The sequence below is a fragment of the Lissotriton vulgaris genome, unplaced genomic scaffold, assembly GCF_964263255.1.
Source record: "Lissotriton vulgaris unplaced genomic scaffold, aLisVul1.2 SCAFFOLD_1578, whole genome shotgun sequence".
Classification (NCBI taxonomy): Eukaryota; Metazoa; Chordata; class Amphibia; order Caudata; family Salamandridae; genus Lissotriton; species Lissotriton vulgaris.
In genome coordinates, this window is record NW_028241448.1 from 2,985 (window position 1) to 579,700 (window position 576,716).

General features: G+C 43.8%; 2 protein-coding genes across 2 annotated transcripts; both read left to right on the forward strand.

The window, feature by feature from the left end:
- Positions 1–30,765: 30,765 nt before the first annotated feature.
- On the forward strand, positions 30,766–434,835 carry ABCB11 (ATP binding cassette subfamily B member 11). Its single transcript, XM_086948098.1, has 29 exons — positions 30,766–31,019; positions 132,081–132,183; positions 166,599–166,617; positions 178,171–178,218; positions 178,319–178,373; positions 179,641–179,882; positions 202,473–202,560; positions 205,477–205,610; positions 231,334–231,505; positions 242,860–242,984; positions 247,693–247,867; positions 252,589–252,702; positions 255,732–255,842; positions 260,358–260,483; positions 272,276–272,479; positions 284,036–284,206; positions 287,437–287,638; positions 290,624–290,705; positions 303,272–303,404; positions 309,760–309,918; positions 315,679–315,783; positions 315,872–316,033; positions 320,015–320,218; positions 324,176–324,417; positions 332,783–332,939; positions 347,051–347,248; positions 373,803–374,009; positions 396,092–396,238; positions 433,178–434,835. The coding sequence occupies exons 1-29, from the start codon at positions 30,804–30,806 to the stop codon at positions 433,376–433,378; spliced, it is 4,302 nt and encodes a 1,433-aa protein (XP_086804224.1). The 5' UTR covers positions 30,766–30,803; the 3' UTR covers positions 433,379–434,835.
- Positions 434,836–524,189: 89,354 nt separating this feature from the next.
- On the forward strand, positions 524,190–524,837 carry LOC147671285 (uncharacterized protein F54H12.2-like). Its single transcript, XM_086948099.1, has one exon. The coding sequence runs from the start codon at positions 524,190–524,192 to the stop codon at positions 524,835–524,837; it is 648 nt and encodes a 215-aa protein (XP_086804225.1).
- Positions 524,838–576,716: the final 51,879 nt, after the last annotated feature.

The window sequence follows — 576,716 nt, forward strand, 5'->3', positions numbered from 1 at the left end:
TTTGCAGGTTCAACTGTACATAAAAAAGCACTTTTTATTGTTTGTTCTGCTTTCCATTGTTCACTGAATAAATTTTTCTGCATTTAGGTTACCTAACTACTGTCTTGCATTTTTGCCTTTACTAATTTGGTTCAACGGTTTTTACATTGATGTGTGTCATTGCTCAACTGTATTATGTGTTTGACTACATCTCCCATGATGCATTGCTGGGTGGGCTGTAAAAGGTGGACTAGAGTTGCATTGTTACTTCATAATTGGGGCATTCCTGAGTGTGTAATTAAGTTGGTAATGTGTCAGGGCAGATTTAGCATGCATCTTACCGTGTCTGGTTTTGGACGTGTTGGAGCTATCAATGTCTGCCACCCGTCGATGCTTTCAGGCTGTAGGGTGGACTCCACCAACTCCTCAAGGGGTGTGGATTCTGTCTCTGTGGTTGCACCCCCGCCAGTCTTCTTTTCCTCCGCAAGCCTGGTTGCAACCTTGTCCTTAGACCTGGAGCGCATGTCATACCAGCACTTGCATAGGTCAGCAATGGAGCGCTGGGTTACACCTATGGCATTCACCTTCGCCTGTATGTCCAGCCATATTTTGTGTTTTTGGGATTCAGGGACATGAAGGGATTTTTTGCCAAACAGCAATTCATGGCTATGGGCCATCTCTTGAATGAGTACCTCCTGCTCCTTCTCACTGAAGTTGTGCTTTGTTTTCCTCCCCGCTCCCTCCTTATCCTTATCCTGTGGATCCATTTGGTTTTGGTGCTGTTGCAGTCCACAGTGCTTTGCTTCTCCTCCCAGCCTCTGACACAGCCTCAGGCAATCAGGATCAGTATGGACAGTCACACTTCCTGGGTCTGATGTCATCAAGCTACACACGAATAGCAGATTCGCTAATTTTGTGATTTCTTAATAGCGAATTTGCAAATAAGTAATCGTTCTAATGGAGTTCGCACTAAATTCTGCACATTTTAAAGAATTGCTAAATTATTGTGAATTTTTATTAGCATTTCGTTTTGCAATTCTCAATTAGTGATTCGCTTAAAATCGCTAATTGAGAATCACAATTTTCTTTTTTGATACATATGCCCCATAATATGAGCAGTGGGACAAGTTGAAATACCTAAAAGAAAGGGAAACAATCATTGGTACTAAATTCTAAACATTATTATTGTTGTTACTAATATTGACATGAATATGCTAAATATTTTTGCTTTTTTTACATTTTGTAGACATGAATTTGTAAGTGATCAAACTTAAATTTATTTTGCATTCAAAGAAATATAAGATTTTGAAATTTAAACAATACATTCTACCTAAGATTATGTATTGGATTTAATCACTCTTTTCTAGCATTCCTGGAGTTTTTGGAAATTAGCATCCTAGAAAACAGTTAAAGAAATAAGTCAATAGAGAGTGCATATAAATATAGGTATGAGTGATAGGTGTTAGAGTACATGTTAATCATGTAGGTGAGATGGATATTATATAAATTAGATCTCACATTATAGTTCCTTCATTGCACATGTAGCCAGTGCATACATGGATACATCGGTATGCCTGTAAAAGGAGATATTGACTTTTAGGTAATTTTATCAGGTTTATTCTAAAATAAAGCCAGCATGACACAGTAATAATTAAATGCTAAAACATTGTTATTTGTTTTATAGAAACAAGAAGTTTGAGAGACCATAAAAGCTTTGAAGTGATATTCTGACATGTACCAGTTCATGCCCCCTTGTTCCCCTGGGTCAGGTAGGGTCTGTACTACTAATTAGCTTGAACTATAGGGAAGTTGGGAATTTACAGCGTAACCATTTTACTCCTGCGAATAAAGTCTGGTAAGAGCCTGACAGAAGGTTTTGGCCTGGCAAAAGGTTTATTTTGTTAGGTGGAAACAGCAGTTTAAAACTACATGCACAGGCTCTGCAATGTCAGGACTGAGACATGTTAGCAGTAGTAAAGTGCTCAGAGACCTAAGGCCAACACAACAAAATCAGCAAAAAGTAGAGGGTAAAGGCAAAAGGTCTGGGGGTGATATTGAAAAAAGGGCCATTTCCAACAGTGGACCCTTCAATATCTTACTTGAAGTCTGTAGCTTGTCCAAAAGGTGGCAGCTCATCTCATCTTACATTAGGAAGTAGTTCATACATTGTAGTGTAATTCCTATATTCCCAAAAGGCTCTGCACATTCAAATAATATTTCCTATAGATTTGAAGTACTTGGTCAACTAGGTCTCTATGGAATATACTAGACTTAATTGTGAGTGCCAGCTAGCTCAGAGATCACTAGAAACTTTCTCGAATACACAAGAAGGGATTAGTTTCTGATAACCGCATAAACATGACAACTTTGTTTTCCAAAGAATAAGAAATGTGTCTCTAGAGTCGCGGAAAAAATAGATAGTTATTTCACTCAGTCAATTGTGCATGCTTAGTTTCACCAGAGGTGCAGAGAAAATAGAGAGACGGGCGTTTTTAATAAAAGGGTATTTATTGAACAGTCTTCTTTCTCATGCAGAGGAAATGAACTGCTACAATCGTAATACTGGTAGCAAAGTACAATGCGTACAGTACGAAGAGTATTATAAAATAATACTGTAAAAGCATGATATGGTTTCTAAGCCATAAAATACATAGAATACATAAATTAATACATAAAGACTAAAAGAACTCAACTGGTGCTTCTAAAATACGCCTACCCCGGTGTACCTAACCTAGGTCTAGTACAAGGGAAGACGTAAGTGAGGTGTAGCTTAGTTTCAGCATTATTTGCCAAGAATCTATCCAAGAATTCTCTAAGTGTCTAATCAGCTCCGTACCTTAGTTTAGAATGAAAGAGGTCTGGTATCTCTCTCTCAGGACTCGATTTCCCAACAACCTGCAAGGGTAGCTTGGAAACACTGGAGCTAGATTTCTCGGCAGGAGAAAAGACAGCATCTCTCTCAGTGCGTCTGCTGGAGGGTCGGCTTCCTTCGGCACTTACTTCAGCGAGATGCGTCGGGCAAGTAGATAGTCGACATGCTCCAAACCACTGTGTGTTTGCTTGGGCAAGTGTGGGAATATTTATACCTTGAAGGTGCCTGGTTTGACGTAAGGTTGGACATAATAATGTCATCAAAGGCTTAGTTCTTTGAAAACTCCATGAGTTCTTGGAGAACTCAATATTCAAGCAAGGGGAAGTCCCTGACTGCTGAAGGCGGGTTTTTCCAAGAAATCGTTGTAGATTTTTTTATCTAGTGGAAGTAGCCGTGCCGTATCTGGACTGCAGAGGCTAATTCTAAATATGGTTATGATTTCTATGCCTATATAAGGATAGGGTGATTTATACCTATATATGGGCATGAATCTGGAACATTACACTAGGGTCCTAAATTCATATACAACAACATTATCAGCCCTCCTGCGTTCTCCCCTCCACAGCACTAGATCAGGCAGTGGTTGACAAAATCAAGTGTTGTAGACTGAGTGAGAGGTCTGTGTCCAATGCTAAATTGTGGAATTATCTTCCCCTTCACATTCAGGAAAACCACAACCATTCTCTTTTCAGGAAACATGTAAAACCTGTTTTTCCAACTGCCATAACTCTCTCGATACTTCCAAATCAGTTTATTGGATTGTCCCCTAAATACCTCACAACATACATATGTCTTACAAAGTTGTCTTTTATTTGTGAATTTAGGATTTAACATTTAGATAAATTGCTCAAAACAAGGCAAATAATTTGCCTTATGCTTATTAAAAACTGGGAATAGTTTTTGGCATGACTGCTCGTTACCTTGTTTTTTGACAGCTGATCCTTCAATTTTTTGTGTAAACTTCACATTTATTTAATCATAGTTTACTAACAGAGGAAACAAATTCTCATTTTGCTTTATCAGTTTGACAGTGTATAAAGACCAGGAGTCTGATTTAGGGACAGCAGTTTGTTTGTCGGGCTGGTGAAGGACAATATCCCTGCCACCCAGATGGACTACTGGTATCTAAAGTTGGCATTAGGCCCAGAAGTCATCTCTGTACATGGAAAGGAACCCATGTATTGGCAGTTCCTTTCAATGTACATGAAAGATTGGAGGACAGCCGCCGCAGTTTTGATGGAAATTCACCAACATTTTCCAAGCAGGAATTTGTTGAAAAAAAAAACAATGACACCACCAAACTTTAGAAGTTGTCTCTTAGAGTTTGGGGGTGATTATTGTTTTTTTCCATTACTCACTGATAGATTTTTTCTGGTTGTGATGACCAAAAAAAAGACATTCAACCGCCCACTCTAAATACGGTGGGCAGTGTATTGTCCTTACTCCCATAGCCCCTACTTTGAGGGATAGTCTGAGGAAGCTTTCTGTTGACAAAGCTCCCATTTGCTCTGTCAACACAAAATGTCTCATCCACCTGTAGTTTGCTAGAAAGAGTAATTGATTTACTCATTGGCTGAGCTGGCCCATCCCCATTTTTGCTTTCTATTGAAGGATCTACTCAGTAAGCAAAAAGTCCACTCAATCATATCTCCGATCAACAACTTTTTTTTTACAAATTTCTCTTCATTTATTATGTTTCATTATATTGTTGTTATTTTAGTTAAAGAGCTTGTGTGTATCATTAGTACAGGAAACAATCTAATTTTCTCTATCAAAACAACCATCCTAGATAACGCTTGTTGTGATTTTGTCATTTCAACTAGATTTAGATTTATACATTCAAAGACCTGATTCACAAAGGTAAACTTACACTTTTGTGTGAGTTTACAATTTCATTCATTCAAAATACACTTTATTCGATTTGGTTAAAATCATAAAAGCCAGTAAAAACACAGTAATATTTACAATTTAAAAAGGTACATACAGGTCTTCAGGGTGTGCAACACTTTAGACAGTCATGGGTAACGGAACAGAGATGTCAGCAATCAAGTTACAACGTTACCCTTTTTCAACCTCGACTTGATTCTAAATGCGGCGACTAGAAAACTAGCTACTGAGTATGTAATGAAAATATTACCTAAAGACTGTAAGTACAACATAGCAGGCCTGACTTGTATAAAACCGGCATCCTTTAAAACAGGTACTAAATATTTGTTTCTTGGCTCCCAAAAAAAACTGCAAAACATCATAAAATGCAACGTGTCCTGGGTTGAGAATTCATCACATTTACATGGGGCTCCAGATTCTGGCGTGCTCCAAAGGTGGAAGCAGCCCAACACGTAGGGAATCTGGTTAAATCTTAATTTAATAAGAAGATGTCTATGTAATGGTTTGGTAACAAAGGTAAGATAAGGCTCTATGGATGGGGAGGATAGCAGCATATAATGTGATCTTACTGATTTTTTAGTCAGCTCGTGTTCCTCCCGGGCTAACCTTGCATTCTCGATAAAATATTTTTTAGCCCATTTTATATCTTCAACCCTGATAGAGGATGGCAGGTTAAAAAGGCCTGGGCATCCTAATTTTTCAAACACCAGGCGCACGTATTCTAACCAGGGAATATTCTTCCTTTGATCAAGGGACATGACATCTTTCAAAATAGCGTGATTGAGGGTTCCCAAACTTATTTTCCTAGTAGTATCTTTACGACATAAAAAGATAGGACTGTCGTCTTTTTTGTGTCTAGATTCCGCAGTTCTAAATATACTACTAGGAAAACAGTTGTGTAAATAACAAACAATTTGTAAACTCACACAAAAGTGTAGGTTTATCTTTTTGAATCAGATCCTCAGTGTGCCAGACACATGTGAAAGGGTTTTAATCTCTTAGTGAAATGAGGTTAAGAGAGATAATCTAAAGTGGCAGATGCAAGATATGTGGATAAAAATCATGGAGAGGAGGAGATAAGGAGATAAGGAGAAGAGAGCAGAGCCAGGGTGGGTAAAAAGGTAGGAGGGGTAGGGAGAAGGCAGTTGAACTGCCACATGAATACATGTAGTTGCATGTGAAAGTGAGGAATAACAGATTGAGTTACAGAGGATTCTGGCTTTCATGGATATTTAATAATAACTACCTATGTATGTGCCGGTTTATTTAGGTAGATGCATATTAATACGTATATGTATGGGTATTTAGTCCTAAGTATGTATGGCTATTTCTGATTTGACCATTTTACATATCCATGGTTAGATCAATCATATAATAACTTTTTTGCCACCTTCAAGCTTTCAAATGCACCATACAACCCTACCACCAAGGACTCACTTTCCCCAATTCACTTCAAGCATTTCCAAAATACAGTGTTTAAATAAACCTACAGTACCACCAAAAGCAACAACTCTGTATCATCCTATCAGAAAACACTACTTGACAACCATCCCCTCGATATATCAACCACTGTAGATGATCAACTTGTGGTACAAATGTGAACTTGGTGGTCCAAAATGTGCCAACTGCAACCTCTAGCAGCAAGGGTGAAAGTCAAAGACCAAAGCCAAGAAATGCCATTGCAAAAGGAACAGGGGATGTTACCACAAAGCCAAAACAGACCCAAAATGAGGTGTTGAACAACAGGATTCCATGTATAATCTTGACAAATTGGCTGTAACACAAGTATTGGACATTTTGGAATAAAAAGAAGAAGTTGGAGTAACTGCATGCCTGTGTGATCTGAATCTTATTGGACATTTGCTCAGGAGAAGAACTTTCTTTGTATATGATATTTGGCGCTGTTAGCCTACAAATCGGGGAACGTTGGGTGGCCGCTCCTTCCCTTATCCTTCGAGCATTACAGAGATTGATGATATGTTAGATTATGAATGATTATGTGAAGAGTTGGGTTCTGCCACTCATATTTTGTATAATAGATAATTTTAATAATTCACACGCCCAGCATTCATCAAATATCATCCCTTCTAATGCGTTCTTTTCAATGTATATGAACACACCACACTACAGCTCATTGAACAGTCTCACATGAGGTCATGCTTGGCTATGTGCTCCATTACATAAAAGAGAGCTTCCTGTGTAATACTTGTGCCAACATAGAGATTTTGGTCTTTAGCAACTCTGAGCACAGTTCACTACCATTTATTGGCCCTCTGGAACTCTCAGTCCACTTCGCCAAAAGTAAAGAATGTGAGGATTCTTTCAACATCGATCTTACACTTACTCCAAAGTTGATGCAGTGACAAAGGATGTAAACATGTCTCTCTATTTTGCACCCTCTTCTTGGAAAGTCCTTAAATTTCTTTTCTATCCATACCACAGAGATAAGATAATGTTAGCAACCTGGCATGCCTTGGCAACTGTAATGTCATATATTCTGGACCCAAACGCAAAAACATTACCAGGTTACAAAAGCCATCCAAGAGGTGTCTACACCTCCATAGTTGGGGGCACAAGACATCTTCTTTGGATTGGAAGCATTTTACTAATTCCTGTAGATGCGTCTATCATATTTAAGGTATTTTGACTGTCCATAAAGCATTCTTAGGGAAATGACCGCATTGACTTGTAGAAACGGACTCCTCACTATGGGCCTCATTACGATGTTGGTCATCGCTGTGGGATGTAGTAGGCGGTTCCACCCGCAGTATTATGATACCACCACCGGGTAGGTGGCCGTAAACATGCTGTTTCCTATTGCGGCTTGTGCTGCAGCCTGGGAAAGGGCCACAGCACAAGCTGCAGAAAAGAAAAGCATGTTTGCAAACACCAATGCACCGTGTGCCAGGCACCATTTGGTGCCTGGTGCACGCTGAATGGATGTTTCGGGGGGAAACCACATGTGCCCCTACTGCCCTGTAGGAGTGGTCCACAGGGGATGGGGCCCTGCTCGGGGCCCAAAGTCCCTTTCCTTTCCATGCCGGTGGGACCACCATGAAAAGGCTGCGGGAAATGGACATCGTAATCACTACAGCTGTGCCTTCACCCATCTTATGTATTGGCCTCAGTATGGGCAGGGGGGTCCACCCCTCTCCCAAGCATGTTGCGACAGCTGATTCCCCTGCCTCAAAAATGCCATAAGCTTCAAGATCCTTATCACTTTCCGCGATTGGAACTAAGCAGATATTTTGTGAAGGGGGGATTCTTCCACCAACATTTTCCCATCATTGAACTGCCCTTGCATTGTGCTCTTTACCAGAGACGGTGATTGGGCTCCTGGACTCCGGCGCATCCTTCTCAGAACTTAAGGGACTTGAAAGTGCAGAGCCACATCTTGATTTTATACTTTACTCGGCTCTTGCTGCCGATGGGTGAGCCATCAAAGAATTACCCATTGTTCTTCAAGGCAAAAACAGTATCAACGTTATTAGCTCCATCAACAACATCTTCAGATGTGCTGCTTACCTTACGGGACATACAGGACAGCTTGTCACAGGGGTGTTCCCCAGCAGTCAACCCCCCTCCAAAAAGAGATTAGATCTAAAGCGGAATCTCAGTCATCATCACAGCAACAGCTATATCCGCAGTGGCAGTCAAAGCCACAGGTACAGCCCCAGCTACAGCCTCAGCCATGGATACATATTTTGTCGCTGTCACAGACCCAGCTTCAGCCGGGGTCCGCTACCCCCATCCGACATGAAGGTAGAGAGGCAACTCTACAGGAAACATCAGGCAAACTCCCATCAGAGTTAGCTGAACAGCAACAAGGAGAGGCTACCTCAATGCAACTTGACATAACAACTATGTTAAATCTCATCTTAGATGAGATAGGGGAGCTGAAGGTCATGCAACCTAGCAAGGTAGCATCTCTTCACCATCGGATATCAAAAATTGAAACTGCATTTGGTGCCCTCCTGGTCAGAATGTAAGAGGCAGAGAGTCGAATTTCCCAGTTAGAGGACCAAATGAACTTGATGCATCAGCTAGTGAACTCTGCTAGAAAAGAAAAAGCCACACTCGAGAATAAGCTTGAGGAGCTTGAGAACCAGTCTAGGCGGTCCAATCTACCTATAGTTGATTTTCCGGAGAGATGTGAAGGATCCCAAACAATCCAATTGATTGAGACATTTATAAAAATAAATGTTATTCCAGAATTTGTAGGGGACCTCACTATTACAAGGGGCCTACAGAGTACCATCCCAGCCTTTTACTAACTCCAAATTCCCTCGGACAATCTTGGTGAACTTTGCTGATTATCGTATAATAGATCAGATACTCACTAAAGCCATCCAAGCAAAGAAATTTTTGAGCCAAGAATGACTTAGTTGCCGTATTTCCTCCGAAATGTCCGCAGCAGTGGCGCGTCGGCGAAAAGAGTTTGTGAAACTCCTGTATTTGTTTAAAACTCAGGGCGTACAGCAGTCAAAACTAAGGGGTCCATTAGGATGTCGGGCGGTGGCGGCGGGGTGGAAAAACAGCTTTTTCCACCCGCGAGCAGCGGTACTCTCGTCCGCCACATTAGTATAGCGAAACATAGGTAATTTCCCGTCCGCTGCGGAGCGACGCGCACCGCCATCAAATGGCGCCCGCTCGAGCCAATCGATACCCTCTCCCGTGCCGAATGACGTCTGCCCCGCTCGACAAATTAGGATGGCCCAAACAAGCTGATGCACCGCAGCGGAGACACCGCCCAGCCTGAGTAGGCGGAAAGTCGACAGCGGAGCACGACATACAAGACCCGGTCAAAAACGCCATGGACCCAGCCCTCCATATGCATCCGGTGATGTACCTGCTACAACACTACCGCCAGATGGGCCGCCGCAGACTACGCCGCAGGTACGCAACTACACATATGCAACTCACAACACATATGCCGACACAGGGCCCAAGCACCACACAGACACCCTGCTGGGGGTCACAACACATCCACAAGGGCACCCACACATCACCCACTTGACAACAAGGCACCCCTCTGCATCCGGAACACACATCGTCCGCCAACCAGCAGCAATGTCCCGGTCCCGGTCACGTTACCGCTGCGGTCAACACATGCGCACTATGCAGAAGGCTGGGCCACTCCAAGGCATGGGCAGGGCATAAACACCATAGGAACACACCACCCCAACCACACATCAACACACCCCAACAAGTCACAGGCCAGGTGCCTATCCTGTGCACCACCCAGGCAACCAACAAGCACTGCAACAACAAGCACAATGCACACCCTCTGCACCACACAACACACAACCAGGGACACAGTCACTGCAGGAGTGGCTGACAAGGAACACACAACACCAGTGTCACACACACTGAAGGCTCACAATCCTTTCCAACCCATACACACACAATCAAACACACACCCTGGGTGTAGCCACAAACACAACACACACAGGGATTCCTCAACAAATGCCTGCACAAGAAAAACACACAAACACTACAGGAACACATACTGAACTCCAACAGAAACAGACATACCCAGTCAGCCAAACTGGGGAAAAGCAAAGGGAGCACAGACACAACAGGAGTACACAATAACATCACTCAGGAACAAAATACACACACCATAATACCAATCACACAAGAACTGCATCTGGACAAACACACACTGCCACATCCAACCGACCACAGATGCACATGAAACCCCAATCAACAAACACCACAAGATAGCAGGGGATGCACATCAGGCAATGCCAAGGCCACATACCCACATCACTGCATGCACAACAAGCAGTGTGTGCAGAACAAACACAACAGCCACACACATACATGATCAACACACCCGCATCACACACACCACAAATCAGCACTGCACTAATACAACAGCACACACAGGAACTGAAGCAATACCACAGCCAACATCCCCACATCCAACACAACAACTACACATGGACCATTCTGGGATACAAGAGCCCAGCCACCTCCACCAGAGCACTGGCCAGCACACACAGCTGAAGGGCACATGACCACTACAGAATGACCAATAGCACAAGGACAGCACACATAAACCATTGGGACAATGTCCAGAGTGGAATAACACTCATGGCCCAAGAACTGTACCCAAAGCACAAGCCCACAAATGAAGAGATGTGGAGGCACACACACATGGAAACCAAGTGGACAGCTGACATCAAAGTGAAACAGCCTGCATGTCAGTAGCAGACATGTAAGGGGTGTACCACAACAAATAGAGGGAGGGAACACCCACAATGGCCAGTCACAAGTGGCACACATAGTGGATGGTCCAAAACCACACACACCATGCCATACAGGAGTGGAAAAACCACCATGTGCCTGCAATGCATGACAAACACAATGGCAGTCTGGAGCAGCAGGGCCACACAGTTCACACAAAAACACCCAAAACACATTGAGGATCAACCAAACACAACACTGATGTGCAACTCACACACTTTGCACACCTCATACTTACAAACACAACAAGGAGGAGTCACACACAACATCATGGATACACCAACACACAGCACAGCGCACTACAAACAGCTCACACAAGTGCATACAATCCTCTACACAGGTCAAGACAAAACAAACAACAGGAATGCAACTCCTAGGTGACACATGTGTGACCCCCACAATACAGGAGCACACATACATCCACTACAAACTCACACCCTTCACACTGCACACCTCTGCTACACCCAAGACCACGCATCTCATGTAGGCCATGGTACCAGGACCAAGGGCCAACACAAGATGACCATACACATACAAGGCTGGGCACACAGAAAGGACACCACACACATACTTCATGACATATCCCAGCCAGCTTCTAAACATTTGCGCAGCACCACACCCTGTGCTGGCAGTGTCCCCCAACCAGACAGGTGAACAGTGTAGGCAACAGTAGCAAATCACTAACAAGATGTCTGCATGGCAGGTAAAATAGCCATCACACATGACAACATTTGCAGGCTCAGAACAGCCTGAAGACCCTGTCACCCCTGTCCAAAAATATGAGCCTGCAAAGCGCCTTGCAATGTTGAAGTAATACTTGGAGCATGGTGCACAGGCAATCAAATACGAACAGAAACAGAACTATAATCAGCAAGGACACTGACAAAACACGCAACAGAAGTAACTGTATTTATTCACAGATTGCACAGATGTAGCGGTACAACAATTGTAGAAAACAGCAAGGCTCAAAATTATGTACAAATGCCACATACCATGCACAGCTGAAACACAAACAGGAAGGCCAGTTTCCATAGCACAGGGGAGAGTACAGCACAGCAGAGCAACAGGGCCAGTGTCCATGGCAGGGGAGAGTACAGCACAGCAGAGCAATAGGGCCAGTGTCCATGGCAGGGGAGAGTACAGCACAGCAGAGGAACAGGGCCAGTGTCCATGGCAGGTGAGAGGCCAACACAGCAGAGCAACAGGGTCACTGTCCATGGCAGGTGAGACAGCAAGTAGACGAGAGGCTGCATAGGGGAGAGTACAGCACAGCAGAGAAACAGGGCCACTGTCCATGGCAGGGGAGAGTACAGAACAGCAGAGCAACAGGGCCAGTGCCCATGGTAGGTGAGAGGCCAACACAGCAGAGCAACAGGGCCAGTGTCCATGGCAGGTGAGACAGCAAGTAGACACGAGACTGCACAGGGGAGAGTACAGCACAGCAGAGCAACAGGGCCAGTGTCCATGGCAGGTGAGAGGCCAACACAGCAGAGCAACAGGGCCAGCAACACACCCATATACAAAACAGGACTAGCACACCTGTATGATGCACAGGCGTATGAGGGTGATGTCAACTCACTCCTGGCTGTCATGCGGACTTGTACCTGGCTGTATGTCGGAGACAGCAGGCCCACTTGACTGTGGTGACAGATCCCCAGGTGCTATGGGGCTAACAGTGGCTTGGCAAGCTGGAGGGCTGTGTGGACCACGTGGCATAGTGGCACGTGGAGGTGGAGTCATGCAGACCTCTGACACAGTGTGGGTGGGTGAGGTTGGCGGGGTGCCCTTCCACTTTTTGGGAATATGAAATGGCTTCCCTGTCTTGGGGTTGATGGGAAGTGGTGATGACACAACTGGCACACACCTCAACTGTCCCACATCAGGTGCAGACACTGGCACTACCTCTGGAGATGTGCTGGAACCCGCGGAACGCTTGGTCTGGCTTTGTCCCTGGACCACCTTCCCCTCTTTGCCAGGTGTACCCCCTACCGTGCCCTCCTTTGCCTTCTTGCCAGGAGTGGTCTCTACACTACCCTCCTTTGCCTTCTTGCCAGGTGTACCCCCTACAGTGCCCCTCTGTGCCTTCTTGCCAGGTGTACCCCCTACAGTGCCCTCCTTTGCCTTCTAGCCAGGGGTGGTCTCCACACTGCCCTCCTTTGCCTGCTTGCCAGGGGTGGTCTCTACACTGCCCTCCTCCACCTGCATCAATGGACGTGGAATGGGGGTAGATGTTTTTGGTGGATGAGTCCCTGTGCTCTTCCTAGGTGTACCCCTGATATACAAGACCTCCTCAGTGGCCACAGACACTGCATGGGTAGGTTTGTGTGATGTACTACGGACAGGAGAGTCTATTGTCGGTGATGCCTCTGCAGCATGTGAGGCTGATGTCTGCCTCATTGCTTTTCTGGCCTTGCTCTTCCCTGACTGGCTCTTATCTGTGTATTCTGGGGTGGCCATGCTCTTCAGTGGGGATGGTGTCTGTGGGCGGGAGTGTTTGGGTTGTGTCTGTTGTGTGCTTCTGGTGCTGTACCTTTTCGTTGACGCAGGCGAAGCGTGCACACTGTCATCTGATGTAGCCACTGACTTGGGGGTGGACAAAGGCACCTGAGCTGCAATGGGAGCATGTGCCTGTTGAAGGGCTGACGTGACTGTGGATGACAACACCTGGACTGTATGGTGTAGCCCACCCACGTCTGAGTGTATGCCCTCCATGTATGCAACCACCAGGCCTAATTTCTTGTCATGGTCACTGAAGGCATTGAGCAGGGCGGTCTGGCCCACACAAAGCTGGCGCAGGAGCTCAACATACTCTGCAGTGAGGGCAGCAGGGGGAACAGGTGCAGGGGCAACGGTGCCAGGCGTGAATGTGACTTGTCCCCTCTTAGTGACACGGATACGGGCAGCACCAGAGGAAGTGGATGGGAGGCTGGGCACTGGCCGCTGGGTGGTAGATGATGATGCAGACTCCCCATCCCCTGTGCCTGTCAACATGGATGCATCCCCGCTGGCATCTGATGATGTGGTACTCTGTGTCTCTGGCACAGATTCCTCCTGCATACTTCTGTCCCCCTCAGATGCACTGGTGGGCTCTGTGTCACTGGCCTCCAGTGCAGCTTTAGTGCTGCTCTCGCCACCACTGGTTTCAGGCTCATGCTCCTCCGTGGTCTCTTGTGAATCTGCATGAGAGAGAGATACAGGGTTGTGTAAGTGCCATCATCTGCTCACACGAATTACAAGCAATGCAGTATAGGATATGGCCAAATGTACATGGTAACCGCCACACCCTGCAATCACTGTGCAGCAACACACTACATAGACCACAACAGTGCTGGTAACGCACAAATAATATCATGAATTAGCCATGTTAATGCAACACAGCACTCTCCCTGCCCGTAGATGGAGTGCCACCGCCCCCCACTTGCCCTACCCTAGGGACATGATGTGGATACAACACTTATAACCAATGTCAGACCGTCAGAGAACAGGAGGGGACAACACACCCATCTATTAGGTCATTACAGTCCACAATGCCAAGTAGGCCATAGCAAGCACCATGTGGTAACCTGGGGCACACTGTTGTCTGATGTGTGGGCCTCGACGATCATGGTACATGCAAAGTAGGCATACATGAAGTCACACTCAGAAAGTCGACACTGCAGTTCACCCCATAATGGATTTCCCACACTATTCCAATGAAGAACGACCATGTGGAGCCTAACCCATCTGGCAATGCAAAAGTACAGCAGGGATTATCAGCTCAGTAAGGCCAGGGTGGGCCAATTCCTGATAGAACGACACATCACAGCAGCCACTGACATTACACAGCACATCACAGCACCGCACGCACATCACATGGTTCTCCGGTGCCACAGGCCCTGTGCACAGGCCCTGTACACATGCATCCACTCCCAGCAAATGTCACCCTCCCCAGATACTCACCAGCCCTGCCTTGCTGCTGATGCTCCCTCAGACTTGCATCCAGGTCTGGATGAGTCACTGCCAAGATGCGGCCCATCACTGGAGTCATGCTGCGCCGTGCCAAACGCCCTGTGCGTGGTAGCATTCCCAAGTTCATCTCTGCCACTTGCTTTGCCAGCCGGCTGATGTCCTCCCACCTCTTGTGACAGTGAGTGCGTCGTCTGTTGGAAACCCCCAGGGCTCGCACCTTTTCTGCAATGGCCCTCCACAAGGCCTTATGCTGCTGTACCTTGAGCTGCAGGTATGAGAGAAAAGAAGGGTAAGTGTACAGTTACACAATGTCATATACCAACATCTATCAGAACAGTAGCAAGACACAGACTCATGACTAATTGTAACCTCACTCCCTCCAAAACTGGGGGCCCACTCACAAGGGCACTATGCATGGCCAAGACATTTGTGATTGCATGCACACATTGGGGCGTATATGCTCCATGATATTCCCACAAATGCATGATGCCTCAACACAATATGCATCAACAGAAGTGTGTAGGTCTGCAGTAATCCAAGGCATAGATGGGGCATATCTACTATTCAGTGTGAAGGAACTGTAGTAAGGATCATGTAAGTCTGGTGATGTCCAATCGTTTTGTTGGGCAGGCCCTGAATCTACTCTCTGGGACACACTGACTAAGACTACTAAGACTAAGACTCAAGATAGCTTCAAACCCTCTGACCAGCCACCCCCTCTGCAAGCCGACCAACTTCTTCTCGATTCACTATGCCAAGTAACAGAGGTTAAAGCCGAGATATCTAAATTTACTTATGTTGAGGAGATGGATGTGATGGCCATACTAAAAGCTCTGAAGTCGGGGTCCCCAGCAGATCCATGCCCTGCGAGGGTTCTGAGCGGAATGGCCGAAGTAATTACCCCTATGGTTACTGCTCTGGTCAATGAATCACTAGCTTCAGGAATAGTGCCATCCCAGTGGAAGCAAGCTAAACTCTTCCCTCTGATTAAAAAAACCCACTGCAGATCCACTGATTACATCTAACTACCGGCCCATATCCCTTCTCCCAGCCCTTGCCAAAGTATGCGAGAAGGCCGCATTTTGGCAGCTGGAGAGGTTCGTGGAATCCTCTGGGGCACTTCATCCGGCCCAATCGGGGTTCCGTACCTCCTTTAGTACCGAGTCTGCACTTGCACAGATGGCAGAGGCCATCAGGGAGTGCCTGGACGGAGGCGGCAGAGCGGCTCTAATTTTATTGGACCTCTCTGCCGCGTTCGATACGGTGCCTCACCTCCAGCTTTTGTCTAGGCTGGAGGATATTGGCATCTCGGGCATGGTCCTTGGGTGGATCAGGTCTTTCCTGTCTGACCGGTCTCAACAAATTTGGCTACCTCCCTTTCATTCTTCTAACCGCAGGGTAGAGACTGGAGTACCACAAGGGTCGACTTTGAGTCCCCTTTTATTTAATGTCTATTTAACGCCTTTGATTCTGCTGGCAGAGAACTTGGGTGCGAAGATAATGGCATACGCCGACGACACCCAACTTCTCTTTACCTGGAATAAGGAGAATATCTGCACTTCAGGAGCTCGCCAATGCCTACCCTCTGTATTTGCTTGGCTAGCAAGAGCTTGCCTCAAGTGCAATGAGGACAAATCGGAAATCTTGCTCTACGGCCAATTTCCAACTGACTTTAGGGAGTCCATTTGGCCCAATGGATTAACTTGCCCTAAGGGAGAGGGTGGGATAGCTAAGAACCTGGGAGTCTGGTTTGGTGCCGATCTGTGTTTCCGTGACCAGATTTCTAGACTGGCTGGGACTTGCTTCGGAACTCTGACCACCCTCCGAAGATTCTTTCCACTTCTCCCTCAAGCGGCCAAAGAAATGGTAGCCAGAGCATTGGTGCTCTCCCGCCTGGACTACTCGAATGCCTTTTACATCGGGCATCTGACTTTCTGATTAGAAAGCTACAGGTAGTCCAGAACGCGACGGTGAGACTCCTCTATAACATCCCGAGGAGGCTCAGCGTTCGTAAGCAATTGAGGGAGCTTCACTGGCTTCCAGTGGCCCAAAGAGTGCGTTTTAAGGCTCTAGTACTCGTTTATAAAGCCCTGCATGGACCATGTCCACCCTACCTTGCAAAAAGAATTGCCTTTTACCTACCGACCCGTCAGCTGCGATCTGCCTCCCGAAAGCAGGTGGTCGTCCCCAGCTTTAAGCGAGTTCGCCTGGGGGGGCAATCTCTGACGGTAAGGGTATGTCAGATGTGGAACGCCCTTCCTGATGCTCTAAGACATTCTCCCAATCTGAGCAATTTCAAAAAACTGTTAAAAACCCACCTTTTTATACATCATGAATAGCGGTTTCCCGAACACTCTGATTCAGTTTCCTCTCCGCGCCAGGCCAGTCCTGACTAACAGAGCGCGTTATAAATCAACATATAACATAACATAACATATAACTACAGGTGCACACAGAAATATTCACACATGCAAATACTGTCCTGGCACCTACAACCGTTGGCTCTGTATGTCTGACAACGTAACACACACCACACACACATACATACACGTCCAGGCATATAAAAGAGTGACATTGTGACACACACACTCCCTTGCCCTGGAGACAGCTTGTCTGTCAGTGTTTCACACAACACCACACCACCAGGCATATACTGCAGCTGCGCAACTACACGTCTGACACCCCCTGCCCTCCAACTACCTTCATGGTGACTTACCACTACATTGGGACCCCCAAACAGTCTTGGGAACTGTGCCAGCACCTCGTCCACAAGGACCTCCAGCTCCTCACTTGTGAATGGACTGGCACGGATCTTGGCTGTCCTTGCCATCCCTGCGGACATGTAACACCTGTGGTGGTAGTGAGTGGTGACGGGTCCCAGGCAACAGGCTCTTCAGGCAGCAGCAGGAGAGGGTCCCAGGCAGCAGCAGGAGAGGGTCCCAGGCAGCAGGCTCTCCAGGCAGCAGCAGGAGAGGGTCCCAGGCAGCAGGCTCTTCAGGCAGCAGCAGGAGACGGTCCCAGGCAGCAGGCTCTGTGAGCAGTAGAAATGTGAGGCTCACTCACACAGATTTATAGCCCCCTGGGGTTCGTTTGGAAGCTGCAAAGCAGCAACAATTGGTTGTCCAGGTCTGCCTCTTTCAAAGGTATCCAATGACCGCCTCTGTGCTGGTGGAGCACACCTTCCGCGACTTTCAAATCTGCATCATGCCACCACGATCATCGCTTCAATTGGCTGTAGGCTGTGCTCCATGGCGGTGATGCACTGCGGGTGCCCGGGGTGCGCTACCGCGATGGTGCATCATTCAAAAGTATCCAATGACCGCCTCCGCGCTGGCGGACAGGCCCACCCCCGTTTACACATGTCCATATGCCAATGCCTACCGCACTTGTGAAAGGGCGGTGCTGGCGTCAGACCGCCGGGGACAGGCGGTAGGTACCGCGATGCATGCAGCGGAGCATGCCCACCGTCGTGTACACATGTCCATATGCCAATGCCTACCGAACTTGTGTAGGGGGGGGTGCTGGTGTCACACCGCCGGGTACAGGCGGTAGGTACCGCTATTTTCATAACCATTAATGGCTATGTCAATACTGAACACTGTATCAGTACACAGCAGCAACATGGTGAAGGGCACATTTTTGTACACACAATGCCATACTTCCATGTCATCCACAGGTGGACGTACGTTCAGTGTGACACACTTTGGTCTGTGATCCCTGGCATGTTACTTATGCATTTCATGGCTGATGATGCTTGACACCCTTGAGCTGGTGTTCAGGATGTAGTCCTAATCCATTTGTTGCGGGTCAGTGATGACCTTGACAAGGCTTGTGTCACTGCATTGTATCGTATCAGACTGGTGCATTCACAACAACTCATGCACACAACTGAACGTTTTCCTGATACTGTGATCATTGTGTTGATGGATGTGTTCATACTTTACATGATGCATTGAGGTGTGACAGGTACAGCAGATGGGTATGATACAGACATGGTAATTTCCAAAACATTGGCGGATGTTGCAGCACCTTGACTGCACATGTGAATTGTGTTCTCCAGTATGTGCGCATTCACATTCTCCGATGTGTTTGTGGCACTTGCGTATTGTCAGTGGAGAAGTGTGCCCTCTGTGTGTATCAAAAGGCCAGCCTTGTAACCTGGTGTGCCATGCATCTCTCAGGCAGTCGATGTTTTTCCATGACATCATGGATGGTATGTGCTGTGGCCATCTCATGATGGTTGTCACTGACATTTTCAATCTTACATCTCAACTAGGAGGAGGCCAAATCTCCTATGTCACCTAACAGTGCTGGAGGACATGGAGAATGAGGCAATAATACGGAAATTCCACCTGGATAGACCAAACCTGCAGCCTTGCCGTCACTATCCAACGGCATTCACACCCACATACAAGGTGATGGCAGCACTCTACTTTTTTGCGACAGGTTCCTTCCAGGAGACCGTGGCTAGCGCTGGAGGGATGTCACAGCCCATGTTCAGCATGGTGCTGAGGGATATTCTTGCTGCCATGATGCTGTATCGGAATCGCTATATCCATTTCCCTAGGGGAGGAGAATTGGCTGCCATGAAGGGGGACTTCTATCCCTTTGGGCACATCCCCCATGTTGTTGGTGCAATCGATTGCACCCATGTAGCTCTGGTGGCACCACAGGCGACGGAGCTCATTTATAGGAACTGCAAACATTATCATTCCATCAATGTGCAGGTGGTGTGCCTTGCGGACATGACCATGTCTCATGTATGTGCGAAGTATCCTGGCTCGGCCCATGATTCGTACATCATGAGGAACAGCATGGTGCCACGGATGATGGAGAATCTGAATCCCCAGCGTGCTTGGATTGTGGGTGAGTATGCCTACTGATATGGTGTGCTGTGTGTTACCTGATGCACTCTGGCTGTGCAACATTGCAATGGGTGTTTGTCATTCACAGGTGACTCAGCATATCCCAGTACGCCATGGCTGTTGAGCCACCTCAGGAATCCCAGGACCCCAGCTAACATTCGCTACAATGAGACCCATGAAAGGACCTGACGGGTAATCGAATGGACTTTTGGCCTGCTGAAGTCAAGATTCCGCTGCCTTGACAGGACAGGAGGTGCACTGGCATACTCGCCTGGGAAGGTGTACAAGATCGTTGTGGCATGCTAAATGCTGCACAACCTGGCCATCCACAAGGGGATCCGCCTGCTCCTGGACGATGGCGGGGGACCAGGGCCACCACCTGCTCAAGGACATGAGTCCAGTGATGAGGACAGTGGAGAGGAGGAAGGAGTAGACCTGCGCCAGCAGCTCATCGACCGCTACTTCACTTGAAGGTGGGTGACGAGGTACAACTAGTACATTGTCTGGTGTGGTTGCTGTTGTTGTGAAGGGCAATGCGCAGATGTAACCGACAGGCATACGTTCAGTCACCTGTGTGCGGTAAATGTGACATTGACGTTCCATATGGGGACGTATGCTGGACACACCTGCAGCCCATTGTCTAGTATGTCTGTTGTGTCTTGTGTATGTTTTGTGTAGTGTTCTGCCTGTGATGCCACAATGAGACCAGTTACTGTTGTTCTGTTGTGTCTCCCTAGGTGCTACAGAAGAATACGGCCCTACATACTGTACATCATTTGGACACATCATGGACATTGTCAACACTGTAAATATTGCACTAAAAACGAAAATGCACAAAATCAGGTGCGTCAGGTATTTTATTTTGAAAGTGGACAAGTGAATTGTGCGGGAATATTTACATGAAGGTGGGGAATGAGCAGTGAGTTGACAGTCCTGTTCGATGAGATGCAAGAGTAGACACCACATGGATGTGGTGACCCAGTCCAACAGACAGGTGCCATTGTCAAGGAAATGTGGGGAAAGACAGTCCAAACAGTGAATGCAGTGGGGAAGAGGATTGTCATCACGGCTGGCTCTGTGACTGGCGTGTGGCAGGTGCTTTGCCTACTGAGACTCCCAGGCTCTTTTTCGGATGCCCCCACAGATCTTTTTGGCAGTGGGGGGCCTGCTGAATGGCCAGCGGCATCAGAGGACTCGCCCCTCTCTGTTGGCGCAGGGGAGGATGGTGCACGGTCATCCTGCAGCACAACAGAAGGGGATGGAGGTGGTGGTTGGGACACAGGCCTGTTCCTCTGCAACGCCAATTGCTGGCCCATGAGGTCCACCATCTGTCCAAGGCGGTTGTCGATGGACCTCATCAGCAGGATGAGCTCCCTTAATAGTTCATCCGACCGGCCACTTTGTCCCCGGACCTCTTGTTATGCCTGCACAACTGTGGTGAAGTGGTCCAGGGATGGTGTCCACTACTCCCGAGGTCTAGTGGTGACCCTGGCCCTCCCACCTGCTGTGCTGCCATGGACCTCTTGCCTTGCCACTGTGGGTCCATGCACTCTCTCCCTGCCCTCCAAAGTTGTTTCTGTGAGCTGGTTATCCCCTGGGACAGCGAGGGTGCTGCGGGTGGTACTGGTGGTACTAGTGGTAGCAGCGGTGGCGGTGGTGGTGGCTGCTGTGGAGGCAGAGGCCGTGACAGCATGGGTCTGCTGCACTGTTGTTACAGCAGACGTGGTGGTGGGGAGGATGTGGGCCTGGGACCTCTGGGTCTGTGGCACACCAGATGGGCCGGGCCAGAGCTCATCGTCCAAACTGTCCTGGGAGTCCACATCTGAGAGTGCATGTGCCGGGGTGGAGACTGGCTCTGCTGGTCATTGGGGTAGTCCTCAGCAGTTAGTTCTTCGTCACCTGTGGAGTAGATGGGGAATGGTCAGTGTTGGGCACTGTGCAAGTATTGCATCATCTGCGTATCATCGACTGTCTGTACACTACAAAATTATGAAGTCACCAGTTGTACAATTCTTGGCAACACTGTGTGTAATATCATAGTGCAGAGGAACATAATTTACTCATACATGTTTAATGTCAATGCATTGCATGCAATTGTTGTTGCGTTTAGGGATGCAGGTCTACCACACATACACACATCAGGAAGAGTTGAGATGGTTACCTACCTGTTAGGTGAGGGTGAGGAGTGCAATGGCTGACACTTGCTCCTGGGTGGGGGGGCCGGTATCCTGCTCAGCTGTGGGACAGGAGGCATGGTGGGAGTGGTAGTGCAGGCCTCCCTCCCCCAAACACCCTCCAAGTAAAGATGGCTATGTACCTGTAAGTCTATTTGTTGAACTGTGCAATGGCTGAAACTTGCTCCTGGGTGGGGGAGGCCTCCATGCTGCTGGAGTGTGGGCCAGGAGACATGCTGGGTCTAGTGATAAGGGCCTCCCAAACCCAAACAGTGCTCCAATACAAAATGCCTACCTACCTGTAAGTTTGTTTGTTGAACAGTGCAATGGCTGGCACATGCTTCTGGGTGGGGAGGCCTGTATCCTGCTCAGCTGTGGACCAGGGGGCATGGTGGGAGTGATAGTGCAGGCCTCCCTCCAACAGACATACATCACAAGAAAGATAGCTACCTACCTGTTAGGTGTAGGGAATAGTGCAATGGCTAACACACGCTTCTGGGTGGGGAGGCCTGTATCCTGCTCAGCTGTGAGACAGGAGGCATGATGGGAGTGGTAGTGCAGGCCTCCCTCCCCCAAGCACCCTCCAAGTGAAGCTGGCTACCTACCTGTAAGTCTGTTTGTTGAACTGTGCAATGGCTGACACTTGCTCCTGTGTGGGGGAGGCCTCCATGCTGCTGGAGTGTGGGCCAGGGGACATGCTTGGAGTAGTGATACAGACCTCCCAAACCCAAACAGTGCTCCAATACAAGATGCCTACCTACCTTTAAGTTTGTTTGTTGAACAGTGCAATGGCTGACACATTCTTCTGGGTGGGGAGGCCTGTATCCTGCTCAGCTGTGGGCCAGGGGCATGGTGGGAGTGGTAGTGCAGGCCTCCTTCCAACAGACATCACAAGAAAGATAGCTACCTACCTGTTAGGTGAAGGGAACAGTGCAATGGCTAACATATGCTTCTGGGTGGGGAGCCTGTATCCTGCTCAGCTGTGGGCCAGGGGGCATGGTGGTAGTGGTAGTGCAGGCCTCCCTCCAACAGACCGAAGTCACAAGAAAGATAGCTACCTACCTGTTAGGTGAAGGGAACAGTGCAATGGCTAACACATTCTTCTGGGTGGAGAGGCCTGTATCCTGCTCAGCAGTGGGACAGGGGGCATGGTGGGAGTGGTAGTGCAGCCCTCCCTCCCCCAAACACCCTCCAAGTAAAGATGGCTACCTACCTGTAAGTTTGTTTGTTGAATAGTGCAATGGCTGACACATGCTTCTGGGTGGGGAGGCCGCTATCCTGCTCAGCTGTGGGCAAGGGGCATGGTGGTAGTGGTAGTGCAGGCCTCCCTCCAAAAGGCAGACATCACAAGAAAGATAGCTACCTACCTGTTAGGTGAAAGGAACAGTGCAATGGCTAACACATGCTTCTGGGTGGGGAGGCCTGTATCCTGCTCAGCTGTGGGCCAGGGGGCATGGTGGGAGTGGTAGTGCACGTGTCCTTCCAACAGACAGACATCGCAAGAAAGATAGCAACCTACCTGTTAGGTGAAGGGAACAGTGAAATGGCTAACACATGCTTCTGGGTGGGGAGGCCTCTATCCTGCTCAGCTGTGGGCCAGGTGGCATGGTGGGAGTGGGAGTGCAGGCCTCCCTCCCCCATACAGGCCTCCTAAGCAAGATGGCTAGCTACCTTTTGTGTGAGGGTGGACAGTGTAATGGTGTTTAGGTATTGCAAGGAAGTACTTCTCAGTGTGTTGTTTGGCATTTGTTTGTACTTACCAGCCTCCGCTCCCCCAGCTACTCCTGTGAGACTCTCAGGAAGCAGTATGGCAAGCACCTTCTCCTCCCATGGTGTGAATGTTTTCGGTGGGATGGGAGGGCCACTGCCAGTCACGTTCACCAGCGTCCAGTTCTTACTCCTCCGCTCCTTGACAACCCTCTTGAAATCATGCCACCGCTTCATGATCTCCTTCTTGGATCTTGGGGTAGTCCCTACTGCATTCACCCTTTGGACTATCCTTTCCCACATTTGTGTCCTCGTGGCTAATGGAGTCTGTTGGACCAGGCTACCAAACAGTTGTGGCTCTACTCTGACAATCTCATTGACCATGACTGTCAACTCACTCTTGGTGAATTTTGGCATTTTTTGTGATGTCATGGTGTGTGGTGGTTGAGGTGTTTGTGGGTGCAGGGGTGTGGTGTTGAGGTGTGAGGTGTGTTGTGTGCTGGGGGATTGTTTGTGGTCAGTGAAGGGGGTGGCTTTATACTCAGCTGTGTCGGTGTGTCCAAGTGGAATTTTGGTGTCAGGTGTGTTTTGGCAGTTGTCCTGTGCTATTTTATTTTTATTTGCATTTATTTTGGTTATTTGTATGTGTGTTATGTATTTGGGGGGCATGGCTACTTTTATTTGTGCAATGTTTGACATCACTGCAGTGTTTTGGCATCGTCCGCCATGTTTTTCATGTCCCGTCCGCTGCGGTGGCTATGCCGCAGCTCTTCCGCTATTTATCCCATTCACTCCTGTGTACGTCCGCAGCGGTCGGTAACAGCGGTTCTGACCGCGACACCCTCGGGGATATACTAATTTCCAGTGCGGTGTGTCCGCTGTCCTGGCGGCGGGTTTTTGCTTTTCCACAGCTTTTCCGACTGCCGCGGTCGGTTTTTGGCCATCACCGCCCGCGTCGGACGACTTTGCTTGGCCCACTACCGTCACGGCGGTTGATCCTAATGTGGTCGCCAGCGTCTCCGCGGTGCAGGCGGGCGGTTGGTTTCCACCTCCATGGCGGTCGGGGTGGTTTTCCGCCCACTATCCGAATGACCTCCATGGAGTCCTGGTCAAAGGCAAATTCCACATGTTTGCCAGTGTTGAAGAAGCCCAGCAGCTTTTACAAGAAATATCTACGGTGTCATAGATTAATCTTGGAAAGAGTGGAAAAATCGTTTTTTTGATGTTGGGGGAGAGTCAGATCACCTAGGGTGCAAATTCATGGCACCTAAAAGGGAGTATCACCTGAGTGGTAAGGGAAGGGGTAGGGTGAGCAATTCCCCTTCCCTTCGGGGGTGATTTTGGACAATGGGAGGGCCATAGTGGGGGTTTGGACACTGGGGGAGAGTAGTAGAAAATGAGCAGAGGTACGGAACGCAATATTTTGGAAGGAAATATATTTCTGTCAGTGTTTTTGATTTAAGTAATAGTCGTAGCAATGGAGTATAGAGTTCGCATTATTTCAATTAATATCAATGGCATTTCCAAAAAACAACAGGGTATTAATAAGATGGCTAGCGTCATTTTCACCACAAATTTTGTTTTTATACGAAACTTATGTTAAGACGAATTCACCATAATTGTACATTCCTAAAGTTTTTTCTGGGGCTTATTTCGCATCTGCTCAGGCAGCAATAAGGGGGGTCACCATTTATTTTGCGTGGCATAAACTTGCAAATTATCCAGATCCAGAGAGATCCATTGGTAGATGGATATGGGTTATAGTAAGGGTGAATGGTAATATTTTAAATTTCGTGAATTATTATGCACTGTAGCTCTCAAAAGGATGAATGATTTAGCAAGAGCGGCAGTGGGTCAAATATTTTAGGCGGTGATTTTAATTTTGTCCAAGATTTAGAAATGGATACATCTAATAAAGCTAAGACACATATGAAGCTGAGGACCAAAAAACTGAAAGATATAATGAAACAAGATTACCAACTAGTTGATCCTTGGCGGAAGACTCATAGTGAAGCAATGCAGTATACTTAATTTTCTCGTCAACATCAGTCCGCTTCCCGGATTGATTTTTTCTTAATTTCACGTTCCTAGATATGTTTAAATGCAGAGATATGGGCTAACTCGTTTTCAGACCACTCTCTGGTAAAGGTTGAAATCGATTTAGAGTTAGGAAGAAGAGCAAAATCCAGGTGGCAGATGGATAAACTTCTGTTAACCAACCCACAATGGATTAGTAGTATCCGAGAATGGACAAGGAGTTTTTTCAGGTCAATAAGGGTACTACTAGGCTTTTTCCAATCTGCGGGGATTTTAAGGCCTCAGTACAAGGACAAATGATCGTTTACATGTCAGAGCAAACTAGAGCCCATAAGAGCAGAATAACCGAACTCAGCAGGCTGTCGATGCTGCCTTGTTAAGGAAAAATAGCTTCTCTGGGGGAGGTCATCGAGTGGGGGAGCAACTAACTAAAGCAAAGCAGGAATTGAGGCAGTTTTTTAGTATGGAAGAGATATGTAGTAAGCAATTATACCAGCAGAGGGTTTATGAAGAAAGCCAGATGAGAGGAAAACTGCTGGCATGGCCTACCAGAGTAAAACAAGAAGCAGCGGTAATCGATGAAGTGCTGGTGCCCAGGACACAGATTTTAGCATCGGAAAAAGATGCAATTGCCCAAAAACCTTTAGATCAATCTAAGGAATTGTTTACAACAGATTACCAGATATCAAATCAAGCACTTCAAAATTACTTCCAGGGTTTAACACTCCCTCAGATTTGCAGAGAGCATAAAGAAGCATTAATGACTGATATTTCATCTGTTGAAATTCCTAAAGCCATGGCCACAATGCCAAGAGGTAAGGCTTGTGGAAATGATGGCCTTCCGATTGAATTTTACAAGACAATTTCGGAAGAGCTAATACCATTTCTGCTGGAGCTTTTTAATTATGTTAAGGCCGGAGGCGATGTTCCAGCAGATTTCAAGGAATCTTTGATAGGCAGTTTTGTTAAGAAGGGAAAGAACCCCAGAGATTTTAGCTCATACAGACTATAAGATCCTGATGAAAATTTGGGCTAATCGATTAACTCCAGTAGCCCAGTATGCAAATCATACAGATCAAACTGGATTTATAGCTGGCAGGTCAATGTCGTCTAATACAGGTTATTTAGTCCAAGCGGTCGATTTTTTAAATACGAATCAAACACCCGCCTTGATGATGATGGTCGACGCAGAGAAGGCATTTGACTGGTAAATTGGGGTGCTCTATTTTTTGGTCCCAAAAGGTTTCGTTTTTCTCCCCAGACTATAACTATGCTTCAGAATATTTATCAAGGGGCTCTGGCACTGGTTAGGATAAACTCTAACCTGGTAGGTACAAAAAATATATTGTACATGCCAGGTTTTGTTGACTTTTTTTATTGAACCCTTGGCGGTCAGGATTCGAAAAAATATAGAAATAAAAACTCCAATAGAAAGATTGACAAAACTAAAACTATTTGCAGATGATGTTATACTGTATCTGGAACCAGTAAGGCAAAATATTGAATCAATTTTAAGAGAATTTGCTGAGTTTGAGGCAATCCGAGGTTACAAAATGAATAATAAAAAAACGAAAGTCCTGGCCCTAAATGTCTCTAATAACTTTTTCCCAGATAATTTAAAACAACAAGCTCTTTCTCTCAAGCCAATATGATATCCGGGAATATATGTTTCAAATCAAGTTGCGGATTTATTTTGGTTAAATTACGAAGCCATTTGAGAAAAATTAAAGATTTACTGGATGAATGGACACTCCTTTCCCTTACCTTTATTGGCGTATAGCACTTATAAAGATGCCGATATTACGATTATTAATCTTTTTGTTTTCCAATATTCCAATTAAAATCAATACCGAATATTTTAAAGAATTGGAAAAAATCTTTCGTCAATTTATTTAGAATAGGAAAGCATCAAGGGTTAAACTACCTATACTCCAACTTGATACTAGCTGGGGTGGGCTGGCACTTCCTAATATTTGTACTTACTATGAAGCACCATTTTTGGACATCATTGTTCGATTAATTGATAGTAAGGGATCCTTGGATTGCTTTTTCCTGAATAAGATGGTTCAGGAAGTGGGATCACATCTTCCTGTTTTTATAAAAACATCAAGACTTCCAAAGAAAACAAGATACAAGACGCTCCAGCTGTTTAACAGTAGACTCCAGAAATGTTACTCTTTACAGGCTCACTCCTCAGGAGGTGAACATCTTTGCCTTAAAGAATGTAAAAGTTGAGCCTCCATATTCAAAATAGTAATGTAAAAGGCTTTTAAGGAACTAGGGCACTTCTTAATTGGTGGGAGATGTATTAAGTGGGAAGAAGGTCAAGCAAGATGTGGAAATAAGAGCAGGCTCCTTTTTCTAGTTGCCTACAGATTAGATTATTAGTAAATAAATATCATCTTCCAGCCAGTGCAGATACCCCTTCGGTTTTACCCGCTCTGTTTAAGACCAAATTGTGAGGTATTGGGAATTGGTATTGATTATTCAGAAATCAAGGTGAGCCCCTAATGGTTATCAATGTTCTTGAAAAGATAAATCAAGAAACACTTCTCCAACTTTCAGAGGAGGAGTGGCAAACCATTTCACAACATGGTAGTAAGTCATTGAGAAGGGCAAACTTTAAAAGAATGGCGTTTTTATTGCACTGGATGGCTTATTACACCCCTAAAGCACCCCAGTTAGTGAATAAATGTTTCTGGTGTCAACAGATGGGACAGGGTTCACGGTTACATGTCTGTTTTATATGTCCAAAGCTGACCCAGTTCTGGAAAAACAATTGTGTTGAACTTAGCCATGCTCTTTTGAGTAGGGTAAAACCTGAGCCAGAGTTAGCACTTTTCGGTTTATTAAAATAAAATTATCCACAGTTACTATCTAGAGGAAGGGAAATGTTTTTATCAATTTCCTCCTTGGTGGCAGTGTTCATTGATCTTCAAGAATTGGAGAACAACGAGAGTACCAACCTTTTTAGAATAGTTTAAAAAATGAGTTGAGTGAAAACATTTGAAGAAGCCTATGCAAAAGGGGTGGGAGCGACTAAAAGATTTAATTCAATATGGAACAATTTGGATCAGATGGAAAAGGATCTCCAAGGGTAAACTTATTTAGAGCATTTTTATTTATTTATTTCTTTTCTTTGTTTTTCTTTTCTCTTTTTTTTTGTAATTTATGTAAGCATTTGTACTGTTAAAGTGCGGGATAGATGCAAAGTTAATGTTAAATTTGAATGTACTGGAAAGTATATCTGGATAATATACTGAAGAGGAAGTTTCGAAAAAATCGTCACTTTAGCACCTGCACTTTATTATTTAAGAAACAGCTTTTGACAATGTTACATGTCTGCTGCAAAACATCTCTCTAATGGTTATGATTGTATAAATATCAATTATTTAGTTTTTTTTTAAATACTCCTTTTATGTTTCATGCTTTTTACTCTGCTCAATAAAAAAAATATTAAAAAAAGGTTTCTCCAACCTCTCCTGAAGCACCAAAAATGTACATATTTTGCAACTTAGATAAAACCTTAAAAGGGGCATATTACCAAGCAATAGCGATAATTATCGCTATTGCTTGGTGGTTAGAGACAAAAATTTACCGCTGAGCTGCGGCGATTTTTATCGCAAATAAACCTTGGTATTACCAAGGTTTATCGCAAATGCGATAAAAATCAGCCGTAATGCATGAATATCGCTGAAAAGTCAGCGATATTCATGCATTACCGAACTAATGCTCTCAGCCATGTTATCCACCTCCCATTGGATAACATGGCTAAGAACTGCTCAGGGCAGGTGTTAGCTTTTGGAGATATTCGCGCTTAGCGCGAATATCTCCAAAAGTTGGTAATAGGAGATAGCGATGTTAGCAACTGTTTCCAGTCGCTAACATCTTGGCACGCCCACTTTGCATGTCATTAGTGATAAATATCACTGACATGCAAAGTGGGGCCCAAGATGGTCGCTATCTCCTACTAGCTGTCGCTAACTGTTGTTAGCGACAGCTAGGTAATAGGGAGATAATTTTATCTCCGCTTTCTTGGCTTTTAAAGCCAAAAAAGTGGAGATAAACCCCCTTGATAATATGCCCCTTAGATCTGACGATCTGAAGCCAGAAACATGAGTGTGCAAAGTAATTCTACAGTGCTTAGATATTTTACTTTCTCCAGACCTGCCAGCTATGCTGTGACGCTCTGGCGAACAGTTTCATTCAAATAACATTTTGCGTTGCTGCTTTAGAAACGAGCTTGTCTTCCTGCATTTTCGATAATTTTACAAGCTTTTTTTTATTTTTTATTTCTTTATTTTCCTTATTTACATTTATCATTTGTTTGCTAATGGTAGGAACTAACCCGTTATGTTTTTATGTGAATTGTGTTGTTATTTGTTGAGAATGTTGCATATCACACTTCACTTATTTCCCCTGTGAATTAAGTCAGGTGTTTGCTAACTGAAACAGTTAACTTCTCCTGTGCAAGAGCATTGTAGGAGCTGAGCCACAGCTGACAACCAGACTGACCTCTGTGCTCCAGAACCTGCCAGTAAATGTTCCTTCACATTGGCTTTGGACGTGCTGTGCTGTACAAGGCCACCTCGTACTGAGAAGCCCTGCTGTCCGAACTTTTCTTCTTTCCAAATTGTCTGTCGCCGATTGCTTTTATTGGGTTTGTTTCATGTTGTTCTCTTTTTCATGCCCACTACTGTGAAGCGCTCTGATACCTTCGGGTCTTGTTAGCGCTATAGAAAACTTCTAAATAAATAAAATAAATTATTTACTTCATAATTTATTTCTAGCCTCACTAATATTTTTATTGAATTTACAAATGTTTGAAAGCTAGGTCGCGCACTTTTATCTTATTATTAACATTCTGAACAGGTAGGCAAAGCATGGGGTTCATCTGTGAGATAGTGAGGGCTTTTACTCCGGGCTATCTCATCTCTCTGCTGGAGCAGAGAGAATTATTAGCTGCCATTGAACTGTGGTATTAGGGCCGCGAGGTCATTTACCTGTGTGCAAACAATCAATAGGCTCTTAAGCGCGTGCTGGGGACTGCTCTCTTTCCACACCAGGCAGGGCTAGGAATGGATGTGCAGCCCTGAGACTGCGTCCACTGACTGCACTTTTATTACTGAGCATACCTGTCCCGGACCTTCTCCTACCTCGCCGCTAAGACCTGGAACACCCTCCCTACCCACAAAAGGCAGACCCAAGACCTACCTGCCTTCAGAAGACTCCTCAAGACCTGGCTCTTCGAGCAATAGCAGCACCCCCCCTCCCCTCAGCACCTTGAGACCCTCACGGGTAAGTAGCGCGCTTTACAAGTACTCTGATTGATTTATTGAAGTACAAGTGAGTGTTACTTGTTTGCTATTCTTTATTGTTTAATGTCCACTGATGCACTGATTCAGGAAGCTGATGTGGACCTGTTTTGTACTAATACACTGACATCTGTGCGGGGCAATGATTCAAGCGGGTAGATTGCGGCCATCATTCATAAAAATATTTCAATTCAATGTAAAGCATTTTGCCTCAAATGAGCACTCTCTCAACATTGCGTTTTTAGAATAATATATTCCAGTTTTGTTCAAAACTATTATTCTTCACAGTTTATAAAGTCTGTGTTAATGTATAGAATGACAACATCAATCTCCCAACGAAGCCATTCGACGTTTAGAGCATAATTCTCTTCTTCATAAGCATGTATGTTTGTGCATTTGTCTGGAGATCGTTGATGGACGCATGGTTTGTCAGACTGCAGACTAAATTCAAGCTGCCCCCTCTCGAGAGACTTTTTCAAAGCACTGGGAAAAATGCATACCTCTGTCAGGAGGAATGCATTGTTTATCCAGAATACAAATATTGAACATTGGCATGCTGAAAGTTCCACTGAGGACAATGGAGTGGCTCAACGCCAATATTGGCTGGTATAGATATCCTGTTCCCACGTTCAAAATCCTGTCTTTCTGTTTCTTTTTTCTTTTTCTTTTAGAATATTCTACTCTCGGTAGGTGGAATGATCTAAAAGCATTATTTCCATCCGGTCTATTGTGTTACAAAATTCCTCAGTAACTTAACTATGACACTTGCCATCAGTGTCGGGAGCTTGCAATTGACTCTGTCACTTAAGTGGAATATCCAGTTGATCAGATCTAATTAAATTCTAATATTGAATCGAGTCTTTGGGGTTTTTGGTTATTACATATACAATCTAAAAAATACACACCCGTCTTCACTAACCATGCCCATGTTTAATTAACTGTTATTTTTATCATAGCCCCTCGCTTTTGGTATAGATGCAATGAACAAGCTTTGTTTGGGCAGTAGTAGTATTGCTAGATAGGTGCTCGAAAAATGACATACCAAGCACTAAATATGTGTAGCCTCCTGTATAAATTCTCTCCCAATAGTAGCAAATATGTTAACATGGCGGATGTATCCAGTGCTGCTTTTTGTACAGTGTTATCTTTAATTCAAAAAGGCCGAGAATTTGGCTTGAATTGTGATTCTGTGGGGCCAACTCACTAAGCATTTACGAGCACGTTATGCGGCACTCATATAGGAGTAGGTGATCATAAACTTAAAGCTTTGTGAATTTCTGACAATACAAACATAAGTATAAAAATCGATAAACAATATGCTGCATGATGCTGAACAGTTCAGTGCAAATAGGCACCATCTAGGACTCACGAAGGTGTAGGGACGGTATTCAATGGCACCTCAGACTGAATTGCTTCTAATTGAGTGGTGGCTGAAAGATGGCAGTGTGAGGCGCATTTCTAAATCCTTTCCCAATGCCAACTGTTGCACAACAGAGATTGCACTGAGCAGATCAATTCTAAATCACATTTTCTGGATTACATACCTGTCAGGTGCAACAAATGGAATTTCGCACCTGCTGTTCGTTTCTCAATACCCTTCCAAATGCTGGCGCAGATGTCTTTACTGCATTTCACCAGGGTCAATTCCATCTCTATATTGTTGGTGAAAAATAGCATTTCTGTAATTTACCTAGTCCGTTTCCAGGAGGCTTGCCATAGTATAAAGGTACATCCATCTGCTTCTACACTTTTATTTTAGCTTCTTTCCAATTAAGTATTTGAACCTTAGTTTTAATATTTATTTATTACTTTACTGTAACCAATCTCTCCAATGTGCCTCAAAAAAGTATTCTCCTTGAAGAATCTTTTCATTACATGTAAATCAGCACTCGGTAATTTCCATTTCATTTTTCTTCAATGTATATGTATTTTTCTATGACTGACCCTTTTCTTTTCTCAGTTCATAACCCAGTGCACATAATTTTTTTTAATTCTTTGCTTGTACCTTCATTTATGCATCTCTGTAGCTGTTTCCTCGGAGCATGACATGAAAGGCTTTATACGGTCCTCATTTATGAGGCCTTGCGTCACTTTTACGCCGCTGGTGCGTCACTTTTTGTCACGCACCAGCAGCGTTAAAAATTTGCCCTGTTGCACCATATTTACAAAGTAAAGCCCTGCGCTACATTATACTCATAGGGTCATAGAAGTGACGCAGTGAAATCTATAAGATTTCACTGCGCCACTTCTAGGACACAAATGCATCAATTTCTTACACCTGCCTCACAGCAGGCGTAAGACTGACGCAAGTCCTTTCACATGGGGCTTGCCCCATGTGAAAGGACACATTGCTGGAGTTGCTTCACTTTTGTGACACACTCCAGCAATGCGTCACTTTTGCGCCATACAGATACGTCAGAAATACTGACGTATCTGTAACTCCTTGCGCCATGATGCGTCATACTGTAAATATGACGCATCATTGGTGTCGCAAGGAGGGCGCAGTGAAAAGTGACGCATCGCTGTTTGCACGCAGCGATGCGTCACTTTTCATAAATGAGGCCCTTAACATTGTAATTCTCAATTGCTTGCTTGCTGTCAAACATTTTAAAAACAGTCATTTCATTAATTCTGTTTTGATGTTATGTTCCATAAAAGAGTGTTTTTTCAGGCACTAATTGACAACATCACGTCCAGAATGCCATGCTGCTGCACGCGGTTCACCTCACCTGCTCTGACATGGTGATCTGATATGCAATTCAGAGACCCAGAGATCCACAGCCCAAGAGAAGGGGCATATGAGTTTTATTCATTGGCCATTACAAAGCTCTGGTTTTTTTTCTTTTGAGAAAAAGAATATGTTGAAGTAAAAAATAAGGCGGACACTTTTATACCGAGCCACATTGTGGATAATATGTTCAGCCTCGCCTCCTCCTTTTCCTGTTCCTGAGAACCTTTGGAACATACCGACACATGTCAGTGACCTCTGGTTCAGAGCCACAGTGCTCTGTGCTGCAGTCTCTTGCCTTGTTTTCTTCTCCTGATTATCACTAAAACAGCCAAAAAGAAATGAATCACTTTCAGTTGACCTTGAATTAGATTTAGAAACAAGCATTTAAATCAGCAGTTCTTACAATTTTCACTTCTGTGGGCCCCACTCCATCCCTGTTAGAAGTTAGATACCAGACAAAGAAATTCTATAACGATAACCTCAAAAAATGCACACAAATAGGCAAATAATTTCACATTTGCATTTAAATGAGCATACACTTTTTTAATCTTTAAATAGTACTTAAGAATTGGTGATCTAAAGCGTCATACATGAGAAAGTACTCCTTCTTCAAAAACGATTGAGAATTATTTTTCAATTTTCAAGAAAGATCCATTACACTGTTGTTATTTATCCTCTCTTGAGGAGGATTTTACTATAGGTGAGATTAAAAAACATTAAATCTATTAAATAAGGGGAAATTGCCAGTTTTCTGATGTTTTTTCGTTAGAATTTGATACTCAATTTTCAAACATATTACTGTCTAAGCTCTTTGAGCAATCACTAAGTTTCACTAAGAGGAGATCGTCATCAAATAATGCTAAGGCCTTTTTTGGAATATAGGTCGACAGGTCGTCCAGTTTGCCCTCCCCATTGGCTGCTATTGCACTTGACGCAAAAAAAAAACGTTTGACTGAGTGGGTTGGGAATAACTTCCAGGATCTAAAAATGACATGGTGCTGGTCCAAACTTATTGATGTACATATCACATCTATATTACCTTTTGAAGGCTTTGGTTTTAATTAATGACTTACTTTCTCCATTCTTTATTCTGAGAAGAGGAACAAGACTGGAATGCCCTCTCACTACTTCTAATTATTGCAGCCTTGAAGAACGTTTTATATAAGAATAAACAAAGTAATGATATAACAGGCTTTTTTCATGACAGTAAATTACAGTGAATGAACCGTACTTTGCATATGCTGACCATATCTAATTTTGTGTATTTGAACCATTTAAAAAGTGGGTTCATTTTCCAACGTTTATGGCTAAAAATTAAATGAGGATGAATCAAAAAATATTATTTTGTCTTCGATCCCTTTTCAAACATTATAATTTGATTTCAAATACTCAAAAAGGCAAGTACTTAGTTATTTGGGGCCAAATGTATGAAGCACTAGTTGTAAAATGCAGGCCTCAATTTGCAACCATTATGGTATTTTGCAAACCAACCTATGTACCAATAAGTTTGCAAAATGCTGAATAGTAGTTCTTCGCATTCGGAAGTACCTCATCAATATTAATAAGGTAGGTTGCAAAAAACAACCTACTATTTGCACAGCCACAATATGGATGGTGGCCTGCTGGGTTAAGCACCCCACCATGTTTCTGACTGCTTTTAAATAAAGGAATCATTTCTTTAAATGCAGCCCATTTTCCTTAAAGGAAATGGGATGTGTTTAAAAAAAATGAGAAATCTAAGCATAATTATTCAAGATTACGGGACCACTGTCTACATTGAAAAAATATTTTTCTCAACGTTCACAAAGAATGCAGTGTTTGTGTCGAAATTCCCAAAGAATTTAATGTAAACCTATTTCCGAATGGGAATTGATCCCTTCGGGACCCCTTCACTTTTTATGAATAGGTTAACACTACTATTGTGTAGTCAGTGAAAAATTAATGTTTTGTGATCGCATTTCGGTCACAACATTAATACATCCCATTCTGAACCAGTTTTTGGAAATGTCGCCCTACACTTGCCCTTTTCAAATACTGGTTTCGCATTTAAGGCCTTGGTCGGAAACATTTCTGTCTGACCGATTACAATGCTCACGGTCAGAAGGGGAATCGTTCGGTCATTTCGAATTGGTTTTCAACTAACATTCGGAGAATCTGAGTCAGTCGGAGACGATTCATACAGCTCAATGGACAGCATTTCTAACCGACTGATTACGATGTCTGATTCTGACAGCCTTTCCGACTCAGTCTGTCCGACACGAAAAGGCTGTCAGAAACTGACTTTGAGGGCCCCTAGAAGGGGTACTCCGGTTTGGGGTCGATGGGGTACCCAAGGGACCCCCTGTAAGATCATGCACAGTGTGGCAGGCACTCTGTGGTGCCCACAATAAGGTGTAAGGTTTTCCGTAGACACCCATTTTACGCATAGCAGCCTGTATTGTCGGTCAGAACACAGACTCCCATTGAAGTCAATTGGAGTCCTTCCGAATCGTGCTCAGAAGCATCATAATCGGTCGGAGGAACGGCCGATCGTGAGTTGGTCGGAACTGAATCCGATAAGGAGTTGGGCGGTTTAGTTTCCAACCAACATCGTAATCAGGCCCTTAGTCACAAATCCAAATTGCGATTTGGGGATGTGTTACAGAAATGCAATTTGGGTTTTTTACGCACCAGTCTTTCTGTGGTTACAAACAGCAAGATTTTGTGACTGGACCTTTTGCAAATGCAAAAGGCCTTTGTTCATCTGTCCGTTGGTTCTCTAATTCAACAAAAGATCAATTAACTTTAATCTGGAGTACATTAAATGAGAATTAGTATGCTTGTCATTGAAGTGGTGTACTCTTTGTCTGTTTTGGTGTCTTAATTATGTTTCTAATATGATGATACTCACACCAATTTTGGTTATTTAGAGCACACAACTTGGTTATGCCCACATGAGCTACTGTGGAGAGATATATGTGTTTTCCTTCTCATGTCCCATTAACCCAAATCAGTCTCTACTCTTATCATTAATAACACTTGCAGGTTATTAGCAACAATATTAACATTTAAGTTCACTGAGTAAGAGCAATTGTGTAACTCAACTTTATGGTTTAATAAGAAATTAAAGCATATTCATAGGGTTTTCTACTAGCCTAAGTGGAAGTCAAAGGGATTTAATTGCATTAGTCATTTTTTAGATGATGATTCATTGCACCCCTTTCTTAAGGTAAAGGAGATATATGATCTGCCTGGTTCTTTTTGTAAACAGTATGTTATATGTAAGTTAATAGCAGCTGTGAATAATGTCCCTAGTAACTCCCAACACACAGGGTTATTCACAAATGTAACTTACACTTCTGAGTAATTTACACAAGTAATCAACTCTCACATTTTTGGGTAACTTTACAACTTTTGGCCAGCTGAGTTAAAAGTTATTCAAAATTGTAGACTTGCACATTCAGTAAAAAAATCTAAAAAGAAAATATTAATGATGTAATCATAAAATATTTAAACAACCTTTTAGAATGTATATCTGTGCTCTTTGTTTTTATGCAAACAGACTTCTGTCTCTGGGTTTGTTGGGTACAGTGCCTGCTTCAAATTAGATTTTAGTGTTAGATATGGGAGGACATTGGTGATTCCTAATGTTCTCACACACACACACACACACCCAGCGCCCAGGTTTAGTGTGGCTGAACACTTTTGCCATCTTGAAAATGCCTTGACACATTACATTTTTGGCGTGTTTGCTGTACAACAAACAAGAACTAATGAAAATTTGGGTAGTGTTGGCTCCATGAACTTTTACTTCTTTTGCTAAGGCGTCACACAAACAATACCTGGTGGCAGGCATAAATGTGGCACCTCCAGGCACCCACTTCAGAACACTTTCTGGACCTGCAGAAAATCAGAAGAGACTGAACTTGCTATCTGTGACCTAAGAGAGGCCCTGAATGACTGGCCCTGTTCCCTTTTGATAGATAGTGGACTCCAAGGGGCAGTAGGCTGACATTATGTGTGGCTACAGAGAGACAACAAGCTTCAAGAAGCTTTTTTCTGTATGTACCCAGTTGACCATTGGCAACTGGACCTGGACTAGACCCTGCTGTTTGCTTCTGCCTAAAATCCTGTGAGTCTGTATGTGCCTGCCCTGAAAACTTTTCTTAGAGACCGATGGAATTTAGAAATGTTTTTGAGCTTTTTGATTTACAGACTTTCCCCGGAATCAATCCAGTTGATGTATGCAACCTGGGCTCCATTGGGGTCGACGTGAAATTGCACATTGGTCCTGTTCTACCAAAAGCATTGACTAACTTTGGTGCTTAACATTTTCTTGGTGCTTTTTCAATTTAAAACTTAAAAATGCATATTTCTGTTCCTCTCATTGGAATTTTGCTATTTTGGTGTCAGTTTGTTGTCCAAAATGTTGTCTATTTTCCTAATTTGGATTGGGACTTTTATTGATCTGCATTCTGATTGTATTACTGTGTTTGTACAGTATAAATACTATACACATTGCATTCAGATAAGCCATTCTGCTCTGTGCCATACCTACCAGCGTGTTCATTTTTTTATTTAGGCAATCATCCTGACAAGAGCTGTGTTGGAAATGGCCCTTTATGCAGGGTTATCCCCAAACTTTTTGCTTCTTCCTCCTATTTACTCCTGACTTGTCTGTGTTGGGTTTAGGACTCTAGGAACTTTACCATGGCTAATTAGTGCTAAAGTGCATTTGCTCTCTGTTTAAATTGTTTTTATGGGTTAGTGTTTCCATGATTGGCTGTTTGATTTTCTTGTCAGCCCCTAGTAAAGTGCCCTGAGTGTGTCAGGGCCTGGGAATCAAATGCTACGTGTGGGCCTGCAGCACGGATTGTGCCACCCACATGAGTGGCCCGGAAAGATACCTCGGATCTGTAACTGTCATGTCAACTTGGCACGTTCACACACTGGCCAGTCCCTAACCTTCCCCTTTCTTACATGTCAGGCACTCCTAGTGTAGGCCCAAAGTACCCCTGTGGGCAGAGTGCAGTGTATGTGAAATGTAGGACATGCCCTGGTGTGTGTGGCATGTCCTGACAGTGAATTACAGCCCATTTAGTTTTTCAGTATTGCAAGGCTACCTGTTCCCCATAGGCCAGAATAGCAAGTTTGTTTATAACATCTTATAAACATAACTGGCCCTGGGAACTAGGTGGGAAAATTAAATTTAGTATGACTGCATTCAGAATCTAACGATGCATCTTTTAGTAAAGGTGATTTTTACATTCTGTGTTTGAAAATACAACTTTCATCACAACGTGAGGGCACCGCACACCACACCGCTGCACTTCGCACCGCAGCACCCGATGCCTGCCGACGCCAGCCTGATCCCAACAGAAAGGAGCTCGACCTGCGAGCGACTTCAAGTACCTTGGCGCCCTGCATCTCTAATAGGTACTGTTTGCGGGTCTTACTGACACTGTAGCTGGTCCACGACACCACGACCAAACTGAACTGTTTGGATTTGTTTGCTCACTACGCCGTGATAGCCCTGGATGGAGCTATTGACATCAAGGAACTATTTTTAAAGCACATTTTGATAAGTGAAGATTTTGAAGTACTGAACTGGAATTTTTATTGTTTTTGGTCTTGTCTTAAGTATATAAAAATATTGGATATTTTTCTAAACTGGTGTGGTGTCCTTTTGTAGTCCTTACACTGTATTACTGTTGGTTATGTGCAAATGCTTTACACACTGCCTCTAATATAAGCCTGACTGCTGGTGCAAAACTACTGAGGGTTGAACAGGGGTTATTTTAGGATTGTAACTCCCTTATCCTGAGTAGAGTGGTGATTTCTGCCTGGCTTTGGAACATGCCCTAGCCTGCCAAAATCCAATTTCTAACAAACTTTAATTACTCCTTGATGTGAGCAGTTTCTCACTCCAAATTTTAATCCAATTCTTAACAGACATGCTCTGTATTAAAGTTGATTTGTTACACATGATTTATAAGCCTCCAGACCTTGAACAATGAAAATATGAAAAGTAGTTCCAAAATATTATTTTGGGTAGCTTGTTCTCAGATTGGAAGGTACTTACAATGAAGGTTTGAATGGTAGATTTAATTGCAGCAATTGCTTTGCAATATATCACAGCAAATTGGAAGGAAACTAAAAACACTTCTTATTAAGTTTAATAGAACCGTATATGCTAAAACCATAGAGTCGATTTGGCCAATTTTAATTTCAAATTAGTACATTAAGAGGAGTTTAATATGACAACCTATTACTCCATATTTATTCAGCTTGTAATCAGGATTGATGTGGGCTACAATATCTATTAAGTGGTTCTAAAGTCTCCTTGAAGTATATAATTGTTATTTTCTTTTTTAAACGTTATTTGTCTTGCTGTAAACAACAATGGGTAGCAATACCTGACTGACATTATGTGTTTATCTATGCACATAGTATTGCGATACTCACATACTCCTGAATTGTGTTCATAAATATTTATCAACACCCAGATTTTCCCTACCCTCAACCTTTTTCGGTTCCCTTCTGTTCACTTTTTCTATTCCTTTTTCTATATTTTCTATATAATGCTAAGATTCTATTGATATTATAGGTATCCAAATTATCTACTTTACTATGGGCTTAGTCTAATTGTGAGATATATTAATAGAATGTACTTGTTTACAGTTGTGGCTAGTGGATTTGAAAGTAGTGGTGGTAGCGCAATTACCTAAAGTTAGTACACGAGTGAGTGAAGCGAGTGAGCCTGACGTTTCTGACACAGGGTCGGGGGCTATTGTCCCCACAGAATATTTTTAAAACTTGATATATATTGACACACTTTCAGTACTATTTCTGTGATAAATAGACCAAAAACACATAGGCATTTACAAAGGAAAACTAATAAAATATTTCATTGTATTTTTGGTTTGCCAAGCAAGTCTTGGCAGGCGGAAGTGGCACAAAAGGCCCGGCGGGAGCTTCATTATTATTTGAGATAAGTTACGTGCACCTTTCCATGCCTTTACTCCAGTTTCTATGTGGTAGGTTAATTAGTAAGAATTGGGTGTGATCCTTAGTGGTAGAGGGGCATTTGGTTGTTTCATGCATTGGTTTGAGGTGTTAATAGACAAACTACAGGAGTTTAGATTTTGTTAGGGTGAAGGGTATGACTTTAACGGAGAGGCTGTGATCTTTAAGGTTATGTGTGGGCAATTTGCAGAGATACAAGAATAGGGATTAAGGCAAAAAATGCATGCTACTTGATTAGGCTTTATTCAACAGAAAGAAAAAAGGAGAGCCGGCAATTGGGAATTTTAAGTGAATGTTGGTTTTTCATGGAGGGTTTTCAGGAATATGGTGGAGGCTTTTTGAGATAGCATACAAAAACTGTTGAAGGACACATTATTTGCATGCGTTACAGTTCCACTGTTCACCATGAGAAATACAGCATTCAAACACACACCACCATCACCAACCGGGTAAATACAGTTAAATAAATATGGTTTAAATTTTCCAATAAAACCGATGGAAGGAAACTGCAAAAACTGGAATGTTGTCTTTTAAATATTTTGCTTGAGATGCTATTTTCTTTCTATCAGGTGATAAGAGTGGGATCAACGTTAACAGAGTCTGTTTTAGTGAGCTTTGAGTAAAGTAATGTTTCGCAAGGCAGGTAACACTGGGTATGTCTCCAGTATGGAGCACCCAAAACATAGGCTCAAGCAAGCATGAGATCTCATCTCTGACTGTCATTTTGGTCTATCTGAAGCAGCAATCAAATACGCAGTTTCCTTATCTGAGTAATAGAATCTGTAGGCTCTCCTCCTCACACTTCCCATATCCCAAACCTGGAGTGCTCAGGAAGAACAAAGATCAGCAACCGCTCCCAAACAAGGTCCTCACTCAATATTAAAGGGGAGACCTGACTCCATTTCTTCCCACCCCAGGGTCGAGTAAGCCATGGAAATAGAGGCATACAAAAACCATACAAGGAAATTACATTATGTGGATTTGTTACAATACCACCATTTACACTCAGAGCCTTATTATGAGTTTGGAGGTATTTCTGTCGGCCCGCCACCACCACACTAACAGGAGGACCACTAAGCCAGTTGAGAGTGTGCCCGCCAGATTGCAACTGTAATCCATGACGGGCATGCGGTGCTGAGTTGGTCTCACAGCGGCAGCTGTAAAAGGCTCATAGATGAGCCTTAACTGCAGATGCACTGACAGCACCTGTTGCATGTTCCTACATGGTGTGGCTTGCGTGCCACACTGTCCATGAATTGGAGGGCAATTCCAGGGGAGCACAGCATGTGTCCCCCACATGCACCCCCATGTCATGGAGCATAGGGGGCCATATGCCTCTCCACCACACATTTCATTGGGGCTCCCCGCAGGAAACTGATAATATGCATGGAGGTGCTGCAGCGGCACCACTAGCATAATGCTGCCACTTTCTTCTGCATGACCGGTGCAGGATCCTGGATCCCCGGAGGACGCGGCAATCCTGTGGGAGTCCGACCACCACATTCTGAATACTGAAGGTGGACCCGCAGTGGTGGTGGTGGTCAGCCCGCCATCACGAGTATGACAGTCATGTGTACCGCGGTACTCATGATAAGGTCCAGAGTCTAAAAGGGTGATCCCTTGCAGGACATCTGTCCCCACCATATGCAAAGCTATAAACATACATTATTGTGGTTTTTGGGAAAGTGGTGTAAGGAGAGTTGGTTAAAGCCTATTCAGCTTCTTGGCACCATTGAGAAGAATCTGTATGTAAAGTGCTGTTCTATTCAAACACACTTTAGTGCTGCCAATGAAATGGGCTGTCCATCCTCTCTATGTGAACCAATTAATTTCACAGTTTCTTTCCTCTGAGTCTGGAGAAGAGTGAAACCTACATGCCCTCCTGCACTTCCATTTCTGATGAGAGTGCACAGTCAGCACCTTCTGGGAGCTAGCTGCATGTAAATGTAAATGTAAATGCATTTGTAAAGCGCACAGCTACCTCCAACTGAGGTGTCCCGGCGCTGTCCGTATATCGCTTAGGAACCCTTCCTGGTTTTTCCCTGTGGAATGTCCACTCCTGGGCACCCCCAAGGTGAAGCCAGGCATCCCAGCGCTGTTGGGGCCATTGTGGAGATTAAGCAAGCTATTGCCCAGAGTTGCATAGTGGGACCCATGATTAGAATAGGCACCGAAGCGAGAATGATCAGGTCCGAGGAAATTGAGCCCAAGACCCACCGAGGCGGGTATTGAACACTGGTCCCGGACCAGACCTCTGCATCAGGGTCTGCCGCTCTAACCATTTGAGCCACACTTCTCCACGTGAAATGATAATCTACCCCTACCCTCCCACAGCTTTTGTCCAAACATCACGCAGTCCACTTGAACTCATACCACCGTGGTTCAGCACTCTGCTATCTGCCACAGTCTAGGGGCGCTATATAAAACTAATACCTCAAATAATTTGCCCACCTAACAGTGAATGGGACATACAATATGTAAACTGAAGTATATTTAGTGTGGGTGACCTCTCAGACTTAGTGGTGATAGCTAAAGCAGCACATGACACAATCCGAGTGATAGAAAATGATTTAGGGTTGAAAGGCATAGCTCCATAGTTGAAGCACCCTGCTGCCACGTTTTGTGGGCTGTCCACTCCCTGGGTCCCATCATGCTAAATATTTTTGTATACTAGCTAAAACTCGAGTTTAAGTGATTTTTTAAGGGTCCCTCACCAAATATTGCAGCCTGGGAGTTGGATGGGGTAAGGCGAGAGTGATGCCGATTTGGCATCATTGTAAGTAATTCCTTATCTATTAAATGTGCCCAACAGCCACATATTCTTTCCTGAGAGGCATAGCTGCAAGTTCCTACCCTCACTCCAACATGAATCCTTAGTCCCAGTTCTCCCTGTGTGAGGGGTACTGAGCTAGGGAAATTGCCAAAGGGTCACTATTAGTCGCTAGCACAGTATCAGATGCCTTCTCAATTGGCAGGAAAAAGGCCCCAGTTTTATTATATGCAGATGATGCAGTTTTATTTTCCAGAACTCCCAGCGGTTTTAATATTTTATTTCAATAATTTGTATCTTTTATGAGAACTCCGGGCCTGGTAACCAATGAAGCGAAGACCTTTAATGTGGTATGTAAACCCAGAAACTACAAGATGTGGGGCATCTTTTCGAATGGTCAGTCTGTTGCCCAAACCATGGAGTTCTCGTGATTCGGGGTAGTCATGGATACTAGGAACAACTGGGAACCTTGCATAACCTAGGTGAAGCAGAAGCTTGTAAGTTTGGAGGTCTACATCTTGAATTTGGCCAAACATATTGGGAAAAAAAAAATGTTGCCCCTTTATTAGAAGTTTGCAAGAGGATGTTTCTCCTGATACTTACTTATGATGCAGGTATCTGGGGATATTCCAATACTTGTCCCCTTCAAGTGGAACACAATAAGGCACTCAGGAAATGTTTGGGCATCCCAAGTGCTTGTTCCACTTTTACTTTTCATCAGGGGTTGGGCATGGAGTATGCTAAGGATAAAGGATAATATCAAGATGGCTCCTTCACTATTTTGGTGTTCTATCTAGGCTAACTCGCACACCTCGCAAAAATAGAGGAATTATTAATGACTGTCTTGCATGAGAGGGTTTTGAAAATCCCTTGGTTTGATTATATCACTACCAAATTAATGAAGTTAGGTATGCCGTCCGTCTTCATCACTCCCTCTACCATGCGAAAAAACAGATATATTGTGGGTTAAAAATGCCTTGAAAGCTTGGTTGAGAGCCTTGAGAGAGTCTTCAAATAATTCAATAAACTTCAGAGAGTATGCTGAGATTCAGCTTTCCCTTTCTCTGAAGCCAAACCTAGAGTGGATCTATGGCACCTGGGGTAGGTTATTGCTTACCAGGTTTAGGCTAGGATTTGTGAGGTGGCATCATGGCTTCCCTTTTGGCCAATTTGAGCCTTCTAAAATCGAAATCCTGCTATGTTCATGTGATGAGTCTTCCCCGCAAAGTCTTTTGCATTATATTTTCTTATGTACATTTTTTATAGACCTCACAATACAGTTTTTAATTCTGATTATATGAAAGTAGTGGATAAGAACCTTAAGATTATCCCTTGTGTATCTACACTAATTAGATCCCCCATCTAATTGGGTTAATATTTGGTCATTTTTAAAATGTGTAATGAGCAGAAGCAAATTAATGTTTTAGCTGAACGGCATAATTTGTGGACATAAGCAAAGGCATCTTAATGAATTTACTCTATGAACTTGGCGATTAGGGTTTCCTGTGTGATTGGTTGCTTGGACTTGGGTTGTTAATAGGGCTATGGTTAGGCGTTCTATTAGAAGTAGGGATTACGGTTTCCTCTGTAATTGGTTGCTGGACTACGTGTGGGAATAGGACTAGGGTTAGGCTTTCAATTGGAAGTAGGGATTAGGGTTTCCTGTGTTATTGGTTGCTGGGACTAGGGTTGGGATTATGCCTAGGGTTAAACTTTCTATTGGAAGTACGGATTAGGGTTTCCTGTGGGATTGAGTGCTTAAACTAAGGCTATGATTGGCTGGAAGGTCTTGGTCTCCTATTGGTTCTAGATATTAGGGCTAGTGTTGTGATGGGTTAGGGTTAGGTCTAGGGTTTCCATTGGCTGAAGGAGTCACCTGGTCACTAGGGCTATTTAACCACATGGCTGCTGGGCGTTCCCCCCCCCCCCCTGTGCTGGAAAATGCCATTTTAGTGGCACCATGACAAGCTCAGCTCGTCATCAGCACACAACACCCGTGGGTGATGACGAGCTGAGCTCGTCATCAGCATCGAAAGGGTTAAGGCCAGGGTTTAGGGCGTCCCAGCCCGGGCGTAGAGGCTAAGGGTGGGGAGGACAAGGGTGAGTGCCTGTTTGAGCCTGTTTGAGACTGGTCTGAACAAGGGCCAGAAATGCAAATACACCACCACCTCTTTTCACCACTCCTCAAAAAACAAAACATATCACCCCCACCTGCACAACAAAATCTCTCAAGCACAACACCTCATAATACTTACAGTCATAAAATACAAACATACTCTCACCTTTCAAACTACAAAAAGGAACAAACTCCAATGCCAAGCTTTCTCTCTTCAACCACACTTAACACAAATACAACAATACAGCAACACCCATCCAACCGCCTCTCATCCATTGGACAATTTAGAACCTTACTACATGACCTACATGCTGCACCACCACCAATGACTCATACACCTTCCACCCTAAACACACACAATCAATATAAGCAACATGCCACAACTTCACTCCTCCAGGTCTACTGCACAACAAGGTTACACCACAAAAACAACAAAGTACACCAAAACACACTCTCGAACACTGTTTCCACCACCTCCACACGCAGACCCATCAAAATGCCTTCTCAGCGTGCTGGATGAGGACCCCGTTACAGAACAGCTACACAATTGTTATCCTAATGCAACTAATACCAGCACTAAAAACACACCTGCTACAAACCCATGCAATACTGATCACTCTTTCAACAAACAAAGGCTCACTGTCAACAAAGCACATTCTCTAAACTGTCTACTAATAAATTCTTGATCGCAAAACCAGACATACTATTCATAACTGAATCATGGTTGGGAGATGATATGGCTCCAGTCCTGCATAAAGTTGTTCCTCTAGGTTTTCAAACATTTACCCCAAATCATATTGGCAAAAAAGGAGGTGGCCTAGCTGGTGTGTTCAGGCAAACATTACATATTCTACAGTTGACGACATCTCCATAAAGAATTGTGAGGCTCTTCTCACTGGATGCAATCCTACTGTCTTCCTCCTGTAACTTCTTGATCTTTACAGACCTTCACCTAGCAAGGAGACATTCCCAGACACACTTCTAGGCACGGTTTCAAACCTGAAACCAATACACTACAACCTATGCATGCTGGGTGGCCTCAACATTTGGTTTGACAAACCCAATATGCCCCATCCGAAAACAATAATCACTGGCCCAGATGTACTGAACCTGCATCAGATCGTCCACAAACCCACACACATCGCTGGACACATCCTAGATATAATTTTTGCTAATACCTAACTACTTACCTTTCAAACTATAACTCCAGTTACATAGTCAGAGCACCATTTTCTTGCTTTCCAACATAAAACAGCACTAAGCGACTCATCTAAAACTACCTTACTTGCATTCACCTATCGACCATGGAACAAACTTAATTTGGAATACTTAGAAATACAACTAACATCCAGTACAGATCTGAAAACAATAAATTCTGTTCAAAAACTATATGAGTGGTTACAGGAATCTTTTGATATCCTGATACCACTCAAAACCACACAACGGAACAAAAGAAAACAAGCACCTTGGAGAAATACAGAGATAAAAGACATAAAACATCAAATTAGAAAGCTGCAACATGTGTGGCTCAAAAAAAAATGCCAAACAAGACAAACTTCACCTACAGAAAATTAACAGATTATGCAAGTCAGCTATCAAAAAAGCAAAGTAAAGGTACTATTTAAACAGAATTCAAAATGCTAAATGTGCAAATAAAGAATTAAATAAAATACTCAATACATTTCATAAAGTAAATTGCCTAGAAAGAACTCATTCCGTTACTCAAGATTTCACAGAAACACTGGCAAATCATTACACAAAGCAGACATGTTGGACTCATACTTAGAACAGAGACAAAGCACTAGCACTAACCCTTTTACAAAACAACAATCCAAGAATACTGTAATCCAGCCTCTTCGTTCCTTCCAACACAGTTCACACAATCAATTTAAGGACCTGGTCAAAGCAAGCAGGAATACCGGCAGCCCTTCTGACCAGTATCCATGACAAACTTTCAAGACAATTCTTCTAACAACCTCTGCTGCCACTCAAGTAAGAAGCTCCAAATTAAGTCTGGAGAGCCGGCTGCTCAATCCAGGTGGACGCTAGATCATACAGTTCTCCAAGATGAGGGTATTATTAAAATGGTGAGTAAAGAGACTGAGTAGTTTTTCGAAGACAACTGGGACTCAGCCTCCCCTGGTACAACTTGGTACACTTAGAAAGCTTTTCTAAGAGGGAGACTAGGATCCTTAGGGGCGTAGAAAAGAAGGAAGTATTATGGAGAAGTGCTGGCTTTACACTGGAAAAACAAATAGTTGTTACAGGTATAGAAGAAGAAGTGAGATTAAGGCTACACCTAGAAATAACACAAGTTAACTACAAACTAGCAACTGTTCTTGAAAGCAGGGTGAGGAACAGGTGGGAAGCAACCCGCTTAGCTCACTTTGAGTACAGCGAAGGGTGTACAAAGTTATTGGCCTGGAAGGCAAAGAAAGATCGAGCTAGAAGCCAAATCGATCAAGTGAAATGCGAGTAAACTGGGGCTCTGATTGGTGATACTAAAGGGATACAGCATGCTTTTTATAGCCACTTTAGCAAAGTATACTGCGAGGATTTAAACCCAACAAAGGAAACAATAAAGGATTGGTTGGGACAAGATCTGGTAACTCCTCTCCCTCCAGAAAAAGTAAAGCTCCAGAATAAGAAAATAGAAACAGATGAAACAAGAAAGGTAATCAGGCAGCTAAAGAAGGGGAAAGCCCCAGGTCTCGATGGCCTACCTCAAGAAGTTTATAAGGCCTTAGGAGATACGTTAGTACCTATAATGGCAAGGTTGTTTAATGCTCTTTTTATTGAAAAGTCTTCAATGCCGGTTTCTTGGCATGAAGCTACAATAGCCCTAATCCCGAAACCTAGAGAAAATCCCTAAGAAATGTGATTCCTTTCGGTCGATATCATTATTGAACAGCGACTACAAAATTTACCCTAAAATTCTAGCCGATAGACTGAATGGTTCAATGGCCGTTTTGATGCATGACGACCAGAAGGGGTTTATACGGGGCAGAACTTTAAAAGATCTAACATATACACTGGTGGCCTCTATCGATCTGGCCATAATATGTAAGCTCCCTCTGGCCATAGTGGCCTAGATGCAGCTAAGGTCTTTGACCAAATTAATTGGACATTTCTAAAAAGAGTGTCAAAGTTTGCAAATTTGGGATCGAACTTTTGTAGGGCATTGGCAGATATATATGAATCCCCAGTAGCCAGAATCTTAGTTAATGGTTCTTTAACCGATCCTGTGCATATCTCCAGAGGCACGAGACAAGGTTGCCCACTGTCTCCCCTCCTTTTTAATTTATATATAGAACCACTTGCCAAGAAAATCAGGGAGGATCAGGCTATTACATCTTTCAGATATAAAGATTGGAGTAAAAAACTTGGACTTTAGGCCGATGATATCCTCATTTACACCACAGATTTGGCAGATACCTTGAGGAGGATCATGACTCTGATTACCAATTTTGGGAAGGTCTCCGGATATGAGATCAACCGGGAAAAAACTGAGATTATGTCCTGGAATGTAGAGGTAGATGGTGTGGCCAAAAAAGAAGAAATGAGGTATCTCAGAGTCATGATAACACAAGACATAGACAGGATCACTAAGGTAAATTGTGAGAAGGTTAAAAAGGAGGCTTGCAGCCTTTTAAAGATGGCATCACACCTTCAACTTTCTCTTATAGGACGGGTGAACTTAATCAAGATGATAATTCTCCAAAAATGTACCCTTCTTTTTGACACCATACCTCTCCTTTTTAAGAAAGAATGGTTAAAAAACATTCAAAGCCAAATTAGTTCCTTTATTTGGTCGAATAAGGGTCCCAGAATAGCATGGAAAAAACTAAGAAGGAGGGTGGAGAAAGGAGGACTGGCCTTACCAGACCTGCCCTACTATTCCTGGGCTTTCCTCTTAAAGAATGGAAAAAGTCATTTAGCTACCCAAGTACAACTAGGATGGGAGGAATGTGGGCTGTGATGGCAAACTCAGACCCAGGCTCCAATCAATGTTTTTTATTTAAATATGCGGATCTCAAATATTTTTACAAAGTTAGGTTGAAGACTCTTAAAAGCGTAGCAGAAAATTGGTTTAAGGTTAGGAAAATGGCAAAAATACCTTATCATAGCCTACTGGCACCTATTTGGGACTCCCCGGGTTCTCCGAAATGGACTAATGACGCCCTAGCAAGACCTCTTTTACTAGCAGGATTTGTTCGTTGGGAACATATAATCATCGAGGGGACCTGATTTCTTGGGAACTATGTAATCAGCAAACTGATAACCAACTGTCAAGGTTTAAATATCTACAAATGAGAAGCTGGTACCAAGCTGAGGGGACAAGCGTAGGGAGAAAGTGTGACTTGAAAACCTGTTTGACATCACAAACCGAACTAAAGAAAGAACTTGCGGCAATGTACTGGTCGTTGATTGACACGGAGGAAGGAGCCTTCAAGCTGCCAATAGAACTATGGGGAATATACTTGCCGGAGGCACCTTTAAAACACCTATTGCAAGTATCTATGAGCATGTTATTTAAAATAGTCAAGCCTGCATACAGAAGAAGGAACCATCTTTTTTCCATTCATAGAGCTTACTGGTCCTCCAAGAGACTGTCGAAGTTTGGGAGAGGAGGGGTTGTTGCATGTCCTAAATGTGGCAGCATGAAAGAGGATGATGTCCATATGTTTGTGACGTGCCCAGAACGTCAGGTCTTTTGGAGTAATGTGAGTAAGGCCCTTTCAGAATGTATGAAAATCAACATCGAGGCAAGCGTTATGCTTGTCATTTTTGGGCAATGTGATTTAGGGGTGAGGTTACAAGCAATCAGGCCAAGCTGATCTTTTATAGTTTATTACTGGAACGTAGGGAGATTTGCAAGTTATGGGTTTCTGAAAATACTCCAAGATTTGAAAATTGGGTTCTTTCTGTTAAACATATAGCCGCCCTAGATAAGTTGGGTCATAGTAACTGTGTTTTTGGCTCCCGATATTGGAATGGTGTGAAAGATGAAAATTGGATAAGATAAGGCTGGTAAGGTTAAAGTTGTCCAATGATTAAGCCGGATGCCTTCACAAACTTCCTCTTTTTTCTATGCTCCCCTCTTTTCCGTGGTTGGTGAGAAAGGGTTAAAGGCAGAATGCGATGGAAGGAGACTTGCTTTTTCCAAGGGCGGTACAGTTAGTAATCTCCTCACCCGTCGATGGTGATCTCTAATGCACTAGTAGTTTCTGGTTATTCCCGAGAAATGCAGTGCGTGAGATTGAGAGTGTGGTTTTACTCTCCGATGAGGCAAATTAGGACAAATAAAAATTGAAGAAGAATCATCAACAATTCCTTAACTACTGGAATATTTCCAGAAGCACTCAAAAAGTAATACATATGCCCTTTCCTGGGAAAACTAATAGAAAGAGCAGCGTTCGCCCGGATATCACAATTCATTGAAGAGAATGTCATACTTTCAGATCTTCAAACATTATTCCATCTGGGAAGAGGCACAAAATCTGCCCTTCTTGCCATTTGGGATGACCTGAAGCACAAGGTTAAGTGCAACGGGGTGCTGCGCTACTCCTCTTGGACCTCTTGGGTGCCTTTGACAAGGTTGACCATGACACTCTGCTACAAAGACTTCACAAAGCCGGCATAGAGGGGACTGTTCTGGACTGAATTGTGCCCTGCCTTAGAAACAGAACTAATGTCCTCCATACCCACCTTTCTCGTCCAAACCATACTCCACAAAAGCAGGGGTCCCTGAAAGCTCTATCATCTCACCCATGTTTTTCAACATCTACATGAAGTCATTACTAGTACTGATCAATCAATTTCACCTCACATACTATAACTATGCAGATGGCACACTAATACTCCTTCAATTGGAATGCCACAAAGACATTGGAAGCTTGCCAATTTTCATTTGTCTCAGAGCTGTGGATCAATGGATGACTTGGAGCCATCTCAAATTGAATACTACCCAAACAGAAATACTCATGTGTGGCGATTGGAAACATTATGACCCGCTTGCCGCCTAGCCTGATCAACTGGGATCACCGCCTAAAGTATCGAACGAAGTAAGAAACCTCGGATTAACCATGGACTTCAAGCTATTGATGAATGTCCAAGTGGACAAACTAGCAAGATCAAGCTTTGTTACTATAAAAACTCTGCGATTAATCTTTCCCCAGTTGGGATTTCCACACAAGGTCCAAGCTACCATCTCCCTTGTTCTGTCAAAACTCAATTACACCAATAGCCTCTACCACGGATCACCTTTAACGACCATGAAAAGACTACAACAGATTCAGAACTTGGCTGCCAGACTACACTTGTATATCAAACCATGAGACCACATCTCACCCGCCTTGAAAGCCCTGCATTGGTTACGGTTGCCAGAAATCCATGTTAAAGCTGCTTTGTATCACCCACAAAGCGATACATGGAATGGGACCACTCTTCATCAGGAATAAAATCACCAACCACATTCAAGAAAGGCACCTCTGCTCTAGAGTGGCACCATGCCTCAAAATCCCAAGATACAGGAACAAAAACATGGGTGGCACATCCTTCTCTGTTCAAACAGCCAAACTATGGAACTCTTTACACCCCAACATAAGATCCATGGACAACCACATTATCTTCAGAAAACGACTCAAGAATTTGCTCCTCCCCACATAGGCACCATACGTAAAGAGAAATATACAGCATAGCCCTCTGTATATAAGCATTTATTTGTACTATAGATATGTACCTATATATGTGTATTGCTTTGTATCAACATGTAGAATAGTTATGTTTTTAAGTACAACAACACTTGAAAACCAGAGTTTATCTAATGCATCTTTAATCTACATATACTTACTTCCTTTATGCATCTATATACCTTCCATGTACTTGGATCTATATATTTATTACTTTTCTCCTAAACAAGCATATTCAGTGCACTACCCTATTTCTCATCCTATACCTCTATCAAAATCATTAATTTCCATATACTTACCTCCTTTATGCATCTTTATACTTTCCATGTGTTTATGGATCTATATATTTATTACTTTCTTTTATATCAGCATATTCAATACACTACCCTATTTCTCAACCTATACCTCTCTCAATATATCTTCAACCTCAACTCTCTGACTCATCTCAAACCTCTTTAAACTATTCTTTCCAAAGCACTAGCCTATTTCTCACCCTATTCCTTTATAAATATATTCTCTACATCCCCTCTCTCATTCATCCCAAACCCCATACTACTACTACTATGATCACCAAAATAACCCTTTCTAGACTCTCCCCTACCATACCCCTCCTTGCATCATCTGACACCTCTTTTACTATACAGATCCCCCAAAACAAACCTTTTTAAACCATGCCCTCTGACTCCTCCCCTCCACATCCCTTTCTACTCATCCTAAGCCTCATCCTACTGCTATGACCTTCAAAACAAAAAAAAAACTCAAAACAGTCTGAATCCTTCACTCTTCTATCCCTCCACTATCCTCTTCAATTAAAATAACGGACTAACATGTCCACTTCTCAATTTCATATTTCCCTATATTAATTCACCAGTAATCCTTTATGAGTCCCAGAGGAGCATGCTACTTGTCAAAAAAGCACTTCAACACCTCATCAGGGGTAGCAAGCACTATATATATGCAAACATTTTTCCCTCTTCCATCCCTCCACTACCCTTCTCTATCCAAATAACTGAATAACATATCCACCACTCAAATTACTTTCGTATTTCACTATAATAATTTTCAACACTAATCCTTTATGGGTTCTGGACTAGCGTGCTACTTGCCAAAAAAGCGTTTCAACACCCCAAGGGGGGTAACAAGCGTTATATAAATGCAGACCTTTTCCCTCTTCTATCCCTCCCCTACCCTTCTCAATCCAAATAACTGACTAACATATCCACCACTCAAATTACTTTCATATTTCACTATACTAGTTCCACACTGATCATTCATGGGTTCCAGAGTAGCATACTACTTACCAAAAGAGCGCTTCAACACCCCATCAGGGTTAACAACCAATTTATAAATATAAACCATTTTCCCTCTTCTATCCCTCCGCTATCCTTCTCAATCCAAATAAATGACTAATATCCACTACTCAAATTACTTTCATATTTCAGTATACCGATTCACCACTAATCCTCTGTAGTTTCCAGAGTAGCGTACTTCTCGCCAAAAAAGTGCATCAACACCCCATCAAGGGTAAGACCACTATATAAAGCAAACCTTTTTTCCCTCTTCTATCCTTCCACTATCCTTCTGAATCCAAATAACTGACTAACCTATGCACCACTCAAATAAATTTCATATTTCATTATACTAATTCCACACTAATCCTTTATGGGTTCCGTATTAACGTGCTACTTGCCGAAAAAGTGCTTTGACGCCTCGTCAGGGGTGGTACCCGCTTTATAAATGCAACTACAATACAATGTAAAGTGCTATTCAGCTGTTAGCACACTCTTCAACACCTCACCATGGGCATGAAGCGCTGCTTAAATACACTTAAAATACAATAACAATACCTGCCCCAGCATGAAAGGAACTATTTAGTTTGACAATGCAGAGCTGAAACCTTCTCAGAGGGAAATACATTACTGCTAAATTACCATCTTGGGACCAAACAAATGGAGCTGTAACCCACACTGTCACCTGAGTCTACTGTGTGTTCCTTTGATATAGATTTATTATATTTTTGTCCCAGAGATGCATCAATTTTAAGCGCAGTTCAGGATAATCAAGTCTATCTTTTCTGCCCATTACCAGCTCCCTGAAGAAAGCCGCAGCCATTGGCTGCATGTTGCATTTTAGAGCAGTGCCATATATCTGTGAATATTGAGAAATTAATTTCTTATTTCCTTTTACCCATGGAGGAATCTCCTCATCGCCCAGTGACCTTTTTCCAATATGAACCACCAACAAGAGCCCCAGATCATCTTAATTCATGCAGTCACCCGTTCATTCATAAATTGTAGATGAGGGCGAGCCAATTAATTCAGAGGGAGAGCCGAGCCAAAGGTCTGGGTCGGATCTTAAAGCCTGTGTATCAGCCGAAGCCCATTAAACGTTTGCTTTGTAAATTATAAAACAAACATCACATAAAAAATGATGGAGTCTCATAAAATTCAAATAGGTGTATTTCTTTAACATGTTGAAGTTTTGACATTAATATGTCACATTATAGAACTGCACTGAGAAGATAATTTAAAAACATGAACCTTTAGTGAATTAAGAGGCATGACAATTGTTATGTAAATCCTGTACGTGGCTCAGATTGGTAGAGAGCAACATTACAGGCTATTAAACCAAGCACAATAGGTTTTTGTACAACTGGTATTCTAAACTCACATATTTGAAAGCGCTTTCCTGATAATAAAGAAAAAAAGAGTTTTGGTGAAATAGTATTTTTGCCAAGGATCACGTAATTTAAAGGGAGGAAGTAATGATTTATCCAGGTTTTCTACGTTATACAAATCATCCCAAAAATGGGCATCTGTCTATGACAACTTAGTTTTTGTGCATTTTGTATATACTGCAAACTCGATAGTCAAACGCGATTGGGAAAGGTGTGGCGCAGCTTCCAGGGCGTCTTACTCCGAAGCACAGCGCTCACGGTTTGTTCCCCAGCGGCAGATTAGCTGAGCTCAGCATGTGACACTGGGCAATAGCTCGCTTAATCTCCAGGCGGCCCCAGCACCTTGAAATCGTTAGGGGTGATTAGTTTGCCCTTTACAAATATCAGGCTTATGATAGTCATGAGGATATTAAGTGATTTGCCCAGAATCACAGGGTGTTGAGTTAATGCCACAACTTGAACCTAGTTCCTCAGTTCCAAAGTCGGCAGCTCTGGCTGTGAGGCCACATCCTGGGTAGAGGGAGGGAGTCAGACCGAAGCCAATGAAAGCTCGGCTCAATGAGGCTCCAACCTGACCTCGAGCTAAACCAAATCCAGGCGTCAGGCCAGGCTTGAGCTTTAAGTGACTCGCCCATCTCTAATTACCTGGAGTCCGCATCGGGTGCCTGTCTGCTCTCATGTAAAGAGTACTGTTCACTAGACCATGCACAGTTGCAGGACGGAGCCTCAGGCACAAAAACAAATCCACTCACCAAAGGCTAGCCAGGGAGGGGGACGGGGATCAGTAAATACATGCGTGGGGTTTTAGCCAGCCTCTCTGCTCCAACTTGCTCCACCGCAGCTCTCCTCTGCACCGGGTGCAAGATTGCATGTGAGCCCCGAGTGGAAATCCGGATACCCAGTACTTCAAAAGTATTGTGTGCATCATAGAAGACTAGTTTAAATGCATTTTGTTTTTAGCAAATATACATTTACTGCAGTAATCACAGCACACTCAACTGAATACACTAAGCTGTGTTTTTTGTAGTAACAGTGCCTAAGATGTTAAGAAAATAAATAAAAAGTACACTCTCCTCTTCGTAACTCGTCACACTGTTGGGTGTGGTCAATTATGCTTGCTGACCACACCCCACCCAATGACAATTTGGAAAAGGGCGTGATCATCATAACAGCTTTAGAATTCAATGACAAGCAGCCCCGGTAAGTACAGGGCTGATACTGTACACACTCGGGGCTGCTTCAAAACATGACGCAGGCTCACGTCATGAGTGGGCGGGCCAGAGGAACCCTGTCTGTGTCACCTCCACTACCTTTGCATTACCAAATGAATTTGGCACACGTTTAATAATGCACGTGCCACAAGAAACTTGCCTACCTGACTGACTTGTGTGTGCGAGCATCATCCATCAGGCAGGCAGCAGTTCAAGACACTGGTGTAAGGCAGTAATGCCCGGTTACTCACCGGTAATATTCATTACTTCGAGTCCTGGTCTTCGCCTCCCATTCCTGAGGAAGTTGTGTGACGCACTTCCCCCTGTATGCTCACCTGGTTGGCGGCGCCATATTGGGGGAAGTGCTAAAAAGTTCTGCTAGGTATAGGGTTCTGGGGAGCAGACTAGCTGCTCACTGATAAGGATGGGGCTGGAAGACCAGACGAGGAGGTAATGCTCGGTTTCTCACCGGTAATATTCATTACTTCGAGTCCCGGTCTTCCCGTCCCATTCCTGAGCCCTTCCCTCCCTCCCTGAGGGGTGATTGTCTTTATTTCTGGGTTTCTTTGGTATTCTCAGGAAGTTGTGTGACGCACTTTCCCCTATATGCTCACCTGATTGGTGGCGCCATATTGGGGGAAGTGCTAAAAAACTGATAAGGAATGGGACAGGAAGACTGGACGAGGAGGTAGAATGGACGAGGAGGTAATGTGTCTTTTAGAATGCTAAGTAACTTAGCATTATAAAAGAAATGTGGATGCCAGTAATTGCTATTTGCAATTCCTATCCAGAGGCATGTTAATGGGTGGGCGGAGTCCTAGTGCCCAAGGGAAGAAACCGCCCCTGCAAGTTGTTTTAACTGCATAAATGTGGATATAGTTTTCACATGGGTATTCCCATTACAGGTAACACACCAACTTTGTGTATGTTTTGACAACTTATTATGTTACATACATAACTTAAAATAAAACGTTTTAAATGTAAGAATCACTGATCTAAGTTATAGGGAAAATGAGACCAATCCTCAGCTTTGCGTGCTTTTGCATTAAGCTCACAGAGATAAAAGCATAGTTTGGTTCAAAGGTTATCAATTAGCAAAGAGAACCCTGGGGCTTTGACACATCCTCTGTATTTTAGCTTTCTCCAGTTTATCCCAGCGTGTGGTGCACATCACAGTGTTGGGTGAGTGAGAAGATAAGTAAAGTATAACACCCATTTCAAGTAATGAAATTATACATGCAAGGCAGCATAATATATTATAAGGGAAAGCGCTGTACAAAATCATGGATGTTTGAACCTTTGAAAAGCACCAGAAGTCCCACTCTCCTTATTTAGAATGAATAAGAGACTAAAAGGTCTGGAGAAATATCTGACGCAATTTGGCCGATGTCCCACATCTGCCATGCTCTTAATAATGCCCTTTGCCCACAATTCTTCACTTGAGTCTTTGAACATGACCTTGTTTGTCATTGACTCATATTTTCTGAGGTGCACTGGGCCTAGAGCTGTGCTTCATAGAGGTGCAGGCAGGATACTTTTTTAGTGAATGAGGAATACAATTTCCCTGCCCCAGATTTTGACAGGCTACTTATTCCTACCCTCACACACATGTGTGAGGAGTGCTCAAATATGTAGAAAAATGCCTTAGGAGATAAGTCCTCTACGCTGTTATTGCCAATTGTAGGAGTAATCAATAATCAATAATTGAACCCTACAGTTCCTTGGGTTCACCCAAAATGGGATTCGTTTTTACCCAGTAGTAACTGTACAACTTTCAAGAAAGGAATATAGCACCTACATTTACAATTTTACATTATGGGGCCGATTATGATCGCAAACGGACTTGCGTCCGTCCGCGATCATTGAGGAGGAGGGGACGTCCGCATGGGCTGCGGAGTACCCTCCTGTGCGATTAGGATGTGACCGCCACCCTGGCGGTCACATCCTCTATTTTTAACATTGCGGCGGGTGCAGCTTCAAGCTGCACCCGCAGCAATGTTAAAAATGCACGCATTGCATTTGCATGCAGAAAGAGGCAGGCACCGCGCGGTGCCTGCCGCTTTCTGCATGCAAATGCAGGGGGGTACCATAGGTACCCCCCATGTGCACCCCCCACCCCCCCGTCACCTAGGGGGCCCGCAATGGGCCCCCAGGTGAAGATCCGTATGCTTTTCCACGGCGGAAAACCCGCCGCGGAAAAGCACTTTTGAAAGCCCATCCTGATATGGCTGACGGTGTCTGAGAGACACCGTCACCATATCAGAGCTTTTCCGCTGCGGTTGTAAGCCGACCGCGGCGGAAAAGCTGCGGACGGAAACAAGGACCCACCAGCCATCCTAATGTGGCGGTGGGTCCTTGGTCAGTCCGCTGCGGTTTTTCCGCATCCTCGGGGCCGGCGGTGGCTTCCGCCGGCCCCGAGGATGCGGAAAAACCGCAATCATAATCGGCCCCTTAGTGTCTATGTAATCCATATGATGTACACATCATTTCAAGGACGGCACAGGCGATCCAAAACTTGAATTTGTTTTTTCTTTTTTTCATTTCACAAGGTGTAAAACATATACCAAAAATGATTAGTACAAAACTGTATCTTCGTGGTAAGACAACGGATTACAGCTGACACATGTTTTGGTCTTGTAGGTTATAATATGCCAAATGTGCTTTCTCAGAAACATATAACTCAACGCATCAAGTGCTTGGAAGCTTTGTCTTAATTGTGTGAATCTGTGAACTGAAACTGGGTTGATATTAGGCCACACAGACAGCATAGTGGATCGTAAGCTGTTTTGTACTTTTAGGATTTTCTAGACTTACGGAAGAAGGACAAAACTAAATGTAAATGGTTAAACAAATCTACCAATGGCATCATGATCCTGTAACATTTTAAGCAAGATTATTGACCTCTTCATAGCCTTGCAGAAGTTTTACCATCAGACAATTAGGGCCTCATTTAGGAGGTTTTGCCGCAGGGCAGCGCAGCAGGCCTTCCTGCTGCGCTGTAATTTGTAATTTTGAAACCTTGCAGCACACATAGAAAAAGGAAAAATGAGGAGAAATAAAGATATTTTTCCTCGTTGTGCCTCCCTTACGCCTCCCCTGCGGAGGCATAAGATTTTGGCGCAGCCTCACATTAAAGATTTCTCATAAATCTGTGGCAGTGTCAAAAGGTCATTGATGTTGCTGGGAGCGCCTGCAGGAACACCCATTGCACGCCCCTTCAATGCAGAATACTGCGTTAAAGGGACTGATAATTATCAGGCAGAATTAAGCCAAAACACGTGGCTTAGTGCTGCCCGATAAATATCACACAGGCTTATGCACCACAGAACGTCACAAAAAGTGACGTTCCAAAGGCGCAAGGAGGATCATTAATGAGGCCCTTAGTGTGTTGGATAAAACACATCTTTCAAAAGCCTGAGCGATATTGAGCAACTGGATTACCACTGTTTTAAGACTCAACACTGGTTCACCATATCTTCTCCCTGTTTAAATAAGCTAAACTAGTGGTGGTCTAGCATTAACTAAAGATCTTATTTGCTGAATTTCTAAAGTCAGTGCAGAAAATCATTTTTTCATCAAATTTGAAAATGGAATTGATTATCTTCCTCATGTTTGTTTTTATTTCTTGCACAATTGGCTCATAGAAAGGTCTAGTGATGAATGTAATTGCACATACATGTGTTTAGTCAATATTTCCAGAACCAACAACATGCCACCTTCAGTTGCATTGTTGAAAAATATCCAATTTCCAATTTCCAATTTCCAATTTAAAACATTTATAAAGCGCAACGTTCACCGTACGGTTTCTTGGCGCTAGTGAAGGGTCCGGCAACTGAGGCAAAATAAACCTGTCGTAGGGCAAGAATGGGCCAGTTACACGGAGAAGGCCTGTTTGAAAAGGAACGTTTTTAGGTCTTTGCGGAAAGAAACATAATGAGTGGCAGAACGAAGGTGGTCGGGGAGGGAGTTCCAGAATGTAGGAGCCAAGGTAGAGAAATTGGCTCCACCCCACTTTTTGCGCTTGAAACGTGGGATTTGAAGGAGAGACTTGGAAGAGGAACGAAGCTCTCTGGTGGGGGTGTATTCGTTTATCAGCGAGGAAATGAAGGCGGGGGCAGTGCCTTGGCGGGCCTGGAAAACCATGCAGCCGGTTTTAAAAAGGGAACGTTCCTTAACAGGAAGCCAATGGAGCTCCCTGAGGAGGGGAGTGGAGTGGGGGTAACGTGGGAGACCATAGACCAACCGGGCCGCCTGGTTCTGGACCATCTGGAGCCTCCGCAGGCTGTATGCCGGGATGCCGTTGTATAGGGCATTGGCATAATCCAGCCGCGATATCACCAGTGCGGCCATGATCAACTTGAGTGCCTGGGGGGAAAAGAAGCGGGAGACGGTGCGGATGGTTCGGAGGGTGAGGAAGCAGGAGGAGACCACAGAGCCAATTTGTGAATGGAGGGTGAGTTGGTTGTTCATTTTGACACCCAGTGTTTTGACCGTGGTTGAAGGAGTGGGGGCGGGACCAAGAGAGGAGGGCCAGAAGAGAGAGTTCCAGGGACTGGAAGAACCACCGGTGAGAACCAACTCGGTTTTATCCGGGTTCAACTTGAGATGGTTGTGGTTCATCCAGTCCCTGATGAAGATCATAGTGGACTGGAAGTTAGAGACAGAGAGAGAAGAAGAGGATAGGTCAAAGATGAGCTGGAGGTCATCCGCATAATTGAACACAGTGACCTCCAGCTGCTGAAGTGCGAAAATGAGAGGAAAGATATAAAGGTTGAACAGTAAGGGGGAGAGAGAGGAACCCTGGGGAACACCACAGGTGACGGGGAGTGAGGTGGTCGTGAAGTCTCCTAGCCGAACCACCTGGGTGCGGTCCCTCAGGAAGGAGGAAAGCCAGACCAGGGCTGATCCCTCAATTCCGGCCGCCTTGACACAGGACAGTAAGATGGTGTGGTCCACCGTGTCAAAGGCGGCGGAGAGATCGAGGAGCACCAGCGCCTGGTGTTTGTTGTGATCCATTCCCTTCCTGAGGTTGTCTAGGACCGATACCACAACTGATTCGGTCAAGTGCCTGGGGCGGAAGCCGGCCTGGCGGGAAGCCAGACCCCAGTTTGCCTCTACATGGGCACTGAGTACCGCGGTGACATGGCGCTCCAGCACCTTGCCCAAATAGGGCAGCAGGGAAATGGGGCGGTAGTTGGCTGAGATGGACGGGTCAGCGCCAGGCTTCTTTAAAATGGGCACTATGGTGGCTGATTTGAGCGCAGGGGTCACTAGTCCCTGCGTTAGGGAACTATTGAGGAAAGTAATGGGGGGTTCGGGACAGAAGGAGTAGATTTGTTGCAGGATTCGTGCCGGACAGATATCTGCCGGAGAACCCGATTTTACTTTGGGGAGTATCTCCAGGAATACTTCCTCAGTGAGGGGGGGAATGGAGGTAAGAAGGCATTGAACAGTGGGAGGGGAAGGATCGACAAAGGCAGACGAGGGGAGGGGGATGTTGGCCTTGATGGTTGCGATCTTATCCAAAAAGTAGGTGTTTAGTTGGTCGCACAGAGGCTGGGATGGGGGGATTTGGGGTGAGGCTCTGTCGGAAAAGGCTAGGTCATTCACTATACCGAAGATCTCCCTAGGTTTGTTTTCGGCAGACGTTATTTTAGTTGAAAAATAGGTGGTTTTGGCGGTGAGGATTGCTGTTTTATATTCGGCAAGTGATGTGAGATAAAGGGTTTTTAGTGAGGGGCAATACTAGCATGTTCCTACACATTTTGAGTGGTTGGCATCGATGTTTGAGACTTCCAAGATAGATCTGTCAAGAGCCTGCAGCAGAAAAAGGACAGCATTTTGGGATCTGTTGTTAAATTGGGTTAGGACATCAATATAGGGAGATATATCCCTGTTTTTAGGTCTCGCCTGAGCCAATGCGATTAAAGCAATACATTTCTTCATAATCAGATGAACCTTCTAAATAATCATGATTTGTAAACTTTGCTGACATTTCTAAATCAGACATCATATTATTAATACACTCAAAGTCCCAATCATCAGACAAACTGCTCGGTGAGACAAAGTCACTTAATGAAACCTTGAACTGATGTGGATACTTCAAGAGTTCAACCGGGCCATAGATGTCATAATCATTAGCGTCCCATGCTACACCACCAGGTATAGGAATGTATGTGATGTTTACTGATGACAGGTCTCTTTTTTCAACATGAGATGACTTGTGAGGCTTTAGGACCAAGTTGATGTTCTGACTTGCTGTGTCCATTGTATTGTATTTTCCATCAATCATTCTTCCCAAGCTTAAAACTAAAATGAGCCAAAGCAGGAGGAAAAGTACACCTAACACAATCCACAATTCAATCCATGGTGAAATCAGATATATTTCTCCAAGCTGATGAAAGAGTTCTGTTATTTTTTCTTTGAGTGTCACAAAGTCACAAAGTTGTATTAATTTAGCACAGTTATTTAAAACCATTGCTATACAGAATCTACTTTAGCACAGTTATAAAATTGAGCTTTTAGCACATTTATCATATAAAAACAGGGCTAAAAAACAATTTTCCAGGCTTAGAGACCGGTATGCTTATTGAAAGAACAGTGTTATAGTTGCCTGTGTGAACGTTTTGCTATGCTTGGCCTAATAAAAATAATTTAAGACAAAGGGTACTGGGCCAAAGGACGGAAAACGTCTGTAATGAGTCTTTGAGGGGGAGGGGGTGAAAGCATGGCAGCCAAGGGAGGTAATAGAAGATTGTCCAAAAGTCTCACAAATTTACCAAACCTTGCGAGCACTTGGATGTCAGTAGATGTAAAGCACAAGACCGAGGCCTCCCAGCATGTCCTAGCACCCCATTTTAAAAACAAGGGGTTCAAGAGGGACATTCTGGGGGCTGCTAGTGCCGGACAGCAGCACAGGAGATGCAGCCATGATTCAGAGTGGTATTTGCACAGCCTACAGGCCCCCCCCTCGCTTGTTGGAGCCCATGTGTTGAAGGCCGTCGAGCGCAGGCCTAGAAGTCGCATATACATTATATTCTTCCGAGCCACTGCGCTTAAATTTTCCTGGAAATATGCTTGTGGGATCCCAGGAAGATACGAAGAGTTCAAGGGGAGCAGAATGGTTGATGACTTTACAGCCTGCAGATCCATAGACTGAGAGATAAGTTTGACTTGCTTGTTGATGGCGCTTTTCCAGGCCGAGTATGGAATAGTGACTGAGAGAGAGATGAATTGTCAATCTCTAACACTCTTATGGCCTTTACAATCTGGGTGTTCCAGGGATTGCCAGGACTGGACAGGATTCCTTTTAGCTGGGATTTAAGAATGTTATCACTTGCTTTTAGGGTCCTTATAAAAAATGTCAGGGTGTCGTCCTCGCAGTAAAGAGATTGTCTTTGTAGACCCAGCTCCAATCGTAGTCTTGCCCGCTGAATGAAACTTGGCAGATGGAATTTTTTTTTTGCAGGTGGAGATTTGGGCGAGCTCAAGACTGGGGGAGCATGCGCCAGGAAAGGCCTGATGTCCATAGGTTAACGCAGGAAGTAGAATAGCTTTAGTCACCTTCAGGATGGCTTCTGCAGAAGGGCTGCTCAGGGTTTGGTTCAGCCGGGTCAGGGAGTATGTAATTGTGCCTGCTCTCTTTTGCAAGGCAGCTAGGTGAGCTGTAGGCCTGGACGTCTCATTGAACCATACTCCCAAGTTATTATATTTTAATATTTTGTTAATCCTGGTCGGGCCCGATGGTCCATACCAGCCTTTTCTTATTCTTGCATCTGCCGAATACCAGTACCTTCATCTTTGCCTGGTTGATTTTCAGAGCATTGGCGGTGTTATATATATGGAGTGCCCGTTGGAGACCCGATTTTGCTTGGTCCATTATTACGATGTCGTCTGCGTATTGTAATATGTGAAGAGGCTTTTTGGTGGGTCCTAGTTTTGGCGGGAGAAGATTACTATTATCTAGGAATGTACCGAGATCAGCTGTGTAGAGATTGAAAAACAGCGGGGCAAGAACACAGCTTTGCTTTAGCCCATCTTCGACGGCAATTCTTGAAGAAAGTGTCTTTGGGCCTGTTTTAATTCGCACCCACGTGTTCTTATGCAGGGAAATTAGTGCTCCTAGTAGGTCATGCGGAATCCCCCATTAGTTCAGCTTCCTCCACAAGATGTTCCGAGACACTTTGTCAAAAGCCGCGCTGTAGTCTATGAAGCAGCAATAGAGTGGAAGATGTTTTTTTTGTACTCAGAATGGCTAGAGTAGTAATGTTGTCTATTGTAGAGGCCGATGCCCGGAACCCAGTTTGGTAGTATGGAATTATGTTATTTTCTACGACCCATTTTTCAAGCAACCGAAGAAGACATCCGCATACGCCTTTGCCTCCAGATCTAATAGGGCAATGAGGCAGTAGTTAGCCGGTGACGCAGAGTCTCCTTTCTTGAATATGGGGCATAGAGTCGAACCTAACCAAGAGTCTGGTAGCTGGCCTGTCGCGAACACGTTGTTAAATAGGGGAGTTAAAATGTCCGCCCACTCTTCCGGGCACTTTTGAGTGTCTTGTTTGCTGGCTTTTCTTCATGGTCACTAGGATTTTCAGAAAAGTCATCGAAATTGATGAAATAGCCAGAGGCAGTTCTGTCAATTGTTGGAATCGCATCAGGATTGTTATTAATCTTTGTAGTTGCTTATTCCTTTATCATATTAGTATAGTCAGAGGCTACATCATTGTAGACAGGTGTTTCTTGACAAACTGTTGCAATTTGGGTTTCAAGAGGCACAAGTTCCATGGATTTGTTGCATGGTCCTTTTTTATTCACTGCAGGTTTATCAAATGTGATTAGTCTCTCAGTTTGAACCTCTTGAATAGTAGCAAGGTTTGGTCTTCTGCTACATCTTGGGAGTCCACTGGGCCTACTACTTAATATTGGCCACATGGTTGTGGTTTTACCAGGTCAATTGATACAACTCTGTTCTCCTTTTTACCAGCAAGGGGTGGTAGTACTACTGATCTTGTTCCGTTGATTGCTAAGACAGGTACTGCTTTTCTGTAAGAAGGACAAAATTCCTTCTTCACCGCAATCTTTTCTCTGACCAGATCCCCAATCTTTGGAATCCAGACAGGTCTTGCTGGGACAGGTGGTTTGTCTTCAGTGGCCGTTGGCTTTAGCTTTGTGTTACTCAGACTTCTTCTTGTTTCGTTTAAGTCCTGTAAAACAGCCAAATGAGCTTTGATATCAAGGGTTTTTTGTTCCACCCCTGAAGTTTGACTATCGAGGTCTTCGATTATCATTCTAGTACCAAACAAAAGTTCATACGGAGTGATTCCACCCAGAGAATTTCTTGGCAGATTATTTAGACTACGTTGGACACTTATTAGATGTTTGACCCAACCATCACCCGAACCTAATACCCTCGCTGCTATAGATTGCTTTATGTCACGTTTTTTTCTTTCCACTACCGCATTACCCTCAGGATGGAAGGGACTAGAGTACCGCAATACAACGCTCAAGCTGGCCATGGCCTCCTTGTAAGCCCGAGAGCTAAACGTAGGACCCTGGTCAGAATGTAGAGTGCCGATTGCGTATGTGCCGATAAAGACTCGCAAATCTTTTATAACTGTTCTGGCATCAGCCGAGCGCTGGGGCCACATCCAAATGAATCTTGTGCAGGAATCCACTGCGACCATGATATATTTATAGTTACCGTCCCTTTGTAAGCGACCACAGTGGTCCAGGTAAACACACGCTAAAGGTTTATCTGAGATCAGAAGGGGCGTCTGCGTGTAGACAGTCTAATGCTATCTAACAGAGGTGTCTGGGCTGGGCTGACTGTGCTATTGTCAGTCCCCTGGTCCGGTTCATAACTGCGATCTCTGTTGCAGTTTTGACAATCCATTGCAAAGTTATAAATTTGCACGCTCATTCCCGGCCACCAGTATTTTTGTTGTAATTCTATTAGGGACGTTAAAATCCCTTGTTGCCTCAGACCCACTCCCATGTGTGCTTCTTGAATTAAGAAAACTCTCCGCTTCCTGTTTGGAATTACTCTGTCCCCCACTCCAGGGATTTGAGCAAAAGGAACGGAGTTTGCATCAATTATGTATGTATTTCCGAGTGGATAATTTAAGGTAACGCCGCAAAATTGCCTTCCATTGAGGCTTTTACTGCTAGTAGTGTTTCACCGTCTATTCGGTTTTTGGAACGCTTAATTGTAGCTACGGAAGCTGTGTGGACAGCTGCCTTTTCGGCTTCATCAGCCAATGAATTCCCTGCAACGTGAACGCCATCACGTAGATGACTCAGTGTATGGATCACGTGAGTCTTTTGTAGTTCTTTCTGTAAAAGAACTACTTGTTCCCATAGCTTTTTATGCTTGATTGTGCCACCTTTTGCATCTTTGAACCCGTTTTGAACCCAGTTCTGCAAGTATTCATTGTAAGACTGGATGCAGAAATACGAATCGCACACTATGAGTGTGGGGAATTCGCGATCGGCATTTTCAAGCGCCATCTTTAATGCCTGTAGTTCTGCTCGCTGAGCTGTACAGTTTCTGAGTGATTGAGTTTTAGTGACCATTGGTCTGGATTTACATATGCGCCAGCGACCTTTTACAATCGCGCACGCAGCACTATAGGCTTGTTTACCCCCAATTGCGGGCTCTGCTGATCCGTCTGTATATATTATGCAGCCGTAATGTTCAAAAGGCAGAATTTTGGTCGGCAGAGGACATTCGCACTCGTATTGGAGAAATTCTTGTGTTTTTAAGCTAGGGTCAAAAACGTATCCAACGTCTGTTGCATCAAGAGAATTAACCCATTGTATTCATCGTGGATGTAAAGCTTTAGCATTTGGAATGCTCTCTCTTGTCACTGCCTCTAAGGCAGGTACAGGTGTAACGACCGATATGTGTTTTCCGTGTGCGAGGGCTCTTTCTTTTGCTATTGCAGTTTGAACCGCTGTGAGAATTTTCTCAGTTGAAGTGAATTTTATTTCAGCTTGTGTGTACAAGTGTGATTTATAAGCTATTGGTACCGTTTCACCTTCGTTATAGGTCAGATACGTGAATCTGCATCTTCCTGGGATGACTCGGATTACAAGGTTGCGTTCGTTTACGCTTGTTTGCAGCTTTGTTTTAGCTAACATGTCTGTTTGTATTGAATGTAACATTTCTGTGTGTTTCTGAGTCCAATTAGTTGATTTGAAATCAGGTTTTATTAATTCGTAGAGAGGTTTAACCCTCTCTACGTAAAAAAAAAGCAAAAAAAACTGTTCATTGTATCCTCTATTCAACAAGCGGAACAACCTAGCAAAGACATTTTTAAAATAGTTCAAACCTTCTTTAAACCCAAGGCCATCGAAACAGAAATTACCCCCTCCGCCAAACTTTGTGAAGATATCTCTGATTTCTTCGACAAAAAAATCCTGAAGGTCTATGACTCCTTTACCCCCTCCGAGCCAACAACTATGGCGGACCATGACAATACTGAGCTGCCATCCCTCCCCTAACTCTTTTCCTCCCGATCACCCACGAGGAGGCACTGAAAGAACTACAAAAATGCAAATCAGGTGCTCCTGATGATCCCTGCCCCCCAAATTTTGGAAAATGATGTCAGATGCCACGGTGGGACCACTCCTACACATCTGGAACATGTCCATTGAGACTGGCACGTTCCCTGACTGTTGGAAACATGCCACTCTTCTCCCGTTGAAAAAAAAACCCAATGGTGCCCCCGATGACTTGAGCAATCTCCGCCCCATCTCCCTATTAGCAGCCCCAGGTAAAATGCTCGAAAAACTAATTCAACGCCATCTTAATAGTTTTATCGAAAAAAGAGGCATACTACACGAAACACAGTCTGGCTTCAGGGCTGGCTACAGCACTGAGACTGCCCTCATTGAGGTTGCTGAGTCAATCAGGTGGTCGCTGGATTCAGGAGCATCAGCCATGCTGGTGCTCCTGGATCTATCTGCCGCCTTCGATACTGTGGATCATGGTAGAATGCTGCTCAGATTGAAGGACATAGGCTTGGAGGACAAGGCATTGAGCTGGATGCACTCCTATCTTACGAACCGCTCTCAGAAAGTAGCACTGGGCGCCTTCTCCTCTTAACCAAAACGGCTGTGGTGTGGTGTCCCGCAAGGGTCTGCCCTCAGCCCGCTTGCCCTCCCCTCCGCTGACTACATCCTCCTGGGAGACCTCAACTTCCACCTGGAGAACAACAACGACCACAACACCACCACCCTGCTCGACAACCTCGCCAACCTGGGACTCAAGCAACTGGTGTCCACCCCCACCCACCTTGCCGGACACACACTCGACGCCGTCTTCTCATCCAGCACAGACATCGACTTCAGCCACGCCACAGAGCTTCAATGGACGGACCACAGCTGCGTCCACTTCACCTTCAAGAGAACGACGACCCACCATCACCAGCAACAGGCCGCCCGCAGAGGCTGGAACAAGATCACAGCAGACCAGCTCGCCACCTCCCTGAGCCAGCACCCTCCTGCCAGCTCAGCGAACCCCAGCCAGGCCGCTGACAACCTCACGAAGTGGATCAGCAACTGCGCGGACGAACTCGCCCCACTGAGGACCCCGCCCAGCAGACCCGGCAGCAAGAAGGCCCCATGGTTCAACGACGAACTCAAGAGCTCCAAGAAGAACTGCCGAGCCCTCGAGAAAGTCTGGAAAAGGGAACCGACACCGGACAACAGGACCTCCCTCAAGCTGGCCACCCGGAAGCACCACCAGCTGATCCGCGCCGCCAAGAAAACAGCATTCAAGGACCGGTTGGACAACAACGCACACAACTGCAAGGAACTCTTCAACATCGTGAAAGAGCTGTCCAACCCCAGCGCAGGAAACAACGACATCACCCCATCGCAAGACCTCTGCAACTCCCTCGCCTCATACTTCCACAACAAGATCACAGACATACACAGCAGCTTCGATAACCAACCAACGCACACCATGACCGAACAACCACCCCCCACCACCACCCTCCACGCCTGGACCCCGATCAGCACCGAAGACACCATCCGCACAATGAACTCCATCCACTCCGGATCACCGACCGACCCCTGCCCTCACCACGTCTTCAACAAGGCCGACGCTGTCATCGCACCCCACCTGCGAGACATCATCAACACATCCTTCAACACCGCCACCTTCCGGAAGAGCTGGAAGCACGCCGAACTCAGTGCTCTACTCAAGAAACCAACAGCGGACCCCACCGACCTCAAGAATTACCGCCCCATCTCGCTTCTCCCGTTTCCAGCCAAAGTCATCGAGAAGACCGTCAACAAGCAGATGGCCGCCTTCCTCGAGACGAACGGATCCCTCGACCCCTCACAGTCCGGCTTCCGAGCCAATCACAGCACCGAGACCGCCCTCATCGCCGCCACCGATGACATCCGGGCCCTGATGGACAATGGAGAAACAGCGGCCCTCATCCTCCTAGACCTCTCCGCGGCTTTCGACACGGTCTGCCACCGCACCCTAGTACGGCGCCTCAGCAACGTCGGAATCCAGGACAAGGCGCTGGAATGGATCATCTCCTTCCTCGGCGGAAGAACACAGAGAGTCCGCCTACCACCATACAAGTCAGAGGCCTCCGAAGTCATCTGCGGCGTCCCCCAAGGATCTTCTCTGAGCCCCACCCTCTTCAACGTCTACATGAGCCCCCTCGCGGCCATCGTACGCAAACACAACCTCAGCATAATCTCCTACGCCGACGACACCCAGCTGATCCTCTCCCTGACCAACGACCCCGCCGCCGCCAGAGCCAACCTACACGAAGGGATGAAAGAGGTAGCCGAGTGGATGACGACCAGCCGCCTGAAGCTGAACTCGGACAAGACGGAGGTCCTCATCCTGGGCTCCTCACCCTCCGCCTGGGACGACTCCTGGTGGCCCCCCGCCCTGGGCACCGCACCCAAACCGACAGACCATGCACGCAACCTGGGCTTCATCCTGGACTCCTCCCTCTCCATGACCAGGCAAGTCAATGCCGTCTCCTCGTCGTGCTTCAACATCCTACGCATGCTACGGAAGATCTTCTGGTGGATCCCCACAGAGACCAGGAAGACCGTCACCCAGGCCCTCGTCACCAGCCGACTGGACTACGGCAACGCCCTCTATGCCGGCACCACCGCCAAGCTCCAGAAGAGACTCCAGCGGATCCAAAACGCCTCAGCCAGACTCATCCTCGACATCCCACGAACCAGCCACATCTCCGGACATCTGAGAGACCTCCACTGGCTCCCCGTCAGCAAGAGAGTCACCTTCCGCCTCCTCACCCACGCACACAAAGCCCTACACGACCAAGGCCCGAGCTACCTCAACAGCCGAGTCAACTTCTACGCTCCCAAACGCCACCTCCGATCAGCCAACCACGCCCTCGCCGCCGTCCCCCGCATCCGAAGAGCGACTACAGGAGGAAGGTCCTTCTCCTACCTGGCCGCCAAGACCTGGAACTCCCTCCCGACCGACCTGCGCCTGACCCAAGACCACCTCTCCTTCAGGAAGAAGCTGAAGACCTGGCTGTTCGAGCAGTAGCGGCACCCCCCCCCCCCCCAGCGCCTTGAGACCCTACGGGTATGTAGCGCGCTTTACAAATGTCACTGATTGAGTCAGGCGATTTCGTATGCTGATGATACGCAACTAGTCTTCCCCTACGCTGAGGTGTCAGAAGCAGCGTTTAGCAAAATTAAAGGATGACTTAGAGATGTAGCCAGTTGGATCAACACTAACAAATTAAAATTGAATGCAAGCAAAACTGAGGTACTATTCTTTGGGAAAAGTACTCACCCCTCCCCGGACCTATGGTGGCCTTCCGAAATGGGCCCAGCACCTACCCCTGGCACCAATGCAAAAAATCTGAGTGTAAGGTGGGACGAGACGCTCTCCTTCTCCTCTCACATACAACAAGTCACTTCTGGCTGCCATCAAAAACTCCGTAACCTCCGAAAATTTCTCTCCCTTCTACCAACTGATTGTCGAAAAATGGTGGTCCATGCGACAGTCACATCCAGACTGGATTATTCCAACGGCCTTTATCTTGGCCTCCCGAAATATCTGATAGAACGCCTGCAGTGCGTGCAGAATGCGGCTGCGAGATTGTTAAAACACATTCCTTTTAACATCATATCTCTCCGCATCTGCACGAGCTGCACTGGCTCCCAGTGGCGAGCAGAATAAAATTCAAAGCGCTCACCCTAGCGTTTAGAGCACAAAAAGGGACATGTCCCAATTATCTTAAACTCCGACTTCCCCGCTACCATCAAGAGAGACACCTGCACTCGAACTCTCAGCTCCAACTGGCTGTACCACGAGTTAGAAGGGTGAGACTCGGGGGTAGGTCTTTTTCTGTAGGCAAGGCGAAACTCTGGAACTCCCTCCCGCCTGCCATCCAATCTGCCACGTCAGAAGCCAATTTTATGAAACTCCTAAAGACTTGGCTTTTTGTGCAGAAAGCTTAGTACTTCACCTTGCATTCTTCTCTGCTGCTGCGGTTTCTTTTCAGCGCCGGGACACCTCCTTGTGAGGTAGCTGTTCGCGCTATACAAGAATCTGTATTATTATTATTATTATTATTACGTAATTCAGAACTTAAGTTCTTCCAAAATTCAGGAAACCTAGAATTGATTGTAAGTTTTTCAGCGTTTTTGGTGCTTGGAGCAGCGCACATTTCTCAAAGAAATTGGCTGCTAGGCTTTTCCCTTCACTTGATAACTCATATCCTAGAAATAGGACAGTGAGGTGGGCAATCCGTGATTTTTTAAAGTTGAATTTGTACCCTTCAGATGCAAACCCAAGTATAATGGTGTTCAGTCTTTTCAAGTGCCTGTCCAAATCATCGTCTGTTAGATAGATGTCATCGACTTAAGATAATGCCTCATCATCATTCATTTGTAGTAACTCTGTTACTCTGGCTGAAAATAATCCTGGGCTATTCTTGAATCCCTGGGGGAGACGGCAAAATTGCCTCTGGGCACCCATACTTGAGAAAGCGGTCAAATACCTGCTTTCTGGTGCAATGTTTTGACAGAAGAAACCATTTGAAATATCTAATGTTGTTTTATATTTTTTGCGCACAATGTTATTCATCAGTGCTGCACTGTGTGAATTTTGTACTGCAAATGTTTTGCAACAAGAGTTTAAGTGTCTGTAGTCCAATACTAGACAATATGAATTGTCTGGTTTGGAGACAGGAAACAAAGGATTGTTCATTTGTGAGGTGCATGTTCCGATCACCCCCTGGTACTCAAGTTGATCTAAGATCTCCCTGACTTGTTTTTTAGCTTCTGTCTTAACAGGATACTGCCTTTGTGCAGTAGGTTGATTTTTTAACCGGATTTTATGGTGAGGGGATTCCTCATCCCATCCTACATGATTTTTATATAATGCAGGGGCTTGGGCCACAGCCCATTTTCTTGCATATGTGTATTTTTTATGAATTGGAATATGATTTGAGAAGGCAGGCTTAATTATTTATTCGCCAAGTGGGCACTCCCTAACAAATTCTGGTGGCCAGTCTTTCTCAGCTAGAAGAATATCATAGCCCTTAGGTAGGTCCTGCCAAAAGAGAGTTCTTATTTTCCTAGTTATGTCCCCTTCTATACGCAATGTTATTTCATATAATTTATGGGTTACACTAACTCTGGTGTCTGCAGTTTACACCTGAATGTACTCATTTGTGTCCACTGTCTCCAGAAGATTCAACAGGATCTTGCGAGCTATGGTCACTTCTGCAGCGCTGTCTAGCATTGTTTGGGCCCACTCCCCGTTCTTGAGCTGTGTCCTCAGGATCCTTGGCATGTTTTATCTTTATGCTTGCTACCTTCTTTTTGGGAAATTGAGATTTTTTACTTTGGTGAGCGGGTTCCTTGTCTTTGGACTTGACGCGCTCTTCTTTATGTTCTGACCGTCCTCTTTTTTCCGATTTCTGTGAGGAAGTCTGAAAAGATCGAGAGGGACGTGTATCATTATCTTGATATCTGTCAGATTTTTTCAAATTATCCCTATTTCTGAGGTTATATCTTTTCTCAGAGGGCTCCCGTTGTGGAAACCTACCCCCCGTTCTGGAGATCTATCTCTCCGTTGGGGAGACCTTCCTCTGGACTGAAACTGTTTCTCTTTAGGAAGAGTCTGTCTGGTAGTTTCCCATTTCTTTTTAGGAGTAATTAAATTATTTTTAATGAAAGATTTTTCAGGATTTTCTGTTAGTTGTGGTTTTAGTGGTTTCCCACCCAAACTATCTCTACCTAATTCTTCATAGGATTTTTCAATTATTCTGGCAAGTTCAAAAGTCTGGTCTGCTATTTCCGTTTCTTTTAATTTTTGGCGGATCGCCACAGATGCTGCTTCTCCTTTTATGTTGACTAGTAGTATAGCCTAGACTTGCTTAAAGTCTTTCAGTAATTTCATACCTAGATTTAAAGCAGGCTCTGGACCGTATTCATTTTGAATCTGTCTTAGTACGTCTGGTATAACCGCCATAGACAGAACACCATGTGTTTTTGTGTAGATTAAAGCAAAGACTGCTCCCCAAGTGTCACAGTCCTCCACATGTGGTGTGATCCCCATTGGTAAACAGATTGTCAGAATTCTGTGTTTTTCATGAGGTATACTATCAGGGAATACTGCCTCTATTTGAGTAATCTTTTGATCCAGCCAGAACGGAATTTGTTCCCGTTTTGCGGGTAATTTACCAATGACTGATTGTATAGTCTGTGGTTTAATTTTATTTGTGTTCCCCCCTGGTGAGGGGTGTGCTGTGGAATTTTTATAGCAGGTTGGACTGTTAAAGTCCACATAACATATTGGACCAATTGTCTATGTATTTTAATTCATTGTTTTAATTGAACTAATAATTCTCTGTCTGACATTTCTTCAATGTCAGGATGTGGTGTATAGCTGGCTAGAACCGGCCATGTGGCTCCTGGTTTACCTAGTGGACCGAGCCTGGTAATGTGATTTTGATGTTTTAGGGCGCCATTAAACCAGAGCTGATGCTCCTGGTAAGTTAGTGGAATTTCAACGTCCTCAAAAGGAACGTATTCGGCTGGAGTTTCCCCTGCTTTGTAGTAGTGGTACTCGTGTGTGACAGCATTTGCTGCTGGAAAAGTTATCCATGAATAGAATACCTCTGTCTGCCGATACTCATGTGCCTCTATCACAAATATGACTGTACCACCTCTCGATGATACTCCACTATTTATTAGTTTGTAAGTTACACTCTTTCTTACATTTATCGGGATGATTATTGCATCCAGGTCATTTTCATTATACCCTGTAACATCTAAACCCGGTTGATTCGCATCTACTGCAGCTCCACCGGTTGCGTTGTTGTCGCCGTTAGTTGACATTGTTTAATGAAAGTTTGCAGAGCAAGTTTCAAGGAAACAAAGATAACAAAGATTAGGTGCACACTATTTTGGAACACTGTGTCCTTAAACGTTGAATAAACTAATACATAGGATTCTCGTCCTACTTAGTTCTGGCGGATACTAACCTTTTACCCACTCCAGACGTCTATTGGAGTTTTTACGGAAAAGGGGACTGTGTGAAAAGCACGACTGAGTTACTCTAGTATCTAGCATTAAATTATCGCCATACCAAATGTTGGGCGCCATGTAGTGTAGTTCCTATATTCCCAATAGGCTCTGCGCATTGGAATAACATAAACAATAGTTTAGACGTAGGACTGAAGTCGACTAGGTCTCTATTGAATATATTAGACTTAATTGTGAATGCCAGCTAGCTCAGAGGTCACTAGAAACTTTCTCGAACACACAAGAAGGGATTAGTTTCTGACAACCATATCACATGACAACTTTGTTCCCTAAGAATAAGAAATATATCATCAGAGTTGCGGAAACAATAGATGGCTATTTCACTCAGTCAATCGTGCATGCTTCGTTTCACCAGAAGTGCAGAGAAATAGAGAGATGGGCGTTTTCAATAAAAAGGTTATTTATTGAGCAGTCGTCTTTCTCATGCAAGAGAAGTGAATTGCTACAATCGTAATACTTGCTATGAAGTAAAGTGCGTACAGTAAAAAGAGTATTATGAAATAATACTGTAAAAGCATTTATATGGTTTCTAAGCCATAAGATACATAAAATAGATAAAATACATACAAAGATAAATAATGACTAAAAGTACTCAACTGGTGCATCTAAAATACGCCTACCCCGGTTCCCTAACCTAAGCCTAGTACAAGGGAAGAAGTAAGTGAGGTGTAGCTTGAGCTAAATAGTTTCTGCCGAGAATCTATCCAAGAATTCCCTAAGGGTCTTATCAGCTCCGTACCTTGGTTATAGAATGAAGGAGGTCTTGTATCTCTCTCTCAGGACTCGATCTCCCAGTAACCCGCAAGGGTAGCAGGGAAACACTGGAGCTAGATTTCTCAGCAGGAGAAAAAACAGCGTCTCTCTCAGTGCGTCAGCAGGAGGGTCGGCTTCCTTCGGCACTCGCATATAGCAGGGCGTCGGGCAAGTAGTTAGTCGATCTGCTCCAAAACCACTGTGTGTTTTGCTAGGGCAGATGTGGGCATATGTATACCTGGAAGGTGCCGAGTTTGACATAAGGGTGGACATAATAACGTCAATAAGAACTCGAAGTTCTTTACACACTCCAGGAGTTCTGGGACAAATCAATACTGAAGCAGGGGGAAGTCCCGTACTGCTGAAGGCTGGTTTTCTTCAAGAACTCCTTGTACTCTGGGAGCTTAGTGGAAGTAGCCATGCCGTATTTGGACTGCATTGGCTGTGCCTAAATATGGTTATGATTCTTATGCCTATATAAGGATATGATAAGTTATACCTATATAAGGGCATGAATCAGGAAAATTACACTAGAGCCCTAGATACGTTACAACACCCTGACATTTCCAATGCTGTATTGGGTGTTTGAATTGGCGCTGTGGTTCCTGAGATTACCCACCTCAAAGGTTTGGGTTCTCTGTCTTTATTATATTAGTATAGATATATTGTTGTATGTGTGCTGTATTTAGCTTTGTCTATCACAATAAATATAAATATTTGATGTGAATCCTATGTCTAAAGAAATGATAAGTGTTAAAAAACTTTTTTTAGTTCTAAACCAACTGAACCAATTGTAGCTTTATATATTTATACCCAGGTTCCAAGGGAAACAGGGTGACCCTATTGACTTTAATGGCACTTTCCAAAAATGGCATTTCTAAAATAGTAAGGCTAAATACAACTTCACCAGTATAGAGAATTTATCATCACCATTCCAAATATATCAAACCTGAAAAAGCTACTCCACTCTTATCTGGATTTAAAGCTTAAAAATATATTAAGGAATTCCCAATGTTGGCCTACCAGAGGGGTAGGCCTCAAAGTAGTCAAAAAGAAAATACCAAGACATGCAAACATAAAGGTACATATCCTACCTTTTACTTAATAGCACCCTGCCCTTAGGGTTACTTAGGACCTACCATATGGGTGGCTGATTTATAATAAAGGAAACACAAGGAGATGATGGAAACTTTTCAAACCCTCACCCCAGTCACAGATCTGGATAGAATCCATCATTGTTCTTTAGCTCACTACTCCACCCCAGTTCAGACCCAGCCATATGCAAATACGTCTTGACCTTGTTCTTTTTGGGACCAGTCCAGCCCAAACTGCCATGCCAGGTCTTCCCTAGGCCGTAAACAGGCATTCGGACCAGTATTGGGGTAACATCCCTCATCAGCCAGGCTTGAATCCAGTGGCAATGTGAGCAAGGGGCCCACGTCCAGGCATACCTTGCCAACTTATGGTGAACAAAGCAAACACAATTAGATGATGGAAGGAGCGCTGAAACTTTTCAGACACTCACCTCCAGTCACCATTAGATTTTGATTGAATCCATCATCGTTCTTTAGCTCAATTCGCTACCCCAGTTCGGACCCAGCCATATGCAAATCAGTCTTGACCCTGTTCTTCTTGGGAACATTCCATCCCAAACTGCCAAGTCAGGTCTTCATTGGACCGGAAACAAGCATCTTGGGACTGGTTTCCAGAATGCTTTTTCCGGTCCAGGAAGGACCTTGCCTAGCAGTTCATGCTGGACTCTTACCATGAGGAACAAGATCAAGACTGGTTTGCATATGCCTAACTCCAAACTGGGATGGCATAGTGAGCAAAGGAATGATGGATTAAACCATGATCTGTGATGGGGTGAGTGGTTGAAAAGTTTGAGCACTCCATCCATCATCTCATTGTGTTAGCTATGTTTGTTCTAAGTGGCCAAGGGTGTGCCCAGATGTGGGTCCCTTGTTGCTGGATTCAAGCTATCCTGACTGATGAGGGGTAATACCCTGAAGCCGGTCCCAGTATGCTTATTTCCAGACCATGGAGGACCTGGCCTGGCAGTTCGCGCTGGACTGTTTCCATGAGGAACAGGGTCAAGACTGAATTGCATATGGCTAGGTCCAAACTGGGATGGCACAGTGAGCAAAAGAAAGATTAAACTCAGATCTGTGACTTGGGTGATTGGTTGAAAAGTTTCATTACTCCATCTATAATGTTATTTGGATAGTTCTTGTCCCTACATGTTTGCATAGTTCTTGTCCCTACATGATATGATGAATATAGCTGAATTATACTTGTTCTCTTTACTTCGATGCCCAATGTTGGAACGGGGATATTTGGTTGGCTGAGATATGCACCCAGGCCAGGCAGGGACCACCACTCTAATCAGGGTAAACTACATAAACAATAAGATAACCTTTGCTCACCAACAGGAAGGAACTCACTGAAGTGCACAAGGATCTCTATAAACCCAGTCCTGTCTGCAGGCTAACCCTGGGGGTAAATCAGTGCTTTGTGTTTGGATAGAACACTACCTATGAAATGTAAGTGTCAGTTCCTTCCATACCTCCCAGCCCAGGAAGACCCATCAGAATAAAGATGAACACAGATGAGTGCTCAGAATGCAGATGATCCTCACCTTCATGTGTTTGTGGATGTCAGTAGGAAATGCAGTAAGTGTAGCTGTCAGCCAACGTAGACGTGTATTTTAGACAGGCTGTCGGGCACAAAGAGCACTAATTACAGAGAAATTTCCACTTTTTTTTTAAAGTGCCATTTCTTAAACAGTAAGGTTAAATCCAACTTCATCAATAAAGGAGGATGTATCATTACCATTACAAACACATCAATTATGAAAAAGCTACTCCTCTCTGATGAGGAATTACAGCTTAAAAGTATATTAGGAGTTCCCAATGCTGGCCTATGAGGTCTTTGGTCTCACTGTAGTGAAAAACCAAATAGGTCTTTAGTCACTACCAGGACATGCAAAACATAAAGGTGCATGTCCTACCTTTTACTTCCCTCTCACCCGGCCCTTAGGGTTCCTCAGGGCTAAATTTTAATATTCACAGTGTTTCTTGTTTGTTGATTTAAAATCTGACTGCACCTCACTTCTGGGCTGATTGGACAGCTCGGGGGTCACGCACTTACTCTACTCCCGCCCCGGTCCGCCGCGTCCATTCTGGGCGTTTGATGCAGAGGGGAGGAGGAGCCCAGCACTTCCGGGCTCTGGGCTGCCAGGTCAGCGCTCTAGTTGCGCTGTATGTGTATAGGATATAAGGTGAGGAGAAACGCAGTCACGGGGTGGAGACGAGTCTAGCCGGTGGCAGTGGCTGACTCTATCTGCTTTGCGCGGTATATCACTAAAATCGCACTGTGAGTGCTGAATGCGAGCGTTTTTAACTTTTAGCGATTGTATGCTAAATTTAATATTCACAGTGTTTCTTGTTTGTTGATTTAAAATCTGACTGCACCTCACTTCTGGGCTGATTGGACAGCTCGGGGGTCACGCACTTACTCTACTCCCACCCGGTCCGCCGCGTCCATTCTGGGCGTTTGATGCGGAGGGTGAGGAGGAGCCCAGCACTTCCGGGCTCAGGGCTGCCAGGTCAGCGCTCTAGTTGCGCTGTATGTGTATAGGATATAAGGTGAGGAGAAACGCAGTCGCGGGGTGGAGACAAGTCTAGCCGGTGGCAGTGGCTGACTCTATCTGCTTTGCGCTGTATATCACTAAAATCGCACTGCGAGCGCTGAATGCGAGCGTTTTCAACTTTTAGCGATTATATGCTAAATTTTAATATTCACAGTGTTTCTTGTTTGTTGGTTTAAAATCTGACTGCACCTCACTTCTGGGCTGATTGGACAGCTCGGGGGTCACACACTTACTCTACTCCCGCCCCGGTCCGCCGCGTCCATTCTGGGCGTTTGATGCGGAGGGTGAGGAGGAGCCCAGCACTTCCGGGCTCAGGGCTGCCAGGTCAGCGCTCTAGTTGCCCCTACCTCCCTATAAATGTGTGTAGGTCAGCGACCGTGCAGCGGACGCGTGCAGCGGGCGCGCCGAAAGTCAAGCCCGTCTGCGCCCGTCCGAGGCCGACCGGGGCCATGACCCCTGGCCGTTCCGGGTCCTCCCGCATACAATATGAAAGACAGGTATTGCTAGATCCATGTCCTTCGATTAAGGCACCCTGCTGGCACACTATGGAGGCGACATCTCTCCGTAACTGCTCCATTTGTCCCTTTAAAAACTCTAGCGAACCTACCAGTGACTCGCACAAAGGGAGGGTACAAGGAGGACTGCTAAATTGTAGATCCCTTAGCAAGCATAGCAATCAGATCCGGGACCTCCTTGAAGATGAAGAACTGGATGTACTCTTCTTAACAGAGACCTGGCTAGGGGAACACTCCGACCCTGACATTATAGAAGCCATGCCACCAGGCTATTCACTCTCCAGATTAGACAGGATGGAGGGGAGGGGCGGAGGGATTGCAATCGCTATCAAAGCTCCGCTGGAATGCTCTCTATCACCCCTGCTGATTGACAACTGCGAGGAGGGTATATTTACAATCAAGCTTGGACCTCAACACTCTATATCTGGTATTCTTGTCTATAGACCCCCAGGCAGGCTTTATGACTTTACCACTAGCCTAGTGGAAGCGGCTGCTCACTTAGCTATAAGGAAGAGCAGAATTCTGATATTAGGAGACATGAATGTCCAGCTCGAAGACCCTCTAGCCAAAGAGGCAAATGACATCAGGCAAGAGCTACAGTCCCTACAATTGGACCTAAAATATAGTTCCCCCACCCATAAACATGGCCACCTTTTGGACCCTGTCTTTGGAAACTGGAACGGAGTGCGAGTACAGGCGCCCTCACCGGTACCTTGGTCAGACCACTTCTTAATTCCTTTTCACATTCGTATACCAGAGCCTGAGACTAACAAGGATAATAATAACTGCTACCCGTGTAGAAAAATGAAAAACTTCACACAAGACACCTTTAACAAGCTACTAGAGTTAGGGGGCCAGCCAGGGGGTGCGGACTGCGAAAGCGCTAACAGCAAGTTAGAGGAGCGAATTTAAACGCCTTAGACACTACTGCCCCATTATGCATTGCCAAGAGAGATAACAGTAGAAAGAAAACCGCCTGTGGTTCACACCCGAGGTACAGGCCGCGAAATCTATTTGTAAAAAATTAGAACGGCGTTGGCGCTTGGACTTCTGTCCTCTTATTAAAACTAACTATAAGAAAGCACAAAGGGAATACCATACTAAACTACAAATTACTAAGGCCATGCACTACAAAGCCCGTATTGGGGAAGCAGAAAACTCCTCTAAGGAGCTTTTTAAAATTTTCAAGGAGATCTCAGTGGTAGCTAATGATAACACTTCTCAAAACGACTCAGTTGAATCATGTAATAAAATAGCAAACTACTTCTCTGGAAAGATAAGAGATATTTATGCTACTTTTTCTGGAAACACGATATCTGGACATGATTTTGTAGAAAGAGTAGATGTAAGCTCTGTGGAGGTATGTCTACAGAGTTTCACGGTACCCTCTCCAGAGACTTTATACAGCATATGTAAAAGTATGAAATCAGGTTCCCCTCGGGACCCAGCTCCTCCTAGAGTGCTGGGAGAGAGCCTCATGGTACTGGAGCCGTACTTTAGGCACGTCCTCCAGGTCTCCTTTGCTTCCGCCAAACTCCCGGAGGATTGGAAAAAAGCAATTGTTCTCCCTATCAAAAAGAAACCGAATGTTAGCCACGAAATTCTTGAAAACCTAAGACCAATCTCCCTGTTACCATATTTAGCCAAGGTGGCGGAGAAAGTGGCTAACAGCCAGTTAATGTCTCATCTGGAAAAGAACAACCTCCTTCACGCCTCTCAGTCTGGCTTCCGGCCAGGATACTCTACGGAGACTGCCCTCCTGAAAGAGACTGAGACCCTGCGTCAAGGGGCAGATGCTGGACATACCATGGCTTATGATCATGCTGGACCTCAGCGCTGCGTTTGACACTGTAGCACATTCCATCTTGCTACAGTGTCTAAACAAAGCTGGTGTCACTGAGTCTGCGCTGGGCTGGCTGAAAGCGTTTCTTACAGATCGAAGCTTTCAGGTCCAGCGGGGCTCTTTTTCATCAGACAGGATAGCCTTAGAACAAGCGGTGCCTCAGGGCTCTGCCCTGAGCCACACTTTGTTCAATTTATACATGGCCCCTCTAGCGAATGTGGTGCAATCGTACGGTGTAGAATTAGTCTCATACGCCGACGACACCCAACTGCTGATCTCCCTATCCCAAGCCCCTACCATTGCAGCCGCTAACTTCAAGGCCTGCATGCAGGACCTAGCAGGATGGATGAACCTACACTGCCTGAAGCTGAACGGCTCCAAGACGGAGGTACTGGTAATTGGAGGGAAGGACTCGAGCTGGACGGTGGACTGGTGGCCAACTTGCCTTGGCCCGATGCCCACCCCCTGTAAAGAGGCAAAGAATCTGGGCATCTGGGTCGATCCCAAATTATCCTATGATGGCCATATTCACAGACTAGTGGGAAAATGTTTTGGGGTGCTAAAAACTCTCAACCGCACCCTGGATCTACTTCCCTTGGAGGCTAGACGAACCATGACCCAAGCTTTGGTAACCTCCCGGATAGATTATGGCAATGTGCTACTCCTAAGAACCACCAAAAAAAACTTGAGGCGTATGCAGGTACTCCAAAATACAGCAGCACGCTTGGTCCTAAAACTGCCTAAAAGAGCAGCATCTAAACCCTCCCTGGCTGCTCTACATTGGCTCCCTATTAAGAAAAGGATCCTGTTCAAAGCACTTTTAATGTGCCACAGGATTATATGGCGCAAGGCTCCACAGTATATTCAGGACCTTGTCCATACCTATGAGCCAAACAGAGCACTTCGCTCTAAGGGAACAGGCCTACTCAGAATTCCCTGCATAAAAAAAGCTAAACTGGGAGGCCGCTCATTCAAAGTGCTAGCAGCCAATAAATGGAACCAACTCCCTGCTAGCCTTAGGCTAGTAGATACAGAAGCTAAGTTTAGAAAACTGTTAAAAACTCACCTATGTAATCTATAGATCAGAGCCTACCTGTCACGGATCTTTCTTATCTCCACAGCGCGGGGACACGCCGAGATGGCGTCACCATGCGCTTTATAAACCTACTTTATTATTATTATTACCAATGGAATGACTAATACGTAAAAGAAAGACGAGTTTAAGGCTTGGCAAGCAGTTTTAAATGCTCAGTCTAAATGGCAGTAAACTGTACACATGGGCACTGCTGTGGCAAACCTGATACACGTTTGAAAGGCTACAATCAGTGCTGCAGCCCAGTAGTAACATTTGAAGTATAGGCCCTGGGTATATGGCATACCACTTTACAAGGGACTTACCAGTACAACAAATATGCTAACCTGATATACAGCAATGTCATCATAATTAGGGGAGAAGATAATGCACTTTCTCACTGGTTAGCGGTGGTGAAGTGCTCAGGGTCCTAGGACCAACAAATAGATTCAGAAACAATTAGAGGCAACAGGCAAAAAGTTGAGGGAAAGACCACCCTGAGGATGACAAGTCAACACCCAACATGCACATATTATTTTAGTATCACTATTGTTTGACGCCCATTTTTGTTTTGAAACTGCGGGCAGTTGTCTATCGACCCATTTCCACCATTGACCTCTGGCCCGCATGAAAAGTAAGGTAACTGAATTCTTCGAAGCTGGATTGCTTAACAGAAGCTATCCGTTTAATTATTGACGAAACATTTGCCTTCTACACATGTTCTGTTTGTGACTACACAGTTAAGCACTTTGACCCAACAGTATCTTTTAATCCGTGATTTAAAATTGAGCAGTAATATGAGGAAAATCTTGTTGATAAAAGACTGATCTTCTATTCTAAGAACTACTACGAGCTAGTTTAGATTTCTGCACTTTTACCTCTAGTCTGTACCCATCATTAGTGCAAACGAGGATGCGGCCTTCATGACTTACATGTGCTTTGTCAGTAAGAAATCTTTAGAAAATAAACAATTCACATCCCTGCTATCATCGTAGGTAAACATAGAGTGCTCTTCTGTGATTATTTAGGAAGTGATTCGAATTACAAATCAGAGAATAACACAACATTTCGTATTTATATTTTTAAAAGTAGGATTTTTAGTAAACTTGTGAGCATGCCCAGAATCACGGAAAGAATGTGAACTACTAGTACATACATGGCAATGAGTAGACTGCAACCTTCACTACAATTATCATTTCAAGCGTGGGCAAACCTCAGAAACGGATGCAGATGTTGTGAAGCTCTATCATTTCTTTCTACATTTCCCGCCTGTTTTGAAAGGAGAGCAGTTCTGCTATTTATATGAACTAACGCCCACTTCCTTCCTTTTAAGTAACCTTTCATCTTACCTTTTCCCAGACCTGTATTTGATTCTGCTAGAAAGCCATTCTGGCTACTCTGGCGACAAAGGGATTATTCGATATCACTTATTTCTGTAATGCATACCTTCCTCCAGTTCTTCAAACCAGAAGGAGGAAGGAGGAGAGGAACCTTAAAAACAGGAAATGAATGTGAGACTCTCATGTCAGTTAATTAATGTCATAGTTTAGCTTTGCAACCCAATCAGTCCATTCTCATGCTGCACAGTTTGTAAAGTGGCGTACAATTACACTTTCACCGATGCAACTTTGTGGTCTATATTCTGCTAAATTAGTAAAACTGCCCATTGGATGATGGCAACTGTATTAGTTCAAGGGCCGTCTGCTTTTGTATCACTTCTGCACTTTTTGCGTTTTTCTTTAGTAGTCAACCACTAGTTGGACAACTCTCCACTTTCGATCTGGTCACGAGAAAAAGTTACTCAAGGTGTCCAGGCATACACAATGTTTCCGAGTTACCGAAATAGATAGAGACAGAGATAACAAGCACTGGCATAGCCAATAGGTCTCGCCTTTGGGACATTATAAATGTTTAGCCATGCAACAGTTGATGTTGCACCAAGGATATTGTGCTGCATAATGAAATACTTATAAGGTCACAAAGGCGAGACCTATTAGCTATGCCAATGCTTGTTATGTTTCTGTGAGCAGTCCTGGTCTACTGCTTTAGACTGTATGCTACTGTTTAAGGGAGTATGCTACTGTTTAAGGGAGTAGGCTACTCCTTTAGGTAGTATGCTACTGCTTTTTAGATAGTTAGCTGCCTACTAAGAACAGGCCTTCAAGTGCAAGTGCTTTTTAATGAGCCTGATAAATATCAATACCATAGTGTACGTTATTTATCGGGTGCTATAAATAGCACCTATAAGAGTTATTGGGGCAATAACATGCAGATTTTGGTGTTTTAGCGCACCAAAATCTGCATGGTACGGTAAATACCTTACACAATTACCATATTTCCCCTGTTAAATTCCAGCAGGTTGTCTGGCTGAAATGTAACTAAGCTTGAGGTATTTACCAGATCCAATAATTATCAGATGTGTTAAATACCATGTAACTCTTAATTCCGGCCCGTGCATAAGCTGAGGTTCATGCACGTTTGAATATAACAAGCTACAGGAAACACCATCTCAATAAGGCCTACCTCAAATTTTTCCAGGTAACCGGGGCTCTGAGGAAGGAACATTGTCTCTCTCACACCAAGCCAATAGCACCACGCTGAAACTATATAGCTAGCTGCAAGGCTGTGAGCAGTGCCTTTTATGGGGCTGAGTTGTAGGGTATGGCAAGCGTAAGGGACCTCACAGTCTTGGAGAACAAGTTCCTCAAAAATCAGGCCTCCCTCCTGCAAAGCACTCATCTCTCCCATTAAAGCTTGATATGGACATTAAGCCTATTAGTGACCTAGTGAAGCTTCGCCTCCCGCAATTTTGGCAGTGGATGATCACCACCCTCGAATTGACACCCTATGCTGCAGCTTCTAATGAGGTCTATGTCTTAGACACCACGAACAATATAGGCTGGATTAAATATGTTAAAAGCCTTAAATCCAGCATTGGCCTACCAGGACATAATATCGTTTGTCCACCAACCCATACCAGAAGACAGCTCAAACTACTATACTGGGAATGGGTTGAGCAAAATACATACTTGATTAGCAATCAGGGCATATTATCTGAAGAATTTAAAGACTTCAAAGTCAGTCACTCCTTAGAAAGCTACCTATATAATCAAGGTGCCGGCTGACAGGAAGCTCTACATTTAATTCGGGCATGGCATTCAAGCAATTAATGCATTTACAAACTCTTGGTTGACCAATAAAGCCCAACCAAAGGGTTGCCCCTGCTGCCCCTGCCTGCACGAATCAATAGACGATGTTCTCTTTGCTTGCACAGCATACACAAAGCCTAGGGGCAAATGACTAACCCCAGTTCGCAGACAACTTGGAACCCGAGACACTAGGGTGGCCCTGCGCATACTGAAATCAGATGCAAGGCCCTTATTTGTGTTCGCAACTGTGAAATGTTTGGGCTACTCCTGGGCGATTAGAAAGAGGGCACTGTCAACCCTCTCGACCCACTCCTGAGAGTTATAGACGTGACGACCCACCCTATCAAGATTAACTGTCATAATGGTCACTAATTCCAAAATGTAAATAGTCTTTTTTTATCCTTGAACAATAACAAACCAACATTTTTTTATCTGTTTTTATTGTGAACCCTAACGTTTTTAAATAACTATTTTAATCTTGCTGTGTAATGTCCATGAATGTAATTGTACAGTCTGACAACCGCACACATTTTAATGAATGCATTTGGACTTTAGACAAGGGACGCAGCCATTTTGCCCAGTCATTTTCGATTCGTTGACGGCCTGAAAGCTACAAATTATATGATAATTGTTGTTTTTAGGCATCCTATTGCCCGCTATCATAGCCCCGACACCCAGCGTTACCTTTTCATTGTATCTCTTTTAAACAATTAAGGCTTGTTCGGTTTAAAAATGAATTTATGATGTTTACCCTGAATGTTTGGCTCTTTTATGGGATTTTACCGAAATAAAGAGTTTGACATATGAACATGCTACTCCTAAATCAGACCCATTGCCTACTGTGGATAAATTAGATGTACTTTGCACCACCGCAGACAGTAACACTATGAGAACATTTGGTGTTGTACTTCAGTGCCAGAAGGCACAGAAGCCATCGGGTTTACTTTGCTGTCCTCATGTTAATGCTTTATCAAACTACAGTGCATCATTTTTTCCATACTATAGCCCTGGAAGGACATTTGCTTTTTTTGACTGTCATTCGATTGTGCCCTGCTGTATCTGAGTTCTTAACTCCTTCAGCCTTTTTGGTTTGACGTCCCTACCCGAAGAGAGTCGATGAACCTTCAGAAATTTTGAGCAGTGCATAGTAGTAAAGGCTTTGAGATAACAGCGATAATTAAAAGCCTCGAGTATTGTCCTGTAGACGCTTATGAACTGGAGAAAGGGCCAGACAGAGGTGCAAGTCAAAAGATTGTTTCTAGTCACCATAAACCTTCTACTGCCAATGACTGAAGCACTTAGGTGATTTGGAGAGGAGGTAGAAGACCCACAGTACTAAAGACATGATACTGCTGACGAGTGAAAAGAGGAGTCAACTTGGACGGACAAAGACTGCCTTATTTACTGTTCAAAAGAAAAACTGGATTTCAGACATTACGTTTTTGTGAATAACACAATGTTAGATTGAATATGCGGGATTGACGAGGAGCCCTTTCTGGAAGGATAAAAATCGTATTATGATATCAGTGAATGGCTTCAAGAATGTGGCGGCCTATTGAGGGTCCCTGGTGTCCTTTCCAGGATTATGAGACAGTCTGATGGATAATGTGGTGTAAAACTGTGGAAATCAACATAAAAACACGTGCAACGGTCCCAACTAGTGCTATCCAACTCAGTCTGGGTGAAGGCAATCTAAAGTTTGCTAGAAAGGAACATTAGCATCTGCTACACTAGTTGTGGCAGCCTGCATACAAATGTGCGGGGGCGTGATATATATGAAAGGAATTAGATATGTACGGATCTCCAGTTGTAAGTACGGGGGACGTTGCAGGGTATGATTCATACGGCCAGTTGTACGTACGGGGGACTTTACAGGGTGCGATTTGTACGGGAAAAACGCTCAGAACGGCTATTCGAAGCGGTTTTTCCCGAATCGGAATCTGCCCCTTCATGTTGGAGATGTGATTGAGAGAATACGGGAGCCTGGTTTTGACATGTTTGAGTCTGAGAGAAAGGATGTGTTGGCTCGATGAGGAGGAAACTGACTACATGCACTAGGTAATTAATTTGGAAGTAGGATGTATTGTAGAATACTGGAGGACAGTTAATATTAATATAAGTGAAAAAAATGAAATATGTTTCGAATTGATTTTGTTAAAAGGTTATTCAGAGTGTAAAGATGTTTATGTAGTTGCTAATCAATTGCTTTTTCATTTGAAAGTTTGATTTTTTTCACAAACCGTTAGACGTGCATATTTAAACAGAAACTGAAAGCCGTGTAATATGTTTAGTCGGTTTAAGAAAGGGTTGACATAAAAGCTTGCAGATAGGAAACTCCATGAAAAGGGTAGTTAGAAAGCACATAAAATGAACAAAAGTTCATCACTCCTCCCAAACACCTTCTCTATAGCTCTATGTGTTAATCAAGCATGTGTGAATTGGTTGTCATACAAAAACACAAGGGATTCCATTAGTAGGGTGGGCTATCCTTCATAGACGAAGCACAAGCAGATAACACTGGGAGCATGAAATGAGTGAGAAAAAACAGCAACTCAACCAGAATACAAACCTACAGGACAGCAGGTGTACAATAACATTGGAAGCAAACCATTCAGCGCTTTCCAACAGAGAAAGCAAGCATAGGCGTGTGCTGGAGACAAGTTGCAGTGCTTCTTACTCCGAGGAAGGCGACAGGCTCTAAGTGCCGTGAAGACCCAGGCACATTGCTCTGGGACACCTGTCTTATACGAACATACCGGCAAACGTTTCGCAGAACTTTGACGGATTCCTGACACGTCAAGAGCGCCTGGGTCGGAGCACATGCATACCTCGGGGTGTTCCAGGCAGACGGTCTCGATGTTGAGTGCCTTTAGGGATTCCCTCAAGCTCCGCTCACAGCCCGGTGCTGGACATGGTGCCCTGTGTAGCTGTCAAACAAAAAGGATAAGGAGCTCGCACAGCAGATATAATCCAATTTGAAGGACTGTAATGGGTTGTGGTGTGCTACTCGGGGAAAACACTGTCTGGCCAGACAGTGTGAAGTGAATAACTGGGAAATGGCTCCCCCGCCTAGGGAGAGAACGCCCCTGAGCACAACGTGAAGGGGACCAAATGGTCTGATTCAATGAGCATCAAGTAATCAATAGTTCATACTCCGGTTGGAAATATCCAGCTTTCGGTATTTATTTACACATGTAGAAGATGTATCTCTGTTTACAACATGAAGCAGTGAATGTAATCCACGTAAAGTTCAGTGAATTAGGATATATTCATTCTCACACATCCCAATGCATTTCGGGCGGAGCCCATCGTCAGGGGATTACTCTACAACAAAACAAAAGACCAAGCTGTAATGACTTGAATATACAGTAATACAGCAAACCATAATAATGCGTGTGAAAAATAAATCAGAGTGAAGCAGGAGTTAAAGAGCCAAGGTGAGACCCCGGAGCGGGGGTAACTGAAGGATGCCGCGTGATATTATAGGGATGACCAAGCGAGGTTCCCAGAAAGAAATTCGATGACAGGTAAAAAACGAACCCAGTGGTCAAAAGGAAATTCACTCGTGAACATGCGCTCGGTAAAGGAACAGTGCGCAAATAGCGGTGTGTGCTAAAGTCAGAAACAAGGTGAACATGCGAGTAAAAGCGGTGTTGAGGTCCCGAGTTGGGTACTTACATGTGTGAAAACTACGCAGGGACTCCGCGGAGTTCCGTGAAAAAGATCAACAGCGGGGTGGTGGGGAATCGGAATAAAAAGCGGAAACCAAGTGGTAAACAAAAAAGAGGGACTAAACAGCCATAGAGGACGGTGAAAAAACTCAAAAAGTGTGAGCGCCATATTGGAAAGTGCAAAAGATGAGTCAAAGGCTGCCAGGATACGTGTAAAAGTGATGAAGATAAAGAAACAACATGATAATCAAAAAAACAAGATTATAAGTAACAAAGAAATTCTATACGGTCGTTGAGCCCAAGGGGGACCATCGTGGACAGATAACGGATCCAAAAGTTCTCGCGTTTGAGTAGATAGTTCTTGTTGTTCAAGGTGATCGGGACTTGTTCCAATACCTGGTACTTGAGTTGAGCCACTGTGTGTCTATTTTCCATAAAGTGGGTAGCAACTGTAGACTTTAAGTTCTGAGTGCGGATATTGCTCTTATGTTCTAAGATCCTCACTCGGATCTTTCTTTCGGTGTGGCCGACATAACATTTACTGCATGGGCATTTTAAAACATAAACAACGTTCTTACTGTTGCATGTGGCATTCACTTTAAGTTTTATGGCATTGCCTTTCATGGGGTGGTTGATGGAATTGCCAAGGATACAATTGTTGCAATTACTGCAATTGTGACAGGGTTTAAGACCCGTGTAGGTGACGTTAGTTTTTGGTCCACTAGATTGACTCAGGATTTCCTTGAGGTTCTTGCCCCTGGTAAATGCAAAGATAGGGGGCTGGTTGAACAATCCCTTAAAATCTGATTCCAAAGAAAGGATGGGCCAATGTTTGCGGATGATTTTTTGGAAACGATTGGAAGCTTTAGAGTATTTGGAGACAACCACCAAGCGATCGGAGGGTGTCTTCAATTTAGGTTGCAATAAAGAGGCTCTTGAGCATTTTTCGCTCCTCTGGGCTGCCAAATCTAATATGGGGGTGGGATATCCACGTGTTCGTAGACGTTCCAAAACAGACTTGATTTGTATTTTGCTTTCGTCTTCTTTGGAAACGATTCTTTTTACACGAAGTATCTGAGCGTATGGTAAGTTGTTCTTCAACCCCATGCGATGGAAGCTTTGGTAATGTAAGGTGGAATTCCTATCCGTGGGTTTACGGAAGATGGTGGTGGACCATTCTCCAGGTTCTCTCAGTATTTTCACGTCCAAGTAATGGACGCAATGCTCGCTGTAATCCCAAGTGAATTGTATCCGTTGGGTGATGTTGTTCCAGGTGGTTAGAAAGGTGATGAGTGTTTCAGTGGTGCCTTCCCATAGAAGGAATATGTCGTCTATGTAACGTAGGTATACCGGCCGTGTTCTCGCCAGATGTTTTGACATAAGATGTAGGATTCCTCAAAGATTCTCATATATATATTAGCGTAGCAAGGAGCTGCCGAATTCCCCATGGCCGTGCCGTTGAGTTGTAGGAACCATTTGTCGAAGATAGAAAAATAACTGTGGTATAATGTGAACATGGTAAGTTCGATCAAGAACACTTTAAGGTCATGATCAAGATCGGATTGAGCCAAGACTTGTTCAATAGCTTCGATCCCTCCGTCATGAGGGATCGAGGTGTACAGGGAACAAACATCCACTGTACACATGATCAATTGAGAGTTTTTCAGTTGGTTCATGACCGGTTCCAGTTTGAGTAGGAAATCGGTGGTGTCTTTGACATATGATTCAGTTGTTACAACAAATGGTTGAAGATATTTATCCAAGAATTTTCCCACGTTCTCATGGATACTCCCTCTCGTCGACACGATGGGTCGGAATGGTGGATTGGTCGGATGTTTATGCATCTTGGGTAGCATATACAGTACAGGGGGTCTCGGGTTGCTGGGTGTCAGATATCTCTTGGTTCTATCATTGATAGTGCCGTTTTCAAAGGCCCTGTTGATGATGTGAGTCAAATGATTGGTATACTCCTGGGTAGGATCCCCAAGAAGAACATCAAAAGTGTTGGAATCCCCAACGTGTGCAGTGACCTGTTGTTCATAAAAGGTGGTGTCCATGATCACGAGGGCACCACCTTTGTCAGCATTTTGGCAGATGATGTTCGGATTATCCGCAATTTTTTGTAATGTGTTTCTCTCTTTGCGGGTGAGGTTCCCATGTGTAGCTGGTTGTAAGAAAGGTAGATTCAATATTTCTTGTTTCACCAGGTTCTCAAAGCATGATGTTCTTCCGTGGGATCCTACCCAGGAGTATACCAATCATTTGACTCACATCATCAACAGGGCCTTTGAAAACGGCACTATCAATGATAGAACCAAGAGATATCTGACACCCAGCAACCCGAGACCCCCTGTATTGTATATGCTACCCAAGATGCATAAACATCCGACCAATCCACCATTCCGACCCATCGTGTCGACGAGAGGGAGTATCCATGAGAACGTGGGAAAATTCTTGGATAAATATCTTCAACCATTTGTTGTAACAACTGAATCATATGTCAAAGACACCACCGATTTCCTACTCAAACTGGAACCGGTCATGAACCAACTGAAAAACTCTCAATTGATCATGTGTACAGTGGATGTTTGTTCCCTGTACACCTCGATCCCTCATGACGGAGGGATCGAAGCTATTGAACAAGTCTTGGCTCAATCCGATCTTGATCATGACCTTAAAGTGTTCTTGATGGAACTTACCATGTTCACATTATACCACAGTTATTTTTCTATCTTCGACAAATGGTTCCTACAACTCAACGGCACGGCCATGGGGAATTCGGCAGCTCCTTGCTACGCTAATATATATATGAGAATCTTTGAGGAATCCTACATCTCATGTCAAAACATCTGGCGAGAACACGGCCGGTTATACCTACGTTACATAGACGACATATTCCTTCTATGGGAAGGCACCACTAAAACACTCATCACCTTTCTAACCACCTGGAACAACATCACCCAACGGATACAATTCACTTGGGATTACAGCGAGCATTGCGTCCATTACTTGGACGTGAAAATACTGAGAGAACCTGGAGAATGGTCCACCACCATCTTCCGTAAACCCACGGATAGGAATTCCACCTTACATTACCAAAGCTTCCATCGCATGGGGTTGAAGAACAACTTACCATACGCTCAGATACTTCGTGTTAAAAGAATTGTTTCCAAAGAAGACGAAAGCAAAATACAAATCAAGTCTGTTTTGGAACGTCTACGAACACGTGGATATCCCACCCCCATATTAGATTTGGCAGCCCAGAGGAGCGAAAAATGCTCAAGAGCCTCTTTATTGCCACCTAAATTGAAGACACCCTCCGATCGCTTGGTGGTTGTCTCCAAATACTCTAAAGCTTCCAATCGTTTCCAAAAAATCATCCGCAAACATTGGCCCATCCTTTCTTTGGAACCAGATTTTAAGGGATTGTTCAACCAGCCCCCTATCTTTGCATTTACCAGGGGCAAGAACCTCAAGGAAATCCTGAGTCAATCTAGTGGACCAAAAACTAACGTCACCTACACGGGTCTTAAACCCTGTCACAATTGCAGTAATTGCAACAATTGTATCCTTGGCAATTCCATCAACCACCCCATGAAAGGCGATGCCATAAAACTTAAAGTGAATGCCACATGCAACAGTAAGAACGCTGTTTATGTTTTAAAATGCCCATGCGGTAAATGTTATGTCAGCCACACCGAAAGAAAGATCCGAGGGAGGATCTTAGAACATAAGAGCAATATCCGCACTCAGAACTTAAAGTCTACAGTTGCTACCCACTTTATGGAAAATAGACACACAGTGGCTCAACTCAAGTACCAGGTATTGGAACAAGTCCCGATCACCTTGAACAACAAGAACTATCTACTCAAACGCGAGAACTTTTGGATCCGTTATCTGTCCACGATGATCCCCCTTGGGCTCAACGACCGTATAGAATTTCTTTGTTACTTATAATCTTGTTTTTTTGATTATCATGTTGTTTCTTTATCTTCATCACTTTTACACGTATCCTGGCAGCCTTTGACTCATCTTTTGCACTTTCCAATATGGCGCTCACACTTTTTGAGTTTTTTCACCGTCCTCTATGGCTGTTTAGTCCCTCTTTTTTGTTTACCACTTGGTTTCCGCTTTTTATTCCGATTCCCCACCACCCCGCTGTTGATCTTTTTCACGGAACTCAGCGGAGTCCCTGCGTAGTTTTCACACATGTAAGTACCCAACTCGGGACCTCAACACCGCTTTTACTCGCATGTTCACCTTGTTTCTGACTTTAGCACACACCGCTATTTGCGCACTGTTCCTTTACCGAGCGCATGTTCACAAGTGAATTTCCTTTTGACCACTGGGTTAGTTTTTTACCTGTCATCGAATTTCTTTCTGGGAACCTCGCTTGGTCATCCCTATAATATCACGCGGCATCCTTCAGTTACCCCCGCTCCGGGGTCCCACCATGGCTCTTTAACTCCTGCTTCACTCTGATTTATTTTTCACACGCATTATTATGGTTTGCTGTATTACTGTATATTCAAGTCATTACAGCTTGGTCTTTTGCTTTTGTTGTAGAGTAATCCCCTGACGATGGACTCCGCCCGAAATGCATTGGGATGTGTGAGAATGAATATATCCTAATTCACTGAACTTTACGTGGATTACATTCACTGCTTCATGTTGTAAACAGAGATACATCTTCTACATGTGTAAATAAATACCGAAAGCTGGATATTTCCAACCGGAGTATGAACTATTGATTACTTGACGCTCATTGAATCAGACCATTTGGTCCCCTTCACGTTGTGCTCAGGGGCGTTCTCTCCCTAGGCGGGGGAGCCATTTCCTAGCTGTCAAACAACCCTGCAACAGCAAAGATTTTGGAGCGCCCTCTACGTTATGTACTTCCGCGAGAGGCGTAGTTTGTGTCCAGACTGGGTGTATGATGTCACACCGCCAGACAGGCTCATTTTCCTCTGGCGGGTGATGCCTGCAGCTCCCGGATGAAGGCTCCCACAATTTCCACGATCAAAACGATGAACACAAATACTGAACAAGCATTGGCCGCGCTGCAGTAAAGACGCGCAGCAGTGAAAGTGGCAGCAGGTGAAGGGGCATGGGCGATTCCCGTGCGGGAGCATGCGACCATATGGTGCCAACATAGGGTGCCACGCGCTCCTGCAAGGAAATCTCCAAGATGTGCACACGTTGCATTGCAAGCAATGCAACGCGTGCACGTTTTTGCCCCCAAAGCTGTGGCGATGGCTTCAGGTCTCTATCCTAAGCAGCGCATGCGCGCTGCATAGGCGAGACCTAAAAATGGGGCACACAACCAGCTTCTCAGTTCTCATGATACACATCTGCTACAAAACAAGTCTCATGGAGAAAGAATTGGCATCAGTTAAGCATAAGAAAAATGTGAAACCACACATTCTAATGGTAGCCCAATAATCTGGATCTGCATGACTACGCTTCCATAATAAAAATTTCACTCATACCTAAGTATTGCCACACCTCCCCCTTTACTCATCCAAAACCTCCTCCAACTGCTTTGAGCTCCAAAAACAACAAAACTTTCTAGACCCTTCCCTCTTCTATCCATTCACTATCCTTTTCAATCCAAATAACAAACTAACATGTCCATGGCTCAAATAATTTTCATATTTCACTATACTAATTCCTCACTAATCTGTGTTTGTGTTCTGGAATACCACGCTACCCACCGAAAAGCGATTCAACACCTCATCAGGGTAGCAAGTGCTGTATAAATGCAAACCCTTCCCTCTTCTATCCCTCCACTATGCTTTTTCAATACAAAAAACAGGTTAACACGTCCACCACTCAAACTAATTTGATATTTCCCTATACTAATTCACCACTAATCCTTTTTGGGTTCTGGTGTAAAGTGCTACTCACTGAAAAAGCATGTCAATGCCTCGTCAGGCAATGCAATTGGAATTACAATTACAAATAGTATTCCTGCAAAAAGAATGCTTTGTTCAATTTTTGCTGATTTTCTAATTATGATTTCCTTAGCGAAAATGCCATATGCAATAGCAGTTCCTCTTTGGAGTAGCATGACTTCCTTATTTCCTTGTTCACTGTAACTGGGGCAGAAAAACAGTCCAGGGCATCAACAAAGTGCCCCCATTAGTGAATAGGATAGCTCATGTTTGCAAATTGGGACAGTGTTGACATTGTAAAGACACGCTATATATGTGTTTTGCAAGATATGGAAAACTGTGTAGATCTGAACTTGCTGCAGGCAATTCTTGTTTTAATATCAGGGAAATCAACAGTAAAAACGGCCCAGCAGGCCCTAACGCAGGCCCACAGATAACCCAAAAGATATTTTGCAATGCAATAGGTCTCGCATTTGCAAAAGTTTAAGATATTAGCATTGTAAATGACAATTCCTTTTATTTATCTGTTTTGATAATTGACACATAAATAAAAGGCATTGTCATTTGCAATGCCAATAGCTCAAACTCTTGTGAATGCAAGACCAATTTAAAGAAGCGGCTGCCATTGTACCGGGCACCTCGGAAACTGAAAACATGCATGGCGCGCTGAATGTTGCAGGAAAGCATGTAGTGCCTGCAGTAGAAGAAACTCATTAACCCCTCCCATGCTCGTGACGGAACCGTTCCGTCAGGAGCCTCGGGTGGGCTGTGCTGGTGACGGAACGGTTCCGTCACGGCCCGCTCGCCGCGCCTGCGCGGCACGAATCCGCGCCTACGCTGACGTTCTGAAGCGCGGGCGGGGCCGTGACGGAACCGTTCCGTCACAAGCACAGCTCACCCGTGGGCCGTGACAGAGCGGTTCCGTCACGAGCACAGGACCGCCGCGAGGCCCCACCTCCCCCTTAGCACTGCGGCGAAATAGCCGCCGCAGCGAAGGGGTTAAAGAAAATAGTGCTCACAGACTAAAAAAGACATACCGTGTAACAACCGAAGTAAAAGGGCCAGTCCTCGTGGGAGGTTACAAATGAAGACGAGATGGTACTAAGGAGGAACTAACAACCCTATTAAGGAATACAATGCCAACATTTAGGAAAGACAATGACACAAGCCAATGAAAAATATGGGCGGAGAGTGGGCGGGCCTTCTATTCCATACTCGAATACAGCATGCCACAGAGCAGTGCATGTGCTGCCCGGGCTCGACCTCAAAAGGGCACACACACTGACCTATTAGATCAGCCCATCAGGCACTGCCTGATTGCCCAAGAATTAGCAGTTTACAGAGAAGGCATCAAAGAATCCTAGCCATTGATAGATGTCTAACCTTTCCTTGGCTTAGATTTGTTAAGAAACATAGAACTTGGTCTCCTTTCTTATTGAACTAAGCCACACAAGCTAGTGCAAAGTTCTAAGAACACTTTGAAGCGAATATACTGGGGACATGCCCTAAAGGTACTGCATCAAGACCCTAACCTGGGCAGATTAACAACTCAATTGCCCAGTGTTAAAACTAACCCATGCTTTGAAGAGTTCCTTGATAACATGGAGCCACACCTGGCGGGAATCCTGTACCTGATATTTAAGGTATAACGCTTTCCAGATTAAAATTTATACTGCATGTTGGGAAACCCAGGGATATCTAACCTGCACTTTAGTGCACTTTTGGCCTTACTGAAAACACTGCGCATATCCACTTCTTCTGCCCAGCATACGGCAGGGCAAGGAAGAAATGGATTCGCCCTTTATGCAACAGGCTAGGATTTGGGAAATACCAAGATGCCCTAACAAATAAAATACAGTACCATATGTAATATTTGCTACATCTAAATACCGCTAGCAGTCTATTCACACGAAGCAAGATGGGGCTAAAATTGTGATGCTGTAGCGAATACCATGCACCTCCCCATGAAATTCCGCACCACGAACGATGTTTGTTTTTATTTTAAATACTCCACATTGTTTTTAATATTGCTCCATCTGATTTTTATATACTCGAGGATAATGGGGCTTAAATGGTATCACTGTAGTGAACAGTAAATTCTTCTCTCCATTTTGAATTTTTGCACTAAGAATTATGCTAGTTTTACTGTGAATATTGTTCTGATTGATTTTAGATACTAGTGTATTTTATGTAAATAGAAATGCCATGTATGTTATTGATGTATATCTGGATGTGGAATACTTACAAATGTTTGTTTTATTGTGCAACCTTTTATGGCATATGGCCGAAATAAAAGTATTACCAGATTGCCCTACGTTTCAGTCAGACCCTGTCCTTGTTCTGAATATAAATATCGCCACAATTGTTATGCATTTTATCCCACACTCACAACATTTGAAAGCTGTCTCTTACCTTTGATTACATTTGGAAAATGTTTTCACTTGATTTTCTATAAATTCTTGCAAACTATATAGTTTAGGGGGCTACAAGTGCAATAGTTTGAATACATTTATGCTCTGGGAAGATTTAGATCATTTTCTTACCCAGATTACATCATTTATCCTAAATTTACTCTTCAATAGTCCATCCATACCTTGCTTTTGACAGGTCTTTACTTTAGAGTGAATAGTGTCGGATGGCTGCCCTTGATACACTATGTAAATGGTTAGGGGTACAGATCGGTGCAAAGCCTAAGCTTCCAACCAGGTTGGTCATTGATAGCCATCTGCCACCAATGTCTCTTTAAAGTAACTCTTCTTTGTTTTTTGGTAAGAGATAGACTGCAAAACATACCAACGAAAGTCATTGGGTGTCACTGAAAAGATACATTCTCCTACTATAAATATTAAAGATCTATTGAGGAGGAATTTTTAGCTGGAACGTTTGAAGAAGAGGTGATAGAAGTTCTAATTTGTCTCTCAGAAATGGGTTAAGTGTGTCACTTTTGTGCTTTAAGTAGTTAAAATGTTGGCGTGATTCATCCAACTTTGTCCAACATGGAAGTTTCCTGCCATAGGCACTATTTTGTAGGAGAACCTTTCCATCGAAACCTTTAAGCAGAAAAATATTTGTAAAATTCACAATATTTTGGAGGTTTCAAAAAGAACTTTAGGAAACTGGAGCAGGCAAACTTATAAACTTGAACGATCGCTAATTTTGATGAATAATATGTCAAGTCTTGTTGTTTGTATATTTCTAATATTGTAAAGGAAACTGTCTTTGACTTTGTTGTTTATCTGCCTTTGAATCATTCTTAATGTTCAACCCTCTACTTCCTGTTTTCCCCCTCTCTTAAGAGAGGGGGAACCAATCCGATTCTAGCTATAACAGCCATTCTTTGGGCTGGAACTGGGTTATGCCCTTTCAGATAGTGGATTCTCCTAAGACGTGGAGGAATGTCCTGACAAGGAATCATGAAGTGGCACTCGTATACTTTCTGGGTGCTTTTCCCTTCCAGCATGTTTTTGTCTAGTTGGGCAGTTAGTGGTCAAGCACAGCACATCTGTATGCTTGATGTGGCGGCCAAAATCAACAACCTATCAGGACAAAAATCAGCAGTGAGACAACAAGGTCACGTTACGAGTTGACAAGAGATGGAAAGTGATTTGAAAGTGTGTTGGTTTTTCCAGGGTCAGTATCAATGTAAGATGTACAAGTGAATTATGTTCTGTGAGCATTTCTAGAAAACATGTGTAAGTACACTAATTATAGCCTTATACACAGCACACAACACTAACTCATTGTTTGGCACTTAATAAGTGTTTGTTACTCAGCACGGAACCCATTATATCAATGCAACATCCTATGAGCTTAAAGACAGAATAGAAATAAAAAAAAGAAAAAAAACAGACCACTGCTTTAGTGAAGGCACACTTTGTTTTATACCAGACATTTTTTACTTGCCCAAGGAAGAGATAATTAAGATCTTCAAAGCCACATGCTAGAAGCTCCTTCAATCTGGTTTCTGTGCATTCTGGGACTTGGAGTCCTGTGTTTATAATGGTAAAAAACAAACTACACGTGACAGGGGGCAAATGATAAAATGAGGAGTTCGATCGGCTAGAAAATGAGTTTCTGTAAATTAGATATGTAGATGGTGCAGAGATGGCTAGTGATTACTTACCTGAATTATTTCCATGTCCTATATGCTGATCCAAAATGAAAACATTTAGGGTTCCTTTTTGAGACGTAATGCAGGATTCATATGTGCCATTCTCTATTAAAAAGTGAACGACAGCATAGCAAAATCATTTTGTATTAAGCAATCCCTTTACCACCCCATGCTGTTATGATACCCAGAGAAAGGCTGTTTAAACTGGGCTCTGACTGTTTTGTCTCTTCTGCAGCCATATTTTGAAGCCTACTTTGCTAAATGAATGACAGGGGGCAGTGCAGCAGTGCAGGTTTTAATCAATCAACTTCAAACCATCCCGTGATGGAACATGAGAGGGTTTCTGGGAATGGTATCGTGCATGCCAAATAACAATTGTAGATTGTCATATGAACCTCTCTTCAAAACAGTCATGTGTATTATGCTTATTTAAAAGTGTTGGGTTGACGGAACAGAGACCCTGAAAGACCGAACTATCTCGCAGCATTTTAATTATCTCCTCATTAGGTACTCTAAGCCCCGAAATAATCTTAAAATGCATACCCATACTGGAGGTAAATGCTTGATTTATTCAGCATTTCGTCCATCATTTGTTGCTGCAGCATTTTGTGCACTAAGTGGGATGGGCATTCCCAGATGTGTGTCTCTTGCTTGCTGTGCCACTTTATTCAAGTTGTCCTGCTGATGAGGAGTTATGCCTCAAAAACGGTCCCAGGATGTTTGTTTCTGGTCCATAAAGGACCCGGCTTGGCAGTGCTGGCTGGACCGTTCCCATGAGGAGCAGGGTCAAGACTGATTTGCATATGACTGGGTCCAAACTGGAGCGGCGTAGTGAGCAAAAGAACAATGGATTTAACCTAGATCTCTTGACTGGGAGTAAATATTTGATTTATTCAGCATATGCCTCAAATTTTTCGCCCTAAGTGAGATAGGTATGCCAAGACATAGGTTCCTTACTTACTGTGCCACTGGATTCATGCTAGCCTGGCTGATGTGGGTGTTACCCTGAAACTGGTCCCAGGATTCTTGGTTCCGGTGCAGGTAGGACTCAGATTGACAGTTCAAGCTGATTGTTCCCATGAGGGACAGGGTCAAGACTGATTTGCACATGGCTGGGTCCAATCTAGGTTGGCATTGTGAGCAAAAGAACAATGGAGTTAACCCAGATCTCTTGACGGGGTGAATGTTTGATTCATTCAGAGCCAGTAGATCATTTGTTGCCATAGCACTTTCTAAAAGTAGCATTTTTAAAATAGTAAGGTTTGATCCAACTTTACCACTAAAGAGGATTTAACTTTACTCTTCCAAAGATTTGAAACATGATTTAGCTACTCATTTCTAATTAGGAATTACAGCTTAAAAGTGTTTAAGGAATTTCCAATGCTAGCCTATCAGAGGACTAGGCCTCATAGCGGCTAAAAACGAATGTAGCTGTCATTACCAGGACATGTAAAACTTTAATGAACGTGTCCTGCATTTTAGTTACATAGCACCCTGCCCTTTGGGCTACTCAATACCTATCTGGGGGGTGACCTATGTGTAAGAAAAACAGAGTTTATGGCTTGGAAAGGGGTTGTAAATGCCAAGTCAATGTGGTAGTAAACTGGACACAAAGGCCCTGCAATGGCAGGCCTGACACACGTTTGAAAGGCTACTTCTGTGGATGGCACAATCAGTGCTGCAGGCCAACTAATAGCATTTAGGTTATACTCCCTGGGTATATGGTATACAACTTTACAAGGGAATTATATGTAAACTGTATATGCCAATCAGGTATACAACAATGTCATCATAGTTAGGGGAGAATCACATGCACTTTAGCAGTGGTTACAGGAGTAACATGCTCAGAGTCCTAAGGCCAACAATAAGATACAACAAAAAAAAGTGGAGGTAAGCAGGCAAAATTCTGAGGGAAGACCATCCTAAGGATGACAGGTCTAACACTCACATATACATTTGATTAGTATACTGCATTAATTTTATTACTGTATGTCTATGCAAAACCATGCATTTAAAATAAATGTGTATGGAAGTGTTTTGCTACATTAACGGGAGCAAAGGCCTTAAGCGTTTGAACTCCAATGTTTAACTTTCAATATTAAAGTGGCTCAGTTGCAATGTTTTCTTCTGTGCATGTGCGTTCACATGATCTCTTAACTAGTGAAAGGCTGATTGTGTATGAAAGGTAGTGAGATTCAGAAGGAGAACTTTTGGCAAAGACGAGAGGCACTAATAAAGGGAGGACCCCGATTCATTTTAATGTCAGGAAATGAGAGAAATCCAAGGATGTTTGGATTTCCAAGAGATGGGAGTATCCAAAAAACCCGTCAAGTTTTATGGTGAGAAGGTGGAAAAGAGACACGTGATGTGGGATTTTTTAATGTTTCGTGAACTTTTAATTGGAGGTCACACTTTAGCTTTAGTCAGATTCCCTTGAGACTTAGAGGAGGACAGACCTCTTTGGTACATTTCTATTGTGTGGCTTTATGTTATACAATACTACCGTTTTTGGAGAATGTCTACAGTAGTTTCTGCAGTGCTGACACCTTCATTCTTTACTGCATATAATCAGGTTTGCCCCAATTAGTGCTACTTAGTTCAGGCCTAATTTAGAAAATTTAGCTTTGCTCATCTATAGGCAAGAGGACCAGAAATCATAAACTGATCATCAGATTGTAGTACTTATTTTCTGTATTGCTATTACTAAATTCCTTGTATGCGTATGATTTGATTTGATTTGATTTGTGCATTTGTAAAGCGCGCGATTGCCCATAGGCGTCTTGGCGCTGTGATTTGACTCTGACTCTTGAGGTGTTTAGTTTAGGGATATGCCGAGAACAGCCACGTTTGCTATTGAGGTTAAACTTTGTCAGATGACTTTGTCTACCAGTACTGATTCTTTATTTTTACAATATATTCAAGCGAATTGTATACATCAGTTTGGCTTTGAATTTGTAATAAACCTACTTTTAATCCCATTTATTGACTATCGGGTCCTCACTCTGAGGCCAAATGGGCTACACTGTAAATGTAACCTTTGGCAGTTGTTAACTCGTCTCTCTTTCTCAGACCTCTTCATTAAAAAACAACCTCCTAATTGACTGTCACTCATCTATAATTATACATACTATTAACACACACAACAAGATAATAAAATAAAGGCATTTGACAAAAGTATATATGTATGTTTCCTGGTAATGTGATACAACTAAAATAAGCGAAACTTTTATATGTTTCTTTAACAGTGGTTTCAGGAAACATGCTTCCTCTTAGGGTTATTAATAGGTTCCAAATGTTGGTAGCCTGTTTGAATGACTTCACAGTTGCAGCTTAAATATTATGTACCTTGTCAGTACATCTTAGACATACGTACATAATATTTAAGCTGCAACTGTGAAGTCATTCAGGCAGGCTACTAACATTTGGAACCTAATAATGATCCTAAGAGGAAGCACGTTTCCTGAAACCACCGTTGAAGAAACATATAGAAGTTTCGTGGGGAAGTGAATGAGATGAGCCAACAAGTGTCATTGACATAATATAACATGTGATGTGGCCACTGACAAGGAATGCAGGGCAAAAGCCAAGAGGACACTGATTAGCAGAACTAAGTAACAAGATGGACATGAAATAATAATGTACAATGTATTTCAAGAAGTGAATTCACTGTGATTACTTTTGGTAAATTACCACCTGATTGCAAAATAACCAGAGATAAGAGTAGAATGTATTTTTGTAGTCAATTAATAAATAATAAATCACAGTAAAACATAGCAAAACATACAGAGCATGCAAGAGTTTTTGCCAAGTACACTTCAGGACTGGGATTAGTAGCATGCATTCTTGGTCAAGTGAAGGGGATGTTTTGAACCAGGCTGGTGAGGAACCTTCTGCATGCAATCCCAGAACCGATGTCCACAGACTAGCTGAACTACAATCCATGGAAGAGTAACCTTGAAAGAATCCTTGCCCAGTTTGCAAAATTGCTTTTTTTGTGAATTTCGTTGCCTTTGTCAAACTGAAGATGTTGTTTTTTATGGAAAGTGGATGTCGAAATCCTCTAGAAAGTAGGTTTTGTGGGAGAAAATCTGACAAAACCTACTTTTTGTGGGAAACATATGTCTTGCAAAAAATATTTGTGCAGGCAAATCTGCCCACCTGTGAAGTTGTTTAAATTGCACAAGCTTCACAATTTCATTTCACAAAAGTTGTAAAGCCGTTAGAAGTAGAGTTTAAATTGCGCTTTTTTTACCTCAGTGAATAATTAGTGATGGAGGAGATTGCATTCATTCTCTGCTCAAGCAGCTCTAATCTCTAAAGCAGCTAGTTGCCACAATAGCTTTAGAGGCCAGATGCAGCTGTTGTGAGGCTTGGAAATCCATTGGTCCCCCAATGAAGAGAAGGTCTGCGAAATGCAGGAATCCGAGCCATCTAGTCAGCATCACATGTAGAAATGTGTTTGCCTCTCCAGCGTGTGCTGCTATTCTAGTTTACATACCTTCATCCCCTGTCCTTTTCATATGCTCTACCAGCTCTTTTTCCACTCTTCTGTTGTAGAGAGTTGTGTAATGTCGTGGTCAGGGGTCCAGGGCATGATAATGAGTTTGGCGGTCAAAAGGACGGCCAAACCCACTGTGTTTGTGCAGCAACCACCGCACTGGCGATCTGACCAACATATTATGTTTTGGGCCGTCGGACCGCCATAAGACCGCTACTGACGCCAGGCATCCACGATCCCTGGTGGTCTTGCCGTAGCCTGAGTCCACAATATGCTGGCGTTGCAGCTACTACACACCAAGCATATTATGAGTTTCCTCACTGCCCTCTTTTTTATGGTGGTGAGCCCGCCATGAAAAGGGTGGCGTTGAAGAAACTAAGGGGGCCATACAGGGCTCCTCTGGTGCATCAGTGCATGGAGGTGCATGCTGGGGAGCACATGGTGTGTCCCCCTGTCTTTCTGCACCCCCAGTTGCTGCACAGCATGAACCTTACAGTCCATGCAATGATAGGATGCGCTCTGGCGGCTCCACAGTGCTACCTTTCTATGGCTCTCCTATGAGCCTTTGAAAGGCAGCGCCGTGGGCTAGCCTTCGCGGAACCGGCCACCCGGATTAAAACTTGACATCTGGCATGCGGTCGGCAGTGGAGTTTGGGGGTGTGGCATGCCGCTCCGCTTCCACACTGCCAAACTAATATTCAGGCCCTCAACCTTCCTCCTGCCATTTTTGTATGTTCTACAATTTACACTTCTGTTTGGATAGCATCAACGTCAGAGTATTTATGAATAAGTTTATATTACACACGCATAGGTTTATCTGCTTCCACTTCCCAGAGCTCTAGATTGGTGCCCTCATCGGCCACTCCCTCACACATGCACTCATTTGACTATTTTCTTGGCTTGACCGTTACATTTATTCATACCTATTGATCTATTCTCAAAGTCATTGGCAACTGCAATATACAATCCAGTAGCACCATCATAGTAAGAGATGCAATGTAAGGGATCTGTAAATGTATATATCAGCTTACAAATCAGCTGTGCTTATACTGGAGTCTTTTTGAAATACTGCTGCTGTAGCATGGAGACTAAGGTTACATCATCTTAAGGGCCACAGATTTTTTTGTTTATGTTTTTGTGGTACTTTTCCTTAAAAATGTTTATTTGCAGCACTTGTCACTTAATCCACCATCTGAAGTATAATTTGCAGATTTCAACCCCAAAATGTTATTATAGTCCAAACGGATCATAGTTACTAAAACATAGGGGATTGATTACAATGTTGGTTGGAAAGCCGCCGATCACTGGTCTGAGGCTTTCCGACCATTATGGTAGGTTTAAAGTCCGACCTCCGTATTATGATGGTGGTCGGAGTTTAAACTGGCAGGGAATCCAGTGTTTTTGCAGGTTGGATTATGATGTCGGTTTCCGACAGCCAACCAATGTCGGCCTTTCCAACATAGATTGGCTGTCGGAAACTGACTTTGAGGGCCCCTAGCAGAGACCTCTTCCCCCCTGGTCTGCCACATTTGGGTCTAACATCCCAGCACCATGTGGCAGGCACCATGAGGTGCCTGTCCCAAGGTGAAGGGATGCTTATAAACCTAAATTTTTCAATGGGAGCTTGTGCTGCAGGCGGTTTTGGCCTGCTGCACAAGCTCCCATTGGAAAATAGAAGTTGCGGTTACATCCTAATGGGGTTGTTGGAACCTACTAGACACATTGGGGGTCATTAGGATGACGGGTGGGATGTAAAAATGGACCGCTCGCCATAAGGGTGGGGGTCCCGTAGAGGCCATTATGATGCGCCCGCCACACTGGCGGGCGCATCCCGCAATTTTAACATTGCGGCAGCAGCACCGCCCGCCCCAATGCTAAAAATGCATGTCATGCATTTGAATGCACAACGTGACAGGCACTGCGCGGTGCCTGCCACGTTGTATATTGAAAAGAAGGGGGTACCATAGGTTTCCCCCCCATGTGCACCCCCCAGAATCCCTGGGGGCCCACAATGGGCCGGCAAAAGAGATTGCCACATGCCTTTCCGTGGTGGCAACGGCGCCACGGAAAGGCATGTGTCCGCCCCATCATAATATGGATGGCGGTGTCTAGCAGACATCGCCACCATATTAAACAAGTCGACCGGGTGGAAAGGCGGCGGACGGTCTTTCCGTCCGGCGTGGTCCCCCCACGATAGTAGTATGGTGGGGGGGAAATGGGTGACGGGCGGGGAAGGATGTCGGGCGGATCGCCTCCGCCATGCGGGTGGTGGTGGCGATCCGCCCAACATCCTAATGGGGCCCATAGTGTTACATGTGATGCCATGTCAGACTTTTGCAGAGCATAACAGGCCACATTTTAGCTGTAGATTTTGCATTTGTATGTTAAACTGGTACTAGTGAGTTAAAGCGTTTGCTCAGATTTCCTTAAAGTGTTTTAAAAAGAAAAAGGAGAACATGTGAAATACTACTGCCACAGAATGGGCTGCATTTTGTAGCAAAATGTGTCTGTACCTGCTGCATAATTCAATCCACCATGCTGCGTAATCGGGGCCTCCTCTGCAACATAATTTCAGTGGCCCTGATCATTCTGCACTAACATGCAGCCCCTTTAACCTGAGAGCCTGTTCACGACTAAGCTGCCAGGTAGATTCCCCTCCAAATGTAGCACTTTCTCCAGAAATGGGAGGATTTTGAATTGGCATCAAAGCCTACAGCAGGTCCTTATGAGTATCTAAATCAAATTCATTCATACTTGGCTGCATGGCACTGTGATGTATATTCACAAGCTGCATTTTGTAGAATGTTTAGGTACCTAAATAGGTTAGGGACAGATTTAGCGAACACCAGGCATCCACCCACAACAGAGTAATCTGATTGCTAGTCACAAACTGTGCTTCTAAAGTTACTACAGCCAAAATGAAATTTAAAACAGTAGTAAATTACTCTAGCTCAGAGCTGGAGTAAGTCTAGACCCATGTATGGGCAAACACCGGTACTGCAACACCCTTCCATAGATAATAACCGACCTGGGTATCTACAATAACACTCCCTAGAAAATAATTTTAAATTAATATCAATATTCAAAATAGATACTACTATAAATACATATAATTAAATGTAAAAAATAGCAATAAAATATATTTAATATTACATCTTTTTTTTATAACAACCTTTTGAATTTAATATTCTGATGTAACATTAACTTTAATTAAAATATAATTAAATTACTTTTGATTAATTCTGTACTTCACTTTCAATAATTATTATTATTCCATAATACTTTTTTTTTAACTTTAGGTAGGACTTTATTTTTTATTTAATCTTCAGAAAAAGATTTTCTTTTAATTGAATTATATGTTTAAATTAATATTAAATTACTTCACATTAATGTTTAACATATATATATTTTAACTATTTTTTTAAACATTGTTTCATATTTTCTTTATACTTCACCATAAGGAGACTCCACAGTCAAGATGGAAATCTACCAATTGGAAACTGAAGGAGAAATAACATGTTTATTATTTTTATAATAAATTAGTATACATATCTCTGTTTTAAACATTAAACTAAATTAATTTGTATATTTAGTTTAAATGTGTATTACAATAAAAATGATACCTCACTATTTTATTTAGAATGAAATATTTAATTAATTTAAATATAATAAAAATAAAAACAAATATTTTTCTGAAGTTGAGATTAAAAAATGCATTCCCATCTAAAGTAAATAATATTATGTATTAATGATTAATACAATGTATGCATATATTTAATTTAAAGTAATTTAATTATATTTTAATAAACGTTAATGTTACATTAATGGATACATTCAAAAAAGGTAGCTAATACATTTTTGTGATTAATTTATAAATATATTTTCTTTTTATATCATTTTATATCAATTTATTATATGTTTTCATATTTTTAACTCTTTAAATTATTAAATTTGATTTTAATTATTTCCTCTGCAGCTTTATTTTATCTCCCTGCCAGCATTATTTTGTATTGGATGGTGTTGCACTATCAGTTGTTGGCTATGTGTGGGTTTGACTTAATACTATTTTGTTTTTGGAATTAGTAACTTAGGCTCATACATTTTGCTCCACCCCCTTTTCACTTTTCAGTTACTTTACTGTCGACTTTTGTTAACCCGTTAAGCGCGCCGCAAATTCCACCCCAGTGCGGACGTTCGATTGCGCTAACGGGATTCGGACGTCCAACGGTCGTGCGCAGCACTAGCGAGGTTGTGCACGCGACGACCGTTGGACGTTCGCAGCACTAAAGGGGTTAATAGCCAAAAATTGTTTTAGGCGGGGCAGAAAGAAACAACAAAGAAGAAACGTACATCAATATATAAAAAGGGGAAGTTCAGAACCAACTTCCTCTTTTCCTGATCAATAAAGATTATAGTCCGTGAGAGAACAGAACCAGCAAAAATAGCAACATAAAGCCCAGATACAATCATATAACCATATCTTTTCTTTGATGAGCCTACATAAGGAACATGTCAATCATCCGAAAGGAATACTTACCTTCGAAAAGGGTCTTCTCCGGTGGTCCGGAGGTATCAGATGGTCGCATTGCCAGTTGATACTGGCACTGGGAATAAGTAAAACGCTTTGCTACCAACCATTAAAAAAGTGAGAAGAAAATTATATTCAATATTTGTGCACTGGTTGCATACCACTTCCTAGTTTTAGTGTCGGTATCCATGTATTGTAGCATCCCTGTGACACTGTCCTAATGCTGCTGCCCTTTTGTCAGTGGCTCAGCATTAGTGTTAGTGGACTTCTCAGTGCTATAAGTGTCTCTCTGCCGGTTTTTACCTGTCAATATTCCAGTATAAATCATAGTGGCCTTATTTCCACATCTACCCATGATGTCCCGGATTCATTGCTGGTGTGGGTGTCCAAGTATCAATATTCCCTTTTCAGTTCTTCGGAGTTATTCTCCTTGTGGCAATGCCAACAACTCTTAGGCCAATGCCCTGATGTTACTTTCAGTGGATTTCTGTCACTGTCCCTTTGTCCCTGTGGTAGTGCCTGTATACCTAGACAGTGTTGCTGTAACAGTAAGCCTTGGCAGTGTTGCAGTGCCAAATGTCCATGTCAGAATTCCACTGTCAATGTTAATGACAATTTCCAGGGCCTCTATGCCAGTATGTTTGTACATGCATCCCCTTGTCAGTGACTCCTGTCAGCAACCACAGGTCAGAACCCAAGTGTTATGTCACCCCGGTCAGTGCCTTTGTGTTAGTGTTATTGTGTCCTAATAGTGCCCTGGTATGGTGTCCAAGCAGCAGATTCTAAATGCCAGTATTGCTCTATCTCAGTGTCAATCTTCCATTGGCACTGCCCCATGTCATTGTCTCACCATCCATGTTTGTGGCCCCTGTCAGTGTCCCAGTGTCAATGTACCAAGTGAATATCCCCATGTCAGTGTTTGTACTCCTGCGTCCGCGTCCCATTAAGTGTGTCCCAGTAGCAGTGGCCCAGTGTTTATGCCCTTTCACTGATGATGCTGTGTGATTTCCAGTGCTGCTGTTCCAGTGTACTGATGCCATTGTGGGTGCATGTTAGAAATGGGATCTCTGGTTGGCTAAGTCTTGCACCAAAGCCAGGCAGAGACCACCAATCTAGTCAAGGCAAGGGAGTTACAAACCAAAGATAACTCCTGCTCACCCCCTTGGTAGCTTGGCACGGGCAGTCAGGCTTATCCTCGTGGCCATGTGTAAAGCATATGCGCATGCACACAGCAACACCATCCAAGACACACTACAAAAGGAACTCCACACAAGGTTATATCAAAAATAGCCTTTGTATTCTCATAACACATTAGAATAGTGCTCACCAAATATACATGGTGCCACCAGGCACTAGGTCATATCTACAAGGGATTATATACACCTGACAGGGCTCACTGGACCACTGTCAGAACCATCACGGAGTGAACTTAGTAAAAGCAAAAAGTATCATAAACGTACAACTGGTAACCACTGGTAATCACTGTACTTAGCATCAACCTGTAACATAAACTACATTATGCGCAGTATCACATTAGGCGCGAATTGCATTCTGCGCCAACCTCACCAGCACAAACACATTATGCAATCCTCTCATAAGTCTAAACGCATTCGACCCTAACCTCCTAAGTATAACTCACTTTAGGAAATAATCTCAATGGAACATAATCTCACTAGCATAAACCAAAATATGCAAAACAACCTCATAATCATAAAAGCCACAGTTAAAGGTATCAAAACAGGATGCGTAAATCATACTACATGAATCACATTTCCTAGCAACACATAAATCACATGGCGCCATATTAACAGTCCCCCTGGCCAACTGGCCATCGCAAAAGGGGCTCAACCACCCTATGTCCAAAAGCCAGGACACACTGCCAATGCAGAAGTATCCATGTGTGCACTTTGCGTAGGCCTAAATGTAACAGCGGGCACTAAGTGCTGCGCAGTTGTGAAAGTATGGGGCAAAGGAGTGCATCTCACTCCTGACTCGAAAGGCATGTCCTCAAATAATAAATGGACTAAACATAGCAGCTGCCCACTACTTGCTGGGCAGCTGTGAAGCAATTAGAGGCCTGGGCACCACTGTGCCCATCTATCCCCTTCAGGGACTCTATAAACAAAACTGCACCAAAATGTTGCAGCTGCCCGCGCTGGTGCTGCGCAGCTGTAAATCCATAATGGGCCCTGGCACAACTGTGCCCTATGGGCCTCGCTGGGGCTCTCAAACAACGATGTCCCCATCGTTGCAGCTGCCCTCTGCGAACGGGGCAGCTGGGGTAAATAAACTGAAAGGGCCCTGGCACATCTGTGCCCTCGGGGCCCCACTGGGTGTTTCAATAAAATTGGCCCCCACGTTGGAGCGGCCCGCTGCCAGACGGGGCGGCTCTGACTCTGCTTCTAACAGGCACTACCTAACTAGAGCCACACTCACCGGCTGGGGCGAAGGCAGGACTCTCCTCTCTCCGGCGGCAGCACTTCTCTCTTCGGCACGTGGAGCTGGGGAACTGCACACGGGGTTCTCCTCATCACACTGGAGCCCCACCAATGAGCCTCCGCGTCAGCCTCTCCTCACTTCCCCAAGGTCCCAACATGGGTCCCGGGACATCGCAATGGGAGCCCGCGAGGCTCCCGGACTTCCTCTTCCATCTCGAGGCCCCGCCCCCAGTCAGGTGGCAGAGTGCCTCACTTCTGGGCCGCGGCGGTGATCTCCTTTTGAAGCGGGGTGGGCACCCGCTTAATAATATAAATCAGAAATGTGGCAATACTGCATAGTGGGTTGCTGCTGGAGATAAGACAATAACTCCAATGCAGCCATGACGCGGGGTGGGCAGCCGCTATGAAACCAGCTGAAGTGGGGGAATCCCTACATCGGGATTCTCTCAAACAATGATTGCAGCTCCGCGCTGCACGCTGAAAAGAGAGGCGCTCAGGTGAAATAAGGGAAGTGCCCTGCCATAAAAATAAAGCGCTTCTCAGCAGATTGCAGATATAGCACTTTTAAGAAATAAACAGGAGGCACTCACAAGGATAAAAGTACAGCACTCCCAAAGCACTGTAATCAAAGTCCAGTGAAAAGTAAAGCGCTTCTTTAGAATCTTCTTCAGAATGAAGGCAAAGTTCCAGGTGGCAATGCAGGGCCCAGGAAGGCAGCCCTCATGGCCATTCCTCCTGGGCCCCAGCAGCAGCACAGCCCCAGCAAGGTCAGGAACAACACCAATACAGCACACCAAGACTCTACATTTTCATGGGTTCATGGGGTCACAGCCCCTATATTTATATTACATTTCCCTTTGTGACACAGCACAGGGCTTGGGGATACAAGTCAGAACTGATTTAGTGGGGATTTAGTGCACTTTGTTTTGCCCAGCTCTTCTCCCCTTTGTCAGGTGGGAGCTCAGTGTTCTGACACACCACAGGGGGCAGAACCAGCATTGTGGAAGGAAGGCAGAGCCCTATTCAGGTCCCAGGTGCAACTCCTCCCCCCCATCTGCATGCAGATCGCTCTATTCATCACTGGGCTGACTCACCCTGTATCCTGGAGCCACCCACACCTCTCAGCTCCTGTCAATTAGAAACCAGACATTCAATCCACAACAGGCAGGCAGACACACAGCACACAGAAATGCAAACTTCTAAAAGTGGCATTTCTCCACCAGTCACCATAAATCTGTGCACACCATTACGCAGCATTTATTCTCATGAGTTCATACATACTAAACTCGCCCCTGCACTCCTTTCATACCAGGAATTACCATGGACACACATATCTCACCACACGCACTCAAAGCACGCACTTTACACTGGGCCACAGTGCTAAAGTGACCAGAGGCCTAAAATCACTACCACCATGTCAGAGCTTAAGGCAAAAAGTTCAGGGGTGAACCTGCCAAAAAGGGCCAAGTCCAACAGTGCATCTGTGTCAGTGTCCATTTTTGGGATGTATGGTTGCAGTGCAAGTTATAGATTGCAGTCCTAACCTTAACTGACACATTTCAGTTGTTTCTCAGTTTTAATTCATAACCATAACTGAACCTTTAAAATATTTTATTAAGTGAATTTCTGAGGGGTTTTGTAAACATATGTTAAGGTGGTATCACTAATGTTCACTGTACCTTCACTTTAGTCTTTAGATTTTATAGTTGATACACATGCATGCACGAAAATACACACACATGCACACGCACTTGCACACACATTTATAAAAAACATAATGGGTAACTCCCTGGTATGGTCCAATATTGCCTGCAATGGAGTCTGGTGTCATCATAAAGTGTGAGGCCAGTTGTCAAGTGGTTTGCAAATGTCGCCATAACCCTGAGATGGATATTTAGGACCATATTCCACAGGTTATGGTTATGTGGATTCCCGGCTATGGCCTCTCAGACTCCACACTGGCACGCCTTATCAGTATCCTACATGTCGCAGCATGTCTCATCTGAGGAATGAATTACATCTTATCACCCCATTCCAGGTGGACTTCTGTGAGCCCCCTTGATAGCCAGCACCACCTTCAAAACCAGCTGCATCAATAATGTAGCCATCATGACCAGTGCTCTTGCTTATCTTGCAGCCACGCTCAATATCTCTGAGAGCCTGTCAGTGCAGCACTGAAGAGCTGACAGGAGAGCTTCTAGAGAAGAGTGAGGGGAAGACACAGAGAGTAGGAGGTGGGTGGCAGGAGATAAGGTATTTTTTGTTTTTCATATTTGGGACAGGGAAGAAAGCCATGCCTTGTATTGCTACCCCATTATTTCTCTGACCCTGCGTAACATTTGAAAGAATGGCAGTAATTTTGGGAATCAAACATAACATAAAATCATAGAAGGGTAAACTTTGCATTATGGGATTTCTTTTCACCTTCGAGTTTGTAGTATTTTCCCTTCAGGGCCTACTTTGGTTCTCCCTTGGTTATATGTGTTAGCACTCTTAGGCTGCCTTCGCTTTGTGCAAACACACGCAATTCATTTGTTTCAGGACATGCTATTGTTTTAGCATGTTATGCATATTATTTGCTACTCAGTGACAAATCCTGGAATTTAGTCTGAACATTCCAAGATAATGTACTTTTTTTCTTGTGCCTGCTCAGTAACATACCTTGAGGTTTTCAGTCTTAACAACGGTAGCACAGCTGCAGGTTTCCTAACACAGCAGTCTCTATAATATAAACTGTTCCTCGACCTCTTGGAGGTTGGAGGGGAAAATTCCAAAAGAGGGATCAGTCTTGAAATAGAGGCAGTATGGCGTAAACTGACTTTACACCTACGATGCAGACCACCTACCTAATCACACCAGGTATGGGGTTTGGCGCCAAGTTCAAAGATCACCAATATATCCCTGTGCTCACATAGTGAGGGTAGGCGAAGATAGATATATTCATTGCCATGGTCGGGCTGCTTATAGAATACAGGGGCATATTACCAACAACTAGCGATAGTTATCGCTATGTTGGCTTAGCGGCAATATTTCTATCGCCGAGCTGCAGCAATTTTTATCGCTTAGGAGCCTTGCTATTATCAAGGTTTATCTCCTAAGCGATAAAAATCGGACGAAATGCATGAATATCGCTGAAAAGTCAGCGATATTCATGCATTACAGAGCTAATGCTCTTAGCCATGTTATCCACCTACCATTGGATAACATGGCTAAGAACTGCTCAGGGCAGGTGTTAGCTTTTGGAGATATTCGTGCTTAGCGCGAATATCTCCAAAAGTTGGTAATAGGAGATAGCAATGTTAGCAACTGTTTCCAGTCGCTAACATCTTGGCACGCCCACTTTGCATGTCATTAGTGATAAATTTCACTGACATGCAAAGCGGGGCCCAAGATGGTCGCTATCTCCTACTAGCTGTCGCTAACTGGTGTTAGCGACAGCTAGGTAATAGGGAGATAATTTTATCTCCGCTTTCTTGGCTTTTAAAGCCAAAAAAGCAGAGATAAACCCCCTTAATAATATGCCCCACAGTCTGTTAGTAATGTTAATTACTTTGAATTTTTTTTACTACCTGCAGCAAACCTGCTTCAAACTATACTACGATAGTTTCAATAAATATATTGTAAACTTCCTTCATTTGGTTCTTCTGTTTACTATGGACATGCATGAGTGAGAAGGAAACTTGATGATCTGTTTCCACTGTCCCATCCCCTTGGGGACTCGAGGTTCATGTTCTAGGTTTGCCAAATTCACCTGCTACTCTGGAAGGTTAGGAGTGCGTATGAAGCACTGGGAGCTTGTCGGATTTGGGCCTACAGTTACTGATGTAGTGGTGAGACTCAAGGGTATATTTACAATGGGATAGTGACGCCAGAGCTTCACTTTTAGCGACGTTTTGGTGGCGCTATGTCCTTCTCCATATGTACAAGGTGGCACTAAGCCACTTTCAGTGGCTTTACGCCACCTTCTAAATACGGCCCCTTTACATACATCACTTTGTGTGAAAGGGGCATGCAGTGAGTGTTGCTGAGGGCATTCCACCGCAACATCTATTGCATTTTGCCACTGCCCCAGATTTACAAGGATGGCCCAACCAGGAGAAATACTTTTATTTCTCCGCGTTTTTGCTTTTTCTATGTGTGCTGCATTCTGCAGCACACATAGAAAGAGCAAAATGCTATAACAGTGTTCCTTCCTGCTCATAAAAAATCAATAAATAATGACGATTTGATACTACTGTGTGTGCTGCAGAATGCAGCACACATATAAGTAACAAATCGCCATTATTGATTGTTTATGTGCAAGAAGGGACACCTGACTGCACATAAACAATAATTCCCTGAAACATAGGCATCCTTGTATTATGGTGCAAGGGTGCTTGCGTTGGCACTAGGCAGCTAATTGTAGTTCCAGTGCTAGGGAAAACACAGGGGTATGCCGTATTGGTGAAAATACGCGCATCCCTGCATTTTGGAAATGTCAGAACACGGCATAGCCAAATTTGACGCAGCACCGCCCTCTGACATTTCCTTCTAAATATGCCCCTCACTCCCAACATTGTGGCATACTGTACTTCCAAGGCACAGTTCTGTTTCCAAACAGAATCCATGCAACACGTTCTGAGTAACATCATACACAACTCGAGGTTTGCTCTCATTTGTCTATTTGATGTCACTCAGACCCCTGCAGACTCCTTTGTTGAAAAATTCCTACTAATTCACTATTACTCCTCTATAATAGTACATATTATCAGCAACAGCTCCTTCATTAGGGCGGAGGAGTGATGTCCCACTGCTTTCTCTCAGCACGAGAAGCAGAAAATAAAATGACATTTTAAATGGCAGTTTATTTTTTGCCTATCCCGCTGTGAGAATGCAGTGGTATGCCTGGTTGTGGGCGGGCGGCAGGATATGCCTTGTTGGGGGCGGGTGGGTGGGCGGGTCGGGGAGGAGTGGCTTGCACCACTCTGAGTGCCCTGACTGTTCAGTCGGCCCGGGGGCCGACCAAAGCATTCATGTGCACTCTACATTTTCTCAATGTAGGCATAGAGAAAATTGCCTCCCTGCCCGGTGCTTGGCTTGGCACTGCCCGGGACTCCGCACCAATCACAATGCTGCCATTGCAGCATTGTGATTGGCTAAAAGAAGGAATCGTCTGGACCGGCCCAGGAGCAGAAGCGGCACAGGAACGGGTACGCTTTACTTTTCTTTTTTTTTTTACCCCCCCCCCCTCGCGGTAACACCTGCGCGACCCCGACCCTCCAGCGAATTGCGAGTCGCGACTGAGGGTTTTGCGGGACACCGGCAGAAGAACGGGTCACATTTTTCAATATTTTAAGGCATGTCAACATACCCTGGAGAAATATTTCACCTTGGACTTAATGCAGTGCCTATAAGTAAACTGTCTGCACAGCAGCAATAATTGGCCGCACAGCTATGAACATTTGTGCTAAAGAGATAATACTGTCTTTTTGTCTAATTGTGTCAAAGGAACAAAATTCAGCTGAAAACCGAGGCATTGGGAAATCAGATTTACACCGACCAGGAGGACATCTGCTCCCCCTGCTGTGCAATCCTTTCAAGGGACTATGTTCATGCGCCAGTGCACACCCAACACATGTCCGCCTGCTGCTCTAATGCTTCAGGGTATGGTTCTCTGGAAATACCGACCTGCCTGTGGTACTGCTTTAATGTGACTGTCTATAGGAAGACCCTGTGATACTCAAACAGGCCACTGCTGTGCATTGTGCCTGGGACACCTGCCCGGTTCCAGGGGTGGGCTCAGGTTATCTGTGTTACCTCCATAACACCGATTCCAAAAACACACAGTAAAAAGCTGTTGGTAGCGAGACAGCAGGACCCAAACAGGGTTCAGCCACTTTAATCACGTGGCGGCGACAGCGTTGGTTACTCATTTGCACACACCTGCACAGTGATGCTCATAGAAACATATTTATGTTCCATCATATAGTCTGCAGCATTCAGCTTAGGTCTATGAGCTGCTGCGAAAGGCTAATGCTTCCATGCGAGAACCTGCGGAAGAACGATGGGGACATGCACGCTCCATACTCCTGTCACCTCACTGGCAGTATGAAACTTAGCAGAGGCCGCAGCCTGCTCCGTGAAGCAAACATTAAGGGGCAGATTTACGTTTCCTGGCGCATCCCTGCAAATCAGCAGGGATGTGCCAAGAAAGGTGCGACTCACAATGCCATTGTTGCGCCACCACAGATGCCCCACATTTACAATGCAGCGCGCCATGTCGCAAAGATAGCCAGATGCTATCGCATCTGCAGGCCTAAGGTTAGCACAGTGCTTGAGTTGTGCGGCGCAACTCCAGCACTGGGCCAAACCGGCCTATCTTCCACTTGGTGCGTCACACCTTACGCCTGCTTCAAGCAGGCGTAAGGTTTTGATGCAGCGGGGTCGGAAAAGTGACGAAGGAGAGAGAGCGAGACAGCAATTTACAGAAAAAAGGGGGTAAGAGATCGGGAGAGGGTGCACTGATGAAGGGGTAGAGAGAGGCGGACAGAAAGAGAACACAGGAGCAGTATTAATCTGCAGTATCAGGGCTCTGGTTAATGACCACATGTGCGACACAGAAGACAATTTACAGTTTCTCACACCGTCCCTGCCGCATATGGGTGACTAACCCCCACCTTCGCCAGCCAGGTCCTTACAAGTGTCAGGCAGACAGGAGTCAGTGGCCATGGACGACAAAGGCACCTGGCAGGTAGGTGCCCTGCTACCTATGGGTGGGATGGTAGCTGAAGTTCTCTTTTGTTTCTGTTTAGGACCCGAAACCCAGTTAGTTTAATGTCGTGTTTGAAGTTTGTTACGTTCACTTAACTTGTGCTATGAAAAGTTGCATCTTTTATGCAGGCAACTGAGGCAAGCATTACACATACACTCCAGAGATATAATAGATTTGTATAGCACAGGACGCCGTTTTGTAAACCTTACAAACAAACACCATTTTTGAACATCTGGCTTTCATGCGATGCATTTTGAATTGTACAAAATCTTCATCCCAGTTAAGTGGAAGGCCATTGTAAAAAGTTTTTTTTTTTTAAGTTTGAAGTTTATTAAGGCATAAAGAGGAAAAAACAGGGCATGAAGAGACAATCAGAAGTTATAAAAACAATAAAACTCTCTTACATCAGAATAATATTTGATCCAAAAAAAAGGATGTGAAACAAAAACAATGGAATTTAAAATTGCAGAAATATTGAGGGTTGGGGGAAAAAACATGAGAGGTATACATCATAGAAGTGATAAAAAAGAAAAAGAAATTAGGATGCATTAATAAATTTACATATACTAAGATAAAAACAATTCACGGTGGTTTTTGAACTTCAACAGAACGTGGTGGAGAAAGGGGAGAAGGCCTGGCAATTCTAGATAAATATTCGGTGAGGGGAAGCCATAAAAGGTCGCGTTTAATTGCTAAGGAAATAGGGGAGACAAAATTGGTGTCTAGGCGGTGATTAAAACAAACTGCGTTCCACCATGCAGAGAAAGAAACATCCTTAGCCTGTTTCCAATGTGATGTAATATGATGAAAAGCGATGGCTATCAGGAGATCAAGTAATTTGTGTTTATGGTGGGATCCAGAAAGGTCAGGGGAAAGGGAGCCTAGGAAAACCTGAAGGACAGAATAGGGGATAGTGAGTTGAAAAAGTTTTTGTATTTGAGACCAAACTAGATGCCAGAAATGGAGAATGGGAGGGCATTCAAAGAGCATGTGTTTCAAATCAGCCAGAGGGCAGGGACAGGACCAACAAGTGGGAGAAGTGTCTGGAGAGAAAGAAGACAAAATTACGGGAGTGTATAATGTACGGTTATAGATAAAAAATAAGGTTTGGGTAGTATTGGCAGCTCTAGATGTGCTCTGAATTTTAGACCAAACTTTATCCCAAAGACTAGGGGGCCAATTTTGAGACAAATCATCCTCCCATGCCAACTCAATTTTGGATTTAGTGCGATCAATAGGTGTTTGAAGGGATTTATAAAGAAAAGATGCAGAAGGGGATTGGTCGAGAGCATTTGAGATGGAAAAATGAAGTTTAGGAATAGTGGTGGTGGCAGGGAGAGAGGAAAGATACTGGGTAAGGGAGGGAAGAAGAGATAGGTATTGTTTGCGAGAAGAGGAAGGTAACGAAAATTGGGTTTGGAGTAAGTGGAAGGGGAGAGGGGAGGAGTCAGAGATGAGTTGAGATATCCATTTTAAACCACGGGAGTGCCAAGATTTCCAGTAGATTGAACGATTATGAATTTTAAGAAGTTTATTATGCCAAATAGGTTGGGAAGAAGTAGAAGATGCGGAGGGGTAAGTGGATATCAAATATGGCTGAAGAAGAGAACGGGTATGAGAAATGATGGGAGATCGAAGAGAGGTGACGTCAGAGGAGAAGGAAAGAACTTCATTGAATTCATAAGGGTGAAGGAAAGATGATTCTAATGTCAACCAAAGCGGAGGATAATATGGAAGATCCGAAGAAATCCAACGTAGGGCTTGTTTCAAGGAGAAAGCAGTATGATATGATTTAAAATTGGGGAATTTGACTCCGCCTAAAGATTTGTCTTTCTTTAAAGCAGAGAGGGCTATTCTGGATTTTTTGTCTTTCCATAAAAACTTCAATAAGATAGAATCTATTGATTTGAAATGGTGATTGGGGATGCGAATGGGAATCATAGAAGTAGTGTATAGGACCAAAGGGGCTAGCATCATTTTTATGGAATCCAGGCGACCCCACCAGGAAAGAAAGAGAGGGTTCCAACGATTGATGGAAGAAGTGAGCTTAGTAGAAAGGGATTCGAAGTTAAATTTGAGGGTATCAGAGAGACGAGGGGCGAACCAAACACCTAGGTATTTAATCTTAGAGGGTTGCCAGGAGAACCCAGAGGTATCAAATAGATGTTTTAGACATAAGGGATTCAGGGGTAGTATTTCACATTTGTCCGTGTTAAGCTTATAGCCAGATACATTAGAAAAAGCAGAGACTTGATTCAGTAAGGAAGGTAGGGTTGTTTGAGGGTCTGAGCAGTAAAATAAAATATCGTCAGCGTACACCGATAATTTAACTTGTTGTTGTTGGGGACCATATTGAAAACCGGAAATACTCTCGTCACGTCTAATTTTGGTTAAAAAGGGTTCTAAAGCTAGAATAAACAAAAGAGGAGATAAAAGGCATCCTTGACGAACTCCTCTTCGGAGGGGAAAATAATCAGAAGTGATGCCGTTGGCAAAGATGGAGGCATGGGGACTAGAGTAAAGTAAAGAGATAAGGGAAATGAATTTAGGTGGGAAACCGAACCAACGAAGAGCTTGGAACATAAAATCCCAGTTGATTCTATCAAAAGCCTTCTCGGCATCAAGAGAAATGGCAGCCAATGGGGAAGTAAGAGAAGAGGCTCTACTTAAAATGTTAAAGAAAACACGAGAATTATCTGTTGACAAACGACCTTTAACGAATCCAGATTGTTCCGGACCGATAAGTTCTGGCAATAGAGGATCTAATCTAAGAGCTATAATTTTGGCAAAAATTTTATAATCTGTATTGACCAGGGAGATAGGGCGATAATTTTTACATAGAGTATGATCTTTGTCTGGTTTGGGTATTAAACAGATTAAGGCTTCTTGGAAAGTTTCTCGGGAGGAACCAGAATCAACAAATGACTGAAATAACAGGAAAAGTTCAGGGAGGAGAAGGGAAGAGAAATGATTATAGAATTCAATGGTGAAACCGTCTGGTCCCGGGGCTTTACCTTTACGTAGGATTGAAACGGCATGAGAGATTTCAGAGGGGGAGATGTCTAGATTTAGTGCTTGAAAATCAACATGTGAAGATTGTGGGGAAGGAATATCTCGAAAATAAGCAAGGAGATCATCAGGATCAGGGATAGATTCAGGAGTGTATAGATTTTGGTAGAAGGAGACAAATTGAGCTAATATGTCTTTATCTTTGAAGAAGGAAATACCGGTTGGACCTTGTAATGATTCAATCTTTGTTTTTTCTTTGCGTATTTTAAGGTAATTAGCTAACAGTTTGCCCATTTTGTTTTGTCCTCCGTAATAACGGGAATTACATTTAAGGAGAGAGTTTGATGCCGCATTAGTGGTAAATTTATTGAATTCAATTTTGGCTGAGATAAGTTCGCGAAGTGAGGAGTCAGAGGAAGAGTTATAGTAGGTGTATTCAAGTTTTTTATTTTATCTAAAAGTTGAGTTGATTTGGTGATTGATTGTTTTTTCTTTTGAGAAACAAAATCAATGATAAAACCTCTAGCAGCTGCTTTGAAGGAATCCCACACCGTAACAAAGGAAGACCCAGGGAGATGATTGAGTGTAAAGAATTCAGAGGTAAAAGCTGTAAATTTAGTGGAGAAAATGGGGTCTAGGAGTAAAGAGTTATTAAACCTCCAACGTCCTGAGTGAGGAGAGAAGGGAATAAGGTCAATATCAACAAAAACGGGAGCATGGTCTGAGATTAAAATGGAACCGATGTCCGAATGTGTGGCTAATTGTGCTAGGGGTTTGCTAAGGAAAAGGTAATCAATACGGGATTGGGAGTGATGGGTGGGGGAATAGAACGTGCACTCTTTAAGGTCAGGGTTACATAGTCTCCAAATGTCTACTAAAGCATAATTCTGAATAGAGGCAATAAACTGAGAATGCATCTTAGAGGGAATAAACTTAACCTTGGAATTCCTGTCAAGAAAGGGGTCCAGAACTTGATTGCAATCACCACCAAAAATAACATATTTCTCATTAATTGTAACTAATTTGTCAGAAATAGCAGGCCAAAATAATTTATCAATACCTGTAGGAGCATAAACATTGAAGATAACAATAGGAATTTTATCAATAAGAAGGTTAGTAATAACCCAACGGCCATTGTCATCATTTTCATGGGAGACAACTGAAACATTTAACTTTTTATGACATAAAATAACAGTGCCATTTTTCTTACCCAAAGCAGGAGAATGAAAGACATGTCCTACCCAGCAACGCTTAAGTTTATTAGCCTCCTTGTCAGAAAGGTGAGATTCTTGGAGGAGAGCTACATCAGCTTTGAGGCGTGTCAAGTGGGTTAGGACACGTTGACGTTTAATGGGGTTATTTAACCCCTTAACATTCCAAGTAACTACTCGGAATTTGTAACTTCAGTAGAATGGTGTGAAAGAAGATATATTGAAAAGTGAATAGGAAAAGAAAGATAACAGTAATAGGCATGTAAGAAACAAGAGGTGGAAGAGAAAGAGAGCAAAAGAGAATAAAGAAAGTGGAGTAAAGAGATAGAAGAGAAAGAGTTGAATAAGGGGATAGAGAAAGAGAACAGTAGAGAATAGAGAACAAAGCGTGTAGAAAAAGTAATATCATAACAGATAAAAAGAGATCAAAAAAGGACTGAGGGATGACGACGCCAGAAGAGGACGACATCAACAACGGAGACTCACATCGTCGAACACCTGAGGAACCAGCGAAGGAATGAAATGGAGGGAAGTACGGATACACCGGGATGAAGAAACACGGGAAAAGGATCTGTAAGAAGGTAAAAAAGGAGAAGAAAACATTAAAAATACACATGGTAAAAGTAATAAAAAGTAGCATGAGAATATTTGACAAAGGGGGTAAGATAGACAGGGGTGGAGGGCACTCAGTCAGACATAGGGATCAGAAACAATGAGAAAACATGGCAAAAACAGACAAAACAGATCAAAATGGTCAGACGGGTCTTGCAGTGTCCATGCTTTCGGCTTCATGGCGACGCAGGAACTCTTCAAGGACGAGTGGATCTTCAAATGTAGTTGTTCTTTCTTTGTAGGTGACCTTGAAGAGGCAAGGATGTAGTAGCCCATATCTGGCGCCAAGGGCTCTCAAACGAGGTCTCAAATCCAAGAACTGCTTCCGACGGTCGGCTGTGATCTTAGCAACATCTTGAGAAAGGTATAACCTGCGGCCCTCCCACATAACTTGTTTTTTAGCCTTTACTGCAGAAAGTACTTGGAGGAGATCAGTGTATTGAAGGAACAGCATGATGACACCGCGAGGTTTACCAGAAACTTTCGGGCCAAGTCTGTGCGCACGTTGAATATTTAGAGAGGTGGAAGAAGGAAGGTCTAAGATTTTTGGTAGAAAGGTTTGAAAGAAGGCTGTTGGATTAGACCCCTCTGTAAGTTCCGGAAGATTATAAAGGCGTAGGTTGTTCCTCCGGTTGCGATTTTCCAACTCCTCCGTCTGTCGCTTCAGGAGAGAGACATCTTTTTCCAAGAGCGAGATTTTTGCACATGAGGTATGAAGAGTCTCTGTCGATTGTTCCACCAAAAGAACCCTTGATTCTAACGTAGACCACTTGTCATGGAGAAATTGTAAGGTTTTAGTGGTTTCGGCCATGAAGGGTTTAAGTGCCCGAAGTTCCTCCAGAATAAGATCCATTGAAGCAGATTGTGATGAAGAGCCTGGAGATGGAGGGTCTTTTTTCAAACGCTTCGTTGAACCAGGTTGTAAAAGCTTACTGGTTGAAGTATTTTTAGGAATTGCGCCGTGAGTAGCGTTTGGTTTGAGAGAAGTAGGATCATCCATAGTAGGTGTCGTGGAATCAGAGTCTGAGGAAAGTTGTGGTTTGGTTTTTGATGCTGTGAGCTTGAGGGTACGGAGCTTCCCCATATAAGGCAGGGGAAGTAAGTACAATGTCACCACAAAATTTTGATGAGAAAAATGTTGTAAATAGGAAGCAAAAGGTGCTTTTTATAGTGGAAAGCACCAAAAAGCGTGTATTTGCTGCACGAAAAATGATGAAATGCAAGCAAAATAGTTAATTAGAGTAATCAATTAAACATATAACCTTTCCTCAGGTAGAGCCAAAAGAGTTCCGTGGATATAAACTATCACCTCATGTCAGAGAGTTTGACAAGGAGACGCTGAATGCAACTGGAAATGTTCAATGAGCGTTATGCAAAGCAGCGCGCCGTCAAATTATGTGGAGATAATCATCGTCAGACATGAGGAAACATCGACGAGAAATGGCGAGTGAAAACTGATAGTAATTTTCCAAGAACCAGCAATTGAAGTCACAGACTAAGAATTGAAGCAGGAAAGGGCGTTTTTAAGGCAAGTGGCCGGTGTAGAGAGCAACCTCATTGCACATGCTGAGGTATAGAAGCGGCGCTCGCTGTGAAGGAAGCGCGCGGCAAGTGCAGAAAATGGCGGCCGCCGGGGAGGTGAAGAGCGTCACTTACGGGAGATGCGCATTCCGTCGGAGTAGAGAAGAGCAGCTCAGTTCTTCCTGCTCAGCTCACGTTCCGATGCCCAAAAATAACATTTGCGCTCACTAAGGTCCGGTGAGTGCGGAGAAAGTCGCCGGCTCCGGTGATCGACTTGCGGAGCTCCGGTGCTAAGCCGCCATCTTGTACTGCGTTCAAGCCACGCCCCCTCGCCGGCTCCGGTGATCGACTTGCGGAGCTCCGGTGCTAAGCCGCCATCTTGTGCGGCGTTCAAGCCACGCCCCCCATTGTAAAAAGGTTATATAGCTTCTGCTATGTGTAGGGCCTCAGTGCCCTCGGCTTCCTACCAGGGTGTCTTTTATGAAGGGCTAGGAGCAAGAGGAAACTAGCAGGCAGTACAGGTGGCTTGTGGGTGTATTTTCTACTTGGGGAGAGGAAGGAGAGCAAGCAGCTCTAAAGTAACAGAAGGGAATTTGTTTGTGTGTGTGTAAAGGGCATGGATATGTTACAGTATACATTTTCTTGCCTGGTATGTTGGACAGCAGGGTCCAGGGAACGAGAGACTGAGGGAAAGTGGGGGCTTGGAGGTGGAGGAGAGAAAGGCTGAGGTAGAGCAGAAACTCGGAGGTGGAGAGAGAGGGTGAGGGAGAGCAGAAACTTGAAGATGGAGAAGGCAAGAGAATGAGAGAGAGCAGAGCCTTTGAGTTGGAAAGAGAGACTGAGAGAACGCAGTGCCTCAGAGGTGCAGCCAGAGAGAGAGGCCGAGGGATAGCTGAAACTTGGAGGTGGAGGAGAGAGAGCAGAGGCTTGGAGGTGGAGGAGAGACAGGCTGAGGGATAGCCAAGACTTTAAGGTGGAGGAGAGAAACGCTGAGGTGCTTTATTAACCTTCTTGCTTTCTCAAATTTGCTCAAAAATGCACAATTTCTCAACTATTTTTTCAAAATTGTCATAAGGTGGAACTCCCCCTTATGCCAGTAAGGCTCGCTTGCTACGCTCGCTCGCCACAGGCCACTCATCCCCAACATTTAGGCCGCACCATTTTCAAATGTCACCAGCCGCCACTGCATATTATTAATAAAGCCTATGAACTACAGCGCAGGTAACAAATTAAACACATTTAAAAAAGTACATATTTATTTGTTCTGCTACTTTGGTTAAACTAAAGGAAACACGCTTGGCAAATCTGAGATTAGAGACAATGCACAGAATATTTTAGCTGAAACTGTGAAGTTATTTAAGCAGGCTACCAACATTTGGAACCTCTTACTGATCCTAAGAGGAAGCAAGTTTCTTGAAAGTGCTGCTAAAGAATTATATATAGAAGTGTCATGGGGAAGTGAATGAGATGGGCTAACAAGTGACACAACATAACACGTGAGGTGGCCGCTGACCTGGAAAGTAGGGCAAATGTTAAGAAGACAGTGCTAAGCGCATCAAGTAATGAGATAGGCATGAAATAATAATCTGTAATCAAGTTCAAGTAGTGAATTCACTGTGGTTACCTTTGATAAAATACCACATCATTGCAATGTATACACCAATATGATATCACAATGCCTGTTCCTGGTCAGATGATTCAAAATTAATTACAGTAAAACTTAGAATACAAAGCGCTAAAGAGTTTTTGACAAGCATAATTACTTCAGGACGAGGATTAGCAGCATGAGCTACTAGGGAGGTGAAGTGGATGTTGGCAACCAGGCTGGCGAGGACCCTCTGCATATAGTCTCAGGAAAGAGGCCCATGGACTACTTGCACCACATCCATGAAAAGAGCAGCCTTGGATGAATCTTTGCCCAGTTTGCAGAGTTATTCAAAAAAACATTTGTGAATGTTTCCACCTCTATAAAACTGACATAGCTTTTATTTATGGAAAGTGGGTGTAAAAACCCTGCAGAAAGTAGGGTTTGTGGGACAAAATCTGGAAAAACCTACCTTTCTTGGGAAAAATATGTCCTGCAAGAAAGATGTGTTGCAGGTAATTCTGCACACCTGTGAAGTTTCATTTAACAAAAGGTGTAAAGCTATGAACTTCAGACAGTTTTAGCAGCAGAATTAACTTTGTGTTTAGTTCTACTGCCTCAGTGAATAATTAGTGGTGGAGGAGAATGCATTCATTCTCTACTCAACCATATCTAGTCTCTAAAGCAGCTAGTTGCCACAAAAGCTTTGGAGGCCCGATACTTCTGTAGTGAGACTTGAAAATCCATTGGCCCCCCATGAAGAGATTGTCTGCGAAATACAAGAATCCCAGGCAACTAGTCAGCATCACATGTGGAAACGAGTTTGTCTTTCCAGCTTGTGCCGGTTCACTAGTTTATGTAGGATGTCAAACACTCGGTATATCTCCATCCCTTGTCCTTTTCATATGCTTTACTGGCCTCTTTTCCAACCTTGTTGTGTAATGTCATGGTCTAGAGGACATAGTGTTCTTCTTGCCACAGTTGTATGTTTTCCAGTTTTCTTGTCTGTCTGTCTGGATAGCACTCACATCAGAGTATTTATGAATGAATCTCTATTACACATGGGTAGGTTTGTCTGCTTGCACTTCCCTGGGCTCTAGACTGGTGCCCTCATCTCCTAATCTCTGACCCATGCAGTCATCTGACTATTTAGTAACAGATGTGTGTTTTCTTGGCTTGAACATTACATTTATTGATGGCAAGTGCTGTCTTCCTCAAGTCGTTGCCAGCTGTGATATACAGTACTCTACCAACATCATAGTAGGAGCTGCAATTTAAAGGATCTATAAATGTTTATATAGGTTTTCGCATCAGCTGTGCATATTTTGCAGGCTTTTTTCAACACTGTGCTTTTAGTAGCATAGAGACTAAAGTTACATCATCTTCGGGGCCACTGATATTTTTATATGTTTCTCTGGAATTTTTCCTTTAATGGTTGATTTGCAGCACTTGCCACATAATCCATTATTTGGTGCATAATTTGCAGATGTCAACAAAACAATGTTATTCTAGCTCAACCAGATCAAAGTTACTAACACATAGTGTCACATCTGATGCCACGTCAGACTTTTTCAGAGCATAACAGGCCACATTTTAGTTGCAGATTTTGCATTTGTGTGTTAAAGTGGTACCAGTGAGTTAAAACGTTTGCTCATATGTTATCACTGTGTTAAAAAGAAGAACATTTGAAATGCTACTCCCACAAATGTGCTGTATTGCGTAGCAAAATGTGTTTTTGTACTTGGCACATATTGTAACCAGCCATGCCCCATAATCTGGTATAATCTTTTCTTCCTCTGCAGTGTAATTCCAGTGTCCCTGATCATTCTGCATCAACATGCGGTCCCTTTAACCTGAGAGCCTATTTGTGACTGGACTGCCAGTTCAAAGTGGATGCCGCCCTGCCTTGTTTAGGGCAGCGTGACCCCTACTAATTTTTCTGGCCCGGATTAAGAAAGCATGATATGATGGACGCAGTCAGGGAATACAAACAATGAACCCCACACAGTGGCATAGCTTGGCCTTTTGTGGGGCGGTCCCAGCCTTTGCCATCCCGTGGCAGCTGTAAGAGAGGGGGGGGGAGGGGTGTCGATTTGGCAAATGAATCCTGCGTTTGCTGCAGATGAGAGCGGCCGCCGTCCCCAAAACTCAGGCCTCCTGAGGCAGACCGCCCCACCTTGCTACGCCACTGACCCCACATGATTTCCAGAATATGGTTCAGGCCTTGATATTTAGATGTCGCTCACACTTGACCCTAGGGCACAGGTACTCATAGTACGGCCCACGGGCCGCCAGCGGTCCGGCAAGCCTTCCTTGGCGGCCCCCGGACCTTGCAGACATCGTGCCTGTGTTTTTTTTTTCTAAAGAATGTCAGCAAACACCGCCGGTTGCAGCAGCGCGACCTCAGAGAGACTCTGCTCTATGGGGGCCTGGCGATTCCAGTGATTGTCACAGTGGAGATGCAGGGGTGCTAAGAAGAGGTGAAATACAACAAAGCCTCATTAACAAGTAAATGGTCTTCTAAAGACCTGTGAAGTATTAGGGTGCAGCTGTGTGGTTGCCCGGGAAGCTGTCTCAGCCCAGGCTGCCACACACGCAGGTTGAGGTGACAGCAGATGACAGCGGACAGCAGGGTGTGATAGCCCGGTGAGGTGATGGAGGTGATGGAGGGCAGCATGGAGTGAGAGCCGGGTGAGGTGATGGAGAGCAGCAGGGAGTGAGAGCCGGGTGAGGTGATGAAGGGCAGCAGGGAGTGAGAGCCAGGTGAGGTTATGGAGAGCAGCAGGGAGTGAGAGCTGGGTGAGGTGTGCGTTAAGAGCCTGTGATGTGATGTTTTCCGCCAGCCTGTAGTCAGAGGGTTGAGCCAAGGCCAGGGAGCTCAAGCCTGGTCTCTGCTCTCGCAGCACAGCACACAAATGCTCGCCGCCAGGTTGGCACTATATACAATTGACATGCAAAAAATAACAACCTAGGCAACTACTATTTGCTTGTTTTATATAGTGACAGAGAGGAGAGAGAAAAACTAATAACAATTAAAATTCTGCTTTTTATTAACTCAATCAATATAAAACTACATGTTGCATAAAAAGAGTTTTTTATATCTCAGACTCGAAGAGCCGATCACATCAATAATTAACAAATGACATCATAAATTTATACAAAAACATAATTAGTTAAAAATTAACAGTGGCACAATAATACTATCGACGCGCGTTTCAGCGACCAGCGCCTTCTTCAGGAGTAACCACGTACTACTTAATCACAGATTTATGACAGCGCAAAACACCATGGTATCAGCAAGCAGTGATAAAAGTAGAGTTATCTTTGGTTCCATGTGCTGGCAATTCACAAGAGATGTAATGGCTTAGGAAGGTCTCGCAACGACCGAAAAGTCAAATCACGAATATGAAGAGCTAATGTTTCCTGGCGACTCATGCGGCTTCGTAACGGCAATTGGACTTTAAAACCAGCAAGTCTGCATGGCGTCTAATGCGACTTCATAAGTATGATTAAAAAACATAGCATGAATCTGAGATGTATTGGTATTGATATTCGCCTCCTGGTCTACAAATGAAATAAGAAATGCACTGCCCAGTATGTGCCGGACGAAAAATCCTCCTGATGTGGGGATATTTGTTTATAAAAAATATAACGTGATGCTCTAATGATATACGGCTGGAGCAGACCAGGGGCGAATGGCGACTTGCTTCTTAGTTTGAAAAATGACTAGCTATATACAATTGATGCATGCATACTTACACGGACGGGTGACTGGCGCCAAAGGGGGGCTTTGATCTGACAGCTCGGGGTGAGAGTCAGAATTAAAGCCAAGGATAGATGTGACCCCAGGTCCAATGGTGGGACACAAACCCCGTGAAGCAGCAAATTCAGAGAGAAAATGAGCTGGCTTTTACATTACACTGGGAGAGGGAGAGGGGGGGAGTGGGGAGGTTGTCTCTGGGTTGGTAACGGGAACGTGTAGACACAGTACGTGTGCACTGCCCGTGGCACAGAGACAGAGACAGATAGAGACAGAAACAGGCATATAGAGATAGAGACAGGGACAGACTGACAGACAGAGGCAGAGACAGATATAGGCAAAGACAGATAGAGACACAGAGAGATAGAGGCAGGGGCAGACAGAACTAGATAGAGGCAGAGACAGGGACAGATAGAGACAGAAGCAGACAGATACAGATAGAGATAGAGACAAAGACAGACAGAGACAGAGAAAGGGACAGACTGACAGATAGAGGCAGGACAGATCGAGACATAAAGAGACAGAGCCAGATAGAGGCAGAGACAGATAGAGACAGGGGCAGACAGAGCTAGATAGAGGCAGAGACAGGGACAGACTGACAGAGGCAGAGACAGATAGAGTCAGAGACAGATAGAGGTAGAGACAGTCAGACAGACAGCGATAAAGAGAGAGAGAGAGAGAGAGAGAGAGAGAGAGAGAACCAGAGACAGAGATAGACAGAGACAGGGACAGAGACAGATAGAGGCAGAGACAGCGACAGGGTGAGACAGATAGTGGCAGAGACACACAGAGAGACGGAGAGGGAGACAGAGGGAGGGAGACAGGGACAGACAGAAACAGGGACACACAGGGACAGACAGAGAGGCAGAGGGACAGAGAGATGGAGAGGCAGCATGTTTCTGCACGGTGTGGCATGCACCATGTTGTGCATGCCACACAGTGCATGAACAGGGGTGTAATTCCCCCCTGTGTCCACCCTCCCAGGTGCAGAAGCAGCAGGGGCCCTTGTTAGGGCCTCCATAGTTGCATCTCACACACCCATTTCATGGTGGGCTCATCGCCATGAAATAGGCATTGAAAAGCAACTCGGGATATGCTCGGTGGTGCTGCAGCAGCACCGCCAGCATATTCCTTTCCCTTGGACTGTGCCACCACCATGGGATATTGAATCCTGGCAGTCGCATTGGTCCTGTGGTGGTACGCCACACTCGTAATACTGCAGGCGGACCCACAGTGGTGGCGGTCATTGGACTGCCACTTTGGGTACAGCGGTCCTAGGACTGGCCCTTTGACTCATACATTTTGCTCAACCCTTTTTTCACTTTTGAGTAACAGTACAGTCGAATTTTGTGAATAGCCTGAAGTTGTTCAGTTACCCAAAAGCATTAGAGCAAATTAAAGATGTGATTTACCCACAAGTGTAGGCTACTTTTGTGAATAGCACTATGGGCCTGATTAAAATGTGGGGCGGGTGTGATCGCCACAGTCGGTGGTCCCGACACTGCCATTACAATGCTATAGCACATGGTGTGGTTGCATACTCCCATTTCTATATGGGAGCTTGTGGTGCGGCTGTAAACCGGCTGTAGCACAAGCTCCCGTGGAGAAATTGTAGATTCTATCACTCCCTGCACCGAAGATGCCTGCCACATGGTGCAGGGATTAACCCTCGGCCCCCGACCGGCGGCCATGGTGGAGTGGGGGCCCTGCTGGGGGCACCTAAAGTCGCATTCCGAGAGGCTTTCCATGTCGGTAACCACGATATTGAAAGACTGTCGGAAATCGACATTGTAATCCCGACAGTGGAAACGCCGTCCTCAGGGATTACGTTGGGGCCACCGATGGGCAGATCCAGCCAGAATGACTGACTGGTTTAAATTCCAGCCGCCTGCATTTTTATTAAGCGGCGCAATTGAAACCGGAGAGTTATAAGGCGGGGAATTGAAATCAGAGACAGCGGAATTGAAACTTGATGATGACATGCAGGTAAGCATGGATGAAATGGTGACTATAAGACTGGGGCTTACAGAAGAGAGTCCATCAAATTATGTAATTTTAATCAAGGGATGATATTTGCAATTTTAACTTTATTATGTATGTTTTCTGTAGTCAAAATGTGTATTAAGTGCAGCTGAAATAAGCTACATTTTTGCATTTCCCTACACATTGCTGCTACAAACCATCTTCATAACACATAGCATCTGTACATCTGACCTCAACAAACATATATGTATCAAGTGACAAAGGATAGAGGTGTACTGACCATCTTCTAGAAGACCCTGACTGTCAGGCAGCTGAGGATGCCCAAGAATACACAAGCTAATACTCATTAAACATACCTGTTCCCTTGCCTGCATATCAGGAGACCATCCTCTCTGCCTCTCATGTATGCATTGCGTGCCAAAACAAGCACCAGATCCCCAGCCAACTTTGCCTCCCCCTCTTCCTATGAGACAATTTCTGCATTTTATTAGTACCTTTTCGGCACTAAAAATCATTAAATCCACCAGATTGCCAAAAAATTAAAATCATTTTCCTTGTAAAAGCAGTGAATGTAAATATAAACTGAAATACCCAATCGTTAGAAATAGTTATTGAGCATCAATTATTCTAGATCTCATCCGCATGTAATACAGCATGTAACATGCATGTCATGCATCAATGTCTAATCCACCTATTTGTGTATCTTGTAGAATCCAAGGATGAAGGACAAATACATTTTGACTAATCCAGTTCATCTACGCAGCTTGAAGAAGTTGGGGGAAGACAATCGAGCATTTTACTCAGATGAGTCCGGTAAGAATCTGTCTCTTGCACCTCAGTTCTTAATGTAATCGTGCACATGTGGTTCGAATTAGTGATCACTCGCGACAACATGCTAGGCTTATTTGAGCTAGATGAATTGGCGGGGCACTGACGATGCACCAGGCCGCTTTCTGGGACTCGTCAGTACTGGATTGACTTGCTCTCTTCATCAAACTACTTAAGGCTCTCTGTGAGAATATAGTTAAGCAAAATCAAAATGCCATCCATAGTCAACTTTCGTGATTGTTGAAGAGTTTTTACAACAAATTCAGAGTTTTATCACATATAATAAATACATTGAATTCTTCAGTTATGATTGGACTGACGTGGCAGACGAATTTAATCGATACTCTATCTTTCATGGGCTTGATTAGCATGACACTGCGTGTGCTTAATTTGTAAACCAATGCGTGCCGGTGCACAAAGCTGTGCTCAGAAGTCCACGGCCAGCATTATTAAATGTTAGTGCACGGAATACCAATGATGTGTAATCTTCAAGCAGCATCAGTCCTCTTTAATCCACTACTAGTCTCCCGTTTCCCCTTAATCACAATGTTTGAGGTTCCTCCTTTGTCCTTTGGTAACACCTGATGAGTCTTTCTCCTGCTTCTTCTTTCCCCTTGATCAGGAAAAATAAGTGTCGGTCCCCAAAAATGAGTGTCGGTGGCCACGACCAGCAATCACCTGCTGAAATTAAGCACTAGGCAGAGCTGGGAAAAATCCTAATAGCACAGTGACTTAATAGAATGAATACATGTTTCCTCTTGGCTGCTCAGGAGTACACCTATTAGAAAAGTTCCGGTTTTTAGGTATTCTCATGACTGTCCAATGGTGAAGCTGTCATTGAATCTAAATAACAAATGTGTTTAATGAAGATCCTGAATGTTGACAAGTACCACAATGATTAAAAATGTCTGATTGAAAAATCCAGGGCCTGATTCACAAAGTGAAACTTATACAAAGATGTGTTTACATATTTTTTGTATTAATAAACTATAATGTAATAGTCAGTTTAGGACTGCGGAGACTGTAGGTGTTTCTGTTGTGAAATGTTACTGGCATCAACGCCCATTAGTCTCCCAGTCTTTCCCGGCAACACGCTGCATCTCACACCAGTCATCATGTTTAGGGCTGTGCTTCCGTCCCCCGCAGGGCCAGACTGGGAACCGCAACCTGGCCTGGCAAACTGCTCAGCTGGTCCCTGGGGGCAGCTGTTTACTAGGGACGGTTTTTGCCGATTTTGTCACAGTTTGGCAATGTGCCTGGCCCCCGGTAACAAAAACAGCCCTACATGGGCTCAAAACCGGCCCCACCCTGGCGGCCCACGGGAAAATGCCCTGTGCCCGCTACGGCCAGTCTGGCCCTCCCCAGGGCATCACCACCCTTCTCTTTGCAATGAGCAGCAGCATCGCTGCCAAGCGGCATGATCAGCTGGAAGGTCTTTGACATATCCCAGCAGGACTACGAGCACACAGAGTCTCTATTTTCAAGTCCATGGAGTTGAAGACAGTATTTCAAGATTCAGCAAGTTTAGTGCATCCCCACGAAAGGTGCAGAAGGTCGGACCCCTCGACACCACATCGCCCGCAAGTCTCCTCCTGGGTAAGGCCCATATTTCACAGGTTAGTGCACGTGTGCCAAGTGCTGGCAAAACACTTATATGTATGAGCCTCAGCCCTCAGCCTTTAATTTGCCATCAGCATTCTTGTTTGGGAGCAGTGATACCTCCATGTGATGGAAGAGTCGGAAGACTTTTAAAGATAATTAAGATGAAGTTTATTCAAGAGAGAAACTCCACCCGATCACGGAGCGTCTGACCAGCGGCAAGCCAACGGTGACAATGGCCAACCGCGGATCAGACATCCATGCGCGAGTAACATTACATTTAAATCACAACATGTTTATCCACGAGCAACAGCACGTGTAACAGAATGGTCCTACACTGCGTGGAACATCACGCGGTGTATGACACACAGTATACATTACATTACACCACCTTCCCCCTTACAACAGCGAATAATAAATAACTAAATAAACATTCAGAATCTAATAAATTCATTATATCTCTCTGGTACTCTGATTCGTCTGCCAAATGAAGAAAAAGTTTGATTATCAGCAACATTTCGTGAATTTGCAACATTTCTGACAGAAAGCTGGTTACCAACTTGGCTAGGAGAAATATCAGTGGATTCATTTGAAACATTAGGTACACTCAGCCAAGAACTCAAATCCAAATTATCTGAACTATTTTCTCTAAGTTTACCTTTAATGATCTCAGCTTGTTGATCTGTCAATTTTACTAACTGACGCATATTCCACCAACCCTTTTTACCAAGGAATGCAGCTCCCTTGCTAACTTTCAAAACCTGGACCGGTGCAAAAAACTTCTAACGACCTTTGATTACTCTCCCAAGATTCTTAATCAACACCCAGTCACCAGCCAGTATATCCACAACTTTACCATCCGAACCACCATCAAAATGCAACTTCATTTGATTTTGTTTATCTCGTACAGCCTTCCTAACCAAATCTAAATCAGTTGTTTTCCCAACAGCACTTTGACACAACCACGGAGGAAACAAAATAGAACGATTCTCCCTCCCTCTTAGAAGAGAAAAAGGAGACACTCCCGTAACACAATGAGGGGACGTATTATAGTGCCAGACTTTTTGTTTGACAAACTCCCCTACCTTGTAGCCACATGACACCGCGGTCTGGATACCCTCTTTAATTACCTTGTTCCCCCTCTCAACTAGACCGTTGGAGGCTGGAGAATATAATGCCACCTTCAATTGCTTGATATCCAACTCCTTCAAAAATGTACACATTTTATCTGAAACAAAATGTGTCCCATTGTCCGTGACAATTGACTTAGGGGACCCTTCCAAATCAAAAATCTTTTTGAGAAAAGCTATGGTAGAATCCGAATCTGGAGATTTTACAAAATCAAAATACATCCATTTTGAAAAATAATCGACTAATAAAATTACATACTTATTCTCTTGTTGCAAGATGGAATACGGCCCTGAAAAGTCGATACCAATTTTTTCCCAGGGTGAGTCAGGAAACTCAGTAGGATGCAAAGGTACCTTTAAAGTGCACCAATGTTTGTCAGACAACAAACACTCAGGACAAGAGTCAATCAAATTCCTGACTTGAATATCCATTGAAGGCCACCAATAATGTTGTTTAATACGCATAGCCGTTTTAGTCACCCCTAAATGACCTTGGTGTGCCTTATTGATGATGGGTTCACGAAGTCTGAAAGGAGGAACAAATTTCTCCCCTCTCCGAATTATACCATTCTCCACTGAGAGTTCCTCCGCAACTTGAGTGAATCTACGCAGATCACCGCTCAAACCCCTAGGCTCAGGCCAACAATGGGTAGCAAAGTCCATAACTTTCAACAAAACATTGTCAACTGGGGCAGCCTCCTTCCAATCACTCTCAGAAATAACATCACTCATTTCATTTACAGCGTCCGCTAGAGTAACACACTCTACATCTTCCACCAGAAAGTCTTCTTCATCATCCTTGACCATCGCCATCCTGGATAAACAATCAGCACGAAAATTCTTGCCCCCCAAGATGTGTTTAACCGTAAAATTAAACTCTTGTAACTTCGAAACTAATCTCATAAGTCTTGCTGACATGGAAGCAGAGTTAGACTTATTGAAAATATAAATTAGAGGTTTGTGGTCAGCAACCAACTCGAATTTTCTCCCCCAAATATACATCTTAAATTTGTGGACCGCTCAGGCACAAGCTAGAGCGTCTCTCTTTATTGTACTGTATCTTTGTTCAAATCTTTAAGAGCTCTAGAAGCAAATGCGACAGTCTGCTCCTGACTGTTAACTTTCTGAGTGAGAACCGCACCCAGGCCAGAAATACTTGCATCTACTGTAATAACAGAAACAGCATCCTCCCTAAAATCGTGTATGGCCTTAGCTGAGACAATCATCTTCTTAACTTCACAGAAAATTCAAATTGATCACATAAATCATTCAACATTTTCTTCAATTCTGATCTCACACTTAATGGAACCGCTCTAACCTTATGTGCAACAGGCTGAGCCCCAGGTATCAACCTGATCTTGTGTTCGAATCCTTTCACGCTCCAACCATTTCCTTAAAAACGGGTTTGAATTCAGAAATAATATCTTGAACATTTGTATCAGAACATTCCACAATGGAAACAGGAAAATCACTGGAAACAGGTTTAGGTTTAGGTAATTCCCCCACCTTGATAGGGTTATCATCTCCAGGGACTAGATATATCCCCATCCTAGCAAGATCTTTCCACCCTAGAACGTTCTTACCTTTTTCGGCAACATAAATCTTAGTTACTGTTTGCCTCCCAAGATATTGGACCAACCCTTCAAAATAACCCATCATGTTGATATCCTTCTCACCAAATGCCTTGGGATTTACATCAGATTTGATTAGTTCAACTCTTCTATCCCGTTTTTCATAAAAAGTTGAGTCTCTGGGGATTGTAAATGGCGAGCCCGAATCCGCCATAACCTGTAAAGGAACGTTATCTATGATAGCGGAACATGAAGGACCTTTGATAGAATCCACATCGCCTTTATAATCTAAAGTCACAACAATGTTCTTTAAGGAATTAGAACAAGAATCCACATCAATGAAATTTACATTTGGAGGTTTCTTAGCAAACCTACAAACTCCTTGAAAATGGCCAATTTTCTTGCAAATAGAGCAACGTTTCTTAAGTGCAGGACAGTTTGGAGCATTACCTATGTGGTCTTTTGAACCACATCTATAACAGAAACTAGTCTTTTTCTTTTGGAAAGGTTTATAGTTAAGTTGAGTTCTGCCTTTAGAATTTATTGCACAAACAGCTCCTTCCTGATCCTAATCAGAATAGTCCACTGCATTAATTCCTTGTTCGGCTGGCTCCATAACCACCTTACTAGTCAAAGTAGACTGTTCAATACTTAAAGCAAGGTCAATAACCTCACTTAACGATGGGTTTTTACATCCAAGGATCCTTTGTTTAATTTTCTTAGAAGCGCAATTGAACACAAATTGATCTCTTATAAAATGATCTGGTGAAGGTTCAAAGTTACATGTGATAGCGAGGACTCTAAGAGCAGAAATGTATTCCTCTACTTTCTCTTCCTCTTTTTGTTTCCTGGAATAAAAATTGTGGCACTCGAACATAATATTAGGTTCATCACAGAACTGTTTTTTAAGTCTAGCAATGGCTTCAATATAAATATTCCAAGAGTTATCTCCACTTTGATCTTGAGAAATAGGAGGAGCTATAGGGGTAATACTTTTAAAAATCCGCTGACCAGCTTGACCTAAACATCCAAAAAGAATTGCGAATTTATGTTGAGAGGAATACTCAGAAGCATCAATAGCAATCAAATGATTTTCGAATAAACCAAACCATTCAGTCCATATAATGTCAGGAGCTCCTGGTTCACTCAAAAATGGTGGTGGTTGCGTAATTTGATGCCATTGATTGTTAGACATATTCAAAAATAAAATAAAACAAGAAAATAATAAATAAAGTTTTGGAAATAACACCAGTTGAATAAAAGATCATTAAAATGTGCACACGAACATAATGTTTTTAAATGATACAATAAACATGCATAAACAATGGAATCACTTTCAAAGCAAGCGAGTGTATTGTTATATCGATACTTTAAAATTATTTAAAATATTGTGAATATACTGTGTTCTGAACAATTTTGAATTAAGGAGTCAGGCTGTGTTTTAAACAAGCGTGCGTATCGCTGAAGTAATACGATTTTTAAAATATATTGTTCTGAACCAGCGTGCGTATCGCTGAAGTAATACGTAATTATAATTACACTGTTCTGAACAAGCGTGCGTATCGCTGAAGTAATACGCAATTATAATTACACTGTTCAAGCGTGCGTATCGCTGAGATGATACGCTTTGGTAAATTCTTTAAATAACGCAGTCAGACTGTGTTTTCAACAAACGTGCGCATCGTTGAAGATACGTCTTCCAAATTGCAAACACACTTCAAATTACGATACCCTAATCTTCACTGGCGAAACGTCTATTACATCAAAGTTTTCTCAACCTTCACGCCGAGCATTTCGTTGAAATGCGTGTGGTGAAATAGACAAAACCAATGATATTAAGTGTTTCACTCAGCTGATTGACACCAACCAATTGGCGAGGCTCTTTAACGAAGCATGAAGTAACATCCAATAAACAAGTAGATACGCCTCTAAAATCCCAGATAGCCAATTGAAATTTGTGTCTTACCAAGAGGTCTTGCTTCGTGATAAACGATGTAAGTTCTGGAGAATATCCGTAGTAAGTAGAATTTAAATTCCTGCGTGGGTATGGGGTGGAGTTTTGTTTTCCAATCGTTGCCAAAATGTGATGGAATTGTCGGAAGACTTTTAAAGATAATTAAGAGGAAGTGTATTCAAGAGAGAAACTCCACCCGATCATGGAGCGTCTGACCAGCGGCAAGCTAACGGTGACAAAGGCCAACCGCGGATCAGACATCCATGCGCGAGTAACATTACATTTAAATCACAACATGTTTATCCACGAGCAACAGCACGTGTAACAGAATGGTCCTACACTGCGTGGAACATCACGCGATGTATGACACACAGTATATATTACATTACACTCCATGTTTCATCAGATAGGTCTGCGTCAATGTTTATTTACCATCTCATCAGCGTGCTAGGTGTGATCATTGGTTTCTTGTCCTGCATAGCGGCATAACAAATGAGTTATCATATGTCTAGTAGAGGGATTGCTCAGCAAAACACCCGGGAGCCTGCAAGGGTAAGGGTTTGCGGGGCAATGTTCTGTGTGTGGCTCTGCAGACTCTACGCAGTCTGTGATATAGAAGAATGTCTAAGGAAGTGTAGTGACAAGGGGCTTACATATCATTCAGAGATACATTTGCAGGAAGGGTATAAGTCGCCCAGAGGCTCCAGCCTCAACTAGCACCATCGCCATTTAGCATGGATTCCATTGGGTGACACTGTCAGGTTGTCGGCCAAGGGAAGTCCGGAGGAGTATAGACTGTCCAGTTGGGCTCTGTTGCAGAGGCAGTGCCAAGCCCATACCTTGCAATGCACCGTATCCTCTTCCCCACAAGGGCGTGTCTTCCCCACAAGGGCACGCAGGTGTAGTGCAGATGGCTGAGCACCCGGGGCAGTCGACAGTATTGTCAGCCTCTACTGCAGTATGAGGCAAGAATTGAAATGGCATGCAGCCAGTAGAACGCCTAGTTAGCGTGCGCGCAGCAATAGTAGAGCTCAATGTCTGGGGCACCCAGCTCTTCCTGGTCGAATGGCAAGGTCAGTGTTTGCCACACCAGTCTTCGCTGCCTGCCTGCCCAAGTCAGCTGACTCAGAAGAGACCTGATACGTCTAAAGAATGCTGTAGTTGGTGGGTTCTGGCTGCTCATCAGCAAGTACAGAAGCTTGTGTAAGATAGACATCTTGGTGATGGCATTATCTGGCCACCTATGGGAAAGGCACCAAGTTGAGGAGCAATCCACTGGACAGTGCATCTCCATGGTCAGCATGACCAGAGCATGGTCCAATAGCATGCGGGCCAGTCAATCAACATTCATAATGCTTATGCAAACATATCTCAAAGTGAGTCATTATCAATATGCGACCAGGCGCTCCTGGTCTTATTCACACATGTGCTCTCAGTCACACAGGGATGCTGGGCCAGTCAGATGTCTACCTGGTCATATTCCTCCATAAGGGAGAGTACCTGAGCAGCAGCATGGGGGTGTGGACATCAGCTAGAGGAGGATCGATCAATCTGGTGGTCAAGAACAAAATTAAAGTCTCTATCCCACAGTGCTGTTGAGTGCCAAGGGCCACTATTTTATCCCACATGGCTGCAAAGAAATCAGGTGAGCCGACATTAGGGCCTTATACACAAGCAATCGTGATGCTCTGTCCCAGAAGGTTTCCATGCCCCATGACATATATGCCCTCTACATCCACCAATGGCATCATTTCCCACCACTGGAGGGCCTTGAGAACAATCACAGCCACTCCTTTTGCACATGCAGAGTAGGTGGAGATGTATGCTTCCCTAATCCACCCGGAACGCAACCGCTGTAAGGAGGGTCTCCTCTAACAGATTGATATCCAACATGTGCCACTGAAGGAACGCAATTGTCTGCCTCACTCTTCTTGGATTATTCAGACCTTGAATATTCCATGTCAACAGTGTACCCGTGGTCATGATGTCGAGAGGGTCACCTCAGTTAAACCCGGTGATTGCATGGTAAGAATGTAGTCCCAGTAGTATATCAGAAGACTGGTAACAAGTCATTGAGATCTACATGGTATCATGATAAGGAACAGAATAAGCCCAAACAGGTACAGGATCCACACACTTCAACTTCCCCGACTTGTTGAAGAATAATCCTTTCCCTTGCCAAAAATGATAAAAGCAAAACCCATTTAACAAAAATATTAGGAATCATCCTTCATGTTGTCTTCCCTCTCAGGATTGGGATGGGTGGCCTGGAGAGGACGTATCAGGATCTTCAATAGTAAAGTTCAATAATTGTCAGTCAGGTGGCTTTCTTGGTCACTATTTATCTGTGAACTCATGTCCTGGATCCCCTTGGTCAAGACCATCTTTATGTCAGTGAAGAAATGTGTTTTGTCATTGAGAGTGTTGCGTAAGCTGATTGGGTAGAGGATGGCATAGGGGATTCCCATTTTCATCAGTAGGTGTTTTGCAGGAAGAATCTCCCTGCTGGTGGACTGCACTGCATGGTTGAAATCTTGGTAAATCAATATTCTGTTGCCTTGGTAATCTCAGGATAGTGTCCCAGTTTCTGTAATGAAAATACTGCACAATGATAGGCCTCACCAGGGAACCTGGTGGGGTGCAGTCCTACTGAGCGATTAACGCGCTCCACTGAGAACATGGAGAACAGATGTTCACCGAACAGGCTACAGAGGAGATTTTCCAGTTATTCCTCTACAGTTGTCATGGCAGTGGATTCAGGAAGACTTACTATTCTAATGTTATTGCTTTCTCCGAGAGGGTGCCTCCGAAGCTTTGGCCAAAATCAGGTAGGTTGTAAAGGCAGACTGGCCGTGGCGAGGCACCCATACCAGTCCTGCCACCGGGCTCCAGAAATAAATGTGAGGGGAGGGGGAAAGACCCGCCCCACTTAAAACTCCAGTTGCAAAATCTCCCTGTGACTCTTGGCAGTGGCATAGCAAGGTCAGGCGGTACCCGGTGCGGAAAATTTCTTGTCACCCCCGGCTTGAGAAAATGGCAAAAATATTGTTTTAAAATACATATTTTGCCATTTTGTCACCCCCTCAATGATTTCACCGAGTGCGGCCCGCACCCACCGCACCCCCCTTCCTACGCCACTGGCTCTCAGTGTGGGGGAAGCAAAAGGTAAAGGTCACGTGATAGGAACTACAGTGCCCTCCTCCGCTGCCCTGCCACAGTTGCAGCCATCCCTACCTCTGGGTAGTTTCCCGCAGTGATGACTGGTCAGAAAACCACACCTGACCAGTTTGCCACCCCTGTCGATATGGCAGTGAGTGCATCTCATGATCCAGGTGGGGGATCGACAGACACTTAAAGGCCCCTGCAACACCAGGCTGTACACCAGCCTCCTCATTATATTAATGGAACCAGCCGCATGGATCACAGTGAAATGTAGACCTAGAGGACAGTCATCTGTGTTTCAGCATCTGCTGATGACAGTCTCATTGAGGACTGACGCGGATGGCAGCCAGGTATGCAGGATATTAGACAGGTTTATCTTTGGGCTGGCAGAGCCTCACAATGTGGCAGCCATCTTTCAGCCCTGCTCCGCCCTCAACCACATACCACAATAGTTGACATTGCATATGGCAATAACAGTGATAGCACTGATGAAATCAATGATGTGCTACTTTTTTTTATCAAGGCAACTAATATCAAGCTCTAGACAATTAAATAACCGTGTACGACAAGCTTCAGTAATAGGAGAATTTTAAAGTACAGCGAGGCACAGAAAGTGCAAGAGAGATTTTTTCTTAAACATGACCAGTAATGATTTTTTCCTTTGGGCACTCCCTGTCTTGGAAAGTACTCTCCTGTTAAACATCAACTGACATAGCACACATACAGTTGTAGATACTCCTAGCCAGTTTGTGTTGGACTGGAGATCCCTGATTTTAGTAAAGACAAAGGAGATTAATATTATATAGTCTTTTTTTCCTTTTTCAGTACCGCATTTACTACAATCCTCATCCCCTGAGCAGGAAGAAACAACAAAGAAGAACCGCACCCCACTCTATAAATGGTGACAGTTCATACCCAAATTCCTTTTTTCACATTTAATAATGATTATAGTCCGCAAGAGAACCAAAACAGCAAAAATAGCAACAAAAAGCCCAGAAGCAATCATACGACTGCTACTTTTCTTTGATGAACCTCCATAAGGAGCATGTCATTCATTCAAAAGGAATGCTTCACTCCAAAAGGGTCTTTTCTGGTGGTCCGGAGGTATCAGATGGTCCATTTGCCAGTTGAGATGGGCACTAGGATTAGCCAAAATAATTTGCTATCAACCTTAACAAAGGTGGGAAACAAATTCAAGAGGTGGGATATTATTGTGATATTCAATATGTGTGCCCTTGTTGCATGCTAGTTCCTAATATTAGTGTCAGTATCCCTGTGCCACTGTCCCATTCCTGCTGCCCTAATGACAGTGACTCAGCATTAATGTTTGTGGACTTCTCAGTGTTCCTGAGTCCATGTGCCCCTGCAGGGGCGGCCTTAGGCATGTGCAAGCTGTGCACCTGCACAGTGCCACCAAACCCCAGGGGCCACCACGCCAATATATATCCTTAATATAATAATCCTCTGAGATTGGATACCGACTCTGTTCCACTTCCAAACACCCTGGCCCCCCCTCTTCACTGGCCTCCGCGCTCCGCCCTGCCTGGACCCCCTCTTCCAGGGCTCCCTACCTACGCTCCCTGCCCATGGCCGCCATGAGCCTAGAGCCGCCCCTGGCCCCTGTCAGTGCTTGTGCACATATTTCAGTGTCTCTCTGCATATTCTTTCTTGCCAGTATCCCAGTATGAATGGCAGTGCTCTTAATTTCGCATCTACCCATGTTGTCCCAGTGTCAGTCCTCATCATTGGGTGGTTGCGGTTCGCTGTGGAAGGGGGCGTGCTATCACTTACGAGTTACGTGGCAGCACTTTTTTATGTATTCTATAAAGGTTGAAGAGACAAAATAGAAGTGGGGGTTGTTATACGTGGAAAACTGAAAATACTTGGCTAATGGGAAAACAATTTTATTCGTGCCTCTATCCGGTCTGAGAGAATGTTTTTGAAACTCATGGACTTATGTCCCTTAGTTTCTACGGTCTATATCTTCCAAGCCCTATCTCAAGGATTTTCTTCAGGACCAAGGAATACTCCCTGATACCACTCCTGTCAAAATACTCAAATTTGAGTGTATTCTACTCTGAGAGAAAAAATATAAGAATAAAAGAAATACATATACATACAGTACTGCTTTGGTAATATGCCTGTAAGATATGCTAGAAGCCAAAATGAGGCTTCATTAGCCCAAACGTGGGGTAAGGGATGCTTTAGTCACACTTGCATCAAGACTACTCCCTTGCTTCAGGAAAGTAGCCGACCCATGGCTCCGACCCCCGTAGAAATTCAGAAACATAAATCCATGAGTTTCAAACTTTTTTCCCCTAGTTTTTAATCATACCGGATAGAGGCACAAATAGAATAGTTTTCCCACTAACCAGGTATTTTTATTTTTCCACGTATAACAACACCCCATTCCTATCGGTCTCTTCCTCCTTCATAGAATATATCAAAAAGGGCTCCCATGTAACCCGTAAGTGGTAGCACGCCCGATCCTCAACGGAATGGGAAGAACCCAGTGATGAAGCATACCACTGAGGGGAAACCCTTTGGGGGAGGGCTATTTAAAGAAAACTCTCTGTTTTTTATCTAACACCTGTAGTTGAAAGGTAGTCCTGTAAAACGGATGAGCTCATTTTGGTTTAAAATATAGCAAATAGGAGGCAGAGTCCTCTGTTTCTCTCCTCTACCTCCCCCTTTTTTGGAGTGTCCCGGTGTCTGTTCCAGAGTGGATGTCCAAGTGCCAATTTTCACCTTTCAGTTCTTCTGAGCCATTGTCCATGTGCCAGTGCCAATATCCCAATGCCAATATCGCCATGTTACCTTTAGTGGCTTTGTGCAATTGTCCTTATGTACCAGTGGTAGTGCCTGTATAGCTAGACAGTGTTGTTCTGGCAGTAAACTTTGGCAGTGTTGCAATGTCTAATGTCCATGTCGGAGTCCCTTTGTCAATGCTAATGCCCATGTTCAGGGTATCCATGTCAGTATGCTTGCATCTGCAACCCCTTATCGGTGAGCCCTGCCAGCAACCACAGATCAGAACCCAGCTGTCGTGTCATCCCAGATTGTACCAGTGGTAGTGCCTGTTCCATATAGGTACAGCAATATATGCTCAGGTAGTCACCTAACCTTTCACCTATAGTCTCCCTACCATTACACTCTATAACGGTTATTAGTACTGATCTTTTACCTAGTTACGGTAATGTCCAGAGATGACATGGGGTTTTCTCCGAAAGGCTTAAGCCTCATTCATTATGCATGAGGATTCTTAGAATCACAGCAGGACAGCAGGTCTACCATAACCTGCAAAATAACTTTGTATAAGGGTCATTCCTTCCGTCATCTCGATCCGACATGACGCAGAAAGGTATAACCCCAGGGGGTAGCACTTTGGGTATATATACATCATCTCTTGCTGATATAGTCAGAGGAGAAAAGGACTTCCATGCCGACACACTGATGCAAGACGATGAGGCTCCTGCACGCAGACACTCCAGCTCGCCATGGTCTAACATCCCTTGGGGGGTGACCATCTCGAGACCAAGACGGGGTCTCACAGTCTCTCACTTCAGGTAATGGGGTTGACTTTATCCTAGAGGGATACTTGGCTTCTACGCCTACATACATGCTAGATACACTTAATTACATCTAGTTTTGTCACATCGTGGGAGTACTCATTCTACTGTCATGTATTTTATATACTTGCCTGTATTCATTGTTCTAGCACTCATCCTTTTACTGTGTTAGTGCTTATATTCATGTATACTGTTACTGTCTAATGGTTGTTTCAGCACACCAATTTTACACTAGAATGACGCTGGTTCAAGAAATGCTTATTGAAAAATGTCCCCACTGTATATTCTGTGTATCTCTCTGAAGCAAAGTGAGCACGAGTGACTGAACGAAAAGTAGTACACTGTTTCCATGATCCCTGATGGGACAGGGTTGTCATGTTCGATAGTTGCCAAGAACTATTCTCTCCTAGGTCAGAAAAGTTTCTAGTGGCACTGTGAGCTAGCTGGTACACAGGCTAACACATTCGGTAGGGTTGTCTAGAATCAGTCTGACTCCAATCCTACAGTACGTTGTAAAAACGTGCAGATTCTATATAGGTTTATAGGAACAAAACGAAAACAGGGGGAAGGAATACCTTTAATCACACTTGCATATTGTAAAAGGACAAAGAGACCCAAATCAAAATTGGTCATAGACCTTTGGGTAATTGAACTTTTTTCTAAAGACAGTGGTCCGCAGACTAAAAATAGTTGAAAGATAATAAATATATACCCAATCAGTACTTTATTGTAGAAATCTGTCCAGCCAGACAGATATTTAATGTGCAATCAATTCAATATTTAGAAAGAATAAACAAGAAGCAGTTTTAAATGGGACACAAGCCTGTATCCAAATTTAGCAAGAAAGACGTACAACATAAAGTGAGGGGTTCAGGCAAGGGAAAATGTTTGTTTTCAGCACATTTCTCACAGAACAAACAGAATATACAGTAGAAACCATTACACAAAAACTAGGACATTTTAAATACGGGTATATGGTGTACAAGGTGTCGACGGTGTTTCGATCCCTTAAGAAAATACTGGGACCATCTTCAGGACATTTTAATAAGCATGCCTGTTTATATGATTTAATTGCCTGCGTCAATGGCCAGGCTGCCTTTGGAGGCAAGATAAAGAGTGACCAGCGTGGGACCATTTCAGTAAAGGTCTGGGTGCAGGTACGAGGGGTGACGCACCGGAAGGCTGAGACCTGGTAGCAGGGTTCCAAGGTTACGATAGTTAAAGTTGGAGCAAGCCACTTGTGCAGACTGCGAGTTAAATTCTTGTGCCAGTGCGGTTAGGGAAAAGCCAGAATGTAAATTTAGCAATGTAAACCAAGCCGCGGATGCGGTCTTAAGTAGGTTTCCAGTATCATGTGTCTCCAGTCTTGAGTCTTTCACGACATGAGTGTGGCCGGTCCATCATTTATTTGCTGTAATACTTTTCGTCCTAAGTGGGATGGGTATGCCCAGATGTGGGTCCCTTGCTCACTGTGCACTGGATTCAAGCTACCCTGGCTGAAGAAGGGTTACATACCCCGAATCCGGTCCCAGGATGCTTGTTTCCAGTCAAGGGAGGACCTGGCCTGGCAGTTTGGTCTGGACTGTTCCCATGGGGCACAGGGTCAAGACTGATTTTCATATGGCTGGGTCCAAAGTGGGGTGGCATAGTGGGCAAAAGAATGATGGATTTAACCCAGATCTTTTGACTGGGGAGAATGTTTGCATTGTCAGCATTCCGTCCATCATTTGTTTGCTGTAACACTTTTCACCTTAAATGGGATGGGTATGCCCAGACGTGAGTCCCTTGCTCACTGTGCCACTGGATTCAAGCTAGACTGGCTGAAGAAGAGTGACATACTCTGAAACCGGTTCCAGGATGCCGGTTTCCGGTCCAGGGAGGGCCTGGCCTGGCAGTTCGGTCTGGACTGTTCCCATGGGACACAGGGTCAAGACTGATTTGCATATGGCTGGGTCCAAACTGGGGTGGCGCAGTGGGTAAAAGAATGATGGATTTAACCCAGATCTTTTGACTGGGGGAGAATGTTTACATTGTCAGCATTCCGTCCATCATTTGCTTGCTGTAACACTTTCTGCCCTAAGTGGGATGGGTATGCCCAGACTTGGCTTCCTTGCTCACTGGGCCACTGGATTCAAGCTAGCCTGGCTGCAGAAGGGTGACATACCCTGAAACCGGTCCCAGGATACTTGTTTCCAGTCCAGGGAGGGCCTGGCCTGGCAGTTCGGTCTGGACTGTTCCCGTGGTGCACAGGTTCAAGACTGCTTTGCATATGGTGGGCCCAAACTGGGGTGGCGTAGTGGACAAAAAAAGGATGGATTTAACCCAGATTTTTTGACTAGGGGAGAATGTTTGCATTGTCAGCTTTCCGTCCATCATTTGTTTGCTGTAACACTTTTCGCCCTAAGTGGGATGGGTATGCCCAGACGTGGGTCTCTTGCTCACTGTGCCACTGGGTTCAAGCCAGCCTGGCTGAAGAAGGGTGAAATACCCTGAAACCGGTACCAGGATGCTTGTTTCTGGTCCTTGGAGGACCTGGCCTGGCAGTTTGGTCTGGACTGTTCCCATGGGGCACACGGTCAAGACTGATTTGCATATGGCTGGGTCCAAACTGGGATGGCGTAGTGGGCAAAAGAATGATAGATTTCACCCAGATCTTTTGACTGGGGGAGAATGTTTGCATTGTCAGCATTCCGTCCATCATTTGTTTGCTGTAACACTTTTCGCCCTAAGTGGGATGGGTATGCCCAGACGTGGTTCCCTTGCTCACTGTGCCAATAGATTCAAGCTAGCCTGGCTGAAGAAGGGTAACATACCCTGAAACCTGTCGCAGGAGGCTTGTTTCTGGTCCAGGGAGGACTTGGCCTGACAGTTCGGTCTGGACTGTTTCCATTAGGCACAGGGTCAAGACTGATTTGCATAATGCTGGATCCAAACTGGGGTGGCGTAGTGGGCAAAAGAATGATGGATTTAACCCAGATCTTTTGACTGGGGGAGAATGTCTGCATTGTCAGCATTCTGTCCATCATTTGTTTGCTGTAACACTTTTCGCTCTATGTGGCATGGGTATGCCCAGACGTGGTTCCCTTGCTCACTGTGCCACTGGATTCAAGCTAGCTTGGCTGAAGAAGGGTGACAGACCCTGGAACGGGTCCCAGAATGCTTGTTTCTGGTCCAGGGAGGACCTGTCCTGGCAGTTCGGTCTGTACAGTACCCATGGGGCACAGGGTCAAGACTGAAATGCATAAGGCTGGGTCCAAACTGGGGTGGCGTGGTGGGCACAAGAACGATGGACTTAACCCATATCTTTTGACTGGGGAGAATGTTTGCATTGTCCGCATTACGTCCATCATTCGTTTGCTGTAACTCATTTCTGTGTCCCAGCATTCATTTTTGGGCCCCGTATCAGCATTCCAGTATCACTTGTCCTAGGTCAGTAGCGATGTTTGGGTTTTATTAGCTCCTGTGCCAATGTGCTAGTGCCATTGTTAATATTCCAGTGCCAGTGTCCATTTGCTAGTGCCCCTGTGTGTGCCCCTTTATTAGTGTCCTAATGTCAATTCCCCTTTGCCACTATAGCCACAACAATATCACAATGTCAGTGTTGCTGTTCCTGTGACTTTGCAAAAACAACAGGTGATGGACCGAATGAGGATCAATGTCACACATTCAACCCAGTCAAAAGATCTGGGTCCTAATCCATCGTTTTTTTGCACTCCACACCACCCTGGGTTAGAGAATGGCGATATGCAAATCAGCTCTGACCCTGTGCCCCATGGGAACAGTCCAGTCCGAACTACAAAAGCCATGTCCTTCCCAGAACGGAATCAAGCATCAGAGAACAGAGGTCAGAGCTGATTTGCATAAAGCCATTATCTGATCCAGGGTGGTGTGGAGTGCAAAAAACGATGGATTTAGGCCCAGATCCTTGTACTGGGGTGAATGTAAGACATTGATCTACATTCTGTCCATCAAATTGTTTTTTGTAATTTTCTCCCCGAGCTGTTCCTGTGACAGCATGCCAGTGACAATTGTGGTGCTCCTTTTGAAGGTGCCATTGTCATTGTTGGGGCGTTGGTACCAGTTTCCTAGTGTCAGTGTGGGTCCTCCAGTGAAAGTGTACTAGGCGTACTGTCCAAAATGATGCAATTGTTTGCTTAAGTTCACCTCAAAGAACTAAGTGTGTGGAGGAGCCTTAAAGGCAGATGATACAGATAGATTAGAGTTCCTGTGATTTAAAAAATGGATCAGGCTGATAAGTATTTTAAGAAGCCTAAATTGTATACCGTTGTGAAATAACATTTTCATTGAGTCACCCATTCAAAAAAGGAAGGAGTTGAATTCACAAGTTAAACATGCATTTCACTAATTCAAAATGTGATTACTCATGCAGATTTATGATTATCTAATTTTCAGTCTAATCTTTGTAGATGCCCATTCAGAAGTGGTTTTACTAATCATTTGAAAGCTCAAGAAATGCTTTGAAGTTTGCTTCACAATGCTGTGCAGGTCTTTAACCACATGGCTGCTGCGGGGATTTTTGCCCTGTGCTGCAAATTTGTTATTTTCATTATTCATGACGAGCTCAGCTCGTCATCAGCACACGACACCCGTGGGTGATGACGAGCTGAGCTCGTCATCAGCAGCGAAAGGGTTAATTTAAGCCTCCATAATAAACATATTTATAGGTGTGGAAAGTGTCAACATGAGCTAGGTTTTTCTTTAAAAATCCATTCCTAGCCTGTTGCCAGTTGCATTTAATGGGGCATAGCATTTTGATGATGGTTTATGGGGTTGCCCCGTCTCTGTACCCATGCCTCCACCATTTCATAATCACATACTCATCAACACCCATTCACACACAGCCACCATCAAATGACCACAACTTCATCATCATCAATTAACAAACCCACTATTATACATCAAAACAACCAACATCTCATGAAAACACACTATCATACAGTCACAGGATCACAATCATAATGCACTTTGCATGCAACAACACAGATTGGCACACTCACCTTCAGACCACACACCAATCCTCAGGAGGCCATACACCTACCATCATATGATCGCACAGCCACAATTTTACATACACACCATTATATACCACCACACAACCAATAGCATGGGCCCACAACATCATAGGACCAAAACACCCACAATCAGGCAACCACACATCTATAATTACAGAGAGCTGCATGCGTACCATCAACCACTATCTACACAATCACAAATATACAGAATCACTATGAAAACCTCAACTTCTCAATATCTACTACCGTCACATGCCTATACACTCACCTAATACAGCACCTCGGCTCCCCTGTTACAACCACGGGCCCTCCACACGTGGAGTGACAAACTTCCCACTCCGCTACCCGAGGAACAGTGACTGTACTGTTGTTGACAACTCACTGAACTATCCCCTAATTACAAACTCTGACTAATACACTTTAAGTTCCTACACCGTTTTTATAGTACACTTTACATCGCATGGGGCTGCACGATGATGAAAGTTGCTGGAGGTGTAGTTTCGGCCCAGCAACCTTTCTCCACACGGTTAGGAGTTGTCCACAGCTAGCGGGGTATTGGTCCGCAGTCTTTCACACGATCCATCAGATGATCGGCACCCCTGTAGGTCCCATTCCATTATTAGGCCTGTTAAGCTATGTAAAAGACACGCAAACTGCATGCACTGCTGCTTCTTTACGCCAAACGCCAAATTGCACTCCGCTGGGGGAGGAAGAGGGTGGCTATACTTAAAGACTGGATCAGGAATATCACGTATGGTCACTCCCAATTGACTACTTTTTGGGAACTAATACCTCCCTCCTCCAGACCAAGGGACATCTGGGAAACATTCATCACGTGGGCCAGGGACAGTCAGGGGGCAAACACGAAAGCACTTTTTGACGTGGGTGGAACGAGGCAACTAGGCAGGGTCGGGACTGCTGTGTTCTCTGAGGTACTCCATTCTATTTATGTTGGGTTGTGGGTATCGTCCTGGTTCCCGGAATATACCGTCATAAGTTCTTACAGGGTGGAGTTGACAAAGTAGCATTCTTTTTTCCATCCACTGAGACCAGGGGTGAGGTGGGTACACATGCAACATTTTTTGTACTGTAATTGTGAGATGATCTGGAGTATGATTCTGTAATAACTGTATACTGGCTGGCAGTTTGTTCTTTTTTTAATGCAAATATATAAAAATATATATTTATTATTTAACTTTCTTAGCATTCAAAGACCCACTGAGTAAGACCCAGGGGTCGCCGGACCACAGGTTAAGATCCACTGCCTCAGTAGATTGGTTTTGAGCAGAAACCAGGCTACAGAGGAAAAAGTTGACTGCCAGTGAAAAGATTTGAATAGGGCTTAGAATAAATAGGGTTTGAAAACTTTGGAAACACAATTTATTACTAATAAAGCTACGTTCACCGAAGAAGGTATCTTGGCACTACTGTTAAGGTTGGATATATGGCTGTGAGATAGATATTGTTTAAAATTATATGCTTTCAGAGACTACTTGTCATCCTGTCATCCTTAGGATGGTCTTCCTTCAATTTTCTGCCTTACACGTTGATATTGGATTATACTTGATTGTCATATTTGGTTCACCTATAGAACCTTTGTAAAGTGGTGTGACATATACCCAGTCGACCTGCAGCACTGATTGTGCCAACCACACAAGCATCCTTACAACGCTGTCTCAGACCTGCCATTGCAGGGCCTGTGTGTGCAATTCACTGCCACTTCAACTTGGCATTTTAAACCTTTTGCCGAGTCTTAAGCTCCCCTTTCAGTACACGTCACCCCTAAAGGTAGGCTCTAAGTGACCCTAAGAGCAGAGTGCTGTGTAACTAAAAGACAGGACATGTACTTTTATGTTTTACATGTCCTGACAGTGACAAGTAGCTACATTCGTGTTTCACTGCTGTAAGGCCTACTCCTTCCAGAAGACTGAATTGGAGATTCCTTAAAAAACCTTTAAAGCTGTAATTCCTGATTGGAGAGGAGTAGTGTGGAAATGTAATCTGCAAAGGTTGTTTTGGTGACATATGGAGTTCTATGATGAATGGAATGTTATGGGTGGCAGTTGCTGGAAATGCTGGGGAGAATAAGACATATCTCTCCATGCTGGCGATATTCAATGAAATAAAGATGTTTTAATGAAAACTAAAAAAGAGGTACATTGTGACAAGATCCTGTGCAGGGGACAGGTAAAGGCATCTTCACCTCTGGAAGAAAGGGAACCTTAAGTGTTATCCTCTACACTGTATGCATACTGTTACCAAACTGTAGGGAAATCGGTTGGACTTCTATTCAATACTCAATTGGATTATGTCTTGGGATAAAGTGAGCCTCTGCACAAATACTTTTATATTGGACTCTCTGGCATAGCCATTTCTATTTTTATATTGCATTGTTTAGAACTGCCTTTTCCTTATATTTCATGTCGTTTGAAATATAATGAAAGGCATGATCAAAACTCTGCCTGAGGAAAATGTGGGATATCCTCTTTTCCTGCCTGTTGTTTCCTTACCTGAAAGTACAGCAGGAATGAGTGGACTTTAGCTCTGTTGTGCTTCTGTGCGGTCACACTGTCAGAGGACCTCTCAATTTGCTGAAGGAAGGTTGGGAGAAAGCTCCCAGGAAAGTCCCCCAGGCTGTAGTAAGCTACATGCTGGGCTTTCATAGCCAAATGGCCAAGTTAGAGAAGCAAGCTTATGACAACTTGAAAGCCAGTCAGACTGTAATGAATGAGTTGTATGACCAAAATTGCTCCACCGTGGAATTACAGCCTGGACAGAAAGTGTGGGTCATGGAACCCAGTGACCTTCAGGACCTATGGACTGGGCCTTTTGAGGTAATTGAGAAAAGAGTAATGCACTTACATGGTGGACCATAAGACCCCCAGACAACCCCACAGGGTGCTTCACATCAATCACCTCAAACCACACTTTTAAATGTCTTAGCTCACCATGCTGATGGTGAGAGATGGGGTATATGAAGAGGAGATTGAACCTCTGTCTTACCTATTAGCCTCAGAGAAGAAGGATGGGTCAGTGAAAGGAGTGTTTTGTTCCCCCACTCTGGCTCCTGAGCAAAAGAGATACTGCCACCAATTGTTGGAACAGCACTCCTCTCTGTTGTCTCTTATTCCTGCGATCACCCACCTGTGTACCCATGATGTGGACACTGGGGACAATTTTCCTGTCAAGGATAAATCTTACAGGTTGTCAGATAAGGTGAAGGCCAGCACCAAAAGTAAAGTCTCTAAGAAGCTGGAGTTGGAGTTGATAAAACCATCCAGTTGCCCCTGGTCCAGTTCTGTGGTACTTGTACCAAAAGTTGCAACACCGGGCACCACACCTGAACTGAGGTTCTGCGTGGATTACATATGGTTACATTCTGTAACCAAGAATGATCCTCATCCTATTCTTAGGGCAGATGAGCTCATTGACAGGTTAGCGGCTGCCCAGTACTTAAGTAACTGTGATATTACATCTGGGTACTGGCATATTGTCTTAACAGAGGGAGCCAAGGAGTGGTCAGTCTTTTCCGCATTGGAGGGCCACTACCAGTTTAGGGTGATGCCCCTTGGTTAAATAAACACCCCTGCCACCTTCCAGAGGTTGGTGAACATGGTCCTTGCTGGTTTGGAGCCCTTCTCAGCAGCCTACCTAGATGACATAGCTGTCTTCAGTAGCAGTCGGGAGGACCATCTCTATCACCTCCGTGAAGTGCTTCAGGCCCTGCAACAGACAGGTCGGACTATCAAGGCCAGTATGTGCTAGATAGGAGAGGGGCCTGTGGTGTACTTGAGACACCTGGTGGCCAGGGGGAAGGTGCAACCTCTTCAGGCCAAGATAGAAACCTTAACGGCCAGCCTGACCCCCAAAGCCCAGAGTGAGATCAAAGCTTTATTGGCCCTCACTGTGTATTATAGGAGGTTTGTCAAGGATATGGCACAATTGTTGCCTCCTTGACAGAGCTGACTTTGAAGAAGCAGCTCATTAATGTGATTTGGACAGAGGCATGCAAAAAGCATTTGACTCCCTGAAGCAAGCCATGTGCACAGCTCCTATGCTCAAGGCCCTTGACTTCTCCCAGAAGTGTATCGGGTAGACAGATGCCTCAGAGCACGGTATAGGGGCAGTACTCCCACAGCTCAATGAAGAGGGGCTAGACCAACCTTTAAACTTCATTTCCAGGAGGTTACTTTGCAGGGAACATAGGTGGAGTTCAAAAGAAAGATAAGCATTATTGGGGTCTGGGCACTGAAGAAGTTGAGGCTGTTCCTGTTTCACACTCACTTCCTGATTCTGACAGACCACAGGCCCCTCAGGTGGCTTGTGCAAATGAGGGTGAGAATCCAAAATGTATTAGGTGGTCTATCTCCATACAGAGTATGGACTTCAGGGTAAAACACAGATTAGGGGTAAACCATGCCAATGCTGATGGTCTCTTCAGGTTTTTCCCTTAAGTGATGAGAACTTCTGAGAGTTTGGGTAGCTCTCCCCATTTTCAGCTGGGGAGACATGTATTAGACCTGTCATCCATTGAGTGGTCTTACCCAACTGTTTGTCTCTTGCCTCCCACTTTTTGATCTATCTTTCTGTTGACTTTGATGTATCTTTCTGTTGGCTTTAAGACTTTGAACACTTTACCACTGCTAACCAGTGCTAAAGTGCATATTCTTCTCTCCTAAACATGTTGACATTGGCATATATCTGATTGGCATATTTAGTTTACCTATAAGTCCCTCGTGAATTAGTAGACCATATACACAGGGCCAGTAAAGTAAATGCTACTAGTAAGCTTGCAACACTGATTGTGCCACTCACACAAGCAGCCTTACAAACCTTTCTCTGGCCTGCCATTGTAGGGCCTGTGTGTGCAGTTCACTGCCAAATCAAATTGGCGTCAAAAACCTCTTGCCAAACCTTAAACTCCTCTTTCATCACATATTAGTCACCCCTAAGGTAGGCCTTACTTGACCATAAGGGCAGGATGCCATGTAAGTAAAAGGCAAGACATGTACTTTTACATTTTACATGTCCTGGCAGTTCAAATAGCCTAATGTGTTTTTCACGCTGTAAGGCCTCCTCCTTCCATAGACCTGCATTGGGGACTCCTTAAACCTCTATTAAACTGTAATTCCTGATTGGAAAGGAGTAGCTATTTCTTCTTTAATATCTTTGGAATGGAGGTGATAAATCCTTGTTAATGGTTAAGTTGGATTTAACACTACCATTTTAGAAATGCCACTTAACTCTGCTCTTAACTTTTGCTCTGTGTGCCTTGCAGCCAGTCTCCAATAAATGTCTGGGATGGGTTACAGCTACACTTTGTGCATACTCTCTAGACAGCCACAACAAAGGAAGGGTTGGGTGTGACTGAGTATACATTTGCATTCATCTGCATACTGATAGTCTACCAAGGAGAGGGAGAGGTGGTTCACATACATATGAATAGGTTGTGTTCTGCCCTCACACAAAGGACTGATTTATTTCCTATTGATAGTCTGGAGCCAGGGCTGGGCTAAAAGAGATCCTTGTGCACTTCAGAGAGTTTCTTTGAAGTCTCTCCCTATAGCAAAGGCACTTTTGGGTATAGGCACAAGGGCGCTGACCCTATCAAAGTATTACACTACTAGACAGGAAAGACTCTGCTGGAGTAAAAGTTTCTGTGCTGAAGAATTGCCACTATGCTGGCTGTGTTCTGAGGCACTGCTTCCCTCCTTTGCAGAGCCACCGCCCTGTTACCTGCTGACCTCTGCCCTGTTAAAAGACCAAGGACTATACCCTGAGTGACTCCAAGGGCGTGCCCCCTGTTCTCCCCGAGGTCTCAGGGACATCAAAGACCTTGTTATCGACTTTTTGCCATCACTACTGCAGAAACCTTTTCGCAAAACCAGTGCTCCGCTCTGTGGGAGGTAAGATTGTTGCATAGTGAAATATTGCACGTGGCTCAGTGCGCAGTGTTTAATACAGCCAAGACTCTGCATGGCAGTGTTTCCTACTCGTTATCGCATTACTGCATTTCTCCCCAGCACATGCTGATCGGAGTCACTGCATTTTTGCCTGACGCCCCTGCTGCTCTGAGGAGAAATCCCCCCAACGTAGCTCCTCTACAACGGGAGACAAGACGACCCGCACTTGGAGTTTACGTGCTGAGCAGGGGCAAATCCTTTCTGCTTTTCGAATCACCATTGCATCAAGGGAAATCCCTCAGGGAGGTCCCTCCAGCAACACATTTGCCAGGATGACGCAGGTGGAGCCAGCGCCGATCAACAGCCGCCGGCCAGAAAAGCCCGAGCATGATGCAGACATCTCCCAAGTAAAGCTACTGAGTGTTGTGGTACCACAGTGTGATTGTTACTGGACCGCAATCCCTCTCACACGACCCTACTTGCCAAATCAAATCGGTCAAATTAGAAATATTGCACAAGAGAACTACAATAACTTGTCTCAACTACTGTGAGAGCAATTATAATTTGAAACAACGCTCATAGTGAATTTGCATTCACTACAGTAGCAATGATAACATGAACCAAATCATTAGTGACTTTTAAAGCACTGCTTTCCCATGAATTCATTTAAAATTTGATATCTCATGAACTAATTATTGAATTTTTGTCATTTTGGTCTTATTTTATTCAGATAAATATTTCCTATTTTTCTAAACCTGCGAGGAGTGTTTTGTGGTGTTCTCATTGTGTTAATGGGTGTGTGTGTTGCACAAATAATTTGCAGATTGCCTTTGTTGATATGCTTGCCTGCTCTGTGCCAAGCTACCAGAAGGTGAGCATAGGTTATCTTCAGTGTGTATCTGACTTAACCTGAATAGACTGGTGGGTTTTGCATGGTTTGGGTACATACCTCAGCCAAAAATAAACCCCTTTTTAACACTACCTAAAGAGGGAAAGCAAGGTTGTTTTTCTTTACTGGACCGGTAAAGCATTCCACACTTTGGCTGCCACCACTGACGTTGCTTAGCAAAAATGGATGTCTAACTGTAGTGACTGAATCATACTTTTTCAGATCACAGAGCAGTCAAAAAACATCGTCACATTATGAATCAGTTGCAATCTCATAATCAGTGTTTTAGATGCAGCTATAAAAAACAAATTACTTTAATCAACTATTGATTGAATTTCAGCAAATCTTTCATGGGTATTCTTACCTCTTAAAAAGTGATAAAATGAGTTGAAGCAGTTTAAGATGAAACACACAAGACTTTGTCACATTGTCTGCATGGGTGGTAAGACCCAATTTGGAATCGAGGTAGATTCCTCAATTTCAAACTGAGGAAAAAGGTACAGATGGTTGACACATTGTAGGTGGCCAATTCAAATCTGTCTTTCTGATAGGTCAGTTTTACTAATATTACGTTTTAAATAATTTGAAGACATCCACCATCTATGTGCCTAAAGTCTCATAGTTAAAGAGTTAGACTGATTTACATCTGGGGTAGTCCAATAATCTGATGTGTATTATCCACCTACATAAAAAACGTTATTCCTAGCTGATGCAGTTAAGGGGCCATAGGGGGAAAAACACATTTTAAAAAGCAGCATCAACAGGATTGATTCCTGTGGACGCCACAGTAGACTGTTTTAGGTGAGGATGAAATTGGGGAAAGGAAAACTAAATGTTTTCTGTTATTCAAAAAAGATTTAAACAAAACTCAAACAATTCCTTAAGCACTATGTCATGTAGCCATGCCATGATCTAGTCTATCAATTGAGGTGGAGAGGTCCTGAGCCTCTGTCATCCATCAACCTTGGTAAATCATCAAGAACAGAGATTACAACTCACTCTGGCCTGAGCCCAGCCTGACAAATATTTAAGAGGGTGTTTTGTTCTGCTAATACTCAAATTTATAAGAAAACAAGTTTCTCCAACAACTAGATACATCTGAGAGGATGTCAATTGCCCTTTAAGTACAAGGATCTGTGGGATTTTGAGAGAGATTTTCAATAATGGTTTGCTAAAGGCAGTTTTACAAATCTCTGGTAATACGACATCTTCGAGTGAATTAGAGAAAATGGACCAAATTTCCTAGGCCATTGGGGATTGGTCCTTAATAAATTTTCGGACCTATCTCGCGAGGGGATGCTTTTAAATGGTGCTTATTAGGTGAGATTCTGAAATTGAAGAGCACTTATCAAAAACCACACACAGGCTTTCATGTGGTGACACAGATGGAAGACCGGTATGCCTGACTAATGCAGCCATCTGAATTTCAAATTTAATTTGTTCAGTCTTTATGTTTAAAAAATATGCAAGATGTTTACAAAGCATAATTTCAGGAGAAATATGCGATTGATGCAGTCAGGAGACTGGAGATCTTTCCTCCGTTTGAAGAGTTCTTTAGAGAGGTTAGGAGCATTGCTTAAGCATTGTGAAAAAATAAGTTAATTTAGCAACTTTTACCTTTTTGTGATACCCCTTAGACATATTTATAAACAAAACTTTTAAATCACGGTCATACGCTTTGAGCAACTTAAATTCAATCTGATGCAGCTCTAATTTCATGTGAATTAGAGAGTCAAGGGTTTGTTTTCCTTTTTTACAATAAATATCCAATCAGTACAAATGAAGCTATGCAATTTTAAAGACTTCAAGTAAGTTGTGTACAATTGTTACTGAAGCTCTGCGTTGGTGTTAATTGCGAGCTGTCAATGCTGCAGTGGGACATGCAGATCCTGCACAACCAAATGTCATTAGCTATCGCTGTGGCACGATGAGCCAGGTTTGCTGGAACTTCGCATTGGCAAGCAGCCAGATAATGTGCAAACAGGCATGTTTGCATTCGCGAAGAGTTCAACATTTCAGTATTTCTCTTGTTTTTCTGATACATCAAGGGTCAGGGGTCTAAGGGGCACCTCTTGTGGGTCAGAAAGTAATTCCAACAGAGATCAGCAGGGCTCAGACAGGTTCAGTTGCAGGTCCAGGCAGCAGGTCCACTGGGCAGTGGCAGGGAGGCTGCTGGAGCTTGTCATGTCCCTCTAGCCCAGAGCAGGAGGTCAGTCCATCCAGCTGACCCTTGGAGTCACTGCAACCTGGGATGAAAGGTGCAGGTCCAGTCTTCCATCTCAGCAAGCAGGACAGCAGGCACTAGGGCAGCAGAGTAACAGGACAGGAAGGCAGCAGTCCTTCTGGCAGCAAAACACAAATGCAGTCCTTTGAAGTCCTTGAAGTTTCCTGCCTCCCTGCGCTGCCTCCAAGCTGGCTACATGAATAATAAAGTGGTGACATGTCCTTTGTGTGAAATCATGGCACAACCTATTCAGTTGCAAGTGGGGCTGTGCCCAGCTCTGCCCCCTCATCCTGCCAGTTGATGGCCCATCCAGGCACATGTAATACCTCTATTGTGGGGCAGTGTGGGAGGAATAAACAAAGGCCAACTGCCAACTACACCGAGTCATGAGACTCAGAAACAAGATGCAGACACCCAATGGTTAGGGGAGAAAAATACCAACATTCTAAAAGTGTTGTTTAAATTTTTTTAACTTAAATCTGACTTTACCATTGAAGATGATTTTTAATTACAATTTCTCAGACACCAAGCATAACATTCCAATCTGTTACCAATTGAAAGTTATAATGTATTAAATTTAATAAGCCAATCCAATGTTATCCTATGGGAGAGGTAGGCCTTGCAGTAGTGCAATCTTTTTTTAGAGTTTTCACTACCAGGATATGTAAAAGTTAAAAGTGCATGTCCAACCTTTGATATGTGCTGTGTAGTACCTATCATAGTGGTGAATTTTCAGTATTATGCAGTGTGAGGCCTGAGATGTTTAAAAGGGTTACTTTAGTGGGTGGCACAAAAGGTGCTGCATTCCCACTAACAGTGTTTCATTTACGGACCTTGTGTACATGTAGTACCACTTTACCAGGGACTTACAAGTAACCTAAGGGCCTCATTTACGAGGTCATTGCGCTGCCAGTGCGTCACTTTTTTTGAAGCACCAGCAGCGCAGTGCACCTGCCCATATTTACAAGGCCATGTTTAGTCACTCTGCACAACTTTTCACAGCCTTGTAAATATTAGCCTCTTTTACGCATTACTCTGTATGAAAGGGATGTCCCATTGGTGTTGCTGTTGGTGTTTCCAAGCAACATCCATGGAATCTGATACAAAGTTTTGTAAATCTGGGAATGTGTCAGAATCTTATGCCTTTGCAGGGGAGGCGTAAGAGTGGCACAACGGGGAGAAATAATTTTATTTCGCCTCCTTTCTCTCCTTCTTTCTGTGCATAGAAAGAGGAAAATGCCATCAAATCTTTATGCAATAGTGCTAATCCTCAAGTACAGTCTCCTCACTCTCCAACCACTTGCTGTAAATTCTCCAATCAGATATAACTGCTTATTTGAAAGATAAACACTTGACTCGCCCCGCCCATTTTACAAAAAACTTCTCGTTATCATACTATATGCTCATGAGTATGACTATTGTCTACAGCATCTGTCTGTTAAGGTTTATTTTTCTATGCAAACCTAATTTTAGAGATTGGATCCATATTTATTTTACATTTTGTGACTAAATTAAGTAATACAATTGTATACTTCTACATTTATTTAAATGATATAACCTGCACTCATACATTGATCCCTGCCCTATTTTAGCAAATTAAGCAGTCACATATAACAAAAAACACTAACTCCAAAAGTAAAAATATGATAACATATGCTAGAAATCTCATCCTGCTTTTTAACTAGCCATGCTGTCTACCTGCTCAGCTGTTGGTTTGGAAATCATGTAAGTCAGCATGGAGAGTGACTAGAAGCCCAATTTTGTGTCATTCACTGGCATCTCTATCACTCCCCCCAAAGACAAGTTAACACTGGCACCTCTTTCACAAAGAAACTTGCATTCCAGTAGTCAGATAATAAACAAGGGGCACCCAGCTGCCTTAAGCACCGTAAAAGTCATAACCCACCTTTTGCTAAACTTTAAAGTAAATGATAGTCATCATTGTATGTACGCTAGTTTTGTTGGAACTTGCAGGATTAAATCAAGGCACTGCAATTTAATTATGCATTATCTTATTGCATACAATAGACAATTGTTTTATTTACATGTTTTGTTTCTCAATCAAGACATAAATTTCCTAAACACATGTAAAGCACTGGAATGCGCACAACGGTATACACCCTGCGGCAATCTGCAGTCCATGGGCAGCACCCATGAGCACGCTCTGTCAGTGTGAAATGCATCTATTGTTATTAGCAAATGTGTCATATTAATGCAGCTAAGGGGCAAGTAGGTTCAAAAACCTGAAGTAAGGTTCAAAAGAGAAAAAACACACAATCTGTACGTTCTTCGAGCTAAAACAATGTCCCCTTCTTTCTTTAACTTTATAAATTTTTATACTCGTTGCCGATATATGTTGTGAAAAGAAGGTCACAACTGAGAATCCCAACAAACTGACTCGCCCTTCCATGCTCCCCAAGGTTGTTAAACTGAGTGCCATTAACTTAGGTAACATTAACTGTGTGTAAATTAATGTAAAATTAAAACAGAGAAACCACATTCGAGGAAGTCAAATGATGGAAAACCTCTTTTGAAGATAGACAATATTAAGGAAATATTAGAAAATCGAAAATTAAAGAAAACATTTGAAAGGAAGGACACTTTTAAGAAAAATTCCAGATTACATTCAACTTGGTTGGAGTTTAGGACTGCTGTGGGGTTTTGGGTTAAGGGATGAGTAGTGTTTAGGATCATGAGGAGTTTTAGGGGGCAGGAATAATTGGAGTTCGGGCATAGAAAAGGGTTTTTTGGGTTCAGAAATGGGTGGAGTGTAGGGGTGGTGAGTTTTTTTTAAGGGTTCATGGATGTATGGTTTTTAGTTGTGTGAGGTCTTTATAGGTTTCAGGGATGGGTGGAGTGCAAGGTTGCTGAGGGGTTTTAGGGTTCATGGATGGGAGGAGTTTAGGGCTGGTGAAGTTTTGAAAAGTTCAAATATGGGTAGGGGCTGAGATGGTGAAGAATTTTGAGGGTTCAGAATGGGGTGGAGTTTAGGTTGGTGATGGGTTTTAAGGATTCAGAGATGGGTGAAGTTTACATGTAGAAAGGGGTTTAAGGGTTTAGGGATGGGTATTTTAAGATGATGAGGAGTTCCTAAGGGTCATGGATGGCTGGTGTTTAAGGGAGGTGAGGGTTATTTTAGGGTTCATGAATCAGTAGAGTTTGGGTGTGCTGAGATGCTTTAACAGATATGTGGGGTTGAAGTTGAAGTTGAAGTTAAGGGACTTGTAAAGCGGTCGATCACCGTGGGGTTTCTTGGCGCTGAGGACAGAAGAGCCGCTAAAGCAGAAAGGGTAGGTTGAGCTGGGAAGGCTCGGGTGAACAGAAAAGTTTTGAGGGCTTTGCGGAAGTCAGCGTAAACTGGAATGGACCTTACGGTGATAGGAAGGGCATTCCAGAAGAACGGCGCCAGGAAGGAGAACTTTAGTCCCCGAGTTTTCTTCTTCCTGAAGTGGGGCACGCACAGTGAAGTTTAGGAGGAAGAGCGTAACTCTCTACAGGGGACGTAAGGTTTGATTTTTGCATTGATGAAGGCTGGTGCAGTGCTGGCCAGAGCCTGGAAAGTCAAACAGCCCATCTTGTAGTGAGAGAGTTCAACAATGGGAAGCCAGTGCAGTGCTTTTAGCAGAGGGGTAACATGGTGAGATTTGGGGAGTTTGTAAATTAATCAGGCAGCCTGATTTTGAATAAGCTGAAGGCGCTGAAGATCATAGACAGGGGTGCGCTGAAGATCATAGACAGGGGTGCCTGAATACAGTACATTGCCGTAGTCAAGCCGTGAGGTGACCATGGCCATGAGAATAAGTTTGAGGCCAGTGAAAGAAAAAAAACGTGAAATCTTACGAGTGTCAGGAAGCATGCAGAGACCACAGAACTGATCTGCGAGCGCATTGTAAGCTCAGAGTTGACTTTGATACCCAGGGTTTTTACTGAGGAGGAGGGGGAAGGAAGAGACCAAAGAGAGGGAGGCCAGAAAATAGGGGTCCAGGGCCTGGAGCAGCCACCCGTAAGAACCAGTTCGGTCTTGTCGGGGTTTAACTTGAGGTGGTTGTAGTTCATCCAGTCACTGATAAAAGTCATGACTGTTTGGAAGTTCCGTATTGAGGCAGGCAGTGAGGAAAGGGTGAAGATCAGCTGGAGGTCATCGGCATAGTTAAATACTGAGACCGCCATCTGTTGAAGGGCGGATATAAGGGGGCAAATGTAGAGGTTGAAAAGAAGGGGATAAAGGGAAAACCCTGTGGGACTCCACAGGGAACAATACATATAGGAGCCGAAAACTCTGCAAGCTGAACCGCCTGGGTACGGTTTCCTAGAAAGGAGGTAATCCACGCCAGGGCGAGCCCCCCAATTCCGGCGCCTCTGACACGGTTGAGAAGAATGGAATGGTTGACCGTGTCAAAGGCCGCGGACAAGTCCAGAAGGACCAGCGCTTGGGGGGAGTTGACACCCGCACCTCCTCTGAGCTCATCCAGGACAGAAAGGACGACAGACTCGGTGGAATGAGAGGGGCGGAACCCTGCCTGGTGGGGCGCTAAATAGTGACTTTCCTCAATGAAGTTACTGAGGACTTTGGTGACATGGCATTCTAGGATTTTGCCCAGGAAAGGAAGAAGGGAAATGGGACGGTAATTAGAGGGAGAAGAGGGATAAGCACCTGGTTTCTTAAGGATGGGGATGATTTTAGCTGATTTGTTTACGTCGGGGACAATTCCCTGCATAAGGGAGTTATTCAGAAAGGTTAAAGGAGGCTGTGGGCAAGCGGTAAAGATTTCTTTCAGTATATAGGCCTGGCAGGTGTCCACCGGCGAACCAGATTTGACCTTAGTCAGCAAAATAAGGAAAGCTTCCTTGGAAACCGGAGGAAATTGATCTAGATGAGAGGAGTTAGGCAGGGATTGGGGGCTTTGAAAGGAAAGGAGGGAGGTGGGAAGTTGGCCTTAATGGTGGCGATTTTCTCAATGAAATAGTCGTTGAGGGAGTTACAGAGGGATTGTGAGGGGACCGGTTTAAGAGTGGCTCTGTCAGAGGAGGCTAATTCGTGGACTATATTGAAGATTTCCTTAGGTTTATTCTCGGCCAGAAGGATCATGGAGGAGAAATATTCAGATTTTATGTGAAGAATAGCTTTTTTATATTCCTGAAGTAAGGTGGTATACTGTAATTTTAGTGCAGGGCAGTAGTCGCTCCTCCAAAGCGCCTTAGTGCGAGTTTTTTTTATTTTAACTCCAGATTAAACCATCTGTTGGCCTCATGGGCTCGATGTGTTCTGACGCGTTTGAGAGGTGCGACTTGGTCGCATGCTGCAGAGAGCCAACTATTTATGGTAGTAACCTGGAAGTGAGGGGAGAGGCCATCAAGATCAGGCGGCAGAACTGATAAGGAGGAGCAAAGGGTGGCTAAATCCACCTGGCTCCAGTTGCGAGCCCAGATGTTGCTAGGAAGGGGGGGCTTTGTCGCCAGGCCCTGGTCAAAGGTGAAATAAATAAATGAGTGATCAGACCATGGACAAGGGACAAGGGGAGACTAGAAGGGGGGAGATAAGAGTGTTGGCTGACCAAACTTGATCCAGAATATGGCCAGCGGAGTGTGTAGGGGTATGACAGTGGGAAGTGAAATTCAGGTTGAGAAGCAGCTCTGTGAAGTTCTTGAACATGAGGTTTCCGTGAGGGTCAGTAGGCCAGAAGTTAAAGTCACCTAGGACCAGAACAGTAGAGTTATTGACTATCAGGGTGGACAATAGTTCCTGTACTGCAGGAATGAAGTGAGGCATTGGCTGCGGCGGTCGGTAAAAAAGTGCACAGGTAAGGGGTATTTTGAGAGAGGCGGATCGAACAACCAAGAAGTCCACCGCCTTAATGGGGGGAAATGGCAGTGACTAGAAGTGAAGATTAGAGCGAGCAATCAAGGCAACACCGCCTCCAACTTTCCCCAATGGACGGTCAGAGCGCACAGCATAGTGCGAGCCGGGACGAGCTGCCAAGATATCAGGTAGAGAATCCAATGAGTACCACGTTTCTGTGAGAAACAGAAGATCGGGATTTACTGTTTCAAGGAAAGTAAAGAGCTCGAGGTGGTGTTTAACCACTGACCGAGTGTTAAGGAGGAAAGCGGATAAAGGGGAAACAGCACCAGGAGGCGAGAGGGGCAGAGGAGAGAACACCGGGGAAGTAGGCCTAAGAGAGCTGCCCCAAGGAGCGGCCTTTTGAGGGAAGGAGGTGGTAGGGTAGGGTCGAAGTATACCGAGGTTGCCAATGTGGGTGACAATGGAGGCACTGAGTGACCATGGGCCCTGAAGGGTGCGGAGCTGATCTGGGGTAAAGTTTAGAAAAGAAGCATAGTGGGGTGCCCCTAGCCCCCCATAGTGTGTAGGGTGTAGGGTGTAGTCATAGAAAGGGGTTTTTAGGTTTCAGGAATAGGTGGAGTTAGGGGGTAGTGAGTGATTTCATGCTTGAGGATGGTGGGGTGTTGGGGTAGAAAGGGCTTTAGGCTTCAGGGATGAGTGCCGTTTTGGTATGGCAAGGGATTTTAAGGGCTAAGGATTGATGTTGCTTAGAGGATGTGAGGGGTCAGCGATAGACGGGTTCATGGGTGGTGATGGGTCAGCAAATTGAATGCATTGAAAGTATTTGCATGACAATATAAAATATATAAATATGAAATAATGTCCCCTGAGGAAAAATACTGAAATAAATATCTCCGACAAAACAGTTTCTGAATGTTCTGAAGATTGGCAACCATAGCACTTATACATAAAAATAAGCATTCAAAAGCCAATTTCAACTAAAAAGATATTCTATTAATTGGTTTCTATGAAAAGGTAAATGCCATTCATTCTGAAAACTTACATTAAACAGTTTAGATATAAAGGTTTCTCAGTAAGGGCATACCATAAAATTGCTTTTCTGTGAAATCACATACAACCAATATTAACACTTGGCCTGGGCGGAGTTCACGGAGTTCCATGAGTGCTGAAAAACCTCTGCCACGCTTCGCGGAGTTCGGCAAGCGGCAGAGTGAGGTAAACCGTGCTGCTTGCCTTCTCCAACTTAACGTTGGCGAGCAGCGAGAGAGGAAAAACTCTGCGCTCTACACAGAGAGTGGAGTGGGAAAAACTCTGCAAACTCTGCAAGCAAAGCAGAATTTTATGCCCAGGACTAATTAACACCTGTTATTTCAACGCCTTAGAAATGCCAGGAGAGCAGGTTGAAGCACTATATACAAAAGCAATTGTTATTTTGGATTGTCGTCAAGATTTGCTAGCTGTGAACTATATCAAGATGTGTTGGAGTATCAGCTCCACCCACTATTTAATATGTAACATTTATTTCCATAAATGCTAATGCTAGTTATATTTTCTTTCTTCCAGATAAGTTAAAGGACACAGGGTAAGTTATTATAGTATTAACTTCTAGTAAAATGTTTGATTTTTCTTTCAAAACATTGAAACAAGAAATGCATTTTGGAGAGCAATTTGTCTATTTTGTTTTTAAGCTTTTCAATGAAAGTTATATATGCTTGAGCATTAGGGGTAAAATAAATCATTGGGGACCTAATCACAAAACATTTTTTGCTGAATCTATTACATGTCTTTCATGGTAATTAAGAAAGTATGTGATGCAAACATGTTTTACCACCATAATATGAAATCAGACTTGTTGAGGTGGTAAAGTAGAACACGTATATTTCGAGATGATTGTTGTATTGCAATTTGTTGTGGTGGTGATGTGTTGCTGCATTTCTTTTGCTGCATAATTACATTAGTTTGTTGTGGTTTACTGCAGTTGCTGTGTTGCATTTTCTTTTTCATGTTTATTGCTGTGCTGTGTTATTTTTGTGTTGTTATTGATCGTTGTTATATGTGTTGGACCTCGCCGTTTTTGCAGGTTTATTCCTAAATCTTTTGCCTTCTTCCTTCTATTTTGTCGGACCTGTTCAAATTGGTTTTAGGACTCTGGACACTTTACCACTGCTAACCAGTGCTAAAGTGCTTATGCTCTCTGTCTAAATTGTATTGGTAATTGGTTTATTCACCATTGGCATATTTGATTCACTAGTACAGGGGTCTCCAAACCGGTCCTGGAGGGCCGGATCCAAGCCAGATTTTTGGGATATCCCCCATTGAGATACATGTAGTAATTTTAAAAATCTGCTATGGATCCGGCCCTCCAGGACCGGTTTGGAGACCTCTGCTGACTAGTAAGTCCCTATTAAAGTACATAGGGTAACAGAGGGATAGCCTTTTAAGTGTCATTTCCCATTGAGAGCTGATAGAGATTTGAAGTTTGGGGTCTCTGAACTCACAATTCAAAAGTGCATCTTTTGACGAAGTTGTTTTTTTAATTGTGTGTTTGAAAATGCCACTTTTAGAAATTGGGAATTTGCTTGCTTAACCATTCTGTGCCTCTGCTTGTCTGTAGAATCCACATCTACGTTAGGTTGACAGTAGGGCTCTTGTGCACTCACTCTATACAGTCACGCAAAGGGAGCTGAGGTGTGCCTTGCATATCCTGTTGGGCCATCACCAGGCTGATGGGCCTTCCTGAGCTAGTGTGGTGGGAGGAGTTGTCAATGACACCTGAATAGGGCTAGCCTGTTCTCACATAAAGCTGTCTCAGCGCCCTATAGTTTGTCTAGAGCCAGGTCAGGGAAAGGCAGGGTCTTCTGTGTTACAAAGACTTTCCTTTGAAGTTTGCCTACTTCAAAGGCAGACAGGGGTATAGGTTGCACCTCTGACACTCTCAAATCAAAACACTTCTGGACTAAAGGACATTCTGCCAGGAAAAAGAGCTGAATACTGTAGGAGGGACTGACACTCTGTCTGCTGCCTTGTTGTGTGGGTCTGCTGCTTGCTGCCTCTATCCTAGGAGTGAAAGGACTGGACTTTGCTTTCTACATCCTGCTTCCAAGGTTCTACAAGAGCTTGTGCATGCTTGCCTCTTGTTAAGAAGTCTCAGGGCCATCAAGAACTCCACCTACCGGCGCCTGGGCTCTTCTGCTGAAAGCCCTGACTTGCCAGGTGGTGCCAAATCCAGTTCCTGGGCCCCTGGAATTGCAAACTGGTGAGAAAATCCATGCATCATCTCTCTGCATCCGTAATCTCGAAACAGCCCGCAATGCGGCTAAAAAATCAACACATTGCCGCTGGGTGGCTGAAGAATTGACGCAGTGCCTGCAATGTAGCTGAAAATCACCTCAGCCAGAGTCCCAAACACCGTGTTACCCACTTCTTTGGCACCCACCCTGCAGTCCCTGCTTCGCGGCTATGAATTCGGCTCAGCGCCTGCTTTGCCGACGCCGCATCAACACAACATACCTGGATTTTTATATGCATCATACTTTGACGCTGCCCAGAAGTAAGGAACCAAGGTTCCATGCTTGGAGATCGATGCATCACCTCCCCTTCTAGTAAGAAACAGATTCATCCCCTCCCCTGACATAAGGAACCAACACATCAGCTCCCCTGCGTAGCAGTAAGGCACCACACATCATCTCCCCTGGCCATAAGGAACCAATGCAACTCCTCCCCTGGGAATAAGGCACCAACTCATCACTTTGTTTTTCCGGCGCCTCACATCCCTTGCGCTTGTTTCATGTTTGATTTTAACACATCCCAGGTACTTTGTGCTAAAAATGATGCATCCATAGGTTCCTAAGGTCTACATTTGCTTAACCTTTTAAAAGTGATATTTTTACATGTATATGTTGGATTTATGATGTTTTAGTCTTTTTTTATTCAGATATATATTGGCTATTTTTATAAAGTGGTGTGAACTCCTTTTGCAGTGTTTTCACTGTCCTACTGTGTGTGGGTGCAAATGTTTTACACATTGCCTCTGAAATAAGCCTGACTGCTCATGTCAGGCTACCAAGAGGGTGAGCAGGGGCTAGCGTAGCTGTATGATCTCCTTACCCTGACTAGAGTGACACTCCCTACTTGGACAAGTTACTTACCGATTGCCAAATAGAGACCGCATTTCTAATAGTATGTTATTATTTTGTATTTTATTGTACTCTGTAGCTACTTTAGTGATGTCAACAAATACGTCCACATCATCATCCAAAATCAGTACATTCTTTTAACATTCCAGTGTCGAACAACCTTTTAACATGTAAGGTGATAAAATACCATTGCTCTATCTATTTATTTAAGAAACCATTTATCCAAAAACTTTTATGGAGATTGGTCTTCAATTAGCACCTAAAGAGCTCAGTTAACGTTATATGACCCTAAATGTCTATAGGTGCATCCAACTGACCTTGTTTTCAACATATTAGATTAAATTGACTCTTCTTCAAGTTTGATGTCTTGTAGTGAATTACATAATGGGATGTAACATACTCTATGCTCATGTAACAGTCTCCAAGAAATGTAATGTAGAGCTTGTGAACGTACACTTCTACTAATCAGAAATATATCTCTAAGGTAACAATATTTATGTTTTTAGTTCTCAGTTCTCACTGGTCGGAGCATTTGCTTGTTCATTTATTTCTGAAGTGGAAAGATGAGGCTGGTCACTTCGCTTATGGCAAGTGGATAAGGTAGTGCAATTCTAATGAAATATAGCTTTACAGTCCACTGTTGAGGTCTATAACGGGTGTTAGAGGCACTGGAGAAGACCAATAACAAGGGTATTTAACAACCTGGATAGCCTGAGGCCTCTGAGGGAGGAATATTACGGAATATTGGAGCTGAAGGCTTATACCAGCCCTAAGGACCTTGACCTTCTTCATTGTCTTCACTGACGCCCCCAACAATACAATATTCTAATAAACAATTAAAGTAGTACGGTTCTCAGTTGATAGGGCTGTAAGAAATATATGTTATATCAGCTATCCCAGAGTGAAAGGAGGTGGTAGTTCATTTATAAGTAGGTAATAGGATAGGATAGTTCTTGAGTGAAGGATAAAGTCATTAAATGGCTAAGGCAGTTGAATTTTAAAAGGGTTAAAGAGTAAGGAAATTCAGACCACATGTATGTAGCTTTTTCTCAGTTGCAAATGGTCCAATTTGCAGAATCGGGCCAATTGTGACTGGTTAAAAAGCATTTTTTAATATACCAAACCCTATTTTGCAATTCGGTAACCTATGGGTTAGCGATTTATTATTAGGAAGGAACTTGTTATCGGCGTCCCTTCCTAATAGTAACTTGGGGTGGTATGTATGAATGTTTAGTGACTTAAATACGGTCACCAAACATTTGCTTTTTACTTCCAAATTCAATATGGTGCTAACCCATTCGTAACAGTAATGATGCCCCCAAGGGACCTCTATCCTTTTGGGAACATATGCGAAAACGTTTTTAAGAGCGGCAGTGGTCTTACGGACCACTGCCTCCTCTTAAAAAATTAAAAGATATTTTTTTTTAAAGGCATCCCTTTTTCCTTTCCCGTTACTTTATTTAAAAGCAGACACTCATGGTCGTCTGCTGTTCCAAGCAGGCAACAATCCTGTGTTTTTAGCGATTCCCAATGGGTCGCAAAATGTGACCAACCTCATGAACATTATTGAGGTAGGTTAATTGAGACCCCTTCACAAATCGTTAAATGCATCAAAGACACATTAGTACATATGTGTTTGTGATTTCCTAATAGCGAATCGTGAGCAATTCACTACTAGCAATTCGCAAATGGAAATCTTAGTTCATGTCCCTACATCTCTCAAATCACATGTCGACTGAATCCTTGCCTGTGACCTTGTACAGTGCTCTGCTGCCTTTGGCTAGGTTTTTTCAATTGAAATATCACATACATACTTTTTTTTAGGATTTCTTAGTGTCATTACCATACACATAGAACTGGACCAGGGTTTGATGAAGTAGAATGGCCAGGGGTTGCATGCAGATGTTAAATAGGAACAAAGACTTTATTTATGGCTGATGGGCACCACTGCTGATCATCGCTGCTTTGGAAATGTATGGATGTAGGATTCTGTGACGTAATGATTTCATTAAGCTCAGGCCTGTGCCTGAGAGACTTACCTCTGTGAGCATGTGTAGAAGTATGGAGTGATTGATAGCATCAAATGCCGCAGTTTTATAGAACAATTCCCCAGTACTAACTCAGTCTGCCAAATCTCAGCATATCATCTACCTTAGAGGTAGTAACTAACTCTCAGCTATAATCCTGTCTGAAATGAATCAACAATGCCAGCATTTTCCATACCTTCCTGAAGCTGACCACATTTTCTGAGTTATATCAAAAGGGGAATGGAATTGAAGTTATTAAGGCGTGTTGGTGAAAGAAATTTTTTCAGCAGAGGTTTAATAGTGTCTGATTTCTAAGACATAGGGGCCATCCCACTGCTCTAAGAGCTGTTGACCAAGGCACACAACTGGATCACCAAACGTGGGGTTTATTCATCTGATGAACTGCCAATATTGTTCAGTTCTCATTAGAAAACAGTTATAACAGATTAACCCGCTCTGGGTGAATTATTATGTAAAAGTGTGAGGAATTACCACTCTAGCAGGATAAATAGAGTACATATTTTATGTCTACCAAGTGTTTGAAAGTTTGGGTCAGTTCTCTTTTCCCTTGCTGAATAGGAAAGGCAGTTAAGTTATTTATGGTTAAACAAGTGAGGCAGTTTATTTTGTTTATTTTAAAACAGAAATAGGGTATTAGGACGTGATCAGAAAGCTGTGCTGAAGTCAAGGTTAAATGGGCATCCACTTCTCCCTTAAGCAAGCCTTGGTAAAGCCAATCGATCGATCGAGCCATTTAATAAGCTACATTTCTTCTTCATTGATTGGGCTGCGTATATCTGTGATTGAATAGATGGCCAAATGGGTGGATGTGAGAATGTGCTAACAGTTATGTGGATAAATGAGTGCATGGACGTGTGAATGAAATAGACGAATACTCTCCATCTATTCTTATTCCACAGGATGGCTAGTTGAAGTTAAAGATGCTAAGGCACAGGTCCAGAGGAACATATCTTTAATAAGGTACAGTGCACATGAGACAATCAACATACTCAGCACTGTTAAAAAAGATAGAACACACTGTAGATTAATAAAGTCTCCCAAAGTCACCCCAACTATTTCCCAAAATTACTGGGAAGAGTGGAAATAAAATTATGACATTATGCTAATTATGAATCAGATGATGATGCAGCAAAGAATGTTGAACCAACTCTTTTTCTCTCTTGAGGAACATGCACCTAGTGCTTCCTTGAAGTACAGTTAGTTGAGTACAAAACTTGCCGTATTGAAAGTTGGACCCCATCATTGAAGGGTATTGAGATACCAGACGTCAGAAATTGAAAGCAAACGGACCCCAGTTGACGCGGTAAACAAGGAAACACCCATATACAAAAGGTCATTTTATCTAGATACCTAACAAACTGGTCCGAATCAAAATAATTAAAACAAAGAACAAAAGAGCATTTGGGGTACTCAAATAAACAGTGTTTATGTACCATCAGCTCTGGATGCCATCGAAAGACACGGTGATACTAAACATTGATCAGTAGACATTAAGTGCTAATGAAACTGGCAGAGTTGAAACACCAAACTGCTCACAGAACATCAATAGTGTGCATTTTGCCTACCAATACGGAGCCGTTTCCATTAGTTGAACTCTGAAATTCCTTCAAAAGAGATAACGCAACAGCAAGTATTCACATGGGTATATCTACCTACAGCTGGTCTCGATAACAAAATACTCTTGTTATTTTCATGGTAAAGCTAATCAGCAACTCATTTATTGATGGCTATATAAGATGAAAAATATTATGACTTCTAAGGAACTATTCTCCAAACCTGTGGGATTAGAGGATACATGTCTGATTATCCAGGGAGTACTACATTTTTGGCTATAGCATGATACCTCGACCCCTGAGAAACCTGAATTCAAAAGAAATCTCTAATTGTGGAGAAGCTATCTATTTCTGTTATTGGGTTTATTCTTTTTTTGTATCTTTTTCACTTTGTTAAACAGAATTGTATTCAACCTCTTGCGCTTCAATAAAAAAAGGCACTCTACAGGATTTGCATTTTACATACAATTTAAAGCAACTATCTTGACACTTCACTTTGAGGGGCACGCATGCTATAGCCAATAATATGAGACATGCATGTACAACCTGTATTCAATACAGCCAGATAATTATGTTACAAGAAGGAAAAAAATTAATACCTAAATGCTCTTCTCTACCGAATACAAAATCATAGGTACATAATTGTGTACAGGTTATTCAATAAAGACAAAAATAAGCCTTAGGTAGTCCCTCGGATACAAAAGGATGTCGAGTCCTCACAGCTTGTATGATAACAAAGGTGGAATGGGTGGCCACTTTCGATGCCTAATTCGGGCTGGTGGTTGTATGTGGAGCCCATTGGCACTTATTTTTGGGGACCGGCAATTATGTTTCCTTATAAGACTCACCCAGAGCAAGAGACTAAATAACACCCAAAGGGGAAAGAAGGAGGAAGAGAAAGACGGAAAAACGGGACAAAAAGAGAAAGCAGGAACCTGCAGGAGTGAGATAAAGGACAGAGAGTGTCTGCTGATAAATTAAAGAGGCATGAGGTGGGATTAAGATTATGATGCCTTAGTGTTCGCCACGCCATGCACCTGCAAGTTTCTGAGGGAAAACCTGGTCTCTAGCATTCATTATTTTACAAATGAAGCACTGGCAAGTATTCCCTCCAGCTTGTCCTGCTTACGATTTAAGAAGCAATATACATATATGTATACGTGCAGCCTAAATTTGTATATACCTGCATTCCGTCTCATAAGAAAACATCAAAATAATGCCAATGAATCCAGGCAGAATGCCAGTAGAATGATATCTAAGGCGTGTACGTTCACCTATACTAAAGGAATCACGATCTGTAGGCAGAACATTATGCCATAGACTATCAACAAGAGCCATAATCTTGTGAACCCCGGGAGGCCATGTATGGGTCCGCCCGCTCAATCTGCACATAGAAAATTCAAAATGGCAGCAAATCGTAGGCAGTTGGCCCAGTTCCAGGCCCCAACAAGAACACAAACCAAACTAAGAGAAGGCTCAATGTGACATCTAAAGTTACTTCCAACCACGAGGGGCCCTAAACAAGCAAAACACTTGAAGTAAGAAACACAACTATATGTAGGGTGCACGCCAATTTATGCAAGCTGGTGCTTTGAATTCAAATAGACATCCTGGAGCAACAAAGGAATATGCAGATACTTTGAGGAAAATGTTCCAATTTTCTTTATTTTAATTGTACACATATTTGGAATGAATCCCTATATAAGTCAAACACAGGGCAGTGGATGTGAATATCATTAGCCAGGAGGCGCATTGGGTTTTGTTTCAGGATGCATTCTTTATCCATCAAAAAAAAACCCTTCTTATGCATCTCATTCATTGCAGTGGAAGCAGTTTCTAGGAAGCAGAAGATCTCACTCCATGCCAGGAAAGTGAGCGAGAAAACCTCACCTGAAGTCCCTTGATGTATATTTATCGAGCCAAAGCGCCTGGATAACCTATAGGGTGATTTGCCACGCTTTATAAATCCTGATTGATTGGTTGAATGATAAATGATCCGGCGAACAGTTAAGGACTACTGTCCCCAGATCTACGAATGGATACTGAGTTTGTTCACTTTGCTAATTGTAATTTTCTCTTCTTCCATAATCGTTGGACTGAAAGCGTGCATTGCATGCCCCCCCTCCCCCCTCCCCCTTGCGTTAGTCATGTATACTGCTGTGGCAGGAAGTTGAATAGATAAGAAACGCTACTTGTTTGTGCCTGCAGCAGCTACAGGGTAGACAGGACAACAGCAATCTCCTCTGACTAAGAGGTGACCAAAGTTCACAGATATCAAGGTCAAGGCAAGCAACAGGTTTTCTTGTAAATGGAATAAACGTTTCGTTGCCTCTTATTGTTTTCTTTGGTGGTGTGAATTTACCAATAAAAGGTCTCAGAATGTGCGGGTGCGCACAAAACCTGAGCATTTAGAAACTTAGTGGAGCTGTCATTTGAAAAAAGAAACGTATTACTGTAAAGTGTTTCTAAGCAGCAATTTGTCATTTTCCTAGAAGCCATTTCACCCGATTCATCAAATAGGCGTGAAAGCCTGTCGCAGAAATAATGAGCGCCACAGGGAAGAAATGCACTTTTGGAGTCAACGTTTCCTGATGAAGCCCTATATTTCTTTGACAGTACAACATTTTCGTGGAAAAAACACCGACAAAGAGGAGTTTTTTTCTTAAGTGAAAGTATTTGCTCAATGTACTGCTAATTGTATTTGCACATCGGGATGCTGAATTTAAATAGATTTAGTGATGGATTTATGAATAGATTAGTCTTTAAGCACATTGGGTCAGTAACAATGGTAACTATCAGAAGAAATGCAAAGAGCTACTTACAGGGGTGATTGTGAGAATCTCTGCAAATGGCATTTTCAGTATTTTAGTGGTAAATTGTGCAATATTTTAGCACTCCGGTGTCAAATACTAACACTTCTGTGCATAACGACGAACAGATAAATTGAAAACGTACTTGTTTTTAAAAATGCCCCTGTTTTTAGATTTTTAAATCAGAGATCTGTAAAGTGCAGGGTGGAACAATGGGAGGAGCAAGGTCAAAGCAGACAGATTTGAAAGTGCTTCTCCAGTGAATGGTGAGTTTTTTGTGTGGGTTAACGTGAGAACGAGTCAATGGTTACATGAATGAGCAACTAGATGAGTGCATGGACAATGTATTGTTCAGTGACTGCATGGATTAATGAATTAATGAATTAATGAGCCCGTGGAAGAATAATTGAAAAAGTAAGAGTGTGTTTAAAATGGTGGGTGAGCACAAGAATGGATGTGTGAGTTCAAGGTTTGATGCAGACAGGCTAAATCAGTCTTATAGACTGAGGACTGACTCAGACAGCAGTACTGAGTTCCTTAAAATGCGTACAGTTATGGCAGTGCATTTTCCACATCACCGAGAAATCCTTTGGGAATGATTGAATTTACTCTGTCACTGATTTATTCTGAATGCATGTTTATATTTGCCCCAGTGCTCAGTAATCCTTTGTGCTTGTTTACATTTGCAACATTCCTCAGTAATCCCATTTGAATATTCTGAATGTACTTGTTAGACCTGACATCCTTGGTGTGGTATTAACCCCCGCCCCCCAAGCCTTTTTAACTTCATTCCCCTATTTTTACTGAACTTGTTTTTGTTGACATTAGAACTCATGTGCACGTTAAATCTGCTAATCAGCCATAAAGTGCATGTGCTGCCTCCCCTAAACATGGTAAAGTTGGCCTACATCTGATTGGTACATTTAATGTACGTATAAGTCCCTATTATATGGTGCTGCAGGTACACAGAGCCTGTAAATTAGATGCTACAAGTGGGCTGCAGAATCCATTGTGCCAACCACTAAAGTAGCATTGTAAAGATGTCTCATGCTTGCCACTGCAGCCTGTAGTGCAGGTTCTAGCAGCTGTTTTGACCTGCAAAATATACATTTTGTCAGGCCTAAACCTTCCTGTTTAATACTTAGAAGTCACCCCTATATTAGGCCATAGGGCAGGTTGCATGGTATTTAAAAAGTAGGACCAGTGTACTTAAGTTTTACATGTTGCTGGCTGTGTGAGAACAGCTTTGCTATTTGTTGCGAAGGCTTCCGAAGGAAATAAATACTCATCCTTTGCATTGTTAGAGTGGATAGTATTTCAATAGTTCAAATATGCACTGTTAACATTTTTCCCATATATTGGTGCGTATCTTCTCAGTGTGAATTAGACTTCTGGTGCCCTATCTTGTAAGATGGTGCACAGCCCCAATCTCTGTCCTATCACAAACAGAAATCGACTGTCCCAGTGCATGCACAAACTCGCATTTATTTCAAACACCTGATCTCCCATGAGCTACAGAGGGACCAGATGGATTTGGAAGTGGGGCAGGAATACACCACTTGTGAAAGAGTGTAGTGGCCAACTTCACCTGCCTGCCGAGGATTCTTGGAGGGTCCCCGAGGCCCCTGACTCCCTTCCCAAATGTCTTCCTAGGGAAAAGCCCACTCACTGTGCACAACATCGATTGTGACGTGTGTTCCTAGTGAACACGTGTTTGACTCAGTGACCGGTAATAATAAGGCACAGGCATAGGAGAAAGAGTTCTCTTAGTTACATTGAGCCATGACTCCACGCGACAGGGGGAACAGCCTCTTGGACTCTTGAGGGTGAAAATTTACAAAAGGGACCACACAGCTCCTGCAGCCACTACACATTGGCGGGTGGCATATACCTTACCCACTAACATTACAGATAGATGTGTCAAACAGCTGAATATTTGCAAATAGCGACAGCTAGTAGAGGAAAAGACCCAGTCAAATGCTGAATCTCCAGTACCTACATGGTTGTCTGCAATAAGGTCATCCGACAGCCCCTTGTAGTCAGGTGCTGTTCAAACTCCCATTTGCTAACTTGCCCAGTTATTCGCTGTGATGAGCTTTGTCTACTCAAAGTGTTCTTCTTGGAATTCCACAAAACATGTCCTCATATCTATGTGGTGTATCCAAGGCACTGTCTTTGGTGAATTGTTGCTTCCATCCTCTACATTTATTTATGTATTTATTTATTTATTTATTTATTTATTTATTTATTTATTTATTTATTTATTCATAGTCTTATATAAGTGCAGTCTAGGCCCTAAAGAAAGTGAGAGAACACTCCATGATAGTCAAAGGGCGGCTATCAACTGGAAAATGTTGTATCTGCAGCGAGCTGTTAAAGTGGAAAACGGTTTAAAGATTGATTTTGTTGGCTTGACTATATCTGGGTGCTATGTATTACACCTGATAAATTCCTATCCCTGTGAAGTCTGCGTTTATCTGGTACAATAAATATCCAACCTGGACTTGGAATGAAATAAAACAATAGCAGATTGAAGTAAAAAGCAATTGGAAATAACCAGGCATCATCTGTCTTTTTTCTCTTTAAAGGGGCTCCTATGCCAATGGAGATGCATCTACAAAGAAAAATAAGAAAACGTAAGCCTGTTTCTTCTAAATTAGCAACATTAAATTGCACACAAAGGCTATTGTGCGAGTGATCCATTTGAAAATAATATATTGTTTTGTTTTCTTGAAGGACTGAAGGAGACAGGAAAGAAAACGCTAAAATCCAAGTTGGATTCTTCCAGCTGGTAACGGAACAGTTTGTACAAATACACGTTTACACAATGATTTCACCATTAAATCGGATTTTTTAAATGTAGCTTATCAAACACAGTGCAAGAAGCTTTTAGACTTCCAGTCACTGTTAAGTGCCACTTTCTAAATATATATTGTGTGGCACTTTTATATGTACTGGAAATCCTACCTAGCTGGCTAAGGAGGCATCGTTTAGGGGCAACTTATTCGTATATACAAATACGGTTTCCCAAATAGCAAAGACACTTTCCTTGCCATGTGTGCTTGCAGTTCCTTTAAACTCCAGCAGAGTGGTGCTCCTGGTAGGTGTATATTTTTATAAATACAGACTGGAACTCACATATCACATTTAAGTGCCATTCCCTTGGTTCCCTTTCTCTGTAATCTCCTATGACCTTAACGCTAAGTTAAATAGACCAAGGGGCATATTAGCATGGGCTTTATAACCGCTTTAGCGCCAATTTTTGCCGATAAAGCAGTGATTTTTTTATCGCCCAATTACCAAGCTGTCGCTAACAGCAGTTAGCGACAGCTTCCAGGCGATTGCGACCGGTTTGGGGCCCGCTTTGCATGTCAGTGATATTTATCGCTAATGACATGCAAAGTGGGCGTACCCAAACTGGTAGCGACTGAAAGCAGTCGCTAACACAGCTATGGCCTATTAGCAATACCCGGAAAGCGATAAAAGACGTGCGCTTACTGCGATTAGCGCCAGGATTTTACACCTGGTAAAAACCTGACTTAGCCATAATAGTCAATGGGAGATGGATTCTACGGTTAACTCCCCACCTGCCTATTAGCTAGATTTTCCTTAGCGATAGGATTTTTATCGCTGGAAATTTCACGTTATAGCTGGGATTCGCCGCTATCGCTGGATTTTTTATCGCTGTGGAGATAAACATTGGTAATACTGCATTATCTCCGCGATGAAATCCAGCGATTGGAGGCAATAAAAAAAATCACGCTATGCGTGGTTTGCGATAATTATCGCAAGTTGTTGCTAAAATGTCCCCAAGTCTTTGAAACCTATTTTACCAGCAACCTTATAGGGCCAGACTACACACACATTGACACCGAGTAGCAGTGTCAAGGGGCACATACTCTAATATCAGCCAAAATACAGAGCATAATTCTAAGTTCAGAGCATGTCCTGTCTGATTTAAGCCTATTTTGTGTAATAATTTGGTAAATAATGCGTGTGATATTCACTTTGTAGCAAAATAACTTCACGATTACTAAAGAGATGCATTTTTCTTCCAGTTTCGATTTGCCTCCTGTTATGAGAATTTTCTGATGGTCTTCGGGAGTTTCTGTGCCATACTCCACGGAGCGGCTCAGCCATGCATGCTGCTTGTGTTTGGAATGATGACAGATACCTTCATTCTGTATGACATCGAACTGCAAGAGCTTCAAATCCCAGGAAGAGTTTGCATTAACAACACCATTTTGTGGGCAAATGATTCCCTGAATCAAAATGAAGAAAATGACACAATAAGCTGCGGGTAAGTGACCTTTTGCCCTTGTCAATTAAATCCAGATGATCTGAATGAACATTGTAAATGTATTCCTCTAACTGAGAGGAAAAAAAACAATAATTTCATTTTTATTGAAATTCTCACATTTTTATGTTCAGATTTTCTCAAATCTCAAAGTTGTCATTGCTTTGTACTCAAATCATTTTTCGTGCTTAAGTAAATGTGTTTCACTTAGGGAAATTACTCGTTTAGTGGTAGATAGTCTTGGGACATGTGCCAAAAGTTAGCAGCCATCCCATCCACCCACCTCTCATATTTCCCACCTAATTTAGAGAACGGAGGAAGAAGGCGTACCTGCTACCAACTCAACTGTTTGGAAAACCCTCTTCCTGGATTGAATCATGTCAGAGAGACAGCCTTATTAGGGCAGCATCTCTAACACAATTTATCGAAGCAGCTACAGACAAGAAAACATGCTAAATTCAAAATCCCAGTACATGAGAAACATCTGTTTTCTTCTGGAGGCAGATCCCTGCTTTAAAAGACATGTCATGTCACCCCCCCCTCCCCCTGAAGTGTCTCACCCTTCAGACGGGAGAGACACTTCCATGAAAACAAGCATTGCCGAAGCTAGTAGCTCTTTTGGTGATGCTGTGTAGCATTGGAAAAAATGATTGCTTATTAGCTATGCTATCCAGCATTTTCAAAATAAAGAATGAGCATGAGTATGTGTATACGCATAAATGTGTCATGATGTTATGGAGGTCCATCATGATAGATGCATATGTGTCACCATGCATGTGCACACATACAGCATGACACAGCCACCATTTTGTGTATTATTTTATTTTAAGTTTCAAGACTGCAGACACCACTTGCAGAGGTAAATAAAATACATGAATTTAAACTCATGTAAAAGTACTTCTTTAAATGAAGGCATCCTGCAGCAAAAGCAGCTGCGAGGTCCCCCCAAATTTGTGGGACCTGGCACGGTGGATGGCGTGTGGGGGCAATGGGGGAAGGGCCGGGAACCAATGGAGGAACTTTGGGGGGGAGGAGGAGATACAAAAATAAAAAGCAAAACAAATCATAGTGCGGAATCAAGAGTGTTCTGGTGGTGGGCGGAGAAGAGAGCAATATGGAGCAATATGGAGCAAGCAGGGAGGAGGGTGATTGAGAGGGACGCAGTACACGTGGGAGAGTACAAGAAAACATTTGCTCTCTATAAGAGTGCTGAGAGTAAAAGAAAAATCATGTCCCTGAATGTGAGCAGTGGGAAAAAATGTCATCAATCAAAAAGTTGGAAAGAAGCTTAGCTCCAAGGGAGGGACCAAGACAAGGAAGCAAAGCCATCAAATAGGAAGCAAAAAGAACGGATAATGGACGGAATGCTGAACAATGCAAATATTCACGCCCAGTGCCAAGGGTCTGGGATGAATCCATCGTTCTTTTGCTCACCATCCCCCCCCAGTTTGGACCCACCCATAAACCAATCAGTCTTGTCCTGTTCCTTATAGGAACAGTCCAGCCCGAATTGCAAAGCCTGGCCCTCCCTGGACCGGAAACAAGAAACCTAGTATCGATCTCAGGATATCACCCCTCATCAGCCAGGCTAGCTTGATTACATTGGCGCAGTGAGCACGGGACCCACTTCTGGGCAAACCCATCCCACTTAGGGCAACAAAAGCAAAAAGAACGGATGATGGACCAAATGCTGAACTAGTTTCCGGTTCAGGGAGGACCTGGCTTGGCAGTTTAGGCTGAACTGCTCCCATGAGGAACAGGTTTAAGAGTGATTTGCACATAGCTGGGTTCAAACTGGGGTAGCATGGTGAGCAAAAAAAAGATGGATTAAAACCAGATCTTTGTGGCTGGGGGTGAATATTTGCATTGCTCAGCATTCCGTCCAACAACTGTGCCTTTTGCATTTGTCGCCCTCAGTGGGAAGGGTGTGCCCAGACGTGTGTCCAATACTCACTGAACCACTGGATTTAAGCTAGCCTGGCTGATCAGGGGTGATGCTTTGAAACGGGTCCCTGGATACTTGTTTCCAGTCCAGGTAAGACCTGGCTTGGCAATTCGGGCAGGACTGTTTCCATGAGGAACAGGGTCAAGACTGGCATGGGAAGGGTGTGCCAAGATGTTGGCCAGTGCTCACTGTGCCACTGGATTCAAAATTGCCTGACTAATGAAGGGTGATACCCCATAACAGGTCCTAGGATACTTGTTTCGGGTCCAGGGAGGACCTGGCTTGGCAGTTTGGGTTGAACTGTTCCCATGAGGAACAGGGTAAAGACTGATTTGCATATGGCTGGGTCCAAACTGGGGTGGTGTGGTGAGTAAAAGAACAGTGGATTAAACCCAGATCTTTGTGACTGGGGTGAATGTTTGCATTGTTCAGCATTCCGTCCATCAATTGTTCCTTTTTTTTGTTCACAACATATTTTTATTGATTTTCCATTTTGACATTACAATCTGGATAACGTGGCCCATCAAATCATGCTGTGCAGTAACCACCCATTGCGCATTCCCAGCGACACCATGAAAATTTACATCAACCAATTCCACCACCCCACCCACGATCAACTTGTCGTATATTCCTTCAGTAATGACACCTGTCCAATGCAGAGATCACCACCGTTGTATTGTCACATTTCAGTATCAATGAGAGAATCTACGGTGGTAACTGAGGTCAGAACTATGCCACTATGAGTCACCCACAACTGGCATATTTTTCATGGTTTTGCAGGCAGTCCCTTGCTTGATAGACCGCTATTCCCATACCCATACAGTGAATCATTCCATTCTTCCAGGTACCAACTGTGGATGGCGAAACATCTTTCAACTGCCTTGCAATATCTCATTTTGCCAGGGTTAAGCAGAGGAACAGTAGTGGTTCTCCAAGTATTCTTTGTTTGTGTCCTGAAGGGTCACCCGATAGGATGGGTTCTGGATTAGGCATGGCAACATTCGCCATTGAAATCTGGGACGGTTTGCACCAGTGTGAAGCTTCAGTTACATGGGGGGAGAGGAATGATCTTCAAGCCCCCCGGGTGGATGTGGGGTGATGACACCCTATGTAGATATGTCGCTGGAATGAACAAGTAGTCTAATCTGGAAAAGGACCCATGAACAGACGAATAATATGTATAGCTTGCCTCAGCAGGATGATGGATTCTCCATATATCTGCCCAATCTAAGGTAATCACAAGAATGGAAGCCTGGGATCATGAGTGTTGCACTGCCCACTCCAGGTGGGCCATCTATCCCCTCAGGGTTAAAACATTGTTTCAATCTCCCCACCAGGCAGAGACCACCAAGCAGTTCCCCCCACATACAGATTAAACATTAAATGAAGGTTGCTCCTAAGGGAGGGGGACATAAATGCTTCCTAGAGTGAGCTGCTGCGCATGAATTCCCCCACGGCAACCAGAAGCGACAGTAGGCATCTGACCATACTTTCTGAGGCAGTAAAGAGGGCCTGCGGTGGATCAGGATGCCCGTACCTCGGGATCCCATTGTGAACCCTGAATGGAACATCTGAGTGTAGCCACGAGCAGGGCATGGAGTCTTAGTCCCCAGAAGATGAGTTTCTTGCAGCAAAACAATGTCCTCCCCTTTTAATTTCACCTGGCAAAGGACAGCTCCCCGTTTGATTTTATCAAGGAGCCCCCTGGGATTTCATGTAAGGATCCGGAGAAGGCCTCCCGTGTCCCCAGAGGCGGAGCTAGTCATGAATATTGTGACAAATATGTATCATAGGGAAATGAGCGTCTGATTGAACCTCACCACATGAAAAAACACACTTAATATCAGCCATGCATCCCCCTGCCCCTACCACCATACTTCAATGAACAAGAAGTATCTGTTGTGGTTTGGGTCCCTGCCGAGACCGGTACAGGAGGCACGGGGAAGAACACCACCAATGGATCCCACTATCCCAACACCCAAAAATCATAGTCTCTAGAGGGGGTCCTGGTTATGTCTCTAGAGTGGCATTCATATAAAGGCGCCATAGAACCTACGCCCAGGATATGTTAATGCTATGCTGTATTTAGAACCCGTAAACAAAACCTTATCGACAAAATGTATTTAGTACTTCTGTGGAAAAGTAGTGGTCCAAGACTACAGTGTAAGAATAAAGCACATTGGTAAATAAATGTCGAGGACCAGGCCGTATATTTGTCAGTGACATCTGTCAATGCATAATCAAACACAATTTTCTTCTTAGCCTCCAACATATAAAAGTCTGACCAGGCCCTGGCAGAGTTGAAACTTATAACCTCAAGGTTATAAACAAGTTTTTGCAGCTAGGCCTTAAAATATTGAGCTACCTTTACATGAATGGACATTATGTCCACTCACTTGATGTCCTGTTTCTGACGAGACATGGCTCTCCCCAGGCTCCGATCCTGACGCCGTACAAGCACTCCCTTTGGGATACCTGATTCAGCGCCACAACAGAACCAGTGGTAAAGGCGGGGGGTAGCTATCATCTATAGGAACCACCTCTCCTGCTGCATCCTGGACAGCCCCACCCTAGACTGCGAGAATACCCACTTTGTCATTCAACTCTTCCCATCAAAATCATTCTCTGGCATCCTTATCTATTGCCCCCCGGGGGCATTGGGGCAATTCTGCAACTCCCTATTGGAGACCGTACTCTTCCAGGCCAGTACCTCACCCAACTTTACTGTCCTGGGAGATCTCAATCTACATTTTGACGACCCTTTGGACAAAGTGGCAGGGGAATTAGCACTCGACCTTGCAGCCTACCACCTGTGTCTTAAAAACCTCCAAGCTACACATGTAAAAGGTCACCTTTTAGACCCTATCTTTTCTAATATTTCTGACTTAAAGGTTATGGACCCCTTACCTGTTCCGTGGTCAGACCACTTTCTGATTACATTCAGCTGGTAAATTCTTTATGAAGACCCCCAAGTCCCTGCTCCACCCATTCTAGAACGTCACTGGTCCAAATTAGCCCCTGAGTCCTGGAAGCGCAAACTTGAACTCGCCATCCCCACCCATGACTCTGACCCTGTAATAGCAGATGAGAAGTTCTCATCCTGGATCGAGAATTCCCTAGACTCAGTACTGCCAAGAAAAACTATACTGAAAAAAAGCGGAACCTTCAAATCCCCCTGGTTCACCCCTGAACTTCGTGATATGAGGAAACACTGCAAAAACCTGGAAAGAGTCTGGAGAAAAGACTTTGCCAGCATAAAAAAAAATGAATATAGACTAGCCATTACTTCCTATAAAGCTGCCCTTAAAAAGACTCAGGCGGCCTTCTTTGAAGGAAAAATTCTAACCGCTGCTAACTTCTCCAGAGAAACATTTCGCATTGTCAAGGAACCCTTGAAAACCCCCGACCCACCCCCAGCTCCTGACCCCTCTGGTCACCGATGTAACGAAATGGCAGAATATTTAGCCATTATAATTCAAAATATTCTAAAACACTCCCAAAGCTTGACAATACAGAGCCCTATCCTTCAGAACCCCAGAATAACGCTCTTTGCCTTGCTTCATTTTCCCCCATTACAGTGGAGCTGCTCCTTCCAATTCTAGAGTCAATCAAGAGCGGTTCGCTTCTAGACCTGGCACCTTTCAACATCCTGAAGGCAGTAGCGGCCACCATCAGCCCTCCCATTTCCAACCTAATCAATGCCTCCCTAGAACAGGGCACGGTACCGCCCAACTGGAAAAAAGCAATAGTAAAGGCACTGCTAAAAAAAACACCTCGATCCCACTGAGATGGGCAATTATCGTCCCATCTCTTTACTACCAGGAATCAGTAAGGTGGGGGAAACATTTGTCAATCAACAGCTATCAGCCTTCCTTGAATCCAGTAGACTCCTACAGTGCTCTCAGACAGGCTTTCGCCCTGGCCAGGGCACTGATACCGCACTGATGGCAGTGGTAGAGGAGGAGAGAAAGATCATTGACTCCAGAGGATCTGCTGCAGTGATCCTCATGTGTCTAAGTGCAGCCTTTGATATGGTGAACCACAGTGTCCTGGGTCGACGGCTTAGTAGGATAGGAGTGACAGGGTCAGTTCTATCCCGGCTGAAATCATTCCTTGAAAATAGAACCTTTCAGGTCACTGAAGGCAACATCCGCTCCAGAGCCATTCTTCTCCAATGTGGGGTCCCTCAGGGCTCGTCCCTGAGCCCTACCCTTTTTAATGTATATATGTCCCCACTGGTGGAGAGAGTTGCGCCTTTTGGAATTAAACTGGTCACTTAAGCGGACGACACCCAACTCATCGTCTCACTGAATCAATCAGGCCACTTCCCGGCAAATCTGTCCTCCTGTCTCAAAGAAATCTTTAGCTGGATGACCGGCTCTCAGCTTAAATTGAATGGCGAGAAAACTGAACTCCTGGTGCTGGGTAATCAATCCAATCTCACTCCCAAGCTCATGTGGCCTACCTGTATGGGGCAAGCCCCCCTTCCAAAACAAGGAATAAAAAACATGGGCATCTGGCTTGACCAGGATCTCACCTTTCAAACTCAAGCTAAGAAAACCGTGGGAGTCTGCTTCGGCCTGCTACGAACTATACACAAAAGTCTTCCCTTACTACTTACCCCCTCTAGAAAACTCCTTATTCAGGGTTTTATTCTCTCCAGGCTTGATTATGGGAAAGCCCTCTACCTTGGCGCCCCCAAAAATGTCATTTCCCAACTTCAACTTGTCCAGAACTCAGCAGCCAGACTTCTGACAGGCATAAAAAATTGGTGCTCAGCCAAACCTGCCTTAGACACCCTCCATTGGCTCCCAATTCAGGAAAGAGTTAACTTCAAATCCCTTTGTATCACACACAAAATCCTTCAGGACAAAAGTCCCCCTATCCTTCAAGCGCTGGTTAAAACCTGCAAACCCAACAGAAAGCTCTGTTCCGACTCTCTCCACTTAACCCACACCCGAGAATTGAGAAGACGCGATTGTAGGAATCCAGAGGACGCCTCTTTTCCTACAATGCCCCCAGGCTCTGGAACTCCCTCCCTCTTAACATCCGGAGGGAAACTAACCTATTAAAATTCTGCAAGCTCCTGAAAACCTGGCTCTTCCCTTCATTTTCAGTTGCTCACAGGCTAATTCCGCAGCACTGGGACACCCCCGGGTAGCCACGCGCTCTACAAATCCAATTCCAATTCCAATGTCACCAAATCTTTCAAAAATAATTTCTCTACTCAAATCTGACCGAATTTCTTAGCATTACCACAAATCTCCTTGAAACTCCTTGAAACTGAATCAATCAAACTGAATCAATCAGGCCACTCCCCGGCAAATCTGTCCTCCTGTCTCAAAGAAATCTTTAGCTGGATGACCGGCTCTCAGCTTAAATTGAATGGCGAGAAAACTGAACTCCTGGTGCTGGGTAATCAATCCAATCTCACTCCCAAGCTCATGTGGCCTACCTGTATGGGGCAAGCCCCCCTTCCAAAACAAGGAATAAAAAACATGGGCATCTGGCTTGACCAGGATCTCACCTTTCAAACTCAAGCTAAGAAAACCGTGGGAGTCTGCTTCGGCCTGCTACGAACTATACACAAAAGTCTTCCCTTACTACCTACCCCCTCTAGAAAACTCCTTATTCAGGGTCTTATTCTCTCCAGGCTTGATTATGGGAAAGCCCTCTACCTTGGCGCCCCCAAAAATGTCATTTCCCAACTTCAACTTGTCCAGAACTCAGCAGCCAGACTTCTGACAGGCATAAAAAATTGGTGCTCAGCCAAACCTGCCTTAAACACCCTCCATTGGCTCCCAATTCAGAAAAAGAGTTAACTTCAAATCCCTTTGTATCACACACAAAATCCTTCAGGACAAGGGTCCCCCTATCCTTCAAGCGCTGGTTAAAACCTGCAAACCCAACAGAAAGCTCCGTTCCGACTCTCTCCACTTAACCCACACCCGAGAATTGAGAAGACGCGATTGTAGGAATCCAGAGGACGCCTCTTTTCCTACAATGCCCCCAGGCTCTGGAACTCCCTCCCTCTTAACATCCGGAGGGAAACTAACCTATTAAAATTCTGCAAGCTCCTGAAAACCTGGCTCTTCCCTTCATTTTCAGTTGCTCACAGGCTAATTCCGCAGCACTGGGACACCCCCGGGTAGCCACGCGCTCTACAAATCCAATTCCAATTCCAATGTCACCAAATCTTTCAAAAATAATTTCTCTACTCAAATCTGACCGAATTTCTTAGCATTACCACAAATCTCCTTGAAACTCCTTGAAACTGAATCAATCAAACTGAATCAATCAGGCCACTCCCCGGCAAATCTGTCCTCCTGTCTCAAAGAAATCTTTAGCTGGATGACCGGCTCTCAGCTTAAATTGAATGGCGAGAAAACTGAACTCCTGGTGCTGGGTAATCAATCCAATCTCACTCCCAAGCTCATGTGGCCTACCTGTATGGGGCAAGCCCCCCTTCCAAAACAAGGAATAAAAAACATGGGCATCTGGCTTGACCAGGATCTCACCTTTCAAACTCAAGCTAAGAAAACCGTGGGAGTCTGCTTCGGCCTGCTACGAACTATACACAAAAGTCTTCCCTTACTACCTACCCCCTCTAGAAAACTCCTTATTCAGGGTCTTATTCTCTCCAGGCTTGATTATGGGAAAGCCCTCTACCTTGGCGCCCCCAAAAATGTCATTTCCCAACTTCAACTTGTCCAGAACTCAGCAGCCAGACTTCTGACAGGCATAAAAAATTGGTGCTCAGCCAAACCTGCCTTAAACACCCTCCATTGGCTCCCAATTCAGAAAAAGAGTTAACTTCAAATCCCTTTGTATCACACACAAAATCCTTCAGGACAAGGGTCCCCCTATCCTTCAAGCGCTGGTTAAAACCTGCAAACCCAACAGAAAGCTCCGTTCCGACTCTCTCCACTTAACCCACACCCGAGAATTGAGAAGACGCGATTGTAGGAATCCAGAGGACGCCTCTTTTCCTACAATGCCCCCAGGCTCTGGAACTCCCTCCCTCTTAACATCCGGAGGGAAACTAACCTATTAAAATTCCGCAAGCTCCGTGAAAACCTGGCTCTTCCCTTCATTTTCGGTTGCTCACAGGCTAATTCCGCAGCACTGGGACACCCCCGGGTAGCCACGCGCTCTACAAATCCAATTCCAATGTCACCAAATCTTTCAAAAATAATTTCTCTACTCAAATCTGACCGAATTTCTTAGCATTACCACAAATCTCCTTGAAACTGGCACACATACATTGAGACGGTCCAACTATAGAAAAGATCATTACTTGTTAAGCACACACACTTTCCACATGTAAACAACTTCAGTGAGACCTTTACATTACATTAGTACTCATGCCTAAAAAAAACAAGTATTTGCAATGCCATCGGTCTCGTCTTTGGGACTTTATATGTATTTAGCTGTGTAGCACATTAACCTGGGTGCTGAAATATCTACTGTTCTTTAAAATGGAGGGAAAGTAAGCACCAAACTGCGTGACATGCCAGGTATGGGAACACATGGAGAGAAATATTACCTTTCAGCTGGAAATGGTGTAGTCCAAAGCTCTGTTTCTAACATAAAATCACAGACTTCTGTGTTCATATCACTGAAAATACAAGATTTGAAAAAAATATGTTGGGCCCAACCACCCCTGACAGAAATTTCTGGAATCAACCGCCACGCGCACATTCTGGGCATATCTAACAAATAATGTAGAATACAATAAGAGTGTTTAGTAAACTGCAGGTTTGTGAGTGGGTGTGGTGAAATGACAGAGGCTTATTACACAGCGCAAAACACCACTTTCCAAGATAAAATGTATGCAAATTGTTTTTACTAGGATGCTTTGTTTTACACATGACATGGATGGATAATAACACCACCAACATAAATGTGATAGGTGTGCCTGTTTTTCAGAGACGGTCAATCTGTGGATGGATTTTTGCTACTGCCATCCTCAAGTGTGCTCCACATCCAGTTTTGAACGGTACTTAGGGGCAGATTTACAATAACTGGCGCATCCCTGCTTATCAGCCGGGTTGCGCCAGTTATTGTGCGCCAAGCCTCCGCCACCATTGATGCGCAGGGTTTTGAAGCAGTAAGGGCTCAAAAGTAACTCAGTGAAATCTTGTAGATTTCACTCAGCCACTTTTAGTAGGCGTTCCTGCGCCGGAACGCCCCTTCCTGCGCAGGAACACCTCCTTTTGGTGCAGGGCTTTACAACGTGACGCATATCCCAGATGCGTCACGTTGTAAGTACCCTGTACAATGGCACATCTTTTGCGCCACCGCTGCGCCACAAAAGTGACACAACTGTGGCATAAAAACGGCACAAGAGGCTTGTATATCTGCCCCTTAGTCTTTAATACAGCAAGTGCTGAAAACCCAATCTCACATAAATAGGACAAGCTGAAAGGCAAGAGAGTCTTGATAGCAGTTTCTCCCAAAGCTGAATATTCTGCAGAGACATTTTCAGCCACGACAGGGCTGTAAGGGAGACAGTGTTGTCAGATGTTTTGAGCACTCCCTAGCTCAGAGCTGGTACATGATAAACAAATCTTATCTAGAAATCATTAACAAACGTTTTAGGCAGCATTATAATGGGATAATTGCCCACCAACCAGTTATGAATCTGAAGACAGTTGAAAGCCCACAGAGAAGGTGCTGAACAAACATCTATTTGAGAATTCCTTAGTGGTACGATAAGTTGCTTGCCTGAAGCGGTGGGGGTTTGGAACACGTCAGGCTTATGTTAAAACATTAGAACTAATATTAAATTAATGATGTTGTCCAGTTTACTTCAGAGTAATGTTGTCTGACAGACTTTGTGATGGAAGGGACATGTTAGGGTTTTTGGGTGCCCTGGGCCAAAACTATTTTGGGGGCCCCTGTTGGCACAGCTTTAAGTTTAAATGATTCACTTTCAGCTCTGCCATACCTTCTTTAGCCAGGCTACTAATGGTGCACAGGCACTGTAGTCGAAATTCTAAAAGTGTTTACATCTAATATTCAGAGACAGTGATGTGTTTTCACTGTTGTAACAAAGCAGCAGCCCACTAATTTTGCAGTGAATACTATCTGTGATATCCTCCAATTTCTCATATGTGAGGACCCGCTTGGATCTACATTTATTATGGTTCACTTTTTTATGGTTGTTGCATTCAACAAACACATTTCTCTGCAGATAGTAATAGACTCCCTCACATCAATTACATTGAAAAAAAAATAAACAAAACTGTATTTGCAAGAATCTGTTTAGGAATTATTCCAGTCCATCAGGGCAAAAACAGAACTGTCTCTATGAAGGGGCCCCATGGGAGGCTGGATTGCAGTGCATTTAGATGTCTCTTTTTGTAATTTAGGACAGAAAACCATAATGGGGCACGACATGCCCATACTTGTGTACAGGGATGAGTGAGGTGACCATATGAATTTGGGTGCGCATGTTAGTGCAGAGTGGGACAAATTGATGTATGGTTAGTGGTGGGCTTATTGGAGTGAGATTGCAGATTGAGCAATGAAGGGAACAGGTGAGTGAAGTGTCACATGAGTGCACAGTGAGTAGTGTGCTCGTGTGACTGCAGGGTGAGGTACAGGGTGAACAGCGCAAGTGCATTGTGAGTGCAGGGTGATCACTGTGAGTGGAGGGTAAGTTGGTAAATGGTGTGAGTGCATGGTGGTCAGTGGAATTGCAAGGTGAGCGGGTGAATGGTGTGAGTGCATGGGGATCAGTGTGAGCGCATTGTGATCGCTGTGAGTGCAAAGTGATCACTGTGAGTGGAGGGTAAGGGGGTGAATGGTGTGAGTGCATCGGGATCAGTGTGAGGGTGAAAGTGAAGGCTGAGAATGAGGAGTGAGTGGTCTGAATGCAGGGTGCATTACCAGACACTTCAAGTAACACAGCATGTTATTGACGACAGCGTAGGGTTTCAAATGTGTTAAACTATTGCTATTATGGCAGTAACCAGGCATCAGGGTGAAGGAAATAAATAATCTGCTGATCCCTCAACAAACTTCCAGTCTTAAAACAGTAAGTTACATTACAGAGGAATACATACTTCTTATTTATAACCAAATTTAGCAATTCGCTGGCTGTTTAAACACATGGCTGGCTGGCATTTTGCAAGCCTGCCTGTGTAATTTTAAAGGAAACGTTCAGGGACGTTTTTTGGGATTTTGGGGACCCTGGGCCAAATGCATTTTGGGGGCCCCTGTTCGGACCAGCTTTGATTTTGTGATCCAGTCTCATCTCTTTCATGCCTTCTTTGGTCAAATACTAAATGTGTGTACATCTAATATTCAGGGATAGTGATGTGTGTTTTCAGTATGTAACACAACAGCAGTTCACTAATATTACTGCAAATAATCTCTGTCACACCCTCCCTTTTCTCATATGTAAGGTCCTGTATTGAGCTCAAATAAACTTTTTTAATGGCTGTCGCATGACGCATAAAAAGATTAAGTCTGCAAAATGTCTGTAATAGACTCTTACACATTAAAAATGAATGATAGAAAAACGCTATTTACAACATTGTGTTTAAAAAGGTCATGAGGGCAAGATACTGTAGAACAGAGCTGCTCCCCCCCTCCCACACACACACACACACTCCCACCCCCTTTGAAAGGTTGGGGCCCTGGGCCAGAGCCCACCTTGCCCATGCCTTAAAACTTTTCTGGAAACTTTGTCTCCTTTCTGGGAAGAGCTAACTCTCCCAGGAGGGGGTTAATTCATAGAGCTGAAATGCTTCAGCTGCAGTGGGAGGAAAGGAGTCTCCTCTGCTAAAACCGAAAGCATATCAGTTTGCTTGGTTGCTTTCGCTTTTAGCAGAGGAGACTCCTTGCCTCCCACTGCAGCTGAAGCTTGTCATCTCTATGAATTAACCCCCTCCTGGGAGCGTTAACAACAGAAAAGAACGGGCACCTAGTGCCCCATCGAACTCCCCTCCCTCCCCCTCCAGCCATACCGGAGTCCTCCAAGACGGATGCAGGGAACAAAGGTCAGATTGGAGTGTAGTGCGCACCCACCCTGGGATGGTGTTGCGCCCCTCCAGGGGGGCGTGCCCCATGGATTGAAGAACTTTGACTTAGAGCATGTCCTGGCGGGCGGAGCTCGGCTTATTGATTGATTTGAAGTCCAAACCAGCCTTTAAAAGTGACTCCTTGTAAACAACACTGACTCACAGCATGGCTTGCAGATTACGCTGACTGCTGTAATTGCTTTAATGCAGTTGGGCAGCAGTATTGTCGAGGTCGGACAAGTCTTTGTCCTATAATTTAACTCAGGCGCCGGGCGGCAGCAGCAGTCGCTGGGGCAGGAAATTGAAATTAAAAGTACAGCTCCAAGGATTGCGGTCACTCCAGTGCTTAAGTACTTCCTCCCAGTGCACGGGTGGTCAAGCCACTAAAAATGCGTCATTAATGCATTTTAATGTGGTGATGCGGACCACCACATTAAATTGCGTTAGTCTCATACCTGATACGTGGAACTTGGCAGGGCCGGAGGAAGAACGGAGGGCCCACAGTCGCCAGCAACACCAATGCGTATCTAGTCGGGCAGACCCTAACCTGGTCACTGGCGCAGTGGGCTCAACCGTCGACTGTATCTATATTGGGTACCGTGGCCAATTTCTACAGCGGGCCTGGCCAACTCACTGTGGGCCCCGGACCACAAAACTCTACAAGACTCCAGGGCTCCACCTCTCTGTCACGATGTGCAGCCCCCTCCTTCTGCCGCCAGGGTATGGCCAGGCTGCAGGGCCCTGCCTGGCTCACACGGATCCCTCTCCGGCGTGCGCCGTCCACTCCCGGGGCAACAAGACACCAGCGACCCCACTCACCACAGTTCCAGGTCTGAGGGGAGGAAATGACCTTGAGGTGCTGCGAGCCGGCCAAATAGGGCTGCTCCCACCATGATGGAGCCACACACCAGGTTGGCCCAGGGCACGGAAGCTGGCTGCCCGTCTCTCCTTCTCCCGTCCGGTGCATCACACTGCTGGGACCACCTCCAGCCACTACCATCCAGCCCATTGCATCTGGAAGGGGGATACGTTGTCTTAGTCGGTGTGGCAGGCAGGATGATGGACAGATTACAGGCCAGCTGCCAGGAGCTCCCATAGAGCACGTTTGCTATCTTCAAGCGCCAGGCCACACCCCCATTAATTGCTCCTTTTGATCAAATAAGAAGCAACCAAGTGAGAGTGCCAGAAAAGTCTGTGAATTGGAAACAATGGGATGGCCCAAAGAGCACTAAGTTTTGATTTGGTCAAGAACAGAGCATTTGACATTAGATAGCTCAAAGGTGTCTGTCACCAAGACCTAAAAAGACAGTGAACAAGTCAGTTAATGGCTATATTTAGAGAGTATTGATGGATGATATCTGTCATATATGGGCAGATGTCCCACTCCACCACACAGAAGCCCACTACCCCCCAATGTAGGGGGTGTCACTGTGTTACTGATGGTGGAAATTCAGCTGGTTCTGTCATCAGAAACTCGTAGCCATCCGTCACAGGAATGATGACTTTTCAGCACCGGGGGTCCTAATCTATTTAGGGATGACATTCTGATGCTGATGTTTACTGTCCAGAATATGTCATGAAAAGCATTGTGGTCTCTGAAATGCAGAATGTCCCCAGTGGGCTGGGGGTTTGTTTGTGGGGAAAAAACTGATCAATTTTGAGCAAGTCGCCATGACATTGCAGCTCATTATTGCAGTTTCAGTTTGCAGTTTAGTGCCCGGTTCATCAAAGTTCAAATGAGCCCATAAATACAGATGGATGGCTGCAGCTCGTACTGCATCAGCCTCCTGGCCAGCCTACCGATGGCTAAACGAAGACCTCCATGAAGACCTGGGTCACAACTTCATTGGGGGAAGGATGCAAGAACTCATGCACAACTCTTTTGTGACTGTGCCTTCGGAGGAGCTTATTTACGAGCCCTTTGCGCCGTTGGCGCGTCACTTTTTGTGACGACCCTGCGGCATAACCTGCAGCCCCATATTTACAAGGACAAGTAATCATCCCTGTGACGCAGACACTCTTGCTCCATATTGCAAGGGTGCCTGCGTCTGCACATTGAAGCTAATTGCGCTGGGGAGAGCAAAGGGAACTGTCATATCGTAGTAGATATGACGTATCCCTTTGCTTCAAAATTAACACAGCGAGGTGCAGCCAAATAGCTTGCATTCATTCCTTGTAAATAAGGCACTGAATTTTTTTTAAACATTTTGTGGCCACATTATTCTTTAAATTGTCCCTATGCTTTCAAGTTGATTATGAAAAAAATGCACTTTTGGTTAAACACTGCTTGTTGGTTTTGGTGAGTCTGAAAAAATCTGTTATTTTCTGGAAAGGGGTGAAAATGTGACAGCTTTTCAAAGAATATTCTTTCCATTTGCACTTGCAGAAGATGTGGTGCCAGAAATATGCATAAAAGCAGTGCCTGGTTAGTCAGCTGCAAGTGTTACTGCCACTTCATTTGCCTACATTATGTCATTGCAGCAGCTAATTTGATTAAGCGTGGAATACTTAAATGTTTTCTATTTAGTGAGTTTAAGGAGAGTAGCTTTTTAATTTTCCATGTTAATTACGTGGGAAAATGCACGAAGCAGAAGGATGCCAAATGGTGCTTGCAGAGTGTCTGTTCAGTCTGTCATGTGGGCTATTCAAATGTAGTTCAGGTGCACGGTGTCCCTAGCAGTTGTGAAAAGAGAGGGACTATATTAGCTGAGGTCTGTGTGACTCATCTTGAAAGAACGTGTATGTTTTTCTTTTTTTTTTATTTAAAACTTTTTATTAAAATATAAAAAGAATATACATGTTTTCATTTGTATATACAGTACATAATGTGTTAAGCTTCGCCGTTGTGTAGAGAGAGAGAAGAGGAGAGAGAAGAAAAGAAAAAGAGGGGGGAGGGCTCTTAGTTGCGTGTCCTGGGCTGGGCTTGCGTCAGCTGTGCGTCTAGTAGCTCCCACATCTCTTACTTTGAGTTGTGTTCCTTTGAGAATTTCCCCGTTATGTTGTCTGCTCCTCTGAGAAAGGTGACCCAGTTCATCCATGTTTTAAAGTTAGCTTTGGCCGTGTTTTTCCAGCTCGTCAGGATTATATTTAGGACCGCTGTGAGCAGTAAGTCTAGTAGGGCTCTTTCTTCTTTGCTGTCTAGGTCTGCTGTCATGTTTTCTGTGGCCAGGCTTACAAAGCTGATTGTTAAGTCTTTGTTGAATATATCGTTTAGAAAGTTATTCACCTTCATCCAGAACTTCCTGACTTTGGTGCATTTGAAGATCAGGTGTTCTAGAGTTCCTTCCTCCTTCCTGCAGTTCCAGCAGCTGTCTGAGTCTGTGATGCCAGCTTTGTGGAGTTTTGCCGGTGTCCAGTAGGCTCTGTGCAGGAGCCAGAATTTTTTCTGGGCTAGTTGTGGGGTTATCTTGTTTGTTGATGCTGAGCGCCACAGTTTGCATTGTTCGTTGTCGCTTAGTTGCCTTCCCAGGAGTTGTCCCCATGAGCTTGTTGTTTTCTTGTTCAGTGTCGATGTGGATGGGCTGAGGAGCCTGTAACTGTAGGAGTACAGCGTATTTTCTCCTGCTTGGGATGGTTTGCTTCTGATACCTGACCTGCTTGATTTATATTTCTTCCTTTCGATGAAAACCTGCATTTGCCTGTTTGTTGGGACTTGGGTAGTTTCCGTTCCCGGCAGAGAAATTGGCTTCCTCATCCGTGAAATGCTGGCATGTTGGACCTGCCATTTGAGTCCGTTTGGGGTGTAGTTTTATTTTATTTCAATCAGCTAATGTTTGATGATTAACCTGTTCTTGCCTTTGCTCAGCGCCTTGGTCCTGTCCCCTTAGAGTCCTTTGGGGATCTATATTTTCCTTTAATGGCAAGGAAAAAAAGTCACATGGTTTGACGTTCAGGTGGCGGCCTCTATGGGCCTCTGCAGTAAACTGAAGAATTCATTTTTCATAATTAACTTTATCTTTGCATGGAATGGCAGTTTCCTATGCTGTTCGCTGTCAGATGAATTACTTTGATAGGTCATTCTCTTGATTAGAGCAAATTCGGGAAACTTTTTAAACATTTTTGTTCCTAAGTGTTTCTGGTACATTATATTCAATATCACATTCCTTTCAAGCAGAGTAACATCTTATATTACTCCATCAGAACTCGGGGGCCAATGTTTAGCAATAAAGGAACTGTAGTCACCTCTCCTTTTACTAACGTAGTACTAAAGAGAGACAAATGAGCTGGAAATACTATCGGATTCTTAAAAACTGGACTTCATTTGCAATTAAGAGACTTTGTTCACCTAGGAAAATGCCAAACAACCTCTTAGGAGTAAGACATTGGTTAAACATTCATTTTTGGGCTTCGTTTTGTTTTGAAAATAAAAGAACATCTGTGGGGTTATTTTCAATAAATCCAAATCCCCACAAAAGGCCCAAAAAAGTGCAGAGAAGGCGACTTTGAATCTCTGGATCCAGTAAGTGTGCAAGATAGCTGGTTTCTGAATATCTGCTCTGCAAGGCAGGATCAGACGACTACTAAGTGTGGCAGCAAATCCAGGAACATGCTGTCTGCCCCCCTGAGTACTGAGGGGCTGTGATGGACCTGTACTCACGTTAAAATGGATGGAGGATGATGAAGTTTGGGGGACGGTGGATGAAGGTTAATGAGGTTTGGGAACGGGGTATGTGGAAAGGTCCCATTAAGGAGATCAAGCCAAAAAAAAAACCTTGACCCTCTGAGGGTGCATGCTCCCCAGGCAGAGTCTTGGCTCAGCTCTCCTACATGTATAGAGGAATGGTTCTTGAGCTGACATGCGTTTTTCTGGAGATGATTTCTTGGCACACTGTGAAGGGCCGGCTTTAGGATGGTGTGACTGGTGCAGCTGCACCTGGCACTGATCCCAGAGGTGCTGTGTTCAGAACTGATATATTGGTTTAAAAGCACCTCCTGCGGCATTCCTTGTGCGTCCAGGCAACAATAAAAATGTCAAGATAACTGGTGAGTAATGTTCTTGCTGGAGAGAGATTGGAGGATTATTATGACTGGTGCAAAGAATGTGGACCATGGGGATCACAGAGCTGCATTTTATAAGGTTAGCTCAGTGGGATACTGCTTTTGGCACAGAGATCTTTTTGTTATTTACAGATCACAAGTTACAATCCTAATATAGCACAATCATTTATGAACTTTCAACAAAGAGCTCTATCAGGTCAATCAGTCATTTTTAGAGGACAACAAATCACCCTTGGGGGTCTCGAGTCAATGGATCTGTTTGCTGCTACGTGGAGGTTTGTTCATTCAAACACACAGGTCTTTAGTTCTCTTCTGAATTTCTTGAGCGACGGTGCGGTCCGGAGGTGCAGGGCGGGTGGTGGGGGTTGGGGGGGTGTTGTATTCCAAGCCTTGGCAGTCCAGAGCTGCATGCAAACCTCATAGCATAGGTTAGAACTATGTTTTATTCCCTAGCCTTTTAATATCTATTCCTAATGTCACAAAAAAGGTTTTGTTTGGGTAGAAAGACATTCTTATCAGTAAAGTCAACCCCCAACCACTGTGGTACATTTTAAATCCTGAGTTTTTGCTTCTCCAGAACAAAGACTATAATGTGTGCTTGATGTAAATGGCTCTGACACCCAACACTGGCATAAGTAGCGGTGTAAAATAAATGTAATGCACAAGAGAGTTCCACTATGGAGAGATGATGGGCTTTGTCAGAGTGTGGTAGTGAGGGGATCCATGCAGAAGGAGGTCATGGGGGTGGGCGCCAAAAATAGATTGTCACTCCTGGTGCCATCAGCACTTTAGCAGACCCTGATTCTGGGTATGCATCTCTTGCTTATTAAATTTGCTGATTGGAAAAACCTTTGAGATTATTGTCCGTCAAAAAGGTAAAAACTCAGGGGAGCCTCAACGACAAAGGAATACATGGTGGGGAAGGTACCACTGTCCAGTTAGATGTAGGTGGATGCCACCCACATATATCTTTTCCTTGAAGTTACAAGTTGTGAGTGGCAAGACCAATATCAAAGAGTTTCTGGTACAGTAAGAAGGAACATTTCCTTTGCTTGATTGATACAAAAAATGAAATTCTCTTTCCCAGTAGTGAGCTGACAACACCCCACCCTTCACATGGTCTCATAAGTCAGCTTTACCTCTCTCAGACTAAACAAAGGTGACAGTAGGTTGTCTTGTTTGACTCTAAACTTTTCTTTGCCGTTTAGTTAAATGTGGCAGTGAGGGGGACCTTCCAAATCAACAAGCAACCTTTTCCACTTCAACCACAATGTGGAAATACCTATGAGCCAGCAATGGTATTGGTCCTTTCACAGTGAGGCTACAGTAACAGCCACAATTTGTTCAAATCTAAAAAAAATCAAGTAGGACAAGAAGGGTCGTCTCTTTATGTTCTCTCCTCCACATATTCACAAGCCCCACTGTAGCGTGAAATCTTCCCAACTTTGAATAGTCACTGACAAGTAAAGTTTAATCAGCTCTGTCCACACTAAGTATATCAAGAAATTGAAATCCCCACCAAAATTGAGTATTACTTTTGGCAGTTGTTGTAGGGCCTCTAGAGTTCTCAAAATGCCAGATTGTTGTTGCGAGAGTCAAATATTGAGACCATCCTTTAGTTCCACCACCTCATATTCTAGAGATGGCTGTATAATAGCCTCACTGATCCATATAATGTTTAGCCAACATAAGGTCAACAGTTTTTAAAGCAGTATTGCTACAGACCTGGGCCCACAAGTAAAGTCAGAGTGCACCAGCAGCTGATAATTCCGGCCACATACAGAGTAGCATCAATTTCCAATTAATTGCTTGTGCTGTATCAAGTCTGTGCAGAATCTGGACCATTATGCCTCTTTTAATTTTGTGCCCCAATCCATTCAAATTCCACTCCTAATGTACTCTTGTTTAGTGCCATGCATAAAACAGTATATTTTGCAATCCCACAATAAGAGGCAACTGAATTGAGTGGACCAATGTAGATGCCTCGAGTAATGACATGACTAGAAGAACTAAGGGCCTCATTCTGGGTATGGTGGTCTTGCGGTGGAGTGGCAGACACCACCACACTGGAGTAGCGGAAACCAACGCACTTGCGGTCTGACCTCTGAAATTTGAGAGCAACGGTCCCACCTCCACAAGAATGCCGCAACTGCCAGGGATCATTGATCGCTGGCGGTGGCACGGTGGTCAGAGTCTCCAATATGTTTAGCGGTTCTGCTACAGCACCATCATCACATACGGGACACTGACTGTATGCTGCCGGCTGAATCCAAGCCGAATTGGAGATACCGCTGATCCTGGCAATACTCCTTTTCTTCTTGGCGCAACGATTAATTCATTGGAACGCGCCACCGACGTTGTAGTCCCACTACCGTCTACAGCCTGTTGAGCCCTGGCCCACCCGGAGCTGATCTGGAATCCGTCGATCCTTGCTATACCTACCCCACCTAGGACTTTGTTCTCCTCCGGTACAGGCCATCGAGCCCAGTTTCATCTCACCCTGGAACCCTGCTAACTTTCTGCTTATAGGCAGTGTGGTAAAAACCAGGCAATTCAATTGTTGAGTCCTGATGATGATCCCTATTAATTTATGAGCTTGGGATCGAAACGCCGTCAACATGTTAAATTGTGCCATTTACTGCTATTATGTATGCTCAATATGGTCACTATAATTGGGTAGCTTGATTTATTACATTCCAAGCACAAGCTGCCAATAGCTCGAAAATGTGCCTGTTATTTTCTGTTTATGTTTGTTGAATGTCGTTTTGTTCTTCTGTTTCACAGATTGGGTGCAGGACTGCATCCCACTATATTTGTTCTTCCCTCAAGTATCTAAATATTTTTTGTTCCTATGTACATATTAAACTCGTTGTCCGGCTGGACATCGTAATTGTTATAGTACCCATTGAGGCTTGCATTGTATTTGTTGTTGCTCTATACTTGTCTACTAAGGACCATTGTTCTACAAAATAATTGACACCCGGGGTCCTTGGTTACTTTTCGGGTTCCCTTGTTTGTTTAAAATAGGCTACAGCACCGCCAAGCATATTTTGAGTTTCTTCACCGCTACAGTGTTCATGGCAGTGAGCCCACGATGAAAACTGTGGTGGTAAGAAAACAAAGGGGGCCTTACAGGGCCCCCTGTTGCCTCAGGACCAAGGGGTGCTTGCATGGGGACACATGCTGTGCTCCTTGTGTGCATTCACCCCCTGTTCCAGCACAGCATGGACTTTACTGTCCATGCTGGGCTGGAACAGGCTTTAGCAGTCTATTGCAGTGCCTTTAATATAGGCACCGCTATGGGAATGCCAAAGGACCGCCCGCCACACTACGAGATTACTTGTAATGTGGTGGGCAGGCAGTGGACGAGTTTGGCAGTCCTGGAGCGGGGTGATAGCTTGGCGGCCTGCTGCGGGACCGCCAAACTCATAATCAGGTCCTTAAAACTTTTAGAACTCGTCACACACCTCTACCCTAGATTACCATACAGTGGAGGTACAATTACTGACCCACCCTCCCTTTTGCCCCACCAAAGCACATTGTGCATCTCACCTCAATAGGGCAAGCTCAACTTTGAAACAGCACTAACTGCAGCACAGATAAACAGATAGAAGCAGGCTTCTTCACCCACAACAATTCCCACCATAACTCTATCACACAAAGGTTTGTAAAATACTAAACAAGAAATGAAGAAAATAGGTAACTCTTTGACATTCTTAGGGGTTCCACATCATGTGATTTAGCATCATGAATAACACATACTGCACGGAGTTGTAGCCTCAACGGAGAGTTACCCCAGTCTTTCAGAGAATCGAGAAAATGTCAGTGCTCAGGCTGATTTGGAAGAAGTCAAAAACCCAGACATCTTTTGCTTGTAACCCAGAATGGATTCACCTTTACTGTAGTCTGTCTTTTCTGAGGGTCTCCAAGTGGGACACTATCAATGTCCACCCTTCTATGTTGCACCACCTGTCCAAATAGAGCAGGTATGCTCTCAAATGTAAGTTGTTCATGCTCCCTAGCTGCTTTCAAGATGGTGGCCTATCTCTAAAATAAAGCATGCATGCATTTATTACACTCGGGATACATCTGGCTTAGGGAGGGCTAGTAGTAGTCTCTGTTCTCTGCCAACTGAGAAAAAAGTAGGCAGGTTATTAGGTTGATGCACTTTGAGACCAATTTCTCCACAAACACTTCCATGCTCTGACCCTTAGGCCACTCTGGTACCCTAACTATGTGAGCGATATTACCTCTAGAGTAACTCTCGGTATTTTTTACACGGGACAGCAAATAGATTACACTCTTCATAGCGTCTCGTTTCCTATTTTGACATTTCTGTTTGTGAAGAATTTGAATATTTTTTAATTAGACAAAATCAAGCCTGTGCTATTTGGAAACCACGAGTCAAGTATTTGGAACTAATGGTTGTAACTGAAAAACCGTCAACTTTTCAGCCGTAAGTTGTAATTTTTTCAACCTTCGGTATTTGTTTCAATATATTTTACAATAACTTTCTCTCTGATCTATATGTTGACATCAATTTGTGTGTAGTTAATGTATACATTAAATGCGTTCATCTGTATATGCAACAATATAATATCCTCTCATTTCCTTTCATAGGTTGTTGAATATCGAAGCAGAAATGACCAACTTTGCCATTTATTATGCAGGAATTGGCTGCTCTGTACTTTTTCTGGGATATTTTCAGGTTAGCATTTTATCACCATTCAATACATGCTCAAACTTGTGGTTAATGTCTGTTGCATAGTAGCGAAAAACTAGAAATAGGTGCCCATGACAATTGCACTGGTGTTAGGGAGTGGATATATGGGGGGTGTAGATACCTTTTCAGCCAGTATCTCCACCCCAGTTACTGGCCAATATGCGTTTCTGGGCCTAAAATTGGGGAAAACATCCTGGACATTGATTTAAGATTCCAGACCAATTTTCTTGCACATTTCAAATCTGCATTTAGGAGGAAGCAGAAAGATGGAAGGAGATATGCAGGGAACCTTATTAGGCAGTGGAATAGGATGACGCCCGACTCACAATGCGTCTCCAAGACAATCACATTTTATCAGACCACCCAAAAAAAGTACTAGGGTAGTAGTATGCAACAGCTAGCTAGACCCCAAAGAAGTCTTCTTTGGATCTGAGAAGTTGTAATTGTTGCATGTTTGGGCCATATCATGGGTCTGCAGCCAAAATGAGTACCCATGACTACTCCGAGACCATAGGGGAACACCACTTTATCTTCAAACTCTTCACCTTTCATCCACAGAGCTGCCAAGGAGTGTGGCTCAGCAGCCTTGTGTTGCTGCAGATGCAATATGTAGTAAGTAACAAGCCAGACCCGTCACCTTTATGCACTGGCTGGGTGGTTCCAAACTTGTTCCCTGAAACTATCTTTCCATGCAAGTGGTGTTGGCCCAGAGTGGGCTCAAAAAGAGCAGAGCGAAATGGCAGATTCATAATGAGTATGCACAACACATTGATCATTCTGTGCTCAGAGGGGAGTTTTTGTCCGAGTAAAGGACAGAAAGATTCAGAACCCACACGTTTTATTTTCCATAGAATGGAGTTGGAATCCTCCCATCTTGCAGAGAGATATATTCTAATGCAGATTGCTTTAAATAAGGTTTGCATGGCTAATCTAGGTTGGGTGTAAAAGTTAATTTGTAGTTCAGGAATTCAAGAATGATGGATAATAATGAAAGGTTAGAACATTTAACTCTAAAATAAGCTTCTCAAATAGTTTTTGGTTGTGTGGATATGATGATTACTTTGATTGGACAATCTCAAGTACTATACTGGTGTTTCAGCTCTATAATTTTAGACAACCTCATTCAAGTCTTATTCAGATATGAATAATACAAACTGGCTAATCTTTTAGCTTGCATACATTTGAGAGGTATGGTGGTGGTGAAGTAGAGATGGGATTAGTAAGTGACTCCTCTTTAAACAGATAAGTATATCTGCTCTGTCTTTTTTATATTTATGTGTCTACAGGACGGCTGTGGCACTCACTATCCCCCCACCTGCCAATCTGCCACCATAATCTGATAGTAGTGAGTGTGTCATTTGAACATAAACACAGAAGTATAACTTCCTACTTAGTCTATGTTTCTCTTTAACAAGCCTGCAATCACCATCTTTGGGGTCATAATTATGCATGCCGCTCAAGTCTGCTTGTGCATGCATCTTCTTATGTCTGCATAAGGATATCAGTTCAGAGATGTTTTATGGGTATCAGCAGTGCAGCCATTATTTAGGCAAATAATTGTGCTTTAAGATTAAATATTTTAAGAAATGTGTACATTAGGCATTGTTGATGAGGTTGTACATGCTAATTGAGAGCAGATTATGGAGATATAATCTTAATCAAGGACATAGTGTTTGGAAAGAGGACGTTTTGTTGACATGTTAATTCAATTATGTTCGTGTATACCCAGAGGAGAAGAATACTTGTTTTCAAATATCTTCATTTCATTATCTGTTTTCCTTTTCAGGCCTGTGATTAGCCTGGTATTCAATTATTTTATTTATTCTTACCCAAAAAACTTTACCTGTCATGTAATCAGCTCTATTGGTTATATTATTAAGACAAATTTTAGAGCCTCATTTTGGGTATCTCACTAAGGCTCTCATTACGAGTGGCCTCCTAATTCGGATAGGATCAGTAATGGTAGTTACCGGCCACACTGGGTCTGAGAGAGCCACTTGTATCCCCAGATCTGCCCTTGTTCATAAGGAGATTTGGGCAGTTGAAAACAGCCGACATCGCCATGTCAAAATCTGGGTGAAGATAAGGAATTACCAGGGTCCCGGATGTGGAATCACTCATTCCCTGGTAATACTTTATTTCTAAAGGGACCTACAGGGTACAACCTTTAATGGCTCAGCTTTTCGTCAGCTCTAGAGTTATCAATACCGCAGTACTGGTAGCTCCAAGGGTGGGTATCATAGGACCTCTTTCCAGGCCACTTACAATGAAGGCCTAAGTGTAATATCGGATGTATAACCCTTCAATTCACTGCCTGGCCACAACTCCGCTTCCACAACAACTTGGGGCATTATATCGTCAAACGTAAGCAAAAATAAAAAAGTTATGGGCTATTTAATTAGAAATAGGGTAAGGGTAACCTTCAAAAAATAAATCACAAAAAGAGAGCTAGGGCTTCTCCACCCATACATGACAATGTAATGCCCCACAATGTAGAGGAGTCAATGTGGTGGCCATGTGGTGTAGAGGGGCAAAGTGAAGTAAACTCAGGCACTAAAGATGTTTATGCCAAATGTGGCTTAATTCCAGGTTTTTACTTGCACAATTTCCTCCTGGTCATCTGTAGAAGAAATTGGTTCGGCGAAACAATGTGGTATGGTAAATACTGTGCGGAACAGTTAAAAACATTGTTTTTCCAGGTTATTCCCCATAGTGCAGTGCAAAAGTTGGAGCAGGGCTCAGAAAACGACTCAATAGCGTGTGCAAATGGTATTTTCCCAGGGCGGATCCTAACCCGGTAATCAGGAGCAGATTGTTAGCTCTCAACACGTTAAATTTTTCATGCACAGTACCTGTGTGTTTGCAACCTATCATGACCATGTTTCTGTCCGCTTTGCACAGATCTGCTTCTGGGTAACTGCTGCTGCACGACAAGTCCAGAAGATCCGGAAGGCATACTTTAGGAAGATCATGAGAATGGACGTGGGCTGGTTTGATTGCAATTCTGTGGGTGAACTGAACTCACGAATGTCTGAGTAAGCTACTATATTCAAAATGGACACCCATTATGTATGGCATGTATCCTTGATGCAGGGTCTGAGTACTGGGTCTTGGTGGGTTCTAATGGGAGGAAGCCTTTAAGGGGCAGATTCACAAACCAGAGGGAAGCCTTTTGTCCTTTACGCAGTATATACTGTATGAGCACATTCTTTAAGTACGACTTTTTATTATTTACATCCATTAATATAAGTATTGGCCAGATGTTTCTGTCCATCTAAGTTGTGCATGTATATATAAAATAAGATATGATTCTCAACACATTTCAGTATATGAATGCGCGCATATTACAGTCAATGTGTACATTATGTGTGTATATAGACACGAAATTTCACAAACCCACGTGAGTTGACTATTATTTTATTTTATTTTCTTTTGATATCTTACCTTTACATGTCACATATTTCCATACAAGTTTTGTACTTCTGACCAATCTTTTTGATGTCAATTTATCTGTTAGTTTAATGCTCTGTAGATTGTGGCACGTTCATTAGTAAATGTTCGTGAAATTCTCAAAACGTGAATACTTTTGGGCATTAAACACATATGCATTCTATGGCCTTGGCAACTCTTAGGGTACTTTGGTTATTGAAGGTCATGGCCGTGGTAACTCTCACCTCTTGACACTTACTTGCACGCTTTGATAATGTAAACTATGCTGCTACATTTGCGCATATTACTCCTACTTTTGCCACATATCATCGCTGAACTTTTTTATGTTATATGACAAGGGATTTGTGAATCAGGCAAATTTTAGACATGCTTATTTTTTTTAGCTTTTTTAATGAATAATGTTGTCATCCCATCCAAAAACTTTGTGAATTTAACAATAACAATTCAGAAATTGCGTGAGATGCATGTTTGCACGACGAAAGAAGTAGCCTAGGTTCTCTTTTCCTGCACCCTACCGTCAGACTTGGCCAGACTTGGGAGATACAAGGCCGAGCTGCGTTTTAGGCTTATGGAAGAGGAGGGGCCATGCAATTCAAAAGGCAACCTGGTTTGTTAAAAAATCAGTCTCCAGAAATCAGCTCGTGATGATGCAGTTTTAGCTATTAACCTTAGTACCTGTATCAAATTTGCAATAAGGTTGAACTGGCAATCTCTCGCTGTATTATTAATCTATATAACATATCTTTTTGTTCGGTTTTGTTAATGCTGTACGTAAACCCATTTTTTACAAATGTTTTTAAACAATTGTTATTCCAACTTTCTTTTTAATTGTATGTAAGCCATATTGCAAATGGTTTTAAGTAACTGTGCAATATTAATAAAAAAAACATTCATTCAATCATGCATTTTTGTGGATGCAGACCCGCTGCCATGAAGGTAAGTAGGTTGGAAATGCTGTGTAGGCACCAGTCCTTGTACTGAACCCTCAGTTCAGGGAAATAGGGGAGGAGCCTGTGCCTATGTTGTTGCAGTTTTATGAAGCACACAGTCAGTAATGTGCACTGGAGCACTTTACAGGAGAGCTATTTACCTTGCTCAAGGCCAGTTTTATAGTTTTTTAGATACATGGAGATTAATGGGCCTATTTATGAGCCAGGTTGCATCACGTTTGCACCACACAACCTGGCACATGTGTGACTTAAACCTCAAATGAGATTTATGAAGCTTTGCATGGGACTCTGTTGCTCTATAAATCTGGAGTAAAGCAACACAGCGCAAATCACTGAGTTGCCATACTCTGCCCTGGGAAGGCATTCCATGGGTGTTGCATGGGTGTTTTCAGGCAAGTCCCATGTTTTTTTACGCAGTCTCAGATTTACCAGAGGTGGTGGACCTGGGAATGTACTAAAAATGATCAGGAGACATAACGAGGAGAAATATAGTTATTTCTCCTTGTTACTCTTTTTTGGAGGATGAATGATATACATGGAGTGACGCTGCATCCATAATGTTTGGACATAACACTGTGGTGTTAAATATGTCTTCTTACCCCCTATTGGTGTCAGGCTTCATTATCGTGTCTCATCCTGGTCCTTAAATACCAAGATGGGCTCAACCATGTACCATGGAGCACTTTGGTTAATTCTCCTGCCAGGGGGGTCTTGGACCAAAAATACCTCAAAACACCAAGGTATCCCTTTAATTTGCAGTGTTCCTGGTATGACTAAAATAATGATGGGAGGTGTCTAGGTAGATAAAGGCCCTACACCCTATTTAAAATCGTCTTTCTGTTTCAGCCCTATGTCAAGGTGGCTATCTGGTCCAGGGCTTTCGTCAGGTCTCAGAAACTACGCGGCCCAGAGCTAGGGTAGGATTACAGCTTGTTGCCATCCACCCAGCAGATCAGAGCAACTACGTGCTCTGTATTTCCCCGTCAGGCCGTAGACCACTAGACTGGGGGTCTTCTACTGCCCAGTATTGTGGAGAAGTGTGGCTCGATGGTTAGAGCAGCAGACCCTGATGCAGAGTTCTGGCCAGGGACCAGGGTTTGAGTCCTGCCTCGGCGGGGTCTCGGGCTCAATTTCCGTGGACCTGATAATTCTCGCCTCAGTGCCTATTCTAATCATGGGTCCCACTCTGCAACTCTGGGCAATAGCTTGCTTAATCTCCACAACGGCCCCAACAACGCTAGGATGCCTGGCTTCACCTTGGGGGTGCCCAGGAGTGGGTATCTCAGGCGCTTGTACACATACTGCTGTGGAACCCTTCCTGGCCTCTCCCTGTGAAGTGCCCACTCCTGTGGACCCCCAAGGTGAAGCCAGGCATCCTAGCGCTGTTGGGGCCATTGTGGAGATTAAGCAAGCTGTTGCCCAGAGTTGCAGAGTGGGACCCATGATTAGAATAGGCACCAAGGCGAGAATTATCACTTCCAGGGAAATTGAGCCCAAGACCTGCTGAGGCAGGAATTGAACCCTGGTCCAGGCCTGGCGTCTGCATCAGGGTCTGCTGCTCTAACCATTGAGCCACACTTCTCCACAGTTTACAGTGAGCCCGTCTGGCATTGCAGCGCCGGCCCGATGAGGAGCAAAGCCCAATGATGAAGCGTGACATCCTTCGGGGTGTCTGAGGGCATCGCGAAGAAAGACCTGTCTTTCCCCTGCCCCCTCTAGAGCCTGCATACCCATTGTAGCTCAAAAGGTATGCCCCATATTAAACTATTTATCTGGCAGTCAAACCTAAGTCAGCACAAAAGACAACATGAAACACATATCTGGCATACAAAAAGGACAGTAGTGCCCTTAATTTGGTCAGATTTTCCCCTTGGATTCCTAACAGAGAAAAAAACTATAAAACAACACAAAAATGCGTTCAAGTGTCCGTGGCAACCCAATTCACATGCACTATTTGTGGTGAACGCTTAATGTCTTTCCCTCAAATTGGTGATATCAAATGCATATTTGTGGAAAAGTGTATTGCTCCAAGTGCACATCAATCAAGGCTACACGCAGATTCATATCAAGCCAGAAATACATGTCTGGCCAGATATGCAGCAGAGCATTATTTATTTACCATAAAAAGTATAGAAACGCTTGAACTACTTTAACAATGTATCCAGGCACATTCCTTTTCTTCAGTTTAGCTAGTCAGTGCAGGGACCAATCATTTGTATTAGACATGACATTCGCATTGATACATAAAAGTGTGCTCTTTGTGAAGTGATTTGTCTTTGAGGTGTTCAAACCAAAGGAAAAGAATAGCAGAATGAAAGAAGCCTGGTGCAAAGATTATTGCTAAGCATCATTTTGTTTGAACAGCACAAAGGAGAACTCATTTTACAATAACAAGTCTAAACCTTGAGTCCAAGTAGGCTGGCTGACATATTGAAAAGGCAAACGCTTAGGTTGATCAATATATCTTGTTTGTACTGTCATGTCATTTCATTGACTGTTTCTCTAATTCTATAATTACCTGCTTTGGCCAATCTCATCAGCGAGGGTATTAGGATGATGCTCGGTAATTGTGTGATATGTGCTTGCATGTATTGAGATTATGCCCTTATATGATGAAAGGGAGAGTTAAGGTGTGCTGTTGTGCAGTGTGGTGTGTTATTTTTCAAATCACTGCTTGGTATTTGTTGGATTTTTGCAGGATCACCCCAAACGTTTTGCCTTTTCCCCTCTTGTTTTGCTGACTTCATTTTTTTGCATTAGGACTCTGTGCACTTCACCACTGCTAGCCACTACTAAAATGTCTCTTCTCCCTACTTTAAGCATGGTAAAACTGGCTAAGACCCGATTGGCACATTTAATTTATTTATATGTTCCTAGTCAAGTGCAGTGACAGCTGGTGAGTTTTAAAAGTGGTGGGGTGTAAAATTTGAGGATGAGTTATGTTGCGAGTGAGCAAAGCAAACACGCCCAGCAGAGAAAATGTGGGATGGGAGCAGGTGGATCCCCCCAAGACATTTTTTAGATGAGTGGTAATAGAGAGATGGAAGAGATGGGAGGAGGGCATAGAGTGTGAAGGGGACATTTTGCAGAGAGAAGGTGCGGGCAGAGGGATGTGGAAGCGTTAGAATGAGGGGACTATAAATGGGAGATGAAGATGGGAGAAAACACAACTGTAAGGTGACCACAGGTGAGCAGGAAGGAGGGAGAAGTGTAAAAAGGTTGAAGTATGTATTATAAAGAGATCTGGGAGGTAATTGTAAAAGGGTGAGGAAGGTGGGATGAGGAAGCAAGTGCATTAGATGGATGGAAGATTTGGTGGAGAGAGAGACAGGCGGGTCAAATGACAAGTCAGAGAGAAGAAGGAGAGAGATAGGGAAATGGACAGCTGGGAAGAAGCAGAAAGACGGAGATAAGATAAAGAAAAATGTGACAGGAAGAAGAGGAGTTAGACAAGTGAAGGAGCAGTAGAGAGTGAGTGAAATTTTGGAGAACATGAGTGAGAGGGTGTAGAGACAGACAGTAGGGAAGAGTGTCAGTGCAGACGTGGAAAGAGTGGAGGCAAAGGGTGAAGGGAGCCAGCAGTTCCAGGCACAGCACAATTTAGGTGGTTAGTTAATAAGCGAGAAACAGATGAGCAGAGCCTCTTACTAAACCTCTGTGTATTACTGAATATTAATTGTTGTATTGTCCGCCCTGCCGACTCTGGTACAACATTTTGCACACGATCAGCCTCTGTGCTGCTTTGTGCACATGGTCAACCCTAAAACAGTATAAAACACACTCCAGGATGATTGAAAACACTGGTATAGGGTATATTAGAACAGACGGTCATCTTTGCACATAGTACCTCTGAGTTACTTATTATCTGTACCGAGTTATAAAACTGATAAGCGTCTGTGTGTGAATTCTTGCATGTGCTGAGGTTGAAAAGGGTGCAGCAAAAAGCTGTGTACTTCAATTTGGTGGGGCATAAAGTCTAGATTTGGCATTAAACAAAGGTGATAACCATATATTGCATTTCAGTCGCCAAAACCCCTTTAATTTTAGCACTCTAAGGATTAACCATCAACAAAGTGAATGGCCTTCGGTATGCTACCATATTCCAATTACTATACCCAGTAATTAGGCAGTGGTGTACCTTATGTTACTGGCCCATTTTCATAACCGGACAGTCCACTGCTGGGAAGAGCAGAGAATAACTGATTGGGGGTGGGGGATAAAGAAGGCGCTGTGTGTGAATATATGACCCTAACGTTAGACTCGCAAGCCACAAAGGCTGGGCATGGTCGACAGCAAAGCTTCTAATTACGATCATATGAAGAATCCTTTCTCGCCAGTTTCCATTTGGCAGTCATTTCACCCATGAGTAACTCCCCCCATCAATGTATATTCTGCATCTATATGAAGCTTGTTTTGAAGTTTATTCAGCATAGTTCTTAGGCCGGCTTCTCATTCGTTTTCACATATGGCTTCACCTCTTGTAAGACGCTTCACTGGACTAAAGCAACCACTGTAAGGATTTATGTGAAAACTGAAGACCACAGCTTCACATCTTGCACTGTCCACTAAATTTGTCATCATTCCGAGATGATGCAATGACAACCATTGAGTTAGTGAACAATAATAATACTATTAGTTCCTAAGGATGGAAAACTTGGACGGGGTTCGCCCCAAAACTATCCGACCTGGGTCATATCATGGGTACAAATGTGAAGTGGTCGGTGTAGTGTTCAATTATAAATACAGTTTAGCGGTAGACTATGCACTAATTCCAAAGGAAAGGCGATTCCTTCTATTGTGAATCTGAATTTTAATTCATTCAGTCATCAGTGTCAATACATTCTTTTTTTGCTCAAAATAATTTCAACATTTCTAAGAGTACATGATAGCATTCTATACAATATATTACAGTGCTCATAGGTGCAAGAAAAAGGAGTAGGATGTAGGTGGTTGGGTCAGTGAGGGACAGGGTAAAGGCGTTGTGATAACGACACAATTCATTGATATATGGTAGAACCTTTACAGCCTTCTTTCGGTCAAAAGTCCCCATATTAGTACATTACACATAGGGCAATAATGAATTATTTCACAATCATATAGTGTATGTAGGTATGTAGAAGGTTGTCAACGTGTCGACCCCTGGATACAAAGGGTTAATTGATCCTCATTTTGGGGTCTTCCTCAGGACAGGTTGAGATGTATGAGCACCTGAAAACATAAATGTGAGTCAGTGCCTGGATGGGGGTTACATAATCTACCATTATTAAAGAGGAATTGGTGGGTTACCTACTTATATTTATCGGCTCAGGGTGTCCGATCTTGGTTGATGACCGCAGCGATTGTGCTGTATCTGTGGATGATGATCACCACATTAGTGAACAATAAAAGGGGGGGGGGGTTTGTTGAATGATCCACTATTGTGAGAAATGGATTAAAAACTCACTTGGAAAAACTCGGAATTCTTTCGTATGCAGTCGTCTATTATTCATATTATTAGATGATTTATAAAGCGCCTGAATCGCCCCACATGGGGTATCACTGCGCTGTGGACAGAGAAGCATAAGATCATGGTATTTAAAACAGAAATGTCTTCAATTTCTTCCTAAAACGGAGGTAGTCGTGGGTAAGGCGTAGTGCCTCAGGTAGCTGATTCCACATTTGGGGCTTTCCCTCCCCACTTGGTTTTCTTAAAGCAGGGAATGACCAAAAGGCCTTTGCCTTCCGAGCGGAGCCTGCACGAAGGAATATATGTGGTCAGTTTGTTGGATAAATATGTTGGAGGCCTTTAAAAACTATACAGCAAATTTTAAAATAAATACGTTTATGAATGGGAAGCCAGTGAAGTTTGCGTAGGAGAGGGCGGGAGGGGGTGCGACGAGGGGCGTTAGTAACCTGGCGGGCTGCAGTGTTTTGAACCACCTGGAGGGTCTGAAGGGCAGAATCTTTGGCTGAGATAAGAAGGGTGTTGCTAAAATCCAACCGACTCAGAACTAGAGCGTGTATAAGAGTCTTGCGAGTGGACAGGGGCAGAAAATGGAAAAAGGCTTACGGCATGGAAGCACGATCGTTTGGTGGATGCTATGTGCTCATCCATGTTTAGCCTATTGTCTACTAGTACCCCTAGGTTCTTTACCACCGATTTGGGGGTGGGGGCCGTCCCTAATTTTTCCGGCCACCAACTCGGGGACCAACTTGTAACTGACTCCGTGAATAGCATGATTTCCGTTTTGCTAGTGTTGAGCTGAAGGAAATTCGGACTCATCCAAGCAGTAATTTTGAGCATCCCTTCAGAGAAAATTTCTTGAATATTAGGCGCATCGGTATCGTAGGCCAGGAGCAGCTGTGGGTCGTCTGCGTAGGAGACTGGGATAAACCCAATCTTCCTAAGCAGAGCGGCCAGAGGGGCAATATAAACATTAAAGAGGGCAGGGCTAAGACATGAGCCCTGTGGGACTCCTTTAGTTACAGAGGTTGTCTTAGCTTTGAAGGGGCCGAAATTCACAGTTTGAGTTCGATCCTTAAGGAAATCTGTCAGCCATTCCAAGGCCATGTCCTGTATGCCTATGGTGTGCAATCTATCTAGGAGGATCTGATGGGAAATGGTATCAAAAGCGGCGGATAGGTCGAGCAGTATAAGAATGACTGCTCGACCCCCATCCGCCTGCAATCTGATGTCATCTAGGACATTAACCAGAGCATATTCCGTGCTATAACGGGGCTGGAATCCCGACTGGGTGTAGTCTAGGAAATTGGAGATCTCAACAAAAGATGAGAGGTGTTTATTAATATGTTTCTCCAGCAACTTGCTATATAACGGAAGCAAGGAGATGGGCCGATAGTTTGTAATAACATCCGGTGGAAGTTTGGAATTTTTCCTAATTGGCATGACTTGTGCGTCTTTCCATTCCTTCGGAAATTGCCCTCAATAATCGATCTGTTAAAAACCACCTCTAGGGGTTCTGCCAGTTCCGTTGCAAGTGTTTTTACAATTTTGGCCGAAATTAGGTCTTTGGGGGACCCTGACTTAGCCGATTTAAGAAGGATTTCGGTTTCTCCTGTAGTAAGAAGGGGAAACACACTTAGTGAAGGTTGGGTGTGCTTGTAGGGACTAGTGAGTAGTAAATCTGTGTCTATCTCTCGAGAGCTGGGACAGGAAAATTTGGAGTAGATATCCTCGATCTTCTGAGTCAGATGATTGGCAATATTATCACAAAGTAATTGCGACGGTTCGTTCTCAGGGCTACAGGCTATGGGATTAAACAGTGAATTAAGAATCTGAAAAAGCATTTTGGAGGTATTGTCCGCTTGCTCCAGTTGTAATACTATGTGCTTTTTACGGGTGTTTCTAAGACTCTTATGATATTTCCTCAACAGCTCTTTAAAATTGTCCCTGTCTGATTGTGCTTTGGTGCGGTGCCAGATACGTTCAAGTGCCTTACATCTGCTTTTCTCTGTCTTCAGTTCTTGTGTGTACCAGGGAGCCTGGAGGCGACGTGCTAAGGTGGAAACCGCTTTTATAGGTATGGTAGCATCTAACGTGAGATTAAAAGCGGCGTGAAGGGATTTAAGGTGCTTCTCGACTGTACTGTCGGAAGACTGTGGGAAGGCGTGGAAAGCTTCTGAGAAGGACGCAGGCGAAAGTTTGTGCCATTGCCTAAAACAGCGGGAGCTGGCTTTTTGTTAGGTACGTTTGCCCTGGGTCCCACAAAGTCAAATGTGATCATATGATGATGAGACCAGGTTAGAGGGAGCGTTTGTTTATAGATTAAATCCAGGGAGTTCGAGAGTACTTGGTCTAGAATATGGCCTGCATTATATGAGGATGCATTGTTTTTCTTGATAAGGCCTGGAGGAGATGTTTCACTAAGGAAATGCAGGGTCTCTGGTTCTAGTAAGTTTTCACTGTGGATGTTAAAATCACCCAGAAGGATAAATCTATTAGTGGAGATGACATGAGGCGCAATCATCTCTGAAAGAATTGAGATCGAGTCGGTAATGTAGCCCGGAGGGCGGTAAACAAGTGCGCCTTTCCAACTAAGTTGCAAATGAAGATCTATTCTAAATATAATTACTTCTAGATTGTTGCTCAGGTGTTGATCCAGAATAGTGGCTTTTATGGGGTCTTTATAAATAATAGCAATCCATCCCCCTGCTTTCTTGGGTTTATCTAATTTTAGGATCCTATATCCTTCAGACAAGGCTGTTGCAATGGCTGGGACGGAGGGGGTCTTTAGCCATGTTTCTGTGAGAAACCCAAGATCCGGGTTCGAAGAGGAAAGAAAATCCCAGATGTGAGCGCTTTGAGGGAGTATGTTTAAATTTACGGGGAGGCTATGGAACCTACAATTCCGGCATGAGATAGGACCTTCCAGGCATAAGGGGAACTGATTTTTGCAGTGATAGATCAATGAGTCAGAACAGTCCTGTCTGACAGAATGGTCAGCGAGATTTAATAGCTCCTGTCTGGAAAAGGTGATCTTCCCATTGATCTTTGAGGTGTGAGTCCTACCTTGGGGGAATCTAGCATAATGACTGGCACCTGGCAACGGACTGGCGCGGATGGGCGCAAACGGGCTTGTCTTTGGCGCGCCTTCGGCTTCAGGGCCTTCGTCTACTGGCGAGGGTGTGGACAGATGATCGTTATCAATCCGATCGTAGTTGGGTCCTCTACCGCTAAACAGTCGGTATCAGCGTCTAAAGAAAATAATATTGATACATGAAATGGGGTTCGCACCGGTGGACAGAGGGGTGCATTTACACTACGTGAGATTATTAGTTCCCTGTGTGGGCATGGAGGACCGTTGGGACATATAACATTCTACCGTAAAGGTTCCGTTAAGCAGGAGCGTGAATGTTGTCCCTGGGGCAGACAGAAGCACAGATATCTCCATAGCTTGCCAGTATTACCAAAAGCCATTACTTAAGCATTGCGGTCTGTGTACAGGCGAGATCTGGTCAAGGCGCCAGTTGCCATGTCCTAGTGACATTGCGTGTGACTGCAAAATGACTCGAATATATTTAAAACACTCGTATTTATTTAGGCATGGGTGAATTAAAATAAGTCATCAGGACAAAACACTGTGTGGCGTGATAGTTGCGCTAGGGCTTAAGGGTATTTGATTGTGCATGCCATGTTTACCAATTCGCACACCGATCAGTTAGATCCTTGAAGCGCATTCCGTCAGAGATTCGGTATATCGGGATCAGGCACAAAGTTTAACAAAGAGAGGCGAGAGGGTAGCTAAGGGCACGTCTTACCTGCAAGCGTCAGACGACGGCTCTGCTGTTTCACAGGGTGGATCAGGCCGGATGTGTGAGCTTTTAGGATGCAGGGGGCGTGGTTCGCCTCGCGGTGCTGGTGCTAGATGCTAGCATCACTTCAAATGTACATTGGCCGAGGAACTGGTGTGAGTAACTCGGTCTGACGGTGGAATGGAGCCAAAGTTTGCGTGTGTGGGCCTAGTTTAGTCGGAGAAACACCTACTTAGAGTGAGTGATCGTACAACTATGTCCCGCACATATCATGCATATTTATACAAGTAACATTTAGAAAAGGAGGACATACGTCCATCACGACATGAAAAAAAAAAATATTTTTTATTATATCATTTCCAAACATGGCCTAGCACAAAGGGAAAGATCTTACATATGCCCTATTTCCCACTGTTTTACACATTCAGTGATGGTCAAATACATGCAAATCAAGAGATGGTCATGAGATATCACATATAATTACGGTGTAGTCACATAATGCTTCTGACTTGGATATGGTATTACATGTATAACCGTCTGCATGGTGATGGAGACATATAGTGTGTCATTGAAAACTGCATCATGGCATGTCTCTATGGTTGATTTTATTTATTTATTTATTTGGAATTTTATATAGCGCGTGTTAGAACTGGCTATTTCTGGTAGGCTAAGGCTGACGCCAAAGCCAGGCAGAAACCACCATTCTAGTCAGGGCAAGGAAGTCAGACGCCAAGATAACCTCTGCTCACCCCCTTGGAAGCTTGGCTCAAGCAGTAAGGCTAAACTCGGAGGCAATGTGTAAAGCATTTGCGCCAGCGCACAACAGCAACAACATACTAGGCACACCACAAAAGAGACTCCACACAAGGTTATTATAAAAATAACTTTTGTATTGTAAAAACACATCAGATAAAATCACACATATACATTGTGCCAACTGGCACGGGCAATATTCACAGGGATTATGTACACAAGACAGGGCCACAAGGGCCACTGTCATATTCAGATATAGCACTTCTAGATAAAATGTAGAATATAAAATAATAATCAAAGATAACAACCAGTAACCACTGGTAACAGGAACCAGGACCTTACTAGGACCACCTGTACTAAAAAAAAAGAAGAACCACCTAAGTATCACACAGCATTAGGGGTTTAAGAAAGAATACATTACTCATGATGCAATAACCTACATTCAGAGGAGTAATAATAAAGCACATGATGCAATAAAATACATTCAGGGGTGCAGCGCAAGAAGACACATGATGACTAAACATTCAGAGGTGTTAAGAATAAAGCACACGATGCAATAAAATACATTCAGGGGTGCAGCGCCAGAAGACACATGATGACTAAGCATTCAGAGGTGCAGCGCAAGAAAAGAAAGACACATGATGCAGTAACACATTCAGAGGTGCATAATAAATCAATAGCGCAAAAACTCACAGTAGCAATAACTATAAAAAAGCATAGAAATCACATTGCGCCAACCCTACATAAGCCACTACCTGTGGCAGTCCCTAGGCCAACTGGCCTTGTTCGGGCTAAGAGGCCCTGGGTCCAAATGTCAGGGCGCGCTGCCATGCAGCGCCAGTCACAAGTACAAAAAGCCTAAACGTGGCAGCTGCCCACAAAGTGCTGGGCAACTGGAGAACAAAAAAAGCTGTGGCAGGGCTCTCAGTAGCCCCTAGAACAAATCTGCGCCACCTGAGCCACACAGGCTCTAAAACAAACACTGCACACGTTGGAGCCACACAGGCTCTGGCCAACACTGGCTGTAAAGCAACATGCCCCCTGCGTTAGAGCCCACTGGGCTCTGGAAAGAAGTAGGGGGGGGTACGCTGGAGCCATCTGGCTCAGGAATCCACTGTGCCCCCTAGAGCCCTCGTGGCTCTTAACTAAAATAGGCCCACGAGCCTCCGTGGCTCTGCAACAAAATGTGGGCATCGTGGGAGCCTTCACGGACTCGTGGACAAGGGCGCCGTGAGCCTTGCAAGGCTCTAAGTAAATAAACATGCCCCCTTCGTTGGAGCCTCAAGGCTCTGGCGTAACGTTGGGGCGACCCACTGCCAACCGGGGCCGCCCAAGCACCAACTCTGCCTCACCGGCACACAAAACTCCATCTGCACCCTCACGGAGAAGCAACAGCACTGCCCCCGTCTCACCTGGCTCAGCCCTAACTTACCGGGCCTCGGGCGGGGCTTCTCCACATCGCGGGACTCCTCGGGGGCAGCAGGCGGGGCTCCTCTGGGCGGCGGCCCTCCACTCGCGGTGGGGGCAGGCACCGACAATGTGCTTCGCGCCCCCCTGCTACCGCTCCTCTCGCTGCAGGGCTCCCTCCGCTCACGAGAGCCCTGCAGACCTGCCGCCATCACTCTTCCTCCTCTTCTCCCCGGGCCCGGCGGTGATCATCTCTCAGCACCCGGGCGGGACTTCCGGCCGGCCGCGCTGGGATTGGCCGGCCGGCCAGGTACTTCCGGGTCACCGCGGGCAGCGCGGCGGCCCGTTTTCAGTTAGGCAGGCTGGCAGGCAGTAAAGATATCGGCGTGGGCAGCCGAAAATAAATAATAAAAAAAGTCACAAATAAGCGAGGTGGGCACTCGCCATGTAAATAAAGCGCTCCCAGCGCTAAATGACGACCCACAGCGCTATAATCCAAATAAAGCACTCTACAGCGCTAGAAATCAGGCAGAGCGCTCCCAGACGCTCAGGGGGAAGCACAGCGCTTCCTGCAGGCAAATGCAGCTCCTCCATGCTGCAACACGGTCCCAGAGATTCCAAGGGGGGCAAGCAAAGTCCCCCCCACAGCCCAGCAAGGCAGAGGGGTCCCCCAGGAGTCCAGGAATGTCCATCAGAGGTCCAGGAGCTGGGCAGGGCCCAGGGATTCCCCTGAGCCCCAGCAGCAGCATGCCCCTGGCAGATTCAAGTTGAAAACAAGAACATTTTGGAAGGGGACACAGCCCCTTCTTATACACAGAAAAGCCTTTGAAGTCCTTTGAAGCAGGCAGTGTGAGAACCAGTTAGACTGGTTTAGAGGGAAGTCCCCTTCAGTATCAGGGACAGAGGTGTCAGTCGCCCAGCAGGAGGTGGAGCCAGCTTTGTAGTTAGGCAGGCACAGCCCTTCACTATCAGGTGCCATCTCCTCCCACTTCCCTGGCAGCAGATGCTGCATTTCATCCATGGGCTGACTTAGACAACCATTTGGGCTTTCCATCCCCTGTCATCCTCAAACCAGACAGTCAATCCACAAGCAGGCCCAGGCACTCTGGGCCAGGCTCACCAGCCAATCACACGCTAGCACCAACTTACACAAATATGCCAACTTCCAAAAGTAGTACTTCTAGACTAGACACAGTCATGCCGCATACATCATTTTGCAGCATTCACTCTCACGAGTTCATACATACCAAACTCGCCCCTGCACTCCCCACACATCAGGAACTACCATGGGCATACATATTCCCCATTCATTCTTATGGGAGGGCAGGTCACTCACCACTCATTCACAGAGAGCTCAAGCACTTTACACTGTACCACAGTGAAAAAGTGCGCAGAGGCCTAAAATCACCAACACCAGGTTCCATAAACAGGCTAGTAAAAAGCAAAAAGTCTAGGGGTGAACCTGCCCAACGGGCCGGGTCCAACACAACCCCCTTCCAGCCAAAACGCAGGGTAGACCAATCACTCCACTGATGGGCTTCCTTGCTTTGGGCGACAAAAACACGGACACGGACCCGCACAGCAGGGACACCTTCCGGTTTTACGCCACTCTGAACCCACCTGGTTACCTCCAAACAATAACTCTCTGACACAACTAGGATACCCCACTAGTACTCACTAGTCATCCACAGCCAAGACCAGGCCATAGGCCATCCAAATCACAGGTCCTAACTAATCCACAGAGTGGGGGGTAGTAACCCCTGGCACACAATAGCCATTCTCCACTCTCTCAGTGTAGCTACAACTACCACTGATCCAACAACCTAGGGACCATACCCTCAGGCTGACCAGAGGTCACGGGCAAGAATGCCCCACCCTACCTCTACTTCTGGGTTTCCACATCCTCACAGAAAAGCACTTCACCAGAACACAATTCTCCTACCAGATCAGGACCTCACTCCATCACTGGTCTACCACCTGGAAACTATTCTACTTCTGAGGTACAAAGCACACAGCACAGTCCCTCTTCAAGCAGGTGGGGGGACACAGCACACAGCAAAGCCCCCTTTCCTCTACCTTGGTGGAAACAACAAACTGCAGGTGAGCCCCAGAACACACAGCAAGGGCAGCCCCCTCAGTCTCTTCAGCTGATCCACTTTGGCGGAGATTCCTCTTGACCTAGAAGTTTCCTAATCTCCCAACCTAAGATCTAAACCCTCAGGTTGCACCGGGGTCAGAAGTAAGGACACCGTCCCTCTGCACCCCCTTCCAGTTCCAGTATGTCTCAGGCTAGACAGAGCACATGCAAGCGGCGTATCAGCGACACACACTCCTCCAGTACTCCCTATCACAGGGTGATTCTCAGTATGTCCCAGGCTAGACAGAGCACACGCCAGCGGCGTATCAGCGACACACTTTCCTCCAGTACTCCTCCCAGGTCAGGCCACAACCCCAACCTGGCTTTCCCCCCTCCTCGGGGAACGACCTCCAGAGGCCCCACAAATGGTCAAGCACTCTAGACGGTCAAATGCTCAGCGAGCCAGGACTTCTGCACCCTCCACTTAGGAGCGGTACTGCCCAACACCAGGACCGCCGGAGTTCTGGTTACAGACACCCCCCGTCCTCTAGACACAGGAACATCCTCCTCAAATGACCTATGTACAGCTTAGGCCCCTGACCTGGCGCTCCCTCAGGGAACCCTCCAGGCCCTGAGATAGGGTTTCAGGCCAACGTGGGACACACCGTCCCACACTCACTCCGCCTCCACTGAGACAGGGCGTGAGCCCCTACACCCCTACCATACTACTGGGACCTAGCTGGGTTACACATGAACCTCTTCCCCTTTACAGGATCATCAGATACACAAGCCACTCCTTTTAGAATCACCTCCTAATGCCTCTGCAAGACATCTAGCACACCGCCAGACATCCACCTTCTTGTCCAGTGCCTCTGCAGGACCTCCTGCACACCACCAGAGGTACACCTCATGTGCAAGCTCCTTAAAAAAAACTCACACCAACTCCTCCAGTTCAAGACACCACTCATCCACACACTCCCCCTCCAGACTGGTGAGACAGTTCCTCACTGCCTCTGACTCACAACCTGTACCCCTCTTACTGAGCACCAGGCACCATACTCTGGGAACTGGGAATGGAACTTCACACGCACTGGACACATTTAAGCTGCCACCACTGGATCCTACCACACTGGGGAATCCAGACACACACACTACACTCAGGGAACAACCACCCTCCTGAGCTAGTCATTTCTCCTCACACTCCCTCTCTTCCATCTATCCACACAGGGACAGGATTTGGGATTGGACACTGGACCCAGCAAGGGATTCCTAAGCTATGGGAACCTCCCCCTCTACTGGCGTCCCGCCCTGTCACTTTCTCTCATCTGCCACTAAACATAAAGCACAGGAACACATTTGAAAATGAAACTCGAGGAAAAAAACAAAAATCAAAAACAATAATCCCAAACATGTGACTATCTTAAAAAACAATTGCAGAGTTTTGTAATGTAGCCAGTTGTCGCTATGGCACTGCGCAAACACAAGTCCAAATCCGCACCGCTGACTAACAATGTTAGAACTGGCTATTTCTGGTAGGCTAATGCTGACGCCAAAGGCAGGCAGAAACCACCATTCTAGTCAGGGCAAGGAAGTCACACGCCAAGATAACCTCTGCTCACCCCCTTGGTAGCTTGGCTCAAGCAGTAAGGCTAAACTCGGAGGCAATGTGTAAAGCATTTGCGCCAGCGCACAACAGCAACAACATACTAGGCACACCACAAAAGAGACTCCACACAAGGTTATTATAAAAATAACTGTTGTATTGTAAAAACACATCAGATAAAATCACACATATACATTGTGCCAACTGGCACGGGCAATATTCACAGGGATTATGTACACAAGACAGGGCCACAAGGGCCACTGTCATATTCAGATATAGCACTTCTAGATAAAATGTAGAATATAAAATAATAATCAAAGATAACAACCAGTAACCACTGGTAACAGGAACCAGGACCTTACTAGGACCACCTGTACTAAAAAAAAAAGAAGAACCACCTAAGTATCACACAGCATTAGGGGTCTAAGAAAGAATACATTACTCATGATGCAATAACCTACATTCAGAGGAGTAATAATAAAGCACATGATGCAATAAAATACATTCAGGGGTGCAGCGCAAGAAGACACATGATGACTAAACATTCAGAGGTGTTAAGAATAAAGCACATGATGCAATAAAATACATTCAGGGGTGCAGCGCCAGAAGACACATGATGACTAAGCATTCAGAGGTGCAGCGCAAGAAAAGAAAGACACATGATGCAGTAACACATTCAGAGGTGCATAATAAATCAATAGCGCAAAAACTCACAGTAGCAATAACTATTAAAAAGCATAGAAATCACATTGCGCCAACCCTACATAAGCCACTACCTGTGGCAGTCCCTAGGCCAACTGGCCTTGTTGGGGCTAAGATGCCCTGGGTCCAAATATCAGGGTGCGCTGCCATGCAGCGCCAGTCACAAGTACAAAAAGCCTAAACGTGGCAGCTGCCCACAAAGTGCTGGGCAACTGGAGAACAAAAAAAAGCTGTGGCAGGGCTCTCAGTAGCCCCTAGAACAAATCTGCGCCACCTGAGCCACACAGGCTCTAAAACAAACACTGCTCACGTTGGAGCCACACAGGCTCTGGCCAACACTGGTCAAACGTTGGAGCCACACTGGCTCTAAAGCAACATGCCCCCTGCGTTGGAGCCCACTGGGCTCTGGAAAGAAGTAGGGGGGGGCGCTGGAGCCATCTGGCTCAGAAATCCACTGTGCCCCCTAGAGCCCTCGTGGCTCTTAACTAAAATAGGCCCACGAGCCTCCGTGGCTCTGCAACAAAATGCGGGCATCGTGGGAGTCTTCACGGACTCGTGGACAAGGGCGCCGTGAGCCTTGCAAGGCTCTAAGTAAATAAACATGTCCCCTTTGTTGGAGCCTCAAGGCTCTGGCGTAACGTTGGGGTGACCCACTGCCAACCGGGGCCGCCCAAGCACCAACTCTGCCTCACCGGCACACAAAACTCCATCTGCTCCCTCACGGAGCAGCAACAGCACTGCCCCCGTCCCAGCCCTAACTTACCGGGCCTCGGGCGGGGCTTCTCCACATCGCGGGACTCCTCGGGGGAAGCAGGCGGGGCTCCTCTGGGCGGCGGCTCTCCACTCGCGGTGGGGGCAGGCACCGACAATGTGCCTCGCGCCCCCCCCGCTACCGCTCCTCTCGCTGCAGGGCTCCCTCCGCTCACGGGAGCCCTGCATACCTGCCGCCATCACTCTTCCTCCTCTTCTCCCCAGGCCCGGCGGTGATCATCTCTCGGCACCCGGGCTGCGGGGGCCGGACTTCCGGCCGGCCGCGCTGGGATTGGCTGGCCGGCCAGGTACTTCTGGGTCACCGCGGGCAGCGCGGCGGCCCGTTTTCAGTTAGGCAGGCTGGCAGGCAATAAAGATATCGGCGTGGGCAGCCGAAAATAAATAATAAAAAAAGTCACAAATAAGCGAGGTGGGCACTCGCCATGTAAATAAAGCGCTCCCAGCGCTAAATGACGACCCACAGCGCTATAATCCAAATAAAGCGCTCTACAGCATTAGAAATCAGGCAGAGCGCTCCCAGGCGCTCAGGGGGAAGCACAGCGCTTCCTGCAGGCAAATGCAGCTCCTCCATGCTGCAACACGGTCCCAGAGATTCCAAGAGGGGCAAGCAAAGTCCCCTCCACAGCCCAGTAAGGCAGAGGGGTCCCCCAGGAGTCCAGGAATGTCCATCAGAGGTCCAGGAGCTGGGCAGGGCCCAGGGATTCCCCTGAGCCCCAGCAGCAGCATGCCCCTGGCAGATTCAAGTTGAAAACAAGAACATTTTGGAAGGGGACACAGCCCCTTCTTATGCACAGAAAAGCCTTTGAAGTCCTTTGAAGCAGGCAGTGTGAGAACCAGCTAGACTGGTTTAGAGGGAAGTCCCCTTCACTATCAGGGACAGAGGTGACAGTCGCCCAGCAGGAGGTGGACCCAGCTTTGTAGTTAGGCAGGCACAGCCCTTCACTATCAGGTGCCATCTCCTCCCACTTCCCTGGCAGCAGATGCTGCCTTTCATCCATGGGCTGACTTAGACAACCATTTGGGCTTTCCATCCCCTGTCATCCTCAAACCAGACAGTCAATCCACAAGCAGGCCCAGGCACTCTGGGCCAGGCTCACCAGCCAAACACACGCTAGCACCAACTTACACAAATATGCCAACTTCCAAAAGTAGTGCTTCTAGACTAGACACAGTCATGCCGCACACATCATTTTGCAGCATTCACTCTCATGAGTTCATACATACCAAACTCGCCCCTGCACTCCCCACACATCAGGAACTACCATGGGCATACATATTCCCCATTCATTCTTATGGGAGGGCAGGTCACTCACCACTCATTCACAGAGAGCTCAAGCACTTTTCACTGTACCACAGTGAAAAAGTGCGCAGAGGCCTAAAATCACCAACACCAGGTTCCATAAACAGGCTAGTAAAAAGCAAAAAGTCTAGGGGTGAACCTGCCCAACGGGCCGGGTCCACTAGCGCGTAGTTACCCTCGGGCATCCCAGCACATGTCCAGGCAGCAACAAAAACCACAGAGCCAGATCAATCACATCAGATAGGAAATAGATGAGTCTTCAGAAGCTTCCGAAAACGAAGAGTACAAGTCTCTATTGGGCGGTATGTATTGTGTTGAGGACATACTATATATCATTACTAAAAACTACATCTTAACATGTGATTCCTGGCGAAAGCAAGACGTCCATATCTCATGGTTCTAGGTCCAGGCCTACCATCTGTGCATAGGTGGCATCAAGTTCGTTCAGGCCATTTTCCACTGTGTCCAACTGATGCATCCATTTGCATTCCCTTATATTCATGATGGGGCTCAGATCTCCACCTCTGGGGCCAAGTGTTATTTTTTCAGTACTAGTCATTTCATGGATTCAGGGTGTGAGATTTAGCCTGGAAGTGTTCTACCAGGGGTGCGCCTGCTGTTTGGCATCTGATGCGGCTACAGTGTTGTAAGATACGGTTCTTAACTTTCTGTGTGGTTTGACCTATGTAGGCCAAGTCACACGGGCATATGATGGCATATATAACCTCACTCGTGTTGCAATTGGTGTGTGATTTCAAGTCCATTGTGTTGTCTCTGTAGGTCCATGATTTGGTTTCTAGGGATAATGGGCATGCTTTGCATCGGGTGCATTTGTACTGTTGGAGGCGGTGGTTTCTCTAGGAGTGACCGAACTACATGGTCGCGGATTTTCTTAGCCTTTTTAAACACATGCATTGGCAGTTCTTTGATGTTGATAATGTCTGCAACCAGATCTCAATATTTGTTTACAGACTTTTTAATTTCATTACTCCTTGTGCAGTATGTTGTGATGCATATAATTCTGTCTTGTACTATGGGGCGTTCTTTGGGTGTCAGAAGATCCTCCCTGGTATTGTACCATGCTCTCTTCCTAGCTCGGGTTACCAGCCTCCTGGGATAGCCTCTTTCCAAAAGGCGGGAGATGAGTAGATCCGATTCTTTGTAGAAATCCTCTTTCAAGGCGCAGTTTCTCCAGATCCGGAGAAATTGGCCGAAGGGAAGATTATCGCGAAGGCTTCTGGTGTGGTGGCTCGAATACCTCAATAGCGTATTTCTTTCCGTTTGGTTTGCGGTACAAAGTCGTGTATAGGTGCCCATTGGTGGTTTTTATACTTATGTCTAAGAAATCAATGCTTTCCTTACTCCAACTCATGGTGAACTTAATGTCTGTAGATTGTGCATTGAGTCATGTTAGAAAGAGTGCAAGGTCGCCATCATCCCCCGTCCACAGCATGACCACATCATCTATAAGGCGTCGCCAGTCGCTGATGTTATGTCTATAAGGGTTGGCTGATGACAGAATGCAGTTCTGTTCATAATCATCCATATATAGTATGGCCAGGTCCGGGGCAAAGGTCACCCCCATGGCTACTCCCTTACTTTGTACAAAGAAATAGTTTTGAAAGATAAAGAAATTCTTCGTCATAGCCACTTCCAGCCGTTCTATTATGAAGTCTGTGGGTACCATCTCTGGTTGTGGTCTCCGTTGTAAGGCGTTTCTAATTGATTCAAGGGCAGGGTTCTGTGGGATACTCGTATACAGCGAGATAATGTCCATTGTCACCAATGTTTGTTTTTCTTTATCGAAAGGCATCTGATCCAGAAGGTTAATGATTTGCATTGTTGTGTCTCTCACATATGTTGCAGTTTGTTCTGCCAAAGGTTTCAGGAAAATGTCTATATACTTGCAAATAGGTTCAAGAAGTGAGCCACAGCCCGATATTATGGGGCGTCCCGGTGGTCTCTGCAAGTTCTTATGGACCTTGGTAGGCTGTAAATTGTTGGTACTCTTGGTTGACCCACATTTAAGTATTCGTATTCTTTGGCATCGAGGAAACCTGCCTCCTTACCCCTTCCTGTTATTTCTTGAATGAATATCCTGATTACTTGGTAGGGTCACTATTGATAGCAGTGTAGCTGACTCCATCCCTTAGTTGTGAGTAGATTTCGTTCTTGGAATCTTGCACATCTTCTAGGACAATAGCACCCCCTTTATCCGCTGGTTTGATAAACAACGATTTGTTGTTTTTCAAAGAATTCAGGGCTTCTCTTTCGCCTATTGTGATGTTGTGTTTGACGTAGGGTTTGGTAGTGCAAATTTTCATCACGTCTCTAAGTACCATACTTTCATAGGACAGAATCCTGTAGGGTATTGAATGTGCTGGTAGGGTGAAAGTTGTTGAAGGTCTTAATCCAGTGGCCAAAGTTGAACTTATAGGGAGAGAATGCTTGAAAAAATGTCTCAACCTTATTTTCTGGAAAAATCTGAACAATTCAGTTGTGATGTTAAACTTATTTGCATGTGAGGTGGGAACAAAAGATAAGCCTTTGCTCAGTACACTTGTCTCTTCCGTAGTAAGTTCATGCTTGGATAAGTTGATGATTGGACTTCTTTCATTTACCACCTGTAGGTTTTCCTCCTGGTGCTGATTTCGCTGTGGAATTCTGGTTGGAACCTCACCTGTTTGGACACCTGTTCCTGTTGTCTCTCCCCGTCCCAGTTCTGCTGGTTTTGTCCCCTTCTTGGTCGTCTGTACCATGGGTTGCCTCTGCCTCTGTTCCAAGGGTCCCCTCTCCCTCTGGGCGGTCTCCATGTGCTGCCCTCTAAAAAAAGGCTGTTGGGGTCCCATTTGCCAATTTTGTTGGGGTTGGTACCATTGTTCTTGGTACTGGTTGCAGTTGCTTGGTCCTGGAGTGACGGTGTCACTACCGGAGCTGTATGAGGAATCAGAGAAGTTGGTGTATCTCCTGTTACCGCGATAGCCTCCCCTTCCTCTGTTGAAGAACCGTCCCTGGTTATCCTGTTTGAAATAGTCCTCTTGTAGGTATGGGTATGTTCTCTTCTTATCATAGTATTGTATATCCTTGGCAAGTTTATCTAGCTTCTTCGATTGTGTCTCCACATCGAAGTCATTGAGGGTTTTCTCCAATCTCTCTAGGGTCTCTTTTGCACTTACGAATGCACTATGGCTACTAATTTGTAGCTTAAGTTCCTTGATTTCTTTAGTGAGTTGTTCTACTTGTTCCCCTGCAGTTTCCACTCCTAACACCATCCAATGGCGAGTGCAATTGTTTGCCACAAAACTGAAACCCTCCTTAAATTTGGGATTGTCGACAAAGATAGCAGGCTTGTTGCGTACTTGGAGCCCTGATGGAATAACGTTAGCTTGGAGGTATTTCGTGAGGAAATGTCCATGCAGTCTTGTGCGCACCAGTTTTTTATCCAATCTTTCTAATTTGTCGATTTTCTCATTCAATGAGTAATCTATATTCAGAGTTTTATAAGAGAGAAATGATGTCCCTGTATCTTCCCCTATAAGGTTTTTTATGTACTCTTCCGTGTAGGACAAGGTTTCATGCTCATTCATGATACACCTTCTCAAGTGTCAATATCAAAGTAAAATGTGTTAAAAGGAACCCTCGCAAGACAGCTCTTGCTCTGAGAGTGGTAAGTTTGGACGGGGTTGGCTCCAAAACTATCTGACCTGGGTCATATCATGTATTGGCACTGATGACTGAATGAATTAAAATTCAGATTCACAATAGAAGGAATCGCCCTTTCTTTGGAATTAGTGCATAGTCTACCGCTAAACTGTATCTATAATTGAACACTACACCGACCACTTCACATTTGTACCCATAAGGATGGAACACATCGTGGAATGTGCTATGGGACTGTACTAATTATTCAGCACTCTGATGCCATTGAACGTAGGTTTGAACTTTATTAAATCCCAACTTAAGAAAATAAATAATAGTGTGATAAATCTACCAGTCGAGCCACTTAATGACAATTAGCACAGCATGCCCTGAATTCATTCCAGTGGATTGGCCTTTATCGAAATAGCCTTCAAGCCATTCATTGTGGCCTTTTAAACTGTGGCGGCTCCTACGCTAAGGCAGAGGAGCATCGCACCACTGCTTTGATTTGGTGAAAGAAAGGAAAAATAAAATGATAACTTGATGCTATTATCATTTTATTTTGTCCTGCTGCAGCACCTTGGCAGGTGGGGTGGGACTGCTCTGATCACAGACGCTTTGGCTGGCCCAAGAGGGCTGGCCACACACTTATGTGCACTTAGCATGTTCTCCACCCAGGCTGCAATACAGCCTAGGCCTCCAGTACCCGTCTGAGCGCAGAACTACAGTGCTCAGACCAATCACAAAGTTTTGACTTGCCATTTCGACCCGGCAAAATAAACCTTTTAACACAACAAAATGATGGAACGAGTGCTGAAACATTTCAATCACTCACCCCCAGTCACGGGTCTGGGTTTAATTCATTGTTCTTTTGCTCACCGCAGTTTGGAACGAATCATATGCAAATCAGTCTTGACCCTGATCCTCATGGAAACAGTCCAGCCCGAACTGTCAGGCTAGGTCCTCCCTGGACTGGAAACAAGCATCCTGGGCACAGTTTCAGGGTTTCACCCTTCATCAACTCCACTAGCTTGAGTCCAGTGGCACAGCGAGCAAAGGACCCATGTCTGGGCATACCTTTGGCCACTTTGGGCGAACATAGCAAAAATAACAAGATGATGGGTGGAGTGCTGAAACTTTTCAACCACTCACCCCCAGTCTCGGATCTGGGTTTAATCCATCATTCTTTTGATCACTATCCCACCCCACTTTGGACCTAGCCATATGCAAATCTACCATGAGGAACAGGGTCAAGACAGATTTGCATATGGCTGGGTCCAAACTGGGGTGGCATAATGAGCAAAAGAACAATGGATTTAACCCAGATCTCCTGACTGGGGGCAAGCTGTTGAAAAGTTTTAGCACTCTGTCCATCATCTTGTTGTATTTGCTAAAATAAACCTTTTGCCATGCCAAAAACACAATTTTTAATACATATAAGACACCCTTAAGATAGACCCTAAACAGCCCATAGTGCACAGTGCAGTGTATTTAAAAAGTTTAACACGTACCGTTAAATGTTGCATGTCCTGGTAATGAAAAACATTTAAATTCATTTTACTACTGCAAGGCCTACCTCTCTCATAGGATAACTTTGGGTTACCTTATTACATTTAATAAGTGATATGCTTTGATTGGGGGTAGGTAGGAATGTTGAGGTTGATCTCTAACGATTTGTAATTTAAAACCCTCTTTAATGGTAAAGTCTGATATTAAGCCACAGTTCTGAAAATGTAAATTTTAGAAAGTTGGCATTTTCTTATCCCAACCATTGGTACCTGTAGCCTATATCCTGGGTCACATAACTAGGATTGGGTGTTGGCAGGAAGGGCAATCCTTAGTAGATGGGAGAAGGGGAGCTGTCACCCACCACACTTACACTTCAAAGGCACTGCCCCAGCACACTAACAAAAGGTTCACACTAGTCTATTGTCACCCCAGACTTTTTGGAGTTAGGGCAGAGGAAGGAAGGAAATTCGCAGTGGCGTAGGAGCAGCATATGAAAAAGGTGCACATAGATGAGAAGCTTACGGAAGAGCTATCAAAATGGGCAGAAATATTGATGCAAATAACTGACCCTTTCAATAATAGGCCTCCCTAAAGGGCATACTTAAGCAGAGATGGGGAGATGGGTTTCTCTCTCTTTTTCCAACAATGTGATCAACTAATATGATATGTGATCACAACAATGTATTCAAAAGAAAATCTACATAGAAAATATTATTTTGTAATACTGCTCTCTGCCGGATTGTTGTGATACTGTTTATTTGTGCTGACTTAAAAATCAATACAAAAATTTACGAAGAAAGATTACATTGATACAGTAGTACAGTAGGAATGGGTCCGTCCGCAGGTACTGCTAGGAAAAACCTATACTTTATAATCACATTCTATCTTTTACATGTAAATGGGAGAAATATGTCCTTCACTCCGATGTGGGACAATATTCCCATATCCGTATCTTTTAATGTTGGAAGGGAGCCCTGTACACTCAAAGAAAGTACCTTACCATCGAGACAGTTGTGGCAATGTGTGAATAAAAACACCCATCACTTTAAAAAGAACACCTGTTCAGCAGGCAAAAGCGGTTGAGATCAAAATACCAGATGTTCAAGCCAAATAAAAATAGGAGGGGGAACAGTGCAAAAATATAGATTTAAAAACAAATGGGGTTTCCGTTCTTTTACTGGAATTGCACGCCTGTTTATAAGTATTAATCGAATAAATCTTACTAGTTTAAAAAGTAAAGTGATCTTTGATCAGTGCGATAGAGCGTGTTCATTCCGCTATGCAGGGAATGGAAAATCAATGTGTTAATGCAATTAAAATGTAAACATTCCCATTTCCTTTGCAGTGACATTAACAAAATTAACGATGCAATCGCAGATCAAGTGGGGATCTTTGTCCAGCGCTTCACCACCTTCATTGCTGGCTTCCTCTTGGGCTTTGTCAATGGCTGGAAGCTCACCCTGGTGATCATTGCAGTCAGCCCTCTCATCGGGGTTGGAGCTGCACTTATGGCCCTTGTAAGTATTTGTTTACAATGAGTGTGGCTGATGTGCATCACTTAATGCATAATAGACAGCTCCCCTAGGAAGGGAGTTGTGAGACTGTTGTTTTCTTAAATTCTAGGTTATGACATTACACAAATGTTTGTGCTCAAAATCCTTAACAGTGAAGTGAAAAGGAATGTTTTGACACCAGAGATGTTAGTACTGCAGCATGTTTGAGGCCTATCATTGACGTCGGAGAAATTCTAAAATCTAACTATTTCCCACATGGCCCTTCAAGCAACTGCAACTGTCATGTGATGTTAGGTTATGTTTTATCATGTTATACTATGCTATATTATGTTATGTTATGATATGATGTGATATGCTATGTAATGTTATGTTATGTTGTGCAGATTTGTAGAGCGCACTGTCACCTGGGAAGTAATCCTGGAGCTGAGCAGGTGTGAGTCTACACAAACAAATGTCTAATGAGACTACTAAAAAAGTCAGACCTTCAGTGTCTTGTGGAATTAAAGTAGTCTGGAGGAGGCTCTTACGTGTAGCGCTGGTCGTTCTTTAGGAGCAATGTAGGAGAATGCATGACAATCGGATCTATTTTTCTGTATCTGTGGGATGTGTGCAAATGGGAGTCCAGATGAGCTGAGGTGTCTAGGAGGGTTGTGAAATCAGATGCGATTGTTGAGGTATGGTGGGTCAGAGTTCTGTAGTGCCTTGAAAGTGTGGGTGAGGAGTTTCAATTGTGCTCATTTGTATATGGGGAGCCAGAATATGTCACCACAAGCTGCATTAGAAAATAAACACTTTCCAATCGTCGTGAAGGCGCTCTCATCATAATCATGAGAGCAGGACCGCCGACTCCTTGTTGGGCAGTCCCTTTCCGCTACAGTGTAGTTCGGACACTTGCCCAACCGACATCATAATCAGGCCCATAGTTATTGACTAAAAACACTAAACAACACAAATCACATAATACAGTAATCGAGCCTCACACTTTCAGTATAAAAACCCTACAAAAGTAGAAAGCAGGAAATGGCATACTTGCATTTTTTGTTGATCTGCTGCTTCATAGTCTAATGTACGAGTGGACCGGTGTTTCTGCGCAGTGGTTGCAGTTGCGAGTTGAGTATAATTTATTGCGTCTGAAAATTACTAGGTGCATCACTTAGGATCCCTTTTATTAAAATTGGTCACATACTTTGTATGTAAACAACCAATAAATTAGTTTCAAAAGTATTGTGGAACAGAATATCATCAAAGAAGATCATTATATTGAAATATACGTATACATGGTATTATCTGTAATTTATTTAAAATATTTAATTACAAAATAATGTAAAATAGTTGTAAATATATATGTAAATTAACATACACATATATATATATATTTACACCTTAAAAACATAAAACATATTCCAACAATTTAATAAAATATGACATAAAAAGTGACCAATACATAAAAAATTATAATTAACAAACAAACATACAGCAAAAGAGAAATCAAACTTAAGTAAAACAATACACTTTATACAAAACCAACAAAAATGAAATTCATGTAACAAGTTACTTTTTTCTATAAATAATGTAAAAATTCAATTAAAAAATAAAATATAATTAAAAAATAACAATCTAAAATAGACAACACTAGAAAAACTGATGGGTGTTGAAAGTATCAGCTTCACTTTTTTGACTTAAATGTAGGAAAAATATACTGTTTCCACTCCACATGTAAGCAAAGGCAGGGAAAGTGTTGGACTTTGGGCGGTTACATTTATTATTCTCACTCCAATCTAATCAACAGTAGAAAACGTTTTGGACTTTGGAGGCGTTACATTCACTACTCTAACTCCATTCTAAGCAAAAATAGGGTAAGTGTAGGACTTTGGAGGGGTTAGATTTACTATTCCCATTGCAATCTAATCATCAGTAGGTATTGTTTTTGACTTTGAACGGGTTAGAAAAACAGGGAAAGTGTGTGTCTTTCAAGGGTTGAATTTTACAATTTCCACTGCAGTGTAGTTAAAAGCGGGGAAAGGGTTGGACTTTGAAAGTGTTATAAATACCATTCTCAATCCAATCTAAGCAAAAGTGTTTTGAAAGTGTTAGATATATTTTTCCCTACTCCAATTTGAGCAATGGTAGGTAAAATGCTGGAGTTTGGGAGAAAATGGTGTCAGTTCCACAACTCCTATTTCTAGTGTTAGTGTTCTAGATTTTCATTAGAACCCTTTGGCAAAGCAACAGCAGAGCACAGAGGAATCAACTAAAAGACTGCTGCTGATGTTGGAACTAAATATTTTACACAGCAGATCACAGATTTAACTCTTGTGGATGAGAAAGAGGATTGAGAGTTTATAGAAAATGATCACTCATTTTAGCTTCTGGGGCACGCTCCATAATGTGCTTAAAAAAATCATGAGAATGACGTTTTTTTCTAAAACCATAACATAAAATTCTAGCAGATAATCAGTATTTTTCACAGGCTAAAATTGTATTAGAAATCACCACAATTCCTAAAATGAGTATGATAACACCAACAAATCATCTATGTTGTAGCTAAAATCTTCTGTGACCCTTTTTATATGCTCCTTTCAGTGCCTTCAAATTCAGGCTTTCACTACAATGCATTTCAATGCGACCTACATGGTAACGTTTTATCACCTAAACAAATCCAACAGATGTGCTTTTGTAACCTTCCACTTAGAGGCACGCATCTTCTAAAAAATAATTTTGTGAAGTTCTCAACAAATTTTAAGGGGCTTATGTACGACAGAAATAATATCCAAGTGAAGGGCTCTCCCAGATAATTATTTTTTAGGATGGAGTATCGGCCTTGGCTTCACCTCAGGCACAATTACTCCAACCGGACAATACCTACTTGGGTGTGCCCACCCCTTTGTATTATAATGCTTAACTATAATATATTAGCAGATAACTGTCTTAGTTACTTTATAGACAACATTATCATGTGAACTGGAAAACATCCTGTGCTTCTAACATTTATTCTTTTGGACAGGGTACAGGTATCCAGGTGTCTGTGAGCACTCTAGGGTAACTTCCTTAGTCTGGCATGGGTGTCTGTGTTGGTGTCCCAGTGAACTGTTCCTGGCATTGTGCTTTGGTGGAGCTATTCATGGCAAAAAGATATCACCAATAGCCCTGTGAGTATGGCATGGTTAGCTTGGTCAGTCCTCATTTTGATTCTTTGCATTTTTAGTCCAGTAGATTTTTTTATATTGCAAAGAGTGAAAAAAAATGTTCCAGAAAGCAAATAACCATAAGTCAGGCCCATAATGCCAGTGGAACTGTACGCTTTCTCACCAACATCCATCTATTGTTCATTGGGTGCAAGAGACATAACACTAGACAACTGAGATTAACAGGGCTGTATCCATGCCACAGCACTGCAGGACACTCCATGCTGCCTGAACCAACAACCAAACAAGCTATATCTTAGGATAAGCTACAGACCCCCCACCCCCCAACTCAGTGCCTTGAGACCCTTGTGGGTGAGTAAGCAGGCAATATAAGAACCCTGATATATTGATTGGTAAGCCCCGGTAGGTTGTGATCAGGCGACTCCATTTTCCATTTCAAAGCTAAGGAAAGGATCAGGTGTTTTTGTTACCCAATTTAAGTGTAGTCAGTCTATTTGCCACGAAGGGTAAAAGGCTGAGTAGCCCATGCTGGGATTTGTACTTGTGAGTTGTGAGTCAAAAATGAACTAGACTGGAGAGACAAATGAGACAATGTGTAGAGCAACAGATACCAACAGGGGGATCCTAATCAAACCAGACATCCATTTTAAAAGTGAAGTTGCATCAAGACTGCCACTGTTTCAATGAAACCTTAAAATCACTTGGAAGTGAGATATAGTGGGAATAACTTATTTAGCACCACAGTTTTACTTATTTATTGAAGCATTATAAAGAGCTAGATGCCTCTTTTGGTTACTTCAGAGTGCTTGACAAGCAGTCAAGTGATAACCTTGTCTGATATTCTGCCACTGCTTTCATGTAAGTTCAGCTAAGTCTGCATAGTTTTATTTTCTTAAGGTTTCTGAATAGCAAGCTGTTAGGTTCGGTCCTTCAGCAGTAGGACTCTATATCTAGTGCTAAGGTTCCTGAGGATAGTTATTAATGTATTGACAGACCTCAGTATCTTGACTAGTTTTATATTATACAGTTTTTTGGGGTGACAGGGCCTTGCTCTCCCGTGAGTGGACACTCTCAGATGAAGCTCCTTACTCACTCTAGAATGTTGTTGTTAATCATTGAGCGCGGGAAGAATGAAAGACAACATTATACATCATAACCTAGGGCCATGCATTGGAGTTACCGGGAGAGTTCCTAAGAGGCTCATGAGCGCCATTCAACCTGAATATCAAAGAGTGCATTATGTAGGAGGTGGGGAGGAAGCTGAGAAAGACCAACATAAAACATACATACACCTGTTCTCCAAATGCAATTCTCTGAATGGGCTATTGATGCTATCGATTCCACACTAATAAGCAAAGAGAGGTGACTATAGAAAGTGCTACCCAGGGCAATTAAATTAATTTGCTGTGCCTAGATAATCACTAAACTGCTGCTAGGAGAAAGGGGGTAAACATGTAGTCAGCAATGTAGATGGAGAGCTAGAAGAGTAGTGAAAAAGGATGATCAAAGAGATATAGAGGGCAACTACAGAGATAATCCTGGGCATAACGCTATAGATTGCTGCAGGACAAAGATATGACAAGAACATTATCACATTGCTTGGAATTGAGACATTGATAGACATTTTAGTGTTTTAAATGGGTGAATAACATGTACCTGATATAAGAAATCTTCAACCCCAGGCCTACGTTTTTTTGGCTCCTGATGGACTCCGTAGACCTGTGATGTACGGCTGATTTAGAATGTTGGATTTGCAGTTACACGCAGACAAATAAAGACATGTAATACTAATCTCCATATGTGGCCTAGTCATTGGTATTTACCAAGGCTGGGGAAGATCCTACAACTAGTGACAAGATAGGGTTTAAGTTACCTGAAGATCAACAGTACTCTCCCAGCAAGTTGGCCGTGGTCCAAACAAACTGCTTGTGCTTGCCACATGTGCCATCGTCGAAGTACAGAAGTGCAGAAGTACAGAATCAACACTTAATGCATGTGGAGTTAAAGCACAGCTCCTGCCACTGTGGAGCAGTTGAAAATAACGAAAGCATTGCAGAGAATGTACACCTCATTGACCGCATACTGATAGTCAGGCCATACATAAAGGTACCAAGCCGCCACGCAAGATATACGTTATATGGAGTGTTAACACTGAAGGAGGTGACAATGAGGTTTTCAAAGAGCCATCATTGATAATTGAAAATTACAAAATAATGCTGCAAACAGAAAGTGCAAATTGACTTTTAGAAAAGAAGAAATAATTGACTTCTGAACTCATTAACGAGAGAGTCATCGTATCGATGCACTCGGTGAAGTGGCGGTAGGCGATATGCTCAAGGTTGTGCTTACCGAGCCATCCATACCCAAAGTGGGGCTCAGAACAACTTCACAGGTCTTTGAAGAATACAGAGCCGAGAGCAACTCTCTGAATAGTGAAATTCTTCAGACGGCAGGGAAGAAAGTCACATTTCCAGCGATCAATAAAGAGGATCCAGAGGCCAGCACGTCGCAAGGCCTCACAGATGAGTTGCCTAAAATGAGTCACAGTGATCCATCAGAGGTGCCATTATGCAGCACACTGGTTCTTGAAAACCACCACCGCAGTTCGATACCACCAAAAAGCAATATATTGGTGATAAATGGATTGTTTGGATAGAGATGTTTGAAGATTTCACTGATGCACTTGAAGAGACTGATAAAAAGACTCATTGATGCACTTGAAGAGACTGATTAAAAGATTATCAAATACCTCAAAAACCTTGCTGGTGATGGTGTAAAAAAAGTCATAAAGAAGATACTGCGAGCTGACGAAGAAATAACATACTGTCAGATTAAAGAAACTTTGAATCTCAAGTTTAATCCAATGCCCAATGTGGATTACGGAAGATAGATTTTCAGTCAAAAACTACACAAGTTTAGTAAAACTATCGAAGAATTTGTGGAGAGACTTTACACACTCATCAAGCACTGTAAATTCAATGAATTTAATGTTGAAGCAGCAATACGACTTTGAGCTTTTGATAGCTGCTTGCCAGATTCATTCAGACAACGAATGCGGAGAGACACTCTTAGCCTAGAGCGAGTGTTATGGTTTCCAGAACTGAAGAGTGTGCCAATAGACAAGCTGCTGACATGGAAGCTGGAGGTGCCCAGAATGAATCCGTCATATGTGGGGAAAGTAAGCAAAAGACAGAAGGACACAAGGTGATGTCTACACATAAAAAGAAGTGGTGTTTTAGATGTGGATTTTCATTTCCATACAAAGTGAAATGTCCCGCCATTGGACAGATATATAAAGTCTGTGGGACGGAGAACCATTTTGTGACAGTTTGCAAAGTAAAGGAAAAAGCAAGTGCACCACGTCATGAAGACAAATGGGTGCTGGTTCATTCCAGAAGCAAAGTTAAGTTAAGATAAATCAACACTGAATGAATTCCACTGTCATCTACATCCTCATCAAACAGTTCTTCTATATCAGTATCAAGTGAAAGTGAAGAAGATAGTTGAGCCATGTTGATGTTTACCTCAGAAAAACGTGTGCATGTTGGGCTAGCCGCATGCGACAAAAAGAAAAGTCGAAATGCCAAAGTGCCAAAGTCATTAAAAAATTGCCTGAAGATTACACTGAAAGTAAATGGTTGTTTGATACCTTTCATTATCGACAGTGGCCCTTCGATAAACATTATGCCTGAGGAGAAATATAATGCATTGTCTCCATTACCGCAACTTACGCCATCGAAAACCAAAGTTTATACATGGGCTGCATTGATGCTCTTATAAAGTCAGGTTCATTTTTTGGCAACAATGAAACACAAGAAAATGACGGTGCAAACACCCAATCATGTGCTTCACGGTACAGCATCGAGTGCCTGTCTACTCATTTCATTTCATTTTAAATACTTTATTTTGGTGAAATACCTTAAAAGCAGCAAGAAAACTTTACATCATCCAATTGTCAATAAACAACTTCAATTTTAGAAAACATTTTAAGATCATTTGACCTGATTAAAAAATATAAATATAGGGTTTCATATAAAAGCTTACATAGAATATGATAGGATGATTTTATGAAAAAACATTAAACCATAATAAAATAAATGCGTTCTATTTTGAGTTAAAATTTTGGTATGTACAAAACCTCAGGCATACTTAATACATTTACTCTGAGAGTATCAGTGATAATTCTCACATGGTAATAAAATAATAAAGGTGCAATGTGCTTAAATAGCAAATGCTATTGTACAAGCTAATCATAGTGGCAACACAATCATTGTTTTTAGCCTTAGATCTAATTAGATTTTGGGCTCGGTACAGGTAAGTGTCACTTGATTTATTATATTAATGCAAATAGGCAGAGGGAACTTAAGAAATTTGGCAACAAAAAAAATAATACACGGTTTAGTGTCTGATCTACAGATTCTCAAAGCCAGTTTATACTGTTGGATTTCCAAATATCAACAGTGGGGCACAACCCAGCATTGGCATTGTCTGACATATGCTGGGCAGAAGAACAAGAAATGATTGTTGGTTTATCTGTTTCCCTGCATGTGGGACAGAGAGCGTCACCCGCTAGAGAGCGTCTCCACTTGCAAGTAAAGGCTGCAAATGGTAGTGTTACCAGCCTGAATCTTATGTACAATGATCTGGTAAACGGCGGGTCCATCTCATCAAGGAAAATCAAAAATTTGGGTTACGGCTTTAGATCTAAAAAGTGCTCTTTCACTCTACTGTAGCATGACAAGTAATTTCGACTTTTCGCTACACCCAAAAATGTATTTCACCATTTTAATTGAAAGAAAACTAATAGGCGGGAATGTTGCCAATGATCGGGCAGTCCAACAGTATGGAGAGTCTTCTTGACATACTTCAGCCACGGTAATGTGGTGAAACTGCCGGACATGCTAAGGATATCCTTCAGCCCCAGCCTATAAGGTTTCAGCTCGTCAGTCAACCATAGCCTTAGCCAGTACAAGATTCCACAGACTTTGGAGTTTTTCTGTTATATACATTTGTAGGAAAGTAGGTTTTGCTTCTTATGGTTACCCCCACTTATTGCTTGATGTGACACCGTTTTTGACTAGTTTGTCTAGGATCCTGCTAATCAGGACCCCAGTCTGTCTGATTTTTCCCTAAACAGTTGTGTTCAGTACCTAGGTACATCCCAAATTGGATACTGGGGTACCCATGTCACTACCTATTATATGGTACCCATGTACCCAGGACATAGGTACCCCAGAGGTCCCCCATGGGCTGAAGCATGTATTATGCCACCCATGAGGGACCATTCAAAATGGACCTCCAGGCCTGCCATTGCAGCCTGTGTAAGTTGGTGCTTGCACCACTTACTAAATAGGTTTACTATATCTAAGGGTCACTGCACTTAAAACCAATCAGCCACCCCTATAGCTGTCCTTTACAATCCTGAGGACAGGGTGCATGGTTCTATGTGAGAGGGAGCCCCTGCATGAGCAGGACACCCCTGCAGCCTACGGAGTCCATTCTACCGGGATTACAGTGAAGCAGCCATATACTATATAGAGGGGGCCTGCGTAATTACGTGATGACCATCTCGAAACTGGCTGCAACGAATCCTATCATGTTTGGTATAAAACATGTTGGAATCATACCCCCACACCATAAACAGTGTGGGAGGTATGATCCCAAGCACTGGATGCTTTTTCGCTAACGTATCTTCCAGTAAGTCATCTACTAAATGTTTCTGACCAATGATCTGAGGTAGAGAAGGTTTGCTAAGGAACTTACTGAGAATATCATATGACTCAAGGAGGGGGAAATCACTGGGGATTAATTGAGACATTTCATTTATATTCAGCCATCTATCATTCCTAAGAAAGTCGGAGACTTTCCGAAAACCAGCCTTGGTCCAATTTTGTATAATTAACAATGAATCTCTAATTCCTGCTGACACAATAAGACCAGCTATCGGAGTTGCAAAATGAATTACTGGGATGCAGTACCTTCTAAAAAAGGCCTGACGTTTATGAAAAAACCTGTGTAAACACTTATATCTTACTAAATTAGGAGATCTAATAATTGATAGTGGGCAGTGGATCTGATTTTCTTTAAATATTATAATTATGAAAAAGTTAATAAAAAGATTTGGACGTGGTCCCTGCTTAAATGTAGACATATATTGTGTAGAATATGCAAAATAGTATTCCCTCAAATTGGGGCAGCTAAGCACCATCTTCCAGTTCCTCATATAAGATGCTGAGTGCAATTCGAGAAACCTTCTTGCCCCACAGAAATGATGTAAACATTGACTCTAATTTTGTAAAAGAAGGAGTTAACCAAAACACAGGGAATTGCTTTAATAAATTAAAATAAACAGTGGAAGCACCGACATTTTGATCAAGGCAACCCTGCCGTGAATGGTTAATCTGAGAGAATTCCATCAAGAGAATAAGTCCTGAACTTTTCGTAACAATGGAACAAAATTCAAATCATATAATCCCAAAATAAATGGCGAAAAATAAACACCTAGGTATCTCTTGGGATTCTTATTTAAGCATGGAAGGATATCGGGGTGTAAATCCCTAAATACACAACCACACAAGAATATTTCTGTTTTTCTTTGAATAATTTTGTATCCGCCGAACGACTCATAAAGGTAAAAAATCTGGAAGGGTTTTGCCTGCACTTCCTTTTCTAACTTTATAATAATCATAATGTCATCAGCGTATAATTTAATTTACCCATAGTTGGAAGCGGAGGGCAGATATCCCCATTATTCCTGATGGCTATCGCGAGGGGCTCAATAAAAAAACAAATAACACAGGGGATAACGGACATCCTTGTCTAGTTCCCCTTTTAACTTTTACTTGGCTAACCTCAGTGGCATTAATATTGAGGTTGGCCTTTGCACTCAAATAACAAAGATATTCTTAACAACAACATTACTTACTTAAAAAAAGATATTCTTGGCAACGATATTTCTGTATCATGATATTTTTGTAGAACAATATTCTTCTTCCCATTGTTCTAACTCACAATATTTAAAACTCAATATTTTGTCCAAATACCACTCAAGCTATAACTCCCTGACAAGGCCTAAGTAGCCTGGGATTGATTCTGATGCTATTTAGCGGGGAACCTGACCTCCTATCAGAGCAGAAGCTGATTTGCATATGGTTTATCTCTGGCTGAATTTGGATAATGAGTCAAAAACGAAAGTCTTGAACATGGCCCGAGAAATTTTCAGAGACCTTTCAATGCACTCCTTTGTGCATTCATGTCTCAATAAATGCTAACCATTTTATGATAGATAATTTATATTTCCCAATTATAAGAAACACTCCCCATAACTTAAGATGTCTTCAGAGTGTCCATATAATTTAAGGATAGCTATAGAAAGGGAAAAATGTGGTACACTATTCACTTAACATCTTCGGCTTTAAACTAGCAAGAGAGTCCTTTATGGCATCACTCATAAACTGAAAAAAGGGTGAAAATAGAATCAAATGGGGACTAAAATGGAGGTTAATTTAATAGAAGAATGAAGGTAGTTCTGAGAGAAGTCCCAAACTTCATGGTTGTAACTTATTTTAGTATGCAGCTCTTGATTTTTGGGAATGGGAGCTTTGTATTGGCAGGAGATTGAGGTTAATGTCTGCTGACTCTTCCATGAATTCTAAAATTCTACAACTTCTTTTTTTTAACATATTGAGATTTGAAACTTACCTTTTTTTATATCATATCTGTTTGCCGATTAAGGTTTGATCCGAGTGAAAATCTGGTTAGAACTATATAAAATACCTTTCAGGACATTGAAAATTATTATTTCATGTTTATGCTTCTAACCACCAGAATGTAAATAAAATAAAGACTAAGCCTAGGAAGAACTGTGACAATAAATATGAAATATATACGTTTTAGATCATGGTTATTACAACTGCTTTTTAACCTGCAATGTGTTGAAAAGTGACGAACTGCGAAAAATTTTAACTAAAAAAGTGATACTTAATAAGGATGAAGAGCTTTATTTGAAGGGCTGAAAAGAGTTTTCCTTAACTCCATAATTACTTACTAGATCAATGTCTGTCTAATACATTCATGTTTTGATGATAAAGAGAAATAACGTATTGACTTTATTAGAATTCCATGTGAACCATAATGGCATAAGTGCCAATATAATGCTGACTGAGTGATCAAAATGATAAGTAATTGTTTGGGGATTTTTGTTCTCCTTAGGCTGTAGCAAAGCTCACAGGTAAAGAATTAGAGGCATATGCAAAAGCTGGAGCTGTTGCTGATGAAGTTCTTTCAGCCATCAGAACCGTAGCTGCTTTTGGAGGGGAAAATAAGGAAGTTAAAAGGTATGCAATTGCAAAATAGCTTCTAAATTAATATATGACAAGGGAAAGAGTGTTGCACTTAACACAATAATACAAATAATGAGTCTAGTGATATTAATTGATTAATGTTGATGACAACTTCCACCATTGAGATGATTAGATGGGTTTGTGGGTGTTCGTTTAAATTAGGTTTATTGATTATTTTAGTTTGAGCAGGGATAAGCAACCATTTGCAGAGACAGTCAACAACGGAGATTTTTACCATTTGCTGCATTTTATTGTGGAGATGATGTTGATTTTCATTATGATTTTGGAAATAATCTGTTGAAGAACACCTATAAGATATTAAACTTTGCTGCTTTTGCAGAATCTACAAGAATCTGGTTCAGACTTGGATAAGTTTTCCCTATGGTGGCTTGAAATGAATTGCGTAATCTTTTAAATACATTATTAGTGTTTTCCTTCCCATCTAAGCTACTCTGGCTGACGTTCCACCACGTCATTGACAGTTTGGTGGATGCTTGTTCCCTGACCTAGTGGCTTTGTCTTCATAGGTATCCTCAGAATAATCTAGTAAGGGAGACAGACTTTCTTAAAGCTGATTACAGAAGCAGCATTGTCTCAGTTGTTCTCAGTGATCAAACACTTAGGGGCCCATTATGATGTCGGGCGGATTGCCCCCGCCATATTAGTATGGCGGGGGGGGAACCTCGGCGGACGGAAAGACCGCTGATGCTTTTTCGCCCCAGTCGCCTTGCGGCCGGGGCGGAAAAGGAATAATATGGTGGCGGTGTCTGTCAGACACCGCCAGCCATATTATGATAGGCTTTTTTCCATGCCTTTCCGTGGCGGCAATGCCGCCACGGAAAGGCATGGGGACTTCATTCTGGAAGCCCCCTGTGGGCCCCCAGAGTGAAGGAGAGTAGGGGGGTGCACAGGAGGGGTACCTGTGGTACCCCCCTGTATTTGCATAATCAAAGCGGCAGGCACCGCGTGGTGCCTGATGCTTTGATTATGCAAATGTAAAAGTGTTTTTTAAGCATTGTGGCGGACGTTGCTGAGAGCACCGCCCGCCACAAGGCTTAACATGCAGGATGTGCCCGCCACTGTGGCGGGCACATCCTAATACCACCCCCGGGACCCCCGCCCTTATAGCGGGCGGTCCCAATCCCCACTAGGATGACGGGTGGACAGAGACTGCCCGTCATCCTAATAGGCCCCATAGTATCTGAACTATTTGGAAACACTGCGTAATCCATTTGACTTTGCGATAGTCATATTACTTGTTGATGTTCTTTGTGTTTCTATCAATTATACAGTAGTCTTTCGTTTATTTCACTGAACCCAACCGGTCCTGTATTTATTCGTATTACACCTAACCATTGTTCGATCTATACCAACCATTGTTAAATCTATAAATGAAACATCCTATCTAGCATGCTTTCAGTTATATTGCAGTTAATTTCCTATTTCAGCCTTCAAAAAGATAATCCATTCATTTATTGCACTATTGTAAACTCATCCACTTAATTAATAAATTAACTGATGCACAATGAATGAGTATTTACCAAGGCATAGTCACAACCATATTTCATTTGGGGATACAGAGATCATAATCAGAATTCAGTTGAAAACAGCTGTATTTGCCTTCATTAACTTAACCCCTTAGCAGCTGGTCAAATTCCCATGCTGTGCTGGGGGGCGGGGGGGCGCGCACAGCGCCCCTTTGTTCATGACGAGGTCAACTAGTCATGAGCCACGGTGGTCGCGTGCTCATGACGAGTTGAGCTCGTCATGACCACACCCGTTTCTTTAGAACGTTCACACAGCAGGGGAATTAGCCCAGCGTGCGAGCGTTCTAAAGGTCATGGCGAGCTCAGCTCGTCATGAGCACACGACCACCGTGGCTCATGACGAGATTCGAAGGGGTTAAGCCCTCATTAAAGACTATGAATGAAATCGGTAAATCTTGTTGCAGGGATTCTGCTCATGCACAGAACTATGCACAGGAAACCAGGACCTCAGTAAATTGTGGTGTAACAAAAAACTCACCTCAGTATCCAGAACCCCTATCCGACTAGCATCAGGGTCTCATTAGCTATCCGTACTGCAGCAAAGCTACCAATGATTAGACAACCGTGAACAAGCAACTTAGGGTACTCTCAGGATTGGTAGGAATCAAGAATATTCTTTCATTTTTTTTCTCATTCCAATCCACAACGTGAGTAATCAGAGACACGGAAAATTTTAAAATGTTTATTTTTAACTACTTGCTCTAAGATGCAGTATTTTGACTAACATAAGCAGGCATATGATTAGAAATAAAACAATCAGCATTGTTACAATTCCATAAAACACAAAGGGAGAAATCATGTCACTATGATAGTGGAAACAGGTCGCATAGCACCTTGTGAACCACCCTCCCCTGCTAGGAACTAGGTTTTATAATAATAATAAAAGGTCTCTTAGGCTTAAATGGACAACCCCATCCCTCTAAGATCAGCAGAGGTGAATCACATCACAGGATCAGCAAAGCTCTCTGTCACTGGAAAGTTTTTTTTTCCAAGTGCCCAAATCATGCATGCGGTGCAATGTTAAAGGCACTAGAATTTCAGTTGGTTGCAGCTGTCTGCGTGTTGTGTCTAGGGCGTGGGCATTGTTATTATGACCTTGAAGACTTCTACACACAGTGTACAGACTAAGGTCGCAGTGTAAGTCTAGGGACGTGAAAAACAGACCGTTCTCATGCGAAGAAAAAGCAAGCAATTTAACTTACATCAACAGTTAAATGTAGTGTTGTGTGCAAAAGCTGCAACGTGGCAAATTGGCGTTAAAACTTCTAACACGCTTATGCTAACATAGCAATGTGTGTAAGCAGAACCCTGTCTTCACTACAAACTTTAAGTATTGTTTTAAACTTAATACCTAAATATATTATTTTAAACATGAAGGGTCCCATTCACAAACAGTATTCTGTAGTATTTATAATAGTGCTCGCTTAGTCTTCCTCAAATACTACAAAATGCTATTCACAAACCTACTAATGGATACCTCTGCCTTTACCTCCTTATCTTTTCACTGTGGCAATCTCCATTCTGGTGGCAGAGATTTCCACACACGAGGGTGTATGTATTAGTAGTAAATGTGGAAGTAACAATGGGGACTACCTGGCAAAAGGTGAAAATGTATGACTAATTGGGAGGTGTTTAGGAAACTTTACAGAGGGGTTCAGGGTAGGACATACTAGGACAAACATGCACCCATAAAACAGTAATACAACAGCTATTCCCGAACTACATTTAAAAAGTAACAACAATCCTAAAGGTTCCTAACAGGTGTAAATGTTCACCAGTCTTGGAATGAGCCAAGCACCACACATACCAATTTGCAGGTAGTACAAACACACTCCCCTAGAAAACAACAGAGGTAGGAAATTAAAATGTTCTACATATTAAAGAAAAATAGCTATGTTAGTGTGGAAGAGATTTTAATTATTATTTACTATATTTAAAATAATGAATACACACATTTTTTATGTGTCAATGTGTTACAACTTTTAATGTATTAGTTGTAGTTTAGCAATACATATTTAACATTAGTTAGCATTTATATTTTTTATTAAAAGGTTTTTGATATTTGTTTAAAGAATCATAAACCTTAACAATTTTCCCTATACGCTTCCGCAGCAGAATTTCTGCCACAGTGGGGGGTGGGGGGGCTCTCCACCTATGTGTGCAGAGCTACTAGTAGCATCTTTGTAAAAGTAATCCTGTTCTAGGAGGTTCTACCCCCTGATCTGAGGAGGTGGGGATATGGAAGTCTGCAACAAAGGGTAACGCTACACTTTTTGCTATTCACCATTTTTGAGTGTAGCTCAGAAATGGTGAATAGAAAAGAAGTGTAGAGATACATCTAGGCTTAGTTGAATGTATGTACATGTGGATAAAAATACACATAAATATTTACCTTTCTGAATGAGCTCCAAAATCTTTAAATATGCCTGGAACAGTCTGTTCTCTTAGACTGGAAATCTGACCATGTTTAACTAATTCTCTTTTCCAACAGAACTATAAACACGAACAGGTACAAGATGACTGGATTAAAGATTTGTTATTAATATTCAAACCAGTCAATAGAACCAGTGAAGTATTTTATTAAATGTACCTATCTATTTAACAAAGCCATTTCCTCTTACACATGCATATGGCTTTAGTTATGAGATAAGGAAATACACAAAATGTGAATTTAAATTTGTAAAGCGATTTACCCATGCATAATCACACCCCAGAATGGTGTAATCTAACACATTGGCAAATATTCAACAAAGGGGATGGAATGAGGATTTCAGAGAACTTATACTCTCTAAAGTTTCTCAAGGTTTTGCGGGTATTCATAATATTATGAGTTGACCTATTGCTTTGCTAGCAATGGTAGATAGGTTAGCAAAGGGGTTTAAGTATTGGGTATTAAGAGGAAATGCATGTTCAAAGCATGCAATAATTCTGCATTTGTGTTTTCTAAAGATCATATATTTCTATGCCCCTGTACATAGGTTTTTTTTTATAAATTCGGGTTGTAGTGTCTCTCCTAGCTTAGGTTGGGACAATTTCTATGAAAATGTTGTATGGATGATACTTATTGAATTTAAAACTAGATTGAAGGATTATTTTGTGAAATTGATAAGACATTAAAATAAATGTCATTTATAGTAAATTTGTTGTCTTAATAGGTATGAAAAAAACCTGCTGTTTGCCCAGCGCTGGGGAATTCGAAAAGGAATGATAATGGGCTTCTTCAGTGGATACATGTGGTTTATAATTTTCTTATGTTACGCATTAGCCTTTTGGTATGGCTCAAAACTTGTTCTTGATGACAAAGAATATTCCCCAGGAAATCTTTTACAGGTATGTGTTATCGTATTTACTTGTTTCATTAAAGTGACATTTGCAGATTATTTATTGTTGTTGCCCATACTGGACTACCATCTCATTTTCTGTGTGCCTACAATAGGCAATAATTAGGCTGAAGCAGTTCACTGTAACGCATATACCAATTATAGGGCCCTCATTATGACTGGCCCGCTGTTTGGAGTAGTAATTATCCCAAGGGACAAATAACGATACTGCGGGGATTGTTATCGGTGGCAAAAAATAGCACCCATTTAAAGGCAAAACTTCCACACCGGTCAATGTCTGTGCTTCACAAGTAATTTAACATTACAGATGAGTCCACAAGCACTGTCCTATGAACATGAACGACTTCATTACTGAACAGTATTCTAATTTACTCCAGACCCAAGACTAGCACATCACAGTGCATACCTAAAAAGGTTAGATGTCACCCTGAGGCAAAAAAAACTACTTGTCCCAAAAACTAAATCAATTCTCAGCCTAAAACACTTTTCATCTTTTTGTAAATCCTTCCCATTTGCTTCCAATAAGTAACCCTGAATACTCCACACATCCTGTATATTTTCAAACCATAGAATACATGGGGGATGGCTTGTTGGACTCTGGGAGACCTTGGAATCAAAGCAATGAAGATTCATTTTAAGTAATAGAGCCACTGATGCCTCATCTGCCTTCCTCTTCACAGTTCCTACATTATCAGGATAAACTAAATATTGCAAACACAAGAAGATGATGGACAGAGCACTGACACTTCTCAGACACTCACCTCTAGTCAAAGATCTGGGTTGAATCCATCATCGTTCTTTAGCTCACTTCGCCACCCCAGTTGAGACCCAGCTATGTGCAAATCAGTCTTGACCCTGTGCCTCATGGTAACAGTCCAGCCCGACCTGCAAAGCCAGGTTAACCCGGGACCTGAACAAGCATCCTAGGACCAGTTTTGTAGTAAGACCCCTCATCAGGCAGGCAGAGTACAGTCCAGCAAGTGTCAGTCCTTCAGCAGCACAGCAGTCCTTCTTCGTGGCAGTGTATTCACAAGTCCAGCAGTATACTAAAGTGCTGGTGTCTGATGTACAGTATTTATACCCAGTGGAGTCTTTGAAGTGGGGAAGAAGCTTATAGAGGCATGCCTTTGAAGTGCGCAGATAGCCTGCCTTCCCTCTTCTCACTCCAGGCTAACTCCAGGGGCCATGCAGCCTTTTGTGTAGAGACAGGACAAAGCATAGTCAAGTGTAAGTGAAACTGGGCCCAGCTCCTCCATCCCATACTGCCAATGATGGCCCATCCACTCACACCTAAGCTCCCATTGTGGGTGGCTTTTGTTTAGAAGAAATACACAAAACCTATCTACCAACCACACCCAGTCATATGGCCAGAGAGGCCGCAGGCACCAAATAGATAATGCAGGAAAATGCCTACCTTCTAAGAGTGCCATTTTTAGAATTGTAATTGAAAATCCGACTTCACAATAACTTAGGGTTTTAAATTAGGATTCTAGAGACACCAAACTTGAACTGTTTTCCACTTCTCATTTGGCAATTACACTTATAACATGTAATAAAGCAACTCCAATGTTACCCTATGTGAGAGATAGGCCTTGCAGTACACCACCAAGACATGTAAAACTTGAAAGTACATGTCCAACCTTTCAAATACACTGCACTCTGCCATCTGGTTTGACAGGGCCTACACTTCAGGTGACTTATATGTTCTAAAAAGGAAGGTTTTAGGGCCTAGCAAAGGTCTACAGCATGCACTTTCATGGTTCATTGCATGATTTGGTACTGTGTTTGACACACATCTTTTCTTTAATTATGCTCATGATGTTATTACATATTGCTGATGGATTTCTTTTACGTTGTAGTTACACCTGGGATAAGGGCTGCTTGCCTGAAATGCATACATGTTGTTACTGTTAAGCAGTGTGAAATGTGATTTGAGCCATGCTGTAGAGATGAGCTTGAATAAAACTTTGTTTAGCATGGATGACTTGGCTAAAACTCAACATTTTCTTACAGGCTGTGCAACTCAGGTCTGGTGCGCTCCCCATCCACCAGCTAGTTCATGGAATTTTTACTGTGCTTGGGACAGACCACAAGTTGAGTGCTGTCCACCAAGATCCTGCCTTTGAGCATTCAAAAAGTATAATGCTGAAAATTCTGTGTGCATTCGACCATTTATTTAGTCAAAAGGTTTATTTTGCCAGGTTAAAATGGCAGTTTAAACTGCACACACAGGCTTTGCAATGACAGGCCTGAGACATGTTTAGAGGGCTACTTGAGTGGGTGGCATAATCAGTGTGCTGCAGGCCCACTAGTAGCATTTAATTTACAGGCCCTAGACACATATAGTACCACTTTAATAGGGACTTATAAGTAAATTAAATATGCCATTTGGGTATAAGCCAATATTACAGAGTTTAGAGGAGAGAGCATATGCACTTTAGCACTGGTTAGCAGTGGTAAAGTGCTCAGAGTCCCAAGGCCAGCGAAAATGAGGTCAGACAAAATGGAGGATTAAGACAAAATGTTGGTGGGGAGACCACCCTAAAGTGGATGGACCTAACACCTGTGCTTAAAGGCTTTATGGTTATATAGAAAGTTCCCAATTGGTAATTGACACCTTGTTTTGAGAATTTTGTTGACTTCCCAAAACTCTTGTAATTTTCTGTTCATTTTGGAATTGACATAAAGAAATTAACCAGTGCCTTCTGTTAGTTTGAGTCTAGTAGTTAGCAAACCAATGTTAACTTTTTACTAGTGACCAAAAAGCATTTCCCAATTTTTTTTTATATTTGAATTTGCATTTTAGGTTTATAAAGTGCACTATGCCCATGGGCGTTAATGTACTGCCACTGGAAAAAATGCTGAGAGAAAGCAAAGCACTGCGGTCAAGGATGGGAGAAAAGCCACATTTTGAGTTATTTGCAGAAGGTTATATAGGAGGTTAGACTCGCAATATGGAGGAGCAGAGTGTTCCACAATTTGGCCGTCGTAATAGAAAAGGAATGGCCGCCTCATCTGTTTTTCTGAAGTCTCGGAATGATCACCTTCCTCAGCGAGCTGGATTTAGGCGGTCTCTTAGGGGAGTACCAGTGAAATGCTGTCCTCGTGGTGTTGAAGAACTCATGGTCCCATTGACTATAAGAGGGGATGTTAGCTATAATGAACCCCAGGTTTTTTGCAATCACAACAGGAGTCGGTAATGGCACAAATATCTCTGCCCACCAAGATTCAGACCACAACAAATGGTGTGCCCCAAAGACCAGGATCTCCGCCTTTGCAGCAGTTAGTTTCAGACAGTTCTCCTTCATCCAGATGCTGGTATCTGTCATACAATTTGTGAATTTCTCTGCAGTTGGAACCATGTTGTTGGTAAATAAAACAATATTCTGGGTGTCTTTTGAATAGGACAGTGCCTGAAAGCTGAATGATCTCACTGGTTTTGCCAGGGTTACAACATAAAGATTAACCAGGGTGGGGCTAATGGAGGACCCCTGCGATACCACACAAAGGAGCTAGAAAGGTTCCGCCCTGAAGTCTCCACAGCTGACAGTTTGGGTCCTATTTGTCAAGAAGGAACCCAGGAGATCCAAAGCTGTATCCCTCAACCCCGCTTGACACAGTCTTTGCACCAAACTGGATGGGGATATTGTGTTGAATGTTTCTGAGAGTTCCTACATTACAAGGATGGATGCACCTCCTTGATCCACATGGCATCACATGGTATCTGCTGCTGCAACTAGAACTGATTCTGTGCTATGACCACTCCCAAAACCATTCTGCAATAGGTCCAGAAGGCCTTCGGTGTTAATAAACATTACCATTTCTAGGTTAACATATTTTTCAAAGATTTTGGCCGGTGCAGGCAGGAGTGAGATCGGTTGGAGATTATTAAATACTTCTGAATCTCCATTTGGTTTCTTTTTGAGGGGAATAACTATCACCTCCTTCCATAGTTGGGGTAACACTTATTATCTGATTACAAATCTTTTCCAGGAAGGTTGCAAACTGATCAGGTACAAGCTGTAAGACATTGGGAGGACAAGGATCACTTGGTGAACCTGATGTCCAATGCATGAGAAGATTTTTTACTATCAAGAAGGATATAGGGGGAATAGAGGACATCGTCATGATGGGAGTCCAATCATCAATATCCTCTCTGGCTATAGTAAGAGGAGAACTGTCCTGCTTAACCTTGAAACCAGTGTAGAGCTTCAAGATCCTCTCTCTTAAATACACTGCAGCATTGTTGCAGAAACATTGGGAATTCTCAAAGTGGAATTATTAATGATTTCGTAGTGGTTGCCAAGGTATAACTTAATATATCTTGAAATACTCTGTCACATGAAGTTGAGTTTATTCACACAGATAGACATTAGGAGGATTGTACTACTGTGGAAGAGTGCATGGGCCTCACTGAGCAGGTTGCAGGTTGTGGTAGGTGACTGCCGACAAGGGAAATAGGCCACCTAACACAGAAATATTGCAGGAACATTGAAAGTCCTTGTTTTCTGTGTAAAGCAGCAAAGCCTTCTGTATGACAGGTGTGCAAGTAATGGGTTATACGATTTACCTTAAGATCGATGTAAAATGCAGATGCACAAACCTATAAATATTTGATAATTTATGAAGCAGCATCCATTGCTTGCTATTCTTTGTATGTTGTAGAGAACTACCCTTAAACAGCAAATCATATATTTTCTTCTTTTCTAGGTGTTTTTTGGTGTTTTAGTCGGTGCTCTAAGCCTTGGACAGGCTTCACCTTGCTTGGAGGCTTTTGCTTCTGGCCGTGGAGCAGCAGCAAATATTTTTGAAACAATAGACAGAGTAAGTACAAATTTCCACGTTATAATTTTTGCTCAATTTGTGTTAGAGATAAAATCAAAAATTAACCCTTAAATATTTGTTTAGTTTAAAGATACATTTCAGAGATAGCATTCTATTACTCAAATCCTGTATTAATTTCTCTTAACTTACATCTTACTATAAGTTTTGCCCTCTGAGTCATCATCATTGTTACTCAGTACTTTCAATAACCTCAGCTATACTGAAAAACAGACAATTAAAAAAAGTGATGCAAATCTTTAAATTTTCAAACTTGTGGCATAATTGTTATTAAAGAGAAAACATGATAACTCTAGTACAAGCTTTCATAAGCATTCAGTGAGAAATCTCTTTTATAATATGGATTTCACCACCCCATCAAAGTTTTGTAAATATCTTGGAATTCAGCAATGTCTTTGGACATAGAATCAAGCTTTCCACAGCATATAGTATAGTGGTCAACCTTACAAGAATGGCAGCCATTGCAAACTTCCCTGAAAATTGATTCATCAGCCATGTCAGTTGAAAAATCAGCGCTAGTGAGACTCTGGTATCCTAATCCTAATTCCTTATTTGAACTATTTATCCAAGATAATTTCCGTCAAACAAAATCAAACGAGATCTGACTGGAGAAAGAAGTGGTATTCAATTTCACTTTGCAATGTGCACACAGTGAAGAGATTGATAAGTACCAAATTGAAATTTGAAATCCAAATTCAAACACGCAAACCTGTCATACCACATGTGTGCGGATAACAATCAGCTATACTTAAAAACATCCTACCCGGAGAATATCATCTGACTCAACAAACCTTGAATAAAAGCTGAATCCTGGCTTTCTCAAAACCACCTCAAACTGAACTCCCTGAAAACATAATTCCTACTCATCTCCACATTCCGCAGCAGCCCCTATTGAAGGATGGATCAACCACCTAGACACCCTCAATTGCAAACCTGTCATCATCAAATCCCTCAATTGCAAACCTGTCATCATAAAAATCTCAACATGCAAGCTCACACCATTTCAGCCACACACAGTACGTCTCTCCAACTCAACCTGCCACCACTCAAGGTGACCCTCAGTGCTGCAGCAAGACTGATAACAGGTATGAGATGTTTCAACCATATCACACCCTTTCTAAAGTCTCTCAGGTGCCTCCTACTTGAAGCCAGGATCCATCTGAAGATGGCTCCTGAGGCACAAAGCCCTACACTAAGATAAACATGGGTACCTAGGCACTAAAGATCACATTCTCGGGCAGCTGCTCCCTACGGAGTGCTTGCTCCCTCCTGCTAGAGCTTCCCAAATGCAGAGAAAAGGAGATCTATGCTGACACCTTCTCATGATCAAACCTCAGACTATGGAACTCTATCAAGTTTAGATTCGGTCAAACCTATCAATGTCTGCTTTCAAGACAAAGGTTAAAAGGATTTTACTGAAGCGAATCCTGTCATATCCAGCTGGATGAAATATGACCCAGGGACCGCCTTACACCACGGGTACCCTCTCGCTAAGACACGTATCCCATGAGTGTGGCTGTTGCGCCTCCAGTTGAGCAACCATGGACGACCAACTTAAAGTCCGGTGTTTGCTTTTCTTTTGCTTGCTAAAACAGGTTTATGTAATGGGTTATGACTCTTCCTTTGTACAACACCCTGTTACCCTTGGTCTCCGGTAGAGCGACCATGGATGAAGCTCCTGTCGTTTTGTATTCGGTTTGCTGTTTCTTGGTACCATATGTGATGTAACTGTCTATGGATTTTCCTCTGTACAGTGCTCTGATACTCTTGGGTCATGCTTGTGCTATATAAACCTTTCTAAATAAATAAACAAAATAAAATAAATTCCTTGTGATTACAGTGGTAAGTGATTGCCTTTCCAGTTCTCCATAGCACAGTGAGGGATGTTCAGAAGGGGATTATGACTTGCAATGGTCAAGTGCTGGAATTTATCTTATGGCATCTGCAGTTTCCAACATGAGTGGATATATCCCACTGCTAAATTGCAGGCCTTCAGAAGTCTAATGAGTGATATGATCAAAGGGAGTTATCACATCCAATTTTTACCTCTTAAAGTCACACCAGCTCTAAGTTAAGCCCTAATGGGTCCTCTTCTAGTATTAAAAGATTTTGAAGGTTTTTCAAATTGAAGAAAGTGGCACAGTTTCATAAAAGTATCTCTTTGAAAGATCTACCTGCTAGGCAATCAATACCACTATATGGATGCGCATTACCTGTAGACGACTGGTTGGATTGTCTCAAGAACTTAAAAAATGCTTCCCTGACCCAACAACCTTAGCACCTTTCAGTAATATGAGGTTATCATGCCACTTCCATGAATTCTTAGCACAAAGTACAAAAAGTGTCATTAGACTGGCAGGGGGAAAGTTTAAATTTTCCCACACAGAGAAATTCTGACCTTTCCACTATAGAGAATTTGAGATATTATCTTTGCATCCTGGATACTCACATTCAACTTTTTAAATAATGTCACAATTAAGTGCCAATTGTGATACAGAATTCACAAGATCATAGAAATATTAGCCCTTGCTTAGCAAGACCTCTGACCCAACCATATAAACACGCGCATAGAAACCCAATTTTCTGTGATCTCAGACAAGCGTTCTTGATTTCCAATGTACATTTTATTTAATGGGAAATGGAAAGAATTAGAATGATGCTACAAACAAAGACATTTTTCAATTCCAGTTAAATACCAATATATAACAAAAGCAGAAAGTTAAAGAGAGGTGGTCTCAAATGTGCCTCAGTCAGTAATTCCAAGACCATCCCAAGCATTTGTAGGTGTTCTTTAGTAGTGTGCCTGGATTCCATCATTAAACGTTCTCAGGCTGTTCATAAAATATATTCTATGCTCTGTATAGTGACCAGTCTGAAGACGTCTGACTGTGTCCTTATGTGGTTTTGAAAAAATTCTATTTCAAAAGCTATAAAATGTACTTGGTTCAGCATACATTGTTTAGTAGCCAAACAGCCTATTTAACATTATGGTATTTGTATTTTCCCTTCAGGAGCCTAGCATTGACTGCATGTCTGAAGAAGGATACAAGTTGGATAAGGTCAAAGGGGAGATTGAATTTCATAATGTGACATTTAATTATCCTTCTAGGCCTGAAGTTAAGGTAAATCATGTCCATCAATCAATGAATACATATTTTTAACCTAAACATTGTATGATTTGCACCTTTAAAGTAATTTGACAAATAAGTACGCTATTTTTCATTGCATGTTTATAACAAATAATAGGGGTGACCATTGACGTATTGAAACAAATGCAGGTTAAACAAAAACTAGATTTGAATAGTATAATGCAATGAATCATGCCATATAAATATCAACGAGGAAGGTAGGATTAACTCATCCGTTTTACCTTTATTAAACATCTAGTATCCAATTGAGCAGACCAATGATCATTAAAAATGTCATTTACATAATTGTTTGCTGAAGATATAGGACCTTATTTGGAGTTTAGTAAATGCCTATCAAAAGCCTTCCTCTGCTAGAGAAAGCTAGTGAACAATGTGCGGGAAACCAAGCCATTAAACCCATAGCAGAAAATAGTCCTGCTATAAATCCTGTGATTACGTTTTCATCGATGTCAAAGGGATAGCTTTGATCCCAGTCTATTAGCCCTTCTTGATCTTTCAACAGCTCATTATAGAAATAAAGATGGGGATATGCTATGCATTGTGAAAAAACCTATGGCCCTTTCCACTTAAGGTGATAGAATCCTCTACCCTTTTCCTGACCAACTAAAACCACTGGTGAGGGCTGATGCAGAATTCTTAATCAATCATGTCAATCACGTACGTCAGTGGTGCTAAACTTGTGGTCCTGAGACCCCTGGAGGTCCTAAAGCCTTCTCAGGGGATCTGTGACTGCTTAGAACATTAAATATCATTAACAGATTTATAAAGTGCATAAAAATGAAGAAGCAAGATATAAAATGTAAAAATTTAAAACGTTTTGTGAATGTAATTAATTTTGAATTTGAAGGCTAGAAATTAAGTTAGTATCCTCCGATTGACTGTGGGAGCAGTGCAAATGCATTAAACAGAATATATCATGGATGATAAGTGGCCTCCACTTGAATCTAGAAAAGTTCCAACCCTCCCATTAAAATTGTGATTAAAACAAAAAGGTTTTGTGAATTAAATATAATATTTCATTATTTGTGTATGTGTTTCTCTGTTTATTTCCATATTGTTTTTTAGTTCAAATCTTAGCCAGGGTCCCTGGCTTACAATATTGACTTAGTGTGGGATAGCACGAGAATACCCTTATGGGTGAAGGTGCACTATACAAATACAGATATCATACCACACAGCATAGCATAACATATTTTGCTATGAACCAGAATTGCTTGCAGATGTCATCCAATGTGACTTTCTGAATGGTTGTGCAGCTCAACATGAGGCAGTACATCATGGGCAAGGTTAAACATGTATTTGTTGAAGTTAGGCATTTGTCTGATCGGAAATGTGAATGCCTTTGGCTTACCCTGCATTGGCATGTGTTTTCACATTGTGTATACTGTGTCTTATGAAGTGGTTAAGTTGTGTGGTTCTTTGTATGGGGCTAAATTTGCTTGGAGAAATTGTGGTCGTGGTTTTTAGATTATGTCCAGATGTGGTATCTTTCTGGTGTAATGGGTTATGATTTAGAATAGGCTGTGATCCATGGCCTTTGCAGAAAGAGGTAGAGCTTTGCTTTTTGGATGGTGCTGGCTGGCTGGTTGTGGAAGGTGGCACATTCTCTTAGCATTCTACTTTCACTTGTCAATGGTGCCGGGAAGTCAAGTAGTTCTGTAGGTGTGAAGTTGTTTTTAGGTGTATGGGGCCTCATTTATGAAAAGTGACGCATCGCTGCGTGAAAACAGCGATGCGTCACTTTTCACTGCGCACTCCTTACGACATTCCTGATGCGTCATATTTAATGTATGACGCATCATGTCGCAAGGAGTTACAGATACGTCAGTATTTCTGACGTATCTGTAAGCGCAAAAGTGACGCATTGCTGGAGTGTGTCACAAAAGTGACGCAACTCCAGCAATGCGTCCTTTCACATGGGGAAAGCCCCATGTGAAAGGGCTTGCGTCAGTCTTACGCCTACTGTGAGGGAGGCGCAAGATTTTGACGCAACAGCGTCCCAAAAGTGACGCAGTGAAATCTCATAGATTTCACTGTGTCACTATTACGAGGCTTTTTGCGAGGGAACGCCCCCTCTGCATACATTATACCTGACGCAGGTATAATGTGGCGCAGGGGTTTAAAAAGTGACGCATCTACCTAGATGCGTCACTTTTTAAATATGGCGCAACGAGGCGCATTTTTTACACCGCTGGTGCGTCACAAAAAGTGACGCACCGGCGGCGCAAAACTGACGCAAGGCCTTCATAAATAAGGCCCATGGTCTTTTAGTCAGGTCGCAAAATGTATATATGTTGGTTCCACTTTAGTTCCTTGATTTAGTCCCTAGTATATCGTTGTGATACTTAATGTTGTTTTCTGGGTAAAATATGGTTTGTTGTTATATTGCATGACATTTTTCATACAAAGAAATTCTTTGTGTGAAAATCTCACACTAGAAAATGTCATTAGATATTTTCTGTGTGAACCATCTTTCTGTCGTGAAAATTATGTCAAATCATATCATGCAAATTTTCAGAACATTGCATTAATTTTGCGAATTATACTGGCATAATTAACATTTTGTGTAGGCCTAGTTATTAGACCTGTTATTGTTGAGGAAGGGAGCCATGAAGGCTTGGTGTGCACAGTAACAATGGAAAACTGAGATGCAGCCAGAGTAGTGTCTGAGATTCATTAACCCATTCAATCCATCACTTTTTTGTATACTTCAGTGTGACACCCTAAGTGGAGCAGGTATCACCAGCATTGGGTCCTGTGCACACTGTGCCATTGGAACCAAGGTATACTCAACTGATCAGCTCTAGTTAGAGTAAAACTGGTTGGGTTGCTTGTATTTCAGTTCAGGGAGGACCTGGCCTGGCAGTTCTTGCTTAACTGTTGCTATTGGAGCAGGGATAAGACTGATTTGTCTATGGCTGGGGCCAAACTGAGATGGCATGGTGTGCAAAATAACGATGGACTGAGATGCCACCATGAGTAATTACCAGTAGTTGAGATTCATTTAAGCACTCCTCCCATCCTTTTTCTGTATACTTCAGTGCAACCCCCAAAGAGGGAGGGACACCCCCAGAAGTTGTTCCCTTTCCCACTGTGGCACTGAAACCAAGCTATACTCGACCAGTGATCTCTAATAGTGGCAAAACCAGCTTTGGGTTGCTTGTATTCCTTTTCACAGAGGTCCTGGCTTGGCAGTTCTGTCTGGACTGTTCCTAATGGAGCCGGTTAAGATTAATTTGCGTATGGCTAGGCCCAAACTGAGGTGGCATGATGTATAAAATAACGATGGACATGTGTGTAGCCTGAGTTATCACCAAAGGCTGAGATTAATTGAAGCATTTCATTAATCACTTTTTTGTAAACTGCAGTGCAAAAACCCAAAGAGGAATGGGTATAACCAGATGTGGGTAATGTGCAGATTGTGCCACTGGAACAGAGCTAGCTATGCCCTACTAATGAAGTATAACTATTTCAGCACAGCTGTCTCACACAGGCAGCATTTATAGGATTATGCAGTTAGGGAGTCAGTGGATTACAAATAACACTTTAGGGCTCATTATGATGTTGGGTGGAAAGTCTCTGCCTGAAACCATCTCGGATTCGGGACCGACCGACTTTTGGTCAGTGGTTCTGATGCGACTGAACATTTATTGGCCGGATTCCCAATTGTTTCTTATGGGAACTCGTGTTACGCCCAAGAACCGGCCGTAACACAGGCTCCTATAGGGGAAATGGGGAGGGGGGTGTAAAACCCTGCACCCCATCGCAGGCACCCCATGGTGCCTGCCACACAGTGCAGGGTTTTGCAGGGGAGTGCCTTAGCTACCTCCTAGGTCACCAACCGTAGGCTGCGGAAACTGCCATTGTAATCCCAATGGTGGAAAAGCGTCCATAGGGAGTTACGGTGTGGTTCCAATCGACAGGAATACTCCTCGAGTCGGTCGGAACAGAGTCAGAATGAACAGCCAGTTTACGTTCCGACCACAAACATCGTAATCGGGCGGTCGGACTGTAAACCGGCTGAGTCAGATGGAAGGGCTCCGACGCGGTTGGGAAGATTCTGACAGTTGGGCGGAGGATTTCCGCCCAACATCGTAATGAGCCCCTTTATGTCCAATATTTAGCCAATTGCTTCTACACCAGGAAAATACTCATGTCCATAGCCCTGAACTATCATTAAATTACCATGTTGCCTCAGTCTTTTTGCGAAGTTTTACTTTCCTATGGTTAGCATGCATCCATTGTGATGAAGGCCCAGGTCCTCTGCTACATTGTTTTGAAAAAGTCAGACAGTGGGTGGCCTGATGTACATGATGTTTAAAAATGAAACAGAAAGCTGTTCCAACTTGTGTACTATTGTATACTATTGATGCATCATTATAATTAAAGGTTCTGATGATTCGGAAAATTTGAAATTAAATGTTTTAGCTTTGAACAAAATATCTGGAAGGCATGTTGATAAGGATAATTTTCAACTCTTTTTTTCAGATTTTAGATAATCTTAGCATGTTTGTTAAATCTGGGGAGACAACAGCTTTTGTTGGACCAAGTGGAGCTGGGAAAAGCACTTCTGTGCAACTCATACAGAGATTTTATGATCCAGAAGGAGGCATGGTGAGTCCATATGTCCACACGGCATCCCTAATAAAGTAAAACTGGGGATAATATTTTAACACAGTTCATCGTCAATTTTGTATTCAATAAATAAATAGAAGGACAAAAGCGTTATCTCACGTTTCATTACATATTTTCTTTTAGTCTAACTATAAACTCTGTCACCATGACTGTTCGACTGCACTCTGATTTCTCACAACCTTTGCAAAACAAAAGTTTATTCTCTTTGTTAACATATGGCATGGAGATTTGTGCATTTTATTATGTATTTAATTTTTGTCGCTATTTGCTCATTAGGTACATTGGCAGAACTCAGCACTGACTGCCTGGGTAGTATCTTGGCGCAAGAAAAATTGTCTGACAACAGGGATTACAAAATGGAAGTTACAGTGTGAAAAGTAGGCCATGTGAGGTGTGTAGCTGTCTGGTGCTTTCCAATATACTTAATTGCCTGCGTGAAGAAATGCCAGATCGTCAAGGTGAGGACGCACTTGGCATAACCTCCTATGCTATGTGGACAGTAGACAATAGGACAGTAGCGTAGATATATGTGAAATCTCTCGCTGAAGAGCACATGGGTGTGATTTCTTGATTTTCCAATTAAGGAAAGAGGCACAGGGCCCACTTCATAGAAGAACTTATGACTTGTAAGGTTAGGAGTGCGTCGTCTCTGCAATCGGGGCTGAGTCTCTGCACTCAGGGTGAAATTACCACACAGGGCACTCTCTGCAGTGCGGCATGTGGAGCTTCTGCCCCGAGTGAGGAGATTCTGCCACAAGTGCAGCATTTCCACGCGAATCTAAGACTCCACACTAGTCACTTTGCAAGTCGGAAATCCTTTTGTGATTCGAGCCCACAATGTACAGGGACTTCAGCTAAATCCTCTTGGAAAGATAGGACACTTAAATGGGTGAGGACATCTGGAGGAAGGAGTTGAAGTTTACAGAGTCTCTGTCAGAAGTAGTCTATGGTATTACAGATTGTCTGGAGTCTGTGAATGTGGAACATTATAATATTGAATTAGGGAATGTTACTGTAGATGACTACAGAGGAGGAGAGGGTGCTGTGCCCAATGGTTTAAGTCTGAAAGATCATGTTGGACAACACTTTTTATTGTTTGTACATAGATGAAACAAATATTCATGACCTAGTTGACGTGGTTTAATGAAAAGTTTGGCACTGAGATTCTTGATTTCAGTGGGGAGACTTGGACAGAACTTTGAGGTAAAGAAGGCAAAAGGATGGGTCACATTCACTGGTATGCTTTCTAAGTAACAAGACTGCAGCCTGAGAATGAAGACTGCAGTCTGATCCCCATTCATTATGAGCTCCATGAGTACATCCAGCTTCTATGAAGTGACAAAGGTGTCTTTTGTTCAAAAATAGGTGTACCCAAATAATCTTGTCCATTGAAAGAGCAGGTGCAGCTGTATAAAAACAGATGAAAGACAAAAACGAGCCCTATGTTGTGTTGCACACCAGGGCCCGTGATGTGGATGTGTGAAGGTAAGGAAAACATTGGCAAGTTTTATATGAGAGAGATCAGAAGGTATTTGTTGTCATTGTCTTGGATGTTATTTAACTGCAATTTGGTCTTGAAAAAGCCCCCCAGTTAGTGCTAACTAGGTGTTTATTGAGACTTGCATGGTAGAGCAAATTAAATCGCGGGGGGCAATTCTTGAGATCATTTGGTCTTAGTGAAATTTATTTAAGTATGTAAGTGAGAACCACCTGCTTGCTCAGTTGAAGAGTCTCTCATGAGGGCAGTGAGGGGTTGAGTGGAGGAGTGGCTAAGTGCAAGAGAATATGTTTGACTAGGGAAAGGTGACAGAAGTCAGATTTCTAGATCTTGGAGGTGATGAGAAAATAGTGGACTAGCATGGCTGAGCAAGGTAGGAATGTAGAGAAGAAGCTGCAGTATTGTGTTTTGGTGCGTAGAATTCAAAATGATTGCCTTTTCAGGGGATTAGAACAATGTCTCTGAAGCTGCACTAGATAAAGAAAAACTTAGTGGAGAGCAGGGTATTTCCAAAAAACCTGGATTAGTTTCTTTAAGTTGACAGAATGTTCATTATTAGTAAAAGTGCTTAGTGGAGACCTTATGGAGACATATGTTTCAGTATTTCGTTAGATGAAGGGCATTGATACGGGGCCTTAGACATTAGGTTGTGTGCCAAGTGGAGCCCAAGGGAAAGAATTGGGAACCAAATTAGGCCAAATAAGTGTACAGCATTTAAAAGGCTGGTTGAGGGGAGGACATTGGTGTGGGCTCTAAACACAAGGGCCTAGATCAAGGAATAACCTACTCCCAAACATTAGAGTGTGGGGAGCACATTACATAAGCATGAAGTCTGTTGGTGGAAATGCAGATCTGGACTCTGAGGGGCCTAGTCACAAAAATTAATTTACACATGAGTAAATCTACAAGTGTAAGACCCTGTTGTACATCCAGTACCACACATGGCCAACCACTATAACACCCTCCCTTAGAACATAGTGAAGGCATAGACATGAATTAGAACCGCATAGCAAATAATTTGTAAATAAATTGTGTATTTTAAGTTTTTATACATACATTTATTTAATGTTAAAATAATTATACATAAATAAAAATAAATATTATTTCCTATTTTAATAACTTTTTTTTAAAACAAAGCTAACTTTAATTTTCAAAAAAATATTGAAGTAATGTAAATTCATTGTATACATAACTTTTTGTAGGGTTTAATATGTAATAAGGAAATACAAACACTTTATTTTAGATCGGATTTATTTTTAAATACAACTTTAAAAAATAATTTAATTGCAAATAACTTTATTAAATATGTAATTAAGTCAATATTGTAAAGTACAACATTTCCACATGTAGGCAGAGTTCTTTGCAACTGGGACAGAGCTCTCTTTATGGTCAACTGTAAGATAAATTAAAAAAAAATTATAAACATAGAAATTCATAAGAATATTTTATCCTAAATGTTAATGGAAATTCATTTTATAGTATGCGGAACATAAGATTAAAATGCTAAGGCACTATTAACCTAATTTTTAATGAAATACACAATTGATAAAACAACTAAAATAAAATATTTATATTGCCTTATGATGTAATAAACACAATTACTAAATGTTACCTATAGAATTCATTTACATTAATTACATTTTTTTTAAATTACATATATTGATACATTTAAAAAACTCATGAAAATATTTTCCCATGAAATAGTATTTATATTGATATTGCTAGATAATTTTCTTTTCATTTATATTGAAAAAAAAAAAAATATATATATATATATATATATATTGAAATAAATGAATTCATTTTAATAATACTTCCTATGAAATTCAATTTTAAGTCCCTGACTCTATTATTATTATTATTTTATTATTTTATTTTAAGTATTTGTAGAGCGCAACTGATACCTTGCAGGCTTCCTGGCGCTGGAGAATACTCTGCTGAAGGAAAGACCGGGGTAGTTAGCAGGCGAGCGGAATTTTAGGGGAATAGCCAGGTCTTGATACGTTTCCTGAATGGAAGAAGTTGTGAGATCTGGCGTATGTCAATGGGCAAGCTGTTCCATAATTTGGCCGCTGCGACCCTGAAGGATCTGCCCCCGGTTCTGGTTTGGTTGAATCTGGGCACCTTTACCAGACGGGCTGATGAAGATCGTAGGTCTCTGGTGGGAGTGTACCACAGAAACAAAGCTTGCAGGGGTCTGGGCCCAAGTCCATGCAGAGCCTTAAAGACAATGCAGAGGGACTTGAATGCCACATGCTGCTTTAAGGGAAGCCAATGTAGCTCGGCCAGGGCTGCTGTGGCCGAAGACCTTCTCGTCCAGCCAAGAGCCAGCTTGGCGGCGGCAGATTGAATTCTATGAAGTCGGTCCATCAGCGTGACTGGAGATTCAAGGAGCAGGGCATTACAATAGTCGAGGCGACTGAGTATTGTACACCTGACTATCGACGCCCGGGCTTGTGCCGGGAGGAGTGGCATGATTTTACGCAGGGAGCGTAGCAGGGCTGTGCAGATCCCCACTGCTTTTGCTACCTGGGTTTCCTATTATGTTCTATGGGAGGGTAGTGCTGTGTCAGTGATTGGGTGATTGGTTATATGTCTTGCTGAACTTATACCCAAAATGTTGTGTTGCTCTCTACTGAAGAAGGAAAACTGACCTGAAAAACATGTCTAGAGATACACAGCACTGGCTGCACCAACAAGGGTGAAAAACTAAAGAGTACTGCTGAAGTGTTATGATGTACTGCATTTACCATGATGCATCAGGGCAAACTGAGTGCTGGGATGTAAGGCAATGTGCTCCCATTCTCTTTTTGTTACTAAATTTACTCCAGGTCTGAGATGCAGTATGTCTACTACCGTTTTGGGGGCATATTAGCAACGGCCAAAGATAATTATCGCTGGCCATGCTTAGCGATAATTAGATTATCGCAGGCTATCTCTGCTTTTTATAGCTCTGGTAGCGCGTAATTAACAACGGTTTAATCCAGGGGGATAAAAAATTCAGAGATAGCGAGGTTATCTCCCTTTTGCAGAGAACATCGCTGGTTTTCCAGCGATGTTCCCTGCAAAAGGGCGATAACCTTGCTGATGTAACCCACAGGGTTGTATCAGCACAATCCACCCCCTATGTTAGGGGTGGCTAAATCAAGACTTTAGCAGACGTTAATTTTTGGAGAAAACAGCAGTTTTCTCCAAAAACTAACGTCTACTAAAATGCTAGGGCATCCTTGCTGATAGCGCGCAGCCGCGCTATTGATGCCCTGACATGTAGTGTATGTCAGGAACGCCCACTTTGCATCTCATTAGACATGCAAAGATAGGCGTAGTGCAAAAGGGTGCTAACATACGATTATGCATGTTAGCACCCTCTTGTAAATATGGCGATATTTTTATCTCCGCTTCTTTGGCTTTTTAAGCCAAAAAGGCGTAGATAAAACCCTTGTAAATATGCCCCTCGCTCCTTTTTGGCTGTAGTAATAGTACATTGTCTATATCAATATTCCAGAACGTGGTCCAGAAATCCCCAGGCACTAAGGACTTTGTCACTGTGCCAAACCAGGACAGAAAGGCAGTTGGACTGCAACCACCGTGCAACCCTCTGTCATTAGCTTTTTATAACATATCTGATCATTGATGAATATTTTTGAATACAAAAATTAGTAAAGTAAAAAGTGGCTTGCACCTTTTCACTTACGTACTTTAATAATAATAAAAAACAAGTGAGATTATTAGCTTCCATAAACCCTTCTATATAAATCCAAACCAATAATTAGAACAGAGGACTCCAATTAAAAAAAAAGAATATGAATATATTTAGGCAGCTTTGATTAACATGTTTCAATGAATAGTAACATGAATAAATGTACATTTCATAGTCATCATTCTAGTTTAAACAGCTAATATGTAATTGAAAAAGTGGAAAATATGAAAGAAATCAACATGATGATTAAGACAGTAACTTTAGAAGTGCAAGTTGTGAATAGCAATGAGGTTACTCTTTTGTGAAGGATATCTATCCCACCCAAAAGCCCACTTTAGCCCTCCTTTCCAACTGGCATCTCTGGTTTCAATTCCCACTGCCTAATAACAATGTAGGTGGCCGGTATTGAATCCGGGTGGTCATTCCAGCTGAATTCCGGTCAGTCGGAGGCCCCAAAGTAACCCTGAGGAAGGCGTTTCCGCCATCGGGATTTCATTGTCGGTTTCCAACAGGCTTTCCATGTCGGGCTTTCTGACATGGAAAGCCTGTCGGAAAGCAACTTTGATGGCCCCCTAGACACCCTATCCCTCCACGGCCTCCGGTTCGGTGCCCCCTGTTAATCCCTGCACTGTCTGACAGGCAAATTAAGGTGCAGGGATTAACAGAATCTCCCATTTCTCCATGCGAGCTTGTGTTACGGCTGGGTTATGTAAGGTTGCATTGTAATGGCGGTGCCGGGACCGCCGACCGGAGGTTGGTTGGTACAGAGACTGGGTAAAGGTACATAAACATCCCTACCTTCAGTGTTAGATGAGATGTGTCAATATCTCATCCATCTTGTTAGAGGAATTTAATATTTACTTAAAAAAACAAAGGTTAAAGTAACATGAGAATTAGGTGAATACATAACAGTAACGGTCGGTGGTGGGAGTGCTGCCAGGCGGTGACGTGGGGCGGGGAAGGGGCAGGGTGGTGGGGGGTAGTAAACTACGGAATACGGTCAAATACAGGTAAGTAAACATATAAATAAATAAAACGTATTTCGTTGCACGTACTGCATTGCCAAATTCGATGCAGTGTGTGCAACAGAATTCGTTATATTTATTTATATGTTTACTTACCTGTATTTGGACATATCTTGTAGTTTACTACCCTCCACCCTGCCCCTCCCCTCCCTCACACCACATCACCACCCGGCAGCACTCCCAGCACCGACCGCTACTGATACATAAGTTACAACATTAACTTTTTAAACAAAAACAAAATCACAGAAAATCACCAGTTATAGTTAGCAAAGCTAACTACAACTTTTGCCCTTGCCATGCACTGCTTATGACCTTTGTTTTTTTCAGGGAATTTCATTTTTTTTTAACCAAAACAGTTCTTTTATCACACTCAACTATAACGTTACTTTATCCTTTGTTTTTTTCAGTGTATTTCTTGAGTTTTTTTGTGTAAAGTAATATTTTACTACCATACGTAAAGCCAACCCCAACTGCGTGAGTCCTTTGGCCATGCATGGCTGGGAGATGTGCGCAGGGCCTAGCCGCAGCAAACCCCCTGTAGTGAGGTCCATCAGGGTCCGCTCTGAATCTTCATTTTAGTTTCACGTTTTAGTTTGGCTTTTTTAATGGTGATTTTTTACATACCTTACACTTACACAATAATGTACAAAGAAGCTATAATACATGCAGTTCATTGGTTAGTAAGTATTATTATCATGTTATTTATATACTCTGTCCAAGGCTAGGCACACAGAGCCGATGCCTTTAGATTTACATTATCTGGTTGGAGACAGCGGTGGGCCTCTAGACAAACCATTGCATCAGGTCTGCACCTTTGACACAATGCAATTGGAACAGTGCTTTTATTGTATAAACAGCCTTTGTGCTACATTCGGCAGAGAAGCACTTAAGCTGGGATTGTCCTGGAATGCTGTGCACTGTGACTGAGATGCAACCCTGCTGACACTGACCTCTATCCTGCAAAGGACAGTAGCCTGCTCTACATCAAACGGCTTCCTGGTACATCAAATCCAGGTATGGAGTGTTAGGCTATCCCAAAGGAACTGGAAGAGGCTACATTCACTTTGAGTGTACCACTCCCACTCAATAGTATGGGTAGTATTAGATAGGAGTATGATGGCATAGTTACATTATCATGGTTTAATTGATTGCTTTTTCACAATTCTTGTAATGCTGCTTACAATGCTTTGTTTTATTTGCATAATAATCACAACTCACACTTTTTATACAAGGATACGACTGTTTCAATATATGTTTGAAAATACATTTTTTTGTCTTTCTTGTGTTCATCTAGAGCATGCAAAAGTAAAAATAAAAGGGTAGATCTGTTTCCATGACTTCCTTGGGGAATAAGAGTAGTCATGTTCTAAGTTACTGACACCATCTGGTACCCTTTTAAGGGTTAACGGCTCAGATGGGGCACTGGGAGCTAGCTTTGAATTGGGACAACATTTTCTGACGATATGTGCTAACTGAGTTCCTATATTCTGAAGTTCATGATGTCCAGATACACAGTCCTACTTAATTCATAGGAACCATATAACATTCCCACAGGCAGCCAACCCCACACTGCACACAGCCTTTGGCTGTGCACAGCAGGGAGTTGGCAGAGGGCTTGGCCTGCGCCCAACACAACCAGAGCTACAGTGTGGAACTAAACGGGCAGGGTTTTTAAGTAATTTGACACCTTTATATATTGAGCAGCAATTACATGGGAGAACCATGGGCTCTGCTTTCAGAACAGTAGATGACAAGAAAGGACCCACTTGTCTTGAACAGTCGCTATAGAAGTGAATGTGTCCAATGAATCAACAATGCTATCACCTCCATCAAGGGTTTCCAATCGTTTTTCATGTGCGATGTAAAGAAAGCACACTCTCCATCAGCCTATGCATATTACTAAGGTGGAAGGGGCTGGGCCAATGGGGCAGAGCTCATAGGTAATTTGGCTCCTTTGCATACTCAGCAGCATTTAAAAGGGAGAACCATGGAGATGACGTGAAAGAACTCACTCTTCTTGGACAGTGACTACCGATGAGATTGCACTCCAATAAATCAACAATGCGTTCACGTCCATCAAGGATTTCAGATAGTTTTTCAACATGCAATTGTGAAGAAAACACACTGTCCATAAGCCTGTAAAATGACGGGAACACCAATGCATATTACTAACTTGAAAGGGCGGGGCCAAATGGACGAAGCTTGTAGGTGATTTCCTGCCTCTGCATACTCAGCAACAATTAGAAGGGAGAACTGTGGACTGGACTCTGCTATCAGCCCAGGAGATGACAATAAATAACCCACTTGTCTTGGACAGTCACTACAGAAGAAATTGCACACCAATAAATCAACAAAGCAGTCACCTCCATCAAGGATTTCAGATCAATTTTCAATGTGAAATCGTAAAGAAAACACAGAATGTCCATCAGCCTGTAAAATCGAAGGAACACTGTTGCATACTACTAACATGGTAAAGGTGGGTTCAAATGGGCAGAGCTTGTAGGTGATTTGGTACCTTCTCATATTCAGCAGCAATGAAAAGGGAGAACCGTGGACTTTGGTCTCAGAGCAGAAGACGACAAGTAAGAACCCACTCGTCTTGGACAGTCACTACAGAAGAGATTATGCTCCAATAAATCAACATTGCTTTCACCTCCATCTAGGATTTCAGAATTTTTTTCGACGTGCATTTTAAAGGAAAACACACTGTTCATCAGCCTAGAAAATGGCTGGAACACCAATGCATACTCCTAACTGGAAGGGGGGAAGCCAAATGGACAGAGCTTGTAGGCGATTTGCTGCCTCTGCATACTCAGCAGCCATTAAAAGGGAGAACTGTGGACTCTGCACTCAGACTAGGAGAATGCAAGAAAGAACCCACTTGTCATGGACAGTTAAAACAGAAGAGATTGCACTCCAATAAATCAACAATGCATTCACCTCCACCAAGGATTTCAGATCGTTTTTCAACATGCAATTAAAGAAAACACACAGTGTCCATCAGCTTGTAAAATGAAAGGAACACCATCGCATACTGCTAAATGGAAGTGGCTGGGCCAAACGGGCTGAGCTTGTAGATGGTTTGGAATCTTTGCATACTCAGCAGCAATTAAAAGGGAGACTAGAAGACGACAAGAAAGAACCCAAGTATCTTGGACAGTCCAGAAGAGACTGCGCAACAATTCACTCAGCTCCATTAAGGATAATTTTTTAACATGCAATTGAAAAGGAAACACACTGTCCATCAGCCTGGAAAATGATGGGAACACCAATGCATACTTCTAACTGGAAGGGGCGGTGCAAAATGAGCAATGCTTGTAGGTAATTTGGTGAGTTTGCATACTCAGCAGCAATTGTAAGGGAGAACCGTGGACTGTTTGTTTTATAATGGGGATGGGGCCATGTGGCCCCCTTCTCTGAGCCTATTTTGTACCCAGAGACCCCATCCACTGGGGCCTGAGCATCGGAATATTCCTCACCCACATCATCAACTCCTCCATTGCTTCGCAATCGTCCCAGAGGACTGGAAACATGCTGAAGACTCAGCCCTTCTCCAAAACTCACTGAAAGAGGATCGACCTCTGCCCTATCTCTACTACTGCACCTAGCCAAAGTTATAGAGAAGGCAATCAACCATCAACTCACCAGCCACCTGGGACTTCGCAATCTTCTCAACCATACCCAATCCAGCTTTTGCAGAATCCATAGCACAGAGACAGCACTGATTGCTGCCACATATGAGATGTGCTCTGTTCGACACTGTATCACACTCGAGCCTCATCAAAAGACTTCACACAACAGGCATCCAAGGACCAGTCCGTGAATGGATATGCTCCTTCCTCACAGGAGGAACTCAGAGAGTCAGACTCCCACCCTACACATCAAAGCCCAAGGACGTGATCTATGAAGTCCCTCAAGGATCATCTCTCAGCCCCAATCTGTTCCACATACATGATCCACTCGCTGACATCCTCGGATCTCAGTGCATCTCCATCCTTTTGTACGCCGATGAAAACACCCAGCCCATCCTCTCTATGTCTGACAAGTCCTCCATGACCAGGTCCAACTTCACCAAACGCATGACCTGCATAGCGGAATAGAAGAAAACCAACTGCTTAAAGCCCAACTTTGACAAGACGGAATGCTTGTTTTTAGGAACACAAACTCCCCTGGGACTCAAAATGGTGGGCATCAGAGCTTGGCCCTTCACCTATACCCTCTAACCATGCAAGAAACCTGGAAGTCATCCTAGACAACAAACTCAACATAGTCTTACAACTGAACGCAGTCAGTTCCTCCTGTTTTCACATGGTATACCTCCTCAGGAAAATCTTCAAATGGATCCCCACAAACACTCAAGCCCTAGTCACTAGCAGACTAGAATAGAGCAACACGCTCTATGCCAGAATCTCCAGCCACCTTCTCCAGTGACTTCAGACCATTCAGAACGCCGCAGCTAGACTTGTCCATCTCATGTCGTACACACATCGCACACACCTCAGAGAACTCCACAGGCTGCACATATACAAACACTGTCAATTCCAACTCCTAACGCATGCATACAAGGCACCGCACAACATAGGGCCAGCATACCTTAACTTCTGCCTTCACTGCCTCCAACCTACTACACTCATACGCCTAGCCTCACTCTCCTTCGCACACATTCCTGTATCCGCAAAAGCAGAATGGGCAGCCTAGCCTTCTCTCACATTTCATGGAACAAGCTGCATTCACACATCAGAGCCTCCTCCTCGCTTCTTGTTCCACAAGAGGTTGAACACTTGGCTCTTCAACTAACTCAACTTCTCGAGCAGACGACCTTCGCACCTGCTCCAGCGTTTGGATACTCTTCTGGTGATAAGTAGCGCTACACAAATCTTTATAACATACCAGCATAATATATGTATGACGGGAGCTGCGATTAACATGAATACTTTCACATAGGCATACAATCGGCCCCACAGCTGCACCCTTTTAACAAAAGAAATGCAGCAAGTGCAGGAGGCACTTGCTGCTGAATGTACTTGCCACTCTCTGTGCTTCACACACCACACTGTGCGCTCGAGGTGAGATAGGTGCCTGCGCTCCTTACAGGGAACATTGAATATAGCATAGCATAAGATCACCTCTGCTCTTGGGCATTTGCAGTGGCTCCTCTTAGAACCAAGAATCTCATTCCAATTCCTGAGTGTTACCCACAAAGTCCTTTATAAAACCAGCTCTCAATTTCTTATTAACTCTTTAGGACACTAGCAACCTATTCTTTGGTAGAATCAACAATTACCTTTTTTTTGCAGACAGCAGCTAAACTCTGAAATAAATTACTAAAGATACTATGATGCTCAAACAAGATTTAAGGCTCATCACATAGCTGTTTTTCCTCCATAGTCTTGTATATATGTTAATTCAAGAATATTGTACTTGATAAAGATTGTAATTATTGAATACAATATCTTTGTGTTTATATATGAGCCCAAGACACATCAATAATATTATACATTATTCTTATGGATATAAAAGATTGAAACTGAAAATGTTGTTTCTATAGGTTACGTTGGATGGTCACGACATTCGTACACTTAACATTCAATGGCTGCGCTCCTTGATCGGGATAGTTGAGCAGGAACCGGTACTATTCTCCACCACAATTGCTGAGAACATTCGATTTGGGAAAGAAAACGCAACAATGGAAGACATAGTGAAAGCAGCAAAGGAAGCAAATGCATTCAACTTCATCATGACCTTACCACAGGTAATGTCATAGCTGCCTAATGTAAGTTTGGAGAATGACATGACACATAACAGCACCAACACTATCGAAAGAGACATTGATATATTTAGTACTAAAAACTAAGCACTAAACAAAAACTTTGTATCAATCTGTCTTTCCATTCAGCACCAACATGAAGAGCTCACAGACTGGTTTTCATTTTCATGCTTAGTATCCACATTTTATGAGTAAAATTGTGAATGACTGGACTTTATTGACAATGATTCATTACAGTATGAAGAGTTCCTGGAAATATCTGATATGTATTAACTATGTCTTTATGTGTTTAGTAGACTCCTGAGCATTCAGAGGCTCTTTTGGAGGCCAGGTGGTGGCCCACCAACCCACCAGTTCAGTGACAGGCCTGGCTCCTTTCCTGGTAGAGGACTGTATGCCATTGTTAGAGATGCCCACTTTCCTTTTGTAAATCTCACTGCCTTCAGGGCAACCTCTAGAGAGGCATAGGATTCTCCCAACAAGATCACTGTTTGGCAATTTTTTCTCATTTTCAAAAGCAATCTTCCACAGTGAGGTTTGCTTTTGAAAAACATTTAAAAAAACAGATAGGGGTTTTCTCCACTCAGTTCAGGGTCATTATTTGATCACTGTTTGATTTCTTGCTCAGGACTGCCATGCTCGCCCTAAATAGGATGAGGTGGCGGCCACTATGTCCTGGAGGCAGACAGATCTTTGGGTAAGGGGTTTCAACTTGTGATTGCACTAGTGGAAACCCTGTAGTTCACTGGCTTGTGCTGGGATAGTATCAACTGTACTCGCCTACACATATTGCCTTGAGCAGGTACTTCTGTCTAATATGGTGGAGTAAGTGGCACACTCAATGAAAGCAAGAAACCATCAGGCAGGTTAGCAATGTTTATTAGCAAGCGAGGATTGTTAGCACTTGCACGCGTACGAAGCCTCCGGAATCAGTCCTAACTGTACTATTCCTAAACTGAAAAAACCCTAACGTTAAGACTTTTGGTATTCACAGAAGGCATTTAGAAGTCCTAAAGTTAGGAGTCCTAACTTTACCACTCCTAAACCGAGAAAAATCCTAACTTTAAGACTTTCGGTATTCACAGAAGGCATTTAGGAGTTCTAGTTAGGACTCCTAACTTCTGTGAATACTAAAATGAGTAAGTGCCTTCTGTGAATACCAAAATGGTAGTAAGTTTAGGATTTTGTCCTAAGTTAGTTCTGTGAATTGAGCCCTGTCTGTTCTGTATGTTATTTTTATGTTGCCAAGGGAGAACAGGCTACAAAGCTCGCCCTGAAGAAGACTGTGTTGGTTCCCTGAGATGTATAATATAAGCACAAATCCTCTGTGCTTCCAAGTCTTGTCTCTGTGTCAGCTCAGGATTCACATAAGCAGCACTGTTGTTTTGTTAGTATTTATGGAACATCACAACAACTCCTTCAAGCACTGTTAACTCATTGTTATCTAAACTCGTTGTGTTCTATTGTGGCGTGTTCAGTGAAACTAACAAACCTTAGCCCTAAACTCCCATTAATGCCTACTCCTGGGAGCTATCCCTACTTCTAGACGATATGCTGGCATGCCTACGTTCCTACACTTCTAAATGAGAAGAAGAACCAAGGGTTTGCAGTACAGATGAACCGCCATATTATCGTGGCTCACACTTTCTACCAAACTCTCAATGAGAGAGGAGCAGATGAATTCCTTTTTTCTGTAAATACTGTACTCATCTAGAAGTCGTAACTGTTATTTTAGGATTTCTGATAATTAGACTTTATATTTACAAAATCAGTTCTAAGGTCAAATGAATTTGAAAATATAGGTCTGTGCTTCCTTGCGCCTGCATTTCATGTGCAGAGCACAGTAGTCTGCAATTCACATGGTAAGTTGTGTGGCTTTCCCAGGGCATGTTCAGGTCCAAAATAGGCAAATAAGATGTGTACCAGGCAAATATTTTAGTGCAGTCATCTATGTACGAGTGATAGTTTCGAGTTGGCTCTTCCTACCCCTGATGGCCTGCCCACAAGTACAGTGAAAGCCAAATTATGCACATGGAGTCCATATTTTGTTTACACAAATTATTTTTGTGAGTTAGTGTATGCACAAATTAAATGTTTTTTGTAAACTGTGATAGCAGAGATTGGAAAACTCATATGGTGAAGCCTGCTCTCATTGTCAAGTAAGGTTGAAGTAAGTATACAACATGTGGCAAGAAATGCCCTTATTATAAGGGGGAGAGTTTTCCTCCTGAAAAATAGAAAAGCAGATCACATTTACACATGTGCATAACTGTAGTACTTATTAATGTGCATTGCTACCCTGAAGTCAATCTTCTTAGGTATAACTCTGTTCGAGTATGCATTCAAGTTTATAATTTGCATAAACGTTAGTGAATACTCATGGGAATTTTTGTTAATTCCTTATATTGCAGAAATATGTGTCTCAGCACTCAAGACAAGGGTCAGTTGTTCATCAGGGTTCTGTGAAATCCACATACTTCCTCCCCCTCTCTCCCTTATGCAGAGGTTTTTAGGTTTGAATGAACAGTTTCAAAAGTAGGCACCTCTGCCCAATCTGAGGATGACACATGTTATGTTATGTTGTTTTGCAGAATTGTAGAGCGCACTATTACCTGAGAGGTATCCTGGTGTTGAGCAAGTGTGTGCCTAGCCACAATTAGGGCTTAGTGGAACTACTCCAAAAGCCAGGTCTTTAGTTTCTTGCTGAATTCAAGAAGTGTGGTGACCAGTCCGTTTCATGCTTTAGTAGCAATGTAGGATAAGGCTCGACCATCATATCTGGTATTCCGTATGCATGGGATTTGTGCAAGTAGGAGTCTGGACAAGCGAAGGTGTCTGGAAGGTTTGTGAAAGCAGATGCAATTGGGATATGCAAGCATGAGACAGTGATGGCTTTCACTTAGGCCGTCATGTTGAGTTTGCTGTCAATGATGATCTTGAGATTTTTGGCATGGTTGCTGGAAGTGGGTGTCAAGAAGGGTCCCAGTGGAGCTCAATACATTTTGGTTGAATTTATTTTAGAGCAATGAAATACCAAACAATGTCACTTAATCACAATGAATGAACCATATTTTTTGGTAAATGACAGTGCCCCAGAAAGGAAAGGGGAGTGGGATAGCGTGATGCTGTGAGGGAAGAGGAAAGTGAGGAAATAAAGTTGGTGACAACTTGTGTATTGCGAAATTAATTCAAATTACAATACAGTTTCATGGCTTCAGATCTCTGAGCCGAAAAAAAGGGGGGGATCATAACATATCCCGACAGTTAGGTCAATTTCTGTTGACACAGAAATATTCAAATTAGTGCGGGAGTGCCAACTGAACAAAAGATGGAGGTAGCCGTCGACGTTTCGACCCCACGCCACATGTGTAGGCGTATCTAGTGCCTTACATCGGGGTCTTCATCAGGACAGGGTAACAGGGGAGCACTACAGTATCTAGAAATATAGAAACAAAAATACGGTATAAATTTGGAGGGCTAACAATCAATGTAAAGTTACCGTAGTGAGCGGTAAACACATTACTGCTGGTATTACCATGGTTATGTTGGGACAGACATTGTTTTACAACTTATTCAAATATTACATTATGTACACATTTTGTAAAAAGACGAGATAAATCACAAATTTAATACAATTAGAACATTTCTAATATTCTGTATGACCAATAAATGGTAACTATTCGAAAAAACGTATAGGTAAACATACACAGACACCAGCATCCTGACTGGGCCAGGGGAAACCAATGGTCCAATTGGAGTATTTTATCTGGCTTAACCTGTATAAGATGCGTGGTTTACGATGACATTAGAGCATCTTTTGGATCGGCTAGAATAGCATGCGATGGATAAAACAAATTGAATGAGCTGTAGAAAAAACTAGAGGGCTCAAGTCACTAACAAAAGTGGAATACAGAGAACGTACCTGCTCGAGTCGAGCAAGTCGCATGGCTGTGTTCACATAAGTCTCATTGGTTCCACATGTAATATCTGTTGGTGAGGGGACGAGTATTAATGTACTGACTACGATTACAAAAGGAAATGACCGACATCCTGTGGAGAGTGGGGCTTACCTTAACAGCCCGCGAAGGTAGGAAGTATCCTATGTGGTTAATGGTCATCGGCGGTGCGTCCCGACGGATCGCATCAAATTTGCCGCATCTGTAAGTAAAATAGGTGGGGGACCGGTAGTGAGATAAGGCCTCCTCGATAGTGTGTGGGGGCGTCTAGGCAAAGGGGATGATCTCACCTTCTTTGTAAATTACACGGAGCTCTGCATCGTAGCCTTCCCGCGGTTGCAGACTGCAAGCTAGTGGGCGGGGCCAATTGGATGGATTATGGAGAGAGAGAACGGACGGGAGTCCGGAGCGTTGCTAGGAGCAACCTAATGCTTTAAAGGGCTACTTCGGAATAAGTCGTGGAGACAAAGAAGGGACACCCGGAGCGTTGCTAGTAGCAACCTAAAGCTTCAAGGGTAACAAGGAGTAATTAGCGGCATTGGTTGCAATGTTGGACTGGCGGCCACAATGCTTGAACTGATCACAGTGTAATACGTGAAAAGTCTCGGATACAACGGCTATACATTTGCCCGAGGCCAATTCTAGAGACAGTGTAACATAAATGGAATATCAGAAATGGTCACTGTACGATAAAAATCAGATATCATTAAATTAGTGCAAATTCCGGGTTCCTAAAGGGAAATCACACAAAAAGGCCTGGATGAAGGCTTTCTATAGCAACAAGAATTCACATTTCTGAATCAAAGTCACCCACGGCTAGCAACTATATATACCTTGCCAAAGGTGCACAAAGGCCTCGACAATCCCTATAGTGTCCGGATGCGGATCAATGCTGGAACCACTCAATCAGTATATTGACTTTTTCCTGAAGCCTTTAGCCATTAGAACTAAGACATCCCTCCGGGATACAACCCAGGTTATCAACTTGATTGATCAAAGACCATTCGACCCAGATACTCAATTGCTAGTAACCTGTGACATAGTGTCATTGTACACAAGTATTCCTCAGCTTGATGCCATCGCTGTTATGGAAAAGGCACTCGATGCCAGGACGGCTCCAGTTCCAGTACCCACATATTTCATTATCGAACTCCTGAAAATAGCCATGATGAAAAAAAAATTTATGTTCCAACAAGAGTTCTTTTTACAAACCAAGGGAGTAGCGATGGGGGCTACTTTTGCCCCAAATTTGGCTATACTATATATGGACGACTATGAGAGCCGGGTCATCTTCAGTGACATGAACCCTTTCGGACACCACATGGACATGTGGGTCCGATACATAGATGATGTGCTCTGTCTATGGAATGGCACCAAAGAATATCTTATGTCATTCCATACATGGCTTAATACACAGAGCACAGATATACAATTCACCCTTGAGGCCAATCAGGCGAAGATCGCGTTTCTGGACATAACCATCTTTGTTAATCCTGAGACCAGACTACTTGAAACTACTCTGTTTCGCAAACCCACTGAGCGGAACTCATTACTTGAGTACAACAGCCACCACCCCAGGGGACTACGGGATAATCTCCCTGTGGGACAGTTCCTCAGAATCCGACGAAATTGTTCCTCAAAAGAGAACTATATGGTAGAATCACAAAACCTTACAGATCGATTGACAGCACGGGGTTATCCAACACGTTTAGTAAAACGGGCACGAAAAAGAGCCTGGTATAGCCCCCGGGAGCACCTATTGAATTGCGAAAGCAAGGAAGAGTCAGCCAATGAACGTGTCATCTGTGTTACCACGTTTTCCACCCGCAGCAATGACATTAAGAAAATTATCAATAAACACTGGCGGTTGGTAGCAGATGACATTGGACAACAATCACCACCATTACACTTTTTCAAAAGAGCACGTAATATCAGGGACCAGGTTGTACAATCATTCCTTCCAACACCTCCAAATCCTACAATCCAAACACTATGGCACCTTCCACCGATTGTGGGACACTCCAGGTGTGGATCATGCACGGCGTGCGCAACCACAATCCAAACCAAAGATTTGACGTACAGAGGCAAAACTTACGCATTGAAATCACATACTAACTGTAATTCCTCAAATGTAATCTACTGGATCAAGTGTCCTTGTGATTTAGCATATGTAGGCCAGACCCAGCAAAAGGTCAAAGCCCGTATTTTACAACACGGCAGCAGAATCAGATGTAGAGTACAGGGTGCCCCTCTAGTAGATAATTGCACTCTGAAAGGCCACACTCCAGAGACGTTACAATGGCTGGTATTAGAGAAGATCAACCTGGGCCCCAGGGGAGGGAACATGGCACGAGTTTTGACTTTGAGAGAATCTAAATGGATGACCATTTTGGATACCATCCGAAATGGCCTAAACGAGTCAGAGAGTAGCCATGCCCAGTTAGCTAGTTTTGGTCGCTAACCTTAGATAGAGACTGCCAAATCCCCTAAAGGGTACTTGAGGAGACTGCCGTAATTGATCGCTCTTGACCCTCCTGTGTGAGAGGTCCTGAGCACAATTTCACTAAATGATGTACGTGTTTTAATGTAGTACTTGATACTTCAGAGTGATACATATGTCGACCACCTCTACTGACAAATACATGATAATTGTTAACATCTTATAACTTAGACAATGCATTCCAGTGTCAGTTGTTTAAAAAGAGATCTTCACCCTCATGCTTGAGAGGTGCATCCTTTTATTAACATATCATTTGCACTGAGTCAATTGATATCTGTATGTCTATTTATTATACAGTGATCACTTCTATGAGTTCATACATGTCAATAGAGATCGATTTCACAATCCAGATATTCTCTTACTAGATGCCTTAAACAAAGAGATCTTTACCCTCGTGTCTGTAAGGTGCCTCTCCTTTCCCTTTAGGAACCCGGAATTTGCACCAATTTAATGATATCTGATTTTTATCGTACAGTGACCATTTCTGATATTCCATTTATGTTACACTGTCTCTAGAATTGGCCTCGGGCAAATGTATAGCCGTTGTATCCGAGACTTTTCACGTATTACACTGTGATCAGTTCAAGCATTGTGGCCGCCAGTCCAACATTGCAACCAATGCCGCTAATTACTCCTTGTTACCCTTGAAGCTTTAGGTTGCTACTAGCAACGCTCCGGGTGTCCCTTCTTTGTCTCCACGACTTATTCCGAAGTAGCCCTTTAAAGCATTAGGTTGCTCCTAGCAACGCTCCGGACTCCCGTCCGTTCTCTCTCTCCATAATCCATCCAATTGGCCTCGCCCACTAGCTTGCAGTCTACAACCGCGGGAAGGCTACGATGCAGAGCTCCGTGTAATTTACAAAGAAGGTGAGATCATCCCCTTTGCCTAGACGCCCCCACACACTATCGAGGAGGCCTTATCTCACTACCGGTCCCCCACCTATTTTACTTACAGATGCGGCAAATTTGATGCGATCCGTCGGGACGCACCGCCGATGACCATTAACCACATAGGATACTTCCTACCTTCGCGGGCTGTTAAGGTAAGCCCCACTCTCCACAGGATGTCGGTCATTTCCCTTTGTAATCGTAGTCAGTCCATTAATACTCGTCCCCTCGCCAACAGATATTACATGTGGAACCAATGAGACTTATGTGAACACAGCCATGCGACTTGCTCGACTCGAGCAGGTACGTTCTCTGTATTCCACTTTTGTTAGTGACTTGAGCCCTCTAGTTTTTTCTACAGCTCATTCAATTTGTTTTATCCATCGCATGCTATTCTAGCCGATCCAAAAGATGCTCTAATGTCATCGTAAACCACGCATCTTACACAGGTTAAGCCAGATTAAATACTCCAATTGGACCATTGGTTTCCCCTGGCCCAGTCAGGATGCTGGTGTCTGTGTATGTTTACCTATACGTTTTTTCGAATAGTTACCATTTATTGGTCATACAGAATATTAGAAATGTTCTAATTGTATTAAATTTGTGATTTATCTCGTCTTTTTACAAAATGTGTACATAATGTAATATTTGAATAAGTTGTAAAACAATGTCTGTCCCAACATAACCATGGTAATACCAGTAGTAATGTGTTTACCGCTCACTACGGTAACTTTACATTGATTGTTAGCCCTCCAAATTTATACCGTATTATTGTTTCTATATTTCTAGATACTGTAGTGCTCCCCTGTTACCCTGTCCTGATGAAGACCTCGATGTAAGGCACTAGATACGCCTACACATGTAGCGTGGGGTCGAAACGTCGACGGCTACCTCCATCTTTTATTCAGTTGGCACTCCCGCACTAATTTGAATATTTCTGTGTCAACAGAAATTGACCTAACTGTCGGGATATGTTATGATCCCCCCCTTTTTTTCGGCTCAGAGATCTGAAGCCATGAAACTGTATTGTAATTTGAATTAATTTCGCAATACACAAGTTGTCACCAACTTTATTTCCTCACTTTCCTCTTCCCTCACAGCATCACGCTATCCCACTCCCCTTTCCTTTCTGGGGCACTGTCATTTACCAAAAAATATGGTTCATTCATTGTGATTAAGTGACATTGTTTGGTATTTCATTGCTCTAAAATAAATTCAACCAAAATGTATTGAGCACCACTGGGACCCTTCTTTACTACACCATATAGCACCCAGGTCCCATGCGGATTGATTGGGTACAACGCCCCTTTTAGATAACTAATGGAAGTGGGTGTCAGGCCTAGCTCTGTTTGCCACCAGGTAGAGTTCCACGGTGATGTGCTCTTCCCAAAGATCAAGATCGGTCGTTTCGGTGTTCAGCTTTAGAAAGTTGGTCTTCATCCAGTAGATGATTTCAGTCATGAAGACATTGAACTCGATTCGGGGTACTGGGTGTCTTGTATGTGAGAGAGAGAATAAGTTACACGTTGATGGCGTAAGAGAGGAAGTTGATGTCATAAGAGTGGATGATGCTGGCTAGAAGGATCATGTATGCGTTGAAGACGGTGATGCTCAGGAAGGCCCCTTACAGAGCTCCGCAGATGAGTTTATGGGCGGACGAGGTGTATAGTGCTCGGCTGACTGAATGGAACCATCAGAGTGCATGTCCTTGGATTCCAACGTCACGTAGGCAGTGTCAAATGTTGCAGAGAGGCATATCAGGATGTGGGCAACAATGCCGCCTCTGTCCACAGTCATGTGACTGTCATTCGTGTCAGGGATAAGGGCAATGTCCGTTCTGTGGTTAGTATTGAAGAGTTGGTGGTCGTTGAGGTGTTCAGTGAGGTATCTGTTGATTATTTACTCTAAGACATTGGCCAGGAATGGTAGCGGAGATATTGGTCTATAGTTGGCAAGGTCCTCAAAGGGTTTCTTTGGCAATGGGAGGACAGTTGCGTCTTTACAAGCATCTGCAAAGTTCAGGGAAGAGGTGGATGCATTCAGAAACGGTGCCAGCATGGCATTGATGAGCTGCAAACCTCTGGAGTAAGCATGGTGGGGGCAGGGGTCATAAGGGACCCCTGAGTTCATGAATTTCATGGTGGCTGAAGTTTGGGTTGGGGTGATGATTGACCATGTGGTTACAATTGATTCTTCTGATAAGACCAGGAGCCGTTTGGCAAGGTCTGTTGGGTTAGGTTGCGGGTTGAGGTTGCTGTAAATGGCAATGATTTTGCTGCTGAAGATTTGAGAGAGATTGTTGCAGAGGTCCTGCAATGGGGTGATGTTGCAGGAGGCAGGGTGAAAGCTTGAAGTGTAGAAGAATGTTCAATCGGTGTTGTGTGGTGCAGAGAGGCAGTAGCTTGTGGTGCGACAGCTGAGTTAGAGAGCGCGGAGGGTCTGCAGCATAGTAGCTTCAAGAGGGGGAGGAGCAGAGTTCCTGGCACTGGGCGTGGTCCAGGTGCAGAAGACAGGTGACAACAGGTTTGCCTTTGGTGTATCACAGGGTCAAGGCTGATTTGCATATGGCCATGTCTGACCTGGGGTGGTGTGGTGAGCTAAATAACGATGGATTTAGGCCCAGATCTCTGTACTGGGGTGAATGTATGACATTGTTCTGCATTCTGTCCATCAATTGTTGTTTTTGCATTTGGTGTATCAGCTGCACTGCACTTGTTTACTGTGAGTCCATGCTGTGACATCCATTAAGTAGATCCTGGGAAAAGAGAGAAGTGATGTCACTTCCTATGCAGATGGATGATGGGAAATCCAGTGATGTCCCTTCCTCTGCAGATGGATCATGAACCATCTCTCCACCTCTGTCCCAATCCTCTTGCACAGCATTTTGGAACTTTCTATGATGGCAACTTTCCTTCAAAACGTCCAAAAAGTGCCCCTCAGTGATTGACTCCAAAGAGCTGGAAACAGGTCTTTTTTCTCCTTGGCTGGGTCTTCTGAGGCAAGGTGTGAAAAGATTATCAGCACATGCAGATTCTGTCCTCATACTCACCTTAACCAGGTACAGGCTTCATCACTGGCAAATGTCTCCCCTGCCCATGGAACACTATGATCCCTCAGCTGGCCAGCAGAGTAATTAACGTGTACCAAAAAGGTGATTCAAAGCCAGAATCTAATTTAAGAGCTAGTTCGGAGAGTTATGAAAAGCCTGAAGTGTCAGGAGTGAAGATATGAGAAAAACCAATATATTATATGAACTCAAGGATATGTGTACACCATGCTGGTGTGCCATCCTAGTTTCTAGGCCGAACTATGGCAAGTCTGCTGTTTGGTGCAGCTTTAATTTATAATGTGCATTACAGTGAAGCTCAATACACTTTTCAGTATCCTATGTACCCTATGAATGCCCCCTCACAATATAAGACTTACATAGGTTATCACCAATTCACGCAGAGCCCCTGTGTGACAGGCTATCTGTGTGCTGATACAGAATAAGTAGGACAATAGGCGTATTCACTCAGCCCGCACACGTGTTTACACATGTTCATGGGTATCCAGCCTAGAACCTCCTACTCCTTTTACACAGAAGTGGACTTTGCTTTAAAAGGTGGACAATGGTGGCTAGCACTCACAACTCGTTTTGACAAAGCTTACAGTTTTGAGACTCACACCAGCCATCCAAAAACTGGGTAGTCCAAAAACACCAGAGGGCGGAATGAGTTTGAAGCTATTCCCTTACAGGATAATTGACCAGAGTTTAGAAGTACTTACCCAACTTACTATTTGTCAGATGAGATCCTAAGGAATGGGCCTTTGGGACTTTCCTATTTGTTAGTAGTGGAACAGAGCAGGGGATGGTGGCTAACTCTCAATGTCAAATCCCTATGTAGATATCTCCACCATGGCACTGTATTATCCTATTAATATTTGCGCCTGTATCTTTTTGTTTTTAATTTAGTTATTGTTTAACTTCAAATTAAGTGCTGGAAGTTGTATTATGTAAAGAACAAACAGAAACATGTTGGTTCTATTGCTGGTTTTTAATACAGCACCACAAAACCTGTAAACAAAATCATACCATGCATTTTACTACTTGGAGAAAAACTGAAAATGTGATAATTCCATGAACTGATATTTGACCAAATATACATGAATGTAGCATGTGAACTTTATGGCTCATTGTAAAGGGTTTTATTTCAGAAATTTGACACTCTTGTTGGAGAAGGTGGAGGTCAGATGAGTGGTGGTCAGAAGCAAAGGATTGCGATTGCAAGAGCTCTGGTGCGAAATCCACGGATTCTTCTTTTAGACATGGCCACTTCGGCCCTCGACAATGAGAGTGAAGCAATTGTCCAGGAGGCTCTTGACAAGGTTCGTGACAATATTTTTCTTAAAAATGTGGATATTTTAAAAGTGACTATCTGTCTCATAAAATTGTTCAGTGTTTAGTAGGCAGTATGGGAAGCTAATATGTAGAGGAAACGACTGGACAGTATTTTCTTAGCTTAGAAAAAATATTTAAGTTAAAGATAAGAAAAAAATAAATGAGCCAAACATAGACTACATTATTGCCATTGAAGGGTGAGATTCATGCTCATTTGCAATACCATACAATGCACTGTGACAGAGATGTATTTATTTATGTTCAGTCAGTGCACGTTTGTAATCTTCTAATGTCATTGCACGGTGTAGTTAATGTTGAATGATAGTATCTGACAAAGGTATTAGCACCTGCTCTTATGCTCACAGGTCTCATGTAAATAAATGTTGTTCATACCGTCACTTATGGTATGTAGAGAATCCATAGTTTATTTCACCAAACATTGTGAACTCAAATTAATATCAATGACAGCTTGACAAATAATATTAACATAGATTCTCAGCAGGCTTTAATAGGCACTAGCACTAGACAGGGAATGTTGCTTTTGATCATGCATACCAGAATGCTTAAATAGCTGGCACTAACTACTGCTGTTCACTTGCATTCCAGTTTCAGTGGCAGGCAAATGAAGAAATCTGAGAAAGATTGAGTGTTGTTTGCCTTTCTAGAGTGAAAATTGGGGATTGAGGCTAAATGATCAAGTGCCCACAATCTGTTCGTTTTTTTGCTATTGCCTCCATTATATCTAGGCCTGGAGAAATGTAATTTATGTCAGCATAATTATGCATAATTTTCAGAATTGCGTGTTATGCTTGTTACATGCAATGCCAGAAATTACCCCATTATGATATGGTGCATAATGACATACCTACAGTAGGCAAAAAAAATAAAAATGTGACTGTTGTCTCATCCCATCAGTGAATAGCGATATTTATAATCTGGTATTCATGATAGTGTGTTGGGTAGTGTGGAACGGGATATCCCTGCTTAGAACTGGAGAGCGGGGCTGAACGGCAGTTACTGCATGGCCAGTGCATGGACACATCACAACTGTGAACCTCAAAGGCTTCACCAGCCCTGCTGGATAATGAAACGTGTTCCCCACTAGAAGACAAAGCCTCCCCCTGCCTCAGGCACTGTTTTCCATGGGTAGGTGGGAAAATTAGCCATTTAGGAGGTGTATACCTCCACAAAGCAGACCACACCACTAGGATGTAGCCGCTGAAGTGTACAACTGAGGATGCTTTTGGCCATCTTGAATCTAGGCTAGAAAGCAGATTCATGCTAGCTTTAGTGACATATACCCACCGGATGTAGTCACTACAGGGGTGGATTAGCCACAGGACTAGGTCCTAACACACACTAACACCCCATAAATCCAGGATGTAAGGGTAACCACTGACACCAGAACTTCAGATTCAATGTTATTTCAAGAATAGACCTGTTTCCAAAGCAAGGCAAGACTCCACGAAAAGAGCTCTGCACTTGTGGCAGCTACCATGCACCCGCTGAATTGTGACTCAACCAAGGCAAGATGCTGGTTCCAAAAGGAAGGCGAACCCCTCTGCAAACTCCAGACTTCACAAGAACTCCCTTGGGCTCCTGGAAATAGTCCCCTGCAGTCTGCAGGCACAAACCACTAAATCCACAACCTTTAAGTACTGTCCACAGAGCCATCCAGCATGGCCGCTCAAAGTCACTGGTCAGGTGGCTTCTGGAAACTGTAGTCTCAACCCTCGGCGAGATCAGCTTTCTACAACTAGTTGCCGCAGATCCAATTCAGCACCCAAGTCCACCGAGCTAAGTAGATCGATCTGCCTGGAAACTCATGGTACAAGACCTGTACCATTGCTTACGTTCCAAAGGGTTTTGCTCAACTCACCCCACAAGTACATTTTTGCTGAGGTAACCATTTAAAGACTGCGAGCACCCCACTCCCCCCGAGCCAGGTAAAATTGAGCTTGCTGTTGTGAACTGGCCTAGGGACTCACAAGACCTTAACCCCAAGTTGGTTCAGTTGAACTCACCCTATAAGTAACCAATTGCATAAATGTGTTTTTCCCATTGACCTCAACTGATTTATTTAATGCTTGAAAATGTATAACTCCGGTTATCCTGTATATATCAATGTTGTTTTGATGTCTAAATACATATCAAGTTAGAGCTATTTTTATAAATTGATGTTGGATTTCTCTCTAGTTGTGACAATAACTTATCGTCCATATTGGTGAAATGCTTAACATATGTTCCTCTAAGTAGCCTGTCTGCTCTTTGCCACTCTACAAGGACTGAGAGAAGGTGTATGAGCGAGTACCCAGGCCCCATCTTTGTGTATTGTGCTTGTACTACTTGGTATAGCACCCCTGCCATGCCACATAATGCTTTCACCTTGCAACACATACATAAGATGGAGTCAGAACACGTAGTCAACTTCTTGTTTGAAAAGCTGTGATTGGTAACACCAGTGAATATACTCAGAATGCGGACATTAGTCTTTATTTTTCGGCTGCATTCCATGTTCAGTAACAGTGTGAAGCTGGAACCTGAAGCAAACAGCGACAGTGTTTGTGTTTATCTGCCTGTGTTTGCACAAGAGTAAGGGCACAGGAGATAATAGCATTATTTGGAATAGTCTATCACGCATTAACAGCTATTAATTGCTTGCCTGTAGCACATGTTCATAATTGTGGATATGGCAATTAACTCTTTTCATTGGCTTGCTCTGAGGGTAATGGCGGTTACATAGCCGAAGCAGAATCTTGTCCCAAGTGATCCCACAGAGACGCCGATCAGTGGCGGCTCGCATTGGTCAGGTGCATCTGCCTAAAAGGTGCCACAGGCAGCTGCTGAATGATTTTATGGAAGCGTTATCCTCAATGTATAATCTGAAAGCTGTATGCCTTCTGGTGGCTTTCATAAACCTTACCATGGTATTAGATATGTCATGAAGAATTAATTTGGTAATGTTAGAAGAGATGTCAGCAAAGTTAAAGCAATTTCTGCACCTATGGAGTGAATTAGGGTTGTGTTGCAGCTAAAAAACAGCCAAGTTTTGTGGGAAGAAGAATAAAGAAATTTCACAAATATATCAGAACTTTGAATCGTTGCAGCTGGTGTAAGAATAATATACATTGTTTTCAATGGAGCTTCCAACATTCCAATATTCTAATATACATTTTTATCAGTTAATAATCCTGAAAGCAATGTATGTGCTCTTTAGGTTCAGTGTGGACGCACAACCATCTCGATAGCCCACCGCCTGTCAACAATCAAAAACGCAGACACAATTATTGGTTTTGAGCACGGGCGGGCAGTTGAAAGAGGAACACACGAAGAGCTGCTGGAGAGGAAAGGTGTTTACTTCACGCTGGTGACCCTACAGAGTCAAGGAGATAAAGCGCTGAATGACATGTCAAATAAAGGTAAGTGAGAGCCTAACTCGGGCACCAGCATGAAAGAGAGAGAAAGGAAGTAAGGGAATGTTCAGTGCACCAAAATGCATTTGTTCCCTCCAGGGGATAATTGGTCAACAGGTGTGTATTTATTTAGAAGTGGGACGAGGACAAAATAAAGAAACAGTGGCAGAGGACACAAACCTTGTCAAAAACTGATTCTACTAAAACGCTCGGGTTCTCACAAGCGTGGTTCCCTTTTACCATAAACTGAAGAAATCAGGACAACTGTTTTTTTCTGTTCGTTTAAAGTGTGGGGTCAACTGCAGCCAAGCTGACTGAGGTTTGGAACAATTCTGTCTGCAAGATATTTTTTATTGTTCCCATTCTGTTGCTAATAAATATTTAGGGCATTTTATACCCAAAGAGGATTGTTTTTTACTGTTGCCTTTGGTTTTTGAAACGCATTTGGCTTTTCAGCGCGCACAATGAAATTTGTTTTATTTATTTATTTATTTACATTCCTCCAGTCAGCCGTGAGCTAGAGTTTACTACCCCCACACTGACCTTCCCCCACCCGGCCTCACCCCCCTGCAGCACTCCCTCCACGAGCCACGACTGTCTGTATGGGGTTTTTATATAAATGTGGCACAAGTAAATTATAATAATAAATGCATATCTATATTTCTTATTAAACGTGTTTCAAGTGTAATCATGTCAATTCACCATTTGCTTATTGGATCTATAATAAAAACATTATTTATTATTATTATTTTTCACGAAAATATAAACCCAATAAAATGGTACTACACAGCGTGGTACTTAACGAAAAGTGCTTCAACACCTTGTTAAGGGTTGTAAGTGCTATATAAATACAATTTACAATTACAGTGTGTTAAAAAGATCATAATACATATTTCAGGCAGTAATAAAAACAAAGAACAAGTACAGCAACATCATTAATCAATAAAATATAAAGCATCATTAGGTTTGCACTAAAGATGTTTCCTCTTCCTTGGTCTGTAAGAGGAACAAAAACCAAGGGGAGGGAATGATATTCTTTTTACATTTGGCTACCAAGCACATAGATGGTTAGAAAAAGCACTGGTGTCAAGAGTGTAACATGATGAAAAACCTCACTTGATAGTGGTAGTGCCAAGCTGTTTTAAAAACATCTTTCTGGCCCTCTTTCAAACTGTCCTTGTCGAATCAGAAAAAAATGGTCACATACAATGACGCAATTCTGGCCAGTGCATTATTTCAGATGCCAACTTACCATCCCTACATTTTGGTCCAGATGCTCTTTATTCCTACTCATCAACTTCTAGTTCTATGCCACAATCCATCTTCTCTTCATTACCCTCTGCTATCTAACTAGCCTCTTCTATTATTCTACTCAGCACCCTTCTATCTTCAGCCATCGGTCCTCTATACTCTTAAATATCTGCACCATCTTCAACCCACATCTTCTTATTTTTTGTTTTAGTTCCTCTTCCTCACATTCCTCAGTTTTGTGTCTTTTATGTCCTTCTCGGGCATGGGAACCATCTCCAACATGATATGTAACTGACTGGCCTGCTACTCCTTCCCGAGGAACAATACGTTTTCAGTTATGCACATCTCTCCTATCATAAGATACATATCAATGATGGTTCAGATGCATTCGGGAACTTTTCTGCAGAATGTTGTTTATACCCGGTGCCTATTTCACAGTATCTGATGTGTTCATGTGGATTGCAGAAAAATCAAAATGGCTGCTCATGGAAGTTAAGTCTACCAAAATGTGTTGCTGGAAAAGTGAAAAATTGTATAAAGAAAATGGAAGTCGAACACGACCACCTTGGGTTTTCATGAACTGTGAATTGCAAAATCTACCAGACTTAGGGCCTCATTAGGATGGCGCTCGGACCTGCGTCCGTCTGCCACCACCGAGGAGGAGGAACCGTCCGCAGGGGCAGCCGCTGTACCTCTGTGCGAATTAGGATGTGACTGCCACCCTGGCGGTTACATCCTGGATATTTAACATTGCGGTGGGTGCTGCTTGAAGCAGCACCCGCCACAAGGTTAAATATGCATGCTTACCATGTGCATGCACAAAACGGCAGGCACCGCGCGTTGCCTGCCGCCTTGTACATGCAAATGCTGGGGGGTACCATAGGTACCCCCCATGTGCACCCCCCACCCCCGACACCCTGGGGGCCCGCAAGGGGCCCTCAGCAGCAATTTTCCACATTCTTTTCCACGGCAGTCAATCCGCCGCGGAAAAGCATGTTTCTACACACATTGTAATTTGGCTGGCGGTGTCTTGCAGACACCACCACCAAATTGCGGAAAACACCCCGCGGATCAGTGGCGGATGGACCTGCCATCCGCCGCTGATCCCACCGCCATCCTAATCTGGCGGTGGGTGTTTTGATGGGCCGCAGCGGTGATTCTGCATCCTCCGGGCCGGCGGTGGCTTCCGCCGGCCCGGAGGATGAGGAATCACCACAATCCTAATCGGCCCCTAAGTTAGCAGGGTCCTAGTCAAAAACCTAAGGTCTAGCAATGGCAGTAGAATTCTCTATGTAGTCTATGACTAACCTTCAAAATAGTGGCTGCATTGCAGTAGGCCTCGAACAAAATTACATTATGCCTGTGCCGTTCGTGATATTCCCAAATTGTGCGTCATGTGAAATTCGTAAAATGTGTTGAAATTTAGAATTACCCATTTTTTCATAATTTTCAGCAGCAGGAGACTGGTCCTTCTCACGCCAGTCTCCTGGCGTTATCATGTTTACACATCACGTGGGATAACTAAAGTTTTGCTGAAAATGTTTGCACATTTTGAAAACCCCTCACACTGGGGAATATTTTCAGCTTCACATGGCACTGAAGGTTAAAGTTGGAGGATGTGACAAGACAGTGGCATGGAAGCTCCACACTGAGCTGAGAGCTATCTGCATGTGTACATTTATAATCTGAGTATTTCTGTAATACATTATAAACTAACGGATGTCACTAATTTATTCATAGAGACAGAAGAACAAACGTTTCAGGAGCCCAAACTGGAGAAGGTACAGTCATTTCGAAGAGGAAGTTATCAAGCTAGTTTGCGGTATGTTTGCAGAGACATTGATGTGTCAATGACGAATTCAGAATTTCATATCCTTCTTGAAATCTTCTCACGCACAATTTCATAATTGCCTGTTTCATCCCTTCGATGAAAAATTATTTGAATAAGATTATTTTTACATGCTGCGTAATTGAAGGTCCTTATGTCTATGGATACATGTTATTAAGTCAAGTACAAACTGTGCTTGTATGATTTCAGATCATGTCTGGATCCTAATCTAGTGTTAATACCATTCTAATGAGATAAAATCACTGTTTAAACATTATTAGTAAGTCATTAGTGTAAAATAATGATGTGTCCTTTCTCTTTCTGTTGCCTTACAGTTATAGGAACACAGAGACCTAAGGTTTCTGACTGAACTGAACTGTTCATGTCTCCTATAGTTTCTAACTTTTAGGGAAATTCCAAAATATAACTTTAGTTGAGCATTGGATCAGGCCACTGTGCAAACATCTGGTTCTGTGACCTGAAAGGTTAGCCGTGACATGCAATAGCTAGGTTGAGATGAGGAAGTGACAACGGCTGTGATGAATCGAGCTGGTAAAACTGGGATGTAGCCCTTGCTTTAGACCCAGTCCCAGAGGAGTGGGCTGTGGGAGTGGCAGTCCAACACAAGGTAGTTTATGGCCATTTACAAGCAGCAAAAACATCATATGTGCTGTGTCTTTAATGATTCATCTGCAACCTTGCTTTCTGAGACTAGTTGTTTAACATTATGAAAAACATCAATGCCTTGGGCTACCTGAAGTGCCTGGGAAGAGGTATGAAGTCTGTTGGCATGACTGTTATCGTGCCCATGTAAATAAAAAACAGGGGTACCCCTGACACTCCCATTGTCTCAAAATGGGTCCATAAGCTTCCATCCTACAGTACTTAAGATATGGCATATATTACCAGGGCCCCTAAAAATTATGCGATTCTGTAGCCATGTCATTTTCTGCATTAATTTAGAGTTGCCAGATTTACCACATAATCCATCACCTACTACATCATTTGCATATTTTAGCCAGAAAAAAAGATTTCTTACTCAAATAGATCAAAAAGTGACCAAAATTGAAGCACCAGTTGTTGTGGCAAGGTAGAATGCCTTTGCAAAGGTTGAGAGGCCACCTTTCAGTGTTTTATTTCGGTATTTGGGTGTTAAAATGGTATTTATAAGGTGACACGTTGTCCCAGACAATGTTAGCAATTGAAAAAACTCAAAGTACTTGCCACAATATGCTGCTTAACTTGCCTTTTCGTGCCGCATATTTTAGTGAAACCTGACACATAATTTGTCCCTCTGCTGCTGCGTGATTCCATTTTCCTTGCATATGGCAGAAACAATCCAATAGGAGCTTGGCATTTCAAGAAACGTAATTGAAAATGTACAAAGAATCAATTCATACCTTTGTAGTAGTCTGTTATATTTCTTTCTTTCTTTGACACCATTCCTAATGTGTGGCTCTATATGAAACAAAACTGCCCACTGAAAAGACTTTTGTCAAGTTTCACTAACACGTCACAGATACAGCATGGACATGAGCAGTGCAAACTCCCATTGTGCAACGAACAGACTGATGGGTCTTTTTTTTTAACAAACTTTATTGGTCTTTCACTTTTAGTAGCATACAGACAGCAGTGTTAATACACTCACCAGACGGGTGGGTCTTTTGTGGCAGCTCTGACAACAAGCACTGCCACTGTCCTGCTTACTCCCAATCCCCAGAGGTACTAGATGAGTCTGCTAAAATATTTTGAAAATACTTTAAGGTACAGGCACCACAATATGGGGGCACCAGTGGCCTTTCGGGAATTCTCTCTCAACAGATTCTCTATTTTAAGTCACATGCATAGATAGAATTGGATTATAGTGCGGCTGTAACCTCTCAGATCCTTCCGCTATAAGATAGTATAGTAGGCTAATACAGGGACACAAGCACTTTAAACCTCTTGTATGTTCTGCCATTGATGTAACAGTTCTGAGCTGCTAGGTGTCCCTCATCTGCATAAACAATACACTTTTTTGAGCTTCAAATTATTGTGATGTTATTAGTTGAGATGGGTGAGAGACCTACTCAAATAATAAACCCAGTCCTTGTCAGGGCGAGCCAGAAAAATCACTAAATAAACCTCTGCTTAACTTTATGGTAACTTGTTCACAAGACACTCAGGCTTAACTTAGAAGCAATGTGTTAAGTATTTTTGCAGCACTCAAACAGTAATAACATGAAAATGCAACACAAGAAACATTCCAAACTAATTTAGAAAAATAGTGTACATTTTAATACATAAACTGACACCAAAACTAAAAAAATTCAATAAGTAAAACTGGAGATATGACTTCTTAAAGTTTTAAGTAAAAGTAAGTGGCGTCAAGAAACACAAACATCAATCGCAGTTTATTTGATCAGAGTGGACCAGGTCAAAACTTCAGGTTGCCCATGATGGAGCATGGGTCGAGTACAAGGACAAGGTTTTTCTCAGGTAAAAATTTAGTCCTGTTCCATTCGAGGAGCCTCATTAGGAACTACGCGCTGAGGGTGGACCACAGGCATTTTTTGTTGGTGTGAAGAGCTGATTGCTCGTTGGAGCTTCGTGTTAGTGGAAAATGTGTGGGTGAAGTCTGGAATCTGTGTTGGGAAGGTCGCATTGGTGTCCTACATGAGCCTCTGTGAAGTTTGCTACCATTTTTTAAAAGACCTGAGATTGTTTGTTTCGACATGAAGAGTCCAGTTCTTGCAGGTTTAAGGTTAAAGGAGTACACTCTGACACAGGCCAAGGGTCCAGGATCTGGGGGGCTCCTCTTGGAGGTCAGGACTCATTCCAGAAGAGAGCCAAGGCAGGGCCAGTTGGTGCTTGTCAGCTGGACAGTTGCAGGGAAGGCTTCTGGAAGCTTGCTGTGTCTCTGCTGCTCAAACAGGAGGTCACCAAACTGACCCTTCAAGTGACTTTGGGGACCTGGGGTCAAGGGAAGGAGGTACAGGCTTCGTTCGGGGTGCAGACATCATTGTAGCTCTTATTCTGAGTTTCCATATGTCCAGGAGTTCTCTGATGAGTAGTTCTGAGGGTGCGACGTTTATACCCAGTGCCAACATGTTTGTGAGTGACACTCCCTTTGCCTTACCCTAAACTGGTTCTGATCATTACTTTCCTCTTTCCTTGATTTGGCTCCAATCTATGTAAGAAAGTTAAAGGGCTGACAGGCCCAGGTGTGGGTTGCATTTGCCACTGATAGGACAGGCCTTTTCATAAGTCAAGAAGGGGCCGGGGACAGTCCCCAGGCTATCATTTGAAGCTCAGGAAGGGCTGAGTACAACTCCCCAGGCTATCCTGCCCAGGAAGACAACACACTTCCTCACACCCAAGGTCATTTTGTCCCCAAATGCAAAGAGGCAACACTGGTACAGCAGTCGCACATCCCTCTCTTTAGAGCAGTACAGGATGAGTGAACTAACAACGGTGCTCTAAACACTAGAACACACCCGTTGCTGTGATGTGTTTATCTGGACTAGAGAAACAAGTTACCAGCTCAGGCACGAACACAACAAGGAATAGCGGAGCACTCCAAACATATATGAAATATTAATGGTATGGTGCGAGATCAATTAGGGTAATTATTTATATATTTTAAATACACAAAACATTTTTCATTGAGCAATGTAGCCGAACACTCAAAAGAATCCGTCAAAGCTCCAAATATTAAAGTCAATGGTATTTTCACTTGATCCTGATATCACAAAAATACAAACAATATCATGGCTATAATTACGATTTTCAATGGTAACAACAGATGTGTTGATAGAGATGCTTCAGAAATGGTTTCAGCAGGCACGTGTTTCGTCCCTGCTTAAGACTATTTCAAGGCTGATCAGAGATAAATAGAAAGAAGAGAAAATTGATAAAAACAATTCTTTATTCAAAATAATAAAAAATGGTAAAAACCATTTTGTTGCATTACTTGGTGTATTGTATTCATTGCCATGTGACCTCCATACCACCTAGTGAGCATTAAGTGAAAAGTAAAGAAGAAAAGAAAAAGGCCAAAAGGTAAAAAAAGAACAACGTCAGTCCATGAGTACCAGTAGGAGCCAGTATTCCTTTAGTCCTTTTCTTCCATCAGGGTCTTATTTCTTCAGGTCTAGTCTTCAAAGGTCCAGGAATATTCTAATGAAATGGTGGTGAGGTGAGAGTTTTATCCTGCGTGTTAGCCAGCGATCAAATAACTTTTCACACCCAATCAAGTCTATTTTATCACCCTACTCTTACCTCCTTTTGCAGAACTGTTAGACCCGACATCCTTGGGGTGGGATTCCCCAAAAAGCTTTGCATTCACTTCTCCTGTTTTGCTGAATTCGTTTTTGTTGCCATTGAAGAACTATGTTGTGCACTTTATTACTGCTAACCACTGTTTAAGTGTTTGTGCTCTCTTCTTTAAACATGGTAACATTGGACTACTCACTTGTAAGTTCCTAGTAAATGATACTACCTGTATCCAGGGTCTGTAAATTAAATGTAAGTTCCTAGTAAATGGTACCACTTGTGTCCAGTGTCTGAAAGTTAAATGTTACTAGTGGGAAGCAACCCTTATTGTACCACCCGCTAAAGTAGCCTTTCAAAACATGTCTTAGGTCTGCTGCAGCAACCTGTAGTGAAGTTTTAAACTGCCATTTGGCTGGCAAAACTTTCCTTTTTAATACTTCTAAGTCACCCCTAATGTAGGCGGCAACAGCTCATATGGCAGGGTGCATGATATTAAAAAATTAGGACATGTATACATACCTTTTACATGTCCTTGCAGTGAAATACTCCCCCGGTCTTTAAGTCAATTTTCAATGCAGTATGGCTAGCATAGACTGGGGTACCTTATTACACCTAATAAGTGATAACATCTGTTTGGAGCAGATAGAGAAGTACTTTTTCCACTCATTTGAACTGTAAGGCACAATCCTTTTTAATGGCAAAGTAGGCTTTAAAGTTACTATTCAGAAAATGCTACTTTTAGAAAGTTTGCATTTTTCTGCCTAAACTAAATGTACCTTTCTGTGTCCGTGTCCAGCATCATATGACTGTTAATGACTCTCCTGGTGTGCTGTTTATTCCTTCCAGAAAGAGGCCATAAGGAAAAACCAAGGAATAGCGGAGCACTCCTAACATATAAAAAATGAGTTCTATGGGTCTAGGTCAATTAGTGTAGTTATTTATATATTGCAAATACACCTTACATTTTTCATTGAGTAATGTAATCAGACACTCAAAGGAATTTGTCCAAGCTCCAGATATTAAAGTCAATGGGTGTTGGACCTGGCCCTTTTTGGAGGGTCATCCAAGAACATTTCTCTTTCCTCCTGTATTTTTATTGACCTGTTTTTGTTGGTTTTATGACTCTGGGCACTTTACCACTACTGATCAGTGCTAAAGTGCATGTGCTCTCTCTTGTAAACTTGGTAAGATAGGTCGACTCCTGGTTGGCATATGTAATTTACCTGTAAGCCCCTTGTACAGTGGTATCCCATGTACCCAGGGCTTTTAAATTAAATTCTACTAGTGGGCCTGCAGCACTGCTTGCACCACCCACTGAAGTGGCCTTTCAAACCTGTCTCAGGCCTCTGCCACTGCAGGGCCTGCTGCAGTAACATGTCATCTAAAGTGGTTGCTATGTCTTACACTCCCCTTTTACTACATATAAGTCACCCCTAAGGTAGGCTCTAGCTAGGCCTATGGGCTGGGTGCTGTGTAGGTAAAAGTTAGTGCATGTGCCTTAACTGTTTGGCATGTCCTGATGGTGACAAACAGCCTATTTGGCTTATCATTGCTGTGAGGCTGCCATCACATAGGTTGCGTTGAGAATTTCTTGATGTGTATTTCAGTGGTAATTTCTGATATGAAGGGGGGAGTGTGGCCATGTCTGTTATGTTTGGAATAGTAGTAATACATCCTGCTTATTGGGGAAAGCGGATTCATTATTACTATTTTACAAATGCCAGTTTCTGTGTGCGTATGATTCTTTGTGCCCTGCCTGGTTGTGTATTCACGATCTGGTTTAGACTGACAGGTGAAGGGGATGTGCATTCACTCTAGACAGTCACAAGGGGGGTTGAGGTGTGTCCTGCCTCTCCTGGGTGACTCAGTGCTGGGCTGAATAGACCTTCGCTGCATTGGAGTGGTGGGCAGAGTTTCCCCGGCACCTGAATGGGCTTGGTCTTAATTTAGAGTGGCGGGGGAGTGTCCTTGGCACCTGAATAGGCCTGGTCTGAATTTAGAGTGGTGGGAGGAATTACACCTGCACTTGAATAGGGCATTGCCTGACTTGACTTTGTGGATAAGTGTGGCTCAATGGTTGGAGCGGCAGACCCTGATGCAGAGGTCTGGCCCGGGACCAGGGTTCAATTCCCCGCCTCGGCGAATCTTGGGCTAAAAAAATTCCACGGACCTGATAATTCTCGCCTCGGTGCCTATTCCAATCATGGAGTCCCACTCTGCAACTCTGGGCAATAGCTTGCTTAATCTCCACAACGGCCCCCACAACGCTAAGGATGCCTGGCCTCCAATTGGGGGTGCCCAGGAGTGGACGCCTCACAGGGAAGGCCAGGATGGGTTCCACAGCGGTATTCGTACAAGCGCCTTGAGACCCTTGGGGGTGAGTAGTGCGCTATACAAGTATCAATTTTACTTTCACAATGCTGTCTCCATCCCCCTGTAGTGTATCTAGGGCCAGGGCTTGAGATGTTAATAGGGGTGTTGTGCACTTCTGAAAAGTGTGTGAAGTGCCGCCCGAACAAAGATTTTTACACAATAGTTACAGGGGCTGTGACCCCAAGAGTTTAGACACTGTGTGGACTTGTAACTGGAAGGCAGCTGGACTGCCAAGAGGAACCGCCGTGGGAGTGGATCACTCTATAGTATTGATGTGCTGCCCTGAGATAAGGACTGCCACTCTGCTCTGAGCAACCCTCGTGCTGGCCTGCCTGTATGCACCTTGCTAGTGCGCCCCAGTGCTTTTCAAACTCTAGCGCCTGGTGAGTGCTGGATCCCTTCTGCATACAAATATCGCGTGGTGAACGCTTTTAAATGCTCGTCCCCGAGGCGTGGGCTCACCCATTCCCGCTGGGTTATTTGGCTAACTCTCTGTCAGCATGCACAGATACAAAAATCAGAAAGACTCCTGACTCCAGTAAGGTCCAACTGACTGCTGAGGACTGGACCCTGCAGGCGCTCTGTCTGTAGAGAGACTTACGGCATAGCAACCTGGATGAACTTTCCTGGCTGGTGGAAAAACGGGGCCTGTTTTAAAGTTTGGATGCTGGAGAAGTGTCCATCTGAATGGCAGCGGACATTACAACCCTCATTAAGGGTACTCTGCCCTCAAATTAGAGATAAGAGTCGTCTTGGTGGTTCCTTTTAATGTACAAAAGGGTTGACGTATGGCTGCCATCTGTTTTGACAGCTGTACACCAAACTATTGACATTTTGTTTGTTTAAAAAAACAACTCGCATTGTGGAAGTACGTTTTTAAAAAGCAAAAAACTAATGACCTCCACATCATGGGAGTTATTGCCTTTTTCCTCTCCCTCATCACCAGATTTTTCTTCATAATGACGGACAAGAAAAAGGGTATAACTTCATCCACCATAAATAGGGCGACCAGTGTAATGTTCTTCCTCCGATAGCTCCTACCCCATTGATCTGTTGGAGAAAATATTTCATCAACAGAGCTAGAGGGGCTCACTCAATGGAATACTTAAGGTCTGCCTATATCTAAATGAAGCAGATAGACAAAGGGATTGGTGGGCAGGCTACTTCATCACAACAGAGTACCCTGCATGCCAAACTCTACATCTGGCCCCTACTCATTTATTTCACCTCTGGAGGAGAACCAGAAACTCTTAAGGTTAAACCTATGCCTGGGCGAGGCAGTGAATCCATCCCAATGACAAAGCAACATTAGTGACTATGAAATCTACCTTTGTCTAGCTTGGAGAATTTTCCACCAAACACAGTGGCTTCAGCAGCAGCTCAATGATGACATATGTGTTTTTGAGGGACCCTCTCTGGCTTCAGCCTTCGAACTTGCCCTGCTGGATGATTATGACTTATGGAAAAGAGACTAAGGGCCAGATGTAGGAGACCAAATACCGGTCGGTAACGGCAGATTTCGGCCATTTCCGACCGGTATTTGGGTTTTGTAATGTAGGGGGCCTTTGATTTACAGAATCGGTAAATTTACCGATTCGGTAAATTTACAGAATCGGTAAAAAAAACGAATCTGTAAATTTACCGATTCTGTAAATCAATATGTAGGTGGCACAGTAAACAGTGCCACAGGCCCTTAAGAATTAGTTATTTACCACCCAATACTATTGGGTGGTAAATAATGAATTCCTGTGTACATGCACATCTGTGCATGTACACCTGTGCCATGTGTCACACATACCTGCCCTAAGGGCAGGTATGTGTGTCACATGGCACACTAGCCAGAAACAGGGGTGAAACAGGGTGTCAAAGTGACACCCTGTCCCCCTTGGCAATTCGGTATTTTTACCGAATTGGTAATTACCGAATCGGTATTTGCCATTGATTACATATGGGCTCAATGGAATCAATGGCAAATACCGATTCGGTAATTACCGATTTGGTAAATACCGAATCCTACCGAAACGATATTTGTTACCGAATAATTACCTACATCAGATTTACCGATTCATGAATACCGAATCGGTAAAATTCGGTATTTATGAATCGGTAAATCTGATTTACCTACATCTAGCCTTAGGGGATTGATATACGGTTTGGTGGATAGGCTGCTCCGTTGCACATGCAAGCCCGGAGTAGCGGATCAACAGCTCACTCACCCCTTGTAGAGACAGATGGACAATTAGCTTTCCATTATTGGAGCCCTATTGGCTCATTCAATCGAAAAACTACCTCTGCTGGCCTTACAGAGTATGAGCCATCAGAGTAATGCCATCACAACACCAATCTTATTTAGAGGAGACAGCGTGATACTTTTTTTTCTCTCTGTCACACCTAGTAAAACTTGACAGTAAGGAACACAAATTAGAATAACCCTTCACCCTGCGGGAGATCTCCCAGGGTGTGGAACCCCATTGATAGGGGGATCATTCGTTTTTTTGTTTCTAAAAAACAAACTCCTGCTTTGATAATGGTTTTGAAAAGCAAAAATGTTTTAAAGATTTGGTGGATGGCCATCAAAACTGTTGGCGTCCACCCACCAACCTTTTTGTATCTTAAAGTAACTACTGTGACAGCATGTTCCCATCAGCATGCAAAGATGATCACTGGGCTGGTGGTCATCTGTAAATAGTCCATCTGTGGATGTTAAGCCCTCTGCTACCCTGAGAGATGGTGCTACATCTGCCTGGTATTAAGATTTATATGTTGGTTGAAAGGGTACTCTATTGCACAGGTGATAGAGTACCCTTTCCACCAACATAATGGTCCGCCCTTCCGATTTTAATGCGGGAGGCCCTTTGGTGTAATGACGGCAGATACTGCTCTATCTCTGCCATGGTTATGTCCCTCTGACTGCCCGACGAATTAAGGCCTGCCGAAAGTTGACCGACTACCTAATTTGGATTGGCGGACATACAGGTCAGTTTCTACTGTCTGTTACCACCGTGAAAACCCTGGAAGTAAGGGCAGTGATAACTGCAAAATGTACCAAAAAGTTACAATACATTGGCAGGAATCATTTTGACAGTGGATCTTATCAATGCTTGAAATCTCTGGCGGGCCGACAGACATTTCAAAATGTAGTCATTGGGACCTCTGCCAGGGCAATACAGTAATTTTCTCCGTCACCTTGGCGGAGGAAGACCCATCCACCAAGTTACAAACCAGATCCTGAACCTGACCCTAATTCACAAGGTAAAGCTTTAACAGGGATGGCCTTTCTTGTGTACCCAACTTCTGCTCATCACATTCTGCCTGAAACTGCACATGAGTCCTGGTCAATCGTGAATTGTAACTTTTGCTTCGCTCTTTACTTTTTCTAGAACTTTTTTTTACTTTAAAACTTGTATATACATATTTGCTGTGTCCAATTTAAATCTTTTGATGTCTTTTTACTTTTTAAATTCGTATCCGATTTTCTGAGTCGCTTTGGGAATTTTATTATCATGTTTTCTGGACTTTGGAATTATTGGTACTAATTGTAATTAAAGTACACTTCCCTGGGGTTTGGATACTGTTTATGCCAAGCCCCAAGGGACTAAGCAGAAATTCTTTAGAAAATGAGGGGCATATTATCAAGGGGGTTTATCCCCCCCTTTTTTTGGCTTTAAAAGCCAAGAAAGCGGAGATAAAATTATCTTCCTATTACCTAGCTGTCGCTAACACCAGTTAGAGACAGCTAGTAGGAGATAGCGACCATCTTGGGCCCCACTTTGCATGTCAGTAATATTTATCACTAATGATATGCAAAGTGGGCGTGCCAAGATGTTAGCGACTGAAAACAGTCGCTAACATCGCTATCTCCAAAAACTAACACCTGCCCTGAGCAGTTCTTAGCCATGTTATCCAATGCGAGGTGGATAACATGGCTAAGAGCATTAGCTCGGTAATGCATGAATATCGCGGACTTTTCAGCGATATTCATGCATTGCGGCGATTTTTATCACATTTGCGATAAACCTTGGTAATACCAAGGTTTATTTGCGGTAAAAATCGCCGCAGCGCAGCGGTAAATTTTTGTCTCCAACCAAGCAATAGCGATAATTATCGCTATTGCTTGGTAATATGCCCCCTAATTTTTTTAACAAGATTGTATTTATTCGGTTAGTTGAGGTCACCCTCTCACAAATAATTCAATATCTGACAGTTTGACAATGGGAAATAGACTTTGAGGTAAACTGAAACATCTGAATAATGAGAGAGGAAATTTGAGAGTTATCGGCTGATTGAGCAAACTGGAGGGATCATTGTTGGTGACTCTCCCTGCAGACTAGCAACTAGCAGTTGGTGGCCAGCAAAGGTACATCTCACTTGCTCACAGACTAGTAACATGCACATCCCACCTTCCTATCCGAACTTGTTCACATCTTTGTTTTCATGATGGACAGTACACCCTGACCCTTCTAACTTATTATTAGGCAAGCCCACCTTTCCCAGCCTTAATAAGTATTAGTGGACCCTCAATAGGAACAGTGGTCCATATTATCATATCCTCACTAGTTGCCTTTAGATTTAATACATTGTAGATAGGAATATCAAGAAGTCACAATATCATACCCAAAACATTCGACACCCAAAGTATCATGCACAGAGGGAGGCAAATATTTGCTGTTTTTAATTCCATATCTGTGCACCTTAAATATATATATGTTGTCAAGGTATGTATATACATACATGGAGCTAAGAATAGAATATCTGTAATATCTACCAGTCGATGTTTTCGGTTTTGTTATTCTGGTCATGATATTGTGACCACTCAATATTCAGATTCTATTCTTCTTCAATTTTTATTTACTTCTGATATCTTAAATTTGACTTTTGACTTTTTGTAGCAAGGCTTCATGCCACATTTCACTTGCAGAGAAGATGGAGAACCACATAAGCATGGTATTAATAGATTTAGAGCCAGATGTACAAAAATCTAGAATTACGATTTCCTAATATGATTCTTACCGAATTTTTACTGAATCACATTAGGAAATCGCAATACCTGATGGTAAAAAACAAATCAACTTTAATCATGCATATAATGAGGTAGGTTGCAATATGCAACCCATTAGGAATCGCAGCCATCACACGAAAAGTGACCTGCTAAGGCCAGCAGACTACCATGTCTGTGATTGCTTTTTAATAAAGCAAACTCTTTTTTTAAATACAGCTCGTTTTCCTTAAAAGAAAACTGGATGCTTTTAAAAATAAAAAAAAATAAAACTTTGAAGTTCATATTTTAAGAGTAGGCAGTAGTCCGTGGGACTACTAACTCCTCTTGAAAAATAATATTTTAACATTCTCAAAGGGGAATGGGTTTTCAGCTGGTGGTAAAGTATTGCTGCTTTGCGACCGGAATTTGGATGCAAAACAGTAATACGTACCATATTAATTCGGTATTTGGAACGGGTGCCCTAAACACGCCCCATCCAAATAACAAATCGTTAACACTAATTGTGATTCAGTAACATGTTTCCAAATTGCATTTTGTACATTTGAAACAGCATTTGCGCAGTCACAAATGTCCTGATTCTGCAAATTGGGCCGTTTACAGCTGCAAAAATGCTTTGTACATCTGGCCCTTATTTCCCAGTCATATTTGAAACGCAGCACTCATGCTTATAATTCGTACTCATAATTTCAGTTCATGGTATATTCAGTGAATATCAATAAGCAGTGCTGCAAAATTTCCTTTATCATTTAATATTTACCACAAAACTACGTCTATGATGGATAATACCTTTGGGCATATTTCCCAAAGACAAGTGTTTATACATGTTTTTATTAAAAGCACTAATATTTTTGATTGTCTATAATCAAAATAAATATTTAATTCGTGAGATTCTCTTACTGTTTTACAATTTTCCCTCTTTATTCTCTATATCCAGAGCTTCACTCCGGCAGCGATCCAAATCTCAGTTGTCTGCTCGTGTTCCGGGGCCTCAGTTAGCTGGCGGCCTTGAATATGCTGATGCGGTCCCTCCTACAATAAACTATGGGGAAGATCCAGACAATAAAAAGGTCAGCCACATTCATAATTTATATTTGCTTGTTTGTTGTTGTAGCCAACAACACACACAATATTACAAACATGCCCTGGATGTCTGAATGAATATATTTCTGGAAAGAAGACGTGACCGGAAGTGATGTCACATACTTTGCCCCTGCAGGAAGGTAAAAGGGCTGATGGCTTGATCCAATCTTGGGGAATACTACAGAACTGTTTACTTTCTGTTCCTCTTTATCACAGCGGTATCCAGATGAAGCAGATGAAATGCCAGGGCTACCAAAAAGTGTTAGCTCCTTCATGGGTATACCCCTAAATTAATCCATGTGCTACTACCAAGTATCAGGAATACTCCTTAATATGAGAGAAGGTATTGATATCACATGCAAGCACACTGCCATTATGTGACAGCATACTTCTAACTCATGCCAGGTACTTTACAGAAGTCACTGATAAGGGCGTAGGTGCTTTTTGTAGTTTGGCTCATTTATATATCTGTCTTATAGTAAGTCTGCATTTGCATATTATTTCTGGGGAGACCAAGCAGCACACAACCAATAAAATTCATCACAGCCAGGATTCTCCAGCATGTTGTTCTACTAATAAAGCATTGTGAGGCTCAGGTTCCATGAGAAAAGGCCTTATGCATGCGCAGTCTGCTAAGTCGTACCAATCTAAAAGTGGCTAATATTTTTTGCACAAATCATAGCAACATGGCAGCATTTCTATTTTTCCTTTATCTTGCCCTATGTGGACCCTCACATGTGTGAAAACTATTTGATTGAGATACAAGTGAGAATTAGGATGTTATCACATTTTATGTTAGCTGTAAATTTCTATTTACATTTTCTGTTGATTACCAGGCAGGCGTTCAGACTTGGACGAGTCTTTTAATGAATGCTTTTTTTGTCCCTCCTAGTCTGTTTTATGAGTTTGATCTTTTAGGAGCAGTACAAATAATCTCATATTAGGTGCTCTACATGGCCTATTTTCCCAAAATATATGTTATTATTTGATTTGCCCAAATGTAGGTTTTCCAATGGCCCAAAAACAAATTGGTTATTTGTGACATTTGAGTAAACATTGTGTTCTGAAATCGACACTTTGAGTGAGTGAGTGATCACACTTGGCTAGTGTGGGGAAAACAAACTCTATTCATAGACAGAAAAAATAAGTAAAAAAAGGGCCACTAATGACTTCACAATACTGAAGTACCTCTGCTTAACATGCAGACAATTCATCAGCCAAAGCCAAGAACTATACCAACACCATCAATTACGTTTCCAACAGAAGCTCAGCAATCAAGCAGTGAATCAACGTCCTGCCTGACCTTCATATCCCATACTTCATGAACTAGTGCAATGCTGTCAACCCCTTCTTCAATAAAAAAATACAGACAACCCTACAGCACACTGATAACACCAATCCTGCTTCTCCTCCTGCACTCAGGCTCCATAATGCAGACCACAATGGTCGCTCGCAAAAGAAGAACTAAACTACAATATACATTGATGGTAGATTTGTAGGAGGGTGTAATCGAAGTGAAGTTATAATTATTGGCATCAAATAAAAGCATTAGAATTTGAGATGACATTTACCATTCTCACACTGGAGAAAGGAGGTGCCATAGACGTGTGCATTTATGGAAAGATTAAATAAGGGAAGAACATAATCAGATTAGTACATTCTGTGAACCATTAAATGTACTTCACACAATAGTTACTTTCTTTGAAATAATCGTTAATATATAGATTATTTATTTTCCACAACATGCTTAAGCAAGAAAAGTTGTTCACTCTTTTGAAAAAGAGGTTTAATAACCTGAAAGACATTGGGAATTTTGGGAATTGAAACAAGCATTTGCAACGCAATTGGTCTCGCCTATGAGCTCTTATATTTTTTTAGCCATGCAGCACATTAGCCTGGGTGCTGAAACATCTACTGTTCTTTAACATGGAGGGAAAGTAAGCACCAAACTGTGTGACACGCCTAGTAGGGGGAACAGATGGAGAAAAATATTGCCTTTAAGCAGGAAATGGTATAGTCCAAAGATCTGTTTTTATTATAAAACCAGGGCCTTCGGTGGTCATATCACTGAAAATACAAGATTTGAAAAAAAATGTTTTGTCTATGGGTGCTCGTGGAATACAATTTCTATGGACTGGAATCTAAAGAATGCTAAAGTGATTCTGGTATTTTACTGACCTCTGCTGGTCGTTTTCCATCAAGAAAGTTAAACAGAGGCAGTTGAACCGAAAAAAAGTTCCTAAGCAGAATCAGACAAGTCCTAGGGCTGATCTCCAGAGCCCACAAACTACATACACATATAAGTATATACTAAAGTATATACAAGAGGTCTCGAATGCTTTTCCTAAAAAGGCATCTGTTTCATGAGGAATGAAATCATTTGAATTGAATAATGAAACACTCATTAATACACTTTTAGGAACATATAAGTAGGCTACGATCACTAAAGAGTTCATGATTGGCTAATGTTGGGAATATTGTCTTATGTTGTATTTACCGAAATGAAAGAGGAAGGATTATTAGTAGGGGTGGGTGATAAATGCCACCCAACTGGCACAGTTGGTGGCCTTTTGGCCATTGCATGGTATGCTTATAGTATGGAGTTCTAGACAAAATCAGATAACCACCGCGTGGCCAAGTTTTTTCTTGCACATGGCTCATCAACATTAAGTTGGCAAGTGTGAGCCAGATTTGGTGTCCTCTAGCCTGATTTTCGTCGCTAGGAGGGTACCCAGAAAGATTTCTCCAGCACGGGCTGTCGTGATCATTCGTGGTCAGAAAGCTGCTGCTCGAGTAGAAAATCTACTTGATAGCAGCAAAATCAACTTGAGAAGCAGTGCCCTCTGGCATGCCATATGGTGCAGATTGCATTGATTTTTCAGCACAGAACCAGCTTGCAGCGTTAAGTCACAGCATAAGCAGGGCGGCTTGCTGAATTCCACCCAGTTATAGAACTCTGTGCGATTTTGCTGAGTTTTCATGTAAATCTGCAGAATTCTGCAGACTGAAACTGTAAGTTCGTCCCACCCCTAATTATTACCCTCGCAGGACTCCACCAATAATGGAATTCATGTATCAGAAAAAGATTTAAAAAAATAAATTCACACAATACATATATAAAAAATCCATCTTGTCTCCTGTAATCTTCAACCTTTATGTGGAGTTCATTAGGACACTGCGCATTGACAACAGCATAAATATTTGCTAATATGAAGATGATGTACAACTGTATTTGAAAGTCTCTGCTGTAGCTATCTTATGTCTCTGGCACTGCTTGCATTTCATCCAGACCTAGATGGCAAAACATCTATCTCCTTATCCCCACCAAAACAGAATTCCTGTTATTTGCTAAGACCAACAAGTGATAACTGGTCCAAGCAACTTGAACCTGGAAGGATTCAACCCCCCAGTTTTCACCCAATGCCAAGTCACTTAGAATCCCCCTGGACACCAATGTAGTGTCTAAGGAACACATTGCCTTGTACTATTACATTTGGGTGGTGACAATGCCAAGCTCCATGGGCCTCTTGCACTCTGCTCTTGATTCCCTTAAGGGCAATCCATTTGCCACAGCAGGCCACATGAAGGATCTGAAACAATATGATCACATTATCTCCAATGTTGAAGGAACTCCACTTGCCCTCCTAGCTGTTTTAACTTGTCATTTCATGGTCAGTTGCTGTCGAGGATGATGCTGAGGTTGTGTGTGGGGTTGGTTGGTGTGGGTCCAAGTTATGCAGGCCACCAACTGTGTTTCCATGCAGAGATGTTCTTCCCAAACATCAATATTGTGGTTGGCATGGAATCCTGACTGAGAGGGGTCCAGCAGGTGGTTTTGTTCCTAGAATTCAGTGAGTTGATGTTTGAAGGCTTTCTCTAGAATTTTGGCTAGTTAGGGGAGCGGGGAGATCGAATGGTATTTTTTGAGATCGTTGGGGTCAGCGGAGGCTTTCTTTAGAAGGGGTCTGACATCTGCGTGTTTCCATCTGTCCCGGAAGGTTGCTATGGAGATAGAGGTGTTGAGGATGCTGGTGAGTTGTGTGCTGATTGGGTTCATTGTGAGGTTGTAGAGTTGGTGGGGCAGGTGTCGGTGTGCACTTATTTGTTGATGGAAAGACATGATGAGGTGGTCAGGACGGTGCGCGGTGACCAGGTGGTGATGGTGTGGCTACTGCTAACTGGTTGGTTGAGGTTGTCGGGGTTTAGGTTGGCAGGTTGGAGGTTGAAATTGTTTTTGATGTTGGTAATCTTGCTGTGGAAGTAGTCTAAGAGGGTGTCGCAGAGATCTTGAGAAGGGTGGATGGTGTTCTGGGTGGATGTCGGCTTGGAGAATTCTTTGACTATTTTGAAGAGTTCCTTTGTGTGGTTGGCTGCGGAATCGATGCATGTGGTAATGACTGTTTTCTTGGCTTCTTTGATGTACTGGTGGTAGTTGCTGAGGGCTGATTTGTGAGCTGCTCTGTCGGCGGGGTTCTTGGTGGTGCACCAATGTTTCTCCAGTTGGCAGTTGCGCTTGGTGGTCCTGAGTTCTGGGGTGTACCAGCTGGCATGTTGGAGGATCTTGTTGGATGTTGTAGATTTCAGCGGGGCGACTTTCGGCACTGTCGATGATCCAGGCATTGAAGTTCTGGATGGCCTGGTTTAGGTCTGTTGAGCCCTTGGGTTGAGCGCTGGAGAGGGCCTGTGACCACTGAGTTTCGGTCACCTTGCACCATCTGTGATGGGAGGAGATCTGACGCCTGGTGATGGTGTGTTGGGCATCAGTGATGGTGAAATGTATGATGGTGTGGTCAGTTCAGGAGAGTTCAGTGGTATGGCTGAATTAGATTTTGTCTCTGAAGGTGAAAATGGGGTTTAGTGTGTTTTCAGCTTTGTGCGTGGGTTCGGTGATGAGTTGGGTGAGGTCGATGGAGTTGGCATCCCTGGGGTCACCAATCTGGATGTTGAGGTTGCCAAGTAAGATGTAGTGGTGAGAGTCAATTGCAATGGGGGGCGATGAGGTTGTGGATGGCATCGCAGAATGTAGCTTGAGGTCCCAGGGGTCTGTAGGTGAGGATGGCTCAGATTGTGGTCTTTGCTTTGGTTTGAAATAGGAAATTGAGGTGTTCCATGAGAGATGTGGGCTCGTCGTTGATGATGGTACAGCTGATGGTTTCCTTGAAGATAATAGTGACACCTCCGCCTTGTTTGATGGCACAGTCTCAGTGTATCATCTTGTAGCCTTTGGGAGTGGCGGTGGTGATGTCGGTGTTCTAGGAGGGGTTGAGCCACGTTTCGGTAATGAAGGCAGCATCCATAGAGAGGATGGGGATGGGGTCGTATATTTACGTAGGATGTTTTCAGAGTGAGCGGGCTTTGAACAGGATACAAAGGAGTAGTTGCAGGGAGTTCCTTTTCTTATGGGCAAGAGTGGAGCAAGATATTCTGTAGGTTGTGTTGCAGGAGAAGTGGCAGTGTCAGCGGGTATAGGGTCCTTTGGTGGATCATGGGGAAGAGAAGATGCAGCTGATTCACTGTCTGGGGTCCAGGAAATCTTCGGCAGTGTACCGTCGGGTTGCAGGAGGGTCAGGTATCCAGTTGCTGGGCGTTGTCCAACCGGCGTTGCATTGGCGACATGTCCGCTGCATGGTCATGCGGCAGCCTCCATTAGTGGACCTGGTAGGTGGTTCAAGTGCAGGCAGAGCATGGGCAGAGGGCAGAACAGGGCCAGCAGGCAGCGCAAGGCCAGCATGTAGCACAGGCACAGCAGACATCGCAGGGACAGGGGCAGGGTGCAGCACAGGGGCAGGGTGCAGCAGGCAGCACTGGGACAGGGCCAGCACCTGGGGCAGCAAGCAGCTCAAGGACCGTGCCAGTAGTCAGCACAGGAACATGGCAGCGCAGGGTCAGCAGTCAGTACAGGAACATGGCAGCGCAAGGGCAGCAGGCAGCATAGGGACAGGGGCAGCAGGCTGCACAGGGGCAGCTGGCAGTGCAGGGACAGCAGGTAGCACAGGGGCAAGGGCAGCAGGTAGCGCAAGGGCAGCAGGCAGCACAGGCATTCTCCCCTCCTCAGAAATTTGAGAAAGTTTCCATTTCGGAAAAGGACAAAAGTGCCAATTCTTCCACCTATCCAACTTTTCAGAACTGTCATACTAACAAGTTGTTTTTATGACATAAGCACATATAAGGTTACCTGTCAATTGGTGCAACCTCTAGTGTCAGTCCATCCTCAAAATTGAAAATTACCTGTCAGAGAGGTTTCTGGATCCTTCTCAAAGACCTATTTCATTTCAAGACAACAAAATGTTCCCTACCCATTTTTAATACGCTGTTATGTATGAAATATGTTTCTCTTAATAGGAAACCATCGTGGAAGAGGATGTTGAGCCAGCATCTGTAGCCAGAATCCTCAAGTACAATGCTCCAGAATGGCCTTACATGTTGCTTGGTTCTATTGGTGCAGCAGCTAATGGCGCAGTAACTCCACTGTATGCTCTGCTATTTAGTCAGATTCTTGGGGTAAGTGTTTATGTATTTGTTGATCACAATTATTTACTGGGATGAGACTGGATTTGATTTACACCTTCAAAAATTAAAAATCATCAACCTGAAATCTTTACTTCCTCAATATAAGAGCATCCTACAAGTTACAGGTTTAAATCAAGTATTGCAACTGCATCTTTTATCTGTTTTTAATAAAATAAGTATAATTCAGTTGATTATTATTAAGACTTATTATTTATGAACCACAAGTTGTCAGTAGCAAGAACTATACATATGTATTTGAAAAGAATAAAGCTGTTTCCTACACATAGCTCTTTCGTTGACTACTTTTGGTAACATCAACAACAATGACAAGTCACCATATTGCATGACATTAATACACAACTCACTGTATTTACCTAACTCTACTTTGCAAGGTATGTAGATGATTACTTATCCTAACTTAGCTCTTATATTTACTTCCAAAGGTAAGTACAGGTAGAGTTAGAAATACTAATTGCATACATACCTTGCAATTTAGTGATAGGAAATGTAATGTGTCAGATCTTGTTGTGTGTTGATATTGTCGAACTTGATAATTGTCAAGAACAGACACTACACTCTCTAAGTTCAATCCTTTCAAGAACATAGATTGGGTTCATAGTTTTAGCTCAGGTGGAATGTTTGTTGAACAATTGCATACTTTAACAGTACATGGCAGTATTTTTGCCCAAATTACACATTTTATCTCAGCATACTGTTTCCATTGAGGTCACCAATTGAGGCATTCGAGGCTCTTATGTTAAAAAGTACATTTGTAAAGTCTGCTAATCCCCGTGAGGGTATCTAGGCAGTTTACAGTCTGGTAGGCAGCTGTCCCCTCAGTAGGATTATTTTGGCTTTTGTGTTGTGAATGCGGGGTATGTGTGCTAGTGAGATTGTGGCTGTGGAGAGGTGCCTGGTTTGGGAGTGGAAGTTTACGTGGCTGTTGGAGTAGGCAGGCCCAGTGTTGTGACGTGCCTTGTATGTGAGGAACTTGAACTGGGTGTATTTGTTTATGGGATGTCAGGGAAGTTTTCTGAAGTGTGGGGTGATGTGGGTGGGGTGAGGTATGCTGAGAATGAGCCTTGCCGCAGTGTTTTGGATGCTTTAGATCCTGTTCAGGAGCGTTTTGGTGATTCTTGTGTAGTGTTTTGCAGTAGTCAAGTCTGCTGGTCAACAAAACCTGTGTGACAGTGTTCCTAGTGTTTTTTGGTAGCCATTGGAAGATCTTTTGTAGCATCTTCAGTATGTGTAAGCATGAAGAGGTCACAGCATTTACTTGGGCTGTCATGTTAAGCTTGTCATCCAGGATGATTCCTACATTTCTGGCATGGGTTGGAGGGGGTGGGGCCACGGTCTACTGGTCACCAGGTGGAGAGCCAAGCCGAGGTTTTCCTTCAATAGATCACAACATCGGTTTTGTCGGTGTTGAGTTTCAGGCAGTTGGATTTCATCCAGGAGGATACAGCGATCATGTAGGTGGCGAAGTCGGTTTTGGTTGTAGGGGACTTGTCTGACAGGGAGAGTATTAGTTGAACGTCACCAGCGTAGGAAAGTGGGTTGATGCTTTGTGATCTGATGAGGTCTGTGAGTGGGGCCATGTAGATGTTGAATAAGTTTGAGCTGAGAGAAGAGACTTGGGAGACTCCGCGGATGAGGTTCTTGGCTTGTGACTTTTAAGGTGGCAGGCTGACGTATTGTGTTCTTCCTGTGAGGAAGGAGCAGATCCAAATGAGGCTGGGTCCTTGGATTCCTGTTTCATGTGATATTTTGATCAGGATGGAGTGGGTTGCCACTGAGAGTTCGAGGAGTATCAGGGCTGCTATTTCTCTATGGTTGATTATCAATCTGATATTGTCTGTAGCTGTGATTAGGGCAGTCTCTGTGCTGTGGTGAGGAATTGGTGTGTGTTGAGTTAGCGGCTGAGTTGCTTGTTGATGACTTTCTCCATGACTGTGGCTGGGTACAGTAGAAGGGAGATTGCGCTATAATTTGCTAGTTGAGAAGTGCCTGCTGAGGGTTTCTTTAGCAGTGCATTGGCCATTGCATGTTTCCAGGCTTCCGGGAATGTCACGTGGTGATGGAGGTGTTAAGGATGGGGATGAGGACTTTGCTGATGGAAGAGGTGCCGAGATTGTAGATGTGGGGAGGGTAGATTTCTCTTTGGAATGCCATGTCTTCATGTAGTGTTTACATCTCCAAAATTCTTGGCTGACCTACCGAGTAAAGTGGAGCTATGTTTTCTTTCTCTATCTGATCGGATGGAACCAAGCTTGATATTCTGATGGGAGTTGAAGCAAATACTTCCAAGTGCTAGAAAATTAGAAATTCGAAGTGATGAGTAAGAACCCCAAGGCACAGACATAAGGCTATGAGCATATCATACATGAATGTAGCAGGGCTGCCTTTGTGCTGCTGGAAAGTACTTTTTCAGTGAACTAATACACTTTGTGATCAGTCGTATCCCACACATTCCTCAATTCAACGTTTCTGAGATTAACTCTCATTCTTTCACACTTTCTTTCAGTCATATCACATCCGTTCACCACATGCATGTTCCCCACATTAAGATGTTTAGCCATGCTCTCACTTGCACTACTATCCTCTTTCTCTGTTATTTTTATGATTTCCTGTTTTCTTTTCTTTCCCATCCTCTTCTCTCTTTTCCAGTTCTTTGCTTAGCTCCACATCTATCCTACTTATTATTTCAATTTCTTCCAGTTTCCTCATCACACTCAAATGTATGTCTCTCACCTCTACCGTGTTCCCTAAAAACACCTTCTCGTGATTGGCAGTCTGGCCCTCTCTGTTGGATTTCTGTACACCTCTGCCTCTCATTAGGATAACTTTTCCCAGTTTCCTGCTTAACTTCAGCTTTATTACTCTATCTCTACCCACACTGCACTCACTTCTGTCTCTCCCTCTTTCACTCACACCCACCTCTAATTTTACCTGCTATTCTCCCATTTGCTTTCAACTTGCACACTTCACATTCACTCATTTCTATACCATCTAATCTCCCTTTTGCATCTAATCCTATCTTTCAAAACTAATTAGCTCTTCAGTTCATCTCACACTTCTAGCTTTCAGTGGCATCTGATTAAAAGTACTGAACACAGAGATTGTCAAAAATTGGACTTATAACAACTCAGAATCAGAAAAAGCAGGATAAATGAACTAAACTGGATGTGGAACTTAATATGTGTGGCATGATGGGATCGGACTATTAGTGTGTGGATAAGGTGCTTAGACTGTAGATAATGATGGTGTGGGGCTAGGAAAAGGGATGTATGTGTTAAGGAGGTCACATATTGAAGGCTTAGCTCATGTGCCTCCAACAAAATATTGCCCAATGAGGACTCCTCCATAGAGACATGGTGTTGAGTTTGCAGTGGGCGGGAATGAGTCTTTGAAACTAAGACAATCCACATTATAAATCGAATGGGCAACAAGGCATGTGACATATAGAGTGGAAAAGAAGCACTCATATTGCACAAAACAAGGAGGAGTGCATCCATTGATATTCTGGAGTAAACTAAGACAACAACCATTGAGACAGTTTGTAGTGGCAGGACCTAGCGCTTTTGAGTGACAGAGCTGAAATTCACCTGTAAATTCTTCTATTCTGAGCCATGTTGGAAGATATGTTTTCAATAAATACAGGAATGAAGTAATCATTTGCAACCAGAAACTGTTCAAATGAATCATTCCTAGCTCACCCTGTGCTAATTTATTCTATACCCCCTTTGCTATTAAGTAAATGTAAAAAAATATGGAAGCACGGTGCGAATATGAAGATGGTATGTTTGCTTGTAAGATTGATGTAAAAATATTGCAGTTACAGGTAGCGGGTGAAAAATGTAAGTAGTATCTATACAAGGGTGAAACCTAGCTCCATGCGATTGTTATTGCCTTTGCCTATCACACACAGGAACTAGACCTGATGATCATGAATATCTTTTGGGTCATGGTAGGCTTTGGTGCGAGCACAGTAGATTTAACTGAACATGAAGTAGAATGTATGTACCAAGACTTTAGAAGGGTGGTTGGGTGGCAATTGTAAGGGAAGTTAGTAGAAATGGGTGGTTGGTGCCTCAGTGTTAACTAATTTCTGGACCCTAGTTGGTTTACTAGTTTATCATGAGTACATTTTGTAGACTGTATTATGAGACCTGGTCCTTACTGGTCTCCAATGTGACAATGCTTCTGATGCCATTAATATTTTGTTAGCTTTACAGTGGATTTTAGCCATGTGATGATTGATCTGCACAATGTATCTCGAGTGCACAAATGCACAAATAGTGGTTGAATCTGGATTTAGAAAAAGATACAACACAGGGAAATTACTACGTATTTATCCTGGTGATTACATTAAACAAAATAGTGCACTGGCCAACAAACTCATGAAAGTACTTAAAGCACTTGTTTTATTGTTAAATCATTCTGTTGGGGCTAGTGGAAATTCGGGAAGTCTTCCTGCTAAACCTCAGTAGCACTTTGATGAACCTACACTGTAAAGGAAAATCAAATACAGCCTTTGAGTATCCTTCTCTGACTTAGATAATATGGCCAAAGCTTGAAGAGGGACATCACATCAAACAGAGATAGAGGTAGGGAATACAAAATTTAGGGCCTGATGTACAAAGGTTTTTTTTCGTTTTCAAATGTCACGATTGGTCCTTTTCCAATGTATACAGGCCCAGTTTGCGATTTGGTGATCTATTATCAAATCACAAATCGCAATTCGGTATTAGGAAGGGGCATGTTTAGGCTGTCCCTTGCTAATACCGAATCTCATGGGTATGTGTGAATGTTTTGCAACCAGAATGCAGTCACAAAACATTCTCATTTTACCACCTACTTAAAGTAAGTTGTAACCCATTTGCAAATAGGAAGGGGTTCCCAATGGACCCCTTCCTCTTTGAGAATGTTTATAAAAACCTTCTAAGAGTACGCAGTGATCCCATGGACCACTGCCTACTCTTAAAAATGTAAAGAAAACTTTAGATTTTTCTTTTTGAAATGCATCCCGTTTTCCTTTAAAAAAAAGATTGCTTTATTTAAAAGTAATTACAGACATGGTGGTCTTCTGATCCCAGCAGGCCACCATTCTTGTGATTTTTGGATTCCTAATGGGTTGCAAACCGAGACCTACCTCTTCAATAGTAATGAGGTAAGTCTATTCGTCACCCACTGGAAATCAATTAGGGCCACATGTATCAAAGTATTTGGCATTCACAAATGTGTTGAATCGCTACATTTACCCTTTTGCGAATGCAAAATGGCCTTTTCTGAATGCATGAAAGGCTTTGGTATTCGCAATTTAGGTAATTGCAATTTTTAGCGATTACCTAAATTGCTAATGCAAATAGGGAATCGCAGTTTGCTAATATCTAATGCACATGTAAGAACCCTTTCCTAAATGTGAACTGTGCATTTAGGAAATGCTATTACCATCAACTTCAAGTTGATGGTAACAATGTGCAAACTTTGAAAAATGCACAAAACAGCAGTTTTCAAAGTGCGATGTAGCGCACACACATGCCCCTAGGTCATGTGAGGTCCTTACATGTGCACCTTTTTTTTAAGGGTGCTTCAGGGGGACTTAGGCCCCTGGGCACCCTGACCTTTGCATTACCTAATTTGCGATTACCACAAAGATAGTTTAACTGTATTTCCAATGCAGACAGTTCATACAAAAAGATGCTTACATTGGAAAATAATCTTTTTAACTGTGTCTGCTCTTTTCAATAGACTTTCTCTTTGCCTGATGAAATAGAGCAAAGAAGACAAATTGACGGAATCTGTATGCTCTTCGCTATCATTGGAACCATATCATTCTTCACACAGTTTTTGCAGGTAATGACACTTGCTTTTATCTGAGGTATACTGCAGTTAGTTTTTGTTTTATGTGGCAAAAATGCTTATAATTGCATGTCTTTAACAGGGATTCACATTTGCTAAATCTGGAGAGTTACTAACAAAGCGGCTCCGCAAGATCGGTTTTCAGGCGATGTTGGGGCAGGAAATTGGTTGGTTTGATGACCACAGGAATAGTCCTGGAGCTCTGACCACAAGACTTGCAACTGATGCTTCACAGGTTCAAGGGGTAAGAATCTAGACATTGAGTTATTAACTCAAAGATGCAGTTATTTGGAACTTTTGTCATCTAAAAAAATATTTTATATTTCAATTATTTTATTTTTTTACAACAAAATATACTGTATGTATATATATAGTATATTTTGTACAAATAGTGTGTGTATATATATATATATATATATATATATATATATATATATATATATATATATATATTATTTAGCAATAACATATATTTGCTATGCATCCTATGAAAAATGTTTGAAGTCAAACTTATTCAACATGTGTGCCACTAATTTGAAATAAACATTGACCAGGATTCTATACAGTCCTTATTTCAGTTAGAGCAATATAATGATCCAGGATCACTAAACTTTATCCCCCGAACACACTCTCTTGGATACATCATTTGATTTTAGTCAGTCCATCCTAGAAGCATAGAATGAACACACTTATTTGAGTATGTGACCAGAATGCGTAGTGGTTTTGGGGACTTTTCAAGAGAGCATTGGGGTCTGTATTGGCTGTGGCAATCTTAATTAGTGGCGGGCAGAACTCGCAGACTTTTACTCCGCAGAATTCCATGGAGCTACATAAAAACTCAGAGAGATTCCACAGAGTTCTGAGAGCAGGCAGAATTGGGCACCCAGCAGTGCTGGTACTGATTTTTGCCACCGGGAGCGTCTTCTGTGCTGTGAAATCATTGTAAACGGCACAACGCGGCACACCAGTGGAGCTGCTTCTTTCTGCTGATCAAGTAGATATTCTACTTGAGCAGCAGCTTTATCAACGTGGCTGTTTGCTTCCTGTTGCGACCACCCACATTGACTAAATCTCACCAAGTGGACTTAACATTGGTGAGTTACGCATGAGAAAAAACACTGCCACTCAGCGTTTGGCTGAGTTTTGCCAAATTACAAGCATAACACGGAGTGGGGGAAAACTCAGCAAACTCTTCTGGCAGAGCAGAGTTTATCACCACTATTAGAGTTAATACAATGCCTGAATCAAACTGAATTCTTGAGTTTATCAATTTCACCTCTGGTTGGGGGCTTTATATTTTGGGAGAGGAAGAGCAAATGCTGTGGATCTGGTGAAAATGGTGCTTCAGTGAAGGGAACTTGATTCCCTTTCTCCTCTCCTAAGTATACACCATTACATAATCAAAGTGAGCACTCTTATAGAAGGTAGACTTTCGCTTTTTTCAGATATGCTCGATTTTGTCTTCAGTAGATACTTGAAAGCATGCTTTTTCTAAACACTTTCATCAACTCGCCGTAAAATGGCTGCGGTTGGGGTGAAAGTATACTCCCTTTCGCTGCCAGGCAAGCGGTCCAATCCAACCAACAAATAAACTGACCTTTCCCTGAAATAGCATTTTTTTTGTGGTATTTTTACTAAGTACTAAGCAATTCTGGCCACATAGGGAGTAGAGTGCTTTACAAATAGGAAAGTGCAACAATTACAGTGGTAGGTGCAGCAGCATAAATATAGAGTAGAGATATGAGACGATTAGTCTGGCAGGTGTGTCCTGAAAAAATTAAGACTTTTCCCAAGGTTAATAGATTGGAGTTTTTTTCAATGTGAACTTTTGTCACCTGGGATCAAACTAGAGAAAACAGGGGCAGATTTACAATAACTGGAGTATCCCTGCATATCAGCAGGGATGCGCTAGTGATTTTGCGTGACGTTAGAAAACCCTTGCACCACCATGGATGCGCCACATTTACAATGTGGTGCACCGTGGCGCTAGAAGAGACAGATGCGTGAAGCATCTGTCAGCGTATAGGTGACGCAGTACCGGTTGCATTTCACAAGCGCGACGCAACTCCTGCACTGCTCAGGGGCGGCCTATACTTGCTGTGCTGTGTCACTCCTTACGCCTGCTACAAGCAGGCATAAGGTTTTGACGCATAGGTGGTAAAAGTGACTTCGTGAAATCTTGTAGATTTCACTGCGTCACTTTTACGGGGCTTCCTTGCGACGATTTGCCGACCATGCATACATTATACCCGACACAGGTATAATTTAGCGCAGGGCTTTATAACGTGACGCATCTCACTAGATGCGTTACGTTGTAAATATGTTGCCCCTCAGTTTATAGACTTGCTTCCTTTTTATTATTTTAGGTTTCTATTAGTAAGCACAAGTTTTATCTTCTTATGTTTCTTTTACCTCCTATAGTGTGGAGTTTGTTATTACGGTAAGTCGATAAGCAAAACTGGGGAGCTTATTGTGAAATGCACACTTTTTTTTATTTATTTTGGGCCTCTATGAGTGAAGACCTTTATAAAATAAGGCTTATTTGGAATGCTTTCTTAGCGCCCGTAACCAATTTGGGTGCTATCTTTGGGATCTCTAAAGCCAGATGTATGATGCATTTTACCAGTGGCAAATGGCCCATCGGGTCATTTGCAACCAGTAAAATGCATTGTGGCATGTACAGAAGGCAAAACAAGACTCAGTAACTTGTTACCGAATCACATTTTGCTTTTTGAAAATTGATATTGGGAAGGTGTGTGTTTGGGGAGTCTTTCCCAATGCCGAATAGCACTGTTATGAATGAATGTTTTGTGATAGGGTATGCTGTGCCTTTCGACTCACTTTGTGAATGTGGGCAGCAACATTTTTTAAGAGCATGCAGTGTTCCCACAGATCACTACCTACTCAAAAATTGAAAAGGTAGCTTTTCGTTTTTATTTTTGAAATGCATCCTGGTTTCCTTAAGGAATATTGCCTTATTTAAAAATGGGTCGCAAATTGTGCCCTGCCTCATGAATATTGATGTGGTCGGTCCATTTACAACCCACTGCGAATCACTAACAGTTTCAAACACTCTGTTGTACATCGCAGTTTGTGATTTCCTAATAGCGAGTCACTAACATTCGCTATTAGGAAATCGCTGAGACACAATTTTGTACATCTGGCCCCAAAAGAGGTGCAATTGTGATATTAGGAAAGTCTGCCAAATGTGTCTGTTCCATTGTGGCTTGCAATGGCAGTCCTAAATTCAGAATGTGTGGATAGCAGATTTGAGTACCATCAGCAGATCAGGTTGGAAAGAAACAGACTTTGTAATTTGGATGATGCACTCTGGCATATTGGGATTTTGTTTAAAAAATAAAGCTTGTTGACTGGGTAAAGAAACAAAAAGGGATAGAATCTTGAGATATATTTTAACTGAGTCAAACCACAAAAGGTTTCGCATCTAAAAGTGTGATTCTGCACGTCTGCGTGGTTTGAATCCTGGGCACCGAGTGTGCACCTACCTTGAATTCAATACCGGCTCCTGGAGGGAGTGCTGTGGGGCAGTGGGGCGGGGGAGAGGCAGGGCAGGGGTGGTAAACTCCAGTGTAGGGCCGAACGGAGGTAAGTACATAAATAAATAAAACGAATTACATTGCGGATGCTGCAACGCAATTTGTTTTATTTATTTATTTATGTACTTACCTCCGTTCAGCCGTATGCCAAAGATTACTACCCCCCACCCTGCCCCGCCCCACAGCACTCTTCTAGGAGCCGCTACTGCTTGAATGTTATAAATGGTTGACTCCCTACATACATTATTACAATTCTGAATCGTACCTATAAATCAAAGACGCAAAGACATCAATTTGTGTGTCTCCAAATGCAGACTAGGTCATTTTCCTGGGAGCTTCCAAAAAGTTCTTACCCCATGACGGAGCTGAGGCAGAACCCATCAAACGCCAGGGGCCTTATTTAGTGTTTGGGAGAGTGGGAGCACTGGAGTAAATTAGCATCGCTGGTGCCCCGGCAAACTGTGTTTAAAGTTGGAGGAAGCACCATGTGTACGCCAGGAGACAGTCTGCCGGCTCCGCCAGTGTAAACTTCTGATCTGGGGTTCCCATCCACAAAGGGCTCATCAGGTCAAAGTGAGGATCATCCAATCATATTGCATAATTTAGTTTGACCTTTGTAATACTATTAACACTGAGGTCATCATTGCTTGAATTTTCTTTTTTCAAAGGCTACTGGATCTCAGATTGGAATGATCGTCAACTCCCTCACCAATATAGGGGTTGCAATTGTAATTGCATTCTACTTCAGCTGGAAACTCTGCCTGGTTATACTCTGTTTCCTGCCGTTCTTGGCCTTGTCTGGAGCTCTACAGGCTAAAATGTTAACAGGATTTGCCAACCAAGACAAGCATGCTATGGAGTCTGCTGGAAGGGTAAGTTCTTCAAGCATTGCTGATTTCAAAATAATATTCATAAAGGGGGTGCATAGCAGGCAGCATTGAGAACTTGAATACTCTCTCCCGGGGGAACATCCAGAACAACGCATGCGTTACGTCGCATGGGTTTATGTCGCAAGAGTTACAACGCAAGCATCGTAACGACGCGGACCATTATGCCGCGTACCATTACATCGCATGCGCATTTAAAACGCATACGGTTTTAAATTGCATGTGGTGTAATGGGCGCGAGGCGGGCTGCACGGACGAGCACCGGGAAAGAGGCGAAGGACCATCGGGATGACGCGAGGAGAGAGAGGTAAGGGGGATTGTGCTTAGAGTGTAGTGTTGAGGGCAGTGTCTGGGGATTGTGGTTAGATTGTAGTATTTAGGGTTTAAGGCAGTGTCTGGGGATTGTGCTTAGAGTGTAGTGTTTGGGGTTTAGGGCAGTGTCTGGTGGTCATAGTGTAGGGCAGGGTGTTTGGCTTTGGGGTTTATGCTTTAGGGTTTAGGGTAGTGTCAGCGGGTCTTACTGTAGGGTACTGTATTAGGGTTTAGGGCTTAGGACTTAGGGTTTAGGGAAGTGTAGGGTACTGTTTTAGGGTCGGGGCAGGGGGTCGTAGTGTAAAGTAGTGATTAAGGATTTAGGAGTTAGGGCTTAGGGTTTAGGGAAGTGTATTGTTTTGTACTGTATGATAGTGTTGTGAAGTGTGTATTATATAGGTTAGTGTATTAGTTTAGGGGTTATTTCAGGAAAACAATCTCAATGTTATAGCATGCGGGGTGTTTGTGTGCGTTGTAAATGTATTTTGCAGGCATTTCAATGGGGAAGCGAAGTAATGGTTTGCATTGTGAAAGGTTGCGTTGTGAATGTGCATGCGATGTAAACACGGTGATGTTAAGGTATGCGATGTAAACGTTTGCGATGTGGCATCATACATCCCCTCTCCAGTGTTAAAGGAGTATTGAATCTGGTCTCCTCAAGAAATACCTTTTAGGTGGTAGAAATTGTGCTATTTTCTATAGCTTTACTAGGCATCTTTTCTCAGCCGTTTGCAATATTTCTATTTTCTCCCAACATAAAGAACCATATCAGGGCATATTACCCCCTGGGCTCAATTGTGTTGTAGGAATTAGTGAGGATTATGACAATACACCGAGGAGCCCTTGATAGCCAGTGATATTGATGTAGTCCAAAATATTGTAATGTAATTTTGACTGTCATTATTCGTGTTTGGAGTTTTTAAAAACGGTTGCATTAGCTGGTAATGGGCAGAATCCCTCCAATTCCCACAAACTAAATGTATTTATTTATTTAACAGTGTTATATACAGCTGCACCAAGTGGTATTTGCACGATTTAGCAGAAACACCAAAAAGACTGTGTAACCTCTAGGTATGAAATGTGTTACTTAGATCTGGAGCTGTAGACAGGTATTCATACTTTCTTGCTTAGAGAAGAACATGTCCGCATCCTTGAGGTATGTTATTTCAAGAAAAGCAAGCTGTAGAGGGGAAAGTGTATATGTTGAAAGGATGAACCTTTAAGCACTTTCTCAAGAGTGAGAGGATGAGTTGGGTTTTCAACTGAAGTGGCAGTGCATCCTAAACATTGGTTTTTCCTCTGGTGACAGACTGTTTCATGACTTGTGAAGTGAATGTTGGTGTCTTAAAGTCTTTACTTCTCAATCATGATCAACCACCTGAATTACTAAACAAACAGGTAAGATATGGACGATTGATCAGATAGAGAGTCTTGTAAGCAAGACCGCCAATATTAGACGTCATCCTCCTTCTTAGGGTAGCCTAGAAAGGATATGGGAAATCTGGACATTTTTTTTCTTGTAGTAAATAAGGAGGAGTGGGAGGAATTAGATTTGGAAGACCTTCAGTATCTCTTTCTGCAGTATTATATATTAACAAGTAATACTGAAGGCATAAATGGGAGCCTTACCCTTGGTTGCTCAGTGGTGAAGAAATGTTCTAGGCAGGAGCTGACCTTATGTGTGTTCTGGTGTGTTCGATAACGATTGATCATGATGTTATAAGTCATAAAGGCCCCTAACTTTACCTCCGTATTTTTCTTATGCATTTTTGAAAAGATATTCTCGAAACGATACTGGGTCCTCACCCACCAGTTTGCTGCTTGTTTCAACAAGGGGACCTCACTTTTGGACCTATAATTAAAATTAACCATAATTGGTTCATTATTTCATGCATTTTTCCAACATTCTATCTAAAAGTGGGGTGGACTTTGAAAGTACGTTCTCTAGTTTCGCTTTTGCTACTTTATGAAATTAAACCTGACTTTTAATATTTTTAGATGATCATTGTTGGCACATTTTCATATTTCACAGTTGACGGATTTGTATCTTTAGATCACGTGGTTCAACATGATCTGCAATGATCATGTTTTGCTGGATTACAAATATTTCACCAGAATTCCCTTTCACAAAAGTGTTTCTGAAATGTGTTGTGTAATTACCTAGGATGCTAGGTATAAAAGCTGATGCATGAAGGACAGAGATATACAGGAAAACCAATTGCTTGTAAGGAACAAATGAAACATCAAATGCAGTGACGTAGCTAGAGCTTCTGGCTGGCGCCCGTGGCTACCTCTTAGATTGGCGCCCATGGCAGGTATGGGGAGGGGGGTGCTGGGGAAAATGGACTGCATTTAGCACAGAATGTACCTATTACAAAGAATTAAAGCTAAGGGGTGCATCATGAAGCTCTACTGCCCTACATGTGCAATACAATACAGCTGTGCTGCATGTGCGCTGCACACTAGGTACATTTCTCATATGTGAGCCCCGTGCGCTTTTCAATTCGAGAGATTTCACCGTACATCCTTCATTTCAATTTCTACCGAGTTTTAGCCTAAAAAAGATAAAACCATAATCCAAATGATAAGAAAGCAAAATTTACTCCTTGACAATTCCTCTATTGTCTTTTTTTGGAACATTGATGGTTCTTTCTTACCCTTCACTTTTGTTGGAGGCAATGTTTTTTCTAAAATGTCTTAAGTGTTTTTCTGTTAAAGCCATGAGTGTTGACCTTTAGTTGAGAAGGCAAACCAAAACATCCACTCTCCGTGACTTTGTGGACTCATGCCACGAACGGTACGTGTGCCACTGCAAGGCATGTAATACGTATGGCAGTCTGATTGGCTGGGGCACCTATCAGCCACCTGAGATGATCACCACTTGTGTGTAGGTCATCTAATACCTTGAGATATTGTACAAAGATTTTCTTCAAGTTATGAGGCAAACATGTTTTTTAGTAAGTTTGTTATCATTCCCACTAGTTTTAGAAAAAAGAGCTGTGTATTGGCTGCGTGTTCAAAGTAGCAAAATAATAGCTGCAAGACAGTGTTCAAGTAGTGTTTAGAGGTGGTTGTTAACTGGGAGGTTTGAATTATGGTTCAAGCTGTCTGTTCAGCACTGTTCACACTGAGAGCCTCTTGTGTGGAGGTTTGCCTTTTCTTGTTTACAAATGCACAGATGGAGGAGTGCTTTCCCTCACAGGCCTCTGGTTTGCATTGACAATTCTCAAATTCAATTCTTATCTCATTTACATGAGGGGTAAGGGACCTACCAATTCCACTAAATATCATTTTCGCCCTGTTATAGATTAGTACATACATCTCACTACAAAAACAGCCTCAGGTGAAAGTGAAAATGCTTCACTATAATTGAATCTGTGATGTAGCCAGAAACGGATTCATGTGTCATTGGATGCTAATCCCTTTGCAAACGCACAGTGCGAGTATGTATCTGGATTACATGTGATTAAGATTAAGTTTACACACAGAAATCTCTGGGAAATAAAATTATTCCTAATATAAATGAATCCTGAAAACATTGAAAAGAGGCATATGTGCTAATGAGGGTTAAAAATGCCCATTTTTGTAAGTGGCCAAATGATGTGCTCTTCTTTTGTATTTCCACCCTAGATTTCAAACGAAGCTCTTGGTAACATCAGGACCATTGCCGGAATTGCAAAGGAAAGCAAGTTTGTGGCTATGTACGAAGAGCAGTTGGAGAGCCCCTACAGATCTGCAATCAAAAAAGCAAATGTTTATGGTTTATGCTTTGGGTTTGCCCAGTGCATAGTATTCATAGCGAATTCCGTCTCATACAGATATGGAGGATATTTGGTTGCAGTAGAAGGACTTCATTTCAGTTTTGTTTTCAGGTAAGGACAACCTACCTGCTCGTTATCTGTGGAAATAGTTATATATATTTTCAACGAAGAAGGGTAGCTGTGGATATATATATATATATATATATATATATATATATATATATATATATATATATATATATATATATATATATATATACATACACAAATTCTTGCTTTTGGATGGCAATAGAGATGTTACCACAGACTACACTAACTCCTCAGCAATCACGCTGGTGAAAATGGACTTTATAATTTGCACATTGCAATATTGTGACTGCTGTATGAATGTAGGATTGCGAGGGTCGGATTTGTGGTCATCCCTCTTCATCTATTGGTGTTGTCAAGCGAAGTGCTATTCACATTTTGCTTCTATCCACCAGGGCAATGGGCCAACCCACTGCTGCCATTTGCTCTCTTTACTGTAAGTAACAATATTTTGCACTTGGCCATATAAACATCCACCTAGAAAATAGATTGTGTCAGTTTAAGGGCTAATAGGCCGTTTTTTAATAAATGTTTATGTTAGGTCTTTTTTTTAGCAAATATTTTCACATCACTTTTACTATGGCATTTTTCTTTTAATGTATATTGCTTATGTCTGCAAAAAATGATTACAAATATCTTCAATAAAACTCTTTGAAATGAAAAAATAAAAACATCTTTGCACGCTATCAAGGTCAGCCTTGTAGGCTTTGCCAATGCTTGTTTACATTAGAGTTGCCCCACTCTGGCCTTCTGAGCAACAACAAAGATGCTCAGTGTTACTATCGACTCAGTACATGGCGTGTTTATTACGATCAGGTTCCATTATACGAGAGAATATTAAGCATATCAACTTAAAGGGGGAAGGGAGCAAACTGCCTGGCATACAAGAACACAATTAAACGAGATGCACTGTGGTAAATGAAAATATGCAAACAGCTCTACCAACAAGGGTGAATATTAAAAACTTTCAACTACAGTAATTGTTATCGTGCACAGTTTTCACCACACTTCATCTGGGGAAATTGTGTGCAAGTATGCTCACCAGTGTGCCCCGCCCCCATTTTTCTGATTGGCTCTTTGTTAAGTTGTTGAGTTGACAAGCATTGGGATGCAATTGCACTCCGGTAGTAGTACAGAAACTTGAGAAGACTGTGAGCAGCATTGACAGCAACCCCACATTTAAGTTATTACTCTCTACTGAAGAAGGATAAATATCCTGAAACTCATGTCTAGAGATACACAGCACTGGCCCACCAGCAATAGTGAGTTTTACAATGCACTGCATTTACAACAATGCATCTGGGACAATTGTGCTTTGGTATACCAGGTTGTGTGCTCCCTCCTACATTAATCTTACTTACCTACTTCACATGATTGTTATATTATAACAAACACTTCACTCTGCTACGGTGTATGCACTTTCTGGTACTCTGACACATGATGTTAGCTACCTTACCCGTACCCTAGCAGATGAGAACTTTGCGTGTGCACCTCAGAGGAGCAAAAGTAAGTCTCTCTTTTTCTTCCCTGCTGGCTAGTGAGATAACTCGATTCTAAGTGGCCGAAAAAATGATGATCCTTAAATTTTATTTAATTTAGAGGAAACGTTTCCTGAACATCTAAGAATTTAGAATATAATTGATCAGATTAGGCTCCTACTGACAAATCTTGAGAACAGGGACTCCAAAAGCTTGCTAGGCAAGAAAGAGCACCTCAAGGCCATTGGCATACAGGGGTCTTCCTTGGCTGCCTAACATTTACCACAGAGAAGCGACAGTGACTATCCGCGGAATAATACGATTCAGGAGTTGGATGGAGTAGTAGGCCAGAATGTTGTTATATTGAAACCAGATGTCCTACTCCCTAATATCAAGAAAGATCAGGATGCAATCAGCACAGGACTGAATCAGGGGCATAACACAGGCCCCCGCCGCCCCTATGGGGCGGGGAGGGCCTCAAGCTCCAGGGGGCCCCCTCGGCACTGCACTCTGGCCAGAGAGCTCCTGATTGTGCCCGGAGGGGGCCCCTCTGCATACCGTGCAGGGAGGCCCCCTCAAGTTTCGTTACGCCAGTGGACTGAATGGAGAGGCAGGGGTGGCATTAGCGGCCTCCACAGTGAGGATGTAACGAAAAACTCTTTACATCCATGAGAATTCAGTCTATTATATGGGATCCTAAAAGTTGTAAATTTCTGAGGAAAATAAGGTGTGGGATTCAGTACATGAGAGAGTAACACTACTAAACAACACTAGCATATCTTCGACACCAGTGCACTATGGGAAATGGCAGTAAAGTTATACACAAGCTTAATCTGTCCTTGGCATTTAACCAATTCTTTTGCAGTATCCATAAAATGCTTGGCATCTAATTGGACAACTTTGCTTCTTATCCATCCCCTTAAATCTTTAAAATATCTAGAGTAGTTGGGAATGCATTCAATAGGAATCGTTTAGAAGCTCACACATTGCCTATGCAATCATTGCAAAGATAACGTGCAAAATGTCAGTTTAACTTGAATAATTCCTCCATTCTCTAGCTGGAAAAAGTATTGGATTAGTTAATAGTCATTACACCTTCGACAAATTAATAGACTACTATTTACAAACAATGAGAGTTCACCTTCATGTGAAACCCCCAAATCAACAGGAGTATTTTTTGGTACAATGAACTCTTGAAAAATACTTTACTAGGTTCAGTATCTTTACAAATCAGTCTCACAAACTTTCATCTTCACTTGCCCTATAAATAGTACAAGGAAACATGTAGAAAGGTATGAAAAGATATTACAAAAGGGGGTGGGAGAGCCGCGAACATGTCCTTGCCGGATTACCCCATTGCCTCATGGTCACTGTAGTTCAGTATTCTTCGTTTTCGTTCAAAGTGCTCAAAATGGTTAAAAAGTTTGTGGCCATTGCCCGTAAATTCTCAAATCATATCCCTAGACACGTGTTTCTGGTTAAATACCTTCATCAGTGGTCAAAAAAATTTTCTGAGGTTGCTTGACATGCCACCGTCATCTCCTCAGGACAATTATCACTCCCGGTGTGCACGGGCGTCTCCCAGAGCTCGTCAGCTCATGGCTCACGGGAGCCATTTTATATAATACAAAAGGGGGTGGGGGAGCCACGAACATGTCCTTGCCGGATTACCCCATTGCCTCATGGTCACTGTAGTTCAGTATTCTTCGTTTTCGTTCAAAGTGCTCAAAATGTTTAAAAAGTTTGTGGCCAGTGTCCGTAAATTCTCAAATCATATCCCTAGACACGTGTTTCTGGTTAAATACCTTCATCAGTAGGGAAAAATATTTTCAGAGGTTGCGTGACATGCCACCGTCATCTCCTCAGGACAATTACCACTCCCGGTGTGCACGGGCGTCTCCCAGAGCTCGTCAGCTCATGGCTCACGGGAGCCATTTTATATAATACAAAAGGGGGTGGGAGAGCCGCGAACATGTCCTTGCCGGATTACCCCATTGCCTCATGGTCACTGTAGTTCAGTATTCTTCGTTTTCGTTCAAAGTGCTCAAAATGTTAAGTTCGTGGCCAGTGGCCGTAAATGTTCAAATCATATCCCTAGACACGTGTTTCTGGTTAAATACCTTCATCAGTAGGGAAAAATATTTTCAGAGGTTGCTTGACATGCCACCGTCATATCCTCAGGACAATTACCACTCCGGGTGTGCACGGGCGTCACCCAGAGCTCGTCAGCTCATGGCTCACGGGAGCCATTTTATATAATACAAAAGGGGGTGGGAGAGCCGCGAACATGTCCTTTCCGGATTACCCCATTGCCTCATGGTCACTGTAGTTCAGTATTCTTCGTTTTCGTTCAAAGTGCTCAAAATGTTTAAAAAGTTCATGGCCAGTGCCCATAACTTCTCAAATCATATCCCTAGACACGTGTTTCTGGTTAAATACCTTCATCAGTAGGGAAAAATATTTTCAGAGGTTGCTTGACATGCCACCGTCATCTCCTCAGGACAATTACCATTCCCGGTGTGCATGGGCGTCTCCCAGAGCTCGTCAGCTCATGGCTCACAGGAGCCATTTTACATAATACAAAGGGGGGTGGCACTGGCCACAAACTTTTTAAACATTTTGAGCACTTTGAACGAAAACGAAGAATACTGAACTACAGTGACTATGAGGCGCGGGAGTGCGATATAGTCTGTGTATATATTTAAAGTGTATCTGACGCAAGCGGTAGTTGGGGAAAAGGCGCAAAATCTGAGTGCAGCAGTACAGCCAACAGAAAAGAAATATTAGAAAACAGAGTATGTTATAAAGCTCTACTGAACAAGAAGACTGAATGGAAACCTAAAACAATTAAAGATCTTATGTTGACTGTCAGTAAGAAAGACACAGGCACTTTGTGGCATGTCTTAGCTAATTGCAGTAAAAATTATGCAGCAAAAATAGAGGTGGATATCACTGAAAGCTGCTGGTTTGAGAACTGAAATTTTATCTTTGTAATGTGACCCAGCAGCCCTCCTAGGAAGTGAACCAGATAGCGAGTTTATTAGCTATGTTCCCGCTAATAGAGCCATTTGCAATATAGAGACTCTTGTAAATGTACAGGAATTTATATAGCGCAAATCACCACTGGTTTCTAAGCGCTTGCTTAGGGAACCCATCCTGGTATTCCCCTGTGAGATAACCCAGGCAGGGTATCTGCAAGGTGAAAGCCAGGCATCCTGCCACGAGGGGCTGTTGTGGAGATTAAGCAAGCTATTGCCCAGAGTCACAGAGTGTGATCCCATGAATCGAGTAGGCACCGGAGCGAGAATTGTCGAGTCCATGGACATTTTAGGACTAAAGACCCCGCCGAGCCAGGAATTGAACCCTGGTCCCAGGTTGACCTCTGCTTCCTGGTCTGCCTCCTCTAACCAGTGAGCCACACTTCTCCACTTGTAACAATCAACAAAAAGAAGAGGGGCAAGGCTTTCAGCCCTGATAAAAACAGCTGATTTGCAGACTGAGCCCATTCTTTGGGAGTGCTGTGTAAGATACATGGCTTATGCTATATTGCATGGATATCCAATACCACCTTCCTGGCTTGGGGCAGAAATTATGCCTGTTAGATAATTTGCAAAAAATGTATTGTTCTATTGCTCAATAGTGCTAGCCAGACCTAAATCATGGGTTAAGATCAGCAAAGTCATCATAGAATCAAGCCGGCTTCAGCAAGAAACAGGCTTTCAGGTTTGAACTGATCCTGGAAAAAAATTGGCATGCTAAAGAGAGTATCCTTATAGATGTTTTTTGTGGATCTGCAGTCCGTGTTTGACAACGTTCCCAGACACATAATGTGGACATCTCTGCAGGATAAGTGCAATCCTTTGGCCCCTCTGAACATTCTAATTTTGCTGCATCACAAGAACTCTGGTACTGTGAGAAGGGGCCAGTAGACGAAACAAAAACATTCCTTGTCAATAGACCAACAAGGTTGCTCATTAGATCTCCTTTTGTTCTCTTATATTGACCAAGTTGTCAAGGAGGTTAGCAACTGCATTAATAACACCACTAACATATGTGTCACCAGGACTGCCACGTTACTATTTGCATCAATCCTCTACCAGTTTCCAAGATACTCACCGGCCTTCAGAACCTTTTTGATACCTTCACAGACTTCTGCAGACAAAAGAGTTGAGCAATCAACACAGATAAAACAAAACTAATATTGATCATTAATGCTGCATTAGGGGGTCAAAAACAACTTTGTTCTGGGCAATTCCTCCCTGGAACTGGTTAAAGAATTAACATACTTAGGGATTTGATTCTCTTTAAGTATCAGGTGGAAGCCTCCTATATGTAGAATGAGGAGCCTTCTACTACAGAAGGTAGGTACAGCAGTCTGCTTCACTATTGAAAATGGGGGGTTTGTAGTGTCCCTTGCGCTTGAGGTATATACAAGGCCCAGTTCCAAAACGCGTCATTTTTATAGAGCAGAACTTTGGAGTTATTCAAATATCGTACAACTGTAAATCTGTGAAGGAGGGTACCTCAAAAGACCATTGAGACTTCCCCTCTGACACGCCAACAATTCCTCTGTATTTGGACATGGAGATCGCAAACATTGCCTCCTTCACTAAGTCGAGACCATTATTATATATGCTAGTATATAGTGAAGTACTGTATGGGGCTCTCCATAGCTGAGTCACTTCCCGGAGTCACTTTGTGATAGACTCTGCTGCACCGGCAGTGGATCACTGGACTTTATTAGGAGTATAAGGGAAAGGATGAGGTAAATTGGTCTTTCACACCTCTGGAAGTTCTCCTACTCCCTTTCCCCTGATACAGCAACAGAAGTCAAGTTAGTGTACAGGCTTTTGTCGAAGGAGAAAGAGTTTTCAAAAACGGCATAAGATAGTCCGACCAAAGCATTCTTGACCATTAAGCACAGATGCAACCAGAGTCAAACTGGGGTAGAAAATTGCTCTGGCAACAAAATGAAAAATGCACCCCTTTAGGAAACCAGGGGCCCTAATAGAGATAGGGTGCAGTTTTCCTGTTTGATCCACGGCACACCTTTAAGCAGATGCACTAGGTGCAAATGGAAAAAGTGTGCTCTGTCATGCAAAATGCGTTGCCCTCAGGACATCCACGAACTCACGCTGCCCCCAGGGTAGCACATTCAAGAGAAATACAGAGCAGCTGTTTAAAAGCTGCTCTGTGTTTCTCTGTGCAGGTGGCAACCCGTCTGCTCTTTAAAAGAGATTGGAGATCCCCCTGTAGGTAAGTGCAGGTAGTGACTTCAGCCATCTGCAAATGGATGTCTGGGACGTCCGTAGGACCCCCTTTCTCCCCCTCCAGAGGGCTGCCATCAGGGGGGGCGCTGACAGTGTACCGCCTGACAGCTTCTGTGACTCTGCACCCGCGTCTATAATATGGCATGGATTCAGAGACAAAGGGATTCCCTCATTTGCATGGTGCCATTCCCCCTGGCAAATGATGGAATGCCCTCTTGAGAAAACTCTGGCGCTAGATGTGTGCCAGCCCTTATAGTATTACAGAAGTGGCCGCACAAGTTTCTGCGGCCCTTTCTATAATACCAACCTGCCCAAGGACATGCGAAGCTGGTGAAAACACTTGTTGCGCCCCCGGGGCACATTCTGCTGTACGGCCCCTACAGCTAAAAGTTGTCAAGGTTTGCGAATTGGGGAAATTTTCAACCTGCAAAGACTCACTATATAGGTGTTTTGCATGATATGGGTGGCCACATGCTCTCTGCAGGCAATGTTTGGGGTAATACCAGAGAAAAACTGGCCCATCAGCCCATAAACAGGCCCGAAAACGTCCAGAAAAATGCATCCCATACACTAACCTGTCAGACCAGCAGTGCCTGATTGTCCTATAGGTCAGCCCGACACTGCATGCAAATTTGAGCCATTTTTCTTGTGTTAGCCAACACTTTATATCATCAAGCTTGCGACTTTTGAGGATGGCCCCTTTTTATTGTATGCGTTTTTAAGACTTAGGTGCATATTTACAAGACAGTGACTCAGGGCTGCACCGCAAGCCATTTGGCTGCGCCACGCTGCATCACTTTCACAGCACAGGAATGTGTCATATTTGCAACAATATGCCAAATCCCTGAGCTTTCCCCTGCACTAGCGCACAATTGACTGTCATGTGCCAATGCAAATGCAAAAACCACAGTTGATGGACAGAATGCAGAACAATGTCATACATTGACCACTGTACAGTGATCTGGGTCTAAATCCATCGTTTTTTTGCACTCCACACCACCCCAGTTCAGACATGGCCATATGAAAGTGTTCAGGCCCTTTCTACATCTAAGTATAAACTCCCATTTGCAAACATAATTATAGTCTAAGCTGGGTGGAATCCATCCATGTTCAAATTGTAGATGTTGCAGGTGTACCGTCTAATTGCGTAACCCACTTTATAGCAGGTAAAACTTGGGAGCAACTTTGTTGGCAAACAATGACATAAATTGTGGTTAACACTCGCCCCCAAAACTCGTACCCCCCCCCCCCCCCGCCCCCCCGCCCCCCCCCACACACACACACGACTGTGCTTATACGTTAGAAGGCATCCTCATAGAGGGCATTGTTCAATATGTAAACATGGAGACAGACTCTGCTTTTATATATAATGGTTGAGGATTCAGACCAGTTGGTCTAACCGCTGATATTTCAATATAAATGTAGGGGCACATTTTTTTTCTTCCATGAGTAGTTGTGACTTACGGCATGAAACATAGGAATAAAAGTGAAGTAAGGTAAGAATAAGTCGCACCTCCTCACAAATTCATACGGATTCTGTACTGTTTGCTTGGTGTGACCTATCCCACGTGCATTGTGGCCTGTTTCTTGTACATGACACGCTATTTAATGTAATTTTTTGTTTTGTTTAATTAAATACAGGGTGATTTCATCAGTTGTGACAAGTGGGACGGCTCTTGGAAGAGCCTCCTCATACACACCCGACTACGCAAAAGCCAAAATCTCGGCTGCTCGTTTCTTCAAGCTCGTTGACCGTGTTCCCAAAGTAACTCCGTACAGCGAGGAAGGCGAAAAATGGGTAAGAAAAGCCAATGCGTTTTATCTTCCAGGAAACATTAATGGCAAAACTAACTGAATGCGTCACTTTAATTTCCTTTCATATCAGCTCAATTTAACTGGGAATAAAACATCAAGTGTGTTTTCTAGCAAATAAATCGGATAAGTTTGGATGCGGGCCAGTCTGGGAAAGGGAATTCAGTTTCATATTCCATTATCAGCATGTTCATGTTTGTAAAACCTTATCAGCTTTGCACTAGAAAACAGTTGATGCAGTAATGAGATGTAATGTTAGAAGTGTGCACCATGATTAACAAGCATTGGCAAATGCAATAGGTTTAGCCTATGTGATTATTAAGAACTTTAATTGTTTATAAGTTTTAGCTTGGTGAATAGTTGACCAAATGTGCACTATAAGTGAACGAAACACTGTAAAAGTGTTATGACTTGTTTTCGGCCTCTGCAAAATCTATTCATGTTGTCAATGTTTTTTAGACATGTTAACAGCTGTTGTGCAGCATGTCTTATAGTTAGGAAAAAAGTGCTAACCTATACTGGAAACTTGAGGCTGCAGTACCGTGGTAATAGTAAAGGTGTTTGATAACAGCAACATATAATCCACTTCTAGACTTTCATGTGAAAACCCAATGCATTCTATGTGATAAAGTAATGCTTTGTTCCTATTCATCTAATTAGACTAACACACCTGAAAAGAGTAATTTGCATGTGAAACGTTCACGACTAGAGGCAGTGTGTGTGGTTTCTTGGAGTTAGGTGGTCACCCTAGTGCTGTTGCGACAAACTGCAACTGCCGGCACAAATTAAGCACAGCTCTTAATGGTAGAATTCGTCTCTAGCCTCCAAATGCAATCATAATTAAAATGGTCCTATGCTGCTTTTAAATAAAGTAATAGAAGTTATAGGGCAATCTATGAAAGTATAATCTTCATAAGTGACTTGTTTTTTGTTATTATTTTAATATCCTGTTACTGTGAACATACATATTTTATCGGTAACATTGGTATCAATATAAATTTTAATCAATCAGCATTTGTAGAGAGCAGCACTGTCCGCCCTAAGGGTATCTGGGCGCTGGGGTGCAAGGTCTCTGTCGAAAAGCCAGATCTTGGGGTTCTTTCTGAAATCCATTAGGGAAGGTGTCCTGGGAAGAGGGAGGGGCTCTGGGAGGTGGGAGGAGGGAAACGGCAGGAAGAGGGAAAGAGAGGAGCAGAAAAAAGCAAAACAGAGGGCAGGACATGAACAAAAAAAAGCAAAAAGAGGGCAATAAATTAGCAGAGAAGGCACAAACAAAGGGCAAGAATCGAGCAGAGAAGGCACAAACAGAGGTCAAGACACGAGCAGAAAGGGCACATGGGGTAAAAAACGAGGAGAGAAGGCACAAAGAAGGGTAGCAAGCAACAAAGCAGCAAGAGGGTAGCGGGCTGAGGTCAAGCTAGAGAAAGGAGACAGGTGGAGATGGTACGAGGATCTGCTCAATGGAGTTGCGCTTTGCCTTCACTAAGTAGGTTCTGGGGCTAAGGAGGGGCACTGGGTGTCAGGAGGAGGAACACAGCAGGAATAGGGAAGAAAGGAGCAGAAAAAAGCAAAACAGAGGGCAAAAAAAGAGCAACAATGGCAAGAGGAGCGCAAGAAACGAGCAGAAAAAAGTAAAACAGAGGGCAATAAACAAGCTGAAAAGGCAGAAAAAGGGCAAGGAACTACCAAAATATGCTAAAATGACAATATGGCACTCCATATGATATAGTCTGCCTAGCTGGTTACTGCACCGTGCTATCCATCTGAGATTTTGTGTACAATTGTGGGCAAGAGCTGGCATGGTTGGAGTGAGAGAAAAGTGGAGAAATTTGTTGGGGTGGTCATTTTCAACATCAGCCCATTTTAGAGTCCAAGAGATGCAAAGAAGCTGGCGGACTGGATATGTGAGTGATTCCTAACCTGTGGGCAGTTTACCCCCAGTAGTTCTCAACACATTTTTTTAGGAGATGTGCAGGCTGTAGTATCCAGCCCTATTCTAGCAGTGTGGGAAAACTAGGGCCAAAGGTCAACAGTAATATTAATAATTAAGTTATCCAAGTCTGTGAGAAAGCTCATGTTCACATTTATCATATGTGACTTAATTTGCTTCACTCACAGAATATCCTTTTTTATCAGCACATTGTTTGCCTTCAGTTTCTTTCATACTGTGTATTAATCTTGTGCTGTGGCGTGGTGCTCATAAGTATCTATGAGTTCAGGTTATGAGCTGGTGTTTCCCAACGGGACATAATTGACAGATTTGTAGTTAAAGCAGAAGGCAGTGTATGGTTCTCACGGTGCCTGTTAGTGGGTCACTATAATGTTTAGACTACTTGGTCTCTCTGCAGAGTGCACAGAGCAATTGTACGAATTGGGATTATATATGAAAGTGTGTGATGGAGTTACAAAAATGCTGAAATATTAACAGAACCAAATTGTTTAACAGTTGAGTAGGTATGTTCTGTTATGTGCTAGGGGGTTGGGCTGCTGGTCAGAGACACTAAAGGAGAGGGCCCTAGAGCTGTCCGATTATGAACAGAGTTCCTCTCCATTTAGCCATTAGCTCATAGAAAGAACTGTTCTTTACACTTTCCTCACACAATCAAAACAAAAATACAGCTACATGCCTAACCACTCATTTCTCTAGAATGTATGTTTTAAGTTACACAGTAGTTGAGGTTATTGGGTGTTAAGAGTACTACAGAGCCGAGCCCTGGAAATATTTTTTATGTAAATCATACAACAAACATCATACAAAATATAAAAAAAAGTCTCTTTAGTGAATTGAGAGGCAAGGCAGTTATCATGTATACCATGTATTTTGCCCACATTATTATAGAAGAACATTATAATCTATAAAATTAAACACAATATGTTTTTATACAATGGATATTATGCAATCGTATTTGAAAGTACCTGCATATGTGACAAATAAGTAAGTAGTCTTGGTACCATAAAATATTTGCCTAAGATCACACAATTAAAGCAGATAGCCGCAATTTACCCAGGCATTTTGGTTTCACTTTGTACAAGTGGGTGTCTTTTTGTGCTTTGTTTTACCTCATTGTGCATTTTTTCTAGGTTTGTGTAGCGTGTACTCGCACCAAAGGTATTGAAGCACTTTACTTGAGCACCAGTTTGATTCCCCAAGGTCACATTCATTTTTTTAGGAACACTCTATAATATACTTCTATGTGCTTCTAAGATGGCGCCCCATCCATTTCAGAACCTGGGGTCCATTTTACAAGGGTAAACATTAGACGAAACTTGATGGAACACTCCGGGGAGATAGTAGTGAAGATACTTATAGTATGGTAGGGAGAGAAACCTATTATAAAGGTATTGGATGAATGGTATCTACAGCCATCTAAATCATAATAATATCACTCCCAGACCTCTGACGTCAGTTGGAGGTAATGTGGAGTGCTTGATGACTTCAAACACATTTGATGAGATTGTCCACATATTAAACCCTTCTGGGCCGATATACTAACTACCATGAAAACAATATTTCGAAACCAACTCCTGATGAGGGAAGAATGTGTCTTATGTGGGCTGAGCCACCCCCTGTTGAAACATCAAACTGAGGCCAGCGGAGCACTGATATGGAATTGCCTGGCAGTGGAGTTAAACATTCTGGCAGCTAATTGAAAAAGGAAAACTGCCCTTTGTTGACAAACTGGCACTTGAGACTGTGGAATACTTTAGTAATGGAAGGCTTTTCAAACCCGGTCTGTATTATTGATAAAGACTTTGAATCCATACGTCAATCTTTGTTTTATTCCCTGCCAAGTATTACATAACTACAAAGTAATAAAACCACCTCATTATTCTTGTCTTTTATGCTGTTTCGGGGACATAGGGGTGTATTAGGATATGATGAACTTTAACAGGATGCATTTTGGAACAAGCTGCGTGAACCACTTAGCGTGGTACAAACGTGTCATCAATATAAATGTATGGTTCACTAAACTTGTCGAATTAAAACCAAATAGTTATAAAATCAGAAACTTTAACCAATACGCACTCACTGGAGGAAGTGTACAGACTAGTGCAGAGCGAGGGGTCTGCCGGGTGGTCTGAGGACCACCACATTAACAGCTGCATATCTTTATTCACATAGAGACATGACTACGTCTCACGCTCTCTGTCACCATTCCTTATGCCAGTCACGGACGCAGTAGAAGCGAGAATGCAAATGAAGGACAAAGATAACCCCTGTACGTGTTGTGCCATCCACCCTCCACCCCACCCGCCAACTCGCAAGCATGACACTAGCACAGAGGCACATCAGTTCATGTACCCTTAATTATGGGGTTAGAAACAGGGCTGCTCCAGAGTGATGCATTCTTATGCCATGTGAATCCCTTTACATGAGCACCAGTTTGATTACACAAGGCCACATTAGTTTTCACAGGAACCAGGAAATTAAGTGAATAGCCCAGAATCACGGGAAGGTGAGCTGATGCCAAAGCTCAAGCCCAGTTCCCCAGAAACAGTATTTGGCATGCACTGGCCACCCATAACACCACACCATAGTGGCCTGAGTTTTCAGTTGCGCCTACACCTCACTGGAAGATAAGAGTGGTTCCAAAATACTGGTGAGGTGGCACGGAAAATGGGAACGGCAACAATTCACCCCATGTAAACGCTCCAGATTCTGAGGTAGCTGCCAAGATATCCAAATTTAAAGATTGCACAGATGCCATATAATGCTAGATGGTGACTAGTAAATCAATTCCCAAAGTGCTAACCAAACAAAGCTCTTTATTAAATGAACAATAACTTGAAGGTCCAAATGGAGTGTTCTGGTTTCTTTGACCATGTATATATATGTATACAGAATTCCACGGAGTAGTGTCTTATCCCACTCGGATGCATTGTGGGAGATGGGGTCTGTTGGTCATCTGTGGCATACGAATTTCTACATAATCAGTTGTTATGCATCCTGTCATATACAGGCAATACCCACAGATGCAAGCACAATTGCCCAGCATCTGAGTGGGATTAGACACTACTCTGTGTAATTCTGTAGTTCCCTTTCCATGGCAAGTGGCCACAACCAATGGAAAACAGCTTACCTGTTTAAAAAACATCCATAGAACAGATGGCGCTATCTTTAGAAAGCCGAGGAAGGCATCTTACGCCGAAACACATCCTTGCAAATAAAGGTATCTTCTTGGAGGTTCCCGTGAGTGCAGCGTGTTTCTTGTGCTGAAACCGGAGCGTTTATTTGTATGTGGACCCACTTCCACATTTGCTGCACACGTCTTTTGAAGTGCACACTGCCGAAGTGGACTTTGGAGCAGTATATCTATATATCTATATATCTATGCAAAAGAAAGTTGCCCAAATTCAGAGAAGCCACTCACAGGAAGGTTGAACTGCTTTTAATGGAGCTGGCTGCAGAATGCTGTGCAAAAAGGTTTGACCCCAGAGTTCAAAGCGCCTGACGCGTTTCGTGCGGGGATCGCACTTCATCAGAGGCATCACTCGTTCCCTGCTCGTAACTGTGTCTTTTTTATGTGGCTGTGACCACGTGCACAAAGGGCGTAGGCGCGCCCCGGGCATTATGGTCAAAGTAGTCCTTGTAGTTAAACTTCAGTGAGATTGCTTGCAGCAGGGAAATGGATCCAAATGTAAAAACCACAGTGGGCTGGGGAACACTTCAGGACATAACATCGTGCTCCGTGTTACCTCTCCACCTGCTTTTCCTGTCCCTTGGTGCGCCTCCTCACCAGACGAGGCGCGGGTCCATATCATCATGGCCGGGCTTCTCTCCGACCGAGGCTGGCCGGTGTTACATCCAAAAGAAAGTTGCCCAAATTCAGAGAAGCCACTCACAGGAAGGTTGAACTGCTTTTAATGGAGCAGGCTGCAGAATGCTGTGCAAAAAGGTTTGACCCTAGAGTTCAAAGAGCCTGACGCGTTTTGTGCGGGGATCGCACTTCATCAGAGGCATCACTTGTTCCCTGCTCGTAACGGTGTCTTTTTTATGTGGCTGTGACCACGTGCACAAAGGGCGTAGGCGCGCCCCTGGCATTATGGTCAAAGTAGTCCTTGTAGTTAAACTTCAGTGAGATTGCTTGCAGCAGGGAAATGGATCCAAATGTAAAAACCACAGTGGGCTGGGGAACACTTCAGGACATAACATCGTGCTCCGTGTTACCTCTCCACCTGCTTTTCCTGTCCCTTGGTGCGCCTCCTCCCCAGACGAGGCGCGGGTCCATATCATCATGGTCGGGCTTCTCTCCGACCGAGGCTGGCCGGTGTTACATCCAAAAGAAAGTTGCCCAAATTCAGAGAAGCCACTCACAGGAAGGTTGAACTGCTTTTAATGGAGCAGGCTGCAGAATGCTGTGCAAAAAGGTTTGACCCCAGAGTTCAAAGAGCCTGACACGTTTCGTGCGGGGATCGCACTTCATCAGAGGCATCACTCGTTCCCTGCTCGTAACTGTGTCTTTTTTATGTGGCTGTGACCACGTGCACAAAGGGCGTAGGCGCGCCCCGGGCATTATGGTCAAAGTAGTCCTTGGAGTTAAACTTCAGTGAGATTGCTTGCAGCAGGGAAATGGATCCAAACGTAAAAACCACAGTGGGCTGGGGAACACTTCAGGACATAACATTGTGCTCCGTGTTACCTCTCCACCTGCTTTTCCTGTCCCTTGGTGCGCCTCCTCACCAGACGAGGCGCGGGTCCATATCATCATGGCCGGGCTTCTCTCCGACCGAGGCTGGCCGGCGTTACATCCAAAAGAATGTTGCCCAAATTCAGAGAAGCCACTCACAGGAAGGTTGAACTGCTTTTAATGGAGCAGGCTGCTGAATGCTGTGCAAAAAGGTTTGACCCCAGAGTTCAAAGAGCCTGACGCGTTTCGTGCGGGGATCGCACTTCATCAGAGGCATCACTCGTTCCCTGCTCGTAACTGTGTCTTTTTTATGTGGCTGTGACCACGTGCAAAAAAGGGCGTAGGCGCGCCCCGGGCATTATGGTCAAAGTAGTCCTTGTAGGTAAACTTCAGTGAGATTGCTTGCAGCAGGGAAATGGATCCAAATTTTGGATCTATATATATATATATATATATATATATATATATATATATATATATATATATATATATATATTCACTGAAAAAACCATATGTTTCACACCAGTTATAGTTAGGAATTAGCATTTAAAAAACCTATTAAATTCACTAAAAAAACCATAGGTTTCACATCAGTTATAGTTAGCTGGAAATTTTACTGACATAAAACCAATGAAATTCCACGTTATAGTTAGTTGGACTCACTATAACTTGCGCGCCTGCAATGCACTGCTGATGACGTCACATATTACATCACTCATGACATGGTCAGTGACATCACTCATGACATCACTGATGACACCATCCAGTGAATGTGTGTCTTTATGAAAAATAAATATGTTTTACATATGTATTTGTAAAGGACGATGGAAGAATAAATGGTTAAATAAGTGTGTAAATGGATGTTTTTAAAAAAAAGAATTGATTGGTTAACTGCCTTATTAAGTGTATCTTAATGAATACATATATTAACAAGTAATTTTTAAATATTTAAATATATGTATCAGTGTTTCACTTTGTGTATAAGTGGCTGCATGGGTTGGTGACTGACTCACTGTTTGTATGTGTTTTGAAGACAGCATATGTGCAGGACTGTATGGGTGGATGAGTGTGTATATGTGTGTGTTAGTGAGTGAATGCCTGTCTCACTAGTGTCTTTATGAGTAACTACATATGTTTTATTCTTGTATATATGAGCATTGATGTATATAAGTCAGTATATGTGAGAGTGAGAGATTGAAAGAGTTCCTGTTTAAATAAGTATGTGTTTCTATAAGTGATTGTTTAAGAGAGTAAGTATGTGTAAGTTTCCTTAGAAGTAATGTGCTAATGTATGTATAGCTGTATTTGCAAATAAATGGATGTTCAATAGTTTATTTGCATGTGTGTGAGTAACTTTTGTAAGACTGTCGGTGTGTAACAGGATGTATATGTGTATCACTATATATGATGAGTAGAATATGTATGAGTGACTATATAGAACTGTTGGTGTATGAGTGGATGTGTATATAGATGGTGGAATTACTGAATTGGTTATTGTAACTGGTATGGGTATCTCCATTTTTTTGAAAATGTTAGTTTCTATTGTTTGAATATGTGTTTCAATGGTTACATTACACTGAAAGGAGGTCTATCAGTCTGTCACAAGGATGGTGTCATCAGTGATGTCATGAGTGATGTCACTGACCATGTCATGAGTGATGTAATATGTGACGTCATCAGCAGTGCATTGCAGGCGCGCAAGTTATAGTGAGTCCAACTAACTATAACGTGGAATTTCATTGGTTTTATGTCAGTAAAATTTCCAGCTAACTATAACTGATGTGAAACCTATGGTTTTTTTAGTGAATTTAATAGGTTTTTTAAATGCTAATTCCTAACTATAACTGGTGTGAAACCTATGTTTTTTTCAGTGAATTTCAAACGTTTTTTAAATGCTAATTCCTAACTATAAGTCTCACTTTATAAATAAGACTTTTAGCACTCTAGTTGTTCTTTAGAACACTCTGGTACATTCTGTTATTGGGCTACAGTTGGGCTACATCTAGCTGATATTTGGGCTACATTTGTATTTTTTGGTCTCTGGTGGCCATCTTTGGGCTACATTGGGCTACATTTGGGCTACATTTTGGCTCTAACATATATAAAGCCCAATGTAGCACAATACATATTTTTCAAAAGTAAATTTTTGTAAAAACCACTTCAGAATAGGGCTACCTGTCCCTACAATTATCCCTTTTTTTTTTTTTGCCTTGGAGCGCTCCCGGTGCGCGCCCCGGTGCGCGCCCGGGAAAGCGTTCTTCTATAAAGCGCCCCGGGGCGCGCTCCGGGGAGCGTCCCGTGAGCGTCAATATCGCGAACGAAAACATGATCGTGACGTATCGCGTAGCCGCGTCCGCGTGATACGCACGGCGTAAGCGCACCCGGAAGTACTCGAGCGAATACGATCGCGCAACGTAAACATCCGACGCGCTTACGCTACGCGACCCGGAGCGCGCCCCCGGGCGCGCCCCGGGCGCGTAGCGTGAGCGCGTCGGGTCATGTGACCTGAAAATAACACTTTTCATTGGTTCATAATAGTTTTGGTTTCATAATGATGAAGCCCCTGGTCTTGTGACCTGAAAATAACACTTCTCATTGGTTCAGGACAGTTTTTTTTCCAAATGATGAAAGATCCCACCTTTTTTCCTTATTCTGACTTTGTCCTTTGACTGAGGAAGACCTGTTTGTACATCTCTGTACCTTTTTGATCTTTATAATGGCTTCAGTAGCAGCAGCAGCTGGTGCATCTGCCCCACCACCACCACCACCACCAGCAGGACCAGCTCAAGATTATATTGGTGGTCAAGAAGAGGAGGAGGAGGAAGAGGAAGAGGAGGAGGGGAGGAGAAGATGGCTGCCTGAAGAAAATACCCCATACAAACCCAAGCCACACATTGTATGGGAGTTTTTTTCAATCCCAGAGGGCAAGAAAAAAGTGAATCTGCAATGAAGAACTCTCAAGGGGCAACCCAAACAAAAAATATTCATTTGGTAACTATACCATGATTCGTCATATGACCCGAAAGCACCCAAACAACTATTCTCATGCAGAGCTCAGGGAACTGGCCAGTAACCTCCCCCAGTCTTCAAGGACCACCTCCCAAAGAAACAAACCCACTTCATCGGAACCAGAAACATCAGAGATGATGCCTTGTATTCAGCCAAGATTTGCTGATTTTAAAATCACTTGTTCTGCATGTGGCAAGTTTATCGCCTATGGTGAAAAAAGCGTAAAGCTCATCGTCCTTGCAGGTGATAATCACAAGTGCCCCAAAAAGAAGTAATTTTTTGTTTTTTTTGTTTTTTTGCTCCAGTTGAGCCAGTTTCAATTCCCTTTTTTTGTTTCTCCCCCTAAAAAAATACAAAAAAAATATAAAACTGTTTTGAAAAGCCAAAAAAAGTACAAAATGTTCAAAAAACACAAAAAAAAATAAAACAACAAAAAGAAGAAAAAAAAGTTCTTTTTAGAACTACCTCCAATATCTAAAAAAAGGCTTCATTTTTTAAAAACTCTGTCATCTTTTTTCCTCATAGTACGCTCCCCGGGCCGCTCCCCGGTGTGCGTACCGGGCGCTCCCCCCGCGCAAAACAAAAAAACAAAAAATATTTTAAATGCCCCGCGGGGCCCTTTTATAGCCCCCACATCAAACCTAGGGGATCAAAGGGGGTCTATCCCTGACACCTTATGGTCATTTCCCCCTTTGTGTTAGCCACCTCTTGTGTCTCGATTTGACCGAGACACAAGATGGCGGCCGCTCCGGACTGTTTCGAATGTTTACAGACACCCAAGAGCCAATCAGCTTTCCGTGCGCACCTCGCGTGGCGCGCCCGGAGCGCTCCCCGGGGCACGTACCGGGGCGCTGCTATAGATATATATATTTTTTTGAACCTAAATTTCTCAAAATCCACTGGAGCACAGAACTTGAACAGAAGTTATTGGCACCGTTAACATTGGCAGCAGGTACATTGCACAAGGACACAGTGCCTTCTTTAAACAGCAAGTTTAACGTGCAACACCTGCCCATGCTGAAGTGAGAGAAGAGTAACTTGTCCTCAAAATGCCATAGAGGTGCAAAAAGGGAAACACAAGTACATACATCCTCCCTGTCACTTATTTTTGAGCCAGCTGAGGGGCTGGAGCAGGGATCACTCGAGAAGGACCCCCTAAGGCTAACAGATGCTGTTTACTGGATTTTCCAAGTTGCTTGCAAACCAAAGGAAGCACTAGAGTGGGGCCCTGATTCAGCCACTGGGGTACTTGTGAGTGCTGCTCCATTTGCAAACAAAAGAGAGCACTAGAGTGGTTCTGCTATTCGGTCCCAGGAGACTGGTGAGTGCGCGTTGCGATCAGAGCGTTGGCTTCCCACAAAGTACACAGAACTGTGATCACGAGGTCTCCATTGAGACCAGCACAGCTCGCTGAGCCCATGGCAATCATGCAGCAATGTAGCTTCAAAGAAAGGATGTAGATCTTGTAGTGACGGCAGGGGTTCTGACATGCTTAAAAGAAGTTCCACCAGATCGGATGAAAACAGCCATTGGCAACTGATAAGAGAAACACAGGGGAACAACAGGAAATAGGATGCTACAGCCAAGAGAAATGGAGGAAAAGCACATGAACCAATGAAAAGTAAGGGTTGGCCATAAGCTCCTATTAAGATTTATTATAAAAAGAATACATTTCACAAGCACAACACAAGCGATGTGCGGGAGAAACGTAAAACGGGCAGTGAACCCTGCTTAGCATCCAGGCCCTACTTCCGCTCAATACATTGTGCAGCCACGTGCTATAGTATGAATATATCAACTGCAGGGTACAGTGCTGATGCTGACACTGCACTGGCAGTTGAGCTTGGGCCTAGTCCCTCTGTCCTCTTCCAGCCCTAAGAGATTGAGTCTGTTGAATTATATAGCAGCATTTATATGAGGCTTACAACCCCTAAGTGCAAAAACAACCTCTCCAAATTTAAAGAGGACTTGTTAGCAATTGCTCACTGGATGACAGCAAACTGCTTGCAGCCTAATGCTGCCTAGTTGGAAATTATTGTGCTTGGGAGAGATAGTGATCTTTGGTCAGAACAGTGGTGGCCTGATAAACTCAAACCTGCACCTCTGCCTGAAGAGGCGGTCAAGAATTAAGGTTTTTGGATAGATAGTGATCTTGCTTTTGATACCCAAGCTTTAGCAGGGTCCTGTTTTGGACTCCTAAGGGGGTTGAAACCTCTGCTTGGATATTTTGAACCAAAAATCTGCCAAACCCTCCTTCAAGCTACAATTTTAGCCAAGTTAGATTGTGGCAACTCTCTTTATTTAGGCGCCAATAAATCTTGTATCCTTTGCCTCCAAAGAATTCAGAATGCTGCAGCACTTGCTCTGTCGGCACTTCCCAAGTTGTGTTTGCTGTCTAAGTTTTTGCCTAGGCTTCACTGGCAGCCAGTAGTTAAAAGAATCCAGTTTAAGTCTTTGTGTGTGGCCCACAAAATTTTGACTCAACAAGGCCCTCCGATTTTAGCTGATTTGTTAGTCCAGTATGTTCCGAATCGCCTTCTGCGCTCTGCCAACTCGGGGTTGGTTTGTACCCCTCGATTTCAAAGAGCTAGAGCTGGTAGTCGCTCCTTTAAAGTTCTGGCGGCCCACCTATGGAATTCCCTCCCGACGTCCATTAGAGGGCTTCAGAATCATCTGGCTTTTCGAAAGGCTATAAAGACCTGGCTCTTTCTGGTGTAAGTTCCATTTCTGTTTGAGTGGTCTCTAGGCACTTGTTCTTTGGGTAGCGCTGGGACGCCCCGTCGCTGGGCCAGCTATGCGCTCTTTACATTCTTAAATAAATAAATAAATACATAGATGGGGCTCTGAAGTGCTTGCCTACATGGATAGTATACTATACGGTGCAGGTCATGTGGATGGAAGGGTGTTGTCTTTGGTTTGATGCTATGTGGAAAGTCCTTCCATGTCGTGTGTGATGACCACTGAGGTGCGGTTGTCGTGTTAGGGGATGTAGCAAGTAGCAGTGTGGTGGATGATGAAGTGTAAGAGACAGACACACAGTTTTTATGGTTTTCAGTATGCTGGTAGCTTTCAAAAGCTTTGCAGGTCTCTTTAAGGTATTCTCCATGATAAAGTCTGTTTAGTTGGTTACCGCACTGAGTTGTCAAATCTGACATTTTGTGTATAGTTATGGTCCTGAAATGGTCCTGAAATGGCATGGTTTGAGGGAGAGAGAAGAGATCTATTGGGATGGGCATTTTTATGAGCGTCTTTGTGAGATGTAAAGAAGTGGTCAAATTGTATAAATATTTGGAACCTTGAGTAGTGGATGATATTAAAGTCCTCCAAATTATCCAGTAACGTGTGACAGATCTCTTTAGTTATTCCATGCCTATTTATTTGGTGATGTTTGTTTTTTTAGCTGTACAGTGAAAATAGGCAACTCTCTAAGAAGATATGCCTTATGTGAATTTAAGAGGTATAAGCTAACGTTTCTGATGACACTACATATTATGGTCTTATTATTATCAATCAATCGGGATTTATAGAGTGCAGCTAATCTCTCACAAGGGTATCCAGGCATAATTATTGTAGGCCATAACTATTATATATGCAAATACATAACTATATAATGCCACGGCAAACCATAGGTCGGCCCTCCTTCACTTATCTACATTGACAGCAGTTTGTGGGGTGTTATTTCTAATTTGTGGGTTAGAAGCTGAGGACTGCGCTTGAAGGTGCAATTGTTTTCTGGGCTCTGTTGCCGCAATGTCGGTGATGCAATTATCTATGAAATAGCCATGTTTTCAATTGTCTTTTGAAGTGCATGTGCACCTAAGTGCTTCTAATGTTGGATGGTGGTGAATTCCAGAGCTCTGGGCTTATACCAAGAAAGCAGTGCCTCTTACGGATTTCTTATGGTAAGGTGGGATGATGAGAAGTGGGGCTAGCCTGGAGCGCAGTATTATGTTTGGTTTGTATTGCATGGATTTAACTTGTAGGTATAGTAGTATTTTTTCCTTGAGAGGCTTTGTGAACAATGCAGAGTGCCTTGATAATTGCCCTACTAGCTATGGGTAGCCAATGGAGCTATTGCAGAACTGGGGTCAAAAACCGTCTCTTGGGTAAAGACAGAGAAGAAGCCTTGTGGCAACATTTTGGAGGAATTGTAGATTGCCCCTGGTAACCTTAGCTATGCAGCAAATGTCAATTGTCATAAAATAGAAGATTGGGAGTAATCTGCATTACAGTAACGTTATGGTAGCAATAATTTCTTGTGACTTATGGGGTAGAAAGTAAAGCATTTTGGCACAGAGTATGATCTTGCACACTTTCATGCTTACTTTGTTGGAACATGGTACCAGATCTCAAGATGCCCCTAACTGTCAAAAGCGAAGAACTTGATTTTTAAATGACGATCTATACACTGTGAAAATCATCAGTATGTAAATTGTGCCCTCTGAAATTCTTTTCACAGAGTGATTTCAAAGGAGGGATTGAGTTTGTCGGCTGTAAGTTCACATACCCTTCTCGCCCTGACATCCAAGTGTTGAATGGTCTCTCTGTGTCTGTGAAACCGGGGCAAACATTGGCCTTTGTTGGCAGCAGTGGGTGTGGCAAGAGCACCAGTGTGCAGCTCCTGGAGCGCTTCTACGACCCTGACAATGGCAAAGTAGTAAGTAATATGATGTCCATGTTAGCAATTTCCATTTTGAATGCAAGCTGTAACACTTTACAAATTGTGAGTGTGCACCTCACTGACTTTCATTGAGTTTTTGTGTTGCTGTGTGGTGTTCTCACCTTCTTGTGGCGTTAGAACCAAGGGTGCGGGGATGGCCCCAGCCTCCCTATAAATCTTTAATGGAGTTCAGATGGAGAATTGTCAATGAAGAGGCCTGTGTACAAGTGCAATCTGTCCTGTGACAGGAAAACTGTCTCATGACAGGCAACTCCCTTTTGACAAAGTGTTGCTAATACTTTTAAAACAAGAGCTGTTTTTGGAGTAGAGGTGAGAGGAGAATGCAACATCATTTCAGGAGTTTTCTAACACATACATTACCAAAGACATAGTTGCTCTAAGAAGTAAAGTACATATATCCTAGTATTTATGTATCAGCAGCATGGAAAGAACATCAAAGGCCCTTAAATCAAGTGGTGGTGATGGCTAGCACCCCTACTCAACAAATTGTTCCAGCACCACTCCTCTCCTTTTGTTTTGTTGCTTATGGTTTCTGTGTAGGCAGTGTAGGGAAAAGCTGCATTGCCTTCGTTGTTACAAGTACCTTATCTCCACCTTAGTGTCTGTTGGGCCACTTGTTATCAATTTTGTTTCACTTCGTACAGCACTCTAGATCTCTATTGTCTGTTGTGGAATTGGTTGCTTAGCAGCTGCCTCCCTCAGCTTTTAAAAATATTAACAATTTTCTTCCAAAAATAGCATCCAGCAATGTCCATATCTTGATGAATGCCGATGATGTTGTTATATTAGATCTTACACCAATCGGCCTAAGACGAAATCTAAAGGCATTAACTTGCTACACAGAAGAAAACTTTTTAATGGGAATTATTCTTAAAACAAAAGTTGTATCTTTTAGAGAAAAAAACAATTCTCTCATTTTAATTGGACACTTGGGGGTAAACCAATAGAGGTAGTTAAAGAATATACCTATTTGGGGAGAATCTTTTTGCAAACATTACAAAACTCCTCCCATCTTCAGCATATAGGCCTCAAAGCAGACGCCCATATTGGCAGGCTAAAGCGTATATTCCTCCTCTGGGCATGGACATTTTCATTCTTTATTAGAGGTTCATAGTATGAAAACACCTTCTATCTTATCATAGGCTTTAGAAGACATCCTAATCAATAACTGTCAAGCAGCAAAAATAAGAGAAGGGAATTTGCTTCGTAAATTGATAAAAGTCAATCAAGCAGTTTCAGCCCAAGCATTACGGCTCAAGCTATCTTTAGTCAGCTCTTATGCTAGAGCCATCTCCAAATAATAAGATGGGTTTATAATCTCTTGCATGTCAATCCTGGATCTTTAAGGAGCATATTGAAATTAGAGACCTTTAAAAATGAGTAGTTGCAGTATACTTTCAATAAGAGTCTTAGTATAGCATTAAATCGCTCACACTGCACAATGCACTTTTAAAATTTTGGACCCCCGCACACCTGAGGTTATTATTAAAAAATCTGTTCCAAGAATAAGCTACGATCTTAATGTCAAACACTTTTCTCAACTAAAACAATATGCACAGTACACAGCTACAGTAGAATATAAATCTTAGCAAGCATATTTACGTTTTAGTCAATAGGGTCCAGCGCTGTATTATCTTAATACGACTAAGGATTTGAATAACTGGGACAATACTACAGGTATATGCGATTTGTGTAATGGCGGAGTGCAAGATTTATTACATGTACTGTTTGTATGTCCAAATTTGACTCTGGTAGAGGCCTGATGTCGGTATTTAAAACCCATCTGTTTTAGATATAATATATCCACAGTGCAAGGTCTTATAATGCTCTGTTAATCACCACCTAATAAATATGTCTGTCATAATCTGTTTCTGTTTTTATATTTTTAAAGATTTTCTTGAAAATCTTTGAAAGTAGATATTTTATAACTGGTTTTATAAAGAAAATCAAATTGTACTTTAAATATTTGTTGAGCTCAGTAGAGGTCTAAATAAAATTAAATAAAATTCTTGAATCTTAATAAAATGCAATAATGCAATGGGCCTTTAAGACAAGAATATATCCAAAGCACATTTGTCAAATAATCAAATTAATAATAACACGCCTGAATACAAAAGGACCACGCTGCATCTAGTCCTCTCGAAATAAAACAACAGAATTAACAAATGAGAGTGAGTGAGTTAACTCTTCTCTACAATAAAACACAGCACTTTTAAATAATTTTCAGTGTTGCAATGCATAGTATTTAAAATAAAGTGTATGGAAAAATGTCTAATTGGTACGTAGCATCTCATAAGCAACAGAGAAAAAAAATAGCAGAATGAATAGCTAGTGAAAATGAGTATACATTCTGGACAATGAAAACACAATTTTCCTAACACAACTTTATGTAAGGAGGCAACAGTAAAAAGTCACACGCACAGCACCAATCAAATTATTATTCCATAACACCTTCAGGCACATTATATCCATTGGCTGTTAAATACATGATTAGTTGCACAGAAGAAATCCTACTTTTTTTTTTTCAAATATTTTTTATTAGTTCTCGCTTTGCAAACACAAGAAAACAATCTGGAGCATAAACACGACTCACATCTCAATATTCCGTTCTTAAAATCAGCAGTAAATATTACACAGTCACAAATATACAATATTACTATTTTCATAACGCCGGATACCCAAAATGTGTTTTGCCATCCTGGGGTATCAGTCCCCCTCTGAGTTAGAGTCACTGTCTTCCTGATCTGATGGAGGATCACAAATTTCCTCTCTGTAGGTATTCCATGCACCCCATATTTTTTCCCACTTTTTTGGGCACCCTCTATTACTGTATACTGCCCTCTCAGCTATCATGGTTGCGTCCATATCTTTGTTCCATTTTACTAGGGTAGGCACCTCCACAGCACCCCATTTCTGCGCTATATTTCTTTTTGCCACCATTATGCCCAAGGTAACCCAGCTTTGTCCCGAATGCATGAGGTCATTAGGCTCCCATATGTTTAGGAGGCAGCGCCTGGGCTCAGGTATCACTGATACCTCCTCCACCTGTGAAATTGTTCTCAACACCTGCGTCCAATATTCCACTATCCTGGGAAAATCCCACATAGCATGGTAGAAGGTCCCCTCTTCCCCACAGCCTCTCTGGCAGTAGGAATGTGCATTCTTTCCTATTGCATGTAGGGTGTATCTGGTGTAGTAGGAGCGGTGTAGAATACGTAATTGCACCAGTCAAAGTCGTGAAGGGATACCCATCTCCCTCGGGACGCCAATGCTTCCTGCCACTCTGAGTCGTCGATGTCCGCAAGATCGTGTACCCATTTATCCCTCAGTGGTCCGTCGGGTCAGGGAGGTTATATACAAGCTCACAGTAGGTTAGAGAGGTTGCCTTCTTCGGCATATAGTCTGTCAACAATCTATCTTCCATTGGGGATGCCTCTGGGACCTCTGAGCCGGTCACTAATGCCCGCACCAGAGCGTGTTGTATCTGTGTGTATCTGAACAGTTCCGAAGGGGCCAGTTCATACTGTTGTTGTAAGCTTTCAAAGGAAACACTTCTGCCACATATCAACGAGCGTTGATATCCCAATGTCATCCCAACGGTCAAACCCTTTACTGTGTCTGAGGCTTCCTAACCGCTTCGTGTCCCAGAAATCGTACTTTTTATGAACGCAAAAACCAGTGAAAACAAAGAACTGCTACTGCACGTATATAATGTCAACATGGCAACAAGAACATTTTACTTTGATTAAACAAAGACAGAGACTTATAGTTGAGGAGAATTTGGCTGATTTTCTGAAATGCAATGAGGCACATGCACATGTGCAGCTTGTGCACAACCAATAAACATGCACTTTTAAAAATGTGACCTGGTGCAGCCTGCTCAAACCTATGTTAGGTATTATTATTACTATTTTTCTAATATAAAAATAATTTTCCACACATGCCAAAAGCAAACCCATAAGCAACCACCTGTGCCCATCCACTACCGTTCCACTACTGCAGCCGGCGTTTTAGTTTTTTCTGCTAACTTTCCTACCCTGTGCTAATCCAGGGCCCAGGTGCTAAAGGTGAGACCTGTTGTCACTACTCCTCCTGCTGGCCTCGACTCCTTTTCAGGTGAGATATTGTCTGACAACTGTCATATTGTAGCTTCCTTTCTGATAAAATACGTTTTAGCTACCAATTACACTATGAAACACTAAGATTCTCTACTACGGACAGATAAACAAATATATTATGATATGCCACTTGTTTTTTGTTGGTGTCACATCAGTTTTTGCAAACTATAAATCCCTTTTTTTTTATTATTTATTGTTTCTCCAAATACTTCCTGCTTAATATTAAGGACTTATGGCGTATACCATACAAAAGCTAAAAAACGATGATGGATTCAACCCAGATCTGTGACTGGGGGGTGAGCGCTCCGTCCATCATTTCGGTGTGTTTGCTGTAAACCATATAAAAGCCCTGTGTTTTGTTTCTTTCACATAATTATTTACACCAAAGAACGTGTTTGTATCTATTTTTATATCCAATTATCTTACATATGTAATCATAACAAATGGAAAAAGAGGAGATTCTTCTATCTTAATTGTGAGACGTCATCTTCTATGTGCCTGTTGCTATCTGAAGACAAATCATTTTAATTTTGTTGTTAATTATTTTTTATTGTTTTATGAGTAGAAAACCAGGTTATCTGTACAGTACGTATTTGCCGTTGCTGGATCATTAGTTTGTTTTATGACAAAGTTCCATCACCACATTTATGCCCCTTCTGTTCCCCCATCACGTCCCAAAACAGCAGACGCCATACCCAGCTAGAAATGCAAAAAGAACAATTGATGGACAGAATGCTGAACAATGTCATACATTTACCCCAGTACAGAAATCTGGGCATAAATCCATATTTTTTTTTGCTCCCTGTGCCATTTCAGTTTACACCCAGTCATGTGCAGATCAGTCTTGACCATGTTCCCCAATGTAAGCAGTCCAGTACAAACTGCCCAGAATGATGGATTAAACCCAGATCCTTGTGACAAGGGGTGAATGTTTGCATTGTTCAGCATTTCGTCCATCATTTGTTCCTTCTGCTTTTATCGCCCTAAGTGGAAAGGGTGTGCCCAGGCGTGCGTTCAGTACTCACTGCGTCATTAGATTCAAGCTAGCCTGGCTGATGCGGGAGATGCTACGAAACCGGTCCCAGGATGCTTGTTTCAGGTACAGAGAGGACCTGGCTTGGTAGTTCGGGCTGGACTGTTCCCATGAGGGGCAGGGGCAATACTGATTTGTATATGGCTGGGTCCAAACTGGGATGGAGTGGTGAGTAAAAGTACAATGGATTAAACCCAGATCCTTGTGACTGGGGCTTAATATTTGCATTGTTCGGCATTCCATCCATCATTTGTTCCTTTTTCATACCCAGATAGGCCATCCTTCCCAAGTTCAATCTCAGCCCCTGCCCTCTTTGCAAAGATGCTGGGGGTGACCGGTCCATGAGCCCTATATCTTGTTGTGCTCATGTGGGCATCCGCAGGATTGATAAACTGCCTCTTCTACAACCACGCAGTAGTCCATTTCCCCAAGCTACTCTTGTTTTGGCTGGGGTGCCGCACATCTCCAATACTTGGCTATATCTTTTTTGGCAAGTGATCACCTGATCCCTACTAAGAATTACTGTCCCCGGAGGCCGTCTCACCCCAGAATCATTCCTAATATTCCTATCATGTCCCCCGAAATGGAAAAGATTCTATCCCAGTATTTGAGTATAATCGGGGATTCCCAAATGGTATGTATCCAGTTCACGGTGGGGCCATGCATCTGAAACATTCTGAGGTCTAGGTTCTTCTCATCAGCCAGGTGAGGTGTAAAATAGACCCTGCGGAGAAATTTTAACTGGATTAATAAGCCTCACTCACAGGACATGAAAACCTGGATTGGGGTTTGGTGGTTGGCTGACTTATTGTGAGACATAGAAATATGGCTGCATAAATCTTCCCTCCTGGATTTCATTTGAAATATCCCAAAGTTACTTCGCAATATTTAAAATAAAGTATAACATATTATACTTGGATTGTGCTAACAGATCCAGGGTTACGTTTGCCATTGTTTTCCATCAGCACACCCCAGCACCTATCATAGCTTTGGTTCATCTGGGGAAATTCAAACATTTATCTTCTCCCCCAGCCCCCATGGTCTTACTAAACTCTGATTTTAGCTTTTAATTCACCAAGGGCCAGATGTAGGTAGACATTTACCGACCGGTAACGGCCGATTCGGCCGTTACCGACTGGTAAATGGGTATTCCAGATGTAGGTGGCCTCACTTACCGATTCGGTAAATTTACCGAATCGGTAAAAATACTGAATCGGTAAAATACTGAATCGGTATTTTTACCGATTCGGTAATTTTGAGATGTAGCTGGGACTCTTCAGAGTCCCACAGGCCTTACTGAATCGGTATTTTACCACCCAATCCAATTGGGTGGTAAAATACCGATTCCAGGTGTGCATGCACACCTATGGCATGTGACAGACAGAGATGCCCTTAGGGCAGGTCTGTGTGCCACATGTCACACATGCCTGAATTCGGGGTGCTAGAGGGTGTCAAAGTGACACCCCCTGCACCCTTGCAACATTCGGTATTTAGGAATCAATGGGCATTACCGAATCGGTATTTACAGATTCAGTAAATATCGATTCTTACAGAATCGGTAATTCAATTGCCGATTCTACCTAAATCTCCCCCCTTCTATTTTACAGATTCATAAATACCGAATCAGTAAAATTCGGTATTTATGAATCAGTAAAATATACTTACCTACATCTGGCCCCAAATGCTGTTTCAGCCTGCAATTTACTTATTCTTGGCAACTTCAATGTTTAGCTAGAAAACTCCTCTCTAATTGTTGCCAAACCTCTATTAGAATCTTTTGACTTTATAGGGCTCCACCAACTTGTCACCTTTACTATTCACGAAATTTCAGCCTCATTTTCAGTCGCTCTACCCTAGTCAAACACATCAGCCACGCTTCTATGATCTGGTATAGCATTTTGGTTGTGCCATTTGCCATTACACTTTCATCTTTATAAAATCTGATAGGATTGATAGGACACCTGAACTCAATAGAGAATAAGTAATAATTCCACGAGGGAACATAAATAAAAGAATCATGTTTTTCTCCATTGCCGTTGACTGGATAATCAAATTTACATAGGCTTGCAATCGGATTCAGTTGAAACCATTTCCAATTGCTAAACTCAAATATACAGAAAAACAATGTGAAGAATATTTAGATTTTTAAGACTTGAAAACCAATCAAATAATATGTTAGTCCTCATTCAATTTCTTCAATTTCTTCAAAATATCATATCATATCAAGTCAAGCTATACAGTTAGTCCAGAAAAATATTAAGGTTCCACGACGCCAACTAACTCAGCTGACAGTGAATGTAGCACCTCAGAAGTTAGTACAAGAAGGTAAAGAGATGTGTCGAAGGTCACACAGCATCAACAGAGGTGGTTATATAAGATGCCAGATTTTAAGGTTTCAAACATGATTCCTTAGCCGTGGGGTTTAGATATGAGAAATGCTGAAGATACAACTTCATTAATAATTATTATTGGGATACAAGTGTAACTCGTATATTTGAACAGAACAGTGTTTCCCATGCAGAAAATATTGTAAGAGTGTATCAGCTAGATTCATGAAGCATTTTTGCGGGCACAAACGGTGCAAATCGCAGAATTCGGCCGTTTGCACCCGCAAAAATGGTATTTGAAATTCATCATTGGGTCATGTACTCGCAATTTGAGAAATCGCAAAAAATTGCGATTTCTCAAATTGCGATCGCATTTAAGGAATCTCAATTTGAGATTCCTTAAATGCTATTCATGACCCAATAAAAAATTGCGATTTCGCTATTTATTCCCGCTATTTACCGCAAAGTCAGACTTCGTGGTAAATAGCGAAAACTGAGAAAAATGCACTTTTGTGCATTTTTCTCAGTTGTATGTTACACACACACATGTCCTTGAGACATGTGTGTGCGTAACATGAGTCTAATTTACATTTCAGGGGTGCTACAGGGTGTCCTGTGGACACCCCTAGCACCCTTGAAATCGCATCCTTATTTGCGATTAGCAAATTGCTAATCGCAAATAAGGAATAACTCCCCATTCAATCCTATGGGCCTTAGGGATATAAGATTGAATGGGGAGTTATTCCTTATTTGCGATTAGCAATTTGCTAATTGCAAATAAGGAATGTGTAGGAATCGCGATTCCTACATGAATCCCGTTTTGCGAGTCTGTAATAGCGATTCCTTATTATTCGCTATTACAGACTCGCAAAACATGCCGATGATGAATCGGGCTGTATGTAACTTATCTACTGAAAGCTGTTATTTACAAACCGAGTACAATTTGATTAGAGTAACACTAAGTGTTAGACCTGGCATCCTTGGAGTGGTTTCCTCCTAACATTTTGGCTTCAGACCTCCTGATTTAGCTGACTTTGCTTTTGCTGGTGTTAGGACTCTGCACACTTTACCACTGCTAACCAGTGCTAAAAATGTTTGTGCTCTTTCCCTAAAACATGGAAACATTGTCTTATACTCTATTGGCATATTTAATTTACTTAAAATTCCCCAATAAAGAGCACAACATGTATCCAGGTCCTGTAAGTTACATGCTACTAGTGGGCCTACAGCACTGATTCTGCCACCCACTTAAAGTAGCCCTCAACACATGTCTCAGGCCTGCCATTGCAGAGTCTGTGGGTGCAGTTTAACCTGCCATTTCAAAGTGCCAAATTAAACCTTTTCCTGCCTCTCACCTTCGTTTTTAATAAATATAAGTCACCCCAAGGGTAGGCCCTGGACAGCCCAAAGGGCAGGGGCAACATATTTAAAAGGTTGGGCACGTACTTTTAAGTTTTGCAAGTCCTGGTAGTGAAAAACTCTTACATTTTGTTTTTCACTACTGCCAGGCCTATCTTTCCCTTAGGATAACATTAGAGTTGCCTTTTACAAGTGTAATTTCCAAATAGGAAGAGTGTTAGAAATGGGATTTCTGGCTAGCTGAGACTCGCGCCAAAGCGAGGCAGAAACCACCACTCTAGTCAGGATAAGGGAGTTACACTTCTAAAATAACCCCTGCTCACCCTCTTGGTAGCTTGGCATGAGCAGCCAGGCTTATCTTAGAGGCAGTGTGTAAAGCATTTGCACATAACCAACAGTAAACCAGGGTACACACTACAAAAGGACATCACACTAGTTTAGAAAAATATCCAATTTTTATATACTTAAGACAAGACCAAATACGATAAAACTCCACAATACTATACTTAAAAGTTCACAGTTCTCAAAAAGACGCTGATTGAAAAGAGTTTCTTGTGTAGATAGCTCTGTCCGGGCTATCACGGCGTCGTGAACAACAAATCCAACAGTTCTGGCTGGTCGCGGGGCAGCTATGGTGTCGGGAAAAACTGCAAACAGTACCTGTGAGAAATGCAGGGTGCTGAGACCCTTGAAGTCACTCACGTTGCAGGTCGAGCTCCTCTCTGGTGGAATCAGGAGCACTGGAGCCGGCAGGTGTTGGGTGCTGCTGTGTGAATTGCAGAGGTGTGGTGTGCTGTGCCCCCAGGTCGTAGTGCGAGCAGCAGCTCGGTGGCGGCATCAGATGGCGTCGTCGGTGAGACCAGGGTCACGGTGCGAGATGAAGGCGGTGCTTGCCACGGTGCTAGCAGGCCACAGTGCAAGCAGCGGCATCGTCATTGCTAAAGCGCTGTTGTCGGCTGATGAACTGGAGTCGATGGCGCCAGTGTGGGTAGGTCAAGGCTATGGTGCGTGAAGAAAGCGGTGAGTCGTGCGACTTGCGCCCTTGAACCACGGTGCAAGCAGCGGGGTCGATTTTGGCAGGAAGTGGTAGCGTCAGGCAGGCCAAGGCCTCCTCGTGAAGCAAGGAGGTGCAGAATGCGGTTCCCATAGGTTGCGGTGAGAGCAGCGGCTCGGTGGCGGTGTCAACAGGTGTCGTCAGTGAGACCAGGGTCACGTTGCAGCGTTTCGGCGATGCTCTCTGCGGTGCCAAAGCTTCAGCGTGAAGCGAGGCGATACGGAGTGCGGTGCCAACAGGTCACGGTGCAAGCAGCAACTTGTTGGCAGCGTCAACAGGCATCTTTGGTGAGACCAAGGTTGCAGTGCAGCGTTGTGGTGGTGCTCTCTGCGGTGCCAAAGCTTCGGCTTGAAGCGGTGCAGAGTGCGGTGCCCACAGGTCGCGGTGCAAGCAGTGGCTCGGTGGCGGCGTCAACAGGCGACGTTGGTGAGACCAAGGTTTGTGGTGTGACATTGCGGCGGTGCTCTCTGCAGTGCCCTCTGCGGTGCCTTCAGGACACGGAGTCGGCAGCAGCGTTGTAGATGTCGTCGAGTTGCTTTTCCTCTATTTGCAGCACAAAACACACAGTCCCCAGTGCTGCAGGCAGAGGAGCTTGAAGTCTTTGTTGTTCCTGAGACTTTGTGAACAGGGGGCAAGCTCTACCTCAAGCCCTTGGAGAGACTCACAAATTGGATTGCAGAAAGTCCAGTCACTGCCCAAGATAGAAGCAGCTACTGCAGGTCAGCCCAGCAAAGCAGTCCTTCCTTTTAGCAGCTTCTCTGGCGCCTCTTCAGTGCAGTCTTCTTGATCCTGGTGAGTTCTAAAGTTCAGGGGTCTGGCACCCAGTATTTATGTCTGTGCCCGGTCAGAACTAGTTGGGCCTTCTCTGGTGTGAATTTCTGGCAGGAGGCGGAGACAGCATTTGTCAGAGGCAGACCAGGCCCTCTGAGGTGCAAGGAAATCTTCTCCTACTTCCCCCATTGTAGCCCAGCTCTATTAATCCCTTTTCTGACCTACCTAGTCCATCTGGAGCCCCTCCGGCCCCCCAGGCTTCTGTCATCCAAAACCCAGACAGGCAATCCACATTTCAGCAGAGAGCAAGAAAATACCCACTTTCTAAAAGTGGTATTTTCAAACGCAGAATGTAAAAATACCCTTCCCTAACAGGTGCATCTTTAAATTCTGAGTTCAGGCACACTACATTTTATTTTCTTACCGAAATCCCTGGGCCAGTTATGTTTATAAGATGTTATAAACAAACCTCCCATTTTATCCTATCGGGAACTGGTAGCCTTGCAATAGTGAAAAAACGAAATTGGCTGTAATTCACTATTAGGACATGCCACACACACCAGGGCATGTCCTACCTTCCACATACATTGCATCCTGCCCACAGGGGTGCCTTGGGCCTACCTGAGGGATGTCTGACATGTAAGAAAAGGGAAGGTTAGGGACCGACCAGTGTGTGCACTAGCCTAGTCGACATGGTAGTTACAAACTGCGCACAGACTCTGCAATGGCAGGTCTGAGTTACCATTTTCAGGTCTACTCACAGAGGTGGCACAACCAGTGCTTCAGGCCCCCAGGTAGCATTTGAGTCACCGGTCCTGGCACACGCAGTGCACTTTACTAGGGGCTAACAGGTCAATCAAATATCCAATCATGGAAACACAAATCCATAACACAATTTACACGGGCAGCATATGCACTTTAGCACTGATTCGCAATGGTAAAGTGCCCAGAGTCCTAAAACCAACACAAACAAGTCAGGGAAACATAGGAGGAAAAAGCATAAAGTTTGGTGATAACCCTGCAAAAAGGGCCATTTCCAACAAAGAGATAATCAGTTCATGGCTGGTGTCTCTGGAATCATAATTTAAAAACCTAACTTGTGCTGAAGTCGAATTTTAAACAACAATTCTGAAAATGCCACTTTTAGAAAGTTGGCATTTTCTTGCTTAGCCATTTGTGCCTACAGCCTGCCTCTGGGTCACATGACTGAGTGTGGATGACAGTGGACTTTATGTATACCTCCTAGATAGGCACATGCAATGGGAGCTTAGGTGTGATAGCATAGGTCATCATTGACAGGATGGGAGGAAGGCACTGGGCATAGCCCCATTTACACTTGAGTAGGCTTTGTCCTGGACAAAGGGCTGCATACCTCCTGTAGTTAGTTTGGAACCAGGGCAGGGAAGGCCTCAGGGTATCTGTGCACTTTAAAGGCATGCCTCTAGAAGCTCCTCCCCACTTCATAGGCATAACTGTGTATCAAAGAAGGACCTCAGATACCACCACTTCAGTCCATTTTTGGACCTGTGGATATGCCCTAGAAAGATGGACTGCTGTGCTGCTACAAGTACTGGAACTCAGCTGGACTGCTGCTCTGAAGGAACTGCTGCTCTGTTGTGCTGAAATGCAGCTCTCTTGCCTGGGGAAGAAGAACTGGATCTGCAACTCCATCTTGAACCCAGGACCCTGGAGTGACTCAAACGGCTAGTCAGCTGGCTTCCTGATCAGAACCTCTGAGACATAAAAGGCTCCCCAACAGTCTACACCAACTTCCTGAACCCCAAGTGGTGCTTCTCAGGTCCTAGATCATTGGTGTGGCTCACAGGCTATGTAATTCACATGTTTGGGCTCTTCAGACTGCGAACGGGGCTATTCGCACCAGAACCACTCAACTCGCACTGTAAATCAGCACGAGAAGCCGTTAACCCATCTCTTTGCACAGCAGCATCAACAGCCCATGGGGTACCACCAATGGGTAGCTCTAGCCCGCCCCTATGCGACACCCAACCTGCTCTTCGCACAATGCCGACCACCAGATACCCTCATGTGTGATTAGCCATATTTTACACATTCACATAGCAACCGCTTGTGATGCTCTCCTTGCTCCCATTGACTCTCATCAATGCAAACAGGACTCTCGTCACAAAACTTGAAAAGGTAAAACTGCAGCTGGATAAATCTTGGACTGTATCCGACCCACGCTCATCATGGTCAGCTTGAACTTTTGACTTTCAACCGGTCCAGGATGACCAGATAGCTGCTGTTATATATAACTCTCGTTCTACTCACTGGATTTTTATTGTGTTGGTCATCTTTTATGTATTATCTAACACTCTATTTCACAAACCTGGTGTGGGATCTATTTATGTAATGGTTTCACTGTTTTTCTGTTTGAAGTGTTGCACAAATACTTTACTCATTGCCTCTAAGTTAAGCCTGACTGGTCTTTGCCAAGATACCAGGGGGTTGAGCACAGATTAATTTGGGGTGTGTGTGTGTGTGCCTTCTCCTGACTAGGTTTGTGGTTGCTGCTTGACCATGGCTCCCACCCCAGTCAACCGGTAACCCAATTTCTAACAGTAAGCAGTTTGCTCACCATGGTATAATATATGCAGTCATTTTGGTGGATTGGTCTTTGTGGCTATTCACAATGCAGAACGTGAGTGAGTGTATTTGAACCATTATTTAATAAAAAATAAATGGCATACCTCAGTTTCTTAATAAAATCCTATTTGTCTGTTTAAGCGTCTTCAGTAGCTCACTGTAAATAATTGGCAGGATACAGATCTGGGTGTGGCTAGAATTACTCCATTTTCAATGAAGATGCAGGGAAGTGGTTATGATTATCATGAAGGTAATACTTGAGGATTGATATCCCATACTACTCATTGAAGGATTGTAAACTAAAAATGTCAAGTAGGCCAGCAGGATTGGACTGGCCCACATGATAATTCGGCAGTGCAAATGAGCTGGTTTGCTAGGTCAGTGTGTGGAGCATTTTTTTTACCTGTTTGCAGGTCTGTTTTATGGTCTGCTGGGCTGAATTTTACTTTTGGGATCTTTAATATAAAAAAAAACATTGCCCACAAGTAAGCACAAATCCAGGCACTCTTCCATAACTTGCAAAACAATTATACAGCGTATCTTTTCAAATTTATAACTGCCTCACTTTGCAAACATGGGCCACTTTTTTAGCTATCTAATTCACTAATGGTGCCATCTTTATGTTGATGCCCGGCTTATTTTCAGTCCCAGTCCAACCCTGTAGGCTAACCTCTGTCGAACGCCTTTGTGCATCTGTCCTACTGTATTGCAGAACCTCTGCCCAACAATTACTCTCCCTTAGTCCAGGGATCATGCCTGGCCCAATCCACATCCTCATTAGACTATACTGGGTTAATGGAACAATACAATTTAGTGGTAGATTATGCACTTCTTTAAAGTCATTATTTTATGAAGGTCCGCACACCTCCTTGACAACAGCATGTTGTGCAAGTCTGCACCTCAGCCTGTCTATAGATACTTGTGGAACCCATTGGCTGATTTTTGTTATGTCACATTTGGGGGTTATGTGTGGTGCATGACTCTTCTTTAGGGAAACATTAATTGAAGAACAATATTTATGGGTCTTCCCCTTTATCACAATCAATGACTTCACCAAAATATTTGTTGTGATTTGACACACAGCACTTGGTTTCAAAGACATCCTATCCAAAATACCTTAGTCCATATTATTGAAAAACTGCATACAATTACGGATTGCTCTTGTGTACCCTCATTTGGTGTGACTGGCACTGTTTGAGACCATGCATTACAATACAAACAAAAGAATTCTCAGAAGCAAGTGCAAGCAGAAACTTACGACTTCATTAGGAATAGTGCTGCAGTGGAGGATGAGCCAGGGTTTTAAATTACTAGTCTGTCTTCCAACGCAAGGGGACCAGCAGGAGCTTCAAGAGCGGTCACTGATCCCCCAGCAGGTAGGAGTAATGTGTATTTGCACCCACATGCAAGGAGATGTGTAAGTGGCCCCAAGGATCCCCTTGCTCTCTCCAGAGTGGTGGACTTGGGGGCTACACTGTCTCACGATTCCATTGTGGTGAACAGTTAGTGCACCTTGGGACAGCCTAGTTGCACCTGCCTCTGCGCAGGGGTCAATAGTAAAAAAAAAGTAAGATTTACCTGCAGCTGCAGGTTGCTCTGTACAATCCCTGTGCATGCGAGCTGCGCAGGGATTGGCCTGAGTGGGCTGGTTTAACGCTCACTCAGGCACTCAGGTCTGTACTGTTTCTCCAACCCGGCTGTGCAATACAGTTGGGTTGGAGAAACCTAACTACCCATGTCTGTCTGGCCGGCTTAAGACAGCCAGCCAAACAGACATGCGCACTTAGAAGTGCACAAACCACTCCATTAGTCCTCCCTCCCAAGGCCCAGCCCGCCCCTCCCTAGACACCCTGGCTCAGCCAGCAGCTGAGAAAAAAAAATGAAATATAATTTTATTTTGCAGTTGCTGGCTCTGAGCCAGTGGGGCGATGATCCTCAGCTATTGCGAAAGAGCTGCCACGGGCTGTTTCCAGAGCTTATTGCCTGAGAACTCTGCGGAAGGCTAACTATTCCATTAAACCTAAACCAGCACTCCAGGTCACTTGACATCAACCAGGTGACCTAACTATGCTTCTGTACATCTTGTTCAGAAATTACCCTAGCTGCTGCGCGAAATCAGAACTGGGCAGATTTCTGAAGGATAATGTTCTTAAAAAATTATTTCTTTGAGTTTTAAAGGGATTTCTCGATCTAGGAAGATGCTGGAAACAATCGGAGTAAAATGATTGGTTGTGATGAGGAAGAGCAGGACTCAACTTAATGAAGATTGCCAGAAAGTAATTAAACAATTCTTGTCCATATCACTCCTGCAATTCTTACCTGTGGCTAAGCATGGGCGGAAAATCCGTTCCGCTCGCGGATTTTGCGGATTTTCGGTAAATTCGCAATCCGCGAGATTCGCGAATTTCCCGCAAAATCCGCAAATCCGCGAGCAGCGGATTTTATGGCTTGCTCGCACTGTTCGCGTGAGTTCGCGGCTTCCCAGTTCAACTTCGCGCCCCGCGAATAAGCGCTAAATTGCAGAAATACGATCTTAGCAAAACTGAAACTACTTACCAGGTTCAAAAGTTCAAGCTCATCATTAGTAGCCATTTCCTGTAGTGCTTCCTGAGGGGCCCCTCCAGAGTTCAGTTGCCTACTTGCAACTATTATGTGACCCTGCTCTGACCCTCAGAATAGTTACACATATGCCACAAAGGTCCTGAATTACAGCTAAGGGAGACAAGCAGGAGCCAGGCTGGAAGTTCAAATCCAGTGACACATTAATCAGCCCCTAATTCATTATTGTCAGTTGGGGCAGGGCAGGTGTTGTAACTAATTTTGCAACAATGAAAGCACTTAGCAAGTGCAAAAGATCACTAATCAGGAAGCACTAAGGAAGCAGGTGCCAGCTAAAAAAATATTCTGTGACACATTAATCAGCCCCAAATTAATTCAGGTCACTTGAGGCAGGGAAGGTGTGCTTTGCTTTGCCACAATAATGTACACTGGACAACCAGAGGGTGCTGTGATGAAACAGAGGGTGGCATGGGTGGGCCAGAGGGTGGCATGAGTAGTCAGAGAGTGGCAGTGGTGACAGAGAGTGGCAGTGATGAAGAAGAGTGTCCCAAACAGGCTGGACACGTAGAAACAACAAGTTCGCAAAACTTGCGACCCGACAGGTAAGTTCGCGTTTGCGAAATTGTACAAAACCCTCGCGAACTGGCAGAAACCAGCGCAAACACAAAAAAAAATCTGCAAATTCGCGAGAATTCGCGGATTTTGCGGATTGCGAGTTCGCAAATCCGCAAAATTCGCAAACGCGAGATTCGCAAAATTGGCCCATGCTTACCTGTGGCTTAACTCTCTGTAAGGTGTTACTTATAAACACGCAAGGACCTTCAACTTGCTGCTTTCAGGAGTACTGTGATGGCCGTGCCATGCATTTTCATTAATAATAACAGTATTGGCCTAACTTGATTGTCCACACCCCTGATAGTGCTCTTGCAAGCAACTTTCTAGCAAGAAAGCCAGTGTGCAGGACTTGCCTGCAGGGTCCTACTAGAGCTCTAACAGGCTTGCATCACACAAAAACTTCCTCTCTGGTAGGAATCTCGCTTGTTTGGATTGGTAGATACTGAACAGTGTAATTAACCTACGAATACAATTACTATTAAGTTTATTACAGTTGTCAGCTCCTGACAGTGATGGATGGCGTAAGAACTCATAGTTGTCTGCCTTTTTCACTCTGAGAAGAAGGAAATCTTGTGCTGCTGGGTATTCTGTCGGTATTTTAAGCCCATGGCAGGCAGATGCAAAACCTGTGTAGGTGCCTACTCTGCCCCTGGAACCAAGCTACACCCGACTGAAGAGTCGCCACCAGGGCGAAACCAGTCATGGACTGCTTCTGTTCCAGGTCAAGGAGAAATAACCTGGCCTGGGAGTTCTGTCTGGACTGTTCCTAATGGGGGAGGATTGAGACTGATTTTCATATGGCTGCGTCCAAAGTGAGGTGGCATGGTGTCCAAAATAAAAATGGATTTGGATGCGCCCATAGTAATTACCAATTCTGAGATTAGTTCAAGCATTCCATCCATTAGGTTTTTTGTATACATCATCCATAGCGCTGTCACTCTAGCAAGGCTTCACACCAATTAGAGGGGCTTATTAACAAGCCTCTTGTGCCAAAGGTACGTCGCATTTTGCTGCCCCATATGTACAAGGACACGTAAAGCCACCCTGCATGGATTTTCGCGTCCTTGTAAATATGGCCCATTTTCACACACCACTTAGCGTGAAATGGGCGTTTAATGAGTGTTGCTGATGGTGTTTCCAGGCAATGCCCATGGAATCTGACACATTCACAGATTTACAAGAAATAGTAAACCTGGTAATGCGCCAGAATGCTACCCCTCCCCAAGGGAGGCGCAATGAGGCAAAATGTTTTCATTTCTCCTTGATTTTTTCTCTTTTTCAATGCATGCTGCGTATTGCAGCACACATAGAAAGTGGAAAACACCTCTTGTGATGGTTTTTGTGCAGGAAGGTTTCTCTTCCTGTACAAAAACAATCTCCCCACAATTCATGCACCCCTTTTTTCACTGGTAGCTTCCCTTTCTAGAACTATTCATAATATAACACAATCTCTGAAAGATCGCCGCATTGTTAAAAGTGCATGGTCTGGGGATCATTTTTACGAAAATGGTTTCACATGACGGGAGTTTCTATGGGCAATAAATCATTGAAACGCGGAACAAACCACCCGAGTTGCCCACAAACGCTGCCGTGAGGGAAACGGCTTTTGCTTTTCTTGTGGGAGTGCCGCAGCAGGGGTAACGACGCCGCCGTGAGGGGAACGGCCACCGAAGTCGCAGCCAGCCACTACCGGCGCAGGGACTACAATCCCCAGCTGCCCCGGCGGTTGTGGCGCGACCAACGTGACATCACCGGAGCGCCCCTTAAGAGGGAGGAGCGCCGAGCGAGCGCTGAGAACGCGGAACAAACCACCCGAGTTGCCCACAAACGCTGCCGTGAGGGAAACGGCTTTTGCTTTTCTTGTGGGAGTGCCGCAGCAGGGGTAACGACGCCGCCGTGAGGGGAACGGCCACCGAAGTCGCAGCCAGCCACTACCGCCGCAGGGACTACAATCCCCAGCTGCCCCGGCGGTTGTGGCGCGACCAACGTGACATCACCGGAGCGCCCCTTAAGAGGGAGGAGCGCCGAGCGAGCGCTGAGAACGCGGAACAAACCACCCGAGTTGCCCACAAACGCTGCCGTGAGGGAAACGGCTTTTGCTTTTCTTGTGGGAGTGCCGCAGCAGGGGTAACGACGCCGCCGTGAGGGGAACGGCCACCGAAGTCGCAGCCAGCCACTACCGCCGCAGGGACTACAATCCCCAGCTGCCCCGGCGGTTGTGGCGCGACCAACGTGACATCACCGGAGCGCCCCTTAAGAGGGAGGAGCGCCGAGCGAGCGCTGAGAACGCGGAACAAACCACCCGAGTTGCCCACAAACGCTGCCGTGAGGGAAACGGCTTTTGCTTTTCTTGTGGGAGTGCCGCAGCAGGGGTAACGACGCCGCCGTGAGGGGAACGGCCACCGAAGTCGCAGCCAGCCACTACCGCCGCAGGGACTACAATCCCCAGCTGCCCCGGCGGTTGTGGCGCGACCAACGTGACATCACCGGAGCGCCCCTTAAGAGGGAGGAGTGCCTCTCGCCCCGCGAGTCGCGCGCGGGAGCGCCCGGGCGAAGCCCGGGCAAAGGGCGGGCCCTCTACGGCCCTCATCGGCCAGAGGAGGCTGGGCTGGGCCAGAGACCCTGGTATATGTAAGTACCTACTTTGCTGAGTGTCCACCTTGTGATCATTTCCAACTATTGTATGGCCGCGGCGGCAATAAGCCCTGCACCAGTGGGGCCGGACAAAAATAACATCAGTCGGACATTAGATGACTATTTTCTCAAGCCATCAACCAACGGTAATAAGGAGCTTTCGTTAGCCGAGAGGAGGGCAGACGGCCGACGCTCCATCGAGCGTATAAAAAACAGAACATTCTCTGAACCTATAATGTCTGTTTCCCTACTTGATGATCTAAGTAGCGCCCCAGCGGATAACACCTTACTGACTTGTAGCATTCCTTTGCTCCTACAAGAATGTCTAGCCCCGGCTCTGTCACCCACTCACTTGCAAGAAATTGCCCCTATAGTGGCCACTGATCAGAATAATACTTCCAAGATTCTAATATCCCCCACAATAAGGCCTGGTAAAGTCGTACGAGGTAAAAGTTCAAGGCCAGTGACAGTTAAAATGCATGGGCCACCTCCTCCGAAAAGAAGAAGGAAAACTATAACAGCTAACAAGTCCAAAACAAGTCATACTGACTTCGGCAAAAAGAAGAACATTGCTACCTTACCTTCTATGGGATCATCTGTCACAAGTCAAACTACAACAGTGAGCCCTAACCTACCGCCATCTCTACCTCAAGTAACTACAGACTCTGACTCCACTATTGTCCAGATGGAGGAGGATTTGCAATCCGCCACCCCTAAATCGCTTCTAGACAATATTGAATTGATTATACGTAGTTACATGCTTGCTTTGTCAGACAGATTTAAAGGGATGGAGGCCCGTTTAGGAAAAATTGAGGGGGACCTGTCTGAGTTAGGGAACCTTGTACGCCTGCAAGGCAAATCTAAAGCACAGCACCAACAAGGTATTAAAACAACCCAACCCCCCATAAAAAATACTGCGTGTCCCGCTCTGCCTAAACCTAGCACAAGTATCAGCCAGGCTGTTGCTGTAACTCCAGCCACTCCCAACTCCTTAAACACGGTATCAAAAGTAATTGTTGGCAACACCAGTAAAAACCCTTTAACTACAATTCCCTCTGATGTACAGGGTAAACCAACCATCATATTACCAACTATTCCCGCTAATATTCCACCTAAAGAACCTAGACTCGAAGGAAAGGAGAATAATTGGGGAAGAGGGGGCCCATCTAGAATTCCACCAACAGAACTTCCCCCAGAAGCATTACCTTACGTGGTTATACTTACCGGGGTACCTGAATTGCCCAATGGTAAAAGAGAGGGTTATTCTCAGTTAAAAAATAAAATAACGCATTGGCTCTCTCTATATAGACCCAAACCCATTGCGATTAATGGTGAGATAGTCCACGTTCGGCGTCTGTCCTGGCTGGGGGGCAGAGCAAAGGACATTGGTGGTGATGTTGTGGTAATAAATTTCAGAGATAGGAGAGCCGTACAACATATTCTGAATTGGCCCTATGGAAATGAAAAGAATTGTATAGTACCACGCCCCCTAACATATTTTTATCCCAGAACCACTGTCTTTCCCCCACAATACTACAATGGTAATGCCCTCTCTTTTTCTCAGTTTCCCAACAACGAGTCGGCTTTAAATCCTGCATATATGCACCCTCTGGCACCACCATCAGCCATACCTGGGTGGAATACTATACCCTTTAACCACACAACTGGCTCTAATGGGAACATGTTAAGCCTGCTACCCTTCACGCCGTTAGAGCTTACCAACAGGTTCTCGGTTTTTAATAGCCTAGAGGACTGTGATTGATGGTTAAGGAATGCAGAAGCCATGGGGGGCGGGGTAAGTGCATCATGTAACTCAAGGTCATCTGAGAAATCAGGGGATTGGTGTCACGCTATAAATACAAACACATATACTACCCAAATCATCGCTGATAAAAACAGTAGTCCCCCTATAACACCACTCATAGAGCTAGTAGGGGAAAATGCGGTGCACTCTGCTCCACCCTCAGATACAGAGGTAGCTACTAGTGTTGTATCTGGACCCGGGGAGCCGGATGCAGTGTGTAATGTGGGACCGATGGTGGCAACTGTATCGTCGCCTTCTCTAATAACATCAAAACTAACTACAGAGCTTGTTGTTTGTCCTGCACTGGATGACAGTGTAAAATTAATTTCCTGGAATATTGCCGGTTTGGCAAATAAGTTGCGAGATGCAGCGTGGCTATCGTTTATTAGGAAATTTAGCATTGTGTGCCTCCAAGAGACCTGGTTAGAAGAAAATAATGTCTATATAGAGGGTTTCTTAAGTTTTATCACCCCAGCAGCTGCCTCGATCAGGGGTAGAGCCAAGGGTGGTTTGGCAATTTTTATTAGCCAAGAATTGCAATGCAATGTACGAAATTTCCACAGTGTAAATTTGAACCTGCAGAAGATTGATTTAAAAAATGGGAAGTCTGTGATGACATTGATTAATTTCTATAATGCCAATAGTAATAATGAATTGTGCCATATTGCCTCTATGAATGACATCTTGAGCAACACTGTGTATAATGTATCACGGCATCTGTTGATAGCAGGTGACTTTAATGTGCAACCATGTGGTAACCCAGCTAGTACGCCAATGGGGTCTTTAGGGTGTCACATTGAGGAAGGATTTCATTTTTCTCATAGTAGGGGTGGCAAGCACTTAAATGATTTAATGAACGAGCACAATTTGATTGTAGCTATGTCGCTTGTCCCCGATACAAAAATTTTTGACACCCCAACCTTCAAAGGGCATGGGCAGGGCTCTTATATTGACCACATACTATTATCCCCAGATGCTGCTCAATGGGTTTTGTACTTCTCTATTCTTACAAGTACGTACAGTGATCATAACCCTCTCGTCGTAAACTTGAGTGGCCCACTTTTTGCCAAACGCCAGTCATGCCCCGATCATGGTATGTTAAAGTGTGTAAATGGCAGGCGTCGCATCAAATGGACAATGGTAAACCAAGACACCTTGTATTCTAACATAACCAGCGCATGTGAGGAGGAGCTGTCTGTGTGTTTATCATCTGAGTCAATCCCTGCGACCATTTTGTTCAGGTTCGAGGGGTTGGTTGCCAAAATTGGCTCCATGCTCACAGCGCCATTAAAGGGTCATAGGGAGAATAACTCAAAATGGTTTAACCATAATTGCTCAAAGGCAAGCAGGGACTTGAAATCGGCACTAAAAACTAAACCAAGAGATCACGAACTGATAAAAAATCTTCGTATGGTATACAGGAAAACAATAGCCAATAGAAAGAAGGAAATTAAAGCAAATGTCATCGAATCCCTCTTGGACCCATCTGTGGTGGGGAATAGCAGCAAGTTTTGGCATTTAATTAATAAACCCTTGTTTGAAAATCCAAATGACACAGCTATTGGCACAAACATTCCCGAGGGGGAGTGGGTGTCCCATTTTAGTGCAATATTTAGGAGCAATGAGCAATGGGAAGCTATTGATTTTTTAACTCCAACTGCGTCCCCTTTATGCTTCTCAGTAGAAGAGATTGTTATGGGTATACAGGGCCTTACCTCCAACAAGGCCCCGGGACCGGATGGTTTACCACCGGATCTGTTCAAGTCCAGTATCCCGTTTTGGGCACCAGTTCTTACGGCTGTAATAAATGCAGCGGTGACAACTGGTTGCCCAAGAACTTGGGGTCTCTCGACCATAGTACCCATTTTTAAGAAGGGCGATCGCAGCAGTCCGTTGTGTTACAGGCCAATTTCTTTACTGAACTCAGTAGTTAAAGTGGTGGGGGGAGTAATTCTTAATAGGTTATCTTTTTGGGCCAAGGAAAATAAAATCCTTTCTCCCATACAATATGGGTTTAGACCGGATCACTCAACTATCACGCAGTGTCTGAACCTTTACCTTATTCTGAGCAAGTACACACTGGCAAGACAAGGCACTGTCTACATGGCCTTCATGGACTTGTCGTCCGCGTTCGACTGTGTAGACAGAAGCCTACTATGGGCCACCTTGCTGAGAATGGGTGTAGAAAGGGATCTTGTTAACTTCCTTGCTGATTTACATACAGACACTAGGGCGAATGTCCGCTACTCCCAAGACCTTAAGGTAACGGACGAATTTAAAATTAATCGGGGTGTCCGCCAGGGATGCATTTTGGCCCCATTTTTATTTAACTTATATATTAATGAACTGGAGGAATCACTCTTAGGGGTAGAAGCAGATTACCCCTTAGTTGAGCGCAGAGGGGTACCTGTCCTACTTTACGCCGACGATGCTGTTCTTATTTCGAGAACAGCGAACGGCCTCCAGAAACTTTTAAACTCCTTCCACAAATTCATGGAGTTACGTGGTTTAAGTATTAACAACTCCAAGTCTTTCGTTATGAAAGCAGGTAAGGGCATCCTAAAGCCTGGTCACTTTAGTTTAAATGGGGAAAAAATCCCTTCAACCAACTCCTTCTCTTACCTCGGAGTTCTGATAGATCAAAAGTTATCTTGGGGGCCAGCAGTCTCCAAAAAGAAGGGTGAGACAACCCGGGTCAATGCGGCCATTCTCGGTTTTTCCAAAAAGATTGGCAATTGCCCGCTGGCTGCGCTGCTTAAATTGTATCAGGCAAAAAGCGTTGCTATTGCCTGTTATGGGAGCGAGCTCTGGGGCTACCGCAAGGTTAATGACCTAGAGGTCGCAGAAAACAACTTCCTAAAAAAGATCTTAAGATTGCCCAGGGGTATTGGGAATTTTTCAGTACATGAGGAGCTGGGGGTCCCCTTTCTAGGTGACAGAATAGCAATAAGCCCAGTTTTATGCTGGCTGAATTGTTGGCTAAACAGCGAAATTCCATTAACACATGCCCTACTGAAAGAAATTTTACAGTTAGACGGGAGATTCAAGGTACCGTGGGTAAAGTTTATAAAGGACAGTTTAACGGCTATAGGCCGGTGTGATTTGTTTCATGACCCAATTACAATCAGAAAACAAGATGTGAACCTGGTCAAGAATGCCATAACTCTGTTAAGATGCACTGATAGGGAAGCTGTTGAGACTCAGAAGGTCAGTGTCAGGAAACATCTATTGCTAAAAACATGCTTGCAAATAGAACCTTATCTGACATGGCCTATGTCCAGTTATGAACGGTTCCTTTTAACACGGTTCCGTTTTGACCTTTACCATCTTTTACTGGCATTCCCAAGTGGTGCTCAGCGGGGCGAAGTGTTGCCAGCTTGTGGCTGCGACGGGAAGTCTCCTCAAGACCTGGCACACTTCCTCTTTATCTGCCCATACTACGATACCCCACGGAATCTTTACCTTAAACCATGCCTTAAAAAATTGAGATTCACACAAATCAAACCTGCACTTTATTATTTACAACTACTGAATATTGACTGTACCCTGTTTATTTGTAATTTTTTAAAAAAAGCCATCTGCTTTAGGAAAAGCATGGACGGCTAATCATGATGTGAAAATGCGTGTTGGTTTTTAAACTTACAGTTATTTATATTTTTAACTATATACTTCCCTGCTTCATTGCCTGTCATATTGTACTGTTTATTGTGTCTTTAATTGCCTTTGATAATGAATTGTAATTGTTTTAATTATGTGATTTTAAAAAATGAACTTTTATGATTGTAAAATCTACAATCGAATAAAGATATTGATACTACTACTCATTGAAAGTTAAAAAGCTACATAGAGAATTACGGGCTTATTTACAATCCCATTGCGCCACTGGTGCTTCACTTGTTTTGACGCACCGGTGACGGAATGGGATTGCCCATATTTACAAGGCCACATAAAGTCCCCCATCGTGACTTTTCATGGCCTTGTAAATTTGGGCCCCTTTCACATATTACTCTGTGTGAAAGGGTGGCTCTATGGTTGTTGCTGTGGGTGTTCCCACGCAACATCAATGGAACTTGACGCATTCCTAGAGTACAACGTTTTGTAAAACTGGGAATGCATCAGAATCCTACGCCTCTCTGATGGAGGTGTAGGAATGGTGCAACGAGGAGAAACACTTTAATTTCTCCTTATTTTTTCCTCTTTCTATGCATGCTGCATTCTGCAGCACACATACAAAGAGGAAAATTACCCTCCCTGCACAAAAACAATAATCCCCATAGTGCAGGCACCCTTCCAAAATGACGCAAACGTGTCTGCGCTGGCATAATGGCAGCCAATTGTGCGCCAGCGCTGGAGAAAGCACAGGGATGGGTCGTATTGTTGTTAATAAGATGCATCACTGTGCTTTGCAAATGACACAGCATGGCGCAGCTAAATGGCTTGTTGCTCTGCTGCGTCATTTTCTTGTAAATGAGGCCCAGACTGTTTTTTTCTGAGAGACAAACACACCTGATAATATTTAAAAGCGCACTATCACCACAGGAACATCACTTTTTGTGACATTCCTGTTGTGATAGGGGCTGCGCCTTATTTACAGGCAGCGTTAAACCACTTAACTTGGCGTAACTCCTCTGATTTTGATGCTGCCCCCTATTTACAATGGTGGCATAAATAGGAGGCAGTGCCAAAATTAAGACCAAGGAAAACCTGGTCTTAACATGGTGAAGCAAGGACAAATGCTTTATTTCTCCTCGTTTTTGCTGTTTACATAGAAACAATATAATGAATGAGGAAGGGTACTGCAATCAGGCTCGCAGGCTTTCTTTCATGTGTACGAGACTCTGAAAATACGCAGATAACGCAGTATAAATCAAACTACAGAACGCTGCCAAATAATTAAAACAAGCTAGTAGAGAACCCTATTATTTCCACGCACTTTGGACCCCCAACGAAGGGGCAAAAGCCCCGAAATGCATTGTTTTTTTTCTATTTTTGTGTTTTGGAAATTATATGTTTGATTGTATCTATAATGCTGTAACAATGAAATAAATACTGATTTCACAAGTAAAAATGTATGAAGATAAAATGTAAATGTGATATTCTCATGATGTTGAAATACTGATGAAAATAAATATAACGGTATAAAGGAGAATTATACATTTTTGTAGTGTTTACATAGAAACAGCAAATCACCATAAATGATTGTTCATGAGTAGGAAAGTGTCCCTTCCTATAAACAATCTAAAGAAATGACGATGTGCAACTTCTATGTTTGCTGCACAATACAGCACATAAAGAAAATACATTTCGCTATTCTGGATTGTTATTGTTCAAAAAGGGACATCTTCCTGCACATAAACAATCATTTCCCCCCAATGCAGACACCATTGCACTATGGTCAGTGCTAGGGGAAATGCAGGGGTGCACCGCTATTTTGTGAATACGGCGCATCCCTGCCTTTTCAGAATGGAGAAGCGTGGCGTTTTCAATGTTTGCTTAACGCCACACTTCTCCATTCTGTTGTAAGTATGCCTCACTGTCCCCTTGCCCTAGAAAGTGATTTTAATTTCTGTGAATTTAAAGTCGTCAGGCATCTTTATGGACTTTTTTCAACTTGGTAAAAATGCCGTATTTTTGCTCTTTTTCCCTTGCCAGCTAATCGATGGGCACAACACAAGGAATGTGAACGTCAAGTTTCTTCGATCTAAAATCGGAATTGTGTCCCAGGAGCCGGTGCTGTTCGATTGCAGTATTCTTGACAATATTAAGTATGGGGATAACACCAAGGAGATCTCCATGGAGAAAATAACTGAAGCGGCAAAGAAGGCCCAGCTACACGACTTTGTAATGTCTCTTCCTGAGGTAAGCATGCCTTCTTGTAAGTTGCTGACAAGAGCTGTTGCAAAATGGAAGAGCATATTGGGTTGGGGCCTAACAACCGAAGGGAGCCGAGGCACCGACTATATGAAAAAGACCATGTGGTCTCTAGAGATGAAAGAAAATGGTAAACTAGAACCGGACATAAACAAGTGTTATGAGGACTTTATCTGTTTAATAATCCCAGCCTTTTAAGGTCTTTTCTAGTTTACCTAATCCTTAAAAAACACTTCTAAGTCCCACTAGTAGTTTGCATCTGTTCACATGATGTAAATTACCTTTTCATTTCATTGTTGCCTACTTCTTTTGCTTCTGCTTCTGACGTAAATAATTAATTTACTCTCTTAATTTCTATGCAGGTAAGTACTTTAATCAATAATAACTCAGATCGGATGAAAAAAGACAGAGTCCGTGGTGTTAGAGTTCTAAGGGGTTTTATTCCTTAAAAAGGAATGGTCATGGCCAAGATATCATGTTCTGACCACCACACAGGGTGTCAGAAGGGATAGAGCGCTATATTTTATTAACAGTACATAGCTTATATACTTATTTTACATCATTGGAAACAGTATAGAAGGCGTAACAGCTGAGAGAAGACGAGATAACAGTATTACACGTGGTACATGTGCGTAATCAAGAGGCGTGAACTAGAGGTGTGTTCTGGAAACGTCACTGATAGGTGTCACAAAGGGGTGGCACTAACAGAAAATGTGGCAATGTCAGCAGAAATCGGAAGCTTGGATGCGTGCGCAGCTGAATGACGTGTAACTGGAGGGGTGCAGGGGATTTGACATTTACACTGACGGAAAGAGACAGAAGTCTGGCATGTCAGATCAACTTGTGCTTCTATCATATCTGATATCTGATGTTTAGGAACTAAGCTATCTGGGCAGAAAGGTCTCTAGAGCAGAAGCTATTCTATACTTGTTGTGAGTGCGTGTATAAGCGCCTGAGTGTCTGTATGAGAAGCGTGGGGGCATGGGGCCTTCCATGGAAGCATGGCAACAGAAGCTATGAATTACTTGCATAGAGACGGGTCGGCCCTTTAGCCCTGTAGCTGAGGAAAGATGTTTACTGAAGCTAGCAGGCTGGAATGTATTTTCGGGGAGGGAAACAGATAACTCGAAGGTTATAGTCAATCTTGGCAGGCAGCAGGCTGAGCCGAGCGCGGAGGGCCGCGCTAGAAGTAAGTCAGAGTTCACGGGTACGGGGGCTGCCTGGGCAGAGATTTCACGGAGTCAGAAGCCAGAAAAGAGGCTCGGTGGCAGAGATTCAGGGCCTACTTCAGCCAGGGCTGAAAAACGTAGGAGTATACTACAAAAAGACGTTGGCATAGCATACTTAGGAACGGACCATTCGACCCATTCATGGTGGGTCTGAAAGAGGACATGTTAACGTTGGACGCAAATGTATTTGCGTCTTCATGGCTGACACAGGAGGGAAGTTACATGCACTTTAACTCGTACATGGAGTCGGTGGGGTACTCGCTAGGGAACACAACTTGACCATAAAATTTATATTACCTCATTCCCTCCTTGTTCCCTACGGACCCTTCATGATATATCGATCCTCATAAATCGATCGGTTTGTTCTTGTAACATTATATGTTCATCTTTCTTTCTTTGACTGTTTGAGAGACAACTGGAATGTTCAATGCACGATGTGGCACACAGTCCACAAATCGCTGGCCCACACTGCAGGCACAGGCAGCAGCTGAATACTATAACAAGGCCAATGCCTAGGAATGATAAGATCTTCCATCCCCAAGCGGTTAACGTAGTCCAGAACCAACCGGACCAAGTCCAGGTGCCTGGATTCTGATGTATCAGATTTGTGATTTTATGCAGACGGGTAATAGCTTGATAGACAGATGGTGCGTTTTGTGGGATGAAAACACAGCAACTTGACCCGATGACCTTACAGGCTCCACCTCTATCTGCCAAGATGACGTCAATTACAAGACGATTTTGAAGGACAACAACCCGTATAGCAGATTGCTCCTCTGTTAAGTTACCTAAGGCGGAGGCAGTTTCATGTACTACAGCTTCAAGTGTTCTGGTTAATCTGCGTATTAGTTTACTGTTTTGGACAGGTCCTAGAAAGAAAAAGAATCCTTTATTGAAATCAGTGTACTGTTCCCATGCCGTTTCTGTGTAGTCGACAAGTGGAATATCTCTTTTGGGTCTATTCTGTACTAGATTCGTATTTCTATGATAATCAGGGGGAGCTAGAAAAACAGGTGGCAGAAGGAATGCAATATAACAGGTACCATCCCAATCTGGAGGCAAACGTATGTATGCGGTATGACCACAAACAAAATAGGAGTGACTTATAGCTTTAAAGGACGATTTACCATGATCACTGAATTCGACCACAGTAGTGCATTTACTATGACCTACGTGTACTGAACCTTTCTTGCTAACACATAGTTCACCTGTGACTGGTAATACCAACATATGGGGCAGAACTGGAGCAGCTTCGGATTCAACAGTAAGGATCATAAGGCTAATTGTGTAATTACCTAATCCATATACTTCATTTTCTAGATCATTTCCTATTCGAGTGGGAAGTCCCTCTTTATCAGGGTAACAGACGTTGAGCAGGACTAAGTTCAAGTTTCCCCAAACCCAGCCCCCATCGAAAACAGCAATATCAGGATCTAAGGAATTAATTATTTTAAACCATGCCCCACAGGAGCCATTGTGAGTGAACGGGTACGGAAAGAGGGGCAGAGCTCCCTTGTAATTCTGGTAGGGAGGGAGTCGGCCACATATCCAGCAGTCTGTAGCATTATTTGTCTGATGGGAGTGATGTAACATACTAATGAATGTATTGTTGCGCAGCGCAAGTCTGTAAGAGAGTTCATGTGCAGGAAGTTCACTAAAAGTGTGTTCAGTAGAGACGTTGTAAGCAGATTGTTCACGCCTGAAAATAGGCCAATATATAGGTAGCAGAATGCTGGCAATAATAATTAGAATACTTAGAAAAAACATTATTAACAACGTCACTATACAGTGACTACGCAGTGATTTGCAGTATGTACGTTTCTTTGCTTCTCTCTCTCTCTCTCTATCTCGATCTAGGGGATACATGTCAGAAACTATTTAACCGATTCACCTAGGGGAGGACTTAAACAATTAAACTGTCTGACTTGCTAGATCGGAGCTTCATACGGTACAGTTCTTGGGGAGTCTTTTCTCGTTCGGTAACGGTAAAGTCTTTTTCCTCAACACAGTCTTTGGTGGGGGTGGACGAGTCAGAGTCCTTTTTTAGTCCGTTTTTTAGTTCATTGCAAAGTTTGATGTGACTCGTATGGACCCACCCCTTTCTCCCCTCTATCTTCACGGCGGTCCTGGTTGTAAGGAGGACGGTCTTCGGAGACTTCCAACGGGGCTCCAGCGGACTTTTCCGGTCGAAATTCCGGACGAGTACCAGGTCCCCAGGACGGACCTCATGCGCCTTTACATCGGTGTTGTCAGGGAAGGCTGCGGCAACCTGTGAACGACATGATTGGAGTGCAGACATCAAGGAGGCAAGGTAATCTGTCAACATATTGCAATCAACATCAGTTATTTTCTTCGGAATGGGCGTCCCCCACATATTCGGTGGTCTGCCAAAGACCACTTCGTACGGGGATAGCCCTGATCTTGAGTGGGCGACCATTCTCATGTAGAATAGTGCCACGGGCAGGGCGACTATCCAGTCGACCCCTTTTTCCTGACAGATCTTGGCAAGGCGGATTTTTAGCGTCTGATTATGCCTTTCTACAAGGCCTGCTGCTTCGGGATGTCGGACACAGTGGAACCTCCACTGATATCCTAGCAAAAGGGAAACCTGTTTCATCAACTCGGACGAGAACGGCTGTCCGTTATCTGAATACACGACACGGGGCAAACCGTACCGTGGGAAGAATTCACGAACCAACTGTCTGGCAGTGGTCGGAGCAGTGTAGTCTGGGACTGGGTATGCTTCGGTCCAGCGGGACAGAGCACAAACAATTACAAGGACATATTTAAAACCTCGACAACTGTTCATCTGGATATAATCCATCTGGAGGACTTCAAAAGGGTGATCGGGAGGATGAAATCCTCCTTGCTCTACAGGGACGCTTTTACCTGGATTGAACTGACAACAGATCATGCAAGTACGCACTTTCTGTTTTGCTGCTGCTCGTAAGTGTTTGTTGTACCAGAGATTCTGTAAACTGTCTAACATCGCCTTCTCTCCTAGATGTGCCGGACTATGTGCTGTATTTATCATCACTTGAACCATTGAGTCAGGGAGAAACCATATAAATTTTCCCTTCGTCACCCAACCTTGATCTGTCTGAATTCCTCCTAGTTCAGTCCATTTCTTTATTTCATCTGGAGTAGCATGTGTCTGAATGTCAATTACGTCTAGGGCGGGATCTCTAACTGTCATAGACTTTGTCGGTACTATTGTCTTTGTCACATCAGTAATCTGGATGTGAGTCAGTGCTGTATGTTTTGCTGTCTGGTCTGCCAGGTCGTTACCCTGGGAAACAAAATCTGTAACTTTAGTATGTGCTTTACACTTCATGACTGATATGCCCGAGGGCAAATGTATTGCTTCTAACAGTGCTTGAATGAGGGGACCGTGTTGTATCTTGGCCCCATGAGAGGTCAGGAAACCTCGTTCTTGCCAGAGGACTCCGAAGTCGTGTACCACTCCGAATGCATAACGGGAATCAGTGTATATGTTAACATTTCTGTTCTTGGCTAGTATACAGGCTCGGGTCAGAGCGATGAGCTCTGCTGCTTGAGCAGACAGTGTGTCGATACGATGTGTTTCTTTAACTTCAGTTTCAGTGGTCACGGCATACGCGGCCACTAATTCTCCTGTACTTGTTCTCATGCATGAACCGTCCACATAAAGTGTCAGGTCTGGGTTTGTCAAGGGAACATCTGTTAAATCTCGTCTAGGCTTTGTTACTGCATTAATGATTTCTATACAATCATGTGGGGCTGGATCTGTCATAACTGTTGGTAATAGTGTTGCGGGGTTCAGGATACTGCAGCGTCTGATTTCTATGTGTGGCTGGAATAGTGTTAATTCATAACCTGTCAGTCGTGCTATAGTCAAGTGTTGAGTCTGGGTTCTGTTTAACAAAACCTCTACAGAATGTGGTACTTGAACTGTTAACTGATGACCTAAAACAATTGAATCACTTTGTCTTATTGCTAACGCTGTTGCTGCTACTGACTTTAAGCACGCAGGGAGTGCTTGGGCTACTGAATCCAATGTACTAGAAAAATAAGCACAAGGCTTATGTGAACCTGCTTGATCTTGAGTGAGGACAGATAATGCTGTACCGTCACGTTCTGTAACAAAAAGTGTAAACGGTTTGCTGTAACAGGGTGTCGCTAAAACTGGTGCTTGACATAAGGCTTTCTTTAAGTCTTCAAAAGCTTGTGTGTGTTCCTGAGTCCAAGGGAGGGCAGTCGAAGTCGCTGCCTCCTGTGTCGTTAACTGGATGAGTGGCTTGGCTAGAAATGCATACTGGGGAATCCATTGTCTGCAGTACGAGGTGAGGCCTATGAAGGCCCGCACTTCCTTTTGTGTCTGGGGTTGTGGCATATTTGCAATTAACTGAATGCGATCGGGAGTGAGCTGTCTCCCCACTTTGGACAGCAAGTGACCCAAGTACACAACTTGCTGAACACAGAATTGTAGCTTCGAAGGAGACACCTTGTGTCCCTTGTCGGCCAGAAAGTGTAAAACGGTCAGTGATGCTTTTTCACATTCGGGCTCACTTCGTGCGGTGATCAGCAGATCATCGACGTATTGCAGTAAAGCGGTGTTAACTGGCATTTGAATACAATCTAGTTGTCTTTTCAGTGCTTGACTATAGATGCTGGGGCTTTCTGTGAATCCTTGAGGTGCGCGCGAAAATTTGAAACTGCGTCCATTTAAACTGAATCCGAAGAGATATTGGCTCTCTGGATCAATAGGCACGCTGAAGAAGGCGTTCTTGAGATCAATTACAGTAAAGAACGTTGCTTCTGAATCAATAGCAGTCAATAGAGAGGAGATATCGGGGACCACAGGATACTGTGGAATAATGCATTTATTTAATTCTCGAAGATCAATCACCAGCCGATATAATGGCGGTGCATTGGGATCAGTACGTTTAAGAATCGGAATGATGGGTGAATTACAGATATTGGAGTCGGTCTCGACGACCACTCCTTGGGCAATGAGCTCTTCAATGATTTTCAGTAAAGCCACTACAGCATCGGGTGGTAACTTATATTGTCTGATTCTGGGTAATACAACACCTGCCTTGAGTGTAACGCGGTATGGTGTAATGTGCATACAGCCTACATCTGTTGGGCCTTTTGCCCACAAGTAATCAGGTACATTTTTTAATCTGACATCAAACTCACGCAAAACATAATGACCCTTGAAATCCCGCAGAAAGAGTCTAACTCCCTCCGGGGAACAGCATATTATAGCTCCTAGAGCCTTCAATGTTTTAATTCCTAACAGATTTTCTGGACATGATTTCGTGAGTAACAGGTCTGTAACGCGTGATAATGGACCCACAGCCAGGGGGACTGGTTCGGATACTTCATTTACAATAGGCTGTCCTGAAAAACCCAGGGAAACATTCTGTGAGCCTGAGAGGGGTGCCCCTGGAACTTCATCATGACTTATTGTAGTGCGACTTGCCCCTGTGTCAATTAAAAACTTTCTGTCTTTTCCCAATACTTGACTGTGTACATAAGGACCTTCTTGATCTACAGGAATCTCAATAAGAGGCAAGCCACCTTCCCTCTCTAGGCTGTTTCATGTATATCGGGAATATTCGGGGTAAGCAGACTGAGCATACTGGTACATCTGCTGTGAAACTTGCTGAGTTGCGGCAATGGGCTGTGGCTGTGGTACTGCTACGGTCGGTGCTGGAGTCGAGGAAGCATGCATAGGCTGTGTATTCTGTGTAGACTGATGCTGGTTATGGTCTTGTCTAGGCGGATGCGGTCTTTCTTTAGTTTTACCTGTCGCTATGTTATGTTTCAGAACTGGGCATTCGTGTACGTAGTGACCTGGCTGCTTGCAATAATTGCATGTCCCTTTAACAGGAGCTGCAGTGTGACTTGTCTGGGTCGTACCCTTTCTGTGTCCGTCGGATGGGACCGTCTGAGCTACTAACATTTTCATCTTTGTGTCTTTCATGCGTTTTTGTTCCTGATCTTGTTCTTCTCTAATTCTGTTCTGATGATATTGTAACATTTGTAACATCTGGGATGGAGTATTTGCTTGCCATGTACTCTCAACCTTGTACACCCTATTTTTAACTAACGGTAGGGAATTCTCGACTAACTTTGATACAAAAAGATGTGGGTACGACTCGCTACTTGTCTGGAGGCCACTATTAATAATAAAACATTTCTCGAATCTTGAATAGAAGTCACTAGTATCTTCATCATGTTTCTGTTTACAGGACGAGATTGCATCCCAATCCTCCTTTCTAGTTGTCAATAATCTGGGCAGGACCTGTACTATCAAACCTGGTAATGCTTTAGTTTTGTCCCCAAGGCCTAACCCTGGGACCCGTTTCTTTTCTTCTTCCTCTATTTCTGCCCAGGCAATCTTTGTGTCTCCCACCTCCCATTCCTTTTCCTTTAATTTCTCGAATATACCTGTAGGCAATAATACTTTCAACATTTTCATGATATCATCATATGTGTAGTCCCCCATTAATAACATGTCTTTAAGCTCTCTATGGAAACCTGCAGGGTCTTTATCATGGCATGGTACTAGTTTCTTCATTTCTAACAGTTCTAATTTAGTCAGAGGCGTGTGTACATACACGCGTTTCAAAGTTTTATCCTCACCCATAACAGGGTGCACTTCTCGTAAGGGGTTCTGACTTTCAATACCACCCCCGCATTGCATATGGTACATTTTCCTTTCTGGAGGTGGGGCGGGAACATATTCAGAGCTTACAAAGGTATCATATCTGTGTCGTTGTTCTAGAATTGTTTCAATTAATTTAGTGCTTAGACCTCTCCATCTATCCATCAGTAGTGCTTCTAGTGTCTTGTGTAAGGGACCTGGATCGGAATAATGTTTTCTGTATTTAATGAGAAGGTGCTGAATCATGTATACACCTGCTAATTTCTGTTCGTCGGGGGAGAGGTTCAGAAATGTCTGCGCTACTGTGTCATCATTATATATGTCTGCATTTTCAGCCCATGATACAGCTGATCGGGCGAGTTCTTGTTCATCCATAGAATTGAGTACATGGTACCCAACTCGATCTCGAAGCCTTTTATCAGTTTCCTGGAACTGATGCTCAGCAGAATTCGGATTTGTTAAGGCAGAGAAGAAAACTCTCTTGCTCTCTGGACGGATACCCTTCCTAAGGTAAGTTCCCTTACCTACATATGCTATTGTTCCTATATTTCTTTCGGATTCTTCCTGTACTTCTTCCTCCTCGGAGGAAGCCTTTTCTTTCTCTTTCTGGTGTACTGCTATCACTGCTTTCTTAATCTTCTTGTACATAGAGTCTATGCAATTTTGTCTGTCATGTCTTCCATCAGCTATATTTTGACCCCACTTGTTCAATGCGTCTAATTCACTCTGATCTGTTCCGGGCCTGTCTCGTTCTCTTATTAGACAATTTATGAAAAATCGTAGTATCAGTGCTTGCATGCCAACTTTCTGTTTCTCCATGGCATCCTTAATACTGTCAGAGTCCTTTCCTGTCTGAACGAACTCATATATTCTGTCTAGACGATCCTTCATTCCTGCATAGCATAACAAGCTATCAGTAGCGGATCTTAACCGTAATGATGCCAATATCATTAAATCGTCTTTTCCGGGTACTGGATCATATCTGCAAACTGACATGTTTTCTTTTAATGCGTCAAGGCGGGATGAATTAGAGGAGTGGGGAGACCTGTACGTGAGAGGACTCTGCATATCTCTGAGATTGAATCTGTGAGTTGGTGGCGGGTCTGAGGATCCGCGGTCGCACCTCCTGAAGCGGACGCTTGTACATTACCTCCCTGGGGAGTCTGTATCTGAACTTGAACTTGTCGTTTAGGTGGATCAGGCAAACGTGGTTTCGGTAGGTCAGTTTTGAGTACGGGAAGTGGCGGGGCTGGCGGAACGGGAGAAGTCTGTTGCGGTACCGGCGGAACGTGACCTGGGGGTGGAGTGCCACCCCCGTCCCTGTCATTAGGCAGGGCACGAACAGGCAGATTGGTGTAAGCTGGTGCTACATCGTCTAAGTATGAATTTAGGAATATGTCTTTAGTAGTCTTATGCATTACTTTAGTTGGAACTAATGGTGACGGCAAATTTTTCGGTATTTCTGAAATGGCGTCAGGGGTACCTTCGGCCAAAAGATACATGTTGTTCACTTGGCTATTTCGGATGCGATCTATTTGTTCTGATTTTACTCGAATTCCTTCAATAACTAATTCGTTTTCTTGGGCCTTTTCTGATTCTTTAAGTCTGTCTTCTCTACGGAGTGCTCTTTCAGCACGTTTATGTGATTCCTTACGCCAAAATTCTATGGCGTCTTTCTGAGATTGTCTGGCTTTCTTTTTCCGTAATGCTTCTTCTACCTTTATGATGCACTCGGCATCCCATGTTCCGTTAACTGGCCATCGGTATCTTTCCTCTAGGTGCTTGGTATAATCGGTCCATAACTCTAGATACAATATGGCGTCTATGCCATGTTTGTTATACATGAAATTACCTGGAGTGTCCCTAGGGGGGATTGGAATTTCTTCCTCTAACATCCCTTTCCTAGTTCTTATCTGCTTTAACTTGTTGAAAAACGGCATTGTGCCTACTTGATACTGAAATGCTCGATCCTTGATACTTAATTCTGAATGTAACTATTTATACAAAAAAACACAATAATGCACAAGGAAAACAATCACATTCATACCACGACATTAATCACAAAAACATTTAAAACATAGATGATTACCCCACTATACTAGATGTACTGCTAAACAGTACAGATACACTGTTGTAACAGTGCAAAAATTCAGAAATTCGGAATACTAGATATACTGCTAAACAGTACAGATACACTGCCTAAAAACAGTGCAGACCGGACTTGCGTACCCAAACCCGTCTAGATACGACCCAGCAATGGTACTCACCGGGAAGCACGGAAACAGAAGGCCTCGGAAAAACTTGACTGGACTCGACTCGATACTTCGGAAAACTTCGGAAAACTTCGGGAATTTTCGGAAAACTTCGGAAACCTGGTGGGCCTCTTGACACCTCGGACCTTGCTTCTTTCGACTAGGCTCTGGTCGGGATCCTCCGCACTCCTCACCGCCTCGTCTGGGCACTGATCGCAGTCTTCGTCACCTCCGTGGGTCAGAGGGAGATGCAGGAAATCCTGCCGGTACGCGTATGTTCCTTCTAACTGATGGCAGGGGACAGAGCTTGCAATGCGCCAACCGGCGCGTGAGGTGGGGGAGGGGTCCCTGTTCGGGCGCCAAAATGACGTAAATAATTAATTTACTCTCTTAATTTCTATGCAGGTAAGTACTTTAATCAATAATAACTCAGATCGGATGAAAAAAGACAGAGTCCGTGGTGTTAGAGTTCTAAGGGGTTTTATTCCTTAAAAAGGAATGGTCATGGCCAAGATATCATGTTCTGACCACCACACAGGGTGTCAGAAGGGATAGAGCGCTATATTTTATTAACAGTACATAGCTTATATACTTATTTTACATCATTGGAAACAGTATAGAAGGCGTAACAGCTGAGAGAAGACGAGATAACAGTATTACACGTGGTACATGTGCGTAATCAAGAGGCGTGAACTAGAGGTGTGTTCTGGAAACGTCACTGATAGGTGTCACAAAGGGGTGGCACTAACAGAAAATGTGGCAATGTCAGCAGAAATCGGAAGCTTGGATGCGTGCGCAGCTGAATGACGTGTAACTGGAGGGGTGCAGGGGATTTGACATTTACACTGACGGAAAGAGACAGAAGTCTGGCATGTCAGATCAACTTGTGCTTCTATCATATCTGATATCTGATGTTTAGGAACTAAGCTATCTGGGCAGAAAGGTCTCTAGAGCAGAAGCTATTCTATACTTGTTGTGAGTGCGTGTATAAGCGCCTGAGTGTCTGTATGAGAAGCGTGGGGGCATGGGGCCTTCCATGGAAGCATGGCAACAGAAGCTATGAATTACTTGCATAGAGACGGGTCGGCCCTTTAGCCCTGTAGCTGAGGAAAGATGTTTACTGAAGCTAGCAGGCTGGAATGTATTTTCGGGGAGGGAAACAGATAACTCGAAGGTTATAGTCAATCTTGGCAGGCAGCAGGCTGAGCCGAGCGCGGAGGGCCGCGCTAGAAGTAAGTCAGAGTTCACGGGTACGGGGGCTGCCTGGGCAGAGATTTCACGGAGTCAGAAGCCAGAAAAGAGGCTCGGTGGCAGAGATTCAGGGCCTACTTCAGCCAGGGCTGAAAAACGTAGGAGTATACTACAAAAAGACGTTGGCATAGCATACTTAGGAACGGACCATTCGACCCATTCATGGTGGGTCTGAAAGAGGACATGTTAACGTTGGACGCAAATGTATTTGCGTCTTCATGGCTGACACAGGAGGGAAGTTACATGCACTTTAACTCGTACATGGAGTCGGTGGGGTACTCGCTAGGGAACACAACTTGACCATAAAATTTATATTACCTCACTTCAGTGACAACTTCATTTTGTTATTTGGTGCCATATCACAGTGCCTGACATCACGGTGTGTGACATCATATGTGGCATACAAGGAAGGAACTGGCTTCAGAACCCATGATCTCACATAAAGTGACACCAAAAGAAGTGACATCAGATCTTAAGACCTGACAAATATGTTTAGCAGATCTATCATGAGCACATTTGAGTACATTACAATGTTTAATAAATTAGATTTTGCATCGAGTTTGTGCCAAAAAAGTGGCACAACCCCGATGCAAAGTCTAGGCCTCAATTTATACATTTCTTTTTTAAAACCCTGCTACAAAGGATAACTACAGCAGTAAATATTATCTCCTTAATTGTTGCAGAGCCTTCATTTTAAAATATCTTATGTGGTTAAGGCATAGATCTTTGTGTGCCCAGTAAATTTAAGGGAATAATAATGGTAACATAACTCGGGAGGTTAACTTATTTGCTGGAGAGATCTTTGTTTTGTCTAGGGCCAGTTTTGAATTTAAGTAGCATAGAGAGTTAATATGTCTCGGGCTTCCAAAGGCAAGATGGCGGCGGCACACTAGACCGCTGTGAGACACTCTCCCGTGCCTGAGCTAGCTGAATGGACTAGTGGAGGGGACTAGAACTCGCATTACCCATGAAGACATCAAGATAAGTGTGACAATAGCCGGCACTGCAAGGACGAAGCTTCAACCACGCTCTGGTTTAAAAAGATGAATAATGACCTGCGCCTGCTCTAAAGCATTCGGAGACTTACCTGAGCAGCCACGCTCACGGCTTCAGTACATCGCGTCAGCACTTGGCCTCACGGTGCTAAGGCTCTCTATTCGGATTCACGAACAATCCTGTGCTCCTGGTGTGGACTTTCCCCTTGTGAAGGCACCAATGGCTCCAAAAAATGCTGCTGCGGTGACAGCCGCCTCGAAAACCCGTGCAGCCAAGCAAGCGCTTCGAGACCAAAAGCTTGCTGCTAGGCGCGCAGGGTCGTTAACGGATGAAGCTGCCGGTTCGGATGGGGGGCAAGCCCAGCTCCTGCTGCAACCTTATCTGACCCGCTATTATCGCCATTGCCACCGCAGTGTTCATTGGCAACTGCAGAAGTGCCAGAAGTGCTTGGGGGTCTCACTGAAGTGTCGGCGGCAGCAGCGAATCCTACAATAATTACCGCACAGCCACAACAGCAAACGCCAGAAGAAATATGTGCTATAGCTGAGCCTACAGCATTTACCGTTAATACAGTGGCCTCTACTAATGGCTTAAACGACGCAAGTGGTGCAACAATCATATCCACGGATCCCCAGCCTGAAAGTCACCTGTCCTTGTTAAATCTGGCCAGCGAGGAGGGTAAACTAACATCTCCCTCTATAACGCAAACTTCTGCTCAATCTCAAGGCATCTCTGCACCTATTGGCGTAGGAAATGTTGAAGAGCCAACACTGCTTGGGATAGACTACGCAGGTGGAGCTGGAATCGCGTCTGACACAGACCTGGAACCTCTTGAATTTTACACTATTTCTGAGGGTCGTGAGGACCCAGGCTGGCATCATGATTTAGACTCTGACTTAGATTCCCTTTCCGATTTGCATACTGGCTCTAGCACCAGCACCCAAGACAGTGATGCGGATGAGCTATTAGGTGAAGCCACAGCCGGAAGACACACAGTGATCAAAAAAAAGAGAAGCCATCATAACCCAGCAGGTCCTTATCGGGATGGCATTCCCGCATCAGCTTCCAGCTCTCAAGGACCCCCTTCTTCTTCAAAGGAACAAGACACCACCTTAACCGCGGTAATGGATACGTTGTTGCAGGCAATCGCATCTCACAGAGAACAAACGTCCAAGGATGGTCGGAAAGCCCAACAAGCTCTACAAAAGGTACAAGGGGTGGTACGTAAACTTTCAAAAACAGTGGCAGCATCTAATGCCAGAATGTCGGATATGGAAGATCGAATTGTGGTTATTGAGGCTGAAGCAACTGTGGTGAAAGAGCATGTCGATGCCCACGATGCTGAGATGACTGATGTAAGATGGAAGCTTGAGCAAATGGAAAATCGAATGCGTCGCAATAATCTCCGAGTCCTGGGAATACCCGAAAAAAGTGAAGGGGGTGACATACGTGGCTTTGTGATTCAACTTTTTAAAGATACCTTTCCGGAGTTATCTTCATGGAACTGGGAACTGGAAGTCCAACGTGTTCATAGAACCCCTGCTACACTGCGTTCTGCCAACTCGCAGAGCAAATATCCTAGGGCAATCCTGGTTTATTTTGGTAACTTTTTGCTACGACAAACCATTGCGGAGAAAGCGAGACCTGAGGCCCATCGGATTCATGGTGATATTTCATATTTTGTCAGGCCAGACTTCTGTCATACAACTGTGGAGCGGAGATGGCGTCTTCGGCAATTAATTAAACCATTTTTGGACAAAAAAGCTAAGGTTTATTTGAATAACCCCGCCACACTTAAAGTGCTGTATAATGGTCAGGTAAAATTTTTTTCTTCCGAGATCAAAGCGAAGGCTTTTTTAGATAGCCTGAACTAACTTTTGAGACATTATGTCCTTCTTTAATGAATACTATATGCAACGTTTATTTTTTCTACTGTTTGATTAGCAGCTCAGAAATTATAAGCATAGTTCAACTTTTATTTTTTTTCTTTTCTCTTTCTCTGGATATTTCGCTTTGAATACGACTTGAATATGCTGTATGCTGTATACTGTATAAACTGGTATAATAATCTGGTATTGTTACAATGAATTATAATGAATTCTTTTTCTCCCAGCATTTATGGGCTCTACGTATGAGTCACTTGGTACTATGTAGTTCTAGGGGGTACTGTGTAGTTCTAGGATGATTATTCTTCTATAATTTTGCATATTTCCTTTATTTTCTTTTCACATACCCTTCCATTAGTCTACACACGAGTAATTTGAAGTATTTAGAATTAAAGTTCAGGCACGGTCACAGGGTGTCTCCCCATCACTCTAGACTCTAGTGAGAGTCTACATGCCTCAAAGGGTGGAGTGTGGGGGGAGGGGGGGAAGGCCTTGGGGGAGGCCTTGGGGAGGGGGCTGAGGAGGTGGGGAGGGAAGGGGGGGAACCAAAAAAGAAAAATTGGCAAATTCAGTCATAAACTATGCTGTATAGGGAGCAAAAGCTGCAGAAAAGTTAAAACAAAGCAAAACCGTACTATGCATCTAAAAGAAAATGGCGGCCCTAAGCATATTGGGCTAGCTTTTCAAGCTAACACATGGGGAGAGTAAGCCTATCTACCTGGAATGTGGCAGGCCTCAACCATAAAGATAAAAGGGCTCAACTATTTCAACTAATACAACAAAACCCTGTTGATATTTTATGTCTCCAGGAGACACACATTGCATATTCTGATAGGAACTTACTTAAACTACCTGGGTACAATTTAATGGCAGCTACATCCCAAGCATCTAAAACTAGAGGGGTAGCCATCTTGGCTAAACCTATAATAGGTCCTCCAATTCATAAATTAGTTGATAAACAGGGTAGATGGGTCATCATTCAGCTTCAATTGGGCATTACTATTTGTGTAATCTATGGCTCAAATTTAGACGACCCTGCTATTTTTCACGAGCTCGAAGTTGAATTGGCCTCTTGGACTGGTCCTTTGGTTTTTTGTGGAGACTTCAACATTGATATAGGGCTATCTTCTGGGAACTATTTATCTCAAAATTATAAAGGACGCAAACCAAAGGTATACAGTGCATTGGATCAGATGATGAAAAGCCATAACTTAGTTGACGTCTGGGGTTTACTCCGGGGGCCTAATGTTGATGGTTATACATATTTTTCTTTCCCCCACAACAAATATGTTAGAATTGACTATATTATGTCAAGTATAAATCAGAAGGATATCATTGAAATAATTAAATCCCCGAAAACCTTATCTGACCACAATGCACTGACCTTTACCTTCGATACGGATAATTTAACTAAACCAATTACACAATGGACTTTTGATAGGAGATTATTGGTTAATCCAGAATATATAGCTTATATTAAATCATGGACCCAGTCTTTTTTTGAATGTAACCAGTTTAGTGCACCCCGTATTATAGTATGGGACTGTTTTAAAGCGGCACTGAGAGGAGAAACCATTTCATTTGTTGCTAATAAACGCAAGCTCGAAAAACAATCTAATATGGAAATGACGTTGCAGTTATCCAATCTTGAGGCTCTTCATGCCTCCCAGCTAAATCTATCTCGTAGAGGACAAGTCGATCCTACTTTAGATCCTGGGAAAACCCTAAATAAAATAATGATTTTAAAAAATGAGATTAATTGCACGCTTATTCAAAAAGCTGCGGAAACCTATCAGGCCAATAAGGATAGTCTGTACGAATCAGGGGAAAATGTGGGGAAGCAGTTAGCACTACGTACTCGACAAAAGCAATCACGTAGCAATATTAAAAAGATAGAATTGGATGGAAATGAGTATACTACCCCCAAAGATATTGTTAAAGTATTTCAAAAGTACTATCAAAAACTTTATAGTAGCGATATCTCACACCCTGCTAATGAAATTACATCATTTCTAAATAATTGGCTCCCAGACCACACTTATCATAAAAATATCAACGAAGCTAGTAAGATTTATCTGGATAGAGAGATCACTATCACTGAGGTGGAGATTGCATTAGCCGAGATGACTAATGGTAAGGCGGCCGGACCGGATAAAATTCCATTGGACCTGTATAAAATCCTTGGGAATCAGATAATTCCTTTTCTATTCGATTTGTTTCTTGGAGTTCATTACCACACAATTCCCCCTGAGTCTTGGAAACAAACAAATATAATAATTTTCCATAAGAAGGGTAAACCACCTCACCTGCCTTCTTCATATAGGCCCATATCTTTGATTAATTCTGATTCAAAGTTGTATGCTAAAATTTTTGCAAATCGTCTGAGCGGGGTCGTCGAACGGCTTGTATCCCTGTGGCAACACGGTTTCATACCCGGCAAAGGTACTACAGACCACACCCGTAGAGCTATAACCCTATTTGACATCATGGGTGCCACGGGGGGCGAAATGTCGATGATCTTCCTTGATGCCGAAAAGGCATTCAACCGAGTATCATGGCAGTTTCTCTGGAACATCTTGGAAAGCAAAAACATTGGTAATAATTTTATCAATGCTATTAAAGCCATTTATACTAACCCCACTGCAAAAATTTGTGTAGCAGGCAACGAGTCGGAAGTTATCACGATCCAGAGAGGTACAAGGCAGGGTTGCCCCTGCTCCCCGGTCCTATTTGCACTCTATATAGATCCCCTTATTCAAAAACTATTAATGTCAACATCCATACAACCAGTATTCACAGGGCCCTTTTCCACCAAAGTTATGGCATATGCGGATGACATTACCGTAATAACCACTAAACCATCTGAAGCAGTTCATGAAATTGAGTTAATTACTCGAGATTTTGGGAAATATTCAGGGTACTCTTTGAATAGGGATAAGACTATGGTATTATCCACTAGTAATACCCAATATGAAAGCACACTTAGGGTTCAGCAGGCCACTTATCTAGGTGTAGCGCTCTCGGCAGATATAAGTAAGATTAGCGATATTAATTATCTCCCCCTTATTGATAAAATTAAAAGCGATTTAAGAAGGGTAGACAGTTTACACCTCTCTATCATAGGTAGGTCCAATTACGTCAAAATGAATATATTCCCTCGTGTTTTGTATCTTTTCAGAGCAATCCCTCTTTTACCTGGGGAGCACCTTATGAAGACCATAGATTCTCTCATAGCAAAATTTATGTGGAGCTATGGAAAAATAAGGCGGGCCCTCCCCCTGCTAGCACTTCCTCAAAGTAGAGGCGGCTTAGCCCTACCAAATTTAAGACTATATTTTTGGGCATCATTATTACAACACATGGATCCTCTTTTGACCGCAAAACCAGGTGGCCTAACCTTTATAACTCCATATATACCATCGATATACGAGCTCAGTCTAGGTAAAAAACATAAGGGACTTTTTCTAAGACAGGTTGAAGCATCCTATTATAAAAAAATTAAATTAAAGACTGTTTTAGACGCTCGCTCAGTCTGGAAAGCTATTGGTAAACATCTTCGCCTTCCCATATATACGAAATATACACCGTTATGGCATTGCAAAATTTTTCCTAGCATTCTTAATGACAGCAGATTTAAGAGCTGGGAGCTCCTCGGCATTAAAACAATTGGAGACTTTTTTGTTAATAATCTCCCACTTTCTTTTGAGCTCTTTCAAGAGAGATATAATGTCCCTGCGAGTGACTTCCTAAAATTTTATCAAATATCTGTTAGTATCTATAATTCTAACCCTAAAATCCTACTAGATAATATCCCAATTTTTGATATTATAGGTAAAAAATCTACTAGAATTGGGGTTCTATATCAGCTACTTTTAGCCAACACTCCTGATGATTTAGAGCGCACGGAACAATCTTGGGCCGTAAAACTATCTAACCCAAATGTAGATTTAGATCTCTCATTAGCCCTCTCAACTAGATATTTTATAGCCTCTAACTTAAGGGCTCAATATTATAGAATCATCTATAATTTATATTACACTCCGGCTAAATTGTTTGCGTGGGGGCTCAGAACTGATGATAACTGTCCTAGATGCAATAAACCACTTGCAAATCTCCTACATATGTTTGCTGATTGCCCTACACTCGCAACTATCAAAACTATGATGCTGGAATTCTGGACCCAAATTTTTGGGCATCGGATTAATGATTCTGTAACATTGCTCCTATTGGGTCATGATGACTCTTTGAAACATAATAGTGAAGAACAGGCAGTATTGTTTCTGGGATATGCCGTGCTACGGATAATTCTTGCAGCTAGGTGGAAAGATACAGAGCCTCCTACTTTTAATATGTGGCTTAGTCGTTTTATAGCTATCTATAAACAAGAAATCTCAATATATGCCACAAGAGGTAGGAAAATGAGAGCAATAGGAAAACAGATATGGGAACCTATTACCAGGTGGTATAACGAAGCTAGGGGTAATTAGTTATAGGGTCTTTTGGTCTTTTGATTGACTGTTTCTAGTTTTGATGGTATCTTTTCTTTCTTTTCCATTTTTCTGTCTCGTTGTTTTTTCTTTTTGTATTATTACTCATTTGTATTTCAGTGTTCCTTCTCTTAATCGTCATATTTTTCCCAGAGGTAGAATTTTGATTATTTATATTTGTGTACGTACCTTGTAATCCTTGCATACCGTATTACTCCATATTGTTTATTCTGTATTTTCATGTTTTGTGTTCTGAATTTGCCAATAAATAAAAAAAAAAATTAAAAAAAAAGAGAGTTAATATGTCTCCTGTAAAGCACATTTGGAAGCATGAAGATGACAGATTTTCCTTTTATGTAAATGGGTTAGTGGGATACTGCTTTTATCACAGAGATCGTTTCGTTACACGCAGTTTGTAAGTTGTACTCCTTCTAATATAGCACAGAGAGCTATGAAGGACATGTAGCTCCGACACCTTGTAACCTTCACTGTCTTATGCAACACATCCTGCACGTTGATTTATGCACATATGATTTATTGACAATGCATAATGTGTACTTGTGATGTCAAGCGCTCTGATACCGTCCAATGGGATGAGTAGCACTATCGCTCTATCAAAGATATAAAACAAAGTAGTAGTATTTGAATTGTTATTTGTGTGGATACTGGGTCTGATCAACACACCTGACATTCTTGTAATGCATGAATATGTCTTATATACAGGGACTGAACTTAGTCAAAAGTATGCCTTGGTTAAGTATCAGTGAAGTGATAGGCTATGTGCCGCTGTATCCCCTCCACTGCAGTTAGGTGTGAGGCTCCCGATAGCTCTCATCCCGGAAACTCCGACAAAAGAAAGTCCTGATGGCCCCTTAATTTCAGCCTTTGTTTTGGACCAGCTGGAATCTGATAAGCCCCCTCCCCGCGTGCAGGTTGCTGCTCAGAGCGAAAGCAGCCAGCATGCAGACGCCATTGAATGTGTTTCAGGGTCCGGAAATTACACTGGGGCAAGTTTAGCACATTTCTCTGGGGACCAACGTCTTGGTAGGGTAGATGCAGCCGCCCTGTGAAAAGAGTGAGTAGACGATGTCTACCCGCATGTACCCTCGACTCGCGCCCTGGTTACATTCATGTACAATACATAGGATAGTGGCATCGGCCTTGGATGAGTAAATCAATGCTGGGTGAAGGGTGATGTGATGTACAGGGGAACGTTAGTGTGTCAGGTGGCATTCAGTGGTCTACCTAATGAGGATTGGTGCTGCATAAGTGTTTGATAACCTGTTTCCTGAAAAACGAATCATTTATAATCATTTTGATGTTCCCAGAGATTTCTAGAGGATGTAGGAACATAGTAAGATTGCAGGGCCCCACTTGAGACTAATTCATATTTAAGGATCACTATTTGGGCAGTTTTACGGATCTACGGTTATTGGTTTGTTTTGTGTGTTGGTTTATCAGAACAGATTGCGTTAGGGACAACGCACACGTATTTTAACTCTGTTCAGAAGCTAGGGAGATGGGGACTGGAATAAGCTACATAGGATTAGAGAAGAAGTGTTGACAGTGTCCCAGAGATCATCACTAGCCTTCAAGGGACTGAATGAGGGGAAAGTGATATATTTGTGTTTAGCAAAGGAATGGTAGCAGGGAAATAAACCCATGAGGATTAGTATACTTCAGCAATTAATTTGTTTTCAAGAGACTCTGTTAGGAAAATGTTTGGAAAATTATGGAGGTAATTATTCAGGAACACAAACATGTGTCCGGCTACATCAATGTTATGCTGGTACTTACACCACCAGTGAAGAGGCAACCTCACTATTGCCCTCAACATTTGCATCCTTATGTGTTCTGCGTGAGGGTAGTCACTGGATGGTGTCCGCAAGGTGTGTGTCATGTTAAGAGAAGAAGGAAAGGGCCCACACTGTGACAGGTGTCACTCAAGCAAATATATTGGCCATCCCAAAGGAAGGCAACAACTGATGATGACCAAAGAAATCACAGAATTGGACCATTTGTAGTTGCACAGAAAAGTGCAGGTGTTCTCCGGGTCCTCGCTGGTCTCACAACATACACTTTGGTGAGAGCCATTGTTCCATTGAGAAGAAATATCTGAGGATCGTCTGTTTTATTCTTGTAATGAAAACCTGGGCTGCCACGCCTCCAGTTTGAGATGGCATCCATGGTTCCTGAGAGTACAAGTACAGCAGATCTGATAGGAGATCTGCCCGACCACTTATGTAAATATGTACTAGGTGTTGTTGGCCTTCTTGTAGCTGTTGGCATCTATCGCAGCTTAAAGACCAGACCAGTTGTCATACACAGGTGAAATGTTTTAAAAACAGCCCTTTTATGAGGATGTGTAATGCACTTTGAAGGTCGATTCTCTCAAGTAAGATTAAAAGGATTGGCCCACAGAATGACTGGCTTCTGCATTTCAGGCTGAAACTAATGGTAAATCATAGAAACAAAGTGTTCAACCACTTACTGTTACAATTCCTATTTAAATCAAAACCCTTTCCTAATAAGCTACTGCCTGAGTATAGCCCTTATCTCGGAAGGAAGATAAAAGCATCCCTTTCCAGACACCACTACTTTGAAATCTTGTATAGAAGGATATCAGGAAAGTGACCCAGATGAAGGCACCAACAAATAAACAAGTATTGAAAGACCAGCATGGGAAATGGCTACTCTTGCAGTGGACTCCAGATTCTCACTCAGAACAATGCACAGAAAGATCAGCCAGAGAAACGGTTTGAGAGATGGACCCAGCAGCATAGGAGTTTTTGTATGGAGTGAATATCTATGGGATATTTAGGGGGTTGCTGGTGGTGAATTTCAAAGGATGTGCATTCCATCGAGAATTGTGGTAGGGGTTCTCTTATGCAGCCTTTTGTAAATAGCTTCTTAGAATTTACTATAGAGTCCCTGAAATGTGTGTGATCCATTGACGTAATTAGATGAATTTAGCTAGGGGTTAATGAGCTTTCAGTGGTATCACATGCCGAATTATTGAACTGTAGAAAGAATAATTTAAAAGTTGTCAAGGTATCTGTTCGTGGATAGTTTGTGGGAAGCATTGTAGGAGATAATGTCACACTATCATCTACTGTCAATGGAGGTCAGTGCAGGATCTGGACTGTGAAATACCAAAAATGTCAAAAGTACAAACAATGCAATCTTCCATTATTGTCTCGTATTTATGGAATCTAAAGTAGTTTCATACCTGCTGGGGACATGTTCAGTTGAGAATGTTTATTGAATGTGAAAAAGATAGCACTAGTAATGGAACCATTTAAACTGTTTTTCAGAAATATAACACCAACGTCGGGGCACATGGATCTCAGTTATCTCGTGGTCAGAAACAAAGGATTGCTATAGCTCGTGCAATTGTCAGAGATCCTAAAATCTTACTATTGGATGAAGCAACCTCTGCGCTAGACACTGAAAGTGAACAGGTCAGTGCTTTTACAATTGAAGAACATGACACCCTTACTTTATGGCATCTATCTCTTGCTGTCCCATAAATATTCCATACACTCAAGTGCTATGAACTAGCAGATTGTCAGGCACAATACATTTTTCTAAGTGCACTCTACCTTCAGCAATAGGTAATGAGATTTTTTTTATAGCTGAATAAGACACATTGTTGTTTATTTAGAGAGATACGTAATTTCTGACACTGACACATCATAATACCAAGATTCTTCCTAGTTCCGTCTTCTTTGTTAACTCTGCCTTTTAAACAACCGGCTCTGATTCTGCACCTGAAAGCTGTCTCACTATACTGACATTCTTCAAACTACCTTTATTGCAGACTATGGGCCTGATTTAGATCTTGGCAGAAGGGTTACTCCATCACAGCGGTGAAGGATATCTTCTCGTCCACTGAAATGTAAAACTCATTATATCCAATGGGATTTATATTTCGGTTAGACTGGATATCCGTCACCATTGCAACCGCCAAGATCTAAATCCAGTCCTAGCTTACGCCTTCTTTTAATACCTTCAATTCAGCAATGGAATGGGGTCAACAAAGAGCCTGACCATTGAGATAGCTATACACTAGTCAATAGATCCAGCATGAAGCACACACAGGGTTCATATATGAAAAAAGGAACAACAAAGCAATCTCTAAATCACCTTAAAATATCTCAGCCAACCTATCTGCACCTATCACACTTTTACCTCCTGCAAAGCATTCTCTAGGGAATCAACAAACGAAGATTGAAACAATAAACAGACTGAGCTATTCCATTACCTAACTAGCAGCAACCTTTTTCAAGAATTCTAAGAAGCGTTTTTAAATGATTGCCCTGAAGAAGGTCCTGGTTGCTCTCTTTGCTGATGTGTGTTAAAGACCAAAAAAGGTTCTCTAGAAAGGGCAATTTCATCTGTTTTCTAAGGTGTCGAAGCTCAAGAGTATTTGCACCAGGTTTCCCAAAACACAGTGAAGGGAAAGAGATGGTTATTGAGGATATTGGGGGGGGGTCTTTTTTATCTCTATTTTCTTTTTTCAGGTAATCAATGTTGATATTTTCAAGATTGTCGATGTGGGAGGGGGCAAGGGTACAATGTCATGGCACCAAACTTAGATACGTTTTCAATGAGAGGGGTATGGTGGGCTCTTCCCCTCCCATTAGGGGTGGGTGTCTGCTTGGGGCACGGGGCGGTACATAGGGGGCTTAGAGGGAGGGCAGTTAGGGTGGAGAGGAGAGCACTGTTGTATTTGGAAAAAAGAGCAGATATATTCAGGACAAAAAGTGGTGGTAAAATCTGTAACCTGTGGGCTCAGCAACAAGAAGGGTGCTAAATGCTATAATGTATTGTTTCTATGATGATGTCTTTGGAGAAAATAAATTTAGGATCCTCTTATGTAATGTCAACGGACTAGCAAACAAAACAAATGTAGCAGCTTAATGGGTTGGTTGGTATCTCTTTTGCCAGAGTTTCTTTTCGTACAAGATTCGCATTTAAAAAGTAATACTCCAAAGCAGTCAATCCCCAGAAGATTTTCTCACACATTTATTTGCATATGCACAGGCGGCAGTAAGTGGAGTTGCAATTATTTTAGGAAGTAGCATTGACTGGGCTTTGAGGAAAATGATTTGGGATCTATTCGGAGGGTAGTTTTGGGTCAACGTAACAACTAGTTGTCAAGACTTATATTTAATCAATTAATATGGTACTACAACTGATGAGACAAACTCCCTTTTAGAGATTTTTGATATTGCCTTGGGAGCATCTGGGTCTTTGATCTATGGTGGGGATTTTAATTGTATCTGAATCTGGCCAAAGACACCTCAAATAATAATAAACAACAGCTTAAACCCAGAATGAAAAAAAATAAAATACGAGCCTTTAAGTCAAACTTTCAGCTAGTGGATCCCTGTAGAGAGGACCACCCAGTAACCAAACAATATACATGTTTTTCTCATAGATTTAGAACAGCCTTCAAATTGATTGCTTTTTAGTTTCAAAATCATTAAATAGGTGGCAGTCCGAAATTAGGGCTAATGCTTTTCAGATCATTCCGTAGTCTAGCAAGCAATAGTGATACGTTTAAATCATAGGAACAGACCAAGACGGCAACTGGATAGATCGTCGCTCTCCAAACAGTTCATTGCTGAGTCTTTTTTATTATTAATCAGAAATTGGCCTCTTTATTTTCAATTTGGGAAGCTCTTCAGGCAACTGTAAGAGGGAGAGTGATAGCATACAAAAAGAAGTCAAAGAAAAGATGGTTCTCAGCAGACAGCGAGTCTCCAGTAAGCATTTGTTAGTGCCATTGGTGCTAGGGAGTGAAGTGGAGGAATGAAGCCTGTGGTTGACCAAGTAGAAACGGCAAAACAAAATCTTAGAGACTTCTTTATTTTAGAAGAAATAAAGAATTTGAATAGCCTTCAACAGAAAATATATGAGTAAAATCAGCACACTGGCAAGTTCCTGGCTTGGTCCACAAGAGTTCGGAACAACAGTACTATGAGAACATGCCTCTTCCTCATTTATCCGAGTCACTCTTCCAGTTAAATTTGGAGCCCATACCACCCACCGAGATTGAACATGCTTTGAAGCAAATGCCTAATCCCAAAGCATGTGAAAATGTAGTGTAGTTCCTATTTTCCCTATAGGCCCTGCGCATTGGAATAACATAAACAGTAGTGTAGACGTAGGACTGAGGTCTTCTAGGTCTCTACTGACTATGTTAGACTTAATTTAGGTTTGCGCCAGCTAGCTCAGAGGTCACTGGAAACTTTCTTGACTGAATAGGAAGTGATCAGCTTCCCTGGCTCAGACAAGAAGGGATTCAGCGTCCGCCAACCGCATAAACATGACAACTTTGCTCCCCAGAATAAGAGTCAATCTCTAGAGTCGTGTGAAACAATAGACAGCTATTTCACTCAGTCAGTTGTGCAGATATAATTTCACCAGGGTGCAGAGAATAGAGAGACGGGCATTTTCAATAAAATATATTATTTATTGAGCAGGTTTCTTTCTCATGCAAGAGAAATGAATTGCCACAATTGCAAGACTTGTTATAATGAAAAGTGCGTACAGTAAAAGGAGTATTACGAAATAATACTGTAAAAGTATTGATATGGTTTCTTAGCCATAAGATAGTTAAAATGAAAAAAATATATACATTCATATATACATTGGCTAACAACCTCAACTGGTTCTTCTAACTATGCCTACCCCGGTGTACCTGACCTAAGCCTAATACGTGGGAGGAAGTGAAGTAAGTAAGTAGCAGTTTAAGTTAAGTTGGTTTTGCCAAGAGTTTGATTCAAGAATTCTCTCTAAGGGTTTAGTCAGCACCGTACCTCTGGAATAGAATGTAGGAGGTCTGGTATCTCCCTCTCAGGACCCGATATCCCAGTCACCCGCAAGGGTAGGCTGGAAACGCCGGAGCTGGATTTTCTTGGCAGGAGAAAAGACAGCGTCTTTCTCAGCGCGTCAAAGAGGAGGGGCAGCGTCTGTGGGCTTCTCGCATCTGCTGGGCTTACTTCAAGGGGACAGCTGTTCTGCTCCAGTATTCACCACCCCCGTGTGTTTGCTTAAGGCAACGTTGGTATATTTATACCTGAAAGGTGCCGAGTTTGACGTAGGTTTTGGACATAAGACGTCAATAAAGATGTCACTAAGAACTGGTCGTTCTTACAGTGCTCGCAGGAGTTCTATTACTAATCAAAACAAAGCAAGCTGGGCTTTCCCAGGTTGCTGGGGGTTTGGTGTGTCGAAAGAACTCGGTGTGTTCTCTAGGAATCTAAGGAAGTGGCTTCTGCTGTGTCATGGACTGCAGAGGCGAGTTACTGAAATATGACTCTGATTATTATGCCATTATAGGGATATTTATTGATTATAGTCGTATAGGGGCATAAGGTCACAATATTGATCGGGTTCCTAGATAAAACACATCAAAAACAATAGTGTTCGATGAGGAGCTACGCGGGCATCCAAGATGGTCGCGTGAGCAGAGAGCTCCCGAGACCCGCGCCGCCCTCATCTATCTATCCTTCCGATATCCTGATTATTTTGATGGGCTCTTGAAGTTCTACTTCTGCTGATCCTGCTGCACCTTTCAGGGCTGAGATCGGACTTCGGGAACCATTTCTACGTCGTCATACGTTTTCTGGCCTAACCCCGGACGGGACCGGGGTCTCTACTGCTCTGGATGGCCGAGACGTAACTCAACAACAACGGTCGCCGGACATCTGCTCCAGCGGTGCCACTGTCACTTTCACTTTCGGTTTTCCTTCTATCTCCGAGCTGACTGCCTAGGACGTACTCCTCATTCCTGACCATGGTAGCCTGACCCGCTGTGCTTTCTGACCATAACCCAGGTCTCACAGGCTACAATTCTTCGCAGAAGTGCTGCTTTGGTGACCTGCAGATCGCTGCCATTTACACCAGGTCCAGGAAGACCCTTCGGGGCGCTGATTCCAATATGGCGACTAAACTCGATACTGAGAAGCGCAAAACAAAGGTGCCGACTCGTGGGGGCTCGGTCCAGCCCAACGTTATGGACCGCTACACACAACCGAAAGGCTCCCCCAGTGCTGCTGGCCGTAGTCTTGAGGACCCGAGGACGGACCTGGTGGCGACATCGGAGGTATCCCTCCAAGATCTCATGGCCCCCATCGCTGGGATCAAGACGGACATGGGACAACAGTACGAGGCCATTGTATCGAAGATTGACACGGTGGCGGTTGATGTCACCCTCATTAGAGCGGACTTGGCTAAGACCAATGAGAGGGTCAAAGCCTTGGACCTTAAGGCCTCCAGTCATGTTACCGACATGGCGGACGCGCAATCGGAGATCGGCAACCTGCGGTCATCGCATGATCTACTGGCCAGACGTCTGGAGGAGTACGACAATAGGGCCCGACGGAATAACATTCGCTTGGTTGGGGTACCTGAGGACAGTGGTGCTACTTCTGTGGATCTATTGGTCGAGGACTTAATTGTGACCCATCTTGCTCCCGCAGGCCTCAGTAAGTTCTTTGCAGTTGAGCGTGTGTACCGCTTCCCGGGTGGACAGACCAAGCCGGGGGCTCCCCCGAGGCCTATTATCGCTAGGCTATTCCACTTTCGGGATAGGGACGCTATCCTTCAGGCCTCTCGTAGGCATGGCCCACTGAAATTCGAGAACAGCTCCATTTCTATTTACCCTGATTCCACTCCTCAAGTGCAGCGGCAACGGACGGGATTCCAGGGAGTGAAACGTCGATTGCGGGACTTGGGACTTAAGTATGCGATGCTGTTTCCAGCTCGCCTTCGCATCGAGTACCAAGAACGTACTTTCTTTTTTGACCGACCGGACAGTGTTGGCGACTGGTTAGACTCATTGCCCAAAGAAGACACCGGGAGTGGAGGCCCCGGAGGCGCGGACGGAGGTGCATCGGCACAGGAGTGACATTTTGGTTCCGGAGGTCCGGTTCTGGGTCGCATTTACCGACAGAGTATTGTTTATATTTTCTTACTGCTTAGGCCCGGGGGTGGGGCGGGGTGGGACTGTCTCTCCCTTCCTCCTCAGGGGTTGTTTGTGTAGAGTTTTATGAAGGGGCGACAGGCACACTGCAGTTTGGGGTGGCTTCTTAGTCAGCAGGGGTGCAGGGTGGGGGGTGTTGTAACAGGTTGTTGGTTGGGGGTGGAGGGTGGGGTTGTTTTGTTTTTTGTTTTATTGTATGTTTTCTCATGTGGTACCATCTGTTATGGCCGGATTTTCCGCTTAGATGAGATCAGCCCCCAGGGGCCTCTTATAACCCAGCCAAAACGTACTCACCTTCCCTCCTTAGAATATACTCACAATGGGTAGATATACAGAAATATATACAAATCACACCTAAGGATGGGGAATAACAATACACATACATAGATTTTCTACAATATCTTATTCACATCGGTTGGTCTCGCGGCCGCCCCGACCCAGACCGGTCTACCCTAGGGCAGATATTGCGCACAATCCGGTGCGACTACACATGGGCCTGCAGAACCCAATGCTCCCGTTTCCAAACGACCAACAATCCTGTCGATCTCCACGCTAGTTCGACCCCCTAGCGCTCTCACTTATTCAAGCCACAATCCTGTGGGTATCGGCACTGGTAGTCCTCCCCAGTGTTCTCACTAACGCCGTATATCAACGACGACCACATTCCTATGAACAGTTATCGGGACAAAGTCTCAGTTACCTACCCGGGGTAAAACTATAATAATAACTTTGAGTACTGTTTCCAAATTATGCAGTGTACCTCCTATTCTCGGCATCAAAGGTCCACTCACTTCCTCTTTGTTCGATCACCATTTACCTGATCGGGATTTCACATCCGCTCACATAAACAATTCCTGACTAGAAGATGCATTTACCGAGATTGAACAAGAACACGAGGCACACGATAATTCTATAAGAATTAGGATATTTATTGACAATAAACACAAATCACATTACTATGCAACATAACTTCTGCAAAGAAAAGGTAAAGATTAAAGTGGGAAAAGGACGGAGGTCACCTGGTTAATATGAAGTCTGGACTCGGCAGTCATCTGGGTCCCCTTCTCGTCTCTGTGTCCTGGCTCGCCTTGCAGTCACACCCCAGCCGTCACAAGTACACGTCTGCACCGCTAGGCTCAACCTCGTCTGCTTCCCTCCAGGGCACCGGAACCTTGCTGGTTATTAGCTACCGTCTCTCTCTCTCTCTGTAGCAGTGCGCTCCGCGCTAATTCTCCTTCAGTCTTTCTCAGAGAGTTTCGATCTTAAATCTTTCTCGGACTTCAAAGATGGCGACTGTCCGCCATAAGATGATTAATGGCAGAGATGCTAACGGCTAGATGCCGCCTACGGACTAACTGATAAACTGACTAACACCTTCGCTAATATCAAAGCCCGTTCCTTCATGGAAATTCACGGCCAGTAACCTGCCGCCCACCAAATTCTTGTACCTCCCCGTACCAAGGACACTTTCCCAGCCGGCCGGCCTGAAGTTGTGTCTTCGGAGCGGAGAAAAATACATTCCTTCGATAAGGGTCAGCCTGAACCAGTTCTCTCCAAGCGAACAACAGCTTAAAACTAAAACACTACATTTGACCTAGAAAGCCTTCTCGGCTACTGGGCAGAAAGCAAAATGGAGTCTGTCTCGTTTAAGGCCTACGGAGCCCACAATATACATAGCTCCATAGAAAATAGCCCAGCATGTTAGCAAATGAGCAAATCATAACTAATACTTATATATCTATCCCCTAACTTAAATTCATAAGCCTTACTTTAAGGAAAATGGCACGAAAATGCCCTAATATATGTAAGACAGGGTCCCTGTCCATAGTCCTAATCCCTATGCTATGGGGGTGATAGGCTGGAGTCACTCTCCATCATTCTCCTTCTCCAGAGAGCCAGCAAAAAGGCAGCCATTACATTACACCCCTTGACTCCAGTCTATTAACCACAAACTAAATAGAGCTAACATCAGTAGAAAAATAATATGAAACAAAACCAACTGATCTACGACCCTTACTAAGTCTAAAAAATTGGAGCAGGGAAGGGATGCATTGAATAAAGCAACAAATAGCTATCAGGACACAAATAGCGACAATATCTCCCCCTAAAATCTGTCGTAAGGAATGCAGGTCAGGCAGCCAATTAAAAAGCCAGTCAAAGAAACCCTGATCTATATGTTGTCTAATTTCTGCAGTCAAGTCGTGGAGTTTGTCAATATGGGATTGGATAGCTTTAGAATGGTCAGACAAATTAAAACAGCACAGACCTTCAAAATCAGAACATTCATGTCCATGTTTCAACAAAAGATAATCAATGGCGGCCCTGTTCTGCAAAATAGCCCTACGTTCACCTTGGGCGTCCAATAAGAGATCAGATAAAACAGTAGATGTTTGGTTAATGGACTTAACCATCCAGCAGGCCATTTTGCCGATTGTTTTGGCATTATAAACGGCCAATGCAGGCACTCCAATAATAGAAAAAGCTAAACCAAGATATTCTGATCTGGAATAGAGATGAACAGAGGAATCACAATCCTCATGCAATGACATAGAATCACGTACAATACGGGAATGTGAAGTAGGATGTGAGGAAAACATTAGCAAACTCAATCTAGTGATGGCACATGGGCCACCAGAAATATTCGCAGGAATATAGGGCCAAGATGAATTCCCACAGGAAAAGAGCCATCCAGCTGGCAATAGCATTGAACGATAATGGCTAGTGGCTACTAATAAACGTTTACAGGTCATATTATTTTTAACTGAAAGACATGAATTCGGAAGTCTCTTTGAACATAACAAACGTTGATGAGCTGAAAAGGAAGTAGCGGCTTGGAGCTTCAGCTTCAAGCACTCAGTAATAGCTTTAGGGTCACAAGTCATGATGAAACATAGGTCTCCAGGGGTAATATTAAAAGTAGTAATGCGGGAATGAATAGGGACATCAAGGTCTGGAAGAGCAGTACATGAGGGACAAAATTCATGGGCCGCAAAGTCGCCCAGAATAACATTAGGTCGGGCATTAGATATATTAAAAATATGACATAAAGTCTCAGTGGATGCAGGGACAGCAACCAAACAGGTCGCTAAAATGTCCGTGACGGAGTTCATGGGCGCAAGACAGAAATGTGGAGAGTTCGTCACCCGCTTTGCGAGTGTAATCCAAAAATGAGTCGACGTTGCCCACGCAGACCGCGGGCCTCGGATTATCCCATCAACCGGCGTCGGTGGATCCTCTCCTCTCCCGGCATAGCAGGCCAAAAGGAGTCCAGCGCCGACACATCCCGCAGCAGCAGTCCAGAGAATGATCTGAAAGAATACAAACACAGGCCTTAATCATTCTCGTAAGTAACATTTATCAGCTGGGACAGCTTCCCAGCCATCTTGCCCTGGCTTCATCACCAAAACGGTGTTGTCATGACCGGTCGCAATAATATCAGCCTGTTCAGGAGGATTTTTAGGCGATTGCACCCATATCTTAGCTCCAGGAAGATCAGATGATCCGAAGCCTTTTTGTCCTCGCACAGTTAGCAATGTTGGGGCAGAGCCTTTTTTGATCTCACCACTGAAGACAGGCATAATCAGTAACTGAGCAACACGGTCAGACTTTTTAATAAACAAATCAGTCTCACTGCTATTAAGCAGGAGAACCTTAATCTCTCCCTGATAGTCACTGTCAATTACTCCACCGAGCACTTGTACACCTTTCAGGGCCAGGCCAGATCTAGGGGCAATCAATCCAAAACTACCGGCAGGTATACAGACACCAATGCCAGTTTCAACAATGATTCGATCCTTTCCTGGAAATTTAGCATCATTTAAAGCATGCAGGTCGAGGCCTGCGGAACCTGGGGTCGCTCTACATGGAGCCAAAGCACCGGGGGTAATTTCCCAATACATGACAGTGTTCGATACAGAATTTGGTTTTGCATCAACATTTGGAGGAAACAAACGCATTAAAGGAGATTCAGCATGTAACAAAGGGCGATTATTGAGAATCAGTAAAGCTTGAAGTAAAACATCTCTCCACTGGCTGTAACGGTCATCAGTTAACTTGCGCAACTGTTCTTTCAACAAGCCATTCACTCTCTCAATCAGTCCCGAAGCCTGTGGGTAATATGGAATATGAAACACCCAATCAATATTATCTTCCACGAAAGTGAGATGCATTATCTGATTGAATTTGGAATGGGACACCATAGTACAGAATAATTAGTTCCAGTGTTTTAATGGTATTCACTTGGGTAGCGTTCTTACAAGGGAAAGCGACCAAAAGGCCACTATAAGTGTCAACCACAGTACAAATATATTGACAGTTTCTGCTCATAGGGAGCGGACCGATATAGTCAATCTGCCAGATTTGAGCGGGCAATTTACCTCGATGCAAGTGGCCTCGAACAATCTGAGGCACCTCTTTTTTCCTAGAATGTTGACAAAGGGGACAATGTAAAATGACATCTTTTATCAAGGAAAAAGGAATATGAATTCCTCTATCGGCAGCCCACCTGCTAGTGGCTTTCTCTCCAAAATGTCCTGCTTTCTGATGGGCCCACTTCGCCAATCCCGCCAAATCAGAATCCTGCATGTCCACCACTGCCTCAGCAATTTTAGACTTTTCATCTGCAATATTATGGAAAAATTTGTCAAGGGAGTCAATTGAAGTGTGAGCATCCACGTGAAAGATTGTTACAGTACTCTGCGGGAGCAACTCCCAAATTTCTTGCCACAATTCTCTACCCCACAATTCCTTGGAATGTAATTCCCAATTATGAGAATACCATGTTGGTAACCATACCGCCAGTCCATTCGCAGTGGACCAGGAATCAGTGAAAATATGACATGTGCCAGGTAGTTCCTGTTTCAAAACTTGGTAAACTGCATAGAGTTCAGCATATTGGCTACTCTTACCATCTCCAGTTGTGCTCAACAATTTCTGCGTGATCGGGTTATAAGAAACAGCCTTCCAATGTCTCTTGTCACCAATGAATTTCGCTGAACCATCCGTAAACCACACATGTTTTCTATCCTCCACGGACAGATCATCAAATGATTTACCCCACTTCACGGGAGACTCCTGCACCACGGGAACCGAACACTCACTTTCAGTCTCATTGGAGGGCGCCTGCGCCACTCGCTCATGCAACACCGCCACACCTTTCGGACCCACACGTGCCCTGTCCTGAATGTACCATTTCCATTTAACCACACTAGCCTCCTGAGCATGTCCAATTCGATGGGACTTCGGTGAACTCAAAACCCACTGCATAATGGGAATTTCGGGCCTCAAGATTACAGCATGTCCTATGGTCAATTGCTCGGTATCCACCAGAGCCCAAAAACAAGCAAGTAATTGTTTTTCAAAGGGAGAGTAACGCTCGCCAGCCTCCGGTAACTTTTTGGTCCAGAAACCTAATGGCACTTTTTGTCTGCCCTGCTTTTGCCACAAACTCCAATTGGCATACAGCCCTTCCACTGACACATTCAGATCCACATCACCTTCATTCACGGGCCACAAATCCAAAGCATACTGAATAGCTTCTTTAGCCAAATTAAAAGCAGTCTGTTGAGGTTCACCCCATTCAAACGCATTCTTTTTACGAGTGACTCGATACAGTGGAGCTAAGATTTGACTCAAATGGGGAATATGCTGACGCCAAAATCCAAACAAACCAATAAAGCATTGAGCTTCTTTCCTGTTTCTGGGAACAGCAAAATCAAGTATTTTTCGTTTAACCTGTGGAATCACCTCTCTGTGGCCCTCATGCCAATTAATTCCTAAAAATTTCACATTCTGGGATGGACCTTGTAATTTGTCAGGATTAATTTCCCAGCCTTTCGCTCGCAAACAGTCAATGATCTGATCTAAATGGGACTGTACCAAATCTTGCGTTTCACCTTGAATCAAAATGTCGTCAATATAATGACAGACTTGAATTCGAGGATTCATGGGCACTTCAGACAAATGCTCCGCCACCAGCCGGTGACAGATTGTAGGACTGTGTACATAGCCTTGAGGAAGACTCCGGAACGTCATTTGACGTCCATTCCATGTAAAACTGAACTGTTCCTGACATTCAGGGGCAATCGGGATTGAAAAGAAGGCATTAGCAATGTCGATAGAAGCATACCACGTACCTGGATGCTTTTGAATTCTCTGAATTAGCGTGACAATATCAGGCACTGCAACAGCCAATTTAGGTGTGTGTTTATTCAATTCTCGATAATCAACAGTCATGTGCCAAGAATTGTCAGTTTTGCGCACGGGCCAAACAGGATTATTCCAAGCAGATGTGACCGGAGTTATGACTCCCGCGTCAACCAAATCCTGAATAGTAGCAGAAATTTCCTCATGACCACCTGGGATACGATATTGCTTTTGCGAAATCACTTTCGTGGCTAAAGGTATTTTAATAGGTGGCATGCGTAAGCGGCCAACCCGTACGGGTCTGGTCGAAATGTACTGTCTAGTTCCAAATTGATAACAACCATCATCCAAATGTAAAGTCATTCCTTTCAAAATGTCAATTCCAATTATGAATTCCAAAAGTGGGACAACCAACACAGAGTATTCTCTACGAGGAATCCTACCAATTTTAATGTCGAGAGCAGTTTGAACTGCGGGTGTCTCTTTACCACCCAAACCAGTAATCGTAAAAGACTGTCCATGAAATTTTCTCGACTTACCATGAATTAAAGTGGCCTCCGCCCCAGTATCAACCAATGCTCGGGCCCTTTGGATATTACGATGTTTCCAAAAAATCTCAATATCTACATAGGGTCTGTTATCTCTGTGAGCCCACCTGTGTACCGGAGCTTGACCTATTTCCTAGTCAGTTTTCCCGCGTTCTGCGAGCCAAGACAAATCAGGGTAAATGCTCTCAGATTTCTTTGGTACCAAAACATCCTGTTCATATCCATCTCCAGTACGAAATGGATTAGTATCACGTTCAAAAAATTGAGAATTACGGTCAGAAAGTCTGTTACGATCATCTCTCCTTCTCATGTCAGGGGAATAACTCCTTTCATCTTTACGTCTGTTGGAAAAATAACCATCTCTTCCCCTATCACGGTCATCCTCTCTCCCCCTCCCATCACTACGACGAGGGGATCCATCACGTTCATAACGCCGATCATCACGGCGATCAGAATTCACACGTCGCTTCTCATCACCACTGTCATCCGACCCACGGTCATACTCATTCTTTCGCACACGACGGGCACCTTCCTTTCGATCCAAACCACGCTTGCGAAACATGTCCCATAAGCGATTGTTAGGCTCACCGTCAATGTCCTCCCTCTTGACACCATCAGCAACGAGAGCAAGAAACATGTCACGTCTAGAGAACTTATAGTCACCACCAGTACGACCCCCAGGTCGAGATTGTCTTTCAGGTTTAAACCATTCACCCAGCTCACTAAGCTGACGAACAGACTCAAGCACAGCAGACAAAGGGTTGCCAGTTTGATTAATCAATAAAGTCATCATGACCTGCTTGTAAGCAACAGGAGAAGAACGGATAATGCGATTGCGCACAGAAGATGTTAAAAGACCATCCAACAACCTATCGGCAGTACTAAGAAAGATAGCCGTTTTCATGATTTCCTCCTTCAAACGTTGCGACGCATCGCGCAAAGTGTACCACGGTTTCTCATCAGTGGGCCAATCAGATTCAGTTGGATATTTATGATTACAGCCGTCAGACGCCAGCTGGAGCAAAGTAATTTGACCAGCACCATTATAATTTCGAAAATGATCCTGAATTGTAGAATCCGAACTTAAAGAGCAAAATCGTAAGCAATCAACAGCATCAAGCATAATACCGGCAGCGCCAAGTTCATAAAGACGCACCATCCAGGTAAGCAAGGCCTCACCAGGCCGTTGTCGAAATCGTTGTAAAATGTCACTAACCTCCTGCTGAGTAAAATCTTCAATACAATCTAAAGCTATACCACCCGGGTTACCAGGGGCTTGTTGTAATTTTCGTCGAAAAACAGGGTGAGCAGAAACTTCAGGAAGAGCTTCCGAGGAAGCCCGCGTCTTAGATTTAGTAGCACAATCAGTGCAAGCCACGTCATCCGAACGGGAAGAACGAGCACGGTCGGTGTCGGGACCCATATCAGTACACGAAGCAGATTTACAATCACGTCCGGAGCGAGAAGACTCGCGCTTGTCACCCTCCTCAGCCGAGGAGTCAGAAGTATGAGAATCCCAGATATTACCGTCCCACTCATCGGGGTTCCAATCCATTCCAGCTTTCGCTACAACCATACGCACTTTGCGTGTAGATACACGACCACGACGATGTTTATACTTATATCGTGCAATACGGACCGCAGCTCTTTCGGCAATGGTCTGATATGTCTCAAGTTTGTCGGCAAGCAATTTATTTTGACAACGCAACAGAGTATGTGCATTCTGTAATTCAACACACTGTCCTTCCATATCTTTAAACCGCTTCTGTAGCTGAACAAACTTCTCATGCAATATTCTGTATGCATTAAGAACAATCCACCCTCTGCGTCCTAAAATAGGAAGCTCATCACCCTTCACTACTGGCGCTTTCTGCAAGCACGATACCACATCGGCAGGCTCCGCCTGCTCCAAGCATGAAGACCAATTTTCACTCAAACCAGTAAAATCAGCCCACTCACGGGCCAAGGCCTCGTAAGGGGTACATTCCCAGCCGGGAATCTGAATCGGTAACTTGAAAACCGACGACGATTTTTTCACAAACATATCGACACGCAAAAAATTATATATATAAATATAAACAAAATTCAATACGTATAAGCCGAGCGCAAATCAACAAGATTAAACCAACACAATGCACACAGGCTTCGTAAACAGTTCGTGACGCCAGATGTTATGGCCGGATTTTCCGCTTAGATGAGGTCAGCCCCCAGGGGCCTCTTATAACCCAGCCAAAACGTACTCACCTTCCCTCCTTAGAATATACTCACAATGGGTAGATATACAGAAATATATACAAATCACACCTAAGGATGGGGAATAACAATACACATACATAGATTTTCTACAATATCTTATTCACATCGGTTGGTCTCGCGGCCGCCCCGACCCAGACCGGTCTACCCTAGGGCAGATATTGCGCACAATCCGGTGCGACTACACATGGGCCTGCCTAACCCAATGCTCCCGTTTCCAAACGACCAACAATCCTGTCGATCTCCACGCTAGTTCGACCCCCTAGCGCTCTCACTTATTCAAGCCACAATCCTGTGGGTATCGGCACTGGTAGTCCTCCCCAGTGTTCTCACTAACGCCGTATATCAACGACGACCACATTCCTATGAACAGTTATCGGGACAAAGTCTCAGTTACCTACCCGGGGTAAAACTATAATAATAACTTTGAGTACTGTTTCCAAATTATGCAGTGTACCTCCTATTCTCGGCATCAAAGGTCCACTCACTTCCTCTTTGTTCGATCACCATTTACCTGATCGGGATTTCACATCCGCTCACATAAACAATTCCTGACTAGAAGATGCATTTACCGAGATTGAACAAGAACACGAGGCACACGATAATTCTATAAGAATTAGGATATTTATTGACAATAAACACAAATCACATTACTATGCAACATAACTTCTGCAAAGAAAAGGTAAAGATTAAAGTGGGAAAAGGACGGAGGTCACCTGGTTAATATGAAGTCTGGACTCGGCAGTCATCTAGGTCCCCTTCTCGTCTCTGTGTCCTGGCTCGCCTTGCAGTCACACCCCAGCCGTCACAAGTACACGTCTGCACCGCTAGGCTCAACCTCGTCTGCTTCCCTCCAGGGCACCGGAACCTTGCTGGTTATTAGCTACCGTCTCTCTCTCTCTCTGTAGCAGTGCGCTCCGCGCTAATTCTCCTTCAGTCTTTCTCAGAGAGTTTCGATCTTAAATCTTTCTCGGACTTCAAAGATGGCGACTGTCCGCCATAAGATGATTAATGGCAGAGATGCTAACGGCTAGATGCCGCCTACGGACTAACTGATAAACTGACTAACACCTTCGCTAATATCAAAGCCCGTTCCTTCATGGAAATTCACGGCCAGTAACCTGCCGCCCACCAAATTCTTGTACCTCCCCGTACCAAGGACACTTTCCCAGCCGGCCGGCCTGAAGTTGTGTCTTCGGAGCGGAGAAAAATACATTCCTTCGATAAGGGTCAGCCTGAACCGGTTCTCTCCAAGCGAACAACAGCTTAAAACTAAAACACTACATTTGACCTAGAAAGCCTTCTCGGCTACCGGGCAGAAAGCAAAATGGAGTCTGTCTCGTTTAAGGCCTACGGAGCCCACAATATACATAGCTCCATAGAAAATAGCCCAGCATGTTAGCAAATGAGCAAATCATAACTAATACTTATATATCTATCCCCTAACTTAAATTCATAAGCCTTACTTTAAGGAAAATGGCACGAAAATGCCCTAATATATGTAAGACAGGGTCCCTGTCCATAGTCCTAATCCCTATGCTATGGGGGTGATAGGCTGGAGTCACTCTCCATCATTCTCCTTCTCCAGAGAGCCAGCAAAAAGGCAGCCATTACACCATCTCATTTACCTTTATCCTTCTGTTCTGGGGTTTCGAGAGAGGGTGGTTCGGGGGCTCTGCTGGGACGGGGGGGGTGATTTGAAATTGCTGTCTTGGAACGATAATGGTCTGGGTGACAGGATCAAGCGTGGTATTGTGCTTCAATTTATTAGACGTCATTCCCCTGATATAGTTCTGCTACAGGAGACCCATTTGATAGGGAACGCCTGTAAGGCCCTCGATCGACGAGGCTACCGACTAGTGGCGCATGCTGGCTTTACATCCGGCTCCCGGGGGGTTGGCATAATGGTTAAGTCCTCCCTGCCCCTTGAAATCGATGAGGTCGCCCTTGACGATCGGGGCCGATATGCTGCTGTCTCGGGGCGGTGGGAGGGGAAACTGATCATAATTGTCACTGTTTATGTTCCCCCGGGACTCCAGGCCACCACTTATGCCGATCTTGGTAAGACTCTCCTAGGGCTCCCGGATGGTATCCTTATAATGGGTGGAGATTTCAATTCGGTGGTTTCGGGTGAGTGTGACCGGCTGCCCCCCAGGGTTTTGCCGTCGTCCCAGTTGTGGCTGACTGAGTTGCTTGAGACTTTTGGGTTAGTGGATGTCTGGCGGATGTTGAAACCCACGCAAACTCAATACACTTTCCACTCTGGCGCACACGGCAGCCTCTCGAGGATTGATTACTTTCTGATGTTAACTGCCCATACCTCCTTGGTGCGTGGGGGTCGTCATCTTCCTAGGGGTATCTCTGACCATTCCCCCCTGATGCTTGAGGTTTCGGTGGGAGGCTTTTGTGGGGGTAGGGTCCCCCCCTTCATCCTTGACACTTTAGGAATCCTCAGCTCCGTTCGGAACTTGTCAAGGCTATTGACTGTTATTTTGATGAGAATGAGGGATCCGTCTCTTACCCTATTTCCTTGTGGGAGGCCTTCAAGACCGTCATAAGGGGTTCTGCACTGTCCTCTATTGCCGCTGACAAGAAGGCCAAGAGGGAAAACTTGTTAGCCCTTGAGGCCGAAATTACCTCGCTTGAAAGTGAATTGGGTGGTGATGATACCCCTGCAATCTTGCACTCCTTAGCGCTGAAACAGGCTGATTATAGGGCCCTGGTGACCGATGCTGCTAAGGTAATGCGCACGAATCAACTGGGCAGGCTCTATGATGTGGGTGATAAGGCTAGTACGCTGTTGGCATGGTTGGATAAATCTGAGAGACTGAATCGTGTGGTGCCCGTGATAACCCGTGAGGCTGGGGAATGCGTGTCTGATCCGGGGGAGATTGTCGAATGCTTTGTGGACCATTTCCAAACAGTATACCGATCGGTGAGTGATAGAGACGAAGCTGACTCCCACTTGCTTCTGCGCGATATTGCGTTGCCCTGTGTGTCGGAGGAGGATAGGTCCGCTCTGGACGCGCCCATTACGGTGGATGAGGTTGCAACTGCCATACGATCCTTGCGTTCAGGTAAGGCTATGGGGCCTAATGGTCTACCCATCGAGCTATATAAGCTCCGGCCTGACAAGATGGCGACCCATCTGCGCAATATGTTCGTTGATGCCTTTGAGCCTGGCCTCCTTCCCCTTGATCAGCGCTTGCCCACTATAGTTGTCATCGTGATCGTTGCACTTCTTATAGCCCTATTTCGTTGCTCAACGCCGAGCCTAAGATCCTGGCTAAAGTCCTTGCTAATCGCTTACTAACAGTTATTTGCGACTTGATCCCTCCGGATCAGTCCGGTTTCATTCCTCATCGGAATACGGCCCTCAATCTCCGTAGACTTCACGGTGTTCTCGCGAGAGCTGGGACCCTTACTGAACCCGCCATCTTGGCCTCACTTGATGCCACGATGGCCTTTGACACCATTGAGTGGCCGTATTTGTGGGCGGCCCTCTCGAAGTTTGGTTTTGGCCCTAACTTTATCGCGAGGGTACACCTTCTGTATGAAAGTCCGTTGGCCCAGGTAGTTGTTAACGGCAGAGTCTCTGGATCGTTCACGCTGGGGCGCAGCACCCGACAGGGATGCCCGCTCTCTCCTCTCCTCTTTGCTTTGGCATTGGAACCACTGGCGGCGTGGCTTCGATGGGAGCCTTCGATTAAGGGGATCCGGTGGGCCCCGGACCTTGAGGATCGCATCTCTGTCTACGCAGACGATATTCTTCTTTACTTTACTTCCCCTCAGAAGTCCCTTAACGTGCTCTTTGATGTCCTTACCTCATTTGGGAAGAACTCGAGGCTCGTTATTAACTGGACTAAGTCGTGTGTGTACGTTATAGCGGGGAGCTGCCTCCGCTACCCCGTAGATTTCCGATCCAGGTGGCAGTGACTGGGTTCAAGTATTTGGGAATTTTCATCTCCCTGGATCCCTCTGTGCGATATGACCGAAATCTCTATGTTCCTCTCCGGCGCCTTAAACGGGACATTCAACAGTGGCGTGGCTTGCCTTTGTCCCCATTGGGACGTGCGGCCCTTTTCAAAATGATGTCCCTTCCTAGATTTCTGTACGCCTTGCAGAATTTCTTTGATCCTGTTCCCTCCCGCTACTTTCGCGAGGTTGAGGGACTTCAGAGGCAATTGATTTGGGACGGGCGGGCTCGTATCTCCTTATCTAAACTCACGCTTCCATGGTACGATAGTGGCATAGCCCTCCCGGACATCAAGCGTTACTATTGGGCCTCACAGTTGAGTGCGATCAATCACGTGAATTATTCCCCGGGCCCTCTTCCCGCCTTCGCTATGGACAAATTACTGTTGCCGGGCGGCAACTTCAACAGGGCTTTGTATTCGAAGGCGCCACTCCGACTTCCGACTGGACCCACAAAATGCGCTGTGCGTGCGTGGAGAGATGCGACTGTGGCTACGGGTTGGAGTGATAGGATTGCACGGCTGACTCCATTGTATGACTCAGAGCGGTTGGGCGGCCTGTGGCGAACGAAAGGGTTTGACAGATGGGAAATGATCGGTATTAGCAAGATGGAGGATCTTCGGTCCAAAGGCACAGTTAAGTCCTTTGAGGCCCTTAAGATGGAGTATCAGCTAGACGACAGGAAGTATTTTCGATGCCTCCAGGTGCGCCATGCCCTGCTCTCGGTGTTCCCTCCTGGGACGGAGATCCCCCAGTCGTCTCTGCTTGAGGATCGGATTCTGGACGCCCATGTGCCGGACAGTACAATTTCCTTGATTTACAAGAAGCTTATTAACACCAGGGCTGATCTTCTGGTGCGGCTTCGGGCCTCTTGGACTGCGGACGGCCTCGAACTAGACGATGAGGATTGGCAGATAGCGATTTCCTCCCCTAAAGAAGTGGCTATTCCGGCTCGCCTTCGCTTTGTGCAATTGAAGATCCTCCATCGAGTTTATATGACTAGTACGTTCCCTGCTTAATGTCTGGGAGCCTATGGATTGTACGGCCGCCCATGCCTTTTGGGTCACTCTTGGCAACATGGTTGCCAAGAGGGACATAGCCCAACTCTGGGGCTCCCATAGACCCCCTGGGATAATTGCTTGGAAGGAAAACATGGACTGGTGCATGTTTCGGGAGAAGACGGTCTATGAGGCTTGGGGCCGTCCCAGGAAGTGGGGCAGGATTTGGTCACAGTGGAATGAATACCGTGGAGATATCTGCACCCCTCCACTCGAGCACACTGCTGATATTCCTTCGTCCCCGTAATAGACGTTCCTATAGACTGGCCAATACAATTTCCTAGTGATCCTTTTCGCCATCCCCCCGCCCCCTGATAGTAGTCGTTCATTCTTAGCAATTGACTTCCCCCTCCTCCCCACCTCATACCCCAGATATTGCTCCTACCATGTGAGAGTTTGTGTTGTTTGTTCTCATTTCATCAAAATCATAAAACAAAACCTGAATGATCCTCTCCTTATGATGTTTGATGCCAGTGCACCGAAGTGTTGCGATCTATGGCTTTACCACTACGTAGTGTTGTCTGGTATCCTGATGTTTGTCATAGCGGCCGGCCCGATTGGGTTGTAGGCAGACGCTGTGTACTGTGAAATCGAAAAATAAAGGTTTTTTAAAAAAAATAAAAAAAATAAAAAATAAAACAATAGTGTTCCCACAGAATTTTATAAGCGAGCTTGTGTCTTTTTTAGTAGATCTGTTTCGTTTTATTAAAGGAGGGAGTGAGATCCTTCCCATGTTTCAAGAAGCAACAATAGTCTCTTTCCTTAAGAAAGATAAAAGTCCAATATTGTTCATTCATGTAGGCCGATTTGTCTGCTTAATTTGGACTATAAATTGTTTACGAAGATCTGGGCGGTTCATATAATGCCTGCTGCACAGCTAATACATGTAGATCAAAGCAGCTTTACAGTAGGACGATCAATGGCATCAAGCATCTATTTTTAATTGAGGCAATAGATTATTTTTCAATGAATCATATCAAAGGCCTAATCATGATGGTCGATGCCGAACAGGCATTCGATATGGCGAATTGGGAGGCCTTATTCCATTGTCTTCAGAGGTCTGGCTTTCCCTCCCAGTGTTTTTCGAATCTATCTAATTTATATAATGGCGCTCAAGCCAAGATGGCAGGGTCAGTTGTGATTAAAAGAGGCACTCATCAAGGATGTCCCCTTTCACCCATTCTGTTTACTTTTTTTATTGAATCTCTGGCAATTCAACTTCGTAACAATTTTTACATCAGGGCACCCATTGAAGGCATGGCAAGGCTTAAATTTCTCGCCGATGACATGATAATTTATATTCAGCCTAAAGAGAATAATATAAAATGAACTTATCAGTTGACAAGGGATTTTACTAAGACTGGAGGATACAAGATCAATCAAAGTAAAACAGAATTGTTTTTTTTTTTAATGTGACAGTAGAAGACCTTGCGTCTTTTTTACAGCTGTAAGTCACGATATCGTCTCAAATTAGATATCTCGGTAATTTGGACCCAAACATTTTTTCTCGTCTTTGCCATCTGAATTATGAAAAAATGCTGGGTAAAGTTAAGGGATTATTAGACAGATGGTCTAGGTTCCTCTTGACCATCATAGGTCATATTTCCATGATCAAAATGTCGATCCTCCCCCTCTTAATATTCTTATTTTCTAATGTGCCAATAAAAATTCCAGATAGCTTTTTTCAGGAACTTATTTCAGTTTTTAGGAGTTTTATTTGGAATAAAAAGTGGGCCAGGGTAAAGTTGTAGGTGCTGCACTTGGAGAAAGAAGAAGGAGAATTGGCATGTTCCAATATTCATATTTACTACCAGACAGGTTTATTAGATGTTCTCTCTCAGTGTTCAAATAGAAGTAGGGGATTAGATATTTTTTTCATTACAAAGATGATTCAGGAATCCGATATAAGGATGCCAGTGTGTTTAAAAATAGCCAAGCTTCCAAAAAGAACTAGATATATACAGTCGAATGGACGCCCTGGGTAAAGTATATAAGTCATCCTTTGATGCATTTTCATTAAAGTTAGCAGAGGACAGCTACTTGGTCCTCTCCCTGCCAGCTTGTGAAATCATATTTTGGAATTCTTTAGGTTTCAACATTTTAAGTGACATTTTGGATCAAGGGAAATATATCTCATTGGGAGATATAAATGCTAGGATGGGCCCTCAGTGTGAGCAACACTTTCCAAGTTTTAATAAGATAAAGCATTTCTTGCATTTTCACTACAAAAATCAGACCCACAAGCTTCAATGGGTTAGCAGTATTCACGATATGGACAAATTGCAAGGAACCGGAAATTGGTAGGGCACATTAAGGGAGTTTTCTGGCAAATTAAATCCAGCATACTTTTTTTCAAGGGTGCTAGAAAAAATGCAATGTTAACTATCAGTGAGCAAGTGGAGCCAACTATAAAAGGGTGGCATTTCTGTCAAGATGACTGGCATATTTTACTCTGGCAATTCTTCTCAAAATGTATCCAGCAGTCTCCAAACTCTGCTTTTGGTGTCAGCAATTAGGTAAAGGGGGATGGCTCCATACATTCTTTATCTGCCCACACCATACCAATTTCTGGCAGCAAGTGTTTCACCATAGGCTGTACAGTTCTACCAGATCCTAATTTGCCTTTATTTGATGTCGTCAAAAGGAGTCAACAATTAACAAAGGGTCAACAATATTTTTTTTTTTGTAGCATTGTTGATTACACGCTCCTTGATCCTTCAGAATTGGCTAACTAGTAAGTCTCCTACAAAGATGCACTGGAAGGACAAAATGACTCGTACCGTGCAGTCTGAAGAGGCTTATGCAAAGCTAGTGGGGGACTCAAAAGATACAACGCCACTAGGCTATTTTTGAAGTAAGGCGCTGAGGTAACAATAAACTGGTGATCCATTGACAGATGAATTGCGGGTTCTTTTCCAAAATTGTAATATATGAAAACACTGGTACATCTAGATCTACATCTTAATCGGGTAATTTCTTGAACTGAAGTTACAGTGCACCCGAAGATATACTATTAGCTAAAAGCACTAACGGACTTTATTCTGAATCAGGGTCATTATGTTTGATTATATTATTCTTGGCACCACAGCACTTATATTCCTTTAATCTATACTAATATAATAAAAAAAGAGTCCAAACCTTTGAGGCAGGTAATCTTAGGAACCACAGCACCAATCACAACACCCAATACAGCATTTGAAAGGACAGCTGCGGCATATGGACATAGGCTATACAGCTGCCCACCATATACATTAGAAACGTAAAAGAACCTTACCGGCAAAGTAGTCCCTTGTGGGCGTGGGCGGTGCGCAGCATGACGAAAAAAAAACGTTCCTTAAACGTGTGCGTTGTGCTGGGGGCGTGAACAAGGCCAATGGGCGCGGCAATTGCAATTCCGCAACACCAAGAGGTGTGGCCAATGGGCGCGACAAGCGGCAACAATCGCACGGCACATCCCCCCCAAAAAAACCTGCCTTGAGAAGTGTGGAAAACAAACGTGTGCGTTGGGTGGGGGCGTGGTCATGGCCAATGGGTGCGGCAATTGCGCTGCAATTGCTGGGGATTAGGCGGGGGCAGACGCGACTGATCGTGCCTGCAGGGACAATAACTGCACAGTATCCTGCACGCTGTCAGACAGTCAACTCTCTGCATAAAGGACCGTGCCTGCGGGGACACTAACTGCAGCGTCTCCTGCGTGCTGTCACACACTCAACTCTCTGCATAAACGAATTGACACCAGGCGCACAATATCAACCAGGGCTAGAGCCGGGCTCAGGCGGCGGATGACGCGACTAAGCGCACCTGCTGGGACACTAACCTTTGAACTGACTGCACTTTCCTACACACGCAGCATCTCCAGCGCGCGCTGTCACCCACTCAACTCTCTGCATCAACGACTTTACACCACAAGCACAACATCAAACAAAACTGGAGCTGGGCCTCAAGCGGGGGATGACGTGATTCAGCGTGCCTGCGGGACACTAAATATACAACTGAATGCACTTTCACACATGATTACCTACGGAAGAGGAGTACATACACTCTAGAGACATCTGCTAATACTTCTTACTCCGAGGTACACACAGTACCTGCACACACATGCCTAACCTTTGTGACACTTCATGCTAAAAATGTTGTCTACCGCAAGATTTAAAAATACATTTCCCTTGCCTATTACACACATTTCACACATTCTATTTCATACCCGGACAACGTTGGGACATGCTGCTAGTAAATTAATAAATGGACAGAATGGTAAATGTTTATGCCAATTTAATAGCACTCCCAAATGTGCTCTTTACAAATGCTAGATCAGGATTGAATACCTGGATTAGAGCAGAGGCAGTGCACAAGTGGATAAGTAGGTCTTAAAAGGAGTTTAAATGTTATCTGTCTGCATTTCTCTAGTTATTCTAAGTAATGAAAAAATATATGGTAGAAATGAGCATTTACAATGTATATAATGAATGGAAATATTTATAGATGTTTGTTATGTTATGTTATGTTAATGAGAATTTATTAAGCGCACTTACACCGGGTGGCTTCAAGGCGCTGACCAGAGAGCAGAAAAATACTGAAGGCGGACTGAACAGACTACAGCTGTCAATTATCCTAAGTTATAAGCTAGCCGAAACAACCAGGTCTTGAGGAGCCTCCTAAACTGCATGATGTTGTTACAAGACCGAATCTCCAGAGAAAACGAATTCCAAAGTTTAGGCGCCAACACCGCAAAGCGGCGGTCCCCCTGACGCACACGTTTAAACTTGGGTACAGAAAGCAAATAAAGATGGGCAGAACGAAGGGTCCGGTTGGGCACATATCTGGGTAACAGGTTAGTAATAAAAGCGGGGCTTTTGGCATGCAAGGCCTTAAACACCATGCAGCCAGTTTTGAAAACACAGCGCTGAGAGATGGGGACCCAGTGAAGTTTTTGAAGCGCTGGGCTGATTCGTTGCCATCTGGGTTGACGCATGACCAACCGAGCAGCCTGGTTTTGGACTAGCTGCAATCGCTTAGATAAATAAAGTGGCATCCCCAGGTATACAGAATCACATAGTTCAAATGGGATATGACAGTGGCCATTATTATCCCGACCAGAGCGTCCTGGGTAAAAAAAGCAGTGGATTTTCCGGATTTTGCGCATCTGAAAGAAGCACTTTGGAATCACACTGCCCACCTGAGATTTCAGTGTTAGTTCCTTGTCAAGGGAAACTCCTAGCGTTTTTGCCGAGCTAGCAGGGAAGGGGGATGGACCGAGCTCCGTGGGCCAGTAGTGAGGACCCCAGAATTTACCACTGTCCCCGGTCAAGACAAGCTCTGTCTTGCTTAGGTTCAGTTTCAGATGGTTACCGTCCATTCACTGTTGTATAAACAGCAGTGTTTCATGGAGGTCCGCCACTGAACGTTCGGAGCCATCGATCTCAAGGACCAGCTGCAGATCATTTGCGTAGTTGAAAACTGTCACGTTTCTCATCTTCAGTAATCGAATCAAAGGGGAGATATAGATGTTAAATAAGTGAGGTGACAGTGCTGAGCCCTGAGGAACCCCACATATGGTTTTATGGGGGGGGCAATGTAGGGCCCTTGACAGACTGCCTGAGACCTGTCTTTCAAAAAAGACGACAGCCGACAGGCGGCCGCCCCCCGGGCACCTGCCAGTTCGACATGGCCCACCAGAATTTCATGGTCGACCGTGTCGAACGCGGCTGAGAGATCTAATAGTACCAGTGCCCGTGGGGAGCCCCCATCCACGTGTTCGCTGAGAGTATTCAACACCGCCACTATGACCGCTTCCGTTGAATGAGCTGGCCGGAAGCCTGCCTGGTGGGGGTCGAAATATCCAGACTCCTCTAGAAAGTCAGATAGACAGTTTGCTACATGAGTTTCCAGTAGCTTTGCGACAAAAGGCAGCAAAGAAATCGGGCAATAATTGGATAGCAATGTAGGATCTGCCCCGAGTTTCTTCAAAAGGGGAACGACTATAGCCTTCTTAAAGGCCGGGGGGACTTTCCCCTCGGAGAGAGACTCATGTTTAATGTGCATTTGAAATGATTTGTTCCTATCGATGCATGATATTATTTTCTTCATGGTTTATCTTAATTGTACTAGTTATCATTCATTTATCTGCCATATGTGCTCAATAAAAATAAAAAGAGAGTGAATCCACGACAAACATTGTTCTTACTAACAAAAAGACTGCAGTGATGACACAATGCAAGAATGTAGGTTGTCCTCTGTAGCTTTTTAAATAAAACAAAGGCCTGCACTTTACTTTGTGAATTACCAAAACAATCAAAAGAGTGCATTAGGAAACTATAATAAGTTACAGTGAGGTAATCTGTTGACATGCTACAGAAATTTTAACCTGCCAAAAAACAGGACAAATGAACTTTCAAAACCTTTCGCTATTTTTGACATAGGAAAAAAACAAAACAGTATATGCACCAGGGCGACATTACTTCCAGATATTAAATGGTTTGGGTTTGAAAGGCTCGCTCAAAGTTTCATCTTCTAATTAAAAAGGCCTATTTTTTAGAAGCAATGCAGGGGTATTCTAGGCTCTATGGTAAGCATGTAAATGCTCCTCTGTCGTTCATCTGAGTAGTTGAAGACAGTCATTATTGGGGTGAATTGGGCCCCTCACATTCTTGAACCCAGGTGCCACTGCAGCTGCTATGCTACCCTCAGCTACCCCCAGATTGTTACTGTATACTTAAGAACGCCAATCAAGGCATTGGTGGAGAGGAAGGGAAGTGGGAGCAACAGCTATGGAATTGAAATGTGTTAATGAAAAGAATTAAGAATCATGTAGCTAGAAGAAAACAAATGTTGAGTAAGGAACAAACTAGAGTTACACCCAATAATAAAGTGAAAAGACAATACAAGAAAACTCCCACACCAATTTAGAAAAATAGACTTCATTTTATTAAAGTATTTGACACCAAAATGGCAAAAATCCAAAGTTTTTAATAAAAACTAGCACCTAAAAGATCAAAGCGTCAAACCCGAACAGCTAGTTTTGTGAGTCAGAGTCAAAGCCGAAACATATGGCCAACCGCGAGGAAGCATGGGTCGGATCCAAGAAGTGGATTGGGCCTGGTCAGCTCTTATCTGTAGACTTAGAAATAATTTTGAAGAAAAAATCCTGAGAAGTTCAGCGGGGCATGGCTGAAGTTGGTGTTGGAGGTGGGAGCGTCGTTATCAGGGAGCCACTGGTCGATGATGCAGTGAAGATTTCTACGTTTGGACGTAATGACTTTTATGGAAGTTGAAAATCTCCACCGGAACGAGGCAGGAGGCTGTAGCTGACAAGAGTTCCAGGAGGCTGATACCCCTATTCTGAAGGACCGCTGAACAGGATTTGCTGCAACTGACAAGATCATAGTTGGAGGGACTGCAAAGTCAGGCCGAACAGAAGTGCACCTCGGTCGGATCGACAAACAGGTTTGACCTGGTGTTCCTTCGATTCTCAGAGAAAGTTTCAGACAAAATGTGTCTATTTCCCCAGTGTTAGGTTTGGATCCACCACTAAGGATGCAAGGCTGGAGGGGCACGATTTGGGGTTGGGACTCACTCAGGCTGGGTCTGGGTGCTGGTTCAAAATGGTAGGTGCCCATTATGCCCCTGGGGGTCTGAACAGCAGGCCAGCAAGCAAGCCCACGTATTCACTCTGGTAATCATGGGTTCTGGTGATAAAGCAATGCTCAAGTAGCAGAGCAGGCCTCTGAGGGTTCAAAGTAGGCCCCAGACAGCAAAACAGCCCTTCCAGTTTCAGCAAAGCCATCTAGTGGAGTAAACAGCAGGCCACAGCAGCAGGCAGTCCTCTGAGAGTCCTTCTGCCGGTCCAGAAAATGTATCGGAGAATGGCCCTGAGGGTCCCATTTTTAAACCTGGTGCCTTCTTTGAAGTATGATATGTTTCTAGAGATTTTCCTTTGAAGTTGTTGGAATTCTTTAACTCTCCTGCCTTGGCTTCAGACTGGCTGCAGGTACAATATAGTGGTGAAAAGTCCTTTGAGTTGAAGGCAGATCACAGCCTATATAATTGCAAGCAGGGCTGTGCTTTGCTCAGCCCCCCATCCTTCCAGCAGATGACCCATTCAAGCACACCTAATCCCTCTATTGTGGGACTGTCTGGGAGGAGATCACAAAGTCTAACTACCAGTTACACTCGGTCATGTGACATAGGACAGGCGACAGGCACCAACTTAGAAAGGGCAGAAAAAGGTCAACTTACTAAAAGTGTAATTTGTCAAAATTGTAATATAAAATCCAACATTACCATTAAAGAGTATTTCAAATTACAATTTTATTGATACCAAACATGAAATACATACCTGTTCCTAATCAAAATGTTGCACTTATTGAATGTAATAGGGCAACTCAATGCTATCCTATGGGACAGGTAGGCCTCACAGTAGTGAAGAACACATTTAGGAGTTTTTCATTTCCAGAACATGTAAAACGTAAAGGTACTTGTCCAATTGCAATGTACCCTACCCTATTGGCTACCTGGGGCCTATCCAAGGGTGACATATACAATAAAAGGGGAGTTTAAGGCTTGCCAAGGGGGTAATAATGCCAAGTCGAATTGGAAGTTGAAATCTTCATTCAGGCTGCAATGGCAGGCCTGGGCCATATTTAAGGGGCTACTTAAGTGGGTGGCACTAGTAGCATTTAATTTACAGGCCCTAGGTACTTGGTATGCCAATCCATAAGGGACTTATAAGTACATTAAATATACCCATCAGGTGTAAGCCAATAGTACCATGTGTTAGGGAGTAAGCACAAGTACGTTAGCACTGGTTAGTAGTGGTAAAGTGTTCAGAAATCTAGGGGCACAAAAATGAATTCAGCAAAATTAGGAAGGGAGAGGCAAAAATGTTGGGGTCGACCCTGCAGAGAGGGCCAGGTCCAACACTGCCTTATTAACTCAACTAAACACAATCTTGCTAAGTTACACCACAACTCATTGAGAACCGGTGCTCAACCTTGTTGGTAAAGACACACAAGAAGACTTTTTTGTAGGGGTATGCATGATATGTTCAAGCTGTAGCAAACCACATTAAAGTCAAGTAAATAACATAGTAAATGTAGTAGAGTGGACAGGGAGTGCAGCATGGCTGTGTATTAGCACCGACCCTGTTCACACCATACGTTAATGGGATGATATATTCCTTGGCTGATTGTAATGGAGACCCTCCCATGATTGCAGGACAGAAGGTTTTGGCACTTTTATTTTCTGGTGACACCCTATTAATTTCAAAATCCCACATAGGGCTACAAAATGTGCTAAATCCTGTGAGGAATTTGGGTTAGATGTAAATGTTGCTAAAATGAAATGTATCACTTTTAATCCTCATAGGTCTTTTAGAGGCAAGGCAATATATATCTGGAGTGAGTGAAACTATTGTATTATTTGAGGGTCAGGTTAAACAAATACACTACCATGGACACCACAAATAGCCAAGAGTCAGTTGGCCCTCCAACATGTAAGTTGTGCAATATCCCCAAAAATTGAAGTCCCTAATTTCATGTCAGTATTACCAGCAATTGAATCTACCGGGCAAAAGGCATTGCAGCAGCACCATATTGCGCAGAATTATGGGTTTGAAATAATATAGGGGGCATCGAAAGAACAGAAAATACTTTCATAATATCTGTGCTCGCACTTCCTCAAAATGTGCCCCCAACCCAATTTGATTGGATCTTATATAGTAGATGTGGCTGCATTTCAGCCATTAACTTTTTGCATTAGAATATGGACAAACGATGCACCACTCTTACTTCATCTATAAATTCTTGAGATAATTGCACTCGTTACCAAAGTAACTCCACCTTGGTTTAAATGTGTGTAGAAAGTGGCTATTTAGATTAGGGATGTCTGAATTAGGGACCAATCCTGGGACCATTCCGAAAGAAATCTCTAATTAGTGTAAAGAAGAGATACTGGGACAACATAGGTGATCAATGGTTATGCTGTCCTTCAGTCAGAGAGTTAACTGGCAGATTTTTGGATTTCAAGGATAAAATGATTTGTGAGGACCTTTTAAAACGGATTGAACCTACCAAGGATAAATCCTTCCATCTAAAATTCAGATATGGCATTCTACCACTGGATAACTTCCGTAGTAGATGGACGGGCCATAAAACCTCCTCAATGTGTCCTTCATGTTTGGTTAGTTCTAAAACATTGATTTTTTTTTGTTTGCCCCGAATATACTGCTATTAGGAAAGCATGGCTGATTCCGCTCCGTCGCATCTTATCTTTAAGACTTCTGAAGGGTGCTGTTAGAATTTTCAAGAGCGATAGTACAGATTGGCTAGTGTTTGCCCTATCTAGGTATTTGTTGTATGCTTGATGGCTAAGGTGCAAAAACAGTGAATACATGGATAGACTATAATATTGCCTTTTCTTCTTAAGTGTATAAGAAATTTGTTGTGTTCAGAGGATTCACATTTCCAATTGATTGCAGCTATATTTGAATGTAAATGCACTTTACGTATTTATAGCGATAACAACGAGGGTATATTTGTAATTATCTGCTCCTGCTATCTGTGGTGTTTGTAACGCACTAAATGGATAATTTCTGTCACCTGGAACTGCGATTATAAAAAGACACATGCCATAAAAGGCATATTTCGCATATATCTATGCGCATACTAAATTTGTTAGTCCAAGAGGGGTTGCTCAGAAGCAGGACCCCGTTCAAATACTAGCACATATATGCACTTTAAGGACCACGTGATGGTTGCTGTCCGTAGTCTGAAGTAAAATGTATGTTTTTTGTTTTCTTTTATGGATTTTCAGGTTTTTAAGATGATTGTATGTTGCGATGTACTTTTATGGTTTTTACTTAAACAACGAATAAATCATACTGCTACTACTACTACTACATAATACATTCTCAAACCAATTTAGAATATTTAAAAATTTGTATTAAGCAAAATGTGACAAAAAGGTTAAAACAGATTGGAGTAACTGGAAACAATGTCAGGAAATCCCCATTGAATATTGGAGGTATTCGAGTTAACATCAGCCTGTAAGTATTATAATAAAAAAAGTCAACTTGGAGAAACTTTGAATTAAGAACCAAAACAAGAAATGTTACCAGAAATCTGAAGACAGTAGCAGAGTCAGTTATAATCCATGCTGATACACTCCAATTCTTTCAAGGTTCCTGGCGCGCCTTTAGAGCATTCCAGTTACTGCTCTGAAGTTGAAGACAGACTTCTCTATTCCTGTTTCCTTTAAAAACCATGACTTCCAATGCCTTGAGGATGCTGCAAAAGCCATTTCCAGTCTCTCCTACAGCTTTCAAGTCTTGAGAAATGACTTCTAGAGCCATATTATAGAAGTGCCCTGGGTGTACAGCGGGCATTTGTGCCCGCTGTGTATGTCCCCGGGACACATTAGTATTACAGAGGGGACCGCAGACGATTGTGTTTTCCCTTCTGTAATACCGAAAGCGCTGGTGCACATACAGCACTAGCGCTTCTTCAAGAGGCATTCCCTCATTTGCATGGTGGCGTGGCCCCATGCAAATGAGGGAAACCCTTTGCCTCTGCACCCGCACTGTATTACAGATGCGGGCTCAGAGACAAGAAGCTCTCTTGAGCCGCACTGACTGTCAGTGCACCGCCTGATTTCAGCCCTCTGGTGGGGGAAAAGGGGTTCCCATGGAACCCCAAGACATCCCCTTGCAGGCGGGTGCAGGCACTCACTGCACCTGACTGCAGGGGGATCTCTAACGCCCTTTACAGGTGCAGGCGGGTTAGCGCCTGCACTGTGAAAATGCGAAGCGGCTTCAAAGCAGCCGCACCATTTTTCACCAAGAGTTTACAGCTGCCCTGGGGGCAGCGCATTCACCCTATTATTGTGCAAGTTCCTTGACTGCGCATGGCACACCTTTTAACAGGTGCGCCCGGCATAATCAAGGAAAATGTGCTGTATGTGTAGTATGGACCCTAGTGTCTAGCTCTATCTCCAGCCAGGGCTCCCACATGGCAGTCCATTCCCCTCTGGGCAGCTAGTTCTCCCACACAGAATGCAACCTTTCTTCAGCCTTTTGTGTCCCTGATGCACATAAAGGAGGCTAGAAATCTGATCATCGACGAGTACTTCCAGTCCCTAGACTGAAGTGGAGAGCTGGAGACCACAGAGCTTTCTTTAAGGCAGGTCAGTCATGATTCTTCCTTCCTCTGTGCATTCTGTGAAGTTTTAATGTCAAAAGCCAGACTTCTGCTTAGTCCTATGTGAGCCGTTAAAGAAATGGGGTATCGCCCAGAATGGCCACAGGACCTGGGTATCGAATGATAAAAATGAAAAGTGGTCCTAGACCTATAATTAAAAGAACTAATCCTTAGCAAAACATGTCACAAGAGAAAAATCCCAATGCGATTGTCTATACACACAAATAGTACATACCCATCAATTGTTCAGAACATAATGTTCACTCGGAACATATTTATTTTGATATTTACAAATTCATAAAATACTATATACACATATCAAAGGAAGAAATATTGCCAGGAGCAATACAGAGTGCAGAAAGTGTGCGCATGTGAAAAAGGAGAAAAACTAATTATGGAAGAAGAGTCAAATTATTCCAAACAGCAATATTAAGGGACAATTCCTTACACAAACAGAAACCTGACCTACAAGCTTTATCAAAACAATTAGTATTCAAATTAGCACAGTAGGGGGATGTGGTAAGGGAAAAAACAAAGTTAAGGTTTCACAAAGTAGGGGAAAAAAGTCGACGTTTCGACCCTGGCGCATTGGTGGGAAGAATAAAACTTCCGCTGCGGGTCTTCATCAGGACAGGGGATAGGGTAAGGAACCTGAGAGAAAGCCAAAATGGAATAAATCATCAGGCCAAAGTCTAAAGAGAATAAAATGTTTTTAAAACGTTATCCAATTACTGGGTACATTACCTAAATCGAAGAAGAGCAACGCCCCACGTTGGTGAGCCACCTATGGATAGACAAAACGCAAAAAACGGCCAAGCACCAAAATACCAGATAATGGGACTAAAGTGATTTTGTACACTACTCATTCCCATGAATGACAAAAAGCAACAGCAAAAGATGAAGGACTGACCAATAAATGATGTACTCCACCATCAAAAATTAGTATAATCTGTCCTCAGTCTGTCAATGACGAGGTGTATCCAATAAGGGAAATTAATTCCACAGGCTACAATACAAACAAAGTTGAGGAACATAATTATAAGAGCCTGACTATAAAAGACAAAACTACAACAACGGCTATACCAATTATTAGTTAAGCTGTTCAATGTGGTGTGGACAAAGAAACTCACTGGGTCAGTATAACTTTGTAGAGAGGATCCGAAAACAGTGTAGAGCTATGGTGGTGCGAGGGTTTTTGACTGTGTCTAGGGGAACACAAAATACCAGCCAGCAATTAGTCCAATTCGTCAAAATGACGTATTTAAGATATAAAATCGGATAGGAGTGGAGCCCATAACCAGCCGACGACAACTTACCTAATTGTGTTTCTTGAAGTAGAAGCACGGGTCTCCATAGGGCTCATAGCGCTCCATAATCCAAAAACCGGGAGAGCATACAGCGGGACGGCGTCTCAATGCATGAGATTGCCGACTTCCGCATCGCGTAAAGAATAATCCTCACCCTAGACTCCCAATGATATATACACTCCCCAAGGTGCATAAACACCTCCAGAGTCCCGCCCTATTATATAAAGTTACAGCTCATTACTTGAGCCCCTTTGTAAGTTTATCGATGTATTTATTAAATCCATTGCTGAAGGAACAACGTGCTACTTGTGGGATACTATGCAGGCAATTAAGCTGGTAGAGGGACTAATTTTTGAACAGGAAAGAGATTTGTTGGTCACTATGGACATTACATCCCTATATACTAACATCTCTCAGGAAGCAGCACTTGGTGTTATCAATAAGGTTTTATAAGAAAGGCCTAGGCCACATAAAATACCATCGAGTTTCTTAATAGATCTCCTTGAGATCGTGATGCGGAAGAATTTCTTTTACTTTGATGGAGGCTGTTATGTCCAGACCAACGGAGTGGCTATGGGGGTAAGTTTTGCCCCGAATCTGGCAATAATCTATATGGATGCTTTCAAACATGAACATGTGCTCAATGACGATAATCCATATTTTGATAACATCAAACGTTGGCGTCGATATATCGACGATGTTCTTGTTGTGTGGAGTGGTAATAACGAACATCTTACATCATTCCACACATGGTTGAACAACAGGAACAAGGACATACAGTTTTCCCTGGAGTATAGTAATAGCACCATTTTTTGGACATTACTATCAAAGAAGAGAATGGGAGATCACAGACCACCCTATACAGAAAACCTATTGAGAGGAATACTCTTTTGCATTATTCAAATCATCATCCACGCAACCTCAGGGACAACCTCCCGTATGGCCAGTTCCTGAGGTTGCGGAGGAATTGTAGCAAGAAAATTGATTTCTTTGCAGAATCAGCCATACTGATGCAACAGCTTTTAGACAGAGGATACCCGAGGAGCCTTCTCAAGAAAGCTAGGAAGAGGGCATGGTATTGCCAAAGGGAGTATCTGCTTGAACCTAAACAGGAGAAACAACAAGAGAATGAAAGAATGACATGTTTTACTACGTTCAATACACGCAGCACAGAAATTAAGAATATAATCAATAAACATTGGCACCTAGTGGCTGATGAAATTGGAATAGTGGATCCACTGATGCATGTTTTTCGGAAGGGGAGAAGTGTAAGGGATCTAGTGGTCCAAACCTTACTTCCTAAGATAAGCATGGACAACCAGACCACACTGTGGAACATGCCTCCAGGCCCGGGACATCATAAGTGCAGGGCTTGTAAGGCGTGCAGTATGAACTTGGAACTAAAAACATTTACGTATAACGACTATAAGCATGTCTTACAACACCATAGTAATATCATTTTTATGGGGGTCATTTATGCAATACTTTGTCCATGTGGTTTCATGTACATCGTACAAACAGTGCAAAAGGTAAAAACACGCATTTTGCAGCACTGTAGCCGAGTACGTTGCAGAGTAGAAGGTGCTCCTTTGGTCAACCATTCTGTCAAATTCAATCACCCCCGGAGAGTCTGAAATGGTGGGGTGTAGAAAAGGTTACTAGGAACCCACGTGGTGGGGACTTTGCCAACACCTTAAGCATCCGTGAATGTAAGTGGATGCACTTTCTCGACACAGTCCGTAGAGGCCTCAATGAATATGAGGATGCCACTAGACAAATGGCTGTCCTTCAAAGTGTATTACTGTGTTCCGTTTTACTGTCTGGGTTATATGACTATGGAGTGTGTATGAAAATAAGGCCGGGATGGTTATGACATATTTGTAATATGTTTAGCATGTATATCCTGGTCTGTCTTTTTACAAATTCTGTAACTGTATTCATAAAACTGTTATTGGGGCAATCTGTATTCTTAACTATACAAATATGATCCCAATGAAGATATGTGCCATATCACTTGGACCTGTTAAAAGCAATTTCTTCTGTGAATGTACTTCGCATTGTCTGTATTGTTTTTAAAAATCTAACAACAGCTATTTTGATTTATCGTTTACATCATGGCCTTTTTATAGTTGCCATATGGCATTTGTACATTTGTGTTATATGTAAATATGTATATTAAATATGTTTATATTTGTCTTGTGCATACCCTACATTTTTTGTCACTTTCATGAGGGTTCATCTGTACCATTAACATGGGCGTTTGAGATTGCAGCCGTAGAGTGGGACTCTTATTTTGCAACAACTAAATCAGCAGCTGCTATTTTTAAACGCCGTCGGCTTTTCTCGGATGGCTCCCGTGTTTCTTTACGCGATGTGGAAGTCGGCAATCTTGTGCATTGAAACGCCGTCCCGCTGTATGCTGTCCCAGTTTTTGGATTAAGGAGCGCTATGAGCCCTAAGGAGACCCGTGCTTCTGCTTAAAGAAACACAATTAGGTACGTTGTCGGGGGCTGGTTATGGGCTCCACTCCTATCTGATTTTATATCTTAAATACGTCATTTTGACGAATTGGACTAATTGCGGGCTGGTATTTTGTGTTCCCCTAGACACGGTCAAAAACCCTCGCACCACCAGTGCTCTACACTGTTTTCGGATCCTCTCTACAAAGATATACTGACCCAGTAAGTTCCTTTGTCCACACCACATTGAACAGCTTAACTAATAATTGGTATAAACTTTGTTTGTATTGTAGCCTGTGGAATTAATTTCCCTTATTAGATACACCTCGTCATTGACAGACTGAGGACAGATTATACTAATTTTTGATGGTGGAGTACATCATTTATTGGTGAGTCCTTCATCTTTTGCTGTTGCTCTTTCTCATTCATGGGAATGAGTAGTGTACAAAATCACTTTAGTGCTTTTATCTGGTATTTTGGCGCTCAGCCCGTTTTTTGCGTTTTGTCTATCCGTAGGTGGCTCACCAACGTGGGGCGTTGCTCTTCTTCAATTTAGCTAATGTACCCAGTAATTGGATAATGTTTTAAAAACATTTTATTCTCTTTAGGCTTTGGCCTGATGATTTATTCCATTTTGGCTTTCTCTCAGGTTCCTTACCCTATCCCCTGTCCTGATGAAGACCTGCAGCTGAGTTGGTAATCTTCCCACCAATGCGCCAGGGTCGAAACGTCGACTTTTTTCCCCTACTTTGTGAAACCTGAACTTTGTTTTTTCCCTTACCCCATCCCCCTACTGTGCTATTTTGAAAAATAATTGTTTTGATAAAGCTTGTAGGTCAGGTTTCCGTTGCTGTTTGGAATTATTTGACTCTTCTTCCATAATTATTTTTCTCCTTTTTCACATGCGCACACTTTCTGCACTCTGTATTGCACCTGGCAATACTTCGACCTTTGGTCTGTGTATATAGTATTTTATGAATTTGTAAATATCAAAATAAATGAATATGTTCCGAGTGAACATTATGTTCTGAACTATTGATGGGTATGTACTATTTGTGTGTATAGACAAACGCATTGGGCTTTTTCTCTTGCGATATGTTTTGCTAAGGATTAGTTCCTAGTAAATAGTACTATTTGATTTATTTGCTTGAATATAAAATATAGGTCTCGGACCACTTTTCATTTTTATAGTCCTATGTGAGGACATCTGTTCTAGTCCCCTCTCACATGGTCCATGCCAGCTCACCATTCAGTGATTGTCCCAAAACGGTACTTTAGACCTCATCACCTCTTCGACCATTTTATTTTACTCGCACTGGTAATGACCACTTCTGGCTTTGTTGCAGTCCTTCAATAACATACATATAGCACTCTTTTATGTCAGAATCACACATCTAATTGAACAGTACACACGCCCATGTTACCAATGAGGATTTATTTTCCCTGATACCTGTTTCTTTTTATTTTCAGACAGTCCAAGCCGCCCTGGATAAAGCAAGACAAGGAAGAACCTGCATTGTCATCGCACATCGTTTGTCAACAATTCAGAATTCCGACATTATTGCTGTCATGTCGCAAGGACTCGTGATTGAGCAGGGAAACCACGATGAACTTATGGCTTTGAAAGGAGCGTATTACAAACTTGTCACGACCGGAGCGCCAATCAGCTAATTTTTTATAAACTCTTCAAATAAAAGTGTTTTTTTCCAACCAAAACATAGGAATGTGGAATAAGATGGCCAGTTGGAGCCAGTCTCTTTTAATGTATGGAAGTTCAGTATTATTATTCTGATAGACACTTAAAAAAAGAAGAAAAGAGAGGCTCTTCAGGCACTGGCGCATCATCTAAGTACTAGAGCCCACCAAGGACCAGTGCTTAGTTTGTAAAAAAATAACTGCCAGAGCCCTGACCAGGAGGCCACTGCAGCTTGCACAACCCATTGCCCTGTCATCGCTGACAGTGGCGGTACCAAAACAACTACTAACTATCTCTCTCGCTTGCATATTATTCCAGGTCCACAAAACTGGGTGCGAAGGTAGGTATTAGTATTTTTTAATATATATTGTATTCTTAAACAACCGTTATTCTGCTCAGCTGTAAATTAGATGAGCAGCGCCACCATGTGGCAGAGTTTCATAAGTGAGATGGTGGCAATTAAGTGCCAGTGCGGCACAGGATACCAATTAAGTGCCAATGCTGACACTGGACTCCACCAGCTCAAATCAAGCACTGCAGAGCGCTCTTACAATAGACCACCGGAAGACAGAGTTCCGATCACACATTCAATAACTAGGTAACGGTACCTAACGTCAGATGCCTCCATTAGTTACCTATCACAGTACATGTATGCCAGCCAGCCGACTAAATGAAAAAATATATGAAAAGTCACTTGTTTGCAGCCTCAACCTGTAACACCAGAACTTACTCAGGCCTCATGAAGTTACCGAAAAAGCTGGCATTGGTAACATCAGGTACAGAATAACTGGCACTTTAATGAGGGCCACATGTAATGACGGACTTATTTGGAGGCATTTACTTAACATAGGCACATTACTTAATCAGATGACGTCACACCACATCTCCATAAACCTACCCTGGCTCTGGGCTGATATAAATCTTGAAAAGTCAACACCGTATTCATTAAGCTGCGACTAAAGGACGATTGCGCACTACATGAGTGCCAAATAACAAACCCTTTTAGAAAGACGTGGGGTAGACAAACCTTTCATGAAAACGCATCCATAATAGCTCTGGAAGTAAATTATTGAATCCTTTCTGACCTAAAAAAAATCTGCTCAATTTCACAGCTTTTAAAAGCTGGTCTAGATTGACTCCGTCTAGACATGGTTTGACATCATCAAGCATGTTAGTACTGAGCATACATGATGAGAAGAATGAGGAATTGCTAACACGCGGCTGTATGATGGCTGTTTATGTGCTACCAAAATATATTTTATACAGAATATTCTAATAAATATGAAATTCTCTATAAACATTATTTGTTTTAATATTTTGTTGTCTCAGATTTGCACTTTTCTGCTGCTTGTAGTGTAAATTTGTTCATGGATATTTTACTTTGCGGTGGCGCATGTATTTATGGTTGATAATAAAATATTTTGGGACCAACGAGGGATAGCAAGATTGATCTTTTAATGGATAAGCTTTCGGATTGGGCAATTGATTCAAATATGAAATGGGCGTATTGTGCTTACTTGGATCCTTGTTCTGATTTGGAGGAAAATGTAGCATTACATCACAAGTTTTTCTTATCATTTTCCTCGCCATCATACATGGGGGAAATTGTGTAGGCAAAACAGTGCAGTAGTGAACATAGGTTGTGGAAGGATTAGGATTGTGGCCGGATTTATGTCCGACCGCCATCCCTTCAGTAACCGGACCGCCCAACTAGCCGTCAGCGTCCCGCAACCGGTATCAGGATGCGACCGCCAATGTGTATCTTTTATATTGCTGCATGTGCTGAGGGGTGAAGCAAACGCTGTAGTACAAAGGATACAATCTGTACATATCCCTGCACTATGTGGCAGGCACCATGCGGTGCCTGCAACATCGTACAGGGTTATGTAGTACCCCCCAGGGCACATGTCAGAGGACCAGGGGGAACGGGGGCCCGCTACAGGCCCCCAATGTCCCCTTTCGCCTGCCTTTTCGTGGCAGGTAAACCGCCATGAAACGGCCAGCGGAAACTGACATTGTAATGCCTACGGCTCTGCCTGAGCAGGCAAAACCACCATTGTAGGCATTACACTCTGTCTGACGGTGAGACAGGCTCCTTGAGCCCCTCGGATCCGTGGCAGTCGGTCTGTCCAACAGCCAACCATCCACCATCATCATAATGTGGTGGCGGTAATGCAGGGTCTGCAGTGGTACTGCTACTGACTGGCTGAGGGTGGCTGTTCCACCGCCATATAATCAGGCCCTAAAAGTCCTGAAAAACATGCTCACGTTTTATTTCTCATTGGTTACCATAAAGAGGTAATCAGATACATAAACTGATCAGATACCATGTGCAAAGGGTATATGACCAGGAGCAAAATATCGACCTGCCAAAATATAGAGGAAAAAAATATGGAATGCCTGAATATCAAATTCCTATCTACAAACAGGTAAGTACAAAAATATTGAATCCAAAATATCGTTGTAAATAATTTGCAGCCCGATTCATCAAGCTAAATTGTGCTCGCAAAGGGCCAGATTCTGAGAATCTGGCCCTTTGCGAGTGCAATATTTGCATTTGGGATTCTGTTCTGTTCATAGACTTTATTCGATTGTTCATAAAAAACATCATAAAAGTATACAGATTAAACATGACATACATGAATTAGCACAAGATAGGGAAGTACAGGACGTAGCAAAACATGGACTAGCAGCAGAAAGGTTAATATAGACATAATATTAAAAAACCATACTTTTTCTAACCGAGATTGATTTTAAAATCATCATCCCAAATGCAAAAATCGGTATTTGCGAAATCGGAATTGGATTTAAGGAATCTCTATTAGAGATTCCTTAAATGCAATTCATTAACCAATTTGAAATTGCGAATTCGCAATATTTGGTCGCTATTTACCACGAAGTCCGACTTCGTGGTAAATAGCGAAACATTTGAAAAAGGCACTTGGACATGTGTGTGCGCAACACCTGTGTAAATTTGCATTTCAGGGGTGGTACAGGGTGTCCTTTGGACACCCCTGGCACCCTTGAAATCGCTATCTTATTTTCGATTAGCTAATTGCTAATCGCAAATAAGGAATACTCCCCATTCATTCCTATGGGCCTTTAGGCCCATAGGAATGAATGGGGAGTTATTCCTTATTTGCTAATCGCAAATAAGGAAGATGTAGGAATCGCAATATTTTTTGCAATTCCTCCATGAATCCCGTTTTGCAAGTCCTTAATAGCGATTCCTTATGAATCGCTATTAAAGACTCGCAAAACGGGTCTTTGATGAATCTAGCTGTGGGTTTACTAAAATATAAAAAAATTTAAATGTCTTAAAAATAATGTAAAATGAATGAAATAATAAATATAATTACCTAAAACATACTTAAAAATACTTAAATAACCTTAACATTAATAAATATGTAATGTAAGTAAAAAAAAAACATGCCTTTTTGTATTTTAATACATATATATATTAACTTTAAATAATAAAAAATATTCTATATTTTTAGCGTAGGATAGCGGGAGGGTAAAATGTACTATTCCGACTTCAGTGAGTTCAACAGTAGGGAAAGTGTTGGATAGAGGGAGGGTAAAAATTACTATTCCCACTCCAGTGAGTGCAACAGTAGGTAAAGCGTTGGATAGCGTAGGGGCAAACATTACTATTCCCACTCCAATGAGTGCAACAGTGGTGAAAGGGTTGGATAGCGGAAGGGTAAAAATTAATTTTCCCACTCCAGTGAGTGCAGCTCTAGGTAAAGCATTGGATAGCGGGAGGGCAAAAACTTCTATTCCCACTCCAGTGAGTACAACAGTAGGGAAAGCACTGGATAGCGGGAGGGTATAAATTACTAATCCCACTCCAGTGAGTGCAACAGTAGGAAAGCATTGGATAGCGGGAGGGTAAAAATTACTATTCCCACTCCAGTGAGTGCAACAGTAGGGAAAGCGTTGGATAGCGGGAGGGTAAAAATGACTATTCCCACTCCAGTGAGTGCAACTGTAGGGAAAGTAACAATTTAATATTTGAATACAAATAAATTAATTATCAATACCAATAAAATTAATTAAAATTAATCACCAATTACAAAATATTGAATAATTAATTAATTATAAATACCAATGCATATTATTTATTAAACATTAGCTACCTATTAATAATTAATTAATATAATTATCAAATAATCAATTAATGAAAATAATGACCAATTACTCAAAAATAATTACCAAGTAATAAAAATGAATTACCAATTAATAATTAATTAACAATACATTAATTATTAATACCAATAAAAAATATAAATAAATAATTACTTAATAACAATTAATTTGCTTCCCACCCTATTCCCCTATAAACCCACAACCCGCTACAGAACTAAAATGCAAAATTTAATTTAAAAGAATTAATAATTCCTAAAAATGTATATTTTATTTACTATAATTAAATTACTTCCCACCCTCTTCGCCTATAAACCCACAACCTGCTACGGAATTAAATTAAGCAAAAATTAAACATACAATTCATTACTTTAAAAAAATTGAAACATTCATTACAAAAATAATATATACTTTTAACACAAATACTAACACTTAAAACAATATTTTAAAAATCGATATTATGACTATCGATATTACAGACTTCGATATTATGGAAATCGATATTTCTTACCTGAATTTCGATATTCTGCAGAAATATATTTTTGCAGTTCGATATTCTGTCCATTCTATATAAAAACTCGATATTCTGTCAATTTGATATTTGTTTTCAATATTGTGACTGTTCACCTCAGTAAGGATAGAGCTTCAGCCTTTATTACCAACGATCTTGAAAATATGCAGATGCTGTCCACTTTTCAATCAACTATCTGTGGGCCTGTTTCCTTAACCTCAAGCAATAATGCAAGAATCCATCGATCACTAAATCTACCACAGCCCAAATACACAAAAAGTGTATTCTGTTTGACTTCCATCACAAACATTGCACTCACTGGGTCTCTTTTCTTCCAAATATGAGTAACATCTTGCCTTCGTTATTGCACTTTTTAGAAAACTTGAGGTTAGTTTCTGTTAGAAATTAGATTTCTGGTTGGCAAAGGTATGCACGCTGTCCAAGCAAAAGCCACAATCCTAGTCTGGGTATGCTAAGTACATACAAAATAGTTTGTGCTCACCCTCTGTTAGCTTGGCACAGAGCAGTAAGGCTTATCTAAAGTGGCAATGTGTAAAGTATTTGTCCAACTCACACACACAGTAACACAATGAATACACCACAAAGGAACTCCACACAGGTTTATATATATGGAGTATTATATTATAAAAAACAAGACCAAAACAACAAAAATCCAATGTATAGAAGTTGAGAAAATGAATTTTTAAAGAATACATGCAGTAAAGCTCTTAGAGGTAAGTAGTACTAAAAAGGTCACTTTGGCTCACGTTGGACTGGGTACACTCAAAATTCGGGCTCACCTCTTCCTCGGATACAGGACCCACACAGGGTCTGGTTAACAAAGTACCTTTCCTGGTCACAAACAGCAAGATGCGTCGATCTTCTCCATGCAGTGAAGGTGATGCGTTAGTTCCAAAGAAGAGTGCTGGAGTCGAGAGGCATTGAGCAATGCATCAGATTTCTCCACACAGGAAATGCATCAATCTCACCCAGCTGCAGCAGTGGTGATGCGCTATCCGATGCTTCGATCACTGGAGGCAAAGTGCTGGTTCAGATGCGATGCACCGATTTTATTCCTGCAAACCGGATAGATGTGCCAGTTCTGTTACATACAGACAGGAGATCCATCAAAATCCTTGTTGCAAGCATCTGGGCCACTTAGAGAGTGCCAGGCACAAGAGCAGGGGAAGAGACTTTGAACTCCATGAGTCTCAAGCTAAAGGAGACAAGCCAACAAGCCCTGGGAGATCACCGTGAGTGAAGAAAGAGTGCTGGTCTTCTTCAGCAGAGCCAGAGAGCAGCAGGTATCTGGGCAATACAAGAGAAAAACAGGCTTTCCAAGTATGCAGTGCAAAGATGATGAGTCCTTTAAGTAGCACAGCAGTCCTTCTTACAAAGGTTCAGTTTAAGACCCAGACGTGGCTGATTCTAGACGGTCAGAGACAATGCATTTATACCCAAAAGAGCCTCTGATGTAGGGGGTGACTTCAAAGCAGCTCTCTGGAGTGCACAGGTTCACCTTTCAGTCCAGACCTGTTTTCCAGACAATCTTTGGAGAGCAAATCATCCCTTTGTGAAGGGGCAGGACACTACAAATTCAAGTGAAGTGTCTCTCCCTTCCATTCTTCCTGGGCAAGGCCATCAGAATGCAAATGTATGAAGATGGGTACTCAGTTACACCTATCCTTCCTGTGTTGTGGCTGGCTAATGGGAATGCACAAAGTATAAATGTCACTCACCCAAACCATGTATTAGAGATAGGCTGTCAGGTACATGTAGCAGTAAATGCAGAGAAATGTCCACTTTCTAAAAGTGGCATTTCTAAATTGGTAATGTTAAATCCAACGTCACCAGTAACTAGGATTTAGCAAAACCTGTCCAAACATATGAAACATTAAAAAGCCACACCTCTCCGATCATGAATTACAGCTTTAAAGTGTATTAAGGAATTCCCAATGCTAAACTATGAGAGGAGTAGGCCTCACAGTAGTGAAAAATGAAATAGGCTGTGTGTCACCACCAGGACTTACAACACATAAAACTACATATTATACATTTTACTTACATAGCACCCCACCCTAGTGGGTATATGTAAGAAAAGTGGAGTTTAAGGCTTTGTAGATAGTTTTAAATGCCAAGTCATAGGGGCAGTAAATTGCACATGTAGGCATTGCAGTGGCAGGGATGAGACAGGGTTGAAAGGCTACTTCTGTGGGTGGTACAAACAGTGCTACAGGCCCACTAGTAGCATTTAATTTACAGGTTCTGGGTAATAGCTTGGTCTGGTGGCTTAGTGGACTAATGCAAAAAGCAAAACGTGGAGACAAAGAGCACAGCGACTGGCAAAACACCACCCAAAGGCTGACAGTTCTAACAGTTACTGAATGAGTTAAGTAGGGTGGAAAGCATCCCTAATATCTCCAATGAAAACATTAACTTAAACATCCATTACAAATGGACTGATGACACTGGTTTATGCTGAATCCAAATTTTCTGTCCAAATCGGTCTTATAAGGCACTCAGTAATAATGCTTACTTGCTATATTACTACAGGTGATTCCAGGACAAATTAGTCTTTCAAAATGGCCTACAATTCCGGAATATCAAGTGAAAATAGGTACAGAGACACTTGTTTTGTCCCATTATTCTCCATTTTCGAGGCCCTATCTGGAATTGTTTTTCATCCTGTGATAATACTACAAACTGAAATAACCTATCCCCTTGGTATTGGCAGTAGTGGGTGCAGCATTACAATATATGCAGTGATGATAATTGAAGCTATAGTGAGGTTCCGTGACGGTTCCGTGACAATTTGAACCCGTGTTTTCAAGTTTGTCGGAAATACATAAAAATGGTATCAGTGAACCGCAAATGATCCATTTAGTATATCCTAGTGTTTTCGCCACGCTACAAGTAAGAGCACTCCTGTTATGAACACATTTCTGATCTACCCATGGCATCCATCTTAGATCGTGGCCGCCATTTTGTGGTTCCTTGCCCTCACATATGCAATAGCCTCTGATCATTTCATTCACTTCACTTTGATTAAGGACACGTAGCCTTAGCCGGAGATTCACCTCTTACATGACACGTGCACCTTAAACCAGATCACGCTGAAGCTGCATGACTCGACAAAGGCTGCCTCCTCTGCCCGAGGCCAGCCCACCTGAACTGGTTTTCCTGTCCATTGTACCTGATCATGATTAGGCGGCCGAAGCCGGTAGCCTTGCCCATTTACAACCCACAAACATCTCTTATCCCGTTTTCTATCTTCTGCACCTGGCTCTGCTCCTTTTCCTTCTGGGCCTTTATTAGGGGGAGGTAACGAACTTTACGATGAGGCGGTCCGGGTCTTGAATGCAAGGGATTGTGATGGACTGGTGGGAACCCCTCTTCGTGATGTTTGGTATCAGATATTATCGACAGTTCCTGTGTAACGCCAAATATTTATTGTTTAGAGACACAAAAGGTTTGGAATGTACCGACATGTGAAATATTTGCCTAGAGCACAATTTTTGGTATATAAGGAGCAACCCTCAATGTACAAATCGAACAGTCTCCTGAATTCTGCCCGTGTGTAGATTCTGTGACTTCTGTGTCCCTGCAGTAATAAACCTTTGGTCTTTGACGCCACCATCGAGAAGCCCGTGTTTCTGTTCATTTGTGCACCAAGGCAGGTGGGACTCCGGGGTCTTTGGGTGTTGTACCCTGACACCTCTGGACGGAACCAAAAAGTCCAGAACTCCAATTGGCGCCCAACGTGGGGCGACGTCATTCGGTACCGGTCCAAAAGCCTGAAGAGTTCGAGAAGCTTCGTGTGAAGATTCCTGAGGGAGGCGCCCCACTTCATCGATCCCGGCATATCGCAAAAGTGGCCCTGAAGTTCTCTTCCACGAGGGTTCCCGTTCAGGACGGCTGCAGTGGGCCGTTGCCTTGACCGTCGCCCTGTCTTGGACCCGAAGTGGTGCAGTCCTTAGTACAGCGAAACGTGACGGGTTTCTCCTTGGTGACGTCTTCAGTGACTCAGTTAAGTATTTAGTGATAGCTAGCTGGTTACTTTTGTGAGGATTGTTAAAAATCCTTGATCGGTTCTTGGTTTGGTTTGGTTTCGTAAGATTATCACTAGTTGTTCTAATTACGATAATCTATTTGGTTCAGTTTTGGGTATCGATACATCAGTTCGTTTTTGGTAGGCCTAAGTTCTTGGTTCAAGTGCACAATTTGTTCCGTGTTTGTTTGTTTTGTGTTCCGGACTGAAAATGGTAAGTCGGAAAATGTTGTCTTGTTTTAGTTGCAACAGTGACTCACAATTAGAGGATTCCTGTCTGGTTCCTCCGATTGGGACTCCCCTATATGACCTATATTGTAAGTATGGTGTGGGTCCTATAACTTATAATGAGATATGGGTCCGTTATTGTAAGAAGGATGGTGTCCTTAGTTGGCCACTGCATGGTAGTTTTGAACAAGAGATTCTCGACAATTTAGAAGCGAAATTGTTTAGGAAGAAAGCCCGGCCGGCAATGTTTGACTCTTTTCGTTATTGGCGGAAAGAATCCAAACAGAGAGAAATGAAAAGGTTGAAAAAAGAGCAAAAAGAACTAGAAGAGTTAACTCTAGAGCAAGCGACTAAACAGTTGCAGGCTGACGAGTGTGAGAAAGCCATAGATGTAGCCATTAGAGAGCGTAACTTAGCGATTGACAAGTGCTATCCTGCCTTGCCATCGAAAATGGCTAAGATATTGGAGGATACCGAAAACGACCCTCTGCTATCTTATCTGTTACGGTCGCCTCCACCGTACGCACAAGGTGCTGCGGCTCCACTTATACCGAATGTTCAATTGCCGGTTGCTGGACAACCTGGTGTCCTTGTTCCTCAGAATCAAGTTCCTATACCTCCTGTGGTGAATGTAAATGTTCCTACAGCTCCTCCTCTTCCCGCACTGCCCGCTCCTATACCTACCACTGTACCTATTGGTCCTCAAACTATTTTCCTCGATACTCCCACTGTTTCGTCATCTATTCCTACCTCTACTGCATTCTCTATGTCTGCGAGTGTACTAACTCCACTTTCTGTTCGTCGAAGAATTACTGATTCTGTTACTAATATGCTGTCGCCTATATATAAAACATTGATTAAGACTCCTACTCCTGACTCTGTTCAGAGACGGAGTCAGCTTCCAAGTACTGAGGAACGGGGAGTTTTAGACTCCACGGCTCTCAGATGGATTACAAAAGTTAGAAGATATAGTACGAGAGATGTGTTAGAGACATTTATGCAATGGGGAGAGCCAACGCAGCGATACGTCTTCGACGAGATGTGCTCGTTGTTGCGTGAGGAAATAGAAGAAGACGATGTCGAATCAGATTTGGAAGATTTAATTAAAGTTCAAAAAGAGTTTGCTGCTGGAATGATAGTGGGCGATAATATAAAGGAAGCGATGGAACTCATTTTGAGTTTTAGGATTGATCCATCTCTTCGTTCCCCGAGAGATTTAGAGAAAGGTAGAATGAAGCCAAGTCGCCAATATCCTATGAGGGAGGTTCCTCCAATTTGGCGCGAAGCAGTACAACGTGATGATAATGCGGGTATTGCAGCTGCTCCAGCACAGTTCCAAAGAGTATGGATACATATTCCGTGGAAGCGAGCAGAAGTGTTAGCAGTGAAACAGGCCTTGCCAGATCCACGTAAGAATCCAGCCGGATATTACAAGGAATTAACACAGACAGTTGAGGCTTGTATAATGAACTTAGCTGACATTGATATGTTATTTGGCAATGTAGTTCCACAACCAGTGTGGGCTAAAATTCGTAGAGAGGATCATCAGGCTGCTTTAGGTGGTGATTGGGCAGCTATCACTGCAGCAGATGCTCAACAAACAGGTGGTGCGAAACCCGAACCCCTAATTGCTAATCTTCCTGGCAGAATAATAGATTTAATGAAGACTCTGATGCCAGCATTGCGTGTTAATTGGGATAAATTATCCGCATGCAAGCAGAAGAAAGACGAAAGTGTCTCCGACTTCTTCACGAGGTTCGAAGAGACTTTTGTAGACCATAGTGGTCAGGATATGAGCACTGAAGGGGGACAGAGATTGTTTGTCGATAAATTTGTGCATAATTTGTTACCTGAATTATGCAATAAATTGAAAGACTCAGAAAGTGCGTGGGCTGTATCTACGACAGCGCAAATACTTGCGACTGCACAGTACTATGAAAATAGGGATAAAGAGGAAAAGGAGAAATCAGAGAAGAAAACGAAAGATTTAAAGACTAAAGTTCTTTTACAGCAGGCGTATCCGCCTCGCACGAATCAGACTAATATGCAACAGAATTCGTATCAAAAGACAGATTATAATCCGACCAGGCCTCAATACCAGTGGAATCAGTGTGCGTACTGTAAGAAAGAGGGTCACTATAAAAATGATTGTCAGATTTTAGCGCAAAATAATGCGGCAGCAGCTCAGAGAGGTCGTGGTGGTTTTGCACAGAATTCTAGAGGTCGGGGACGAGGTGCTATGCCTCCACAAACGAATGATCGTCCTTCTAATCACTTTGATCAACGAAATGTACAGTCAGCTCAACAGAATAGATCTCAGCAATATCTTGTTGAGGATTATTGTGAAGTTGAAGAGGGATTTCAACAAAATGGGTACTAGGACAGCCATGGACGGAGAGAGGGAGTAGTATCAGTTCCAGTGGATCAGAGTGGGCCTTATGTCGCAGTAGCAACATCAGGTGTAGTCGAACCGTTTCTGTTGGATACTGGTGCCGCAAAAAGTTCTATCATGCATGCGAAACTCCCTGGCGCACCTTTGTCTGGCTCAACAAATGTTTCCGTAGGTTTTTCAGGCGCCCCTGTGTACAACCCGATATCTGGTCCTTTGTCTATTTCTGTTGGACCGTGTCAATTGAAAGCACCCTTAATTTTGACGACAGGTTGTAATGAAAATCTGCTTGGTTTAGATTTGTTAAAACGACTATATGCGACATTGTACTGTTCTCCGGAAGGAGTACAGCTTACTTTGGGTAAAAGACTCACCTCTCCGATGTACTTGTCAATGGACGCACTCCCGCCGGAGCTACGTTCACTCCCTGATTCTCTTTGGGCGACTGGTCCCAATGATGTAGGTCTACTAGAGATTCCACCGTATGTAGTAACTGTGAAAGCGAATGTGAAATTTCCAAGAATTCCTCAATATAAAATATCGAATGAAGGTGAGCGTGCACTCTTATTGATTGTGCAAGATTTGATTACAAAAGGTGTGGTTGAAGAAACGCGAGGAAATGTTTGTAATAGTCCTGTATTGCCGATTTTGAAACGAACTGATCCTACAAAGCCTCCAGTCTATAGGTTTGTCATAGACCTTAGAGAAGTTAATAAGATTGTAATTCCGCAGTTTCCTGTAGTGCCAGACATTACTGCCTTGCTAACATTGATTCCCGCTACAGCCAATTGGTTCTCAGTCATCGACTTGAAGAATGCCTTTTTCAGCATTCCGATAGCCGAGGAAAGCAGAGATATTTTTGGCTTCTGTTTAGGAGGTCGCAGTTTCAGATTTAAACGCGCTCCACAAGGCTACTGTGAAAGTCCATCTATTTACAGTCAAGCTTTAAAAAGCCAGTTAGATTCTTTTGTCCTTCCTCCAGGTTCTGCCCTAGTACAGTACGTAGACGATCTTTTGGTGGCTGCCGATGACAAGGAAACTTGCAAGGCAGCTACAATTTCACTATTGCATCATTTGTCTAATTTGAATCATAAGGTGTCACCTTCCAAAATGCAATATTGCTGCCAAGAAGTAACCTACTTAGGTCATCTCTTGTCAAAGGAGGGAAGGAAGTTGACCCCAGAAAGAATAAAAGCAATTACGCAGATGAGTGTTCCACGCACACAGAGGGAAGTACGTGCCTTTCTAGGTATTACCTCTTACTGTAGGCAATGGATCCCAAATTTTTCACTTTTAGCAAAGCCATTGGTAGCTTTGACTGGGAAAAATGTTCCGAGTCCGGTGCCATGGTCTGATGAATGTCAAAAGAGTTTTGCTGAATTACGAAAAGCTTTGTGTTCAGCTCCTGTATTGGGCACACCTGATTACAGTAAGCCATTCACGCTCTACGTTCACGAAAGAGAAGGTTGCGCGTTGAGTGTCTTGACACAGAAGTTTGGTGATAAACAACGCCCTTGTGCGTATTTCTCATCAACATTAGATCCGGTAGCTAGAGCATTGCCTAGTTGTTTGAGGGCTACAGCGGCAGCTGCAGCTTCCATTCGACAATCTGCTGGTTTGGTGATGAACAATATGCTAGTGGTCATGGTTCCTCATGCAGTGGACACACTCATGAACCGAACGAAGACACAACACCTTACTAGTGCGAGATTATCTGGTTACGAGCTGACGTTATTAGCGAGTCATATTCAGATCAAAAGATGCAATGTATTGAACCCAGCAACATTGTTGCCGACTGATCAAGAGTCGAGTGATTCTGAGCCACATGACTGTTATTTCAAAACGGAGGAAGAGACAAAAGGTCGTATCGACTTGAGAGATACTCCTCTATCCGACCCAGATGGTACGCTGTATGTGGACGGGTCATGTTTTAAATTGGAGAATGGTGATGTGACTGCTGCCTACGCGGTAACGACTTTGAAGACGATTGTGGAGACTGCAAGAGTGAGTCAGAATTCTGCCCAAGCTGCAGAGTTAATAGCTCTTACGAGAGCGTGTGTTTTAGCTGAGGGAAAGAGAGTGAATGTGTTTACAGATAGTCAGTACGCATTTGGCGTGGCCCATAGTTTTGGCCGGTTGTGGAGAGAAAGGGGTTTCATTACGTCCCATGGGACTAAGATTCAACATGGTCAGCTAGTTAACGACTTGTTAGAATCTCTAACCTTACCGACTGAAGTTGCGATTGTGAAGTGCAGTGCTCATAAAGCAATCACGGATGATGTTGGTCGGGGAAATGCCTTTGCTGATGAAACCGCTAAACAGACAGCTAGAGACATGATGAGTAGAATGTATGTTGCTACGTCTGCAAGATGGATTGCTGAGTCTGGAATGTGTGAGGACACAATGGAAAGTGTGAAAGAGATTCAGAAAGAAGCGACTGAGGAAGAGAAACGCGTATGGAGAGAAAGTACGGGTAAATTGGACTTGAATGGATGTTGGATCGATTTGACAGAACAGCAGCGTTGGATGTTGCCTGATGCGTATGTGCTTGCAGTAGTGACGATGGCGCATGGAGTGGCGCACATAAGTTCTAAAGGGATATGTAAGATGTTAGCTCCGGTTTGGAAGAATGAGGGAATCAGTAAGTGTGCAGAGAGAGTGGTGAAAAATTGTATGGTGTGCTTGATGCATAATCCTGGCAAGGGAACTCCAACTCCAGCTGGTCATTTTGCTCCTCCTTCCTGTCCCTTTGAAGTAATACAGTTAGACTTCATTCACATGGAACGCTGCAACAATTTAAAATACGTCCTGGTGGTAGTTTGTGCTTTTTCCAGGTGGATAGAAGCATACCCACTAAAGGACAACACTGCTTTATCAACTGCCAAAATTCTTCTCAAAGAATTTTTCCCTAGGTATGGAATGCCACGGATTGTATGGTCAGATAACGGAAGTGAGTTTATAGGGAAAGTTATGCAGAGTGTGTGTGCTGGTCTAGGATTGAAACAAAAATTTCATAGTGCGAACCATCCCCAGTCTGCTGGTTTAGTCGAGGGTTACAATGGCACCCTCAAGCTTAAAATAGCCAAAATTCAAGCATCCACAGGTTTGGCTTGGCCAGACGCACTTCCTTTGGCCTTGTTATCAACGAGAGCAACAGTGCATTCTAGAATAGGGCTTTCTCCATATGAGATTGTATTTGGCCGCCCGGCAAATGTCTGGGGTGTGCCAAGGCCTAAACAATTCTGCTCCATTGAATATCCTATGTTGATAGACTACCTTTATGACTTGACTGCTAAATTAAGTCTTATTCATCAACAGGTTTTTGATGCTTTGCCAAAGCCTCCGGAGAGTCCAGGGCATCAACTGAAACCGGGTGACTTCATAGTGGTCCGGAACTTCGCGAGGACAAAGAATCTTCAGCCTCGCTACATCGGCCCCTTCCAAATCCTGCTGGCAACGAGGACAGCTGTACGTGTTGCTGGCCGGAAGAACTGGATCCACGCTTCTCACGTAAAGCGTGTTCCACTGCCGCTGCCCTACGACGACTGGGTGAAGAAGGGAATTGGTGCCTCCGAATCTGAAATAACTACAAAATTTGTCCCTTTCAGCGATGCCGATTTGATTTCTGACACTTTGAAACGTGACTCTCCTCTTGAAAAGACTACTTTGAACATTGAACATTTGTCTCCAGCATCAGAAGAAACTTTGCCATCTGCGAACGTAAACTCTGCAACAGCTGCTAGTGATACACTATTTTCCGATCAAACAGTACCAGCAAGGAAAAGATACAACCTTAGAAGCCATAAAACGAACTAATAAAGCAGGCAACTGCATATTGTGATTTTGATATTTATATACATTGGACTTTTTTGCTTTTCAGCCAGGAAGTTTGCTATTGTTTATTGTTTTTAATAAATTGCCTTGCCGTCTGGGTAGCCGTAGGGTCGTGGCTGTGTGCCTAGTTTGAATTTGCAGGGGTCTGACACAAGGTCGATCTTTCTGTTAGTACTGGGAACTCCCAGGGCTGACAGAGGCATTTTCATCTACGTACACATCATCAGTGGTCGCGAGCGGATTGTAGAAGATGGAACTTCCTGCGCTGCAACAAGAAAATGTGATTTACGTTCGCAGAAACAGACTAAATAGAATTCTTCATAGCAAATGTTTCTTGATGCAATGTGCCATTACATTTTTGATTGTTTTAGCAACATTGGTGGGTGGAATTGTCTTTAGCATAAATTTGATTTTTGTGCCAGTATCTACAGTACCTCCCCTTGATCCAGCTGTTTCTACTGTTTCTTCTATACACTCTTTTCACTCGTTTCCGGAACATGAGCAAGCTCGACGCTCAGAATTCATTAATAATACTTTTGTACAGCTCTTGCACCAACACCAACTGGTAGTTAACACGACAGACTGTTGGGTGTGTGGCTTGATACCTCACACTATGGATAAAGGTATTCCCTATTTGGTTTTACCTTACAGCTATAATGGATCATTTCAGGCCTTCCAAACCATCTTTGCTTATGCCCTTGAAACCTATCCTCCACGTCCACCACGCTCCACTAAATATAACTCTGCCAACAAAGCTTTAGTCCAGGGAATTATTGACATGATCAAAGACGTCAATAATACTCCATCTTACCCTAGAGACGAATTGCGAGTATATTTAAGTTGGAATACTTCAGAGTATCGCCTTAGTTTAGGAGAAAGCAAGCGTAAAAGCTCAACTCCAATCTGGGTCGTACCTCACCGAGGTCAGGTCTGTTTGCAAGGTAATGGGAGAAATCCGAGAGCTCAGCTAGGGAGGAGTGAGTGCGTAGAGACTTATGTGTTTCCGGCTAACTCTTCCCCTGCCTTCCTTACTGCCAGGGGTACCTACTTCATCTGTCGAGACAGAGCTTATACATGGTTGCCTGCTGACTTTTCAGGTTCATGTTATATTGCTCGATTGTTGCCTCCGACATACACTGCTTCACCGGATTACCACAGAATAAGAGTAGCTAGAGGTGTTTTCAGTAAGGAAGATACCGCTGGTCAGGAAGCTGGAGACTTCTTCAAAGGCTTCCTTCCGTTCTGGGGGCCTATGGCCAATAGTAGAAACATACGTCAGCTAACACGGGTAGTTGAATCTACTATTACCGAAACTGCTGGTGCCCTTAGCAATCTGACAGCTGAGCTTCAGGCGGATAGGCTCATGACATTGCAGAACCGTATGGTTCTAGATGTTATACTTGCAGATCGAGGTGGGGTATGCAGAATGATCCAATCGAGCTGCTGTGTCTTTATTCCTAATAATGCTCCAACAGTTTACGAGGCGATCTCTAAGTTGCACAAGATTTCGGACTCCATACATGTAGATGAGGGAAACTGGTCCTTTATGGAGTGGGTTTGGACTCTGATCTCAGCGTGGGGATGGAAGGTTCTAATGGTCATTGGTGTCATCCTAATATTCCTATTCTCATGTTGTCTGATTATCCAGTGTGGTCCTGCTCTGTGTAGTCTTTGTGCTACAACCTGTTTTAGGAAACCACCTGCATTTGGAGAAAAGACACGAGAAAGGATGATGATACAACAACATGTCACTGACCTGATGAGCATAGAACTAGATTCAGACATAGATTGAGTAATTGCCTATGTAAGGGCAAAAGGAGGGTCTGAGGTTCCGTGACGGTTCCGTGACAATTTGAACCCGTGTTTTCAAGTTTGTCGGAAATACATAAAAATGGTATCAGTGAACCGCAAATGATCCATTTAGTATATCCTAGTGTTTTCGCCACGCTACAAGTAAGAGCACTCCTGTTATGAACACATTTCTGATCTACCCATGGCATCCATCTTAGATCGTGGCCGCCATTTTGTGGTTCCTTGCCCTCACATATGCAATAGCCTCTGATCATTTCATTCACTTCACTTTGATTAAGGACACGTAGCCTTAGCCGGAGATTCACCTCTTACATGACACGTGCACCTTAAACCAGATCACGCTGAAGCTGCATGACTCGACAAAGGCTGCCTCCTCTGCCCGAGGCCAGCCCACCTGAACTGGTTTTCCTGTCCATTGTACCTGATCATGATTAGGCGGCCGAAGCCGGTAGCCTTGCCCATTTACAACCCACAAACATCTCTTATCCCGTTTTCTATCTTCTGCACCTGGCTCTGCTCCTTTTCCTTCTGGGCCTTTATTAGGGGGAGGTAACGAACTTTACGATGAGGCGGTCCGGGTCTTGAATGCAAGGGATTGTGATGGACTGGTGGGAACCCCTCTTCGTGATGTTTGGTATCAGATATTATCGACAGTTCCTGTGTAACGCCAAATATTTATTGTTTAGAGACACAAAAGGTTTGGAATGTACCGACATGTGAAATATTTGCCTAGAGCACAATTTTTGGTATATAAGGAGCAACCCTCAATGTACAAATCGAACAGTCTCCTGAATTCTGCCCGTGTGTAGATTCTGTGACTTCTGTGTCCCTGCAGTAATAAACCTTTGGTCTTTGACGCCACCATCGAGAAGCCCGTGTTTCTGTTCATTTGTGCACCAAGGCAGGTGGGACTCCGGGGTCTTTGGGTGTTGTACCCTGACACCTCTGGACGGAACCAAAAAGTCCAGAACTCCAATAGTTCTTTGAAAAAATCCACTTGAATTCCACAAAACTCAAAAATCATCACCACATCTAGGTGTCTAACACAAAAAGGAAGCACACAAATTCAAAAATTAACATATGAACGTGATTCTGCACGGATATAATCGCTCATTCCTGTCCTTGTATGTTCTTGCTTTAAATGAGGGCTCTCAGTGTAACTGTGGAGATTGAGATGGCAAAGGGCCATCCCTTGCTGGTCAAGCGTGCCCCTCTAAATGTGGCCATTGCCATGAGACAAGCATTTCTAGTGCTTGTAATTTGTGTTTTTCAAGTGTGGCATACTATGGCGGTGGATTTCTAAAGGACAGAAGGAAGGAAGATGAGAAGAAAATGTAAAAGGTGAAAAGGTCCCGAGAGTGCCAAAGGGTGTGATTGGAATGCTGCTCTGGATATTAGTGAAAGTTGAGGAAAACCAGTAGTGGGCTGAACGTTTGTTTATCAAGGTCTGGATGTCTTGGGTCTATGACTTCCTGAGCGAACTCACAATTGAAAGCCCTAAGTTTAACGTGCCTAGGGATATAGTGGTCAGTGTTTTTCAGGGGATATTGCCATTTTGGTAACCTGGTTACTTTTTTCATTTTGGAGAACTCTGAAGGTATTGTTTTCAGGCTTTACTCAGGCCCAGCTCACTTTGATACTTATAGTGCAGAGTTCAGGCATTGAGATGTTATTTGTATGGTTTGGCTTGACAGCGCAGCTGTCGCCAGACAATTATGTGAGTATCACCAGAAGAGGGGCTTTGGCTCTACCCACATGTTGGGGGTCAACAGTATGTTTTGATTGGGCAGAAGCTGAGCGTTTCCACTACAGTGACAGTGATCCTTTTCTTTATCCATCTGCCTGAGCTTGATCTCCCAGGGGCACATATGGCATTGCAATGCTATTAAAGTGCCTTAGATAACAAAACATTTTATCGCATTTTGTTGTGGCAACCGCACAGAAAGGAGGAAGCTAGTCATTACCCTGCCTGGGCTTTTAAGTCTGGCTTGACAGTGCATTTTTAAGACAACCCTATTGGCATTGCCAATGTTTCTATGTGACTGATAAATGGCAAGGTAGCAAGAGGAACAGAGGACAACTGTTTGTAGGTGAAGGCATTACCATCAGCCTTTCATAGACTGGTTTAGGCCTTGCTTTCCCTTTCCCATAAAGTCTAGGGAGGCTAACAGGAAAAAAGGGAGGGTCTTCGTGTCATAAGAGGGCTTGGATTTCTCTGAAAGGGAAATAAGCAGTGATCATGGAACTCAGATGATAGGAACTCAGAGGGTTTTTCATTAATTCCATAATGGCCAAAGCATGCTGGGTTTCACATGGGGAGTGGTCTCTAGGCACAAGGATGCTCATGGGTCTTAAAGAACAATAGCTGACATCAGAAAAGAGGGGTCTGCTATGGGTCGGTCTTAATGGGTAGACTTTATTAGCACATTGTTACCTGCAGTATGTGGCCAGCAGGTCTTGCTTCCTGGTAGACCACGTACTTTAGGGGAGCAGCATAAAATCTGGAGGACGTGTTCAGAGGGGAGTCTCCAGACAGCACTCACCTGCAATGGGAGTACTGGGCCATAAGTGCAAAATGGGTGGAGTCATTCAATAAACGGGGATGCATGTAAATTCAAGTAAAGGAAGACGTGGAATCAGATGAGGTAACACATAGTGCATCTAGGGCACACAAAGGTAAGTATATAAGAACTATTAGAGGTTAATCTAGCTCTTGAAGTAAGTAAAGAGGTGGGAAGCACCTGGCCCGACGGCATACCAGTAGACCTTTTCAAAGCCAATATTGACCTATTGGGGCCCATTACTGACACTTGTTATAGCTGCTTACTGTACCATAGGTTCGATTGATGCCTAGTCGGAATCACTTCTGGTTCCAATATATATGAAACGTGATCGCCAGGATCCGGCCTGTTATCGGTCCATCTCACTACTTGATTCTCTGGTCAAGGTGGCTGGCCGTAGTGTATTTAACTAATTTCCAGGACTGGGCCGTAGCAAATGATATTTATCTGTGTTGTAATCCAGCTTCCGACAAGGTCTTGGTACAGTCAAACAGGGACTTAATCTACGCCTGTTAAAAGGAACGCACATTATGGTCAAACAAGGTAGATTTCTTTTAGCATTTGTAGATTTATCGTCAACCCTTGATTGTGTAGAGCATGCCAATTTATGGATTATAATGGGCTTCTTGAGGCAATTGTACTCAGGCATTAAAACGTTTGATATGGGGTCAAGGGTGAGTGCACTGCATCATTCAGCCTAGAGAGAGAAGTAAGACATGGATGCGTTTGGGCTCCCTTTCTTTTTACATTATATATTAATAGCCTGAGACAGACACTGTCTGGCCAGTGCCTGGATGTACCAAAAATGGTACAGTGCCCAATACATGCCCTCCTCTAAGCTGATAATGTAGTGCTGATGGCAGGTACTCAGCTTGGACTACACCATATACTGACTAGTTTACCATCTACATGAGAAAGCTGGGGCTGCAAGTTAACAAATCAAAGACTTTTATAATGAAGTGTGCAAAAGGGAGCTCAAAGGCTCTGTACTTCGGCATCCTGCTCGACCATAACGGCTCGCTGTGTCAGGCAATCAAATCTAGAAAGTTACTGTTACTGAAAGCTACCTGTGCTTTGGCTAATTTCTCAAGGCAATTGGGCAAAAAAAATGCCTGTAGAACTTATTAACATAGACAAGGCTAAGTGTGTGCCTACTGCTATGTAAGGTGCTGGGGTATAGGGCTATTATGATATTCATCCCCTACAACTGGTAGGGAAGGCCTCTTTAAGATTTGTTTTAGCTGTTCCAGATAGCTGTTCCACCTATGTGTGCCACGCTGAGCTGTGGTTACCCTATTTATCGGAACAAATTAAAATAGAGCTAATCATCTTATGGCACAAGATCTGGTCTTCAGAAAAAAACACCCTTAATAGGGATAACATAAGAGATTGTCTTAAATTACAACGGGCACTCAGCATAAATTGGTTGAAGTATATTAAAGACTTCATGAGTGACGTAGGCACCCGGAATATAAAGAACAGCCGGAATTCATAGATCACGTTAGCAGCAAATAACTCAAAAGAGAGTACATGACGCTATTGGAGTCTTTAAGACTATCCTCGGAAATATTGAAGCCGACTATATGTAATAACCAAATGATATTGACTACCTATAATATACAGCCTGACTTAAAATTCATGGAAGGGATGCGCGATAGATTTGTTTGAACTCGTTTTAGGTTAGACAATAACGTAATTAACGACTGGTCAGGCATGCTTTGTAACTGCTCATGTGGCGGTATGTCACACCAGACAACAATTCACGTAGTGCTCTTTTGTAAATTTTCTGAAAATCAAAGAAAGGTCTGAATTTTACCGATTTTAAGGACTCCAGGCCCCAGACGACGGCTGAAATGCCAGAAACCGGTCCCCGGAAGCTTGTCTCCTTTCTGGTGAAGAATTGGCTTGGTAGTTTGGTCTGCCCTGTTCCCATGATGCACTGGGCCAGGGACAGACTAATTTGCATATAGCCAGGTTCTGAGCTGGGATGGTGCAGTGAGCTAAATAACGGTGATGGATCAAGCCCTGATCTTTGGACTGGGTAAGAGTGGTCTGCTTAATTCAGACACTTTGTTCATCACCACCCCTTTTTCTGAATCGTTTTCGATCACTATAGGTGTGGCAGGGTATACTCAGACATGAGTCCCTTGCTCACTGCACCATCAGGATTCAAGCAAGCCGGGCCGACGACGGCTGAAATGCCAGAAACCGGTCCCCGGAAGCTTGTCTCCTTTCTGGTGAAGAATTGGCTTGGTAGTTTGGTCTGCCCTGTTCCCATGATGCACTGGGCCAGGGACAGACTAATTTGCATATAGCTAGGTTCTGAGCTGGGATGGTACAGTGAGCTAAGTAACGCTGATGGATCAAGCCCTGATCTTTGGACTGGGTAAGAGTGGTCTGCTTAATTCAGACACTCTGTTCATCACCACCCCCTTTTCTGAATCGTTTTTGGCCACTATAGGTGTGGCAGGGTATACTCAGACATGAGTCCCTTGCTCACTGCACCATCAGGATTCAAGCAAGCCGGGCCGACGATGGCTGAAATGCCAGAAACCGGTCCCCGGAAGCTTGTCTCCTTTCTGGTGAAGAATTGGCTTGGTAGTTTGGTCTGCCCTGTTCCCATGATGCACTGGGCCAGGGACAGACTAATTTGCATATAGCCAAGTTCTGAGCTGGGATGGTACAGTGAGCTAAATAACGGTGATGGATCAAGCCCTAGTCTTTGGACTGGGTAAGGGTGGCCTGCTTCATTCAGACACTCTGTTCATCACCACCCCCTTTTCTGAATCGTTTTTTGCCACTATAGGTGTGGCAGGGTATACTCAGACATGAGTCCCTTGCTCACTGCACCATCAGGATTCAAGCAAGCCGAGCCGACGACGGCTGAAATGCCAGAAACCGGTCCCCGGAAGCTTGTCTCCTTTCTGGTGAAGAATTGGCTTGGTAGTTTGGTCTGCCCTGTTCCCATGATGCACTGGGCCAGGGACAGACAAATTTGCATATAGCCAGGTTCAGAGCTGGGATGGTGCAGTGAGCTAGATAACAGTGATGGATCAAGCCCTGATCTTTGGACTGGGTAAGAGTGGTCTGCTTAATTCAGACACTCTGTTCATCACCACCCCCTTTTCTGAGTCGTTTTTGGCCACTATAGGTGTGGCAGGGTATACTCAGACATGAGTCCCTTGCTCACTGCACCATCAGGATTCAAGCAAGCCGGGCCGACGACGGCTGAAATGCCAGAAACCGGTCCCCGGAAGCTTGTCTCCTTTCTGGTGAAGAATTGGCTTGGTAGTTTGGTCTGCCCTGTTCCCAAGATGCACTGGGCCAGGGACAGACTAATTTGCATATAGCCAGGTTCTGAGCTGGGATGGTGCAGTGAGCTAAATAACGGTGATGGATCAAGCCCTGATCTTTGGACTGGGTAAGAGTGGTCTGCTTAATTCAGACACTCTGTTCATCACCACCCCCTTTTCTGAATCGTTTTTGGCCACTATAGGTGTGGCAGGGTATACTCAGACATGAGTCCCTTGCTCACTGCACCATCAGGATTAAAACAAGCCGGGCCGACGACGCCTGAAATGCCAGAAACCGGTCCCCGGAAGCTTGTCTCCTTTCTGGTGAAGAATAGGCTTGGTAGTTTGGTCTGCCCTGTTCCCATGATGCACTGGGCCAGGGACAGACTAATTTGCATATAGCCTGGTTCTGAGCTGGGATGGTGCAGTGAGCTAAATAACGGTGATGGATCAAGCCCTGATCTTTGGACTGGGTAAGAGTGGTCTGCTTAATTCAGACACTCTGTTCATCACCACCCCCTTTTCTGAATCGTTTTTGGCCACTATAGGTGTGGCAGGGTATACTCAGACATGAGTCCCTTGCTCACTGCACCATCAGGATTCAAGCAAGCCGGGCCGACGACGGCTGAAATGCCAGAAACCGGTCCCCGGAAGCTTGTCTCCTTTCTGGTGAAGAATTGGCTTGGTAGTTTGGTCTGCCCTGTTCTCATGATGCACTGGGCCAGGGACAGACTAATTTGCATATAGCCAGGCTCTGAGCTGGGATGGTGCAGTGAGCTAAATAACGGTAATGGATAAAGCCCTGATCTTTGGACTGGGTAAGAGTGGTCTGCTTAATTCAGACACTCTGTTCATCACCCCTTTTTCTGAATCGTTTTTGGCCACTATAGATATGGCAGGGTATACTCAGACATGAGTCCCTTGCTCACTGCACCATCAGGATTCAAGCAAGCCGGGCCGACGACGGCTGAAATGCCAGAAACCGGTCCCCGGAAGCTTGTCTCCTTTCTGGTGAAGAATTGGCTTGGTAGTTTGGTCTGCCCTGTTCCCATGATGCACTGGGCCAGGGACAGACTAATTTGCATATAGCCATGTTCTGAGCTGGGATGGTGCAGAGAGCTAAATAACGGTGATGGATCAAGCCCTGATCTTTGGACTGGGTAAGAGTGGTCTGCTTAATTCAGACACTCTGTTCATCACCACCCCCTTTTCTGAAACGTTTTTGGCCACTATAGGTGTGGCAGGGTATACTCAGACATGAGTCCCTTGCTCACTGCACCATCAGGATTCAAGCAAGTCGGGCCGACGACGGCTGAAATGCCAGAAACCGGTCCCCGGAAGCTTGTCTCCTTTCTGGTAAAGAATTGGCTTGGTACTTTGGTCTGCCCTGTTCCCATGATGCACTGGGCCAGGGACAGACTAATTTGCATATAGCCAGGTTCTGAGCTGGGATGGTGCAGTGAGCTAAATAACGGTGATGGATCAAGCTCTGATCTTTGGACTGGGTAAGAGTGGTCTGCCTAATTCAGACACTGTTCATCATCACCCCCTTTTCTGAATCGTTTTTGGCCACTATAGGTGTGGCAGGGTATACTCAGACATGAGTCCCTTGCTCACTGCACCATCAGGATTCAAGCAAGCCGGGCCGACGACGGCTGAAATGCCAGAAACCGGTCCCCGGAAGATTGTCTCCTTTCTGGTGAAGAATTGGCTTGGTAGTTTGGTCTGCCCTGTTCCCATGATGCACTGGGCCAGGGACAGACTAATTTGCATATAGCCAGGTTCTGAGCTGGGATGGTACAGTGAGCTAAGTACCGCTGATGGATCAAGCCCTGATCTTTGGACTGGGTAAGAGTGGTCTGCTTAATTCAATCACTCTGTTCATCACCACCCCCTTTTCTGAATCGTTTTTGGCCACTATAGGTGTGGCAGGGTATACTCAGACATGAGTCCCTTGCTCACTGCACCATCAGGATTCAAGCAAGCCGGGCCGACGACGGCTGAAATGCCAGAAACCGGTCCCGGGAAGCTTGTCTCCTTTCTGGTGAAGAATTGGCTTGGTAGTTTGGTCTGCCCTGTTCCCATGATGAACTGGGCCAGGGACAGACTAATTTGCATATAGCCAGGTTCTGAGCTGGGATGGTACAGTGAGCTAAGTACCGCTGATGGATCAAGCCCTGATCTTTGGACTGGGTAAGAGTGGTCTGCTTAATTCAATCACTCTGTTCATCACCACCCCCTTTTCTGAATCGTTTTTGGCCACTATAGGTGTGGCAGGGTATACTCAGACATGAGTCCCTTGCTCACTGCACCATCAGGATTCAAGCAAGCCGGGCCGACGATGGCTGAAATGCCAGAAACCGGTCCCCGGAAGCCTGTCTCCTTTCTGGTGAAGAATTGGCTTGGTAGTTTGGTCTGCCCTGTTCCCATGATGCACTGGGCCAGGGACAGACTAATTTGCATATAGCCAGGTTCTGAGCTGGGATGGTACAGTGAGCTAAATAACGGTGATGGATCAAGCCCTGATATTTGGACTGGGTCAGAGTGGTCTGCTTAATTCAAACACTCTGTTCATCACCACCCCCTTTTCTGAATCGTTTTTTGCCACTATAGGTGTGGCAGGGTATACTCAGACATGAGTCCCTTGCTCACTGCACCATCAGGATTCAAGCAAGCCGGGCCGACGACGGCTGAAATGCCGGAAACCGGTCCCCGGAAGCTTGTCTCCTTTCTGGTGAAGAATTGGCTTGGTAGTTTGGTCTGCCCTGTTCCCATGATGCACTGGGCCAGGGACAGACTAATTTGCATATAGCGAGGTTCTGAGCTGGGATGGTGCAGTGAGCTAAACAACGGTGATGGATCAAGCCCTGATCTTTGGACTGGGTAAGGGTGGTCTGCTTAATTCAGACACTCTGTTCATCACCACCCCCTTTTCTGAATCGTTTTTGGCCACTATAGGTGTGGCAGGGTATACTCAGACATGAGTCCCTTGCTCACTGCACCATCAGGATTCAAGCAAGCCGGGCCGACGACGGCTGAAATGCCAGAAACCGGTCCCCGGAAGCGTGTCTCCTTTCTGGTGAAGAATTGGCTTGGTAGTTTGGTCTGCCCTGTTCTCATGATGCACTGGGCCAGGGACAGACTAATTTGCATATAGCCAGGCTCTGAGCTGGGATGGTGCAGTGAGCTAAATAACGGTGATGGATAAAGCCCTGATCTTTGGACTGGGTAAGAGTGGTCTGCTTAATTCAGACACTCTGTTCATCACCACCCCTTTTTCTGAATCGTTTTTGGCCACTATAGGTGTGGCAGGGTATACTCAGACATGAGTCTCTTGCTCATTGCACCATCAGGATTCAAGCAAGCCGGGCCGACGACGGCTGAAATGCCAGAAACCGGTCCCGGGAAGCTTGTCTCCTTTCTGGTGAAGAATTGGCTTGGTAGTTTGGTCTGCCCTGTTCCCATGATGCACTGGGCCAGGGACAGACTAATTTGCATATAGCCAGGTTCTGAGCTGGGATGGTGCAGTGAGCTAAATAACGGTGATGGATCAAGCCCTGATCTTTGGACTGGGTAAGAGTGGTCTGCTTAATTCAGACACTCTGTTCATCACCACCCCCTTTTCTGAATCGTTTTTGGCCACTATAGGTGTGGCAGGGTATACTCAGACATGAGTCCCTTGCTCACTGCACCATCAGGATTAAAGCGAGCCGGGCCGACGACGGCTGAAATGCCAGAAACCGGTCCCCGGAAGCTTGTCTCCTTTCTGGTGAAGAATTGGCTTGGTAGTTTGGTCTGCCCTGTTCCCATGATGCACTGGGCCAGGGACAGACTAATTTGCATATAGCCAGGTTCTGAGCTGGGATGGTGCAGTGAGCTAAATAACGGTGATGGATCATGCCCTGATCTTTGGACTGGGTAAGAGTGGTCTGCTTAATTCAGACACTCTGTTCATCACCACCCCCTTTTCTGAATCGTTTTTCGCCACTATAGGTGTGGCAGGGTATACTCAGACATGAGTCCCTTGCTCACTGCACAATCAGGATTCAAGCAAGTCGGGCCGACGACGGCTGAAATGCCAGAAACCGGTCCCCGGAAGCTTGTCTCCTTTCTGGTGAAGAATTGGCTTGGTACTTTGGTCTGCCCTGTTCCCATGATGCACTGGGCCAGGGACAGACTAATTTGCATATAGCCAGGTTCTGAGCTGGGATGGTGCAGTGAGCTAAATAACGGTGATGGATCAAGCTCTGATCTTTGGACTGGGTAAGAGTAGTCTGCCTAATTCAGACACTCTGTTCATCATCACCCCCTTTTCTGAATCGTTTTTGGCCACTATAGGTGTGGCAGGGTATACTCAGACATGAGTCCCTTGCTCACTGCACCATCAGGATTCAAGCAAGCCGGGCCGACGATGGCTGAAATGCCAGAAACCGGTCCCCGGAAGCCTGTCTCCTTTCTGGTGAAGAATTGGCTTGGTAGTTTGGTCTGCCCTGTTCCCATGATGCACTGGGCCAGGGACAGACTAATTTGCATATAGCCAGGTTCTGAGCTGGGATGGTACAGTGAGCTAAAGAACGGTGATGGATCAAGCCCTGATCTTTGGACTGGGTAAGAGTGGTCTGCTTAATTCAGACACTCTGTTCATCACCACCCCCTTTTCTGAATCGTTTTTTGCCACTATAGGTGTGGCAGGGTATACTCAGACATGAGTCCCTTGCTCACTGCACCATCAGGATTCAAGCAAGCCGGGCCGACGACGGCTGAAATGCCAGAAACCGGTCCCCGGAAGCTTGTCTCCTTTCTGGTGAAGAATTGGCTTGCTAGTTTGGTCTGCCCTGTTCCCATGATGCACTGGGCCAGGGACAGACGAATTTGCATATAGCCAGGTTCTGAGCTGGGATGGTGCAGTGAGCTAGATAACGGTGATGGATCAAGCCCTGATCTTTGGACTGGGTAAGAGTGGTCTGCTTAATTCAGACACTCTGTTCATCACCACCCCCTTTTCTGAATCGTTTTTGGCCACTATAGGTGTGGCAGGGTATACTCAGACATGAGTCCCTTGCTCACTGCACCATCAGGATTCAAGCAAGCCGGGCAGACGACGGCTGAAATGCCAGAAACCGGTCCCCGAAAGCTTGTCTCCTTTCTGGTGAAGAATTGGCTTGGTAGTTTGGTCTGCCCTGTTCCCATGATGCACTGGGCCAGGGACAGACTAATTTGCATATAGCCAGGTTCTGAGCTGGGATGGTGCAGTGAGCTAAATAACGGTGATGGATCAAGCCCTGATCTTTGGACTGGGTAAGAGTGGTCTGCTTAATTCGGACACTCTGTTCATCACCACCCCCTTTTCTGAATCGTTTTTGGCCACTATAGGTGTGGCAGGGTATACTCAGACATGAGTCCCTTGCTCACTGCACCATCAGGATTCAAGCAAGCCGGGCCGACGACGGCTGAAATGCCAGAAACCGGTCCCCGGAAGCTTGTCTCCTTTCTGGTGAAGAATTGGCTTGGTAGTTTGGTCTGCCCTGTTCTCATGATGCACTGGGCCAGGGACAGACTAATTTGCATATAGCCAGGCTCTGAGCTGGGATGGTGCAGTGAGCTAAATAACGGTGATGGATAAAGCCCTGATCTTTGGACTGGGTAAGAGTGGTCTGCTTAATTCAGACACTCTGTTCATCACCACCCCTTTTTCTGAATCGTTTTTGGCCTCTATAGGTGTGGCAGGGTATACTCAGACATGAGTCCCTTGCTCACTGCACCATCAGGATTCAAGCAAGCCGGGCCACCGACGGCTGAAATGCCAGAAACCGGTCCCCGGAAGCTTGTCTCCTTTCTGGTGAAGAATTGGCTTGGTAGTTTGGTCTGCCCTGTTCCCATGATGCACTGGGCCAGGGACAGAATAATTTGCATATAGCCAGGTTCTGAGCTGGGATGGTGCAGTGAGCTAAATAACAGTGATGGATCAAGCTCTGATCTTTGGACTGGGTAAGAGTGGTCTGCCTAATTCAGACACTCTGTTCATCATCACCCCCTTTTCTGAATCGTTTTTTGCCACTATAGGTGTGGCAGGGTATACTCAGACATGAGTCCCTTGCTCACTGCACCATCAGGATTCAAGCAAGCCGGGCCGACGACGGCTGAAATGCCAGAAACCGGTCCCCGGAAGCTTGTCTCCTTTCTGGTGAAGAATTGGCTTGGTAGTTTGGTCTGCCCTGTTCCCATGATGCACTGGGCCAGGGACAGACTAATTTGCATATAGCCAGGTTCTGAGCTGGGATGGTGCAGTGAGCTAAACAACGGTGATGGATCAAGCCCTGATCTTTGGACTGGGTAAGGGTGGTCTGCTTAATTCAGACACTCTGTTCATCACCACCCCCTTTTCTGAATCGTTTTTGGCCACTATAGGTGTGGCAGGGTATACTCAGACATGAGTCCCTTGCTCACTGCACCATCAGGATTCAAGCAAGCCGAGCCGACGACGGCTGAAATGCCAGAAACCGGTCCCCGGAAGCTTGTCTCCTTTCTGGTGAAGAATTGGCTTGGTAGTTTGGTCTGCCCTGTTCCCATGATGCACTGGGCCAGGGACAGACAAATTTGCATATAGCCAGGTTCAGAGCTGGGATGGTGCAGTGAGCTAGATAACAGTGATGGATCAAGCCCTGATCTTTGGACTGGGTAAGAGTGGTCTGCTTAATTCAGACACTCTGTTCATCACCACCCCCTTTTCTGAGTCGTTTTTGGCCACTATAGGTGTGGCAGGGTATACTCAGACATGAGTCCCTTGCTCACTGCACCATCAGGAGTCAAGCAAGCCGGGCCGACGATGGCTGAAATGCCAGAAACCGGTCCCCGGAAGCTTGTCTCCTTTCTGGTGAAGAATTGGCTTGGTAGTTTGGTCTGCCCTGTTCCCAAGATGCACTGGGCCAGGGACAGACTAATTTGCATATAGCCAGGTTCTGAGCTGGGATGGTGCAGTGAGCTAAATAACGGTGATGGATCAAGCCCTGATCTTTGGACTGGGTAAGAGTGGTCTGCTTAATTCAGACACTCTGTTCATCACCACCCCCTTTTCTGAATCGTTTTTGGCCACTATAGGTGTGGCAGGGTATACTCAGACATGAGTCCCTTGCTCACTGCACCATCAGGATTAAAACAAGCCGGGCCGACGATGCCTGAAATGCCAGAAACCGGTCCCCGGAAGCTTGTCTCCTTTCTGGTGAAGAATAGGCTTGGTAGTTTGGTCTGCCCTGTTCCCATGATTCACTGGGCCAGGGACAGACTAATTTGCATATAGCCTGGTTCTGAGCTGGGATGGTGCAGTGAGCTAAATAACGGTGATGGATCAAGCCCTGATCTTTGGACTGGGTAAGAGTGGTCTGCTTAATTCAGACACTCTGTTCATCACCACCCCCTTTTCTGAATCGTTTTTGGCCACTATAGGTGTGGCAGGGTATACTCAGACATGAGTCCCTTGCTCACTGCACCATCAGGATTCAAGCAAGCCGGGCCGACGACGGCTGAAATGCCAGAAACCGGTCCCCGGAAGCTTGTCTCCTTTCTGGTGAAGAATTGGCTTGGTAGTTTGGTCTGCCCTGTTCTCATGATGCACTGGGCCAGGGACAGACTAATTTGCATATAGCCAGGCTCTGAGCTGGGATGGTGCAGTGAGCTAAATAACGGTAATGGATAAAGCCCTGATCTTTGGACTGGGTAAGAGTGGTCTGCTTAATTCAGACACTCTGTTCATCACCCCTTTTTCTGAATCGTTTTTGGCCACTATAGGTATGGCAGGGTATACTCAGACATGAGTCCCTTGCTCACTGCACCATCAGGATTCAAGCAAGTCGGGCCGACGACGGCTGAAATGCCAGAAACCGGTCCCCGGAAGCTTGTCTCCTTTCTGGTAAAGAATTGGCTTGGTACTTTGGTCTGCCCTGTTCCCATGATGCACTGGGCCAGGGACAGACTAATTTGCATATAGCCAGGTTCTGAGCTGGGATGGTACAGTGAGCTAAATAACGGTGATGGATCAAGCTCTGATCTTTGGACTGGGTAAGAGTGGTCTGCCTAATTCAGACACTCTGTTCATCATCACCCCCTTTTCTGAATCGTTTTTGGCCACTATAGGTGTGGCAGGGTATACTCAGACATGAGTCCCTTGCTCACTGCACCATCAGGATTCAAGCAAGCCGGGCCGACGACGGCTGAAATGCCAGAAACCGGTCCCCGGAAGATTGTCTCCTTTCTGGTGAAGAATTGGCTTGGTAGTTTGGTCTGCCCTGTTCCCATGATGCACTGGGCCAGGGACAGACTAATTTGCATATAGCCAGGTTCTGAGCTGGGATGGTACAGTGAGCTAAGTACCGCTGATGGATCAAGCCCTGATCTTTGGACTGGGTAAGAGTGGTCTGCTTAATTCAATCACTCTGTTCATCACCACCCCCTTTTCTGAATCGTTTTTGGCCACTATAGGTGTGGCAGGGTATACTCAGACATGAGTCCCTTGCTCACTGCACCATCAGGATTCAAGCAAGCCGGGCCGACGACGGCTGAAATGCCAGAAACCGGTCCCCGGAAGCTTGTCTCCTTTCTGGTGAAGAATTGGCTTGGTAGTTTGGTCTGCCCTGTTCCCATGATGCACTGGGCCAGGGACAGACTAATTTGCATATAGCCAGGTTCTGAGCTGGGATGGTACAGTGAGCTAAGTACCGCTGATGGATCAAGCCCTGATCTTTGGACTGGGTAAGAGTGGTCTGCTTAATTCAATCACTCTGTTCATCACCACCCCCTTTTCTGAATCGTTTTTGGCCACTATAGGTGTGGCAGGGTATACTCAGACATGAGTCCCTTGCTCACTGCACCATCAGGATTCAAGCAAGCCGGGCCGACGATGGCTGAAATGCCAGAAACCGGTCCCCGGAAGCCTGTCTCCTTTCTGGTGAAGAATTGGCTTGGTAGTTTGGTCTGCCCTGTTCCCATGATGCACTGGGCCAGGGACAGACTAATTTGCATATAGCCAGGTTCTGAGCTGGGATGGTACAGTGAGCTAAATAACGGTGATGGATCAAGCCCTGATATTTGGACTGGGTCAGAGTGGTCTGCTTAATTCAAACACTCTGTTCATCACCACCCCCTTTTCTGAATCGTTTTTTGCCACTATAGGTGTGGCAGGGTATACTCAGACATGAGTCCCTTGCTCACTGCACCATCAGGATTCAAGCAAGCCGGGCAGACGACGGCTGAAATGCCAGAAACTGGTCCCCGGAAGCTTGTCTCCTTTCTGGTGAAGAATTGGCTTGGTAGTTTGGTCTGCCCTGTTCCCATGATGCACTGGGCCAGGGACAGACTAATTTGCATATAGCCAGGTTCTGAGCTGGGATGGTGCAGTGAGCTAAACAACGGTGATGGATCAAGCCCTGATCTTTGGACTGGGTAAGGGTGGTCTGCTTAATTCAGACACTCTGTTCATCACCACCCCCTTTTCTGAATCGTTTTTGGCCACTATAGGTGTGGCAGGGTATACTCAGACATGAGTCCCTTGCTCACTGCACCATCAGGATTCAAGCAAGCCGGGCCGACGACGGCTGAAATGCCAGAAACCGGTCCCCGGAAGCTTGTCTCCTTTCTGGTGAAGAATTGGCTTGGTAGTTTGGTCTGCCCTGTTCTCATGATGCACTGGGCCAGGGACAGACTAATTTGCATATAGCCAGGCTCTGAGCTGGGATGGTGCAGTGAGCTAAATAACGGTGATGGATAAAGCCCTGATCTTTGGACTGGGTAAGAGTGGTCTGCTTAATTCAGACACTCTGTTCATCACCACCCCTTTTTCTGAATCGTTTTTGGCCACTATAGGTGTGGCAGGGTATACTCAGACATGAGTCCCTTGCTCATTGCACCATCAGGATTCAAGCAAGCCGGGCCGACGACGGCTGAAATGCCAGAAACCGGTCCCGGGAAGCTTGTCTCCTTTCTGGTGAAGAATTGGCTTGGTAGTTTGGTCTGCCCTGTTCCCATGATGCACTGGGCCAGGGACAGACTAATTTGCATATAGCCAGGTTCTGAGCTGGGATGGTGCAGTGAGCTAAATAACGGTGATGGATCAAGCCCTGATCTTTGGACTGGGTAAGAGTGGTCTGCTTAATTCAGACACTCTGTTCATCACCACCCCCTTTTCTGAATCGTTTTTGGCCACTATAGGTGTGGCAGGGTATACTCAGACATGAGTCCCTTGCTCACTGCACCATCAGGATTAAAGCGAGCCGGGCCGACGACGGCTGAAATGCCAGAAACCGGTCCCCGGAAGCTTGTCTCCTTTCTGGTGAAGAATTGACTTGGTAGTTTGGTCTGCCCTGTTCCCATGATGCACTGGGCCAGGGACAGACTAATTTGCATATAGCCAGGTTCTGAGCTGGGATGGTGCAGTGAGCTAAATAACGGTGATGGATCAAGCCCTGATCTTTGGACTGGGTAAGAGTGGTCTGCTTAATTCAGACACTCTGTTCATCACCACCCCCTTTTCTGAATCGTTTTTCGCCACTATAGGTGTGGCAGGGTATACTCAGACATGAGTCCCTTGCTCACTGCACCATCAGGATTCAAGCAAGTCGGGCCGACGACGGCTGAAATGCCAGAAACCGGTCCCCGGAAGCTTGTCTCCTTTCTGGTGAAGAATTGGCTTGGTACTTTGGTCTGCCCTGTTCCCATGATGCACTGGGCCAGGGACAGACTAATTTGCATATAGCCAGGTTCTGAGCTGGGATGGTGCAGTGAGCTAAATAACGGTGATGGATCAAGCTCTGATCTTTGGACTGGGTAAGAGTAGTCTGCCTAATTCAGACACTCTGTTCATCATCACCCCCTTTTCTGAATCGTTTTTGGCCACTATAGGTGTGGCAGGGTATACTCAGACATGAGTCCCTTGCTCACTGCACCATCAGGATTCAAGCAAGCCGGGCCGACGATGGCTGAAATGCCAGAAACCGGTCCCCGGAAGCCTGTCTCCTTTCTGGTGAAGAATTGGCTTGTTAGTTTGGTCTGCCCTGTTCCCATGATGCACTGGGCCAGGGACAGACTAATTTGCATATAGCCAGGTTCTGATCTGGGATGGTACAGTGAGCTAAATAACGGTGATGGATCAAGCCCTGATCTTTGAACTGTGTAAGAGTGGTCTGCTTAATTCAGACACTCTGTTCATCACCACCCCCTTTTCAGAATCGTTTTTTGCCACTATAGGTGTGGCAGGGTATACTCAGACATGAGTCCCTTGCTCACTGCACCATCAGGATTCAAGCAAGCCGGGCCGACGACGGCTGAAATGCCAGAAACCGGTCCCCGGAAGCTTGTCTCCTTTCTGGTGAAGAATTGGCTTGGTAGTTTGGTCTGCCCTGTTCCCATGATGCACTGGGCCAGGGACAGACGAATTTGCATATAGCCAGGTTCTGAGCTGGGATGGTGCAGTGAGCTAGATAACGGTGATGGATCAAGCCCTGATCTTTGGACTGGGTAAGAGTGGTCTGCTTAATTCAGACACTCTGTTCATCACCACCCCCTTTTCTGAATCGTTTTTGGCCACTATAGGTGTGGCAGGGTATACTCAGACATGAGTCCCTTGCTCACTGCACCATCAGGATTCAAGCAAGCCGGGCCGACGACGGCTGAAATGCCAGAAACCGGTCCCCGGAAGCTTGTCTCCTTTCTGGTGAAGAATTGGCTTGGTAGTTTGGTCTGCCCTGTTCTCATGATGCACTGGGCCAGGGACAGACTAATTTGCATATAGCCAGGCTCTGAGCTGGGATGGTGCAGTGAGCTAAATAACGGTGATGGATAAAGCCCTGATCTTTGGACTGGGTAAGAGTGGTCTGCTTAATTCAGACACTCTGTTCATCACCACCCCTTTTTCTGAATCGTTTTTGGCCTCTATAGGTGTGGCAGGGTATACTCAGACATGAGTCCCTTGCTCACTGCACCATCAGGATTCAAGCAAGCCGGGCCACCGACGGCTGAAATGCCAGAAACCGGTCCCCGGAAGCTTGTCTCCTTTCTGGTGAAGAATTGGCTTGGTAGTTTGGTCTGCCCTGTTCTCCATGATGCACTGGGCCAGGGACAGAATAATTTGCATATAGCCAGGTTCTGAGCTGGGATGGTGCAGTGAGCTAAATAACAGTGATGGATCAAGCTCTGATCTTTGGACTGGGTAAGAGTGGTCTGCCTAATTCAGACACTCTGTTCATCATCACCCCCTTTTCTGAATCGTTTTTGGCCACTATAGGTGTGGCAGGGTATACTCAGACATGAGTCCCTTGCTCACTGCACCATCAGGATTCAAGCAAACCGGGCCGACGACGGCTGAAATGCCAGAAACCGGTCTCCGGAAGCTTGTCTCCTTTCTGGTGAAGATTTGGCTTGGTAGTTTAATCTGCCCTGTTCCCATGATGCACTGGGCCAGGGACAGACTAATTTGCATATAGCCAGGTTCTGAGCTGGGATGGTGCAGTGAGCTAAATAACGGTGATGGATCAAGCCCAGATCTTTGGACTGGGTAAGAGTGGTCTGCTGTATTCAGACACTCTGTTCATCACCACTCCCTTTTCTGAATGGTTTTTTATCCCTTCAGTTGCTAGCCGATGAGCACACTATGCAGTCTATGTCAATGTTTTTAAAGAAGGTGACTAGATGCAGAAAGGCCATCAAATTGTGATTTTCCAGTGATGTAAATATAATTGTAATTTATTACACATTTTTAGCAGTAGTAATTGTTGCTGAAGGCTTTTCATTTTTAAAATAAGATTGCTGTACACCTAATCAATTTGTGTATGATTTTGTAGTCAGTGAACGATAATTATATTTTATACATGTATTCTGCGTTTATGGCTTCCACTGATGAAATTGAGTAAAGCTTATTGAAATTGAAAATTGAAATTGACAGCCAACCTACAGTTCAGAAATCAGATTTAGATACACAACTCTCAAGACCATACTGTAGCAACAGGAAATCCCAACCTCCTAAGGAAATTAAACTGAGTAAGGATTATACAAAACCAATAGATCTGCAATTCCTACACAGATCAGAAGAAGTAACACCTAGTTTTCTGTCAGAGCTTGCTGATTCTCCCTACAACACATTTTAATCATTAATCACAGTCAAAAGGACGAATCAACAGGACTCAATAATAGATTCAGACAGAAGTTGAATCATTTGGCTATTGTATTAGAGATGTAAAATTCATAGTAGCTAGCATTTGCTTAAAATGTTCAGTCAAAAATATAACCGCTTTCAAAACAGTGCCAAACATTTAAGCAGGCATTCAAATCAGCATTAGCCCCAGAGTCACAGAGCCCTATAACCAAATAGGCGAGAGGACAGTTTGTTGTCTACCAGTTCAGAATCTAAGAGGATGGCAAGGGTTCAGTTAGAGGCCATTAAGGGCAAGTTCATTAGAATACCCAGAAATAAAGAAAGGGGGAAAGGGTTCGGCAAAGAAGGCTCAGTCCATCTGCTAAGGTAGTTCAAAGATATTAAACAGTTCACAAATCGAACAGCATAGCTTTCGGGTCGCAAATAGGGAAAATCAATGGGATTTGCATCTGGGTTTGCATTGCGTCTGCATTTGCATTGCATTGCAACACCAGAGAAAAAGCATCTCAAGAAAGCTCTTTAAACTCGCATTGCACAGTTGAATGAAATAAGCTTTAACTTTACTTCAAATATAATGAAATTAAATGAATTCAAATAAAAAATGTATAAACTTTCACAAAATATTATTACACGGAAATATTTAACGTTAGAAATACCATACTACCACAACTTTTCATATTATTCGTATAAATGCATGTTTTTCAAAAATCATATTTCAAATATCATTTAAGGTTTTCATAAACTTTAATTTCTCTAATATTTTCTATAAAATATCAAGGTTGTACTTCATTGCTTACATATTTTTGCTCCAACTTTTCTATCTTGTGCACAGTAGCAAAAAGCATCAGTGCACTAGGCCACTACACTTAGCATGCAACTTAATTAACATAGATTAATAAGCAAGATGTGCATAGGTAAATCATTAGTGCGACTTTGTTTATGTGTGTTAATATTTACTTATGTGTGTTTTCTTCATCTCACACGTTATAGTATGCTTTTACGGTGCTTTGTCTACACTTGTCTCTGTTTCATGTATCACTGTATCTACTCGGTGCAATATGTAGTTTCAACCTTTCGTATTCTCTATGTATAAATGTGTTGTATACTACGATTTTCAAAATCTCACTGGATCAAGCTTTGGGCCTGATTTTGAGTTTGGCACACTGTTTTTTTGTCACAAACATGATGTATATCCCAACCATTGTATTTATTACATGTGCCATTGAATATAATGTAATTGTAATATGGCGGACGGGATATCCGGCATGTTGGTGATAGAGTAGCCTGTCCACGGAACTCTAAATGAGGCCCTATCACGGGTGAAGCCTTCTGACTCTAGTAATGGTTCAGGAAGGATGAAATGAAGGAATATGAGAACAGGAAGGAGGCCTTTGTAGTTTGGATGGAAGCAGCAGTGGCACAAATTGCAGCAATAACGGAGGACAATAATGAATGTAAAATATATTTTCCTGAAATTAACCAAACTTAGGCCCCCATTAGGAGTCCGTCCCCCATCCCATCGGAAAAAGGGCCACCCGCCCTAAGGGCGGGGGTCCCGATGGTGGCATTAGGATGCGCCCGCCACAGTGGCGGTTGCATCCTGTATTTTTAGCATTGCGGCAGGCGGTGCTGAAAGCGCGCCCGCCGCAATGGTAAAAATGTACATTGTGCATTTCAGAGCACAACATGACAGGCACTGCGCGGTGCCTGCCATGTTGCACTTTGAAATGCGCGGGGGTACCATAGGTGCCCCCCATGTGCACCCCCCACCCCCTGGAGTCCCGCAACGGGCCCCTACAGGGATTCTCCGCATGTCTTTAATGCCGCTACGGAAAGGCATTCCAATTGGCCCATCATAATATGGCTGGCGGTGTCTCATAGACACCGCCACCATATTATACCTTTTCCGCCCCGGTCGCCTTGCGACCAGGGTGGAAAAGCGGCGGACAGTCTTACCATCCGCCGCGGTCCCAACCGCCATCCTAATATGGCGGGGGGTTTTCAGGGTAGGAAGTCGGGGGGATCGCCCCCGCCAGGCCGGCAGTGGCTACCGCCAGCCTGGTAATGGGCCCCTTAGTGTCCGTGATATGCTAGACACTTTTTCTCATCAATATCAGGGACACTTGCTGGCAGTTCAGTGCAAAACAGTAATGGTGTAATTGGCAGTCTTGTATGGTGTATATGCTTCATAAGTGGTGTTAGACTTTTACGCCTAAAGTGGGCCGCTGGTGCATCACCATTTTCAGTAGTGACTACAGTTCTCGCACAGTGTTAAATATGTCAGAAATGACTGAGCCTCTACTATCTGGAAGCCTTCCTTCTCCCACTCCCATAATAGGATGGGATGATATAGCAGAGCAAGGAGATGACTTTTTCTATTTTCCAGTACAAAACTTGTTTCAATGCACATCGAAATCAAGCTGAAAATATTCTGAATAGGAGGTCCGTAAAATAGATCTTGCCCAGGGCTCTAAAAATCTATAAGATGGCCCTATGGGAATCTCTTCCTACATTCTTTCAAAGATCATAAACTTCCCTGGTAATGTTAGCCATCATATGGAAGTGACAGTGTCACCAAGACTAGGTGTCCTTCCATCATGGACATCGATTTTCCTTGTCACACTGAGATCACATGATGATTATTGTATGAAATGTCACAGTACAGCTACTGAGACTTCCACTTCAGCCCTTTGTCCTTTCCTCTCTGTGTCTCACTAAAATACTCTTCCTTCTCCCCCTTAACTCCATACAATTTCCTCACCTTTGTTAGATACGGTTAAGGTTCTCCCAGCTGCTTTTACTTCCGTGGCCACCTTAACTAAGGCAAAATGAGAACACGGCTCCTAAAGGCCATATTAGTGTTCTGTTCCTGGGGATGTCCCTGTGGCCATCATGCCAGGGGTCGCAGCACCAGTGCTAGTGCAACAAAGTGCATGCTAGGGGTAGCAGAGGATGCCCCTGGCAATCCTAAATGACGTCAATATACTCCTTTGTCCATTAGAATCCAGGAAGAGTTTATGTTTGAGGTGCTGGGTTTTTAGGAACCCGGTGGTGCCAGGGGCTAACACCCGAAGACCTCTGAGTTCTCCCTGTTCCGGACCACAGAAACCAAGAGTCTTCTAGTTGAAGTCAGAGATCGAGTTTTATTGGCTGCAACCAAGTAACAGGTGTCCTAGAAGCACGACAGCACGGGTCATAAGTTCTCAGGAGACTGTTCGTTTTTACAGAACCAGCCTTCTCCTTTTATACAAAAATAACAGCTGCAGGCAAGGATTCTTTAGTTTATGATACGGTCATATACATATTTCCAAAATAGAACAAAAAGCGAAGTCATGATGACCAACCCATATTTTAGATATCCAGTTCGTGATGGATTACCCAGCCAGGCCCACAACTCCCATCAGATATCGATGAAACCCCAATAAAACCGGGCACCTCCTTGTCGTAAAACTTAGCCATAAACAAGGAACATGGACAGGTGTATGTGTGTAGAAAACATGGCCTGTATGTAGTGAATGGTTTATGGCATGTTATGCATTGATGCTATCTTATTCGGCCACTGGGCGAGGAGCTGCCCAAACAGGTTTAGCTGGAGGCAGTGGAGTCAGTTTGGCCAGGTCATGGGGAAGTCAGCTAAGGTGGACGTGTCCTTTCGGATCAAACTCGGCCTTAATCGATTGACTTATATGAGGGCAAGCCATAAGATGGATGCCGTTCACAAAATGGAGTCCGAGGGTTCAGAATGGAAACCTTGATTTAAGGGTGTTAGCATCACTCGATCATGACGCAAATGTATAGGGATAATGTCCTACTCATTACCGGTCTGTAGACACCAAATTCGTCATGGTACGACAATATTTTGTGACACGAGTGTTGGACCTCGGTACCATATCACAGCAGGGTCCAGAATTTCGGAACCACAGACCCTCCTTTTGCTCTCATATTAGGCAATAACTCATGCTAATCTGAGTCCAAATCGGTATTAATGAATTCATGGGGATGCTGCTGTAGCATCATTCTGTTGCTCAATTCGTCCCTCGACACAGGCTTCCTTACACATGAAGTAGCACAGAGGCCACATATTGCAGGAGTACACTGTACAAACAGGCAGAACATAAACAGAACGGCTAAGATCATCTCAATGAAGATCAGAGTTTTCCAGCCCCAGGCAGAGATCAGTTCCCAGAACCACCCTAGCAGGGACCAATCCCCTTTTTCCACGTGAAGGGAATCGGAGATTTTGTGCAGTTTGGAGATGGCCTGGTACACTGTCGGAGCATTATCAGGGATGAAAATGCAGCAACTGGATTGGATCACCCTACATACACCACCACGGTCTGCAAGTATGACATCTAGGGCAACCCTGTTCTGAAGAGTCATAAGCCGGTCCGACTGGAGCTCAGCTGTCAAATTACTTAGGGCAACGACTGTTTCGGTCACGGCGGATTCGACTACCCTTGTTAACTGGCGAATGTTCCTGCTGTTCACCATAGTCCCCCAAAAGGGCAGAAAACCCTTTGCGAAGTCCCCAAACTCTTGACCCGCAGTGTCGTCTTGACTCACGACACCCCTAACTGTCCTTGTCCGATGGTAATCTGCCCCGGCCGTATAGGTGGGTGGCAGCAGAAACAAGATAAAACATGTGCCCGAGAAGTCAGGGGGCAACCAGGTGTATGCTTTGTCATGGCAGATGAAGTATGTACCCTTAGCTGCCAAGAATGGAGGGGAAGTTCGGGATGCAAACACGTATGTTTCTGTGCATACACTCTTCCCCAACTGTGCTTTGGGATCCCTGCCAATACCCTGCAGACATAGGTGACCTCGGTGGGGTACTATCCAAACCGGGGGGATTTCTGTGTTTTCTGGCTCTTACTCAAAGAAATCCCATACTGAGTGATATTCCATCTACTGTACGGGGTAAACTCATCTTTGGGAATTTTTCGATATGTGTCGATATCCCTGCTCATATTCCTTACTCCAGCCACTAGTGCCTTGTTGCTGGAACTGCTCCCTGTGGGACGCGGGGGATATGGTTCTATGGCAAACAGGAACATTGTCTGAAAAGCCCACAGAGAACCATAGTAACAGAATGGCAGGACGAAGTAAGGGATGCCCTTATCAGTTGTGTGTGGCATAAGTCCACAGATCCAACAGTTCGATGTGTTCATTATAGACTGGTGCTGGTGTAGGAGCTGGATGAATGAGTTATTTACAAATTCTAGTCTTCTGGCCGACTCGTGTTCAGGTAGAGGGTGAAAGGAGTGTGTAGGAACAGTAGGAGGAGGTGTTGGCTGAGTGTTGTTTACAAAGGTAACTTGAAACGTGGATAGAGTATAGGCAATCAAGAACATCGTTATGCTACACAACATTAAAATACATAGTATCAGAAATCTTTTTCTGGCCATCACTGTGCATATTTGCTTTTTAAGGTTTGTGGATCTAGCAGGTCTCTCTACCCTCGGAAACTCCATCCTCTAGTTGCTGCCCGCGGTGGGAGTTTGATTCTGCCAAGGAGTGCTTTCTGTTCAGTCCGGGGTAATTCCCTCAGACCAACCAGAACCGTTGACCTAAACGTCCCCAGCTGCACTCCCCAGACTATCAACTGCGACCCTAGCAGCAGGACCGGATGGCGGTTCGAAAATCAAAAATGAGCAAATTCCCTGGGCGAGAGAGCTGTAAAGTCAAAAATAGTTCTTAGGGTAAAAGAAAGTCGCATAAATGTGCTTTTATTAGTCCCTTTTTCTCGACCTCAGATTATATCGTTGTTTCCCAGGTACGGTGTGGTCTTCAAACAATGTTTCAGGTTCTGTAGTGTCCAACTACATTGACGGTGGCACAAATCCTTGCAAAATATGATCACTCTCTTTTTCTGTACCAGTTCCTTTCAATTGTGCATCACTGAAGGGTGCAAAGCGCGGTACGGACTCGGTCTCGGAGTCAGCGATTCCCTCCTGGACCCACCGATCATATGGAAGAGGCAGAGGGACCCGTTTGCAGTGGGTCCCGTGGATCCAGTTCTTCTTTCCTTCCACCCGAACGGCTGATCTTGTGGAAAGAAGGACGAGGTAAGGTCCGGTCCACCTGGGCTGTTCGTTGTTCGTGCGCAGAAAATTCCGCACCAGCACCCAGGTGCCGGGTTCAATGGAGTGACCTGGATCATCAGAGGCTGGCGGAGAGGAACTGTGAACCTATTGGTGTAAAACACGCAATTTAGTTGTCAATTCGTGTAAATAGTCAAGCAGTACAGGATGCTCTAATTCGCTTAGCTTCCTAGGCCTTGGCACACCCCAGATGTTAGCTGGGCGGCCAAACACTATCTCGTAAGGGCTAAGTCCCAATCTAGAATGGACAATCATTCTGGTAGACAGGAGTGCTAAAGGCAGGGAGTCAGGCCATTTAAGACCTGTGCTGGCTTGGATCTTGGCTAGTTTGAGTTTTAGAGTGCCGTTGTAGCACTCTACTAAACCTGCTGATTGGGGGTGATTTGCAGCGTGAAATTTCTGGTGGATGCCTAGACATTCGCACACTCTCTTCTTCACTCGTCCCACAAATTCACTTCCGTTATCACTCCAGACCATTCTAGGCATACCAAACCTAGGGAAGAATTCCTTGACAAGGGCTTTGGCAGTTGACAAGGCAGTGTTGTCCTTAAGGGGATACACTTCCACCCACCTGGAGAAAGCGCAAACAACAACAAGCACGTATTTCAGATTGTTGCACCTCTCCATGTGGATGAAATCGAGCTGCAAAACCTCGAACGGATACGTTGGAGGCGCAAAATGACCAGCTGGAGTTGGGGTTCCCCTACCGGGATTGTACTTCAAACACACCATACAGTTCCTGACCAAATTCTCAGCGCATTTCGGGATACCACTATTCTGCCATACTGGGGCCAACAGTTTACAGATTCCTTTCACACTGATGTGTGCCATTCCATGGGCCATTGTCACCACTGCGAGTACATATGTGTCAGGTAATAGCCATCGCTGATGTTCTGACAATTCGACCCAACAACCATTCGCATCCAATCTTCCCTTGCTTTCTCTCCATTCATTCACCTTTTTTTCAGTGGCATCAGCTTGTATGGACTTCACACTTTCAATAGTGTCCTCACACATACCCACATCAGCAATCCATCTAGCAGGACCTACAACATACATCCGACTCATTGTGTTCCTTGCAGTCTCTTTTGCAACCTCGTCTGCAAATGCATTCCCCCGACCAACATCATCTTGAATCTTTCTGTGTGCACTGCATTTTACAATCGCAAGTTGTAGTGGCAAGGTCAGTGACTCGAGGAGCTCGTTAACTAGCTGACCATGTTGGATTTTTGCACCATGTGACGTCAGGAACCCACGTTCACGCCACAATCTTCCAAAACTATGGGCCACGCCGAAGGCGTATTGGCTATCGGTATATACATTCACTCGCTTTCCTTTTGCCAACACACACGCTCTTGTAAGTGCAACCAACTCTGCTGCTTGCGCAGAATGGTGCGGAATGCGCGCGGTCTCTACAATCGTGTGCAATGTTGTCACAGCATATGCTGCAGTCGTATCACCATTTGGCAACTTGAAGCATGAACCATCAACCCATAAAGTATCATTACATTCAGGAAGGGGAGTGTCCTGCAAGTCTACTCTCCCTTTTGTCTCTTCTTCTGTCCTAAAGCAGCAATCATGTTTTTCAACCTCATCTGTCTCTGCCGAGATGGGCAATAACGTGGCGGGGTTGAGTGTATCACACCTCTTTATGTGTATGTGACTTGCTAACAGTGTCAGCTCATAACTGGACAGTCGAGCACTAGTTAAGTGCTGTGTCTTTGTTCTGTTTAGTAAAATGTCTACTGCATGTGGGACCATAACGATCAGGGTATTATTCATGACTAACCCAGCAGACTGTTGAATACAGACAGCTGCTGCAGCAGTGGCCCTTAAGCAACTTGGTAATGCCTTAGCTACAGGATCTAATGTTGCTGAGAAATATGCGCATGGGCGCTGTTTGTTCCCAGAGTATTGTGTCAGGACTGATAATGCGCAACCTTCCTTCTCATGGACATATAATGTAAAAGGCTTACTGTAGTCGGGGTTGCCCAACACAGGAGCCGAACACAATGCTTCGGGCAACTCGTGGAAACTTGTCTGACAATCTTCAGACCAAGGCATAGGATCGGGTGTGTCTTTATGGATTAGTGCCAGCAAAGGTTTAGCCAATAGGGAGAAGTTCGGTATCCATTGTCTACAGTACGATGTAATGCCCAAGAAGGCACGCACTTCTCTTTGTGTCCTTGGGGCACTCAATCTTGCAATTGCCTGTATTCTTTCTGGGGTCAGTCTCCTTCCCTCCTTCGATAAGATGTGACCTAGGTAGGTCACTTCATGTCGACAAAATTGCAGTTTTGAAAGAGAGACTTTGTGCTTCATGTCACATAAATGACGCAACAACGACAATGTGGCTTGTTTGCAAATTTCTTCAGTATCTGCAGCGATCAGCAGATCGTCTACATACTGAATCAGAGTCGCGCCATCAGGTAGAACAATCGTATCAAGTTGTGTTTTCAGAGCCTGACTGAATATCGATGGACTCTCACAGTAGCCCTGAGGAGCGCGTTTGAAGCGGAAGCTTCGTCCTCCTAAATTGAAGCCAAAAATATCTCTGCTCTCCTCAGCAATTGGGATGCTGAAGAAAGCGTTCTTCAGGTCAATCACCGAAAACCAAGTGGCTGAAGCTGGAACCATTGTCAATAAGGCAGTAATTTCGGGGACAACTGGAAACTGTAGTACAACAATCTTATTCACTTCTCTGAGATCAATCACAAATCTGTACACAGGGGGCTGTGAAGGATCAGTACGTTTTAAGACAGGTAAAATAGGACTGTTACAAATGTTGCCTGTTGTCTCCTCAATGACATCTCTCTCGATCAGATCGTAAATAATCGTCAACAATGCTTTCTCAGATTCGCTAGAGATCTTGTATTGTGGAATACGTGGCAACCTAACATTGGCTTTCAATGTGATTATATACGGTGCTATCTCCAAAAGACCTACATCAGTAGAACCACTAGCCCAAACTGGTAAACAGTCATAATATCTATTCCAAAATATAGAATGGACATAATATCGAAGTAAAAATATAGAATGGACAAAATATCGAATGGACACAATATAGTGGTTAAAAATATCGAATTTAAGGTAAGTAATATCGATTTTCAAAATATAGAAGTCAAAATATCGAAATATACAATATAGGCATTAAATATATCGATTTTTTAATAATATCAATTTTTTTAAAGTGTTTTGTATGTTAGTATATGTGTGAAAAGTGTATATTAATTTTTGTAATGTATGTTTAATGTATTTTAAGTAATGAATTTTATGTTATTTAATTTTTGCGTAATTTAATTCTGTAGCGGGATGTGGGTTTATAGGGGAATAGGGTGGGAAGTAATTTAATTGTAATTAATTAAATATTTTTATTTATTTATTGGTATTCATTTTGAATTTATTGTTATTTTGTAATTGGAAATTCATTTTTATCAATTGCCAATTTGTTTGTATTATTTGATTAATTGTTAATTATGTTAATTTTCTACATTTATTTTCTGTAGCGGGTTGTGGGTTTATAGGGGAATAGGGTGGGAAGTAATTTAATTGTAATCAAGTAAATATTTTTTTCATTTATTCGTATTGATTTTAAATTTATTGTTAATTAATTTTTAATTGGTAATTAATTTCTATTAATTGGCAATTAATTTTTATTAATTGGTAATTATTTTGTGTTAATTAAATATTTTATAAATATGATAATTGTATTAATGTATTTTCTGTAGTGGGATGTGGGTTTATAGGGGAATAGGGTGGGAAGTAATGTAATTGTAATTAATTACATATGAAAAATACTTTTTGTGTATTGATAATTAATTTACTGTTAATTTTGAATTGGTAATAATTTTTATTATTAATTAATTTTTGTTATTTAAAATTAATTCGTTGTTGAATAATTATGAATATGTTATTAATTTTTAATAATTAATATGTAGTTGTATTTCTAATTAAATCTTACATAATATTAAATTGGTTATTAATTTCAATTAATGTTTTATTGGTATTGATATTTAATTTATTTTTAATAATATATTAAATCATTACTTTCCCTACTGTTAAACTCACTGGAGTGGAAATAGAAATTTTCACCCTCCCGCTATCCAACGCTTTCCCTACTGTTGCACTCTCTGGAGTGGGAATAGTATTTTTTACCCCTACGCTATCCAACGCTTTCCCTACTGTTGCACTCTCTGGAGTGGGAATAGTAATTTTTACCCCTACGCTATCCAAAGCTTTCCCTACTGTTGCACTATCTGGAGTGGGAATAGTAATTTTCACACTCCCGCTATCCAACGCTTTCCCTACTGTTGCACTCTCTGGAGTGGGAATAGTATTTTTTACCCCTACGCTATCCAACGCTTTCCCTACTGTTGCACTCTCTGGAGTGGGAATAGTAATTTTTACCCCTACGCTATCCAATGCTTTCCCTACTGTTGTACTCTCTGGAGTGGAAATTGTCATTTATACCCTTCCAATATCCAACGCTTTCCCTACTGTTGCACTCTCTGGAGTGGGAATAGTAATTCTTACCCCTACGCTATCTAACACTTTCCCTACTGTTGCACGCTCTGGAGTTGGAATAGTAATTTTTACCCTCCCGCTATCCAACGCTTTCCCTACTGTTGCACTCTCTGGAGTGGGAATAGTAATTTTTACCCTTATGCTATCCAACGCTTTCCCTACTGTTGCACTCTCTGCAGTGAGAATAGTAATTTTTACCCCTATGCTATCCAACGCCTTCCCTACTGTTGCACTCTCTGGAGTGGGAATAGTATTTTTTACCCCTACGCTATCCAACGCTTTCCCTACTGTTGCAATCACTGGAGTGGGAATAGTATTTTTTACCCTCCCGCTATCCAACGCTTTCCCTACTGTTGCACTCTCTGCAGTGAGAATAGTAATTTTTACCCCTATGCTATCCAACGCCTTCCCTACTGTTGCACTCTCTGGAGTGGGAATAATAATTTTTACCCTTACGCTATCCAACGCTTTCCCTACTGTTGCACTCACTGGAGTGGGAATAGTATTTTTTACCCCTACGCTATCCAACGCTTTCCCTACTGTTGCACTCACTGGAGTGGTAATATTAAATGTTACCCTCCGGCTATCCTACGGTAAAATATTGCACATTTTTTATTAATAACTTAAATTAGTTATATCTTAATTTTAAGGTTAATTGAGTTTTTTTAAGTATGTTTTAGTTAATTATATTTATTATTTCATTAATTTTAAATTACTTTGAAGACATTTAAAAAAATTCGATATTTTGACTGACTATATTTTTTACAGACTATATTTTGGATTCGATATTTTTGTACTTACCTGTTTGTAGATGGGAATTCGATATTTTGGCATTCTATATTTTGGTGACTATATTTTGGTAAGTCTATATTTTGTCATTCTATATTATGTCAGTGATCCGCCCAAACTATATCTGGAAGAGATGACAATTCAATTGGAATATTCTCCTTTGCCATATACATTGGAGAAATCACTTTCTTACCAAGTGTAAGTTGTACTCCAGAAGGAGAACAGTACAAAGTAGCATATAATCTCTTTAGCAAATCCAAACCTAACAAATTTTCGCCACAACCTGTTGTAAGAATGAGGGGTGCTTCTAATTCGCATGGGCCAACAGAAAGGGGCATAGGACTGGAGATCGGGTTTCTAACCGGGGCGCCAGAAAAACCTACTGAAACATTCATTTCGCCAGACAAAGGTGCGCCAGGAAGTTTTGAGTGCATAATCGAACTTTTTGTAGCACCAGTATCCAGCAGAAATGGCTCTGACACTCCTGATGTAATCACCTCGACATAAGGTCCATTCTGATCTACTGGAACTGAAACAACTCCCTCTCTTTGTCCATGGCTGTCCTAGCAATTATTACCTTCATTCTCGTTTTCTGCGTAATAGTCATCAGCATAGTACTGAGCTGACCTAGAAGATGCATTATTCTGTTGATCAAAGCTATGCATAGAATTCTGAGGCGGGAGAGAAGTGGTGTTCTGGGGGAAATTTCCACGGCCCCTACCCCTAGGAGCCTGTTGAACACCTCTACCTCTCGCACCAGAAACACCATTTAGACGTCGTGCCAGAGCTGGACAATTATTCTTGAAATGACCCTCTTCCTTGCAATAGGCACACTGATTCAGACCATACGGCAAACGCTGATGAGAGAACTCGTTTCCTTGCGGGTTTCTCGAATACTGCTGTGGTTGCTGATAATTGGGCTGACTAGGAGTGTGAGGCGGATAGGCTTGCTGGAGAAGAACTTTAGTTTTTAAGTCTTTAGTCTTTTTGTCTGCCTTATCTAGCTCGTCTTTGCGCCTATTTTCGTAGTACTGGGCTGTGGCTAAAATCTGCGCTGACGTGGAAACAGCCCAAGCACTCTCTGAATCTTTCAATTTATTGCACAGTTCAGGAAGCAAATTATGTACAAATTTGTCTACAAACAATCTTTGACCACCTTCGGTAGCCATATCCTGAACACTATGATCAACGAAAGTCTCTTCAAATCTCGTGAAAAAGTCAGACACATTCTCATCTTTCTTTTGCTTGCACGCAGACAACTTATCCCAATTGACACGCATTTCAGGCATTAAGGTCTTCATGTACGTGATAATTCTACAAGGAAGTTCAGCTATTAAAGGCTCAGTTTTGGAACCACCAACTTGTCTAGTATCTGCAGCAGTAATATTAGCCCATGTGTCTCCTAGTTCTTGATCATGATCTGCATGACGAATTTTACTCCATAAAGGCTGTGGAACGACGTTCCCAAACAACATGTCTACATCTGCTAAATTCATTATACATGAGCTGGCAGTCTGTGATAACTCCTTATAATACCCTGCAGGATTTTTACGTGGATCAGGTAATGTCTGCTTGAGTGCTAAAACTTCAGATCTTTTCCAGGGGACATGTACCCATACACGCTGGAAATGCGGTGGAACGGGTGGATGTGCATTCGCATCACCTTCCCTCCAAACTGGAGGAACCTCTCTCATAGGGTACTGTCGCGCCTTTTTCCTACCTGACACGTCATCTTCATACAATGATCTAGAGACATTTCCCTTACTCCTATAGGATAATAACAGATCTATTGCTTTTTCAACATCGGCACCTACAATCATGCCTTCATAGAACTTAAAACGCATACGAAATAATTCCTGCATTTTGCGTTTGGGGTCATTTGTCTCCAAGTCTTCGCAAAGATATACGCACATTTCCTCGAATACATATCTCTGAGTGGGTGTATCCCATTTTCGGAAGACTTCCATAACAGACTGAACATCATATCTAACAGTGTCCGTAACCCATTTGCGCGCTAACTCATTCAGCACTTCTCTTTCCTCATAATCAGGCAGTTGACTTCGCAACTGTCTACGTCCTGTTTTAGGGGTCGTTTTAGGCGACCCAAAGAAAGGTGAGAACAGACCAGTGACAGTATTTGCTACTCTCTGTCGAACAGAAGGAGAAGCTTGCGGAGAGGCAGATGTGCCAGAAAAGACTGGCTGATGTAAAGAGGAAGTCGAAGCAACAGCAGAAGAAGTCGAGGCAGTGGCAGAAGTAGTATCAGGATAAACAGGTGGAGCGGTAGGCAAAGTTGTAGGAGAAGTAGACGGAGTATGTAGCAAAGGCGGCGGCCCTTGAGAAGGCTGCGCCGGAGAAGTAGGAACCAGCTGAAGAGGAGCTTGTGCTTGTGCAAGAGCTGCATTTCGTGCGCCGGGGCGCGGTATAACAAAACGCTTCGGGGGTCCAGTAATACTTGATGTGTATGGGGGTGGTGAATTCAATAAATGGGACATTAATGGATCTTTCTCAGATGTTCCCTTTGAGTCTTGTCCTTCATGGGGCAACATCGGGTAGCATTTATCTACTGCTAGTTTCTTGCTTCTGAGCATTTGTTCACTTTCCTGCTCTTCCTCATTATCCCTGTATGCGATGGCAGCATGCACCATCGACATACCTCTTTTATTTTTCTTAGCTAATTTAATTTCTTTCTGTTTGGCTTCTTTGCGCCAGAAGCGAAAAGAGTCAAACATCGCCGGCCGGGCTTCATTCTTGAATAGTTTGACCTCGAGGTTATCTAAAATTTCTGCGGCAAAACTACCATATTGGGGCCATTTTAAAACACCATCCTTGCGGGTGTATTTTATCCATACCTCATTATACGTGATAGGGCCTACTCCATGCTTTATATAGAGTTCATATGTTGGAGTTCCAATCGGAGGAACCGGACACGAATCCTCTAATCGGGAGTCCTTACTACAACCAAGACAAAACAAGTTTCCAAGTCTGCTAAGACCAGGCATCTTCGCTCACTAGTCTAGCTTCAAACTTCAAGGGATTATCTGTTTATGATATTCTCGTGAATACACGAATCCCTCGGTTTTGGCGCTTGCAAGTTCCAAACAAGGTGTACCTCAAGGATACCAAAGACTAAGAACCAAACTAAGGACTAGGAGACGCTCCACTTATACTTAACTAAAGTATTGAAGATCGGTGACGTCACTAGAAGACTCGTCAATCGTTTCGCTCTACCAAGGATCACTGGGTCCAAAACAGGGTGATAGTCAGGGCAGCAGTCCTTCGTAGACGTCGGGACGCGGGGAACCTCGCAGCAAAGACCTTCGGAACCACGTCGACATACAGGGGTCGCTGAAGTGGCTGGCCGTCCTCTGGAATTTTCACACGAAGCTCCTCACGAACATCTGGCTTGGACCGTCACCGCTTGATACCGCCCCACGTTGGGCGCCAACTGAGGTGCCGGGTTTTTAGGAACCCGGTGGTGCCAGGGGATAACACCCGAAGACCTCTGAGTTCTCCCTGTTCCGGACCACAGAAACCAAGAGTCTTCTAGTTGAAGTCAGAGATCAAGTTTTATTGGCTGCAACCAAGTAACAGGTGTCCTAGAAGCACGACAGCACGGGTCGTAAGTTCTCAGGAGACTGTTAATTTTTACAGAACCAGCCTTCTCCTTTTATACAAAAATAACAGCTGCAGGCAAGAATTCTTTAGTTTATGATACGGTCATATACATATTTCCAAGATAGAACAAAAAGCGAAGTCATGATGACCAACCCATGGCGTGGCTTGGATGCCGAGGAGGTAGGCAGCGTGAGCTCGGAGCTCCGTGCCCGATCCCGGAAAATATCCTGAAAATTCATTCGAACCCCGAGATAAAGGACATTATCCAGTACTGGACGGTACTGCGGAGGGTCCGGGACCCGCGGAGGACGACACCGAGCCTTCCCGCAGCAGTATCTTAACTTTGAAAAGCTGAACTCGGCCGAGAAGTCGCGGACCCCAAAATGGCGGCGATGGCATGAGATTGCTTGTGACGGAGACATCTGCCCGGAGACCCACTGAAGACCGCTCCCGGACACGCTAGAGGTGCTGGCGGCCGCGTCGCGCCTCTCCCCAGGTGCTGGAAGAACTTTGGGCGCGCCCTTGGGCGGTGGTTGAGGACCGTCTCCTGATTGGGGCGACAACGGTGCGACAGTGACTCGGAGACGAGGACCCCGGATCTCAGGCGCAACTGGCGCTGGCCGGGCCACGACCGCTCGGTGCTTCCTGCCTCTTGGTGACATTTCTGGGCCTGAGAACCCGGCCGGGGGACGGTGCCCGGCGACGCTCGGAGGGCGACCAGGAACACATTTGAGGATCACCGCCCATCCCGGCCCAGATGGGGAAGCCGAAGGGGAAGGGAGATGGCGCGACCGACACTGAGGCGGCGGAAGGAGCGGAGAGAGACCAAGCGGCGTTACAGCGGATGCAGGATCGTATCCTGGAAGCCATCGCCACCACAAAGGATGCCCTGCAGCAAGATATAGCTCAGGTGGCAACGGGCTTGGGCCTCCTGAAGGCCGACCACGATAAACTCAAGGACAGGGTGAAATCCGTGGAGACCACGGTTAAGGACTTAGCCCCGGCCCAGGCAACGGTGAAGGCCCAGATGGCCGACGTGATGGACCGTCTGAAGGTACTGGAAAGGAGGGCCGAGGATGCAGAAAACAGGAACAGGCGCAACAACGTACGCCTAGTGGGCCTGCCGGAGAAAATTGAAGGCGACGACATGGTGGGCTACTTGGATAACTGGCTGCGGACGGAGGTGGCACCTGAAGGTCTGTCCCCCTTCTTCTCCCTGGAGCGGGCACATAGAGTTCCGGCGCGTCCGCCTGCCTTGGGCCTTCCTCCTCGCCCGGTGGTGTTCAAGTTGCTCCATTACCGGGACAGAGACTGGCTTTTACAGAGGGCGAGAGAGGCAGGGCCCTTTCAAGTGGAAAACAACAGAGTCACCATGTTCCCGGACTACACGTTTGAGACTCAGCGACTTCGGGCAAACTTCTTGTCCCTCAAGCGAGAGCTCCGCCAGGAAGGCATCAAGTACTCCCTGTTGTTTCCTGCCAAGCTAAGAGTGGTGGTGGACGAAAAGTCTTTATTCTTCACGACTTCCGCGGATGCATGGGACTGGTGGGACACTTATAAGGCAGGAACGGACGGTGCTAAGACCAGGGAGGAAGAGGCCAAGGTGGAAAAGCCGATCAGGCAGTCCCAACGGATCAGAAAGAATCACAGGAGGACCGGGAAACCCTCGATGTCGCAGACGGAGGCGGAGAGGCAGGCGGCCCTACAGGCGGTGGTGGACTTATCTAGAGCCGCCAGGACTCAGTCTGGGAAGGGCACGGATTCGGAGGCCCCGGGAACGGGCTCAGAGACAGGTCTATCGGAATTTGGTGGAGCCCGGGGCCCTATTGTGACGCCGCAGACCTCGGGAGAGATACTGGAGGCGTGTTGAACTGGTTTGGCGGAATGGACTCGCTGGTTGGACACCGGGGCGATGGACCCACAGCAGTGGAATGATATTGACTGAGGTTTTGGGGATCTGTAATGTGGGGATTGTGGGGTGGAGCGCGCGGGGCTGATTTGTTGGAGGTCTTATAGCATTGAGCCGCGCCTTACTGGCCCCTAAGGTCATCGCAGTGGGGACTGCGAATATTACCACCTTTCCTTGAGGGGTGGTCGGGAGTGTTGGTTTGGATGGGGGTACTTCCAGTTGCGGGGGGGCCTGTCCTGGGGGGGTGGGAGTTGCGAGCAGTTGGGGTTGCTCAAGGGGTTGTAGTTGTTGGAGGGGTTTGGCTTCCTGTTTGGAGAGGGTGGGGGGGAGGGCCCGTGGTCGCGAGACTTAGGCGAACACTGTTCTTTGCTATATGGTCCGGTTGTGTAGGGGGGAATGGCTAGTACTGGAGCGTTGAAATGTGTGACCTGGAATGTGCGGGGCATGCAGTCCATGACGCGCAGACATAAGGTTCAGGCGTACCTCAAGCGTAGGGGGGTTCACATAGCGTTCCTGCAGGAGACGCACCTAAATAAGCAGGAAGGGGCGGCTCTACAAAGGCGCTGGAGGGGGCAGTTGTTCTACACGACATTTTCGGCATTTGCGAGGGGGACATTGATTTGGATACGGGCGGGGGTCCCCTTCCAAGTTTCGAAGTCGTCGATAGACCCAGAGGGCAGATATGTGGCGGTGGAAGGAAGGCTGAGAGGCAGGATGATATCGCTCTGCAATGTGTATGCTCCTAATGTAGACCTGCCCGCTTTCTTGTCTAATGTCTCGGGCAAATTGGCGGGTTACTTGGCAGGACCGGTCCTCCTGGGGGGGGACTTCAACTCGGTTGAGGATGTGCTACTAGATAGGTCCCATCCCCCGCTACGCGCGTCCCCAGCACATAGGATCGCCAAGCGTAGATTAGAATGGCAGGAGAGCTGGGCCCTCACGGATGCATGGAGGGCGTTGCACCCCACCACTAGGGACTACTCCTTTCACTCGCACCTGCATGATTTACATGTGAGGCTGGATGCGTTTCTTTGTTCGGAATGTGTGCTCCCTGCGGTGGGAGGGGCGGAATACTTGGCAAGGACAATATCGGACCACAACCCCTTGTTGATGTCTCTGGAATGGATGGTGACTGTTAACTGCGTGCCAACATGGCGCCTGCAACCTGACACCCTGGACGACTTGTTGTTCAGGGAGGCCCTGAGTGAACGTATCGAGAGGTATTTTGAGGAGAACAGTGGCTCGGCTTCCACGAGGGCGGTTGAATGGGATGCTTTCAAGGTGGTGGTGCGGGGACACTGTATTGGGCACACGGCAGGGGCACGGAAGACTTTGTTGGATGACTTAGATAAGGCTGAGACACGGCTGAGGGATCTTGAGAAGAGGCGCCCGAATCACCCAGAACTGCAGGAGGGGCTTAGTGGGGCGCGGGAGGGGCTGGCGGTAGAGCTAGAGCGGCTGCGTAGCTTCGACCACAAGGCGTACGTGACGAGGGCGCATGCGGAAGGTGATAAGGCGGGGGCGATGTTGGCTTGGCTTGCTAACCCTATCCGGGGGGGAGGGCCGATCATGAGGATCCAGGAGCCAGGGGAGGAGCCTTGCCACTCCCAACCCGGGATCCTGAACAAGTTCCGAGCCTATTATGAAGGGCTCTATCTGAGTGGTGATACGGGAGGGACGGAGGAGCTTGAGGAGTTCTTGGACGGGCTAGAGTTGCCGCGTGTGGAGGACTCGGAGGCAGAAGAGTTAGGGCGGCCCATCTCCCTCGGAGAAATAGGTTGCGCTGTAAAACAGATGGCTAGAAACAAGACCCCGGGCCTTGACGGTCTACCGATCGAATTTTATGGCAAATACCTAGAGCATCTTGCTCCGCGGCTGCGCGAGGTATACAATGAGGCGCAGGAGAAGGGCCGACTCCCGGGCTCTATGTGCGAGGCCCTTATGATCCCACTCTTGAAGCAGGGCAGAGAGGGTACGGCGCTGTCCTCGTACCGTCCGTTATCTATGTTGACGACGGATTATAAAATCCTCAGTAAAATTCTGGCCAACAGATTGCTAGTGCACATGACGAGCCTGGTTCATGGTGACCAGTGCGGTTTCATACCGACACGCAACACCACTCATAACATCCGCAGACTCACGAGACTGATGGGTGTGGACTGGCCAGACACCGTCTCCCCATTTGTCCTGTCCATCGACATTGAGAAGGCATTTGACAGCCTCGAATGGGGATACCTGTATGAGGTGATGCGTCGCTTCGGGTTGGGAGACGGATATATACAGTGGACCAAGGTCCTCTATACTGAGGCGGTAGCGAGGGTCCGGGTGGGTGCGCTGATCTCGAGACAATACCCGATCAGGCGTGGAACTAGACAGGGTTGTTCCCTATCCCCGCTACTGTTTGCGTTAGCAATGGAACCCTTCGCTGCGGTAGCCAGACTGGGCCGCCACTACGCAGGTTTGCCTTTTAGGGGGAGGCCGCACCTCATCTCCCCGGCGCCGAACTTCAGGGGGCGCGGAGGCTACTGGAGCAGTTCGGTAGGTTATCGGGCCTGAAGGTCAACTGGCCTAAATCCTGTCTGTTTCCCCTGAGGCCGGGGGAGCCGTGCCCACTCACTGCTCAGGAACTCCGGTGGGAGCCGCGCTGCCTCCATTATCTAGGGGTCTATGTTTACCACACCCCGTCCGACCTGCTGGATGGCAACGTAACTCGCTGTATTAACGCCCTGCGTGGATCTATGGACTTCTGGGCGACCCTACCGCTCTCTCTGGCTGGTAGAATTTCCCTGCTTAAAATGATAGCCCTGCCCAGGCTTTTGTACTATTTTAGGACACTGCCGGTATGGATCCCGAGTTCGTTTTTCAAACGCCTGAGGTCACTGATCATAGCGTTCCTGTGGGGCACGGGTAGGAGACGCATAGCGCTCGACACGCTGTTACGCCCCAAAGATGAGGGAGGTATGGCAGTGCCGGACTTCGAGGGATATTACCTCGCTGCCCAGCTGCAGACTTTTACTCAGGAGGTGGCGAGAGTATATAGAGGTCCCGAGGACGCGAGAGTCGAAGGCACCCCGCGACACGTTCTGGCTTATATCACGCTACACCAGAAACTCCGAGTGGGAGACCTGACGGTCGAGGAGCAGTCTTTCCGTCTATGTTGGGACCGGGCCCGTAAGCGGGCGGGTGTCCGCCTTATGTACGCCCCCGAAATACCGCTGGGGATGGTCACTGCCCTCCCACATGGAGGTGACTGGTCACGCTTGCTAGGGTGGGAGGAGGCGGGAATACACGTGCTGGGTGACCTCTACGAAGATGGGGTGTTGCTGCCGTTTCGGGACCTGCAAGAGAGATTTGACCTACCGAGGGGTGACTATCTGCTGCACGCGGCAGTCACAGGCGCCATGCGAGCCCACTGGGGGGAAGGGCTGCAGGAACCAGGTACCTCGATGGCTTGCCAGTACGCCATGATGGCGGCGGGAACCTTTAAGGCCGTCACATGCCTGTACTCGAGGATGCAGCGGGAGGCCTTGCAACCTTTGGCAGCCCTGAAGGCCAAGTGGGAGCTGGACCTCCAGGTGGAGATACCAGACACGACCTGGGGCCAGCTGCTGAGGAGGGCGCGGAAGAGCTCGAGGAATGCCAGGTTCCAATTGATCCACTTTTATGTTATCCACAGGGCATACCTCACGCCCGGGAAAATCCAACAGTACTTTGGGGCGACCGACGCTGCTTGCCCCAGATGTAATACAGCGGGGGCGGATCTGTGTCATATGCTGTGGGATTGCCCTTCTTTAGGCGACTATTGGCAGGAAGTTGGGCGGGCCCTTAACGGTGCGACGGACCGGGATATCCAGTATACTAAAGCAGTTGGCATCCTTCACTGGTTCCCGCACGCACCTAGAAATACGATGTCGAGTAAATTTATAGACTTAGGGCTTATCTTGGCCAAGCGGGAGATCACACGAAATTGGAAGTCCAGAGTGGGGCCCACGTATAAAAGATGGTATGGGGAGTGTCTGAGATGGGCCGCGTGTGATAGTACCCTACGATACCAGATGGCCTGGAGGTCGAATGACGAGAAAGCGCTAGAAAGGGCGACAGCATGGGAGGTGATGGTGCAGGCGCTCAGGGATGTGGACGATGAGGGGCAGGAAGGCGAGAGCGAACTAGCCGGAGCAGACCCTAACACTATACAGGAGAACACACCTTAGCGATTGTTTGCTTCCTCCTGCAACACACCAGGCACTGATACATGGTTACTCAAGCGCAGCGCGACCACGGGGGAGGGAGGGTAGGAAGCTGGTTTGGAGGGATGTTGGGGTACCGAAATTTGGGGAGGGGGAGGGGCGTAAACCACAAAAGCATTCCAGGGTTATGTGCAAAATGAAGCGGTCAGACAATGTAAGAAGTACGAGACCGAGACGGAGATGAAGCTACCCGCATCACTAGCGGGGGAAGCCCCCAGGACGAAACACGAATGTCGTCAATTGAACTGGTCCATGTCATACTAATTTTGCTGAATATCTTGTCTGTACATTTATATTGGTGATGCAATAAAAATCTTAAAAAAAAAAAAAAAAAAATGATGACCAACCCATATTTTAGATGTCCAGTTCATGATGGATTACCCAGCCAGGCCCAGAACTCCCATCAGATATCGATGAAACCCCAATAAAACCGGGCACCTCCTTGTCATAAAACTTAGCCATAAACAAGGAACATGGACAGGTGTATGTGTGTAGAAAACATGGCCTGTATGTAGTGAATGGTTTATGGCATGTTATGCATTGATGCTATCTTAGTCGGCCACTGGGCGAGGAGCTGCCCAAACAGGTTTGGCTGGAGGCAGTGGAGTCAGTTTGGCCAGGTCATGGGGAAGTCAGCTAAGGTGGACGTGTCCTTTCGGATCAAACTCGGCCTTAATCGATTGACTTATATGAGGGCAAGCCATAAGATGGATGCCGTTCACAAAATGGAGTCCGAGAGTTCAGAATGGAAACCATGATTTAAGGGTGTTAGCATCACTCGATCATGACGCAAATGTATAGGGATAATGTCCTACTCATTACCGGTCTGTAGACACCAAATTCGTCATGGTACGACGATATTTTGTTTTTTGGGTTGGTTGGGAGCGCACAGCTGTTTTTTGTTTGGAGTTTCAAAGAAGTTTGTATATTTTGTTGAGGATTGGGTGCTACATGCAGGTGGCACGTCCGTCCAACGTGCGTTTGGTAGATGCAATAGGTTATTGTGTTCCCATGTCACTTGGGAACATCCCTGTCTTCTGTGCACACCGTGGGTGCTTAAATAAGCCTCCAAGACATTAGGTTGTTGAAATGTTTTTAATCATCATTTCTTGTCATTGTTTTCATGACAGAAGAGTTTCACGTGAGTTAAATGCTTTTGAAATGGCTCCAATGCATTTCGGGTTTTATACCCTTCATCTGGGAGCTTCTGAAAATAAGTGAGACATAGCGGTGTGTGAAAATATATTCAAATAAGCTAGGAGTCGTAGCATGCGGGGTGGGTACGTGGTGTGGGGGATTTGCCGAGTTATGCTGGTTCGGGTTGATTTTATAAGTGTGTCTGGGAAAATAACGCGGTGAAGAAGTTCATGCGTGTAAAATGCCAGGTTGGCGTGCTCGTTTATGGTCGGTGTGGCATGCAAATAGCGTGTGGTCTATAGGTTTTAAAAACAGTGGTCTGTGATAGACTGGGGACCTGAGAACTCACATTTGACCGTTAACCATGCGGTTCCTGTGAAAGAAAAGTACGGGTTCGTTTTAGTAATTTATCGATTTACGTCGGTCAAATGTGTGCGTAAGGCACCTCTCAGTACGGGTCATTTTCGTCGTCAAATGTGTGCGTAAGGCACCTCTCAGTACGGGTCATGGCGCGGTACTTACAGGGTGTCGGTGTGCTCTGTTTCATGCGGATGATCTATTTCAGCATCCCTGCAGTCCACCTTCTATTTCTAGACATCCCCGAACTAACCCACACTCACTTCCCGGTCCGCGAGGAGCAGGGACGCTGAAATAGATCATCCGCATGAAACAGAGCACACCGACACCCTGTAAGTACCGCGCCATGACCCGTACTGAGAGGTGCCTTACGCACACATTTGACCGACGAAAATCGATAAATTACTAAAACGAACCCGTACTTTTCTTTCACAGGAACCGCATGGTTAACGGTCAAACGTGAGTTCTCAGGTCCCCAGTCTATCACAGACCACTGTTTTTAAAACCTATAGACCACACGCTATTTGCATGCCACACCGACCATAAACGAGCACGCCAACCTGGCATTTTACACGCATGAACTTCTTCACCGCGTTATTTTCCCAGACACACTTATAAAATCAATCCGAACCAGCATAACTCGGCAAATCCCCCACACCACGTACCCACCCCGCATGCTACGACTCCTAGCTTATCTGAATATATTTTCACACACCGCTATGTCTCACTTATTTTCAGAAGCTCCCAGATGAAGGGTATAAAACCCGAAATGCATTGGAGCCATTTCAAAAGCATTTAACTCACGTGAAACTCTTCTGTCATGAAAACAATGACAAGAAATGATGATTAAAAACATTTCAACCACCTAATGTCTTGGAGGCTTATTTAAGCACCCACGGTGTGCACAGAAGACAGGGATGTTCCCAAGTGACATGGGAACACAATAACCTATTACGACGATATTTTGTGACACGAGTGTTGGACCTCGGTACCATATCACAGCAGGGTCCAGAATTTCAGAACCACATGTTTGCTTGTTGTGAATTCAAGAGCTTTTTAGTTGAAATTCTGCAATTTCATTCGATGATAGCTTCTGGGACATTCACAGGAACAGAAAGGAACTTCATTAGAGGAAGGAACTTCCTTAGAGAAAACATATATATATATATATATATATATGGCTCAGAAACTGTAGTCCAACGGCGCTCATCCACCGGTGCTGACTTCAAAGCAGAGCCCCGCTTTCTTAAATTCACCAAAAGCTATCAGTCGATAGCGCAAGTCAGCACACAACACAGAAGTTCTTTTCCCAATTTGTCAGGACCCAAGGCTTGAATACCGTCATGCACTGTCCAGCTGGGCAGCAGGGTTGGTCAGAGAGAGTGCGAAAGTGGAGACTCAAGATGGCCGCCGCTGTTGCCTTGCTCGAGGCTCGACAGGCGTTCTAGTCTCTTTGATCCTCTGGAACCAATGTGAAGCGCGAGCGTGAGGAGAGCTTCGCACTTCACTGAGACAGCAACCTGAGAGGTCCGAGAATTCCGTCGTCGAGAGAATCCTGTCAAGAGGCGCTTAATTCCTGACAAGAATTTCCCCGCTATTGTCAGAACCTAGAAGAGGTATTCTGTCTTCCCACACCCGGCGCATAATTCAAGCGCGGGTTGTTTAGAGTCTAGGAACGACACAGCAGGCGGCTGTGTGCGCACGTCAAGGTTTCCCAGGGAGCGCCTAGCGGAGAACGCAGCGGAGGAAGGAGAGAAGTGTAAATTATCGAGTATTCCTGTAGAGAAGAGGAGGAGTGGCTGTAGAAACCGAGAGCAGCTAAGTGACACTCAAAATAAGATATATATGTGTATATACTGAAGGTAAAGATAATTCTAAGTAAGACATTGTAAGTAAAGTCATTGAAGGGTTAGACATTGAAGGAAAAAACATCGAAAGCGAAGATATTTAAAGTAAAGACTTTGAAGGTAAAGTCATTGAAGGTAAAGACTTTGAAAGCAAAGACATTGAAAGCAAGACATACTGTAAGTTGAGAAGAAGGAGTTCAGTGGCAATTATAACTCCTGGGAAAAAAAACGGAAAAAGAAAGAATTAAGTATTGAAAGTCAGGATCAGCATAGTCAATGGAAAATAAATGTACATACCTGTAAATAAGCAGAAACTACATCTGTACTCCAACAAGGCAAACGTGTGAAGAGAATAGAAACAGTGTAATATAGGAGGCTCTTCCAACTACCAGAGTGAAAGACACTTAAAGAAGCAAGAAACACAGAAACCCACTTAGAGACACATCACCACTATAGTGAAGTAAGTGACCAATAGGATTTTAAGAGAAATTATAATAGAGGGTGAATAAATTAGGAATCCACTAGAAGAGTAAGAAATCAATGTATATTCCTTTTTCTCTTACTAGTGACAACTATAATAGAGGAGAGCCAGTCACACATGTAGAAGAGGAGCAAGGTTTCTAACATCTCTGTTCCCGTGCCGTATTGGAAAGATCAAAAGTAAGTTTGGTAGCCCCTGACAGAGTGAAGTGCCCAAGTTGCCTTCGCACCCGAACAGAGATGGTGGAAGGAATTGATGTCCAATCCTTAGGAACCATTTTAGACGCAATACAAAAAGAATTGGGGGCGGTTAGGGAGGAAAATCGAAACCTGAGACAGGAGTTAGTTAGTGCTAGACAAGAAACAGCTGAATTAGCGCGGAGTTTACGTCAACCGAGTAGTCTAGAGAGAGAGGCCATGAATCCAGTAGTAGAGTCCACTAATAGAACCACTACACAAGTCATTCACTCCCTCTCCCCAGTTATACCATTAGCAGCTCCAGAGAGATTTAGTGGGGACCCACAGAAAGCCCAGATTTTTCTCTCTCAATGCTCATTACACTTCATGTGCCGCCCTTCGATCTTCCCAGACGCGCAGTCCAGAGTGGCTTTCATGCTCTCATATCTAAGTGGAGATGCAGCTTCGTGGTCCATGCCTTTGGTCACAAGAGATGACCCCTTGCTAAAAGACTTTGAGGGCTTCAAAAGAGAATTCTTACGAATATTTGATCGAAGAAGAATTTCCCAAGTGGTGGACAATGAATTGCTTGACTTACGACAAGGAAACCGAGATTTGATTGCATATCTGGCCCAGTTCAATAAGTTAGTGGTGGAAACCGATTGGCCAGAAAACAAGAGAGCGGCGATATTCTATCGAGGATTGAGAGATGAACTAAAAGACACCTTGGCCCAGATTCCAAATCGACCCACTGAAGTATCAGCACTCATAGATTTGGTGTTGGAGATAGATTTCCGCCAGGGAGAGAGACGTGGTGAAAAGAAAAAAGATTTCAGAGTGATACCCCCAAGATTTGACAGGGCTCGACCAGACGGAGTTAGAAGCTCGGAGACTCACTCTGGGGTCGAACCAATGCAAATCGGAGCGATCAGAGGTCCTTTGACCAAGGAAGAGAAGGAGAAAAGAAGGGCCAATAACCAATGTATGTATTGTGGGTCTGGAACCCATTTCGTTCGAGAGTGCCCAAAGAAACCCAAGAGTTCTTTCAAGCCGAAGGAAAACTAACAGCACCATCTGTGGGAGGAGTTGAGCAGGTGGGTGCGATTCAAGGAATAACTCCACAAGAGTATCAAGTAGCAAATACGCTACAGTCGGCGGCCCCGCATTTGATCATGACGATGGAGGTGAAGTTCGGGCAAACAACTCTGACAGAAGTATCGGTCATGATAGATTCAGGGGCCACTGGGAATTTCTGTGACTTGAGGTTTGCCGCTAGAGTGGGAATTCGGGCAATCCAAAAGTTGAAGAGCGAGCCTGTTCGCGCTGTGGACGGGACAAATCTATCATCGGGACCAATCGTAAGCCACACGGAAGTAATACAGTTGACAACCCATGACGGTCATCAAGAGAAGATCCAGTTCAACTTAATAGACGCCCCTCAGCTTCAGTTGATCCTTGGTCTCCCGTGGCTTACAGAGCACAACCCAACAATCGACTGGAGTTCCAGAACGGTGGTTATGGATTCAAGTTATTGTCAAGAGAACTGTTTGAATTCACCAGTCGAACAAGTTGAAAACAATCCAGCCCTATCGTTGTGCTCTATGGAGCACACTATGTGTGTGATCAACGCTCTGGAAGTGCCCGAAGCATATAAGAAGTTTGCAAATGTTTTTAATGAGGTGGAAGCAGAACTTTTGCCCCCGCACCGAGTTTACGACTGCAAAATTGAACTGGAGCCAGGATCCAACTTGCCATGCAGTCGTGTCTATGCCTTGACTGAGAAGGAGCACCAACATTTAAGGGAGTACTTGGATAAGTACCTTGCCAATGGCTTCATCCGACCGTCCCAGTCTCCAGTTTCATCTCCCCTATTTTTCGTACCGAAGAAAGAAAAAGGGGAATTACGGACGTGCATCGACTATAGAGCAATTAACAAGATAACCAAGAAGAACCGGTACCCATTGCCATTGATTTCGGTGCTTTTGGATCAAGTGAAGGGCGCGCAAATCTACACTAAGCTCGATTTGAGAGGAGCGTATCATCTAGTTCGAATGCGTGAGGGCGATGAGTGGAAGACGGCATTTCGGACTAGATTCGGCCTTTTTGAATATCAGGTGATGCCCTATGGATTGTGCAATGCCCCTGCAGCTTTCCAGCACTTCATCAACGATGTCTTGAAAGACTTTATAGATCGATGTGCGATAGTGTACATAGATGACATCCTCATCTACTCCTCTGATGTGGAGAAGCATCACGATCAAGTAAAAGGAGTGCTACAAAAATTACAGGAGAACAGATTGTTCGTGAAACTAGAAAAATGTGCATTTGATGTGTCAGAGGTGGAGTTCTTGGGATTTGTGTTGTCGCCATCCGGAATTCTGATGGATCAACGTAAAGTGGAGGCAGTGACGAGCTGGGAATCCCCGAGAAGTGTAAAAGAAGTCCAAAGTTTCATCGGATTCGCCAATTTCTATCGGAGATTTATTAGCGAGTTCTCCAGGAAGATTTTACCCCTCACAAAACTGTTGAGAAAAGGAGTCAAGTTTGAGTGGTCTAAGGAGGCGGAAGAGGCCTTTCAATCTTTAAAGGGAAACTTCACCACAGCACCAGTCCTGTTGCATGCTGACCCATCCCAGCCTTTTTATGTGGAAACTGATGCCTCGGATCTAGCTGTAGGAGGAGTATTGTCGCAACGACATAAGACCACAGGCCAACTACATCCGGTAGCCTATCGCTCTAGGAAGTTGACTCAGGCGGAGATAAACTATACCATCACAGAGAAAGAGTTGTTGGCCATTAAAGACGCTTTTAAAGAGTGGAGACACTATTTGATGGGCGCCCGACACCAAGTAACAGTGTTTACCGACCATCGAAACTTAAAGTTTCTGAAAACCGCCAGGACGCTCACTCCACGACAACTAAGATGGTCCTTGTATTTTGCGGACTACGATTTCGTGATCACTTTTCGTCCAGGAGCCCAAAATGGAAAAGCAGACGCCTTATCCAGAATTGGCACGGAATTGCAGAAAACCATTACAGATGTTCAGCCGATCATTCCCAGTGACAAGATCATAGGAACTATCACCTCAATTCAGCTACAAGAATCGATTGCGGATGTCATGAGTCCAGAGGCTATGCAGAGTTGGGCGGAGAAAGATATCAACAGAAAAATCATTCGACAAATGCCTTACCATCAAGGCGCTCTGTACCTTCCCACCACCGAGTTGCAGCAGCAAGTGATGCGTGAATGTCACGATGACAAACTGGCTGGTCATAAAGGAGAAGCCAAAACCACAGATATCATAAAACGACACTACTGGTGGCCCCGGATGGCAACTGATATAGAGATGTATGTTAAGTCATGTGAGATTTGCGCGCAAGGGAAGTCCGAACGGCAGGCTCCAAAAGGGTTATTACAACCCTTACCTACACCTCCCAACCCATGGCACACAGTTACCTTGGACCTCATTACTGACCTACCAATTAGTCAAGGGTACGACACAATCTTAGTGGTGGTGGACGCCTTTTCTAAAATGGCCCACTTCTCAGCCCTAAAGGGAGTTCCGTCAGCCAAACAGTTAGCTGTCCATTTCAGTTCCCAGATTGTTAAAATGCATGGAATTCCAAAGATTGTCATCTCGGACAGGGGGTCCCAATTCCTGTCCCGTTTTTGGAGGGCCTTTATGGAAGGGTTAGGAACAGAAGTTAGGTTTTCCACTAGTTACCACCCAGAAACAGATGGGCAGACTGAGAGGGTGAACCAAGAGTTAGAGCACTACTTGCGACTGTTTCTTTTGAAGGAGGAGAATAATTGGCCAGATTACTTGTGGACAGCAGAGTTTGCTTACAATAATGCAAAGAGCAGTTCCACTGGTTACTCCCCTTTCTACCTGAACTATGGCAGACATCCGAATGCTACCATCCGGCAAATGGATACTACAGTCCCAGCAGTAAAGGAAGTCATGACACACCTACTTCAAGTTAAACAAAAGGCGATAAAGAATTTGCAAATAGCCAAAGAAAAGTATAAGAAGTACGCTGATCGGAAAAGACGTAAAGGGCCGCCTCTGAGCCCTGGAGATCAGGTTTGGTTGAGCACTAGGAATTTGAGATTGAAAGGAAACAGGAAGTTTCAACCTCGATTTATTGGCCCCTATCCTATCGAGGAACAAATCAATCAAGTAACTTATCGGTTAAGACTGCCACCTCAGCTAAAAATACATTCAGTCTTCCATGTTTCTCTGTTAAAGAAGGCCCCAGCAACCTTGAGACGCCAATCACCCCCAAAGCCAATTCAGCTAGAACAGGGTACAGAGTACGAAGTGAAAGAAATTTTGGACTCTAAAAGATTGAGAGGAGAATTGTACTATTTGATCGACTGGAAGGGTTATGGCCCGGAGGAGCGATCCTGGGAACGATTGGAGGATATACATGCACCCAGGTTGATAAGGTCTTTCCATCAACGATTTCCCTCCAAGCCAGGGAGGGAAGGACCCATCTTGTTGGGGGGTACTGTCAGGACCCAAGGCTTGAATACCGTCATGCACTGTCCAGCTGGGCAGCAGGGTTGGTCAGAGAGAGTGCGAAAGTGGAGACTCAAGATGGCCGCCGCTGTTGCCTTGCTCGAGGCTCGACAGGCGTTCTAGTCTCTTTGATCCTCTGGAACCAATGTGAAGCGCGAGCGTGAGGAGAGCTTCGCACTTCACTGAGACAGCAACCTGAGAGGTCCGAGAATTCCGTCGTCGAGAGAATCCTGTCAAGAGGCGCTTAATTCCTGACAAGAATTTCCCCGCTATTGTCAGAACCTAGAAGAGGTATTCTGTCTTCCCACACCCGGCGCATAATTCAAGCGCGGGTTGTTTAGAGTCTAGGAACGACACAGCAGGCGGCTGTGTGCGCACGTCAAGGTTTCCCAGGGAGCGCCTAGCGGAGAACGCAGCGGAGGAAGGAGAGAAGTGTAAATTATCGAGTATTCCTGTAGAGAAGAGGAGGAGTGGCTGTAGAAACCGAGAGCAGCTAAGTGACACTCAAAATAAGATATATATGTGTATATACTGAAGGTAAAGATAATTCTAAGTAAGACATTGTAAGTAAAGTCATTGAAGGGTTAGACATTGAAGGAAAAAACATCGAAAGCGAAGATATTTAAAGTAAAGACTTTGAAGGTAAAGTCATTGAAGGTAAAGACTTTGAAAGCAAAGACATTGAAAGCAAGACATACTGTAAGTTGAGAAGAAGGAGTTCAGTGGCAATTATAACTCCTGGGAAAAAAACGGAAAAAGAAAGAATTAAGTATTGAAAGTCAGGATCAGCATAGTCAATGGAAAATAAATGTACATACCTGTAAATAAGCAGAAACTACATCTGTACTCCAACAAGGCAAACGTGTGAAGAGAATAGAAACAGTGTAATATAGGAGGCTCTTCCAACTACCAGAGTGAAAGACACTTAAAGAAGCAAGAAACACAGAAACCCACTTAGAGACACATCACCACTATAGTGAAGTAAGTGACCAATAGGATTTTAAGAGAAATTATAATAGAGGGTGAATAAATTAGGAATCCACTAGAAGAGTAAGAAATCAATGTATATTCCTTTTTCTCTTACTAGTGACAACTATAATAGAGGAGAGCCAGTCACACATGTAGAAGAGGAGCAAGGTTTCTAACATCTCTGTTCCCGTGCCGTATTGGAAAGATCAAAAGTAAGTTTGGTAGCCCCTGACACAATTCGTCACGGTTTATTTATCTATCAGGAAGCAGCATGCATCAGTGATGTCATTTGAGATGTCATCAGTGATGTCATCAGTGATGTCACTGACCATGTCATGAATGATGTAATATGTGACATCATCAGCAGTTGATTGCGGGTGCGCGATATATAATTAGTGCAACTAACTATACATGCGAATTCCAATGGTTTTGTGCGAGTAAAATAAGGTTTTCTAAATGCTAATCCCTAACTATATATGGTCTATAACCTATGGTTTTTTCAGTGAATTTTCAAGGTTTTGTAAATGCAAATTCCTAACTATATATGGTCTATAACCTATGGTTTTTTCAGTGAATTTCAATGGTTTTTTAATAGCAAATATCAAAAGATGTAAAATGTATTCTTTTTTTTTTCTTCACTAAAGTACGCTCCCCGGTTAGCTTACCGGTGCGCGTACCGAGCGCTCCCCCGCGAAATTTAAAAAAATTAATTTCTTAATTTTTGCATGTATCAGCATCCTAATCCTCCCTCCGAAAACCTGGAGGGTCACAAAGTGTCTACCGTGCCCCCTTCTATCCATTCCGTACATTGTTTGTCCTCCATCTTATGTCTTAATTCTACCAATACACAAAATGGAGGACTCCCGTAACGCTGCCGGTTCGCGTACCAGGGAGCGTACCGGTAAGAGCTCGATAAAAAAAGGTGGGAAAGTAATTTACAGAAAAACCACTACAGACACTTTCATCAAATATAGAATAGCCCCTACTACATAGCACTCCCTACCATTTCCCCAAATTTGATGGAATTTCATTGTGAAAATTATGCTGTAAGCCTGATTAAATATCCTGAGGTAAATTACCTAACCAAAACACTTATGAAGTGTTAGAATTGACAACCAATCAAAATGCTACTTTCAATATCTTCTATTATTTCATGACATTTGATTGGTTATGTACCTGAATATATATAAAGAAAGAGAGAGAAACACAGCCATTTTGACTACTACTTCTTGAAGTACATATCAAGTACATTTCAACTGATAACTTGAAGTTCTATTTGAAAGGTAAGATGTTATTTTAAAAACTGAAGTATGTTCTGTACTGTAAGCTAATTAGGAAAACATTTTCTGATAGTTAAATACTATCTCTCTGTAATACTTATAGAATAAAATAGACTTCTCTGTTTTAGTTATGGATGGAGTTAGACTTGTCTTGTATAATTAAGAATTGCCTTAGAGTTTATTTCATAGATTTTTTAATATTTCTACTTCCAGTTTGATACCATACACTGCCCAACAAAAAAATCACTGTTTAAAGAACCAAACTACCTGTCTGTACTTAAACCCAACAGTGCCCTATCTGCACTGATATATTTTTTTTAAATTCATTTTACAGCATAGAAATGGAAGGAGAGCAGAAAAATAACGTGGAAATTGCAGAATGCAACCAAGACAAAGAAAATGATTCAGAATTCTTTGATCAATCAATGGACATAGAACTTCTGCAATGTGTTGAAGCTGTGGATTTGTTAATTGAAAATGAGTCCAAATCTGACCAAGAATTATTAGAAGTTCTTTTTAATTTTGAAAATAAATCAGAATAATAAATTTATATATAATAATTCAAAAATTGTTTGAGACATTATTCATTTTTATATGTATTTTTTAAACTAGTAGCAAATTGATTTTAATGTAAAATCAGACTTTAAATATACTGTGCAACTTTAAGTTTGCTCATAGTTACTTCCTTTCTTCCACTATATCATCTCCAATGTGTATTTAACATCTCTTTATCATCTCCTGCCTCCATGGTGTTTCTGCTTTCCTGACAGACTACGCTATATATTCCATATACCTCAATAACTTCCGAAACAACCTGCAAGATATCTACAAAGGAAACAATGTATTTTTATTTTTAGACTCTGCATTGGTACCTACATGTTGGTACTTAAATAAAATAAATTTAAAAAAAACAAAAATAACAATCAATAAACATACAATATTTGAACATTCTTTCATCCTATTTTCTGAATATTAATCCCGGACCGCTTCCCGGTGCGCGTACCGAGCGCTCCCCCCGCAAAAAAGACGATATAAAAATTATTATTTTTTAACCCCGCGAGGCCATTTTAAAGCCCCTCATCAAACCTAGGGGGTCAGGGAGGATGTACTCTGCCCCCTTATGCTCATTTCCCACTTTGTTTTGGCCACCTCTTGTGTCTCGATCCTACCGAGACACAAGATGGCGGCCGCTCCGGACTGTTTAGAATGTTTACAGACACCCGAGAGCCAATCAGCTTCGCTTCGCGAAGTTCCGTTACGCGTCAGGTACGCGAACCGGAGCGCTAACCGGAGCGCTGTCACAGATATATCTGTTTTTTAAAACATTAATTTCTCAAAATCCACTGGAGCACATATATTGAGACATAGCAAAGGCATGTCGGGCAAACCATATCTACAATTTTGTCAAGTTTCGTGTAAATCCATTCAGCCGTTCGAGCTAAAAGTGAGTCCAACCGCCCTATGAAAAACTCAATGTTAAAAACGCGTTTTGGGACCCCCCTTTTTTCTCGGCTCCCCCCTTGACGAAACCCCCCCAAATTTTCAGGGGCTGCTCAGAAACATAATGTGCCATTTTCCTGAAAATTTCTGCCAATTCCGTCCACAAACGCCAAAGTTTTCCGACATAGAATTTTCAAAAATCCCATAGGAAAAAAATCCTAACTATATATACCTACTGGCGACCGCCAGTAGGTAATATATATATATATATTTTCAGGGGCTGCTCAGAAACAAAATGTTCCATTTTCCTGAAAATTTCAGCCAATTCTGTCCTTAAACGCCAAAGTTATTCGACATAGAATTTTCAAAAATCCCATAGGAAAAAAATCCTAACTATATATACCTACTGGCTATCGCCAGTAGGTAATATATATATATATATATATATATATATATATATATATATATATATATATATATATATATATATATATATATATATATATATATATATATATATATATATATATATATATATATATATATATATATGTATATATATATATATAATACAAAGTTTAACTTACCCGATTCTGTCCCAGAAGAATATTGGCAACACCAGTCAAAACATGGCTCTATCAAGATAGCAGGAACGTTTCACTCTGTAAATAACTGAGACATTATTTCATTTGCCCTGATGATATCCCAGAGATTCTAGGCAGCGTGATTTGTAAAAATTTTAGGAAAATCATCAATAAATAAATGGGTAAATAATCTAATTTAAACTGACTCAAGCAATGAAAAGGAGATCGGTAAAACAATGTAACACTTTAAAATGACAATCATTATGTTTCTTAAAATGAAAAGCCAACATGCTGCTTTTATTCTCCGTAAATCTTTTTTTTTCTCAATAAATCTTTTTTTTCCCCAACAAATTTTATTATGTTTGTTCCCAATGTCGTCTGCCCCCCCCAGCCATGTCAGCCTGAAACATAAAAGAAGGAAACCTCCCACCACGCTACTATCCCAATGCTCAGCAACCTGTGAGATTGAGGCGACAGGTTCCAGATAAACACCACGGTAATCTGCCCACCTTTTCCATATTACTTATTGTACGGTGCTTCAGGGGGCATCCCCTTACTTTAAAAATAGGGAGTTCCAAGTCCATACAGAAATCCATTCCCCTCCTCCACACCTCCACCCGGGGAGTGGATGTGGTCTTCCATGCCCTGGGTATGTCCCGCTTGGCTAATGTAAGACCGAGGAACAGTAAATAGCGTTTATGTCTATTGCCTCCTATACCTTCCATGGTATGTAAAAGGGCCAGCGAGGTAGGAACGTTCCTCCCTAGAACTTCTGAAATGATTCAGGACTTTTTGCCAGAACGTCTGACAAATAGTACTGCCAGATTGTATGAAACCGAGTAACTTCCATAAAGTTACATTGCAAGCATAGTGGGGATTCAACGAGGCCGGCCCTCGGCAGCCTGTGTCTGGTAAAATAGACCCAGTGAAGGTATTTATATTGTATGAGTCGTAGGCATGAGGCTATTGCCGTACTACATGGGGACTCTAGTGCCTCTGTCCAGTCATCTTCGCCCAGCCGTCCCAGGTATCCCTGCCAGGCCTCTCAAAATGTATCTAATGTGGTGAGCAGTTAGTAACTACCATTCTATATATTTTAGTGATCTTATGGTCTCCTAAATCGCCCATTAAGACTTTTGCCTCGATAGGATAAAATTCTGGTATATCATCCAGGTGTGCAGTATAGGAAGAAAGGGCATGACGTAGCTGGAGGTATTTATAGAACTGTGTATGGGGTATATCAAATTCTCATTGAAGCTCCTGGAATGATTTCATGCTTGGACCACAAAGGACCACCCCAATGTGAATATACCTATGCACTCCCAACCACAGAATCCGGTCAGTGTCGAAAGTTGAGGCAAGAGGCCATTGTACCATAGCGGAGTGACTTTGGTGAGTCGGCCCCACCATCCCATCCGGCGCAGGGCCAGCTTCCATCGAACAAACACTGTCCTCGTTGCTGGTAGGAGGGTACAAAGAGCCGTTCTCAAGTATAGAAGTGTATGTAGTGCTGTGTTGTCCGTTAGCCATCGCTCTACTGCATATGCCATGTCCCATCAATCCCCATACTACCAGTCATTCAGTACAGGAGGTGAGGCGCTGCATGATCTGCCTCAATATCTGGAGTGGTCATTCCGCAGCAGTATGTGGATTGGAAACAGGTTCTCAGGGAGACCCAGGCAGAACCCCCACCACAGAGGAACTGACCCAGGAGTTTGTTCATTTGCCTGAACCATGTGGTCGGTATTGGATAGGGAGATTCTGTGACTGATATAGCAAGCGAGGGAGGTAGACCGTTTTGAAGATCGACGATCTGCCGAATAGGGACAGAGGTAGGTGGTACCAGGATCGAACCTGTGCTTTGGTCTGCATCATCAATGGGGCCAGATTTCTGTCACATGTATCGGATTGGGGAGATGACAAGAATACCCCTATGTATTTGAAACCGTCTGTGACCACCATAACTTTCTTAGACCAAGCGCTCAAGTTGCTCCCATCCAGGATAGGCCATAGGAACGACTTACCAGCGTTATTAAATAGGCCTGATGTCTACTCAAAGATGTTCATGACTTGTATTAGCCTTGGCCCTGTCCGGTTAGTATCTGTGAGAAAAAATAAAACATCATCAGCATAAAGCTCTATGTGGTCAGAGTTGTCCCTGGCCCATTCGAATCTGCAGACTTGGGCATCAATCCTGACACATGCTGCAAGTGGCCACAACAAACAGGTAAAAGGAAAGGTGGCAACACTGGTGGGTCCCTCGTCCAATAGTGAAAGTCCATAAGCTGGCATTTGCCACCCGAACCGATGCCATAAGATCTGTATATAAAAGTCGTATACATGCCAGGAGTTGGGGGCCAAAGTTCAGTCTACTAAGGAGTGTGAAGAGATAGGTCCAACTAGGCGAATCAAGCACTTTATTGATGTCTGCGAGTAGCAGTGCCGCTGGACCCTCCAGATGATATACTCCCACAATGACCCTGTGAGCGCAACGGATATTGTGTCTCATGGCGAGACCATGCATAAAGCCTGCCTGGTCCGGGTGAATGAGATCTTTGATGTGCAGCAAGAGACGGTTTTCAAAGGCTGTGGCTATTAACTTAGCGTCCACATTTAACAGCCAGATTGGGTAGTATGACAAATCATGTTCAGGGGGCCTGCCCAGTTTGAGAAAAATGACCACTTCGGCATGTCTCCAGTCTTATGGGAGGCAGACAGTCTCAGCAGCGTTAATCACTTCCTTATAGAACGCTTTGTAGAATTCACTTGGAAAGTCATTTGGCCCCAGAGCTTCACCTGAACGTAACTCAATGAACACGGTCCCAAGTCCGGCAACCAATAATGGGACCTCTAGTTCTTCCCTCACAGAGAGTGCTTTTGGGGTTAGGGCATCTAAGAAGCGATGAATTGTGGCTGCCAGAAGAATTTCCCTAGAGGCATAGACTACTGTAAAGTAGTCACAGAAACTTGCTGCAATTTGAGCCGGGTCAAACTCTCTCTGTCTGGACCACAGACACCAGGAACAGTGTGGGACTGCAGTTCCCTCTGGGAAAGCCGTGTATTAGTGCACTAGGTTTATCGCCCCACGTATATATCCTGCTATGGGTGATGAGCCATGCCAGTTTGCCCTCGTCTAATAAATCACTAGAATATACTTGTTGTGTGAGGAGTAATTGCCGGCGTGCTACTTTTCCATCCCCTTCCCTACTCTTTCGCTTGAGATCAACGAGCTAAGCCTCTATCCGGGTCATTTTCTCCTGTCGCTTTCAACGCTGTGCCACACAGAAGGAGATATCAGATCCCCTTCGGGTTGGCTTCATGGCCTCCCACAGCACCCTCAAGGAGTCCACCGATCCTGTGTTATGAGCAAAGTATTCTGTGATGGCATGGTGCATGTATAATTTATATTGGTGATTCTGTAGGTGTCAAGCCGTAGTGCGCCACAGGAACTCTGGGCATCCCGGACCCATAAATAGTTCCAGAGTTACTGGTGAATGATCTGAGAGGCCTCTGGGTAATATCTCAGTCGCCCTCATTCTATGAAGGAATCCGGAAGGCATAAAAATATAATTTAGGTGGGCGAAAGAGTCATATACACTAGAGTAGTATGTAAACTCTTGGGTAATTGGGTAGGATTTGTTCCATATGTCTACCCAATCCATCCCGTACATTATGGGCTGCAGTTGTGATTTTCACTGTGGCACAGGCTTCTTAACCCCGTGCCATCTGTCCTGTGTGGGGCACTTCACATCATTCCAGTAACCCCCAACCACTGTCAGTCCGCATGGGCGGGAAACAACCTTTACATCGCGGTCATTAGGACTTGCAGTAGATGACGCTCTAACATAAGGAATAGTATAATTTACTCTTCCAACACCTTCCCTACTGTTGCCTAGGCTGGAGTTAAATAGTAAATTATACATTCCTAATGTAACAACGCCATCTACGGCAAGTCGATGTTATGACCTGCGTAGTAATGGCATCACGTTGTAACAATGGGGTCGTTGTAACAATTGCGTTGTTACACACTGCTTAGTAAAAGCACACATTGTAACATGCTATATTCGCATGGGATCTCATTCAGGGTTGTCCTCAGGCGCTCTACAAATGCCCAGGTCAAGAGGGGGCGTAAATACTACCCAGAGTAACTGGCCCTCTGTATAATGTACCTGCCACTATTGCGTATCTCCCTTGGGGGTCCAACCATGATCTGGTGTGAACAACTGAAATTCTGCGAAGGATTAGGGACGCCACACCATGTGAACCTCTGGTGAATACCGAGTGATAAACCTGGATATAGCCGAACCAGGATAGACAGGATGCCCTGTTATCCAAGAGGTAAGTCTGCTTAAGGACATCAGCTTTGTACCAGTTGGCTTGACAGAGTATAGCGCCCTGTTTAATCTTATCCAAAATGCCACATACATTCCAGATGACTATGTGTAGTCCCATCCCAGGGGTCTCTATTATGGCCGGAGACATATATCTAGAAGGAGCAAGCGTATGTGGTGAGCCTTATGTGTGGCATCTACATGAGAGCATGAACATAAGTATGGAAGCATGGCATTAAAAACGACAACATGAAACTGCCCAATGAAACCCCATCCCTCTCTCTTCCATCCCAATACCTCAAAACTGTTGAAGTATCTGTTGTGGCTGTAGGGGTTGCCCGACCCCCAGCGGGGCCACCTATGCATCCCAAATAACTTTCCCTTGGTCTTGCAAAAGTCTCTATTCAAGAGATGTTGCCATAGGAAAATAGCCATATATTATAATAGTGAATTATATGCCGCATTTGGCACTACATCAGTTGCTCCTTGTAGTCCCTGAGACCGGTTATGAAGCCGTTCACACCCGCTGGGATTCTGCTGGCCTTGAGTGGGATTGGCTATGGGTTTTGGATCAGTGCTTGGACCGTGACCTCTGGTTTTGCCTCTCTTTGAGCTTAGATGATTTATAGCTCCCTTCTATAGATGATGAATCAGAGTCCAACCTCGGTGGAGTGTGTGGTTTCATCTTGGCTGTTTTTTTCTGTCCATGCAAACACTTCCTCTGGGGTATCAAAGAAAAGAAAGCTTGCAATTTGTATGACACTCTTAGGTGTGGCCAGGTTCAGCAGGGCGCACTGGAACTTCAACGCACGGAGCCTGGCCTTCACCTCTGCAAAGGACTGTCTACGTTGTTGGTCATCCTTTTGCCTGGCTTGCCGTAGGATTGTATCCCAATCATTATAGTCAAGAATCTTTGCAATGATGGGCAGCGGTCTAGCTCCAGGTGAGGGGTTTTGAAGCAGGGCCCGATGAGCTCATTCTATCACAAAGCACTGTGACATGGAGCCAGGGAGAAGCCATTTTGTGAGCCATGTTGAAAGGAATTGCTCTTTGTTGTTTCCTTCGCAGTCCTCAGGGAACCCCACAAAGCGGAGATTATTCCTGCATGCTTGCCCTTCCGCATCTTCCACTCGCTCTGCCAGGCCTTTCGTGACTGATTCTGGGATGGACACTTTCTTTTGGAGGGAGGCAACTGTGTCTTCTGCTGTTGAGATCCAGGTTTTTGCCTCCAGCACTGTGGAGGTCTTGACGAATGAGCATTGTGGAGGTCTTCACGAATGAGCATAAACCTAGAGCCCATTGCTCCAATTTTCGCGTCAAGCATATCTCTGGATTGGGTGATTACCACCATCAAGGCTGCGTTGTCTGGCATAATGGTCGCCTGAACCCCAGGTGTTATTGCCTGAGCACCGTTTGCAGTATACCTGTCTATCGTATTCTGTTTAGATCCAGCGCTAGGCACCTTGTACCTTCTTATCGCATGACCGTGTAGCGGGCCCTTCTCTGACGACACTCTCTCCACCAATGAGGGGACAAGGATCTATCGGCTGGACAGGTCGCACCCACCCTGGAAGCCTTAAGAGGGGCCAACCCAATCGCCCCTGGAAATGGGTATCTCTTATTTCTCTATCGGGTATCTCAGGCCAGGCACTCCGAGTAAAGCTTCTTCAAGGAGGGCAGCAGTGTTCTCCAAAATGCTATTTTTCAGCCACAAGAAGTAAAGTCACTTTAGTGCGGTGGACCCAGAGCACTCACTTTCAGTCGAGCAGCTGAGAGAGCTGCATCTGACAACCTCCTGGGACCATTTCCCTGCAGGTCGGCCAAGGTGACTGCTCGAGTTGCGGTGTATCCGCCCGGAATTCCAGATCTGGGATCGTCCTGACTCCAATGTGCTGCCAACCTCTGCCCCGCCTCCTATCTAGGAGTATTAAATTATCACTTTGTCACGGCACGAATTGACCGCTGGGTCGTGGAGGCAATATTGCCTACAACTGCCCAGGTACGACCTCGATACCAAGTTGCGGCTGGCCTGGGCCGATATTCATCTGCACTCCGCCCCTCTCGCAGTGAGGGTTATCAGCCCGGATCGATGCCCAATTTCATCACCCAGCAGATCACTGTAGTTCAGCCCGAGAAGTCCCCACTCGCCACATGCCCCACCCAACTCCTCGTCCCGGCCGCAGGGGGAAGGAGGGGATTTGCTGGGCGTTGCCTTAATCCCTCTGAGCTACGGCTGCCTTCACATGGCAAGGATGAGACTGCCCCACCGGTTGTCACCAGCCTGCGTAGGCCGCACCATGCCACTGGGATTGGCTCCGCTGCTTTCCCGCCCCTCCTGGAACACAGGGGTGCCAAGAATCCGTTGGGGCCAGCCCAGCTGCTGAATGCGGGACCCCGGTCACTCGCTACATGTGCCTCTCCTCGGCATCTCCAGGGGCACACCCCTATCGGCGAGAGCCTACCTTCACACAGTTGTCCTGGGGAGCGGGTCTGCAGCTGGCAGTCTGGACCTGGAGCTTCTCACACAATCTCCGGTTCCATGTTGGGGACCTGCGCCCTGCTAGTTGTCCTGAGGGGGTGGAGGGAAAGGTCACTCTGTGCTGCAGCGCCAACCCGTTCTCGGGCCGCAGAGGACCTCCAGGCTGCCCCACCTCCACTGCCGCAAGTGTGCAGCTATGCACCGGTCATCGGGCCATCCAATACCGCCAACGACAGCATACAGTTTCGGATAAATCCACATGGTCTTGGGGGTTTAAATATGTGCCAATGCGGCAGGATAAGGCAAAAATTAGTACATGGCTAGGGGAGCTTGCCTAAAGCGTGTCAGCCATGTCGGACTGCCGGGCCATGCTCAGTCTCAGTAAATATTTATTTGGTTTTTAGAAATGTAGCATCTAGACAGTAAAACTGGTACAAAAAAGCAAACGAACTTGCCAAGGTCAGTTACATGTCACCTGTACAACATAGTTGGTCATTATTTCTCATAATATTGGGACAAATGCATTTAAATATTAACTGAAACAAAATCAACAGTAAGGGCCAAATATCATTAGGTATTTAACTAATGCCATACCATTGGCGGACACATGAAGGAGCAGCTTAATTGATTAGAATGGTGAATGTGCATATCTTCCTTAGACCATGGCATCTCTTACTAGGTGTTATGGTCTACGATAGAGGCCACAACATGAGCGGCCCACCCCATCGACTCTCATATCCTCTATGCTGGGTCTAACAAGACTTGAGCAGTCTCCATACCCTCTAAAAAGCAACAAGACCGTCTCACTTCTCTTTCGTTGTGTACACATCCAATTCAACGTGTTCTAATGTCTTACTTTGCCTCTAATGGCACAGGGTGTGTGTCCTAAATTGCACCTTCCCTCTCTCTGTTTCATTTGTGTATTGAGTGTATCTGCTTCAGCGCTGGCTCATTTCTTCAAGTCCCCGAACCAGCTTGCTATAACTGGGCATTGAGAAATTTGCAGGCCATGGTCCTGCAATGTCTGAATAAAATAAATGCTAGATGAACACATTTGGACACATATCTTTGTCCTGGGCATTAAGGCCATCAAACACAAATGTTTTAACACTTCACCTACCACCCTTGCCTAGAGTTAACTGCTTTATCACAGGGGACGACCACACCATGTGGTACAAGACCACCTCTGATTGAGTACAACTAGGTAACTCCAACTGAGTGCTTGCAAACATTTACCCTGTGTACGTTTGAGTGAGGTAACATTGGTCAATAGTGTATGTTTTAGTCTAGGATTCCTAGAGCCACTTTTAATATATTCCTACAAGGCTGTCCAAGCCAGCATGAATAAAAATACACTACTTTTTATGATTCTTTAACCAAAAGAACTCATTGCACAATATTTGAAGAGTGTTCAATGACAATTCAATAACAGTAGCAAGATTTAGAGATATCTTTCTTCAATGGTTTGATTTAACCCAACTTGAAAGCCACAGAAATTAGCAAAATCCAAAGGAAAATCAAACCAAATGGGTAATTAAATGTTTATAATTATGACTCTAATAAATTTAAAAAAGCAAAGCCCATTTTGAATATGGGACTTTAAATTCTTCCTTAAAAACATTGTACACAACTGTCAGGCATCACTTGGGAAACCCTACAGCATTCGGAATCATGGGCCAGACGTATTAACAATTGATTTTGCGAGACTATAATAGCAAATTTTACCGATTCGCTATTATATAATTGCAAAATGCAATGTACATAGGTTTCTGCAAATATTTTGTGTTCCCCACGCATTCCGTAATTGTGACTTGCAAATTGCGACTCGCAAAAAAGGCATGGCTTCCCAGTCATTCCTATAGCCTAGAGGCCCATAGGAATGAATGGGAATTGCATGCGCAATTTGGGAGTATCCAATAAGTACTCGCAAATTGCCCATGCAATTTCAAGGGTGCCAAAAGGACACCCTGTTGCAACCCTGAAATATGCATGTGTGCACATGTGGCTCACATACATGCCCTTAGGGCATGTTTGTGCACTACATGGCACTTAGAAAAATTTTCAATTGTGCATTTTTCTAAGAATTTTCAATTTACCACCAACTTGAAGTTGGTGGTAAAATACATTTCCTTGAAGCAGGATCTCAAATTTAAAATTGCTTCTGCATTGCATTTAGGGAATTGCAAATTGCGATTCTCTAAATGCATTCACAAAATAGGTAACTGCAAAAATTGTGATTCCCTATTTTACGATTCTGCAAATTGGCCCGTTTGCAAAGAGGAAAACGCTTGATACATCTGGCCTTATAATTCTATAATATATGCCATATGTGAGTAGTCCATCATTTGGGAGAAAAAATGCACAATAACCAAGTTGTCCCCAAGAAATCACAACCGGATCCATGGGTCATCTAGCCATTTTACGATTTTAACCTCAATAAAATAACACAAACAATTACATACTATATGAATGCAATATACCCACTTTCTTCTGAAACTGCATGCTTAAATATGACTATGATGGCACACCAGTGTAAAACCCCATCCATTTTTTCAGATGAATGGGTAATCATGTAATATTACTGCTCTCAGCAGCAGAGATGGGAAAGATTAATATTGTCCTCTGGTAGGCACAGGTCAGTAATCAAGCTTAGTATGGACAAAGCTGAAGAACATGCAAGGTATTTGTGTCAAAAGTTGACAAATCCAACAGTTTCCAAAGAGCAAGAAGAGCAGGTTCTCATTATGCCAGAATACATGATTGCCTACTGGGAAGTGGCACTGTGAAAGCATTTGCTCTCTGTTGAAAAAGACAAGAATGCCTCCTTTCCAATACAAGAAGTGTAGGTGCTTGGAGTTTGTCAATGGCAAGCATGTAAAGCAGTGGATGGGAGAATGTGCAGCCTGGAAGGACCTTTTGGTCAGTCTACCTGTGTTTAAATTCATAGAACACTAAGTGGTTAGAAAACTGCTCTCCAATTATGCAAATAAGTATGATTATCCAGAAAATATAAACAGTGACTCAGCACATATGCACATGCTCCATCCTTATCTAGCAAACGGGCTTTTGACTGACAATAGTTTAAAAAAATTATGATTTTCTTTCTTAACTTATGCTCCTTGATTGTATATTGGCAAACCCTGTGGTGCTGACACCTGTATCCCTTTGATGAAGGCGATGTGGCAGACCTGGAGGGCGGGTCATAAGTTGTTGGGACTGAATGTCCAAATGCATCTGGATGTACCGCCGTGGTCTAACTGTTGTATTCGTACTGGTAGTCAGATGGTCTACTGGCCTATATGGGACAGGGGAGGAGTTCGAACTGTAGGAGACCTTCACAGTGATGATATATCCCTCTTATTTTTTGAATCGCCATGCACAGACAATGACCTCCCATGTTCCAAAGTTTGGCAATACAATCAATTATGACAATGCCTACAAAATGTACTCGCACCTGGCCCTATTTTACTTTATGACTCGCCCATTTAGAAGTACTTATAAACATGGGGGAATTCTCAGGACATGATCTCAAACATGTATCAGATCCTCATTGATATATTCCACTCTTCCCGGAGACTAAAGTGTGTTTGCATATGGCATTAGCAATAAAATACACAGACAAAGTCTGGTCAGACAGTAAGGGCTACCAAGACCATACCATCGGAGAAGCCCGATTGAAATTCATGTACTCCAAGGTCCATCGTAACTGATATTGGTCCCCAAGCAAATTGAAAAAAGCTGAGTTGGCACTAGACAGCATTTGTTGGGATTGCACAGCCCAAAATGCAACCTCCTACACATTCTATGGTGCTGTTCGCACATACATGCATATTGGAGAGAAATCTGGCATACTCTACCTAACACTAGCTTCTGCCACTTTGTGATGCAGCGCAATTGTCAATATTATATAATATGTCAGACCAGACATAGAGGATGTTCCCTCCCATTGACAAAAATTGAATGGCTGCAGCCCTTATGGTGGACATATTATGTATCAATAGACGCTGGTCCCTGTCTATTACACCGTCACATCAGAAATGGACAGCTGAACTTCTAAAATTAGCCATGTATGAAAGGTGTAGGTACAAACTTAAAGCTCATGTGAACCTATGTGAGAAGATTTGGGGCCCCTTATTCATCTGACCCCAAAGACGCAATCTCTTGACCGTGATCAAGGTCATTTTGCTCTTTATAATGGAAGATGGTACGGCCTCACAGGGACTCTGGATGGAATGCACCTACTGATGACCATAGCTCCTTATGCTTAGAAAATAGCATTGGCTAACTGCTGCTTTTCACCCCTTTATAACCACATATTAGCTAAAAATGCTACAAATAGCTACTCCCTCAGAGAACAGAGCCCTCTTCCCCAGATGCCCAAATCACGGTACTTTGGGCTACTCAGGTACTTATATTTGGTGCGTTTGGAGGTGGTTAAGCTTTCATACACTTTAATTTCAGATTGTTCTTTTAATTTCAGAGTATAATTTCAGATTGTCCTTTTGCGATAGCATGAATAGATCTATGATGTAAGTGGCAGATAATTTGCTACTTACTGAATATTTTTCATAAACCGCAATTCTAATGTGGAGTTTTCTATGCTGGTGCACGATACTATGTACCTTGTGATGGTTATCTGATTGCTCTACGTTTTCTACTCTGGAAAATGCCAAAGGAAAGATTTTCAAAAGTGAGTTGATCTTGAGAGAACAGGGCCACATGTAGTCTCTTAAGTGTTCCACCAGCATATGACTCCTACATTGTCCACCAGGAGCTTATGGTTTGGTTTGCCAAACATCCTATTAAATTGGCCCAGCTAGTACTTTGTTGTGCCATCTGGTCAAATCAACATGCAAGCTTGAACAAGAAGTTGATCCTGGACTATCTTGCCTGCAACAGAGGCACAGCCATCCCCCTGGCTGTCATATATTAAACAGATTATTGACCTGGGGAGACTTGAGTTTTTTTCTCCTCTACCTGTAAATCTAGAGCTGATTTAACTTGGGTCATTAAAGCGTTACTAACTCGGAACAGATTCCATGGAGTGGGTGCCAAAATAGCAAACATCTCCCTTAGGGAGTATATTAACCTGCAACCTTCCTCCCTTATGGAAGCGTATTTGTCCTGGATGGATACCGCTTGGGATAGAGATTTACTTACCAGATTTAGGTTGGGTAATGTAAGGTGGAATTTAAGTTTTCCATTAGGCTAATTCAACAGTGCCAACATGCTAATCTGTCCCTACGACCAGTCCCAAAGTTTGCTTCATTGTATCTTCTAATACACTAAAAGTTTTTAGTCCCAGTAGTCAGAGCCTGTGGCATTAGAAGATGCACTGAGGCTCTGTCGGATGTGCAATCCTTGAACTCCCCTACCCTATGTTGTACTGGTTGTTCCATTTTGAAATGTGCACTTCGCAGGAGAAAACTAAATGCTTTTTAATTGATTGCAATCGTGTACCTTCAGTACTTCGTACATGCTTTCATCTTTGTGTTTTTTATAATGTTTTAATCTTTTTAATTAACGAATGACCATGATTTGTATTGGTTTTAATGTCCTTTTGTATATATGTACTGTACTTTTATGGCTGTGTCTCACTGCCGAAATAAGGTTTTTGATTCAATTCGAGTTGATCTTGATTTCTAATATCTGTTGTTAAAAAAGAATACACAACATTCCTCTGTTGCGTAGTTATTCCTTGTATCAATATTCTTTCTTCTCTCTGAATAATTTCTCTTGTCTTTTCTGTTCAAATTACATTTACCGGGAGACAGATGGAGCCCTTTCGATGTAAATTGATTATGGTGGCTTCTCAAATAAAGAATGTTTGATACAATGAATATTATTTGTTTGCGTTTATGATAGTTCTTTAAAAGTGACTAATGAATATTATGTATGATGTTTGTTTGGTTATGTATGTTTAGGATGTTTGTTTACTCTGTCTATCAGCTTTGATGAGGCGGCCTGCGGAGCTGCGAAACACATATTGACCTTATCCTTGGGGTCATGTAAAAACGCTCTTATTGATCACTCCTCTTTATCAATTGCTGGTCCTTGGACCAGAATGGATTTGAACTATTCCCAAGTTTTAAAGGCCTACTCCTTATAGATGTAACCCTTTTTGTACAATTAAAAGAGCTAGCCGTTGGGAGTTATTCCATTGTTCTTCAATATTTTGGATACTGAGCTGCAATTTTGAAGTTCTTAATAACATTAAGACACACTTTGCCTAATGAAATATCTTTGTGGTTCCAATAGTGACCTGTGGAGCTATGAACTCTATGTTGGCTAACTGTAGTATAAATTTGCAACGGTCTCAGCACTATAAATTTGTGATTTGTTGTAAAGGTATTGGGGTGTTTTAATGCCATTTTGTATTACATTTAATGCATATTAAGATGACATTTTAATCTGAATAATATACACATATAATAAAAACTTAAGTGAGATGTGTATAAGTTCCTTTTAAAATGTAGAATGATTTACAAAAGAAACATTTTCACACTATAATTATTAGTTATAAGACATTTTAATTAGGTTTATCTTATTACTAGTCACAATGCATACCTAAGAGATGACAAGTATGTACTGAGTGCACTTGGTGCAATGACCTGATTTTCCTATTGATGCAATTTAAAAATGGTAATGTGAAAGCAGTATGCCACAAAGCAATAATTGTCTGTGATTGAAAAAATATATTGCTCTCATGTACTTAACTGTGAAAGTGTCGAATGGCTACTAGAAAAAGCGTCTGATTTAGAGCATGACAGCCATCTGCCAGTCATCCAGAGTATCCAAGGGATGTACTCCACCTGCCTGGTGGAATACTGATAGGTATACTTAAAGATATCCAGAAGGCAGGCAGAGATCTCTTTACATTCGGGCTGACCTCCATCATTGTTGTCATGTGGAATGCATTAAAATGTTGCTGAGCAGGCCTGATACCGCGTTTATATACCTGTTCAGCAATTTATTTAGATTTTCACAAATAAACTCAGAGTTTGTTATTGAAAAAACAGAAATGTCCATGGCATACTGTGAGATTTCTTTCAACAAGTTGAGATCAAGTTTTTGGTTTCATCTTCGGGACCACCAGGCTTGTGCTGATCCTAAATAGGGAAAAAGTATGTTAGAACGTCTGCCCTGAATTAGGCCCTGAATTAGGCTCATGGTCTGAGATACTTTGACTTTGACCAACTGCCCAATGTCTGACAGACTGCCTGTAGCAGTGAGCATAGGTTCCACAATCAGAAACATGATAAGTCCCCTGACATAAAGGGGCCGATTCCGATTTCGGACGGACTCAGGTCCATTCAACATCGGTCAGGAGTAGTAACCCACCGACCTGCTGTGGTGGGTTACGGCCCTGCTCATACGATGCGACCGAACAGGGTTCGGTCGCATTCATATACTTCACAATGCAGGCATGCATTCCGAGCGGAATGCATGCCTGCATTGGGAAAAGCAAGGGTGCAGGTAATCCCTGCACCCTGTGGCCGGCACCTCAAGGTGCCTGCCACCGGGTGCACCGGATGGCCTATGACGGGCCCATCCAAGCCCGTCATAGGCCATCCGGAAATCCGAGTCGGATTCCAATCCGACCGAGCCCATCGGAATGGCTCGGTCGGAATGGAATTTGGCCGTCACTGACCGATTCAGTGGGAAGGGCTCTGAACATGGTTCGGAGCCCTTCCGACCCGAATTGGAATTGGGTCCATAGTACAGTGTGAAAAGTATGAGTTTGTCAGAAGTGACAACTACTATGTTTGTGATGGTGTGTCCTTCCACCATACATTTTATCAGGTTAAAAATGTAATTTGATATTAGTTGTGCTTTGAACGCATAGAAAGTGAAGTCCAAAAATAATTGCTATTGTAGTTTATCATCAAGACAGCAAGAATATTGCATTATAACATATGATGAAAAACATAAATCATACTGATCTTTTTATGAAATGACCAAACATCAGCATAGAGAAATAGTATATGTCACAGTTGTAAAACTATAAAAATGCTAAAAAACGTACTTGTCAAACATTTTTAAAAATTCAAAAACATTCTATAATAGCAGTAAAGGTCTTCCAAGAACATCAATTTGAAAAAGAAACAAAGAATTAGAGCAGCAGATTTATCATAAGTATAAGGGAATAAATCAATCGGATTTACATCTGTTCAACTTCTCAACGAAATTACCAAACCCGAACAGAAGTATACAGTAATACCTTTTCATCATCATTCATTTTCACGCCATCTCATCATCCTGCTTTAACATCTTACGTATGCTCAAAAAGATCTTCCGATGGATCCCCACCGAAACAAGAAAGACAGTCACCCAAGCACTTGTCACAAGCCGACTGGACTACGGAAACACCCTCTACGCCGGAACCACAGCCAAATTACAGAAAAAACACCAGCGCATTCAGAACGCCTCCGCCAGACTCATCCTAGACTTACCCCGCCACAATCACTTATCCGATCACCTTAGAGACCTTCATTGGCTCCCCCGTAAACAAGAGAATAACGTTCCGTCTCCTCACCCACGCTCACAAAGCCCTCTACAACCTAGGACCCAAATACCTCAACACGTGCCTAACCTTTTACACCCCCACCCGCCAACTACGATCGGTCAATCAAGCCCTCGCCGCGATTCAACGCATCCGAAGAACCACCATGGGAGGAAGATCTTTCTCCTACTTAGTGGCCAAAACCTGGAACTCTCTCCCCACCCACCTCCGCCTTACACAGAACCACCTCTCCTTCAGAAAACAACTAAAAACTTGGCTATTTGATAAGTAACGAACCCCCCCCTCAAGCGCCTTGAGACCCTCCGGGTGAGTAGTGCGTTATACAAATCTTAACTTGACTTGACTTGACTTGACAGGTGCCCGCCCCCCCAGAAGTGACGTAGGAGCCGGAAGTCCCGTCCCAGAAGTTCAGCCCCGCAGAAGTTTTGTCCCGGAAGTCCCACCCCTGCAGTTCAGCCCCTAAAGTGCAGCCCCTGAATTGCAGCCCCGGAAGTGGGGCAGGTGTAGTGTGTGTGTCCTCCACACAGCAAATAATAGATGTGTAGGTGTGTTATAGGTGTAGAGTGAGTGTCAGGGGTGCCTAGGGCTAGCTGCAAGCCACCCAGTAGGGCCTATTAGGGGTGTTTAGGGTCATGGGATGTGTAAGTAGAGAATTGCCTGCGTGGCCATGTTTGGTTGGGCAAGTAGGGACATGTCTGGGCATGTTCAGCCAATATTTGCGGCTGTAGGCCGAGTTCAGCAGTGGCGAGGTGTGTCTGTGGAATGGGAGCCCTAGAGTGGTGCTGGTTTTTTTGGGAGGTAGCCCACCTCCATAGGAGGTGTGCCTAATGCATATGGAGTTCCTGAGTGGTAGACTGTGGCGCAGGGCCTAGCCACTGCCAGCCAAGGGTTGGAAATCCAATGTCCCCACAAGCGGCTGGAAGCTAGACTGCGAGTTTTCTATATAGTAATTTTTCCGCCTAATTTTAAAAAGTCTCTGATGTAAAGTGACACTGGTTATAAAAGTGAAATAAATAAATAAATGCAAAGTCACAGAGGCTGACGTAGAAGGATACACCCCTTTTCTGAGCCTACATTGTATATAAGGTAGGTCCTTAACGCATAGTGTCATACCAGTTGGCAAGAGAACCCTGGCATTATGAAGCAATACAACTATCTCACAGGGAGGGATACCCCTGATCCCCTGTGAACACTATTGGTAAATATTTTCGCTGCTTGAGCCCCCTGGTAATAGAAGAGCTGATGCTGCAAGAGGGCCCTAAGAGGAGAGTGCCGAAGTTACAGGTTTTCATGAGGACCTGTGTCAGCGGATTGCCTCGCTTAGCCTTGAGGATCGATCACAGCTGATATCACCTATTAACGGGTCAACAAACGGACGCCAAACCTCGAGTAAAGAAGTTGGCGTTGAGAATAGTTTCACAGACATAAAAGATTCGGAGAAACTGTAATCCCACCCCACTACCAGGTGTATGAAGATATGAGATCTCTGGAGGAGGAAGCAAGGTCAGATGTTGCCGGCAGTCAGCAAGCTGCTGAAAACAGTGATGGTAATGCTGCGATGGACTTTGACATCTCGCTAGATTTCAGAGCAGCCGCTGAGGCCCCTGCAGATGTGGAGGTTAGTATTATCTTAATGTAGATACTTTAAGCATATGTGAAGCATGTTTTTTGTTAACTAACCCCTTTTCTTTTTTTTTGAACTGCAGAAAGAAGCAGAAAATTGTGATGAGGTTGAGGAGACTCCTAAGGCTGCTAAGACCTTCATTAAGAACTGCTTATACTGTTCAAAACAGATTGAAAGTTCCACAAGCCAAAACAATGAACTGTGTAAGGGCTATAAAAAAGCATTGGACTCCGTAGATCTTGAAAAAGAGACCCTATGTGTAACCTGCATGGATAGAGAGCATGTTAAGGGTTTTGCAGCCAGTGTTGTGTACACCTTTCTCAAGCAAGACTTTTATTTTTGATGTTATGGTCAAAAAACTAAGGATCCACAACAGACGGCTCATGACTGCCTATGTCCATCTTACACGGCTGAAACTACCCGCCATATATGTCATTTAATTGACTCCAGTAAGGTATATAAACTGTTAAAGTCTGTGTACCAGCTAGTGGGTGGGAAAAATGCCAGACCAGCTATGGTCCTGATCTTGTCACATGCACTCAGATAAATCCAAAACGCCTATCACATTCAAGCAAAACTTTCTAACATGTGGGGGCAGTGCCAGCCAGCTATTAGAAAAAGGGTAGAACGATCTATAGAAAAGCATGTTGCAAAGGCTTCATGATGTGCGAAAGATAATTCTATGAACAATTGCCAGCTGCCAGTATCCTAGCCGTACAGAGTTATTGGAGGGGTAATAGGGCTAACCTATACAGGGCTATAGACTATATATCTTTAAAAATGTCAAGATATGTGACTCTACACCGACGCTTGAGACAAACCCCACAATTCTTTATGTATGCATACTAAATAGCCTGTATACTACTTTTTAATGCTAGTACCATCTACAATGTAAGCTTGTAAACTCTGGAATGATGATATTTTGTTATCCTATTTACTTATAATAAAGTGTCTATATACAAAACAAGCGTCTTTCATTTTGTGGTTCAGAAGTGTTAACATGTCGGGGGCCTTGTTAAAGAAGCTTTATTATGATACAAAGGATGTCGCAAGCTTTGGAAGCGGCGAAGCGCTGTTTAGAAGGGATAAAGCTTAAAATGAGTCGATAAGCAGAACCCAGGTGAAGGCATGGCTATCGGGTGAAGAGGCATATTCACTTCCTAAGCCAGTGAGGAGACGTTTTAAGAGGAGGCCCACTATTGTTAATGCGCAATTAGATTATCAATGGCAGGCTGACATAATAAGCCTTCAAGATCTGGCAAAGCATACTAATGAAGCCTGTTACATCTTAACAGTTGTAGATGTACTGTCCAAATACCGATGTACATTGTTGCAACGCATGCTTTTACCACGCATGCCTTTACAATGCAGGTTTTTCAACGCAAGTCGTTACAAGACTTGCGTTGGGGGGTGCTGGATAGTGAATAGTTTAATTTACTATTCCAACTCCAGTCCCTGTGGATAGTAGGGAAGGTGTTGGATAGTAATTTAAACTATTACCTATCCTACAGCGCACCCCAGCGCAATTGGTTGTAATGACTTGCGTTGAAAAACCTGCGTTGTACAGGCACTGCGTGGTAAAAGGTGCATCGTAAAGGATGTTTCCCTCCAAATACGCCTTTGCAGAAGCTCTAAATGATAAAAGTGGAACAAGCATCACCAGGACCTTTAAAGTGATCTTCAGGAAAGGCTGAACCCCTCAACAACTACAAACAGACGCCAGAAGATAATTTTTAAACAAAACCTTACAGAAATATTGAAACAGTATGGGGTACAACATTTTGTAACGCACACGGAGGTAAAAGCAGCTGTTATAGAGCGCTTTAGCAGAACCTTAAAATCTAAGATGTGGAGATACTTCACGGCCTACAACACCTACCGATACCTACCTGTTCTACAGGATTTTTTAGCTGTTTATAATGCCAGCTATCATAAAACTATCAGAATGGGTCCTGTAGAGGTAATGGCCGATAATTCTCTATCAGTGTGGAGTACGGTATACAGCCTTTATTTCGACACCAGAGTAAAGAAACTGTTTTTAAAAAGGGGACCATGTCAGGGTTTCAAAATTGAAAGGGGTCTTTATGAAAGCTTATCAACAGACTTTCAGCAATGAGATATTTATAGTTGATAGTGTTCAGCTTAAAGAAGGTGTGTACATTTACAGGCTGGAGGACTACTCTATTGAACCGGTGACAGGTGTTTTTTACAGTGAAGAGTTACAAAATATCCCAGATGATGTAAATAGGCTTTACAGGGTTGAAAAGATTCTAGAGTGGAAAGGGCAGGGACAAAAAACTGGCCTTTGTTAAATGGCGGGGATGCCTGAGAAATGTAACAGTTGGGTGCCAGCCAACTACCTGCAGGACGTGTGAGGACCGATAGCTCTAAAAAGAAGAAAGCAATATGGAGACAACATCCTTGTATATTACATTACCTTCTAATGCATCGCTGGGTATGTTCCCTGATAATAAAATATCAAATTACACTGTCAAATTGGCTAAACCTGTGGATGTGATAGAGGGTTGGGAAGTCGCCCTAACAGAAATCCAATACCCCCGCACGTCACAGGTTTTCCCCACGGATACTACCCTACTGTTAATGCAGTGGTGGACGCCATTAACAAGACAATATCAGGCATTGATGGGTTTTCTGACATTCAACTGGTGCAAGATAGCGTTAGAAGGAAGGTTTTTATTAAAGCTCCCAGCCAGGATGCACAGTTTGTCACTCATGGGAAGTTGAGCAGGGTTTTAGGAACTGTACAGCATATAAAAAACAAACAAGAGCCAGATCTGACATGTCCCGATATTGATGGGGGATTCTACACACTCTATGTTTATACCAATATAAAAGAACCGCAGAGAGTGGGAGATAGTTATGCTCCCCTGCTGAGATGGGTTCAAGTGAGGGGTGAAAACCACACAATAGCTAATATTTCATATATTAAGCCTAACTATGTAACAATTTCTCAAAGCCATTTTGACACTATAACGATTATTTTGATGATCAGTCTGAACCGGTGTCCTTTAAATACGGGAAAGTTATTGTTAAGCTTCATTTCAGGCCTCACCAGGACGGTGACTATTAAGAGCTTATCATGGTGGCTATGAAAAGCCTATGGCAACCCATCTCTGTATAGAGAGCATTACATGCATCAGGCGGGATATGGAGGGCCCCCCTACTTTCAAGGAGCTCCTGCTATGTACGGGGCGGATCTTGGATTTTTTCCTGTAGTTTGAGAAAAGGCTATGAAATTGTAAAACCACACGTAAAGACAGCTACCCAGAATATTGCCCAAGATGTGGTGGATTCTATGAAGTCGGCAGTAGTTGAACGTATGAAAAGACAGCCTCAAGAAGGGTCAGGACTGTTGTACAAGCCACACCTTAGTATTAAAAGGAAGAGGAGGTCTTGGCAGCGCCGGGGGGCCCCGGTGCCCTATAAAAAAAGGAAGCGCTGTTCAAAAAGAGCTCACAAAAGAAGATCCTCAAGGCGGAAAAGAGCTACGAAGAAGAGAACACAATCTAACATTAACATTTTCTAAAAGGCTTGTCACCCTAAAACATGGTTTTTGTACACTGCGCTTAGAGTGAATGCATACAAGTTAGAGTTAGATTTGTTTTCTCTACGTTTTTTCATGGAAGTATCGCCATTAAAAGCCTTGAAACCACTGGCCCCTATAGAGTTTTACGTGTTGGGGTCCACAGATATGTATTTAGAGCTCAACAATACTCTGCTACATCTGGTGTGTAAAATTGTAAAAGCGGATGGATCCGATATTGCTGCAACCGCTAAAGTGGCGACAATTGCTTACCCCATCGAGACAATGTTTAATTAGGTGGACATTACCCTGGGCGACAGACTCATCACGCAAAATGACAACATGTACGCCTACAGGGCTTACATGGAGAGTATCCTGAACTACAGCAGCGTTGCCTTGGAAACACAGCTTTCAGCAGGGCTTTTCTACAAAGATACTTATGATCAGTTTGAAAACACTGCTCTACATGGTCCTAATACCGGCTTTGTAAAAAGAGCAGGCTTTGCTGCCGGGAGTAGAGCGTTTGACCTCCTGGGGCAAATACATTCAGACCTCTTCTTCCAGGATAAACTAATCGTTAATGGCATCGACCTCAAGATCAAACTCAACCGTAACAAAGATGCATTTTGGCTCGTTGCTGGGGATGCTGAACAGTATAAACTGCTCATACAGTCTGCTTGCCTGTATGTAAAGAGAGCGAATGTGTCACCATCGGTCAGATTGGCTCACGCTGAAGCTCTACAACTGTCGAATGCTAAATATGCCATTGAAAGAGTCTCTTTGAAAGTCTACAGCATACCAGTAGGCACCCGATTAACAAAGCAGCAAAATTTGTTTCTGGGCGAGCTACCAAAACTTGTTATTATAGGGTTTGTTGACAACACTGGTTTTAGCGGGGTACACACCTCCAACCCTTTTAATTTCAAGCACTACGGTATCAACTACACTGCCCTAGTCCACGAGGGAGCTGTCATACCTGCAAAGCCATAGACATCCAATTTTGGATCTGGAAATTTTATTCGAGAATACCTCGGTTTAGTATTGATAACTGGGAAATACCTGCGTGATTCGGGGGTCGTCGTATCACGCGAAGGATATGGCGCAAGCTACACTCTATTTGCCTTTGATCTGACCCCTGACATGGAAGATGGCGACCATTACAGCCTGGTCAAAAAGGGAAATCTAAAAGCTGAAATCCGCATTAGCGCCTCCCTAACTGCGAATGTGAACATGGTGGTATTTACTGTATTTGATATTGTGATACAAGTTAATCACGCCCTACAGATTCTGTTTGATTATCTTTAAAAAGAATATAAAATGCACACTATTCATATACGAGACTTCTTAAGCCATCATAAATATGCTAAGGAATACTTTTTAGGTGTTTTTCCAAGTGACGGTCTGCCGGCTGGAATAAGTTATAAAAGACCACGGTCTTTGGTCTTTAACACCGATCCCCATCATGAAGCAGGAACACACTAGGCTGCTATGTTTTTGGACATTGACCGGGTAACAGCGTTTGACAGTCTTGCAGTGTTTCCTAAGCACAGCATCTACACAATGCCGATATTCAAGTATTTTTAAAAAGTGGCTTATAGAGTTGAATATAACAAGTTGCAGGTACAAGATTCTCTATCTATTACTTATGGGGAACATTGTATATATTTTATCTGTAAAATGTCTGAGGGTCTAACTTTTAGAAATTTTTTAAATTTATTGTCATGTGATCATGTAAACAATGATGTGCTTGTTACCCGCTATATGAAAGAAGGCTTGAAGCCTATTCTTAGCATAGTTACAACAGAATACAATATTTGACAAAAGTGTAAAGTTTTGTAATGCATGGTTGTGTAATGCTCATTTTCAAAATAAAAATAAATAAATTAAAGCCTATATTTAAGCACTCCCATCAGCTCCGTGTTTATTATTCTGCGATTAGAAAAAAACAAGCCAGTAGAGCAGGGGTCTCCAAACCGGTCCTGGAGGGCCGGATCCATGCCAGATTTTTTGGGTATCCCCATTGAGATACATGTAGTTATTTTAAAAATCTGGCATGGATCCGGCCCTCCAGGACCGGTTTGGAGACCCCTGCAGTAGAGTGTTGTAAAGTTATAAGTGTTTTATTACAAGCATTTTGAAATATTCAAAGAATCAAATACGTAAAAGCTACTACAGAGATAATAAAAAACCACATAGTAAAGACTGTAAGGTAAACACAGTTCTGTACACCTTTTTTTATATACAAAATATACATTCAAGCAGTAACATTGCACAAGATTTTTTTTTTTAATATGGTAGCCATCCCTTCATTTTAAATAGACACTTTTTAACCTCAAGAGGCACATCATCAGTGTTACTTGAGGAGGTAAGCTGTGTAAATAAAGGTGAAGTAGGTGATTTTGAAGGGGTGGGAAAGGCAGATGATAGCGGCAGGGATGTATCACTGGTGTTCCTAGGGTGTTTCAGTTCAAGTTGGTGGTGGTGTCGGTGCTACCCACAAGCGATGATGGAATGTTGGCTGTCGCAGGAGCACTTAGAACCTGATCCCAGCCTCTAGGGGCTGTCTGTAGTGCGACTGTTTTGGGATGCTTAAAACTTTTGATCAGATCGTACATATGTGACCCAGCAATTGGCTGCCCTTTGGAGAGGAACTCCCCGCAGTCATTCCACAATGTTAGGCCTTTAGAACCAGCCATTTTACTCAACAGCATCTGCACTGCCCCTCTATACCGCTGACTTATGTTATGTATCAAGCTCTCAACAAAAGCGTCAGGGGGTGCCTGTTGCTGAGCTAGCGCTGAGGGTCCTTGTGGTGTTGCAGCGGTTATCGGAGGTTTCTCATCATCAGCAGTATATAATGTTAGTTTGTTTTTTTCAGCCCGCATCTGCTTGTAATATTGCAAGAAATTTTGCAGAGCTTGGGAGTAAAGCTCCACTTTAGCTTCAGGCTTTAAGTCTGTGTGGGTCAAAATATCTTTAATTTCAGCATCCAAGTGGAGCGTTTCAGATCTCCTTATGTCTCATGCATCACTCAGAATAGGTGTCAGCTGTTCAAGCTGCTGTTGTGGTACTAGATACATTTTCTGGGTGTAATCCATCAGTTCCTCAACAGGAGGCTTGTAAATAGAGGTATAGCTATACCCAGCTGTGAACCTATAAAGCCCCGGACTGCTTTTCCAGTTTTTTCTTGGACTTAAGGGAGACCCTTTTATCACTAAGCTTCTTGATCAGTTGACCTTTCTTCTTCAGTGCCCAGTATTGGCTCACTGAAATAGGCACATTGCTTTTTTGGGTGTTTAAAGCAATTTCTGAAATGGCACCAACTAAGTCGTCCGAAGCACCACATAGTATGGATTTTCTCTGAGGGGGACTAGCTGTAACCAACATTTTTAGGAGAGCCATATTACTGCGTAAACGGGCAGACATGTTTAATACCGTATGGTGTGAAGTTTTGTGGTAAATGGGTCTCAGGCATTTTAGCGATTCTTATTATAACCTTTGGGTCTCGTTTTAGGGGTGTAGGCGACAGGAAGCAGGTAGGGAAAATATCAGCCCACAGTCTGTATCTTGTAGAGTATGGATTTTAAGTCTACCAGCAAGTAGCCATGAGCTTTAGTTGTTGCAAGGGTAAAAGCTTCCATAAAACACTGAGTGTTCCCGGGATACATTTGTTTAGCTATAATGTCTATTTGTTGTTTATGCCGGGGAGTTTTAAATAAAACTAGGTAGGAGGCATTGAGAGCAATAGAGCGGCTGCTCTTACCCTTGTCAAACAAATTCTGCACGATGTAACAGAGACTCAGGTTTCAATAGTGTGAATATTGAGTAAAAGCTCTCTCTATCTCAGGGTGGTCCCCTCCTTCCCACATAAGATCATCTACAATTACCATATTTACACGGTCCTTGGGTAACAAGTCGTCGTCGTTAAGACTACCAGGTATCCTTCTATAAACATAATGTGTTGGAACTGGGAAGTGAGGTCAGTATAAAAATCTTGCCAGCAGGAATAAAGCCATACAATATTATTAGGCATTTGGGATAAAGCCCCCGGAGCATTTTCTAATAGTTTTTTTATAAAATAGCTTTTCCCACAATTTGAGGGTCCGGCTATAATGCATGAAAAGGTGTGTTGCAACCTGGTATCCATGCTGGTACAGGTTCTCAGCAGTAATGTATCTTTAATAACCGTAAGGGAACATTTTGTAGTCTGACATTAAGACCCTTTTATCGAACACCACTCGCAATGTTTTATGCAGCGGTTGGATTGTGATTTCACATCTCTTTTTGGTCCTCACTATCGAAGGCTGATTAACAACGATTGTTCTGTCACAGGAATGATCGGTCTTTGTGGCATACTCATTCACTAGATTCTTTAGACTGCCAAAATTTATTTTTAGGTATTCTTAACATTTAATGTTATAACTTTGACTTTCATACAGACTTTATTGTTAGGCATTTTGTAGCTGTACGTCTTGGGACCAGTTGAGGCGAACTCAACTATATGTTCATCCTTTTCTAGTTCTCTAGTTAAATCCCCCAGATAATCTCCTAGAGGAGAGTCTTTGTCCCCTACTTTGCTTACAAAAATAACAGAGTCTGTGTCGTGATACAAGCACCTCTCCTGTTGTTTATCTAACAACTTGTAAAGCTCCAAACAAGCGTGTGCAGTTGTAAAACAGGCTATAAATATTTTTATATTGTTACAGGTTGTGGGGTACTCTTTAGCATGTTTCCAACCGAGAATAGCGGTATTGTCATTAATAAACTCACAGCTGACGTATTTGTCCACAGATGTAGTTGCACATGGGGACGGGTGCCTGGGGGGGTGGGGGAAGGGGGGGATCAGCACACACGGATGTATGTGTTTTTGCCGCTATTGTTAAGGGTTTTTTCTTGTATAACTATTAAATAAATGTCATTTCTAGGCGCAAGTCCATAGTTAAAGGATCCACCCCATAGACACGATACTGTGCCAGACTGAACAAACAGATAGATATGAGCAAATACTTAGGGCCCCGAACAGGGCCTTATCTGCAATTGTTTGGTATGTGCACATGTTCTTCATTCCAGAGACATTGTCAGCATGGTTCCAAGATTTCACTTTGTATTGATCTGTGATGCTTGAATGCTGTACCGGCATGGCCGGAATGTCATGACAAACTGACTGTTGTTTATACTGTATCTTGAAACTTTAAAAAATGCTAATAAACAGATTTGACAAAAAAAATTATAAACTTACAGCTGGACAAGTCATAACAGGGTGCAAAAAGGTAATTAAACAAGTCGTCAGGATCTGTGACGATGGTCATGTTTCACAGGTTTGTGCGTTGGGCAAATTTTCCCCATTAGGAGTTGAGGTATAATTTTGCCAACTGCCGTTTGGCAGGGTTGACTTGGATAAAATTGGGTGTCAGGTTTATACCCTCATAAGCATAGTATTTATCGATGTACTGTTGCTTGAAGCATCATCAGTGCACCATTTTGGAAACCCCGATGCCTCCTGCTTGTCTCTGAGAAATAAATGAATATACTCAGAAAAAAGGTGTCTTGTAGTCCTTTCAAAGTGCCAAATTTCCAATATTTTACTTAGCTGGTGTCCTTTCTTTAGGGTCTTTAGAACTTATATAATATACCAGGTACCCCGTAGCATCCTCTGTGCTTCAGTGTGTAGGCATAAGGTGGCCGCTTTACTTTCAGCGCAGGTTCAGCAGAGAGGAAACATGAGCATACTATTGACTCTGTAGGGTAACACTGGAAAGTAAAGGCCCCGGGGAGGATACATTTCACACATAACTAACCAAAAGTATGTGTCTAAAGATTTAAAGTCCCGGTATATAATAGTTGGGTGCTCTTCAGGATATAACTTCAGTTTATTGACAAACGGATACAAGCTTGTGAAATCATAGTAGTGTATTTTCCCCCGAGGACCCACAGCTCTGTACAATTGTATCACATTTGAACGGCCCCCGAAGAAGGTGTTGCGGGGGTCCATTGGTTCAGATAACTGCTCACTCTTAAGAAAAGGACCTAGCTCAGCGTCTGATGCTAGCATGTTAATCCACTCATGTTCCCAAAGGGTTCTCATAATGAAACCCTAGATTTCAACATATTGAGTTTTCATCAGTGTGTACCTATAAAGGTGTTCAAACTTAGTGCCCAACAGTTTATTAAACTTGTTGCAACCATTGCATTTAAAGGCTGTTGGCCTGCCTTTTATTACGGCATACCCATCCAGGTAATAAGGCCCCACACGATATTCACCACCCTGTAAGGCATGTTGAATGTAGATGCTTTCATTGTTACAGATGTACATGAGCCATTGTATCGAGGGCGTGGAGTAACGTTTTTATTTACCGTTATAGAGGTCTGGTGGTATTACAGCTATGCTTTGCGGCTGTAAAAACATGTGCTTATAGATAGATATACACATGGAAGCCAGCGTAATACTTTGAAAAGGGTCAATGTACTCTGTAGATTCTGTTGCCCTTGGCCTATTTGAGTTGGTTACTTCCACTTGTTTAGTGATGTCTACAACTGCATCTCTGAAGCTTGGGGCAGTATCATAACATCCGCTTGACAGTAGGCTTTTAACTCAGTTTTAAAATTAAAATGTTGTGTCACGGTTTTCAGCATACCATTGTAAAAAGTAATTTTTCCCAAGGGTATCATATACCCAGCTCCATAGCTGTGCGGCGGCGGCATGAGGCCCTCATAATTCTGATTAGCCCAGGTGTTAAAAAAATGTGGGCAATAACCTTTACACCCTGGAAATCCAAAAGCTTTGGCAGCTTACTTAACTTCATGGGTAGAAGATTCAAGGTGTCTATAAAACGTATTTGCAAGATTACAGCCCTTACTAACATTAGCTTTGAGCCCTGGGTGATACGTTTTACAGGCCTATTTTCACTAATCATCTTCTGTAAAATAAAAAATGAGTCGTACCCTTTTGAGTTATGAGCCATCATAGTATACCCCTTATATTTGAGCTACATGAAGGTGGCTAGGAAATCACTCACACATGATCGGCCTTCAAACTCCCAGTTCTCATCTGAAGTTAGATGATTAGCATAGATATAATTGGGCTCATGTACAGATGTTTCTTGGGTGCACTCTACATCAAATATGATATAATCTTCTGTTTTAGGTGGCTGTCGTCCCTTACGCATGTAGCACATGTGTTCTGTACCCTCCTGAAAAGATACCTTACAACGGGGGCATTTCATGCTCTGGCATTTGTGATCCTCTGCGATGTAATGCCCGCAGTGACCACGGTCTGGTTTAAATATGCACTGGACAATCCTGTTATGAATGCGCAGACATTTTCGTGAGCGACAGAATAGATTACAGGTACCGCAGCGCACCTTCTGCTCTGCCATGACTTTGCATCCAGCTGTCTGACACATTTTACAATACATTTCACAGTCATGATTTATCTGATTGCTGTAAATATGATTACAGTATGGACACACATACCTCGCTCCTAAAAATCCTTTTAAGTTCAGGATACCATAAAAATGCTTTTCATGGTGGAAAACATAAATGGTCTTGTTTTTCCGAGGCTGCCCTGTTGTAAAGTACTGTCAGGAGCCGTTGTTGTACAGAATTTTCTCCGTAACGTTAAAATAGTTCTCAAAAAGCCCAGGTCTCCAAAACCAACAGGGTGATCTGTAGGTATGTTAAGCGCTGTATGGGCTGCATTAGCTCTGGACATGACAGCATCAGTAGTGTTACGGGCCGCCAATAGCCCTGCTATGCTAGCTGCCAGGTATGTATTAGATGTCGGGCTTTTAAAATCAATCAGCCATTATTGTTTCTTCCCTATGATTTAACTGTACAGAATAGTCTTTAAAGGTCTGGACCCACCCCCTGCACGACCTCGAACAACTAGAGCTATGATTCTAAAGGTCCCAAAAGCCATTATCTCATTCTTACTCTTCAAAAGACTAGAGAGGTTTTCTAAAAAATCTACAGCATCAAAGACATCCCGGGGTGCTCTTCTTGTGAATAATGGACTATTAATACATTGTCCTTGGAACCGCAGATGAAAGAAATCATTAGGCCCGCATTTTGTAACAAGCGTTTTATGAGTGTTTGTATAGCTTGTTGGATAGGTAAAACACCTTGATCGGCTGAGTTTATGCGGTCAAGGTTAACAAATCTAAATTCCTTGTAATGTTCTGTAGCGATAAATTTCTCCACAGGGCGGTTGTACCTTCTGACGCTCTCTAAAAACACTGTCTATAAGTCTTCAGGTTGAGGGCTGGTGCTCCTGGGAGATCTCAAAGGGGCAGCCTCCTGGGGTGCCTGTCTTTGGTCCTGAGCAGCCAGTTTTTTAAACCGTCTTGTGGCGTGTATTCAGACTTTCTTTAAGCTAGTTATTAAACGGCGGCGAAGCCATGCACTATTAAGCCATTTCTGCTTGTTATCAACCAGTGTGTCTTGAGGTAGCTGCCCACATCCTGACTGAATAAAAACATTTGTATCCGTGAATGTTGTCTCTACACCATCCCTCAATACAGTACCTCTTGGGTGATGAGGTCGCCTGCTTTTCGCAACTTCATGTGTATTGTGTCTACAGACTACGGTTTTAGGCTCGACAGAGTTGTGTTTATCCCTTATTATCTGTATCTCAGGGGGTGTTAAACCAGTGTTGGCCTTTTCTAACTTTTTTGTGTTCTTGAGGGTCCGCAGGAATCATAAAGCCTTATTAAGTATCTTATGATTCGTTTTTTTTATATTTCGACACATATGTAGCTTTATTCATGAGCCTGGAATTAGACATTTTTAGGGGTGTCTCTAGTCCTAGTTAAATTGGTATGAACCCTAGGCTGGCAGCTGTTGATTCACAAGCTGATACCACATAGCTTTTACATCTTTTCACCTCCAGATTTATTTCAGCCAACACGTCATTTAAAGACCGGTTCTTGTTTTTTGCTTTCTCCTGCTTTAAGATTATAGAGTTCACCTTGGCTTTTACTTGCTTGATAGCCTGCTGCATTTCTCTGATATCTGTCAGTAAAGCGGTTTTATGAGCTATTTCAGAATTTCAGAATGGTTGCTGCTGATGGGTTGGCCTATTATTGTAGGGCTTATATTACTGCTAGGGCTCATTAGAGTTGTTCCCTGATCACTATTAACAGATTTATTATTCTTGTCTGTGTTGATAGCTGCTAAAGATGGGCCCCTCTGAGAACACACCTGTGCATTAGCCCCTATTACTGATGTCAGAGCCATTCTAGGATTTTCAATATTATTGTTGAGAGGTTCTAAAGAAATAGGCTCCCAATGCGAAGAACCGGGTGCGGCTGCTGTGGTATTAGACGATATTTCACAATACAGCTTTTCAACCCTGTTCAAAGCTGTACTATAATCATGGTCTGAAGAGGGCGGGACAATATTATTACACTTGAGGAGGGGCTAGTAGGGTCATAGGACCCATGGGATGTAGAGGGTGACATCTGCAGAGCAAAATTTAAATGCTGATCATAATAAGCCAAGGCCTCAGAGGCGTGAGATGAGATGGGGCTGGGGGTGGGACTCTACATTCCTCATAGTTTACATTAGAAAGACTGCTGGCCACTTCTGTTGGTGTTATTTCAGAACTATCTGTTAACCCCGACATCTCCTGAAGAAGCTTTATACAATTTGCATACAACACCTGCTCGGCCTCATTACTTTCAACAACCTCCCCACTGACCCCAGGGTCATTATTTGCTAGAGGGTTTCTACCCCCTTGTACCCCTGCTGGTAGATTACCCCAATCTTTGTTTGTTACAGGCTTCTTGCCTCATTTAGCGCTCACTCCTCTAACTCTCTTTTTTACATGTCTCTAGTCCTAGTTAAATTGGTATGAACCCTAGGCTGACAGCTGTTGATTCACAAGCTGATACCACATAGCTTTTACATCTTTTCACCTCCAGATTTATTTCAGCCAACACGTCATTTAAAGACCGGTTCTTGTTTTTTGCTTTCTCCTGCTTTAAGATTATAGAGTTCACCTTGGCTTTTACTTGCTTGATAGCCTGCTGCATTTCTCTGATATCTGTCAGTAAAGCGGTTTTATGAGCTATTTCAGAATGGTTGCTGCTGATGGGTTGGCCTATTATTGTAGGGCTTATATTACTGCTAGGGCTCATTAGAGTTGTTCCCTGATCACTATTAACAGATTTATTATTCTTGTCTGTGTTGATAGCTGCTAAAGATGGGCCCCTCTGAGAACACACCTGTGCATTAGCCCCTATTACTGATGTCAGAGCCATTCTAGAATTTTCAATATTATTGTTGAGAGGTTCTAAAGAAATAGGCTCCCAATGCGAAGAACCGGGTGCGGCTGCTGTGGTATTAGACGATATTTCACAATACAGCTTTTCAACCCTGTTCAAAGCTGTACTATAATCATGGTCTGAAGAGGGCGGGGAAAATATTATTACACTTGAGGAGGGGCTAGTAGGGTCATAGGACCCATGGGATGTAGAGGGTGACATCTGCAGAGCAAAATTTAAATGCTGATCATAATAAGCCAAGGCCTCAGAGGCGTGAGATGAGATGGGGCTGGGGGTGGGACTCTACATTCCTCATAGTTTACATTAGAAAGACCGCTGGCCACTTCTGTTGGTGTTATTTCAGAACTATCTGTTAACCCCGACATCTCCTGAAGAAGCTTTATACAATTTGCATACAACACCTGCTCGGCCTCATTACTTTCAACAACCTCCCCACTGACCCCAGGGTCATTATTTGCTAGAGGGCTTCTACCCCCTTGTACACCTGCTGGTAGATTACCCCAATCTTTGTTTGTTACAGGCTTCTTGCCTCATTTAGCGCTCACTCCTCTAACTCTCTTTTTTACATGTCACAAGCTGTGTAGAGGGGTCTCGGGAGGGGGTGTCTACGGAGACTTGTCCTAGACTTTTAGGCACCTCTAAAAAAAAGGGGGGCCTAGACATCTTGGTAGCAGTTTTTTTATAGATAAATCTAAGGGGCCATTTTGAATTTCGGGGCCAGCTTCTAGATCCTTCTTTAACGTTTTCACACCGGAGTCGTGCCAGAGTCCTGCCCGTCTGCGCCCGTCCGTGCCCAGTCGGGCCTAGGGCCTGCCACCATGCCCCACTCATTGACGCCTGTCAGCACCAGGCTCCAATATGGGAGAGACGCCCTTATCGCCTTACGTCCGCCCCACCCTACTAGTTGTAGCTTTGCACAGATGGGGACCATCCCATTCTTACCGTGCAGAGCTTGCTCCTCCGGCCACAATTCTGTGGCTGTGAAATCTGTTCTTTCCATGGCTCTTCTAAACTGCCGGTCCTTGCCGAGCCATGCCATCAAAATCAATTCACTTATCCTAGACCACGAGCTCGATGTGTTGTTTCTCACTGAGACCTGGCTCTCCCCCAGCTCTGGCCCTGACATGGTCAGAGCACTCCCCCCAGGCTTTCACATACTCCACCTTGATAGACCTAAAGGGAGGGGAGGAGGAACTGCAGTTCTCTACAGAGACACGCTCGCTTGTAAGATTCAGAATGGAGGGGTGACTGATTGTGAGAGCTTACAGTTCTCCCTTTGGTTGTCACCTACAGTGTCTTTGGTAGGCTTGTTGATCTATCGCCCTCCCGGACCCTTGGGTAGTTTCCCTAACTCTCTTTTGGAAACTACGGCACTTCTTGCCTCTTCAACTGCCAACTTTGTTGTTCTCGGAGATTTTAATATCCATCTTGAGGACCCCGCCAATGCCACAGGAGTCGATTTGCTCGATGATCTCAAATCTTTTGGAATCAATTTGGCCAACTCGGGCGCGACCCATGAGAAGGGCCACCTGCTTGATCCCTTACTTTCTAATCTGGACCATCTTACTCCATCCCCGGCTCTTGCCCTCCCTTGGACAGACCATTACCTGGTGTCCGCGTCATGGCAATTCGTTAGCCGAGCTGCGGTGGTCCCACGGGTTCACACCCTGGAGAGAGCCTGGTCGAGGCTCCCAGTTGACACCTGGGCGGCACACTTGGAGGCCACGCAGCCCCCCCAGGGAGCTAACCCGATAGTCGCTGACGCGCACTTCCATACCTGGCTCGTGGATTCTCTGGACACTCTCCTACCCAAAAAGAAACAACTTACGAGGGGGAAGAGAGTGGGCTCGGCACCTTGGTATTCATCTGAATTAAGAACCCTGAGGAAAGGTTGTAAGAGGCTAGAGCGGTCCTGGAGGAGAGACTGGAGTGAGGCGAGTCGTAAAGAATATCGTGCGGCCCTGAGCAGGTATAAATCCGCTATTCGGGTGGCAAAATCAGGATTTTTTGAAGAGTGCATTGGCTCTGCGGCCAACTCTTCCAAAGAGTCATTCAGGGTCATTAAGGAGCTACTCACTGCCCCCGATCCTCAGGTTTTCCACGAGGACCCTCGCATAAAATGCACAGAACTGGCCTCGTTCTTTAAAAGCAAAATCGACAATATATTGGCTTCCCTTCCCCGACTAGGTGAGGTCTCCTCCTTGGAGGACAATCCCAGCTCTCAACTTGAGCTACAATTGGTGGAGTTGTCCTCCCTCGGTCCATTCACGAAGGAGGAAGTCTTGTCGGTGCTGAGATCTATGAAGAGCGGTTCCCCGAAAGACCCAGCACCTATTAAATATCTTAAACAGGTGTCATCCACTATCGTCGGCCCTGCGACGGACTTGATAAATCTGTCTCTCGCCCATGGGGTGGTCCCCCCCAGTTGGAAAGAGGCGGTGGTTAAGGCTCTTTTGAAAAAGCCTAACCTCGATACCGCCGATCTTGCCAACTTTCGGCCTATCTCCTTGCTGCCGGGTATCAGTAAGGTGGCTGAGAAGCTGGTGAATGGCTGCCTTTCCAACTTCTTGGAAGCCAATTCCCTCCTGGGCGATTCCCAAACGGGTTTTCGCCCCGGTCAGGGGACTGACACCGCCCTGCTGGCGGTCGTGGAGAATGCGAGGAGCATGCTGGATTCGGGGGGATCAGTGGCAGTGATCCTCCTGGACCTCAGCGCTGCTTTTGACACAGTGGACCATCAGGTGCTTCTCCAACGGCTGTCGGGGGTGGGGGTCACGGGTTTGGCCCTCAAATGGTTCGCCTCCTTCTTGGAAGGTCGTACATTTGAGGTGTGGGAAGGCCAGGAAAAATCAGCCTCTACCCCTCTCCAGTGTGGTGTGCCACAGGGCTCTTCATTGAGCCCTACCTTATTCAACGTTTACATGGCCCCCCTGGAGAGTGTGGTACGGCCGCTGGGTATTAAAATCATCAGTTATGCTGATGATACTCAGCTGGTGGTAGGCCTTTCCCAGTCGGCGCACCATCCCGACCGGCTACACACGTGTCTTGAAAAGATCTACACGTGGATGTGTAGCTCAGCCCTAAAGTTAAATGGCTCCAAAACGGAACTGATGCTGCTGGGGAACTCCTCTCCATCTTTGTCCCCCAGCAGCTGGCCAGACTGTCTGGGACCGATGCCTCCCCCCAAGCAGGAGATCAAGAGCCTGGGGGTATGGCTGGAACAGGACCTATTGTTTAAAACCCACGCCAAAAAGACTGCTGGCGTGTGCTTTGGCCTGCTCCGTTCAGCCCAGAAGATTCTGCCCTTGCTCCCAGTGGCCACTCGTAGGCTTCTCATCCAGGGACTGATCATCTCGCGGCTGGATTTCAGCAATGCGTTATTCCATGGCGCACCCGAATCTACCCTGAACCGACTGCAGCAAGTGCAGAACGCGGCTGCCAGGCTTTTGACGGGTCTCCCTAGGCGTCAATCTGCCCGCCCAGCGTTGAGGGCATTGCACTGGCTCCCTGTGAGGGACAGGGTGAAATTCAAGTCACTCTGCATCGCCCACAAAGTTCTGCACGGGGTAGGTCCACCTATTCTGGAGGAGATGGTCCAGCCCTACAAGGCCTCTCGCTCTCTTCGCTCTGACCACCAACATCTCCTTCAGGTGGGCAGGGTAAAAAAGGCAAGAACTGGTGGCAGAAGGTTTTCAATAAATGTGGCCTCCTTGTGGAACTCATTGCCCCTACCACTGCGCTCGGAAGCCAACCTTCTCAGGTTCCGTAAACTTTTAAAAACCTTTTTGTTCTCCGCTTAATCCTTGCATTCTTTTAGTAGTGTTATGTTCTGATAAGCGCTGGGATGCCTATTGGTAACCAGGCGCTATACAAAACTCAGAATAATAATAATAATAATATGAAGGCGTTACTTTAGTTGCTTTACAACCTCCAACAGTCTCTTCAACAGGTTTACTGTTTGCTGTGTCTGTGCGGTTAAATGTACGATCCCCTTGTCTTTAACACCTTCGTAAATGCTGTCCTGCCGGGCACCCCCGCTCTCAACAGCTGCCGACTTTGGTTCGTTTTGCCCCGCCCTAGTGATGACCTTTAGATGTATTGACAATCGGCATAGCTTAAGCTACTCTTCTTTTCCCACAAATTCTTGTACTGGTTCTACAAATGTAAACAAAGAATATATATATTAAAAACTAGAAAAAGCATATACTAGTAAGAATAAACCACAGTAAAGTTTCTTACAAGCAGCTGTGATGAATACTGGCCATTCAACTTTTACACTGCATCTCGGTACAGCGTGCTTTTAAAAAAAAAACGTAGTACCGGCTGTTAAAAGCTCACCTGTTTGTTGCTTTTGTAGAGCCCCATTCTTAGTAGACGGTCCACTTTTAAGCACAGGCGCTGGTTGTAGAGCCTTTTTCTTGGTGGGGGGGTCGGCATTTAAGCAAGGGTACTGTTTGTCGAGCGCATTTCTCAGGAATCGGCCCATTTTTAAACGCTGGTGCTTTCCTTTTCAGGGCTCTCCTTTTAACACACATTACACACATTTCTGTAGTGCCTTTGTACACACCGTTAGGAACTGCCAAGAACTGCCAAGAAAAAATAAAATAAATGATAAAAAATTATATATATATATATTTTCCACTCCGGTAGTGCTGAAAACAGGCCAGCACACAGGTCTCCGATTTCATATATTTTATTGCAATCCCGTCACCCCTAACAGACGCGTTTCGCTTAAAAAAGCTTCATCAGTGTCAGTTTGCGTGTACATAATGGTGCCATTTTAAAGACACATTCACATTGTTATTCAACAACATAGAAGACGGTGTAGTACGTTTGTGCAGCCATTGTGGCGGCCATTTTATAGTGTGTTACTTTACATATACTCTTTGTGTCCTTCTTTATGGCGTTTCTTAAATAAAGTGCTCTTGTGCAGTGTTTCCCAAACTGTGGTCCGTGGACCCCCAGGGGTCCGTGACACATTCCCAGGGGGTCCTCAGGCAGTAATTTTAAAAAGCTCCTTGTAGAATTAGCAGTTTTCCAACAACGATAAAAGTGTCAAGATAACATCAGTGATTAATGTACCTGCTGGAGAGAAATGAGAGTTTTGTCAAGTGGCAGCTTTGACTTATCTAATGTAGCACAGAGGGTTAATATGCCTACTGCAAAGAATGTGTACCCATGCATTTTAAAAAACTGTTTTTTATGTGCATAGGTTAGTGGGTTACTGTTTTTGTCACAAAGATTCTTTTGTTACTGTGCAGTTTATAAGTGACAATCCAATCTAGCACAGTCACCTATACAATGTCATCAAAGAGCTGCTTGCAACCTGCATGGTACAAGTTGGAAACATATGTTTTTTCCAAGTCTTTCTTTATCCTGATGCTGCTAAAAAGGTTTATTTGGGTGGAAATAAATTTTTATTGTTATCAATACTAACCTCTGTGTTATGTTCTGAAACCTGAGTTTGTGCTTCTCCAGACAAAGCACTCTTTAAAAATGCCTACCAGTATGAATGACGTGAATCCTACACCTTGTAGTCTCATATGAATAATTTTCTCCTTGGGGCAGATTTACAAGGAAAGTGACTCTGTGTGTGCCGCAAACCATTTGGCTGCGCCGCACTGAGTCACTTTCAAAGCACAGGGATGCAACATATTTATAACAATATGTCGCATCTCTGTGCTTCCCCCTGCGCTGGCTCACAAACTGCTGCCATGCGCCTGCACCGGCACATTTTCACCATGGTACAAGGATGCCTGCTTCCGGAGGAGATTGTTTATATGCAGGAAGGGTTCCCTTCCTGCACATAAACAATCATAAATGGTGTTTTTCAACTTCTAAGTGTGCTGCATTAGCACATATAGAATCTGCAAAACATCATTGTTGTACTGATTCTATGCGTGCTGCAGAATGCAACACGCATAGAAAGAGGAAAAAAACTAGGTGAAATGAATACATTTCTCCTCATTGCACCTCCCTATGCTTCTCCTGGGGAGGCATAGCTTTCAGACACATTTCCAAATTTACGATTTCTAGTAAATCCAGAAATGTCTGGTTTCATGGCTGTTGCGTGGGAACAACCCACAGCAACACCCATGGAACACCCCTTTCACGCAAAGTGCTGTGTGCAAATGGGCCATATTTACAAGACCAGGAAAAGTCATGCAGGGTAGCTTTTCCTGTCCTGGAAATATGGGGCACTAAAATGCACCACCGGTGTGTCACTTTTTATGACGCACCCTTGGCGCAAGAGGCTTGTAAATCTGCCCCTATATGTGTGTGATGTAAAGTGATCTGACATCCTTCAATTGTATGACAGATGCTATAAAACAAATGACATACATGTGACAGAGGGACTATGCAGAGATGAGTCCCTGTTGGAGGGTGATAATAAGGGAATCATTGAAGAACCCCAACAAAGATTGTCGTATCCTGGTGCATAGTAAGGCCATCATTTACTATTTTTTAAAAGCTGATACAATTCAATATATAATGATACATTTGTTGCAGAATGCACCATTGTATCCTACATTTTCTTAGGGGGAGAGCCTCCCAAAGCCCCCTTTGTAGTGGTCAGCCTCACTCACTGCACTCGAGGTGCACTGTATGGGGACTGGTCTGAAAACTTTTGCCAGGGCTGCTTTGGATTTCTAGTCCGGCCTTGGCAGGATCCTCGTACTGCGCAATAAAACCAATAATTTAAAGTTAATCAAGGAGATGCAGCACTAACTTTCCTGGTTTTTGCAAAATCTTTCAATATAAAATACTAAAATCCTTAGTAATTCGAGTATTTGTTTTGTGTGCACACGTGTGTTTATTATTTTCGAGTTACTATTTTAATGTTTGAAATTTAAATCATACAAATTGCTTGGGGGTCCCCGGCTTCCAGTGGTGACTCAATGGGGGTCCTCAGGAGTAAAAACTTTGGGAATCAAAGCTCTAGTGCATACCCTCTTAAAAACATGTGACAACAGACTGATAACATATCACAGTAAGTACTGACTTTGAACAAGAATAAAGTGCATAGTTGTTTTTTACATTAAATTTACGTTTGTCATGCCCTGAATGGGCATATTTATTCTTATGTGGTTGTTTTGTGGCCCTGAATGGGCATAGATTTACTTGAATCCTACGGTTATACAATGTCTTTCATTCTGAGGAGTTCATTGATGAGTCTTATCAGTTTTTGTACCTCCAGATTGATTTAGTTTCTTCCACGATTTTCTGTTTAAATTCAGTTCTTTCCAATGTCAGATGGTTCAGACATTACAAATGGACCCACATCTCTTCATCATTATTGAGCCCCCAAGGTGCCATGGGTTTTAGATCAATTATATACTTTGATTCAAGAGTACGTAAAGCTTTTACCCTATCACCCCCTCTTTCTGAGCGTTCGACTTGGTCTATGCAGTAAAATTTCAGCAGGTCCCTGTTGCTTTGGTGTAGTTCTGCAAAGTGGCGTGCCACTGGATAAGACCTATTGTTTTTTGTTATAGCACGCAGGTGCTCTAAAATCCTCAGCTTTGTGGGGTTAATGGTGCTCCCTATGTACCGTTTCCCACAGGGACATTCTAGGCAGTATATGGTGTACTCTGAATTACAATTTAAAAGTTTTCTGATCTCTCTGTTAGGTGTATTCTCATTTGTTCTCCCTGGGTAGCTGGATACTTTTTTACTACCTTTACAGGTCTTGCACCGTAAACATGGAAATAACCCTTTAGCTTTAGATAATTTCATCGGTTGAGTTTTTGAGGAGAAATGGCTATGGACAAGGTGATGCGCCAGAGATTGACTACGTCGATATGTTATCAACGGTTTCTCTGGAAGGACTTTTTTGAGCACCTGATCAGTGGTCGGGATGTGCCAATGTTTCTTAAATATTTGCACTATTTTTCCTGCCTTAGAGCTGAAGTTAGTGATCCTTCTAGTAGCCTCCTCCGACTTATAAGTTGGTGTAACCACTAGGAGATCCTTCCTGTGTATTTTAGAGGCTTTCTCTTCAGCTTGCTTTAGTGTGTGTTTGTTGTATCCCCTGACTTGGAATCTTTTAATAGCCTCATCTTTCGCAAATGTGAATTCTGCTGTTGCTGTGCAGTTACGTTTTAAGCGTAAGAATTCACCATAGGGAACGCTTTGAATCAAGCTTTTTGGATGATGACTTTCTGCATGAAGCAGAGCATTCCCCGCCATGGGCTTTCCATATAGTTTTGTTTGGATCTTCTCATTTTCTATATAGACTTCAAAGTCTAGGTAAAATACACTATTGTTGCTGATGGTGCTCGTGAATCTTAGATTCCAATTATTGTCATTAAGCGCCAAGATGTAGTCCTCAGCCGAGGCTCGATCCCCGCGCCAGATGACAAGAGGTCATCAATGTACCTCGTCCATAAAAGAATTTTGTCAGTCCAGTGATCATTAGCTTCACCCCATGACTCGTGCCTCTCCCACCAGCCCACGAATAAATTTGCGTAGCTGGGGGAGAAGCACAAGCCCATTGAAGTGCCCCTTGTCTGCTTGTAGAGTTCACCAGAGAAAAGGAAGATATTATGATACAAACAGAATCTAATCATAGCTAGCAGCATAGAATTGTGTTGACTGAATCTTTCGGGTTTTCTGCCTAAAAACCACTTTACTGCAGCTAAACCGTTTTCATGGGCAATGCATGTGTAGAGATTAACAACATCCAGTGTGATTAGGAGCATGTTTGGTTCCCAGGTGATATTGTCTATTTGCCTTAGGAAGTCCTGAGTATCCCTCACATAAGAGGGTAAGTCTTTCACAATTGGTGCTAAAAAGATGTCTATAAACCGTGACGTGTTCTCTAGCAAGCTCCCAATCGATGATAGTATCGGGCGTCCTGGTGGCCTTTTGGAATTTTTGTGGATTTTTGGCAAATGGTAAAACGTTGGTAGTACCGGTGCCTCGCATTGTAAATATAGGAATTCATCCACGTTGAGCATCCTGTCTTCTTTCCATTTTTCCAGCATCCTCTGGAAATCCATGGTGCTTTGTACATATTCTTGTCTTTTTATGATGGTATAACAATCCGGGTCCCTCAATTGTCTTAAAGCTTCTTGCTCATAGTATTCTTTAGAAAAGATCAAAATATTTCCCCCCTTATCAGGAGGTTTGATTTCTATGGAGGTGTTGTTTTTTAGGATCCTGGTGATTCTGAACCTATGGATGCGTTGACGTTTCAACCCTAGTGCGCCCCTGTGGGGGGTCGCAGCGGGTCTTTCTCAAGACAGGAAGGGAAGGACAGTTTCAACATCAAAGCAGGGGTTCCTCAGATTGATCTTGTATGGCTCTTTTGCCCGTTGCATCTATAGTTTTAGCCGAGGGGTACGGATGGAGGTTCTGACTCTCTCTCAGCCGCTGTGTCACAGTGCCTCACTCAGGGGCGCACTAGGGTCGAAACATCGACGCATCCATAGGTTCAGAATCACCAGGATCCCCACAGAAAACATAGGAATCCCTGGTTGAGATCAAACCATCTTCTGGCCAAACTTGAACTGTACCTGTATATACACCTGTATACATTTATTTCCCCACACTATATACTATCACGTTCACTGAGCACTTCTTCACAAAAAAGTCACAAATTTGCACACTTATATGACGGTTTTATCATGTACTCAAAATCTATCCATGAATGAAGTAATTCGGATTTGTATGGAAGCAACTCTGTATTAATATGTATAATACAATGCTTTGACCCTATGACTTTGTTTTTCGGTGTTTGAAGATTGATTTCTCACTAAACACAAGTCCTTGTATCAGAGAGCTGATTTGTTTTCATCTGCATCTATGAGCAACGTTCAAATAATCTGTTTTACCCAACAGAACCAATTTCTTGTTTAACTATTAAATACCCAGGTTCTGAGGGACACCGGGTCACCCCTTTTTTTGTAAATCGCTGCATATTTTAAGCCATCAGGCAGTGTAATTAAAAGCAGGGGGACGCGGCGTGTGCACCGCGTCCCCCTTATTTTTATTACAGTGTTGGGGGCTTATAGATCATTACACCATGAGGGGTGTACAGCATAGCCATGATGGGGAGAAAGCACTGTTTAAATGCTTCTGCCCCCATCATGGTCACGGGGCAGGGCTCAGAGTGGTTTGAAACCAGTCTGAGCCTCGACCGCTCACACGTGCCTCAGACCCCTGAGCGTTCAGCAGCAGCACGCCTCCACCAGCCCCTGGTGGGGGCCTGTTAACAGCGACACGGGTATGGCAGGCGACGGAGGCATTAGGGACAGCCTCCGTTGCGATCCCTCGACCAGTTGGGGTGGCGATGGCCCTGGGGGTCGGCCACCGCCGCCCTACACCACAAAACAGGTATGGCCGACGGCGGAGGCATTAGGGACAGCCTCCGCCGCTCCCACGTCTCATTTCGCACCCATAAGGGCATTATTTTTTTTTTAAAGGCGGTGGCCCCTCGGGTCTGCCGTCGCCTCAACCCCAGCAGCAGAGAGGTCACTGCGGGTTTGACGGAGGCCTTAGGGACAACCTCTGTCGACCCGCCGCACCAGAGCCCCATGCTGGTTTTTAAAAAATAATTTGTGGGTGCTGGAGAACCCTGGGGTCAGTCTCCACCGCCCCACCGGCCCCTAAATATTTTTAAGGCCCCTCAGGAGGGGTGGCAGCCCCTGGGTCTGACGCTGTCTCCCCCATAGCACAAAAGCAACTGCGGGATGCCGGTGGCATTAGGGACAGCCTCCATCGACCCTTGGCACCTCAACCCCATGCTGGGGATTTTTTTTAAATAGCTCGTGGGTGGTGAAACCCCTGGGGACAGTCTCCACTGCCCCACAGGCCCCTGAATATTTTTAAGTCCCCCCAGGGGAGGCGTCAGCCCCGAGGTCTGCCGTCGTCTCCCCCATTAGCACAGAAGCCATTGCGATGCCGGCGGAAGGCATCAAGACAGCCCCCACCGTTCCCCACGCCTCGTGCCACCAAAGGGCTATATATATTTTTTTAAAACACCAGGCTGTGGGGGCCCTAGTGTCAGCCTTCAGCGCCCCTACTAACACAAAGGAATCTTAAGAGCCCCCTCTTTTACCGGCCCCAGCATCAGGTACAGCCTCCACAGATGTCGGATGTTTGGCAGCCCCCCAAAATCAGTACATATCCTGGAGACCGACAACACTTAAGGTATGTGTATAAAAGCATTGTTTTATGTTGTCATTTTTACCCTCTTAAAAACTGTTAGGCCTCTATGACATAGTACACAATAATCTCTATGTGCATGCTTATTTTTACACTTATTCCCAGTCCAAGGTTCCTAACTAACACCTGAAATGCTTCATAAATTAAGAAACAAAACCCATAGCTATTCATACTAAGTATAGAGTTTGTTTTATCAGCATGGCTGTTACTCCCGTCTGCCATGTTATCTCTGTGGTCTTCTGCCACAGCCTGTTCACTCGCCAGGATGCAGTAAGTGCTACAAAACCCTTTTCAGAGTGCCAATGTGTGTTTAAGTTACTGTCCTATTTTTACACCTGTTACAATCTGATAATAGGCCTTGGCGGTCATCCTCTAGACAAGTGGGAAACTCATGGAAAAGAGTTTACGTGCTACACTTCAATTTTTTATCTGCACCCACCCAATGTGTAAAAAGCGCGCCTTTAAAAAATGTTGTACTTTCACATTTGTTACACTCTGATAAATAGACCCTGAGGGCTCCCTCTAAGCAGCCAGGAAACTCGTGTAGAAAGAGCTTACGTGCTACACTTCAATTTTTTCTATGCACCCTCCCAAGGTGTAAAAGCGCGCCTTAAAAAAGTCACACTTTCACTGCCTCTCTCATACACTGTCCCGCCTAAGTGCACCATTTGCACATTTCGCGCCACTCTTTTACAAGATGACCATGCTTATCAGTCCCTGACAGCTGACCCCTATGTAGAAGCCTCTTTGTGTCTTACCAGTCTTTTAAGGTGTTTTTTTTAAATTAGGCGCTGAAAATGTTACATCAGCCAACTTACATTCTAGTTTGCCGCCGCTTCGGGAGCAGTGTTACATTCCGCTCTTTTTGGGGTGCAGTAGCACTTTTTCACCCTGTTACATCACCATGACTGGTTGGTTTGACTCTACTTATGGGGGAACTTGCCCCATCCAGCCCTTTCTGGGCTGTGGCAGCACATATAACCATTACAAAACGATGCATGGCCATGTTACCAAACCCTCGGTGCATGCTTTACAAGATTGCCATGTTTATCAACCCTGACACCTCACTCCCACGTAGAGCGAAACCGTACTTGCATAACACATGTCTTTATTTATATATTTTTCTTTTCATAACTGGTATCATTTTATATCAGAGACTTTAAAATTAGGCTGTGCAAAATGTTGCACCAGCAAACTTACAGCCTAGGGTTGTGGCAACACCCATTACCCTGTTATGGTCCACAGCTCATGCTTTACATGATGAAAATGTTTATCAACCCTAACACATTACTCACCCATAGGAAGAAGCCACAGTTGCATAACACTTGTCTTTTTTTTTTTATTTTTTTTTTTCATAACTGGTATCATTTTACATCAGAGACTTTAAAAATAGGCTGTGCAAAATGTTGCACCGGCAAACTTGCAGTCTAGGGTTGCGGCAGCACACTACACCCCGTTACAGAACAATGCATGGGCATGTTGCCAGGCCCCTGGTGTGACTTAGCATTTATTTATTTATTTAATTTCATAACTACTGTAATTTTACATCAGAGACTTTTTATAATTAGGTGGCAAAATTACTGCACCAGCAAACTCGCAGTCTAGCTTCCCTCTCTCGTGAGGACATTGGAATTCCAGCCCTTGGCTGGCTGTGGCTAGGCCCTGTGCAACAGTCCACCACTCAGGAACTCCATATGCATTAGGCATGCCTCCTAGCGGGCGGGCCTACCTCCAAAAAGACCCAGCACCACTCTAGGGCTCCGATTCCACAGACGCACCTCGCCACTGCTGAAGCAACACCGGCCTACAGCCGCAACTATCCGCTGAACATGCTCAGACATGTCCCTGCTTGCCCAACCAACATGGCACACACAGGTAAGTCTCTGCTGACACATCCAATAAATACCCCTAGTAGGCCCTACTGGGTGGCTTGCAGCTAGCCATAGGCACCCCGGAACCCCATTCTACACCTATGATACACCTACACATCCTTTATTTCATGTGTGGAGGGCACACACACTACACCTCCCCTATTTCCGGGGCTGCACTTCAGGGGCCGAATTTCAGTGGCTGAACATCAGGGACGGGACTTCCGGCGTGGGACTTCGGGGGCGGGACTTCCGACTCCTACGTCACTTCTGCGGGGCGGGGCACCTGTCAAAAAATAATGGTGTTGAAAGGTATCACTGTATACTACTCCAAACTATAGTCAGAGAGAAAAAGTATTGCAAACGAGTTTCCTAGTTGGCTACGTATGAAATGTAAATGTAAATGTCAAGGTATTTGTAGAGCGCACTGCCACCAAGCGGTTTCCTTGCGCTATTACTCATACCGCTGTGGAACGCTTCCTGGCTTTCCCTGTGAAGTGTCCACTCCTGGGCACCCCCAGGGTGAAGCCAGGCATCCTAGCGCTGGTGGGGCCGGTGTGGAAGTTAAGCAAGCTATTGCCCAGAATTGCAGCGTGGGGCCCATTATTAGAATAGGCACCGAGGCGAGAATTGTCAGGTCCGAGGAAACTGAGCCCAAGACCTGCCGAGGCAGGAATTGAACCCTGGTCACGGGCCAGAACTCTGCATCAGAGTCTGCCGCTCTAACCATTGATAAAAGTGTGATAGACCACTTCTCTCCTGCGCCCAACTGTCGCACTGCGATTGGGGAAATATTCCTTAGTGAAACTCTTCTTCTGTAATCACATCTTTTTTGCATTATTGTTCATTTTTATCCAAAATCTTTACTCGTGTATCTTCCTTAATAACATCACTGCGGAGACAGCATGTTTGTGCGTTGAATTATATATTCATCATTTTCAAATACCGAACGTTGCCATACCAGGCTTCTACGAAGGCATGTGAGTACAAACATGTTTCAACATTGTTTAGAGTGACATCAACGTGTTCCCAATGCATTTCGAATTATAAAATTCTTCGTCAGGGGTTTAACTGAAAATAAAGTACAGAAACAATTAAGTTGGCTACTCGACCATTTTTCTTAACTTCAACTCATAACATCAACTGTATTCTCACCCATACTAAACTAAAACCATCGAGTGTTGACACTACCTGTTATTTTCCCTCCGTGCTCAAACCCTCTCCTCTCCCGCATTGTCAACTTAATTGTTTCTGTACTTTATAAAAATATCATGATGCCACAAAAACAACTAAAACTGAAAAATAATATAAACGTGAAACAAGATGGAATTTTGAAAATGAAATAAAAAATGCTAGTATAGTTTAAATTATTAAAACTCAGTGAAGTAGGGTTCATATAAAATAGATTTGTATTAACACAATGCAATTCACATATAATGAATTCATGATATTCTGCTTAAAAGCTGTGTTTGTTTTAACATTGGATAAAGTAAGTTCAATTAAAATGGCTGTTGCTGCCTGCAGGCTTCTTATTTTTGCTCACATTCATCTCTTTGTTTCATCACTCTGCACACAGTGAAGGATAGCTATTTGGCAAATAACATTTTGAAACACAATGTCATTCTCTCACGTGCAGTATGAGGCTTTATTTTCAAGCTTTGTTTCCATGCTGTGTTCACAAAGTGAATGTTTTCCAATGTGATTCTCATAAGAATTTATCCTTGATTTGTTTTTTCTAAATATTGAGGTGTTTCAGGAGCACTGGGGAATTGAATTGTATTATGTGAATTTGTGGGCCAGTGCTGTTTTTTTGTGTTTGTTGAATATTTTTTATTAAAGAGTTAGAAAAGAAACAAGAGTAATACATAATAAATATAAAATAATAATAACCACATTTACAAAATAGTGGACTGACTAAGGATATGGGCAATAGTAACAAAAAATTATGAATATAAATCATATATATATTTTATATCAAAAGAAGTGAAGAGAGAGATAATGAGGGCAAAGAAAAGGAAAATGGATTGAAAAAAAGAAGAAAAGAGAAAAAAGGATACAGAAAGATAACAGGAAAGGAGAGAAAATAATAACTAAGGTATAGGTGAGTGAGAAGAGAGATATGTAGTAAAGGGTAGCCAATATAAATCAGATGTAATCTTCTGATGTACCAATAAGAAAGAGACATTGGCTAATCTATGTTCATCACCAAAAAAATTCCACCATGTTGATATAGATGACTTAGAAGCATCTTTTCGACAGGAAAGTATAAACCTAAAAGATAATGCAATCAAAAGATTAAATTACATATGTTTAGGGGAAAGTTGATCAAAGTCAAGTGAAATAGTCCTAAAAAACACATCCTGAATTGATAATTGAATATATCACATTGAGAATTCTTTAAACATTTTAACCAAATGACCTCCCAAAATTTAAACACGAGAACAATAGTAGAGTAAATGAATTAAAGTACCAGTAGATGTGGAACAAGACCAACATAATGGAGCAAATCTAGAAATGCATTCAGGAGAAATAACAGCTCTATCATAAACAAAAAACAGAGATTGCATAATACGTGTAGATTTAGACGCTTTAATATTTTTAAGCCATATTCTATCCCAAATGTGAGATGTAAATGTGTGTTGTCTTGTAAAGCGCACTGCTACCCGGAGGCGTCCTGGCGCTATAGACCGCAGGGGAACCCGTCCTGGCTTTTCCTGTGAGATGTTCCCACCTGGGTATCTCCAATGTGAAACCAGGCATCCCCGGCGTTTGTGGGGGGGGGGGGGGAGTGTTGTGGAGATGAGGCAAGCTAATGCCCAGAGTTCCCGAGTGTGATCCCTTGTTAGAGTAGGAGCCGAGGCGAGAATTATCGAGTCCGCTGACCCTGGTTCACAACCCTGCCGCGTCAGGAATTGAACCCTGGTCCCAGACGTCCTCTGCTTCCGGGTCCGCCGCCTCTAACCAGTGAGCCACACCACTCCATGAGATGGCAATGAAATAGAAAGGTCAGATTCCCACAGTAATTCAGTAGAGTATTTGGATCCTATAGTAGTAGGGGATAATAAAATATTATATAACTAAGCAGCTTTGGGAATACAGTCCTGAGAAATATTTTGCAATGGTGTCAAGGGTGTGAGCGTTACAGTATCAGGAGGTAAATTATTAGCTATTAAAAATATTGAAGAGCAGAAGATGTTAGGTTCTATTCCTATAAAAATGAGCTTGGTAGGTATTGTGTTTGTAATTTGGGAAAGGAATTATGTTGTAAAAGTTAATGCATAAACATAATACCTTTCTCCCTCCGATGTTTACAATAAAATGATTTGCGTTGAAATGTAATAAATGTGCTATTCCAAATATTAGAGGTTAGAAAACATTCATAGAGATCAAAACCCATAGAATATATTGAATGTAACAAATGTAGCGAATACTGTAGAATCATTTTTTTTAGAAATAAAGGTACAATTGGACATATAAACTAAATCAGTAAATGCAAAATCCTTCAAAAAGAGCATTCAAATAGAACCCTTTGTGGAATGGGAGAACCTTGAAAATCATTTAGAGCACAAAATTGTTGAAATAAGAAAGCAGAGTGATGCAACTTAAAATCAGTAAAACATATATCACCTTCATTCTTCAGGTGTTTAACTTTAGACATGGCAATACATTGGTGTTCATTGTTCCAGAGAAATTTGGTGCAAATGGAATTGATCTGAGAAAAGTAGGATATGGGGGACATATGTACAAGGAGTTAACACCGCGTTAGCATCACTTTTCCGACAGTTTTGCGGCAAGATTTTTATCGCCTCATGTACAAGCTGCCGCTAACCTCTGTTAGGAGTTTTCCTTGGATAACGTCCATTCTAAAGATCGCCACTTCTGTTACCGATTATGACATGCAAGGGAGGTGTTTCCATGCAAAAACGGCCGCTAACCCCACTTCGTGATATTTACAAGGGGATTCCTGAACTTTGGAGGACCAAAAAACCCGCTGCTAACTGCAGTTAGAGACAGTTTTTTAAGACCAGAAAATAGCTTGTCTTAAAAATAGAGATAACAGCAGGTTTTGGTGCTGAACAACGCTGCAAGCAATGTTGCTGCGCTGCCCTGCAACACAATTACAAGGCAGGAATGCACACTATCTTCTTGATGGTGCGCATTCCTGGGCCTCAGTCATGAAAAGTCGTTCAGCGCTGCGACAAAACAGCGTTGCAACAATTTTCACTACCCACTTCTTGCGGCACCATGGATGCGCTGTATTCACTGGACAGAACTCCATGACGTCAGTAATAACAGCTATGTCTGGAACCCTGATGTATCTGCCTGCGCTTAAGTCACGCATTGATGCAGTTGTGTCACAACCATGACCCAACTCCAGCAATGAATGGTGCCAGCCTATCCCTGTAGCACTGCGTGACAGGCAGGCGTAAGGTACTGATGCAGTGCTGCTCTTGAGGGGTGCCAGAGTGTCAGCGCAGTTGGAGATCCATCGGTGGCGGTTGCACGCTGCAGTGTCTTCGTCTGTAAGCGTTGGCGGAGTGGTGGTGCTGAGGGTGTTGACAAGACGTTCTTCGGTGGCCTTGATCCAGCTGCGAGGGGTGGCGATGTCGGCGTTGGTGTACGGTGGGCATGGTGAAGGGGTGATGTGTACAATGATGGTCGGTCCAGGAGAGTCTGGTGGTGTGGCTGAAGTTCCCGCTGACGGCGGAGACGTGCTTAACCATGTGTCCTGCTGTGTGGCTTGCTGCAGTGACTAGCTGCTTGAGTCTGATGTTGGGGAGCTTCCCCAGGAGGGAGTGGTGTTATGGTCACTGGGGTTGTCCAGCAACTTGAGTTCACTGAGTAGGAAGTCGTCAGTGGATGGGAGTGCCTGAGATGCAATGAGGTCTACAATGGTATCTGAGAATGGGGGTTCATGGCCCAGGAGGCATGTAGATGAGGGTGCCGCAAAGGATGGGCTTGAGGTTGGTCCGGATCTGGAATTTTAGGTTTTCCATGGTCACCTTTGGGCCATTAGAGTGCGTGGTAAGTCGGAGTGTGCTTCCGTAGGTGATGGCAATGCCTCCTCCTGGATGGTCAGGGTGGGCCTGGTGGGTGATTTAGTAGCCGTCAGTGATGGTGATGGCGATGGTGATGTCCAGTCCGGAACAGAGGTTGGCCCTGGCTGGCAGTGTGGCGTCCAGGATTGATGGCAAGGATGGTGCTGGCATTGTAGCAGCTGGCATTGTAGCAGTGGGTTAAACAAAAATAAAAATAAAACTTACCTGGCCAGTCCTGCTCCACCTCTGCTCCTGTGCCGGGTCCCATGTTTTCCTGCTCCTGAACAGGAACAGGCAAGCTACCTCCCCTCCAGTAAGCCAATCAAATGCTACAATGGCAGTTTTGTGATTGGTGAGGAGTCCCGGATAGCACCTAGCCGGGCACCTGTAGGGAGGCAGCATACATAGAGAAAGTGTAGAGTGTGCATTACTGCTTTGGTCGGCCCCAGAGGGCCGACCAAACAGTCAGGGTACTCAGATTGGTGCAAGCCACTCCTCCCCGACCCACCTGCCCCAATCAGCATATCCTTCTGCCCTCCAACTAGGTATACCCCTGCCTTCTGCTTTGTCACAGCACGACAAGCAGAAAATAAAATGGTATTTAAAATACCATTTTATTTTCTGCTTCTTGCACTGTGAGAAAGCAGTGGGGCGTCGCTCCTCCGCCTTATGGAGGAACCACCCCTGCTTGGTGCTGAGCTTGTTCCAGGAGCAGATGAATGCAGACGGAATTGCCTATGGCTTGCCCTTGGCACCGGAGATGCAGGTATTACATTGTAATGCCTTTACAATGCAACCCCAACAATGCAGGTGCCTTTACATAGCATTCCATTACAACAAATTGTGAGGTCAATAATGGAATATTTTTACGTTTTAGAGAGTGGGGTGTGTTTTGGGGTCAATTATGACATTTGGGGTGTATTATGGGGTAACATCTTTAATTTGGGGTGTGTTTTGGGGTCAATTATGAAAATTGGGGTGTGCATTTGGGTCAAATATGATTTTTAGGGTGTATTTTGGGGGTTCAAAGATTAATTTTAGGGTTCAGGGTTTGCTTTGCGGTGCAAGTGTTAGTTTTAGTAATATTTACATCTCTGCTATCCAACACCTTCCATACTGTTGCAATATGCCTAGTGTTAGAAATGGGATTTCTGGTTGGCTAAGGCTTGTGCCAAAGCCAGGCAGAAACCACCACTCTAGTCAGTGCAAGGGAGTTACACGCCAAAGATAACCCCTGCTCACCCCCTTGGTAGATTGGCACGAGCAGTCAGGCTTATCCCGGAGGCCATGTGTAAAGCATTTGCGCACACACACAGCAACAACATCCTAGGCACACTACAAAGGGAACTCCACACAAGGTTATATCAAAAATAGCCTTTGTACTCTCATAACACATTAGAATAGTAAATACATAATATACATGGTGCCACCTGGCACTAGGTCATATCTACAAGGGATTATTTACACCTGACAGGGCCCACTGGACCACTGTCAGAGCCATCACAAAGTAGTAAAAGTAAAACATATCATAAACGTACAACCAGTAATCACTGCTAATCATTGTACTCAGCTTCACCCTGTAACATATACTATATTATGCACAGTATCACATTAGGCGCAAATTACATTCAGTGCCTACCTCACCAGCATAAACACATTATGCAATCATCTCATAAGTCTAAATGCGTTAGACCCTAACCACCTAAGCATAGCTCATATTAGGGGCATAAATCACAGTGGTGGATAACCTCCCTCCTAATCAAAAGTATAAATCGGGGTGGGCACCCGCTTCATCCGGCATCACAGTGGCATCCCTATGACGGGGATTCCCTCTACACAGACGGAAGCTCAGCGCTGCGGAGCATACGCGCTCCTCTTCTTGGGCAAATAAAAGGAAGCACAAGTACAGCGCTCCTAGTGTGCAAAAATCAGGAACAAGGTCCTGGAGGATCTTAAAAAGGTCCCAAAAAGTCTTTTAGGCATCAAGGGGCCATGCAGGGCCCAGGGAGGGCCCGGGGAGGCAAGCCCTCATGGCAGCCCCCCCTGGGCCCCAGAAGCAGCACGCCTCAGCAGGAACAGCAAAAAATACAGCACACCAATACTCCTCCTTTCATGGGGTCACAGCCCCAATATTTATATTGAAAACTCTCTTTGTGTCACAGCACAGGGCTTTGGGATACCAGTCAGAACTGGTTAAGGGGGGATTTAGAGCACTTTGTTTTGCCCAACTTCTCTACCCTTTGTCAGGTCAGTGATCAGACACACCACAGGGGCGGAGCCAGCATTGTGGAGGGACGGCACAGCCCTATTCAGGTCCCAGGTGCAACTCCTCCCTCCCATCTGCTTGCAGATCTCTCTATTAATCACTGGGCTGACTCACCCTGTCCCCTGAAGCCACCCACACCTCTCGCCTCCTGTTAATCACAAGAAAGACATGCAATTCACATCAGGCAGGCAGACACACAGTACACAGAAATGCCAACTTCTAACAGTGGCATTTCTCCACCAGACACCATAAATCTGCATGTACTATTGCGCAGGATTTATTCTCACAAGTTCAGAATACTAAACTCACCCCTGCACTCCTCTCATACCAGGAATTACCATGGACACACATATCCCTCATGCATTCCTATGGGAGGGCAGGCCAATCTCACCACACATACACAGAGAGTGCACACACTTTAAATTGGACCACAGTGCTTAAGTGCTCAGAGGCCTAAAATCACCAACACCAGGTTACAGATAAAAGCTAGGAGAATGCAAAAAGTTTTGGGGTGAACCTGCCAAAAGGGCCTAGTCCAACCCCTAGTATTAGTATGCATGTAATGGAATGAAATGTAATGGTATGCGTCGTAACTTCATATATACCTTTGGCACACCGGTGGTACGCCCGCTGAGCATGGCTGGACAGCGGGCGCCATTGAGAAGTGCTGCGGGGGGACTGGACAGCTAGGAGGTGAGAATGCCGGAAAGGACACTAAATGTTTGCGGACACGGGGGGTTGTGTGACCGGGTGTTGTACATATTTAAATGAGAGAAATCTTACCTTGAGGCCGGGTCACGTGTCTTCATTGCTCTTGCTCTCCAGAGTTTGCAGTTTCCTGAGTTTGCTTTCAGGAACAGGAAGTAGGCACCCAGGCTCCCTCCCCTAAGCCAATCACAATGCTGCAATGCGGTGTTGGGATTGGTCATTGGCGCTGGGACAAGGCGTTCAGCCAGGGGCTGGAGGGGTGAGCATTTTCTCCATGCAGGCTGTAATGCAACCTACATTGCGAACAGGACAGTGCGAATGACTGCTTTGGGCGTCCTGAGTGGGCCGACCAAACAGTCATTGCGCACTTGAGTGGGCATGCCACTGCCTTGGCCCTGCTCCGTGAGTGGAGCAGCTCTACCCACCCTCCCGCCCTCAAAGTCCAATATTTTTATGTTCAAATTTGAGTTTGAAATAATTAGCAAACATTTTGCTGACTTTATTTTGACCCCCATGATATTTATTTTGACTCTCATGATATTTCGATTTAATTTTTAGGAGGATATTGCAAGCATCAACGGTTGCAAGTTTAATGAGGATAGACTTGGCTTTAATCAATGTGTGTAAAACAGAAGAAGATCTAGAAGTAAAATAGGTATGCTCTGGTGCTTTGATGTACTGTAGTAACATAGTTTATTGAGAATTTGCTACTTTTTTCCTTTTAACTGAATAAGCTATAGTAAAGGCTCAAAAAGAGGCTTTAAAGGCATCCTAATTGTTAGGGGTTGGTTACAAGGAAAAAACTCATTACTAAAAGCAGTAGCTCCTGTATTAAAATCATTGGCTGATGCAAGAAAATTATTGAATTTCCAAAGCCAGTTTTAGAATTAGTGAGGGATAAATAAAAAGAAGATAAAAGAGGGGCATGAACTGAAATAAAAATGGATCCGATTTCCGAAGACTGGTTTGAGGGAAGTAGGGACTTAAGGCCTCATTACGATGGGCTGTCGGTGGTGGTCTCTCAGCCATCTTACCAGGGATCTCTGTCCGCCATAGAACAATGGCATTTTGACAGGTGGCATCGCAAACACCGAACACCACATGGCCCCTACCACATAGTGCAGGGATATGTGTGGGATGTCTGTCTTGGCATGCAATGGGTGCTGCAGAGCGCAGCACTCACCACAATATAAAACATGAGCAATGTGACTGCCATGGTGCCTCATAGGCGGGTTGTTCCAAATACGATTGGATTTGCATCCGAGAAGTGGGCGATGGGAGGCACGCCTCTAATCTCGTATTTATATGATAGTTGAGGCCTCTGTGGCCTTCCATCAGCTGCTAGAGTAGTTTTTAACCAATGAAGATATACCCTCTGGCATATGGGGTGGAGGGAGAAACTGACAGAGTTGACGCCACTCTGGTGGGGGCGGTATGCTGCCGCAGGACCTAACAGAGACTTCTACCCTGGGTGATGTCATGAGTGGAATGGTTCTAACATCCTTTCAAATTCAGAAGGCAGTGTACCAGCTCCATTTTAGTCACTTCAATCATTACGTACAACTCTGTCATGCACACTGACCCAGTACATTGTGCCCCTGACTGACCTTTCAGAGTTTAATCCATTGAAGGGTAGGCTTATCTTGGGAGACCATAAGATTGCGAACCCATACCAGACGCTCATCTCTAATCAACTCATTTTCCACTCTCTGAAGGGCATGGGAGGCTGACCTGGGGCATTTGGAGGACAAAGATTGGACTGGGGCGATGGGTGCACCTAGGATGAGAGCTATTTATGGCCAGGGTTAGGGTCTAATTATGAGTTTAGGCAATCCGTGGACCTCCAAACCCACTTTGGTGCAGCCATGGTAGTGCGGCTATCACCACACCGTCAGTCCGACTGCCGTATTATGACTCTGGCGATTGGACTGCCATGGAACCGTCGCAACCAAAGGGGACCTAGTGATCTCTGGCAGTGGAGCGGTAGTCTGAGGCCACAATATGCTTGGCGCTGCTGCTGCAGCACCGCCAAGTTTATTACGAGATTCCTCGAAACCAGCTCTCTCATGGCATTGCTCACGCCATGAAAATGCTGGCAGTGAGGTAACTAAGGGAGACCCACATACCTCTGGTCCTGTGGGATAAATGCAGGGGAGCACATGGTGCACCCCCTGGTTGCATGCACCCCCTTTCCTGCACAATATAGTCTTCACAGTCCGTGCCATGCAGGAACAGGCTTTGGCAACCCCATTGCAGTGCCTTTCTAACAGGCACTGCCGTGATTTTGATTTGATTTGATTTTGGGTTTTATAGAGCGCATAGCTACCCTAGGGCATCCCAGCGCTAGTGACCACTGTCCTGTGGGGTGAGGAAACATGGGAGGAGGGCTCAGGGGAAGAGTAAGGTCTTTAGTCGTTTCCTGAACCTGAGGTGATTGTGTTCTTGCCTTAGGGAGAGAGGAAGGGCATTCCATAGTCTGGGGGCATTGTACGAGAACAGGCGACCGCCTGTTCTGGACTTCCTAATTCTGGGAACGTTTGCCAGGGAGAGGGAGTTTGATCTTAATTGTCTACTAGACTGTTGTTTTGTCACAAGTGGCCTAAGGATGGGTGGTCCTTCGTTGTGCATTATTCTATGCGCTATGCACAGGGATTTGAAGTTGACTCGTTCCTTTACTGGCAGCCAGTGCAGGCTTCTAAGGGTTGGCTTGGCCGAGTTCCTTGCTGCGGTTCCTGTGAGGATTCTGGCGGCCGCATTTTGTGCACATTGAAGTCTGTGGACTACAGAGGCTGGGGCCCCCAGATAGAGGACATTGCCATAATCCAATCTGGAGTTCACCAGCCCATGCATTAGGAGCTTCCTGGATTGGAGGGGGAGTAGATGTAGAATCTTTCGTGCCATCTTTATAAGGCCGAAGCAGGTTCCCGCGGTTTTCCTGGCTTGAGTCCTAAAACTGAGCTCCTGGTCCAGCCATATCCCAAGGCTCTTTACTTCGGGTTTGGGGGATGGCGGGGTTCCCATGCATGGTGGCCAGGGAAGGGGAGTGGGGATTTTCTTAGGGTTTCCCAGGAGGAGTATTTCTGATTTCTCTCCGTTCAGTTTTAATCGGGAATCGCACATCCACTGGTGTACCTTTTCCAGACAACTGAATAGATTAGGGAGAGCGTTGTCTGATTGGTTGAGGGAAACGACGAGCTGGGTGTCGTCAGCATACATTATTGATTTAATGCCAAAAGAATTGACGACATCCTCGAGTGGTTCCATGTACACATTAAAAAGTGTGGGGCTCAGGGAGGATCCCTGAGGCACCCCACACTTAAGTGCTTGAGCCTTGGAGGTGGAATACCTGTCTGCTACTTGAAAAGACCTGTCTTCAAGGAAGGATGAGATACAGGCTAAAGCGGAATCCTCCACTCCTATTAGCCCAAGACGGTGAACAAGGGTTGCGTGGTCCACCGTGTCGAAGGCGGCACTCAGGTCGAGGAGGATCACTGCCACTGATCCTCCTGCGTCCAATATGCTCCTGGCTTCTTCGACTACGGCTAACAGTGCGGTGTCAGTCCCTTGTCCTGGTCTGAAGCCTGTCTGGGACTGGCGGAGGAGGTGGTTGGTTTCAAGGAACTCAGAGAGATGTTGGTTTGCAACGCGCTCAGCGATTTTGCTAATAGCCGGTAGCAGTGAGATCCGGCTAAAATTAGAAGGGTCTGTGGGGTCTAGATGCGTTTTTTTTATGAGGGCCTTGACTGTGGCTTTTTTCCAGTTTGCCGGGACTGTGCCGCTTTTGATGGAGGCGTTGATCAGGTTGGTGAGAGGGGGGCTACGATGGAAGCAACTAGCTTCAGTTTACTGATCGGGGCTGGATCTGATGGAGCACCGCTTTTGACTTTATGTAGGACGGTAAGAAACGTTTCGGTGGTGATTTTGGGGGAAGGCGGATAGCCTCGGGGTGTCTTGGTGGGGGAGGTGGTTCAGGCGTCCTAATGCGACCGAAGCAGGCGGGAGGGAAATTAGGATTTTTTCGATTTTTTTCGAAAAGAATTCGGTCATCTGATTACATTTTGTGCCGTCCAGGTCTGGTGGGGACGGTGGGTCCTGAATTTTGGTGAGGAGCTTAACTATCCGATAGGTCTCTTTTGCGGAATTCGCCGCTGAGGCTATTTGCTCTTCGAAATGGGAGGCCTGGGCTGTTTTGAGAGCGTTTTTATAGAGCCTAATATGGATTTTATATTCACTTCTGTCTTCTGGGTTCCAGTTCTTTCTCCATTGGCGCTCTAGTTTTTTGCCTTTTTTTCTTAGTTCGCGTAATTCGTCGGTGAACCACGGTAGTTTGGAGGATTTCCTGGCGGAAGGGATAGTTTTGGCAGGACTGTATTAAGGGAGTCGCTAATCCATTTATGTAATTGGATTTCAGCTTTGGACGGATCTGGGTCTACTGTGGGTAGAGTGGAGGACAGAGAGCGTTCCCATAGGATTGTGTCTAGTTTTTTCCATGGGCGTGACGGGGCCTGGGGGCGAGGAATATCCACCATCTTCCCTGGAAGTTGGAGTTTAAAAGGAACCAAAAAGTGGTCTGACCAGGGAAGGGGCAGGGGAGTTTGAGCGGAAAGTTTGGAAAGATTGGAGAAAATGGGATCCAGTAAATGTCCTTTCGTATGAGTGGGATCATTACTGAGAAGTTGTAGGTTAAGGGAAGATAAATCAGTTTTTAAGTCTGGGGCGGGTTTGTTGTCTTGATCATCGAAGTGGAGATTTAGGTCTCCGAGGATTGTAAAGTTGGGAGTCACACAGGCCAGAGAGGAGATGGCATCCATAAGTGAGTTTATGAATCGCCCTACCTGACCAGGGGGGCGGTAGATTAGGACCCCAGATAGTGTGGTAGATGGCGGCAGGTGTAGAGAGAAAAGAACATTTTCACTATCTAGGATGGGGCTGTCTTTAAACTGACAAGTAAGGTTATCTCGATAGATAATCGCTATGCCCCCTCCGGTACCTGTCAGTCTGTTAAGATTTTTTATGAGGTACCCGGGAGGTAGAGCTTGGACAATGTCCGGGTCGGAGCTCGTGGATAGCCAAGATTCTGTTAAAAACAGAACGTCAATGTCCGACTCTGTTAGTAATAGGTTGATTTCTGTCTGGTGCTTTGGGAGTGACCTGCAGTTCAGCAGGGCCATCTCCAGGCAAGCTGGTACGGGAGGGTGGGGGGGCGTAAACCTGAAGGAGCAGGTAGGGCACCTGGGGTGCTCGTCTTCCGGGCTGATGGGTCCGATGCATCTAGTGTTTAACGGTACTCTGAGTTGGTGCAGGGTTTCCTGTGAGTATTTGATACGGGGGGTATCGGGACCGGCCGGGAGTATAGGCTCTGGGCTCGGTCTGGCGCGGACGGGCGCAGACGGGCTTGCCTTAGGCGCGCCTTCGGCGCGCAAACGGCGCTCCCGCTGCGCTCGTCCGCTGCGCTTCCGCCATAGGCACATTTTATGGTGGTTGATTGAGGGAGGGGACAGGGGGGTGTGGCCAAACAAGTGGGCGTGGCCTGAGTCCTCGCGCTGCGAGCGTCCGAGGAGTGGAGCAATTAGGAGTCAGCCGGCAGCGTTAGAGTCCGCTACCTGAGCTGGGTGAAGTGCTCGATTTGTTAGCAGTTGCAGGTTGCTGTGGTGAGTTTTCTAAAAGCTAGCACACGTTAATCAGTGACAGTTTTTCAAATTTTAAAAACAAAAGCATTGCGCTACGCGCTCTCCCGGCTTCCGCCTCAGGAGTGTGATCAATGGCTACCTGGCGCTTTTATTCAGCGTTGAAGTAGTCGTCTCGGGGGCGTGGCCAAACAAGTGGGCGTGGCCTGAGTCCTCGCGCTGCGAGCGTCCGAGGAGTGGAGCAAGTAGGAGTCAGCCGGCAGCTTTAGAGTCCGCTACCTGAGCTGGGTGAAGTGCTCGATTTGTTAGCAGTTGCAGGTTGCTGTGGTGAGTTTTCTAAAAGCTAGCACACGTTAATCAGTGACAGTTTTTCAAATTTTAAAAACAAAAGCAATGCGCTGCGCGCTCTCCCGGCTTCCGCCTCAGGAGTGTGATCAATGGCTACCTGGCGCTTTTATTCAGCGTTTAAGTAGTTGTCTCGGGGGTGTGGCCAAACAAGTGGGCGTGGCCTGAGTCCTCGCGCTGCGAGCGTCCGAGGAGTGGAGCAATTAGGAGTCAGCCGGCAGCGTTAGAGTCCGCTACCTGAGCTGGGTGAAGTGCTCGATTTGTTAGCAGTTGCAGGTTGCTGTGGTGAGTTTTCTAAAAGCTAGCACACGTTAATCAGTGACAGTTTTTCAAATTTTAAAAACAAAAGCAATGCGCTGCGCGCTCTCCCGGCTTCCGCCTCAGGAGTGTGATCAATGGCTACCTGGCGCTTTTATTCAGCGTTTAAGTAGTCGTCTCGGGGGGCGTGGCCAAACAAGTGGGCGTGGCCTGAGTCCTCGCGCTGCGAGCGTCCGAGGAGTGGAGCAATTAGGAGTCAGCCGGCAGCGTTAGAGTCCGCTACCTGAGCTGGGTGAAGTGCTCGATTTGTTAGCAGTTGCAGGTTGCTGTGGTGAGTTTTCTAAAAGCTAGCACACGTTAATCAGTGACAGTTTTTCAAATTTTAAAAACAAAAGCAATGCGCTGCGCGCTCTCCCGGCTTCCGCCTCAGGAGTGTGATCAAGTGTGTGGCCGTGGGACCACCAAAGGACCACCTGAAAACTCGTAATATGGCAGGTGAGTGGTGGTCAAGTTTGGGGGAGTGGCAGCGGGATGCTGACATGGCAACCTGCTCCCTTACCACCATGCTCAGGTCCTTAGGCTGATCCAGCTTAGATACCTCCACAGGGCTTATCTCATGTGCAACCATCCATGGAGGATGGGGTGATTGCCTCCCCAACATGTCTATGATGCTGTGCAGCAGATTGACCATTCCTGCACATGGTGTGGGGTTGCCCTGCATTTGACCTTTTCTGGTGCGGGGTGACTTCCTGCCTGGGCAGGGTTCTGGCTTGGTCAATCCTGATGGACCCTAAACTTGCCCTCCTCCATATTAATGACACATTGGGAGGTAACAGATACAAGTTGACGCTGCTATTTCTGGGTCTGACCCTGGCTAAACGAGATATGGCAAAGGAGTGTAAGGCTGCAGCCCCCCCATCCTTGGTGATGTGAAAAAAAGGGATGGATCACTGTATGGACTTGGAGGTGGAGGTGTACAAGTCTAGAGGCTGCCCACAAAAGCACCTCAAGATATGACATGTATGGGCTGATTATAGGGGCATTGTGTTGAAACCTGTCCACTCTGCAAAACAAGTACTGCTCGTCACAATTCAGACGTTTATGGGATGAGAATGGATTGGAAGGAGGTGGGACCTTTGATACAACTCTTATAATTGCTGTGTACCTTATTTCTCAATTACAGGTGGGGGGTGGGGATGAGTGGGCAGGGATTTGCCTATGTTTGTGTTCTTTGCATTCCAGTCTTCAGGAGCCATATTCATATTCTAAAATCAATAACATTTGTTTTTTTCCTTTTTAAATCACAATGGAACGATCTGCCAGGAACACCAATTTGGTGTGAAAGGATACCATTAAGGTAAAAGTCCCTAGGAAATATAATGTACGATTTTAGTAGAGCACCAAATCTGTAACAAATATATACAAATATATACTAAAAATGAAATCAATGGCTGTTCGACGTCTGCAGACAGACTAATAAAATTAGAGCAGTCAATGGACATAATTGAAAAACATTGCTAAAAATGTTCAGGATGCCAATCATAGACCTGAAAAAGTGGTGCAGTTTTAGTAATTGTCATAGTTTGGGGAGCAGTCTGCTTCTCAGTCTTCTGGGCCCCAGTCCTAGTGGTGGCTTGTAAGGAACGGTTGCAGGGATGGGGCGGGTGGGGGTTAGAAAAAAAGAAAAGACGACTTACCTGCTGGGCGCCGGCTGCCACCTCTCCTCTGTTCTCCCTCTGTGCCTGGCATCACCCAGGTTCCCAGACTTCGTTAAGCCGAATCACAAGTGTAGTCACAAGCATGTTTTCAGCGTTGTGATTGGTCTGAGTGGCCTGCTTCTCCACCCGACGTGCAACACAGCCATGTGGAGAAATGCTAAGTGAGCACGACAGTTTGGCTGGCCCAAGACAGCCGAACCAGCCATGGGATCGGCAAGATATTTTAACGTTCCGGAAATCTCTGCCGATTTACGTAAAAACCCCACTGCCTTCTACACTGAATTAGGTACAGCCCTAGGTTCAACGATTATGACCCTGGCTGACATCGACTTGTTTTTTGGGTTATGTCTGCCAGCTGATGTGTGGAAGCAAATCCGGAAAGTCGACCACCTTGAGCTGTTCGGACATACCTGGTCACAACTCGATGGCATAGATAGGCAACGACAACCTGGACAGAAGCCTTTGAAATCCATTTTAGACCTTCCAGACAAAATTGTAAAGAAATTGAAAACCCTGATCCCAGAAAAGAAAGTGGACTGGTCGATAGTAACGGCCTGTCGTCAGAAAGCCCAGGAAGATGTATCGGAATACTTCTCCCGGTTTGAAACAGTGTTCTCCGATTACAGCGGCCAGGACATGACCACTGCAACCGGACACCACCTGTTTGTCCAGAATTATGTAAAGGGTCTGTCGCTGGAGGTCTCTCAGAAACTGCAAGCCAGTGAGAGTAGTTGGGCAGCCTCCAAACCGGCGGCTATCCTTCAGATGGCCCAATATTACGAGCACCAGAAAAATGAAAACGATAGAGCAACAGCGAAAAAGAAAAAAGACTTAAAAGAGAGGGTAATGATTGCACAGTTGCAAGGGGTGACTGTAGGGCGAGAGCAATACAAAGGGAACTACCAGACAAATGTCCCTAGGAACGCACCTCCTAAAGACCGCACCCCAACACCCCACATTGGACGTAGAGACATTAGCGAGGACCAGTGTGCCTTCTGCAAGGGATTCGGCCACTGGAAATCCCAGTGCCCGGTTCTGTTGGAGATGAACAGAAATAGGGACCCCAAGGACGGAGCGGGTGGACCGAGAAATAGAGGACAGCAACGGGGGTCCGCAAACGACACGACTAACGATAGATCAAACAGACCAAACACATTTGACCGACCCCGACAGAACCAGTACCAGCAGTCTGACTGCGACGATGCCCACGACTTCGCATAGGACTGCCAAGGGCAAGGGAGGGATCCAGTCGAGCTCTATGTTGACCAACAAGGTCCTTATGTCACCGCTAAGGTCCTGGGTACAAAGTCTCCATTCCTGGTAGACACTGGCGCGACACGTTGTGCGTTATCTAAACGACTGATTCCAAGGGCACCCTTGTCTGGCTCACTTGTAACATAGATAGGTTTCGATGGAACGCCCTCCACTAACCCTTTGTCCACACCGATCCCCTTTGACTTAGAGAACAACACAACTGACACAATGTTTTTGCTTTCCGCCAATACTTCTGACGCCATTATGAGACTTGACTTGCTGAAGCATTTCCGAGCGACTATTAGATGTTCACAAGACGGAGTTCGAGTTTTTCTGTACGACAACCCCATTCTGCTCAGACATTGCCCTTCCCGACGCATGTTTTCTATCACTGACACTGACTCGTCCCTACTTGACACTCTGCCTCCGTATCTGTGGGCCGAGACAGATTCGGACGTAGGACGCATGATGATTGACCCAGTGCACATCACTGTTCGACCGGACGCAATACTCCCAAAACTTCCACAATATTGGATATCGCCCGAGGGCGAGAAGGCATTGGTAAAGATTATTCAGTCACTGATAGACGCAGGAGTGGTAGAGGAAGTGGTTAGCAACGTTTGCAACAGCCCTATCTTGCCCATCATCAAGAAACAAGGAGAGGGAGATGAGAAAGCATACCGCTTCATCATCGACCTTCGAGAGATCAACAAAGTAGTTGTACCCCAGTACCCCGTGGTCTCGGACATCACCACTATCCTGACTTTGATTCCTTCTACTGCCACCACCTTCACTGTCATTGACCTCAAAAACGCATTTTTCTCTATCCCCATCCACCCAGACAGCCGATATCTCTTTGGCTTCACCCTAAAAGCCCGCTCATATAGATTCTGTCGAGCACCCCAAGGCTACACAGAAAGTCCCAGCATCTACAGTCAGGCCCTCAAGAGACAACTGGATGAGGCCCAGTTACCCGATGGAGTGGTGTTGATACAATACGTCGATGACATCCTTTTGGCGGCCGATACCACTCCACTAGCAGTCACAGCCACCATTCAACTCCTGCACTTCCTTGCGGAAAATGGCCACAAGGTCTCCAAAAAGAAGTTGCAATTCTGCCAACCCCAGGTCACTTACTTAGGCCACCTTTTGTCCAAAGACAGAAGGAAACTTACTCCCGATCGGATCCAAACCATTCTTGAAACCCCTGTCCCTAAGACTCAGAAACAAGTCCGCTCCCTACTAGGCCTCACCTCCTTCTGTCGGCAGTGGTTGCCAAACTTCAGCCTCATTGTGAAACCGCTGCTTTCTCTGCTAGCTAAAGATGTCCCCTTCCCCCTCCCTTGGACCCCTGAATGCCAATCCTCCTTCATAGAGCTACGAGATGCCCTTTGTTCGGCCCCTGTCCTAGGTACCCCCGATTACACAAAGCCCTTCTCCCTCTTCACTCACGAAAGGGAGGGATGTGCTTTGTCTGTCTTGACTCAGTCCATTGGCCCAAAGCAACGACCATGCGCTTACTTCTCTGCCACTCTTGACCCCGTAGCCAGAGCCTTACCTGCCTGCCTTCCAGCTGTAGCTGCCGCTGCTATCTCTATCCGACAGAGTGAGGGGATCGTGCTCTCGAATTCCCTCACGGTATTAGTACCCCACGCAGTTGACACCCTCCTGAACCAAACTAAGACGCAACACCTGACGAGTGCACGACTGACTGGATACGAACTGACTCTGCTTGCACCCCACATCACCCTGAAAAGATGCACCACACTGAACCCGGCAACTTTGTTGCCCCTACCGGAGAACGATCCAAATGTGTCCCCTGTACATGACTGTGTGACCCTCACAGACGAACAGACCAGAAGTAGGGTTGACCTCAGAGACACTGCTTTTCCTGACCCCGACGGAGAGCTGTGGGTGGACGGCTCTTGCATCAAACTCCCCGATGGCACCACTTCAGCTGCCTATGCAGTCACCATGGCCCGAACTGTAGTAGAGACAGCCCGCATCACACAACGATCTGCACAGGCAGCAGAACTGATTGCCCTGACACGAGCATGCATCCTAGCAGCAGGAACCACAGCGAACATTTACACCGACAGCCAGTATGCCTTCGGGGTGGTTCACCCTTTTGGGCTCCTTTGGAAGGAAAGGGGATTCTTGACCTCACACGGCACCCCCATCTTACATGGAGATCTAGTCTCTGCCCTGATCGAAGCCGTCCTCCTCCCCAAACGACTTGCAGTCATCAAATGCCAGGCACACAAGAAGGTGACAGACATTATTGGACAGGGAAATGCACTAGCCGACACCACCGCTCGGACCACAGCTGAGAATAGGACGACGACACGCATGTACGTGACTAGGTCACAAGCAGAGAAATGGACAGACACTAGAGACACTATTAGGGACATTCAAATGGCTAGCTCACAACACGAATTGACTGAATGGGCACGGGTGGGACTGAAAAACGAAGAAGGCTGCTGGCGGACAAAAGACACGAACAAATGGTTGCTACCTGACTCATACCTGATTCCCATATTGACTATGGCACACTCCCCTGCACACATAGGATCAGCCCCCATGATTGAACTTGTCTCCAGAGTTTGGCACAACGACAAAATCACAGACTCAGCCAAACGTCTGGTCCAACAATGCTTGATATGCTTGCAACATAACCCCGGGAAAGGAACTGTGGTACCCCGGGGAGGGTTTGGGGTTCCCAATCACCCATTTGAAGTCCTACAGATGGACTACATCCAACTAGACAGATGCCAAGGCCTAAAATACGTACTTGTTGTGGTGTGTAAATTCAGCAAATGGGTGGAAGCATACCCAACCCGTGATAACACTGCTATGGCCACTGCAAAAGTACTGTTAAAGGAATTTTTCCCTCGCTACAGCCTTTGTCGAATTTTGTGGAGCGACAATGGCCCCCACTTCGTAGCCGAAGTTATCCAGCTCATCCTGAAAGGGCTGGGTGTAAAACAGAAGTTCCACGCAGTCTTCCACCCCCAGTCTGCTGGACTTGTTGAGCGACACAATGCCACACTAAAACTAAAACTAGCCAAGATAGTGGCTACCACAGGACTGAAATGGCCAGACGCTCTCCCACTGGCATTGCTATCGATGCGTTCCACCCCCACCAAACACCACTTGACACCTTACGAGGTTGTTTTCGGCCGACCTATGAGCGTCTGGTCTGCACCAAAACCGACTTCCATTCATAACGTTCCGGACGTCCTAATGTCTGATTACTTGTATAAATTGACTGAAACTTTGTCTGTCATTCACCAACAGGTGCTGCATGCCATCCCTGATGCTTCCAGGGGTCCCGGACACAACCTGCAACCCGGGGACTTCATACTGATAAAGAACTTCCAGCGCGCCAAGAGTCTGGAACCCCGGTGGACGGGCCCCTGGCAAGTCCTACTCACCACCCGAACAGCTCTTCGAGTGGAAGGAAAGCGGACCTGGGTACATGCGCACCACTGCAAACGGATTCCCCCGACTCTGACGACGACCGAAGACGTGACCACCCAGGAAGAGCTCCTGAACAAAGACCGACCATCGCTGAATTGCTACCCAGACACAGAGACACTTGAACTTGCAAAGATTCCTGACCCTACCGTGCCATCCAAAGAAGGGTATAACCTGCGACGAAAGGAGAGAGTTTCGGCTAAGCAGACCATTGACTAAGTCATAATTCTCAGATCGGTGGCCTAACACAACAAAGGCTGTCAGGAGAGAAAGCCAGATGAGGTCTTTGGTTCTGCCCGCTACCGAGCTCCCTTGAAGATGATGGAAGCGCCCGATAAGAAGGTGATGGAAGCAACCGGACATCCGAAAATTCGCTACAGAAACCCAAAGACAGACAGACTCCACAGTTCAAAGACAATTGCACTTTTTATCACGGTCCTCTTCTGCCTTCTCCTCATGACCACACTCTGGATTGTGGAAGAAAATTCACCTGCTCATGAGACATTCCTGACCACTGCACAGCCTACCACCATGAAGGAACATTATTTGATCTCTCTCTCTCCCCAACTCAGAGAAAGACGAAAGGAGTTTTGGAACAACTCCTTTGTACAGCTGCTGCACCAGCACAATCTTGCCACCAATGCCACCAGCTGCTGGATCTGTGGGTTGCTACCCCACGCCACTGGACATTCGATACCCTTCATCCCTTCACCCTTCTCAATTCACGGCTCCTGCCTTGCTTGGCTGATCCTCCTGCAAGAGAGCTATAGGGACAATGCCACCTCCGGCAAAACTATGACACATTTCTTTCATGAGGTCTGGCGAAACAAAACGAAGGCGCATTTCTGCCCGCAGACCTCCAACGACTCTATCCACATGGACATCCCTGCTAAAGAACGAATTGAAATGCAGGTGTTCAACAATCCGACCAGACCCACCTTCTCCTACCTTCGGAAGCGAACAGCCGCCACCCTGACTGTGGCCCTATCTGTCATCAACGTCACAGGCCTTATGTGCATAGAAGGGCTTGGGACACAGCTGGTGGGCCGCAGTGCTTGCCGCTTCACCAGAACTTTGGACTCCACCGATCCACCTTCCTTTGTATCCTCTCCAAACATGTACTTCGTTTGCGGCACAAAAGCCTACACCTGGCTCCCCAAAGGCTGGGGGGGCACCTGTTTTATCTCCTTCATCCTTCCTCCGACCTATGTGGCTCCAGCGAATCACCATAGACAAAAACGAGCCAAGGACATTGAACAAGCCGACTCTACAGGAGCACAGTTCCTCGACGCAATGAAGGGACTTGTTCCACTCTGGGGCCCGATGGCAAACAGCCGTGCCATCCGACATCTGACTCAGGCAGTCGAGACAACAATGAACATCACAGCTGGTATCCTTGCAAACAACACAGCCGAGCTTCAAGCGGTCCGCCTGGTGGCTCTCCAGAACCGCCTTGTTCTAGATGTAGTTCTAGCGGATCATGGCGGAGCATGCCGCATTATTGGGTCCAGCTGCTGTACATATATACCGGACAATTCACCCTCAGTGTACAAAGCCATCGAACATCTCCACAGACTCTCCTCAGAAGTTCACCAGGAGCAGGAAGAATGGTCGCTTGGTGGATGGTTTTGGAGTACTGTTAAGAACTGGGGCTGGAGACTGTTTACCATTATCCTGATTCCTGTAGTTGTAATATGTGGGTTCTGCTTAGGAATTCAATGCCTGCCGCCTCTGTGTTCATTATGTGCGAATTGTATCTGCCCTAAGACTGTGGACTTTGGAAAGGAACGCATGGGAGCACTGTATGATGTTGAGGTTAGGAATTTAATGCAGATAGACATTGAGTAGACAAGCTGGCTAGATATGTTGAAAAGGGAGGACTGTTAAAACCTAGACTGCAGTGTCAACATTATCGGTGCCATCTTGCCCCCTTTTTGAGCCCATTTGTGCGCGTAAGCGGCAGCCATTTTAAATTCCATGGCCTCTCTGCCCATCGCCGACAGCCAGCGCGTCTCTCTCTCTCTCTCCTGACCTCGCAAGCATCCCCCGCGCGCTGACAGCCCCTGCTCTCACATGCCTTGGGCCATAAACCCCTCTTCAACACAACTCTGCCTCGGAAACCCATCCTGTTCCCAGCTCAACACCTCCCTCCATTCCTTTCATGATCCCAGGTCCTTTGATAAAACTCCCTTTCCTCTGTGCCCGATTGTCTTACTCGTTCCCAGGCCGCCACCTGGCCCTACGGATGCTGTTTATTGCCCCCCCCATACAGTAGGAAGCTTCTCCCATCAAAGGATCCACGAGTTGATCAAAGCCCCCACCCCATGAGATCCGATCAACCACATGCATTCCGTGAATCGGCGGAATGTCCAGCTGCGCAAACAATCATCACCTGTTGTGACCGGGGTGGGGACTTCTACTGTAAATGTGTGTGGGAACGGGCCTGAAGCGGGGATTCTGAAGATGTCCTTTCATACTTCAAAGCATTTGCAAGAATGTGCCACATGCAATAAACTGTAATAAAGATCATAAACCAGTGTATAAGAGGCCAGGCCTCAAAGATGCGGTTAGAGCACCTCGAGAAGATACCCTGTTGTCTGATTTTGATGTGTTCTGCTCCGTCGGAATAAAACTTCTGTTTCCTACCTTCCAGTCTCCAGCGCCTGCCTCTTTGTTTGGTAATTCGAGTGGTATAGAGGCGGTTAGCGCCGGGCAACTTTGAAAAAGGCCATCAGCCCTACCTTTTTCCACACCTCTGACCAGAGCCCAGCCCCACCCTAACCTGGCTCCATACTAAAAAAAAGTGTAAAAAAACATGGCATAATATTGACAAAATAATTAGGGAGAAAATGCACAAAGGAACCACAAAAGCCCCAAAATTTTTTTTTTTTAAAAAGCTATAAATCATATAATAGGTATACTCATATACATGTTAAAAACAGTTAATAAAGAAAATAAAATCAAACAGAGTTTTATAACAAACAGAAATGCAATTTTCATACAGTGCATAAAGATAATGTAATAGGTGTTCTAACAGTGGCGATCAATATTGTGATCATACTAAAAAATGACATGATTATAAAGTGGTGTTAATATCATTTTATTTTTCCTTTGTACTGCTCAGAGAGCAGTGGGGCGACGCTCCCCCGCCTTAGCGGAGGAGCCGCTGCTGCCCAGTGCCCTTGCACCATCTGCATTATTAATAGCTATGCACCTGATGGTACACGCGAATTGAACAATATCTATGTTTAGAAGAGACTTCACTGAAAATAGCATACATCACATGATATCACAAACAACCACTACTGCAACATTAGGAATGTGCAACTCTCAACAATATGTAGGTGCTTTGCACCTCTCTTTTTAAACAGTTATGTTCACTCATATTGTGGCCACAAAAGTGCATAAAGTACAATGCTTAATACATGACATTTTTTGCTGCCAACATTGGTTAAAAATATACATTTATTTGAAACATAACAGAAACTGATCTCGAGATTAAAATCAAAATATGCATCTGTATCTGTATATGATTGCACATTTCAGAAATGTTACATATATTTGTTAATTTGTAAAATTCTTTTTTGTTTTTGGTCGTACTTCGACGGTTTAGGTTGAAGCATTCAGTTCACACTACCAGGTTATTCAATGTGACGTACCTTAGGGATCAATTCTGTCATCGACCTTAGTAGATGTATGGAAGATGCTGGACAGCTGTAGGATACTGGCATCACAACAGCATAAGTATATCATCAAGGGTCTCAAAAAGTACTTGTCACTTCTGGACACACATTATCACTGCATTGTCACAACAGGGGAAAGGATCTCAGTTTCTAAATTCATGAGAAGTTAACCCTAGAAAAATTATGGTTATTTCAGAAAATGTATATTTTTTATTATTTTGCTTACAAAATGCGACATACAAAGTAACCATTTATTGTCAAAAATCAGAGTCAATGGCTCCCCGACTAAATATCTGAAACGTTTCTTTCACCCTCTACTTAACATATTATGAAATATGATTTTAGTCCACAAAAATGTGATGTCAATCTTAAACTTAAAACTGGCATACTTCGTTCATACTAAGGGTGGGAGTGAAAACCTATGTCGCCGATGCTTGGTACAGTCTGAGAATTTTGCATTTCACAAGCTTTGGCATTATTTATAGTTTGGAGTACAAGGTACTTCAACATAAAAATGACAGATGTTCTATCTGGCATATTATGAGTGACTTATGGTCAACAGCACTTGTAATAGATCAGATTGGATATTCTGCAGGTATGGTGGAACCATACTGTCTTGACACAATGTGGACACAAGTTATCCTGCAAGTAGGCATTTTAAACATTTACATGATGGAGACAAAGGTATATCACAAATAGGTGTGAATGATCCCTAGCTCTGAGGCGCTGGGAATCCAGGAACATACTTGAGTTGAACTCTTGAAAACCACACAGGCTTAATATGAACAAAGAAGTGCATGGACAACTATGAATTACCTGATCAAATCCACATTTTGCTTATAATAATTAGGATGAGAGGTCTGCACATTTGTGAATTTATATTGATTGAAGGATTCCTCTTAATTGTCACCTCTTGCTAGTTGTAAAGTCTTTTTTCCTCCAGTAGCATACCAAGGATTCCATAGCCCGGGCTCAAGCAAGAAACATGCCCCCTTTTACTGCTGTTGGGGATAGTAAAATGCAGCAATTATCAGGGTTCAATAGGCCAGGCCCTACACTCAACCGCCCTTTGGTGCCCAGCCACCTGCTTCACACAGCCTTTTGCTGAGCACCGAATGGGGTTGGGGGCAGGGCATGGCCAACGTTGGGTGCAGTGCCTGGTCCTGCACCCAACCCCCCACTGGCACCCAAACCTGTGTTGCACACAGCCTGTGCACGGTTAGTGCCCCAAAGCCCACCAGATGACCGCAGATGACAATGTGATTTTACAATACAGAAGAGTGTCATTTTAAGTAAGGCAGGCCTACTGATTTTGTGAAAGGGTCAGAACACCAAAATATAGAAAGTAGGTCTACTGTCTTTATCGAGGATTCGGCATATTAACATATGTAGAGCAGACCAATTGTTTAAAAATCATCAATATTTATAATATATGTTTATTTCATTAATTCACACATTGCAATGTTTCATCAAAGTGATTTACAAAACAAAATGTAATAAAATTGTAATTCAAAAAACATATTTATTTTAACATTTCCAGAGGTCCCAGCTCTTCAATTCAAGAGCACAGAGGTCCATCTTGGATTGGTTTGAAAAATATGGTAAGCTCTCTTGGGGTCATGGATTTAATGACCTAGGAAACTTACTGTTTTTGTAATGTTCCTTTGGGGGCTGCGTAACTCACTGCAGCCCCCACAATATTAAGAAATTGCATGATCCTGCCTCTGCCCTTTCTTGGGGCACCACCAGGATACAGAAATATTAACAAAAAGCCCTTGCAGAGCATTATGGGGATCTCCTGGTATGGAGCCGTGAATAATAAATGAGTTGATACTGCTGCTCATTCACTATTCCATTTTAAAGAACATTTGGCAGCTAGACCTTTTTTTCTAATCTTTGGGGCCATGGATAGGAAGGGAGGGCCCATGTCCCCGGTCAGCCCTTCATCCCCATGTGGCGGGAGTAGGTCATTTGTGTTTTTTTAAGGGCCCACCTGGGGTACCCCCTTCTTGCAAAAGGTTGCCTCTGGGGGAGCCCCAGGGCCCTTTGGACCCTGCTGACTCCCGAGCCAGCATCATCGCGGAATATGTAAAAAAATGTAAGTGGGTGTCTGAGAATCCTCTCTGGAGCCGCGCATCTGGGAGGAGTCCCAAGGTCCCGGCACCCCCAGCTGACTCTCAGACTGCAACCATTGTGGTGTTGGCAGGAGCTGGCACCATTTTGCTTTATTCTCGCCTGGACAGGAGCCGCTGATTTCACTTCTCCCAATTGGGCAAGAGCAAAGTAGTGTTTTGGGCCTGGGAGAGTGTGGGCAAGGTATGCCCGAACTCTCCTGGGCCAAAAACAGTCGTTTTTGCGGATATGGGGATACACTTCTTAGAATTTGCCCCAGGGGATGGGATCTCTGGGGACAATCGAGGTTCAAAGAGTGGAGCCTGATGCCACCTACCCTAATAATGTTAAGTGCCCATGTGGGTGGGGTACCTGGCACCTCCTAGAGGCTCGTGGAAGAGAGCCATGTGCCTTCTCCTATGAAATGTTAACAGCGTTGGGGGACTGGGGTCCTTGGGCCTTCAAGAGGCCCAAAGGACCCCACCATCATTGAAATACTGGCCCCATGGGATAGGGTCTCTGGGGCCTCTTTGAGGCTTGGGGAGTGGATACCTGCCCTTCATTTTTCACTTTTTTTTGTCAGAAGTTTCAATCTTCCCAACTGTTAACTCCCCCCGAACCTTCATTATTAGAACTGTGCGTAACTTGAACTACCTGCACAAGGTGCAACTTTCTAACTGCCTTCCACACTTAATGTAGATTAATCAAGCAATGCTACAGTTATTCGCAACTTAACATTTTAGTCCACCTCCTTTAATCTTGTTCCTGCCCCTGGAATGGACTAGCACAAATTGTTGACTTGCAGAGTCATCACACAGTGGCAAAGCTATAAGAAATATTTTGCCCCTTCCCCTTTTGAATTGGAAAATGACAAAAGTAAGATAAACAAGCCAGCATCAGCCTAATTTCATGCATAGACATCAAAGGGTTCAAAAGTTATAAACAAAACAGAGTATACAAATATTCAACAGTGCTAACCCTTTTATCACCATGCAATGTTTGTTATATACCCAACTCAAACACTACTGAGTGGTTTACTACAAATCACAACACTAACTTTCTGAATAAAGTTATAATGTTTTGCCAAGCTTGGCATAAATCTGTTTAACAAGTGTTGCTATAGAGGGGGACACACGTTTCAAAAGGAGCTACAATGGAACAACACATTTTTGAGCCCCCAACCTTTACTTCTTTCCCTGAAGGGACAGTGCAAAAATTGCTGCATAAGTTTCAAATTGCATTTACCTGCGGCTCTGTTGACCGGAGGGCGGTCAACTTAAGGAGAGCAGGCTATCTTGTTTGGGGCCTGCTGGCACAGCCCGAAAAACAGGCAAAAAGGCCCCATGGAGGACGGGGCGTAAATATAATGACAATCTATACCTTTGAAATTATTCAATGCTGGTGTGTTGATAAGCAAGTATTTAAAGATTTACCTTAAACCTTAATCAAGATGAATAAAGGATTAATGAAAATGCTTGAAGTTTTAATAAAAGACTACGCGGTGAACGACAACAACCTGCTTCATGTCTTTTATGGGAGGGGGGGGCGACTTGCACCCGGTAAGGCCCACTATAACTTTCTGAATAAAGTTATAATGTTTTGCCAAGCTTGGCATAAATCTGTTTAACAAGTGTTGCTATAGAGGGGGACACACGTTTCAAAAGGAGCTACAATGGGACAACACATTTTTGAGCCCCCAACCTTTACTTCTTTCCCTGAAGGGACACTGCAAAAATTGCTGCATAAGTTTCAAATTGCATGGCAAGTGGACAAGTTATGATCTACAATGCTAACATTAACTGGGGAATTACAGGGAGTTTTCTGTTTCTATTTTAAAAATAACTGCAATTTTTGATGTATTAAGAAGATAGAAAACATCTAATGCTAACTTCAATGTAACTGTTATTTTCAGTGAATTTCTTTTGATAATAAAATACTGCTTCCAACATCTATAAAAGCTACACCACTGCAGGCTGTGAGAGAGTGTAACCTTCAATCAAACCCTCTGCTCAGCCCTCTTTCGGCAGCCACTCCCTGTTGTGTGTGGCATCGAGACATGCAGAGCTTGGGTTGGATGCATGGCCTGGGCCAACACCCAACCCTTTATTCACGCCCAACCACACATAATCTGCTGTGCACAGCTGGGACGTGCCAAATCGATGTTTACACTTTTTTTTCAGGAATAACAAACACTGAGCTGAATTTGTGGAGCCTGGGTCTCCCATGAAATTTGCCGGGTCCGAGGAGGGTCTGGGATCCATGAATCCTGTGACTAAATTCACTTTTTATAAATTATTTCACGAATTTAGCTATTGCTCACCTGCTCCACTAACTTCTATTTTTAAAATGCTTCCCAGTTTGGTGCTTGATTCACCACACTGAATAATGGCAACAGCATTAAAAATATTTCTGTGACGGCCAACCAATCGGAGCATGATATTTTACAGATCCAGCAAGAGATCTGCAAATGCTGGAAAACAGGAGAAAAAGCTTTCTCGTCCAGTAGAACTCCTTCATTTATTTCAGTGGTTCATCCATGGATTTGTGCATCTGCGGATGTTCTATAAATTAACATTAATTTGTCAAAACATATGAATGGATATACACCAAAATAAGCAAAGGTAAACCTACGAATAAAGTTCTACTTTCATGCCACGTTTGGTGCAATGTGGTTCAGCGTTTCTCGCTGTGAGGCACAGGAATTTTTCCTTTAGGAGTTATAAAGAAAAATGCCACATTTTTGCCCTCATCATCTATATTTTCCACCTGGATGGATCTTCACAATACACTAAAAGCTGAAGCCACTTTGCCATCTGATTGGAAAGTTTCATGCAGATCGATCCTTAAACAGACATCACGTGTTCTATATACATATAATATAAAGCAAATTCAAATTACAAAAGTATAATTGTGTATTGGGAATTTGTCAATTCACATGCTTAAGCAACATTGAGCCATTTACCGAAAACTACACTCCACAAAGAAGAAAGTGATAGAAAATGAATTAAAATGTCTCTTGTAAAATCTTTCCTGAATAGAGAAGTTTATCCAAGCCTTCAGAT

Bases quoted from the DNA above. Each gene is read 5' to 3' on its own strand.
- LOC147671285 (XM_086948099.1), top strand. From the start codon at position 524,190: ATGTACGCCTACAGGGCTTACATGGAGAGTATCCTGAACTACAGCAGC.
- ABCB11 (XM_086948098.1), top strand. From the start codon at position 30,804: ATGTGCAGCCCTGAGACTGCGTCCACTGACTGCACTTTTATTACTGAG. The intron at 231,506-242,859 runs GTAAGTATTTGT...TGTTCTCCTTAG, and splicing joins GAGCTGCACTTATGGCCCTT to GCTGTAGCAAAGCTCACAGG. The intron at 284,207-287,436 runs GTTCGTGACAAT...TGTGCTCTTTAG, and splicing joins TCCAGGAGGCTCTTGACAAG to GTTCAGTGTGGACGCACAAC.